The following is a 576,716-nucleotide window of genomic DNA, read 5'->3' as shown; positions in this document are numbered from 1 at the left end:
CTGGGACTAAGGAAGATTTTTTTTTTTCATCAGAGGAGTCACCGCATTATATGTACTTGAATTAGCAAGTTGTTTTAAGGTGTAATTCCCATAAGAAAATAACCCCATTTTATTTTTATAGACATCAGCACTCTCTAAAATCCTCATTTGGTAAAAATCTAAAAATAAAAGTAGTAAAAGATTGAAAATCTCTATCAATCTAAATGGGGAAAACAATGCTCTTCTTCCCAATTCTGAGTCACTTTGCAAAGCAAAGTGATAAGGCACAAGCTTACTCTCTGTGTGCCTTTTCAGTCTCTGTGCACTTGGGGAGATATCACAGAGCTTTCAATCAATAGCCTCCCAAATTCCAGGAACAATTACTTTATTCTCATGGGTCTGCAAGAGGGGTGAAAGGTCTTTACGATCTCCCACTCACAGTATGATGTGAATTCATAAAGCTTCCATCTGTTGTAGTTGTGACTCAGCTTGCTCTTTATCAATCATCCATTTAAAGATGCAAGATGCAAGACAACACAATACAAACCAAATAACTGAAATGAATCAGCCAGTTTGCCCAAATCTTTCCCTGGGAAAATGCACATTGGTGAAATCACCTACACAGACTGATGGTTAACCTTACGTCATTACAGTACTCCATAAGCAATGAATAGGAATTAAAACTCTCACTGTAGTCCATTAAGAGACACTTTTAAATTGTGTGTAATGTCAAAGTCTTGATGCATCTCTGAAGGAAACACAGACCATATGAAAATATTCTCACTTCTCAGAGAATACAAGTAGCACATTCCCAATTTTGTCATTTGGCAGAAAATTGAAATATTTTTCTTCTCCTCTTAAATAGCAAGGAAAACCTAAACGTTTTCCTCAGAACAAAACAGGTAAAGGCACTGTAAACTTTGTTTCTGTTAGAAAAGAGCTTGCAAGAATCAGACATCAGGTATTTCAAATGAATCTATAGCATTACAGTGTCCATATAATTTACACTTTACCCAGTTCTTTAAAAAGCGTTAATAAACATTATACACTTTTTTTGGAGGAGGAGGGGAGCTTTTTCCAAAAGTGTGCTTCATACAAAAGCATGCCATCTGCAATGTTCTATGATCTTGCCATCACAATTAACTAAATGAGACACAGGGTTTAATCTATATTGGAATTTTATTTGATCACAATTGCTACTTATAAATTGCTAGTGAAGTTTTTGTATTTTATTATGCAAAAATCATTTATTTCAGGACAACATACAGAAATGTGTTTACTTCATATACTCGTACTCCAATAGCGACCTTCTTTTAAACTTGCTGTGGTATTTTCCCTAACAGAGCAAGCATTCTCCTCCCCACCCTTCATTCAATGAAAGAGCTAATGTTTTTCCCTAACTATCTCCACATCCCACTGGTTATATAATAGAACCCTGAGTGACTCAGTGAGTTCCTTCCTTACCAAAAGCAATCCATGACATCACTGATGTCGCTTTAGAAGCATTAGCAAAGAGTCTTAAAAAGATAGAGCTGCTAAATATTTAATCCCGACTAATAGCTGCACTAGAGTAAAACAATTAGCAAATTTATTAGTCAGGATCCAATCTACATGTCTATTTTAAAAGATAAATCTTTGTGAGAGTATAATTTATATGTTCGTTACAAAGGTCAGGGTTTGGAAGCAGTGGTTAGATAAGCTTTGTTCTGTGAAATGCAAGGTTGTGAAATTCTAAAACACCTGCATAGATCAGAAGCATTTTGGGGGGGGCTGCCAGTGAACTTGATCAAATTGGTGCATTTTAATGAAAACAAATTGTTTACATCAGTAACAAAAGCGTGAATAGAATCATCACTCATGAACATCCTTATTATTCTCTCCCAATTCAGACACTCATTAATGGTTTGAGCTTTATGGTTGATGTTTTGTTGTCCTAATATCTTATGACTCAAGAATATTATTATATTTAATAAGCCAAATCAAATTAAAGGTTTTTTGCCCACTAATATTTAACATTAACATATTTTTGTAAATATATCATTCCAACAAACTTAAATATAAAGATCGAACTATACAGTCTTTTCAGTATAGCAGATACAAATTAATCCCCCTCATGGCATTTTTTTCTTCCCAAAAATGGGATCATGAGGACTATATACTGAAATAACAGCATCGTGCTGTTAGCAAATGTATCCTCTAGACATGTCAGTGTGGGCCGTGGCCATTCTATGTAGAGAGATAACATACGTATAATAATACAGAGATTGTTCCAAGTATATAGTTCTCAAATGTTTTTCTCAGGGTTTTCATTGTCTCAGAACCACAACTATTACAGCCGCAGGGACCCGAAGACAATGGGCTGTATCCAGGTTTATGGATCTAAGAAAAAAATGTTGCTCAGGGTATCTGTTATAACCCCATGGAGATAAGCAGTCTCTCTTTGAAAATAGTTACTTTAATGACTAACACTGTACCTGGCATCAAAGGTGCTTCCTTTTGACTCCGCCTGAAAGGATGATGCAGGCTGAATCAAAAAGGGGAAGAAGTTTAGAGAGAAAGCAGGCAAATATGAAGAAGACTCCCACCGTACCGGGGCACCTGCCCCTGGGAGGCAGCCCTGCCCTAGACAAGTGGTGATTCCTGCCCAAGACTTAACGGAGTCAATGAGGGCTGGAGCAGGTGGAGATGGAGCCACACGCTGGTGAAATAAAATTGTGCTTTCGAAATAGGTAAATGCAAGTTACAGTATGATTTATCTTATAAAAAATAAACATTCAATTCAAACAAATAAACATTAAATTATGTAATTTATTTTTCTTCCACCATAAAAGGAAGCTTTTTGGAAGGAGTATTCTAATGAGCCTCTTGACCAATAAATGAAATTGCATTTTACTGAGAGACAGAAAACATAAGGTTTACTCTTCACGGCATCATTTAAATTGCAGGGGCACGGATAAAATGATTCATTTTCAAGTGTGTAGGACAGATAGCTGAAAGCTTTACTAAACATAAAAATATATAATATATTTGCATTATACTCACTGTCAAGGGAGTGTTGTCTAGAAGTTTCATATGTTAAATATGAGTTTAATTTGAGCATTTCCATTTTTCCAATTTAGGTTGAGATAAGTGCTCTTATGACAACTTATGTTAATGAAGCTAAACCCCAAAGAGTTTATTCAATGAACCGAGAAGCTGTGAATATCTCCATGAGGGAGATGATGTCATAAGCGACACTGATTACTATTGCTTTCTCTGGTGTCTGGAATTTTACTGGTTATTTGTCTAAGTGCATAATAATTTTTAGCATTCCTGAATTATTTATTGTATGAATGTTGACTTCCACAGATACCTATTATGAGAAATTGCATAGAATTTCACAGCGATAATCTGAAATCACATTGGAAATTGATACACATATGCTGATTTACGCGGCTTCTAATACATTATCTCTTGTTGCCTTTGAACATTTCATTTCTATAAGCAATATAATATACTCAGAAGCCATAAAAGCAGTGATGGCTGCATAGTGGGGAGTCAGCCTATTTAAACACTCATTTTACAATCAAAGTTGTATGCCCTCAAAATCAACCAGAGATTCTCGATCACAAAGTCACACTTCTCTTGACGCCTAGTGCAAGTAAGAACTTGAAAATAAAAGTGAATTTTGCCAAGTGATAATGTAATATATATACACATATATGTGTGTGTGTGTGTGTGTGTGTGTGTGTGTATACATAAAATAAAATCCTCCAATTTTATTTTGAACAATAAGGAAATAGTTGTCTTAAAGTAGAAGAGAACTTAATATCTTAGGGATGATTTTACAGCATAAAAAAGAAGGTATTTGATATTTTAGACAAGTGATAGAGAGAGACACTTAAATCTATTAGTATTCATTTTCTTAATTTTATTTTGCATCTATATTTGCTTTCCATCTTACCCTACAAACTTTCAACTTTTCCTTAAGAAACAAATCCAATAAATCTATTTGGGGTTTTGAACACGGAACATAATTTCCATTAGGAGAAAAGATGGGTTAGACACAGGGAAACAATTTTCAACAAGGTTTCTCATTTTCACATTAGCTTCTAAAAAAAAAATAGCTCTTCTTTGTTAGCTCCTTTTCCTTCAGAGAATAGTGATCTTCAGCCACTTGCAGATTTAAGGGTTAGGGTAAAACAAGTAGCCCCTCCCAGGGAGAAAGCCAGCAGATGATTTTCCTGGAAGCTTAATGATGGTGATGTAGACTTCCGGTGTTATGAGAGCATGGTGAATCCAGACAACTTCTACAGGCCCCCTGGGTCCACAGACCTTTCATCTCTGCCTTGGTTTCTCTATGAACCACTCATATGTAGTTCCTTTTTGTGCCAAGAAGCTGCCTTTGGGGAGTTTGGCCTCCCGCTTGTTCGGACAGAACTAACAAAAGTATGACCATTTTGTAGATTTTGACAATTTTTAGACATCTAGGTGTGGATGCCTGAGCTCTAAAACTGAATGTGTGCGCATGCTGTACACGGTGCAAATAAAAGCTGCTTCTCCAAATTATCATAAAGACACCCGGTTTTTCCAGTGAACTGTATTCTTCTTAAAATCGGAATAGTTTATCTTTTGAGAGCTGATGGCTGCTTTTATTTAGTAAAAATAATTTCCTTTGTTCCATTTCTTTCTGTCACATTATTCAAGGTAATAAATACTCTATGGCAGAAACTGTTCCTAAGGGAAGCCTGTTTAAACCCAATTGGGGAAATGCTGAACTTTATATATTCAGAAGCTCTCAATCATCCAATGTTTGTACTGTCTTGGCTGATTCCTGTGAATTATATGTTTCTTTATGCTAAAAAAAAAAGTGCTAGGCCAAAGTCTACTTGGGAGCTTGTCATACTTCATGTATTGGGAAATTTGAGCATTTTGCCAAACCTTGATATGTTTTTTAAATATCAGACTTAACAGAATGTAAATTTTCTCAGGCAGGATGAAAAGATGAAAATGTACAATTTCACACTTCGTAAATTCCCTTAGTTTGCAACTTTCCTAGTCATTAACTATTCCTTGCTGACCTTTATGCTTTCACCCTGAGTGTAAATGGGTAGTGAACCGAAAAACCCATGATTTCTATGATATCAATTAACTGCACAATAGGAATGAAGAATTCATAGATCATTATAGAATCCTTCTCCTTCACATCCCATGTGAATTGGTACTTTTGACTGCAAAGTTGTGAATGACATATTCCAGAAATTAAAAGTAATACAAAACCAAATACCTGACTGTGATAATCAGATCACCAACCAGTTAAAAGAATAAATGTAGGCATTTTTTACAGCAGTGTAGAGATGAAAACTAAAAGCAAATAAATGTCATTGAAAGGGACCTTCCACTATCTGATTTAATGACCTACTGTCTCCCTTAGTCTTATTTTCACAAAATTTTGAAAATCACAAGGGTGCAAAAAAGCATAATAGAGCAAGCACTGCTAGAAGCAAGGCCCAGGACTGAGGATCTTCCAAACATTTGCAAATTTAGAGTGATCTTATTCCCATTTTACAATTTTACAATGTGAGTGTGTAGCTGTGAATTGTGGCAGAAAAATTCACTTTATATCAATTTGGGATTATATAGCTGCAAAGAACTTGGGAGGTCACCTAATATAATTCTTGCAATTCTCTAATTCTGTACAATAATATAAAATAGGTGGAATATTGCATGCCCTAGACTAACAGAATATATCATGTTATTCTTAGATTCATGACTTATTCAAAAATTATCTTTAAAGCTCACAGCTCTAATGCTTTATTAAAGTAAATGAAATATTTCTGACATTCTGGAAATCGAAATTTATTGGTCAAAAAACTGAGGTATCCTGTTCACTTGGATGAAAATGATGAAAATAACAAAAAATAAATAAGGAAATAACAAAGGTGAATGTTTAGCTTAAAACATATAATAAATGTTACATAATTTTACATTATGGTACTAGCATACATATAGACAGATAAACGATTAATGGAATGGTACAGAAAATACAGTAATAGATCTTACAGGATGTACTATAGTTGAAAGGAGGGATTAAAAATCAAAATTTATTATAAGAAATTGTTTTCAATAATCGAGATTAGTGATATAATTACATGGAATATATTAGATAACAAAAATTCAACCCAATGGATCTACTTGGCTTTATTAATTGATTCATGAGTTGAGCAGTTTCCTCTCTAGCAAGTAGAGGGGAGCTTCAAAATGGATACAGAACAGGAAGCGTTTTTACAGATACAGAGGGAATGGATAAAAGGAAATTATTTGCAAAAAATCCACTGTTTTAAGCAAGGTCACACTCCTTTTTTTCTTCAATGTTTGTTTATTTTTAAGAGAGAGAGAGGGAGGGAGACAGAAAATCCCAAGCAAGGCCTGCACTGCAGCACAGAGCCCAATGTGGAGCTCAAACTCACAAATGGTGAGATCATGACCTGAATCGAAAGGAAGAGTCAGGTGCTTAACCAGCTGAGCCACCCAGGTGCCCCAGCAAGGTCACATTCCTAAAGGGAACAGAAGAGGTCTATCAGTAAATTTTCCAGGGCCAAAGTTTACATTTCTGGGGAGACAAAACTGCAGTTAGGTTAGATATTAAGTCTTGGCTTATTGACAAGGGCTTTAACCTAAGTGATGCCAGTTGGGGCCTGTGAGCTTATTTTTTTTTTCAACAAAAAAAGAATATATAACTATCTCATACATAAAATGAAATCAATAAAGGATTAACAAATTTTAAATTAAATTATTATTCCAGTTATTATTGATATATAACAAATAATCTCTAAAGTTAGAGGCATAAAACTCCCCAGTCATTGGTGTCAGTATCTGTGGCTCATCAACCAGAGGCTGGAATTATCTGGAAGTCTCTATTACCAGTCTGACTCTTTTTTTTTTAATTTTTTTTTTTACATTTATTTATTTTTGAGGGACAGAGTACAAGTGGGGGAGGAGCAGAGAAAGAAGGAGACACAGAATCCAGAGCAGGCTGCAGGCTCAGAGCTGTCAGCACAGAGCCTGACACGGGGTTCGAACTCACAAACCATGAGATCATGACCTGAGCCAGTCGGACGCTCAACTGACTGAGCCACCTGGGTGCCCCTTACCAGTCTGACTCTTGACTGAGACCTCAGCTGGTGCTTTCTGTTAACCCCATGTGTGGCTTCTTCATACAGCCTGGGTTGCTTCATAGCATGGCAACTTCAAGGTAGTTGGACTCCTCGCATGGAGGCTCAAAATGAAAACTCAAGTGGTCCAGCAGATAAGGCAGAACGTCCTTTGATCTCTAGTCTCAGAACTCACATAGTTACATTTTTGCCATTCTTTATTTGGAAATAGTCACAAGTCTGCCAAATCCAACAGGAAGGGATGTAGATTGCCACTGTTTGGATGGGAAGGTGACAAAGTCATATAGTAGAGCGCACAGGGCGTGGGAGGTATTGCTGTGTTCCATCTTTGGAAAGTACAAACTGCAACAATATCAAAGGTCAAAGAAAAGTGGACATAAGTGCCGCAGTCCAGCTCCAGCAGGTCCAGGGGTTCCTGAAGGATGAACGGCATTGGTGAAAAAGTGAAAATAAAAAAAATAAAACAAAACAAAAATAAAAATGGACACAGACAACAGCAGTGTGTTGAACTGGCCTCTTTATTGTGGCAAACGTGGCATTATATATTTGTTAGCAATTTCTTTGTAGTGTACGTCATCTGTGTTTTCTGGCATTACCTAATTCTAAAAATGTTCCTACGTGTAATCATCCTTTAAGGAATAACATGGTTATTTTCTCATAACGTTCCCTCCTGCCCTTTGCTTATTGATTAATTTCTTACATTATTTTCATTATGTATCAACATTTATCTATCATGTATAGAGCATTTGCTTTGCTGTTTTCATGAAAGGTCATCTATCTCTCAACACCTCCAGTGGAACAGTTATAGGGACATGACCTCTTAGTTGTTTCCCTGAACCACTTGTGGCTTGAGGAACAAAAGTGTTCGCTTCGGTCCAAGATGCCAGGAGGGGGCCAAGAGGGCCTTGGGAATCCATGCCTTATACATTCTCAGAGAGAAAATGCACCTAGGAACTAATGAACCATTTTGTACTTTAACCAACTAGGTTCAGTCATCATCTGGAATGCTTCCTGGGGGCCAAGTGGGCTTAGGGGTTGGAGTAATTTGTGCCCATAGATACACTCCTTTGTTGCCGGAGTGGGGCTTTTAAATCCATTTATTCCTCCTTTGCTGGCAAATGTATGAGGCTATCCTTCCTTTAGGTAGAGGAGTTTTTATAGGGGGTGGCAAGGGCTAAATGTAGGGCCGCACAATTTCCTTGCAGAACCTTATTTTCTTTCCCAATAGTTCTTTTCCCAGGGGGCCTGTCGAGGGCAATTCCCTAACAGACAATTCCCCCAGGTACTTTTAGTAAGGCCAAATTACATAAAAGCGGGAGTACAAGAAGCTTCACTGTCTGTAGGCCGCCCTGCAGTCCCGATCCGTCCACCGCCTGGGCCCTGCCATCAGGCTGGTTGGATAGCTCGGCTTCCGGCACATGAGAACAAACATTTGTCAAGTTTTTGGAGTGTTAAAAACAGTAAAAGGACTAAAGCTGCGTATATGTGTATTCAAATACCCATTAATTCTACCACTAGAAAGGTACTCAATAGAAATGCATTTACCAAAAGACATGCAAGAGAATGTGCCTAGAAACTCTATTTTTAATAGTCCAAAATTGAATATTCCTTTTGAGAAATAGCTTCTGGGTTGGTATTGGGTCTTTAGTAAAGACTGAACACTTATCCTTAGAACACCAAATGACATGAAACTGTGCTGTCTACACTGAAGTGGTAGTTGTCACATCCATTAATCCATAAGGTTGGTCATGTGTAGCCACAGCCTAACAAACAGAAATAGTATATATGGGATGTGCAGGTCTGAAAGGTACAAGTAATTGGCATGAGCAGGTCACTCAGATTCCTGTGGTGTGTATTCTCACTGCATTGCTGACACCTTTAAACCCACTTCTGTGGCCTCATGGGAGTTCCCTATGACCAGTGAGAGAAAAATATGACTTGCTCTGCAAATGTCTTTGCCACATAAATAAGATGGCACCAGCTTAAAGTGGTATACTACTGACTTACATCCAGCTCAGGGGTGATTCAGAAAAACAATAGCAGAGGAAAAGCCTCACTTCCCCCCACCTCATAGAGAGATTTTAAGTATAAATCTGGATGTAATTTTTGCCTGGAAAGAAAAATGATCAAAATTTAGCTATGCTTTTTCATACACACCTGATATCTAAACAACATCCACTGCTGAGTAGGCTCTCAATAAGGAACATCCAGTCAGTCAATCTTGTTTCCGGTCACCTTGCTCAGTAGGCCAAACACAAAATAGTAATGCAGCAGAAAAGATACTATGAATGGGCTCCACATCATGAACTTCTCACCAAAGCTGATTCATCTACTACCACTGCTGAGTATACAGCTTGCCAAAAGCAGAAGTCAAAACCTGCTACCCTCTACATTATTTCCCAGGGGCACGAGCCAACTGCCTGACAGCAGCTTGCTAACTTTGAAAACTTGTTTTCTGCAGGGGGAGTGATAATATGTCCTCCCTAGAAAAACACCTATTCTGGGTACAGATTTGCCTTTGTTGCCTTCCACGTTTCTGCCGCCATCACCACTCATGGACTTATAGAATGCTTTATTTACCATCATAGTTACTACATGAATATTGCTTCTACACAAGAAATGTGGCAAAGGTTTTAAGACTGTAGAATTCACTGATCTTACCTAATATCTCATTGCCAAAAGACAAGTGACCTGATAGAAAAATATAATACTTTTCTCAAAACTGTGACAGTGTCAGCTAAAAGAAAACACTGCAGAATTGGAGTGCTGTCCTATTGGATGCAATATATACTTTGATTCATCAAGAAACCAATGGTGCAGTTTCTCTCATAGGCAGAACACAAAGTTCTTTGAATCATGGGCTAGAAGTAGGAGTGGCTTCTATGACAACTGTACCTATTAATTCCCTTGAAAGGTTCTAGATTTTCATCTCTGTAACCCTGAACTTTGCTGGTACAAAATCTTAGTTCTCAAGCAAGGAAGGCTTTCACCAGTGGGTCATAACAATGTTTCCATTACATTGGAAGTTGAGACAATCATTTTGGACTCCCCCTGGCTACATGACAGCAGTATGAAAGAAAAATGAACTATTGTGAAGTTAGAGTAATTAATCCTGTGAGTAATTCTATTACCAAGGAGAAATAGGTTGTTGCTATACAGTGGGACAAGAAGGAAGATTATATCTGAAACCCAAAATATTCTTTAGGGCAACTCTACTACTTCTAGTCCACTAGGAAAATTTAATGACAGACAGTACAAGTTAGATAAAGGCAGGAGTACTGAAGACTCCGAACTTCAGGGTCCTACTTCCAGGTGAAGAACACAGTCCTCCTCATCAAGGTGATCTGACTTCTTAATATATTCAAAATTGGGAGTTCCTGGAGAAGTCTGAGTGGTGGGAAGAAGGAAGAAGCCAAGATATGTCTTCCAGATCTCTCTGTTCCCTGTGATTGTCTACAAGTTGTTTTGTCTTCTTTGTGGGGTCCAGACCCCACTAAGCAATGTTTGTGGTAGCTGCAGTTTCTGCACTGGAATTAGATGATATCCTTTGCTCCTCTATCTTGAAAGATTATGGGTGTTTCCTATTATTGCTAATCTCTGAATTGATACGCTATTCACTATTTGGCATTTAAGGTCTCTTAACATTTTGGAACTAGTTCCTCATATTAAACTTCATCTATCAAAGTATCTGGCAAGAACTCTGTTTTCCTTTCTAAAACTTGACAGATAAAGAATTACTGGTAGCAGAGTTCTCATGTTCCTTAAGCAAAAACCTCATTCTTCAAAGTTAGTGCCTTGAAGTTGTTATCAGCTGTCTCTTAATAGGATCAGCACTTTGTTTCACATTTTGTAAATGATCCTTTTGTGTTTATTGGCTTTGTAGGGGATATAGAAGGGGCAACAAGATGAGTGATAGAAATCAGAAACCAAAACCTAACCTCAAACCCAGCCTTTAAAAGTCATTATAAAGACTGCAGTGACACAGAAAAGTACAAAAGACATAATTTTCGGTGGAATAAAAAAATTAAACATACAGTATAATTCCAGCTTAAGAACTGGAATCATTTAAATAATACCATATCAATCAATCAATCTATCTATCTATCTGCAGAAAAAATATCTAAGTTGAAATATAACAACATACCATAGCAGTGGAATTATGGATATTATTTGGAACTTTGATTGCTTTGCAAATTCTTTTCTAGTGACTATATTATTTTTATAAAATTTTCATACCAGAATACAATGATAATGGCATTCAGCTTTTCAATATTTTCAAATACACAACATACCTGAATTTATTTTCATAAGCATTTTTGCTCTATTATTTTTTTCAAAAGATCATAAGTTACAGGCATGTCTAGTCACATTGGTTAAAAATTTCATTTAGAATACTTTATTTTCACACAATTTGAATAAATTCTCAATATTCTAAAATGTCACTAAAGTTGTTATTGATAGCATAGGTTAGTAAGATTTTATTTCAGTAATAGCTATATCTATTGCCTTCCAAAACATACTTAAACTTGAAGAATTTTAGCTGTAAATATTATAGTGCATAAAAAAAACCCTCAAATTTCAGTTATGTTTTGATAAAAGAGCCAAACATGTAGCTAATAATTTGGAATAAGTTCTATAAAGAGAATATCTTTTATTAGACAAAATTTGAAATAAATTTATGGCGTTTGGAGTGACCTCTTTACCTCAACTACCGTTTGTAGCATTTTAAAGTTTCATAATATAAAATGACACAATATAATTTCCTTTGTTTCAAATAAATTCAATATAAATTTTATGATATAGTTTGAGTAATGCAGTTTTTTTGTTAATGTTTATTCTTGAGAGACAGACCACAAGCAAGAGCAGGGGAAGAGCAGAGAGAGACGGAGACACAGAATCTGAACCAGGCTCCAGGCTCTGAGCTGCAGCACAGAGCCCAATGCAGGACTCAAACTCAAGAACTGTGAGATCATGACCTGAACCAAAATCAAGAGTCGACGCTTTGAGCCACCCAGATGCCCCAGTAATGCACTATTAATTAGAGCAATTTTAAAGTTACTTTTATATTTTAGGGATGTTATCTGAATGTGTATTCATTCACTGTAAAGAAAGCAGAATTATTTACCTTGTGGTAACATTTTTCCAAATACCTAGAGCAAATACAAAGAGCAGATTTTTTTTTAAGTTAAATATCTACATGGAAACTAACGTTGTAATATACTCCTATGCCACTCCATAAATGCCCAACCAATACAAATATACCACTTTGTAGAGATGTCATTGAGCTAAATTGGAATGCAAATCCTAGCCTAAAGTTCAGAATATTACTATAGATATAAAATGATAAATGATACAAACAGAACATGATCCCATGCTGCTTATTGACATTTGGTAATGTACAAAATAACCTACAAGTCATTACTTATAGTTCTTTTCCCTGTCTTGCACACCCCCACACACACCCACCTCCCCACTCCCCCACCCATACACAGCATATACTCCACACATAAGCAAAGCCAGAAGAATTTCATTGTATTAATTTAAAAAACGTATTTTAAAATTAAAATTAAATTTTATTATTAATTATTTTCTTAATTCCAGTGTAGTTAACATACAGTGTTATACTAGTTTCAAATGTACCATATTTCCATTCCACAATTCCATACATTACTCAATGTTCACCAGGATAAGTGTTCTCTTTTTTTTTATTTTTAATTTTTTTTTTAACGTTTATTTATTTTTGAGACAGAGAGAGACACAGCATGAACGGGGGAGGGGCAGAGAGAGAGGGAAACACAGAATCGGAAACAGGCTCCGGGCTCCGGGCTCTGAGCCATCAGCCCAGAGCCTGATGCGGGGCTCGAACTCGTGGACCGCGAGATCGTGACCTGAGCCGAAGTGGGACGCTTAACCGACTGAGCCACCCAGGCGCCCCAAGGATAAGTGTACTCTTAATCCCTTTACCTATTTCACCTATTCTACCACCCACCTCCTTTCTGGTAACCCTATGTTTATTTTCTATATTTAAGAGTCTGTTGTTTGGTTTGTCATTCTCTCTTTTTGTTTTTCCATTTGTTCATTTGTTTTGTGTCTTAAGTTCCACATATGATTAAAGTCATATGGTATTTGTCTTCCTCTGACTGGCTTATTTCACTTAGCGTTATACTCTGTAGATCCATCCATGTTGTTGCAAATGGCAAGATTTCATTCTTTTTATGGCTGAATAATATTCCATTATATATATATATATATATATATATATATAGTACCATTATATACATATATATGTACAAAAACATATATATATATACATATATATGTATATATGTATATATATATATAAACACACATACCAGTTTTTTATTCATCTATCGATAGTCTACCAATAGACACTTGGGCTGCTTCCATACTTTGGCTTTTGTAAATAATGCTGCAATAAACATAGGGGTGCATATATACCTTCAAATTAGTGTTTTCATATTCTTAGGGTAGAAACCCAGTAGTGTGATTTCTAGATAATATGGTAGTTCTATTTTTAATTTTTTGAGGAACTTCCATATGGTCTTCCAAAGTGGCTGCACCAGTTTGCATTCCCATCATGACAATAAGTGCATGATGGTTCCTTTTCCTCCATATCCTTGCCAACATTTGTTATTTCTTGTGGTTTTGATTTTAGTCATTCTGACAGGTGTGAGGTGATATCTCAGTGTGGTTTTGATTTGTATTTCCTTGATGATGAGTGATGTTGAGCATCTTTTCATGTGTCTGTTGGCCATATGTATGTCTTCTTTGGAGAAATGTCTGTTCATGTCTTCTGCTCCTTTTTTCTTGGATTATTTGTGGGGTTTTCGGTGTTAAGTTGTATCCGTTCTTTATATATTTGGGATACTAACTCTTTATCAGATTTCTCATTTGCAAATATTTTCTCCCAGTGTGCCGTCTTTTAGTTTTGTTGATTGTTTCCTTTGCTGTACAGATGCCTTTTATTTTGGTGTAATACCACAAGTTTATTTTTGCTTTTTTTGCCCCAAAATTGAAGTTAAATTTTAAATTGTCTTCCTGAGAACTGTGTTTTCTGAAACTACTTTTGTTTTCTGAAACTACTTTAGTTGACTTGAGTAGTTTGAGACTTTGACTTTGTTGAACACTTTTTCAACCCAGAGGATTTTATATAAATCATATCTAATATGCTGGAAACAGCATATTAAACACATATTGTTGCAAAAAAAGGATTGTTGAAGAAATATAATGCCAGGATAAAGATAATGAATATCATTATTTGGTGCATAGTAAGTAGTAATCACCAATATCTTATGATTCATATAGATATTGCTTCTTTTCTTTTGGTTTTGTGTGCTTACTTTTAACTTTTTATTTATTTTTACAATTTTTTTTTGGCTATTAACAATAATCAGTATCGTGAACCTTATATTATAGTCTGAGCTGAGTACCTGGAGAATATATTGGTATATTTTTGCTGTGTTTATAGCTAGTTGAGTATTTTCAAATATAATTTTTAGTTATTTATAATTTTTAAGTTTGTTTGTTTATTTATTTATTTATTTATTTATTTATTTATTTTGAGAGAGAGAGACAAAGAGCAAGTATGCACCAACATGGGAGAGACAGAGAGAGAGGGAGAAAGAGAGAATTCTAAGCAGGCTTCACGTTGTTAGCACAGAGCCTGACAGGGCTCGAACTCAGGAACCGTGAGATCATGACCTGAGCCCAAGTCAAGAGTCGGATGCTTAACTAACTGAGCCACCTAGGCGCCCCTAAATATAATTTTTAGAAGAAACAAGTATATTTCCAATTCAAAAAATATGCTCAGTGATACATATAAGTGAATTAACATTCTGCATCTATTGCTAAATAGTAAACTACTCCCAAAATTAGTGATGTAAAACAGCACCTGTTGGTCACAAATTCAGGTAAGGCCCTGTGGAGACAGCTTCTCTCTTGTTCCATGACATCTGGGACTCATATTTTTAATTTTTTTAAATGTTTATTCAGTTTTGAGAGACAGAGAGAGACAGAGTGTACGTCGGGGAGGGGCAGAGAGAGGGAGACAGAATCCGAAGCAGGCTCCAGGCTCTGAGCTGTCAACACAGAGCTCTACGCGGGGCTCAAACTCACAAACTGCAAGATCATGACCTGAGCTGAAGTTGGACATTTAACCGACCAAGCCCCTGTGACTCATATTAACACCTACATTTTTTAAAATCTCAACAGATATTTCGTAAGATCATGTGACTTTGGATTTGACTGTTCTAGGCTCAAACTCCAAACAAACTAAAAAAAAAATCACAGATTATATTTTAGAAGGCATTTCTTTTGAGCCAACTTAATTTGCTAGCTAAATGATATCCATAGATTCATGAGTAAGCCTTTGCCAACAAAAACAATAACATACAAATTATAAATCTTTCAGAATGGAAAATGATGACTGATGCCGACTTCCGCACTCACGACACAGATCAAACTGGCAATTACCAACCAGCTGTGTCAGAGCACTACAGGTTTTCAGAGGGAAAACTTCTGTATGTATTTGTATGTGTTCGAGCAAATATTTATTCCTGGCGATTTAATTGCAGCGGCTTATTCCCAACAAGAGACTGTTTCAATTTAAAGGTGGAGGCGCTGTAGGAAAGAAGAGTGTCAGACTCAGACCTTACAATGGAAGTGTAAAGTATTCTTAGCATTGAATAATGACAATCTAATGAAAGATACCAATGACAAGGTTATCCACAATATTGTTTGGTTATCATTAACAAATCACATTATCTTCCCCTTCTCTCTGTAGCAATCAGTCTCCTGAAGCAAACCACACGGTAAATTCTTTTGACAAAAGGCAATTCCTTTTCTCCATTTGCTCCTTAACTCTACAACAAAATCCTAATGAATAGTAAAGGTTTTTGTGAGTAGTATGATAATCATCCATTGTATTACTGATTGAAAAGAACTTGCTGCATATTCAGAGAGATATAAAGGACCTGATTTTCAAACAAATAGTTTTGATAGGCAGATTGAGGACAAATCTAAATTGTATTTAATTATGCTTCTGTGCAATGTTGCTATAAGTTTTTCACATGTCAAGTTAATATCTTTAATATCTTTAAGAACTACTTTAATGTGTAGAGTCTATTTCCTGATTAGCTACATCCATTTTAATACTATTTCTACATATCAGTACTATGGGAATAATGACGTAATGGTAGTCTAGGAAGTCAAAATATTGTCTTTAATAAAACCTTTAGGGATAATGTTTTGAAACATGTACGCCTTATAGGGAAGGGGGCTGGGTCTTCTAACAGTAATTTGATGGCCTTTCTAAAAATGAAAAGTTTTTGTTTTCACACACTCTCAATTGCCTACAGGTTTAAACTCCATTTTGCAAAGGAGATGTATCCATATTATGAAAAATGTGCTTTGTTGGTGTTTCTTATGGCCTCCCCAACCTAATGGATGACTTGCTGTAGCCAAGAGCTTGAGGCCTCTTACCTGAGCATCATACATATATGTCATCGTGTGTGCCCACTCTACCTTTATGAAGCTAACAAAGGAAAAAAAAAAGTTCTATCCAGAAGAAAAAACAAAAGTGATTTTTAAAAGTTAGATTTCAAAATAAACTCAGTTGAGAAATTAGGGCCATGTGGCACATAGCTAATAGTACGCTGGAAAATTTTGATCTTATTGTGTTGCCTTTGCAGTTCAGTAGCCTCAAAATATAATGTCCTTGCATTTTTACCTTTTGCTGTTATTTCCATTTTCTTTAGTTCTTTCTTTAATGCATCATTCGTATCTAACTAATATATCTTTGATTCCCTCTTAGCCTGGCATGGAAAACTACCTTTTCCCAAACAATGACAAAATTTAACAAGGGTTAGTGGGAAACAAAACAGGACAAGAAACCTAACAAAAGATCTTTGAATTGGTCTACTTGCTCTTTCACATTTATTAGTTTCTTTAACTTGTGAGATAAAAACAGATTATGTTAGAGTTTGGCTATCAATATAGTTTATTGATACCATTTTACCTTAATTTTGTGATTACCATCTTGAAACAACAGGTCATTCATTTAAAATTTTCTTTTATTTATTGTTTTAAGTTTATTTATTTATTTTGAAAGGGGGGGGCAGAGAGAGAGAGAAAGAGACAGAGAGAATCCCAAGCAGGCTCCACACAATCAGCTTGGAATCCATCACAGGGCTTGAACTCAAGAACAGTGAGATAATGATGGGAACCAAAATCAAGAGTTGGATGCTTGGGGCGCCTGGGTGGCTTGGTCGGTTAAGCGTCCCACTTCGGCTCAGGTCATGATCTCACAGTCCCTGAGTTCCAGCCCTGCGTCGGGCTCTGTGCTGACAGCTCAGAGTCTGGAGCCTGTTTCAGATTCTGTGTCTCCCTCTCTCTCTGCCCCTCCCATGTTCATCCTCTGTCTCTCTCTGTCTCAAAAATAAATAAATGTTAAAAAAAATAATAATTAAAAAAGAGTTGGATGCTTGACTGACTGAGACACCCAGGTGCCTCCACTTAAAATTTTAAATGGCATACCTTCTGTGATTACCCTGATTTGATTCCACAATTGACAAACCCTTAGGTCAAGTGATAGAATTGATGTAGGAAAAAAATAAATTTCTTTCCAAAAGCATTTCTTCTAAATGCTTTTGCCTAATCAACTTTGTATATTTGTGCAGGACATAAACATAATACACAAGAACAAGTACTGTAGGACACCTTTAAGTGTGGAAATAATTCTGCCCTGTGTAACTATTAAGAATAAAGTGAAAATGAGCCATTTCAAGGTGGTCTTGGATTTCTAAGGGATAAAACTCACTATGCAAACACATGAATTATCAAACACCCACAAAATACTCAGTAAAATATCACTTTTAAATGTGTGACTGAGCACTGTAGAAGCACTGAAGTATGATCGAGGTGATGAAGCTTATAGGCTTCTACAGCCAGTACTAAAATATGATTGTAATTAAGAAAGGTGGAACCCAATCAACTGTATTGTAAAGTGTCATAAGAAAGTGTCCAAAGAAAAATACATGAAAAGATAATTTAGAGATGTGAAAATACAAATGCCTAATGAACAAAGTTGTAAGTTCAGCTAGCTAGCAACTTGACAATGAAAATAATAGGAAGATGCCACTTTTACCTATCAAATCATCAAAGATTATGAGTAGAATAATACCAAATGTTTGCAACTGTTTAACAAGGAATGTTGTCTCGTACGTTTCTGGTGAAATATAAAATTTTACCTGTTCTAGAATGCAGTTAGTGAAAGTATATTTAATAACTTTTAAATATATTTACCATATTTTGATGAAATATCTCAGACATACATAAAATCATATACAAAGTTGTTCATTGCAATTGTTAACAATAAAAACTTATAAATAACCTACATATAAAAAACAGGACACTGATTAAATATATTTTCTGGTATGATGGATTATTAGTAGGCTTTAATTATGTTTTTGGAGAACTTAATGACATATTAAGTAAGAAAAACAATGTATAAATGCTTTTGTTGCATTTTTCTATATGCATAGGAAAAAAACTAGTCAGAAAGGCCAAAATGTTAAAGGTTATTCTTATGTTCTGAAATGGTGGTTAATTTGTGCTTATCATTAACATATATATAAACTATTAGGCAATCATTATTTACCTTTGCTTGGTAATCTTTACAAATAGGTTTTTAAACTTCATGTAGATCTCTGTGAGCTGCTTTGTGAAAAATTAACAATGTTACTGTGATTCAATCATGTTGTTGGCTGTAATTGTAGTTTATCGCTTTTTACTGCTCTTACCAGTTGGTTTTTGCTGTGTAACAAACCATCCCCAAATCTAGTGGCTTAAACAGCAATCACATTTGGCTGGCAATTCTGTGGGTCAACAACTTAGGCTGAGCTCAGGTAGGCAGGACTTATGCTGATTTCACTGTGCACATACCTTCAGCTCATGGTTTCATCTGGAGATGGGTGGTTCTAGGACAGCATTTCTTACATGTCTGATGTAGGTGCTGGCGTAAGCTCGGGAGGATGGAGTTAACTGGAACACTTATCTCTGACAGGTTGGTCTGGGCTTACACACATAGCAGCGGTTTCAGTGTTTCCATGAGCAGCAAACTGCAGTGAAGAAGCACTTGGAAAGCTTTCACTTGCATCGCATTTGCCTTCGTGTCATAGTCCAAAGCACATGGCTAAGCCCAGAGTCAGCATGCAAAGGTACTAATTAAGGACATGAATTTAGGGAAGAAGAACCCAAATTAGGGATCATTACTGCTATCTTCTGTGGTATTTCAAATATACCACAATTTCCTTATCCATTATCCTATTGACAGACATTTAGATGGCTTCTGGGTTTTGTTTTTAGCAACAGTGTTATCATGAATGCTTTCGTCTAGTCTCCTGTTCATAGGTGCAAGTTTTCTTAGATATATAACTAGGAGTGGAATTGGTGGGGAAGTATGTGGCCCATTGTATAAGTTAATACCATTTTTTCCTATTAAGGCTATTCCAATTACACGCTCACTGGTAATGCAGAGGAGTTACAAAGATATAAAGAAACCAGAATTAATAGCAACAACTAACAATTACATAGAGTTTTTTGTATCCCAGATGTCATTCCATATATATATTACCTCACTTATATTTACTCATATATATATTAACTCACTTAATGCTCACAATAACACTTTGAGACGGATACTATTTTCATCCCCCTTTCACAATAAGGAAACTGAAGTGAAGGTTAAGCATTTGATACCAGCTACAACATGGTGAAACCAGGGTTCAAACCCAGGCAGTCTGGTCCCAGAGGCTATGTTTTTTGTTTGTTTGTTTATATTTTTACTTGTTTTTGAGAGACAGAGAAAGAGACAGAGCATGAGTGGGGGAGGGGCAGAGAGAGAGGAAGACACAGGATCCAACTCAGGCTCCAGACTGTGAGCTGTCAGCACAGGGCTGGAACTCGGGATGCAGGGCTCAAACTCGGGAACCTTGAGATCATGACGTGAGCTGAAATCAGATGCTTAACTGACTGAGCCACCCAGGTGCGCCCAGAAGCTGTGTTCTTAATCTTCCCTCTACCTTTTAACTCTGCTGAAGGTAGTGAAAGCAATTATGGAAGTCAGTACACCCACCAGATTAACATATAATGGAACTGTGTTTATTTGGACTTGGGCCTGACCTGTTTAATAAAATCTCAGAGGTCTCTATACCATAACTGTCAAAAGAGCACAGTAATTGAAAAAAAAAATGTGGTCATACCAAAGAATTTTTTTCCTTTGGTTTTTAGTCAATAATGATTTGCCAGAGAAATTCTATACCTTTTGCCACTCTGGCTATGTTAACTCTGGCTAATTTAAATAAGAGTCATTGTTCTTTTTTTCCATTTTGTGAATCAATTATGTGATGTATATATTCACACACATATCATATATTACACATCATGCATTACTTGTTTCTGTAATGTATATTACATGTTATATGTACATAGATGCAAAAATGTAATCCACACACACACATACATTCCCACACTCAGTGAAGGTTTGTCATTTTGCATTCTTCATTATCCATTTAGTCTTTCTCCTGGTAGTTTTATTTATTTTGCAAAATTACCCCTTTCAAGCCAAGAGTGGTCTTGGTGGGACAGTAAAGTTGGATGTCCTGCTTTCCAATCATGGGGGACAAAGGGGTAACTGGAAGAGGTTTTCTTTACCACTAAGCCATAGGCAGAGCAGAGCCATGTGAATGACACCCCAAGTATAACAAGATTTGGGTGCCAGGACACCACTGATGGATAATTTGCAATGCAGGGAACCATAGCCTATCAATACACTGCTATCACAAAGTACTCTTCACTTATTTCAATAATGTGATTTTACGTGAATGGCCATAAAAATACTATTTCATGAGAATTCCACCAATTAGATGTATCCAGTATTCTGGTGCTAATGGAAAGCAATAATAATGTAAAGATCTAGGTACAGTATAGTTTATGCTAATCCAGAGCCTATTTCTCTACTCACCAAATCTCTATCCCTTCCTTCCTGACTACCAAGCTAAATTGTCTTTCTCAGCCTTCACTATATTCAGATGTGGTTGTATGCTTAAATTTTCGTCAACGAAATGAGGAAAAGTAAGGTTCTCCATCCCTAGGACTAACTGATAAAAACTTCCATGCATCCCTCCAACCTATTTTCTCTTCCAGCTGCCACTCATTACTGATTTCCAGAGTAACCTTGGAAGTCAGATGACAAGTTGACAAACCCTTCATCAGTCTGAGTCCCTATTGACAGTGTAGCCATTTACACTTGTTGTTCCCTCTGTCTGAAAACTTTTCTCAAGATATTCTATACCTTTTGCCACTACCTCAGTCAGTTTTCTGCTTAAATACCATTTTATCAGGCCTTCCCAAGCCATCCTATTTTAAGTGGAAGCCATTTTTGAGGATACTTTGTGCTTCCTTTCCTGATTTATTTTCTCCTATAGCATTACTTTCTTGTACACTTCTTTATTTTTTTTTATTATCCATCTCTGCCTATCAATTTCTTAAATTACCTAGAATATATGCTCTAGGAAGGGTGAAGTTTTGTATTTTTTTAATGTTACGTACTCAGAACAAAATAGAGTGCTACAAGGAATTTTTGTTGAATGAATGAATGAATGAATGAATGAGTGAATGGTTATCAGGTATTATACCTGTATATCACAGATTTCATATTTTATAAAAGGACTCATGAAAATAGAAATTCTTATAAATTAACATTTTAAAGAGGTAATACATTTTGTAAAACAACATAAGTATGATGAGAGATAAGGAAAAAAAATCCTGCCCTTAGAAAATAGAAGTAGGATATAAATGGAAAAAAAAAAAAAAGAACTGGAGAAATGATGGAGAATAATTACAATGAAAGTTCAAAGGAAGACTGGTTTAAACATTACTTGTAAATTGTCTCTATTTTGATTAGCTGTAATTCTTGTTCTGTCACATGGATTACAGAGCCGGAAGAAAGGTGAGGAGAAAAAAGAAATACCAGACACTTAAATTATAACCCAGCAAAAAGGTCAAAGAAATGCTGGTTAACACTCTGCTTTTTAAGGTTGATGAAATATTAAAAGAACTAAAGCTCAAAAACAGAAAGAAGCCTTTGCCATGTTGGTGCCCAATTCAATTCAAATCGGTGCCCAAAGGAACAATAAAAATGCTGTCCTTCTAGCAAGCAAAAAATTCAGGAATGAAACTTAATAATACAAATAGAAATCTTCATCAGTGTGACTAAGTATCTATTCTGTGGGCCTGCTTCATCTGTTGTTGTGTTTCTCAATCAGTTATAGTGTTAAATATCACCCAAAAATCACGAGATTAGACTTGTACAGAACAGTTCCAGTTGAATCGAAATTAGTCATGATTATGGGGAGAAGGAAGCCTCTAGACAAATCCCAAGCTTCATTTATCTACAGGTCCTGAATTTTTGAATCAAAACTTTATAACTAAAAAGGCTTTTTTAAAAAGGATAAATATAGTTTCCACCATTTCTTAATTTACCTTATTACTCTTATAATATAAATACAGAGAAATGTGAAAGCTAGATTGTAGGAGTTAGGAAGAGAAAGGAAGGGGAAGCATATTTGAATATCTGTGAATTAACCAAATATATGGCTTTTTCCATTTAATGCTTGCATCAGTCAGTGTAAGCCAGCTTTGCCAATATAACAAACACTGCCACAGTCTCAGTGGATTTAAAACAATGAAAATCTATTCTTATGTCCATACCCACTCAGGATTTGCTAGGGTTTCTGGAACTCTATGTGGTCCTCATGATGAAACATCTAGAATGTTGCCTGTAATCAAGGCAGAGAGAAAAGAGAAGGTAGCAAATCACACAGGTAACATATAACATTTTTGCCTGTATTTTATTAGTCAAAGCAGATTATGGCCACACCTAACTTCAAAAGAGCAGAAATATGCAATCCAACCATGTACCTAAGAAGAAAACCAGAAATATTTGCTCAACAGAAATAGCAAATACTACATTGCTCACAAAAACTTATCTGAGTACTGAAACTAAGTTTCAGGCAGGTTAAATAACTCCTCAATGACATTTGTTAGTTGCAAAGCCAGTTTTGAAATCCAGGCATTTCTGATTCCAGGAGAGAAAGAGATGGGAATTGGGAAACGAGAAGGACGAATTTTTGATGAATTCTCTGCTACTAAACCCTTGCTGCTGCTGAAAGTTGTCTCATCTTTGGAACAGCAGTGTCAGCATCACCCGGGAATTTATTAGAAATGCACAATCTCAGCTCCATCCAAGGTAGTGAATCAGAGTTTACCTTTTAACTGGGACTCTTGACGATTCATACGTACATTAAAGTTTGAGAAGCACTGTCCTAAACTTCATTTGTCTTTGCACACACATTAGGGTGCAGTGGAAATCACCCATGGCTGTTCCCTGCTTTAAGCCTACACCTATTTATTCATTTAGGAATTATAGCACCTTCCCCTAAATGTCCCACCACCATCACCCAGTCATTTCTGAGACTCCTGTGTAAGGCTGTAATAAATACACTTGTCCTCCCTCAGCTTGAACACACCTCTCTCTACATTCCCTGCTGTGCTCTCCAGACACTGTGACTTCTCTTTCCTGCCTCTGGTAGCCCTCAGGATAACAGATATATCCCATTATGTGTGCCAGAGTTAGGAAGAATGGACCTCTCTGGAAATCATGTCACAATTGACCACCTGGGCCTCTAAGCAGCACTTCCTGCACCCAGAATCCAACATGTTCATTCACATACCCAGCTCCTTTAGCTTTCCATCAGAGCAACCCTTTTCAAGTGGCTTGAGATCAGTCTATTGACCAGGTGTGGTCAATGGTGATTAGAATGATAGATAACTTTCTCTCATATCTATTGTACTCACAGCCCTCCTTTTTTTTTTTTTTCCTAAAAACATCAACCCCCAGAGAACTACATGCCACACACCCCCTTCAGCCAGAAAAAATGAAACTCTAATGGATGTTACTAATTCATGTAAATAACACTTGGGGTAAAGGACACTTCAGCGCAGCAGAAATTATCTTTTATAATTAACATATTACATTTAGGGTATCAAATAGAAAGTGATCATTTGGAATAAATCTAAAGACACTCTTATTTTGACAAGCGCCATGGCTTCATATTACTTTCTGGTCAAATAATTACCCTAGAGACTATTATCCTAAAGTGTCTTGGCATCCTTCTGCTGTTAAAAACAACTGGCCCGAAATGGAATTGTTTGTATAAGCACCCATGTGACCAAACTGAGGCTTAACTAACTGTAGTTTCAGCTCTCTGAGAAATGGAATCTCAAACCTGCCAGTCAGGAATCTTCTGATCAGCTCTAGTTCGGTAAACTGCCTAAAATATCCCTGCCATCTTCTTAAAGAAAGTAACCATTACCAGTCTGCTTTTTGCCTAGTATAACTTCCTTGTGCTTGCTCCCTCTGCTTAGAAAAAAATACTTTCATTTTGTACGGCCCCCTGGGACTTCCTCTCTATCTGGTAGATTGGACACTACTTGATTTGAAGTGATTTTTGCCCAAACTCTTACAAATTTTAATATGCCTCAGCTTATCTTTTAACACTATTATACATACTAATAAATTAAAATTTTATAAGAAAATCTATAACTCACAAAGAAATAACGAGAAAGAATGAAAGAGAAAAGCCAAAATAGTAAATATATATCAGTATCAATATACATATCAAAATAGTAAACATATATCAATATATATCAATAAATATATATCAATATATCAAATATATATCAATAGGACAGAGCGTACTACCTGAAGTATAAGCAGACTTGAATTTTCCTACATAGGACTGCCCTTCTTCATTTATTAAAAAAAAAAAAAAAATCCCTCCTGCCCCAAATTGTGGTTAGGATGCTCACCTACAAGGGGTGTCTGGGTGTCTCAGTCAGTTAAACATCTGACTTTGGCTCAGGGCATGATCTTGCAGCTGTGAGTCTGAGCGTGGTGTCGGGCTCTATGCTGACAGCTCAGAGCCTGCTTCAGATTCTGTCCCCCTCTTTCTCTGCCCCTCCCCCAATTGCGCTCTTTCTCTCTCTCTCTCAAAATAAATAAACATTTTTTTTTAAAGAATGCACACCTAGATATAACCTTTCCCAAACCATAGGACCAAGGTGCTCTTGGGACATGAGCAACTTTCAGGTCACATACTTAAAAAGAAGCTACTTGTCTTCCCTTCCTTCTGTTCTGGAAGACAAGTTGCAACCTGGTGTGGTCACCTTGGAACTGGGGGTGGAATCTGTGCTGTTGATGGAGAAGTAACTCTTCCCAATCTGATTATGTACCATCTTAGAATTTTATGCGGAAGAAACATAAATCTGTCTTGTTAAAGTCACTGCTAATTGGCCTCTCAAAGTATTTGGGCTAGTAGTATTCTAATAAGAGTTAATATAAAAATATTGGTTTTTATTTTTAAAAACTTTTTGCAACAAAATCCAGCCTCTTAGAGAATATCGTGTATCTGAAGGTCTTGCTTTGACTGCTTGAATGAGAACTAAAAACAGCAGAATTAGTACCAAAAAAAAAAAAAAAAACCCAGAAGGAAAAGACATCTGTATTTAACTTTAGAAAAGTAAATAATCTTTATTTTTTAAAGTGAATTTGGAAGAGTTTAAAATTTTCATAAGCATAAAGTCACATTTATTCACAAAATCCTTTTGCGTGAAGCAAAGGAGGATTTTCTAAGTCTATATGTTTTATTTATGCTTTTATTTAACCAAATGTACCACGTGTACCTTTAAATCTCCTCTTTCTGGATTTTTTCTTTTTCTATAACTGAGGTCCTCATTTTCCCCATCTCCAAACCATTGTTCCAGCCTTCCTTCCTCTCTCTTCCTGCCTCTTTATTAGTCTCTTCTTCCTTTGTTTGGAGAGCTTCCCATACAAATTTCTTTTCTTTCACTTCACTGCTCTATCTAAATCCTTACCCACTCCTTCCAGAGTTTTAAGTCTATAACTCTAGCTGCTCCTAACCCCTTGTCTTTTCTCTTCTTCTGGTTCAGAATGTACTGGGGCATGTTTTGTAAATCTTCATTGTGCAAATCATTCCCTTTCTCAAAAGGCTTAAAAGTTAACAGCATACATTTCAAACTTCTTACATGTTCTATTTCTAAAATCTGTTGTGATGTGCTCCCTTTTTTTCCTCAGGAGCAGTCCACGGAGCCCTCCCTCTCAGCTTCATCCAAAGACAGCTGCTCTTTATTTCCTGAATACAAAACATGTACTCACACCTCCATTTGCACAGTCTGCACTCTGTCTGAGAAGCCTTCTGGATGCAAAACCTCCCCAAGGCCTATTCCAAAACTCCAGCCTACCTCCTCTCTAAGGTCATCAACTGTCCCAAGGGCTCAACCTCTCTTCTGAGTTCATGGGTTCTTATTACCTGTTTCATTCACCTGGACCTTCTATACTTTCTCATACTTCAAGGGCCAGCAACAGACAGCAGTCAGTTACAGTATATACCCAACCTACTGGACAGGAGGCAGTATGCCTGATGGTGGGCATTAAGGAAACAAGAGATAGGAGACCTCCTGCCTGTAAGACGCTTACAGACAATTTGGAAAGACCTATCATCAAAATTAAAAGAGACAAATCACAAATCAAGATTATATACAGCCCTTAGAATCCAGAAGGTTGTGAACACATTTAAGGTTATGGCTTTCACTCAAGCCGCTGGGATTTTAGCATTTCATTTGTCATTCTTCTCCTGAAACTCAATTGGTTTTAAAACCATTCCAAGAATTAACATTTAAAGCTCTTTGAAATAATAAAACTTAAAAGACTATTAATATATATAACCTTTATGTTGAACAAACATCTCTCTCCACTGTCAATTCAAATTGTACCTTTTGGGAAGAGAATTTTTTGTGCCTGGTGTGAAAAGTGGGATGATTCCATGTTTTCCCCTTCATCTTTAGGTAATTTAAAAAAATCACACAATCATTTTAGGTCATAAAAAATGTCTCAATTCATTGATAAAAATATCCAATGCCACGTAGTAATTCACATTCTGAACCTGAATTCAAGTTGGATCCTCTCCCTCACATACCATGTGGAGATTACTGAAATGGGGTGGGACATAATTTTTCTTCTCTCCTTCTATCTTTCCTTCATTCTCTGATTTTGACAGCTGAGGTTTCTGAACCTGCCCAAGTCAAAACGAGGCAGAGGTAGTGGGACAGGAAACTTCTTACTTACTCTGAGAGGGCTCACACTCTTTTGGTGTGGTGGATTCAGTGCTGATTTTCTCACTCCTTGCTACTCTTATGGATTCTTTAGAAATCTCACTTATTCCATTCTTATACATGAAGTTTCCTTGACCCACAAAAATACACATTTTGTGCTTATTTATTCTCTCTTCAGCTTCTGGAAATTAGTTCCCTACCTATGGCTTCTTGTCTGCCGAGTTCAGTTCACCCATCTAAGAGTGTGCCTGCATAGGACATACACTGGTTTTTCTTGCCCATGTTCTATATATGGGCAAGTGGCGGAAACCATTTTTTGCTAATCTTAGCCTAAGCAGATTTCTGGCCCATCTCTTATCCTCTAGATTTCGAGGCATGTGTGAGAGATGCTGGCCAATTTGCCTTCATTCAGGATATCAAGCTCTTCTGGTCAGAGCTGTCAGATTTAGAAAATTAAAGCACAGATGTTCTATTAAATTTGAATTTCAGATATTCAACAGATAATTTTAGTGTAAGTATATCCCATGCAATATTTTAAACATAGTTTTACTAAAACATTATTTATTGTTCATCTGCAATGGCAATTCAATTTTAACTTGGGTATCCTGTCTGGAAACTCTACTCCTAGTAGTTCTGTTGATGTAACTCTTGATCTGAGGTGAGGAAAGGACTCCCCCAGCTCTCTACTTGGAAGATGAGTCACACGAATTTCAGTTACACTTTATAAAAGAAAACCTCTACCAATCTCTTTTCTTTGAAATATTTTAAATAATCAACTTTAAAGATGATAACTTTTCTTAATATTTCTTCTGAAAAGTTTCATCTTGGTTTGGTGGGGATGTAAGGATAAAAGGACTCTCATACATATCCATTGTATCTCATGGATAAAAATGTTAATTGTTGCCACTGTGTTTGTTTACAACCAGACAAAATTTATTAAAACAAACATTACATATTTAAAAATTTTTTTTAATTTTAAAAATGAATAAAAATTACACTTTAGGGACCCCTTTCCTGAGAATCATCATATCAATATAAAATGACACTAGTATAAAATGTTTTATAACAAGGATATCCTAGCAGTATTCTTTCAAAGAAGCTAAAAAGAAAAAAATCAGTAAAAATTTAAATCACCATCAATAGAAGAATAACTGAATAATTTATTATACAAAACTCACTCTGAAATACTAAAGAGAATAAATTAGAACTATTCCAATTGATTTGGAGAGATTTCCATAAAGTATAGTTAAGTGGGGAAAAGTCTAAATTCATGAAAAAGTACATCTTTCTGATAATACAATGACTCACTAAAATAGAAATGTCTATAATCTTCCTTATGAATAATGAATAAAAATATAGAAGAATACATATGATTGTTTATGACACAGGCCATGGGGTATAAATGTAAAGAGTTAGGGAATCTAGTGAAAGACAAGATATTAAAAAATAGGCTGAACAACAAAAAAATTAAGGAAAGTGTGTATTTTATATATCTATGTATCTATTAGCACACACATATATAAGATATATGTGTGCATATAGCATTTAAAGAAACTAAGATAAAATAATAGCTATCATTATTTTTTTGCTAAAAATAAGCTATTTTCCAGTGTAAAACTTTTACTTTCAAAAGCTCTTTTACAAAGTATTGATCCTTTCCATTAAACCAGACCTAGATCTGGCCTTTATTATTGATTGTAGCATACAACCTTTACCCGTAAGGCTTCAGGCTAACTTTGTATAAGTAAACTGTTCAATCATTAAAAATAGTTTAAATACCACAGATAGTAGCTTCAGTTCTTTATGAGCACATATAGTAACCAAAAAAAGTAACTTTACTGTAAATCCGAAAAGACAAACAAGCTTATTTTCAGAAAAACAGTAGTTTGCAGAGAAAATCGAAACCATCCAACAGGAACTCCCTCAGTTTGCTCTTACAAAACACAAAACCTACAAACAGCATCTTTTCCCTCCTATTATATTAGAAGAGATGCCACTTCTCTTTAAAGCACAGCCTTTAATCTGTGCTTTGAGATCTATTTGAGTTTCTATTCTGAGGATGCTTGTATTATTAATTATCCCTTCAAACTCCTATTTATAAAACCAGTTCCTCTCAAATGGATCCCTTTCTCTAATAGAAAATTACACAAAGTTTTCCTTCAACTCCATATTTGCCTCCACCTTATCACATATTCTGCTTACAGAAAAATTGTTCAGGGGCACCTGGGTGACTCAGACTCAGCGTCCGGCTCTTGATTTCAGCGCAGGTCATGATCACACAGCTTGTGGGACAGGGACCTGCATCAAACTCTGTGCTGATGGTACGGGGCCTGCTTGGGATTCTCTCTCCCTCTCTCTCTGCCCTTCCCCCACTTGCACTCATCTGTGTCAAAAATGAATAAACAAACATCAAAAAAACAATTGTTCCTGGTTTCATCTCTACTTCAGCCCATCACTCTTCAATCCACTCCAAACCAGCTTTCTCTCTCTTTTCTATAGTGAAAACTCACTGATACTACTATTGACCTTCATGTCACAGAACTCAATGGATATTTTTCTGTCCACACCTTGTCTGATATTTCCATAGTACTTCTACTGCCTGTGACATTTTCTTTTTCTTTTCTTGGTTTATATGTTGTCACCATCTCTTGGTTTTCTAACTATATTTCTGTTTTCTTTTTAATCAGATTTATATCCATGTTTCTAACCTCACTATTTTAATGTTGCAATTTCTCAAGGCAAAGATATCTTCTTTTCCTTCAAAAAATTACGTCCATGTCCTTAATTCTCATCTATATGCTGATGACTTCCTTTTTTTCATCTCTGTAGTTCCAGCTAGACCTTTCCTCTGGGTCATACCATACGCGTAACTGCCTACTCAACATAACTTGGATGTCAACAGCATTTCAAACTCTTCTGTGACTGAACATATTGTCTTCCTTCAAAACCCTAGCACTCTCCTGCTCTTAGAGTATAGCATCATTATCCTCCAGAGACATATGCCAGAAGCCTAGGAATCATTCCTATTACCTCCCTTCTCTCATCCTTCCATACTTAATTGATCATTAAATCCTTTAAATGGATCATCCAAATGTATTTGAAACTTCTGCTCTTAATGCCATATCCCTTTCAATCAGCCATTATCCAAGCTACTCTTTTCTCTCTCATGTATAATATTTACAATAAATTACAATATATATATTAGGGCACCTGGGTGGCTCAACCGGTTAAACATCCAACTCTTAAATTAGGCTCAGGTCATGATCTCACTGTTTGTAAGATGGAGCCCACTGTGAGCACAGAGCTTGCTTGGGATTGTCTCTCTCCCTCTGCCCCTCCCTGCTCATTCTTTCTCTAAATAAATAAATATAAATAAATAAACTTAAAAAAAAGAATACAAGCTCTGTACAATCTGGTTCTTGTCATCGTATTTAGTCTTGCCCTTTAGATCTTCCTTTCCCAGGGAAATATTTTTAAATCTCACAATCTAAATGAGGTTATGTTTTTTTAAATCTCTTATGGTATTAGATTTCCTTCCCAATGTTTTTCTCACTTTTTAATTAACTATCTAGTCACGACTTAATCTGCCATTTGTAGCCTCTATGAGAACAAAGAGAATTTTTATTTTCTCACTATTGCATTTCTAAGCTGAAAGCCCTGAACATGGCACACAATCAGTACAAAACTTGTTTATTAAATAAATGAGAAAAATGGACACAGGATAATGTAGTGTTTGAGAGAACAATCTCTAGAATCAGAAAGCCCTGAATTTCGAAGCTAATTTTTCTCTTACGAAGTTGTACGATCCTGGGCAACTTATTTCTCTCCTAGTTTCCTCATCTGTACTATGGAGATAGTGATTGTTACCTCATTTGATTATTTAAAAAATCAATCACTAACATAAAATAAGTACATTGGCCTTGGCACTGAGCTAATTGCTTTTACATGTATTATCTCACTTCAAATTAATACCATGAGGTAGGTGTTAACATCATTTTTGTTTTAGAGGGGAGGAAACAGAAACTTCGGAGGTTAAGCAATTTTACCAAGGTCACACAGGCAGTAAATGGAAGTTATGAGTAAAACTTAGGCCTATTTGACACCAAAGTCCATGTTTTAAGCCTTGTTGCCTTAGTTGCTCTCCTTCTACTAATCCAACGTGTGGCTCCACAGATTGTAAGCACACTGCCTACTATAGTGTCTAGCACATGGTAAATTCTCCAGCAGTGGTACTTAATTAGTTTTCTCACTGTTATTATTGCTACTACTACTACTGTTTTGATTATTAGCACAGATTATAAGGCCTAAGAAGTGAAAATGATAGATTCTCATTTCCCTAGAGGATACATTTATATCATCCTAATAAGTACCCTGTCAATCCCATCTGTTACAGAGCTTGTGGCTTGCTTCTAAGAAGGTAAAGCTTTCTTCCCAGTCTTCAAGGTCCCTCCAAATTCCTTCATGTCTACAACCTGCCCAATACTTCGAAAAGAGAGAAACTCACCCTCCTCTGACCTTGGTGCAATTTGAACTTCCACCAGTGATAGGGTCATTAATCACAGGCTGTACGGCATAATTTCTCTTTAGTATTATTCATCTTTTCAGTTTAGAGACACTACAGCCCTCCAACTGCATTATAATTTTGCTTAACTCCAACAGTAACTTTGCTTTTACTATTTTGTTTTCCCTAAGCACCCAACCAAGTGCTTTGCACACCATTAGTGAGGGAACAAATATTTGTTAGCCGATTGATTGAAAAGAGACAGAAAACATCATAATTGAAAAGCATTCTTTATATCCTCTTCAGAGACCAAATGTCAATGTTCAGATGTGAGTAAATCATGAGAGGGATGTTGTAAGTTCAGAGAAAGTTCACTCAGAGCAATAGTTTCTTCAAAGGCTTCTCACCAGATAGGCTAATTTCTCACTAAGCCTACTGATTTCCACAGAGACACTATCATAGCTTACAGAAATATTTCTGTATTTTTAAATTTATAAAATTTAATAGCATGGCTCTTAATAAAGATTTAATGACTAATTTTCCAAGGGCTATTGGCATTATTGATAACTATTCCAATTGTAATTATAGCTTGCCTTAACATAATCAAAAGGGTAGCATAAAACAGTGAGTTAGAAAAATAAAAATATCATAGAAGTAATACATACCTGTATTGTATACTGAAGAAAAATTCTGGGATACTTGACACTTTAATAGATAAGCATTAAGTTTTTCTAATTGGTGTTAGAAAATAAGTACAATGTGCACACACACACACACACACACACACACACTACTATCAATAAGCTCATTCACTGTACCTTTTGACCAACAAATATTTCATTCTTTTTGTTCCTACTTGTCCCCATTGACCTTTTTCACTGTCAAAAAAATAACAGCTTCACAATGTTTATATGTGCATATTTATCCTATAAATTGATAAGGTCATTTGTCTACTTTTGAGATTGACTTAAAATCTTTTCTTATTTATTTATTTATTTATTTAGTTATTTATTTATTTTTGAGAGAGAGACAGACAGACAGACAGAGCTCAAGTGGAGGAGGGGCAGAGAGAGCAGGAGACACAGAATCTGATGCAAGCTCCAGGCTCTGAGCTGTCAGCACAGAGCCCAACATAGGGCTCGAACTCACGAACTGTGAGATCATGACCTGAGACAAAGTCGGACACTTAACCGACTGACTCACCTGGGAGCTACAGAGATTGACTTAAAATCTTATAATCGATATCAGACTATCCAGATTTCCTTACAATTGTGGTTTAGGGGTAGAAATTGACTGGAAAGAGGAAGAGAAGAGAGTTAGGATAGGCCAGCTTTGAAACTACACTTACCTGACAAGTTCACTGATTTGTTTAGATGAAATTATTTCTTGGATCATCTTATGAAGGACAGATGCAGAATATAAATGGGAAGGACTAAGTTCCCCTCCTCCAGTCTCTACTACTTCTGCCTAATTTTTATCGTGGCAAACCAGGAACTATATCACTGAATAATTAACAGACAACATCCATATGTTTCCATCTTTCTGAAATCATTTTTAAAAATAAACATAGAAATATTACCTTTCTATTTAACCTAATTTATCAAAGTTTCTTCTAGATTTTATTTGTACTTGAAGAATATCCAAAAATATATTTTTAACTATGGATATACATAAAAATTCTGGAGTCCTGAATTTTAGATAAAAAGCTTTCTTGCTTATTTTTTTTCTATTATATCAATATATTTCCCAGTCATTTTGCAAAGTTACTTGGGAGAGATAAACACCTCTTCTCTGCAAGGATGTCTTTTAGAAGGTTAGCCAAAATTGAAAGGTTAGAAATTTCCATTTTAGTCTTATTTTTTTTTCTGTTCTCATGAAAACAAGGTTTCTCCAGAAATCTTTTCAATGCATTGTTTAATCAAGAAAATTGAGAGATAAAGAAATCTGTGGACCTTACAGAAACTAATAGTAATAAAGATACAAAAATGTTATATAATAGAAAAGGTACATCAGACCGAAGTCATGACAAAACCATAAGATGTCTTGACTATATTTGATGGCAGACAATATTGTCACTTTGATTTGTAAATTATCTTGGCAAATAATTGTTTCTCTTCATCATTTTCCAAATGAAAGAACTGAAGTCCAAAGAGGCCTCATTACTTGTCCAAGATAAACTAGCCAGATATTAAATTATTCATCACTAAAATAAAAGTTTCTTAATACACTTCTCATTGTCTAATTCCACAACTGTTTTCTCAATTAAAATTTGTTATTCTATAGTAATGTTACAAAAAAACATTAAATATTCAAGTTTTAAAAAGAAGTCCATGTTTTACCCATATTAAATACATTTCATTTAATGACTCATAGAGAAATTTAGCCTGTTACAAGCATTGTACAGCCTACCATCAATTTCTGAAGTGTCTGTACATTTGCCTAACTTCTATATTATTTTTAGAACACAATCTGTAGAGAAACATAGGAACTAACTCTATCTCGGGCAATGATGTAAAAGTAAAATAGGGTTTTATAAAGAATACTCTCTATATTATAAAAGAACATAAGTCCATAACATTTAGTAGAGCATAGTATTTTCTTCTGGCTTATAACAGGTATTTGTCTAGAGGTATTCTATAGCATTTAGAAAACAAGCTGTGGTCATTTTCCACTTGTGATAATATGACAGATCACAAAGACACCCCCCCCACACACACTAAAAAAAATCCTTACTGATATAAAATATATAAAAATTCTGGTTATAGCTAACATCTTTTAAAATACACAACTAAATTTATGAGAAGGGGTAGGAAATCTCCAGGGACCAAACACCAAAGAAGCAACAGAAAACCAAGATGACAAATGCAAATGAAAGCAAATTACAATAGCTGTTCTGGAAAATAGAAAAGACTTTAGATTTGAGTTGAGGGAAAGGGGACACAGAAAAGAAAGAAGGGAAGAATGAAAGGAATGAAGGAAGGTAGGGAGGGAGGAAGAGAGGGAAGAGGGAAGAAAGGAAGGAAAATATCAGGCAATGATGACAGGGTATACAGATAATTTGAAGGGTGATGGGGTAGAGGATGGCAAGAACATGTTTCTAAAGAAGATATTCAAATGGCCAACAGGTACATGAAAAGGTGCTCAACATCACTAATCATCAGGGAAACACAAATTAAAATGACAATGAGATATATCCTCACACCTGTTAGAATGGCCTTCTTAAAGAAAACTAGAGGGGTGCCTGTGTGGCTCAGTCAGTTAGGCATCGGACTCTTGATTTCGGCTCAGGTTATGATCCCAGGGTTGTGAAATTCGGTTCTGTGTTAAGCATGGAACCTGTTTAAGATTACCTCTTCCCTCCCTCTGCCCCTTCCTGGCTCATGCACATGCACACATTCTCTCTCTCTCTGCCTCTTTCTCTCTCTCTCTCAATCTCTCTCTCTCTTTAAAAAAAAAAAAAAAAAGAAAAAGAAGAAGAAGACTAGAGATAACAAATATTGGCAATGCTGTGGAGAAATGGGAACCTTGTACACTCTTGGTGGGAATGTAAATTAGTGCAGCCACTGTGTAAAACAGTGTGGAGGTTCTTCAAAAAATTAAAAATAAAAATACCGTATGATCCACCAATCTCACTTCCGGGTATATATCCAAAGGAAGTGTGAATAGGATCTGGAAGAGATATCTGTACTTTGTGTTTATTGCAGAATTATTCACATTGTCAAGATATGGAAATAACATAAGTGTCCATCAGCAGATGAATGCATAAAGATGTGTGATTTATATGCAATGGACTATTAGTCAGCCACAAGACAGAAGGAAATCCTGCTATTTACAACAGCCCGGGTAGACCTTGAGAGCATTATGCTAAGTGAAATAATTCAGAGAAAGACAAATACTACATTGCCATCATTTATATGTGGCATCTGTAACTCATAGAGACAGAGAATTGATGGTGGTTACCAGGCTCCAGGGCAGGCAGAGGGAAAGAGAATTAGGCATATGTTTTTTTTTTTAGGGTAGAAACTTGCAACCAGTAGATAAGTTCTGGAGATCTAATGCACAGCATAGAGATTGCAGTCAACCTTACTGTATTATAAACATCGAAGGTGCTTAATTGTTCTTACCACAAAAAAGAAATGAAAATGATGTGGCATGATAGCAGTGTTTATTAATGCTAAGGTGGTAATCATGTTGTAGTATATAAAGGTATCAAATCAGCATTTTGTACACCTTAAACTTACACAGTGTTATATGTCAATTATATCTAGATTTTAAAAAGTGATTATATCTGGAATGGAATTATGGGTAATGCTCATATTATTTTGGGTTTTTTTGCATTTATTAAATTTTGACAACGTATTATTTTGAAATAAAAAAACTAATTTTAAATAATTAACACCATTATTATCATTATTGAAAGACCAAAGTGATCCGTTTGCTCCATTACATTTATCCATTCCCCCAATCAAAATGCTGTTGCCTTTCTTTCAAAATGACAAACGTCTCTTTGGCAATCTTTTTGATTTGAGGTAAAGTGGACTAAATTAAAATCACAGGAATGAGGGAAATGGATATGCTCTAATCTCAGCTGTTATGTCAGTTATCAACTATCTGTTCCTGACTCCCATACTGAGCTTTCCAGAAATTTATCTGACTGCAAAATTAGCACCAATGACTCAGAGCAAGATGAGGGGGGAGTTTCACCAACAGCTGTCTTAAGGTCATGTGATATACCATTCCTCAAAGCTCGCAAATGACAGTCATTAGGGATTTGTTTCAGATGTCCTAATAGATACCTTTTATTTTCAGAATCAAAGCAAATCTACAATTACTGGGGGAGCATGGACTCAGGCTGGCTTATGCTAGAGCAGCACGAGGTAAAGAAATCCAGTCTTTCTCTGTTTCCCTCAGGGGGACTACAGCTGGTGTACATCCCTTCTTTCTCTCTAGTCCAAGAGACACATAGACCCAGTCCAGTACCCAATCCTGCCTCTCTCACATTCTGCAATGCACTCAGAAATTATGTTTACAGAGAGCTAACAAAATTGCAGAGTGACATCTAACAGCAACATAGAGAACATTATTTTTCTAGATAAAGGAGGTTATTTGGTACTCAGAACCATAGTTCATTGCTGTTTCGTGGGCTTAGCCTATGCTTAGAACATGAACAAGTCTAGGAAATAGTAAATCTAACAATCTGCAGAATCTCTACAAAAATATTACTGTTCTTTTCATTATTAACAAATGGTTTGTTTTGTCCTCTTGAGGTTTCCTACATGATTCTGTACTCAGTCCTATTTTCATGAACATTACAACATTCTTGTTGCCTTTATACAGGCTCTAGACCAACATCCTTACTTTCCTGAGAGTGGAAAAAAATAGATCCTGACAGATACATTTCCTCATTCTGGGTACACAGAGAGATTACATTTTCCAACCACCTTTGCATTTAGGTTAGGGTTAAGATACCAATGAAATGTGAGTCAGTATTAGGTATGTCTTTTCCTAATTGGACCCATAAAATCTCCAAGGACAGTCTGGCTCCTTCTTTCTTCTTAGGAGGTGAAGACAGAAATGGTCCAGACTCACTGTATGACAGGTGCCTATATCTTGGTGTCTGCTTGGAAGAAATCTGCCTAAGAGAGACTCCTGATGTATTTCAGACCTAAAGAAAGTAAGAAATAAGGATTTTATGATTAATGTGTAGGCTCTTAAGATTTGGGGTTAGTTTGGATACAGCAAGCTTCATTAACTGTCTTAATACACTGAGTCTGAGTTTTCTCATCCATTGTAGGGGCAACATTTTTTTTTTTTATAGTTTATTTATTTTGAGAAAAAGAGAGCACAAGCAGGGGAGGGGCAGAGAGAGAGGGAGAGAGAAAATCCCAAGCAGGTGCCCTGCTGTCAGCTCAGAGCATGACCCAGGGCTCAATCTTGCAACCATGAGATCATGACCTGAGCTGAAATCAAGAGTCAGATGCTTAACTGACTGAGCCACCCAGGTGCCTCCGTAGGAGGGGCAATATTATATACATTGCAGAGTTGTGAGAAATCAATGAGATAAGGCATTTAAAATGATCCAGAATGATATATTATCTTCATTAATGTTGTCATATAGCCTGTTCTTTGGGGGTTACTACACTGTCAGGCATGGTGAAATCATAGAGATTAGCCTCAGCTCATGGTTCACAGATCCCTCAGGTCTCCCCCAGCCTTCACAATTGTCACACCAACAAAGGTATCCAACCCATCCCTTGGTCTTTTGCTCAAGACATTTCATTTGTAGATAGACGGTTCTTGTAAAACTACTTAGGAGGTGTTAAAATTAGTTTAAAAGGTAATCTTAGCCACAGGGTATGTGCATCTTAATGAATAGTGCTTAATGAATGAGTGGCCTTTAAGACGGAAAAGATTGAAGTTCTAACTGTGTAATTAGAAAGAAGTTAGTAACCCTTGGGTGCAAGAGTAATTATGATAATTATGTGTTAAGTACTAAATATGCACCAGGCTCTGCACTAAACCCTTTATATTTATTGTCACATTTCATTGTCATAGTATGCCTATGAGATAAGCACTATTCAAGCCAATTTTCTAAATGAAGAGAGGGAAGTTGATTATGGTAAAGTGACATGCCCAAGGTCACACAGTAAGTGGAGAAGGTAGACAGAGAGCCCTGCTCAGATTGACTGGATGAAGTCTATGCCCCAACATCTTTTACCATGCTGCTTTCTGAGATCTGGGGATGGTTACACATTGAGCATTTGATAAATATCAATTCTCCTTATCCTTTCTTAATACTGTCCCTCCAATCATATCAGGTATAAAACCCTCAGTTCCACTTTGTGATATGGACTGTACTTGTGCCTGACAAGTTATATTTAGACCAAGTCTGTGAAGATAGGGAGTCTCAAACACTCCCAGATAAGACATCCGACCATTGCTTTTAACCAGAGGTACATAAAAACATACCTGTGAAGTTAAAAAAATAATGGCTTAGACACCATTGTTGGAAAAATATAATTAAAAACAAAATCTTATTCTAACCCAGAACGACTCTCCACAAACATAGCAGAGAAAGAAAACAAGTTTTTTATTGAATAAACTTTAAACCAGAATATAATGGGCATCTCAGGCAATCCTCTAAGGGAATGGCGAGACAAAAAGAATTATCACCCTTTTATATAGCTGAGCAGATACAACTCATTACATACATGTTCTCAAAATAAACAATAACTAGTCCTCAAGTAAGAGGACAAAGCACTATTTGTCACACATAGTTCATCCTAAATCTTTGTTAGTTAATTGGCTTTATACAAAGGAAAAAAAACCCACATCTCTCCTGCCTTTGTGACAGGAGGTGATTTTGTAACCTGGGGCAAGGAGCCCACAAAAGTTACATTTCTACCCTCCTATAGAGAGTGGGAGATAGGGACATTATCCTCCTGGATGCTTACATTTCAAAAGGATGGCTTACAGGTCCTTGAGAAAGACATCCTGGGTTGTAAAACTGGCAAAAGTCTTATTTAGGTATTAAAAAGATTTACATATATTTAAAAAATAAAGCAAGAATTAATGAGAAGTTTTCCAAAGTAAATACTTTCTAAGAAAAAGTAATTGAAGGCAATCTCTTACCTTACTTGCCACAGGGAGAATTAAGCCTCTTATTTTTAATTTGCATTTGTCCATCCACCATTCCCTGTGAATCAGCTAATTTGTTCTGAGGTGGAACCTAGGACTCTACATCCTACTGAGTGATCAGACCTAGAAGAATAGGTCCATCACTGTCCACAGTTCCCCAGAATAGATGTGAACAGGCACACAACAATCGCTCATTGACTAAAACAGAACATGTTCTGTAGTAGGAATTGGGGGACCTGAGTCACTAAGTAGTTTGAGTGAACAGAATATAAACTCATGATTTCATACCATTAAATCGAAATCGTTCTGAGAATCAGTGGCACAGGACACCAGAGTTGGGGAGAGAGAATCTCATGTATATAAGTCAAGATTTATTTGACTTTGAGAAACAGAAATCCAGCACTAATTATTTGTACAATCCAGAAAAGGTTGAAACAAGTAAGGCACAACAGCTGCCAGGATTCATTCTCTCTTCTTGTTTCTGTTTCATTCTTTTTTATTGCAGAGGGAAATTTTCCTGCCAAGAGAAGAGACAGGACTCTCAAACACACATAGGGAAAATCAAGGCCAAGGCTAGGTTCTGACTGATTCGACAGGTAAAGATATAACGTGCCACTGTTTCATTGAGACAGTTTGTTACTTACACGGACAGTGAAAAGAAGACTAAGTCAAAGGTGCCGACTCCCCAGGAATGTTGTACCACACACCAAAAAGTGGGAGCCTGAAACAAAAGGGACCAAAAGAATGCAGCATGAGTTGTGGGATACCCTATTGCTGAGGTGCCAATTTGCAGTTGCAATTAAGTGTCTTTACATTTTGCTGTTCTGTTCCCAAGGGTGAGGCAGGAAGTCCCTTGCCTTATCAAAACCGGAAGGGGATGAGAAACTGTCTCATGACAGCTCTCCAGGAAAAAGAGAAGGAGGAGAGAGATCACCTCATAATAGTTCCTTACAGGCCTCCCATCCTTCCCTACCCTGGGAGGCTCACAAGGCATTCTGCCAAGCTTAGATTGGCTGTAGGGCAAGCATTTATTTTCCTGTGTCGTCTTCATGAGTATGTGAAGGTCATCAGGGCACTATGGTGGAGCCACTGCCAGCAATAACCACTAATAACTACTGTTTTTATAAACATCTTGCACACTCTCTCATTGGAGGTACATAACCATAGGTACATAATTTAGAGACACATTTTCTTAATCTATGTTTTAAAGAAATCCCAGAAAAGGGACTCATTGATCCAATGTAACTTAAGTGCCCACATTTGGATTCATCAAGAGCCTTGCACTATTGGAGATATTCTACCATGATCTAAAAGGAGCTAGGAGGGGCACCTGGGTAACTAAGTCGGTTAAGCATCTGATTTCGGCTCAGGTCATGATCTCATGACTTGTGAGTTCGACCCCTACATCAGGCTCTGTGCTGACCCCTCAGAGCCTGTAGCCTGCTTCGGATTCTGTGTTTCCCGTGCTCTCTGCCCCTCCCCCATGCGCGCGCGCACGCGCACACACACTCTCTCTCTCTCTCTCTTTCTCTCTCTCAAAAATAAATAAACACAAAAAATTTTAAAAATAAAGTTAAAAAATAAAAGGAGCTAGGAAATAAAAAGTGTGTGTGTGTGTGTGTGTGTGTGTGTGTGTATGTAAAACATATCCAGGGGCACCTGGGTGGCTCAGTCCGGTGAGCATCCAACTTCAGCTCAGGTCATGATCTCACGGTTCATGAGTTCCAGCCCTGCTTCGGGCTCTGTGCTGACAGCTCAGAGCCTGATGCCTGCTTCGGATTTTGTGTCTTCCTCTTTCTCTGCCCTTCTTCTCCTCATACTCTCTCTGTCTCTGTCTCTCTCTCTCAAAAATAAATAAAAGTTAAAAAAAAATTTAAATATCCAAAATCCCATGCCCACTGAGAGGATCCTAGTGATCAGCACAGAAGAGGAGTCCTAAACACAAGATTCAAGGAAAAGCAGGCAATTCAGAATACAGTATTAAATTCAACAAATAGGGAATGGTACCTTCTTATTGTCTCAGAGTTTTGCTGAGGCCCCATAAATGAGAACCATTGATAATCAATAATTCACCCATCATCTTTCCAGATGCATCTCCACAAAACTTGCAAAGAGGTGGTGAAATCCAGTCCTGTGTTTCCAACTAATTCTACCTTCAATCTATACAAGAGTTCCTAAAACATTTGCTGAACTGAAATAAACACAGTAAATCCTTCAAAAAGAATTATTAATTTTAAAGAGAGCTATGGGCTTTCCCTCCCTTCCCCAGCTCGGGAGCCAAGTTGCAAACCCATGAGAACCATCACAGAGATAGGATTTGACAATCAGCAGGAAAAACTGTGATCTCACTTTCTAGCTGGATGATTATAGAGCTTTTGAACCTCATAGGCTCTCTCAGTGCTGTGACAGAGTATGAGAAAAGAGTCTAACTTGACTCTCCTAGAGTTTGGGCACTAAAGAGACAATTGTGATTTTCATCCAGAGAAGTCTGAGGTGAAGAAGGTACCATTAAGGCAGCCAGCATTTCCACTGCTGGCTGGGCAAATGTGAGTGTGTCCCATTGGAACAGTGTAAATAGAACCCTATTGGAGAGGACTGTGTGCTGTGGTGAAGAGGCCAGAGGTACACCCTTGGAAGGCTGGAGTGAGGCTGTGGTAAGAAGTTGACAGTATCATGCATCATCCAGAGAACAAAATGAAGACTGTTCATAAGAGGTTTCTGAAGAAGTGGAAAATGTCCCAGGGGAGAACAAGCTTGTTCCAAGAACAGAAGATATTAATTGCTAACACCAGTAATCCAGTGATTTGAAACTTTTTGATCAACCTATGGTTGAAATAGACTTCACATGGCAATTTGGTACACACACATACACACACACACACACACACACCTATCTTCAGAGAGAGGAGAGAACCATAATGTGTCCACAATCAATTAAATTCAATATACAATCTATAAATGAATCGTGATCCTACAGTCTCCTAGGAGCCAGATGGAACAAAACTGGTGGAAAAAAGGTGGAAGAAGAAGAGTGGTAAAGCAAACCTTTACCTGCTGTTAACCTGCAGAGCCGAGTTCAGGCTTGAATTGGACCACAGAATGAAGTTAATGTTTTAATGTTTATTTATTTTTGACAGAGAGAGAGAGAGAGAGAGAGAGAGAGAGAGAGAGAGAATGAGTGGGGGAGGGGCAGAGAGAGAGGGAGACACAGAATCTGAAGCAGTGTCTAGGCTCTAAGCTGTCAGCACAGAGCCCAATGTGGGGCTCGAACCCACAGATTGCGAGATCATGACCTGAGCCCAAGTCGGGGCTTAACCGATTGAGCCACCCAGGTACCCCAGAAGTTATGGCTTTATATTTGACTGCAATTTTTCACTGTCTATTCTAACATCCTAACATGCTTGGAAAACTATGACATCTGCCTGACAAGGATGAGCAAGGGAGACTGACCTCACCTGTTGGAAGGCAGTGTTTGGAAAAATAAAATAAGTTGTTCCCTCTTTATACCCCATTGAGCTCAGCACATATAGCTGTAAACTTAGTTTCATAATAATAGCTACCTTTTCTTATGGACAGAATGTTTGTGTCCCCCCTCCCAAATTCCTATATGAAGGTCCTAACCCCCAATGTGATTGTGTGTGGAAGCAGGAGCCCTTGGAAAGTAATTAGGGTTAGATTAGATCATGAGGGTGGAGCTCTTGTGATGTGATTAATAGCTTTATAAGAAGAGGAACAGGCTCGATGTGTGCATGTGTGTGCATGCATGTACACCAAGGAAAGGAGCTTTGAGGTGGCTCTTTGCCAATTAAGAAACAGATTATCACTAGACACTGATTTTGCTGGCACTTTGATCCTGGACTTCCCAGGTTCTAGACCTGGAAGAAATAAATGTCTGTTGTTTAAGCCACCCAGTCTATGGTATTCTCTTATAGCAGCCCCCAGCTGATGAAGACATCCTTTTTCAAGACCATAAGTATTTGTCAATTGTTCTCATAGTCTTTATCACATATAATCTTTAAAACAGTTAGTCATAAGGTAGTTATAGAGACGAGTTTGATGTTTTCAGCTTGAGTGCTTCAGTCTTCTGCTCTTCTGACCTTTCAAGGACAGTACTCCGTGTCAACTAGTAGAGGTATTTGTGGTAAGAACTCAGGAGGAAAAGAAAAAGGACAACACAAATGCCTAGGATTAAGGGCTCAAAGAGCCCTTTTTGTATGCAGGTGAGCAAGGAAGGGTCACTGAAGAAACAATTTAAGGAGGAGCCCCTGCATGTGAAGGCAAGGAACTAGAGGGAACAAAATAATTATGAGTTTTGCTGGAGGTTATGTGTTTTCCCTCATGGAGCTCAAGAAACTATAATGGACTTGAGTCTTCTGATGTTGCTTTTGCTTGCATGAAGAGGCTTCATCAGCCAAAATGAGGTAGAGCTGGGATTTGAATTCAGACTAACTCATAAGCTCATGCTACTCATTTACTTCAGTTTAGAGGTGCTACTTGGTATCTTCAGAGTTGTATCTGAAATTTATGTGTCAGAGAATAAGGCAGTATTTTCAGATTATTAAATAGAAAAAAAGAACATGGAATAGATAGAGGATTGACTGAGAAAGAGCTGTGCTCTGGATGGGAATAAATAGTGAGATATGTGTTTTAGTAATCCCCTCCACCTTTGACAATAACAAGGGAACACGATAGAAAAATTGTTCACTATCTCATATTAAAAAGCACAGAGTGATATAAACAGACATGAATGCAGAGCACTGACAATCCATAAATTGAAATAAGTATTCTAATTCTGGAAAGAATAAAAGCCTACATTATATGATTATGAAGCTTATAAACTTGGCTACTTAAAACTGTATTACACAAATTCGTTTAATACCCTGAAGAATTCTGGATAGTTTTTTTTTTTGTAATATTCTCTGGCATGGAAATTATCAGTGAGTTTGATAGTATAAACTATAGTAACAGGCAAACTGTTCTTAATAAGAATGTCACAGTATTGCATCGTTCAGATCTACTTAAATTATTAGTGGCCTGGAGCTCTAAGGTTTTATCTTAAGAGTACTTCACTCTCAGGTAACTTTATTTTAATTGTTCATGTCACTGTACCTAAGAAATAGAGCTCTTAACAACACAGAGAGTTAGTACATTTTGTAATTGACTTCACCTCTTTCAGAAAAAAACTCAAAGCACTTCCATATATATAATCTATACCACCACAGTAGCATGTTGAAATGAGAAACAGGAGGTAATCTCTTCAAATGTCTCTGGAATATTCTGTGAATGCTAATAGAGAAAGAATATGTATGAATAACATAAAAACTGCTATCCCGTGTTAAAACTCATTAGACCCACTCTGATGCCTGAAAGGGCTCCTATACCTTTTTGATAAAAGAAAAAGATGTAAGAGAAGTTAGGACGATGCCTTCAAAACTGTCATTTCATAATCTGTTATAACTTTATCGGCAGCTAAGTTTAACTCAGTAGCAAGACCAGAACTTTAACCTTTGTGGAAATACAGGCTGAGTTAATGTTGGCATGTAATAGTCATCCTCAAAACTTAAAACATTAATTAATCTGATAAAATCCCAACAAAGAAGCTGTGGTTTTAGGCCTGTGGAAGATAAGAGAAGGAAAATCTTTCATGAGTTTTGTTGTGCTGTAGAGATATCATCCTTCACTTGTCATTTCTTTCTGAAAAAAATTTTTTAACATTTATTTATTTTTGAGAGACAAAGAGATAGAGTGCAAGCAGGGGAGGGTCAGACAGCCAGGAAGACTCAGAATCTGAAGCACGCTCCAGGCTCATTGCTGTCAACACAGAGTCCAACGTGGGACTTAAACTCATGAACCATGAGATCATGACCTGAGCTGAAGTTGGACGCTCAACCAACTGAGCCACCCAAGCACCCCTGTCATTTCTTCTTTAATAGGGCACCTCCCCATCTTCCATTACAAACAGAATGCATGATGTTGTTAATTTCAACACTGTTTCCAGAATATGAAACTAAGACAACCATATTTTTCTCTGTGACACTAAGCAGTATTCAGATTATCTCATATCAAAAGATGAACAGTAAAAGGCGTTGTTTTGTAGATTATTCTCTCAATTTTAGAATAATTTGATTGTGTTTTAGGAAAATAATTATTTCTAAAAGTGTCTTGAGATTTTATTAACAATGTGTTTATTACCCTTCATTACTTTTCATCATTATATGCTAGTAGGGAAGCCTGGGAAACACGAGGTACAAAGAAAGAAAATATATCTTTTGCAAAATAATAATGATGATGATGATGATAATAATAATAATAATAATGTACCAAATTGAGAAATTCTAGGTGTAGAAAGAACTTGAGAGAATGTTTGGTACAATTGCCTCATTTGACAAAAAGGGAAACTGAAGTTCCAAGAATGTAAATAGCTGGCTTACCTCACTTGTCCAAGATGGTTAGCAAATTGCACACTGAGTTCAATGGTCTGTCAGCCATTTCACATCGTCCTTCTTCAGGGAGAGATCTTTTTTAAAAACATTTTTCTCTTTAGTAATTTAATTTATCTTATGAAGAATAAAGTCTTAGTTAAATTATGGCAGATAACTCTCCTTCCAACTTGACTGAAAGTTAAATAATCAGCTATCCAAATCAAGACCAAACACTATTTTATTAATAGTTGCTTGTCATATCTGACCTTCTAAAATGACAGAAGATTTTTGTTGTTCCAAATAAATATAAAAAATTCATGAAAGTGTTTTTGTAAGTAGCTTATTACCTATAAAGGTATAGCCTTTTAAGACATCCTTTAATATAAAATATGTATAACTGCCTTATATATTATTAATAGGCTCCCAGAATGTCTAGCACACTAGTTGTGTTAAAAAAAAAACAAATTGGAATTTTGATCCCAAGTTTGTTTTAAATGTATTATTTGAGTTATGGGAGAATTTTCTTAAATCATTCATTTCTAAATGTTGATTTGCAAATATACCCATGCTGACTTCTGTTAGTAATCTCAAAAATAGATCAACCAAAATGATCTCATACCAAAGGGAAAAAAAATAAATGCCTTTGTAATCAAAAGAACAATCTTAGCTGAGTTGAGTGATTCAGGTCAATGATGTTAAATATGTCAGGATTAGTGTAATACAAATACAATAACACATTTCTGTATGTGAACTCAGATTTATCTACTGGGCATTTTTTTCATTAATGAAAGAATGTGAACTATGGCATCCATGACATAGATAAAAAGATGAAGATGTTAGGCCACTCCCTTAGTGGCTTCTAATATTATTCAAAGAATAAAAAATTTTCTAAAAATATAAGAGCAAATATATACCTGTAAGTGCCTAGTCAGAACTTGTTCAAAAATCTTCAAGATGAGTCACAGAGAGGTTTTCTTATGATGCATTTCTTAAGCACAGTAACCCCATTCATTTGACAAGTATTTAATGAACACATACTTCGTGCCAAGCACTCTTCCCAGTGCTGATGATACAACAATGAACAAAATTCCCTGTCTTCATGGAACTTATATTCTGTTGGAAGGAGACATAAAATGTATATAACATCTATGTGAGATGGTGATAAGTGCTGAGGAGGAAAAAAAGCAAAGTAAGGAAAAGAGTTTGGGACTGGGAAAGAGTTCTGATTTACATACAGATGTCTAGAGAAAGGTTCTCTCATTGGGTGGCATTTTGAAGGAATGAACTACTATAAACACCTGGATAAAAACACTTAAGTAAAGAGACAGCAAGTGCATAGACCCTGAAAGGGAAGGAGCTTGACCCAACTGGCACAATATCAAGAGGACAGTATGGTTGGAACAGGAGAAAATGGCATAGATGAGGTTGGGAAGATAACTCAGGCAAATTACGGAGGGCCTGAAGCTGCTCTAAAATCACTAGGTTTTACTCTGAGTTAGCTGGAAGGCATGGGGGGAGGGGCGGTTAGGTCCAAAAGTGATGTAAATATGACTTGTATTTTAAGAGATGAACCTGACTGCTGTGTGGAGAATAGTCTGTAGAGGGCATGAGCACAGCAGTGACCTGTTAGAAAGATGCTGCGGTAATCCACGCAAGAGGTGATGTTGCTGGACCACAAGGACAGCAGTGGTGGTAAGAAAGGTGGTAAGAGTTTGATGTATTTGAGAGGACAGTAAACAAGTTTCACTATTGGTATCAATTTGCTATATGGAAGGCACAATAATGGCCTCCCAAGGTGTCCAGGTCTAATCACCATAACCTGTGAATATATTAAATCACACGGCAAAAGGGATTATGGTTGCAGATGAATTAAGGTTGCTAATGAGCTGATCTTAAAATAGGGATATTATCTTGGACTATCTGGGTGGGCACACTGTAATCATAAAGGTCTTTAGAAGTGAAATAGGAGGATGTGAAGATGATATGGCTGTGACATCTGTCACCCCATTGATCACCAAAGTTGATTCTGTTGATCTGACTGTCTAGGCAGGTGTCCCCTTCCTCCCTCACCACTCCATACACATCCCTCCCAAAGCTGAGTTCTTGGTCAAAGAGGTTGACAGTCCCTTGATAGAGGAACACTGTTCTTCAGTTAAGGGTACATGAGTAGCTCTGGTTCCCCTGCTAGTACCTTTAGAACCTTCAAAACTTGAGGAAGAAGAAAGAGAGAGGAAGAGGGAGAGGGGGAGGGGGACAAAGAAGAAGGAAGAGGAGGAGGAAAGGAAGAGGGAAAGCAGAAGAGTAAGTCATAGAAAGATGTGGCTACTGAAGAAAGGCACAGAGAGCTGCAACTTGGCTGCAGAGAAAGGTAGAGAAAGTGGGCCATATGCAGTCTCTAGAAGCAGAAAAGGGCAAAGAAACAAGATTTTCTTCTAGAACCTGCAGAAAGGAACCCAGGTTCGACACCTTGATGGATCTATACCCAGTGAGACCCACCCCAGACTTGAAATCTCCAAACTGTAAGATAACAACTTTGTATTGTTTAAGCAAGTTTGTGGGGTTAAGCAAGTTACAACAGCAATAAAAAAAAGTTAACACAGATTAGTATGGGGTATAAAGAATATTATTTGACTTTTATAACTCTTTTGGCTTGTACAGTGCTGATTTATTATTTACATAGCTAAATATGCTTTTTTACATCTTTTGAATATCTAAGTACACAAATGAAGTCTTCTGATTCAAATGTTGGTACCTACCAGTGACCTTTAATTCATTTTTCATTTTCAGAATATGAACACAAAATTTTATTAAATTTGATCATTTAACAAAAAGTTCTGTGAAGTATGATTGTGATGTACTGAAAATATTTTTTAAATTAATGTCAGTAGTACTTAAAAACAAGCATTGTCTTTCCAGATTGTCAGCTTGCAAGCCTAAACCCTAATAGCATTCAGTGTCATATTAAGACAGGTTTGAATCTTTTTCCTCAGCATTGCCTTCAGAGCCTGTTTACAAATCTTGCAAGTAAAGCATACTATGAATTTACAAAATCTCCTATTTTTTTTTTCCTGGAAAATAAGCTAGCAAAATACATTGCTCACTTAACTTTATTTTTTATTTATACCCTTCCTATCAGATGAAAGCCAATTGAGGCCGGATCACTCACTCTTCCCATTCATTTAAGAGATATTTGTAGTTTTATATTTGGTTCACTGGACCTATAAGAAAATCACTTTTGTCTGGGAGACCAAACTAGCTGTGTTAGTCCCTTAGCAATAAGTTCCAAGGCACTCAATCAACTGGAGAAGCAGGTTTTAACCCAGTTGTTGGGACCCAAAAGAACAAAGCTATGACAGCTGTTGTTCCTGGAAATCTGGGCATATGTCGGAGAAATTGTCAATACTTGAGAGATGAGGTGGGATCCAACTCCTGGAAAAACCAGTAAGAACAAGATCAAAGATAGGGCGTAAGGATTAAGTGAGAGATGTAGTTTCATTGATGCTTTGATCCTAGAGGCAGGGATTGGTGAAATTGAATTAATCCATTCAAAGTAAGGAAAGCCTCAGTCCTAGGGACTTATAACTGGGACCATGGTGGTGCTAAACTTGGTGACCAGCTGAACATCTGGGGTTTATATCTGACACACTTGACCCACTGTTTTGTTGACAACTAAAGGAACATGGGGAAATGGGCTACACAGAAGATGGATGGCTCTAGGATTTCAGGTCCAGGACAGTGACTTCACCTGAAGCCAATCACACTGGGTGGTGCGATTTAAGGAAAAGCAGAGATAGCCTATCTTGCTGATTCTGTAGTTACTTCAAAAATTGTGTGGACCTGGGCCTACTTGGAACTGTGTAGGAAAGTGGGAGGGTATAAAAACATAACAAAGGGTTAAAATAGAAGAATGTTGGTTGGGTTAAAGTGGTGGAGCGAGAGGAAGCTTAATTCTAAAAGATGAAAGGACTAAACGTTCAAAGGGAAAAAGCATGAATTCCCAAAACCACCCTCTTTTTTCCTCCTAGGCAAAACTGAAGCCCTCACCCTCTGTCTACTTGCAATAGGAGATTTTCTTTTTTATTGTGCACCTATTCGTAGTATCTCTTCTCCATTGTTTGTACTTTTCCTTTCCAGTGCACAGACTAGGAGTTAACTTTCTAAACTTACTACATGAATCTCCTGATACTCTTTCAAAGAAATGTGCAACCTCGCAATAATTTAAGAGCTTCTCTTTTTCAGATGTACGTCAGGCCTTGCCTTGGGGAGTTCTAACTTTCATTAGAACTGGTCACATCAAAAAGTGGAGCTTATCTGAAATAATTAAGGAAATATCCAGAATATCTTAAGCAATTCCTCCAACTATTGGTACCAAAGCTGCAGACTTCTTGAAATTACTGCTCAAATAGATGATGTTGCTGTCACCCAGGATGGAGTCTAGATAAGGACACAGACTCTTGCCTTAGGCACAAAATTTAAGAGGGTGCTAAATAATTTAGTAATGAAGATGAATAATATCAAATAAAATCTAAATTAATACAAAAATTATAATGAGCAAAATATTGTTATTCTAAATAAAAACAGGTTCAATACCTTAATCCTTTTTTTCTTCTCTGATGAAGGAATATTTGACCTAAGAAATGAGAATGTACTCTAAATTATGTATGTACGGATACATTTTCTAGCAAAGAAAACATGAGATTTAGCTTATTGATTATTCCATATAAAAATGTGAGCATTGACTGTTAGATTTTGCTTCCAATGAAGCTATGAAATCAGTTGCTAATTAATAAGCCACTGAATGCCTGATAATTTTTATTTCATTTAACTTTCATTTTTACTTATCTTTTAGTTATCACTTATCTATACAAAAACATTTTGAGTATTTATATGGGATGTTTCATCACCAAGTTTCCACACATGTGTTTCCCAAGATACACTATATATAAGAACTATATGGAATTTTTAAGGATGCTCTAGAGATAAAAATAAATTTTATGCATCAATGAAAATTATATATAACTTGTTAGATATTCACCACTTCTATGTAACCCATCTGTGTCTACTGGAACTGAAACTTGACCCCAAAACCAACCCTAATGCCAGCTTTCTGAAGAAAGCTAAACACAAAGCATGTAGCTTATTGAACACTGGAAAGATTGTATGACAGGTGACTGTGCACAGTGTATGACATGTCACAATCATTAGGCCCAGCTTTTCCTCTGAGCCCCAGGCACCACATCACATTTCTCCTTTGACTTTTTCTGCTAGAGTAGGAAGTTCAGCTCCTCTCTTCTCTCTCCTATCTTCTTCCAAAGGGGAGCTCAATGCCAGCATGAGTTGTCTTCTACTGCATAGCTGATAAAGAGATGAATTATCTTTTGAACAAGCAGATCACTTTTCTTAAGGATTTTCACGTCAGCTGTTAAAAGGATTAAAGTTTCACAATATTCCAGCATATTCCTTATAGAGAAGGCCTCTCCCCTTTAGGAGATATGAATGCATAACAATTACCCTGGGTTCCTAGACCTACCTCATTCTTCTGCTTTCTGCAAACCTGCAATTGTATTTAAAGGATGGCTCCACTGACCTCACCACCACCCCCCCACCCCCCGGCTTTCCAGTCTCTCCTCACTGCATGGAACGTTTTCCTCTCTCTACCTGGGACATATCTCACATCTCCCAACCCGGGCAATTTATTTCTGGGAACTCCTTTTTGTTCTCTCTGAAGCGATGCTCACATTCAATGTGGGACCACTACATGCTAAAGATTTACAGCTGCTCTGTTTGTTAGCCAGTTTGCTAGCAGTTAGCCAGTTGTGCTGACTGGGAGTCAGACTTGCTGGGATAGTCTCTGACTAGATCCCCTGGTATCTTTGGAGGAACTTCCTGGCCAAAGGCAGATGATCTGTGGCTCCCACTCCCCTGGGATTCTGCTCTTCTGCAATTAGACTCAGAGAGCATTATCACGGCCACATCAGTGTCAGCTCCCTCAATCTGAACCGTGCCTTCAATGGCAGTTCCATCTGTCCCATCCATTCTTACCATTCCATCATTGCTACTTTAGGAGCACTGCCTTTCCTATTTCCTTTCTAGAATTTAATTTTACTAGCAGTGAGAAATTGAGGGACCGTATGGTCTGTCCCGGAGCCTGCAATGCTCTTCATTGTAAACGGCTGCTTCAGCAACTTGCACTAACTGGACATAATTTTTCAGACTGTATCCGTCAGCGCCTCTATGCAGAAGTCCCTCAAGTCTTGACATATATGTTAAGGTACTTTCAGTGATATGTGTTCACAAACTTGACATGTAAGTCTCCACATCTGCCTGCATTATTAACTTTTTGACTGATGTCAGACATTCTACTGTAGAAATGGAGGTGTTTGTGGCTTTTGAAAGCATATATAATTCTTAGTGCCAGACTCTACACAGTCTCTATTCATTTCTGTTGCAACGATACTTCAGAGGCTTTTCACCCCACCAACATTTCAATGGTGTGTTCCAACCACAATTCAAAATCTTCTTCTCAAGTTCCTGGCATTGGACTCTTGCCCTCCCCACCCACCCTACCCCACCCCAAATCTCTGGAGCCTGGCTAGCAAAAGCTCTCAACCAGGAGCTCAAACAGTGGCCCTAATTCAGTTTTCAATAGCGGTCCAGTTACAGCTAATAAAGTCAGTTGAATCCCTTAATTAACCCAAGCATGTGTGTGATATATCCCCTTTTTTCTTCCTTGACACATTCCAGTTTTCTAAAAAATGATGTCAAGGTTGGTTTAAACACAAATATACAGCTGGATACTTCATCAAGGAGTTTCTTTGATCTATTCTAATAAGCTCACAAAACACTGGGCCTGTGAGACTCCAAGCGAAACACTCAATATCCAATCATATATTGTTCCAAAGGCTTTTCTGTAGCATCCCTCTGACTTTCAGTTTCTTCACCAAAGAGCAGCATGGCTCCTAGTACATCAATCTCCACTTCCTGCACCATTAGCCATGAGGAGCAGGCAGTAGGGGCTCTATTAAGAGTGACATTTTAATCTGATGGGCATCTAGATGCCCTCTGTAGATAAAGTATCTCAGAAAATTCTCTAAGGCCCAGGTGTCAGATACCCCTTAACAATACAGGTTCTTCCCCAAACCAGCTCTGCTTTAAAATACAGCTAGTTTTTAGTTTCTAGAGAATATCTGATCACATCACACATATTGAGATTTTTTTTTTTAGCTCTACTCAAGTTTTGTGGGTACATGTCATTTATCTTAATTTTATCCCTCAGCCCCATTCACTAAACCTCTTCCATAAACGAAATCTTACCCACACGTGGAGGCTGCACAGGCAGTGTGCTACATACAGCTGGAATTCAGGGAAGTCGTTTAAACTGGAGATAAACATTTGTAGCTTTGAGAGTTTACAGAGTAGAGATTTTGAAGCCTGAGCTCTGGGGCATTCAAGATTTTAAAATTTAGGGAGTTAAAGAGGAATTAACAAAAGCAAAAAGGAACGAGCAGTCACTGAGAAGAAACTGGAAGCATGAAAAAGCCAAGGAAAGAAAATGATTAAACAATGCCATGCCAAATAATGCTGATAGGCAAAACGGAGTGAAGAATGAGAATTAACCTTTGTATTTGACAATAGGGTGGTATGTCCCTGGTTATCCTGACAAGAACAACTCCACTGGAGAGGAGCAAGGCCTGGTTGAGGTAAGTTCAAGATAAATGAGAGAAGAGAAGCTGGAGACACAAAGAGAAGCAGAGATAGAAGTCAACAGAATAAGTAGGATCAATATAATTTTTTAATTGAGAAAAAAATAACATACTTTGTAGGCTTATGGGGAGAAAATAAACAGATTTAGGAAATGGGGGAAGGTTTTCTAGAAGGATGAATTTCAGAAGGTAAGAGAGCATGGGTGAGTGCACCAGTGAAAAAGTTGGCCTTTGCTAAGAGCAGAGGTAGCATTCACAATACTTCTGATAGCTTCTTTATTGTCACTAAAATAGGAAGAAAAGTCATGAGCTGAGAGTGACTAGGGAGTAGGAAGTTGGACTTTTAGGAAGAAAAATAAATAGGTGTGAAATAATTATCTAAGAAAGTAGAAAGATCAATGAACTGGGAATATGGACTGAAGCCAGGCAGCATTAAAAGCTCGCTTGAGATTAGTAATCAAGAATTTAAAGTGAGATGGAGCTATGGGATAAAAGTATGGAGTCATCCAGCTTTGTTTAGTTGTATAAATTCAGGCTTGTATTAAGGGGAGAATTTGATATAATTAGGATCATATTTTGACCCCCCCCAAAAAAAAAGTTGTAACAAAGTGAGAAAGGAACCAAAAATTTAAACCTGTTTGCAATAAACTGACAATAATGATCGATGAGGAAATGCAAGCAGACTAAAGTGAGAAGTGAATACATGAGGCAGATAAGAGAAAATGTAATGAGGTAGAATCAGTGAATTGGAGGCTCTGTAAGTATTATTGTTTCTGGATTTGGGATTGCAAAAAAATAAGTCAGACCCAAAAAAAGGGTCAATTGTGATGAGAGAGAGAGAGAGAGAGAGAGAGAGAGAGATGCTTGAAATTGAGATTAAGAACAGGATATGGTTTTCAATAATGAAAAGTTCTAAATGATAACTTAAAGATGGGCAAGAGAGTATACAACAAGGTCATTGATGGAAGGAAGATCAAGGAACAAAGAAGCCATATAATTGTAGGTCTGCATAGGTCTTGAAATTTTCAAGAATTATGAGTCATGTAGGCAAGAAAGTATGTGCTAGGAGCAAAGTGCTTCTGGGCATCAGAGGAAATGACTTAAACATTTACAGGAAAGCTATTCTTTCTCTCTGACATTTGCTAAAAAAATGGATGATTTTTTCCCTCCATATCAGTTTATATAACAAAAAAAGGCAATAAATAAACTCATTCAGAGCAGGATGAGTTGAATATTGTTATTATTGGCTGCCCAACCAGCATTCATTTATCCCTTCCTCCTTCCTATGTAAACCCTGATTTTATTGTGGTATCCACACATTCATACTGAAATCATATGCCAAAGGACTGGTGATATTATCTCCCATCTTCAGATGGTGCTTGATTTTATTAAGGATAATAGTATAACTCTTGCCAATGATCGTTAAGGAATAACATGTGAACTGACTTGTGTCAATAAAATACCAGAAAGATTTTCCCAGTGCTTCTAAGTTCCTCTTGGAATTTCTCTCCTTCCCCCGACCCCACCAAAGGACTTTCAAAAATGACAATACTTGTCAACTTGCAGTTGTTATCATGTATGGATATGAAGCTTGTGACCCCCTTGCTATCAACCTGTATTGTGTAAAGCAATACAAGAAAAAGGAAGTCAAATAACCACAGGTTATACATGTATATACCCTGAACAAGTCCTACCTCAGGATTTCCATTTATATTAGTCTATATAAATTTTCTTATTGTTTAAGGATAAACCCTTAGATGAAGTTTTCTCTCACTTGGTAAAAAGAGGAAACTCAATTTATGCAGGGAACTTCAAAATATTATTATTTTTGTTTCAAATGCATGTAAATATAAATGGAAACATTGAGGAATCTCATCTTTATGGAGTAAGTCAGATTTTTCATGGATATACTAAGTTACTGGTGACCAGAATTCTTCAGAATACCAACAGGTGTTATATGTACCTTATTTTAGGGAAGTAGAGTATTTTATTTTTATAAACTAAATTAAGAACATTTTATTGCCTAACATATGAAACAACAACAACAACAACAACAACAACAACATCCTGGACTGTAATGGTAATGAATTGATTGGAAGCATGGGAAATTAATGGGAAGCATGGAAGCTGGAGATCAAAAACTTGTCACAAAATGAAACAGTTTCAAGCATACACAATAATCTCATACAAAAGAACAAAGTTCCAATAATAATAAAAACTATCCCTATGATATTTTAATGACTACAACTTGTTCCCTTAAAAATAAGAAATCAGTTAAAAATAGAGTTTTAGCCGTGAAGTTCTCAAAGTTTCAAGAAAAAACTGAAGATACAGCATTCTAACATAATACTATTATGGTCATGAATTAGCCATTATACCTAAGTGACCATTAAAATAAGGTAGAAAAACAGCCATACTGAGGAGGAAGCCAAACATGATAGCTTTAATATTAAAGTACACATACTCAACTAAGATGTATGAAAGGGGAAAATAAGTCTTGGAAATAAAACAGATTCTTTTGTGTGGAGTTAAGGAACACATTGATTATTAGATTACTCATATCAGTTATTCCTTGAAAGTGCAGCAAGACTAATCATCGTTTGCCATATGTCCATACAGATGTCAGATATGTCAATGAAGTTTATTGCAGAAGTTTTAGGAATCATTGTTAGCTTTGGCATCTTTTCCCTTTTGCTCTGTCACAAGGGCAGTAAATCTCCCAAAGGGGCTTATTCTTCAGTCTAGATCTTAGAATGAATATGACATGTGGAATAAAGTCAGAGATAACCCACAACAGACACGTCAATGAGAAATAAGCCTTTTTTTGCTGTAAGCCAAAGAGCTTTGTGGTTGTTTGTTACTACGGCATGACCTTCTACACACTAATACACAGCATTCAAACAACATGTATACATATGGATTTAGACAAGAGATTTTAACTAATTGAAGGAAAATCCAAGTGAGGGTCAAAAGAAGAGCCACGCATATAAAAGAGCTGGTATTGTGTATATTATCATAGATTACAGCACATTGGAGAGAAAATTAAATTCATATTAATCATCAAAAATAAAAATGTATTTTCTTCTGCCCCCAGCTGCTCTTTATACTCTTGATCTTCATGCACAGATTCTTTCCAGACATTTCCAGAGATACCTTTGGGATATATCAAGGGGGATGCAAGGTTAGTCTTGTTGGTTATCCTGCAGCAACTACCAGTCCCCTCCTTTCTGGCTCAGCTTGCTGCACAGATGTCTTCTGTGTCTGCCAACATAAGGAAGATTATTTCCATAGCTAGTGCACACCAGAGGCCCTGGCATTGCTGTCGATATCTCCTGTAGTTTGTGCTGAGGCCTCTGATGTCAGAGAGCCAGGGAGCTGACGTCTGCAAAACAGCATGGTCTATGTCTCTGCTAAAAGTGTCAATTGTTAACTAAAAGTCTATCACCAATTTTGTTGAGCCCTTATGCTATCAGGCGCCCCAGAAATTTTAGTAAATAGCTCATTTTCTTTATTGCCCCTCCCCCCCCAATCTTTCTTTCTGTTTCCCTCTTTTGCTTTGGTTTGTGACACTGGGCCAGATGACATTTTCACTAACTTTACTCTGTGTTCAAAGTGGTCCCTTCTCTCCCCTGCTAGCCTATTGAATTTAAGCCCATTATCTTTAATTCATACTAGGGTAAGTTCTCTCCCACGTAGGTCCCCAGGACCTCATATTCCTGGATCCCTGCCCCAACAACCCTCCAGTGGAACATGCCTGGAAATTCATTCAACTGATGTGTGTTGAAGGCCCACTCCATATCAGGCATGATGTTAGGTACTGGAGATAGAATGATGAATGAGAACACAGTCTTGGCCCTTCAGAAGATTAAATCTGTGCAATAAACTGAAAAGTAAACAGAAAATTGTTATAAGAGTGACTCTAGAGTGCTACAGGAAACTAGTGAGGGGAAATAGACTCATATTTGTGGTTAGGGAAGAATTTCCTGGAGCAAAACATGTCTAATATGAAACCCAAGGCATAAGAGGAATTACACCATCAAGTAGCAGGAAGAAAAGCAGGGAGGCAGAGACAGCAGTATTTGCAAAGGCCTAGAACTGAAAGAGTGTGATCAGTTTGGAGAACTGGAAGTCAGACAACCTAGATGTCTCCATAAAGAGCATAAGTGCTGTGAGGGCAGGAGAGTGTTGCTACATCCCCCCATGCCTGGTAGTTGCCTGATATACAGTAATTACTCAGTAAGAATGAATGATCTCAGATTGTGAGGATCAGAAAGACTGATGACATATACTCTAGAAAGGTAAGTGGGAACAAGATCATGAGGTGTATGTAAGGCAGCTTAAGTATTGTGGCTCAGAAAGCAATCTATATTGAAAGATTGTAACTATAGTAAAGAAGGACACGATTAACTCTGCACCTCATTGCAGTGTTAGAACGGTTTAGACAAATGACTAAGGGTCAGGAAAGAGGTTCTACTTAGGAGGTCATTGCAGTCATCAGCTAATTCTGGGAATAAATAATATTGATCTTATGTCTATTATGAGCCTAACCCTAATCTAAATGTTTTACTTGCATTATCTCACTTAATCTTGTGAAAAACCTAGTGATATAGGTAACATTATTTCACATCTTTTATGGAGGGGGATCATGAATCACAGAAAGGTTAAGCAACCTGCTGAAGGTCACATGACTAGTAAGGAGGTAACAAACAAAACCAAGATTCAAAACCACTTAGTCCCTTTCTGAACCTATACTCTCAATCTCTTTCTTATATTCTATATCACATGAAAAATGATAGTGATTTATTTAAAAAAGGGAGGGAAGAGTATTGTATTGGAGAAAAGTGTTATAGAAAGAGAGAGGTTAAGGAGGAGAAATTGACAAGATTGGGAACAGGATTTGATGTGTGCTGTGTGGATAAGGAATATAGAATCAAAGTTGACTTCCAAGTGTCGACTTCTAAGTGAGGAAGTACATAAGGAGTTTGAAAATGGGGATAAATTGGTATAAGACATGTTACACTGTAAATGCTTATGAGATCTCAAGTGGAGAGTTTGAATAAGTAGTTGTAACTATTGGTGTGGATGGCAGTGTAGAGTGGAGATTTAGATTTAAGTCTTCAATTTAGGATGATCATTAAAGCCGGGTTGGGCACACTCATTCAAAGACTATGTAGTGAGAAAAGAGAAGAAAAGATGGAAACCTAATGTATGTGAAAATTAAAGGACATCAAAATGGAGAATGTCTCATTAAAAAATAATAATAATAATAAGAGTTGGGATGCCTGGGTGGCTCAGTCAGTTGGGCGTCCGACTTCGGCTCAGGTCATGATCTCATGGTTCATGAGTTCGAGCCCCGCGTCAGACTCTGTGCTGACAGCTCGGAGCCTGGAGCCTGTTTCAGATTCTGTGTCTCCCTCTCTCTCTACCCCTCCCCTGCTCCCACTTTGTGTCTTTCTGTCTCAAAAAGAAATAATAAAACGTTTTTAAAAATTAAAAAAAATAAAGAGTTAATCCAGGAGAATGTGATGTCGTAGAAACCAGAGGAATCAAGTGTTTTAAGAATGAGGAAGCAGAGATTCAGAAACAAAGACCTGATTGCCCCAAACAGAAGTTGTAGGAAGTCACAAAATGATAGGAATACTAAATGGCAATTTTGATGAATTGCCAGAAACACAAATGGACTAAAATGAGACTGAAAAGTTTGGAGCAAAAGACTTTGGAGAGCCTCAAACTTTTGAGAGCTTTCTCTCAAGGAACCCCACCATGTTCTCATAGTGGGAGTCCAAAAAATATCCCCTTGAGGCTCTGGCAAGGGGAAGGGAAGAGTAACAATATGAAACATCTCAGTTTTTCTCCATAACAAAGAAGGCTCTTGCCAGACTTGCTCAAGGATCTGGGAGCCATCCTTTTACTTTTTTTTTTTTTTAATCATTTTAAAATGTAATTCTATTTATTTATTTTTTTTTAATATATGAAATTTATTGTCAAATTGGTTTCCATACAACACCCAGTGCTCATCCCAAAAGGTGCCCTCCTCAATACCCATCACCCACCCTCCCCTCCCTCCCACCCCTTATCAACCCTCATTTGTTCTCAGTTTTTAAGTCTCTTATGCTTTGGCTTTCTCCCACTCTAACCTCTTTTTTTTTTTTCTCCTTCCCCTCCCCCATGGGTTTCTGTCAAGTTTCTCAGGATCCACATAAGAGTGAAACCATATGGTATCTGTCTTTCTCTGTATGGCTTATTTCACTTAGCATCACACTCTCCAGTTCCATCCACGTTGCTACAAAAGGCCATATTTCATTTTTTCTCATTGCCACGTAGTATTCCATTGTGTATATAAACCACAATTTCTTTATCCATTCATCAGTTGATGGACATTTAGGCTCTTTCCATAATTTGGCTATTGTTGAGAGTGCTGCTATAAACATTGGGGTACAAGTGCCCCTATGCATCAGTACTCCTGTATCCCTTGGGTAAATTCCTAGCAGTGCTATTGCTGGGTCATAGGGTAGGTCTATTTTTAATTTTCTGAGGAACCTCCACACTGCTTTCCAGAGCGGCTGCACCAATTTGCATTCCCACCAACAGTGCAAGAAGGTTCCTGTTTCTCCACATCCTCTCCAGCATCTATAGTCTCCTGATTTGTTCATTTTGGCCACTCTGACTGGCGTGAGGTGATATCTGAGTGTGGTTTTGATTTGTATTTCCCTGATGAGGAGCGACGTTGAACATCTTTTCATGTGCCTGTTGGCCATCCGGATGTCTTCTTTAGAGAAGTGTCTATTCATGTTTTCTGCCCATTTCTTCACTGGGTTATTTGTTTTTCGGGTGTGGAGTTTGGTGAGCTCTTTATAGATTTTGGATACTAGCCCTTTGTCCGATATGTCACTTGCAAATATCTTTTCCCATTCCGTTGGTTGCCTTTTAGTTTTGTTGGTTGTTTCCTTTGCTGTGCAGAAACTTTTTATCTTCATAAGGTCCCAGTAATTCACTTTTGCTTTTAATTCCCTTGCCTTTGGGGATGTGTCGAGTAAGAGATTGCTACGGCTGAGGTCAGAGAGGTCTTTTCCTGCTTTCTCCTCTAAGGTTTTGATGGTTTCCTGTCTCACATTCAGGTCCTTTATCCATTTTGAGTTTATTTTTGTGAATGGTGTGAGGAAGTTTCAACCTTCTGCATGTTGCTGTCCAGTTCTCCCAGCACCATTTGTTAAAGAGACTGTCTTTTTTCCATTGGATGTTCTTTCCTGCTTTGTCAAAGATGAGTTGGCCATACGTTTGTGGGTCTAGTTCTGGGGTTTCTATTCTATTCCATTGGTCTATGTGTCTGTTTTTGTGCCAATACCATGCTGTCTTGATGATGACAGCTTTGTAGTAGAGGCTAAAGTCTGGGATTGTGATGCCTCCTGCTTTGGCCTTCTTCTCCAAAATTACTTTGGCTATTCGGGGCATTTTGTGGTTCCATATGAATTTTAGTATTGCTTGTTCTAGTTTCGAGAAGAATGCTGGTGCAATTTTGATTGGGATTGCATTGAATGTGTAGATACCTTTGGGTAGTATTGACATTTTGACAATATTTATTCTTCCAATCCATGAGCAGGGAATGTCTTTCCATTTCTTTAAATCTTCTTCAATTACCTTCATAAGTTTTCTATAGTTTTCAGCATACAGATCTTTTACATCTTTGGGTAGATTTATTCCTAGGTATTTTATGCTTCTTGGTGCAATTGTGAATGGGACCAGTTTCTTTATTTGTCTTTCTGTTGCTTCATTGTTAGTGTATAAGAATGCAACTGATTTCTGTACATTGATTTTGTATCCTGCAACTTTGCTGAATTCATGTATCAGTTCTAGCAGGCTTTTGGTGGAGTCTATCGGATTTTCCATGTATAATATCATGTCATCTGCAAAAAGCAAAAGCTTGACTTCATCTTTGCCAATTTTGATGCCTTTGATTTCCTTTCGTTGTCTGATTGCTGATGCTAGAACTTCCAGCACTATGTTAAACAACAGCGGTGAGAGTGAGCATCCCTGTCGTGTTCCTGATCTCAGAGAAAAAGCTCTCAGTTTTTCCCTATTGAGGATGATGTTAGCTGTGGGCTTTTCATGAATGGCTTTTATGATCTTTAAGTATATTCCTTTTATCCCGACTTTCTCAAGGGTTTTTATTAAGAAAGGGTGCTGGATTTTGTCAAAGGCCTTTTCTGCACCGATTGACAGGATCATATGGTTCTTCTCTTTTTTTTTGTTAATGTGATGTATCACGTTGATTGATTTGCGAATGTTGAACCAGCCCTGCATCCCAGGAATGAATCCCACTTGGTCATGGTGAATAATTCTTTTTATATGCTGTTGAATTCGATTTGCTAGTATCTTATTGAGAATTTTTGCATCCATATTCATCAGGGATATTGGCCTGTAGTTCTCTTTTTTTACTGGGTCTCTGTCTGGTTTAGGAATCAAAGTAATACTGGCTTCATAGAATGAGTCTGGAAGTTTTCCTTCCCCTTCTATTTCTTGGAATAGCTTGAGAAGGATAGGTATTATCTCTGCTTTAAACGTCTGGTAGAACTCCCCTGGGAAGCCATCTGGTCCTGGACTCTTATTTGTTGGGAGATTTTTGATAACCGATTCAATTTCTTCGCTGGTTATGGGTCTGTTCAAGCTTTCTATTTCCTCCTGATTGAGTTTTGGAAGCGTGTGGGTGTTTAGGAATTTGTCCATTTCTTCCAGGTTGTCCAATTCGTTGGCATATAATTTTTCATAGTATTCCCTGATAATTGTTTGTATCTCTGAGGGATTGGTTGTAATAATTCCATTTTCACTCATGATTTTATCTATTTGGGTCATCTCCCTTTTCTTTTTGAGAAGCCTGGCTAGAGGTTTGTCAATTTTGTTTATTTTTTCAAAAAACCAACTCTTGGTTTCGTTGATCTGCTCTACAGTTTTTTTAGATTCTATATTGTTTATTTCTGCTCTGATCTTTATTATTTCTCTTCTTCTGCTGGGTTTAGGCTGCCTTTGCTGTTCTGCTTCTATTTCCTTTAGGTGTGCTGCTGTTAGATTTTGTATTTGGGATTTTTCTTGTTTCTTGAGATAGGCCTGGATTGCAATGTATTTTCCTCTCAGGACTGCCTTTGCTGCATCCCAAAGCATTTGGATTGTTGTATTTTCATTTTCCTTTGTTTCCATATATTTTTTAATTTCTTCTCTAATTGCCTGGTTGACCCACTCATTCTTTAGTAGGGTGTTCTTTAACCTCCATGCTTTTGGAGGTTTTCCAAACTTTTTCCTGTGGTTGATTTCAAGCTTCATAGCATTGTGGTCTGAAAGTATGCATGGTATAATTTCAATTCTTGTATACTTATGAAGGGCTGTTTTGTGACCCAGTATATGATCTATCTTGGAGAATGTTCCATATGCACTCGAGAAGAAAGTATATTCTGTTGCTTTGGGATGCAGAGTTCTAAATATATCTGTCAAGTCCATGTGATCCAATGTATCATTCAGGGCCCTTGTTTCTTTATTGACCGTGTGTCTAGATGATCTATCCATTTCTGTAAGTGGGGTGTTAAAGTCCCCTGCAATTACCACATTCTTATCAATAAGGTTGCTTATGTTTATGAGTAATTGTTTTATATATTTGGGGGCTCCGGTGTTCGACGCATAGACATTTATAATTGTTAGCTCTTCCTGATGGATAGACCCTGTAATTATTATATAATGCCCTTCTTCATCTCTTGTTACAGCCTTTAATTTAAAGTCTAGTTTGTCTGATATAAGTATGGCTACTCCAGCTTTCTTTTGGCTTCCAGTAGCATGATAAATAGTTCTCCATCCCCTCACTCTCAATCTAAAGGTGTCCTCAGGTCTAAAATGAGTCTCTTGTAGACAGCAAATAGATGGGTTTTGTTTTTTTATCCATTCTGATACCCTATGTCTTTTGGTTGGTGCATTTAATCCATTTACATTCAGTGTTATTATAGAAAGATACGGGTTTAGAGTCATTGTGATGTCTGTATGTTTTATGCTTGTAGTGATGTCTCTGGTACTTTGTCTCACAGGGTCCCCCTTAGGATCTCTTGTAGGGCTGGTTTAGTGGTGACAAATTCCTTCAGTTTTTGTTTGTTTGGGAAGACCTTTATCTCTCCTTCTATTCTAAATGACAGACTTGCTGGATAAAGGATTCTCGGCTGCATATTTTTTCTGTTTAGCACACTGAAGATCTCGTGCCAATTCTTTCTGGCCTGCCAAGTTTCAAAAGAGAGATCAGTCACGAGTCTTATAGGTCTCCCTTTATATGTGAGGGCACGTTTATCCCTTGCTGCTTTCAGAATTTTCTCTTTATCCTTGTATTTTGCCAGTTTCACTATGATATGTCGTGCAGAAGATCGATTCAAGTTACGTCTGAAGGGAGTTCTCTGTGCCTCTTGGATTTCAATGCCTTTTTCCTTCCCCAGTTCAGGGAAGTTCTCAGCTATAATTTCTTCAAGTACCCCTTCAGCACCTTTCCCTCTCTCTTCCTCCTCTGGGATACCAATTATGCGTATATTATTTCTTTTTAGTGTATCACTTAGTTCTCTAATTTTCCCCTCATACTCCTGGATTTTTTTTATCTCTCTTTCTCTCAGCTTCCTCTTTTTCCATAACTTTATCTTCTAGTTCACCTATTCTCTCCTCTGCCTCTTCAATCCGAGCTGTCGTCGTTTCCATTTTGTTTTGCATTTCGTTTAAAGCGCTTTTCAGCTCCTCGTGACTGTTCCTTAGTCCCTTGATCTCTGTAGCAAGAGATTCTCTGCTGTCCTCTATACTGTTTTCAAGCCCAGCGATTAATTTTATGACTATTATTCTAAATTCACTTTCTGTTATATTATTTAAATCCTTTTTGATCAGTTCATTAGCTGTTGTTATTTCCTGGAGATTCTTCTGAGGGGAATTCTTCCGCTTGGTCATTTTGGATAGTCCCTGGAGTGGTGAGGACCTGCAGGGCACTTCCCCTGTGCTGTGGTGTATAACTGGAGTTGGTGGGCGGGGCCGCAGTCCGACCTGATGTCTGCCCCCAGCCCACCGCTGGGGCCACAGTCAGACTGGTGTGTGCCTTCTCTTCCCCTCTCCTAGGGGCGGGATTCACTGTGGGGTGGCGTGGCCCGTCTGGGCTACTTGCACACTGCCAGGCTTGTGATGCTGGGGATCTGGCGTATTAGCTGGGGTGGGTAGGCAAGGTGCACGGGGGCAGGAGGGGCAGGCTTAGCTCGCTTCTCCTTAGGTGATCCACTTCAGGAGGGGCCCTGTGGCAGCGGGAGGGAGTCAGATCCGCTGCCGGAGGTTTGGCTCCGCAGAAGCACAGAGTTGGGTGTTTGCGCGGAGCGAGCAAGTTCCCTGGCAGGAACTGGTTCCCTTTGGGATTTTGGCTGGGGGATGGGCGGGGAGATGGCGCTGGCGAGCGCCTTTGTTCCCCACCAAACTGAGCTCTGTCGTCCGGGGGCTCAGCAGCTCTCCCTCCCTTTGTCCTCCAGCCTTCCCGCTTTCCGAGCAGAGCTGTTAACTTATGACCTCCCAGACGCTAAGTCGCGCTTGCTGTCGGAACACAGTCCGTCCCGCCCCTCCGCTTGCCAGCCAGACTCGGGGGCTCTGCTTGGCCGGCGAGCCGCCCCTCCGCCCCGGCTCCCTCCCGCCAGTCCGTGGAGCGCGCACCGCCTCGCCGCCCTTCCTACCCTCTTCCGTGGGCCTCTCGTCTGCGCTTGGCTCCGGAGACTCCGTTCTGCTAATCCTCTGGCGGTTTTCTGGGTTATTTAGGCAGGTGTAGGTGGAATCTAAGTGATCAGCAGGACGCGCGGTGAGCCCAGCGTCCTCCTACGCCGCCATCTTCCCTCTCTCCTCCGAACCATCCTTTTAAAATGTAATCATCATAGGGGTGCTGGGGTGGCTCAGTCTGTTAAGCATCCGACTTTGGCTCAGGTCATGATCTCATGGTCTGTGAGTTTGAGCCCCGTGTCGGGCTCTGTGCTGACAGCTCTGAGCCTGGAGCCTGCTTTGGATTCTGTGTACCCCCCCTCCCCGACTCTGCTCTGTCTGGCTCTGTCTCTCAAAAAAAAATAAAAGTTAAAAAAATTTTTTAATGTAATCATCACAGAAAATAATGCCCTTATCTCCCAGTTTCTGTGGGGAGTTAGGAGCCTAACTTTGGTGCTCCAACTTGTACAAGCAGCTCCTGTCATGGAGACAGGACAAAGTTTACTTTTCATTTGGATAAGCCAATTGGAAATCATATTGCTTAAGATCCACTCACCCCAGCTCTTTTAAAAAAATTTTTTTTAATGTTTTATTATTAATTTTAGAGAGACAGAGCATGAGCAGGGGAGGGGCAGAGAGAGAGGGAGACACAGAATCCAAAACTGTCAGCACAGAGCCTAATGTGGGGCTTGAACCCACAAACCATGAGATCACAACCTGAGCTGAAGTCAGACACTTAACCAACTGAGCCACCCAGGCATCCACACACACCCCAGCTCTTTAGGTGTTCCCCTTTTGTCAGAGTGGAGCTGAGTGTCCATAGTTGGTCCGTGCTTTCTCCCGTATCATTGGCAATAGTATCAGAATAAAATCAGTTTCCATCTTTAAATGGACAAATAAAAGAATGCCAGAGCAGCGAACAGTGTCAAATCCTGCAGAAATATCAATTAAAATAGTCTGAATCTATCCAGTAGACTTTAACAGCAAGGTAACTTAGGACTGTGAAAAGAAACTTTTTGGATAGAATGTTCCTGACAATGAGAAAATTCAACCTATACTGGATGCTCCAAGAAATTCTGACTTAAAAAAAAAATGCAAAGAAATAATAAGAAAAGTCCAGTGTAAAAACAGAGAAGTTGAACTTAAATAACTTTTCTGTTTCAAGTACAGGCAATCAACATTAACTAACTGAAAAACAAAATGGAAATTCTTAAAAGACTGAAGTGTCTCAGTGTTATCCAGGACAAAAATGTTGCAATACCTCTAAAGGATGGAGTAGGCAAGTGGGTCCCCATGATCCCTGCCTCCCAGTATTCATGTTCTTTTTAATCCTAACCCCTTGAGTGTAGGCTAGACCTAGTGACTCACTTCTAATGAATAAAATATGACAAAAGTGACAGAATGTCATTCCTAATATTAGGTTATAAAAATGCTATGGCTTCTGTCTTGATCACTCTCTCTCACCCTCTCTTTCCCTCTCTCCCAGCTATTGCTCAGGGGGATATAAGTAGCTCTAAGTTTGGTATGTGGAGGTAGATGACTTGTTTCTTTCGTTTCACAGATCTATGGATAAAAGGGACTGTATCCAAGGAGTTATACTTACGGAATTATCTGAGGATCCTCATTTGCTCCTGAACCTGATTTATATAAACTGCTTCCAGGCTTTGAGCTGATGTAATAAGATGAGACTTTTGGAGACCTTAAGAGAGATAGAGTATCTTCTGAATATGTTAGAGATATGGATCATTGGGGTCTGGAGGGTAACTTATAGTGGATACCATTAAAATAAGCTTCATTGATCTTTACCTCCTGGTGTTCATAGCCTTCGGTAATCACCTCTTCATAAATGTGGGCTTGTCCCCTTTTTTTAATGACTGAAATATAGCAAAAGTGATAGGATATAAATTTCAAGATTAAGTAACAAAAAAATTGTGACTTATGCCTGGTTCCCCGCATTTCTTACTCTCCTTCCAAGCCCTAGCACTGGGAAATCAGCTTTAAAGAAAGCAAGTAGCCCTATAGAGAGGTCCATGTGGTGAGGTTGGACCTCAGGCCACAGCCAGAAAGGACCTTGGGCCTGTGGCTGGACCCATGAGCGACCTGGGAGTGGATCTTCTGCCAGTTAAATCTTGAGATGACTATATCCACAGCCTGCACCTCAATAACCATTTTGTGAGAGAGCCTCAGAGGCAACCAGGTAAGTCCTATTTGGATTCCAAATACACAAAAACCATAAGATGACATATGTCCATTCCATAAAATTGCTGTGTTTGGGAATAATTCATTACCCTATTATAGATAATTAATATAAAGAAACAACAATCTGGGAGTATAACTCTATCTGAACATCCTCCTCATCTCTATTATCTGCTTCTCTATACCCTGCTCTCCGTGTACATCATGGTAAAAAATACAGATGCCCTTTGGGCCCAAATTCTTGGGGAGCTAACCAGCCACTTTTCAGTCAGTTGTCTCCTCCAATAATATGAAATGTGCTCAAAGGGGCAGGATGCCACTGTGCACCTCCATACTCAGCTACCATTGCTTATGGATGGGGAGGCAGGTAAGTAAGGTCCTGAAAACCTAAGCACACACAGCCTGAGCATAGATACTAAAAGAGATTTCATTTCGAGTTTCTTGAAGGCATGTTTTTACAATCAACATGACAAACATGTCCAAATATACTTATGTTGAAATTTCAATATTTCCCCAACCTAACAACTTCTATCATGAATTTTAAGTCATGTTGGATCATTCAACTATGTGGGTTTTTAATTGCTTTTCACATGCCTGAGGAAACTCTTTTTTGAAGTCAGAAATTATTGTCACTTTTGAAAATATTTAATACAAAGAAATACCAATCATTCCTGATCTGTATTTCAGAATCAAATACTCCTTAGGAAGCTTAGGTGGAAGTAATAGTAAAATTAAGGAGGGAATATGGCCTTCTCCACGCCACGGGTAACAGATTTGAACTTATTACTTTGAATACCTCAAAGTAATAATTGAGAAGCTATCATACTTATTAAAATATTCATTTATAATTATTTGTAATAACATGTAAGAACAGTGAAAAGTTGCTAGATAACTAAATCAAAATGCTCATAAGTTTAAAAAGATAAAATTGTATGATAGCCTAATTTTAAACTTGATCCTGGTAAAGTATTTTAAAGTACAGGATACTAAATATAACAAAAATAATTGATAACATAAAAATATGGGTGGAGGCAAGAAAAGAGAAAGATTTGATTGAGGTATAAATTTCTTTCTTCTAAATCATTTGTGATGTGGTACAATAAAAACACAGGTACAATAACATTTAAAATGTGTGGTTAAAAGAAAGAAAATAAAAGAAAGGAGATTTAAAAGACCAAGGGAACAATAACAAACATCAAAATGTTAACAAATGATTTTTAAACTTTGAAATCTTTTATTCATTCATGTGTTGTACATTCACTCATTTATTCATCAGGTACACATTCATTAAGACCTATTTTATGCCAAGCCTTTTTGATAAATTCTGAAAAAGACAGATGCTGTACTTGCCCTCTCAGAGTATTTTGAACATTTTTTTCTTAGAATAAATATCTATATTCTGAAAATATGCAAGCCCCGAGTGAAAGAAGGAAAATGAAATTCTGGGCGATATATTTTGTAAATGTTGAAACATGTCTGGAAGTCAGGAGTGCTTTTTTTCCTATTGCTATATCATTGATGGCAAGATTTCCAGCACACAGTAGATTAGGGAGTGTGAACGCCGTGACTATTATTGAGTTATTTTTAGGAATTAAGTATGCAGGAAATGCTGCAGCTTATATTTAGACACCTTAGGGATGCTCTTGTGTTTGGTAACCTAATTGAGCTGAGTTCTGTTTAAAGAGAGCAGACAAAGCGTAATATGCAACTTCACATTCACAAACAAATTTTAACCCAATCTCTACTTAAAAGATTTCCTATTTGTTTTTAACATAGAAGTGCCCTGACTTTTTAAACATAGCATGTGCTTGCACGCACACACACACACAGGAAAGAAAAATGAAATTGAATGTTGTTAGCTTTTTGTGTGTGATATTATGCCACTCTGTTTCCTTCCTACACAAGGTTCACATTTTAATACTTTCAAAGGTCAGTGAGAGCGGAAGTGTACATTTTCTGGTGTGAGTTAAGCAAGCAACTGGAAGGCAAACGTGTAAGCCATAAGTGAGACATTCCAGTCATCAACACTAAATCTAAATGTAGGTTATTCGTCTCAAGTGCTTGTGCCACTCATTTATTCATTTATATGTTCCATGAATAGTTATTGGTCACTTAGTATACATCAGACATTAAAGGTAAGGGAATATGGTCATGCCAAGACTAAGCCCTTGCACTCATAGAGTGTATAATCTAATGGAACAGACAGATGCATGCACGCCTGTGTGTGCACACGCACACATGCACAAACTAATGTATGGTTCAGTTAGTGCTAACCACTCTGAAAACAAACAAAACAAGGTGAGGAGATAAATAGTGGTGGGGTGCGGCCGTAGCTATTTTAGAGAGGTTATAATGGAAGACTTCTTTGAGGAGATAGTCTTCGAAGATCATCTGCATAAAATGAATGGAAAATCATACAAAAATTGGGGGAAAGAAAATTCTAGTTGCACAAACTGTAACAAAAAAATAGGCTTGGCATAGTCCTAGAATTGCAGGAAAAATGAAGGTGTATAGGACAGGGAGAAAGGAGGTCAGAGAACGAACTTATAACACAATATACACAGATATAACCCAATTAATACAAGATTTTGTAGGCCACTGAGACAGTTTTAGATTTTACTGTCAATGTGATGAAAAGCCATTGAGCATGACATGGTCATCTTCATTATTATCTTGTGGCAACATTTCAAATTCAGCTTTCCTGAAACTGAGCTCATTATTTTTCCCATCCCTCCCCTCCAAAGCTTTTATACCTCCTAATCTTTCTGTGTCATTTAAAAATCACGATTCTGTCCTTCATGCATATATGAAATATCATGACCACTGTTGATTCCTTCTTCTTCTTCACCTCCTTGACACTGTGTAAAGAAAGCTAAAATAGACATCTGAGTACCTGAATTCTTGTCCTTACTCTGTAACCTACTTGCTGAATGGCATTTAGCGGGTCACTCAACCTTTCTAAGTCTGTTTTCTCAGCTTAAGACAAAAATAAATAGATGGTTGTTGTCAGGATTATTATTTATGATGCGCCATGTTTCTCACAATCAATTTACAGATAAAGAAACTGAGAAACAGGTTGGCAAATGAATTTGCCTTAAATTAGGCATCTAGTAAGAGGCGGATTGGGGATTTGAAGGCAATTTTCTCACTGCAGAGGTGAGGCATTTAATACATATGCTATCCTTCAAAATGAAGTTGTGTACGAGAGTATGCTTTGAAATAAAAATCAAAGTATTGTCTTCCTCATCCATTACTTGACATTCTTGATAGCTCGTACTTCCTTCAGTTCTTATTCTAACATTCTGATTCATGTCTGTCCTGGGGATGAAGATACAGAAGATCCCAATCTTGCCCTCAACTAGTGTTAAACTTTAAATGAATCTTTACAGTGTTTTGCGAGAGACTTATTTCGATAGAGATGGAAGAAATAATTGCATATATAAATAGGCATGTAAGTTTTAAGGATAGTGATTTTTATGCTGAAGTTTGCACTTGGTCTTAACATTTCCCTGGCCATGGCAATAGTGCAAGTCCTCAATGCCATGAGGAACATTAAAGCTGGAGGGAACCTTAGGAGTCAACAATTTCGGGGCAGTCAGTATCTACTTGCTGGAACCGCACTGCATGTGCTCACTGTTTATGCCATCCCCTTTTATATTTTCTTTTTTTTTTTTTAAGTTTATTCATTTATTTTGAAGGAAAGAGAGAATGCTGAAGGAAGAGAGAGAATCCCAAACAGGCTCCGTGCCATCAGCATGGAGCACAATGCGGGGCTCAAACCCATGAACCATGAGATTATGACCTGAGCCGAAATCAAGAGTTGGACGTTTAACCAACTGAGCCACGCAGGAGCCCCATTTGGGCCTATTTCTTAAACCTCTCCCCTACCTTCCTTATTCAGTTGTTTGTAATACTTAGTAGCTTCCTATGTCTAACTGTATTTTAAATAATATAATGTCATATTTTATTTGACCTTTTAGGTTTTCCCTTAATACTCTTAAGTCTTTTTTGTTGTTTTTCCTTTACCCTAACTTCCATTTCTTCTTTCACTCCATCCATTGAGAGTGTGAGCCACTTCTTCTCTACCTTGACTGTGCCATCTAAAATTATACCCTGTCACTCTCTTTCTTCTTATTCCGTTTTATTTTTCTCTGCAGCACTCATCTCTGCCAAACCTACTCTATTCTTATTTATCATCTAACTCTCTTATTCAAATTTAGTAGGATTCTTTGTCTGTTTTTGTTCACTGCTCTCATACCAATCACTGCAGTGTGCCAGTTACAAATAAGGTGCTCAGTACATTTTTACTGAATTGAATGAATCTAACTTTTAAAAAATTTCCAGAGGTACATGCTCTACTAATGTGAGCACCATGTTTTTCTTTTGCAGGCTATGTTGCTTTCCTTCTCTGTTATAATAGTTTGTTTAAAAGATTCTATCTTCAGGTGAATTTATCTTCATTTAAATATCTCTGAATGTGAGCAAAGTCTTAAGTAAATGTGCTATTTACTCAAAATAGAGTCGATATATTTCACTTCCATGGCCTGTTCTACCTCAATGTCACTTGTCCCTTCCCCTTCAACTTTTAGTCGGAGGCCTGGCTCTTACGTTTTTGCCTATTCAGTAAACTGAAGGAGGAGTGGCGGAAGCTAAGACCACCAGCAGCCACAGCTATGGTATTATATATCTGCATTTTTTTTTTGCCCTCTATATTTCTTATAATTCTGCCTGAATCTTGCTTTGTCTATTGAATTGCGAATATATGTTATCCATTTAAAGTACCTTATAAAAGTGATTTCCATCTTGGGACAAACTGATCACTTCAGTGATAAGTTCATTTTGAAAGATGTGGATTCTTTTAATTTGGTATGGATATGCCTTTTGTCCTGGCAGTTTGTTGGTCTTGGTCTTTAGCTTTTAAAATAGCTTTAGAAAGTTCTTTTTCATTCTCCTGCTTTGTGCCCTTGTAGAGGACCAAATGGTGGCCCCAAAATGAAGAGTTTATGAACCTATAAATGTTATTTTTATTTGGAGAGAGAGGATCTTTGCATACATAACTAAGACTCTTGAGACAAAATCATCCTTGAGATGAAATTATCTGGGTGAAGCCTAAATCCAATGACAACTGTCTTTATAAGAGACACAGAGAGAGGGAGGAAAAATGCCATGTGAAGAAGGAGGCAAAGATTGGCTTTTAGGCAACTACAACAGAACACTTGGAGCCACCAATAGCTAGTAGAGGCAAGGAAGGATTCTACCCTAGAACCTTCAGAGGGAGCATAGCGCTACCTGCCAGTACCTTGTTTTCAGATTGCTGGCCTCCCAAACTGTGACAGAATTAAGTTTCTGTTTGTCTTTAGCCATCAGATTTGTGGATATTTGTTGTGGCAGCCCTTGATGCTAAATATCGCCCTTCCATGTAAGGGGGCAATTCTCTCTTTGATTTGAAAGAATGATGTCATTATTAGTGAGTGAAGGCAGAAAGAAATCCAATGGAAAACTCTGGTCACATGTATTCTTTTGAAGTCCTTGCACTGAAATGTCAGCATGACATGAATATGCCCTCAGGAAAGCAGCTTCCAAACTGAGTATTCCCTGCTTTCCCTTGTCTGCCATGCCCCACACCCAATTAATCCTTCATTTGCTGAAACAGCACAGGGCTCTTCTATGCATTCTATGTGTTGTCTGTGTAGGCAGTGGTGTTTGCGGAAAGGTCCCTAATATGTCCTCGATTCTGCCTTCATTTTGTTGCAAATTATAGCATATTTAGCAAGTTGTCCAAGCAATGTAAGTGGAAGAAAAAAAAAACAGCTTTCTTTAATTTTGAGGTTGAGGATTTTTTTTACCCCATTTTAAAATCTTCAGTTATGTTTTAGGAAGGAAAAGAGGTATAAACCTGCACTTACAGTTATGTCTTTTTTTGCAGTACTTTATTTTGCTTTTGAAGTCTAAGAAGATAGTTGATATGTTGGTTAATTGCTCTCCCCATTGTCAATGTTGTTCAGCATTTATATGTGTGTATGTGTTATTAGACATAAACATAAGTACCATAAACATAAATTCTTCATCTTATAAAATATCTGTGCAGCTAACATAGCAATTCTAACAGCATACACTTTAGCACTGATAGTTCACTGCTTATTAGACATGCTTATAACCAGAGCTCCTTCCTGCCTCCCACAGATTCATGGTGAATATCTCAGACTATTCTATGTTGCATGGAATTGATGTTTTGTAGAATGTTGGGGGTGATATCACTGGCTGCATATTCTATCTACTCTACATGACAACTCATTGTTTTCTTGCAAAGTATATATTCCACTGAACCATAGATTACAATTCCTATCAGAGGAGAGATACCTAAAAAATACAACATGACTAAAAACATGTGATCTTATCAAAATATTTCTTTAACATCTCAAGTGCCATATTCCAAATTACATTCCATACTGTATATCGTGGATTTCTCTAAGGCAATGCAAATGAATGGAAACGCTATGGGGGAACTTTTTCCAAAAGGTCTCCCTGAAACTTGAGATGAAGCCTAATCTGATATAATTTAACCTCCTCATTAATGACCTGGAAAATGATGGGAGCCAACAGCCCATTAATTAAATTCACAGCTGTTTCTTAATTGAAAGTTGTAGCACATGCCAGCTGAGGACAGAGACTCTGAGGTTAGAAACAGGAGTATAGAAAATATATGTACCCAGTCTGGAAAATAATCTAAAAGCCAAATCCAATAGTTTGAAGCTACTTGAGATGATGTTCATAGTTCAGTGATTCTCAGGTTGAAGATTGGGAGTACAAGATATGATAATACTACAATCCATCGTAAATGACAAGCACTCCAGCATAGGAGAGAGAGGCACATAGGAGGACACCACACAGCACACAGAGATGCAAGTAGTGCTTTAAAAGATACACAAATCTCAAGTTACTCTAAATATAGAGGGTCACATTTTAAAAGTAACAAGAAGAGATGGCTGAAAAAAACAGTGACTTGTAAAAATAAGAACATATGCGTAGCCTCGTAATTAAGTCAAATTTGGAAGAGTGAGATCACATGAACTTTAAAAATGCTCTCAATTTATAGGTGAACAATACAACACCAAGAAAACTTTTGGTACGAGCTCAGGGTCCTAAAGCAAAAATTTGACAGAACCTAAGCTAACATTTAAGTCTCCTGATTACTAATTTCTGTACTGGATCCCTGCACCCACCATTACCAGGTCCAATTTGAACATCAGCATCAGGAGTGTGGAAATAAACTGATCCTAATATAGGGGATTCCTGGTAAGGAAGCTTTGGTAGAAAGTTAGAATTCCCTATTTCTTGGAGAAATAAAGGAAGCAGAGGGAGGATCAACGTAGGATGAATTCAAGATTGGTTGGCTGTGGTATCATTTCTTCTCTGCAGACCATTCAGTGATAGGTTCCAAACTGACTTGGGAAAAGTGGCAAGAGCATTATACTAGGAATCAGAAGATTTTGTTTGGAAATTTGAATTTATTTTAATACTGTGATTTTCAGTTTCAAATTTTGCAGTTAAGGTTGATACCTGGCATTAACCACTTAACAAGGTCATGGTTAGGATCAAATTAAAATATTGTAAGAAGGATTCTGTAAGAGAGAAAACTCATGTAAGTTAAGTTATAATTTGCCTGAATCCTAACTTAATGACATGTTCTAACCTTCCAAGCAGGGTCCGTTCAATTAAGGTCATGAAACTTCAGTAGCTTGTTTAGAAAGCCCATCCAGTGAAGGAACAGTTAGTCAAGGGAAGTAAACTAAAAAGGTAAGGGACGGCTTCCCTGGAGTGAAAAGTTCCTGCATCTAACATCACTCAGAAGATAGTAGGTTGATATTCTGTATGTATATTCTGTAAGAATACTAAAGATTTCTAAGTATAGTGATTAATAAAATGCTCCAGAGAAAAATCAGCCCAGACTCAATGTCAAGGATCTAGCAAGATGTAGAGGGAATGGCAAAATTTTAGAATCAGAACAATCTGTGTTTGCACCCTCACTTCACTGTTCAAGGGCAATGTGACTTGGGAAAGTCATCAAGTTCTAGTTGTTCCACTTATAAAAGGAATGACAATATTATTAATGTCAAAAAGTTGTTCTAGAGATGAGAAGAACGTATGCACATTCTTCAATATTGAGCTGTACCTATGTCATAATTATTTCTATACCTTACAAAGCAGCTATGGGAAATTTCCTTTCTGATATGGAAACACTCTTAAGGATTACATGCAGGTCAACTTCTAAATTTATTTAAAACCCCAAGATTGAACCGAGCTGTCAACATTAATGAAAATAAAGACAATGGGCGCCGAATGTACCTAGTTATAATTCCAAATTATACATAATTCCAATTCCAAATGATACATGATCTTACTGTGAGAAAATCTTTCCCTCACAAAATGACAATATGTTGAGCGATTTCATAAGTCCTTTTTCATTTCTAATTTCTCTGGCTGTGATTTTTCTAAGTAAGTTAGTTAAAGGAACAATTCAAACCAATGTTGAGGTAGCTAGGGAAAAGACTTCAACTAACCTTTTGCTGTGCTATTAGTTCCATTAAAACCAACTTATTAAATATAGGCAGGTCAGGTCCAGGGAACAATGAAAATTAGAAATAATGTGTCAGATCTTTTGAGCCACGAAATAATCACAGCCATGATTTTCCCAAAGCTAACCATTCGTTTGCACCCTAACACTTATGAATCATTATGGTATTGTTTTTCTCTTAATGTCTGCTATGCATCAGTGGTCATAATGGATGGAGATTGATGGGGAATTGAGACTTAGCAGCAACTTAGCAATTAAAATGCTCAACTGGTCTTTGTTCTAGTGTTCCCTGGTGGATATGGCCCTGTTCATTAGTCTGCATGTTGATTATAGCCGGTGTGTGCTATCGATCTGTGTTTCCCAGCCCTGTGATTGTAGGAGTATTAAGTTGCCATAGGCATCTATAACAACTCATACCTCTGAATTTAATGCTGCTGACAATTATGCAATGAAAAAATTATAGTCAGCTTTTGTGCTGACTTAAATATCTACAAAAAATTTCAAAACCTGCCTACTTCAAATTAGTTTAGTAATATAAATTGAAAGCCTATTTCACATCATATCATTGATGTCATTCTCAAATTGTCCAGATACTAAAAACATATTTTCTCATTGGCTTACTTTATAAATTTCAGGTGAGGTTTGTTTTTATATTCAATTATTAGTGACTCCATTATATTAGTTCTAAATTTCTTTCTTCTGTTCCCAACCTTTTCCTCTCTGTCAAGTAGTTAATGATGTGTAAACGAGCACTTAAGTGTGCTGAGAGAGCATGTTACTTCAAGGAATGTGATCATGAATCTTTTTATGAAATAGCTTTTTAAAATGTGGACAATTATCCTGAAATATACATATATATATATATATATAACTTTCTTAAAGCAGAATATATCAAAATAATTGTGATATGAAGAATGAGGATGTTTTAAACTGTCACAAAATGAAGACTTAGTTTAGATCACAGTGATTGAGCGTGATTTTGTAAGACTTTTATTTAGTAGACTTTAGTTAACATCACAGGTGTTAAACATGAGTATTTGAAACACTGTTAAACTCATCAGCAGGACCTATAAATACTTTCACTTAGATGTTTGTTTTAATCACTGAGGCATTTTAATAATGTAGTTAATTTCTTGGGGTCCTGTTTTAACACCGGTAGTAACACCTACAACTCTTAAGCAGTTACCTTTCCTGGGCATGTAACATGGCCTTCGAACACGTAACTCTTTTAGAAGGAAGAGAGAGATGAGACAGTACTTAATTATTTTTTCAAAGTAAGGATAATTTTAGATTGAAGTAAAAATTAAGAATCCATATTAATGTGAATCCTATGCCTATATAAATAAGTATACTGAAATGTTGTTCTTCACTAGAATTTTGGAATTGTCAATTTTCACTATCTTGCTTGCCTCTACAAAAGTGAAAATAAATGATACATTAAACTGTTTTTAAAATACTGAAAACAGAGGCTAGAGGAAACAATAAACTACCATTCAAGAAGCAGCAACATTTTCTGAATATCGCATGTGAACTACTATTAACACAACAGCTTATCCTAGTACTTTTAAAAATCATTCTGTCAAAGTCCAACCCCTAAATCAAACTGCTCTGTTAGATGGAAGGTCACTTCATAAAGTTAAGGTGGCATGTCATATTTCACATTATTTAATATTTAGGTTTAGAAAAGAAGTCTTAACTGGTCTAATTCATCCTGTTGAGTCATTTTATATGTTTCTAAAATATGCTGTATATTCCCTGGTTAGTCTTGAATATGCTCTTTGGAGTTATTTTTTATTGGGTTTTAAAAGACATCATAATTATATACTAAATTCAAGATTATCATTTAGTCCTGACATTATCAGGAGTCCACAGACCTCTGTTGTACATCTGAGATAAATTCACACAGGGACATTGTGGAGGCAGTGCCAATCTGGTAGCAGGGCAGCAACTGCTCCAATGAGGTCTAATATGAGAGACATCTCAAGACCTCACTTTTCAACAACAGCAAAAAATCACTAAGTTGCACAGCATTGCTTGAAACCCTCCTTTCCCATCACCAATCTTGTCATTTTTTTGAGCTACTAAATTCTCTCATTTGAAGACCCTGGCTAAAATTGCAATGCATTCCCTGGGCAGAGATTTAGATGAACTGTCTCCCACCCATTAGGCTAAGAAGGGAAAAGGGAATATGCACAGGTCAAGAATATCCTGCTGCAGGGGAGCCTGAGTGGCTCAGGCTGGTTAAGCATCCAACTCTTGATTTCGGCTCAGGTCATGAGCTTACGGTTTGAGATCGAGCCCCACATAGGACTCGTGCTGACGGCATGAAACCTGGTTGGGATTCTCTCTGCGTCTCTCTCTTTCTCTCTCTGACTCTCCCCCTCTCAAAATAAATAAATAAACTTTTTTCAAAAGAATATTCTGCTATAGACGAGAAAGAAGTAGAGGAGACTGGAAAGATTCAGGGGCTCCAAGGATCCAGGTATGAAGAATTGAGTAAGAAGGAGAATGAAGATATAAACAGCTTTGAGGTCAAAAGGAACAAGAACTAGAAAATAAAAATTGATGTCCTACTAGAAGCATTTTCATTATTTGTAATTTTTTAGGTCCTCTCAAAGTTGTGCCACTCCTTATTTTCAATTTTTCATGAAGCAATCAAGATGCAGAAGCCCTAATTATCACTTAGAGCACAAAATCTTTATTCCTAATTTTGTTTACTCAGTTTTATATTACTGTGATGACATTGGCTTCATCTTTTCACTGCTAGTGATAATGTTAAATCTCAGCTCCTCCACTTCAGAGTTATTTTAGTGTGAGAGTTTGAGCAAACACACAATGATTTAAAACATAATGAAAGCCTTCTTTTTGCTTACAAGCCAATACTGATTTTAATAATACTCTCAACTCCGATATCAACAAAAATAATATCTTTATTATTTCCTATCATTTACTCTCTACCTAGAATTTGACCTAAGTTCCTTTTATGAAATAAAATAATGATTAAGTTTATTTGCATAAATTTTATTTTAATTAATTTTTTTCATGGAATTTTAACTTACCATTCCTATGTATCAGTAAGCATCAGGTGAGTATAAGTCACAGATATTGTTCAACTATACTGCTCTCTCAAAATAAATTAACTTTATGTATAATAATTTAATACACAAAAAAATGTAAATTGCAAGAGCAATTCTTATCTGAGAATCATGAAGTCCAGTCCAGCAATCATCTACTTCCTTTCACTCTCACCCCTCACCTACTCCCTAGAGTGCAGTGAACGCCAGACTTGCAAGATATTTGTTGAGATTCTCATCAGCTTAAAAGAATCAGAACCTCTGTTAGTCATGATCTCTGTAGGGATCTTTCATCCAAAACCCCTACAGTACCTTCCATCATAATGTCCTGGTAATCAGAAGCAAGAGTTATCTCCTCCTCAGCCTTTGAGACCCAAAACTCATGGATATAATTCCTCCTATTGAAGAGATGTTATAATAACAATTATTCCTAGGATCTCCTTGGAAACTGGAGCTACTCTAATTGTCCCTAGAATCTTTTTTCTTTTCAATATTCTTCTCTAAGTCCCTATACATTTTTTAGCATCCAAACTGTCCTCTTGGGTGTCTAATCTCTTAGCATAGCATTACATGAAGAATTATCTAATTATCCTCTCTCATTTTTCTGGATACTATTAAGATCATAGCTTATGAGTCCTTGGCATTTTTTGGTGTGTGCTGGCTGATAATATGGCGCTTACTGCATCTAATGTTACCTTCAACAGGGGGAAAATATGAACAAAGTTTAATAGGGAATGACAACATGGACCATTACGCCCCACATACATTTTTCTACTTTATATTGTATATTATCAATTCCCCAGAGCTCTTTAACACTTATGAACCTGACTCTGCATGTACAAGTTGTAGCTGTGTAACATAGCTTTTCTTTTCAGTGATTGATCATGAGCCTTAAAACAGAGTCATGAAATGTATGGGGAAGTAGAATCCAAGTTATGTACCTGCAAGTAAGTACTCAGCTAATGCAATTCATACAAAATTCACAAGAGAACTAATATAGCTAAAAGATACAAATCAGATCTCAGGCATTCTGTATAGGATAAATATTTTCATTGAAGACACATTTTTCAAAAAGTATTAGAAAAAGATCTGGTCTCTTAGCAGGCAGATCCAGAGAGAAAGGAATAATGTGTGTTGAAAACATAGGGGACGGGATCTGGGAAAGGGAAAGACAGAACAGACTTATGATATTACTTACCATGACATCAGCAATGGAAAATAAATAGAAATAAGATGTGAAGTAGACAAGACAAGACATAAGGCAAGAACTTGAACACATTTTAAAGGCTTAGCAAAGCATAAGTGGACAAGAAAGGAAGGTGATGATCGTCTTTACAACAGAAAAGAGAGGGATTAAAATCAAAGAGGCAAAACATTCTATTTGCCAGGATGAGAAATTTTATTCTACTGTTGAACAAATGGTTTTAACTGTAGGATAAAAAGTAGAAATAGTTAACAGGATTCTACAATGATCTTTATGAAAACAGAAGGTGATATCAACCCAAAAGTTGTATTCTGAAGTGATAAAAAAAAATAATAAGATTTCAGGAGTAGAAAACATTTGTCAAGATAATATCATAAAGCCTATAGGTAACAACACTGCATTAAACATGTAAAAACTGACTATCAGAGTAGATCTTGTGTTAAGTGCTCTTATCATTAATACTACTAATAATAAAGAGAGCAGGAGAAAATTTTGGACATCACGGTATTTTTATGGCATAGATTGTGATGATAGTTTCACCAATGTGAAACTCCAAACTCATTTATCTCCAAACTCAACAAGCTGAATACATTAAATATGTACAGCTTGTTGCATGTCAATCATACCTAAATAAAGTGGTTTTAAAAAAAAGACAGTATCGGGGTGCCTGGGTGGCTCAGTCGGTTAAGCGTCCGACTTCAGCTCAGGTCACGATCTCGCGGTCCGTGGGTTCGAGCCCCGCGTCGGGCTCTGGGCTGATGGCTCAGGGCCTGGAGCCTGCTTCCGATTCTGTGTCTCCCTCTCTCTCTGCCCCTCCCCCGTTCGTGCTCTGTCTCTCTCTGTCTCAAAAATAAACGTTAAAAAAATTAAAAAAAAAAGACAATATCATTAGTGTACAAAAGTTAAATAAAAGATATTTTTAAATGGAACATATACCCTTCAGTTAGATAATTTTCAGCACCAGTATGAATTTGACAAGGTATATTAGTTAGCTATTCTGGCATAGCAAACCACTGCAAAATTTAGTAGTTAAAAACAAAAAGTATTCAGGTGCATAGGTGGCCAATTCGTTAAGCTACTGATTCTTGATTTTGCCTCAGGTCGTGATCTCAGGGCCGTGAGATTGAGCCTCATGTTGGGCTCTGTGCTGGGTGTTGAGCCTGCTTAAGACTGTCTCTCCCCTGCTCATGCTCTGTCTCTATTTCTCTCTCTCTCTCTCTCAAAAAAAAAAAAAAAAAAAAAAGTATTTGTGTAGTTCAAAACTATCTGATCATTTCTATTGATCTTGGCCAAAATCAGCTGATTAAGGCCCACATGCAGTTGATAACTCAGCTGACTGGCCCAGGAGGGCCTCAATTGAGATTATGTCTGTGTTCTATGTGACTTCTCATCCTTCCAGCAGGCTAGGCTGAGTTTATTCACAAGTGTTAGCAGTGGTCCAAAAGAAAGCTGAAGCATGCAAGATGTTTCATGGCCTAAGTATAGAAGACAAACCATTACTTCTGTCACATTCCATTGGATAAAGCAAGACACAGTCCATTCTAGATTTAAGGGGAGAGAAAATAAACTCCACCCGTATATGTGATGGGCTGCAAAAATCACATTGGAAGGGGAAAGGGCAGGGAGATATGTGTTAAGTCACGCTGACCTGAAAGAAAGTGACATTCAATGACTGTAACTTAGTCTCTACTGGAATGGCTTAAAGAGTGGGCTGAGTGGGGGAGAGAGAGGAGACTAAAGTGGCTTCATTATATCTTCTAAGAAACCTAGAATCTCAAGAAAACAGCAGCAGGGCTGAAAATGGAAATGCAAACATATTTATAGGAAGCTATTAAAATAGTTAAGTGAGAGAAAATAGTAGCAATTAGATTGAAGAGGTATTCAGAAGTAAATGTTTGATACACTGGATGTTGGCATATATGGATGAAGGCCAGTGAGGGAGGAAGAACTAAAGAATATGGAGGGTGTAAGTGTAGACAACTGGGCTGATGTAGCACTACTCACTGAAGAACACTGCAGGATAATTGGTTGCCCCTTTTTTGTGTGTTTGAGGAATCAGAGGAGCTGTTGATAATCAGTAAAGTTTTGGGAATGTTAAGTTTTCATGCCTCTGATAATGCTGCATTTCAATGACATAGGAGAAATAGAAGTCAAACTATAAATTGAGGCAAGAATGGGAAATTAAGCAGAGACATCTTGTGCAATAACTCTTTTATCATGCTTCTCTGAAAACAGATGAAAGTTGCAGGATGGAACCAGAGGAGAATGAAGGACTGAAAAAATGTTTGCTGTTTTAGTGTTTTCTTGCTTTTGTTTTTAGGATGAGAAAGGCTTCAGAGTTTTTATAGGTTTGGGGGAAAAGGAGAAACTAAATACACAGGTGGCCAAAAGGTTGGGTTAGGATTGGCTTTTGAAGAAGAAGAAGAAACAATTTTAAAAAATGTACATTAAATACTTTTTTATGTGACAAGATCAGAAGTTGGGAGTTAAATGCCTCATAAGCTCTTTTCTCTACTCAAATGGTTTGGTTAGCAGAATAGAAGATTTAGGAAAATGAACAAGGTTAGCTCCCTTGGGACATATGGAGATAAAACAGACTGGAGACACATAGAAGGACTATGAAAGAAGGCTGAGGGTACTCCTAAAAAGAGGAAGATTATTTGTGTTGCCAACAACTACCTTTGGCCTCTCCATAGACGTTACTACACTGAAATCTCTTCCTGGGGCAGGAAATCCCATTCTATACATGGAGAAGTGAAGGTTTCTGGAAGATGCATTAACTGATCACCTTAACACAGAAGGGCTGAAGGAATGAGGATTTCAGTCCAGGTCTGTTTGGATCCAAAGCAGATCTTCTTCTTTTAAAATTTTTAATGTTTATTTTTGACAGAGAGAGAGACAGAGCATGAGGGGGGGGAGTCAGAGAGAGAGGGGGAAATACAGAATCTGAAGCAGGCTCCAGGCTCTGAGCTGTCAGCACAGAGCCTGATGCAGGGCTCAAACTCACAGACTGCGAGATCATGACCTGAGCCGAAGTTGGACGCTCAACCGACTGAGCCACCCAGGTACCCCCAAAGCAGATCTTCTTACATCACACTTCCCCTAAGTTTCAATTTTCTGTGGTTTTCTCCTGGTACTTGCCCACAATTTATGACTACCCAGCTCCCATCATTGAAGAGAAAGACCTTCTTCCTTCCTTTATCGCAAGTAGAAGTCAAGGGTTGGTCCCCCATGAGGAACCATTTATAATGAGAGGAGGTTGCTGCCAGGACGGACACTGCTGTCCCAATCATCATCCACCCATGGTGGGTGCCCACTCAGACAGCAGACTTGTTGATCTGCTCTCTCTGACAATTTATTAGGAGAAATAAGAATTATAAGAATGCAATACGGGACAGTGGTGGGGTGCCATGCACCCCAGATATAGGGTATTTCCTTTGGGTAAAGGGGTATCTATGGAAGGTAGCAGGGCTTATTCCCCCATTCTAGTAAATGCCCAAGAAATCTTTCATGCAAGATGATCCTAGGAAAAAAAAAAATGAGCAGATGATGGAGAGTGTCAGAACAGGTTATCCCCGAGTACTCCTAAATCTGGTGTCTGTGCAGCAGAAACACTTCATTCAGGGGGTTCCTAGGGATCCACCCACTCATGTACTCCATGAGACAATAAGCATGGGGCACCCCACAACAGGTAGCAACTAAAAAAAATATGACAACACCATCTAGAGTTAGTACAAAAAGAAAAAAGAAACTTTAAAATAAGTTTGAAATCAAAAATGTAGCCTGGACTAAATTGGACTGTGCTTTTCAGAACCCAACAGAGCAAAAGAGCTGGAAGATCCATAGGAAATGATTAATGGCAGGAGCAGGAGGGACAGCAAATTACGATTAAACAAAGTGATTGGAGAAACAACCCAAACCACTTCTTATTTATACCCCAACTAAAAATAGGTTCTTTGACAAACAAGTAACATGGAATCCACAAACTTGAATAAATAGGACCTCCAAGATTTAACAGTTGACATAATTTGGAAATAGCTTCAGCGTGAAAGTCAAGACTGAGGACTCATATGCCTAGAGATGGTATATGGCATGCAAAGGACAGAAATCATGATAACATTCATAAATGATATTTTTATTTGTTGCTTATTGCATAAGTTAAAGATGTGTTTTTACCCTCACTATTATGTCCACTCAAAGAAACAGTTCCTGCGTCTCGTTTACTTCTCATATTCTTGGTCGTTCATCTCCATGCCGGGTACAACTCCAATTTCTACTTCATTTAAAAGTAAATCTTCTCCATTTTATTGAAATCTTCTGGGTTTCTTTCATCAAGAAAATATAGCTAATTATTTATGCTCCATTTGAAAAACAAAAACAAAAACAAAAAAACTTCCTATTCTGATATTTCTTTTCTGGTCCTAAGTAGGCAGTCGAGGTTGAGAGATTTAAATGCGCTGAAAGAGTCCTCCAGTGGACTCAAGAACACCCAGGAACAGGCTTAGAGCTACTCTGCCTCTTATGTGATTCTAATTTCTTCCCATCTAGATTAATTTTAAAATGTAAGTGCTTCATAATTCAGTCTTTTTATAATTAAATAAATAAATCCTAACTGAAAGTCTGAAGATTATAAGGAGCGTAGTTCTTAACACAGATTGAGTGTCAGGTCCTTTATTGTGTGCAGTGAGATCTATAGCTAGATATCTGGCTTTAGAATGATAAAGAATTCCTCATAGAAAATCCTGGGGCTATAAAAAAGATGGTAAATACTGTAGTACCATGGAAACCAATAGATAGATCTGGGTTCAAATCTATGCCCCGGCACCTTCATTTCCTCAATTTTAACACTGAGACAATAATTCTTACTTCCAGAAAAATAAAGTGACCAATAAGGTATCAAATTTAACGTAAAACCTAGAACTTAATCGGGGCACCTGGTTGGCTCGGTTGGTAGAGTGTGTGACTCCTGATCTCAGGGTTGTGAGTTCAAGTTCTATGTTGGATGTAGAGATTACTTAAAATCTTTAAAAATAAATAAATGAAGGAACTTAATAAATGTTCACTTTTTTCTAAACATTCATATATGAGGAGTTGTTACATTTATTCCTATACTATTGTGATATGTTAGGAACATATTTATAAATGTGGAGTGCAATTTTACAAGTGAAATAACTTTACTCTGTTTTTGACCAGAACAAGGATGGAAGAAGTCTGGGAAATCTCTTAAATTTATTTTCATCATTTAAGTCTCCTTGGGATGCTTTTCTCCATCTGAGTTTCATGCCTTCCCCTGCTTTTGGATGTTGAGATAGATCCTATTTTCCAATCTCCTCCACCTTCGACATGTCTATACTAATATTTTATACACCTATGAAAACAGCTATACCAATCGATTATCTCTCCTATCCATTTAGATTATAAGCTTTTTTTTTTCATTATCTCTATTTTGGTGCAGGAGTACATATTATATAGCAACTTCCTGTTAAATAAATGTTTAAATAAAAAAAAGTACTAGGTGGAGGAATAAATTACCTAAACTTATGAGTGTTTACTGTGTGTCCAATCTGTGCTAAGTACTTTACATAGATTATCTCATTAAACAAAGCCCATGAGGTCAGAAAAATTATTATTGCTGTTTTACATATAAGACCACTAAAGCATAGAAAAATTAAGCAACATAATGTTACCACAATGGTATGATGAGGTAAATGTGAAATTCATACACAGGCAGTCTGTTCCTTGAGTATTTGATATTATTGTATTAATCACTATTATATTTTCTTTCTCTTTCCCACCCTCACTTCAAATCCTATGAGGGGACACTTAAAGAGAATAATTTATAGAATTAGGTAGGCTGGCAGAGGCAAAATCTATGTTAGAGTTTAATACATCATAGAACACATACATGGACTGTTTTAATTGCTTATTATTACCAAAAAGAATTACCCAGACTTAGAGACTTAAAACAACATGAATTTATGGAGGTAATACATATGAAATCTGTTTTATTGGGCTGAAATCAAGGTGTCAACATGGCTGTATTCCTTCTGAAGGCTCTAGGGGGAGAATCCATCTCCTTGCATTTTCCAGCTTCTAGAGGCCACCCATACTCCTTGGCTAGGGCCCCTTCCTCTACCTTTAAAGCCAGCAGTGCAACATCTTCTCTGCTGTCTGGCATCTGCTTCTGTTCCTTTGAGTAGACTTTTGGTAGATGCTGCAGGTGAGACCTTAGAAGAAAGAGAGATAGTAGAGAAAGCCTCTATTTTCTTAGAGAATAAATCCATAATTGTAAAAACAAAGTTGGTATAAACATAAATGTTAAAGACACTGCTGGTGAGTGCTCAGAAGGAAATGAAGAACAGATTATTGGAAGTTGAAGGAAAAGAAATCCTTGCTATATAATGGCTGAAAACTTAGCTGAATTGTGGCTTTCAGTTGTTTGGAAGTCAGAACTGGAAAACAAGGAACTTGGATATTTAGCTGAGATTTCCAGAATGTTGAAGGTGAGATATGTTTTCTTTTTGCTGCTTACTCCAAAATGCTACAAGGAAAAAAAAAAAAAAAAAGGAGAGAGAGAGAGAGAGACAGAGAAAGAGAGACAGAAAGAGAGAATGAAGACTTGATGATGTAGGAAATTCTCAGCTTATCCAGATTGCAAAAGAAGCTAACATTAGGAAATTCACTGTCAGGAAAACGTGCTCTGGAGTAAAAACCAAGTGTAGCTGGACAACCTTTTGCTAGCACCTTGGAAATATCAAGAACTCAGAGTATTAAGTCAAACAGAAGGTTCTTTGAAGTAATTAGTCTTGTGACTCATAGATCCCCTTCACCTCAGCAGAAGCCAAAATAAGAGATGTGATTTTCCAGGAGGTGCCTCTTGTCTAAGAGTGAATTCCTGTGACATGAAGTTGAGACTCATGAGTTTCTGGGAATGTTATACAGCAGAAACACTGACCATTTGGACTGAAAAGGATGGAGGGAGGACAAGATGAAAGCCTACTGAACTCAAAACAACCTATAGGCAGAAAAGAGGATCATAAAACTACTCACCTATAAACATGTGTTACTCTTCATGCAAAAAGAAGGATCACTCAGGAGATGAACTGTGACCCCAGAGGGTGGAGTCACAAGCCCCAGAAGATCATTCCCAATTCTTGGAACCTAATGGAGTCCATCTGCTGGGATTTCAAAACGGCTTGGAACTAATAACTCTTTTTTTTTTTAAGATGATTATCGGGGCACCTGAGTGGCTCAGTAGGGTAAGCATCTGACTTCAGCTCAGGTCAAGACCTACTGGTTCATGAATCCGAGTCCCATATTGGGTTCTGCACTAACAGTGTGGAGGCTGCCTGGGATTATTTCTCTACCCCCTTCTCTCTGTCACTTTATCTCTCTCTCAAAATAAATAAACTTAAAAAAAATTAAGATGATGATGATGATGATTAAATCAGGTTTAGTTTTACCTGCTCTAAATAAAAGTACAGATCTTTTCTTTTCTTTTCTTTCTCCCTCCTTCCTTCCTTCTTTTTTCCTTCTTTCTTTCCTTCTTTCTTGAATGGGAATGTCTATAACTGTAATCCTATCCTATTCCACCATTGTATCTTGGAAACAGACAACTTGTTTTCTAGTTTCACAGGTCTAAAGATGGGGATGAATTGTGCCCCAGAATGGATTACTCCCAGAATCTCACACATACCTAATTTAGATGATGAGATTTGGAACTTTTGAGCTGATGAGGCTTAGATGAGATTTTTGGACTTGAGTTGATGCTGAATAGGTTGAGACTTCTGAGACCTTGGGATGAGGTGAACATACTTTCATGTGGGATGGATATGAACCTTTGGGGCCCAAAGACCCCAAAAGTGTGAACTGTAGTATGTTGAAAATAGTTTTTTCAGGATGTCCCCATATTAATCCCTGGGTACTGTGAAAATGATACCTTACATGATAGAAGTCTTTGGAGATTTAAGTTAGGATCTTGATATAGAAGGATTACCTGGATTATCTGGGTGGATCCAACATAATCATAAGAGTCTGCTAGAGAGAGGAAAGAGGATCAGAGTCCTTAATAGGAGGTGTAAGGACAGAAGCAAATGTCAGAGAGAAGAAAAGGTGCTATACTGCTAACTTTGAAGTTGAAGGAAGGGGACATGAGCTGAAGAATGCAGGCAGCCCCTAGAAAGAAGCTGGAAAAGGCAAGGAAACAAATACTCCCCTAAAGATCCCAGAAAAAATACAGACTTTCCAATATCTTCATTTTAACTTAGAGAAACTGACTTTAGACTTCTGACCTCTAGAACTATGGGATGATAAATTTACTTTGTTTTAAGCCACTAAATTTGTGTAACTTATTACAGTAGCAATAGGAAACTAAAACATGGTTAGCGAATTATCAGTTTTATTTGTTGTTTAGCAATATAAACATTTTTTTCCCTGAAGACTGAAATTAAATCAAAGATAAAAATGAATGTCCATCCCACATAAGCAATAGAGATCTACCATACCAAGTTAAGTATCTTCCCTGCAGTCATTATATCTCTTGTAATTACATGCCACAGCATTAGAACACGGTAGACATGATGAGAAAATACTGGGTGTACAAGTACTTATTCTACTTGTTAAGTACTTTGAGAGGTGCACTCCCATTAATATATAATAATCTGTAGAAATCATTTATTTTAAAAAGTACTTACTTTGCATCCTAGAAATCTGATAAAAATCACTTTTAAGTTCTAGTAGTTTCTTTATAGATTCCTTAATTATATCCTCTGTGAATAAGGACAGTTTTATTTTGTCCTTTGCATTACATGCATTTATCTTAATTTAATTTAATTTAATTTAATAATTTAATTTAATGTAAATTGCATTATATTACTGCCTAAGACCTCTAGAAAAAAATGGAAAAGAAATACTGAACTCAGACAGCCATGCTTCATTCTCAATCTTAGAAAAAAATTCATTTCATCTTTTGCCATTAAATATTAAATTACCTTTTCATTGAATGCCTTTTATTAAGGTGAGTGATCTCCCTTCTAAACCGATGTTGAATTTGGTTGTATGCTTTTTGTTCGTTTACTGAATTCATCCTATGATTTATTTTTTTTTCTTTTAGTCTGTTAATATGATGAATTGCATGATTGCTTTTCAGTGATAAACCAACTTTGCATTCCTTGATAAACTACATGCGGTCATGATACCTTACTATTTTATATATTGGCAGGATGATATTGCTAATATTTTGTTATATTTTGTCAAGAGTTTTTGTGTCTATGCTCATAAAATATATAGATATGAAGGTTTTCTTTGTCTGGTTTGGCTTAATAAGATGAATAGGAAAGTGATTACTTATAATCTATTTTCTAGAACATTTTCTGTAGAATTGGTACTATTTATTAAACGTTTAATAAAATTCACCAGTAAAGCCATATGGGCCTGGAATTTTCCTTATGAGAGGCGTCTTATCTGCAACTTCAAGTCCGTTGGTAGAAGTGGAGCTATTTCTTCCTGAACTTTAGCATTATTTCCCCCCCTAGGAAAATTGTTCATTTCATATAATTTTTAAGTTTATAGGCATAAAATTGTTAATAAATTCTTTTTATTATACTTTTAATGTCATAGTATCTGTAATGGTATCACTTATTTCATGCCTGATATTGATAATTTTTATAATCTCCTTTTCTTTATCAGTTTATCTAGAGTTTTATCAATTTTATTCTTTTTAAAAACCTGGCTTTTGACTTTATTAGTTTTCTTTATGTTTTTCCATTTCTATTCTTCTGCTTACTTTGGCTTTAATTTCCACTTTATTTTCTAGTTTGTTAAGCTGAAAATTTATATCATTGATTTACAACCTTTCTTCTTTCTTATATAAGCATAAAAGGCTATAAATTTTTCTCTAAGCACTGCTTACACTTCAGATTTTTTTTAATTTTTATTTGGTCACAGAGGGATTTTTTTTTTTACCTATAATTTCTTTTTCTTTTTCTTTTTCTTTTTTTTTTATCCATGGGTTACTAAGAAGTCTCTGTGAATTTCCAAATATTTGTTGTTGTTTTTTGTTTTTGTTTTTGTTTTTTGTGTTTTTTTTTTTTTTTACCCAGGTATCTTCCTGTTACCAATTCTAGTTCAATTCTAATGTGGTCAGAAAACATGCTTTATATGATTTCAATTATTTTAAATCTGTTGATACTTGTTTTATGGCCCAGAATATATTTTGGTGAATGTCCCTTGTACATTTGAAAGAAATACTTTCTACTATTGTTAGATAGAACATTCTATTAATGCTAAGTATGTCAGTTTACTTGATAATGTTGTTTGTCTTCTATAACCTCACTGATATTTTACATCTACTTGTTCTGTCAATTATTATATATACATACTATTGTCATTATGGGTTTTTCCTTATAATCTGGTCAGTTATTGCTTCATGTATTTCAAAGCTGTTATTGGGTGCATTTATGTTGAAGATTGTTTTTGTTTTTTTAATTCAATCAAGGTTCAGATAAAAGAAGCAGAAAATGATGAGACAGAAATGGGACTTTTTTAGCAGAATTTTTTTTTAAGATTTCCTTAAAACAATTTGTAGTTCAATATTCCATCAAACCATACAGACAGAAATGTATTTTAATTGTCAGGATGCACTTCGTTTTACAAATAAACTCCCACTGAGTTATGAATGGTACAGAACAGGGTGCAGAGGAAGCAGCAGTGAAGTTTTTAAAGACATCTCTAGACGATTTCCTTGTTAAGCATTCTTCATTCAGGAAGTCTCCATGCATAAACTGGCTTTAATGTTCACAACCATATACCTGGCTTGGAGGAGATGGCTAGAAACAACACTTGCATAGGGAAAAATTGTAATTATCTTCTCAAATCTGAGACACTAGAAGGCATTGAAGAAGGGAATTGATGAGTAAATTCTGAGTTAATATTTCCAACCTTTACAAATAATCTCTCTTATTTTACAGCATATATAGAGATCCCTCTCTGCCAAACAGTATTTTATTTATTGTTTGAAAAGCTTCAAAGGCAACCTGGCCAATTTTATTCCCAGGAGGTTGGTTCACCATCTGCTCCAGCAGTAAAACTTCATAGCACTTGGTAAATATCAGTCGCAGGCTATGTCTACAGAGCAGGAAAAAGAAGCAAAGATTTCATAATGCTCTAATTATTTTTGGTTACCAGATAAGAGAATTTGACTTGGAATATGGTCTAATTCACATTTGTTAATTGATAATAATCCTAGTGATTAGACATTAACCAAATTTTGACTTTTAATGATGTTATGTGATAAAGTAGATTTATAAGAGACCTTGCCCTGAATAAAGTTTATGCAGATAGAATAATCCCATTGTATATTTATATTTATTCATCTAACAAATATGTACTGAACACTCATTATGTATCAGGCACAATTCTGGAAACTGGGATAGAAAATTAAATTAAATTAAATTAAATAATTAAATTAAATGTGGCTTATTTTACATTCTAATGTAAATATAGTCAATAAGCACATGAAAATGTGTCAGTAATAAGTACTAAAGGGTTAAAGACGACAAAGATATACTTTTGAAAGATGATAAGGAAAAGTTCCTCTGAGGAAGTGACACTTTAATAGAGATATGAATAAAGTAAGGGAGTGAACAGGAAGTTATCTGAGGGGGGAACAATCATCCTAGGCAAATAGAATAGCGGGTACCGAATCCTTGAGGCAAGAGCCAGGCAAGGAGGCCGGTGTGCCTCATGAAAAGAAAGTAAATAAGAGGAGAGCACTAGGAGATGAACTCCAAAGTACCTGGGGGTGAATGGGAGGGTGAGATCACTCGGCGCCTTTCTTGTTCTATTCCAAGTGTGATGGAGGATTATCGGAGAGCTTGAGCAGGGGAGTAATTTGATCAGGCAATTATTTGATGTTTTGAAAGGATCCCTTGGGCTGCTGAGTGGAAAAGAAAACAGACTATATGGATATAGGCGCAAAAGTGGAAGCAGAAAGACCAGCTAGGAAGACATGGCATAGAGCCAAGTGAGGGAGGGTGGTGGCTTAGAATAGGCTGTAAGTAAAATAATTGAGAAGTAGTAGGATTTGGGATCTTTTTTGAAGAGCTTTTGCTACTAGGTCAGATGTGTGAGAGAAGGAAGGGTCCATGTCTCCAGGGTTACCAGGTCACTGCTGGCTGGGTGAATGGTTAGGCCAATTACTGAAATCAATATATCAAAAATGCTATGCTTACCTAAAAGAGATGTTGATCAGATAATTTGTAGAATTCTGGAATTCCAGAGTAGACTCCAAAGATATTAAAACAAAATTGGGAGTCACCAGCATATAAACAGCATTTAAAACCATGAGGATGGGTAGAAAAGAGAGCTGAGGTTGGAGTCTTAGATTAGTCCATTTTTGGTACCCTGGAGTACTGTATCAGAGAGATGAAAGAGTGTCTACTGAGGCAGAGTGAAAACAAGAACATGTGATCTCCTGGAAGCCTAAGAACAAATGTGTTTCAGAAGAGAGAGGAAGTGATTAGCTCTGTGCATTTGCTGCCTAATGCTTTTTCTCATTTTATCTCAATACAAATCAATATGAGTAGAAACTAATGATTACATTTTATCGGTGGAAAAGCTAGAAAATTAAGGTAAAGTAAAAGCAGAAAATTCATAAAAAATATAAGGTTATACATCTTATTTCCTTATCATAACACCTGGAATCCACAAAAAAACAAACAAAACCCCACCCAAATTCTTAACTATAAAATCATCAGAGCTTATAAAATAATAGTACCTCAGACGAGCAGCACACGTGTATATATATCTGCATTTTAGTTGCTGTGTTCAATGACAACAACAGAATCATTTTCCTTTATTTTTCCATTTCCAGATTATCAGTTATGTGGGTAATATATTTAGAAATGAATCATTCTCACTAAGAAACTGAAATAACTGGTTGGACTCCTTTCCAAATGCTCTATTCTTAGCTGATTAAAGGGGAAAAAAAACTTTGAACTTTTATCATTACTTATGATTTTGAACACTATTTTCAAGATAAAACTACTCTGTGACAGTAAATTTATAGTGCCTTAGTCTACATAGAGCATAGAAGATATTATATTTCATTTTCTCTGATGTTAAAAGAGCCAAAACTAGTATATTCCCGTGATAAACACGCTATCTATCCCCACAGAAGCCAGTCTGTGCAAGTTAATTGCTTGGACCTGGCAGTGCAGAGAACAGCATTAATAAATGGGGTGTACTGGATTGTAGAAAGAACAGATGTGAGTTTTCTGCTCCACTGTACGGTGAATTAATTCTCTATCTCTCCATTTATATACTGCGGTCAACATTGAAGACCTGTGTTTAAAGACTCTATGGTAAAGCACTCTTCATATGGTTTCCACTATTTCAAAAGTCTCCAGTGGCACTTAAAATTTCTCCTTTAAGGTATAGTCCTTTGTTACAGTGTTAGGAAGGGGGAGACTTTAACTTGAAATGCCACTAAAATATGGTTTTTGTTTCTAGTTGCTCTAAAAAACTCTTGGCTTACAGACTTACTGCCTAGAGAAAGTAGAATGGTGTAATTACCTACAACTTTGTACTAGTGGAAAATGTAGTTGAAATACATTTTGTAATAAATTTTGCCATTTTACTTTTTATCTGACGCAAAGGATGCACGTCTTTAAGCTCCTAGGAATATAGCATTACCTAAGCGTTCAGAAGATTGATCCATGAAAAGAATGCCCATATTTAAATATCACACTAAAGTAAAAGTGGTTTTTTTGGTCATAGATTTCATTATTTGAAGCCAAATGTCATGCAAACCTCATGTGTATTTATTGCTTCTCTGGGCACACACGAAATGCTTGTGAATAAAAAACATTCTGAGAATCTATTAAAAGACAGAGTTAAGGATATGGGAATATGTTGCCAGCTCCTGCTATAGTCCAAGTGTCGTGCTAGGTATTGGTGCTACTCTAGCTCGCTCAATCATTACAACAGTTTAGTGTAATGATAAACAGCTCTGTTTCTGGAAGGTTGCTTCTCTGATTAAGATTAAGTTTCCTTATTTATACACAACAGAGAACAATTGTACATGACTCCTAAGATTAAGGAAATTATGTCTCTAAATTGCTTGGCATAGTCCTTACATAGAAAGCTCTCTCTCTCTCTCTCTCTGTTAGGTACATACAACCTATGAATTAAAAAACTAGTAACAAATGAAGAAAAAAGTCGCTTCCTATGTAACATGGCCCAGGTTACATAGACCATAAGAGGAAGATCTAGAATTTAAACCCAAGGCGGTCTGCCTCCAAATACTTATAATCCCCACGTGTATTGACTGCTTAACTGTATGCAAAGCTAGGGATTTACACGCACTATCTTAATTAAAAAACAAATACTTGTGACAAAGGTAGCATCATTTCTACTTTACAGATGAGGACCCTACAGATCAAATGTACTAAGTAATATTTCTAAAGTTGCCAAAGTTCATAGAAATAAGAATCAAAACCACATCAATTACAATGTAAACTCTTTAGAGGAGGGACCCATGAGCAGATTCTGTAACTAGCACATAAAGAGCATACATTAAATGATTTTGGAATGAATGGACCTGACTCAAAATGTGAAGCTTTTTACTGTTTCATCCCTCCACCATGCTCCAAGAAGATCTTTTCTAAAAGTCATGCTTCACTGAGTATTTCTATATATAGGACTGCCAACCAGTAACCTAGCTGCCAAGGCAAAATGAGATTTCAAGACTACCACCAGTCCTGCAAGGGTGCAAGACAGATCCTCAATTCCACATTGTATTGTTTATTAAATAACTTGATTTTAGAAAGAGAAAAGCCACCTGAGCAGAGTCAGAGACACAAATATGTACAGACTCCTAGTTTCCTCATCATGCCACTGAAAGGGCTGGGGCATCTCGAGTACATAACATGGATTCTGATTCAGTAGCACCAAGTAGAGTAGTTTTGAACTATCACCAATTTGTAGAAATTGTCTAGAAATGCCAGCTGCCAATTACCTGGAGACTTTGAGACCTGATAAGTATCGTGGCCTTCTTTATCAGCGGAGGAAAGTACTCAAAATGTTTAAAGCTACACTTGCATATAGCTGAACATGAGTCTTCTTGTACAATATCAGCTTGACTAATCATGGAAAATTGACTCCAATCCTAATAACCGTTGAACTTCCACATGATATAATTGGCTTCAATGAATTTAATGTACTACACTTTGCTCACTTATATTTTAGTGATCAACAAATTTAAACATTATGTCAACATAGTGTGAATAAAAATGTACATTTAAACATAATTTTACATATCATCCCATAAGAATTGGAAATTTTAATAAATACAGTATTTAATTTTGTTTAGTTTCCTTCTATATGTCATTAGATCCCTCCCCCACCAAGAAAAAAAAATCTTCAGAGAGTTATTTTTAATGTTTTTGAATCCAGACATAAATAAAATGGTCTCTGGAGTCAGATGTAACTGTAGTTTAGGAAGATTCCCCACACAGTTGCACCAAAATACCCCAGCTCTTTTATTATTCAACTCAGACTCTCACTGATATTTGCCAAATAATACTGAAGCAGAAACAAAGTTAAAATAAGAGAAAATAACAGCACTGTAGAGATAAAATTAGCTTTCCCACACTTACAGGTAGCCAGGAAAAGGCCTGACATTCTTAAGATTCAGATTGTTTAATTCCAAGACACAGGATGGATGAACTAATGCCTCAGTACAATGTACATTGGTCAAGATATGGGCTTTCTGTTTAAGGGTTGACATTTAATATAAAAAGGAAGCTGAAAGCAACAAATTCATTGGCAAGCTCGACCTAAGGAAAATATGAAAACACATCTGCTGAGAAAACATCTCATGTGGAAAATACAGAAGCATTATGAATACTGAAGAAACACACTTAAAGTTTCAGAGCATTTATACTTTTAATAATACAAGAACATACCTTGCATTTGCATATATCTTGTATTTTATTTCCAATTCTCATTTTAAGTATGTTTTCATAAAAACTCCATTTTTGCATATGGATAGCATCACTGTCATACAAACATATCATGTTCATGCCATTCCCATAACCTCTCTTACTCCATGTCATGTGAAAACCTTTGGCTTGCTAAGCCAGCCCCAGAATAAGAGAGGCAACAGGAGAGGCAGGAGAGGCAGTCATGGGATGGTGACATTGTCAAGACAGAGGCTAGGCTGTAAAATAGACTTGGAGTTGAGAATCAGCTTTATCTTCTGCTGGCAGTGTCGTTGAGTAACTGGTTTAATTTCCCTAAACTTTTCCCTCATCAGTAAAATGGAGATAATAATTTCCATCTCAGGGAGATGTGGTGAGTTTTAAATGGGATCACAAATATAAGGAGTTATGCATACTGCCTCATGCATAAAGCCACTTAATAATTTTAGCCAAAAATATGATTGTGGCTATTATAAATTATCAGGTAGTTCTTAGTAGTTAGCTCTGTGCTAACTACTTTACACATACAAGAAGATGCTGTAAAATATTTTAATTTTAATTAAATATCCCTTCAACCTGTACTTAATATTAACCCAAGACTTGCCTCAATTTGGGGGTAAGAAATGAGACTACTCTTGCTCCAAATGGAGGTTATCAATAGAAGTTGTAGAGAACTAATGGTCAGTTATTGCCTTTTAGGCTTTGTAAACACCCAATCTAGGTAAGTGTTGGTAAAAACAAAACAAACAAAAAAAGCCACCTTTTTATGTTTTTCTAGCACTTACCCCACACTCAAAACTCCAGTTCTGTCTCTAGTTGGGAAAAAAAGAAAAAGAATTGTGGAGGGGGAGTGGGAGGAAGGTGGCCAGAAGTACAAATTTCCAGTTATAAGATGATATACAACATAGTGATGCTAGCCAACACCGCTGTATGGTAGGCAAGTTGTTAAGGGAGTAAAGCCCTAAAAGTCCTCATTACAAGGATAGGTTTCCTCTTTTTTCTTCTCTTCTTTCTTTTCTATTAATAGTACCTATATGAGAAGATGGATATTAGCTCAACTTACTGTGGCAAACATTTCACCATATATATACATCAAACCATCATGTTTGCACAGTGATGTATATCAATTATTTCTCAATTAAACTGGGGGGAAGAGAATAAAAAACTGTAAAGAAATATAGAGCTTGGCTGCCTGGATCTTGACGCACCTCTAAATTTGGCAAAACAAAACCAGAGGATACTTGAGGCCCACTTTCCAGCTGAACTCTAATAGGCCTACAGATGTGCCCCCAGGTCACATGGGTGTAGTTGAATGACAATGACTGCTTGGGATTTCAATGGCAGAGAAGATGAGAACTTTGTTTCCCTTAGTCTCTGCAAGGTTCAGAAAATAATCAAATCTTAGCTGAAGCTAGTAGAATGACATAAAATTAACCAATCTTTAACTCAATGGTGATACACTTTCACAAATAGTGAAATACCACACAATAGCTTGTACCTTGTGGCAAGAGGCCATTGAAACAAAGGCCAGTGGAAATAGAAGCCAAACAATTGTGTGTTTCCTTGGATACAAGCACAGGACAGATCAAGACCAAGAAGTGGAGTCTTTTCTTTACCAATAACACAGATTTTTCTTTTTATAAGCCCTGAATCTTAGAAGCAACTCCAGGGATGAAGAGAGTAAGGAGAAACGATTCTATATTTGATTTCTAGCTCAAAATGATTGCAAAATGTCTAAGTTTTGCTAGAATGTATTGCTTGCAGATGTCGATCCTGGATAAAACTGGGAATCAAGATAGAAATTAAGTTCAGTTATGAGAAAATAAAGTTACTTTTTTACACACTTGTCTCTTTTAGCCTGTGCAAATATTGTGTGGTCTACATATGGAGCTCTCACAGACTGTGCAGGTTAGGTTTGACTACCATACAGCAAAATAATAAACCATGTGCTAGAGAAAGTGTGTGTTATTAGTCTAACACACACCCAGACACTGTGACCATAGTTACGGTAACTGTTACAAGAGTCATAGTGGGTCCTAGTTATTTCTACAGTAGTGATGTGGTTCTCAAACATGAAGGTACAAAAGGGGTTTATAAAAACTGCCCTGTACCTCTGAAATTCCAATCCTGTGGATCTTTGGTCGAGTGCACGAATTTAAAGCTGTTACATGTCTAGGTTATTTTGATACTGGTTAAGTCATCTTAGCAAAGCTGGTTCCAAGTAAAAAGGAAAGAGAGACAGACAGACAGACTAAAGTATATGACCAAGCATTGAAAGGATTACATATATACAAAATAGTTATTAGGTAGTAGTATTACAGTTATTCTTTAAGGAAATATATACTCATTGCAATATTTAGAGAATATAAATAGCTAAGTTTAAACAATTGGATTGCCCTCTAAATATTTCTATTGCTGTCTAGGCAACTACAACCATAAATCACGAAAGTAATACAAAATTTATTAGGACAATTGTAGAAGGCAGGCATTACTTCAATATATAAATCCATTGTAATAGTAATTATTTTACAAGTAAAACACAATAGGAAATATGAGTTGACTAAATGAATGCAGAACAGCTGTTTTAAAACAAATATAAGAACATAAACTAGCACTTTGGTCGACAAAATAAAGCATTTTACTGACTGAATAAAGCACGGACTGCTGCCTCTAAAAAGTCCATAGAAATTAGCTATTGTGGCATTGACCAGAAGATGGGTAATTCAAGCGTTTATAAATATGAAACAAATTAACTGTGGCAAGACCCAGCCACTCTGTCCCCCTTATCATGTCTTCTCTAATCTCCCACCTCTTGTAGGAAGAGAAGGGATTTTTTAAGATGAGGAAAGCCACAGAGACTTTTTCAGCATATTAATACAATAATATTATTCTCACAGTTGCTCAATATTTGCAGACTGGGCAGTATGTGTGTGTGTGTGCATGTGCATGCGTGCATGTTGAGGGGGTACGTGTGTGGAAAAACTGCCTCCGTTTACCCAGGACTGTCAGTTTTAGCACTGCAAGTCTCACATCTCAAGAAAACTGAGTCTCAGGCAAACCAGAATAGTTGGTCACCCTATTTGTGGGAGAAAAGATAGTTTGTATTGTAAAATATTCTCCTCAGAATAACATGAAGACGTTTGTAATAGGAATGGTATTTTGAATAGTATTCATAAGTTGTCTTTCTTGCCTTTCTGAATGGAAGATTTTCAGTGGTTTACCCGAAGCATTCCTCTACCTGGGATGGAGCAGATGAACAGTTCTTTAAGGGAGAAGGAAAAAGTTTGAGATTTGCAGATGTGATTCTGGGTGAAGAAGCAGTATAATGTTTGACTTCAAATATGTAACTCAGGACTATTGGGACGATAGTTTTGCCACCGTCAATATTATGCCTTGAATTGATTGGTTTTCCAATCAGCCTGTATTCTTGAGAGAGGAACTGCAAGATTGCTTTGTTCCTGTTATACTTCATTGAAATAGAGACTGAAAGATGTGGAATACGGGGTTCGCCTCTAGCATAGAAATGATCTTCCACCAACCTTAAAGAGCCATGTTACTTTTGTGATATAAAGATTGTATGATACTGAGGAAGTGAAAAAATTTCTCCTCTTGCCCTGGGATATTGGCAAGAAAAGTGGGATATAGAAGAGAGACAAATGTGAATATGCCCTGTCTCTAGGTACCTTTGAAATTGTGTCCCACAGGGTTAATGAGGTGTAATTAGCAGAAAATTTGAAGCTTGTTTTTCAGAGAACTGTTTCTCCCTAATCAGCTATTGTTTCTTTTCAGACTTTACCAACAAATACACTAGCCCTCTGTATAGAAGCCTGTTCCAGCCTATAAACCAGCAAGGTCCTGCATTCCTCAGCCTGAATGGTCTTAGAAGCCAGCCTATACCAGCCTGATCTCAGCCACTACATCAATGTCTATGCAGATGAGCCAAGAAATGTCTGACAGTTACCTGTACTTCATTATAATGTTAAAGTCTGCACCTTCAGAGGAGCACAAGCTTCATTAACACAACATACAAATGAACAGACATGTTTTCTAAGTACACCTGTATGACCATAAGCCCACCTTTACATGCAATGACGTCTTCTCTTTCCAAATATTTATCCTAAACCCTACATATAAAGAACCTGCTTGCTTACCCCTGTTCCAGGAGTCACTGCTTTGGATATTATTCTTTGTGATTTCCTTATTTGCTGCAAAGAAAGATTACTTTGTGTGACGACTCCACCTAGTACAGTCTCTGTTGGTAACTCATCAAAGAGCCTCTTCATGTTAGTCCAGTTACACCACCAAGGAAGAGGGCAGAGTGTCCCCAATCTCTGATTAGAGTTCAAGAAGGAGACTATCTCACCAAATGCCTATAGCGATCCCAAGTGTTGACAGATCAAGGTAATTGGTGGCACAGAGGGCCCTAGGTTGCAACATTCCCAAACCACCCTTGATTCCCGTGTCTCATGGATGTGTCGAGAGTCAATGGATCTGCAAAGATATGTATTATGGACAAGAAAAGTGCCTCCTTCCCTGGCCAGAGTCTGGGAGGATCTCCAGGCTGGTATGATGGATAGAGAATCTGGCAGATGCCCAAGATTCTACAATCAGCAGAAATCAAGGCGACAGAGTGCCACACGGCATTTTCAGGCTCAAAATAATTATAATAATGAGATCACCAGTTACAGACTTAAGCATCACAGGGTATCAGGGCTCTGATTACCTGACTACACATGAGTTTGCTTCAGCAGTCAGACAACACCAGACTTTGTGTAAAAAGGAACTTGAGCCTCTTCTAACTCAAGTCCACTTAAGCCCCGCTTGCCTCCACCCATACACTAGACCTTGCCTAAAGGGGAGAAGCAGGGGAAGAGGAAGTCTCCAAATCCGAGACACTGAAAAATGTCCAAGAAAGACTAAACTCTACTATAAGGGTCTATTTAAATAATTTGATATGGCCAAGCTCCAAACCAAATTAGATATTTACTTACTTACTTTCTACTCTCCAGAGGGTGGGTGTTCAGAAAGAAGTTCAATCATTCACTCAAAACAGTAGCTACTTTTCTTTTGTTGGTCTTGAACATTCTTGTTGTAGTATAAGCAAATGAGTCCACGCACTGACCCTTTTTCTTAAATATAGAATCAGTACTCTGGTATGGGAGAGGCTGTTAAATGTTTACCCAACTCTCTTTTCTCTTTTCCCTAGGCAAGCAGCTGAACTATGTTTATAAGGCTACTTTGCAGGTTATGTCAGTAAATTCTAGCTAAATGAATGTGCGTGAACTAAGAAATAACATTATCTAGTTGGATGATAATTAAACCTCCTCTACATACATCTTTCTTATTTCCTTTCCATTAGCTAGACACAGAAAACTCTGAATCAGGTGATATAGCCATGGGCTGGCAGCATCCAAGCTTCCTGAATCACAATGTGGAGGAAAGCCACCCAGGTGGCTGTATGGATCTGTATGTATCTCACCTTCCTCCATTGTTGTCTGGAAACCATCTCTTGGAGATAGCCAGAGACATAGTAGGATTCACATTACTTGTTTCTTTTCTCTTAAAGATCACCAGCTTTCCTCTGCTTATTGTCTAGTAAATTAAAATAGCTGCTTCAAGTGTCTTCCCCCACCCCCTACTTTTTGGCTGTTAACAGTAGGAGGCTAAATACCGTCTTCTTTCTTTGATAGAAAGAAGTGGGAGTCTTAAAATGTTACATAATTTGAAATGTCTATTTTATCATGGACATCATAGGTTTTGTGCCCAAAAACAATTCATTAGAATTTTGCTAACCTTTTGTGTTTATGTAAAGTGTGCTTTTGTTTCCATTTGAAAAAAATGTAAGTTTTCTACATTCGTGCATAAATACATAACTGGTCAATAGTTTGAAGTAACTTAATGTCAAATGCAACTTTTTACAAATATTTTCATACAATTCTAACAAAGACATGCCATATATTTTAGGATTATGTTTAGGCTTGTAGTATATAAAAATCCTTTATGAATGTTCATTTGCATTTTTAGTTGTTCTTCACTTCTAGAAGGAAGAAAGGAAGGAAGGAAGGAAAAAAGAAAGAAAGAAAGAAAGGGAGAGAAAGAAAGAAAGAAAGAAAGAAAGAAAGAAAGAAAGAAAAAGAAGGGAGGGAGGAAGAAAGCTAACTAAATGGCTATAAAGTTTCACAGAGAAGCTATTAAGACTGTAAATGCATTATCAAAAAGCATTTTCCATTTTATTACATTTATTTTTCTTGACCTCAGGGCCAAGAATGTTGTCTCTTTCGCTGCTAGATTCCTTAGCTCAAAGAGAGCAACTAAGAAATTTCAACACGTCTCTAAGTTATATATGAAAGCCAAAATAATTTTATTAAATGATGGGGCTCATAATAGGCTAGTTCTTACTGGTAAAGCTATTGTGGGAGGCAGAATTCCAAGATGGCCTCCAAGACTCATACCCTTTGTGTACACGGCCAGTACTGTCCCCTTGAGTATGGATGCGGTTTGTGAATATGGATGATTAATTTACATTATATGCAATGGTGAAGGAGTTTTGCAAATGTAATTAAGTCACTAATCAGTTTGATTTTGAGTTAGTCTAAAGAGAGGTTATCCCAGATGGGCCTGACCTAATCAGGTGAGCTCTTTAGAGGCAGGTTTAGCCTTTTCCTGAGATAAGAAAAATTGTCTTATTGTCCTAGAAGTAAACTGCTATGTTGTGGGAAGGCTTATAAAGGACTCACATTATAAGGAACTGTGAGAGTCTTCAAGTTGCTGAAGGTGGTGGTTGAAGAAAGAAAATAGGAACTTCAGTTGACACCCAAAAGGAATTGAACTTTTCCAATGATACATTAGCTCCAGAGCAGAATGCAGTCTCACCAAAACCTTTGATTAGATTTAAATTTGCTTTGTGAGACTCTTAGCAGAGGATCCAGTTATGCCAGGCCTAGATGTCTGGCATATGCAATAAATTTTCGTATTTTGTTATACAGCAATTGATAACTAATATACCTCTATTGGCTAGTAAAATATGAAATACTTCTACCAGTTTGAACTGGTAGAAGTCCTCAAACTCTTAAGAACTCCATCACCACCACTCAGTCATCCAGGCTATCACTGTTCTTAGACCTAAGGAGACATTCCCACAATTCAGCAACTCCAGGACCTTGCTTCCTCAATATGGCAGTTTCCCTTCTGATTGGGCAGTGATCAGGCTTACTGACGGTTAAATATTTTTAAAATATCACTTAATACATTATATGGTATTTAATTAAACACTATATCTTGGATATATATTACTACTTTATATATCTAAAATGTACTTCAAAGAGTTGTAGAAATTGTAGGGTTTAGAACAAAAGAAGTACCTACTTCATGGAGATTGCCTGTGAGCTAGGGAAGATATAGAAAAAAGAAAATCAAGTTAGCAAATAAGATTTTTGACAATGGTAAATACTAGAGGAAATTAGTAGGGTCTATATGACACAAATACCTGTTTCATGCCCCGCCAACGTAGTTTTCTGAACTGACGTATTTTGTCACCACTGCCTTTTGGGCCTCTTTTCTGATTTGATGATGATAATGACGATGTACTTATATAATTAAATATAATATAATTATATAATTAAAATATAACATAACGCTATAATATAATAATAATAACCATCACAAGTATGCACCTAGCATTTTCTCTGTGCCAGGCATGGTGATAGTTGCTTAACATACATTGTCTTATTGAATCCATCCAACACCTCTGTGACTTAAGTACCCTGTAAAGTGCTTTTCTAATATATATAATATAGCAAGTGTGATATTCAGAATATTTAACAACCAGTATGACATAGTTACTGGCCAAAGTGATGAAGAGTGATTGGCAGGCAGAGAACTTCTCAAAAAGGTAGAATCTGAGCTAAGACCCAAAGATTGAAAATGAGCCAGCCATGAAACAATCTATATAAGATGAGGTCACTGGGGCAGCTGAGTGGCTCAGTCGGTCAAGGGTCCGACCTCAGCTCAGGTCATGATCTCGAAGTTCCCCAGTTCTAGCCTCGTGTGGGTCTCTGTGCTGACAGCTCAGAGCCTGGAGCCTACTTCGGATCCTATGTCTCCCTCTCTCTCTCTGCCCCTCCTCCACTCATGCTCTGTCTCTGTCTCTCAAAAATAAAAAATAAAAATGTTAAAAAAAATAAATTAAAATAAATTAAAAATTAAAAAAAAAAAGATGAGGTCAGAAAGGTAAACCTTGTCAACTTAAGACCATTCAAACCATTGTAAGGATAGAATTTTATTTTTAAGTGAAAGGGGAAGTCTTTGAAGGCTTTGGAGCAGAAAAGTGACATAATTTAATTCACTCTGTTCCCTGTGGCTTTGGTCCATAGCATCTAATAGCCAGCCATGACATATTTCCAGGAGCTGTACCTAGGAAACTCCTTTACCACTCTTTTCTCTGTCTTCCCTACCAATGGTGTGCCCTTATGGCCTCTCAAGTGAACAAAATTTCGTTAACCTGTTGCTACTTATCTTACTCTTGACACCTTGCTTTTTAGGAAAGTTTTAGATCAACCCATACAGCTTCAGTACTTGCTACATTTCTGAGCATATTGATGAGGGATCTTCTTAATTCCTCACACCCCTACTTCTTGGGGAAGCTGGACAAGCTGTTTTAGTAAAACAGCAATACAAGAATGTAGGTTGGCTACATAGAAACAAAATGAACCACTGCTCTCTCCCCATCATTCTTTCCTCAGCTTTCCAATTTAACGCAGTACTTTGATGTCATATTTTGGGCTAGTATCTATATCACACAAGATTTTCAGACAGAGATGGTCAGCACATGACCCAAAGGGGTTCATATGTAATGATAGGTTTTAGCCGGCTAGTGTGGATGACAATTTTGGACTATGTGTGTTCCCCCAGTACAATTTTAGCCTGGAGCAGTACCTTTACAGAAATGTCCTGCTCTGGCAGCTCATGCTGAGGTCTGCATGGCACACGGAAACACCCACTTCATGCCCAGAGCTTATGAACTTAGTTTCCCAAACTGCACTAATTTATCACTGCTACACAAATTACCATTCCTCACAAATTCTTTGCTTCTTGGCTTCTCATTCTATAATCATGATGATGATGATGATGATGATGAAGTTTACAATGATGATATAATAACCACCACAAGTATGCATCCACTGTGCCAGGCATGGTAATAGTTGCTTCACACATATTATCTCATGTAATCCATTCAACAACTCTGTGACTTGAATACAATTTTAAGCCCATTTTACTGAGAAGAAAACTAAGGCTTACAGCCTAGAATATCTCATAGTTTGTGAGAAGTGAACCCAAGACTTGCACCCAGAATGTTCTGGCATTAATGCCCATAGCCTTGCCCACTCTGGACTGCTGAGTATTCTTGGCCCTCCAAGCTACCAGTGCTTTGACTTAACTTGATGTGCTTTTAGGCTCTCTTTGGTAATAATGCTTTCAGCTTCTACCTAGTCTTGGGAAAATACTTTCAGTATACTGCCTCTGAGTAACAAAGGCAGATCTTGGGTTTTGTTCTTGTGACTTACCCATAATGCATCTTACCATTCTTTCTTACTGGGAGCTACCTACAGTGGCTCATAGATCAAATGGAAACAATGATAATGAAAACTTTATAATGTATACAAACTGAGTTATTATTAAATTACTTTGTAAAGGCCAAAAGAGTTTTTATAAAAGGCGAGAAGTGTATTGCTTAGTACCCACATTGTTCCCAGAAAAGGATTCAAGGCCATTAGAAATGTAATTTCAACTCAACCTGCTGTTCTTTAACCCCGCCTTAAAAATAGTCAGAGAAAATTAACTGAAAAGAAATTTATGTTATTAAATAATACTGTTTGGATTTTCACTTGGTCAAAAGTGAATTATATTTAGATTGCATAGCCAAAAAACACTTAATAGTTTTGTGAAAATCTGGTTTTTTTCTAACCATAATGTTGGGAATGGTAAAAAAAAAAAAAAAAAAGTTTTCTTCTTGTACTATCTTCTGGATTGCCCTAGTATTTGTATTTGAATATGAAAAAGTCTTCTCCTCTTCTAAGCTATGGTAAAAAGAATACTCACATTCACTTCCCACAGATGTTTTGAATTTCCTTTATGTTATGTACTCATTTAATCTGCTTTTCATAATTGGTTTATTTTGCCTTTTTTTTTCTTATCTGTCACAGAATAGCATTCAAGGCAATTTATGCTTCTTAACAGCAGGTATTATGTACTTTGTGGCTAACCTAATGGATGCAGACTTCAATGAACAAGATAGAAATATTTTTAAAAAGGACAAATATTCAGATATCTTCTATCTCCTGGCTGACCACAGCACCCCAACTGAGCAATTATATTATTCCAAATGGAGATAATTCTTTAAATGATATTGCAGCATCACACAGTAAATGGCCCAATGATATTCAAGACTAACATTTCTTGTTCTTAAGCACATTATCTCTTCATCTTTATATATGCATATACCTAGATAAAGATAGACCTGACATTCTTGTCCTCAGAAATTCCTTTGTGAATTAATAGATGGAACTTTTTTCAGTGGTAAGCCCTAGATTTACAAATAAATTTAAAATAAATTAACAAGCAAAAAATGAAAGTAATTTTAAAGATAATTTTTTCCTTTTTAATAGCAATAGTATATTTTGAATGCATTTTTGATAAATCTATTTGAAGTGTTTTCCTTATATTCTCTAAGCTGAATTTATTTTCTGACTGATTTGACCCATCATTTTATTATTCTAAGGCGTAAGAACTGCTATAGGGGTGCCTAGGTGGCTCAGTTGGTTAAGCATCCGACTCTTGATTTCAGCTCATGCTGGAGTCCAGCTCCATCAGATCCAGGGGTTCCCGAAGGATGGATGGCATCGGCAAAAAAGTGAAAATAAAACAACTGTAAAATAAAACAACTAAAATAAAAAACTGAAATAAAAATGGACACAGACAACAGCAGTGTGTTGAACTGGCCAATTTATTGTAGCAAACGTGGCATTATATTTGCTAGTGATTTCCTTATAGCATACATCGTCTATGTTTTTCTAACATTACCTAATTTTAAAAATGTTGCTATGTGCAATCAACCTTTAAGAAATAACATGGCGATTTTCTCATAATGTTCCTGCATACCCTTTGATTATTGATTAATTCTTACATCATTCCATTATGCATCTGTGTTTATCTATAATTATCTATAGTCTATAAAGCATTTACTTTGCTGTTCGCATGAAAGGCCCTCCATTTCTCAACACCTCAAGTGGAACAGTTACAGGGACATGACCTCCTAACCACATGAGGCCAGAAGAACAATGTGTTTGCCTCCGTCCGAGGTGCCAGGAAGGGGCCGAAAAAGCCTTAGAAACCCATGCCTCATACATCCTCAGAGATACAATGCACCTAGGAACCAATGAACCATTCTGTACCTCAACCGACTAGGTTCAGTCATCATCTGGAATGCCTCCGAGGGGCCAGGTGGGCCTAGGGGTTAAAGTCACCTGTGCCCAAAGATATGCTCCTTAGTTGCCAGAGTGAGGCTTTCAAATCCATATGTCTCTTCTTTACAGGCCCTCTTTGCTGGCAAAGGTATGAGGCTATCCTTCCTGTAAGTAGAGGAGTCTCCATAGGGGATGGCAAGGGCTAAACATAAGGCTGCACAATTTCTTGTGGAACCTTATTTTCTTCCCTAATGGTCTTCTCCCAGGGGGCCTGTCAAGGGCAATTCCCCAACAGACAACACCCCAGGTAGTTTTAAGGCCAAATTACCTAAAAGCGGGAGTACAAGAAGCTTCACTGTCAGTGGGCCACCTTGCAGTCACCAATCCGTCCACAGCCCGGGCCCTGCCACTCAGGCTGGGATAGCTCGGCTTCCAGAAAGCTCAGGTGATGATCTCACCATTCATGAGACTGAGCTCTGTATCAGACTCCCTCCGTGCTGACAGTGTGGAGCCTGCCTGGAATTCTCTCTCTTCTTCTTCTTCTTCTTCTTCTTCTTCTTCTTCTTCTTCTTCTTCCCTGCTCACACTCTCTCTGTCTCTCTCAAAATAAGTAAATGCACATTTAAAAAAAAAGAATTGTTATACGCAAAGAATATTTATTACAAATATATGTTCCCTTCTATTTTCTTTTGGGTATGCATATCCAAGCAATTTTTTAAGACTTGTTATGGCTGAAAACACATTAGAATAATGGTGACAGTTTATTTATTTATTTTTTAATTGAGGGCATCTTGAAAATACTTGTTAAAGTACAGGACAGGAAGTATAGGTGGCAGTGAGAGGTATAAAAATTTTTTTATTCATATGCATTTATATTGTACTAATCATGTTATCTATTCATGGAATTTATATAAAGCCCAAAAAATGGTCTTTTAGTTTATTCTAAGTGTGCAATTCAACTACAGCTTAGTTTTAATTGCATAGACAGGAACATAAAATTTACATGACTTTTCTCCAGAGTGATATAGACTCTTGGATATACAGTGACTTGGATAAGCTTACTTTGCTATTTGTTTCTGTACATACGTGAAAAGGTAGGTTTTACTTTTTTTATTAAAGCACATTGTATTGGCATTTTCTCATATAATCTTTCAATTCTCCAATAAAGCTGATACACATAAAAAAATAAGTAGGAAAGTATCCCATGATCCCCTTTTAAGAAGATGTTTAAAAAATTTGGTTAAGCAAATTTACAGCTAAAATTAAAAGAGATAATTGTGTGTATTTCCAATTATTTTATGATCTCTTTCTTCTATATTCTTCATAGAGTGCCAAGATGTTTTGTATCAGTTTTCTTAGTTTTTACTCACTTTATTCTATTTATTTCTATTGAGGTCTCAAATGCTACTATTCATCAAGTTGTTTCCAATTATCTAATTACTCCTCATTTTTACAAGCCAAATTGATAAGGTTATCTACCTTATGTTCTATTGGAAATTTGTCAGATCTTAGTTATTAGTGTTGGTAGCAAAGCATTCCCTATGGACAGTAGAATATGGTTTAAGGATAATTGGAGTGGCTTCGGGGGACAGGAAACCATTTCTTTGTGACTCTTGCTGCCATGAATTCGTGTTTTTAAATAAAATCAGACTAAAATAAATTCCACGGAGACCTGTGAAGGGTAACTCAAATTATTAGAAATGTAGTGGGTGGATTCAGATAGCTGGATAGAAGTTGGAAGTATCTGTGAATATTCAATATACTTAATGAAATCATGGGCTCCAGACTCAAACTTTCTGGACCTGTGTTCCAGCTCCACCACTTACAAACTGAGCAATGCCCTCAACTTCTTTGAGCCTAATTAGTAAATGAGGGTGATATTAGGTACCATGGACCGTTGCTACTGCCGGAGAATATATCAGTAACAAAGCATAATTTATGAGTTCGTAGAACTCACATGGGGGAGAGGATAATAAATAAACAAAGATAAGATTAGGCAAGGTGTTATTAAAAACAGAAAAAATATAGGATAAAAGAAGAAAGTAAAAGTGCAGGAGTGTGGGGACGCTGTCAATGTTTTAGAAAAGATGGTCGAGGAAGATTTCATTAAGAAGATGGGATCTAAAGGAAGTCCGAGAACAAGCCATGTAGATACTCTGGGGGAAAAAAAAGTCATTCTAGGGAAAGATTAGGAAAAGGAAAGACCTAAGCCAAGAACATGTGTGGTGTGTACACATAGTAGCAGGGGAGCCAATGAGCATTTAGCAAAGTGAAACAGAGGGAAATTGACAGAAAGTGAATTTTAAGAGGTAGAAGACAGTGAGTGGGATGGTAACAAATTACACAGGGCTTTGAGTCAAGGTTAAGATTTTGAGTATTACCTTAAGTGAGATGAGAAGCCACTGGCAGATGTCCTAAAGAGCAGTACAAACTTGTTTGTTTTATAGAACAGCCATGGCTTACGTGTTGCAAAAGACTGTATGAGAGAAAGAGTAGAAACATAAGGGAGACTAATAAGTGAAATAATTGTAGCTCCAACTAGTTCAGTAGCCCAGTGCACATGCTGAGAAATGATCGGATTCTTGATATAATTGGAAAGTAGATCTAAATGAATTTACTAACATATTGGCTATGGGGTGGGAGAGAAAGAGGAGGGATTTTGTCTTAGCATCTGGAGAGGAGAAATTGCCATCTACTGAAATGGTGACAATTACAACAAGAGCACTGTTGGTGGAGAAGTTAAGGGATATGATATATTACAGAGGTTGAAGACATGATATTTTAAAGGTGCCCACGGGTAGGTATTTTCTTACGGAAGACTGAAGTTTGTCAGACAGGAATGTAAATCTGGAATTGATCAGTGTATAGCTATATTATCTGAGGTCATGACACCAAATAACATTGTCTGAGTAGTTGTGTTGATAGATAATGGTTCTAAGAACTGAGCTCTAAGGCATTCCAACATCTGAAGTTACAGAATATCATAGAAACCAGCAACTGAGCAATGCCCTTAACTTCTTTGAGCCTAATTAGTCAATGAGGGTGATATTAGGTACCATGGACTGTTGGAGGAGAACTTAGAGAACTCCAGAGGATTAGGGAATAAGATGCTTCACATGCTGTCAGTAGATGAGCAATGGGAAGTGACCACTGAATTTGGTAACAAGGAAATGACTCTTGACCTGTGCAAGAGAAATTGTGGTAAAGTGGTGGGGACAAAAGCCCTATTAGAGTGAGTTCCAGAGGAAGCAGAAAAGGAGGAACAAGAGATGGTAGCTCTTAGCTAACTTTTTCAAGAAATTTTGCTACAAAGGAAACAAGAAAAAAGTAGGTAGAGGAGGATGTGTGATCAAAAAATATTAAAAAAATTTTTTTAACGTTTGTTTATTTTTGAGAGACAGAGTATGAGCAGGGGAGAGGCAGAGAGAGAGGGAGACACAGAATCCGAAGCAGGCTCCAGGCTCTGAGCTGTCAGCACAGAGCCAGACATGGGGCTCAAACTCATGAACTGTGAGATCATGACCTGAGCAGAAGTCTGATGCTTAATTGAGACACCCAGGCACCCCAAGAAATAATTTTTAATTCAGAGATAGTTGCAACTATTAAATGAAATAATACATGTAAGGAAATAGAATAGAATAGAGCCTGGCATGTGCAAGCTCAGTAAATATTTGCTATTATTATTATTATTATTGTTATTATTAATTATTCACTAAAATTCTTTTCATAATAACAGTATAAAGTTAACTCTGTCTGTCCTTTTCCTTTTCAATCTCTGAATAACTAAGCAGTTCCAGAGTCATGGAAATCTTCAGAAGACAGAGAAATTGCCTTGACTTGTCATGACCAAAGTCAGCTGAGTCAGGGACAAGGAAATAGAGATAATTCAAAACCATGAGTTATCAGATAATCCAAACTCTATACTTTTGCTATAGATTTCAAACTTTGCTGCATTTGACACTGTTAACCGCCTCCTCCTTCATGAAGCTCTCAGCTCTCTTGATTCTATGACAACTTGTGACTGGTTTTTCTGCCTTACTGAACATTTCTCTAAATTGTCTTCTCCCTCTCTAAGTGCAGATTTTTCTTCAACATTCTGTTTTCACTCCTGGTCATTTCTCTCTCTCCTTCAATGATCTCAACATCCAGAGAGGCTTCATTCTGACTATGTTCAACATGAATGCATTTTCTTAACCCTACATTGGTTCTTCCTTCTTTTTGCACTGTTACAGTTGAAAACATTATCATCTTATCTGGTGGCTACAAAAGATTTTTAATCATTTTTAATATCTTTCCCTTTCACTCACCTTTCAAATCCAGTTACTTGTCTGGCCCTATGATTGTCATCCTCTTGTCTATTTGTTTAAGCGCCCTCGACTGCTGTTGATTCCCAAATGTTTCAAGCCTGATCCTCTCTCTAGACTGCTAGATTCATGACATCTGCAATTTAATGCCTAATCATCACCTCAAATTTAACATCCCCCAACTTGCCATTCCTCAAGTGTCCCTGTCACAGTAAAAGCACCTCTTTCCATTCATTACACCAGTCTTGAACGTTGTAGTCATCCTCGACTATTCTATTTCTCTAACATCCACCTCCAATTAATCAGCATATCTTTCCATTATACTATCAGAATGCATCCAAAAACACCTCAAATCTAAACATTTCCTGCCACTTCCACTGCCACTATCATTATCTTTCTTCTAGATTACTGAAATACCCTCCGTGGAGAACATGTGTTAACCAATATCTTATTCTGTCCTACTGCGGGTACAAAGAAGTTGTGCTTTCCTCTACCTGCTGTGATTTGCCTTGGAAAGAGAACCATAGGCAGATTATGATTTGTTTCATTTTCAGGTGAAGTCACTTAATTGTAACTGTTGACTCCCTACATCTTGTTTTCCTTTCTTTTTCAATTGTAGAAATACTTGTTGAAGTGGAGGTGTCATAAAATTAAAGGAACCTTTGATACTACATGGAGAGTGTCTTCAAACCACAGCATACCTTGCATATGTCATCATCTGGCCTGACTAGTGCAACTCCCAAATTGGTCTCCTTGATAAGTTCTTGCTTTCATATCCCTATAGACTATTTTTTAACAAAGCTGCCAATTGCTCTCAACACATAAAATACCATATCAGTCTTCTATTCCAAACCTTCTAATGGCTTCTCATCATACTTTGAATAAAATCCAAAGCCATTACCAACACCCTCTTGGCCCTGAGTGCATGATTTGGTGCCTGCTTATCTTAAGTCTTTCTGTACTTCTTCTGCTCATTCATTCTTTACTCCATCTATTCTGGCCTTCTTTAATTCTTGAAATATGACTAGTATGTTCCTGCGTGGGCCCAAAACAAAATGTCATCTCTCTTATTTCTGCCATCTACTCTCTGGCCTGTTGCATCCATTGGCAAAACTTAATGAAAGCTCAGCTGTTGAGGAAGTCTGGAAAATGTCGTTTGCAGACTCCTAGTTTTGGTAGTACAGGGAAGAGAATAAATGAACAAATGTGAAGCTAAAAACCAATAAACAACTCTCTAGTGCCCTTGGCATAACATAAATTGCACAATAAATATTTATTGAGAAGGCAAAATGAGTATGTCCTCCTCAAAGTTTCTCCTATTAATCATCACCTGCTCAGAAGGTTCTGAATAATACAAAGAGGCACAAATAAGGATGATGGAGGTGGTGATCTGAGAATTGTATACTAAGTAGGTACAATATTCCTGAAAACTCATAAGGAGCAAGCCAACACAATAAAACTCTATTCTTGCCAGTGAAAAGTTGCATTACACAATCTTACTGACTAATACTCATATCCAAACTCCCTTCCTGAAAAAGTGAGCTATGGCACTGGCCTAAAGCTGGAGTCCTAAGATCTAAATCTGGAAGTGATGATGGGGCTGACATGAGAGTCACAGGGCATAAACTGTGGCAGCTCTAAATGTGGCAACCAAGGACAGAGCAGGAGTTAAACCAAACTGGTAATAAAATTCAAGCATCAATGTCATGAAATTAGGTAGTGAGACAGAAAACAAGAGCCAGGGATCAGGACAAAAACTAGTCACCAGGGTTATAGAGAAAAGTCTCAGAATACAGGACAGGAGGCAGAGTTTCAAAAAATTCCTGTGGATCTGGAGAGTAACTCACAATTGTGTTCTGAAGAGAAGCTGTGTTTCTATATTCTATATGGGGAAGAGCATACATGCTATAAAATTGGGAAAACACATGCCAGATGAAATTTAATTAATTTATTGTGATTCTATTAAGTTCTAGACACTATGATAAGCAGTTTATATGAATGCATTATCTAACTTTCAGTTCACAAAATCCCCCAAAGTTATTCACGGTCTCAATTTTACAACTGGGAATAATGATACCCAGAGAGGTTAAGTCACTTTTCCCAAGACACACAATTTAGTAAGGGATACAGACAAAAACAAATAATGATTTAACTTAACAGCCCATAATCTTTCCCAGTAGCTATATCTCCTGCTAAAAGCTACTAACATCAAATATATTACACATATAGGACACACACATACACACACACAGAAGAAAAAAACATTTTATCAATAATGCAAAATATACTTACAACTGCCTTTGGAACATATATAGTGAACTGATTTATCTTGCTAATTAAGTCTCTTATATTAATATTATAATGTACTTGTTTGCCCAGCAGCACATTCCAAGCAATGAAGGAAGGCAGGAACAAAATGATGTTGGCTAGTGGGAACGCACATTTGTGATAGTAACTCACAAACAATGTACACAAGGCTAATTAAGAAAAGATTCCATTTTTCTACATCTATTTTATCAAAGCAGTATTCAATTTGCGTTAAAGGTATATTGATGATAAGGTGCCCATTGGAATTTTCTTCATGCTCTTAATCACTCTTATGAGCTTTAAAAAAAAACATAAAACATAAATTTGAACTTTTGAGTTCTATTGTGAAGATACTACAATCAGGTGCTATCAAACCAGTCTTTGGAAAATTTTTTTTAAAAAGCTGTAGAAAAACACATCAGTTTACATTCCACCTTTTCACTCCTTTTCACAATGTGTAATGGATTAAAAACAATGGGCTATCTCTGAAAGAAACTGTAAATGTAGCATTTAAACCAGCAACATCTATTTCCAAGCACATTTTTCTGGCAAAGCCCCAGAGGAAATACAATCAAAAGGCCGAATTTTACACACAATTTAAAGATGTAAATAAAAAAAAAAGGTGACTTAAGGAAATAAGGTATTTTTCTCTTAGATCTTGACAGCAGGTAACATTTTACATGAAAATTGTTTTGTTATAAAAAGCTAATGTATGTAGCAAAGATGTGCAATTGCTTCTGCTCAATTTTCATCTCCTCTGTTGACTCCCACATTGTTTAATGGGCCTACTATCCTTTACTCTTCCTGGAGTGTTTTAACATTTTAAGGGCACTTCCTCACCTCCATTCAACCCACTACAATTTGAATCTGTCAACTGGCACTGTTCTACCAGAATTTCTAGGTGCTACATATTTAAGGAGTGCTTGACAGTTCTTACCTAATTCAACCTCTGAAAAGCATTTGATACTATTGACCATTAACTTGCCTTTGAAAGTTCCCTCCTTTCAGTTCTGTTTTAACATTCATCTCTGGTTTTCTTCCTTTCCCTCTGATTGCTCCTTCACAAAATCTCTTGAAGCTTCCCCTTCTTTCTTTGTCAATGCTCTAAGTATTGGTGTTCAATGAGATCTACTTCTCAATTCTCCTTTATAATTCTTTTTTGTGATCTTGTCTACTCTAAATTACATTTCAAAAATCATATTTCCAATCTTGATTTCTCTGGTAAACTCTGGACCTTTTAATCATACTGCACATTCGATAATTCCAGTTTAACCTCCATATAAACAAAACAAGAAGCAGACCTATCATATTGCCGAACAATCTGCTCTCCCCCTGTGTTCTGTATCTTATCCAATGTCATGACTATTCATGTAGTTTTCTTAGTCCAAAATTTGGCAGTTGTCCTTAACTCTACCCTCACTTCCAACACCCACCATGCTTAAAAAAGAATTTATATAAATCCTGTCATTTTAATATGTGAAAAAGTTTCAATTCCCTCTCTTTACCACCTCTCTTACCTACTTTCACTAGAATTACTTTAACAGCCTCTTTTCTTTTTTCCCCTGATTCTGGTCTTGCTTACCTCCAATATAGTCTCTGCCCTTTATTAATGATAATTCTCATCCAGTAGGTTGCTTTTTTGTTTAGTTTCCTTCATTGTGCAAGACTTTTTAGTTTGTTGTAATTCCATTTGTTTATTTTAGCTTTTGTTGCTTGTAATAACTTTGTAAGGTGATGGATGGTAACTAGGCTTATCATGGGGATCATCTTGTGATGCATAACTATTGTGAATCACTATGACATACACCTTTAATAGGATGTTGTATGTTAATTATACATCAAAAAATGAAAAGAAAGGGGGGTGGAAATCTTCTCATCATGTCACTGTCCAGCTCTTTAAATATTCTACCAGGACCTTGGGTCTTCTGCCAAACTCTCAGGCATTCGATACAAGGTCTTTCATAATCTGACTCCAGCTAACCTCTGTCAGTATCAACTTCCATCACAATACGCGATCCTAGTATTTTAATAGTAAAAAACCCATCAAAGTACATAGTTTTTTGGGTGCAGCATTGTATTCTTTCTTATTTGCTTGACATATGCTGCTTACAAAGAATACTATTTCCAGTATGTCTTCTTATTTGGTTCACTTACCCTACCCTTACTTCTTTTATACTCAAGTGGGAAGTTTCCATGATTCACCCTTCCCAACAAGCACACACATGCGTGCATGCACACACACATGCACAAACACACAATTTGGGCCGAGTGCTCTATCTCTAGACCAGAATTTTTTGACTTCAGAACTGTTGATATTTTGACAAGGATAATTCTTTGTTAGGAGGCTGTTTTGTACAGTGTAAGATGTTTAGCGACATCCTCAACCCTACACACTTGATTCCAATAGCGCCCTTGGAATCCAGTTGTGACAACCAAAAATTTCTAGAGACATTGGCAAACATTCCTTGGGAAGGGGGTGGCAATTGCGTCTTGTAGAGAACCACTAATCTAGATTTTCACAGCTCCCTGTTCTTACCGTCAACAATGAGTATTTGGTCTCTCCTATTTTGTATGTTTTCTAAAAGCATAAAGAAAATAAATTTCTCATGCAAAATCAGACTAACCTAAAAATGATAGTATACAGAAGTAAAAATGTACTTTTGTACATGGATGCAAAATGTTTAATAACAAATTGAATTTAGCAATGAATTAAACAAAAATATACCATTATTAAATCAAATTAACTTTATAATTACAAAAATCCTTCAACAAATATCAAGAGATCAAATTAAAAATTCACTGTATTTGCTGGTCAAAGGAGAAAATATGATTATTCCAGTAGATACTGAAAATTTATTCAATTTTTTTCATTTCTCTACTAGCACAGTACCTTGTTTCAAACTAACATTTTCCCCACTCCCAGCCAAGAACAACTGTTAAATTATTCTAAAAGTAAAGCAAAAATTATAACGTTGAATAAGAACTCTATGGATGTTTATTTTAGTTGCTTATCAGACATGGTAGAAGAGAGAATTCATGAAATGGAAACGAGATCTGGGAAAAAATACATATGCATAAGCAAATAAAAAAGGATAGAAAATATGGAAAATTATATGATAGACTCATGGAAATGGTGAAAAAGATTAACAGAAGGAGATGAAAGAGAAAATGAGGAAAAATCAACATTTGGTAAAATAATGGCTACAGGTATCAAGCCAGGTATTCAAAAGTTTTACAAATACTAAATATGATATCTTTTAAAAATACACAATACAATGCCTAGACAAATTGTATTTAAAATTTTAATATTCAGTAAAATAAAGAAAACAAGAATATAGAGCAAAAATATATGATTAATGATCATAAGAACAACAATGAGAGTGATAACAAAAACAATGGAAGGCAGAGAATACTGGAAAATATTCAAATTGCTAAAAGACAATGACTGCTGACATTGTATTCTAAATATACACAGACACTCATGACTGGAAAATGAAGACAAAATAAAAGTACTTTTAAGAACAAATACTACAAGAATTCTTTTCCATAGATGTACACCAAAGAAATACCAAAGGGAGATCTTTAGGAAAGGAAACAATCTCGGACAGAAGCATGGAGACGTAGGAAGGGAAGAGCAGTAGAAAAGGTGAATATGAAGATACCTATTAAATATTGACCATATAAAATTATAATGATAATGTTTTATGGGAACTAAAATATAGGCAGAATTAAAATGCATGAAAATAGTAACATAAAACGTGAGAGAGAAATAATGTAGTTAATGAGTTCTATGATCATCACCTTATCTGGGAAGTTCTCACAGTAATAATTTATATCTTAGATAAAGAATTGATGACGTTATCTTCAGGTTACTCACTATAAGAATAGTAAAAGAGTATATAACAATCAAATACAGCTAGAATGTAGAACATTTAAAAAACATTTAACACAGAAAAGCAAGAGACTAGATAGGACAAAAAACGAACAAATTGTATGTTGATAGATTTGGTTACAAATACATCAGCCAATAGTTTCAGTGAATTTGACTAAATAATTAAAAGACAAAGATTCTTAGACTTGATTTTTAAAAACATGCAAACAATATGCCTGTAAGAGTTAAAATTCAAATATAAAAATATGTAAAGGTTCAAAGTAAAATGATGGGAAAATTAAGAGAATGAAAACATTACCAGAAGGAAATGAGGGTAACAATATCAGTATCATACAAAGTAGACATAAAGACAAGAAGTATTGATAGATGAAAGGGGGATTTTTCATAACATTAAAAGGCAACTCATCAGGAAGATATAACAATTTGCAACTAATAATCTAGTCTGGAAAGTATAGAACAAAAATGGGAAGAAAAAGAGAAAAATTAATAATCAGACTGGAAAATTTTAATAAACCTCTCAGGGGCACCTGTGTGGTTCAGTCAATTGAGCGGCCAACTTTGGATCAGGTCATGATCTCACAGTTTTGGAGTTTGAGGCCTGAATCAGGCTCTGTGCTGACAGCTCAGAGCTTGCAGCCTGCTTCTGATTCTGTGTCTCCCCCTCCTTCTGTCCCTCCCCTTCTTGTGTTCTGTCTCTCTCTGTCACTCAAAAAAATAAAATGTTAAAAAAAAAAACACCTTTCTCAGAAGAGAATAAGCTAATCAACAAAACAAAGCAAAACAAACACAAAAATAAAAATACAATTAAAAAAAAGTTGAGATATAGATCATTTGAAAAATGCAATTCATAAATTATCTAAGTGTCATATTTGGGTCACTATACCTACAACTCCACAACTGAAGAAAACACTTTATTTTATTTGTTTCTTGTTCTTTTTTTAATGTTTGTTTATTTTTCAGACAGAGAGAGAAAGAGAAAGTGCATGAGTGGGGAAGGGCAGAGAGAGAGGGAGAGACAGAATTGGAAGCAGGGTCCAGACTCTGAGCTGTCAGCACAGAGCCCATGGGGCTCTAACTCACAGACCATGAGATCACGACCTGAGTGGAAGTTGGATGCTTAATAGACTGAGCCACCCAGGCGCCATGAAAACACTTTATTTTCAATTGCACATTTACCAAAACTATAAGTTGGACTATATAATGCAAGAATTCAAAGAATTGAAATTATGCAGATTTTGTGGCCAGTCCCTAACAAAATTGTTAAAATTCAACTTTAAAAAGATAACTAGAAATCAAATATGTAAACATAAAGCAATATACTATACTTCTAAATAAGAATCCATTGATCAAGGAGGACATCACTAGAGAAATTTTAATCATTTTGAAATGAATGATAATGAAAATATAACATCGAAACTTACAGAAAATAGATAAAATCATGCTCAAAAAATGTTTGCCTTATGGGGCTCCTAGATGGCTCAGTCAGTTGAGTGTCTGACTCTTGATTGAGTCCAATTCTTGATCTCAACTCAGGTCACAATACCAGGGTCATGATTTCTAGCCCTGTCAAGCCCCATGTAGAGATCCACTCTGAGCATGGAGACTGCTTAAGATTCTCTCTCTCTCTCTCTCTCTCTCTCTCTCTCTCTCTCAAAATAATAAAAAAATTTTTTTTGTCTCAAATTTATATATGAAAAAGAAGGGCTAAAAGGAGTGATTGAGGTATTTTTCTCAAAAAGTTAGAAAAAGGGTAATAGCAAAAATTAATGCAACTAAAGGAGTTGCCTTTAAAAAATGAACATTTACTATGTGAATGGAACTGGAGGGTATTATGCTAAGTGAAATTAATCAGAGGAAGACAGAAATCACATGACTTCACTCATATGAGGACTTTAAGAGACAAAACAGATGAACATAAGGGAAGGGAAACAAATATAAAAACAGGGAGGGGGACAAAACAGAAGAGACTCATAAATATGGAGAACAAACAGGATTACTGGAGGGTTTGTGGGAGGGCAGATGGGCTAAATGGGTAACAGCCCCTAAGGAATCTACTCCTGAAATCTTTGTGCATTATATGCCAACTAATTTGGATGTAAATTTTTAAAAAAATAAATAAAAAATCAATTAAAAAAATGGATATTCAAAACTTTTATAAAAACTTGTAATATCAATTAAAAATAAAAAATAACAAAATCATGAATTTATAACTGTATCATGACAGATAACACAAATATTAAAAAGATATTATAAAATCATATTACCCAAAATTTGAAAGGTTAGAGAAGATTGACATAATCTTATAAGATATAATTAATTGCATATAAAGAAATAGAATTAGTAATTAAAAATCACACACACACACACACACACACACACACACACACACACACAAAATCTAGGCCAGAGATTTTCTGTAGATATTTAAAGAATAAATAAAACAAATCTTACCCAAAACTTACCAAGTGTAAGAAGAAGGAGTGGGGGAGGAGGAAGGAAGAGTTTATACTTTACAATTGGTTTGATAAGAACAGAATAACTTTGTTAACAGAATCTGATAAAGATATTACAATAGAGGAATGTTACAGGACAATGTCTTTTTCAAAAGCAAGAAATTTTTCTAAACACAGTATTAGCAAATCAAATGTCATTATATACTAATGGAATACTATATCAAAACCATTTTTTTATTTTTTCCAAAAATATTAGGTTTGCTTAAAGTTAAAAAAGCAAATGAATGTAATTTACTACATTAACATAATAAAGAAAAAATAATAATCTTAATAGATGCAAAAAAACTTGATAAAATTGAATACTCATTAATAATAAAAATATTTAGCAATCTAAGAATAGAAGGGAACTTCTTTAAATGAAAAAGGGCACCTACAAAAAACCATGTCTCAAGCATGGTAAAGTATTAAAACTTTTTGCTAGAAATTCAGACTGAAGTAAGGTTGCCTTTACAAGCTATCCTTACTTCTATTCATCATTCTAGAGATCCTAGATAATATAATAAGACAGAAAAAGGAAATAAAAGGAATAAGGAATGAAAATAAATAAAATTGACCTTGTTCTCAGATGACATGATCATATGCTTATGAAAATATATACACACATACATGCATACATATGTTGGATAGCTAGATAATAGATAGGTAGATAGATAGATAGATAGATAACAAAAAGATAATAGAGATAGATAGATGATAGCATTTGTATACATACAAATGTTAAAAGCATAGAATTAGCAACTTGTGGGGTTCTGGCATCTGAATGTTAATGTGAAGTAAATAAATATGCATACCATTTTAAGTAAATTGATGCAAAGTGAGAAAAGAAAGTAATTCAACTTCCAGCTTTTTCTTTCAGCAGCTTATCACTGGACATGTGGAGAAGAAAATATGATCCATGTAGTTGTGTAGCAAACAATATATAACTAGTCATAATAATGTGAACTCTTTTTACTGCTCTTCAGCTTAAAAGTCAATCTAAAGACAAAGCCTTTAAGACTGATTATAATGACAAAACAGAATGTAAACTATACAGCAGGAACAAAGGGTTGTGTTTAAGTTGGATTTCCCTAGAATGAGAACCCGAGGATATGGATTTGAGTGCAATTCCTTTACTGGGGAGAGAATCCCCGGAAATACCAACAAGAGAATGAGGAAATGGCATGGAAGGAAAGGAAACCAATAGAAGGAACATTATTGATCACATTACTTTCATGGACATCTGAGCCTCAAACCCGGAAAACTCTAAGAGACAGTGTAAAACCAGCCTCAGAGTTATTTTCTACTGAGGGACAGGAACCTGGGGCATTTTTGCTCCAAATTCCACCTCTATTTGCTAAGGCCTAATACTAATGACCTGCCCTGTGGGAAGCCCAGGTGTTTACAGGAGACACCATCAAGTATGAGGACAGGAGCGCTCACGGGCTATGAGAGTGGTATCAACAGTTTCTGCTAACGTCCCCACCTTCCATCACTCAGATCCACCCACACCCCACGATAAGATCCCTATGTGCCGCCTCTTCTTCAAGTTAATGGCCAGTCAAAATTTCTTTAGGAAAGAAGACTTCTAAGTTAAAAGGGCTTCTGGGACAAGCTGCTATCCTAGGTGTTCATCTTTTCCTTCCTCTAGCATTCATCCTAGATTCCCCTCCCCTTTGGACAGCCTTCTGCTCTAGGTTTGTTGCTTGGTGGATCTCCCACACCTTCATTAAGAGCTGTCTGAGTCCCTGGTCACCTTGCCCTTGCCAGGTCCTGGTCACTGAAATTGCTTATTCATAATTATTAGTGCCCATAGAAACAGTGAAAGGCAACTTGCTGAATGCCCTGAGTCCTGAAATACTCCTCACTGCCTCAGTGTCTACATAATAATAAGGCCAACTACTCCTGCTAATGTAGTAACTCCTTTATTTGGCTGCTGAACTCCTGGCATGAGGAGCCCAAAATGACTGCGTAGCAGCTTTAGTTTAAAATTTAGTTGCACATTTACCGTGTCCTTCGCTGTAGCTTTCACCCTACTTCACACCCGACTCAGGCACCAAGATATTTAGTCCCTTAAGAACCTAAGTGCAGGTACAGAAAGCACAAATTCTCTGGACAAATAGGAGTAATGAGGAGTTGAAGACTTTCTACTTCCACTGTTTGTTTCGTAGACCCATGTATTTTGGCTATTTATAGTACTGCATCTTGAAGGACAATGTTCTAATATTGTAGAATGTCTTCCCCAAGCTGATGCCTTATGTGCACTTTTGAGAGGCCCTTCCAACATTCCATAAGATTAGCATTTCCTGGGGCTCCTGGGCAGCTCAGTTGGTTGAGCATCTGACTTTGGTTCAGGTTATGATCTCACGATTTGTGAATTCCAGCCCTGCATCGGGCTTACTGCTGTCAGAACAGAGCCTGCTTCGATCCTCTGTCTCTCTTTCTCTCTCTCTTTCTCTCTCTGCCCCTCTTCCACTTGTGCATGCTCTCTCTCTCTCTCTCTCTCTCTCAAAAATAGATAAACATTAAAAAATAAAAGATCAGCAAATCATGACCTGAAAAATCCCATGGTCAAATGCCCCTTGTGAAACCTCCTTAATCTCAGAGTGAATCCTTAGTCCTAGGTGATGGTATGTGGGTATCCCTTGACAATAAATCAGACAGTCTGTGAGCCCTTGGACATTTCTGCTAGCTGAGACAATATTGGTAGTGATACATATCAATCTCAGTAAAGATGAACTGCTGTCAATATAATCAACTAGTCAACAAGTGACTGGTTGCATTCCTAAAAACATGATGCCACATGGAGGGTTTAATGTTAAGTTCTGTGGCTGACTGGCCAGATATTCAGTGGTAGATCGTCCTTGCTGAAAGAGAATTCATGCTATTAGGCTCATAGAGAGCCATTATCCCAGCCAACATACCTTCTCTGTTCATGAGCTAGTCATGCAGTACTAACATGGACAAACAGAGGCTGGCTAACATATACTAGACAAATAATTCTGCCCATGTGGTTTGAGTGCTTCTCTGAAATTGATAGTCTGTAGTAAGAATTGTCATAAAACAAAAAAAGACCCACAAACATTTGTACCACTCACACATGTGTCCATCAGCATGCCTCTTCCCCATAGCCTCTGGTCTCCAGCATTCTGCTCTTACACTTTCTGTTCAGGGATAGAACAACCTGCAAACCTATTCACTTCCAGCAGTTTTTGTGTCTTGAGACACTTCCTTCTTCACGTAAAGCTTATGACAAGGGATATTGGATGAAATTCTGTTCACTAGGACAGTTTTTCCATCACTAATATTTTTCAGGACCACCCCAAGTGATAGTAGTGTGGCAGATTTCCTTTCTTCATCTGCACCAACATATCAAGCAATCCATCCATGATTCAGGCCCAATGGTTTTGCAGCTCCAAATGGTTTTATAGCTCCGTTTGCTGGCCTTAAGCAGTTCTCAAAGAGGATGTACTCATAAGTTTAGAAAGAGTTCCTGTGGGGAACCTTGGTGACTCAGTCAGTTGAGCATCTGACTCTTGATTTTGGCTCAGGTCATAATGTCACAGTTGTGAGATCAAGCCCTGAGTTGGGCTCTGAACTGGGTGTGGAGTCTACTTAAGTTTCTCTCTCTCCCTCTTCTTCTGCCCCTACCCTGCTCATTCATGATCTCTCTGAAGGAAGGAAAGAAGAAAGAAAAGAAAAGAAAAGGAAAGAAAGAAAGAAGAAAGAAAGAAAGAAAGAAAGAAAGAAGAAAGAAGAGTTACTGCTACAATGGTAGGTGACAGAATCTCTGGTCAAGAAACAAATGTGAGGTCCAGGGACCAGAGAAATGACTACACTGCACATCTGTAAAGTGGACATGGACTGACTTCACTTATAACGTGGCCTCTATATATCCCCTTCTATAAGGTGGCCAGTTGAGGTTTAGGTCTTCTGGTCTGAGTGTCAGCTCAGAACCTGTATCTAAGTGCTCTCCAAAGATCTGAGTATTTCTCCTTTCCCCCATGTATGTCATTCTATTAAAAGGAAAGGAATCAGAGAAAGGCTATTGAATGTGCCTTCTATGTATATTCCTTCTTCCATCTCTTCAGTCAATAACCCAGAGCCTGGAAACTGTCTAGGGTCCAGAAACAAGAATTGTGGTTTTCCATCACTAAAGCTGCCATCAATCTCCTTCTCACTTGCTTGTTCTTGACCTTCTTTGATTATGTAGGTCAGGGTCAGCAAACTTTTTCTGTAAAGTGCTGTGTAGTAAATATTTTATGGCTTTGCAGGCCATGCAGTCTCTATTGCACCTCCTTGACTTTGCCACTATAGCACAAAGTAGCCATAAACAATAAGTAAACAAATGGATGAGGTTATGTTCCATAGGCAAATGACTGTCTTTGACCTACAGGTTGTAGTTTGCTGACCATGAGACAGGGTCATTAGTAGCCAACCATCTATCTTATTCATAACAGATCTATGGTCTATAAGCTAATGTAGATCTCCCAAAGTAGTCCTCTACATGCCATTCTGACCTTGATGCCCATCATAATTATATCTACTCTTCTGCTGATGGTTAAGTGCTGCCACCATATATCAAATATGCCATAATTTTATTATCTATATTGACCCCAGAGAGATGAGTTCTATACAAGCATTTTCTATCAACAGAAACCTACATAGACAATCACCATTATATTCCTCATCCATGCTGGTGCCCTTCTTAATAGTGAATTCCTTACCACTTTCGTAAAAAAAAAATGTGTTCTCTGAGCCCTTCCAGAAAACATAGTCAGATGGTAATTTTTTCAAGACTTACAAAATAAATTCATTCTAACATGTTCGATTTTCTGAATCTTTTACCACTTGTGCAATACTTTGCTAAGGCAGTTCTAGCAAGTTTGCTTTGTTTACTCTAATCTATCATTCCAAGCTTCAAAGAGTCATGCCAACAAAATGATAGGACCAGCTCATAACCCTATTTCCATACTGTTAAATCCTGAGTTATGAGAGACTACCTCCATTATCATTGTGTATACTACCCTGTCTTATGTTCCACCTTCCGACCTATACTGCTGGTACAGCATTTTAAGACTCATCCTGAGCCATGTTATCCCATTATCTGGTAGTATAATTTAACCAGATCCTACTGCTCTTTTGGTAAGTCACCCCTTTCCTCCTCATCAGTTACAGTACAGATGGTCCCAGACTTATGATGGTTCAGCTCACAATTTTTTGACTCTACAATGGTACAAAAGTAACACACATTCAGTAGAAACTGTATTTCACATTTTGAATTTCAATCTTTTCCCAGGTAAGGATATGCCATAGGATACTCTCCCAGAGGCAGTGAGCCTCAGCTCCCAGTCAGCCATGCAATCATGCTGGTAAACAACTGATACCGTTACAACACTTCTGTACCATACAACCATTCTGTTTTTCAGTACAATATTAAATTACATGATATGTTCAACATTTTATTATAAAATATGCTTTGTGTTAAATGTTTTGCCCAACTGTAGGCTAATGTAAGTGTTCTGAGCGCATTTAAGGTAGGTTAGGCTAAGCTATGATGTTCATCAGTACGTTAGGTGTGTTGAATGCATTTTCAGCTTACAGTATCTTCAACTTATAATGGGTTTATTGGGACATAAACACATTGAGGAAGATATATTCTTCACTACTTCAGCCAAGCTGAGACAGGTCTATTGATTGGTCTAAAGGGAAGCAGGGAAAGATCTGAGGAATGTATGCGTGCAAGCAAAGAGAGGCTTTCTACTTTTGCTAAGAAGGTGTGGAACTACTGCTGACCTAGAGCAACTGTGGAAATATGGGAAATCAAGCGTCTCAACTTTGTTTACCCAAATACATTCATCCAGCTCTAAGGGTCCCACTCCTTCCCTCTCAGGTCTTGACTTTGATGTAAGCAGGTGAAATAACAGTGCCACTCTGAAAATCAGGTTTTGGACCTGATTTTTAGCAGATTCTATCCCTTTAGCTTTAAGATTTGAGATTATCTTTATTATAACCCCGGAGACCCTCTGGCGTTTGTACAATCCCTTTCTTATATGGTAGCTGACCTGAGCCTTTCATATTCTTCCTTCAGGATTTCTATGGAAGCTATCCATAGCAAATCAACACCAGGATTCATATAATGATTATTTTCCTCATGTCTCACAAGGGCTAGAGCTATGACATAAGCCAATGTATCCCCTTCCACTTGTGTCTCATCACAATTTGTCACAGGTAAGAGCTTTAGTAATTGTGATGTTAGGCACATTGAGGTATGCATCCATCCACTACCAAGCTATAAAGCAATTCTCAGGAGTTTGCTTACCCCAGGTCACTTTCTTCCCTCCATAACGTTTATGACAAGGTGGACTGAATGAAGTTCTTCCCATTAGGAGGGTTTTCTCTCACGGCTGTCTTGCAGAGCTACCTCTCAGTGGTAGTAGTGTAGCAACAGTTCTTTTCCCACTTATGCCAACATATTAAGCACAGCATCCCTGACCCAGGCCCAGGTGTTTGCTCCTCCATTAACTAGCCCTAAGAAGCCATCACTGTGAGTTTATGGAGAGTTGGTGATGGCGTTCTTCTGACTAACTGATTAGCTCTTCAATTCCAGAATCTCACATTAAGAGGTAAACTTCTGGTACTACTTCTCAACAAACGTACCCTACGTACCCTAAGGAAAGAATCTGAGGGCAAGCAGCTTATTTGAGAGTTATTCCCAAAAAGCACTGGCAGTGGAAAAAGGAGGTAAGACAAATGAGGAAAGGAAGCCAAATAAAGAGTGTGTTATCGAGTCACTTGGGTGGCTCAGTTGGTTGAACATCTGACGCTTGATTTCAGCTCAGGTCATGATCTCAGGGTTGTGAGATCAAGTTCCGCATTGGGCTCCATGCTGAGCATGGAGCTTGCTTAAGATTCTCTCTTTCTTTCTGCCTCTCGCTCTACCTCTGACCCCCCTCCCCTGCTCTCTCTGTCTCTCTAAAATAATGAGTATGTTATTGATATGGGAATTAAAATGCAATCTTGCTAGAGAACTCTTGGAGACAATGTAAAACATGTCTCTAAATTACTCTTCCCAAAGGGGAGGAAAACTGAAGTATTTATCTTCAAACTTCATTCCATCCTTGGCCAAGGATTGCTCCTGGAGTGGTACCTCCCCCGTTACTTCCAGAAGCCCTGAATGTAAATGGAGAATCCCTGAGACTTAAAGTGGCAGGAACCTGAAGTCGGACACTGTGGCATGTACCAGCACAGTGAGTGATAAGGGGATATGGGCATGGCGTTAATTCTATATGCTGCATACAGTATAGCTGATGGGAAGTGAGGAAGTTATGGGCACAGGAGAAATTTTATCTCTTAGAATAAAAAGCTAAGATATTGTTACCTAGACACTCCTAAATGCCATGGCTTAAAAGAGATAGCTTGTTTCCTCTCATGTCACAAAGTTCCTAGTCAATAAGTGGTTCTTCTCCATGCAGTCATTGAGAAGCCAAGGATATGACAGTTCTGCAATATTAAATATATAGCATCCAAGGCCATACTGAAAATCACCTTCTCAGCCAGGGAAAGAGGAAGAGAAGGGAAAGCAGAGATTTTCTCATGAGCAACTGTAGCTAACATAAGCAACCTGAAGCTAACAGACATCATTTCCACTTATGTGATATGAGCAAAATCTTTGTCACATGGTAGCACTTAGCAGCAAATCTCTCTGGCAATTGTTCATAGCTGGGAAACCACAAAACCTTTTTTACCATGAAAGAAAAGGAGAATAGATTTTACGGTCGTTTCTCTCTCAGAAGGTAAGAGTACTTGAGCAGATTCTAAATACTGATTGAAGTTCATGAAAATTAGAAAGCGTTATAAATATATAATTCAAAATTACAAAATAATCAATATGACTATAAAAAATGAGGGGAAAAGGAAGATTGTATGTTAGTTCTATTTTTAATTTTTTGAATAAACTCCATACTGTTTTCCATAGTGGCTGCACCAACTTACATTCCCACCAACAGTGCAGGAAGGATTCCTTTTCTCCATGGCCTCACCAACCCTTGTTTTCTCTTGTCTTTTTGACAAGAGCTATTCTGACACGTCAGGTAATACCTCATTATGATTTTGATTTGCATTTCCCTGATGATTAGTAATGTTGAGCACCTTTTCTTGTCCCAGTTGGCTATTTGTATGTCTTCTCTGAAAAAATTCATTTTCAGTTCCTTTGCCTATTTTTAAATCAGATTATATTTTGTTATTGAGTTATATGAGGTTTTTAAAATATATTTTGGATATTAACCACTTCTCAGATACATTATTTGCAAATATTTTCTCCCATCCAGAAGTTGTTTTTTCATTTTGTTGATTGTTTTTATTTTCTCCTTCTCCTCCTCCTCCTCCTCCACTTCCTCCTCCTCCTTTTCTTCTTCTTCTTCTTCTTCTTCTTCTTCTTCTTCTTCTTCTTCACAGTCCCACTTCTGGGTGTATATCCAAAAAAAATGAAAATAGGATATCAAAAAGATATCTGCACTCCCATGTTCATAGCGGTGTTATTCATAATAGCCAAGATATGCCAACATCTGTCAACTGATGAATAAAGAAGGTGTGGTGTCTACATACAATGGAATATAACTCAGCCATGAGAAAGAAGGAAATCTTACTGACTGAGGCAACATGGATGGACCTTGAAGGCATCATGCTGAGTGCAATAATTCAGAAAGAAAAATGCAAGATGAACAAGATGTATAAGTTCTGGGGATCTAACACACAAAATTGTGATTATAGTTAACAATACTGTATTGTATACTTGAAAATTGCTGAAAGTACATCTTAAATGATATCATCACAAAAAAGAATGGCAATTATGTGATGTGATGGAGTTAGCTAACATCACGATAGCAATCATATTGCACTATATATGTTTCAAATCAATATTTTGTACACTTTAAGCTTACACAGTGTTATATGTCAATTATATCTCCATAAAGTTAAAAAGATATAAAGTACTTTTCCTGTTGACAGTTAAAAAAAAGAGGAGAGGAAAGAGAATCAATATAAATAAGCCAAATACTCATGTTTTGTGAAAGGGAGTTGATAGTGATTGCCCAAAGATAATAATAGAAGTTCACTCATATAATTTAGTGGCTTGAAGGAACCACCAAGGGAATTTTAAACAAACAAAAACGTTTTTAAAATAGATGCTTTTAGATAGGAGTATAGGAAAGGGAGGGTAAAATTTAATTTTTACCACTGCTTTAAATACAATTAAAATGCATTTTGAAAATATAAACAATGTAGTAGTTCTTGATTGATTGATCTAAAATAATTTCTAAAATATGTTATTAACTGGTAAAAGCAAAGTTCATAATAATTTATTTAATGCAATCCTATTAGTGTAAATAAGAGAGAATTTATACAAACACACACACATCCAAAATAAACAGAATAGGCTTGCTTAGGCTTACAAATAATTTTAGAAAGCTACATAAAAGATTTTCATAATGGTTATCATCAACAAGTGAAATTGCTGGCCAGAAGTTTGGATTCAAAAAGGAAATATTTCAACTTTTATGTTTTTTTTAAAACTACTTCAATTCATTACTTTTGTTTATATAAATTTTAAAAATACTCTTACAGGAAAAAGAAGCCCATGAGGCCAAAGAGTCAAGCACTCTTAACCACATTTTCTAGCCATGTAACTTAAGCTGTGAACTATTTAAATTCTTCAGTGTTCACTGCAGCTGTCTGTCTCCCATCGGTTGGAATCGCTGAGTTATAACACTACAGAGTTGCATTAATATGGGCGAAGAAAAGTACTCGCCTACCTCACATTTCCCATCAGCGCTATCTGAGTGACTTCCATCCACTGAGAACAAGACAGTTCTAAGTTAGCATGCATTCATTCATCCATTTATCAATTCATCCATCTCCTTAAAATTTCAAGTCAGAAGCAGCAACAAAATCATTAGAAGCAGCTGATGAAAACATCACGATGGTGATGGATGGTGGCAAGAGAATTTCTGTAGACAGTGATGTTTCTGCACAGGTATTTGCATTATTTAGGGAGACTCTGCCAGCTCTGGCCAGAGTTGGAAGAGGGTCTTAGTCTTTGTCCAAAAGGTTTACTCTTTTTTATCACAATACCTTTAGAAATAATAGTGCCCTGGGGATAAATATTACAGAGAAGAGTTTTTATTAATAATAATTCCTTCTCTAAAGCACTTTAATGAATGTGATTATTTAAGTATGGCAGATGTCCTGATGCATCTGCTCACATGTACCCACTTTGCACATACAAAGAGCAATAATGACCACTTTTAGTGTAATATGCATTCATGAGTTATGTTTTGAACATAAGGTAAAATTTCCATTCCCACATAATGAAACTTTTTATGATGTAATTATTTTTACTTTTCAGCTGGCTCGATTCACTTTTTTTCTTCAAAAGTGATCAAATGTGCCATATAGTTGATGCACTTAGGTCCCTGTGGCCATTTAAAACATCACTCGGATTCTACCTTTGCCTGATGCTTCTGATCATGCAGATGCATTTCAGGTTGCTCTTTGAGATATTTAACTCTTTTAAAAGCCTGGCGTTGGCTGAATTCCCACTCTATCTCTAGAGTGATAGGATAGGCTTGCTGCTGAGTGGGGTTGTGCATTCTGTTAAAACTAGACCACAGTTGCAGAGTTCCACTCTTAACTATCAGGGTGATGGAGGACAAAGGAGAACACAGGGGAAAACAAAACAAAACAAAACACAAAAAAACAGCAAACGTGCCTAAAATTAAAATGGCAGGTGGTGATTCAGAGGGCCATCCAATCTGAGGCTATCAGAGGCAGACATCAGAGTAGAAGTATGGAGAAAGAAGAGTCTAGACCTAGCTAAGTACAAGAAAAAGAAAATTGGACAAAAAGGCCAAAAGCGGTCTTAAGCAATTGCCTAAAATAGGAGTCAGTCTGCTATCTGTGACAATATCTACCCAGGTAAAATCACTGTGTGCAGCTCTTCAGCTTGTACAGTGCATGAAAATAGCAGAGGATGCAAATGGGGACTACCCCTTCAGGTCTCATTTGTGCAAAGGCTCTGTATAGGCTAGTGGGGTTGGGCTCAAGTTAAGCAGCCAAGCATTCACTTAGGTGCATTATGGCTTTTAGACACATCCCCTTCTCTAACCTCTAACAACCTGTCCTCAGTCAAACAGCAAGTGCATAAAAATACACAACACCTTAGACAAACAAGAGCAACATTGAAAGAAATGAGGCAAAAAGTGGAAGACAAATCTAAGGTTGCAGAACAAAGAGTGGATACCACCTTGAATATGACTCAGGATTTTTGGTGGCTACTTTCCCACACAATAAAAAAACATGACCAGGTGCGTAATATTTGAGTCAGAACCCATGCCAATGAAACAATACAACATTTATTCCTCTGTTTTTTTAATGATGGGATTGCATCATTTAACCTCTACAAATATGTATTGAGTTCCTACTGTATATGTTCCAGGGGGTATTCCAGAAGATGCTATGGCTTTTGCTCTCATGGAGTTTATTATCCAGTAGGCAAAAATTCAGTAATCCCACTGAGATAGGCTTTCCAGTCAAAAAAAAATTAAAAAGAATGTCTTGGAAACATTTAACAGTGGAAGCTGGCTGGGAAGAAAGGGTGTGCTGGTATAGGCCGCCCAGCTTCTTTGCAGGAGTAGGTGACATTTCATGGAGGGACATAAAGACATCTCTTTATATATAAGATTAGTGCATAGCTCTTAAATTTTAGACAATTTAATAAGATAACCAATGCCCCATGGAAATTTGAAAAGTGTTTGGATACTCCAAATTTCAATTGATGGTAAGAAATCTAATTACAGCCACTAGGGAGGGATCACTTTCTTATGAAAATAGAAAAATGGTTTCATAGAAGGACAAGGAGATACCACACCTGAGCTGAAAGGCAATTCTGCTTCATTCCAACTTTCCAATATTTTGTAATAAAGAAGTCCATCTTCTTCCCACCATCTCTAGATTCCAGAAGATGTGGATTTGAATCCCATCACTTTACTGGTTACTGGACTCTTCCTGCAAGAGTCATCATCTGTGAAAAATGGGAACAAATAATACTCGTCAACAGTGAAGAATTAGATGAGAAAATAAAAAAAAATGTGTAGCTCAAAATGAACTATGTGCTCTTAAAAATAAAATGAATTATATCCTTATTCAGGAGTATTTCTTTTGATATAATTTAAAGGAAAAACTGGCCATAGCCATCACCAGTGCAGAGACAAGAAAACTTGAGGTTCCTTATTGTCTGAGACTTCTACCTAGCCACAGGACCAGTGCTCCCCACTTCTCCCTTTGCCCTGTGGGGCCAGGAGAAATTAATTAATTCTGTTAATGTATAGTTCAAGTCTGAGCTGTCAATTTGTAAGACAAAAGGGAGAGTGGAAATATGACCTGCAGGTTAACATTATATTGCTGCCACAACAAATTACCAAAAGTTTGGCTCTTTCAAACAACACCCATTTGTTATCTAAATTGTCTGTGGGGCAGAAATCCAAGCACAGTGTGTTTCTGGGGGTTCTCTGCTTAGCTTCACAAGGAGGAAATCAAGGTGCTGGGGAGGAGTTTCCATAAGCTCATCCAGGTTATTAGACTATTTTCTTGTGGAAAATATAATTATTTGGTTATTTCCTTGTGGTTGTAAGCATGAGGTATCTGTTTCCTTGCTGACTGCCACCCCAGAGCCTCTCTCAGTTACCTGAGACCATGTGCATTCCTCCTCACATCATCCTTTCCATCTCCACACCAGCAATGGGGTATTGATTTATTTTTACCTTTGAAGAGCTCTGACTTCCCCTTCTGCTTCCAGCTGGAGGTAGTTCTGTGCGCCTAAAGCTGATGTGATCAGACTGAGTCCACCTAGGTAACCTGTTTAAGGACCCTAAACTTAATTCATCAGGAAAGTAAATAATATAGTCACAGTTTATGAAGGATTAGGGTATGGGCATCTTCGGGAGGCCATTATTCTGTCCAAGTCAGTTTGGTTTCACTATGGGAGCCAAAGGAAATGGTTTAGCTATGAAAGAAGGGGAAGAGGAGACACATGATTAAAAATGACTGACTCAGGTCATCTGGGTGGCTCGGTTGGTTGAGTGTCTCTTTATTTCGGCTCAGGTGATCCCAGGGTTGCGGGATCAAGCCCCACATCAGGCTCCATCCTGAGCATGGAGCCTGTCTGCTTAAGATTCTCTCTCTCTCTCTCTCTCTCTCTTTCTCTCCAACTGCCCCTCTCCCTGCTTGTGCACTCTCTCTTTCTCTTTCTCTAAAAGAAAAAAAAAAGAAAGAAAGAAAGAAGAAAGAAAGAAAGAAAGAAAGAAGAAAGAAAGAAAGAAAGAAAGAAAGAAAGAAAGAAAGAAAGAAAGAAATGACTGACAGTGATTGACTGGATATAAAGAAGCAAATCTGTTGGGTTTTTTTTCTGTTTAGCAGGGTGTTTGCAGTTTGTTTTGTTTTTAGCTTGAATTTGAATGTCTTTAAGGACATCACACATATACTTATGAGTTCTGTATTTTCCAGCATTCTTCATGGTCTGACTCTGCTCTGCTTCACACGATTATCTTACATCCCTTGCCTCTGAAAGCATCTGTGCCTGTAAAGTCTACCCACCTGCAAAGTGAGGTCCACAGGAGACAAATGAAGAACATAGAAGCAGGGCATATGGGGGTCAAGCATGTATTTGGTTAGGGGAAGATAGAGCATCATAATTCCAGCCATCCCATCCCATGAGGATCTGAAGGGTGGTAGCAGACTATCCTGTGTAGAGTATTCTCCAAAACAGCCAACCAAAAGATGGCCCCTATCTTCAGTGATTCTATCATCAATTCCCCTGATACTGCTCTCTTCTAGAAAGGAATTAGGAGAATACCTAATATATATACCTAGTATATAGCAGAGGCTCAGGAAATGGTGGTTAGCTCCACTAACCTGTCTCTCTTTCCATAAATTTCTTCCTTAGTTACAGTAAAATGTCTACAGAGGAAGATCTGTGTGCTTGGCATCTGTAACACTGACAAATTCATAACATGAATAATTTCACAAGAAGCAGTACAGTGACCCAACAGTTAGGGGCACAGGTTCTGGAACCAAGCTGCCGAGATCCACACCTTAGCCCTACCATTTATCAACTGCATCCAACTTGGGGAATTATGTAACTTCTCTGTGTTTCGCTTTCCTCACCCACTACTGTAATGGAACCTACCAGTGTAATGGGAAAACATAAGGTTTTTATGAGGATCAAATAAGGAGATTATCAGATATATGGTAGTTATTCAATATATACTGAATATTATTACTGTTAAAGCATCTTAATAATTTTTTATATCTGTGATTTTTTTAAAGCCTGGGTAATGTATTTGTGAAACATAAAAATGTTCTAGAATTCTGTGTTTTAGATTGTAAAAATGTACTGGCTTCTCACTAGGGGCTCAGTATTCCTGGCGGATACACAAGTAAACTGATCTTTCAGGAAGTAGTCTCAGTGGGGAGGAGGGAACAGGGGTAGGACAATAGATCTGAATGTGTGTGGAGAGGTGGGGATATATTTGACAGAGATAAAACAACTTTGTGGCATTTGTACCTTAGCCAGAGGTAGATTTTCATGAAGCTAATGAAGCTTAAACGTTGGGAAAGTTCACAATACAGTTCTTTCCCAAATGTTGGGAGGGAACTCAGCAATGTGTGAATCCGTTTTGTGCTGGCAATTTTGTGATTATTTTCTTTCTTTTTTCCTCCCAGCTTTACTGAGGTATAACTGACAAAAATGTGAGGTATTTGAAGTGTGCAACCTGATGGTTTGTTATATGTATACATTATGGAAGGACTCCCCCCATCGAGTATTTACCCTTTCTGTGTGTGTGAGAGAACACGTAAGTTCTATTCTCTCAGTAAAATTCGTTGTACAGTAACTCCTTCATAATCATTGCCGCATTATCTTCAAGGGCAGGGACCATTTATTTTCTTTATTGTAACTTCTAAACATACCACATTTCTAGCATATTGTATGTTTCAATAAATTTTTGGTGTAGAAATGATTCACAGAATGAAATAAATGAAGAGAGATTAAAACACCGTTGCATAGAGGTTACTCCTTATGCGTAAGCCTTGCCCTCCCAAGAAATATTTCAGTAAGTGTGTCACTGACAAGTGTCATGTCTTTTCTTGCTGTATTAGTCTCTTGAGTACTTATCACAGTACAGAGCACATTGTAAATACCTCTTAATTGATTAAATATTGTCAACAAGGGCAATCTAAAACACACTCCATTTAACTTCTCTGATAGAAAAGCTAGAGAGTGCCACAGAGAAGAAAATAGGGACAAATAAAAACCAGCTTCTACCCAGAAGGTAGAGGATTGGCCTCCTTCCTTAATATCTTTAAAAAAAACACTGATTGCCCAGTTTAGGGAAGAGTATGTCTGTGATAAGAAGCCCACAGCTGTTTTTATCTTGTAGCAAAAGCCAGTTGGAGTCATTAGATCCTTCCATAGATTAATCTAATTCAGGATTTTATCTTCCCGTGCCTTGGAAATACATAATTGTTTGCATTTATATTGATTTCAAAGTATATAGTTCTGGGTTCTGCACACAATATATGTTGGCATAATTTATATATTCTAATTGCAGAAAATTGTAAGTAAAACTTTAAGAATAATTTTTAGAATATTAATGTAGAATATTTCTGAGCCCAATGTAGGTTTTAAAAAGTGAGAGTTGGTGTTCTTTATAGCTCTTCTAATACACTCATAATCGATATTTTTTTCAAAAGCTAAAATGCTTTCTCTTAAACACCCGTATATTACCACTGAAAGAGCACGGAAGAAAAAGATCAAGCCAAGAAAAATACGATCAGGGTTTATAGAGGTACATGCCAAATATAATCATTGGAAGTATTTAAGTATGTTTCTATGTAAACATATTCTGAAAGAAATGCATTTTGTCATTTACTTCTCTAAAGCCTGGCACTTAAAGAAATCTAAGATTACAAGCATAAAATTAGCATAGCATTATTGTAAATTAGGATAGCAAAGATATGGGCAGCATCACATTATGAGATGCCATTAGAGAAAAATGGGTTTCCACCTCCAGGAAATATTGAGCATTCTCTCTCTTACATTGAAATGAGAAGTAATCATTATCAATATATATTTTTTGGAACCACAAGTACATTATTTGCCAAACTTCCTTTCCTCCAAATGAAGACTGGGCAAATCACTGCAGTGAAAATCACCTTGAACTGATGAGAGATTACATGCCCTCCGTCTGCGGTAGTAATAATAATCGCAGCTACCATTTACCGACTGTTAATTCTATGCCAATAACTTTGTATACATTATTTTAAAATCCACACTACAGCTCTAACACCCAGGCATTATTATTTCCCTTTCTCCGGTTGATTTAACAGAGGCTAAGAAAGTTTACGTTGTTCAGAGATACAGGGTTGGCTAGGAAGGTTCAGAGTCAGGAATCAATCTGAAGTTCCAGCCTGGTTTCCATCCACTGGGTCATATTTACTCTGGGGAGAAATCTCGAATCCCCTAGGCTTCTATCAACTCTGTCGTCAGGAAGATTTCTTTCCTCATAACTTTCCATTTCCTCTGTAAGTCTATTTCTTCCAATTCTGCCCCCTGAGGAGAACAGCTGGTCAGTGCCCTTCTAATAACATTAACTGATTCACTGAGTAATTGAGTAATTTTTCTTATGAGAGATTTTTAAGCCCTAGAGAACCAAGTATTTACTCACTGAACGAAAAATACCTACATTGAACCAATCCAAGAAGAATGTTCCTTAGCATCAAGTTTCTCCTATATTTTCAGCATGTGGGGGTTGAAAAAAAAAAAGTAGACAATGTAAAAAAGCAAAGATATTTTCTTCACTTTTTCCCTCTAAACTATGATCTAGAACTTGCTGACTACAGACAGAAAAGTTGATGGAAAATCAAAAAATATTAAGAAAATACCCACGCAAACATTTTTAGTGTTTACATCCCAAACCAAATTGTCAAAAATTGCTTAAAGTATTATAAAAAATATTCACTATAATATTATCTGGTATTAGATGAGGCTCCTCTCCTCAAATTTATCATCCAATAATCACTTTGCAATTATTCTTATTTCATGAATATTTTTGCTGGTTCTTTCCGTGAGGTCTCTCATCAGACTCATTTAATGCCTCACTATGGGTTTACTCATTAATCTCTGCCTCTCCTTTGAAAAATAATCTGTGTTTAATGGCCACCTTATGTAATATGCAACAAGGCAGGATTCTCCCATACATTTCAAAAAGGGCAGCACAGAAATGTGCCAACAGACTTACCTTTGCATCAAAATCCCATTTATTCAATTACCAATCTGGGGGATTTTAGAACCTTATTGTAACTTTTTTTTCTCATAGTGACTCCAGGGATTAGAATTCTGAATCATTCTGCTATTTCTCAAGGTATTACCAACATCAGCGGAAAGATAAATGGCATTATAAATTAAAATAAAATATAAATTTTAAAATACATTTAAATCACTAAATGCATACAGCAGGACAGTTATTTGGTTCTCTCAAGGTATTAAGACATGACTGCAGCTTCTAACATTTACCAGACCTGGTAATGAATTCAGAAGGTAAGATTTTTTTTTTTTTTTTGTATAAGCATCCTTCTGAGTTCTACCTGAACCAGAGTGGCTAGGCTGAATAATTCATGATAAATTATCTCTAAAATAAAAGTAACCAAAAATTAATATGTTAGAGAGGAGATAAAGAAGAAATTAATCTCTTTGGTGAATGAGTGAATGAATGAATAAATGACTATTGAAGTAATTGGTTTAGTTAGTTATTATTCCAATCTTTACTTTCTTCCCTTGTCCCTTCCCTGAAATTTCCAGAAAATAGTAAGACCACAAATACATAAAGGATAATCCTTCAGAAGTTAATGCACTTTCCTTACTTCTGTTTTTCAGTTCAGTGTATTGATCTTCTATGTATATTGAACTAATGTGAAAATTGGTGCTGATGTCAGGAAAATCTGAGTGTCAACCTTTCTTTTAATATTTCTTGAGTGTACACAAAACATCTATGAATGAAAGTTTCCTACTAAGAAAAAGAGGATAATAGTACTTACTATTCAGGAGTCTTGGGAGGATTAAATGATACAATGTATAGTAAAATCTTAGTACATAGAATTAATTCAATTATGGATAATGTCCATTACAATGGGCCCCTCTAGGCTTGGTGTCCATTGCAAATTTAGAGTAAAATAATATCCTAGGTATTTGTCATCATAGTTCAGAAATATGACTACCAACCTTTCTTGAGTTCAATTCTTAAGAGTAATAAGATGCATTTGTTCTTGAATTACTCCTCGTTCTTCTTTATCAAACCACACATGCATCAGCAAATCCTGCTCATTTAACCTTTTTGAAGTATCCTGGATCCAATACCTCCTTATTGAGACAGGGAAACCAAAGGGACTCAATGAGGGGGAAAGTTATTGCAGTTGTTTTATCCTTTCCTTCTTATTTGGCTTCTATTCTCAGTAGGACCTGCACCCAGCCCCACTCTACACATGCCTCAAAATGAAAATAGTGTATGTCCTCTGTGTAAGGGTCACAGTTAATGATTTCTCTAGAATAGATAGTATCTAAAGAAAGACCAGATGACAATGACCGAATGAAGCTATCATACACATATTCCAGACCACCAACACTAGAAATATCAATGCCAAGACCCTTAGCTTTAGGAAATAAGGGACTTGTGATGAACACCTGGACCTTGTCCTTGTTCTGACCAGTTCCTGGATGCCTGAGAGGACATGTGCACCAGACCACATTGTCAATAAAAACTCCAGACCCCAAACAAAAATGAAACGTACTCCTTTCCTTTCTGAGTCTCCTGGAGACTCAGTCTACCTGTATCTGCTCTGTCTTCAATAAATTCTTTCATCTCCTGCAGACTCACATTTGATTTCCATACTGTGTGAATCAATGGACCCTCTTGGCTGGTCCTACAAGACCCCCTCTGGGTCCTTGGACCCAGCCTGCCAGCATCATCATGACCACCACTAATACCAATCTGGCTGTCGCCATCATCTCTCACATGAATTGCCATGACCTCCTGTATTCATTTCTTAGGGCTTCCGTAAAAGATAATGCCACAAGCTGAGTGGTTGAAAACAGCAGAAACTTATTCTCTCATGTTATAGAGGTTTAAATTCCTAAATTAAGGTGCCATCAGGGCCATACTCCATCTTTAGGAGAGGATCTAGATTCTTGCCTCTTCCTACCTTCTGGTGGTTGCTGGTATTCCTTGAATCATGCAACATAAGTCCGATATCTATCTCTGTCATCTTATGGCCTCCTCCCTATGTATGTCCAAATTAGCTTCTTCTTATAAAGACACCAGGCATTATATTAAACCATTCTAATCCAGTATGACTTCATTCTAACTTGATTAAATCTGCAAAGACTCTTTCCAAATTATATCATATTCATAGGTATCAGGGGTAGGGGGTAAGGACTTCAACATATCTTTTGTGGGGACACAATTCAACCCATAAGACTTCCTGCATTGTCTCTTTGCTTTACCTTTGACACCTTTAAACTATTTACCTCATCACAGCCAGGATATTTCTCATGTCAGATCATGTCCCACCTTTGTTCAAACTCTCCAGTGATGCTCTGTTTCTTTTGAAAAGAAAGAAAGAAGACAAAGAAGAAAGAAAGAAAGAAAGAAAGAAAGAAAGAAAGAAAGAAAGAAAAGAAAAGAAGAACTGAAAAAAGACAAAAAGATTCATCTTGGTCTCCCCATACCTGCCCATCTACACCCACTCTGGAGCCATTCCTCAATACTCCTCTCCCTGGGACTCATTCCATTCCAACTCCTGCCTCAGGGTCTTTACACATAGTATTCCATTTATATCATATATCGTGATTCCACGTATGTCAAGGGAGCTCCCTTCAATTCCCATAGCTTCATGATATACACCCTTTCTTCCTTCAAATTTCTGCTGAAATATCACCTTAACAGAGACCTTTCCTGATAACCCCATAGAAATTAGTACTATACATTGATTAACATTAGTATACTGGTTTGTATTTCTTCATTGATAGCACTTGTCTCTAAAGGCCATATTATATATTTATGTGTCTAATATCCAGTTCTAACCACACATGCACACACACAAACTAGAACGTAGGCTCCAAGAAAGCAGGGACTTTGTTTTATTTATTCCTGTACCTCTTGTGCCTAGAACGGTGTCCAACAAATTATAGAATATCCAAAAGTAAGGCAAGGAACTTTCCCATAGAAAGGCAAGTTGCTTTTTTTGGAAATATGGTTGATTTTGACCAGTTTGACATTTTTCATCTAAGAAATTCATATCAGCATTGCTGATGGCCTTATATATTTTTAGTTCTTTGAATTCCTTTGAATATCTTATAACATCTTACTAGTTCCCTCATTAATTATCTTTTAACAATATCCACATTGATAAGTTTTCTGGAAAGGAATGGGGATGTGAACTGAGTTTTAGATATGTACTGGAAGAGAAGGGGGCACAAGACATGTGGGGACTTACAAGTGAAGGAAGCAACAGAGATTTATGTGTAGTAATCCCTGTTAACTCATAATTTTCAAAAAGGTAAAATCATGACTCTCATAAAAATCTAAAATGAACAAATCAATAATTTTATTTAGCTCATTAATGAATGTGGAAACTAGCAAAATGAAAAAAAAAAAACAAAACGCAATAGAGTCTTAATTTTCATAAACCCAGCTCTCTGCTGCCACCAAGACTGTTTGCATTGCTATGGACAGGAAATACCATTGATGCATAATTTGAGTTGCATTGTCATCTGCCCTCTAAATGTCCATCTTTATCTCCATAAAAGTGCAAAATACACCAGCCAAAAACAATCAAAGGTATACAATCCATAAAAAAAAAAATTCCTGAAGAGTACCCTAGATAACATCCAGCATTCTTTTGAAAGAGCATCTAGTGATCCTTTCCAAAAATCAGGATTTTTCTAAAATTAGCAAGCAGGTTATGTTAAGTACAGAGGCTCACATGTTTCTGAGAGAGATGAATATTTGTTTAGTGAAATGAAGGGGTAGTCCGGCTGGTGAAAGATGCTATTACAAGACAAGTTGGGATTTTATGTAACAACTTATGAAAAATTACTCTAAATGTTTGAGCAGAGGAGTGACTTGAAAACACTTCGAAAAGAATCATTTTAGCAGAGGTGTGTAGGAGGTGGAGGGGAGGCAGGGAGAAGAAAGGAAGCAAGCAGGTACACTTAGAAATGTTCTGTGGGAATTCATCCCCCACTTAGGCCTGGGCCATGCAAAAGGACCCAGGTAAGATTGAAAGATCTCTGGGTTTGGGGATGGAGAAAATAACCAGTTGAATTGTTTAGGGGAGAGAAAGTTTCCTTGGAATTCTTTGGAAGATATCTGATTGTGGAAGTCTTTATATTTTTATTTTATTACTATTTTTAATGTTTATTTTTGAGAGAGAGACATAGCGTGAGCGGACAAGGGACAGAGAAAGAGGGAGACAGAATCCAAAGCAGGCTCCAAACTCTGAGCTATCAGCACAGAGCCCTATGCAGGGCTTGAATTCTCAGATCGTGATTTACTGACCTGAGCTGAAGTTGGACACTTAACCAACTGAGCCACCCAAGGCACACTGATATTTAAAAAATGTGCACATGTTAACATTTGACAGTTTATTTTTCTGCATGTCTATTACTCTCTGACAACATGCTAATAAGTTGACTTTTCTTTTGTATTCAAAATATTGCATTCACCTTTTATTTGAGCCTTGGACTTTGTGGTTTTCTTACCTAACACATTTTATCCCTAAAATGTTTTCCTTCCCTGTCATGTGAGAAAGGCATACATCTATAAAATATTCAAGTGTATCTACTCCACTTCTGTAAAAGTATTTGTGATATCCTTTCCATGATGGATGCAATTTAGATGTCAACTCTAGTGCAATTTATTAATATAATTTCACTAATACTTATTTAATACCTTATTTAAATACAGTATTGAATGATAATTAAAACTCCTACAATATTTACAACAAGCTTAGAGAACTCTATCCTCTTTCTGCAAGATTTTTCTCCCAGCTTTACTGAAATGTAATTGATATACAACATTGTGTAAGTTTAAGGTATACAAAATGATGATTTGATATGTGCATATATTGCAAAACGATTACAATAAGTCTATTTATGTGAGTTTTTTAATCAGTACTTCAATTATATTTTGTGTTTTTGTGCTTTACTGGATTTTACCTGGTTTGCAAAAGAGAAGGAAAAGCATCATGTTTTTTCAATATTAGAAAACAAAACAAATCATTTGGGTCATTTAATCTACAGCAACACATGTTTAAAGTAGTTAGGTTACATCCTGACTTAAGGAAAACCAGATATCAGGGAACACCCATCATAACTGCAGGTGAACAACTGAAGTTCAAGCCATGCCTCTGATCTTCAACTTGAGAATGCTTCTTTGTCCACTTGGATTTCGTAGAAATTAAACAGTGGTATTTTAAGAAAATGCCCTTTTTGTAGCTTGACATATTCTAAACAAACATACACACTCTAAAAATGCACATCCAAAGTTAACCTTTTGAAAATTCAAACTGTACTGAGGACATCATAAATGATTCACCAGTGACAGACATATAGGTAATTTTTATGACCTGAGCCATGAATCATTCTTTAGTTCTTGATTCAAGTGACTACTTTTCACTATATTGAGCCATGAGCTTCAAAAATAAACCTTCTGCTGATAAGGAGATTTACAGAGAACAAAAAAGCCTGAGTCAACTATTTATCTGGGACCAAATTCTGTGAACTAAGCTTAGTTCAAGCAAGAGGTTTTCTAAGCAGTTCATTTATTTTAATATGGTACAAGCACTTTGGACTTATACTGTAGCTTATGTTCACAGTGCACTGACAGAAGAGGAGGGGAAAGGCCTGGAGGTAACATTTCATGCATTCTTAGAGATAAGAATTGAGCACCTGCTTGAAGCAAAGCTCCATGCCAGATGCTCCAGAGATACACAGGTCTAGTCTGCAAGAAGCTTATCCCTATTATAGAGGGAATAAAACAAATGCACAGATCATTATGTTATGACAAATTATAAGACAGAATATTATAAATATTGTAGGAAGGATACAAATGTAAACTTTTTTAGAAATTACAAAGACAGATAAAGTACACTGGTTTTCTAGGGGAATGAAAAAAGACTTCATGGTATTTGAATAGAATGATGTTTCTCAAACACTTGCATGCATGAAAGATGCCTGTGGAGCTTGTTAAAATCTAGATTTCTGGACCATCCCTCGAGTTTCCGATTTATGCAGTTGGTCTGCATTTCTAACCAGCAACCCGGGTGACTGTGATAGAAATGGCCCAAGTAGTGGCTGTAGTAACACATGGTTAGAGCCTTAAAAGATAAATAGCATTGAGAAGATCATGATGAAAGGAGAAAGTATTCACATTAAAGGAATGATAGAATAAATAAGGAGATAGAAAGGTTTGATGTACTATCTGATCTCTGTGGGGGATCAGAATGCTTTCTCCCACTCCAATTAACCTATTAAAATAACAATGGTTTTTGATGAGCAGTTCTAGAAAATAGAGAGACTTGGAGTTCAGCACTAAAATGGATTTACTATCACCATCCCAAAAGCAATCCTAAATTGCCCAAAAGTTGATGAAGAGTATGCAAAGTATCAGTAAGAGGTCTCCACATGGTTAGGTGGGCTCATTGAAACAGCTACAGAACTCTTAAAAGAAAGGCATTACAAAGCATTCACGAAGGAGGTCAGCAAAGTTATGAACTCTTTTTGGAACAGCATGCGGATACTGATTTTCCTTTGGGTGTGCTCTAACTGCTCTATTTTGCTGGTGCCAGGCTGGCTCAACTTGTCCCTACAATCAATGGCCAGTATTCATAAACATGTGCCAACGATTGTCATAGTAGCACATCAACTGTGCTATTCCCATGGCCAACGGCCAGTGATCGGGAGTTTCCTATGTCCTGTGACTTTGACGTCTTTTTGTTTGTTTTAATGTTTATTTATTTTTGAGAGAGAAAGAGAGAAGAGTGTGAGCAGGGGAGGGGCAGAGAAAGGGAGACATAGAATCCAAAGCAGGCTCCAGGCTCTGAGCTGTCAGCAGGGAGCCTGACGTGAGGCTCGAACTCACAAACCAGGAGATCGTGACCTGAGCCAAAGTCGGACGCTTAACCTACCAAGCCGCCCAGACACCCCTATGTCCTGTGTCTTTGGACATAAACTCAGATTCCTTTATTCACATTTTACTCTCACATTCTTAATTTACATATTGCCTGCCCTCACACAACATTCTGCTGGAGAAAATGTTTGTTCACAAAGTGGGGAGTTCCCCAGGTGAAATCTGTAACTGCTCCCCTCACCCCATAGAGGGCAAGGGGAGACTGGAGGAAAAGGCAGGTCACTCCGGAATTAGCCAGGGAACTTACTTCCATGGCTTGTCTTGGGCAACTGGAAGACAAGGAGATTTCCACACCAGCCAGCCAAAATCCTCAGTTTATAGAGACCTTCACCAGGTTCAGTACCGTATTCAGTCCAGATGGTCTCAAAAGGCTGCATCCTTGAAACAGCTCCTAGTGTGAGAATGCGACGGGGGCATGCATTCCAAGGACAGAAAAGAAGGTGAGAAGCCTCTGATTGCCTGGGTTCAACTTGCAGGTCAACCAGCAGTCACGTCCTCTCCATGACCTCCTCCAAAAGAAAAGCAATCTAGTATTCCTTATCTGTATTGGCATATGGCTAAAGCAGTAGAGGTGGGGGCTAGGACTGGAGGAAAAACATTGTATGACTGTTTTTCCTCAAGCTCCAGCCCCACCCTCCACTAGGGTTCCTTTTATTCAGTGCAATCATGATCTTTCAAGGAATTCCAAAGTTATAAATGGCATCATCTTCTTGGGTAGATTTATGTTTTGTGGTAATAAGGTAATACTGTGAATGTTTTCTATATGAAGATAATTTTAGAAGGCAGCATGCATGCAAAGTCAAGTGTATGTCAAGTTGAGGGAATATTAAATGGAAAATGCTCTTTGGTACCATGGAATTTTCATTAACGGTGGGAACTTCTCTTTACGGAAACAATATGGACACTTCAAAAAAAATTGTACTTCTTGGTTAGTTCAGTTCCTCAACTAAAATTTCTTTTTCCCTTGTGCATTTTGCAACCTTTTGGCAGCTTTATTGTTGAAAATCCAAGGTACATTCATAATTGCACCACAGTAACAGGCATTTATCATTGGCAAAGGTTCCCTACTGTAAATGAATTACTGTAATAGATGTGTCAGGAAATAGCATCTTATTATCCCCCTCTTCTTCTACTTTCTCCACCAAGCAGGTCAAAGTCGATAACAAGTGTTACTCTAAAGTGATATTTTTGAGCAAATTAAAAGAATGGAGTGAGCTTTAAAGCTTTAGCTTTGCAATATTTTAAAATGATCAACACTTTTTATTCTAGTTCTGCTTCTAAATCCCCCAAAGCATTTCTTGCTCTGTGCTGTTTTTGCTCATACTGGAAAGCCATTGGTTTCTATACTGGCACTTAGGTTGTTCTCAATCAAGAAAATGTGATTGAGAATTTATTATATTTGAGGTTGCTGTCAAGAAATGGAAAAAGATATTATCTCTACCTTTGCAGAATGTATAATCTAGTTGGGAAATAAAACATATTGATATAAACTATCAAAGAAGTGTGAAATGGATGGTATAATCAGTAAGGACTATACACACTAAAAAAAGAGAATCTATTCAGAGTAGAGAGATTTCAAATTGACCCCCTCCAAATTTAACTGTGAATAAATCAATGTCTAATGTAAATTATAAGATTTCTAATTAGTTTTACTTAAGTTAGTTAGAAGACATTGAGAAAGAATAAAATCCACCCTACTTCTCTTCAAAAAACTTTTGTAAGATATGAGAGTAAAAACACTTCTTGGATATGCAGTATGTTGATAGCTGCCATTTCGATGTATCTAAAGTAAGAAAAGTGAGCCTGGGTGGCTCAGTTGGTTAAGTGTCCAACTTTGGCTCAGGTCATGATTTCGCGGTGCATGGGTTCGAGCTCGTGACAGGCTCTGTGCTGACAGCTCAGAGCCTTTAGCCTGCTTGGGATTCTGTGTCTCCCTCTCTCTCTCTGCCCCTCCCCGGCTCACGCTCTGTCTCTGTCTCTGTCTCTCTCTCTCAAAAATAAACATTAAAAAATAAAGTAGGAAAAATGAAGTTATCAGTAACATGGTAACATGATACTTTGTCATCTTTCATGAGCCCCTAGAGGAGGTAGTGCATAGTCTATTAGCAGAGAAGTTCTGCCCAAATAAGTCTTACAAAAATATAGACTAACCACTCGATCTACACATCTAATCAAGTGAGATACTGTTAAGTATCAGATCTGCTGGCACAATGATTTCTGGTGAAAAAGAATTCCCATCTCATGATTTAAAAAGGGATAAAGATGACATGCTCCTCATATATAGAGAGAAGTTATCCATTGTATTGACAAGGTCAGAATCCCCAATTCTCACACAACAAAGTTTAAGAATAAAAATATTATATTTACCTGAGATTTGGCTTGCCAGTATTCATACTTTGGGCCATTAATTAACCAAGAGCAATGTAGATCCAGTTATCTTTTTAAGGAAACTGCAAATTTAGGCATGACTAGAAGTATCATACCTAGAGAATGGCACATGATATTCTGCTTGATACTTGCAATTTGGCCAATCTGCACAAGGTCTATATTACCAAATCAAACTCTCAGGTGATGATCAATATTACAGTAAGATAAACATCTATAGTCAAAGCAAATGAAATGTTTACACACAAAATACAGACAAAAGCATTTGCCATCACTCAAATTATTCAAGTAACAAGAATGACTAGAAACTTGACACACAGGGACCCTTATTTTATTTTTTTATATATTTTAAAGTTTATTTATTTATTTTTGAGAAATACAGAGATAGAAACAGAGAGAGAGAGGAAGAGAGATAATCCCAAGTAGGCTCCATACTGTCAGCTCAGAGCTCGACATGGGGCTCAAACTTGTGAAACCGTGAGAACATGACCTGAACCAAAACCAAGAGTCAGACACTGAACAGACTGAGCCACCCAGATGCCCCTTCAGGGACCCTTATCTTAAAACGAGTTTGTAACAAACACACAGATGCTCATCTATACCTTTAACATTAGAGTTCTTATATTTTGTTACTAACCAGAAAAGGCAATGTGATTTTTTTTTTCTGGTTCCATTTATCCAAAGTTAGGTTTCGGTATTTCTTTTTGCCCTCAAGAGAATACCAGTTTCTATGTATCCAGAATCTTATCTGACAATTCTAGAAACTCATGTCACTTTCTATTGAACCAAAAGTAATAATATCCCATTTCAGTCTAAATCTGTCTTCTAAATCACTAGGTACTTTTTCATATGCAACAAGATGAGAATTTTTAAACTAGCAAATTGAATAAATTGAGTCTAAAATATTGGAAAATAATTTTAATATGTAATGTGGGACTGTAATTTCAATTTTTTTTCTATGTGGAAATATGCTTGGTTAAAGGTTTCTTCCTCTGCTCTTAACTCTCCTCACCTTCCCTCTCCATCTACAACACACACACACACACACACACACACACACGCACGCGCACACACGCACACATACACACACACTTAAAACATCTGAATCTGTGGGATGCCTGAGTGGCTCAGTGGTTACCTGCCTGACTTCAGCTCAGGTCATGATCTCCTGGTTTGTGAGTTCAAGACCCCCACCAGCCTCCCTGCTGTCAGCATGGAGCCTGCTTTGAATCCTGTGTCTCATTCTCTTTCTGTCCCTTCCCATCTCTCTCTCTTTCTCAAAAAGAAACATCAAAACATCTATACTTGTGTTTCTTACATGAAACATTCCATTTATCTCAATTATTTTCACTCAAATATCAGTGGAAAATGCTGAGGTCATCTAAGCACTGGAACACCATACTTGTATAATATGTTGGTGCTGCACTTAAACTGCCTGTGGGTCCCTGGATGCTTGCTACATCTTTGTAATACCTCTGTCTCCTGAAGTCCACCACCACCTTAAAGGTAGCAAGACTGCTTTCCAGTCCCTTTTTGTGCTGAATTTTGGTGTGTGTCTACCTAGTAATGTTGAATAGAAGCCATTCCTATTAAAATTTTAGCTTTAGGATTTCTACACAGATCTATGCTCATTAACAGTTCCCTCTATTACTTTACTTGGCAGACAGTTGGAATTCTTGGGTAGACCTGAATTTGTCAAAAACTGTCTCAGTGAAGTTAGTCATCTTACAAGTTTTGATGACTTAATAAAAAGCTACTAATTTAGAAGGACTTAACACCAAAATTTTCTTTCTGCATGTAAATTGGCTCAATATTAAATCATATCAGGACAATTACATACAGGGTAAACGATGGAGAAGAAAAAAATAACAAAAGTGGAGATACAGGGGATTAATGTGCTTTTTTGTCAGATATGACTCAAGAGTTCTCCAATTAATTTGGCCTCTACTAGCTTGCTAAAATGTTCCAGAGGTGGCAATGTTTCCAGTTCCCTTTTCAGTGAAAAAATGAATTCGTTTGTATTCTGAACTCTCTAATTAGCCAGAGATTTTAAGAAAGGAAAGCAAAATTTAACAACCCAAGGGAGGCCAAGAACTAAAGGACTGACGAATGAGCACAGAGTCAGGAGCACAACCAAGCAGTTTCAATGTGCCCAGATGCCCTTTGGGCCTTGTTTGACAATCCCAAGAACACATGTCACTTTCTATTATGCACACAGATATGGTAACAGCTCAAAACTTTTACTATTCTTTTTGCAATGTCAAGTCAAAATATAGCGTCTACTTCTGAAGAAGGCTCGGTGCTCAGCTGGCAGGTCGCAAAAAGAGAGAGAAAGAAGGGGGGAGTAAAAGAAACTGGAGAAGAACTAGTAAAAAGAATATTTCAGATGATAACCATTTATAATAATAGTTTATGGTAAGTTTATTTCCCTGATGTAACAATTTTAACCCGGGTGTCAAGCCTTCACTCCAATTTCAGGCACTTGCAAAATGAGCAGCAGGAAACAATTGTTCTATTCAGAAGGGCAAAGATACAGTCATTTTATGGAAAGTCCTGCCAATGGGCCCTTTCTTCACTTTAAAGCAAAATAAAAGTTGAGAAATTGTTATTGTAATAGTAGATGTGGGTATAGTCATACTCATTAGGACTATAGAGAGAAGGATGTAAGACAAAGTGGGTGACAGGAGAATGTCAATGTCAGAACACAGGGAAAAAGAGACATCTGCGTGGATGGCATGCAACCACTCAGCTTACTGCACTGTGGCAGTGACACCTTATGGCAGTAAAATCAGTTGTTCAGACTTATTATTTGCTTCTGTTAAGCTAATTGAGAACACATCTTTTGACTTAGTATTTGGTGAAGAATGTCAAACAATAATAAGAACCGCTTAGATTTCTAAAAATAGGTACTTTGCATAACATCCTATAATTAGTGCTTAAGCAACTTAATGTGCATTTGGTATCTATATGCCGCCCAGAGGTTCTTAACCATGACTATGTATTAGAATCATCTGGAGACTTTTAAAAATGCTGACGCAGATACCCCATGCTAGAGATTCTTTTTAATTGGGTTGAAGTATGGCCCAGGCATCAGTATGTTTTAAAAGCTATCTGGATGACTTTATTATAAAGTCAGGTAGAGAACCACTGTGCCAAGCCAGGGTTTCTTTTTTTTTAAAATTTTTTTTCAACGTTTATTTATTTTTGGGACAGAGAGAGGCAGAGCATGAACGGGGGAGGGGCAGAGAGAGAGGGAGACACAGAATCGGAAACAGGCTCCAGGCTCCGAGCCATCAGCCCAGAGCCTGACGCGGGGCTCGAACTCACGGACCGCGAGATCGTGACCTGGCTGAAGTCGGACGCTTAACCGACTGCGCCACCCAGGCACCCCAAGCCAGGGTTTCTTAAGCCATGATCTAGATGAATTGCATCCACTGGAATCACCTACAATCTTTACTCAAAATGTGGATGACTACACTGCACCCATCACCTACTAAGATAGAATCTCTAAGGTTGGATGTCCAGGAAGAATAGCTGTTTTCTGGTTTTGGGGGGTGTGTGTTTGTTTTGGTCTACAGTCATACCACCCTGAATGCTCTTGATCTCATCAGAATTCCTTCTTCAGTTTCCTCATGATTCTTAGAGAAAATTCCTGAAGAGTCTGTAGAACTTAATGATCCATTTGACAGGCTCTTCAGGTAAAGATGGCACCCATCTACTACTTCCCCAGTTGATATTTTACAATAAACATTTTCTGATTTATGTGATTGTTCTGCAGTACAGTTTTCATTGGGGTAGAGAAATGCACTATATGTGATATATATCATATATGTATGATACAGACATGGAGAGAGATCATATATCTCTATCTGTGTGATGCAGGTATATGCATCTACAGACCTCAAGTACAAGTGTATATATATACATGTAGACACTGGCTATAATACAAATAGGAATAGTTTTTATTATGCCTTTAAGGGCTTTCCATTTCTTATTCTCATGCCCATGGCAGAGGAGGATTTTCTATGGCTGTATAAAGTATTATGGATAAGGCTCAAATGGGTGGCTACGCAGAGTCAAATTTCACATTCTCTGCACAACCCATAGAAACAGAAAAACCCAGAAACATTGGAAAAATATTTTTGAGTACTTCATATGAGCCCTGATTGTATATATTTTATAGTCCTGTTGTTATTAAAAACAATTCTTGAAATTCAAGGATCCTGACAGGCTTTCCAATGTGGAAAACCTATTAAAAAGCAATTTGAAATGCATTGCAGGTGAAATCACTTTTACCAAAGTGCAGATCATTTAATTTATTCTAAAGGCATATAATTGAAAAAAAAGACCAAATAGGTATTTTTTTCTTTTTACAATATTGCATAAATACATACTCCTTTATTCTAGCTTGAGTATGTGTATAGTTTTGGAAAAGTCCATGTCAGAAAAGAAAGTGACTGTTTTCTTTTTTCATGGACCTCTACAATACGTATAGTCTGAATTTTAAAAATGGGTTCTTAAGTGAAAACAGAAGAATAAAAAAGCAGAAGGTATTATTTATCTTGGCCTTGCCTACACATGTCAGAAAATTAAGACAGTGATGAATTACACATTACTGTACAAAATTTTATTGTCAGAGGCAAAATTCAAATTTGTTCTGTTTAAAATACAGAAGACAAATTTTCTCATTTAGAAAAATCCATTTTGTTAGTGCTTGGTTGTATCGGAATAAAAACTTCATGTTGAATACATACTGATTCAATTTTTAATGAATACTTTTAAAGTCATACCATAGAAAACATTTATCTGCTAAACTAACACAAATTTACTTATTTGGTAAATGCTCTAGTAACTTGTATTTACTAAAGGAACAGTTACTGTTTCATTTCTAAATCATAAAATATTAGAAAGAAAGAAAGAGTTTCCTTTTGGCGTATTTTATATAAGTTTGTCCATTTGGGAAATGGCTTTATGAAAACAAACTTTGTTGCTGAATTAATTCAAGTTTATTAGAAATAGCCCACATACTATTTTTAAAAGATTATCTGGTGAATTCAGTTGTATCCAGTAGCCACTTATGAAAGTTTAAAGGCAGAATGTTTCGTCTTGCTCCAAGTAACTGGACAGTGTGTTTCATAAGCTTCATAGAACTAATGTGTTTCATTTTATAGTCTGAATTTGTTTTCAATGACTATCAAAATGTAAAGGGACTAAAATATAGCAAATGAAAATGGCAAGTATATTCATATGTGACAATGTGCAGGTAGCATTTAAAAAGGTAATTTGAGATTACTATTAAACCATAGTTTAGAAGGTAGAATACATTTGAGGAGGAATTCATTTGAAAAATATTTCGTACTTGAGAAGTGACAGATAATAAACTTATTTTAAATACAAATGAATAAAGAAAAATTAATAATGAATGTTCTCACCCAGTAGGTCTTAGGTTATGTGAAGGTGGGAACAGAACAGTGTCCAAGAACAAACGTAATAATGTGAACCTAGTAGGGGTTAAAAGGACAGCAACCGAATGATTAAGTTGGAAGACAAATGCACTGCACATTCAAGGCAGATGTTCTTTACCGTAATATCTGCTATAAAACATTTCACTCTCTCATTTACTTACATGACACAATAAAAATGTGTGCGATTAGAAGTAAGTTGACCTGTGCAGAGCTAGGTCAAAGCAGTTATCTTAAAGTGTATCCACGCACAGCAGGCCAATGGAAAAGGTAACTTGAAGTAAATTCAGCTGCTGCAGTCCATCTACAGTCCATCTACACAGTCCCAGGCAGAAAGAGAGAAATAGTTCCCTGATCACTAAGCAAAGACTCCTGGCTAGACTAATAGGTCACCTCTACAAGCAGGACAGAGGTTTAACCTTATCTTTCGGTCCACTGGTAAAGAGCTTTTCAATCCATCCTCCCTTTGTACTTATTTTTCAAGGCTCGTTGTTTGCATTATCTAATTATCTGTTATAGCTTAAAACCCTGGATGCCTAGGTGGGTCAGTCGGTTAAGCGTCTGACTCTTGGTTCCAGCTTGGGTCATGATCTCATGGTTCCTGAGATTGAATCCAGGGTCACGTTCTGTACTGACAGCATAAAGCCTGCTTGGGATTTTCTCTCTCTCTGTCTCTGCCCCTACCCAACTCATGCCCCCACCCCTCTCAAAATAAATTAAAAAAAAAAAAAAACCACTATGCAACACACTAATGTAAAGTGTTTTGATGAAAACTCTTATAGGCCAAATGAAGTAACTTTGTTAAGAAACGAGTGTCAACCCAGAATGCATTAATTAACATTTTTTTCTCAATTTAGTCAATGACAATGAAAAAGTAAGTAGTATTCAAATCGTCTATAGAGACTGGTCTATATGGATAATCATTATGTTTCCATGCATGTAGGAGGCAGATTAATGACTGATTTGAGCCATGTAAGGCTTGGTTTGCAGGGTTTTGAATCCCAGCTAATACCTATCACCAGTTATACAAACTGATCCCAACCCTTAACCGTCTCCCCATTGATAAGTTGGAACTAATGGTATTTCAGTTTAGATGAGATGATGTCTATAAAGTGCCTGGCATCTCATTGACACTCAAATTTTTGTTCTTTTCCTATATTTTACCTTATTTAACATTAATAACATTAATATAGCACACAAAAAATTTCAGAAAAAATAAAAGATTGGATTTTCCTTTTTTCTTAGTGCATTAGTACATGAACTGGGAATGTGCAAAAGGTAGGCATCTTCAATGTCCTATCCTTAAATTACTAAATATTCAAAATAAAATCCCTTAATGTACTATGTTTCCAAAATCTGAATAAAACCATACTGCCTGTTAACAGGGCCATTTGTGAAAAACTTATTTTAAAAATAAAATGCAGGGGCGCTTAAGTGGCTCAGCCAGTTGAGCATCTGAATCTTGTTTCGGCTCAGGTTGTGGTCCCATGGTTGTGGAATCAAGCCCTGTGTTGGGCTCTGTCCTGAGCGTGAAGCCTGCTTGAGATTCTCTCTCTCCCTATGCTCCTCTCCCCTCCCCTTCTAAAAATAAATAAATAAATAAATAAATGAATAAATAAATAAAAAATAAAACAAAATGCATATATTTACACATATGCAGTATACTTAAAATTAGAACATATTTTCACCAACTGCTTATTCTTAATACTTAAGACCCTTTAAAATTTTTTAAACTTTGAAATAAAATTTTATAAAATAAAATTGAAAATAAAAGCCTCTGGAGTTCCCTTTTGTTAGTATTTTCCTGAATAGAAACTACAATAAATGAAATATTTTAATAAAAATTCCTTATTACTTCAAAGCAATAGAACTAAAGGTTACTCTTATTAAACTAAAATTTAAAATTCTAGAATATTTTATAAGAACATTTCTGTACTCAAAAGTTCCCACATACGAATTTGAACAAATATATTATTGCCTCTGATAAGAATTGTTGAACCTGCTTTCAAGAATATATGATTAACTTAAAATTAACACATTGTGAATATACCAATAGTATGCTAAAAGCATTTTTAAAAACTTGAACTACTTTTCTAGGGTAAACATTCTTCCTGTAACCTACTGATATTATTAAATTGCTCAAATAACTTTTCTTAAAGATAAATTCTATCCCAATTTATATCCTAAGTATAAAGTTTAAACCATGTAGTGTTATTATATTTTCTAAACATTACACATTTTCTGTAAAACATAACTAAGTGCTGTGAAACCAAACATTGAGAAGTACCCTAAAAGTTTTGAAAACTAGTGTACAAAAATACTTGCATTATCTATATCTAAAAATAATTTAGTTTTTCTTCGATAGAATGTAAGTATGTTCCATGTTTGCTCTTATTCTGATTGGTTCATGATTTATGTTTGTTTCATTTATTGTAATGTGAATTCTGCTCTTCCCTCCTTTCCCTTCACAAAGTGCTTTGTGAAATAAAATGTGTTCAATAAATATTTAATTAAATTGAATTTTATCCTATATAATTAGCAGTGTCAAATGATAACAACCCGGCCATGACCTCAAGTAAAAAAAGAAAACAAAACAGGTGTAGGAATCTTAATTTCTCATTCTATAAACTTTTACTACTCCTTTAACATGTATATGTGGTTACCTCATGGTCATCCTGAGAATAATGGAGGTATTTTAGGTCTTCAATTTCTTAGAAAAAAAATCCTTAAAATTGTAATTGCCAGTAGATTTTAATTAAATATATCATTGTAAACTTCTTTAGGAATTCCTTTTCTGCATCTAATCCAGGACTGCAGTGGCACAAACACTGATTTTTCACAACTTAGTCTGCATAGATTTATAAACATTTTACCGAATATTATTTTCACTGATTTAGATGGAAACCATTTTATCTGTGGTCTGACCATCTGTTACTACAGATAGAGCCTTTCAGAGAAATATGTGTAAAAATAAAGCAAATTATCACCATTTTAAAGTCATATTTAAACAGTAGTCACTGAAAGATAATAAAAGGAAACTATAATCAATGAACTATATTTTTGTAACAATATTGGGCTGCTTGTATGGACTAAAGTGAATTGCTGATGAACATTTCACCCAGTTGTTTGAATCATGCAAATTAGAAACACAGACTCTGAAAAATAATATAATTACTGTAGACATATTTCATCACATATTTTAATGCTGCTTCTGGTATTAGGAAAATCTCCAGCTAATGCAACGGATAGAAGTATTTCAAAAATGCCTTTCTAGTTTAGTGGTAGGAAGGTTTCACTGAAAGCCCAAGGCTACTGTGCCTGTTCCCCAAATAACAACTGTATCATTTTAAATGGTTCACATTTCTACTCTGAACCTCAGTTTTCTCATCAGACTATCAGGGCTAACATAAGTTATTATGTTTTTGAAAGGAGCCAAATTAAACAGCATGTGTAAAGCTCTTTGAAAATGAAATTCAATTTATAAATACATTCTAATCTGAATAAGCTTGTAAGATATTAAAGTTATATTTGTAAACAGTACTGACACAAAAAGCCCAGTCCTATAATATAAATTATCTTAGAGATAATATAAACCAAAGTCAGTTTAAACTGCAGTTAAAATCTGGTTATTGAAACTCAGGAATAAGCCTACAATTGTAGAGAGTAACCTTAGAGGTTGTGCTTCTCTACTTTTTTTTTTTCATCTTTAAGATTTTAAGAAAATCTTAAGGAAAAATGTGTAAAAATGGGGAAAAGTTTTTATTTACAAGTTACTTAGTGATATTTAATATTCAGTATGGTAAATAATTTAGTCCTGTCTAATTGGAACCAAATTTTGCTGTGGCACATATATTGGCACAGTAATGTGGTAAGCCTAAGTACTGAACACTTTCAACAATTTGTTATTTCGTGCATATATGGGATTTGTAAAGCATGCAAAGAAGAGAAAAAAGATAAAAACTCTATGTAGAAAATAGAATTTTATAACTACATTTTACAGAATATTCCAAGAGATATCATTGGTCATTTTATTATTTTGAAAATATTACTTATTTAAACAACTAAAAAACGTTAAAGCCTGATATAATCTTCAACATTGGAAAGGGCAAATTATTGAAAAATATGTAGAACAGAAATCCCATCTCAATGCCATTGATACTATTATACCGTTTAACAAACATTCTATGAGGTATTGAACATTGCACATAATTTACACATTTAGGATTTGACATTGTAGCTAAACCAGTTGTTCAAGGCCACTAAAATACTGAAAGAGGATTGAGATTATTAACAGTGGGGAGGAAAAAGAACTATAAAAGCCTTTCTAACTCAAATCTGGAAATATGATTTCGCTCAAAAGAATGTCACAACTAAGAATTTTCGGTAATTCATGACACAAAATAAGACATCCACCTCTAATTTTTTATCTATTTATCTCTATTACATGAATCCAGTGCTCATACAGTACATGTTTTGGACCCTTACGGCAGTGTGATATTTATTGTTGTTATGTCCAGAACTTGTCTCTTATGGAGTTTACATATGTGTAAGTACTAGTTAAATTACATGACTTCTGATAGGTGGGACAACTTTTAGATTTAATGCTAAGTATTACTATGTCTCACTAAATCCACATAGTGTATTTAAAATTCACACGTTTTAATTGAATGAAGTGCTGAAAAATTTAGGTATGAGTAATAGATATTAATTGCAAAAAAGATAAAATTCAATTTTAGGTGATACTTGTTCAATGGATTTGGAAATTGCTACTTTTTATTAAACTCAAAATAAATCTATGACTCTGGTTTTAAAACACCTATATTTTTTTCCCAGTGTTCAGTGACGGTTAGAATAGATCTTTCTCAATAATTTGCAAGGAGACGTGGAAGAGTGGAGAACCTCAGGAAAATAGAAAGCGGTCCACATACTTTTAGCTTTGGTCCAGTAGTTGTGCTGGTATTTTATAATGGCAAACTTAAAATATGTTCATTTTGGAGCATCTGAGCAACGTTTGGCGAGCTGGCCTACTGGGTGAGAATGCCATGTAAAATAAGCACTTGTGTTACATAACACACAGCCGTGGGAAGGGCTACTTAAAATTCCCTGGCGGAAGACAGCTGTCAATGCCAAAGGAAGAGCTTTCCTCAAGAAAAGTAACTTTCATCGGAACGGACGCACAACTGGCATCAAAGATCATTAAATGGTATCAGACGTACTTGAGGTACGGTCACTTAATGGAGGATTAGATCGACACAGACACAAAGACCAACACACAAGAGAGAATTTTCAACCCTCTGGACCACCCAACATGAGATGGAAAAACAAACAAGATGGAAAAGAAACACCTTCTCAGCGCTGAGAATTCTTAAGTGTGCACAATTGTTTGATGCAATGGGAAGTTTGACCAAAATGATGACAGAATCCATATTTAGGATACGAGGCTGCCACTTTAGAGAATTAGAAGAGTGTTTATACATAAATTTGGTTTGAATTCATTTTCACGTAGTAGAATAGACCACTGTTCAGGAAGTAGATGAAAAAATCTATAACAGTTGAGAAATTTAGTCAGGAAATTGTCATGAAGAATAGCGTTGAGATAAATTCCTTTAAGCTTTTTCAAAGTTTGCATAAGTTTATAAAAAGAGATAAAGTTTCTTTGAAGAGATCCTTTGCACAAGTGCAGTGTGCAACATACTATATACATACAGGGTTTCCCTATGTACATATACATATGCATACACTATCTATATGCCTTTTTAAACGTATACACAGCTTTAACTCGAAGAAAATGAGTTAGTAACACAGGAATCATTGCAAGACAATCCAAGTGCTGAAATAAGTGACACTGATCACTTCAAGGGCTGTTTTACCTCTCACATCGCCCAGGACTAAGAATATAATTCCTTTTTAGTTTTTCTTTCATCGCAACACTGATTGTCATAGGTAATCTTTGTGCTTTTGTATAATGCCCATCCTGGATGTAACAGATATTCACGTACAACATTGGACATTTTAAATAAGCATGCTGAACACAGGCAGGACCACACAACCATGCACAAAATATTCTGAATATGTTTTTCCAAACTGACTGTAACATCAACATGCACCACTATCATATTTGGTCCTGTACAGCAAGGAATGTACAGCTGAAGCAATCATGGCTAGTTTCACTTGCAAGAGTTTCTTTAGAGAAGAACACCCAGTAGAGAAACAAAACAGAATGAATGAAACAAACAAAAAATTCCCCAAAACCAAAAATAAAAAAAAAAAGTCCTCCCACACGTTAACACCGAAAATCTGGCCATTTTCCACATAGCACATTTTCCTCATTCCATATAAAGCAGTTTTCTCCCAAAATTCTGAGTTGAATTGTTTATAATAGAGCTATTAGTGTCTCAGAACTTTTCCCAACCACTGGAAGAGCTCATCCTGATAGAGCATTTTCCAGCGCACATTGGCTTCAACGGTCTCCACAGCTCTCAAGAAAGAGGCAGCAGCTACTCCATCATAATTCTTCATGAAGTTCTTCAGCTGAAAAGACACATTTTAGAGTGGTAAAAATACATGTCTCAGAGAAACTCATGGCCAACATATATAAACAAGATTGTATGTGGAACAAAGTGCCACCACCCCTACTGAAGGCCTATCTAATATGTGAAGCAATCTTACTAACAAAATGAAATATAAGAAATTGCATCCATTAGGTGTGAGGTAGTTTCTTTTGGAACTGGAAGGAAAAAAGAGTGGACATTACAGTTCAAAGAGCTCCGAATTCAGCTTCTTGTTTCATAGACAAATATTAAAAGAGATGTGTTTATATTTTCATATATGTTGAGGGGATTGTGGCAAAGGCTAGTTTTAATTATGAATCATATCCAAGGTACAAAATAGCCTTAAAAACTGAATATGAGGGTTAAAGTTCACTCTTTGTTGGTAGAGATAAAACTAGTCCTTATCTTCCCCAAATAAACAGTATAAAGGCTTGACATTATCTTTGGTGGCAAGGGATTACCAGTTATCAGCTAGTGGAAAAAACTAATGATGCTATATGAAAACTGGATGGTTAATGACATTGCAATCACCTGAGTAACTCAACTTAGAGGGAATGAAGCAAGAATGCAGACTCATTTAGCTAGAGACGTCGAGCATTTAATTAAAATGTTATAATTTTGAAATGCATTGTTATTCTTTTTATGGAAAGATTTTCTCTAGAGAGTTCACATATTCTGGGGATGTTTAGGGATTTTATTTCAAGATTAAATACTAGCAGTTTTTCTTTCTGTTTGATATATCTTAAAAAACTGGCAACCAACCAACAATCGCAATGCTAATAGGCGAATGTGAAAAATCAACTTGCAGCACAGAAACATTATGTGGTGTAATTAGTGTGGGGTGTGATTCATCACATGGTGGGTGCCACATGGAAGATATGCCAGGAGGGAAATGTAGTGCATCAAGATTGACTCAGGGACAGGGAGATATGGGGTGGGGAAGATGCAATTAAAATGGACTTTTTAATATCTTTCTGAGTTAATCTAGAAATTGGTTTGCTGGTAGTTTGGTTTGTTTATGACAGCATTACTTTGATTACATGATACGATGGGTTTTCTCAAAGTTTATCCTCTACTTTCCTACAAAGCCTTGTGCCCCTGCAGCATTAGCAGTAGGTAGCCATATCTCAGAGCTATGTCCTTTATAAGACTTCACAATCACTATGCTTTTATAACCAACATGTAAAATATCCAACATATAACAAAGATTTGTTAATGCTACCCTTAAAACTGATTTGACATTTTACCAAATTTACACATACTAAGCAGAAGAAGGGAAGACATTGGAATTCATTGAATATCTTCAATATATATATATATATATGCCTGTAACATGCTCACACATATCTTCAAAGGAAGTTGAATAGAAACATTTGAATCATATTTTTAAACTTTAACTGATTAATCCAATAATTCATTTGTATTGATATGTTTGGACTAATTCAGTCCATATTTCTAAAGCAACAAATAATACATCATGGTCTGTTTTGAATTATATTTTATTATAAAAATATGTATATTGCCATGCATATTACATATGTATATTACAGTGGTATTATTTACGTAGTATATGTCAATCAGGAAAAAAATTATATCTACTCCTCTTGAAATACATTCTGTGCTATTACATACTTTCCTAGGCAGTACTAAATATGCCAGATAATGGTAAATGACCCTTTGGCAACTTTGATTCTGTGGAACATGCTCTTGGCCCCTTGATGAAATAGACAGCAAGACAGCCTGAACACATGAAGTAAAACTCTTAAGTCCTCCTCAAAGACAAACTGTGGGTTTGAATATGAATGAGTTATTGACACAAAGAGTAGGTCAGATTACCCTGCAAAAGAACTATCAATAAAAAAATGTTAAGTGGTGGGTCCCCAGGGATTCATTTCCTAAATCACTATTTAAGTGCACTAAATAACTTCCTTCACGAGCTCAGAGAGCCTGAGGTAACTCATCTGAATCTTAGGAGTAGCTTATTCATCAGAACACATAAGGCCCAACTCTCCATAGCTGGCATAAATTGATCTTATACTCATGTTCTTCCACAGCCTTTCTGACAAACGCATGGTGAGAACAGCCATCTAACCGGACCTGGGGTGTGATGATAGCACCTTCCAGACTCCTGCCTGACTTTATAGGGCCTAAGGTAGATGGAAGGCACTTGGCATTCCAGTTTGCTTCTTTCTGAAGCTCTTTGGTAGATTTTCTGCTGTTATTAGCTTTTATTGTTGTGTTTCCTAAATATTTATGCCATCTTGTGCTTTTATTTGAAAATGTTGCAAGTTTAGACATTTTTATAAAATAGCATTTAGTAAGATGTCAGCGTTGTTTGTGCTTCCCGTTCTTAGCCTAAAATTTCTAGACATGTTTGTTAATTTCCTTATTAGAAAAAATTTTAATATTAAAAAAAAAACTCTTATTTTAGGGTAACCTAGACCCTAAGCATCACGAAATAAATTATTTGGAGAGTAAATTACACAACATAATATACTCTCAGTGACTATATAAATGAATTGAAGTAGCTATTGCCCTATTATGAGGTTCATATTTTCAACGTTAAAACTGTAAGTGGGGTGTCTGTGATGCACAGGACCTATGTTCTTCCCCAGCCGTGTTGTAGATTAGGTTCAAAAAGGCAGAAAAACGAGTGCTGGAGAGAATTGCTTAACAGACATTAGTATGAAAAACTGTCAAGGGCCTCCGTGGCTCCCTCAGGTTGTACTTCCATTAGTTTAAAATTAAGGAAATAACACACTGTTTCATGGAGAAATATTGTTCAAATTGCTGGAGCCATGTAATTAGAAGGAAATTGCCAGTGTCAGGTACGAGAATGCAGTTTTGGGGAAGGGAGTTCGGAACAATACACATTTCTTTACCGAATGCCCCAAAGGCTGATGGGGATCATTAAAATCTCAACTGAGTTTTCAGAATTCATAAAGATGCTGATTCCCATTTGATCTAGATACTCTTGAAAATAAGAATATACCCTATCCAAAGGGAGCATATTGGGTTTTCTGTTTCTGAAGCTCATTGGTTATGAGAGGATGAGTCTGGAATTTCCTAACCCCTTTTATTTTAATGAAAGGGGGTTATTAACAATACAAAGTAAATCCCCATACCACTCAACAACAGTGGTCCCCAATCTTAAACACAATGATTAGATAATGAAACTCTGGAAAAGCCTCAGGCAGCAGTTGTCCAACTAGAAAGTCAGCACAAGTATCTAGATGGTGAAGGGATTCGTTGCTTATGCCATGGACAGTATTGTGAAGTTAGCTGCTTGCTGGATAATGGAATAAAAGCCTCAATTTAGTTTCAGTTTTGAAACTGCACCTTTCATTATAGGGGTATCTTGGGACATTTCAAATAGCAATTAAATCAAGTGGAAAAATATGAAATCCATGTGTGAAATAAATAAAACAAAGTGGTCGGCATATGATAACATCAAATTAATATCCATTTATTTTTTATTAAATTTTTTAATGTCTTTTTATTTTTGAGAGAGAGAGAGAGAGAGAGAGAGAGAGAGAGAGAGTGAGCACATGAGTGGGGGAGGGGCAGAGAGAGAGGGAGACACAGAATCTGAAGCAGGTTCCAGGCTCTGAGCTGTCAGCACAGAGCCTGATGCAGGGCTCATAATCCCAAACCATGAGATCATGACCTGAGCTGAAGTCAGATGCCCAACCAACTGAGCCACCCAGGAGCCCCAAATTAATATCCATTTAAAAGATGTTTTCTCAGAGTACTTGGGTGGCTCAGTGGGTTAAGTGACTGACCCTTGATTTTTGGCTCAGGTCATGATCTTATGGTTTGTGGGTTCAAGCTTTGTGTCAGGCTCTGTGCTAACAGCATGGAGCCTGCTTGGGATTCTCTCTCTCTCTCTCTCTCTCTGCCCTTATCCTGCTCTCTCTCTCTCTCTCAAAATAAATAAATAAGCTTAAAAAAAGATATTTTTTCATGGCCTGGGTATTACTGAAGCAAGGGAAGTATGAAAGACAGTTTGAGGAAGAAGTGGGAGAGGGAACAGGTGAAAGACTGCAAGAAAGGGGCAAAGGCAAAGACAGGAGAGAAGACAGGAGAAGGAAGGGAGCAAAAAGAGAGAAGGACTAGGGGAAGGAAAGGGTGGGAGAGATTTTTCACTTCTGTGTTCGACTTCTCAGGTTGTGAGTAAATGAATCTTTCACTCACCAATTATTGAATATAAAATCAAGGAATTAAAAGTACTTCCTTTGAATACAGAGAAAATTGGAAGCAATCATTCATTCAATCGTTCTTTCTTTCCGTTTCATATGGGTATGGAAGAAGTCCTTCCCATTTAGCTTCCTTTATTAAAAAAAAATATAGTAAAACATGTGCTACAGCTTTCAAAACCAAATCCTTTAGGGTTGGGAACACATAGCAGGGATAAAAATTGAATTTCAAATCATTACAATCAGAGACTTAGCTTAGCTCCTAGTGTTGCAGGGATCCAAGTGAGTGAATAGGGGACAATCGTACAACATCGGGCAATATTAGAAGATGTTACGGATGGTGCCAGGGTTGATGCTTCTGGGGAAATGCTGCTCAATATGATTATCTCTGGGTCATAGCCTCAGGCGTTCTGTCAGTGAGAGCTGAGGAAGCTATGATTCTCAATGCCAAATCTCAGCTATATTTTACAACAGAGTTGCGCAATGGACGAAAAAGTGATAAATGGTCGAAGCCCAGCTCATCTGAATCATTTCAAAGTATCTATATTTTTTCCTCCCTCCTACATATTTATTCCTCCCCATTTTCCACCCCTCTGTGTTACAAATGTGAGTTAATGGTCAAAAAAAAAAATAGCTGATTTAAATTTCCATAGAAATAAACCAGATAAAAAAGGAAGGAAACATTAGATACACTCCAAACTGGACACTAATCCTTTAAAAAATTGTTTATTTTCATCAGTGAAATTCATGTGTAATCATATCAAGCAGAATTTTAAGCTATTAATCTCAAGATATATTGTCAGACACATTCTCTGTCACACATATGAATTCATTTTATTGAACAGACTAGATAGCATGAAGCATTATTATCACATCCAGTTATCTACTTCCTGTATAGGCCTGTCCACAAAGCAGTGAGACCCAAGTTCTGTACCTTAACACCAGCCTTGATCCTTTGTATCTAAATACTGAGTCATTGTGACAGGATAGTTTTGTTATTTCTAAACCGGGTTGTTCCTCAACCGATTGGATCAAAGATTTCTGGAGTAGAGTCCCCCAGTTTGGGAAACATTACATTTAAACATTTCTCAAAGGCATTTAATGTTTAATATAATAGAAATACGTTTGCAAATAATGAATTGAGTAAAGTCTTTAGCATGAATGTGTGTGTGTGTGTGTTTTAAAGAAATGGATATGAATCTGTTGAAAAAATAAAGTAAATGTATGCCTTCATATGTTTATAAAAGAAAAGCATTAGAACTCATATTAAAATATTTACCTCTTTGAGTTCACTTTCAGTATTAAGAAATTCTGTAACTCCACTAATGAGTTTAGAATTCATAAATAATGCCTCCCCATACCTGGAAAGATGAAAAAAAAAGGCTTTATGTTAATATAGGCAGTACTTTAAGAAATATTACTCTAAAGATTTTTTTAGAATACTTTTCAAGGGCTCCATTTGACTAATGTTATCTTATTGCCATTAAGATCTCTAAACATTTCAAAGTCATTTCTCTGGCTAGCCAGGGAGGTGAATAAAGATATGGCTGTGGGGCACCATCAGATGCTCAATCAGATGCTCATCTGATTTGGCTCAAAGTGTTTTAGAGAGGTCCAAATTGTAGTAAACAAAAACAAAAACAAAAAAAAAAAGAACTTAAAATTAGATTTAGTAATTATTATTATATTTTCAATCTAAGGACTAAGGAAGAAATTTTTTAAAACTTTCAACTTAAAGTAACCTAGTTTACTATAAGGAAACAAAAATCCCAAAAAAGGAAATGGGACTGTAAGATAAACTTGGGCAGTATTAGTATGTCACACAGATCCTTTGGTCTGGTCAGTTACAACTGACATTGACATTCTCCTTTTTCATGCTTAGAAACTGAGCCAAATTTCTTTGAAATGCTCCCAAAATATTAGCATTTTTTTCATGTAGGCATTAAATTAAAATATTGAGTTGTTTATTTGGATTGCATAATCCTTGTACCACAGATATAAATTCCTGACTCTTGACCTATAGAAAGGAACAATTTGTGTCAGTGTGTTGGAAGGGTTTCTCATTTTACTGATCTCTATTGTGCTAAGGATCCCTATCACAGGTTATCTTTTAGGACTTATTAAAATGACAATATCTTAAGCCTAATTGTTACAGATGGCAAGGAAAAGTGGGGAGTATATGTAGTTTTCCAAGTGTCTGGCTTGATTAATTGGTGGATTATTTACTGAGGAAATGAAGACAGGAGGAAAATGATGGGTTTAGCTTTGCAGGTACACCTCAGCAGCAGGTCCAAACAGACAACTGTCTTATCATAGGGTGAAGCTTAGGTGAAATGTCTCAGTAAGAGATATAGATTTGGGAGTGACTGAAACCATTAGAGTAGATGGCAACAAAAGCCAGGGAGAATCTATAGCGCAGGAAATAAGGAGCATCTTGGACAGTGCCTCCATGAATTCCAGTGTTCTAGGATCGATAGAAGAGTAGGGATGAAGAAAATCCTGTTTTTCAACACTTCCATATCTGTAGGTATGTTGAAATCTCAAACTTTCTATCTTTAAGTTAGAGATCAGGGACTCTCAGTGAGACAAAATAACATATCAAGAACCAAATGTTTTTTGGTAGGGACTAAACTATACATCTACTATGCTGAACTCTGATATACAAAACCACTCCCTAAAGAAATTGTGTATTGGCAGATATTTGATACTCCTTAAAGTGAACTGCGTGTATATACTAATTTCGCTTTCTGTCTGATTATTCACTACATTATATGCATGACAGCAAAGCAAGTTCTAATCTTCCAATCATTCCAATTTCTGAGCTGCAAATACAAAAAAGTCAGTGTGTCTTCTAGGAATATTAGTGCTTCCTGACAATGAAATATCCGTAGATAAAAATGTGTTTTAATAGGATACATTCATTCAAATTGAACTATTTATACAAGGGCAACTGATAAAGTTGTTTGTTAAAAACAAAGTTTACACACCAATTTTTAAGAGATAGAAAACAATAGGTCTGCTTACTGTATGAGGACATTTAAGTTTGAAAACATGTGGCATCTACATGCCCTTTAATAAATTTAATTTTAAAATGCCATACAGATTGTCAGAGTAATAAATCAACATTCATTACAATATATTTAAATACATAATGAAATATTTTCTTAAATTGAGGCTGAAGAATTCTCACCATGAAACAAGATGTCTCAGGAATGAATTCTACTGCACCTAGAACTATACAATGATTCAAATCATGGTTTCATTTCAGGTGTTTATGGTATTTATATTTAAAGGAAACTCAAACAGGGGCGCCTGTCAATTAAGCTTCTGACTCTTGAATTAGGCTCAGGTCATGATCTCTCGCTTGGTGAGATTGAGCCCCACATCAGACTATGTGCTAACAGTGTGGAGCCTCCTTGGGATTCTGTCTCTCTCTGTGTCTCTCTCTCTCTCCCTCTCTCTCTACCCCTTCCCCACTTGTGCACACCCTCGCTTGCTCTCTCTCAAAACAAATAAACAATAAAAAAAACCAAAAAAAAATAAAGGAAACTTAAAACAATTCTACAGCAGTAAAGTTTTCTTGTTATATAAATAATAATTGTATCTGATTTATAAATCATTTTTTCCACAACACATTCAGAATATAGAAGCTTTATGATATTTCTTCAACCTTAGACGGTTTAACAGTTTCCACAAAAACTGTACTGCTAAACCTTTTTAGTCCCACATTTCTATATATAATCACAGTTTTTAATCTTCAAAACATGAATAATGCTATAGAATTGTTAAAATAATTCTGAGTTTCCCAGAAGTGGCAACACCCATATTAGTTGACTATTTTAAAATCTAATTCTATTATCTAAGCCTTGGTTTTAACACAAAAAGTTGGGTCTTTATGTCTCATATATCACCTCTAATTTACTCACTCAAGTACAAATGAACTCTTATTTCTACCTGGTATTTAATATCTTCCATTTGTCTCTAAAAAACTTCCAGGCAAGGTCTCGGCCATGTGGATTTCGAGCGACATGAATTATCACATCAATTGCATCTTGATCCAACACCACCTCAGAATTTAGTGATAGATTCAGAAGCCTTTAAAGATAGAATTGTAGGAAAACTCTTAGCCCAATAACTTAAGCATTTTTATAAAACTTCAAAAAATTATATGCATTAATTTGTCATGTATTTCAAAAGAATAGGCCAGTGTAGACTTTACCAACACAATTTATCAATAGAACAACTTTCTGTTTATAGAAGGGGGAAAAGCAAGTTCGTAATATTTTAATTAACTTGTTAATTAAATTCTGAAAAAATCTCGCAGGTGGAAAATCACAATTCTCTTTTAATGACCTAAACTTAGTTTTAAAAATCTTTATAGTAAACACTTCCTTTAATAATGAAACACTGTCTTACTGTTTAGGTAGAAACAGGTATATCTTTCAATTCAACTAGCTTTAGTCAAGTCAACATGGCAGTTTTCCTTAGCTGTAGAAGTATATTTTAGAGTAACTACAATATATTCAAGGAAACACAATCGAGTTCACAATAGGTTGGTTAATAGAGAGTACTTTTATTACACAAATAGATTTAGAAAATCAATTGACCCACCTATTTAATAAGTTCCTATCATCACTGCAAGTTAAGGCTTCCAATAATATTTTCTTCTCAGAAACTGCTGTGGTAGAGTGGAATTTCATCCAGATGAATTCCCAGACATCCTCATCTAATAGTGAGACTCCCGTACAGTAGACGATGTCTCTAACATTTAGTGGTATTCTAAAGAAGCAACCCATGGTGGTTTTCTGTTAATGAAAAGCTTCATAGCATTTAAACTAAAGACAGATGTTGCTTTACTAGAGTCAATTTTTAAAAAGATGATTTTGCTAATTAGTTTCTACCTGAAAGAGAATGATATTATATAGTAACAGTATTCAAAAATATTGGCAAGTGAGTGAATAAAATAATGTACTTTATGTAATGGTAGTTTTGAATGCAATTTTTGTTTCCACTCTTGATACTATATTTAAACAAAAACCAGAACACAAATGCTTAAAAAAACAGTGCAAAGAGGATGCTTTATATTTCCACAAACAGTAATATACTTATCAACCAATGATCGTGCTGTCATAATTGGTACACCCAAGAATGACAAGAAAGCCCAGGTTGAAGGGACTAATTTGATTAAAACAAACACTTTGTCCTAAATTCTTAGACAAGTCTCTCTAAAATTATTTTTCTCAAAGAGCTCTTCAAGTTTTGGAATCCAGAAGACTATCAATACAGGTAGTAAACAGATATAAGTAGTAAATTTTAAGAAAGTAGAAATTTCTTTTTCCTTACGTTTATAAAAGTAACTATAAAAATAGACTAATTTTGACTTCAAAATAAATATTGCAGTGGGAAACTGTGAGTGGATTTAATTAGTCTTGGCCATTTATAAACTGTAAATGCTCATGTTTACTTTACCATAGCTATTTTTTACTAAATATTGTTCTTTCAAGTCTCAGAGTATACCTCACATTTTAAAAACTGAATTCTCTGATAGATCACTCCAATATTTACAAAAAGTTAAAAATGCATTTCTGCTTTGTGTCACATTCAGTGATCTATTATTTACATTTCTCACTTATAATTTGAATGTGGCTAATAAGAAGTGTTTTCTCTGGATAGCAAGATAAAACAATCTCTTCTAAAGATTTAGGACCTTTGGTTGCCTGGGTGGCTCAGTCGGTTAAGCATCCAACTTTGGCTCAGGTCATGACCTCACAGTTTGTGAGTTCGAGCCCCATGTCAGGCTCTGTGCTGATAGCTCAGAGCCTAGAGCCTGCTGTGGTATCTGTGTCTCCCTCCCTCTCTGTTCTTTCCCTGCTCATGCTCTGCTTCTGTCCTCTTCAAAAATAAATAAACACTAAAAAAAGTTTTAAAAATAAATAAATATTTAGGACCTTGATGGTTAAAACACTGCTATGGTTGAAGGAGTATTTGGAAAACAGGAGGAAGTGCCTGAATGACTACCAGTAAGATAAGCTTAATCTTATTCTGTTAAGCAGCTAAGTAGGGCTCCAATCAGAATATTGAAGATTGTATATCAGGACACCATATGTTTAGATTTGCTAGAAGTATCATACAAAATTAATTGTTCCCAGGTAGCTAAAACTATATCATTCTGTCTCTTTCAACACGTAATTTGGAGTGTTTGGAGAAAAGTTATTTTAACCTTGCTGTCTGGAGATTTTTTTCTTTGTGGCATTAGAAGGCAAGCACTTTGTTTGGTTGTTTTGTTTTTAAAGAACCAAAAGGAACACAAACATCAGAAGAAACCAGGAAAGAGCTTCAGAAATCACTGCCACCACATGTAATCATGGTAGATACATTATACCCATCTTTACTAACTATAATAAGAACGTTAAGAAACCTAGTCTTTCTCTAAATCAACCAATAATTCTCTCGGCGCTGAACTGGCCACACTGTCACCTCTAACCTCTTTTTTAATTAATTTTTAAAACACAGTTTGATCAGTCATCTTTGAGAAATACGTTGGCAAGAGTGGATTTCCAACCGTAAGTATCCATTCTGTTAGCCAGCACTGAAGTGATACTTGTTAAAATGCAGCCTCTGGGTGACTATAAAGGCATAGGCTAGCGGGGTACTTAAGGAGCTGCTGTATGGCAATCTGGTCATACACAGAGCAAGGAGGAAAAAAAATCTTAAAAGGGCACTCAGCAATAAAGCGTTGAATATAACGACAGACAGATCACCCTGAAGGAATCTAATGAAAGTTGTCTGTCGCAAAGGAGGTCTTTAAAAGCAAAGCTACCCAGAATAGGGGCAGGTTCTGTATCTGAAGCTGCAGACGCAAACCAAGAGAAAGACCCCATAATTTGGGTTTGTTCTGCCAGAAGCTGCAGGTCAACTTTCAGGCTTGCCAGCAGCTGTCCTTCCATGCACAGCAGATGTATCAAATTTGATTACTATGAAAATGAGACACACATATGTTTACATATATAATCTAAACCCTGTTGATGGTCCATTGAAAAACAGTGCTCAGTTTCAGCTGCAAATCCCCAACCTCTCAGGGAAAAAAAAAATGGCTCTATTAGCAGCTGCTAGGCATATGCATTGCTTAAGGTTCACAAGGCTCCTTCCAAGAGGAAGGACAGAGCTGATTAACCACAGAATACCGCTCTGGTTTTTCCAGCATCTCTCCCCACGGCATCGGCTCCCTATCTTCCTTACCCACCCACCAGATAAGGAGTCAAGGTATAGTTCACAAGATTATTGTACTCATCACTGAAGATAAAACAAGACTGGTGAGACTTGAATTTACTAAGGGCCTTGGTTCCCAATGATTTCCATTGTTAATGAAGCCCCCTTTGTTGCTAAATTTGTAAAGATGTTCTAATAGCATTTTAGCAAAATGATTACTCTGGGGACAGTTTAAGATCTCTTTGTGTAAACCAAAGTCATTAGGAACAAATGGAGAAGCTCATTTGTTTGGAAAGCATAGGCTGAAAACCCCACAGAACCCATAGTTATGAGCAGTAGAAATGAGTTTTGTGAGATCCTTCCCACCAGGCTTGCAGGGAGACAGGGATCCTTTTCGTGATCATGGAAATTGCCTATGAGCATGTGAATATCCCACAGTCATTTCTTTTTAACTGCTTCCTCAGAAGCAAATATTTTAATGGAATTTTATTATCTGAGAAGGAAAGCTGTGCTTGTTTTTCTGTATGTGTGGTATACATAGAGAGGAGCAGGCCTAGTCTCTCTAGCTGCCTTTGTAAGAGATGAACGGAGTAAGCCTTAGCCAAAAGTGTCTTGATCTTTTCTAGGATATAACATTGCAGAAATTATTACCTAATTAGTATAACTTACACCATATTTTTTTTCTATTCTCATTTTAAACAGGATCATGACGGAGTTCATTTGTACAGTACAAGTTTTGAAAGCATAAAAATTCTAAAAGCCTAAAAAGTATCACCTTGAAATAATCTATTTTGTATTTTGGTGATATGTTTAACCTTTTTTACTTTGCCAAAAGCAAACACACAAAAACAAAATGCTTTGGGGTAGGAGTTAAAACAATTAAGTAGGTGGAAAAATAGAGGCATGCAACTTTTATAAGATTTTTTTTTTTTACTGAGTTAAATAATGATGGTGGAATGAGACTAGTATTTTAAATCTTAGTAAATTGGAATTTTAATTATTAAATGGAAAATTGTGAAGTAGGTTGATAAATTAAGATAAATAATTAGAAAAAATTCCAAAGATTTTGCTCTAAAAGTTTTCTCTGCTACATTGTTTTTTTAAGGTAAGAAATCAGGGGCACCTGGGTGGCTCAGTAGGTTAAGCATCTACGCTTGATTTGGCTCAGGTCATGATCTCAAGGTTCCTGGGATTGAGACCCACATGGGGCTCTGCGCTGACAGTGCAAAGCCTGCTTGAGATTCTCTCTCTCCCTCTCTCTCTCTGCCACTCCCCAGTTTGCACTCCCGTGTGCTCTCTCTCTCTCTCTCTCTCTCTCTCTCAAATAAATAACTAAACTTAAAAAAAATTAAACATCAGGACATATCGACAATAACAATAAGGGACTGGTTTAAATTAAGATATAAATAGTTACTAAGAATAATATATTATAGAGTAATATTTAATAATATGGTAAAATACATTATTTAATATAATGAAATATTATTAAGGATGAGTATAATACATATATAATACCACAACTTTAATTAAAAAAAAACATAATGTGTACATTAGATTAAAAAAACTAAAAGAAAATGGGGCGCCTGGGTGGCTCAGTCGGTTGAGCGTCCAATTCCGGCTCAGGTCATGATCTCATGGCTTGTGACCCCACGTCGGGCTCTGTGCTGACAGCTCAGAGCCTGGAGTCTGCTTCAGATTCTGTGTCTCCCTCTCTTGCTGTGCCCCTCCCTCATTCATGCTCTGTCTCTCTTTCTCTCAAGAATAAATAAAATATTAAAAAAAAAAAACTAAAAGAAAAATCAAGAGACTATTAATATTTGCTTTTGGGTTGGGGAATTATAGGTAACTAGTCTTTCTTTTCTTAATTCATATATTTCAAATTTAACCATTTAAGAAATATTACAATTACTTTGAAAATATGATAAATAAATGTGTAATTACACTTGTAAAGACACAAGTCTGTTACTATTAGAGTAAAACATATTCCAATACTGAAAAATGTTGTTGAATAATATGCAAAAACAATTCTGATAGTACAGTTAAATATCTCCCAGAGGAAATTATATTTGCCAAAGGGAAAAAAACATATTACTTTAAAATATAATTTTGATGCTTAATCATGATATGGGTCTATTTCTAAGCAGGTTCTCAGTAGACCTAATTGGACCAATAACTGCCTCCAGGACTGGGCAAGTCAAGGTCATTGCTTTGGGCTTCATTTTTCACCCTAATTTGATAAGGCTAAAGTACAAGAGTTCTAAAGTCCCTTCCTGCTCTGTTAGTACAAGATTCTTTTCATTAGCGATGTGGATTTAATTATTTTCAATGACAATGAAAAAAATTTCTGAAATCACTCTAAGAGCCCCTGTTTATTTCAGTGGCACCAAACATGAATATAGAGTGTGGCCTACCATTTAATTTATTTTAATTAATTTGCATTTAATTAATTCATTTGAAAAATCACTTGCCTAATCTAAAAGTTAAAAGATAGCTTTGGTTGAGGCTTCCTCACCAACATTCTGAATCTTGTTTGACCTTTTAAGTACTAGCACTTTTACTTCTTCCTGAGTAATCCCTGACTTTAAAATATCAGACTGAAAAATAACCTGCGTTTACAAAGGTCTATCCTGTTCACAATAGTCCCTATTGCTTCTCTCATTCCATCTCCATTCCTTTGTCCCTTGGCTGCTCCTGAGAAAACTATCTTGAATAAAACTTAAAGCTGTTTAGAAAGAATATGTGACTTTTTTGCACCTAAGCGTCAGTTTCCTCATTTGGAAAATGGGAAAAATAATTCTTTACAAGGTTATTACAATAATTAAATGCGATAATGTTTATCCAGTGCAGCACAGTGCCTGGTACCTATCAGGGGCTCAGTATGAGTGTTATCTAAATGCTGTGCATAGCCAAGTGCAAGGTACATAGAAAATTGTCTCAATATGTGGTAATGACATCCCCCTCGTCAGTTTTATTACTATAAGTAGTAGTACGAAGTGGCAACAAATATCTTTCTCCATCTTTCCCGAAAGAGTACAGGACTAAAATGAAAGCAGATATTAAGTTTTTAGACAACCTCTCTGCAAGTGAAATGAGTAATTATAAAAACATGACTGACAATACATGAAGTTTAAGGCATTACAATAAAATACACTTTTATAATCCCACCTAACTTGACCGGTATACTTGTCAATCAAACGTGCCCCTGAATCCATATAAACACCCTGGCAACCAGAAGCAGTATTGTTTCATAGCATCTCTTCTCTACAAGAATCCTAGCAAAGGGACAGCAGAACCCAGGTGAAGTATGCGACCATGACGGGTGGGAAGAACACTAGGCAGCAACGCGGTTGGCCGGCACCCTTCCCACCGCAGCGAGGGTTGCTGTTTTAGGGGCTCCGCCCACTTGTGTCTGCATGGTGCAAGTTCATTCCTATTGAAACTTAGGCATAACAAAAGAAATGCTAAACCAGTATTCATGACCTTTTAGTCCTCAAAAGATAGAGTGGATAAACCTGGTGGATAATAGGCCAACCAAAGATATTTAAAATTCCTGGGTTCTGAAATGTTCAATACCTATTTATATTTTAATTTTGCATATTTGCAAAGAGGTATATGCTGTTCTTTCCTGAAGAAAGGAAAAATGATTGCTGAAGGGGGCTCATTTTAACTGTTAATATCCTGAATTTATCAAAAGATTATATTTTAAGATAACAGCACTCCTTTAAAATGAATTTTATAACTAAAATAAATGTACTTTAAAAGTGACATTCACTTTACTTAAGCTGAAAAAATATATATGAAATTACACTTAAAATTTTTAAGTCCCATATATAAAGCAGCTCTTATTTCTACAGGGTAGGAAGGAAGAGGTTTGGTGAGGGTAAATATTTAGGCTATAAAACCACTTTTTAAAATATAATTGTTAAAGCACAAAACGTAAGAAACTAGGTGGCTCAGACAATATTACAATGAGGGTAAAAAGAAGGAGACATCAAAGAAAAGGTAGAAAGAAAAGACACAAGTGAGAAATGTACAGAGAGGCCAGAAAATTCAGCACGATGATGACAAAGACAGGCAGTGACAAACACCTCCAGAAAAGTCAATGGGAAAAAAGCAAATAATTAGAGAATTTGCGACCTGATTTGATTAAACTGTTTCTTTGGCCTGGATTTTAAACACTCTACTGAAAAGCCTAGAACACTGCTATTTAACATTTCATAACTCAGAACCTCATGACATCCAGCATCAATTATACCCATGAGAGCTCAAAAAAAATCAAACTGCTTCCTAACAAAAGTAAAAAAAAAAAAAAAATAAGATACCTCTGATGACTCACTCTGAAACAGTGAGCCTGCTAATATAAATAGCTCTAAGACCATAACATCATTTAAAACTTTAGAGGTATACAATTGTAGTAGAAGTTGTGAAATGGCTGATTAATTGCCCTATTTATAGACGCTTGTGTTAAAGATGAAATAATTGGGGGCGTGTGGGTGGCTCAGTCAGCTAAATGTGATACTTGATTTCAGCTCAGGTCATGATCCCAGGGTTGTGAGATTGTGCCTGAGTAGGGCTCCCTGCTGGGTGTGGAGCCTGCTTAAGATTCTCCTTCTCTCGCTCTCTTTCTCTCTCTCCAGCTCTCTCTCTGTCTCTGTCTCTCTCTCTCAAAAAAAAAAAAAAAAAAGAGAGAAGATTAATGGTTTCCTGATTATCAGGTGCCCATTATCCATGGCTTCTCAAAGAATCTGCTCTGTCTTGAGCTGTGATCTTTAAGTTTCTTTCATTCAACTATGGTCATAGCACTGTAAACCTGCTGTGATAAGAAGTCTAAATTTACATGTGTATAATGGTGTTGTCTGAATCATGATGATTAGGAATCAGTACATTAACTAGGAAGACAGGAGATAATGATGGGAATGACACATTAGTAACATCAGCAATCCATAAGCACTGTTCTCATTCAAATCATGACCCATGCCTGAGTGTTTATAAAAACCCCACTGGATGACATTGGGCTCCACCTTGACAAATAACTCCTATTGCCCAGGAATAATTTATAGCAACATTCATTGTCTTTTGTATTCTTCATAGAAAGTTTGGAAATTACACAGATTTATTTTATCCATCAAAATACTACATCTATAAATGTGAGGGCTTGTGCAAATGTGGTTTACTTTCATTTCTAATGCACTATCAAGGTCACTGAAGTTAACAAGGCTGATTCTCCAGCCCGGGGAAGAATCAACTATGACAATTTAGTTAATTTTTTTAGTCATAAGCACTAAACTGTCATGGGTAGGCAATAAGTAATGTATTTTTCTCACTAGCAATGTCCCCAACTAAAAGTAGATTTTTACTTCGGTCAAAAGTAAAATTTACTATTTGTGTGTGTGTGTGTGTGTGTGTGTGTGTGTGTGTGTATGCACACTAACCAACATGTAATTCTGTAGGTTTTCAGAGGTTTAACTAGTAGACTCACTAACAACAACAAAAAAAAATGCTGTACTTTTTAAAAATACAGAAGTATTCTTATTTGTATCAAATCCTAGGTACTCTAGATGTTCTTTAACTTCACTTTGACCTTTCTGTGAAAAGCAGTGAAATCCCTGGTAAACCTCATGTGTGTGTGTGTGTGTGTGTGTGTGTGTGAGTGAACGTGCACATGCGTTAAGGAATAAGGATAAATTTAATTAAATTTGATAATTAAAAATAGTTAAAAAGAATCTATTCCTGTTATATAAGGTAATAGAAAATTATTGGGAAAAAAAACAATAAGCTGGGTCCTGGAAGAAAGGGGAATGGCAAAAGTGAATGATAAAATTACAAAATAAGGCCAAAAGGCATATTTTGCACTGGCAGATGATAAATATAAGAAAAACATACTTTTGAAAAGACACAAACTGGGGCGCCTGGGTGGCTCAGTTGGTTGTGCATCCGACTTCGGCTCAGGTCATGATCTCGCGGTCTGTGGGTTCGAGCCCCGCGTCCGGCTCTGTGCTGACAGCTCAGAGCCTGGAGCCTGTTTCGGATTCTGTGTCTCCCTCACTCTCCGCCCCTCCTCCACTTGCGCTCCCTCTCTCTCTCTCTCTCTCTCTCTCTCAAGAAATGAATAACATTAAAAACAATTTTAAAAGACACAAATTTTTTGATTTTCTGAAATAACTGAAATATATGTATTTACATGTACATGTAACGGGCAGGTACTCTGCATACACAAGGAAGCAGGGTGTATATTGGATGCCTGCCCTCTATATTGCGGAAAAAAATAAATAACATTTATTTATATATGAAAATAAAATAGAAGTCACTCAATTTTTTTATATCTGAAATTTCAATTATAAGAAGAATCTCAAGTCATGAAAAAGAAAAAAGAAGAGACTCTTTCAAAATATTTAGAAGGGATCCTAAGAAATGAAGATGGGTTTTTTGCAGTGAATTTTAGGGATATCGCCACATAATTATTCTATTTTCATACCACTGACCATTCCCATGTATTTTACACATTTACAAAAAGAATTGGATGAAGACTGATGATAGTACTTTTGTCTGAATTTTGTGAGGAGTAAGAAGTGCCTTCTCAGTATCCCATTCTTGATAAAAACCTGAAGGAAGAAGTTAAGGAAAGTTAAAAGTTCAACTGTGTCTCTGTGCCATTCCTTGATTTTCCATCAAAGAAAGAATAACAATGCAAAATGTTGATTACAAACCAAGTTTCAAATATGAGAGGCTGAAGATATGTGTATGCATTTACTACAGCTTTTATAATCCCTAACAAATTACCACCAATTTAGTGGCTTAAAACAACAGAAATGTATTCTCTCACATTTCCTATAGCCAGAAGTCTAACACCAACGTGTCAGCGGGATCGCTTTCTTCTGGAGGCTCCACAGAATCTGTTCTATGCCTTCTTCTAGCTTCCTGTGCATCCAGCAATCCTAGCCATCCCAAAACTTGTAAATGAATTACTTCAATTTCTACCTTAGGGCTTACGCTAAATCCATGTGATCTCATTGCAAAATCCTTAATTACATCTGCAAAGACCCTATTTCCAAATAAGGTCATATTGATAGATAGTGTTTAGGATTTAAACCTAACTTTTATTAAACTTTTAAAAATTTATTCTTGAGAGAGAGAGAGAGAGGGCAGGGAAGGGGCAGAGAGAGAGGGAGAGAGAGAATCCCAAGCAGGCTCCACACTGCCAGCACAGAGCCTGATGTGGGGCTCAAACTCATGAACTGTGAGATAGTGACCTTAGCCAAAATCAAGAGTCAGACGCTTAACTGACTGAGCCATTCAGGTGCCCCTAGACACATCTTTTAGAGGTCACCCTTCAACCCATGACAGTGTGTGCATGTGCTTTTACTTTTCCTGTTATGGCCAAGAAATTACAAGTCATCAAAGTTCTTTCTCACTTTTAGATATTTTCAAATATATATCAAAGAACAATATTTAATGCTTATAAAGCATTTTTCGTCAGCATTATCACAATACTAAGCATTATCACACTATCATTAGAAAGACTAACATGAATTATTTTCATTTTCATTTTGAGATAGAATGAATCATATATAGAGAATCTATCCTAAGTCTTAATCACAAGGGGAAAAAATAAAAAGGGAATATTGTTATTATTGCTGAAGTGTTTCTCAGTGTTTATATTATTTTTGGAAAATGTAGAGGAAATTTCTTCTTTATCGTGGTTGGTAGCAGTTGTAATAAACCCGAACCGGAATCCGTTAGTATAATCTACTCTCTGTGAGTAAGTAAAAATGTTTTGGAAGCTGCAAATATTTCCGTTGGTGCTCCAGCTCTGGCTTAGTAAATAATAATGATCACTACTGTGAGTTAATCAACTTTGCTCCCTGTGTTGTCCATGTAAATCCATACTCACTTAGCACTTGTACTGTGACAAACGGGCAGGTGGTTAAAATAGAGCCATTCTATAAGTGATCAATAAGCATATCTTTTGATAGATGGCACAAAAGTTCAATAGCGTTATGCCCGAAATTGGTATAATATCAGGCAAACAATATGAGCATGATAGGAAGATTACTATTGGCAGAAATGGGGGGGAATACCAATCATACTGGAAAGAAAAACAGTTAAATTAAATCAAGTCACCTTCAAAAGCATGCTTTTGTAAAAATTAAAATACCTGAAAAAATACTATTGACTACTCGCCTCTACGCATGGCTGTAATATATATATATATTTTTTTTTAATTATATATATATATATATATATATATATATATATATATATATATATTTTAAATTTAAATGTCAGGAAAAAGCCAAAAGCGTCAGGAAAAAGAAGAGCGTAAGATTGTTTCTGAATTTTATATTAGAATATAAAATCGTTAATGTATTTAGATTAAAAACTAAATATGATGATAAGAAAATGAATAGAAATACGCACTTAATGAAGTTATATTAGCTCTTGAGGCAATTAAAGTTCCTGCTACACCAAAAAAGTAAATTAAAAAAATACATCTAGATTAGTTAGTTCCTCAAGTAGGTAGGTCATTTAGTCGAATATTTTTCCCGTGATGGACTGAACTCAACTAGCACGTACTGAATTCTCCAAATGGCCAGGAGAGGTGGTACTTTCAGTGTGATTCCAGAGAAACTTAGGAAAAGATAGATAATAAGGCCCTTGTTTCTATATAGGTGTAGCCACTACTTAATATATGACCTCTACTTATGCAAATGACAAATCAGATAGGATTGCTGGTTATGAAGAAGATTTCTAGTTTGACAAAGGAATTCACACTTGTATTAATTCAGATAGCAGGCACACTTCCTACATTTCATATATGATTTTTCTTCTATGTAGCTTTTCCAGAACACTTTTGTTTGGTAACACACTCTAATTTTAGAAAAGAGAATTCCTAAAGTTTTGATGAAGGTGCATAATCAATTAACTGGGATTTTTGCTCTCCTCAGCAAATATAAACACAACAAACATGATTAACTGAAAAAAAAAATTGCAAGATTTCTAAGGGTGTCCTTGGGTCAGTACATACTCTGCCTAAACAGCTAAACTTTTGGAAAGTACCAAGATTTTAATCTTTAGAAACAATGTTGAAGAAGAAGGCCATTCTCGTACACTGTGTCTTTTGTTTAACATCTCTTTTCTCCCTTTGCCAGAGGAATGTGTGTTTTTCCTGTAGGCCTCAGGTCAGCTGTCACTCTGCCAGAATGTCAGTCTCACTGACAGGTCAAATTGTCCTTTTCTTATAAATCTCCCTTCTGGCTTCTCAATACAGTTAAAATCTTATAGTGTTTCTTATGACATCCGATTAGTCACACTCTACTCCACTGGGCTATAAGCTCCAGGAAGGCAGAAACCGTTTCCTTTGGTTCATCATTGGATCTCTAGGGTCTTTCAGAATGATGCCTGAGATGCTCAAGATATATGTGGTACTTGAGTCAAGTATTGTAAGAGTCTGAATTAATTCTGATTAAGAATATGTATCACTATGGAAGAACTATGCTATACTACTTTGTTTTAGAAATAAAGCTGAAAGTTAAAAACCAAGTCTGCTATCAACCAGATATACCGTTATCCAAATGTGGACCCAGGAACCTGGTCCTGTACCACTGCATCCATCATGATGAGTGACGTAGCATGTTAAATATGTTGTGAAGGATGGTGATGATTTTTATGGTAATTGTAAATTATTCCAGAGATTATGACCTGAGCCGAAGTCGGATGCTTAACTGACCGAGACACCCAGGTGCCCCTGCTTTGAGTTAAAATTTAAATACACATGAGAAAATCATAAAATCTATTTTGAACTAAACTTATTTTATAAGGCAAAATAGAGTGCAAATAGTTGTATTTTTCAAGGAGAAATGAGTGAAAGTAAAATTAAGAATTATACAGGTTTCTGGGGACATTTATAAGAATAAATTCTACACATATTTGAGACTACCATTTTTACATATTTATATCTACAGATAGATCTCCATCTTTAAATAGATTGTGTTTATAGTGAAAAAGATTAATAATAAATTTAAAAATATGAAAATTGGTAGAGGAAATAAAACAATTTTAGAATACACTGGAAATGTTAAGCTTCAAGGGCTATAACTCATGTCTGGATTTTACCCAGCTGCTGTTCAATATTGTGATTTCTCAATTCTTCACCTTGAACTCTTTCCCTACGTTATATTCTCTCCCTAGACAAATTAATATATCTCTCACTCTTGCCATTTCTACCCACATCCTAGTCCCATGGCCTTTAAAATGAAGTGTTCCTGTCTCTGCAGGTAAGACTTCTTAAAGAATGTCTTTATTCATTATTCCTTTAAGGCTATAGGTAGTGTTACAGCAATTAAGTTCCACATTCTAAACTTTCATATAGATACTTCTCTTTTCATAAAAACCCTTCTTCCACGTTCCCTCATTTTCCAGGAGAAAGGCATATTTCTCATTCACTCATCTTGTATCTTCTGAGGATGCATTGTACTGCAATATCAAGTAAAAAGTCAAAATACTGATGTTGATATCTAGAAAATGACTTTTCCATTTTTGTTTTAATTCTTTGTTTCCACAAAATCTGAAGAAATGCCCAAGCAAATTGTCAGGTGATAATTTAAAAATTTTGGTGATCAATTCCTATGTAATTTTTGGCACAACACTCGGAAAGACAAAAGAAGTGTTACATTGCTATAATATAACACCTTCCATTCCTATCTATTTAGTTTTCTGTATAAAGTTTCTCGGTAATGGGGTGCCTAGGTGGCTCAGTTGGTTAAGGGTCCGACTTTGGCTCAGATCATGATCTCACAGTTCATGGGTTTGAGCCCCATGTTGGGCTCTGTGCTGACACCTCAGAGCCTGGAGCCTGTTTCAGATTCTGTCTCCCTCTCTCTCTGCCCCTCCCCCACTGGTGTGTGCGCTCTCTCTCTCTCTTTCTCTCTCTCTCTCTCTCTCAAAATAAATAAAACATATAAAAAAAGTTTTTAAGTTTCTACTTTAACATAAAACATGGTGATACTTTTCTTATTCTAGCAGTGAGTAATATTTGTCTGTGAATATATAAACTGGGAAATAAAAAGGCCAATCTCAAATTTTACATCTTTAACAATTTTTATTTTTATGTTAGGAGATTATTTATCAAGGTTGCCATGTGTTTATGTTGATCAATCATATACAAGTAACCATTATAATGAAAACTCAATTTAGAAAAAAAATTAACACAGGATCTTATGACATGAAAAAACTATGTGTATGTGTGTGTCTGTATGTGTGATATGTGTTTCTTGTTGCAGAAAAGTATGATAGGGTGATCCAAAAGGATTTTCTAGCAAAAATATCCTATATTAGAATACAATTTGGTGAGAAAAGAATAATATAAAATGTGTGGCTACTAAGTAAGAACATAAATCATATTTTTAAATGGCTAATGGTAGGTATAAAATAGCTAGGGTGTTTCAACTCCATTGGATACATTTAGAGTTTTGAAAGAGTTTTGTTGAAAAATGTCTATTTACACTATACTGAAAGGTAAATCCTTGCAATTACTTTCACATATGGTGGAGAGTTTTTGATGTAGACTTAAAAATGTTATCTCTGGCAATTCATATGTGTAAACGTTTGAGCTCTATTGGATTATTCTGGTGAGTTGTCATGAATGCCTTCCTTTTTCCCCCTTTATATCCAAGCAATCATTAACTCCTCTCAGTCTTCCTTCCTCAGTCAAATATATCCATGTGGCTTCATTTCCACCACTAGCTCTCAGGGCTGCAAGTTTTCCCTGTCTCTCTGATCTAGTCAAATCCCCTATGACAGTCTCTCAGAACAGCACATGTTTCTTGGTTGCGCTTCTCTGAGTTTCATTTTTAGTTTTGTGTGATTGCTCTGAACAATCCCGGTCTCCCTCCTACACTCTCTCCCTGCCCCCACCACAAACCTTTGGGGTATGTCAGGGCATGAACCACATATTCCCAGTGCCAGGTAAGTAATGGGGCTGGCATTAGCTGAATGAAGGAACCTTGCCTTCCCACTGTCTAGCATCTAGCACAGTTCCAACACAGAGTAGCTGCTCGATAGATACTTACCGAACACATGAATAACTGAAGACATACCCTTTAAGCTTTATAATAATCAAATAACTATATACTAATAATCAAAGGAGAACCAGAAGTTGACAAATCATAAGGAAGATGTATGATTTTATGTTCATGCACAGTAAGTATTAAATTTTGGACTGTTATATCTGATGTGAGCACTGATGATTTGGGGGCACTGCCCTTGCTTTAGAAACAAGGTTGAGACTTGGAGTAAACACTGACTCCTCTAAAGCCACAGCTGTCTAATGACAAACCAGGAGCAAACCGGATTCCTCACCTCTGCCCCCCACCCCCCTGCCCAAGGTTTGGGCAGCCCTGTCCTTTGCATTATTCTGTACAGACTCCCTGCTGGGTTCACCCAGCATTGTCTGCAAAATGCTTGTGCTGGTAACTGAGCACTAAAATGGCAGGTCTGGCTGGTATAACTTTGGCTTATGAAAACTTATCACAGGACAGTTTATAGTAAGAAGAATACAAAAAGCATCATAAAGAACAAAGGGAATAGGACCATAATAACTTGGGAACATGGACAATAAGTTAGGATCTATGTTTTTAGGGGAAGAAAACATGAAGTTTCTGAACCAGACACACAGACCGTAGCAAAAAGAGCCTTTTGTCTGTCCCCCTTTGTGTTCTCACATAAGAAAAGTGAACATTGATGGACAGAGGGAGACACAAAGGAAAGGACCTTAACTGGAGCTCTTTTCCTGTGAGATACAATGAGCTATGCCTGATGGAGGGACATGAGCAGCCAATTAAAGGGAGGGTGTACAAAGAAATATTTACCTAGAGGCCAAGCCAGGCAGTATTTCTTAAAGCAAGAGAAAAACGGCAAACGTACCCATTCTCTTAATTGAAGATCTCTATGGTAATATTTTGTTCCGTATTTTATGTTACAGGTCACATGCTTAAAACCCCAAAACTTACAGAGAAGATCTGATATTGAAGCATTCTATACCACTCTATTCTATACCTATTCCTACCTTCCCCATTGAAAACTAACACCACCAGGTTAGCCACTGTGTGGCTCAGTCCGTGGTTAAGCAGCCAACTCTTGATTTCAGCTCAGGTCATGATCTCATGGTTGGTGGGATCAAGCCCCATGTCAGGTTCCATGCTGACGGTTCGGAGCCCGCTAGGGATTCTTTCTCCCTGCCTCTCCCCGACTTGTGCACATGTGCATGTTTCTCTCTCCCTCTCTTTCTCTCTCAAAATAAATAAACTTAAAAAAAGAAATAAAACTCATACCATCTATTACACAGGGTATGGTCAAAACAAATAGAGGGCAACTCCAAAGATGATTCATGTTTAATGATTTCCTATAAAAGCTAATTAATAAACAGACATTCTTTCATATAATTCTCATGACTTGTTTGGTTACTAATATTATTGTCATTTTTCAGATGATGAAACCAAGTGATTTTCCTCAGGTCGTTCCATGGCACAACTGAAATTTGATCACTGGTGTCTTTGACTTTGAAGACAGTAGCCTTTCCCTATACCTGTAGTTCCCAAAGCATAGTCCCCAGGCCAGCTGATTCAGCATCAGCATCATACTGAAACTTGTTATGGGTACAAATGGTTGGGCCCCATTCAACCTACTGAATCAGAACTCTGGGGGTGGGGCCCAGCAAACTGTTTCACAGCTCTTCCCAATGATCCTTATACATGACCAGATTTGAGAACCACAGGCTGATTCCTGAGCACTACCTACATAAAACTGTTGCTTATACTCATTATAGAGAGTCCTTGAGTTCTGTTGGATTGTCTTTTTTTTACCCTTTCTTTGTTTTTTAATCCTTTTTTGAACATATATTACTGATATACGGTAATTTGATATACCACGACAGAATCACATGCAGTCTGGGAGTGGAGACACAGATCCACTACCTATTGTTATATAATCTTGGCAAGTCGTACAGCCTATGTGAGTTTTAGATTTGTTTTCTATAAATATGAAATAAAAAGGAGATCATGCACAAAAAACAGTTAGTCCAACACCTGAAATGTACTAACCAGTCAATAAACAACTATACTTTTCATTACAATCATCATCATTAAAGACAATAGTATCAGTAACATAATTAATTGCATGAGTAGTGAAGTTTATGTATTATGTATGTTCCAAAGCACCAGAGAAGTTCCTCTACTTTATAATTTTTATTATGGAATGGCCTTAACTTTTCCATTTCAAAATAAATGTCCAATTCATTTCAATTCAATATACATTTTGATAGCCCATAATATATAAGGTATTCCACAGTTTCAGGATATTTTTAAATTTTTATTTATTTATTTTGAGAGAGAGAGACAGAGAGAGAGAATACAAGTGGAGCAGGGGCAGAGAGAGAGGAAGAGAGAGGATCCCAGGCAGGCTCCGCACCATTAGCACAGAGCCTGAAGCAGGGCTCCATTCATGAACCGTGAGAAATCAAGCTGAAATCAAGCTGAGTCAGACTTTTAACCCACTGAGTCACCTATGTACTCCCAAGATATTTTTTAAGTAAAGTGATGATACCAGTTATCAATTGAGATGTTAGGGAATGAATATCACTATTTATTGAATACTTTTTAAAATTCAATACTTGGGGCACCTGGGTGACTTAGTTGGTTGAGTGTCTGACTCTTGATTTTGTCTCAGGTCCTGATCCCAGGATTGTGAGATCGAGCCCTGTGTAAGACGCCATGTTGAGCGTGGAGCCTGCTTAAGATTCTCTCTCTCTCTCTCTCTCTCTCTCTCTCTCTTTCTCTCTCTCTCTCTCTCTCTCTCTCTCTCTCTCTCCCTCCCTCCCTCCCTCTGCCCCTGGCCCTCACCCTACCCCTGAAATGAAATGAAATACTTTAAATTTTTACTCTGTATTGGCTTAAAGCTTTAAATATTACTTTTTGACATTATTTGAAAAATAACACTTTTTTCCAAAATTAAGAGGTTGTGTTATTGTGGATACACATTTAATTTAAGGTTAAATTTTTTATTAAATAAAACCCCATATTACCATATTGTCATCTCTGTATGGTTAAACTGTACAATCCCAATAGTGTTTTACTACAGAAATTTTAAATAATAATTCACCTGCAGTAATAATATAATCCCTATATTTTACTCAGTGAAGCTTATGCCAACTATTTCTTGTTTATTTGTACCAATCAGTGAAAGAAACCAATTTCTGTCCTTTTCATTATGTTTTTTATACATAACAAGGCTATCATCTTGTCTTTTTTTTTTTTTTCAGAGTGCAATTTTCAGGTCTCACAACCTCCTCTTGCAGCTCGTGTTTTCAAGATCTTTTTATCATTTGTATTGTTCTCTACTGAATGGTTGGCAATTTGTCTCTTTTCTGAAATGTGGTGTTCTGCTGAACTCAGTGCCCAAATCACAGCCTAACAAGACCTGAATGTAGCTCATCCATTTTTATGCATGACATCACCATTACAATTCAACACACTGGAGCATTTGAATATATTAATAGGGACCAGAATGTCAACTCATTCAATTTATCATTCACTGTAATTCTTGAATTTTTCTCTCTCTCTCTCTGCTGCTACCATCCTCTAGCTTTTCAATGCACATTTTGGTTCCATTACCTTTCCCTGCACCAACTTTCAAATCCATTCTATTTTCTTAAATCCAATGTCACTGACTTGACCTACCTCCCCAGCATATCAAGATGAGGTCATAAAGTAGCACAGCACCCCAGATTTGCAATCTCTGCTAATTCCATGACTCAGTGTCCTTTCAGTTTATTAGCATAAATACACAGCATCTCCCAGGGCTTTTTTTAAAGATGGTTTTTAATGTTCCCATTAAACACAAACAAGGAAACAAACAAAACTGCCTGGTGTATTACTTCAGGAACATTTAAAAAGAAACCTTGTCTTCTTCATTGATTCAATTTAAGAAAGTTAAATTCAGCATCAACTACAGGATTACACTATTGTTTTAATATTCAGCTGTCATCAAAAAAAAAAAAAATACAGATTAAATCTCTGATCTTCACACACAGGTGAGTACCAGCCAGCCTTACTGCAGGAGGTCACTTATGTATGTAGTGACATGTCATATGGTTGGCTGAGCAAATCTTAGTAAATGCAGAGTTAGTTCCACTTAGTATGTTTACTTACCCAGCTGTAGAAGAAAGCAAAGCAGAGAATATAAAAATGATGAAGGAAATAACAAAAGAACCATAAAGTATTAGACCCCAATTTAATTATTTTGCCATAAATAAATGGCACAGTTATCAAAACTGAAATGAGCTGACAACTTCCATGTAAACTTTCATTTATAAGGGAATTTTGGGAGTGATGGATTGTTCAAATTCACAAGTCAAAACGTGCTGCACTCATTAAACTAGGCATCAGTCCATGTGCCTTCCTTCCCCTTGGGATCCCCGTCTACCCACCGTAGGGACTCGGGCACTTGCCCCTGCCTCCAGCCTGCCCTTGTCCATCCATCAGGATCCTGCTCACTCCTCAGGAGGGTGAATGTGATTCTTCCAAGGCAGCAATCCTCCTTTCTTGGTGTTCACACCCTGTCCTGGCTCTTGCTTCAAAGAACAATTATCTGTTTATAGAGCTGTACTTTCTCCTCATTTTAAGCTCTCCCTCTTCTCTTTGCTTTCTGCCACAAGCTGGTATTGAGAGTTGCTCAGTAAAATTTTGCTACATAGATGAACTATTTAAAAAAATAGCATTTTCTCAATAGCTGTAGTTTTAAATGTACTAAGTGGGGTGCCTGGGTGGCTCAGTCAGTTGGACATCCAACTTCAGCTCGGGTCATGATCTCATGGTCCGTGAGTTTGAGCCCCGCATTGGGCTCTGTGCTGTCAGCCTGGAGCCTGGAACTCGCTTCGGATTCTGTGTCTCCCTCTCTCTCTGCGCCCCCCAACTTATGCTTGCTCTCTGTCTCTCAGAAATGAATAAATGTTAAAAAAAATTGAAAGGTACTAAGTTATAGTAGGCTTAAATACTCTCTATAGAAATGACATTAATGCAATGGTGAATGTGTTATTTTAATAAAATTTTAAGAATACATTTTAACTTGGGTAAATTCATTAAAGGGTTAACAAACAAATATTGGGTCTGAGAAAAGGCATGTGTAGCAAAATGAAACAAATAAACAAATGAATAATCAAAAAATGGAAGAAAATAGAGACCACAATATTTAAATAATACCTTTCAACTTTTCTTCTCATATGTATTTACGATTATGTATCTTATTATGGATGTATTGATTTTGCATAAATTTTTATGTGTTTGTCATTCAACTATATGCGGTAGAATTAAAGAAGGTAGTAGAAAAAAAGGAAAAAAAGTTTCCATTTTACTATTTTCAAGTTTAATAGTTTTCAGAAGACTTCACAAAAAGGATAATCATTAGTAAAAGTTAATATATGAAAATGTTTTTGTTCTAGAGAAGACTGGTGACAGATTTAATCACTGTCAAGTACATGATGGATCAATTGAAAGATGATAGTGATAAAATATTTTCCTTCTTGGCTCAGGGTAAGACCAGAAACAGTTCACTTAAAGAGCAAAAAAGACCATGATAAAGAAGGTGAGATAGTAGGACTAATTACTCAGTAGTGCAGTGAAAGATTTCTTGCACAGATTTTTAAAGTAGGATAGCTATGCTCTGATCTGGAGTCAGTTAGATACTACATTTAAACCTAGGTCACTTTCGACAAGACAAAAACCAATTTGTTTCCTAAGCAGGTTATACTCTCTGTGGTTCTCTATGCTCACCTAGACCAAGTCCCTTTCTCTGTTCCCATGGAGTCATCTCAGACACTCAGATCAAGGACAAGCCCATCGTGGCTTGCAAAATAGAACCACCTGAATAAAACTCTCCCCTAGCTTCCACCCCTCTAAGCTCACTCTCCTTAACACAGGGGCCAAATACTGGGAAAGAGCGATTATAAATTGCCCAAAGTGTAATAAGAAATGGAACATCAACGTCCTTGGAAATATAAAGACACATAAGAAGGGTTAAAAACTGTAGTGAAAAGATCATGATCCTCAATTTTTTTATGCTTAATATTCTTTTCATTAACATTAACAAGTGACATTTGGAATAGTATTTTTTTTTTTATCAAAGGCAGTTCTATCAAACAATTTTAACATCACATTATGTACTAAAATCCTATATTGTGAAATTCCAAGATAAGGTACAGGTTTGAGGTCTCTGTCAAGGGTCACTAAAAGAGTAAAGATCTTTTTTATAACCTTTTTGGTTTTAGTTTTTAATATTAACGTTTGTTATGCTACTTCACTTACATCATATGCTCACAGTGTTTTATGAATAAATACCGCAACCTTTGTAAAGAACCTTAGAATTTGGCCTAAATAAAATTATTTTGTTCTCACGGAATAGCAAAGCTATCCAAATTCAAAATAAGCTGACACCTTATCTATGAGAATAAGGGCCTACATTAAGAAAGTTAGTTTAAAACTCTACAGAATGTTCCAAAAATAAGTGTATTGCCGCTTTTGTGCTGTTACCTTGTAAGCTGTGAACCTGAAACACGGCTTTGCAGGGTTTTTCCTTGTCTTATTTTTCTCCAGTTGATAAAAGCAATGTATCAACCGAGAATCTGAGAGCACTATTAAATCATATCAGAAATATAGGATTTGGTTCAATTTACCTGTTCCTGTTGCTGGAAATCCAATCTGAAATAAGTGTTGATGCCTGCTGATGACAGTGCTTATTGCCAAAACTGCATGCCAGCATTATAACTTCTCGACGTAGCTCTCTAGGTACCATCAAAGGGAAAAACAATTAAAATGCAGTGTTATTATCCGGAGAGAAAGGATAACTTATTTCATAAACCATAGAGAAGTAAATAATCAGCACAAAAATAATTTTCAGATACAGAAATCCTATTTTGCTAAGGAAGAGATGGTTAGGCAGAGTAGAAGTTATGCATACTAAAAAGTCTTCTCTGGAAACAATAATACAGTGAGGGGCACGGGTTCGAATCTCCCCTTTACTAATAAAGGATGATCTTGTATTAAAACATGACAAAGACATGCTTTTGTTCTCAGTGCCAGGTAGTGGAAACTGTGCACTGATGAGTACATCAGCAGGCCTCCCAGTAAAGGGAAATGAAAGATGCAGAATGAGAGACAGATCATCTCATGCTGCTGAAGTCACCATGGTACTACAAGTATGCTATTGTACAGCTCTGGGGGAAAAGAAGCGAGTAAGAAAATAAAACAGTACTCATGTTGGTAGGATGCTTGAACAAGAGATCCATTAAAATTGTTTTTTGGCCATCCAAGCTTGATGTATGTTGCTGCAACTTGCTTTAAAATATATTCCTAAATGGGGGTTAGAGGACATAAAGATAATGTCAGTCTCAAACGTCTCCATGCTGATAATTAAAATTATATAATAAGATTAAAATATTTTCTAAAGAAGCCCTCTTTAAAATATCAGTAAAATAATGGGCATGATAAATGCTCTACTTTTATTCAGCTTAGTATTTCAAATATAGAAAATAAGGATAAAATACAATCGCAATGGTGGAAGACTACTCCTTATTTCCTATTGAATGATTAAGTAATTTGCACTATTAAATATTTTAGATGACAATTTTTATAGCACAACAAGGAAACTGAGGAATATTGATAATGTCATCCATGCACACACATGCACAAATGTGGGTAGATACAGCTTATGAAAATAAGCACCAAACTTTTATGCATTTCATGTCAACAGAGCACATCAAATGCAAAACAATTAGGTAAGCACAGCCAATAGCCTGGCATTGTTGAACCTGACATACTCAGAACGCTCTGCAGTAAAAAATATGGCATTTCAAAGTCAACAATCCATTGAGCTAATGATATATTTAAATATTAGAGAGCAATGTAAAATATGCTCTCCTCACTTTAATGTGGTCCTTGAATTTTGTCAAAGGAATGAAAGCACTGAAATTACAGTAAAAGCAATTCTCAACTTTTACTGAAATTGAGGTGTCTGACATGAAATATTATTCCAAAGTACAAATATACACAAAAATGTATTTTACTTTTATGGAAGTTTAACATTGCAGTGTCTCTGTGTTGAGAGCAAAGAGAAGTGTAATAAGTCTTTCTCTAGCAGATAAAAGTTATACTGTAGCTGTAAAGACACATTTTGTTTTGCATGTGTGTTGTAAGGGATTAGACAAAACTAATAACAATGAACAGGCAAGCCAGGATTATTTCAATTAAAAAAAATATTAGAACAGAGGCATTTTCATGCAGACTTAGAAGAAGAAAACAAGAAGCAACTCTGATAGCCATCAGACAATTTACAGAGTGCTAATAAACAGATTTCATGCCATGGCAATCTAGTCTCGAGTCATTCCAAACGTGTAGGCTAATCAGCAGAGCCAGCGTGTCATAAAAAATGGGATGATTTTACAAAACACAGGGCAGGCTGCTAAGATAACTGAAGGAAACCAAAGGGTGCTCAAAGATGATAGGAGGCACAGAGACACAGTCTCATATGCAAAGGCTCGCTGTGATAAGAAATTTAGGAACCAAAAACTCATTAGCCATAGTTAATCCTAATCTTATTCAAAATGGTTGTTAAATCAGATTAGGTGGTGTCTACAGTGCAGTTTGCATTTATCAGGCTGCAGCTTAGGAAATCTGGTCAGGTAACATTTTGGAATGTTTGTCATGTCTTCATGTCTATTTGGATTATCTATTGTTTGCTCTCCTGTATCCCCTTGGACCCAATTATGAATGGGCTTTCGCCTCAATGTTGATCTTATCCTTGTTAATTAAGGAAGTGAATTGAATTCACTATGCCCTTTTGGATAAAAATAATGACTAAGAATCTTTACTGAAACTGTCTATATTCTGTTAAGATCTTTGGGATCCCTCTACCCAGGGTAAGTCCTTTGTGAACACAGAGCCCTTTAACTCTTGGAAAGTAAGTTAGAACTTTAAGGATTTGCCATGTATATTTGTTCTTTTTTTTTTTTTAATATTTGTTCTTAAATTCTGAGTCATGTAAGCTTAATTGACACTTTTAGGCCAGAATAAAAAGTAGCTGGTATTAAATTTCTTCCTCAAGTAATTATCATCAGTGTTGCACAGAAAATCAGGACAAAAATGATAACACAAATTCGAAGAAGGAACGCAAATGACTCAGGATCAGTTACATAAAGTAGATAATGAGACAACAGTTCATCATCCGAAAATAAGAAAGAAGAAAATATGTCTTTTTACATTGAAGACATTGTATTTCTCCATGCGGTCCAGTAATTTATCTAGAGGATAGAGAGCTCGGCTGGCAGCATGCCAAGGAAGAAAATCCTTCTCCTCAGACAGGTATCTGATAATCTCCAGGGGAATATGCTGAGGCAAAGAGCCAGCTCTGTACAGTGAAAAAGTTAAAGTTAATTATTTGCAGGAAATATACATGATGATGCAAAACTGAAGATTTCACTTATGCAAATAAAAGGCAGAAAGCAAGATTCATCACAGTATAAAGAAGCCATACCGAGGGCCATAAAAATAAAATTACTCACTTTTTAAATATAGTCCTACTTAGGATGCCATGTACCTTAATATATACGGAGTTAGAGAGTTAAAAATTTACATACACCAAAATATCAGAATGCATATTTTTTAAAAGGAAAGAATTCCGGAATTTAAATAAAATCAACTCTAGGTACTTTCCTTCACAGAAACTCTTCAGAGGCCATATGTAATTGAAAATAATTGATTACTGAAATGCAAATTTAGTTTCTCAATGCATTCTCTTTGCTCTTCATGTAGTTCTGTGTAATAATATTTAACACAGATTGTTTTCAAAAGAATAATCAAACTAAAGTGGCAACTTACAGTTTTGACTATCTCTGTCATATTATGATATGAGCATTTTTCAAAAGAAATAGTTTCCATAACACCTATGAAAACTTCAGTTAGATTTTAATAGAGTCCAAATTCCAAAAAAGTTAAAAGACTCAACTCTCCCATTTATTATTTTTCCTTCAAAATATATTCTTTGTCACCTCGGGGACCCATGTCAGATTCTTCAGAGAATATGAAACTGGAGCTTTTTAAGATGATCTGAACACATGTTGCCTATATTTAAAGAGGGTATATCCAAAAAAAGGATCCCAAAAGAAGTGTATATCTCTACTCTCCAGGAGGTTGCATATAAAATCCTTGCAAATCAAAGCAATATAAATGACAATCCACAGTTCATTAGAAGATGGGCTCTCTTACCATTGATGTCCCTGATGCATACACATAGTTGCTGGATATTTTTTTACATTAATAATCAATTGAATGCAAGGGTGCCTGAGTAGCTCAGTCAGTTAAGCCTCTGACTTTTGATGCTGCCTCAGGTCATGATCTCACGGTTTCCTGAGTTTGAGCCCCACATCAGGCTCTGTGCTGACAATGCAGAGCCTGCTTGGGATTCTCTCTCTCGCCCTCTCTCTGTCCCTCCCCCACTTGTGCCATCTCTGTTTCTCTCAAAATAATAAATAAACTTAAAAAAAATAATCAACTGAATGCAGACTTTTACCACATGGACCAAGTAAATATGAAAGCAACCGAAGCCTGGTCATCTCCTTTATCTACATTTCACACCATTGTTCTTTTGTAGAATCACAAAATTAGATGGACCTTATTATTTGTGCTTGGTAGGAGGTGGACAGACAGGGAGCAAAGGCTTTTCTCATCTTCACTTCAAATAAATTTGCCAGATTTTCTAATTCTTACTCACTGTAACAAGCAAAAGTTACTCTATGGTAAACTTGCAGCCATGTTTATGATGTTCATAAGAAAAACCAATTGTGATTGGGTGGCTCAGTTGGTTGAGTGTCCAACTTTGGTTCAGGTCATGATCTCATCACCTGTGTCATCTCAGTTGGTGCTGACAGCTCAGAGCCTGAAGCTGCCTCAGATTCTGTGTCTCCCTCTCGCTCTGCCCATTCCCTGCTCTCTCCCTTTCTCTCTCTCTCTCAAAAATAAACAAACATTAAAAAAAAAAGATAAAAAACAAAAACCAATTCTGAAGACCGTGCTTCAGTTTTCTTTGAATTTAAAAAAAAAAAAAAGGATGTGTGTCACTCTAATGATTTGGGTTCACTCATGGTATAAGATCATCAACCACAGTTAATGTCTGATATAAATATGAATGGCGATAATAACAAATGCAACAATAACCTCAAATTTCCACATAATTTCAACATTTCCTGATGTTTGCATGATTTAGAGCACAGCTAGACTTGTGCCACTTTCTTTTACAGTTTCCATTTTATACATCCTTGAAGAAAGAGCATGAGATTAGGCTCTGGCAATGACAATTAAATAAGGAACTATCTTTTTTGCTAGGGTGGCGTCTCAATAACACCATTAAATTTTGCTTTTAAGAGTTTGTTACCCACCAAAAAGGCAATATATTTTTTTTAAAAATAATGATTTGGCTTTCCTCCTTAAAGGAAACATACCTTCCAATACTTCAGATTTTGTCATTCATTTCCCCTGAACTTTTAATTTAAATATTTATTGGCATGGCGATAATAAATTTATAATCCAAATGTCACGAATTGTATAATTTTAGATTTGCAGCAGATTTATCTAGAAGCCATTATTTTTTGTTGAAGAAATAAGAAAAATAATGTAGTAATAAAAAACACCCTTTACTAAGCAGTGAACTTATTATGGATCTTCAAGTGAATTTGGAAAATCTGGAAAGGTGTTGGATTTATTTTATTGCCGATTTAAACATATTAGCCTTATGTCAGTTATAATTCATTGTGTTTTACTTCATCCCTGTAAATGGATGGACATTATTCAATGACTTATGCTTTGTAGAAAATATGACTACAAAGTAAAAAGATGACAAATAATGTTATGGAAGAGATGGGTTTGAGAAAGAGCCAGGAACCGCAAATGTTTCCTGTAGAATTAGACAAACAAATTCATCTTGCCAAGTCTCATGTTCCTTACCTGTGCAATAAGGGTTGAACTAAGACATCTTTTTTATCACCCAAAACCTTTTATCCTAACCTACTTGTCTGCAATTTAAACTGCCAAAAAAACATTATAATAATATGGTCATACTTTATTTGTTTAAAATTTTGAAAAAATACTTTGTGATTTTATATTCCCCCTTCTTCACTTGTCTAATATGTATAAGTCTAAGAGGCAGGACTTGGATCTAAGTTTTAGAATATATCTGACATAGTATAAAGGAAATTAAAGCAAAGAAAGCCTGATAGAAGTTCCGAATAATGACAAGCCAAATAAAGTATTCATTATATAGAGAAATAGAGCAAATTCTGATTTGAGTCTTTATGGCAAAATTGCCAACTTCTCACCATGCTTTCCTTTACTTACTAGGGTAGATTATAATCCCACTTTCTTGATAATTAGGTATGGTCATATGGTAACTAGCCAATAGAATATGACTATTCATCACTGCCAGTGTTAGCCCATAGACATCTCCCATTAGCTCCTCAATACTCTTTTCCCCTAAACTAAATCTTTCAGGGTGACCTTGGAACTCTTTTATTGAATGCGTCAGAAACCCACCTGGGTCTCTGGATGACTGCCTGCCCCGCCACCAGTTTTCACACCAGTTCTGTTATGTAAGCAGGAAAAACACTTCTATTGTGTTTGATCCAAATACATGCTTGGGTCTATTTTTTAAAGCAGTTAACCTTCTCTAATGCAGCCCTCAAATAGAATAAGAAACAGATTACATTCAAATTGCTCTCATTTGTGTTGTTACAAACATATGTAAGTAATTACCTGCTACATAATTCAATACACTTACATTTAGCCTACTAGATCAAAATATGTAGCTACACTCAATTGGATAAGATGATCAGCTTCATTACAAAATTAAGACTTGTAAGAGATAATGTTGGTGAATAAGTTACCTAGTTTAGATACGTGTTTGTGTAATTGGCTGGTAATGATATCTGTGATTACTACTACTGATAATGCAATCAATATGGGGGAAGTGTGTGGAATCCAATGAATGGAACACTACATTAGCTCCAAGTAATCAGCCTAGTAGGGAGCACATTTAGGGTCCTCATGCTGAAATGCAGTTGCCCTAGATTTGCATCATCCCAGAGAAAGGCTGTTACCAAAATAAGGGGAAAATAGCAAACCTAAAGAATATTTCATGTACAATTAATTTTGTTTTACTAATATTTTAGGAAGAGGTTGTAGATGAAATCTATCTTCTGTACTAGTGGGGTAAAGGTTGGCATAAGAAATAATTTAGAAATCAAAGAAAAGATAATAGGGAAATGAAACAAATGAGGAAAGTTAGAGAAATAGATAAAAATTGTCCATATGCACCTATATAGTTCCTCCACCCATTCCCCCTCCCTAAACACACACATGCCCTCTTCTTCACTTTACTGGAGCTTGTGATGAAATATATCTTCAGGCATATAATAGAATACTTTTTATAAGAAGAAGATTAAAACCAGACTATATTACTAGATGTTGAAATGCACTGATCTTAGCTGGCTTTGTTTTCACCTAAGATCCAAAGCTACTTTTTTTTAAATATTTTTTTTAATGTTTATTTATTTTTGAGAGAAAGACAGGGCACAAGCAGGGGAGGGCAAGCGAGGGGGAGACACAGAATCTGAAGCAAGCTCCACGCTCTGGTTGTCAGCACAGAGCCCAAGGCAGGGCTTGAACCCACAAACCATGAGATCATGACCTGAGGCAAAGTCAGATGTCCAACCAAGTGAGCCACCCAGGTGCCCTCCAAAACTACTTTTTAAAAACAGCTCTGAATTCTGTGAATGCTAACTCTTAAACCTACTGAGATGGGTGGCCTGTACACAAATAACCTATTTTGTGAGTTTTCTTGAAAAGCACTTGGCTTCTGGGTGCTTGAAACTTGGGAAAAAATTAAAAGCACAAGCAGACTCTAGAGCATCATAGTCCAGATTTCACTAATTGAATACTCCTTTAAAACCAATTAATTGCCTACTCTATATTTCACATTTTGTATAGAAGACACTCTATCTCTCTTTTAGGGCATAGATTTTTTTTTTTAAGAGAGAGAAAACACGGGGTGGTGGGGGCAGGGAGGGGCAGAGGGAGAGACAGAATCCCAAGCAGGCTCCATGCTGACAGCATAGAGATCATGGGATCTTGGGACCCTGGGATCCCAGGACCCTGGGATTATGACTCAAGCTGAAATCAAGAACCTGATGCCTAACAGACTGAGCCATCCATGCATCCCTAGGGCATAGATTTTTAAAGCAGTTGCTAAAATGCTTAATTAAAACATTTACCATTGTATCTATTATTTTTCATTATTCATTATTAAAGACTTTAATGTGTTCTTTGTGGGAAGATTCCATGATGGAGACTGGAAACTCCAGCAGTTCTCAGAGTACCATAGAATGAAAAGAAAAATACACAGGGGAGGTATCTCCGTCAACCAACAGTCTATTTGGTCAGTTCACGGAGAAAATAAAGATATTATTCAGATACTGGTGAAATGTTATCTGCAGAGATGGAAAGGAAGTTACCTTACACAGCCCCATAAAATTAGAGCCTCAAAAAGTTGCACAATAGAGTTCTCTTAGCCCCTCCTCCTGTTTCTTCTCTTCCATGAAGACTTCTTCCACAACTGACTTAGGCACTTATTTCCTGGGCTCACATAACATCTCAGTAACACCTCTATTCATAATAATTATCATGATATTAATCATAATTTTATCATAATACTATCTTTCTCACTCACTGGACTTAGCTCTTTAAGGAAATGAAGCATGCTTTGCCTATCTTTGCATCACCAAAGATAGCCTAATGCAGAATTTAGTACAAAATAAGTACTCAATAAATGTTTTTATACTAAATTAAGTTATGGCAATAATGTCATTGTTCTTAAAAATAGGAGTATTTTACAAGTATATTAAAACTTAAACATGACCATAGATATTTATTAAATTAAGCATTTTCTAAAGTTAAAAGATACCAACATCATGGGAAAATTCTATTGGAGTGAAATTTATAGTATTTTTTGGTCATCTTGTTTATTAATGGTACATATGATAGAAGATAAGAAAGCCAATGCTATCTAGCTAAGTAGCTTTGAATAAGCTAGTCTATACCCAAGTAAAATAGCTTTTAGCCAGAAAGTGGAAGCATTATATAAACATCTCTGTCCTTTTTTTTTTTTTCTGATTAGCAAATTACTTTCATACTCTCCTAGAAGCAACAGTATTATTTTATACTATGTTTTCAAATAAATTGATGGTGGGAGCTTGAATTACTCGGTCGGTTAAGCATCCAACTCAATTTTTGCTCAGGTTATGATCTCACAGTTTCTGAGTTCGAGCTCTGCATTGGGTTCTGCACTGATGGCATGGAGTCTGCTTAGGACGCTCTCTCTCCCTCTCTCTCTGCCCCTCCCCCACTCATACTCGTTCACTCTCTCTCAAAATAAATAAATAAGCTCTAAAAAAAAAAAAAACTAAAATAAAAGTAAATTGCTGGTGGGTTTGGAAATCTCTTTCTCCTAGGTAGTAATTTGACAAGGATGAACTACGTGATCTCTAGGGTTCCTTCTTCAGTAAAGATATGATTAAATCCAGAAATAATTTTTTGCCGCCTGCATAGTCCCACTACTACCACCAAACCAAGCTTTCCTATCTACACACACTTGTTTCTTTATTTCCAAGTATAATTTCTCAAGAAACGAGCCATCATCTAAATACAGGAATCCTCTGGACACTTAATAATGTTAAAAAACAGAGCCAGTGTTTAGTTATTAAATGGAAGTTAATGATGTTAGCTATTCACCTGAAAAGAAAAAAAAACCCTAGGTTTATGGCCACAGTTAACTATTTTTTTTTAAAGAAAACTATCAACTAATTTTAAGTCATTGTATATTGTATATTGTATATTGTATATTGTTTGAATTTCTGTGGTGTTGGTTATGATCTCTCCTCTTTCATTCATGATTGTATCTCTTTGGATCCTTTCTCTTTCTTTTTGGTAAGTCTGGCTAGCGGTTTACCAATTTTGTTTATTCTTTCAAAGAAACAGCATTTAGTTTCATTGATTTGTTCTACTGTTTTTGTTTGTTTCTATGTCATTTGTTTCTGGTCTAATCTTTATTATTTGCCTTTTTCTGCTGGCTGTAGGCTTTATATGCTGCTTCTTTTCTAGCTCCTTTATGTGTAAAGTTAGGTCGTATATTTGGGACCTTTCTTGTTTCCTGAGATAGGCCTGAATTGCAATGTACTCTACTCTTGTGTCTGCCGTTGCTGCATTCCAAAGGGTTTGAACTGTCATGTTTTCACTTTCATTTGCTTCCATGTATTTTTTTATTTCTTCTTTAATTTCCTGGTTAACCCATTTAGTCTTCAGTAAGATGTTCTTTAACCTCCGTGTGTTTGAGGGCTTTCCAAATTTTTTCTTGTGGTTGATTTCAAGTTTCATAGAGTTGTGATCTGAAAATATGCATGGTATGATCTCAATCTTTTTGTACCTTTTGAGGGCTGATTTGTGACCCAGTATGTGAGCTATTCTGAAAAATGTTCCATGTGCATGTGAAAAGAACATATATTCTGCTGCTTTAAGATGAAATGTTCTGAATATATTTGTTAAGTCCATTTGGTCCACTGTGTCATTCAAAGCCAAATTCCTAGAAACTCACAAACTACCCAAACTGAAACAGGAAGAAATAGAAAATTTGAACAGTCCCTTAAACAGCACAAAAATTGAATCAGTTATCAAAAATCTCCCAACAAACAAGAGTCCTGGGCCAGATGGTTTCCCAAGGGAATTCTAACAGATGTTTAAAGAAGAGTTAGTATCTATTCTTCTCAAACTGTTCCAAAAAATAGAAATGGAAGGAAAACTTCCAGACTCATTTTATAAAGCCAGGATTACCTTGATTCCAAAAACCAGACAAAGACCCCACTAACAAGGAGAATTATAGGCCAATATTCCTGATGAACTTGGATGCAAAATTCTCAACAAGATACTAGCAAATCAAATTCAACAGTACATTAAAAGAATTATTCACCGTGATCAAGTAGGATTCATTCCTGGGCTGCAGGGCTGGTTCAAAATTTGCAAATCAATCAACGTGATACATCACATTAATAGAAGAAAGGATAAGAACCTGTCAATAGATGGAGAAAAAGCATATGACAAAACACAGCATCCTTTCTTAATAACAACCCTCAAGAAAGTTGGGATAGAAGGAACATACTTTAACATCATAAAAGCCATATATGAAATGCCTACACCTAATATCATCCTCAATGGGGAAAAATTGAGAGCTTTACCCCTGAGAACAGGAACATGACAGGGATGTCCACTTTCACCACTGTTATTCAACATAGTGTTGGAAGTCTTAGTCTCAGCAATCAGACAACACAAAGAAATAAAAGGCATGAAAATTGTCAAAGAAGTAAACTCTCACTCTTTACCAATGACATGATACTCTACACGGAAAACCTGACAGTCTCCACCAAAAATTGCTAGAGCTGATACAGGAATTCAGCAAAGTCACAGGATATAAAATCAATGTACAGAAACCAGTTGCATTTCTATACACCAATAATGAGGCAGCAGAAAGAGAAATAAAGGAACCAATCCCACTTACAATTACACCAAAAACCATAAGATAAATAAGCCTAACCAAAGAGGTAAAAGATCTGTTACCTGAAAAGTATAGAAACCTTATGAAAGAAACTGAAAAAGACACAAAGAAGTGGAAATCATTCCATGCTCATGGAATGGAAGAACAATATTGTTAAAATGTCAATACTACCCAATGCAATCTACACATTCAATTCAATCCCTTCCAAAACAACACCAGCATTCTTCACAGAGCTAGAACAAACAATCCTAAAATTTGCATGGAACCAGAAAAGACCCTGAATAGCTAAAGTGATATTGATAAAGAAAACCAAAGCTGGAGGCATCACAGTTTCAGTCTTCAAGCTATATTACAAAGCTGCAATGTCAAACCGGTATGGTACTGGCAGAAAACAGACACGTAGATCAATGGAACAGAATAGAGAACTCAGAAATGGACCTACAAACATATGGCCAACTAAATTTCGGCAAAGCAGGAAAGAGAATCCAATGGAAAAAAGACAGTCTCTTCACCAAATGGTGCTGGTAAAACTGGACAGTGATGTGCAAAAGAATGAAACTGGACCACTTTATTACACCATACAAAAAAATAAATTCAAAATGGTTGAAAGACCTAAATGTGAGAAAATAAAAGAATCCTACAGGATTCAAAATCCTACAGGAGAAAACAGGCATCAACCTCTTTGACCTCAGCCACAGCAACTTCTCATTAGACATGTCTCTGGAGGCAAGGGAAACAAAAGCAAAAATGAACTATTGAGACCTCATCACAATAAAAAGCTTCTGCACAGTGAAGTAAAAAAATTAATAAAACTAAAAGCAACTGGGACACCTTGTGGCTCAGTTGGTTGAGTGTCTGACTTTGGCTCAGGTCATGATCTCACAGCTCTGAGTTCAAACCCCACGTCGGACACTGTGCTTACAGATCAGAGGCTGGATCCTGCTTCAGATTCTGTGTCTCCCTCTCTCTCTGCCTGTCCCCTGCTCATGCTCTGTCTCTCTCTGTCTCTCAAAAAGAAATAAACTTAAAAAAAAAAACTACAATCAGTTGATGGAATGGGAGAAAATATTTGCAAAAGACATATCAGATAATGGATTAGTATCTAAAATCTAAAAAGAACTTATCAAACTCATCACCCCAAAAACAAGTAATCCAGTGAAGAAATGGGCAGAAGACAGAAATAGATACTTTTCCAAAGAAGACATCCAAACGGGTAACAGACACATGAATAGATGTTCAACATGACTCATCATCAGGGAAATGCAAATCAAAACCACATTGAGATACCACCTCACACCTGTCAGAATGGCTAAAATTAACAACTCAGGAAACAACAGATATTGGTGAGGATGCAGAGAAAGGGGAACCCTCTTGCAATGTTGGTGGGAATGCAAACTAACGCAGCCACTCTGGAAAACAGTATGGAGGTGCCTCAAAAAATTAATACCAGCAATTACACTGTGAGGTATTTATCCAAAGGATACAAAAATGCTGATTTGAAGGGGCGTATACACCCAATGTTTAGAGCAGTGCTATCAATAATAGCCAAATTATGGAAAGAGCCAAAATGTCCATTGACTGATGAATGGGTAAAGAAGATGTATTTATATACAATGGAATATTACTCGGTGTTCAAAAATAATGAAATCTTGCCATTTGCAACAACATGGTTGGAACTAGAATGTATTGTCTTAAGCAAAATAAGTCAGTCAGAGAAAGACTTCCAATCCTGAAATCGTATGATTTCACTCATCTGTGGAATTTATGAAACAAACTACATGCACATAGAAAGAGGGAAGGAAAAATAAGATAAAAACAGAGAAGGAGGCAAACCATAAGAGACTGTTAAATACAGAGAACAGACTGAGAGTTGTTGGAGGGGAGGTGGGTTAAATGGGTGATAGGCATTAAGGAGGGCTCGTTGTGATGAGCTCTGGGTATTATATGCAAGTGATGCAAGCGATGCAAGTGATTATATGCAAGTCACTAAATTCTAATCCTGAAACCAATACCACACCATTTGTTAGCTAACTTGACTTTAAATAAATAAATTTAAAAAAAAATTTTTAAAGAAAGATGGTCTAAGTTTATTTTAGTTTACTATCCTTAAAAGCTTCAGGATCAGTACTACTATGAACACCCCTGCCTTTTTGTATATAAAGAAGCTACAGCTTACAGAAGATAAGCAATTTGCCAAGCTTATTTGGCAAATAAGTGACAGAGCTGGAACTGAAAACAAACACTGACAAGAAAGCTCTCACTGATTCTACCACATGAGACCGCCCCGCCCAAATGCCACTCTGAACTACAGTTAAATGCTGTCTTTCTCCCTTCTTTCACACCTGTTTACACGTCACTATCATAGCACTCACCATTTTAAGTCTTGTACAAAAGTAAATAAATAACCCTAGCCCAGGTGCTCAGAAGGTGAAGTAAGTGATATTAGGAACAGGAGGATTATGGGGGAATAACTTTAAGACATCAGTGAGGACACTTGCCTGTGTGACAGCAGAGAACACACTGAGCAAATCTGGTGGGAGAGGAATTTTGGCCTGCTGGGAAACAGCGAGGCCAAGAGTCTTAAAACAGGGACAAATTCAGGATGTTGGAAGAATAACGAGGAGGCTTTCGAGGCTGGAGTGGAGTGAGCTGGGGAAGAGCAGGCTATGACGAGGTTGCAGAGGCTGGTATGCTAGATCATGAAGGCTCTTAAATAAGAAGGGCTTCAGACTGTTTTTCTATGGGTGATGGAAAGCCACTGCAAGTTTTTGACCTGGGAAATGACATGATCTGAATTTATGCTCTAAAAGGGTGACTCTGGCTGCTGTAGAGAGGAAACTCGAATATGTCATGTGGTCCTCCAAGATGAGAACAGAGTGAAATATGATTTCCTAGTTGACCCTCTCCCTCTCTCACTATACAGACTAATCTCATGAGAAAAACATATACCTAGTGAAAGAAGTCAATGACATGAGAACAGACATAATGATTTTTTTTAAGATAGACTACGCATGAGATTTGTTTTAGAAAGAGTTTGTTATGCAGGTATCAGGTAAAAAAAATATTCCAAAGGCTGGCTTATCCAGGCATTTTTTACTGCTAATTGCTAACACACACACACACACCAAAAACAAAAACAAAAAAAAAAACAACAACAACAAAAATCAGATGATATGGGAAAGGTCACTGAGAAATCATTTAGGCAATGAACACATGTTAAAAGAATATATAGCTATATATATGAAGCTGCACATTCCACTTTGGGTTAATTAGCAGAATTATTCCAGAATTTAAATTCAGAAAAATAGCATGAAAGACCACCAAGAAAATAATCCACATAGCTTATGATTTCCATGGAAAATACAATGCTTAAATTTGATACAGAATTCTGCTTTACTGGGCAGTGAAATTGTCCAATGTTCTACACAGCCACTTGGGAGCAAAAAGAATTTAAAAAATCCAGCAGGATTTTGCAGAGTTTGAATTTACTGACATCAAGATATCAAATCATTAACCTAAAGTCCATAAATCAATGGAGCTTCTAACTTCCTATTTGGCTGCTTTTTAGCGAGATGTATGTGAATTATAGGAAAGAAGAAAAAAGAAAAACATGACTGAAACCAAACCAGTTAAAAATAACTGGGGGACGCCTGGCCGTCTCTGTTGGAAGAGCATATGACTCTTGATCTCAGGGTAATGAGTTCAAGTCCCATGCTGGGTATAGAGATTACTTAAATAAATAAATAAAAGCTTTAAAAAAATCTTTAAAAAATAACCAGGTATATTTCCTCTTGTCTAATGTTATGTCAAAAGTTTTGCTTTTTGTATGGATTTTATTATACTGTGCATAAAAGTTTACTTGTAATTTTACTTGTAATACTTTTCTTGTAATTTTCTTGTAATTGCAAAATTACTTGTAATTTTACTTGTAATAATTTTCCATATTATTAGGAATTCTTCATAAGTACTTTTGGATTAGTTCTAGCAACACTCCATTGGAAAGGTAAATGTAGTTCACTACTGTTGATCATTTGGGGCATACATAAGTAACAGAGCTATGAACATCTTTGTGCACAATGCTTTTATATGTTCTGGATAATTTCCTTCGGATGGAACAGCCAAATTGGAATTATCATGCTAAAGTTATGAAATATTGTGGATCTTGGCAAATCTAAGTTCACGTTTTCAGGCTTCACCAATCAGCAACTGGTCTATGAAAAAGGGAAAGAGGTAGACAGTCGCTGTAGTGACCAGCACTGATTTAGCACTCCCTGGTGTGTCAGTTCCTGTGCCAAGTGCTACATGTGTATTATGTTATGAAATCCTCATGTCAATCTTCCGAGCTCAGCAATATCACTATCCCCACTTTACAGATCAAAATTGAGGCTCAAAGTGTTACCTAACCTCTCCAGGATCATATTGCAAATTTGAACCTAGTTCTATTGCTGTTTGAACCTAGTCTTCCAGCACCAGTGTTCTTATCACCATTCCAAAAAGTCCTGGCAAGTAATTTTGTATTCCCTCTCCCATCTTCTAGTAAAAGGAAAGAGTGAGAAGAGGAATATAGGGGATGTCTAGTGGGAGTAATCCTTGGAGGCCTTGTGAAGGAAACATAATATAATAGAACATATGGGGAAGGAGAGAGTAGTTTGGTCTATGGCTGTGACTTTGAAATGGGGGGTTTAGTGGGTTTATTGTTGATATAAGATTTTAGACTTTGGTCATTTGGGGCCACTTCCACCAAAACCACTTTTTCACCACTGCCCCCAATTCCCTGGGATCCTTCAGGACCTTGTCTAATCTCAGTTAAACAAGGAACACGCTCAGCCTGGACTCTGGCCTGGAAAGACTGACTCAGCATCAATATATCTACCATAAAGAGTATGCATTGCAACAACATTTTCCTTTCAGAAATATTGGTGATGCAGGCAAAACTAATAGAGTGCTAGGATATGGTCTACAAAAGAAAGGGAGGGTAATCATATAAAATTATGATTTTTAATTTAAATAAGAGGAAATATTTCAAACTACAGAAGATATTTTCCATCTGCAAGTCTTATAGGAAAGGAATAATTACAGCTATGGGAAGTGGTGTGTGGGTCCTAGACACAGACTGAGAACGAAAGAATGATGACTTGAATAATGGCATATGGAGCATGGGGGAAATTGCTCTCTGGACATAACTGTAGGGCAGACTCCTGGGGCCTAGATGGTGTGCCTCAATTAAAAACCTCAACAAGAACTCTCAAAACCAAGTCAACCCCTCTCCCAATTTTTTCATAGAGGTATGGTTACATAGATGCGGCCATTATAATTCTGCACATAATATTCTGAACATACAGCTAAGGTCTGAATTTTAGATTGACACCAAGGTGAATAATTAAGCAGGAAGATTCAGTCCAAAATGGATGCATTAAAACAAAAACAAAAACAAAACACTTTAGAGAGTATAATCTAGCCATGAAGAAGAGAGAAATGACTCAGGTGGAAAGGGTTTAGAAGAGCCAGCAAAAGTGATAAAAGGAACCTAACAAGTGCAAAGTGACAGAAACTTATTAAGTCTGGGCTCCCCAGCCAACTTGAAGAAGCTCCTGGCCAGAGTTAGAACATTTTGAGTATCAGTAAGAATAAAAACTGCAATGGAATTAAACATATCAAATATACTTAAATCCATAGGACAGAATGGTTCTTAACTAAAAACAAAACAAAATAATTGGTCACTATGGAGCATACTAGAGAACTGGCTCATTATTTTTGAAACTGAAAAATGCAGGGAAACATCAAGTATTTATCCTGCCTTTCCTTAAAAACGATATCACTGGGTCACCAAGTAGTAAATGAGAGCAAGTTTCCCTTGAGAGAACTATTTTGTTTATGAATGAAAAAAGAATAAATGAATCCCCATTTTGCAACCTCGAGTAAATCAATAGATTTTGGTATTGAACAGTAAGGTCGGCAAATGTCATGAAAAGACAACTATTTCTTTTATGTGTTCATAAAGAGTCAATTGTGAAGTAAACTGATAAAATGTAAAATTGATAAAAATGTAAACATGTAATGGATCAAGGCCCTGGATTTGATTACCAATTTATAGGCAATAGAGAGGACAGAAGAACACATAAAGGTACACAGTGGGGATGCAGTCACTGACATGTAGACAAAATCTACACAGTGGGAATCGTGTAGGACAAACAAGCTCATTCCTCCCCAAATAACTTGGAAAGATTTTCACTTTTAAAGGTCAAGGGGAAAATCAATTATTTAAAAGAGATTGAAAAGATACATCAACCGATCGTAGAGCAGTAATATCATTTGGCTTCTAATTCAAACAAACTGTAAATATATATGCCTATGGCACTTATGAAACAATTGACCATTTAAATAATTAAATGGATTTTGATATTGTTGAGGAAATGTTAACTTTAGGTCACCATGTTTAATAATGTCATTTTTTAAAGAGATACATAGTAAAAATTATTTTTATGAAATGATATAATGTCTGGAAGTCATTTCAAAATGGTATGAAAAGTTGGATGGAGATGTGGCTGAAATAAGAGTGACCATGAATAATTGCTGATGCAGAGCAATGGATACACTCTTCTACTGGTTTTTGTATATGTGTGAAATTATTCATAATAAATAGTTAAGAAAAAAACAGATGAGGGACTAATCCTTCTTTTTCTGTGTGCAGTGTGCATCATAAACCCATCACATTGTCTATGTTTAAAAATATTTGCCGAAGGGGTGTCTGGTTGGCTCAGCTGGTAGAGCATGCAACTGTCAATCTCATGGTTGTGAGTTCAAGTACCACATTGGGTATGAAGCCTACTTAAAAAAAAAATAAATTAAGTATTTGCCAAATAACAAACTCAAGGACGGCAACATTTCTAGTCTTGCTTTTCTCCCTTACAAAATGAGAGAAATGGTATTTACCTCCCAGAGTCACTATGAAAGCTAAAAGACAAGAAATCAAAGAGTATTTTATAAACTGTAAAGTGCCACAGAAACGTGGAGAGCCTTCAGGCTGAAGAACCAGAATGAGAATTCAACAACCACGTATTCTGCATTTGTATTCTGACCTTGATTTGTTCCTCACACAGAGCTACTAAACTCATGGATAGATCCCAGCGCATTCATTTTCCCCTTAGGGACAAAGTACCAAATGGTAGTGTAATTGCCAAGGGAAAATTATTACTCTGTTCTGAATTATTTCCATCATAAATCCAAAACCAGTCAAACAGGCTCTGTCACAAAAACGACAGGGTTGCTGTACAGTGATGAGAATCCCACATACAAGTGCCCCATAAATCCGTGAGTATCACAACCCTCCAAAGTCATTCTGACTCATGTGTTTAAATCAGAAGTGAGAAGCCAGGCTGGCAGCACGTTGGTCAACACCGGGGAAACAATGAAAATGAGGTGATTTACTCAGCCATCAGTTAGAGAAATATCCCATCATCTGTCTTATGTATGTAGATTGTACAAAATGTGACAAGCATTTTTGTTTGTTTTTCTTTCCACATTTTCTACTCAACCAAAGAAGAAAAAGTCTTTTTCATTTAATAATGATAACAATCATCCACATTTCCCTAAATTCAATCACAACTGCTCTTAGCATGTCAAAGAAATGAGTTCCAGCAACAGTAGTGCATGATAGAAAGGGAGAGAAAAGGACACAACTTCTCTGTGTGCCAGACATTGTCCCCTTCTCTCCTCTTAGTAAAATAGTCATCTTTACTTATGCTGAAATGAAATATCTAATCTAATTCTTTATGATTTAAAGTGATATTTTCCTGCCTCTCAGAATATTATACTACATTCCAAATTAGAGTTAAAAGCCACTCAGTGGCATTGTAGATGAAATGTGGAAGGTAAAAATACTTTTTATTACCGGTGAGATAGAGAAAGGACTTCAACTATATAATTCATTGTGTATATATATATATATATATATATATATATATATATATATAAAGGATTCATATCTTGAAAAAGAAGAGAGCTGTACCCACTTGATATCACCTTTGGCGAGGCAGGCATGTTAAACGTTTGATACTTTGTTCCTGTTCATAAGGGAGCTAAATGATCATCTAAAGAAAGGTGTTTATCAAGGATAAACAAATTTGCTGAGCCACAGGGGATAAAGTAAACAGTGGCACTGAAACAATATGATCAACTTATTTGACAATTTGTACCCACAAGGAGTTCTGGATTTATTTGAGGAAGTTTTCAATTTTTAGAATTAAAGTATATTAAATTCGTTTAGAAATCAGCTAAGAACTGTACATTATTATAATAGGTAATTCTTCCCCTTTGGGACACTGACATGTAGACAAATTATAGAACTCTGGGAACAGAGGTCAGGGAGATACGTAGCTTCCTCAAATAGCACATAGTTCTCAATCTCTCCATTTTACCTTCAACTTCCAGGGTCACAAAATTCTGAAGATAATAGTATTTATACAAAAATATTTAATTAATCGTGGATCCTCAGCTCAGAAATACAGGACCTTAACCTTTCCTTGATTTTCTTTAATGCTGATGATGTTCAAATAAAACTTAGGAAAAAAAAGTAATGATAATGATGTTCTAAGTCCTTAATGATGATTAACAATTAGAGAACATTAACGGTATAGATTTACTGTGTTCTAACGATGACGCTCATTAATTTTAATAACAGTTCTATAGTGAAGTCCTTGCTTACTGCCTGAAAATTTACCCATCATTACCACTTGGAGGAAGTAATTTTTTAAAGTTGAAGCATCAATGAAAATACAAAACAATAAAAAAGTGTCAGTTAATTTACATTATTAAAAAAATATTACTATAAAAATAAAATACTATGTCTTTTTAGTAAGAATCACGTGTTTAAAATATTTTATATTTTGCTAAAATGATCACAGTTCAAAAATATTATTAAAATTGGTATAAAATTTTCAAAATTAGAAATTTGTCTCAAGTAAGATACTAATTTCATGAGCAAAAATTCTGAATCTTAAATTAATAAAAGTCATTGTCATTATTATTTAATGTATAATTCTAGTACAACAATAATTTTCATAAGAATCACATATTTAACATTAAAGTGTAGGAACTTAAAAGAAAAATGACAAAGTGATGGGGTCTTTCAAAGAATGTGTAGTTTTAGGAAAATGACAGAAAACTGTCACTCCATGTGACTGAGACACTCTTTAAAACCCTACATCTGCTACTCTGTTTTTTCAAAAGGAACTTCATCTCAATTAAGCTCTCTTAAAATATTTTTTCTTATTGATTTATTCACAGTTAAATCTGCATCAACTATTTCCTGATAAGAAAGATGAGGAAATAATCAGACTTTCCACTAAACTCTGTGTCTCCTCTGGATTTTCTCTTGCTGAACCATTTCTAAATTTTCTCAGTTTAAAGATTTGCCTTCTACTTTGTAACCTTAATTCTCTTGTTTCTTTATCCTTGTTCCATGTGCAAGGGCACTCAAGCCTCATCACCATTCATTTGTAGGCAAAGGATAACTTGACTATGGAAAAGATTTGTATTCTATCCACTGGAATATTCTTGGCTTATAGAAATATGAGTCAGTCTGAATTTTCCACTTGCTAGGGAACTTGTTCTGTTTAATTTTTAAAGTTCAGTGTATTTATCAAGATATGCCTCAATGTTAATCCCTCTGTGTTTTTTCTTAAAACACAGGGTACTCTTTCAATCTGCATGGTCAAGTCTTTATTGGAAGAAAGCTACTCTTTGTATGCCTTCAAATTCCTTTTAATTGTGTTCTTTTTCATGAATATTAAATGCATCTATATCCACATACACTAACACACACACACATTAGATGTGTCTTATTTACATGATGATGGTTACTGTTTTTCCCATTTCATTTATCTCAACTATCTCAGGCTTGTTCTCCATGTCCCCCGACTGTTTTCCCCTGTATCTATGTAATTTTTACTGCTTCTCACATGGCTTTCTTTCCTGCAATGCCAGATCACTTTCATCCTCTTTGTTGCCTCATCTCTTTATGATTCTTCTTCATGTTTTCTTTAAAATCTTATTTCAAAAAACAAATCCCGCAAAACCCCCACATTTCTTTGTTTTAATTCTTTGAAATCACATAGGTGTGTATATTTGAATTATTTACTTGATGTTCTTCTTCTGTTGTTACTATGATTCTTAACTATCATTCTTATGGTATCTTTCCATACTTCCATGGAGTTAAGTCTGGTTAATGTTCAAACAGCACTCATATTTGAAAAGGAAATTCCCATCCAGTAAAAAGTAGTTGCTGTTAAGTTGTGGCTGAAGAGCAATCATGGTGAATAGGTTGGAGCAGTAGCAGCTTACATTTAGGGTTGTTATTTCAGACCTGGTTCTAATCAAATCAGTAGTTCCATCTGCTTAGGGGCATATTTCTGCTCTGTAGTCCCATTTCGGAATATGCCATACAGCTGTGTGATTCATAGTTCGACCTTGTATATTGCAGGTTCTCATTGTGGTTATTTAGCTTTTAATTGTTTCTCTCCAGCTGTCTCAATTAATGGTTGCCAAGCCAACTGCCATATATATTTCTTCCCCACCCCATTTCTGTCCCCTGCTTTCTGAAAAACTGGGGGTTTGCATGTCTGCTCTTTCAGGCCTGAATGTGTTGCTTGTTTCTTCATGTGGACAAAGATCCAGCAATGTAAACTGTCATGGTTAAATAAAATAACAGATTTTGTTATTCTAAATAATACAGTCCCTCTAAGGAGTTGCCTTCCATTTTTATAGATTTCTGTGTCCCACAGAGGGTCTGCAAATATCTGTAAATACTGTCATCTATTTTCAGAATTATTCTGTATTTGGGCCCATAATTCATTGTATTTGTCAGTCATTTTTCTTCTCTTTGCTTTCCTTCCTTTCCCTTTATTTCTTTATTCTTTCTTTCTTTCTTTCTTTCTTTCTTTCTTTCTTTCTTTCTTCCTTTCTTTCTTTCTCTTTCTTTCTTTCTTTCTTTCTTTCTTTCTTTCTTTCTCTTTCCTTCTTTTGTTTTGTTTTGTTTTGTTTTGTTTTGTTTTGTTTTCTTCCTTGTTGCTGGCAGTTGGTGTTGAAGCAGAAATTGATATGTATTTCATTTCCTTCAATTGTACATTCTTAAAAAAACAATTCAGAATAAACAAATAAAAAATGGTCATGGGAATGACCAGGTCCTAGGAATGCTGTGTTGAAACCAGTACTATCATCTATTTCTGGTACCATATTCAATTGATACCTGTGGAGTACTCACCTTGCTCTTGACCAAATCCTTTCTTTTTTCATCCTGAGAACATGACTAGACTTCATTCATGTGATTCCTTAAAAATTAGGTATTACCATGCAATTGATTTCTACAAGGGGAAAGTAGGCAGAAGCCATGTGACTCTTCCAGACAGGCAACTTAAAGCCCATTGTGTGTTTCTCCATTCCCTGTCCCTTCTGTCTTGCTAGAATGGAGACAATCCCAAATTGACCTGGGGCTATTTGTTAAAGACAACAACCCTGGGTTGGGTCATGAAGGAGGTTTACTTGATAGCAAATCAAGTAAAGATATAACTCCAGAGAAAAGCCAAAGGGGTGTGGTTCTCCTGTTGAAAAGCGATGAACTCAAGATAATCCCCAAGATGAAATTGCCTGGAATAAAATAGAAAGCCCACTAAGTTTTTAAGAGTTCTACCAAAGATGCTACAATCTTGGACTAAAAGACTGTGTAACTGTTTAAGATCTGAAACAATCCTTATGTACTCAAACTTCTATAGGCAGGAAGTGGGATATAAAGCTGCATGGCACCCAAGGAAGGTATATGACCAACACTCACCTCATATATGTCCAGAATGGAAAAGGAAAAGTTTCCCAAAGGGTAGATGCAGAGAATACTAAGAAAACTTGACCAGGAAGCTGTGCTCAAAAGGCAAAATCAAATTTATTGAAGAAACTTTGCTCATCCAAGGAGTCTTTCACAACAATTCCAATGACTTCCATGTTACCCCATCTTGAATGGCAGGTTTTATTGTATCCTTGTACTATCACTGAGAATTGGTTGTGTGAAAGACACCACCTTATTAATTCATAGGTTTCCAGAGTTGATATAGAGATCTGTGCTTCAGTTGGAGATGCTGAACTTTGGACTTTGGTTTGTATTCAAAAGAAAATTTCAGAAGGTATCATTTGATTCCCTAGTTTGCTGACGAAGAATATAAAACAAACTTAAGGAAATTAGCATTTCATTTGTTAAGAGAAAAAAATAGATGGCAACCCCATTTACTCCTTGTATTTTATCAGGTGAAGGCAACATTTTCTTTAGGATTTTCTAATACAGAAAAACAGTGTAGGACTTTATCTGGGCCATTTGGAAATCAAAAGTGCATAAAGACAATGTTGATTCCAACTAAATACAAAAATATGATCACTGATATTAAGCTCTGGTAATTACCAAGTATAAACCAGTGGATTTTTTTTTCCACCTGCTCTGTACATGACACAATCCATTTGTGGAGGACAGAGTTGGTTAAGTATATTTCATTTTGTTTGGGCAATTAAAAAAGTATTACTTAATTTTCTGCAGTAAATGGTGTTTATAAGAATACTGTATTGCAACAAAAAGAAGAGATTGTAACAGGATTTTTTCTCCTTTTATCTCCTCAATTATGTCATGCAGAGTAGGAAAAATAGCACACTAGCAGTTTTAAAGAAGCCAAATATATAATTTCTATTTTATATATATTATGTATATAATATATATAATATACAAAACCCTCTGACTTTTCCTAATCAAAGTAGAAGTTGCTATTGACTCATAAATACAATATTAGAAATACCACAAAAATTATTATAGTTAAAAAGGAAATCCATGCACTATAATAATCTAAGCATGAATCCAACATAAGAAACTCCAAAAGATCTCCAGTTCAGTGAGGCTTAATAGAGAGAGGAATCTGTATTTCCAGATCATCAGTAAATTGCCATATAGCAATGTAAAACTAGAGACACATTATACTCTCCAGAGTAACAGATTTGTACTTTCTTATAGAGCTCTCTCATTAGTGATTTAATAAAGAAAAAAATATGGTTTTAAACTGAATCACATAAAAAATGAAACTAGTTAGCCAAGGGAACATTTTAAATGATCTTTCTACTTTGGCAGGTCACTCTAAATAGGTAAAGCCAAAATTTGGACACCCTATATATATCCAGAGATTTGAAATCTGAGCATTCTTCTTAATCCAAAACTGGGAGCAGATTTTCATAATAGCAAGGAATTCCTTTTTTAAAACTTAAATTCCAAAAAGATGTTATCATTTTAACTTTCTCATTCTGGTCTCTTCATGTCCACTTTCCTCTTCAAAAATGTGTTTGCTTCAGTCACTTTATTTTGAGATATCCTTGAAGATTATCCTGAAATACCATTGACTGCTAAAAAGCTTGAGGTCAAGAGCCAAGGAGGACCCTAAGCTCACCTAGTCCTGTGGATATATCTAGATATCACTCACATCAGGGTAAATAACCCAGAAAATGACCTGAAAGCTGGTAGAACAAACTCCACAACTAAAGTTAGAGAAGAGGCCACATCAAAGTGTGTAGGAAGGGCCGAGACATGGTGGAGGAGTTAAATAGATCATGGGCTGTCCACAGGAGGGAGGAAGCTGCACACATGGAGAAGAGAAGCAGACTATCACACAGGGAAGTCTACATGGGGAAGAAGAATCCCAATAACATTTGGCTTTGAAAACCAAAGGGGCCAAATTTCATTGGTTCTTAAAACCAGCAGGATCTAAAGCCTGGAATTTTAAGAATCAGCAGGCTCAATTCTAGGAGACCCTAGAGGGCAATAGGAATCTAAGTCTCCACCCTTAAAGAGACTACAGAACAAACAGCCTGAGGAGATACAGCATAAAAGCAGCAGTTTAAAAAATGTCTGGGGCATACTAGAGCAAGAGCTATTTACTAATCACAGATCTGTCCCAGAGGGGCAAGTTTCCCTGAGGAATTTCTCCAGGAACAAAGGAGCTTGCAGGTGCCATTTCCCTCCCCTACTCCCCAACATAAACACAGGGCCATCTGCAGGAATCAGCAGGGCATGGAAATTCACTATTAAACTTGCTTACACCAAGCCCTGCCCCACCACTGCTCTTTGGTGGGTCTGCCCTTTCCAGTCATATTTGCCTTAGCCCTAGAGCCACAGGTCCCCTCCCTCAGTAGACCAGCACAAACTTTGCCAGAACCTTGCCTCTTGACTCACACACTTTGTGGAACTTTGGTCTTGGTGATGGTGGCAGCGGTGGGCCCCATGCCACAAAAGACCAACATGCACCTTGTTAACACTTACTAACACTACAGGGACTAAACACTGCCCACAAGAAGCAGAGAGTCACTGTAGATGACTGGACTGAAGGAAAAAGTGCCGAAGACCAGAGAGCAGGGCTCCCATAACACACATAGGAGATACCCCTGAGGTGCTAGGTTCTGGTCAATAGAAGACACTGGACTGTGGGGCACTATAGGACCTCTTCTTCATAAGGCCATTACTTTCCAGAGCAGGAGACACAGCTCACCTTCCTAACACACAAAAACTGACAGAGAGAATGAGACAAAATGAGAATACTGAGGAATATGTCCGAAATGAAAGGAAATGAAAGGAAAGGATAGGACAAAACCACAGCAAGAAACCTAAGTGAAATGGATATAATATGGTTGGTAGAGAATTTAAAGTAATGATCATAAAGATACTCACTGGGCTTGAGAAAAGAGTGGAGGACATCAGTGAGACCCTAAACAAAGAGATAAAAAAAAAAAGAACCAATCTGAGATGAAGAACACAATAAATTAAATTTAAAATACAGTAGATGAAATCAAAAGACTAGAGGAAGCAGAAAAAAAAAAAAAAAAAAAAGATTTAGTGACCTGGAGGACAGAGTAATGGAAAATAATCAAATTGAAAAGTTGAGAGAGAAATGAATTCTGCAAAGTGAGAATAGACTTGGGGAACTCAGCAACTCCATCAAACATAGTAACATTTGCATTATAGGAATCCCAGAAGAGGAAGAGAGAGAAAGGGGGCAGAAAATTTATTTAAAGAAATAATAGTTGAAAACTTCCCCAATCTGGGGAAGGAAATAGATATCCACATCCAGGAGGTAAACAAAACCCCACCCCCAACAAAATCAACCCAAGAAGGTCCACATCAAGACACACAGTAGTGAAAATAGCAAAAAACAGTGCTAAAGACAAAATTTCAATGCAGCAAGAGTAGAGAAGACAGCTAAATACAATGGAAACCCCATAAGGCTATTAGCAGATTTTTTTTTTATTTTGGCAGAAACTTTGCATGACAAAAGAGAGGGGCATGATATAATCAAAGGAAAGGAAAAATCTGCAGCCAAGAATACTCTATCCAGCAAGGCTGTAATTCAGAAAAGAAGGAGTAATAAAGAGTTTCCCAGACAAAAACTAAAAGATCTCATGCCCACTAAACCAGCTCTATAAGAAATGTTAAAGGGGAACTCTGAGTAGAAAGAAAGACCACAAGTAAGAATAACAAAAGTAAGGAAGCACATAAGCAGTAAAAATGAGTATATCTGTAAAAATCAATCAAGGGACTCAAAATAAAAGCTTGTAAGGTATGACGGTACGTGCCTAAAATGTAGGAAGGAGAGGAGTAAAAAGTGGGTTCAAACATAAGACTTCATATACATTGCTATATGTAGAATATGTTATTTATGAACCTAATGGTAACCACAAATCAAAAATCAGTAATAGATATGCAAAAAAAATAAAGAGAAATGAATCCAAGTATATCACTAAAGAAAGCCAGCAAACTGTAAGAGAAGAGAGCAAAAGAAAAAAGGATCAGAGAACTACAAAAACAACTACAAAACAAGTAACAAAATGGTGATAGATACATATCTATCAATAATTACTTTGTAGTACATGGACTAAATGCTCCAATCAAAAGACATAGGGTGACAGAATGGATAAAAAAACACACAAGACCTACTTATATGCTGCCTATAGGATAATCATTTCAGACCTAAAGACACATGCAGATTGAAAGTGAGGGGATAGAGAAACATTTATCCTGCAAATGGATGTGAAAAGAAAGCAGAGTAAGCAATACTTATCAGATAAAATACACTTTAAAACAAAGACTGTAACAAGAGACAAAGAAAGACCCTATACACAATCCAACAAGATGTAATAGTTGTAAATATTTATGCACCCAGCATAGCAGCACCCAAATATATAAAATGGTTAATGACAAACATTAAGAAACTAATTAACAGTAATATAATAACAGTAGGGAACTTTAACACCCCACTCATATCAATGGGCATATCATCCAAATAGAAAATCAGTGAAGAAACGGTGGCTGTGAAGGACATATTGGTTAATGCGAAAACATTCCATCCTAAAACAATAGAATACACACTCCTTTCAAGTACTCACAGAACATTCTTCAGACTAGATCACATATTAGGCCACAAAACAGGCCTCAACAATTTCAAAAAGATCACAGTCATACCATGCATCTTTTCTGACCACAGTGCTATGAAACTTGAAATCAACCACAAGAAAAATCTAGAAACAGCACAAATACATGGAGATTACTGTATAACATGCTACTAAACAATGAATGGGTCAACCAGGAAATAAAAAAAATAAATAAATAAGCACATGGAAACAAGTGAAAATGAAAACACAAGTCTAAAACCTTTGAGATTCAACAAAACCAATTGTAAGAGAGAAGTTAAGAGCAATAATGGCCTATCTAAGCAACCTAATTTTACATATAAAGGAACTAGGAAAAAAAACAACAAACAAAACCCAACTTCAGAAGGAAATAAATAATAAATATTAGAGCAAAATTAAATGATATAGAACTGAAAAAAAATCAATAGAATAGATCTATGATACCAGGAGCTGTTTTTTGAAAAGATCAACAAAATTGATAAACCTTTAGCCAGAATCATAAAAAGAAAGAAAGAAAGATGAAAGAAAGTTGAAAGAAAAGAAAAAAGAGAACTCAAATAAACAAAAACAGAAATGAAAGAGGAAAAATAACTACCAAAATCACAGAAATATAAAGGATGGTAAGAGAGTATTAAGAAAAATTACACGCCAACAAATTGGACAACCTAGAAAAAATGGATAAATTCCTAGGAATAATATAACATCCCAAAATTGAAGCAGGAAGAAATAGAAAAATCTGAACAAACCTATCATCCGCAATGAAATTGAATCAGTAAGCAAAAAACTCCCAACAAACAGAAGTCCAGGACCAGACATTTTCACAGGAGAATTCTGCCAAACATTTAAAGAAGAGTTAATATCTATTCTTCTCAAACTTTACCAAAAAAAAAGAAGAGGAAAGAAAACTTCCAAATTCATTCTCTGAGGCCAGTATTATCTTGGTACCAAACCCAGATAAAGACACCACCAAAAAAAGAGAGAGAGAGAGAGAGAGAGAGAGAGAGAGAGAGAGAACTACAGGCCATTATCTCTGATGAATGGAAATACAAAAATACTCAACAAAATATTAGCAAACTAAATCCAACAATACAGTAAAAATATTATTAACTATGATCAAGTGGGATTTATTCCTGGCATGCAAAGGTGGTTCAATATTCACAAATCGATCAATGTGATACACTGCATCAATAAGAGAAAGGATAAAAATCATATGATCATTTCAATAGATACAAAAAATGCATTTGACAAAGTACAGCTCCATTCATGATAAATACCCTCAACAGAGTAGTTTACAGGCAACATACCTCAACATAATAAAGGCCATATATGAAAAACCCACAGCTAATATCATCTTCATAAGGGAAAAATTGACAGCTTTTCTTCTATGGTCAGTAAGAAGACAAGGATGTCCACTCCCACTACGGTTATTTAACATAGTACTAGAAGCCTTAGCCACAGCAGACAACAAAAAGAAATAAATGACATCGAAATCAGTAAGGAAGAAGTAAAACTTTTACTACTTGCAGATGACATGATACTATATATAGAAAACCCTTAAGATTCCACCAAAAAACTACTAGAACTGACAAATGAATTCAGCAGGTTGCAGGATACAAAAATCAATGCACAGAAATCTGCTGAATTTCTATACACTAATAATGAGGTAGCAGGAAGATAAATTAAGAACAATCTCATTTACAATTACACAAAAAATAAAATACCTAGGAATAAACTTAACCAAAGAGGTGAAAGACTTGTACTATAAAAATTTATGAAATAAATTAAAAACAACACAAATAAATGAAAAGACATTCCATGTTTATGGATTGGAAGAATAAATATTGTTACACTACCAAAGCAATCTACTCATTTAATGCAATCCCTATCAAACTACCAACAGCATTTTTCACAGTACTAGAACAACAATCCTAAAATTTGTATGGCACCACAAAAGACTCCAAACAGCCAAAGCAGTCTTGAAAATAAAAGAACAAAGCTAGAGGTACCACAGTTACAGGTTTCAAGTTATATTAAAAAGCTTTAGCAACCAAAACACTATGGTACTGGCACAAAAATAGTTACATAGATCACTGGAACAGAATAGAAAGCCCAGAAACAAACCTACAAGTATATGATCCATTAATCTTTGACAAAGAAGGAAAGGATATGCAATGGGAAAATGACAGCCTATTGAACAAATGGTGTTGGGAAAACTGGATGGCAACATGCAAAAGAATGAAACTGGACAACTTTCCTACAGCATACACAAAAATAAACTCAAAATGGATAAAGACCTAAAATGTGAAAACTGAAACCATAAAAATCCTAGACGAGAGTACAGGCAGTAATTTCTCTGACACTGGCTGTAACATCTTTCTAGACATGTCTCCTGAGGCAAAGGAAACAAAAGCAAAAATAAACTATTGAGACCCCATCAAAATAAAAAGCTTCTGCACAGCAAAGGAAACAATCAACAAAACTGAAATGTGTACAATGGGAGAGGATATTTGCAAATGATATATTTGATAAAAGGTTAGTATCCAAAACATATAAAGAACTAATACAACTCAACACCAAAACCCCACAAATAATCCCATTAAAATGGGCAGAAGACATGAACAGACATTTCTTTAAAGAATACATGTAGATGGTCAAGAGACACATGAGAGATGCTCAACATCACTCATCATCAGGCAAATACAAATCAAAACCACAATTAGATATCACCTCCACTTGTCAGAATGGCTAAAAGAAAAAAACTCAAGAAATAATTAGTATTGGTGAGGATGTGGAGAAAAAGAAACTCTTGTGTACTGTTGGTGGGAAGGCAATCTGGTGCAGCTATTGTGGCAGAGAGTATGGAGGTTCTTCAAAAACTTAAAAATATAACTACCATTTGATCCAGTAACTGCACTACTGGATACCTACCCTAAGAATATGAAAACAGTAATTTGAAGGAATATATGCACCCCTATGTTTATTGCAGCATTATTTACAAAAGCCTAATTATGGAAGCAGCCCAAGTGTCTATCAGTAGGTGGATGGACAAAGAAGAATTGGTAATATATATATATATATATATATATATATATATATATATATATATATATGTGTGCGTGTGTGTGTGTGTGTGTGTGTGTGTGTGTGTATAGAGACGCATGTATATAATGGAATATTATTCAGCCATAAAAAGATAATGAAATCTTGTCATTTGCAACAACATGGATGGATCTAGAGAGTATAATGCTAAGCAAAATAAACCAGTCAGAGAGAGACAAATATTATCTGATTTCACTCATGTGGAATTTAAGAAACAAAACAAAGGGAAAAAAGAGCAAGACAAACCAAAAACACAGACTCTTCAATATAGAGAGTGAACAGATGGTTACCAGAAGAAAGTAAGTAGGGTGAAATAGGTGATGGGGATGAGATCACTTATCTTGATGAGCACTGAGTAGTATATGGAATTGTTGAACCACTATACTGTACATCTGACTCATATAGTACTGTATGTTAACTACACTGGAATTAAAATTTTTTTAATAAAAAAGTCTTTTTTAAAAAGGCATATATTATACTTTGTTAAAAAAAAATGCTTGAGGGGCGCCTGGGTGGCTCAGTCGGTTAAAGTGTCCAACTTCGGCTCAGGTCATGATCTCACGATCCATGAGTTCGAGCCCTGCTTTGGGCTCTGTGCTGATAGCTCAGAGCCTGGAGCCCGTTTCAGATTCTGTGTCTCCCTCTCTCTCTGCCCCTCCCCTGTTCATGCTCTGTCTCTCTCTGTCTCAAAAATAAATAAATGTTAAAAAAAATTTTAAAAAAATGCTTGAGATCTATTACCAGATAACCCTAGATGTACGTGTCATGTCATTATTTGTGTTATGTTACTTGTTTCCTTCTTCCACATGTTTTTCAAAGATCACCTAACTTCTCAGCTGCTACCTCTTCATGAAGGAGTAGGAGACTGAGAGCATTTCACACAGAAGTGATCACTCCCTCCTCTAAAACTGCTTATATGTGCTCTTAAAACACCAAACATTTATATTAGAAAAACATTAACTACTTTAGATCAATGTATTACATTAGATAAAATCTTACATTAGATAATTGTGAGATCATAATCTCTCTAAATTCTAAGGCATTTGAGGATATTCTATTAAATTCTTCAGTTCATATGTTTAATACAATACACTGGTATAGTAGATTCCTCATAAACATTTACTTAATGAAGAAATGAAATATACACATTTCTAACTGAAAAAAAAACGTGTTTTGTATGTGAATGTTGTTTTTAAGAGCTCCTTGCTTTCAACATCATGTATCTGCCTTTATTCAGATGTATTTGCATCTCCTTTATGCATTTAATTATCAAAGTCACTAAATTTAATGTTAACATGAAATCTTCATACTTAAAACTGCATGGTATATATTGGAATGAGTATTCTGGATTACAATGATATTTGCTATCAAAAGAAAGCGAATGGGGCACCTGAGTGGCTCAGTTGTTTAAGCGTCCAACTTCGGCCCAGGTCATGATCTCACGGTACATGGATTTGAGCCCCGTGTCGGGCTCTGCAATGATAGCTCAGAGCCTGGAGCCTGCTTCGGATTCTGTGTCTCCCTCTCTCTCTGCCCTCCCCGACTCATGTTCTGTCTCTGTCTCTTCAAAATGAATAAACGTTTAAAAATTTAATTAACAAAATAAAGCTAAGGAAGATATGTTATAGAGAAAGATAAAGTAGGATGAAAACTGAGAGTCAAAACCTTCATCAGAATAGACTTGGATTAAACTTGGGTATACATTTTTTATTGAGTATATGCATATATACTTCCAATAAAATCAATCCTGAATAATTTGAGGTAAGACTAGGGAAAAACAGGAATATGTTAGAGTAACTACTTTTCTAGCCCTAAGGTCTCCATTCAATATTTTATGTCTCCTGAATGTCATGGTAGATGCTGCTCTATAATGGACTGTCATACAGTAACAGAAAATATTCATTAAGCACTTACCATGCTTATTATATGATCTCATTTAATATTCAAAATAAAAGTCTGATATAGAAACCCTTGTATCCACACTTTGTAGTTAGGGAAACTAAGGACAGGAGTCAGTAACCTGTTCAAGGTTACATTTTTGTTAGAGTTAGGACTAATATTCATATTAAATCTAGAGTCAATGATCTTAACCACTATAATTTCAGAAACTAAAAATTAGAGCAGCCAATTATTTTTATACAATAGTTATCCCTAAAGCTTATTTTGGCCTGAAGAATAGGATAATATGAAAAGTGAAATTTATAACATAAGTTTTAAGATTACCCATGCTAGAAAACACTCCATTCTTCCTGAAAGAAATGTGCCCATCTTTAGTGGCAACTTGACCATGTGTTTCAATGATATTAACCATGTTTACATCATGGACTCGATAATCAAACTTCCAAAAATATATCCTAGTAAACAACCAATAAATAATAAAGACTGCATGCACAAAAATTTTCTTTAGAACTATTCATAAGTAAAAGTTTGAAAACATCCTAAATTTCCAATAATATGTTAAAATTAATTATGACATATACAGCCATACAATCATATAGTAGAGAACATTTCAAAATTATTTTATTAAGATAGGTAAATAAAATGCATAAATGTTGGAAAGGAAGAAGTAATACTATTGTTATTTCCAAAAGACATTACAGTGTTTGCAGAAAACCCTAAGGAAACTATTTAAAAACTGTAAGAAATAATAAGCAAGTTTAGCAAAGTTGCAGGCATAAGGTCAATATAGAAAACTCAAGTATATTTCTAGGAATGAGGGGTTGGCATTCCTTTTCTTAAAGGGCCAGGTAATAAATATTTCAGGATTGTGGTCCACACAGTCTCTGTTGCAAAATTTAATTCCACATTTGTGGCAAGAAAGGAAACATAGACAATATAAAAGTAAATGGGCCTGGCTATGTTCCAATGAAACTTCATTCACCAAAGCTAGTGGCTGGCCTGTGGGCTACAGTTCACGCATGATGTGTGTATGTATATATACAATTACAATGAATTATATATATTTCAATGAAAATTAAAATATATATTCAATTACAATGAAAGGCCTTACATATGATATGTGTGTGTGTGTGTGTGTGTGTGTGTATATATATGCAACTAACAAGTCAAGTGCAAAATTTTACAAACAATTTTATTTACAATAATGAAAAGATAAAATATACAGGAATAAATTTATTAAGAGATGTGTAGGATTTGCACACTGAAAACTGTAAAGCACAACAAAAGAAAACTTTAAAAGACCTGAGCAAATGAAGAGCTATGCTACAGACATGGCTATTAAGATAGCAATTCTCTCCAAATTGATTTATATTTTTAAAGTAATCTCAACCAAAATCCTAAGACTTACCATAAAGCTAAAGTAATCAAGACAGTGTGGTGTTGGCATAGCGATGGACATACAAATCAATGGAACAGGCTACGGAATCCAAGAAATAGATTTCTAACTTACATAGTCAATCGATTTTTGACAAAACTGCCATGGACAAAGGAAAAAGAAGTCTTTTTACCAAATGGTGCTGAAACAACTGGATATCTGCATGAAAACAGTGAAACCTAACCCTTAACCTACACCAATCACAAAAATTAACTAAACATGGGTCATACACTTACATAAAAGAGCTAAAATTATTAGTCTTCTGGCCAAAAACATAGAAAAAAAGTTTTGTACTATTGGATTTAGCAAAGATATCTAAAACAGGACATGAAAAGCACATATTATGAAAGAAAAAATTAATAAAATTGACCTCTTCAAGATTAATAACTTTCAATTTTGAGAGACAAGTCACAAAAATAAAAAGGCAAACCACAAACTTGGGGAAAATTTTGCAAAATATATATCTGAATAATAGGCTTGTCTCAGACTAAAGAATTTTTATACCTCCATAATAAGACAACCCAAATTTTTAAAAATGGACAAAAGTTCTGAATAGATATTTCACAAAAGAAGATATACAGATGACAAATAAGTTCATGAAAAGCTTCTCAACATCATCGACCATCAGAAAAGTACAAATTAAATCAATTGCAATGAAAGGCCTCACATGATCAGTACTCTGTTACCTCCCTAAATTCATGCCATCCTGCTTTACTTACTCACTCCATTACAGCCACATCCATTCTGACTCTCTCTTGAATACACCAAGTACATTCTACCTCAGGGCCTTTGTACTTGCTGTTCCTCTGTCCGGAATATTCTACTCCTGGATAGCTCTCTTATTTACTTCTTTTAGGTCACTGCTCAAATGCCAACTGAAAAGTGAGAGCTTCCCTCACCACCATGCTTAAATTCCCTGTATGTGCTCCTTCTCCAAACACTCCCATTCTTTGTTTTACTATTTATTTACTGTAAAAATATCACCATCTAACATATATTTGTTTGCATGATAATCTGACCATAATCCCTCTACACTGTAATACAAGATCTATGAAAACAGGGATTCTCTCTACATATATTTGTAACCTCCATGCACTTTCAAATGTAAAAAGCTGTTACTATATAACTGGAAGATACTGCTGACCAACTTTGTGTTCAGAGTTTTCAATTCGTGAATTATTCTTACTAATGAGCCTCAAAAACTAAGATAAAGAAAGTCACCCCAGTAAAAGCATTTTGAAGTGCTTCTCATTCTTTTCATTAGTTTCATTTTGCCTGTTTGCAAAACATGCTCTCATATCACTTATCTATTAAGGATAAGGAGAACTCACTGTTCGTTTTAATATCATGGACATGCACTTTAGAAACTGATTAACTTACCTGCAATGAAAAACAGATAATCAATGCTAACAGCACATACAATAGGTAAGTAATTATTGTAAGATGTTCCTACTAATTTCTTACGCATTTTTATGATGAAATACAGACTAACAAAGAATATATGTTTCTAACTTTAGAAACATATATTTCTAAATTTGGTGCATCTTTGAAGTATTTAGACATTTCTTCATGAAACATTTGTAACCTTCTATTGTTACAAGTGATAATTATTTCATGTAATCATGTATATAAAGTATTTATCTCAGTAATATCTTCCTTTCACTAAGAAAATCACTTGAATTTATTTGAACTAAACATCAGCTATGATTCTCAAATTTTAAAATTCTATATTACTTTTCTCAAATGAAAATAAGCATGATGAAATCATCTTTCTGAAGCCAAATACAGTGATTCCATCATAGCATGAAATAAGCATCACGGCTCTTTGTTCTCCACACCTTTCAATCCATGTATCTACCAATTATTGATTAGTCAACAAACTCATTAATGTTCATACTGCATATATAATTTATGAAATACCCTACACATTACTTTGGCTTTTATTGAAACACAACTTTTCATAAGCTCTTCATATACTCAGAGAAATAACTGATAGTCTATCAATGTCAAATTTAAGATAATGCAGTAACATTTAAAAAATGTAAAGGAAACATAAGAATCTCCACAAAGATGGAAATTTAAAAATATGGTAATCTTGGAGGCAAGGGGCCTAATTACTCTGCACAGCAACTATATTTATGTAATAATTTTAGTCTCTCTATTGGTAGAAAAGGAGAAGTAACCTTTCCCTCAATCTGGCCATGGATAAAATTCATGATCTGCCCCCAGCTTATGAAATTAACTTCCAATACATTTGCACACTGGGAATGCAAAACCAACTAATTTCCACCTAAAGTTCTTTCTATTTTGGCATTTCTGATAGCATTCACAAGGACTCTTAACTAATTTAGAGTGTGTTTAAGTTAGCATCCACATAAAGCTCTCTGATAATCATTATTCTCTTCAGGGCCTATTAGTTTTACTTGGATTTGTCATATATAGACTGCTAGACTAACATTTTCTTATTACAAGCTCTCTTTTCACTCCTATCAGTTAGCATTACCACCTGGTGACCTGGAGGGTTGATACTGAACTTCTGTTTAATCCTTATCCTAATTAGGTAAAGCAGCTAAGCAACCGGAAACCTCTGCCTACCTCCCGTTAGAGGCTTGAATCAACCACACTCCAGGCCATTCCTAGTTTAGGAAGGGAGAACCCAATCGGAGACTCAAATGTGGTCTGACTCCACAGGTCCCAGAACTGCTTTTTAGCTTCCAAGTTGGCCTGAGTTCACATGTTCAAATAACAAACATTAAAGAAGGCTTTGGCACAGCTGTAACAAGCCAGGTTTTCCTAATCTGATGTTTTCTTACATCCAAAATAGTGAAGGCCTCTTCACTGGTACTTCATTCCACGTAAGGGCATTTGAAGCCTCCCACACAGAATAGTTCAAATTGCATGCAATTAAAGGAGAACATCATGTATTTCAAATCATCTCCCAAAGGCTTTAAAGATTTGCCTCATAAGCAAGAGTATGTGTTCATCTGAATCACTCACCTACATTGCACAATATGTTAGAACTAAATTTCTTTTCCTTTCCCCTCTTCCCCAAATTATTGCCTCCTCAAATATAAAGATGGAATCTTCTATATTTTCATGGCAAGTAGGAACTACTGTGAAATACATATTTTCTACTACCTTCATCCTGGTTTCCTTACCAAGGGCGCACTGCTATTTAGGTAAATAACTGTTGATCTCAAAAATAGACTGTTTGAGTTCTGGGAGAAACACAGAAGCAGCTCTTACTTTAGCAATCACTGATTAGCATGTTTGTTAAGATGATTATCAGGCCCCTTTGAATCTCTGTTCTCAGGTGAGAAAGTATCATGACAAGATAACTTTAAGCAGTAAGTACTCTAAAATAAAACCACTATTAATACCTATATTCATACAGTCCTCATTTTAAAGACTCCTTTATAATTTATCATAATAAAAACGAAAGGAGGTTTTTGAGAGCCAGAGTATGCATCTTTGTTAAAATTAGGCCTTTATATTAACAAAACAAATGCCAGAAGGATTAATCTTTTGACAAACTGAGTCTACCTCAAAATTCTCATTTTCTTCTCTCTTATCACATACTCCTTGCTGAAGGAACCTATTTACTTTTCTTTTCTTTTCTTTCCTTCGTCTTTCTAGGTACCCGATTCCCTCAAAGAACATCACAGAATAACCACAAAACCTAAAGATACCCTTTTCTCTCAGTTAACGCTTGTTGTAGGTAGCTCTATTGTTCTTGTTTACCCACACTATCAACAGATTTGCAGATTATTCCCGGTCTAGATGCCGGATTAGTATGCAAGAAAATTCTGCCATGCCTTTCACCAGGGAAAACTACTGAATACATTAGAGCTCAATATGCATATGCATGACTGATATGTGCCAGTATGCTCATGTGAACATAAAGGTATCTCCTAATTATATGAGAACCCTCCAGTACTTTTCCACGCTTGGAAAAATTTCTGAGACACCCAGATTATGAGTGACATCCAAATTATGAGTTGTGTTTACAGCTGTCAGACGGAATATCTGAAATAGTAACATATTTAATAGTAAGAATAAAAAAGTATTTTTGAATACTTATAACTAATTCTCCGATGCCCTGGTTGTTAAATGGTCAGCTCAGGACTCTAGAATCCGAACAAAACCATGCTGCCTGCTGTTAAGGATGCCTACTCTGAGACTTCTTGGCCTCAAAGAAGCAACTGCCTGTCTAACCTGATGCCATAAATACCCTCTGGGACTCAAAAGCAGTGGTTTTCACATTGTTGTATGTGTTGGAATTACAGGCAGTGCTTCATAGAAATGTAGTTTTCTAGGCAGTCTGGGGAACATGCAATTTTTAATAAAACATTTCAGGTGATTCTGATGCAGGTGGCTTTTCAGAGCATGCTCAAAGGAGCGCTGTACTTGAATATGCAAAAGATTTGCAGCAAGCAGCAGAAGGGCTAACTCAAACTCAAGAAAGGAGAAACACTAAGATAAAACTATCTCAGTTCAAGAATCCCAGATCAGAGGAATATTTAGGCCTTTATGTCAAAAGTATGCCTTACAAATAACTATTCAAGGGAAGTTGGTGACTCAAATGGACATTTTGGAGGGACCTCTGCCTAAGTAAATTATTTGTGACAAGGCAAGTATTTATAATTCTTAGGAAGGTCAGAAAGCCTACAGCAAATTCTTATGAAATCTCAGGCTTCGGTTTCAAAATTCTTAGAGAAATAGAAGAATCACAATTGGTGTTAAATATGACAACGCTACTAACTATGGTGAGAATTATAAAATTTATTTTTAATGTGTGAGATGCTAAAGATCGTAAGTATATACACTTATTCAAACAAATTCGTACTTGCATTTGGCAATTTAGACTCTTTATTCTTTAAAACAGTGGCAAATCCATATAACCTACAAATATCACCCATAGTTTTGTGACTCACGAGTACAGCCTGCTTGCCATGAAAATGGAGCAAACCTGAAGAATGATGTCAAAATTTCTCTTATGCTCTACTCAACAATCTCAGACATTAGGCACTAATATTAAAACATTTTTGCCTATGGAGGTGAAACAAAAATTTGGTGGCGAAAGGTTGCAAGTCTGCCTTTGATTTAACACAGTACAATTGAAAAGTTTCCAAGAAAGTTTGCCTCCTCAAGAGTCACAAGCTTGCCCTTTAATCTTCAGAAGGTTGATACTTCTCAGAAGTACCTCATATGATAGCTCCCCCTAAGTCCTTATCCTAAGGACAACATCTGTGACTCCACCTTCAACTGATTTCTAAATACAGCTCAACAGAATGTGTTACCTTACTTTTAACCTTGAGCAAACCAGGGTGTGCCTGTAGGAACAATCTACCTTGAAAATTCAGGAATATACTTCAGGCATTTACTGGGTTATCATCAGAACAAAGCTGAAGATTCTGAGCTCATTATAGTAAAATGTTCTGAAAATGCTCTCAAAGTATTTTTAACATTTATCTGTGGCAAAGCATTGCATAAATGATGACTAATTTAGAGGTCTTCCGGATATGAATTTTAAAATAATTGCATGCAGAAAGGTGTAAAATGAGAAGGGTCCAAGGTGATTTGTGTGTGTGTGTGTGTGTGTGTGTGTGTGTGTGTGTGTGTGTGTGTATCTCAAGAGGAGCATTAGCTGATGATGACAAATAGATAATTAGAATCCTCAGCCTCGGAGATGTGAAGGATTTTGTGATTTTGCAGGCATGGCCACGAAGCTCTTAAACAGACTCATTGTGAGTCACTACTCATAGTGTGGAAAGATCTGCACTGGTTAGAAAGGCTGAGAAGATAACTATAAGCTAATTTTAAACGCTTTTGGTCAATGGCAGAAGATTGGAAGCATAAAGCCAACAATAAATCTTATTTTGCAATAAACAATTTTATCACTTTCAGAATTTCATAAATATTTAATTGGAATCCTCTTGCACACACATTCTGGTGGCTTAACAGAAGATAAATAAGAATATAATCATACATGGATACTTCTCCCAAATGAGCCTAATACAAACAACTAAAGAATCATCCTTCTCTCCTTGCTCAGTGAGTATAATATAAAATACACTTTAATCAGTATTCTATTATTATTAATAACTCTCATGATTCCATGATAAAACACAAGAAAGAAAAATGTTTATGCTGAGATTTTACAGTACTTTAAAAAAGGGAAAGGGTAGGGATGGAATAAAGAATTCCAAAACTAAACATTCTTCATAAAATCAGAATTTATAAAGCAGAAGACAGTATTGGAAGGACCCAGGATCCTTAACCAGGTTTTGCACAGCAATGTTCAGCAGAAGCGAGGCCGTCCTGTTATCTCTCTAACACAGTGGGGAATCAGGACGAAAAGTCCAGCCTGCCACCTATTTCTCACAAAGGACGTCTAAGTCTTTCCTTCTCAATTTTATCTACGAAAGACCAGCATGTTATCTTTAAACAACTAGCCATCAAAGTGTGAAAAGCTGCTCTTCATCTAGTCCAATCAGGATGGAGTTGCTTTTCAGGCATATCATGCTACTATTTTCTGTGTTGAGTGAAGAAATGATCAATGGTGTTTTGCAAGAGTAACTTTAAACAAGGTAGAGGAGGGCCGTCCAGAAGACATAGAAGAATTTCTAATAAGAGCCATGATGAAAGAAGTTCCATGAGGAGCAGATTACAACCATTCAGTTTGCAAACATTGCTTAGGTGATTTTAACAATGTTGTTACAAGTCCTGGAACTAGGGCTCAGAAATAAAAACAACATGTAAGAGTAGGTTTGGGATGTTCTCATAATTTGCTTCTTCGTGAGCCATTATATTTTCACTGGCTCATGTACTGAATTTCCAGTTTTCCTAACATGTCTCAGATTTATAAATTCTGAAACAAGTGGATAGAAATGTATGCATTAATTTTTTTAACTTATATATGCATCAAACACGTATTAAGCACTACACATGACTGCTCACCAATACTTAGAGCACTTCTAAGTGTGACATTCATCATCTCCAGATACAGGCCCTTATATTTGCTATTAATATAACACTAATACTTTAAAAGAAATGACTGCTATCTTATTCCTTAACAAGGTTTGCAAACTAAGTTGTAATAATGTGCCCTTGTTAAGGCTCTTTAAGTGATTGGATCCTTAATCAAATAGCCTATAGTAGAAAAATTTTAAATATGCTATGCAGCCCCCAAAAAAGTTGTAGTATTAATAACGCAATAAACTGGCATGGGTTCTGCATGATTGAATTTCCCCAGGAAACTGGTCACTAAATAAATAAATCAGTGCAGTAACTGTCCAGGGCAAAGTTGATGATGATGATGATGATGATGATGGCAATTTATTTCTGGAACTCTTCTGAATATGAACAAATTTTCCAAACAATTTCCATGTATTTTGAATAGTTTCAAACAAAATACCACGTGAGTCCATAATCCAGTGGTACACCCTTTTAATTTAAAATTGTACTGAGAGCATATTAACAGCTTTAAATATTCAAATCCAGTGGTCATTATACTTCGCGTTGCAAATCTTCTAAATTTTCAGTTTCTATCACATATTACACTAATAAACGTCTTCAGTAAGAGTTCTACCTTATCTGGCTGCCAATTCCATTCTGCCTCTATCTCTGCTTTACTCAGGCTGCAGCACAAGCCATGACTGTTGTAACAGTTCTTCTGCAGAAATCCGCCCTCCAGTCTACATTCTTCCTACTCTCATTTCCTACTTTTAAACCTTCCATGGATTTTCATAGTAAACTCAGTCTTCTAATGTTATTTCCCATATGATGTCCTCCATAATCTTCCTCAGCTTCATTAATTCTTTACCTCCCAACGCTTTCATAATATTTTATTCATAGCACTTATGTACTGAATATGACTAATTATCTACTGTGTATCATCACTGCTAGACTGTGAATTCACTGAAAATGAGAAATGCATGTTGTTCATTTTGTCACCCAATCTAACAATGCTTTATCAAAACCAAAACCAAAAACAAACAAAAATCTAGACATTTTAGTCACTAATTTCAAAGTTCAAGCTATAACACAATGACATTTGTGAGGCAATTCATTGATTCCTTATACACAAGCAATAAAAATCAGAATACGTATGTGCAGAAGCAGCACCATTTTCTATAGAAGCGCATGCCATAAAAAAAAAAATTAAAAAACAACAAACAAACAAACAAACAAAAACCAAGGAAATCAGAGCACCTGGGTGGCTGAGTCAGTTAAGCAACCAGCTCTTGGTTTTGATTGAGTTCACGATCTCATGATTTTTTAGTTCAAGCCCTGCCTCGGGCTCTGGGCTGACAGTGCAGAGCCTGCTTGGGATTCTCTCTGTCCCTCTCTTTCTGCCCCTCCCCTGCTCTCTTTCTGTCTCTCAAAAATAAATAAATAAAAACTTTAAAAAATTTTAAAACAACAAAAATGAGGAAATAATATGACATTACCAGAATTTATGTACATGAAATCATAAAGCTTGACTTAGGGACCTGAATAAATGGGGAGAAGTAACATGTCTTAATACTGAAAACTTACATTTGGAATGATGTTAATTCTTTAGAAATTAATTTGTAAATCCCATGCATATCAAGTCATAACTACAGCAGGATTTTTAAATGGGCTTTGTCAGACCGATTCCAAAATTTATACCGAAGAGAAAATATGTAAAATTTTGAACAAGAATGAGAGAAAACTTTTTCAAGCACAACATACCATAAAGGTAAGTAAACTCTTTAGAACAATATGGTATGAGCTCATAAAGGAACAAAAAACCAATTAAACAGAACTGAATTAATTCCCTAAAATATGACCATTTGCATTAAGATAAAACATACCAACTCAAATGTATGAATAAGGGAGCCTTTTAAAATAATATGGAAATAATTGGTTAAAAATGTTTTAAAGTAAAGAAAATTAGACCTCTACTCCATTCTATACCCAAAAATTAACTAGATGAGGAAGGGTTGAGTAGTTAGATGTAAAAAAAAAATAGTGTTTAAAAAGTACAATATTTTCATAATATTCAGAGAAGTCCTTCTAAGTGAGACAGGACCAGAGAACTAGGAAGTTATAAAAGGAATGACAAGACATACAAATTAAAAGTCTTTGAATGATGAAATACATCACAAAGTAAAAAAGAAAATTGACATAGTATTAAGAGAAAATACTATAAAAACGTACACTACAAAAAGGATTAATATCCTAATACATCTAAAATAAATAGGAACACATAGAAGGAATTCACAGAAAAAAAAAATACAAGTACCAAATGTGTATGAAAAGGTGGACAAGTTAATTTAACTAGTACTGTAGCAACTCAAGAAAATTTTCACATTGCATCACTCTTTTGTTTTAATCTTGTACAGTTACAATGCATTCATGTGGTTTTTATAGATTTAAAAAACAACTATAAAAAGAGTGCCTAAGAATATGTTTACCTAATTGCACAAAATAATAGTAGGCATAAAAGCTTACAGTTTGAATAATTAATAATTAATTACCAATTCATGCAACAAATATATACCAGCATAGTCTTGTACTAAAGACAAAGTTGAGCAGTAGGAATATAAGGATAAGACAAAGCCCTATCTTCAAAGTTATGCCATAATCATCAGGGGCCCAGAAAGGGCTTGAACCACAATGTGACAACTTCTACAATACAGGTCTGCAGGATGTCACTTTCCCTTTTTTTTTTTTTTTTTTTTGAGTTAATAGTAATACTCCCAACAGATAATAGGGCACAAGAGTGGGAAGGAACTTCACATAATGGGCAGTCACTCTGACATGAGATCATGGGCTCTGCTGTGCCAGTGTTTGCTATTGACTCTCACCTCCACCCCTCACTTAAAAGCTGTGCAACCTTTAGCTAAGTGACTTAACTCCTCTTCACCTCTACATCTCAGCTATAACATGGCTATAATAACCTACATCCATTCCAAGGGTTTACTGAGAAGACTGAACAATGCCATTCATAAAAGCCTCCATATAGTACCTGGAACATATGTTTAGTAAATATTTGTCACTCTTCTGTTTGTTATCTTCAAAGAAGCCAAAGACAGCATGCTATGCTTAGAAAACTGAAAGAAGGTTGATACAGATTGGTAGCAAAACTATGAAAGTTTACTAGAAAACAGTGAAATAAGATAACCTTTAACTCCAAGTAAGTGCTGGGCATTTGCCTGTAGAAATCTGATTTTATATTTATTCACTTGCATATCAACAGGGAAATTATCTCATTATCAATAAAACAAATTTTAATATATATTCAATGGGAATTGAATATTTTCCTGGTGAATGTGTATAAATGATAATGAAATTATTTACTTCAAACATTTAAGACTTCCAAAATTGGAATTGAAAGCAATGTTCTATCTTAGTCAACAAGGAATTTAATTTTTGAAAAAAAAATAATTAATCCACCCAAATCAAATAAAGAATTTCAATAAAAAATAATTTAATGCAGCTAAGTCAAAGATCCCTTCCTTTACATTTTCATCTGCCCCCCATCTTAAGGACATCATTACATATTTGCTTCCTCACCATCATTTCAAACCTGTAAGAATTCACATGAACTACCATTTCACACCCCATCAGTCTTTCTATATTGCTTGGATTTTTCATTATAATAAATACTATTACTGCTGATATTATATATATATATATATATATATATATATATATATATATATATATGAATGCATGCATTGGGCTCCACAGCCAGACTACACAGACAAAACCCTGGTCCTGTCAATTACTAGCTGTGTGGCTTTAGGCAAGTTACTTAACCTCGCTGAGCCTCAGTTTCCTTACCTATAAAATGAGACTAATAATAATTAATAATTAATAATAATAATACATATCTACATATCTCACAAGGTTGTTGTGAGAATTAAACAAATTGCTGTATGTAGAACAGTGTCTGGAACCTTTTAAGTGTTTAATTAGCTTGTGGGATTAGTTCTCTTCTTGTTCCCAAACCCTTCCTTGTGGTGTTTGTAACATAATTCTGTTTCCTGCTTCTCTCTCAATGCAAGGTTACATTAAGTACTCTCTCTTATTGGTTTTCTGCCCTTTTTAAACTTTATGTTGGGGCACCTGGGTGGCTCAGTTGGTTAAGCATCCAACTCTTGATTTCGGCTCATGACATCAAGCCCCATGTCAGGCTCTGAGCTGACAGCGTGGAGCTTGCTTGGGATTCTCTCTCTCCCTCTCTCTCTCTCTCTCTCTCTCTCCCCATATCCAATTCAGGTGTGTGTGCTCAAACTCTCTCTCTCTCAAAATGAATAAATAAATGTCAAGAAAGAAAAGATTTAAACTTCTATGTCAAAATAATCTTTATGTCATACTCAATACTTTATTTGAAGTCTTCATATCTTACTGTAGAGTAAAAGCTACATCTCAATCCCTATCTCCACCCATTGCTATCTTGGTGGGCCTTCTTCTAGCACTATTATTTCTCATTTTTTGCCCTATAATATCAGATTATTAAAATTGAAACTGTACTTGGATGTGAAACAATTCAAATATTAAAAGGACTGAGTTTATTTTCCTATTTAATTTCAACATTGAGTATAGCTTGGGTTTATAATCAACATTATTTTAAGTAAATAAGTATTTAATGACTATTTGAAGGAATAACTCATTTTAACATTATAAATCTAATTATGACATTAATGTAAATATTACTATAACTAGTACAACTAAAGGCTTCTGCTATAAGATTGATATACATTTTGTCCAGAACAGCTTTACTCTGTGGAATATTTATTTCTGTCTTATAGCACAAGCTTTCATAATGAATCACATTCAAAAAACATTAAAAAAAGATATATGAGTATATGTTAGGAAAAAAATTGATGATGCTTGAAGGTATTTTCCATCAAAAATTAAATATGGCACAATGGTCATTTTGTAGAGTTCATTAATGAAATTGGGAAGGGATTATTAATCTCTAGTGTTAAATTGAACTTACAGTGAAAATTGATCAAGCTTCTCCTGACTCAGAAATACCCTATGGCTACTATTGATCAAAAGTTTGGGACCCTGAATATAATTCATATCCAAATACAAAAACGGGACATAGAAATTGTTCTTAAAAGGTTTCTTATCAAAACCTATTGCATTTAGCTTACTAGAGGAAGTCTTATGAGCATTAATTTTATTGTGAAGATCCACTGGAAAACATACCTGGCTAGGCTGAAGGCATCGTCGATCAAACCTGCTCTGTTACTGACAGAGAGAACCTAGGAGGTCAACCAGAAAAGGAAAAAAAAAAAGGGGAATCACTTAGAATTAAAACAGCAGGTGTTCACATATCAAAACAGATCTTTGATGAATAAATCCAGTTTACCTCATGGTTCCTGATTAATTGATCAATTAATAATCTCCAATTCCTTAAATCATAGTTGACTCTAAAATAGCCAGTTTGATTGATGTTCCCCAGCAACCAGCTTCCTTTGTCCAAAGTTATTCTGTGGTGCTCTGAAAACAGCATTTTGGGGGGTAAAAGAGATTTTAAAATTATGGGTTAAAATCATATGAAGCATATTTTCTAAATAGCAGATACTACATTACCAATAATTAAAAGAGAACACCATCATAAATACTTAATTGAAATCTACTCTTTAATCAATTAATCACTATATCTAGAATTTACTAGAAAACCTTTAGTTGGTTACTCATTATTACCTCAATTAATTGTTTTCTTATAATTAACATTTTTGTTCTTGATAAAACCCCATTACCTATACACAGTGTTCTTCTCAAGATAAATGTAACCAAGAAATCTGCCACTGTACTCATGTGGCTTCTAGGTAGATCGTATATAAATATGTGACTAGAATAAAAGAAAAGACTTTAAGTGCATATTCCACTTATTTTATTCAGTAAGAAAGTGATTAAAACAACAGGGCTCATTTATTTTAAAGTCACTATTGTTCCTTGCCTTTTTTCTTGGGCTTTCTTGGAGGTACCAATAAATAAATAACAGACTTTCCAGTATCATCAATAATGTTGGGAAAAGGAATCTCATTTGATTAAGAATCTAATATTTCTATACATAATTAGAACAAAGATAATAAATTCTGTTTATTGGAATCACTTTGGAAAATGGTAACTTGTTTATATTCGCCAGCTAATTCAATTAAGGGAAGCCCATGAAAACAATCTTATAACTTAAATATTTAACTCCTTCAAATATGGTACAGATAGTGAACTCTGTTCACTTTGATGTCACCTTCTACTGACTTCACGGAAGCATAGTTTACAATTCTAATCATTTTGTCAATGTCCTCAGGACTCATGTTTCATAGAAGTTACATAATGTATTAAGTTTACTTAAAATTTGTAATTTGTACGTACACACACACACACACACACACACACACACCCCACACACACACATAATGGTCTATCTAATTTCCACAGTGACTCCAAACCAGAAAATGCATCCCAGAAACCATTTGTGTCAGTTCTGAGTAAGATGCATAATTTCTGATTTTCACTTTGTTATCAAGGTTTTTACACGTCAGCCTACAAAACAGGTTTCCTTTTTCTTTCTTTTTTTTTTTAAACACTGAATTTATATTCTCTCTCAAGTAGAAGCCACAAAGGAAGAGGTTGTGACCCCAAAATTATTGGCTGAACGTTAATGATTACTAATTGCTCAGGTCTAGAATGGGGTGGGGTCATTAATCTAAAGCATGCTACGTTCTGCCAATTTTTATAAATGTAAAGTAAAACCAAATACGTATATTGAATAGAAAAATCTAATCTTTAATGTTTCAAATAGCACTTCAGCTTTCCTGTTGGAACAGATAAAGAAATGAGTCTCAGACAGGTTAATCGAATTGTCCAAGAAAACTGGAAATGGTCCATCTCAGGTCTTCTGACTTTGTTGTCCTTTTTACTACATCATATTCTATTGATACAAGATGGTATAACACTTTTACTGTAATATGATATATACTTTTCACATTCTTATATTGATTTGAAAAGTAGGGACATAACATTGGAAACAAGAATTAGAACAGGAGCAGGGCAGTTAGATTTTTGTTCCAGTTCTCCTAACATAAATGTTTGAGCTCAGGCCATGAAAATAACCTAAGCGCTAAGTAATAGAATTTAAGGTCTCTTCCAATTCTGTGGCTCAATGCAAAAAGGAACTATTTTCCTTAATTTGAAATTTTACCCAGCTTAATCTATGCTATTTTTTTAAAAAATTAATCTATCAGCTATTTCTCTAAAATATTAATAGCTCCCCAACCATGTGATACTTTGTTTTTGCATTTTTTCAAAACTTTAATATGCTTATCCACACAATTCCTATGAAGCTTCAGAATGTCACCCCACTTTACAGATATAAAAATAAAAACAAATAATTAACAAAAGATATGGCCTAACCTTATGAAGAGAGATTTCAATTAATCATGTCAGAATTCAGTGAAAAAAATTAAGATTGAAATACTGAGGATATTGTTTCTCTTAAGTAATCATAACTCTGTCTTCAAGAATACTAGGATTGTATAACAACACATATTTAAATTGTGATTACATTCATGGGTTAAGAGCAAATTTGATCATTAACATCTAAAAAGTCATTACTTTTTGAAGAAATTACAGTATTAAAGAAACAAGTTTAAAAAATAATCAAATTTAATACATGAATACATAATTCAGGTTTTTACAATTCTGAAACAGTTATGGATTCCTATGATATGAAATCTGTTTTATAAAGTTATCTCTTGTTCACATTTTGGATTGGAATTTAATCTCATGTGATACACTTGGCTCTAAATGGGTAATGGGTATTAGGAGGGCACATGTTTTGATAAGCACTGGGTATTGTATATAACTCACGAATCACTAAATTCTACTCCTGAAACTAATATTACACTATATGTTAACTAATTTGAATTTAAATAAAAACTTGCAACTACAAAAAATTAAAAATTTTTAAAAATAAACTTATTGAATAAGTTATAAGTAAATAAACTTATTGAATAAACAACTTATAGGAAGAAGAGAGACAAATTAAAATAGGAAAACAATCCCTACACCTTCTATGTCATCTGATAAGAATAAAAAAGGCGGCATCTATTGTTTTTATGTATGTTATTATTAAATTGATAACTAAAACCTGAAGGTTATTACTGTTCATGAATATTTTTATGCCTTTCTTATAAATGAAATCTTTGGAGAAATGATTCCCTGAAAGATTTTGTAATAGATTTTTAAATGTCTTTTTCATTCTAGTTAATTATATCTTTAAAATGTTCTTCAAATTAACTAATGGCAAGCAATGAATTTTAAAGAGATCTTTCCCAATGGCCTAATGAGGTGTGTATGGTATGTGATGAGTACCAAAATAAAAAGTATGGAAATTATATTTGAATGTTAGTAATAACAATCTAGAATTATATTTAGAATGTATCCAAAATGGCACAAAATTTAGATTATATCAAGGCACAGAGTAGTTGAAATTTTATAGTATTCTGTTTTTATATTCTATACTTTCAGAATGAAAAGAGGAAGATTAAGCTTTTCTACTCAGTTTTGGCTGGTTACAGAAAAATCAGAATTTAAATCTAAGAAAAAGTCAGCCAAAGTAACAAGGGTATTAGTGTAAAACAAACTCAGGTATAGCAAAACATACTGTCTTTTTCACTGGACTTGTGTGAGAATCGAATTAGAAAATACTCTGTAGAACCTATAAAGAACCATGTGTGTGAACACAAAGGCAACGTGTTGAGGATTTGGCACATCAGCTAAGCAACCTACGTGTTTTAAAATCCTGTGTGTGTGTGTGTGTGTGTGTGTGTGTGTGTGTGTGTGTGTGTGTAGTTTAGAGGCAATAATTTAGAAAAGAAAACGAAGGTCCTAAGACAATTTGGGCAAATTATTTCTCAAGCCTTAACTTCCTCATTTATAAAATGGGGATAAAAATAACTCATTCTAAAGGCTTGGGAATCTTATACAAACCAATGATTAAGGCAAACACTACATCATTATACTATCTTTAACATTTACTTGTAATTTCAGAATCAATTTCCCTTTTATTTTGAATCTTTTCTAACATTTGGCATTACATTTATTTCCTTCCATTACATATTAATTGTCAATCAATATCCAAGGTGCTACATTTATAAATGTCTATATTCTCAGTATATCAACATTAAAGTCAAAAGATATAAATCCTTTACCTGCTTTCAATTATTTAAAAAATTGGTTTTAAAACTATTCTTAGGCTAAAATGAACTATGCCTTAACTTGGAATCAATTAGGTAATCATCTAAAGGGTTTAAAAAATTGAGGTGTCAAGAATATATGATGTTTCAAATCAAATATATACATTAATTATTTACCAATGACTGTGCCTTAGTACCTCCTGAGATCAAATTTATGTTACTGACAATGAAAAATATTAAAACATTGATCTTATTGTTATAATTAAAAGGTGGACTTTTAAGATGCATTTTGATAAGAATTGACCAAAATAGTTTTTTAATGTTTTTATGGAAAAACATTATTATTGATACTAGTTGACTATATTTTGAAAAACGAGAGAGAAGTCATAACATATAAAGGACACAAGAGTTAACAATCTGCCCCCCCCCCCATTTTGTACATTGTGTCAGTTTTTATTTGTCATCAGAATAAAGGACTTTAAGACAAAACCAAATATAGTCAGAATGAGACTCAACAGGGAAAACAGAATGGTTGTTTTTCTTTTAGGTCCTGCTTGGAAGCTTCTTCCAGATTTATGTATTTATAAAGTTTTCAAGGAACATTTACTTGGAATGGGCATTCCCCACAAAGGTGTGAGCATTTCAGTTGGGACAATGTTTCATCACCCTGAAGATTCTGCTGTGATTTAATGAAAACTGACACATTATACTCTGTAGGTTGCATACTGTACAACTTTGGGGAGAGGAAGTGTGCCATCAATATGAGAGTCAATGTAAATATCATCTCCCAGAGTTATGCACTGCGCATACTATATAGTGTGTGTAACAGCCATGTGGATTAATATAGGTGACATTTTAGGCAAATGTACACTTTGAAACATTATGTTATTATTATTCCTGATTAATAATGAAAGACTATAAGTGGAAACAACTTCTCAAATACACCTGTGGTTATTAGTCAAGAAAAGCTGTGACCCTATCCTGGGTACTCTGTATGAAACCAGAGGTTATCATGAATGATGGCATGCAAATAACTGGGGAGTTAGGGGAAATGGACCTTTGGGGAAGTATCCAAGAAGAATCAGACTTGCCCTGAATCCCAACACTGCCTAAAAGTTTTGGTCTGATCCTGACATTTGATCAGTATCTCTGCACTCTTCCAATTGTCCCATTTCCATTGGACCTTCCAATGAGAAATGTTTTACTTGGTTTCTGAAAACTCTTCTATTTCATGTCCCTAGCAATCCTATGTAGGGATGACTTTATTCTAACAGTTAAATTGTTAGGTTAATGACTCACTGTTTTCACTCATCATTTCATCACAAATTATTTAGATAGATAAAACAATCACATGAAAGTAAAAAAGAAGTAAAATGATAAATAATATAGTAAGTGTGAATTCAAAATCATGGTATGAATGCTAAGTCTAAGAAATGAGAAGAATAGAATAGAATAAGCAATTTAAAAGTAGAAACACCAAATTTTAAAGTAAGCATTTCAATTCATCACTATATTACTTATGAATCTTTTATACATGATATATATAAATAAAAACACATTATTATAATATGTGATTATGTGTTAAAATATAATAGCACAAAAATTTGAATAAAAATTCAACTGGAAATACAAGGATTTACATTTCTGGTAAGTAGATTAGATTCTGCTGTAAGAACTTTTTCTTGTATATATGGATTTTGAGCACTCACATCTCCCTTATAATAACAAGACTTAGGGGGCAGAAGCAATGTTTACTTTTTATTTATTTATGTATTTATTTATACCTCACTTATTGCAAAAAAAAAAAAAAGATTTGTGGCTCCTTATACAGTGGTTATGAAATCAATTAGCAGAACACAAAGAAATAAGAAAAACAAAGTGTGGACATACTTGACCATTTAAATCTAAATGAAATGTTGCATAAAAGATAATAATTGCCTTTTTATTCAATTCAATAGAAAACAGAAATTAAAGAGACCTGTTTCACATCTAGCATGAAAGATTTAGATTGGATTCAAGAAATAGCTTTTTGGCAGTGAATTGAAATAGGTTACTATCTTATTTGAAGATATTTAGAAACAGAATAGAATCTCATCTTTCTCTGCTCCTTGAGAGTTAACCCTAGTTTAGGGGACGCTTTGATGACCTATCAAGGCCCCTCCTCTCTGTCCCTATAATTATCTGATTTTACGGAGTATATCACCTTGCCCATTCTTTAAAGAGCCAGTAAAGACAAGATAGCAGAAAAATGGAATTTAAAATGTGTCCTGTGTTCCATTATTTGGTATACTGTTCTATTGGGAGTTATGATTCTAATGTAATTACATTTGGGATTATAAAATAATACAGTTTAAGACAGCCAAAATTAGTACTACAAATGCTTGGTTTAAAATTTTCTCTTTACTTTGAATGACACAAATAAATTTAATAATTATATAGGCAGATTAAAATTAGACTATGTACAAACTATACTATATTATACTTAATTTTATAGAGGTAATTATCATTCTTCTATATTTTCTTTTTAATTTGTCTTTATTCACATTGTTACAACAGCTGAAACCAGAGGTTAAGTTGCTAAACAATTATCTGAAGCCAAATAGTTCCTGAGGAGAAAAAATATATTTTACCTGTTTTGTTAGACACCCAAATAATTGCTTCTGAAGACACATGGCTTCTATTTCCTACCACAATAGTTAATGGAATCTGCCACAAGTAACTGCAAAATAAAATAGAAACTTTAAGAATAAAAAAAGGTTATAACAAATAAACAAACAACATTTGCTATGCACCTTCTGCATGATTTTTATTACTCTTTAGGGGCACTAAAAAAAATTCCCCAGTCACAAAACTAAGGAAGATGAATTCACTTCTTCAAAGCCATTACACAGACAGCCTGTAAGTGTTTGAATTTCAATACAGAAGGGGGACTTTCAACAAAACAATTTATCTTGCAAACAAAACAAAACAAAACAAAACAAAATGATTTGCATTTTGCATTAGGAATAAAAAGTAGCTAAATCAATAAATCAGAGCCATAACACATATTGATTAAAATCTCAAAACAACTCTTTTCCTTTCATTTCTATATTAAATTAGTACACATTTCAGTGGCTTCATGCATTTACATTTCAACATTATCCTTATTTATTCAGATAACTATCCTAAAAAGTACTATTATTACATTTTACAGAAAGGTTAATTAATACAGCACACTTAAAGTTGCCCAGCAAAGTAGGAATGAAAAAAGAAACTAATCAGATGTCCCTAAAATCTAGATCAATACAAAGAACACATAGGACACACTTAATGTTCTGTTTTGTGAAATGAAATTTCCAAATTGATGTATAAAATCATCAACCAATGTGCAGGGATCAGTCATGAGTCTCAGCGATTAAGGGAAGAATTTTCTAGGATTTGACGTTTTATGGAATAAAAATTGAAGCCTATTCTTGTACATGAAGTAGTATCAATTTAATCTCAAGTGACTAGCCAGAGATAAGCTGGATGGTCTTAAAATAAGTTCAGTGTTGACCTACCATTGCACCATTAAGAACAGGGGTAGCCAATAATATCTAGTATGTGAAAAATATTTGTGATTTTATGGAAAAGATAATATATGAGCTCTGTAATTTAGAGAGTGGACAGAGAATTGAGAATTTTCAGGAACCATATCCAGGGTTATATAATTTAAAAATATAATGAATATGTTTTGGGGGGGATGGGAAAGGAGGGCATCTCCTCTCATTCTGTCGTATGGAATTTGATTATGTTATAATTTCATGTTTCCCACTTACAATAAACAGAATTCAGTAATACTAAAAAAATATAAATGGAAGATTGGCAGAAATTCATAATTTTATACAAATTGCCATCTATAATATGAAAAGTTAAAATAATACGTTTAAAATTCTAAATTTTAAAAGTATATGCTGTATGTAGCCAGAGAAACATTTTTGAGTGCCAACTATATGGAGACACTATGTTGTACTACAATGGAATCTACACAGTTGGTCAGGAAATAAACACACCTATAGTAGCCAAAAGTATTGTTTTCAAAGTACAAGTAAATGAACACAACCCAGGTAAGCTCTTTATCAAATACCTCCAAGGTCGTTATATAATACTAAGAATATGACAAATATTTAATAACGGTATTACTATGAGAAAGACAAAGAGAATTGATATATATTTATTTAACAGCAGATCTTTAAAAATAATAACTCTTTTTTGATTAATCCAAAGCATTAGTTAAGAGAGAATAATGCTTGATTGTGCATCTGATTCTCAAAGTAAACTATGAGCTCATATTTGTGTACCAAAGATTTTTAAAAAGCCTAGAAATGGAAGGCATTCCATAAATTGCTATTGAATTGGATCACATCGGATTAGACCAAAGTAAAATAAAAGGGGCCAAATCATTCTATGGGCAAGACAGAGATTAACTTTATGAACTTGACTTTTTGGTATGCATCTTCCACATGGAGTTGGGTCAACTAAATTGTGAAGCCAAATAAGTATCAGTTAAAGGGCAAGAAATATGTAAAACTGAAGATGTTTAAAAATCCTCAAGGATAAATATATCTTTTTTAAGCATGATCATGGAATGTGAATGAAACTCTATTCTCCCTTATATAAAAAAATATAATTCTGCATCTAGTTAGACTCTATTCTTCTAAATAGTGAAGCTAGAAATTATAATAAAATTTCTATGGCATGCTTCAATATTTGAATTTCAGCAAAAGTCTCTAAAGTACAGAAAAAGAGATTCATGTCAATACCCACATGTTGTTTACAGTCAATGGCACATACATATAGGAAACTTCCTAAATGGCACATAGCTGTTCAGATGCAAAAGAGTTAACTATAAGGTACTGGGATACAAACATTCGGGCATTTTGTAAAACTTTTGAAACAGTCTTCTATATTCTTTCTAAGAATGCTTTTGCCTTCTGTGTGTCTCTGCATGTATGTACGATTGTGCATGCACACAGTGAAAATCTGTATATTGTCACGGAAACAAAATAAAAATTACAAAATACCAAGCATATCTAAAATTTGTATTCATTTCTGAACTGCTATCCAATGAATCCTATGTGTTATTTTTCATAACTTTCTAAACAACACGTATTTGATCTTTTCACAAATTTCATTTCAAAAATCAAAGAAAGCGTGGCAATTAGGTTGCTTTACGGTTATAACTTAAAAGGGTGGAAGACATAAACACTGTTGAGTGAAGTGTGGTGTGGTATAAAGGAAGTCTCACCCTGCAGTAGGTTATGTTTGAAAAAAGACTAGAAAAAAGAATTTGTGAAATTAGATTGTGTCCCAGCCACCTAAGTTTTCATTTTAGCCATCTCATTTTAAGCAGAAAAATAACAAAAACAAAAACATACACAAAATGCATTTCAATAGACCTTAAAGATATTTTTTCTTTAATATTCCCTGGGACTACCTCTCTTCATAGTTCACATTTTTTTAATGAAACAATATTTATCCTAATAACCACATTAAGGTACACAATAATAGGTACTTATTTTAGTGTGAGAAATCTTTCTTCAAAATGGTACCAATATTAGGAAAGCATTAATGTAGACACCATACACCCTTGAGAGAGTGCTGTCATTGGGTCAATAGCAAAAGAAAATACGAGTGTGGAGGTAAATATAATTCTCTGTAGCACGGGACTCTGAGAAGCTCCATAAGTATATGAGGAGATATTACTTAAGGTTGCAATATATTAACTTCATAAAGAAAAAAATAAACTACACAAATTCAGAACTCCCAAAGTGCATAAATTCTAGCAAATATTTAATTCAGTTTTATATGTCATCAAACTTTATGCAATTTTTAGTGATGTAAAGATCTTTCTGTGCTACAAATATAATTATTATTACACTAAAAATGTTTTGGGAATGTTGTAGTGATGTTCTAGTATGCTTTAAAAAATTCAAGACAGGGGCGCCTGGGTGGCGCAGTCGGTTAAGCGTCCGACTTCAGCCAGGTCACGATCTCGCGGTCCGTGAGTTGGAGCCCCGCGTCGGGCTCTGGGCTGATGGCTCAGAGCCTGGAGCCTGTTTCCGATACTGTGTCTCCCTCTCTCTCTGCCCCTCCCCCGTTCATGCTCTGTCTCTCTCCGTCCCAAAAATAAATAAACGTTGAAAAAAAAACAAATTAAAAAAAAAAATTCAAGACAAATAATTGAGTATACTGGCTCAGAAAATGTCCACAATTTATGGGGTTTCTTGTATCGTGGGCACTGTATTTTACTGGATCAACAGCTTGCATTGTTTAATAAAGATGTAGATAGGCTATATACAAAAGACAGATAGAATTGGTTTTGAAGCTCTGACCACAGGTTAGAGTGAATAAAATGATCAATAATATACAATTGAATACTAAATTTTTAACTGCAAGCTCTGTTATTTCAAAATAGATAGAAAATAATTTTCAAGATTAAAGGGACTCCATGCATTATCTTACTCTTAATATTTTATATGCCAAGTTCTCAGGGTTCAAAATTATCCATATGATTTTATAACTCTAGCAAAAGCAAGGCTCTATAGAGCTGATGTACTTATACAGCCTGGGAGAAATTCTTCCTTTAAAGAGTCAGACCCATAGCTGATACATCTGATGCATGTTATAGGCTGACAGAGTATTTTTGTTCAAAATTTGTTCTGTCATTTGCGGGTCCTTTATGTTTTTCTGCATCAGTGATGTTTGTGTCAGACTGATCATTCTCAAAGGCATGGCCTAAATCTCTCTAACTTTGCCACAGTCAAGTAGTTTTTATGTACTTCCTGGCAAGGCCAGGGTTGATGCCTAAGCAGGTTTAGCCCAGGGCCAGAGAGGGTGGAGGACCAACCAAAAGCAGCATTTGGCAGCTGTGCGGGATCCGGCTGAGTAAAGAGGCGTTGACAGAGTCAGGCCCTGACAGTGTGGTGGGGTAATACTGTACTGAAACAGTTGGGCTGCAAGGGCAGTTTGGTGAAGGCCAAAATATATGCCGACCAGGACATTTAAGACCATGCTTTCCTGAGTGACATTCCACATTTAGTCACCAGAAAACATTCACGAATTTCTCAATCACTCCTACGTATAGCCCATCTTGGAACTAACCTGCCTGGGAATGATTTCCATTCCTTTTGGAGATTAAAACAAAAACAAAAACAAAAAATAATTCATGCCTCATACCTCCTAGGTATTGGTGGATGATAAAATCAGGGTTCTAATATCCCAGGGTAATGGGAGTCAGAATGACCAACCTAATCCAAGCACTTCACTTTACTTATTAATTTTAAACCCCATCCCTTCTGTCTCCCCCCCTTCAATCTTGTCTCAGGGCACCTTTTAAAAAATGAAATGAACTGATTTAAGTTCTATTATCTTTCCTTGTCTTAGCTTTTAATAAGACACAAAACAATACGAAAATACAAAGTAGAAGAGAAAGAAGCACTGTGTGCTGTTTTCAGTAATTAAATAAGCGTTTGAAAAGAAAGTTTACAACAAATAAAAATTCTATGTATGTTGTGTGTTTAATGGTTTCAAACACTGAAAATGAGGGAAGAGAACATATTTTGATGCTAAGTAGCATTGATACTTAGACCACTTAAAAATGGATCTAGTTTGCGTTCCTTTGGCTCAGACACTAGTTAGTCTGGTTGTGGTTTTAGTTTGTTTTAATTAGTCTTTCTGGATAGTTTCTATTCTCATCTATTTTATAAATCTCAGTTTGCTCAATTCCATTTAATTGACTTTGATGCATCTTAACTTTCTTGAATTTAATTCAACAAACATTTACAGGGAAAAGTAAGAAATCACATATCTTTCTAAATCACCATGATAATTTAAACTCTGTCTTCTTAAACAAAATAATTTTGGTATGCTGTCATTTTGATGGTTAAAATATCTGGAAATGAGAGTAAAGGAGGAATCAAAATGAAAACCCCGCATGTAAATAAAGAAATGAAAACTATATTTCACTTACATTTTATAATTGTGGTCAGCATTTCTTTTCAAAATGTTAAAAAACCCACAGTGAAACATACTAATAAAAGCAATTGTTTTTTTCATGCAAAGGAGTGTTGTACCTGGTATTCTGAAGTTCAAGCGCTTTAGTTTTAGCACGGATGTCATAAATAAAATGTTGTTGGGTAATTATTATTCTATTTTCTGCTGTTGTATTTCCCAAGATGGTGATAACAGGATAACCCATCTGGAGTGTCCACTGATCCATTACTTCTTGTATATTTACATATTTTCCATTCCTTTTTAAAGCCTTTATAACCAAAATTGCATAAATTAGTTTTATAAACATGAATTGTAAACATAATTACCAGTGAGCCATTTTTATTTTTACCTTTATGATTTACTTAAGTTTGAAAACATGTAAAATCAGTGAAGCTAATACAATGTGTTAGTAAAGTTAACCTTCTTGCCTTGAGTTAAGCTTTATACATACAGATAAATGAAAGCTTTATTAACATTAAAGTTTTTACTTAATGGAAAACAAAACATAGTTTATTGTTAAAACAAGTACTTGCAGCATCATTAAGTATCCCAAATATGTCTAGTATCAAACTTAAATATTTGTTATTCACCTATAGAAAAAAAACTACTTTAACATCAATATTTCTCTCAAACATAAGGGCCTGACACCATATTGATGTTGTATTTCAGAAGTACTGTCTTGCTGGAAAGTATGCAAGGTACTTTTTACTACCATTTATGGTTTAAGTAATTTTAAATCCCATTATTTTTATAATATAATGTATCAAAATTAAAATGATAAAGCAATATGGGTAAAATGGAAATATAAAAAGTAAAAACAACTGTCAGTGCCAATAAAAATTATGAATGGTTTATAAACTCAATTCAAATATTCAAGATGAGGTTTTGGTATTTGAGCTTCCCATACTTTACCTCTGATAGTGTATTCCAGAGATCATTTCTGGCTGCATTGCCATACTTATGAATGGTTAAATAATCCTACAAAGAATATAAAATTGTAATTACAATTCGAAGGCTGAGCAATTTCCCGTAAACACACTTATTTCTCAATTCAATTAACCATTTCTATTTGTTAGAATTGCATTAGTACAAAGTCAAAGAGAAAGGCATGGGAAATGATGAAGAATCCCATTTTAAAATATCCCAAAGAGATTTAACTATAACATATCTCTTGATCAAGTCACCAAACAATACTGCCATCTTAAAAATTATCTTCATAGCCATAATCACTTCTTATGGATTCCCAGGGTCAAAGGCCTTTCTCTAATCTACCAAATAAACCTCGGGCAATTTTAAAGAAACTATCTCTGCATTGAAATATTTAGAAGACACTTCCCCATCAGGACTTCCTGTTGAAATGTTGGGGGGATAAAAAAAGGAACTGTCTTATGGAAAAGAAAAAATAACAGCAGAAGCCTGACTGATATACGCTGATGTGAAGACAAGTTGCTTTGCTGAAAGAGTGAGTGATGACCGTCTCCAAAACACGTCCAGCTCCCTAGTCTCTCTGCAAAGGGCAGGCTGCCTCATACAAAAAATGATACACACTTATTTCCATGAGTTTGAAACATATATTAATATTTAATAAGAAATAGTCAATCCTACACTTAATATTTTTGAGCGTAGGACTTCTCATTTCCCAGTTTCCATCATTAGTAGTTAAATCTACACATTTTCTATCTACTTCATGCCTGTTCCCTTCTACGAAGCATGGTTTATGTCACTCTGAATACGTTATTTAGTTATGACTAACTGGCGTTATTCTTTTCCTGAATCCAAAGCAGCAAAAATGAATAGAAAATAGTATTTTATATTATAAAACAGAGGGGCCCTGCCATTAGAAATTCCATCATCTCTACAACATGTAGGTACTAGACAAAATCCTAATTTACATCACAGTACTGAAAATGAGAAAAAAGAACTTGCTGACTCTTTTCAGTATTTTACATAGAGTAGAATACTTTGGGGATAATTAAACTTGGGGAAGAAATTTTTCTGAAATACAAATTGTAGCACCTGTGACAGATTCAGCTTTGTTGGCAACTCACAGCACAGCAAATGGCAACTCCCACTTAATCAGACTCTAAAGATGCAGTGCCCAACACGAACTTAGCAACCACAAATCCATCACCGTCATCAGGTGTTATGAATAACTTTATTGAAAAAAAATGCAACCCTGAATAACCAATCTGAATTCCACTTTGGCTTTGAATATGCCATATGAGTCATTTTCCATTAGAACTCAGGGACCAGGATTTAAATAAGTTATTTGAGATTTAACTGTCACAATTATCTTTTATGCTTTTTTAGTACTTAAATGAATAAATTTTGGAACAATGGGAATTATGAAACATAAATTTGAGTTTTATTTTAGTGATGCAATAATAAAATGTATCAAAATAGAACTATTTATTTCTTGGATTTGGTTTATGGATAGTGTTGTTAGGATAATCCCAAAGAGGAAACAAAGGAATACTCCATGGATCTCGAAAGGTCTAATACATAACTACAAGAATCTCTTCACAGACAGACCAACTGTTCACATTATGAGTTGACCTTGACCCAATAGTGATCCTCAACTCAAGTTCTTGGTTCCCTCCCCAATTCAGAATAAAGCTCAAATTTACATTTCAAGCAGGCTAAAATGGCAATTATTCAGGCTTAGGAAGCAGCTCTGACTTGCTTGCCTCAGAATTCAGGGCAGAAAGCGTCTTCTTGGATTCTCGGCAGTTCCAATCTTCAGGTGTTACTGGAATTCTACATATGTCAACTCTTTTTTCCAAAAAAATAGAAAACCCCAAGTGTTTTCCTTAGTTGTTTTAACCTTCCTCTTGCATGAAAATAATCATATTTTAAATTAAGGAAATTTTGTTTTGTCCTTGTCAAATTACAAAGAAAATTACAGAATCGTAAATGTGGTTGTGGTTTTGTTTTGTTCTTGGTTTTTTTTTTTTTTTGATGATCAATCATTTCTTTATCAATTCATTCCACAAAACATAAGGTGTACTTCTCAAGTGCTGGTAGCTTTCATGTGCTGGGGAAACAGTGGTGGAGAAAAGGTTACTGAATACAATGGCAGATACTCAGATGTGATTTGGGGAAGACAGTTTCTGTGACTGAAACTGTAGGAGTCTTGGTACAAAAACTACCTGACAAGATGAATTCAAACATGTGGTATGCAATTAAATAAGAAGATTTTAAGTTCCTTTCAAATCTACAAGTTGATGAATATGAAGATGGCTGGAGTTACAAATATGAAATGGAAATTGATGTTTATAGGCATGTGTATGAAAGTCACTCTGCAACAGGCTTGGCATTATGATACAAAGTAGGAAAGGGTTTTAATATTAACTGTGAAAGGAATTGAGGGTTCTCAGAAATAGTAGAGTTGTTGAAAAGAACAAAGATAACTGCTAGAATATGCTTAGGGGACAAAACTGATTAAAAGTTAAAGGCCCATTTAGCAAAAGTATATTCTGACACATAAAGTGCAAGAATGGAAGTCTGACTATCTTTGTTCAAGTCCACACCCCAACACTCCCTAGCTACATGATTTGGCAAGTTGCTTAACTTCTCCATGCCTATGTTCACACCTATAAAATGGGGATAATAAAAGTCCTTGTTTCATAGGGTTATTCTAGGAATAAATGTTTTAATATCTGTACAGAATTAGAAAAGAGTGTCTAGAATACAGTTAAGTATTCAGTAGAAATAAGCTGCCATAATCTTTGTAATCATTTCAGCCTACTGGCTGGAAACAGAGTAACTGAAGGAAAAGCATCACTGACGGTAATAACCAAATAACAGAGCAATGAAAACAATTATATTTGCCTCCTTTTTATAGTGCTGTGTGAATTGCTTTATATTTTATCTCATTCAATCCCATGACATTTATGGGGTAAACATCATCTTCATCATCTAATAAATCAGAACAGTGGAACTCAGAGACTCCAGCCCATGTCCAAACCCCATACCTGTGCACACAACGGCTGACCCAACCCAATATCTGCTAGATGCTCCACAGATGACTAAGAGCTTCTCAAAGCTGAACTCACTGTCCTCCCCCATATCAGCTCCTTTTGGCAGCCCTTCTCCAGTGACGACCCTTCTATCCACCTCAACCAAGTAATCTTCTTGGATGCCTCTCTCTCCCTTTCCACCACATTCAAGTGATGATCCACGTCCCCACTATTCCCTCAAGGTTCCCCCTTCCTTCCTCCTATTTGACAGCCTCTCTGGATGACTAGCACTGCCACCGTTCCTGCTCTGTTCCCTTCATATCACATAACCCACCTGTTACTTTGTTGCTCTCTGCCTCAACTTACTTAGCTACTTCCTGCTTTCTGCAGATGCCTATTCATACTCTCTCCCTTTTCTAGGTCATTGCACAAGCCCTTCGCTATGTATGCTTTCTCTTTCACCTACATCAAGTCAGCTCAATCTCTGGGACTCAGGCTTGATCCATTTTTCTCAGGAATGGATATATGCCTCCTCCCTGTGAACAACTGACAGTACTGTAAAGAGACATTTCTTATATCCATCAGGTTCCTCCAAAATGTCATATTTAAACACTAACATAGAACATAAGTTATTATTTCAGTGCATATTTGTCAGATATATAACTCGCATTGATAGATGCAATTGCATATGATGTCATCAAAAGACTGAACTATTGGGTATGAGACCATCTTTATTTTACTTTTTTTGCTAACAAGTGACATGATCCACAATCAGTCATGCACAAAAGCCAACGGGACTAATAAGTAAATAGGGAGAAAAGGAAAAGGTGAGCTGAGGAAGGAAATCACTATTATCTTTTAATATGTTTACATGGAATAATTGTGCACTCCTAGTAATGAGCCCTTTAGCACATGGAAACAGAGGACAAACTGCACAAAGGATTTATTCCTCAGGACACAGAAAGACAGTTTATTAAAAACCAAAGATATATGGACCGGTTTATATATGTTTAGCTGCAAATTACAAAAAAAAAAAATCCACCCTAGAATGACCTTTTTAATGACAAGATTTATTCTTTCCTATTATCAGAGAAGGTACCACAGCTGCAGCTCTTTTCCTCCAGAAATTGTTTGGCCCCACCTTTACCTGTGTTTTGCCTTCATCCTCAATTTTGCGGTTAGATTGTACAAGTAATCCCAACCATCACATTCAGACATGACATTGCACAGAGGAAACAGAATTTCTTCCTGAGAATCTCTTTTTAAGAATCAGGAAAACTTCTTGGGATGCCTGACTGGCTCAGTCGCTTAAGCATCTGACTTCATTTCAGCTCAGGTCACGATTTCACGATTTGTGAGTTTGAGCCCCGCGTCGAATCCCTGCTTGGGATATTCTCTCTCTCAAAATAAACAAAACCTTAACAAATAAAATAAATAAAAATAATAATGAAAGCTTCCTCTCCATTCCTGCATCAAACTCTCTGTGATTCCCATTTGTCAGAATCACATCCTGTGCTCTAGTGGAAATGTGTTAATGCAGCTTTAGGGGGTATTGCTCTGGGACTGCACAAGGCAGGACCCAGTCCTGTGTTTTCTCCAATGAGATAAGAGAGGCAAGTCTGGGCCTCAGTGACACTGGGAAGTAGAAGCCCTTGTACTTGTAAGACTAGTCTGGGAAATGCCAGGTAAATTCAGGCATTGATTTTTCTGACTATGTGACAAGAGGGTTGAAGCAAGAGTTTGAAATACTGTTCCTTTCTATTAAGAATAATTGTACCTCAAAAATTTGTAGTGGGCATTTGTCATTCTTTGGGCTTTCCAGCATTTAAACACCACGTTTATATAGGGGCAATAACTCACCATGGAATCCTGCAGGAAGGTGAGGGCTCCACCTCCTACTGGCAGCGGAAGGGACAAAATAGTAAATACTCCCTTCCCCATGCTCCCTGGCAGCTAAAGGATGCACGTGTGCCCTGGCCTCAGGCAAGTAGATACTTCATCCCAGGACTGTGAATCCTGCAGGACCAATGCAAAGAAGCAGGAACAATTGAAAGATGATCCCCTGGGATGGTGACGCTGAGGGTCCAGAGGCATCCATGCTAATGGTAGCAGCTGAACCAGACATTCCCCTGGCAGGACCTTGGTAAGGTTTCTTAATTTGAGTCCCCTTTAGTTCCTACCACACATTTTGTAAGCCTGATGCTCCAGCCTTCCCAATGATTCCAAGGGCTACCCCATACCCTTCCAATAAATTCCTTTTTGCCTAACTTAGCCAGAGTTTGTCTCTGTGGCTTCAAACCCCAAACCCTGACTGATACAACACTAATGGGGGATATAATCAAAACAAATCCAAATATCTTAAATTTTCCTGGCAACCTCAGAAAGAAAAGTAGAAACTCTCTCATCCAACTTAGGCAAAATGGAAAGCAAAGAACACATGGTTTTATTGAATAAATCTTCTAGGCTTTCACTGTGTTATAAACAGTAGGTATGAAGGGAAGGAGGTAGATACTTAGGTTAAAAAAGAAAAAAAAGAGGCAGATGAAAAGATTGGAGAAAAAGTATACAAGTTCCACAGACAAAAGTTCACAAGGGAGTAACAACAACAAAAAATAAAACTAAGCTAAACCATTGTCTTAAAGCTTCTAGAGTAGGAGCTTTTAACCTGAAAACCTAAACCTCAAAAATTAAATATTTGTAAGTCTGTGTATTAGAGTAGGGTGATTTCAAAGGGAGCCATGGGCAATAAGAAAGCAGATTAGGGGCGCCTGGGTGGCTTAGTAGGTTAAGCGTCTGACTTCCGCTCTAGTCATGATCTCACAGCTCGTGAGTTCGAGCCCCGTGTCATTTTCTGTGCTGACAGCGCAGAGCCTGGAGCCTGCTTCAGATTCTGTATCTCCCTCTCTCTCTGCCCCTCCTCCAACTGTGCTCTGTCTCTCTGTCTCCGTCTCCATCTCTGTCTCTCTCTCTCTCAAAAATAAATAAACATTAGAAGAAAGAGAAAGAAAGAAAGAAAGAAAGAAAGAAAGAAAGAAAGAAAGAAAGAAAGAAAGAAAAAGGAAGGAAGGAAGGAAGGAAGGAAGGAAGGAAGGAAGGAAGGAAGGAAGGAGATTAAAAGCTTCCAGATCATAGCAATGTCATACAAGGATTGGATAAAACCCATTTGAAGCCTGGGCCATGCACTTCAGAGGATGTTTCTACATTCCCTGACCTTGAGAAACAGTAGCAAAGACACCAAACCAGGGACAGATGACCAACTAACACACAAGAAAGCTAGACTACAGATCAAAATATTATTTTGGTTCATAACTGAAAACTGGCTGGAAATTGTGATATTAAGTAAAAATGAGTAGCAAAGCACTGGAAAAGCATTATATGCAAAATAAAAGAATGTTTACATTTTATTCTAGTAGATAAGAACCAAGGATGAAAAGATATGAATAATTATTAAACCTTTATTATTAAATTATAACAAGTTTCTAAGAAGGAAACCCAGAAAAAAAGGAACCACCACAAACTTTTCAAGGTACAGGAGTATCTGGCCACCAGACACAGTAAAAAACAAGAGGTATTTAGGAAAGAAAGTTATTTGAACAGGTAGAACAAAATGCCTGAAAATAACATATCACTGTTTACATGCCATTTTGATTTTGATTTGTTTAATGTGTGTTTCACCTAGATTTACTTTTTAGAAGTTACTTACTTAGATATAGGAGTATTCATATATTTTCCTAGGAAGAAAAAGGCAATTTACATTATTTTAAAAATCCATATGATATAATATAATATAATATAATATGTAATATATAATATAATATAATATAATGTAATAATATAATATAATAATAATCCGTATAATTATGTAAAAGCAGTATACTTTTTTAAAGAATTGCAGAATGTACCAGAAAATCAGAAAATTTTAAATCAAAACAACTTGCTAGCACATAAAAGACTTGTTTGTTTGTTTGTCTTCAATTATAGACAATGGCATATTCTCACTTCAGTTTTCTTTTCACAGATCTCTTATTTAGTAATTACATATCATGCCATCAATGCCTCAACATGCAAGAGCATCACCAGAGGTGTAATATTGCCATTGCTGGATTTGTACATTCTGGAACAAGCTGACAGGGTCCTACACCTGTTAGTGAAATAGTGTGAATGTAAGTCTATAGGGGTGTGCTGGGGTACTGAAAAATATCCCCACCTCTCACTTCTGCTGCTAGCTTGAAATATTATTGAGACACAAAATGAATCTATTGGTAAAACTGAAGTTTGTGAATTGCTTTTCCTGAATGCCCTGGTAAGGGACTTTGACCACAACAAGCTCACAAAATAAACTATTTTCTTACTGGTAAAAATACACTGCCTTTTGTAAATCAAGATGCTCATGGACTATAGGGTTCGTACATGGAGTTCCTCACTTCCACTCCTTTACTCACTCAGACCTAGTGCTGGTGACTAGTTGAGAAAAAAAAAATGCAACTCAATTGATAAAGAAGTGTGTGTGTATTTAGAAAACTAAATAGGAATTCAGGCTGATCCTTATCAGTCATGTGATCTTGAGTAAGGTATCTATTTTCTCTAAACTTTAATTTCTTCTACTGGAAAGGGTAGATAATATAATACTTGAGAAGACTGTGCACAGAAAATGACATAAAACAAGTAAAGCTCTTAGAAAAAATGCCTGCCACATAAGAACCCAAGACATGTTAGCTATTTTAAGACCAAGCTCAAGGGGTGGGGGTGGGGGGTACCTAGAGTCAACATCTTCAGCCTCACCTCCAGAAGTCAAAATGTCCTAGTGACTCAAGGGAGGGAAATTATATGGACAACCTGGAAGGAAGGTAGTGCTTAAAGGGATTTTTTTTTTAAGTTTATTTATTTATTTTGAGAAAGACAGAGAAAGGGTTAGCAGGGGAGGGGCAGAGAGAGAGAGAGAGAGAGAGAGAGAGAATCCCAAGCAGGCTCCACACCACCAGCGCAGAGTCTGATGCGGGGCTCAAACCCACAAAACCGTGAGGTCATGACCTGAGCCAAAATCAAATGTCAGATGTTTAACCAACTGAGCCATCCAGCTGCCCTAAGGGATTTTTTTTTAAAAGTAAAAGTGCATGCTCGCTTCGGCAGCACATATACTAAAAAGTAAAAGTGCAAGAAAAAAATTAAGGCCACAGTTTTTTAGGTTTGAGGAAAGCTTAGAAACCTTTCTCCTCCCAGGTCTGGAAAAAGAAAGAGACCTGGAGGGCTCCTGAGTTGTGCAGTCTAGTGCCCTATTTTTCACCAAGCTCTGCTCAGGTGACAAGCCACTGGTTGCTTGTGACTTAGGGTGGCTCATGAAATAGAAGCACTCATTAGTGCCCCTCGGCACAAAATAGCCATACCTACGTTGGCACTAAAACAGCAAAAACACTAACATTTAGGTGACCACAAAGACAAAGCTTCGACAAGGTATATACCAAACATTCAAGCAACAAATGCTATCTCACTTCTTTCCCATTTACTGATCAACCCACTCCAGGAAATCAGTATGACAGTATATCAGTGTAGAGAAGAACAAAGGGCTCTTCATCATATGCTCTGGACTGAAAAAGTTCCCTGGGATATCCCCATATTAACGGGCATGACATTAGGAGAATTCAACAAGGACAAATTACATTTCCCATATGCTCCGAAGCACGGGGATTTCTTTTATTCAGTGTTCAAATCATATATACTTGTTAAGACTCTTTATCAATGGCAGGTATTTGTCTATCAGATTCTGTTTTTGTTTCCCCAATTATCCAGCTTATATTTCATAGCTCATCTTAATCATTTCATAGCAAATAGCCTCGTCTCCTTTGCAGCTTTGTCCTTCAAGGACACTAGGTGGTGAAACCCCAATCCTGGATGAATCCAAGTATTTGCCTTCTCCAGGTCTTCATCATGCTGCTAAGCATCATGGGAGAAAATAAGGCAATCAGTTTAGTGTTATTATAAATTCATAATTCCCTAACTCAAATAGGCACTCAATACAACAGCCATGCCGTCCTTCCCTTCCCAATCCTTAATCTTCAAACCTCTCTCTGGCCCACTATTACCTCACTTTCAGCTACTGACCTGGCTGAAAAAACACGGAAAAAATCAAATTCATCAGAATTTCCAAATTCCCAAATTTACTGGAAGTATATCTCCTATCAGACATGAGTTCTTTTACTGTCTTAGGGACTCATGTCCCAGTTATCTCTTACTTCTCTAACATTTATCATGCTCTTCTCATCCTGACTCCTTCTCTACCAGCCCAACTAGTACAACAGTCCCCCATCTTTAAAACTTTCCTTAGCCTTATCCCCCTTTAACTACCTACCCTAATTTTCTGATCTCCTTCCTTGGCAAATTTCTTTAAATTTTATGCTACATACATATGTTTCTACTCGGACATTTCTCTTTAATCCATGCCACGGATATCAATAAATCTGCAAGCTGCCAAAAGAAATACTTTCCAGTCTTTACTCCACCTCTCAGCTGCATTTAACCTCACTGATCATTTTCTGAATCTTGAAATAAGCTTTTTGCTTGACTTGGGGGACACCACACCCTTGGTATTCTGCCTGCCTCTCCGGCTGCTCCATATCAGTCTCTACCCTGGGCCACTCGTCTTCTCTCAACCTCCAAGGGTTACAGCTCCACAGGGCTTGTTCCCAGGCCTTTAACCCACAAACATTAGGATAATACTTAGGTACCTCTTCTTCCTCACCTCTCATACACATCTTTCATCCAATCTATCCCTTGGTCCACTTATTCTACCTTCAAAAAAACACTTTGGGAGGTGCTTGGGTGGCTCAGTCAGTTAAGTGTCTGACTTTTGATTTCAGCTCAGGTCATGATCTCCTGGTTTGTGAGATTAAGCCCCACATCAGGCTCTGCACTGACAGCATGGAGCCTGCTTGGTATTCTCTTTCCCCCTCCCTGCTGGCGCTCTCTCTCTCTCTCTCTTTCTCTCTCTCTCTCTCAAAATAATTAAATAAACATTAAAAAGAAACATTTTGAATCCACCCATGTCTCTGTGTATCTACCGGCTATTTAAGTTGCCATTATCTCTCACCTGCATATTCAAATATCTTCCGAATTTTATTACCTGATTCCTCTCTTGGTATGCAGATTGCCCCAAGCCCAGTGCGTTATTACAAGTTTCCAGATAACTGCTTTAAATACAAATGGAATGCTCTGGTTTCTCTTCAAATCACATAAATCTTTCTCCTTTTAAATACAAATGGAACCACATCACATTCCAGCTTAAAACTGATCCGATTGATCGTAGCATCCCGCTGCACTCAGAATAAAATCCAACCTCCTCAGCACAGTCTCCTTTGGCACTCTGTGATTAGTTCCTGCCCTCCTCTCCTACCTTCTCTCTCGTCCTTACTAACTCTGCTCGGACACACCAGTTTCTTTCTTTTCCTTGAACTTAGTTCTCTGCTCCAGCCCCTTGCAGGCCCTTCCATATTTCCAAAATGATCTCCTTCCTCCCCAGCCTTTTCTCACCTTCAGACCTCAGTATACATTCCTTCTTCTGGAGAAAGAGTTCCTGAACACCAAATCTAAAATTGCCTGACCCATCTGCCCATATGTTCTCTCACAGTGTTCTATTTTTTCCTTCCCAGCATTTCTCACATTTAGTAAATATCTATGTATTTGCTTTTTTTTCCCGCGTAGGGTCAATCTTACCCTGTTATATATGATTCATGAGATCAGGGCCATATCTGCTGTATACAGCATGCTCTGAATTCTTGGTATTTATCGTGGCATCTGACATAGAGTGGGTATATAATAAGTTGGTGTGGAATAAAAGGATAACTGGACATGCCTGATGGGGGAGCAACATGTACAGTGGATATAAAAACTAAGCACAGCTGGTGCAGGAAGTGAAATCACAATTTTGGTTTATTAGCACAAAGCATTAAGAAAAGATTTTAACACTATAATGAGCTATTTCCCTTAAGGGTAAAAAATGATCTGTAAAATAATCGCTGGGAGAGACCTTGAGCAGAAGAGAATAGGTGAATATAAGAGACTGATTGCAAAAGGAAATGAGATTCGGTATGACAAATGAATTCACCATTTCTTTGTGTGCTATCTTAGCACACAGCCCTCTCTTCCACAGACAGAAACAAGAGGTAGATCAAATGTTTTTAATGCATTTGAACCTTTTATAACTCATTTTCCAAATATGTAACTTAGGGGAGACCTTTGGCACTCCTCCTAAGCCACTAATTTATAACATGTGCTTTTTCACAATAACATTAAAATATTTAGATATCATGGGGAAAATGAATGTGTAGTAAATATGTTATGGTTCATTATTTTTACTTTATAACCATTTATACAAAATTATGAAAATGAGAGTAAAACTTCAATCTTCAAATGGGTAAAACACATGGATGATTATGTCACCAAAGAATGAAATGCAAGAGAATATATGAAGTTTTCAACATCATTTGTGATAAAAATATATACACTGAAATAGCAATTGGGTAATCTTTTACTTAGTAAATTAGTAAGAAAATTATTTTGAAAATAGGATCCAATGCTGTTTGCTTAGTGTATTATAAAAAGAGAGCTTTCAAACTTTATGCCTACTCCTACATATTGGCTTAACATTTTAGAAGAAAAATTGATAACATGATTCCAGAAATTGATATGAAGAGACAACTAAAATATAATAGGAAGATCTATAATTTAAAGACCATTATGGTGCTGTTTAACAAAAACTGGAAAGTGATCTAGATGGTCCCAAATAAGGAAAAAGCTAAATATATTAAAATATTATGGTACGCCTAGTATTAAACTATGTAGTAGCATCACCAAACAATTATAAAAATATGAGTAATAAGAAAAACCATCTTCCAAATTTAGGAGGGTTCTTTTCACAACAACATTGACTACATTGCCAAATATGTAGTTCTAGGCTATTACGTGAAGGTTCTGAAAAGGGCCCATAAAAGAAAAAGAAATGATTGAAGGAAAAGAAAGGAAACTGCTCATGCAAGAGTTAAATAGGTTAGAGGGAAAAAAAAATGCCTCTAAGGTAAGTTTATTGTATCCTGAACTAGCAATCTGATCAAATGTAGAGTCTTCAAGGACTGATTGGCATTTTGCAGACAGATGTACCCACGGGTGTGTATATTAAAGACTGGTGTGCATTTACACACATAACAGCATATGAATATACATACTCATCAACAAAATGTGTCTAATAGTTTCACAGATACATTTTAAATAAAGTTATCTTAATTTTTTATGTTTATTTCTGAGAGAGAGAGAGAGAGAGAGAGAGCACAATCAGGGAAGGGGCAGAGAGAGAAGGAGGCACAGAATACAAAGCAGTCTCCGGGATATCAGCTGTCATCACAGAGCCTGACACTCTGTGGGCTCCAACTCCCAAACTGTAAGATCGTGACCTGAGCTGATGTTGATGTTTAGCCAACCGGGTCACCCAGGTGTCCCATAAATAAAGTTATCTTAAATATCACTTTATAAAACCAACTGTTCTTAGCTAAAATATATAAAATATCTTAAGCCCTTAAATAACAGGTAAGAGAAAACCAATGAATATAACTTTCTAAAACTTCCTGTTGAGCTTCGTAAACGCCTGCAGGATGACCAAACAGAGGTATATGTCGTTAATAATAAAGGCTTTTTAGTTCATGCTAGATGGTTACAGTGGTCAGTTAACAACATTTAACTCAGGGCAAAATGACAAGGATTCAATCAGTAGCTGTACATAAATTAATTGAAACAGATGAATAGAGATTATTTCATACTGACTGAGAAATATGAATAACTATTGCTACTGAATGTTTAAACTATTTGTTTTTTATTGGAGATAGTATTCTTGATTCTCAAATCCATGGAATATTTCCTTATAATTAATTTTTTTCTATCTAACATTCTCATTAATTTTAGCTTTGTAGTTAGGTCTTTAATAAATTAAATGATAATTAGGTCAAATCCAATGATTAAAACCACCAGCAATGATAACATCATTATCGTATGGTATTGAGTGATCACAACAAATTATCATGAAGTGTTAACCTTTCTATCTATAGTAATTCTAAAACTGCACAGTGATTTAAGTGAAACATAGAGAAATCTGAGCAAAAACTGTCTGTGGTTATTCATTTTACATTAAGCATGATTCAGCTACCATCTGGATGAAAACACAATACTGTCTCTTCAGAAAGGAAATTATCTTCGACACACTGTCTCTCTTCCTCTATTATTTTATGACTTTTCATTTTTCTGAAAAATCTACATGCAAGGGAGTAGACACTCTCTCACAAATGCAAGCCGGAAGTTATCGAATAAAAATCCTGTGTACACATGTTAACATATAACTTCTCACTGGAACACAAGTTATTGAGTATGTTGTTGCTACTAACAATCCCTCTGGCTTTGTGCCTGTCATTACCTTCAGGCTGTCAGAGTTTTATGAGCACAAACCAATAATAATGATATTTCCCTTTTGCTTTTTATCCACACCTCATTGCCTTACATTGATTTGCATAAGCAATTTCTACCCTGATAATTGGAGCCAAACATCTTGTTCTGGGTTACCTTATGGAAAAGAGCAGTTAAATACTAATCAAGAGAAATCTTTCTTATTCAACCATATTTTAGATGATATTCAATTACCTCCATTGGTTGAGCAAGAAGGTAACGTATTTTCTGACATGGATTTCAGGGTTTGAGTTTATATCAAGCTTAATGATGTTTCTTCATAATTTGAGTTCCCTGGTGTTGACTCATAATAACATGAAGGATGGGATCGTGAGGTTTAAATCATTAAAACAATACTGTTTTTGTTTAAAAAGAAAAGCAATAGTACTATGTACTAATTATTTTTTAATAGCTACTGAGACAATCAATGTTATCTGAGGATTCCATAATTATAGCCTTATTATTTTATTTCCAGAAAAATCATAGAAAAAGAGAAAATTGTAACTAGGATATTAAAACAAGTAAAAATTATATAAGAAATGTCAACATCATGTAAAAAAATTCTATCTAAAAGAATCATTACCTGAATTACTTCAGAAATAAGTCTATAATACTCATGTAGAATGAGGATGTGATCTATAGGAACTTAAGTTATAAAAAAAAAAATAAAAGAATTCCTAATTTACTGATCATATGCATAAGCATTGCTACATGCGGGTGAAAATTAACAAATATGCACTCAAACAATAATATCCCCAGGAAATGAAAGATGTAAAAACTGACGAATGATTCAGCAATGCTTAAAAAGTATAAGGGGTTGAACATGGAATGAACTATGACTGCACTCAGGAGAATACAGTGTCACCAAAACCAGATGAAGAAAGTCTTTTAAAGCACTTTTGGATAAAGATGGTGGGTTGAACAAACCCATCTAATTTTGCTCCTTCCAAAAACCTAACTAGAACTACTCTTAGTGTATGGGTATAAATTCTTTGTGATACCCAAATATCTTGATTTTCTGAAGTATAGCAGTGGGCTTTCTTGACCTTTAGTCCTCTAATCTTTCCAACAGTTTTGGAAAATTCGTATACCCTGTGCTAAATCCTTTTCTGCTTGAAATACCTAGAATAGTTTGGTGTTGCTACTATATTAGGCATCAAGAGTGGTATATTCCAGGAAAAGACTCAGAGATGGGAAATTTTCATCTGTATTGGATGGTAATCTATGGTCAAATTCATGGTCAAATTTTCTTAAATAATTATATACAATTATCTAAATTAAGAACATACTTCAATAGACAAATATTGCTTCAATAGAACATTATCAGAGAATACAGAATTACAAAGTCTTTGGGATCAAAGTCTATTTCTGACTAGACAGGAGAGAATTGGAATCGGGACCTTGAAAGTCTAAATTCCACTGAACTTTCCTTGACATCAAAAGCAGCTCTTCTAACCTCTGAAAAAGTTAGTTACCACTAGTTTGATTCCCTTATAATAACACTCATCAAGGGGGATACCGATTCTCCTTAAGACAAACCTCCAATTCACTTCAATGCCATCAGACCCACAGGTACAGTTGATTCCAGCCAATTTCAGGAATACAAGCAGAAATTCTGACTTTAGGGGCACCTGGGTGGCTTAGTCAGTTAAGCATCCAACTCTTGATTTTGGCTCAGATCATGATCTCATGGTTTCTGAGTTCAAGCCCCACATCAGGCTCTGTGCTGACAGTGCAGGGACTGCTTGGGATTCTCTCTCTCTCTCTCTCTCTCTCTCTCTCCCCCTCTCTTTCTCTCCCCCACCCCCACTCACACTTGGGTGTACTGGCTCTCTCTCTGTCAAAATAAATAAATAAATTTTTTTAAAAATTCTGACTTTAGAAAAGATAGCATATACACTAAAAATCGCCAAGAAATTTCAAAAAGTCCTTAGAAAATGTCATCTGAGACAACGGTATGAACATGTAATGTATCCAGAGCAAAATATGAAAATGTAACATAATATGAAAAATAACAAAAAAGCAAGAGAAATATAATCAGTTTCTTAGTAGTGGGCAAAAAGAAACATCACCAGCAAAAATTCTCTGTCATAGCAAATGCTGGTCTGATTTGACTATAGCTACAGTACTATGTACGTTGAAGGCCATATAGTCTTAATATTCAGATAATAACTAAAGATTCAAGAACAGGGAATCACTCACTTTTGTATATCTAGTTTACAAATTTTCCCATCAAATTAAAATAGATGTCCCAAATTAAAGTATCAAACCCAAATTGTCTAACTAGTAAAATGCATTAAATAAATCTTACATTTGGACAGTCTGAAAGATGAAAAATCTCAGAGAGTATTCAGTACAACTCTTGCATTTTACAAATCCAGGAAAGATTTAGTGACTTGTAGAAAGCCCCACCATTGATTAAAAACAGAAATGATAATCATTTCCATTGCCTCATGCTTCCAAAATACACCACCTATTATTTTGGGAAATGGATTATGTAAAACAGTAGATATGTGGAGTCTGAAAAAACATAAACATTTCTATGTTTTAAAAATATATTATTTATGAGAGCATACATAATCCAATGAGGGTTAATGCTTGGTTTTCTCCACATTTCACTTTCAATTTAAACATCAAAACAGAAGCTGACATATTAATGGTAGCCAGAACTATTTTTTTATACTGTCTATTTACAAAAAGAAGTTTTGAGGCAATTTATTTTAAAATTGTACTAAACTGAACCATTTAAGCATCAAATAAAATTCAAGAAACAAGGGAATTAGACAAAAAAAAATAAGATGACCAAACCAAAGAAAGTCGTGATTATTCTGTATGAAACTATTTATTAGACTTCCTAATAGCTGATCAAATGAATTATATGATTGTTAGGAACAAAACTTTTCTCAAAAAGTCTCTAGAGTCCCTTTCTACTGAGGAATATATATGTGTACTGAAATTGAGAATATATTTCCCAGGGGTGCCTGGGTGGCTCAGTTGGTTGAGCATCCAATTCTTGGATTTTGGCTCAGGGCGTGATCTTGGAGTTGGTGAGATTGAGCCCCACATCGGGCTCCATGCTGACAGCACGGAGCCTGCTTGAGATTCTGTCTCCCTGTATCTCTGCCTCTGTCTCTCTCTCTCTTTCTCTCAAAATAAATAAACTCAAAATCTCAAACTTTTTAAACTAAAAAAAAAAATAAAATATAAGAACACAATATGAAAGGTAGATGAATATAGTTGAATTGATATTCAGATACTTTGCAAGTTAAATATGAACATCTGAACTGATCTAGAAGCTTTCCAGAAACCTACTACCTTTCTATATTACTTTTATTATATTTAATATATAAATATTATATTTATAAATTATATTATATCTGTATTTATTATATCTTAATTTATATTAGATTTAACATTTTATATTGTGTATATTATATAATATATACAGTTGACCCTCAAGGGTTTTCAAACCCAACATGGGTTTGAAGTGCACAAGTCCACTTATATGTGGATTCCTTATAGTACAGTATTATGAATATATTTTCTCATCCTTATGATCTTCTTAATAACATTTTTTATCTAGCTTACTTTATTGTAAGAATACAATAAATAATATATATAACATACAAAAGTGTATCAATTTACCGTTTATATTATTGGTAAGTCTTCAGTCAACAGTAAGCCACTGGTAGTTAAGTTTTTGAGAGTCAAAAGTTGTATGTGGATTTTGGACTCTGTGTGTGTCAAGGGGGGGTGGTGAGTGCTCCTAACCCCTGTATTGTTCAAGGGTCAGCTGTATTATATTTTATATATTTGCAGTTGTATCAGTAAAAAACATTTTCCTTGTTCCCAAAAGCATTTAGGATGGGTCATAAGGATACAAAAATTGTAAGAGAACACAAATTTTAAAAGAAATCACCATTATAACATTGCTCCTATGTGGAACATGAAAGGCACAAACAAATAAATTGAAGGAAAAAAGGAGGAGGGGAAAGGAAAGAAAAAGAGGAGGAAGGAAAAAAAGAAATGAGGGAAAAATATATATGAAAAGCATCCCATTTGCAATTTGGGATTGACCACACCTGTAAATCTAACTCTGGGTCTGTCTGCAATATAAACCTTCACTTGTCATCATAGAAAAGCCATGGTTAATGTAAAGACAATTAATAGATTTCCCAAGCAGAGGGAAGCATTGAAAGTCCAGATTAGCTCCTATAACATGTCAACCAAGACTCCCCAGAGCCTTGTGGATGGGAAATATATTAATATCAACTCTATGACCACTCAGCACCACGACATGAAGTGTCTGTTCAGGAGGTCATTTCCAAAATGTATCCCATAAATCTTCACGCACAAGAGATGATAATTTATCACCTAGACATAGGGATCTACTGTAAACTAATCCAAACTGCTGATGATACACTAAATCAGTTTGAGTGATGAGTATAAATAAAGCTGCAAGCGAAGTCCTGAAGGATACAGATCCATCTGATCAATGAGATGTCACAAGGTAAATGAAATGCAATGTTGACAAACATAGAGTCCCCTCAGTTGAAAATTAACCAAATCAAGTATCAGAGCATAAAGGCACACATTAATACAAGCTTCAAATAAAAGTTTAATATAATAGGAGTCAGAGGGTACCCTCTGTTTCTGAAAAAACTAAATAGTCTGGGTCAGTAGAAAAGGGTTTATTAAAAATTGATGTCTTTTGTATACTATCAAAAATACGACAGGGTAAAGAAAAATTTTACAAAAAAAATAATCCTTTCCAAATAATATAACTAGAGTTATTCAATCTGCTGAGCAAATCCATACACACAGACGAGGAAAAACAATAAAAATTTTATACAGAAAATGATTTCACATCAACTTGCTACCAGGAAATCAAATTCAATTTGTGTTGCCCTAATGAAAGCTTAGATATTTTCTGGAACTGTCACAGTCTACAACTTCAGTGGGAAAAAAACATAGGATTGGGGATAGGAAGGACATTCCTCCAGACAGTTGATATTCATGGAGGGCACTCTTTGAGAAAAAAGATTTTCCCAACTATGTGATCAGAATGGAGACGCTAGCACCCGGCAAATAGGTTCAATAGAATTCAGCTATTCTGAAGGTGTCCCTAATGGAAAGAGCTGATTAAAGTAAATTTCAACCCCTGCTGAAACAAATCTGTAAGAATATTTTCTAAAGGAAATCATTCTTCAACAAATTTAAATATTTTTTTCCTTGTTGTGTTAAGTATATGTAGCTTTGTCGTAACATATTTAACTCTTGCTTTGCATTTTACCTTTTCGTTCATTTTGGGCAAAGATAGAATTATACTAAAATATGACCTAAACTACCCATATGTAGTTTATTTAAATTTCAAAATGAAAAGCTTTACAAAGAAGAGATAAGATTGATTGCTCTCTCTGTCTTAGCATAATTGTATTTCAGGTGAACATCAATTTACTTTAAAGGACACTTCTAAGTAGCAGAATGCATCATAAATAATTCATCAATCACAGCTGCTAGGAACATGATTTACTCCGACAGATTCAATGGAATAAAAGTTATATTTTTCTATATTTGTGTTTGCATTAAAGAGTTTAAGAATCCTCTTTTTTAAGAATCTACTCTTAGATTCCATACTTCATACTTTAAATGCAGTATGATAACACTGCTTCTTTTTTTTTCCTTTATTTAAAACATTGTACTTCTAATTTTAAAAACATTTAAACAGCTTTGGAACAAATAACATTTTATCATATCAACAGTAAAACAACAACATAAAAGGCAAATATCTGAAAAATTGCATTAAGATTTTCTCAAATATATGTAAAGCTAACATAATTTATTTTCACTTTAAATAAACTTTCAAATTTAAGGAAAGTGAAGTAGGCTTTTAGAAAATCTCATACCGATTATTTAGAATCTCATATATTTGAAAAATATTTCAACTTAAAAATGCATATTAAACAGATCTAAATTGCACAGTAGTTCAAAGTTTTCTCAGCTGATACAGTGAGAATCCTATCTACCACTTTCATTTGTCATATGGAAGGACATTGTTCACCTTACTCATCTTCAAGTTTTCCATCAAATTCGGCGATTTTGTATTGGCAATTTCCCAAACTGTGAAATATCTTTAAAATAAATATATTGACAAGGAAAATGTACGACAAAATAGAAAGCATTTTACTCACTTGCAAACCCCTCTGAAATACAGAATGGCCCATAAAATTAGCCAGCATTCTAATTAGAGCAGCACCCTGTAGGAAAGAGTATTAAAAGGAGAGAGAGAGAAAGAGAAAAGAAGAGAAAAAATGTCAATCAAGTAAAATGACTCTAAAATTATCCTATATTAATCAAAAAGTCTATTTCATTCATGCTATTATACTCTTAGAAATAGAAAACAAACGAAAGAATCATGAATACAGTGCCCCACTTACAGATAACAATTAAATATTTTGTTTTGCAGATCTAAAAGTTCTGTGGTTATAAAACCAGTGACTTCCCTTGTACAGTCTTCTGGACAGAGTATCTCAAGGCAATAATAAGCTGTAATTCAGGAGTAATAAAAATTTTATTGAGCACTGTATATGACAAAGTTAATAAAACATAGTTCTTGTTCTTACAAGCTCATAATCTAGTAAGGGAGGGATACCCACATCAATAAATAATCGTATTAAAATATAGCTTTGCAGTAACATAGCTATGCATCTACCCCTGGCTCAACTAAAAGTTGAGCTGTAGAAGTGGAGAGTAGGGAGTACCAAGTATTCAGACTGCTTGGATTCAAATCCTGTCTCTGACTCTCGCCACGTTTACTTAGGAAAATTTTTTAACCTTTCTGTTTCTCACTTTTCTCACTTGTAACGTGTAGGCAATAATAGCCCTTTTTTAATGTAATTGTTCTGAAGCTTACATGAATTGATATATGTAAGGCAAACTGAGTCTGAGGAACAGTAACTGTGATATGAGTGTCAGCTACCTGTATTTTACCGGGGTAATTGTTTTTATTTCCTGAATGCTTTGTTTAGAGGCTGGATGTAGCCATATGTCCACATAAAACATGTGATCAATATAAATATTTAGAATAATAGAAGAAAATACTGGTTTAAGAGTCTATTTCACCTATAATGTTATCAGTGCAAAAATGTAGACATATAACCAATATGAAACATTCCAAATGATGATCAAGCCTGGAGAAACACAAATTTGTATATGAAATATAAATAAGCCTTCAAGAAGATATTTCAAACTGCACCAAATTTTTTAACTATGGAGCAATGGATTATAAGCAGCAAAAGTATAAATATAAATAATAGGCTGGTTTTAGGGGGAAAAATCCCTTTATGACTACATATCCCACTTCATACCCATTAGAAATTCACACGCTCCGACAATTCATTTCTTTATTAGTTGTTTCTTTTTTACAAGAGAATCATAAGAATCACACATGGATTTTTATCTTGCCTGGAACTTAACTGTTGCAGCCAGTCCAGAGACATAAAAATGAATTTCTATTGTTTGTTAAAAGTTATTTCCTAGAGTCTGAAGTTTTAATGCAATCCGATACTCAGGCTCCATGAATCACCATTAAAGAAATGTCTCAAAAAAATTTTCAGTCATCACCAAAATTGCTCTCAAAATTGGTATTTTATTCACAACTCAACAAATGATAAGCTGGACAAGCCATAGAGTTTTATGCCTCTTCTGATATATTTTCCTCCCACACCTTCTTCTCTTTGCTCTTTCTTCTGCTTTTTCCTCTTTATCTTCTCCACACTTGTGTAAGTCCATAAAATATAAGCATTTATGATTCAATCAGAGGACCAGGTTAGAATTCCCTCTAGAACTTATCAGCTCTGCTCCTTGAATTTCCTTGACAAGCTCCCCTCCTATACATTTCCCAATCTAATCTTCCCACCCAGAGGGTAGAAACTGTCAGTTCCGCAGCAAAACTAACCCTTGCCACCTGGGAAGTGAGAGTTAGAATCTCAAGCAGTCAACTCAAACTCTCCTTCAGAACAGAATAGCCATCTTCAGATGATTTAAGTGTTTCCCTCCAGGTAATGATGACTTGGTCTCTTGTCAGGCTATAAAAACTATCAATTTAGCATGGTCTAATGGCAAAAGAGTTCTTTCTAATCATAAAGAATGTACCCGTTTTCCTGTCTGGGTTGAGTGCTAACAGGAGATAAAACCTAGAAATATAATCAATATTTAAAAGTTATATAATACCACCGAACTTCTTTTATTATTATACTGTGTAATTTAGTTAACTTTTAGAAAATGCTCTGTGTTGCCCACTTGAACATTTAAAATTCTCCAGAGTAGCATGCACTCTTCTATATTTAACCAGCCTTTTCTTTCCAAAGCTGAATTTTGAAAATCCCTAAATCATAGAAAACTGCATAGACAGATGGGATCTCCAACTGTTATCATTCAGCCAACATATCCCGGGCACCTACTAGGTATGGATTATAACAAAGATCACACCTCTTAATGCAGGCATAACTCACCACAAACCTTTTCTTAAAAAAAGAAATCACCAAATCCCTTTTGGGGTGTCTGTAAACATTGTTTTCACCAAGTAAACACCATTTGAAATATTGTAACTTACATTCACCTGTGATTCAAAATTCTAGACCCAATCAAACAAAATGGATGTTAGACAGCCTAAGTAGCTTTATGGGGAGTAAATGCACTATTTCTGCAAGATTTTTATAATTTTGAGACTTGCCTATGAAAACCCATTCCTGTATTTGCTATACTAAGTTCCAGAGAGAGAAAGGGACGAAAGCAACTATTTTTTTTAACGTTTTATAAAGAATATTTTAAAAAAAAAGCATGCTTATAAACCCATTCCTTAGGTAGTAATTTTTCTATATGGAGTACTTTTTTCATATGAGTTCTCAGCTAAAATTTGTTTCATTTCACACTGTAGTCATCTGTATGCACATCAGTCTAATAGACACTAAACATCTCCAAAGAAAGGACTGTGTCCTCATGATTTGGTATCCCTGTTCCCTGTGCTTGGCTCAGTGAAGGTGTTCTCTTAACATTTTAACTGGATGAGAGAGAAAGAGAAATTAGCAAAAGCATAGCAATTACTTTGCATTCAGCCAGGATACACAGTTTATTACTTTATCAGTGTACTTTAGTGATAAGTAATCGCCTTGGAAGAGAGGGAGATCTTCTCAACTAATGGATTCCTTTAACATATGCTTTATTAAGTAAGGTAGTGTACTCAGTATCCTGCAGAATATAAATAGGAATGCCACAAGTCTCTATTTTCAAGGACCTTAAAGCCTCCTCAGTGAGATGAGAAGATACAACATATTATACAATGAATGACAAAAGAAAATATTTTACTCTGTTTCAGAGGAGGGAAAAATTCTAATATCTAGAGAGATGAAGGACAAAGGGGATCTAAAAAGTGATGCTTGGGGGGCGCCTGGGTGGCTCAGTTGGTTGAATGTCCAACTTCGGCTCAAGTCATGACCTCATGGTCTGTGAGTTCGAGCCCGCATCGGGCTCTATGCTGACGGCTCAGAGCCTGGGGCCTGCTTCAGATTCTGTGTCTTCCTCTCTCTCTGCCCCTCCTCCACTCATGTTCTGTCTCTCTCTCTGTCAAAAATAAAGAAACATTTAAAAAAATTTAAAAAGTGATGCTTGGGTTGGACCTTGAAGGCTGGATGGGATTCCAGGAGCAAGGTTAAACAGAGAGTATAGTATGGTAAGAATGGCTTTGCATGGTCATGTAGGTGTAAAAGTGAGAAGCACAAGTAGGGAAGATGCTACTGAGGAACAAAGGCATAAACCCAGGCAACAGAAGTTTTGATGGGTTATAACATTTAAGCAGTCATTAGAGAATATCAAATACCAAGGCTAAGGAATTGGATTTCTGTTAAAAGATAAGGAAGGATTTTGGAAAGGTGGTTTTAAAAGTTGACCCTTGAACAACATGGTCTTAGACTGTACAGATCTACTTACATGAAGATTGTTTTCAGTAAATACAGTACAGTACTATAAACGTATTTTATCTCCATTATGATTTTAATAACATATTATTCTGTCTAACTTTATTGTAAAAATACAGAATATAATACATACAACATACAAAATATGTACTAATCAACTGTTTATTTTACTGGTAAGGTTTCCAGTCAACAGTAGGCTATTAGTAGTTAAGTTGTGGGGTAGTCAAAGTTACAGGCGGGTTTTTGCATGGGGTGTCAGTGCCCCTAATTCCTACATTGTTCAAGTGTCAACTGACTTAGCTATGATATTCCAAAAAAGAAGTCAAATATCTAGAGGCAGAAGAAGCAAATTATGGTAGCAATGAAGATAAACCAGAGATAGGTGTAAGGACTAGAACAAAGATCATCTTATTTCTTTTTATTTTTTTAAATATTTTTTTATTTAATTTTGAGAGATGAGAGAGAGAAAGAGAGAGAGAGAGACCATGAGTGGGGGAGAGGCAGAGAGGGAGAACACAGAATCTGAAGCAGGCTCCGAGTTGTCAGCACAGAGCCCGATGTGGGGCTCGAACTCAAGAACCATAAGATCATGACCTGAGCCAAAGTCAGACAGTTAACCAACTGAACCACCCAGGTGCCCCACAAAGATCACTTTAAACCTTAAAGCCTAGTGACTATAAGATGATATTAGCAGATATGTAGAATTTAAAAGAAAGCGTTAGGTGAATATTGTAACATCTGTTTAGAACATGGGGTGTTTGAGGAACAGGTAGGGAACCAGAAGAACAGAAGGCAAATGTGACCGTAGCAATGAAATTCAGTGGCAGATTATGATTGAGGACCTAAATTAGCATTTGTAGTGGGTGAGATTGCTCAGAGAAAAGTCTGAGGTGGTAGTGAAGGAAAGTGAAAACATAATCTTAGATTCTCTCTACAGAGTCCGAACGATCTGCACTTCAGTGTCTGTAACAGGCATCCCATAAATAACTTGAGAAAATCAGTAAAGAAATGGAATTAAGAGCAAAGGATGATACATTGTGATAAAAAACAGAAGTAGTATTAAGTATAAGTAGTGTCATGTTTTAAGACATGTTTTAAGAATAAGTGGTTCAGATTTCAAGGAAAAAAAATAGCTAAGAGAAGGCCATAGTATGTCATATTTAAGAGAGAGCTATTTAAGTAGACTTGGTGTGAAAGCCAGATTGAAAAACAATGGAAACAGAAGGAAGAAGGAAAAAGCAGTAAGCATGTTGACATGAGGTTTGCTTATGTTTTTTTAATTATTGAATATCTTATGCAAAGAAAAAGATTCTATCTCCCTTATCTCCCTTCTGTCTCTGGTAGAGACAGAGACTGGATAGGTCTGGAGACAGGTTGTCAATAAATACTGAAAAATTGATGGCTTATCACTTCTCAGGAATGTAGGTGATGTGGCCCAAAGATTATGTGAGTTGGAAAGAGTGAAACTAGGTTTGAAGTAACTCTAGTGAAAAGGTAATAGAGAATCAAAATGTGGAAATGTGAAGAAAATGCATAGTTCCAGCTGAAATTATTAATAATGTACTTTTCATTCATTAAACATCTTCTACATGCCATATTACAATACTATAAGGAAAATATCACTATATTATTTGTCAGATCAGAAAATTGAGGCTTGAAAGGTTGTGTGACTTGTGCAAATTAACACAGGTAGTAAGTAATGGAGCTAGGATTAGAAATCCACTTATATCCAACTCCAAAATCAGTAAACTTAACCAATTTGGTTTACATTATTTTGACCCCAAATCAAAATAGTTACATGATACTCTTCAGAAGCACTAGATACAGCAGGAGCTTAGAAAAAGAAAGATAATTCTTAGAGTTATTCATACATTGGAATCAGTAGATATTCCCAAAAGAGTATGAAGGGACATCTAATTCAATGAGACATAGTGAAATAGTTGACCAGTATGCCCAGGACTGGGGATAAATTAGAAGACATAAACTGACTAGCATAACAGAACATGTGCATAGACTAAAAGTCACAAAGCTAGGTTAGGTTGAGTAGGAAGAAAACACTAGCAGAGTTAAAAATAGTGATATTTTTTATCAAATGCTATACATGGAGGTGGCAGCAGTGAAAATGTACTGCTCAGATTTCCTCCTATTGCTCCTGTGCATTTGCCATCATGAAAGTAGCACTTTCCTTAGTTTACTCCCAGCCGACGACTATGCATAACAGTGGAATTAGGTGGGTTCATTCCATTGAGATAGGGTACTCCTCTAACAGGAAATTCTGGCTAAGAAGTCCCCATTGGCCTGGATGGACAGGCCATAAAAGAAGGACATAAAAGGGAAAGAAAGTTAATTCAACATAAGAAAGCAGAATTAATACCCTGTTGCTCCAGACCCATGCTTGGAAGCTTTAAATCCTCTCTGATTTACTACTTCCTGAGGCCAAGCCTCTATCACTGCACAGATGAATTATTCCACAGCCTCCCAGGACATCCTCAGAAAACTTCTTACTCTCTCAAGTCTATCCTATGGACCACATCAGACTAATTATTTTATTTTTATTTAATTATTTATTTTTTAGAGATTGGGAGACAGAGTGCAAGCAGGGGACTGGCAGAGAGAGAGGGAGACATAGAATCCGAAGCAGGCTCCAGGCTCTCAGCTATCAGCACAGAGCCCGATGCGGGGCTCAAACCCATGGACCGCAAGATCATGACCTGAGCTGAAACTGGACACTTAATTGACTAAGCCAGCCAGGTGCCCCCAGACTAATTTTAATAATTACTCCTTAGGAATCATGTTTGCTAAACGTCCTAGTTCTGTCATCTACTAGATGGAAGAGGTTAGGCATGTTAGATAAGTTCTATCAGTACCTACATTAAAATATAACAATAACAATGACTACCACTACTGATGATGATGATGATGATGATGATGATGATGATGATGATGAAGATTACAGTCACCTCAAGATTTTTCTAAGTATTCATTTGAATCATTTATGAGAAGTACGTGAAACAGTGTTTGCCATATAATGTTTCAACAAAAGTATATAGTCATTGTCCTCACCATTACCATCATTTTTGTTAGCTCCTTGCCCTCAAACTCTTTTCTTTTTAACAAATTTCTGATAGCGGTGAATCAAGACCATACACAATGAAACACCCCATTACCTACCAACACTTTTTCCCCACATGACCAAATATCCAACTTCTACTCTAGTTAAGCTGATCTTTTCATTATCCTATGACCATACCTTATATTATGTTTTAATCATACTATTTACCTCCATAGCAATAATATTCCTTTTCAATCTTATACTGTAAGCGCTATCCATTATTCAAAAACACAGGGAAAGTCCATACTGTCCTAGAATACTTTCCACAAATGTAAGCCCTCAACTCTTTTCTCTCCATGGCAGTCATAAGCCCTTTAAGCCTAACTACACAATTTATCAAATTATTTTACATCACTCACTGTTTCATATGACTATTTCTTCTTTCTACAACTGGAGGCAGGTCATATCAGTGAAACTTATTACTGGCACACCTGTTAGCTGTCAATGTCATATCTTTTCCATTGCCAGGAAAGATATTCCTAGCTAAGAGTAGTATCCACCAACTGCTTGCTATTTTCAAATCAGTAATCCAAACCATGAGCTCGTAGCCAATACACAGGTCTCAGTCTTCCCTGTTATGAAATTCGGGATGTCCCCTACACTAAGAACTTTTAATGTTTTGTATTCTAAGGCAATGACATTCAAACAGCGCAATCTATATTTAAGTCAGTAGGAAACCAAAAATGAGGACCACAGATCCAGAGACCAAGAAAACAGAGAGATTTCAATGGTGTCAGAAATAGCAATTCATTGAAAGCTTTCAATTAAATAAATTTGAAACATAGCAATACTGTAAATTCAAATGAATGTTCATGGAAGGATACAACATAAGAGCAGCAATTAACAAAATAGAAAATAAATAAATGGTTGAAAAGATGAAAAATAAAATGTATCAGATCTATAAAAATACTACCAGTTAAGTTCTGAAAAAAATGATCAGGGGGAAAAAGAAGAAAAAATATCAAATGAACAATATTAGGAAGAAAAATGGACACATAACTACTGAAAAAATTAAAAATTACAAATAGTGAGAGAATACTGTGGTAATTTATGCTAATAAATATGAGAACTTAGATAAAAAGAATTTTCTATGAAACTACAAAGTTGTCAAAAATGACTCAAGAAGTAAAAAATACTAATCACTGGAAAAAAAATAAAAATAAGGAAACTACACCCCCCCCCACACACACACACACAAATACATGCCAGGTAGTTTTATAAGCAACGTAAATTTAAGGGAAATTTTCCAATATGTTACTCTTGTCTTATACAAATTACTATAAGAAAATAAAAAAGGGTAAAACCTTTGCATTTTTTATGATGCTTGTGCAGCTGATATGTAAACTGGACAAAGTAAATGATAGTCTAATCTCATTTTTGATCATGTATGGATATATACATATATATGTAAATTCTGGGATAAATCCCACTTACATATTACATATAATAATATATAAATGTAACTTATTAATATATATTATATTATTCTACAATACAAAAATTATATATACATATAATGTATATTAAATGCATAAAAAGTTGAGTTTACCCCAGAAATTCAATAATAGTTTAATAACAAAAATTCTGTGAACGTAATTCATCACATTAATGGACTAAAAGAGATAAACTATACAATGATCTCAATATATGTGAGAAAAACATTTGCTATAACTTAGCATTCATTCAAAATAATATACTTTAGGAAACTAGGAAGAAAAGGGAATGGATTAGCATGTTAAAGAGCATTTTTAAAACAAATGTACCGTAGGCACCTGGGTGGCTCACTTGGTTAAACGTCTGATTCTTGATTTTGGCTCAGGTCATGATCTCACGGTTCCTGGGATTGAACCCCAGGTCCGGCTCTGTACTAACAGTGAGGAGCCTGCTTGGGATTCTCTTTCTCCTTCTCTTTCTGTCCCTCCCCTGGTCACACTTTCTCTCAAAATAAATAAATACACATTTAATAAATATATACTGAATCTTGAAACATTATATGCATTTCCCATAAGATGGCAGTGAGACAAAAATAGCCTCTATTAATAACTGTATGCAACAGTACAATAGAACAAGTAAATAAACAACAGAAATATGAACCAAAGATAGCAGTAAAGCAACAAATTACTATTATTCAGAGTTGATGTGAAAATCCCAATAAATGCATTAGAATTATTCTATAAAATCAATAAAGAGTGCAGCAAGGTTGCCTGACACAGATCAGTACATAAGGGGAAAGTGGGTGCTGGGCATTGAGGAGGGCACCTGTTGGGATGAGCACTGGGTGTTGTATGGAAACCAATTTGACAATAAATTTTATATTAAAAAAAATCAAGAGAGTTGATACATATTAGTAAAAACTAATTTAAATAATTAATTATATAGATATTCTCAAAAGCAAAATAAACAAATACAGCAAAACCAAATATTATGTGAAGAAATTAAAACTTACTCAGTGTTTTCATGGGAACAATTATACAACTGGCACAAAAAACTAACAACGAAGAACTATAGATCCCTTATAAAGTTAGAAAGAGTCATTATTATAGAAATGTCAAAATTAATCTATAAATTTTCAAAAGATTTTTCCCCAGAAACTACCTTCATCTGAAAATTCATATGGATTGTCATAGTTAACAGTAGCAATCTTAAAAGAGCTTAAGACAGGGTGAATCATCACACCTGATAGCAAACCTAAAAAGCTCGAATAGTTAGACTGAAGGCAGAGGTGTTGAAGCAGGGATACACGTATAGATCAGGGACCAAAACAAAGGGCTGCAGAGGCACCAGTGTGTATACTGGCGATAGCAGACAGAGCTGGTATTACAGAAGAGTGGAACTAGCACAAGGAATTCATAAATAGCACTGAAAAGACTGATTATCTAAACAAAAATGCAATTACATTTACATCATGACACACAAAGGAAACAATAGAAAATATCCCTATCGATTAAAGAACTTCATGTAAAATGAAAAAAAAAATTAAAAATTAGGAAAAAATATCAAAGCGTGTCTTCAGGGATTTACATTGAAGAAGGATACTTCAATAAATCAAAAAGCATGGAGCATAATAGAGAAAATGGACAAAGAGACTACAACGGAGTTAAAAACATCAGCATGACAAAAGACATCATACATTAAAAGATAAATTACAGTCTTACTAGCAACAAAAAATTAGCATCCAGAATATTTAAAAAAGACTCTCCTTAATCAATGATTAAATAAATAAGCAAACAAACTTAGGGGCGCCTGGGTGTCCAGTTGGTTAAGCGTCCGACTTCGGTTCAGGTCATGATCTCACAGCTGGTGAGTTTGAGCCCCACGTTGGGCTCTGTGCTGACAGCTCAGAGCCTAGGGCCTGCTTTGGATTCTGTGTGTGTCTTCCTTTCTTTCTGCCTCGCCCCCACTCGTGCTCTATCTCTCTCTCTTAAAAATAAATAAACATTTAAAAAATATTTAAACAAACTTAAAAACAAAGACCTCATTGGAAAATGGGCAAAGGATGAACTCCCAACAGTTTATTTTCGCTTTTGTTTCCCTTGCCTCAGGAGACATATCTAGAAATTAGTTGTTATGACCAATGTCAAGGAGGTTACTGCCTGTGTTCTCCTCTAGGATTTTTATGGTTTCAGGTCTCACATTTAGGTCCATTTTGAATTTATTTTTGTGTACGGTATAAGAAAGTGGTCCAGTTTTATTCTTTTGTATATTATTATCCACTTGTCCCAACACCATTTGCTATGATCCAGCAATTGCACTACAAAGTATTTACCCATACAAAAATAATAATTCAAAGGTATACATGCACCCTGATGTTTTTAGCAGCATTATTTACAGTAACCAAAGTATGGAAATAGTCAAAATGTCTATCAATTTATAAATGAAGAACATGTGGTGTGTATAAACACACACACACACACACACACACACACACACACACACACACACTGGAATATCACTCAGCCATGAAAAGAATGAAATCTTGCCATTTGCAATGATGTGTATGGAGCTAGAGAGTATTATACTTAGCAAAATAAGAGACTCAGAAAAAGACAAATACCATATGATTTCACTCATATGTAGAATTTAAGTAACAAAACAAGTGAACAAAGGGGAAAAGAGAGAGGGGAGGCAAACCAAGAAACAGACTCTTAACTATAGAGAAGAAACTAATGGTTACCAGAGGGGAGGTGGTTGGGGGGATAGGGGAAATAGGTGATAGGGATTTGCACTTGTGATGAGCACCAGGTAATATATGGAAGTGTGGAATCACTCTATTGTATACCTGAAACCAACATTACACTCTGCTAAATAACTGGAATTTAAATAAAAACTTAAAAGAAGAAAGAAAGGGGGTGCCTGGGTGGCTCAGTGGGTTCAGCGTCCGACTTCGGATCTCATGGTTTGTGAGTTCAAGCCCCGCGCCGGGCTCTGTGCTGAGAGCTCAGAGCCTGTAGCCTGCTTCGGATCCTGTGTCTCCCTCTCTCTCTGCCCCTCCCCCACTCATGCTCTGTCTCTCTCTGTCTCAGAAATAAACATTTAAAAATAAAGAAAAAGAAGAAAGAAAGAAAGAAAGAAAGAAAGAAAGAAAGAAAGAAAGAAAGAAAGAAAGAAAGAAAAAGAAATCATTAATCAAAGTTAGGAAGGGAGGAAGGAGGGAGAAAGGAAGAAAGGAGGAAGGGAAGGAGGAAGGAAAGGGAAGGAAGAAAGAAAGGAAATGGGCAAAGGATATATACAGAAAATTCAAAATGTAAGAAACACAAAGGGCAGTAAATACACAAAAGAGATTTAATCTCACTAAAAAACAAAGAAATGCAAATTAAAACAGTAAGATAGCATTTCATAGCCTTAATAAGTCAAGCAAGAAACTGGGGAATTTAATAATGTCAAGTACAGATAAGGACTTGAGGAAACAGGATCTTTCAAACAGTCTAGTGGGAATATGTATACAAGCACATTGGTGGGGAAAATGACACACTATAGCAAATTTAAAGATTCATTTATTTGGAAATTAACACACAATTATTGAGTGCTTGCTCTGCCAGGCCCTGCTATAAGGACTAAGATAATGCAGAGAACAAACCAAATAAAACTTTCATGGGGTTTACATTCTAGAGAGAAGAAACAGTTAATAAGCAGCTTAATGTAATCATGCCAACTACTGATTATTGCTCTGAAGAAAACTAAAGCGGAGTAAGGGTGTTGGAGAGTGATGGAGGATATGGATTCTCAAATTTTATGTAAGAAAATTATGGAATATTTCTGTAATAAATTGACATTTGAACAGAGACACGAAGTGAATGAAGAAGTAAGCCATGTTGATAATTGGGGAAGATCATCCCAGGCAGAGAGTACAGAGGTGACTTCTGAAATCTAACATTCAGAAGAGAGATTGGGCCTAGAAGCCCAGGCTCCCACAAGGAGCAAGTAGAGATTAAAAAATATATTTTTATATTATATATGCATTACTTTATATTACATAGTTTATATTATATGTGTATATAATTTTATATTTATTATATAGTATGTTTATATTGCATATTTATAATATATAATCATCATTTTTACATTTTATACTATAAAATATTAAAAATAAAATTACTTTAATATAAATATATAACTATGCAATTATATTACATAAATTATAAATCTCTCTATATAAATCTATACGTTGCCAAAGAATGGTTCCTAGGGTGTTTCAACATTGAGAGTCTGAGAAAAGTAACTGAGTTCATCAAAAAGGTAAGGGAGAAATGGCCAGTGAGTTAGTAACAAACACACAAACAAAATTTAAAAAGAATGTGGTGTCTAAGAAACAAAATGAAGAAGTGTTTCAAGGGAACAATGATCACCACTATAAAATGTGTTTGAGAAAGCAAGTCAACTAAGTTGAAGGCTAATTGGATTTTTCAATGTGGAGTTAATTTTTGACAAGAAAAATTCAGCCAAGAAGTAAAAATGAAAGTATAATTAGAGTCGTTTTAAAGGAGACAGAGGACAAGGAATTGAGATTTTGCACTAAAATACTGCAAAGACATAAAGAAATAGTCTGGGGGGATGTAAGTCAAGGGATTTTTATTAAGAATAAAATATAACATTTTATGCAGATAAGAGTAATTGACTAGAGAAGGGAAATTTAATGCATCAGGAGAGAGGAGACAGCACTGCATAAGCAATCTCCTCAGGTAGGCAAGAGAGGATGAGACCCAGTACACAGCCATCCACTGTACCAAGAGCACGGGAAGCAGAGAATTTAGGAATCCACAGGTGAGATGTCTCGGTGTGGAGGTCAGACAACATTGATTTTTTCCCTAATATCTCAGTGTAATAAATGCAGTCATCAGATGAGAGTGAGGAGGGATAATAGAATGTGAACACTAAAGAAAAAGAAGAAAGTATTAGCTGTCTGGGAGAAGAGTAAATTGACTGGAGAAATGTAGATGCACACACCCAGCAATTACCCAGTAACTTATCTAGCAGTATGTACACAGTGTGAAACACTAGTACAAAATGCCTCCAGACACATGCAGAAAGATGTCATTTGCAACACTGTTTCTCACTTCCAATGCAAAGTCAATAGTTTCTAATGAACAAAACCTACAAACAAACTTGGGTCCGTAAGGGGGGATAGATGGAGTGATTGACTGATTTTTGCTTCAGGTTTTTATTTAAATTCCAGTGAGTTGGGGGACACCTGGGTGGCTCAGTTGGTTCCAGCTTCAGTTCAGGTCATGATCTCGCAGTTTGTGAGTTCAAGCTCCACGTCGGACTCTGTGCTGACATCTCAGAGCCTGGAGCCTAGTTTGGATTCTGTCTCCCTCTCTCTCTGCATCCCCCCTCCCATGCTCTGTCTCTCTGTCTCTCCATCTCTCAAAAATAAACAAACATTAAAAAATAAATAAATAAAAATAAATTACAGTTAGTTAACATATAGTGCAATATCCGTTTCAGGAGTAGAATTTTGTGATTCATCACTTAGGACACCCAGTGCTTATCACAATAAGCTATCCTTCTTAATACCCATCAACTATCTAACCCATCTCCCCACCCACCTACCCCTCAGCAAGTCTCAGTTTGTTTTCTATAGTTAAGAGTCAGCTTTATGGTTTGCCTCACTATTTTTCCCCCTATGTTCATTTGTTTTGTTTCTTAAATTCCACATATGAGTGAAATCATATGGTATTTGTCTTTCTCCAACTGACTTGTTTCGCTTAGCATAATACTCTCTAGTTCCATCCATGTCGTTGCAAATGGCAAGATTTCATGTTTTTCTATGGCTAATATTCCATTGTGTATATATTCTACCTCTTCTTTATCCATTCATCAGTCAAAAAGTTAAAAAATAGAACTATGATCCAGCAATTGCACTACTAAGTATTTATCCAAAGGATACCAAAAATACTTATCCAAAGGGACACATGTACCTCAATGTTTATAGCAGCACTATCAACAATAGCCAAATTATGGAAGGAGTCCACTTGTCCATTGACTGATGAGGGTGCAGATTTAGAAACTCTGCTTTAATCATATTGTACAGCAGTGAAGATAAATGGTATAGGTATCTGAGCATAAAAATATCAATGAGATAAAGTTATATCTATTTAATGGTTATCTCTAGGAAGAAAGGAAGGGACATGGTAGAGATAATAATGAAATGATAATATTTGTTAAATTTGGATCTTGAGTACAGGCATATTTATATGATATTATTCTCTGAATATTTTTTTGAGATTTTTACTTAAATATAGAGGTACCTAGGAAAATTACTAACCTGAAACACCTTATAATTAATCTCCATTTAATTCAATTTTCCCTATTTTATATAAGTCTTGAGTTCCTTTTGTCTGGATCATAGCAGTGGAAATCCCCTTATTCCATGACTTATCTCTGGAGTCTTCTAGGAATATTTTGGTGCTACCATTTATTATTTTATTTATATAAAATGAATTTATCTGACACAGAAAAAAATGAAATGAAATGGCATTTGGAGCAACTTTTTATACAATTCGGATCTATGAATCTTAAAAATAAAATTATTAGTGAACATATTGTAATTCCCATTATAGTACAAAGGTATTAGCAAAGCAACGGTTTAAAATAAATTATAAAAATATTATTTTCTATGTCCGAACCAAATGGAAGGCTGAAATGTCCCAAGCCAATAGTGGTGTTGAATGAGAAAACTAATTTAATTTAAGAATTACAAGAAACACCATTTGTTTATAAAACTCTAAATATTTTTTAATCCCAAATTCATTTGGGAGCTTGAAAACAACAGGCTGTGAAGTAATTGCACAAAGATGTCAATATCATTTGTGGGTTTTGAATATCAGCCAACAAATGGTATCCTTGTCACTTATTGTAGAACAATTGTTCCTTGTTGGAGTTAAACTATCACAGCTGGAAACCCATATGAAATTTAGCTTATTAAGAAAAATACAACATAAATTAATGTTAGTGAACAAGGCATATCAAACATGCTACATAAATAAGACTTTTAAAAGACACTTACATAATATTGTGCTGGCAAATGTCGTAAATTAAATACTTAACAGAATCATTATGAATTAGGTTTTAGATACAACTTTGAATACAAAATACTTGCCCAATTTCCGTCTAATATAAAAAGGACATGTTATTTTTAAAGAGGCACTGCTGGATTAGATTGAATGCTAATAACTAAAGTAAATACGGTTTATTATGCAGACAACAACATATTTTGGTATAATGAAATTTTAGTGTCAGTAAGATATTTTTTCTGAAAATCAGAGTGTAGCACTAACCATTGATAATAATGTTGTATATTTTATGAATAGTCTAAATATTCACTTGTTCACCTCATAATCAAAATGCCAAATATTCAGATACTTCAAAGTTATCTATAAATGAATTCATAAACATATTTAGTTACATGATGAAAATAACTATTCTTTTCCATCTTTCTTTTCTTCCTCAAATTATATTTTTATTATACATATTGATAATATATAATAACGAGGTATATAAAATATATACAGCATATGCCAGTTCCTTCATATTTTTATTTGACTTATTGAAAGAAGAAAATGAATGGGCATGTGACTCTTAAGAGAACAGTATTTACTTAAATATATCTCTTCTTTATTATCCCTCTCCTAGATTCTGGCCTATATTGTCTTTTGAGAAACTAAGTAAAGAGCTGTCTGTCTTGGTCCCCTGCAATTCCCACTATCCTTGTCTTTAAATGGGATCTTCATGCCTGAAATTTCCCATTGCCCTAAATTGAATCTTCACTCATGATTTACGTCTTTAATATCACCTTTTTTCCTACGAAACCTTTCCTAATCCGAACCAGAATTAAAATTGTTCTCATAATTCTCCTACAGCCCTTGTTTTTTAATGTCTATATTTGTATTTATTTTGACATAAAGCACAGTCTGTCTTATTTTAAGAATTCACTTATAACAAATGTTTGCCATACCACTAGTAGTCAGGAGGGGAGGGGCCCTGAACTTTACTGCATGACTAGACATTCAGTACATGTCTGGTAAGTGAGATAACTAAGTAAATGTACTAATTCTGTAATGTTAACAGGAAACAACAGAAGAAAAGAAAGCAGTAAATAAGTTTGGTCACAACATTATTTGAGACAAAGAATAACCCTTGGTAAATATTTCTCCTGTGTTTTAGAGACCAATCCAGGGGGGGATGTCAGGAAGAAAACAATTATATAAAACTAGATACAGATTTTATTATTCATCTACAGAGACTCTTCTCTTTAGGGATTCCCAAATTCACGATTCCCATTTTATAGATTTTCCCTACTATTATCAGTATTTCTGAATACTTTTTCTTAAATAATTTAATCCGTTCACCATTAAGTTATAAGCCTTAGTTATAACAGGTGTTTCGGTATTTAATTTAAAGTCATAAAGAGACATTCCTCTATAGCTTAGCTATTCATGTGCAGACACCTCACTGACTCTATGTCAGCTGTAGCCCTATTGCAAGTGATACTTGGAGAAGTGTGAACTTCAGGGGCATCGAGGCACTTCCGTGTAATCCTCATGTCACCAGAGAAAATTTGTTGTAGGTTATAAAGAACTAATTTTAACAGTAATGGGAAAATGTCTCCGCATATTTATTTTTAAAGAATAATTTTGAACTATTACCTATCATCAGTAGAACATTTATAAAATAAACATTCTAGCAACATAAAATATCAATTACAAACTTAATAATCAAATCAAAAGAAGCTGGCATCTTGAGGTACTATTTCTAAGTCTTCTGCCAATAGCTGACAGAAAGTAAACAATTGCTGGTGTCTACAGTTGCTTTAAAAAAAAGAATTTTAGCAATAAGTTATCTGAAAAAAGTATAAAGAAATCAATCCAATGAAAGCACAACAACAGAATGTATGATCTTTTGCTCCTGAGTATCATCTCTGAGTGCTGCTCAGAATGAGCACAATATTAGAATGCAAAATACAATGCAGGAAAAAAAAGGCATTATATTGAACATGATTTGAAATAACCATGTGCTGAAAAAAATTTATAGGTAAAAATGTCAGAGGGATATCAGGGAAAACCCAGAGACAGGATAAAGTTTTTAACATAGATATAAAGATTTCTTTTTTCCTCAGAAAAAGGCCATCCAAATACTTAATAATAATTTTCAAATATAGGAAAGTTTCATATAAAATAGATATGGTCGGTTGATTTCAGCTCCACTGGGAATTAAAGAACAACCATATGGGAAAAAAAAAGACTAAGAGAGATACCTAAAGGAAGGAAAGTATTTCTTAACCATGAAAGACTTACTATTTGGTATTAATCACCAATGGAACATGTGGACTAGCCTTCAAAATGTGGTTCCAATAAGTTATATATTTTTTAAATTAAGTAATTATGTATTGATGTGCCAGAAGTAGAAGAATATTCTCTAGTAAGACCTGCCACAATCAAACAGCTGCCTGTGGACTCCTGTTTAGCCCATCTCCAAACTGCCACATTCTTTGATCTATTCATTTATCCATCCATCTAACCCAGTTCCCTACCAATAAAGTTTCTGCCCCCAAATCGTTCTCTACCATAGTTCACTGGCATTCCTTTTCAGAAAAAGACAATGGCTCAAAAATTGCCAACTTTTCTCTCCCCCACCCCCCCCGCCTCTCTCTCTCTCTCATACACACACACATACTCACACTAATAATTAACAGAAGAAGCCTAGCATAGTATCTTATGGTTCCATATGGTTATATATAATAAAGGAAAACAAATATAAGCCTAAATTCAATAATGTACCCACAAAATATACTTGACAGGACCTTTCTATTTTGTAATTCATCAGGCTAGTTAATATTTAAATATTTCATTATACTATACTATTATTTAGATTTAAAAGAGTTGATAGTTTTAGAAATGAGTAACCTTAGGAAATAATAGAAGTAACTGGGTTTGGACATAAGGATAGAAAACTTTTCAATTTAAAAATAATATACGGCTTTTGAAATTATCATATGGTTCTTTTATTAATGTAGTGTAACACGTTGGTTGATTTGCGAATACTGAACCACCCCTGCAACCCAGGAATAAATCTCCCATTTGAACCATATGATCATTTCAATAGATGCAGGAAAAGCATTTGACAAAGTACCACATCCATTCCTGATAAAAACCCTTAACGATATAGGTATAGAGGGAGCATACCTAAACATAATAAAGGCCATATATGAAAAGCCCACAGGTAATATCATCCTCAAAGGGGAAAAATGAGAGCTTTTCTACTAGAGTCAGGAACAAGACAGGGATGTCCAGTGTCACCACCATTATGTAACATAGTACTAGAAGTCCTAGCCACAATAATCATACAACAAAAAGAAGTAAAAGGCATCCAAATCATCAAGAAAGAAGCAAAACTTTCACTATTTGCAGAAGGCAGATTACTATACACATAGAAATCCCAAAAAGGCTCCACCAAAAAACTGCTAGAACTAATACATGAATTCAGTAAAGTCACAGGATACAAAATTGTTATACAGAAATCTGTTGCCTTTCTATACACCAATAGTGAAGCAACAGAAAGAAAAATTAAGGAGCCAATCCCATTTACAACTGCACCAAAAACAATACCTAGGAATAAACCTAACCAAAGAGGTGAAAGACATGTACTCTGAAAATTATAAAACATCAATGAAATAAATTAAAGATGACACAAAGAAATAGGAAAACATTCCATGCTCATGGATTGAAAGAACAAATATTGTTAAAATGTCTATAACACCCAAAGTAAGCTATACATTTAATGCAATCCTTATCAAAATACCAATAGCATTTTTCACAGAGCTGGAGCAAACAACCCTAAAATATGTATGGAGCCACAAGAGACCCTGAAGAGTCAAAGTAATCTTGAGGGGGGGCGGTGGTGGGGAAAGCAAACCTGGAGGCATCACAATTCTGAACTTCAAGTTATTTTCCAAAGCTGTTGTGATCAAAACAGTATGGTTACTGGCACAAAAATAAACAAAAATCAATAGAACAGAATAGAAAATCCAAAAATGAACACACGACTGTATGGTCAATTAATCTTCAATTAAGCAGGAAAGAATATCAAATGGGAAAAAGACAGCCTCTACAACAAATGGTGTTGGGAAAACTGGATAGCAACAGGCAAAAGAATGAAACTGGACCACTTTCTTATACCATACACAAAAATAAATTCAACATGGATTAAAGAATTAAATGTGAGACATGAAACCATAAAAATCCTAGAGGAGGGGCACAGGGGTGGCTCAGCTGTTTAAGCATATAACTTTCGGCTCAGGTCAGGTTCATGAGTACAAGCGTGGCCTCAGGCTCTGTGCTGACAGCTCAGAGCGTGGACCCTGCTTCAGATTCATGTCTCCCTCTCTCTCTGCCCCTCCCCTGCTCTCGCTCTCTCTCAAAAATAAATAAACATTAATTTTTTTTAATCCTAGAGTAGAACACAGGCAGCAACCTCTATGACATCAGCCATAGCAACTTCCTTCTATATATGTCTCTGGATGCAAGGGAAACAAAAGCAAAAATAAACTATTGGGATTTCATCAAAATAAAAAGCTTCTGCACAGAGAAGGAAACAATCAACAAAACTAAAAGGCAGCCTAGAGAATGGGAGAAGATATGTGCAAAAGACATACCTGATAAAGGGTTAGTATCCAAAATACGTAAAGAACTTCTAGAACTTAATACCCAAAAAATGAATAATTCAATTAAAAAATAGGAAGAAGACACACAGACATTTTTCCAAAGAAGGCATACAGATAACTAACAGACACATGAAAAGATGCTCAACATCACTAATCATCAGGAAAACACAAATCAATACTACAATGAGATATCATCTCACACCTGCCAAAATGGCTAAAATCAACAACACAGGAAACAACAGGTGTTGGTGAGGATATGTAGAAAAGGGAACCCGCCTGCACTACTGGTGGGAATGCAAACTGGTGCAGCTACTCTGGAAACCAGTATGGAGGTTCCTCAAAAAGTTAAAATAAAACTACCCTACAATTCAGCAATTGCACTACTAGATATTTACCCAAAGAACACAAAAGTACTAATTCAAAGGGATACATGTACTCTGACATATACAGCAGCATTATCTACAATCCCCAAATTATGGAAACAGCCCAAATGTCCATCAACTGATGAATGGAGGTATATATATACCCATATATATATATATATATATATATATATATATATATATATATATATATATATAAAACACAATGCTATTCAGCCATCAAAAAGAATGAAATCTTGCCACTTGCAATGACATAGACGGAGCTACAGAGAGACATGCTAAGCGAAATAATTCAGTCAGAGAAAGACAAATACTATTGATTTCATTTAATCATAGAATTTAAGAAACAAAACAAATGAGCAAAGGGGAAAAAAGAAGAGGGAGGCAGACCAAGAAACCTACCCTTACTACAGAGAACAAACCAATGATTACCAGGGGGAGGTGAGTGGGGGGATGGGTGAAATAAGGGAGGTGGATTAAGCAGTGTACTTGTGATGAGCCCCAGCTGTTGTATGGAAGTGTTGAATAGCTATATTGTACACCTGAAACTAATATTACACTGTATGTTAACTAACTAGAAAAATAAATTCCACAACTTATATGAATAAATAAATAAATAAATAAATAAATAAATAAATAAAGTAACCTACGTATCTAAAGGGTAAAGTTATTTTATTTTTATTTTAAAAGAAGATTCCAGATTTTCAAAACTTTTTTTTCTAAAAACATATATACCCTCAAGTGACTTCTTTCTAAACGATTTTAAAATGAGGTAAATTGGGGAGCAACTATATTCACAGGGTATTTTATGTAAACATCCATAGCTTGTTGGTCTAATTCAGAAATCTAGATTCAAATATGTCTTGGTATAAATTTTGTCTTGGGTGGTATAAATGCATTTTGAAAAGAGGCATTAAAGGAAGCCCCCATGGAAAGTTAAGGAAATTCAAGGCAGGAAGACTTGAGAGTTGGAGGTCAGTTCTCTGGACTTTTAGGCATACTTTTCACAAGAACAAAATTCTCTAGACATGACCATAAATAACTATGTCCTTCAGGTGGGTTCAGGATTGTCTTTTTTCTGTGAAACCCAGGATGCACTAGCTGCTTACTCATCCAGATAAAATGTTACTGGGCCTCCTCTTACAGCAGAAGCTTTATTTAGCAGTTGTGCCGAACATCTCATATGTTCTGACACACTGACAAGGACAAAAGCATAGTATATTTTTTCATTAAGCATCCATATGAGGAACTCTTCAAGGATGGGCTCACATAAGAGGCTGATGAGATTATTTACAGAGATGGGCCATCACAGAGTTCAAGAACAATATTGAATAAAGCTACACTTCTCAAACTCCACTGGGCTATAAAACTGAATTTACCATCCTACTAGGTCCATAATAAATAAAATACGTATTACCATCAGTGAATACCAGCATAACTAATGTTTCTGATCATCGCAATTAATCCATAATGGAAATGGATCAATTGAAATCTGCACATCATTTTATCACTCAGATATACATAGAAAAGCAAAGAAGAAAAACATCTTGTCTAGGGCATGGGCTTGGTAACTGGCTGACACTTTTTAATCTTCATTGTCGAATTCATTCATACGTGATATGACCGATTCCTGGAAGCTAAGGAAATTATTTTACTGTACTGATATTTGCAAGATAAGGGAAATAATTGCTAGAGTAAGGCTTTCTCTCTCTCTGTTTCTGCTATTCTGACTTCAGGGTGAGTTTACAGAGAGAATGAAATCTCCAGATTAAAGTTTCATCAAACCACCTTTGGCTGTTCTCAAGAAAAAATAAGTTAGCATCTTCACGTACTTCATTGAGAAATGGATTATTTCTTTCCTTCCTTCTCCCCCAGGAAGGCAGAAGTCATAACTTCAGCTTGGATGTTTGTGGGTAGCAGAGGAGCACGTTAGTACTGGGGACTTGATGACATCTATAAGCCAGTCTATAACATCCAGAAGTCAGGTGTGTGTTCATCACCTGTCCCTCTTGTAAAATATAAGGAGAGGTTTTGCCTCCAGCTTTTGATTTTTGTTTTTGGTGTGGCAAGGCACGCATGTATTCTGTCCCTAAAGAGTTTCAAAATTCAGAAAGGTATCATCCAGGGAGCCAAAGCAGCAAGCCATTTATCAGAAACAAACCCTTCTGACAGTGGTAGATCATAAGCACAAAGAACCAGCCCATTTCTATATATAGACAAACAAATGCAACCTGGCCAGTGTTCATTCAGCAAGTCCACATAGGAAATTCATTGCTTAAAACTTTCCATTTAAGGTACAGTTTTGCACCATAAGCCAAATCAATGAAAGATGGAAGTTTTAATATCTGGGTAAAGGGTAAAAATAACTGTAAGAGAATATATTGTGGTGTTCCACAGATCACACTTTGGGAAACACCACCTCTGCAGGATAAAACTTCCCACAACAAATGTGTAAAAATATACACCACCCTCTTGCCTGGGAATCTATGAGGAAGCATTTAACACTCTCTAAGCAAACATCTCTATCACAGGTTCTGCTGTTACATTCCCAAACTTTAGCTTTCTGTATATGGCAGCAAATTTCTACATCTAGCTTTCCTTCATTCTTTTTACCATCAACCAGAAGAAGAAACATTGAGTACTGCCTCTGCAAGAAGTCTAGAAGTAAACCACCCTGACAGCTGTGATCTAGTATCCTTTCAGTTTAGAAGCAAGTAAAGGTCCACTTGACTTTCTAATAATTTAGCACAGAGCAAATGTGGAAGGGAAAAAATGAGTGACTCTTATTTCCTTATTTCTAGGATAAAATAGAGAATTTTTTTTTGCTTGTAGAAATTTCTCCTATACTCCACCAGCAACAGCATGGCTTCAGTTGGCAACAAGGTCACTGAAAAGAGACATTAAAATGAGCTAATGAAAAACATTTGGTCCCAAAGCTATAAAAATGTTTTCTCAAGCAGAAGTGGAAAACAGTGAAAGATTTGGCTTTTAAAGTAAACAAGAGTGGAATTAGGAACAAAAATGCCATAAAGGGGAAGATCAATGGTCTGTCTGACTGTGGGCTGTCTCTGACAAAGGCATCAGGGGATGCTGAGAGGCAGGTGTGCTCATTGTTTTCCATGTCCCACAGCTCAGAGGTAAGGGATATGCTCTGAACATTCCTAACTTCTCAGGTGTGTCAAAGGAATCATGGATCTCAGAATAAGGGCATATCACTTAATGTTTGAGGAAGGTAATTCAGAACAAGCAAAAGAAATTTCACTCTGCACTGTTTTTCAAGAAAAGTGTGAATAATTCAAACTAAAGAACTCTTAAGAAGGTAATACTTGTGTTTAATAAAACATAAATTTGTGCAATAGTACAGAGGCAGCCATTTTTGCTTCCCCTTTTGCATCACAAATATTTAAAGTGAAAAACAAAAATGTCTCAAAAGATACCGCTGTAAGGAATCTGAAACAAATAGAAATGAAATTTGCATCACCACCTTATCTCTGAGGGTTTTGAGAGTAGAATAAATCACTGTTAAAATTACTGCAAACTACAAGCATTTATTGTGTGCTTACTATCTGTAAGGCACTGAACTATATAGTAACTAGGATATTGCTAAACCTTGATTCTAGAAAGGACTAGTGAAGCAGATATATATAAATAATGATAAAATACAGGAGCTCTATTAGAAACGAAATGAGTGCCTTTTCATGTTTTATGTCCAATGTGTTCTCTAAACATAAAAAGAAATTGGAGAATTATTAGTCTAGTGTAGTTGATGAAAGGCACAGACAGAAACATCACTGTATGAATCCTGACTCCAACATCAGGATTGAGATGTTGGATAAGTTACTACTTAAGTTTCCCCATCCACAAACTGGGGATGGGAAGAGTATCTGTTATGTGGTTGTTGTAAGGATTGAATGACTTAATATACATAAAGAACACATAGAAAAGTGACTGGTACATAGCACCATAGAGTATTAGTTGAGGTTATTATTTCAGACATAAATACCTTTAAACATGCTAATTTTCCCCAACACTACCAGTACACTCATTTCAAAGTGGAGAAACCATTTTGGACATTAGATAGCACTTAAAACTCTTGTTTTCACTCTTAACAAATGTGGCCACTGAATAGTTTCAACTGCTCCAATTTAGTCATGAAGTTCCTGCTGTGACTGATGCCCTTCCAGAAGGAAAATGATGTGGCATTAAATGGTTGCACATTTCATCTTAAAACTGTAGGGCTGGAAAACAGTTTAGGGAATATGTAAGCAAAACAGGCATTCAACTGCTTGATCATTGCTTTGCTTTGGCTTATAGTACTTACCAGGGGGATACATACCAAAAATTCTCTGCTGTAGGCCAGATATTTTTATGGCACCGAGTTAATTGCATAATGCTGTAAACTTACAGCAGAAAGGCGATGCACAACTGAACGGCACCAGCTGATTTGCTTCTGGATGTGTTCCACTCTACAGAAGCCTAACCATGCCTCTCAGGGTCACCGAGGTCCACACAGCTCCACTCCAGCCAATGTGCATCTCTACTTACTGACTCTTAGCTCCAAGACAATCTTGGCATAGAATGTTTCTGAGGACACATAGGTTATTGACTCAAATCTACAAGAGGGTAAGTCAAGAAGAGCTAAATAGGGTAAAATAAGGATTGATTAGAAGGGAAGGACAATGAAAATAAAAATACATAATCAAGGTAGACTCTTCAAGAACTCTTAAATAATGATAATGGTTTTCTGAGGCAAGAAACTGCATCTAAAGGTCATTTTTAAAAGAGAGATTAAATAAATGGCTAGATGAAAGGCAGAATTATTTGAATAAATGTGTAACCTTCTCTACTAGGAGAGTCAACACCCATTCGACTATGTGATCAGGCAAAGAGAGGACAGAATTTAAAGTCAGGTAGTCTGGATTGAAATTTTAATTCTTCTATTTATGAAAACTAAATAGTTCTTCTATTTTATGTAAGCCAAAAAAAAATCTGTTCTAGGTTTCAGCTTGATGTAATGTTTAAATGGAATGGTGTATGGTAAAACTCTTGGAACACAGTGAGCATTCAGTAAATTATAACTATCAATATAATAAAGCATACTGTGTTTAATCTTTAAATTAGTATCATTGTTTTATTCAAGCTTTTAAGATGATAATAAAGGAGAATAAAGGTGACAACACAGTCATTGATGGCTTAAATTTGTTATAAATTTAAGATTTTTTGAAGAAATGTTAATATTTGTTACAAATTTTTTTTCAGAGCCTAAGAATCTAAGAATGATGCCACTGTTTACAGCAAAAATGTTAATCTCTAAAGGTAAGAAGCAATAACTTGATGAAGAAACAAAAGATGGAAAAAGTAAATGAAGCTTAAGTCTTGAGTCTATGTACTGACCAATCATTATACCTTTTCAATCTCTCCTATCTTTTAACCTTTCTTGTGTATTTCCCATCTCTTTGTCTCTCTGTGCCAGTCTGGATAGTTTCTTTAGTTCTATGTTCCTGTTTACAATTCTCTCTTCAGCTCTTTCTAATCTGTAATAAACCATCTACTACTATATGATACTTTTAAATGTAGTTATTACAAATTTCCTTTCTAGGAATCCTCATTGGTTGTATTTAAAATCGGCTTGCATTTTGCTTAGAAATTCAAGCATCTTTGTATTTTATTCAGTTTATTCATATGCCATTTTATATTGTATGTCTAACTTACTCAATATTTTAATCAAATGCATGAATGATTCTGCTGTCAATTGTTTGCGCTGTCTCATATTCACAGAAACTTTTTTCCTCGCATGATTAGTGATTTTTTTTATTGAGAGATGCTCTTTTTCCTTGGGATTCATCTCTGGAAATCTTTTGAGATGTGATATGAAAGCATGTATTTCTAGAAAGGATTGGTTTTAGCTTCTGCCCAGCATCTGGGGACACCTCTAGTGCAGGAACAAGCATTTTAAATTAAAATCCTGTCTTGAGGTTTAAGTGTACCAAGGTCATTTTTATTTGAGCTGCAATGCCATGCAAGTGTTACTTGTGGTCGCAAATTTTCCGGGGAAAGTTTGGAACAGAAAATTTCTCTTCAGTCCCCCAAGGAAAATGAGTTTATTTCTAGTTCATCTGTGTGATAAGGGTACAGATCTTTAAGGTCCTGGCTTTGTGGGAGGCCTCCCATTAAACCTCTCACCTTAGGCTTTGTCTTCTTTTCCTATCTTTGTGAAACCTTGAAAAGTATGCTCAAATTCTCCTGGTTGGAAAAATGCCCTCAAGACAAAAGCCAGCTTCAGTATTTTTTTTAATCTCTGCTTTTTAAAGGTAAGAATATGTTGTATGAAATCACAGTCAAGCCTTCTAATACTGATATAAAGACAACTCAAAAAAGCTGTAAGACATTCTATTTTTAAAAAGCAGAAAGACCAAAAACTTGATTCAGTGCTACCAGCAAATATGCAATAGCATGAATGATAAAGGATGTAGAAAACATGTGTCTCTAGATAATTTTCTCAGTAGGTCATCAAATGGCCCTTAGCCTGCACTAAAAGAATCCATAAAAATATCTGTGAAAGTGTGCCCAAAGAAGTATATTCATTATTTCAAAGGAAATAGCATATTTACCTTCAGAAAATCTACATGAGCCAAATAGGGTTTTTTATTTGTTTGTTTGTCTGTTGTTTGAGTGGTATTGTATCAACCCTGCATAGTAACAAAATTTGGTCTATTTGAAACAAAAAGTCTGATTGAGAGTCATATAAGACTTTGATGAATACAGAGGTAAATTGTTTAATACTTGGAAGGTACATTTTTTTAATAATAAAGTTAATCTCTGAATTCACATGTAAAAGGAATCATAATGAAAAGGGTACCTAAAGGTAATTAGGGTAATTGGGGAATTACTCTTTTGAATTTTGCATGCAACATTGGTAACTATATAGGGCTATTAAAGATTTTATATTACATAAATATACCATATGTGGTTGATTAAAAATGGGTGGTGGTTATATTGAGCAAAAAGGTGTGAATCCATGAGATGCTAAAACAAAATCCATCCATGGTTATTCTTCAGGAAAATTCAATTCAGTTCAACCTATTCCAACATATTCCATTGTCATAAGTACACAAACAAAAATTACATTGTGAATGTTTTTGTTCTCTGTTTTCCACATTCTTTTTGTAGAAAGGAAATTTTCGTCCTTTTCCCTCTTCTGTACTTCTCATTTGTCAAAATGTCAACCTTTAATTCCAGTTGCCTTGCTTGTTTAGCCTTTAAATCTTAATTTATTCCTAACTTTACTTGTCCTTTTTCTAACCACCATAGAATCCTGTTATTCCAGAAAATCTATTCAAAACATTGCAACCCCCAATGTGCTAGGGGAATATGCATTGGCTGATTCCCAATTCTTTTTAGTTTTTGTCTTCAATTGCTATTTCTCCCTCAATATCTTGTATAAAACAATTTGAGATTCACAGGCTGAATTGATCTTGTTCTGTTAACAGAAGCCCCATTTCTTTTTGAGATGCATTATAGCCGCCTCTTAGCCTAACGGAATTAAAGTCACATACAGTCACAGGGTGAGCAACTTACAGGAATGGACTACTTACTCTTTCTATATTACCATTTGTACTAATTAGAATGGTACTTTTCATTCTTATTTTGGGATATTGACGAAGTCTGGCATGAGCAAACCATTGCAAAAGTCATTATAATTAGTCTTTTGCATAAGCAAAACATTAAGAACAAGTAGAGCTGTGAAAGTACTTCAGAAAGCTACAGAAACACGATCTTGCTATAGACAAGATCTGTAAGCCAAGACTTCACAGCTCTGACTCTCATACTGTGTGATGACCACTCTGGCTTTCACAAAAAGAGCAAGAAAAATAAAGCCAAAAACAACACTGTACTAGCATTTCAGCAAAAGACAGAAACTGTGTGCAACAGAAGCATTCAAAAGTAGCATACTACACCATTAGTTAATATCAAAACAATGAGCCACAGATGGGGCGCCTGGGTGGCTCAGTTGGTTAAGCGTCCGACTTCAGCTCAGGTCACGATCTCGCGGTCTGCGAGTTCGAGCCCTGCGTCGGCTCTGGGCTGATGGCTCAGAGCCTGGAGCCTGCTTCCGATTCTGTGTCTCCCTCTCTCTCTGCCCCTCCCCCGTTCATGCTGTGTCTCTCTCTGTCTCAAAAATAAATAAACATTAAAAAAAATTAAAAAAAAAAAAAAACAATGAGCCACAGAGAGGCAGGAGAGAAAGAGAATGCCCATCCAATAAAATTAATCCATTCCTTACAGTATGGAGTAATCTGCTACTTATTTCCACAAATACATATTGTTTTTTCTTTCAGTTTCATCAAGCAAATCTGAGTCATAAGTGGAACACCTAATAGGGAAGAAGTACAAGTGACTCAAAAGTAAAAGAGCAAGCTGCTTTAAGTATTAAGAGTTGAGAAAGAAAAGAGAGAGAGAGAGAGAGAAAGAAACCATTCAGTTGGTGATGACTCAAACACGTGCAGAAGAAAACTTGCCTCCATCAGCAAAATGCACAAATTAGTAATTTACCAGTAAGTGGTAAAGGCATTTATCAGAAAAATATCAATAAAATCATCTCCTCTTACCATGTACATTTTCTTTACAAGGGCAAAAAGGTGTTTCCTCTACATGGTGTCTTGAAATTACCCCTGGCCTAAAAAAATGGTAACACAAGGCCAAAGGCAAAGACAAGACTCATGGTAATAAAAGAAAGGAGTTGCTAAAGGATGTCCATCACGGACATTCTCTCCAAGATTTTTTTACAGATATCAACAGATGATTCAGGGATGGATGGGAATCATCTCTAAATTTTCCCATTTACCTCAGAAGCAAGTAGTTTGTTTCTCTTACCATTCACACTTCTACAGTTATAATCAAGAACTTGAGTGATACATAAATATGGGTATACAAAATACACTTCTAGTAAATTATAAATTTTATATTATATTATTTGACTAGGATATACTATGAAATCAAGATCCAGGGGGAATTTTTTTGGGTGCTCTTCTTCAATTTAGTTTGCTAATTTGGGAGCAGATTTTTAATTTTATTTTTAAATAATATCAAAGAATGAAGATCTTATAATCCGTGGTAGTTCACACTGAAATGTTTCATTCTTTTTTATGTCAGGAAGTTCTTTCGTAAATGGAACTGAAATTTATTCCTGTAATTTAAGGCTATTTATCTTACTCTGACCTTGATGTTGACAGAAAAGTAGTAAGTAGCCTTCCTATAATGACCATTCATATATTAGAGCCAATAATTAAGTCACCTCTTAGCTCTCTGTCCTCCAGGGTGAACATATGTAAGTTCTTTAGCTTTTTCTGATAGGATTTATCTCCAATTGTTTCTAAAGCAATCTCCCTCTCTCTCTGTCTCCCTCAATCCCTCTCTCTGTCTCCCTCTTCTCTGCTTAATTTTTCTCAGTCTCCTAAACTTTCATATTTTCTCTGTGAGATGATCATGATCAGTGATTATTACTCCTGGATTGCATACCCTTATTTTTATTTGCACGCCAGTACATTACTTACTTAAAAATATAGCACCTTTTCATTCAGGTAAAATTCCTTCCTTTAGTATGTGTAACCCAAATCATACTTCCTACTGAAACAGTGACATAATAGGTGATTAGTTAAAGAAAGTATTCTGGTAGGGTGAAGGGAACATGAGTTAAAAATAAGACGGAAAGCCCATGTCTGACACCAAAGAGCCTGAGAAGACCATTAAACTCCCTGGGCCTCTGTTTCTTCTTATGAAAATTGAAGATTATTATGCCCACCTTACAGGAATGGGAAAGTAAATAGATGATTAAATGGATGTCCAGTAGCAAACTAGACCCTCAAAGGACAGCTAATACTATTATTCCTACTAATAGTATATTGCCATTATGTACCTGACCAAAATCCTGAGGTCCAATTGTTTGAACAGGAATGACCACAAGTGCTATAGTTAATCAATATCTATAATACACCAGATGTGTATCTCTTGTGTAACTGTACATACATACTATGAAGTAAAATATGCACAAATGTGTCAAAGAGGACAAAATAGTAATCAGTTGCACTCATTTGATGGTGTATATGTTGCAGTCTGTGAGTGGAGGGGTGCCTGGCTGGCTCAATCAGTTAAGCGTCCGACTTCGGCTCAGGTCATGATCTCACGGTTCATGGGTTCGAGCCCCGCATCAGGCTCTGTGCTGACAGCTCAGAGACTGGAGCCTGCTTCTGATTCTGTCTCCCTCTCTCTCTGCCCCTTCCCTGCTCATGCTCTATGTCTCAAAAATAAATAAAACATTAAAACATTTTTATCAGTTAAGCAGTCTGTGAATGGAGAAAGCAAAGGCTATGAAGAAGGACCTGTTTAGAAGAGTAAGAGCTAGAAAAACTTGCAGAGCAGGAGGCTGACTGTGCCTGAGGCAGGAGAACACAGAAACAGCAAAAGAAGAGCTGAGCTGACAGGAAAGGTTGTCCCCAGAGGTCTAGGGCTCAGGGGTCAGGCCACATGTGACATAACCCATTAGGAAACAGAATGATTGGGTAACACAATCTTCCTTCCCCCGCTGAAATTCACATGGAATACATCTGAAACTCGTTAATCCTACTTCAAGTGCCAACTCTTTTTCCTAATTCCTATAAACAGATGGGATCTTTCCCTCTGAAACACCATAACATTTTGCTTATATTGCTTTCCTGACATTTACTTTAATTCAATTCAACAAATATTTAGTGAGTGCCTACTCTATGCAGGCAGTATAACGGATACTGGAAAACAATGAAAAGCACAGACATAAACCCGTCCTTTTATGAAGCTCACATTCAACGGTGGGAAGCAGGAAGCCAGATAATATAGCAAACATAATATTGAGAAAATTCTATAATATGTTAGAAGGTGATCACTACCCAAACAGCCCAAAACAGTAAGTGGATCAGAATAAGAGAAAGGAATGAAGGAAAAAAAAAATGAGGGTGTCACTTACCACTTGAAACAAGTGGCCTCTCCAAGAAAGTGACATTTAAGTAAAGGCCTGAAGGAGAACAAGTTAGAACCATGATGACAGCTGAAGGAACATCATCCTCTACCCAGGGAACAGCCAGGGCAAACACCCTAGTGTGGGAGGGGGGTTAGTTGGATTTAGGGAAAACAAGAGTTGGTGGAGCGGGAATAGCATGAGTGAAGGGACAGTAGTAATAGATGAAGTTGGGGGATACAAGAAAGAATAAATACTGGAAATACTCTGACAGCAGAGACAAGATTTCCTGACAAATAGGATGAGAAAAAAAAGAGGATTGAAGATGGCCTGAGAACTAGAAGTTGCCATCCACTGAGAAGGATCATATCATAACCTGCCTTCAAATATGTTTATTTGTAAAAAGTTTTATAGGTCTGACTTTAAACCCTTGGCTTGTTCACTCGCTAGATGTCTGGCCCTACGGAAATCACTTCCTTTTTTAAGTTTCAGTTTCATCAGTAAAATGGGTTGAAAATGCCTACATCCAAGTGTTCTGTTAGGAATAAAGATGATAACACATGCAAAGCATTTCACACAATGCCTCATAGATAGTGCTCATTAAATGATAGATATGCTTTACTGTTACTCTTAGTATAACTGCCGTCTTAATTTCATAGGTCTTATGTCTACTACTGGGTTATATTCTTGAAGGAAGAGGCTATCTTTTTTTTTTTTTTCTTCTACAGAAATGACCCGTTCTGTTTGTAGAGCTGGACTGTGCTCTCTTGGTGTCCTAATCGTGACCTGGTTGCCATACTGCTATGAGTGGGAAACCTGTTATCAGAAAAGACAATAGATGCAAATGGCTGGTTGGCTTTTTGTATTCACTTCTAAAAATTACAGAAATTGTATACATTTTCCTCTTTAGCCATACAGGAAATTTTCATAAAATACATCAACCTTGGTATAATAATTGTTCAAAAGTGTTCTTGTTTGTAAAGGATTCTCTTTAAATTTGCTTAAGTCATTTGGAAATCTCTTCCTCTCTCCCAAGCTTGTAGCAATTCATTTCAATGTGGCATCATATGTAAATTTAATGAGCATTCGCACACTTTCATCATCCAGGTTATTGGGTCATTGATTCTTATTTCCCTTTGTGCTTTTAGAGCAAAGAGACTATCTCAATCCATCTTTCCCAGTCTTTCTATCTATGGACAGTATTTTCCTGTTTCCATTGTATGTTAGGATAAAAGCATCTTCTTTTTCAATTACACTTAAAATAGAAAATTGTTATTTCACTGGAATGTAATTTTTTAACAGACTAGCTATCACTTTTTTTCTTCCCATCCTAAAAATATGCATGTAATTTTAAGAGGTTTTCTTTTAATCCTGGCCTTGAGACTATCCATATTGAACATCACTCAGTATTTATTCAAAATCACTCAGTTCTTAAATTCAAATCTACACAAATTAGTATTGGGTCTGTTGGTTCCTAACCTTTATTTCTGTATAATCTTCTCTACCCCTATAATACACCACTACATCAAAAAGTTATTTAAAGTATAATGAAATTGCTATGAAGGAAGAATAACAAAAAACAGAAGTGGGAATAATTTCAATAATTATTAAGGAAATAATTACAAGACATGATAAGCCAATGAAGCACTGATGCAATGAGAGGTTGATTGTTGGCGGAGGTTAATGCTGTTTGGTAACAGGGATCTTCAGGGAGGAACACAGAAAAGTAGCAGCAAAACGTTTCTATTAAGTATTACACACTACCACACAAAAAATAAATTCTATATATTACAGCTCTAGTCACTACAATCTTTTCTAAAATGTCTCAATCTATCATATTGCTTTTAATATTATTTTAATCTCTTCCTCACCTACAGGAATATTCTTTATAAAGTACAATTTTAATTATGTTATTCCTCTGCTTGATATTCTTCATTGGTTTCTCTTGACCTGCTGGATAAAGTTCAAACTTTTTAGTATCACATAAGAGGTCCTCCAAGTTCTTACCTGCTCATCTCCTCAGCCTGCCTATTACCCTAAACCCTCACTGTTCTATAACCATGTCGAACCTGATGTTCCACTCAATCAAGGAACATCAGGGTGCTCCTTTCCTAACCCTCCTCTACAGAATGGTCCTTGTTTGCTTTTTTGTCACTCCCCTCCCTTTTCCCCCTGCAACTATATATTGTACATATGTCTATCATAACACCTAAGACTCTGAGGTTGGCATCCATTACTTTTTCCTACATATCCTTTTTTTTTTAATGTGGTCTATCTCTCCTGCCAAAGGATGAGCTCATGACCCATGCTAGCTAGTTAGAATATTCATAGGAATTGTTCTTCCCTTGGACATAGGGATTGGTCAGTGGTGATCTATTACCTAATCGGAAAAAAATTATAACCCTTTGTGGAAATAGAGATTCCGTTGTGATGAAATAAGTTTGCTCTTTCTCTGGGCTTCTTAGGATCACAAAGTTGAGGCCCCTATCAGCCTAGATTTCTTTGGGGTCACCCCTCTAGAATAATTCAGAAATTAAGTCAGATACAGGTGAAGAGCCAAGAAGCTGATGACATTGTTAAAATACGTGGAGCCAACCATTCTTAAAGCTATGACTACATCTCATACTTGACAGATTTTTAGTCAATGAATTCCTTTTTATCCCTAAATATGGTTTGAGTTAGTTGTCCACATTTAAAATGGATATATTGCTATTAATACTCATATGTTATTACACTGGTTTATTTATATCCTGTCTCTGCTTTATGTCTTATTGATCATTTCCCTAGTACTCAGCACACAGTGCCTGGGACATAAGCAGAAGCTTATCAAATTACTTTGGAATGAATGTTCTAGCCAAACTTGTTGGTAAAAATATGGTAGTGGTTAAGAACAATGGCTCTGGAACTTGAGTTCCTGGGAAACATATCCTTAGATTGCCCACAAGTCAATGTCCTCATCTTTAAAATGAGAATCATGAAAACAACACCCCCCCATAAGGAGATTATGAGAATTCGATGAGTTAATAGATATAAAGACTTTGGCACAGTGCCTGGCCCCAAGTAAGCATGCAACAAATACTAGCAGCTAATCTTATTTATAGCTTGTAAAATTATCTCTGTTACCTGTCATACATCCCCGAATGACATGATTTACCTATTCCATCTATAAAGTTAAATTGGTTATTTCATGTTATCCATCTACAAACTTACCTGATAGGAAGAACCTGAGAAAAGCCAAATCAGAGAACTAGTCTAAGACATGAAGTGTACATCAAGGCCTGATACAGAGATTCTCAAAATGAAGTCCCTGAGATTCCTACCAAATTCTTTTTTTCTTTAATTTTTTTTTAACGTTTATTTATTTTTGAGACAGAGAGAGACAGAGCATGAATGGGGGAGGGTCAGAGAGAGGGAGACACAGAATCGGAAGCAGGCTCCAGGCTCTGAGCTGTCAGCACAGAGCCTGACGCGGGGCTCAAACTCACGGACCGCGAGATCATGACCTGAGCTGAAGTCAGACGCTTAACCGACTGAGCCACCCAGGCGCCCCGATTTCTACCAAATTCTAATCTTTATTTTTCCACATTTACATTTGAAGATTATTTTTCAGATATGCCACTATTTTTCACTACATTTTTAAAGTTTGATTTTAGCACAATGTGGGTGAATCCAAACAATAAGGGCCCATCAAGAAAGCAAGATGAACAAGTAGACAGAAAATCAATATGGATAGAACAGATTTGAACAACTCTATCAACCAACTTTACCTAACATTTATAAAATATTCCAGTCAACGACGGTGGAATACACATTCTTTTGAAGTGCATAGGGTACATTTACCAACAGACACCGAATCCTGGGCCATAAAACAAGCCTTGATAACTAAGAAAATTCAAATCATACAGAATATGTTTTACTGATCACAGTAGAATTAAATAAGACATAAAGAACAGAAACTTTTCTGGAAAATCTTCAAATACATGTAAACTAAATAACACACTTTAAATAACCCATGGGGCAACTAACAAATCAAATAGGAAATTAGAAAGTATCTTAAAGTGAATGAAAATGAAACCTCCATGTATCAAAATCTGAGGCATCCATTAGCTAGAGAAAATTTATGGGATAAACATCTGAATTAGAATAGAAAAAAAAGGCCTTCAATTAATGACCTAAACTTGCACCTAAAGAAACCAGAATAAAGAGGGGTGCCTAGGTGGCTCAGTCAGTCAAGCGTCTGACTTCAGCTCAGGTCATGATCTCACGGTTTGTGGGTTCAATTCCATGTTGGGCTCTGCATTGAAAGCTCAGAGCCAGGAGCCTCTTTCAGATTTTGTGTCTCCCTCTCTCTCGGCCCTTCCCATGCTCGTGCTGTCTCCCTCTCTCTCTCAAAAATAAACAGTTTAAAAAAAGGAAGAAAGAAGAAAATAGTAATAATTAGGAAATCTATAACATAGAAAGTAAGAGTACGAATCAATTAAGCCAAAAGCTGAACTTTTGAAAATAAAATGTATAAACTTCTAGCTATACTAATCAGAACAGTAAGAATAAGACAAAAATTAACAATATCTGGAGTTAGAGAGGTGATATTATTAAAGATTCTCTGGTTATTAAAAGGATAATGAGAGAAAATATCATATACAACTTGATGCCAATAAATGAAACTTCTTAGATAAAATGAGCCAAATCCTTGAAAAGATACAAACTACAAAGCTTAGTCAAGAAGCATAAATAGGGGCACCTGGGTGGCTCAGTCAGTTGGGCAGCCTACTTCGGCTCAGTTGTGATCTCACAGCGGGTGAGTTCCAGCCCCATGTCAGGCTCTGTGCTCACAGCTCAGAGCCTGGATCCTGCTTCGAATTCTGTGTCTTCCTCTCTCTCTGCCCCTCCCTCACTCACGCTCTGTCTCTCTCTTTCTCAAAAATAAACATTAAAAAAAATTTTTTTAAAGAAGCGTAAATAACCCGAATCTGCTAATATTATCAAAATTAAGTTACTAGCTAAAAATCTTCCCATGAAGGAATTCCAGGCCCAGATTGCTGTACTGGTAAATTCTACCACATATTTAACAAACAAAACAAAACAAAACAAAACAAAACAGAACAAAACAAAACAAAAAGAATATAATTCTACATAAATTCTCCCAGAAAATTGAAAAGAAGGCAATAGTTTCCCTTTATGAGGCTAGCATTATAGTGATAACAAAACCAGAAAAAGATGTTACAGGGAAACAAAATTACATACTGATACCTGTCATGAGCGTAGATGCAAAATTTGTAAACATTTTCTTAGTAAATTGAATTCAACAATATATTTTTAAAAATACATTATGACCAAATGATATTTGTCCCAGGAATGCAATGATAGTCTAACATTAAAACTCACTCAACATAATTCATCATATTAACAAATTAAAAAATAAAATAAGGGGTGCTTGGGTGGCTCATTCGGTTCAGCGTCCGACTTTGGCTCAGGTCATGATCTCACGGTCCGTGAGTTCGAGCCCAGCGTTGGGCTCTGTGCTGACAGCTCAGAGCCTGGAGCCTGCTTCGGATTCTGTGTCCCCCTCTCTCTCTCTGCCCCTCCCCTACTCAGGCTCTGTCTCTCCCTGTCTCAGAAATAAATAAACATTAAAAATAATTTAAAAATAAAATAAAATAAAAATGACCATCTTAACTGATGGGGAAAAGGCATTTGATGCAATCAGCATCAATTTTGGATTAAAACTCTCAGCAGTTCAGGAATACAATGCAATTTCTTCAACCTGATAAAGAGTATTTATAAAACTTTAGAAGAAACATCATATCTAATGGTGAAAGACTGAATGCATTGCTCCTAATATCAGGAACAATACAAGGATGTCTGCTCTCATTGCTTCTATTTAACATTGCACAAGGTAAACATACAAAAATCAATTGTATTGCTATATAGAGCAAAAAAAGCAGAAATGGGAATTAAAATGAATATCAATTACAATAGCCTATAAATGTGAAATACTTAGAACCGAATCCAAAAATAGATATAAAAGATCTATTCACTGAAAACTACACTACTGAGAAAAAACAAAGAGAACCTAAATGGATGGAAAGGTGTACTGTGTTCATGGGTCACTTGGTATTGCTAAGGTGTCAGTTCTCCCAAATTGCCTTATAAATGCAATGCAATCCCTGCAATTCCCAGAGAGTTTTTATAGAAATTGAAAAACTCATTCTGAAATTCATAAGGAAATTCAAAGTGTCAAGAATAGTCAAAAGACCTTCAAAAATGTCGAAGAAAGAGGATTAACAACCTTAATTCAAAGTTTATCATAAAACCGCGGTAATCAAGGTTGTATGGTATTGGCACCAACATAGACAAACATATTCTTGAGAGAACAAAATAAATAGTCCAGAAATAGACCCATGCATCTATAGTTCACTGACTTTTAACCAATGTGAAATGGCAATTCAATGTGAAAACACTAGGGCTTTTAAGAAATATTTCTTCAAAAATTAAGTATCTCTACGCAAAAAAAGAAAAAGAAAAATATTTGATTCAAACTTCACACCAATACAAAAATAAGCTGAAAATAGGTTATAGATCTAAATATAAACCTAAAACTATACAACTTATAGAGGAAAAAAAAGGAAAAACTTTCCTGACCTTGAGTTGGTCAAAGATCTTTAAAATATTACACTGATGGGGCGCCTGGGTGGCTTAGTTGGTTAAGCATCCAACTTCAACTCAGGTCATGATCTCACGGTTTGTGGGAGAGACCTGAGTCGGGCTCTGTGCTGACAGCTCAGAGCCTGGAGCCTGCTTAGGATTCTGTGTCTCCTTGTCTCTCTGTCCCTCCCCCACTTGCAGTCTGCCTCTTTCTCTCTCTCTCAAAAATAAATAAACGTAAAATTTAAAAAAATTTAAATATTACACTCATAATACCATCAATTGAAGAAAAACATGATAAAGTGTACTTAATCAAAACTAAAATCTTTAGTTTTCAGAAACATGCTATTATAAACATAAGGGTCAGGTGACAAACTGGGAAAAATAGTATTTGCGTATCATATATCTTATATCTGTGTTCAAAGTATATGAAGAATCCCCAAAACTTAATAACAAGAAAACAAACAATCAAATTTTTAAAAAATGGGCAAAGGATTTGAACTAACCTTTCACTAATGAAGGTATAGGAGGAAAAATATCAAATGAAAAACTTGTCAACATCAATAGCTGTTAGGGAAACATAATTTACAACTACAGTGAGATAACATTACAATATCTAAAATTAAAAGAATTGATTATACCATGTTTGTATTGGTGAAGATGTGGAGAAAGCAGAAGTTTGATACATGTTTGGAGGGAATATACTATGTTTCAATGGTACAACTATATTGGAAAACAATTCAGAGCAGTCTTAAAACATTGAACATACCTACCATATCACATGGACATTCCACCTTTAGGTATTTACCCAAGAGAAACAAAAGTGAATATACATACAAGATTGGCACACAAATGTTCATAGCAGCTTTATTTGTAACAGCCCCAAACTATAAACAACCCAAATATTCAAGAGAATGAAGAAATTGTACTATATCCATGTATTCTACAACATGAATATATCTCAAAATCATTATGTTGAATGAAAGAAAGCAGACCAAAAAAGAGTACATACATATTATTTCATCTATATAAAACTCTAGAAATGCAATTTAATCTGTAGTGAAAAAGTTGATCAATGGAGTAGAGAGGAGAGATGGAAAAGTGATTACAAAGAGGCACAAGAAAATATTTGATGGATATGTTCAGTAACTGGGTCGTAGTGATGCTTTCACTGTATACATATGTCAGAACATATCAAATTGTACTTTTTAACATGTACAGTTTATTGTATTTTAATTATACCTTAGTATAGTTGTTAAATTTTTTTCTTGTGAAATCTTCTTTGAAAAACAGCATATCTATCATCACTTAAAAACACACAGGAAAACAGAATTTTCAGTGGTAATAGCACTGAAAGATACACAGCATAAAGATACATAGCATAAAGATACATAGATAGGAAGACAAGCCCCTAGCTAACATCATACTAAGTGGTGAAAGGTTAAAAGCCTTTCCTCCAAGATCAGGAAAAGACAAGGATGCCCACTCTCACCATTTCTATCCAAAATAGAACTGGAAATACTAGCCATTGCCATAGCAACTAAGCAAGAACAAGAAATACAAGATATCCAAATCAGAAAAGGAAGAAGTAAAATTATTTCTCTGTGTAGATGATATCTCATATATAGAAACCCCTAAAGATTCCCCCAAAAGCTGTTGCAACTAATACATTAATTCAGTAAATTTGCAAGATCCAAATTTTACATACACAAATCACTTGTATTTCTACACACTAACACTGAACTATCTAAAAGAGAAATTTAAAAAGCAATCCTATGCTATTTACAGTAGCATCAAAGGCCATAAAATACTTAGGAATACAGTTAACCAATTAGGTGAAAGACTTGTACACTGAGAACCATAAGACATTGATGAAAGAGATTGAAGACAGAAATAAATGAAAAGATACCCTGTGATCTTGGATTGGAAGAATTAATACTGTGAGAATCTCCATACTAGTCAAAGTGTTGTACAGATGCAGTGTAATCGTTATCAAAGTTCCAATGGCATTTTTCACAGAAAACAAAACAAAACAAAACAAAACAAAACTATCTTATAGACCCCAGATAGCCAAAACAATCCTGAGAGAGAACAAAGCTGGAGGACTCTCACTTTCTGATTCAAGCTATATTACACAAAGCTATAGTGATCAAAACCATATGATAATGGCAAAACAAAAACAAAAACAGCTACATAGAACTAGTAGAGCAGAAAGAACAGAGAGTCAAGATATAAATCCAATCACATGTGGTCAACTAATTTGTGACAAGATCACTAAGAACACACAATGAGGAAATGACAGTCTCTTTAACAAATGGTCTTGGGAAAACTGGATATCCCTATGCAAAATAATCAAATTGGACCCCTATCTTATACCACTTACAAAAATCAACTAAAAATGGATCAAGGATTCCAATGTAAGACCTGAAACCATAAAACTCCTAGAAGAAATCATGAGAGAAAAATCCTTAGCATTAATTTTAGCAATGAATTCTTAGATAAGACACCAAAAGCACAGGCAACAGAAACAAAATAAACAAATGAGACTATATCAAACTAAAAGCTTTGGCACAAAAAAGGAAACAATAAATTGAAAAGGCAACCTACAAAATGGAAGAAAATATTTGCAAAATATATAATTATAAAATATAAAAACATACACAAAACTCATAAAGAACTCATACAAAAAAAATCCCAACAAATGGTCTAATTAAAAATGGGCGAAGGGGGGCGCCTGGGTGGCTCAGTTGGTTAAGCCTCCGACTTCAGCTCAGGTCACGATCTCGCGGTCCGTGGGTTCGAGCCCCGCGACGGGCTCTGGGCTGATGGCTCGGAGCCTGGAGCCTGCTTCCGATTCTGTGTCTCCCTCTCTCTCTGCCCCTCCCCCATTCATGCTCTGTCTCTCTCTGTCTCAAAAATAAAGGTTAAAAAAAATTTTAAAAAAATGGGTGAAGGACCTGAATAAATATTTTCTCCAAAGATATTCAATTTGGCCAAATGGTCCATATCAAAAGGTGTTCAATATCACCATTTATCAGGGAAATACATATGAAAACCACAAAGAGACACTAAATAACTGTTAAAATGGCTACTTTCAAAAAGATAAGGGGCGCCTGGGTAGCTCATTTGGTTGGGCGTTGGGTGTCTGACTTCGGCTCAGGTCATGATCTTATGGCTTATGGGTTTGAGCTCCATGTTGGGCTCTGTGCTGACAGCTCAGAGCCTAGAGCCTGTTTCAGATTCTGTGTCTCCCTCTCTCTCTGCCCCTCCCACACTCGTACTCTGTGTGTGTGTGTGTGTGTGTGTGTGTGTGTGTGTGTGTGTATGCGTGTCTCAAAAAATGAATAAATATTTTAAAAATTAAAAAAAAAAAAAGATAAGACATAGGGGGCACCTGGCTGGCTCATTTGGTGAGCCTGTGAGCAACTCTTGATCTCAGAGTTGTGAGTTCAAGCCCTATGTTGGGCATGAAGTTACTTTAAAAAAAAAAAAAAAAGATAAGAAATAACAAATGCTAGCAAGGACAAGGAGAAAAGATAACCCTTACACAGTGGTGGTGGGAATGTAAACTGGTATAAACATGATGGAAAACAATATGGAAGTTTCTCAGGAAATTAAAAATAGAATTACCATAAGATCTAGCAATATATCTCTTGGGTATACATCCAAAGGAAATGAAATCAGTATCTCAAAGAGATATCTGCATGTCCATGTTCCTTTCAGCTTTAATTCACAATAGCCAAGATACAGAAATAATATAAATGTCTTCCAATGGATAAATAAAGAAAATGTTACATATTTTAAATGTGATATATATTACATATATATATATATGTATATATGTATATATATATACATGATTCAGCCATTAAAAAAAGAGAGAAATCCTGCCATTTGCAACCACACTGATAAACATGGAGGGCATTATGCTAAGTAAAAAAAGCCAGACAGAATGGTAAATGCTATAAGGTATTACTTATTTGTGAAATCTTAGGGGAAAAAAAAAGGCCGATTTCATAGAAACAGAATAGAATGGTGGTAGACAAGGGCTCAGGGAAGGAGGAAATGGGGTGATGTGGGTCAAAGGGTACAAATTTTCAGTTATAATAAATTCTCATGATCTAATGTATGGCATGGTTGCTATAGTTAATAACATAATACCATATACTTGAAAGTTGCTGAGAGTATATCTTTGGCATTCTCACCACATACACAAACAGGAAAAAGAGTTAACCATGTGAGGTGGTAGATATGTTCATAATCTTAATCATGGTAATCATTCCATAATGTATATTTATATCGAAACCTCACACCCTGCGCTTTAAATATATACAATTACTTTTGTCAATTATTCCTCAACAAAGTTAAAAAAAAAAAAGATACGTGGCTAGAGGCAAGTCAGCCAGTACCCTTTATGATGGTGTTCTTAAACACTGTGGCACAGTCTGCTCATTTCTCACCTTTATAGGTTGGCAAGACTCTGTACCAAACTGTGGAAAGGGTAAAATAATAATCATTACATATATTTTTTCCTACTGTTTTGATTCTTAAACTTCTTAAAAACATTTCAAATTCTCAAATATATGGAATCTGGAATAGATGTTATCGATGTATAAATACATCTAAATGTATTTAACCAAGATAATATTTTCTTGATCGTTATTAATGTGGAAGTAAAATTGGCATTTACACATAGTTTTAGAGAATCGGTAGCAGGTAGAAATTAAGTCCAGACAAGTCTCCAAACTCATCTCAAGCTATCTTAATAATATTTTTCTATGTTTTCTAACTCACAGCCCATTTCCATATGCCAAGAAGAAGGGAAGAATCGTATCTTCTGCACTATATTTTAGGAATAAGTACAGTTGAAAAAACTGAATGTAGATCCAACAAAATATGGCCCCCAAAACCTCATATATAAAAATTAATATATATTCTAAATTTCGATATTTTACATAAATACATTAATATATATTTCAAAAACGGTTCTATACTTCTGCTTATTTTTCCAAATCATCAAAAACCCCTTTATAGCCAATGAAATGATCAGTGACTTGAAAAAACATTTTCTAACACAATTTTATCTTTACATATTATAGCATATAATATTAAATGATAATCATTGAGCTAGTAATTTCCTGAGGGCAAAACAGAATATCCAAATTAATGTACAAATCATCTGATTTGATCATCTGGTCAATCACTATATGACTTCTAGTTGTAAATAGGAATATTTCAGGAAAAATATTAACAACAGTTTTTAAAATTTTTAAACATTATTGAATCAATAAACTATGTGGAAATCCCAGTAAATGCAATTCAATCTACACCAAAGATGAACTAGACTTTAACACTATCTTAACAATTACTAAGTGGCTACTGAGTATTAAACAGAGATGTACATGCTCATGTTAAATTAGAACTAAGGGATAGAGATAAAAGGAAAAATTTTAATCCACGTTAACAATGGGAAAAAGTTCAAAGTCTATCTTATTTCTGTGTCGAGTCATTGGTCCAAAATCTTTGTCAGTCATAGTCTAGCCTTTAAAATTTCATTTATCATGATTATTATCCAAGAAAGATGTTTAATTCCCTAAATTTCCTTAAATAATGTTTATAAAATGCCTATGTCACTGCCTACACCGATTTGCATCAGCCAACCCAAAATAAGCAACTATTTAAGGAGCACTGATGACAAATAATTTGTCACTATATAGGTCAGCTCTCTTGTTAGTAATAATAAAAACTGACATTTACACAACACCATTTGTACAGAAATTTCATATTGAGTCTCCAAACATTTATTCATTAATACTTCCAACATTTCTATGCACTATTTGGCAAACATTCATCTCCATTTCACTGATTTATAAAGCAAAACCCTAACTCATAAAATGACATGAACCTAGTTACTCCATTTTCTACCTCAGTCCATTTCTATCTGCCAGGAAGAAGAGAAGAATAAATCTAGCATGAAATAGTTTGGCTACCTCGGGAGATATCCAATTCGTGGCATTTGGGTCTTATCTATTCCCACCTTTTTATAGGCGATCCAGTCAAACACCCTGTCAATATCTGTTGCCTGTAGCACTTCCTGTGATACTGGATGGGAACTGGCCAAGCCGTCAAGCAGCATCACTTCATGCAGAACATCCGTCAGAAACCTCTGTTTTTCCTGCAATACAGTAGATGTGGCAATATCATAGGTGATTCATGGTTATGACAGAATGTGTGTGACAACATGAACAGAACGTGTGTTACTTAACAGACGATGCTCATCAGCCTACATGGTAAGACTGAACTTCAAAGAGAACCCAGTGAATAAAATGCCTCTTCAATTACTCTAAAATGAGAGTGGTTGATTTGAGCACAACGTGAAACAAAATCAATGGGCTACAATGGGCCCTAAATAGATTAAAAAACAATGGACTGTTCCTTAACAGGGGTTAAAGCAAATTCAGACAGTGGGCACATAAATGAAATAGACTAAGCTTGTTTATGTGTTCTACAGGATGAAGACTGCAGTTTCAGACCCAAATAACCTTTTTAGTGAAGTTCAATATAAGAATAATAACTAAATCTCAGGGTTCCAGTGCTATTTTGCTATTTACACCGTTTATTTGTAGAACCATCTGAGCAGCACACACTCTCTCTCTCTCATCCTCCCACTTTTCCTTCCCCAAACCTCCCCTCCCATGTAATTTTCACTCTAACACACTCACCTACACACACACACACACCACCACCACCACCACCACCACCACCACCACCACCACATTTATTCTGTGAAAGAATTTCAGGAAACCACAACAAATAACAAAAGGCATATTGACATCAACTATATTCGTAGACATGAATGTGAATTCAGGATAATGAACATAAAGTGGAGATCAATAGGTATTAACAACCCATTACTATAAAGTGGTGAAAACAAAGAAAATCATAAGATTTCTATTCGGTGTGATGTTGAGGCCTTTGTATTTGCTCTGATAAAAGCTGATTTGTTATATTAGAAATAAACTGTAAAGGAAAAGTACTTCTCTGTTGCTTTTGTTTTAAGAAGCTTGCTTTAGAGAAACAGCTTGGGTTTTGTTAACAAAAATGCTGGCAGCTATTAGTTCTCCTGGCCTCCTGCCTTCACTGAGGGAGGAGGGAAAAAAAAAGAAACTGGAAGCGATAACAAGGCTAAATAGCCCCCAGATAGTTGGGACCTGAGGAGTATCATTACAGATATTAAAGACTGCAACACTTAAATTGCTATAGCTAATTCTGAACTCACTCCTGGAGCCTCCTACTTTGAGCCGGCAGATGAGCCGCATGTTATTTCTGAGTGAGTCGTAATGTCAAGCTGAGATTACACCAATCTTGGATTTAAAAAAAAAAAAATAGAAATGGAGAATAAATATGATTAAAAAAAGGAATAGTTAACTAGGCATATATGTGTGCTCTTTAAATCTGCTTCTAAAGAAGCATCTTAGTTCATCATATGTTCAATGATTTAGTATATTTAATCAATAATTTAATTAATTCTCCAGCCAACTACATACTATAAGGTTTATTTCTTAATAGCTTATTTTTATAGTCTGTGGACCATAGATCTAATTTCTTCAGCCCTTTTTTGGTCTGAGATTTTCTCGTCAATGGTCTATACTCCATCAAACTGAATTGGGACTGAACTGCTCCCAGAAGTCTGCTTCAGCCCCCAAGAGCCAATGGTGAGAAGTTCAAACTTACAATGAATTGACAATATGACATAAACTGATACTGTATTTCTTCTCAAATGAAGTTCCTAATTCAAGACAAAATTAAGGAGAGTGAAGTTGGGCTTTATGATTTACAATTTTAATGGGGTTCCTGGGTAGCTCAGTCAGTTAGGCGTCCCACTCCACTCAGGTCATGATCTCGTGGTGAGTTTGAGCCCCACGATGGGCTCTGTGCTGACAGCTCAGAGCCTGGAGCCTGCTTCGGATTCTGTGTCCCCCTCTCTCTCTGCCCCTCCCCTGTTGACTCTCTCTCTCTCTCTCTCTCTCTCTCTCTCTCAAATAAATTTTTAAAAATTTTAATATAAAATTTTAAAATAAAATGATTGGTAGTTTATTTTAGGACCACTATAAAATAAAGATAAGATCTCAGACAAAAGGCCTAGATTGAGAGAGTAAGAGAAAATCATGTATTTCCAAAATAAAAATGTTAATGTTACTTTTAAGCAGGTATGCAATCTTGTTACTCTTACTCAATTTAAAAACACACATTAAAACTATTTGATATTGGAATTAACGGGCGGGATCATGGAATATATCACTATACCTCAACTTCACTGATGAACACTTTTATTTATAAGAAATACCAGTTGAAGATATGATTTCCATTCTGAAGAAAAAATATACAACTCTTTAAATAGTGGTTGCCCACTCCATTATGGAACTCAAACATCTGATCGAAACCATAGTGTAAAATGAACTTAAAATAGTGTTTTATCTGAATCCTAATTTATACTATTTAGCACCAATAAACATATATTGGTCAATATGAAAATTCAGTATACATATCTTCTTTGGCTAGCAATATGATTTTAAATGATATAAAGCAATTAATTACAAATAGTTATAAATTAATTACAAATAATGATATAAAGCAAGTAATTAGTAAAGTGAAACCTAAGGTAAATTTCTAAAACGAAACTCTCTTATTTAAGGAAATACAAGTTATACGTAATATGTTGCTTCACGCTTCTGGAGGAAAACAAAAACAAACCTTTGCCTCCTCAGTAGAATTTCAAGAAACAGTGTTTAAATTTAACAATGTTGAATCGTTAGCAAAAGGTTCATTTTCTACATTGTTGGAGAGAATGATATTGTATAACTGAGGGAAAAAAAAGACATTAAAGGAGATTAAAAGGGAGGAGAAAAAAATAAAAAAGAAAAGCTTGGCAGACGAACACTCACCAAACTTGGAAGAGAGAACACCTTAAACTGAGGAAGAGAAAAGAAAATTCTAGCCAGAGGCAAATCCAATTTAACAAAACTACAAAGAGTTTCCAGGAGAGATGGTGCTAATTTCTTTATAAAAACTTGTGTCACTTTAAAATTAAAAAATGATCTTAGCTTGTCAGTCCCCTGCTGGGGTGCTCTCCCCCCATGCTCAACAACAATAATGATAACAGCAACGATTACAAAGTTTTGATTAATTGCCTACTGCCAACCTGAGACCATTAAAATTTCAAAATAAAGTTAAAGAAATCCTGGCTCTAATATGAGATAAGAGATCAAACAAAATAGTTGGATTCTGTGAACAAAATAGTGGTTTTCTCTTACAGACTAGAAATGCCAAAGGAAATTTGAAGGAAAAAAAATACTGTAAAATGGAATTAGTTATGCAAAGTTTAATGGAAGAAGTAGAATTTGTCTGATCCTTGAAGGAGTTTTAAAATTGTGTGTGTGTGTGTGTGTGTGTGGAGAGAATAGTATATTTATGGTGCATATTTAACAGATAGCTTTTATTCTAGTTCATATATTAAGGTCACCATGACAAACTAATTTACCACTTTCAAAAAGCAGCACAATAAGGTAAAACATAAAACTATAAAATCTGTGTAAATGAGTTTAATGTTAATAATAAGAATAAATCCTATCAGTCTAATATAGACCCTTCTTGGAGTTTTTACATGTCTACATTTAAACAGTTCAAATAATATTGAATGTATGATTTTCTATTGAACTGTTTTCAAAAACATATTACCTTTGAATTTTTGGAGAACAGTGCAAAGGTTTTTCAGATAGGTAAAGAAAATGTGAATAAACAGAGAATGACATGGGAAAAGAAGAAAACTTCCATTATTTTGCTCATTCATTCATTTAACAAATATGTATTAAATTCCTACTCTATGCCAGATATTATGCTGTGTCTGGGGAAGAAATATATGACTCAAACTTAGTTTCTAACCTTAAAGAACTCAAAAGTGTAACAGAAAGACAGATAAACAGCTAACTGGATTATAATATGATGGATGTTATAAAACACAAAGGATGAAATGATTAATTAGTTCAGAAAAGGCTTCACAGAGGAAGTGACATTAAAGTGGGTAGTTGAAGGATGAAGGGTTACTTAGATGAATGGGGGAAGCAGCTTTTAAAAAAAGGGCAAATCCAGGCAGAGAAAACATGAAAAACAGCTACTCTGTTTGAATCCTGTTACCAGGTGGAAGAGTTTGGTCTTAATAAATAGGCAGTAGCAGGCATAATAACATAATAAAAGTAGTGTCTTCGGAAAATTAACTTATCTGTGGTATACAGGGTGGCTTGAGGTCTGCAGAGACGGGAGGCAGAAAGTGGCTATTGTACTCAGAGCTGATGTGGTGATGATGTATTAGAACAAGGTGCTGCTGAAGGGCTGTGGTATCTGAGAGATATTTTGAATGAAAAATCAACCAACATTGATGCCTTGATGCCCTGGTCCCCTTAGTGGATGATGGAGACGAAGTATTAAGAGATAACTACATAGCTTTTAGACTTGATGGAATTTTTAAAGGGTGGGGGGAAGCTACTGAAAGAAATGGAGTAGTGGAATAAAGTTTGTTTTTGTAGTGCAAGCTAAAAAGATCACTTTGTGACACGTTACAAGTAATATGACAGCGAACATCCAAAGAGCAATATGCTACAGGCAACTTGAAGGAAAGGCCTGGGTCTGAGGAGAAAGCGCTAAACATCTTTTGGCAATAAATTATAGTTTGCATGAAAATATAAATAAAATCTCAGAAGGAATCTTCTCTTTTTTTATTATTTCTTACAATATTAGCATTTCATAGACCAGTATCTAGTAATATATGTAAAGGGAGTTATTAAGAATTTTTATCACAGTGTTAGATATACTTGACAAATTATATTCCTTAACATCTCAAAAAGGCTTCTGCCCAGACATGCCAAATTCTAAAGGGGTAACAGTGAATATGCCTGATCTAACCATGGTCCAGCCACCGGCATGGTGATGAGTGGGAAAACAGGAAGTACTATTGAAAGGTAAGGACGACAGCAAGTTTCTACAGGAAGTCTTGGTAATTTCAGTAAAAAGCAATATAAGGCGGACACTTTGACTCGGGCACCAGGAAAGAAAAAAAAAATCAGAGAACAATCTGAATCAAGATCAAAGAAAGTCAAACACATCAAACCAGACTACGATGAGAGTGAAGCCTGAACCAGTTCAAGCAGTGGTGAGGTGCTCATAGGCATGAAAAGAGCAGGAAAAACAGTTCTCAGGGCAGAAGTGGGTTGTATAAGAGCAGCCACAAGGACTCAATTTTCCAGGAGGATGGATGTAAACCCAAATGGCTCTTTGGCGTTCCTAGGAGAAAAGACAGGCACACTGCTACAAAGTTAATGAAAGTGTCCCACACCAGAAGTAATACATTTGTCATTCGCTAGCTGGGTGACCTTGAGCAAGTTACTCAGTATTTTTAGACTTCAGCACCTTCATTTGTAAACATATGTGGTTGTGAAGATTAAATAAGAGAATTTGTTCTACAAATATTTATTGAGCACCTGCTATATCCCAGATGGTATGCCTGGTTCTGAAGATAAAAAAGATACAAAGGCATGGATTCGACCTTCAACGATTTTCTAGTAGTAAAAAGAGAGACAAAGATGAAAACAAATATTAAAAAACCATTTGCTGTATGTAAAAGTGGAAGTAGGTTCAGGATAAGGTGTGCCTATACAAAGAAGGCTGTGATTTGTTCTGCCGGGGGAGAAAGCAGGAAAAGCCTCTGAACCGAAGTCCGTGTTGAGTCCTTAAGGATGATTTGAGTTTTCTAGACGGAGACAACAGAAAAGGGCATTTTGGACAGAAAGGAGTATCTTGGAAAAGTCATGGAGATTTAATGGCTTGTTTGGGAGAGTACAGAGTTTTCTGTGAGAGAAGGCAGGAAGGAAAATGAGGTAAATGACTAGCAATTTTCACAGAGAGATTGACAAGAACATATTCATCAAGGATCCTCTATGTCAGGTTAGGAAGCTAAAATTGGAAAGTGACATCATCATATGCACATTGAGAGAGATTATGAATAAATGGTGGAAAGAGGACTAGGGGTGAGGAGCAACCAGAAACAAAAATAGGATGATATTGAATAATTATGCACAAAGGACACATATATGGGGCATTATCTTTGTGATCACAAGATACTGTACCAATTATTTCTCTAAAATCTAGTTCAATTTTGTGACGATCAATGATGATCAACAAGGCATTTATTTGGGATTCCAAGATGTATGAATTAAATGTAGATTTAGACATCAATACAGACAAATACCTACATAGACATGTATGAGGATGCATGTATAGATAACCAAATAGACACAAATATTTCCTTTTTCAGTATTTTTATTTGTTTAAATTAGTGTCTTATTCCAATATCTAATGTTCACAGTATTAGTTTGCTTTGTACATGTGACGTCCCTTTAGAGGTTGGGGAGAGAAACACAGTTGCGACCCAACTCCTGCCTCCAAGCAATTCCCATTACAATAAGGAAGACAGACAAGTGTACAAATCATTAATATCATCCGATGGGTTGAGTATTGGTTGCATAAATAAAGTACTATGGGAGTAGAGAATAGAAATAAAGTTATGGGTAGAAATGCTTTCAGTGTCTATGACCACATCGATTCCACCTCACTTGATCTATCAATAAGAAGAAATAAGGATACTGTGTCATGTTCTATCCCTCTGGATATATATTCTACCATGAGATGAAGACTTTTAAGAACTCATGGGTTAAACAAAATGCCAAGTAAAGCATTATTAATCTGAGTTTCTTGCTACACAAGACTAGAACAAACTATATAGCTATGCACAGCATTGCACGGTTTGGTATTTTCAGTCTTGTTCTTGGTGATTCATTCAAACCATGGCGAAGGTTAAAACCAAAGAATATGATCAGGAATTCAACCAAGAGAAGTAAACATATTGAGAGACAATATTAATCAGGTGTTATGTAATATACTATCTCTGTAACTTTGCAATTATCACCTTTGTAAACAACACGATGCCATTTTTGTAAAAATTAGAAATTATTTGGGTTCCAAGTTTCCTAAAATATTAAAATAATTTTACTCTGTAATTTTATATTGTCATCCTACTTTTTTAAAGTTATAAAATGTCCAAAAGTATTTCCAGCTTTACTCAGTTGAAAGTTACTTGTGCAATGTACTTGTGCAATATTATGCCATTATTTAGCCAATAGGCTAACATTTCGTAGACACCTAAATCATATAGATAGAGAAAATAAAACTAAAAAGGTATTGAAAATAAATGTTGCTTCCCTTTAGGGATGTACCTTAAAAATTAACATTTTACAATTTCATGTTTAAAATACACATGCCAAAGATGTTAATAATCATTTTCATGTGCAGCTTGTTAATATTTTTAATATTAATTTAATATTTTAATAATTTAATATCTCTATTTTTAATAGAGATAATTAAAAATCAAACTTGTGTAAACACACTATGTAGTAGGCATTGAAGAATAATTTTTAAAATAATCACTTTAATGCCTACAATGAAATAAGCACTATACTGAAATTTTTACTTCTGTATTTGTTTACATAACCTTAAACAGAAAATGGTACATAAACATAATAATCCAGGCAGCTTACTATTGATATAACATTATTCTGGGATTTCACACAAGCTTTATAATAAGTAACTAAAATGCATTCTGTATGTTCTTATTTCTTTTACCTATCAACCACATTTCATCCCCCACCAAGCCACAAATGCTCTAAGATGCCTAATTCAGTGCATAAACTAAAAAAGCAATCATATTTCTATAAGCCTGTCTCCAATGACTTTATAAGCCTCTCATAACCCCAAATAACCCCCTGCACAGGTTTCCATGAACTGCTATACTCTCAAACGTGACTAACACAGAGAAAGTGGGTTAAATTGTCTCTTCCATGACTATATCCTTCAGCTGCCTTATGTTTTGTTTGTAATGTCCAAGTTGAAGGTGTCATGTCTCATATCATCCAAAATGTGGCACAGCTAAGGGAAAATGCTAAGATGAAACACAAAATGTGCTATCGCATTATATACAACTAAATTATGAACCTTCTGCAGACTTACTCAAGAACCTTAAAAGGAGAGCAGTATTGATATGGCAGAAGGTATCATCAATTAGGCACTCATGTTTTCATTAATTATGATAATCCTGGGTCTTATGGAACAATCAAGATGTACTTCAAATAATGTCAATCACAATAATAATTATGAACAGGTTGTCTAATTACATAGCTCATTCCAATTCTAGCAGCCCAAAAAATCACTGTGAATAATAACCATATGCCATATGCTTCATATAACCCTCTTAAAATGTTCATACCGTTTAGCTCCTGTTCACTTTTTTAGGATTTCTTGACACCTTTCCCTCTATTTTCCTTCAAACACTGATCCAATACAGTTTAATATATTTTACTTTTTTAATGTTTTATTATTTATTTATTGAGAGAGAGAGAGAGAGAGAGAGAGAGAGAGGGAAGGGCAGAGAGAGAGGAAGAGAGAGAATCCCAAGCAGGCTCCATGCTGACAGCACAGAGCTGGACAGTAGGTTTGATCCCATGAACCATAATGTGGTGACCTGAACCAAAATCGAGTTGGAAGCTTAACCCACTAAGCCACCCAGGAGTCCCTCATATATTTTAAATCTCAATATCATTTTTAATTCAATGAATGAGTTCCTAATATAGATATAGAAACTGTTATAAACTTTCACAATTGGTCTGTTGACCTTCACTTCATAATTTTTTTGTTAAATTTGACCAGACTTTTATTATTGAACACCTCATAGATGCTATACTTGGGGTTAAATCCTGAGAAATGATGGCAAAATAAAGTCTCTAACCTGATGAAGCATATTGTTTACTAAGGGAGATTTACTTCCTGTCCTTTGTTAGTTAACATGAACTAATTCCCTGCTCTTTCACATGTCATTTTAGGATCCTTTCCTTAGACTTTAAACTTCTGACAGACAATAGCTTCTTTAACTTTTTCCATAACCTTATCTCTATTTTGGCAGTAAGAATATTTTTCTCTATCTCTATGCCTAATTTTTTTTTGACATGCTGATCAGACATTTCAGTAAAATCAAATTTGCTAATCTTCTCTGATACCCACACATTTGTTTCTCGCATCTATCACAAGGACTCTGTAATATTTTGCAGACACATTAATAATACGCTAATCAAGGCATTATAATATTTGATTGATAAAATGTAATTCAGAATATCTTTTAAATGCACACTGACTAATCATCTTAAACAGAATCACTTTCTGTTTAAATTCTAATGAAAACTTTCTTATACCATTCAGTCTGGAAGAATTCCAAGGATAAACCAATCCCTGCCTAAAGTTATTAACATGGTTACCAAGTGGCTAATTCATTTTATGTTATTTTAATTTGTGAACTAAATAATAATTCAAATGACTTTAATTCTGTAATAAAATTCTTATTAATTTGATGAGTGAAATTTATTACACATTTTTGTACTTTAATTTCAGCATTTAGTGGTATAAATGGTCAGTTCATCAAATAACCTAGCTTGATAAAACTTTATATTTGATGCCAGATCAAAGAAGTCTGTATTTTAGATGAAAATGAAAAGTATTACTTTTTTTCAAATTTCAAAGATTTAATAACCCATAACAACTCAAGACATATGGTATTTATGGCTCAGAAAGTTAACCAATTCAGAAAATTCCATATTTATTCCCAGATCTCAAAGTAAGCTACTATAATATTTATACTTTGATTGTGATATTTGTAAAAACATTTTCACCATTCAGAATGCAAAATCTGAACTAGCAATTCATTTATAAAGTGCAAAAATATTAAAATATTAGCATTCTAGCATCATTCAGAAATGGAATAGATGTATTCAAAAGTATTTTGTGAAGGCAATTTCTTTTCTCCTACTAATTTTTTGGTATTATTATTAAAAATAACTAATGACTCTATTGTGATCCTCATTTTATAGAAAGTCCACTGGCTTGCCCAAGTTTGCCTAAGAACTGGGTATTGAGGGGTGCCTGGGTGGCTCAGTAGATTGATCATCCGACTTCGGCTCAGGTTACAATCTTGTGGTTAGTGGGTTCCAGCCCCAAGTGGGACTCTGTGCTGACAGCTCAGAGCCTGGAGCCTGCTTCGGATTCTGTGTCTCCCTCTCTCTCTACCTCTCCCCTGCTCATGCTCTGTCTCTGTCTCCATCTCAAAAATAAACATTTTAAAACATGTTTTAATTAAAAAAAAAGCACTAGGTACTGAACCTGGCCAATTTGGCTGTAGAGTCCATGCTCTTAGCCAATACACCACGTTCGCCAGAATTAGGGGAAATAATAGAGCAACTGTTTGTATGCACTCCACTGGAAACCATTCTCAAACTCAACTAAAACCCAATGGGCATAAAATACTGCTTCTGGTATAACCAGAGAGATAAATTAGGGGCATTACTCAGACCTCATTGCTGGACCAACCATCAGCATTAACCTAGTGATGAGATTCTTACAAAATTAATGGAGACTCTATTTAAGTATATTCAATAAGGACTGAGGTAGACGCAGATGGAAATTCTGTTCTTGAGTCTAGTTACAGCCAAGAAAATCAGACTTATCATCTTTGCTTAACAGTAGGAAATGTTGATCTGACCTAGAATGTTATTCACACACTTCCATCAGCCACTAAGGCCAATGCTGAGATTGTGTGGCTAATTTCCACAATAGCCATGGTGTAGACATGCACCAAATCACACATCTACAAATGCACTAGCACACAAGGGTGCACATGTCTACTCACAGGCTTCCCTATAGCTTTGGTTTGGTTTCTGATTCTACACAGAAGTTTATTTTTTTTTCTTTTTTAAAGTTTTAATTTTAATTCCAGCTAGTTAACATACAGTGTAATATTAATTTCAGGTGTACATTACAGTGATTCAACACTTCCATACATCACCCTGTGCTCATGACGACATGTGCCCTCTCTCACCCCCATCACCTATTTCATCCATCCCCCTACCCACCTCCCCTCTGGTAATTACTATTTTTTAATATTGGATTCACAATATTCCCCCGAGAAGATAATTTTTGGACCATAAAGGTATTATCATTACGCTTAAGTAGCTAAGAGTAACAATAATATTGGTGAAAATGATAGTAAAAACGACATTTTTTTTTTATTCTTGAAATTTTCCTGTGACAACAACAGCACAGGTATTTCATACACATTTTGAAGATGAAGAAAGAAACAAGATCACACAACTAGTAAAGCATCAAGAGTCAAAAATTTAATCCATGGAATAGGTAGAAAAAAGGGAGTGAACCTCATTCTAGGAAACTGTAAAGTAACATTACTCTGACGAAAATAACTTAACTAAATTGGTAAAAGAGATCTATAAGGATTTGATATTTCACACTCATCAGTGCATTCCCTGTCTCTAGTAGAGAAACTAGCAAAAAAAAAAGTGAGTATCCAATAAATGTTTGTTAAATAGTGAAACATGAATAAGTCAAGATAGATTAATCCCTTGAAATATTTTGTCAATGAAGGGCCCAAAAATGTCAGCAAAATGTTTAACAACAAATAGAAAAATGTTGTTTTGTTGTGAGAAGCCAAATTATTTTCAAACCTGGGAAATGATATGGCTTGTCAGCTCTCAAAAGAAGCCAACAATTCCAAGAAACCTCCTTATTATCTTAAAACTAAGCCAAAGCTTTATTTAAAGAGTTTTTATTTTTAATAAGTCATCTGCAATAGTGTATTATGTTTAAGATTCTTCAAATTGGACCATTCGTGTGGGTAGTTAGGAAGAGAATATAACTAATACCAAATTTTCCCTGATGGAGCACTTGACCTAATCTTATCTTTAATCAGACAACTTGGGAAATAAATAATGTTTACTTATTTATTTTGAAATATTTGTTTATTTTTGTGATAAAGAAGAAAGAGAGAGAGAGAGGATCTGATGCAGGCTCTGTGCTGACAGCAAAAAGCCCCATGCGGGGCTTGAACTCACGAACCATGAGATCATGACCTGACTCAAGTCAGACACTTAAACAAATGAGCCACCCAGGCACCCCAGGAAATAAATAATACTTAAATGAAAATACCATACCACCATACCACCACACTACAACCAAAAGAAGAGAATTCTTCTCTATAAAGTACCCGTCTTCCAAGCAAACTTATAAAGCTTACAGAAGGGACAGGACTCAAAGAAGAACTTGGCTGAACAGAAAGATACTCAAAATCTAAATGAAAATAAATGGCTATCATAATCAGATAAGTCTAATTAACTATTAGAGAACATGTTTGGGCCGTGTATATAAAAATAATAATAGGTAGCTAAGTGTTCTTATCGTTCCATCATTTAGCTAATCCTCTAAGACTGTGTTAAATTTTATTTTCCAAATGTATCTATGACCATGAACAGTCCCATTGAGGTTACGGAGCTGTGTTTTTGAGCTATTCCATAAACACAGCACTTCTGACAGAAGCATGATTGGTCAACTAAGTGCCAAAAAAATCCTAAATTTATCCACACCTACTAACTGAAATCATTACACGAAAGATGGCATACTGTGTACACAAGAATCTGATAGACAGCAGCACCATGCTAATAATACCATGAGGCTTGTTCCATAGAAATTAGCAAAACAAAGGCCTCATTTTAAGTGCTTGATAATTCTTTTAATTAATTAATAAACAATATGTATGAAATGTATGACTGAATAATGGTAAACAAGTGGCAGCAATCCATCAAAGTAGTTTATATAAAATTATTGAGCTGGTACATCATTAACAGCACTCAAGAAAGGCATCACTGGACTATAAATAAAATCTGGAGAGTAGAAAATAAAATGATTAAAGGAATTAATTGGACACAGGTGTATCTAAAGTAGGTAAAGAAAGCATTCCACATATCTTAATTTTTAAGATAAATAGAACACTCAGGGCACCTTGGTGGCTCAGTCGGTTAAGCGTCCGACTTCGGCTCAGGTCATGCTCTCACTGTTCATGGGTTTGAGCCCTGTGTTGGGCTCTGTGCTGACAGCTCAGAGTCTGGAGCCTGCTTCCAATTCTGTCCCTCCCTCTCTCTCTGCCGCTTCCCCACTTGCAGTCTGCCTCTCTCTCTCTATCAAAAATAAACATTAAAAAAAGATAAATAAAACACAAATATGATAAAAGATGACACTCCAACCACTGGAAAGAATTCTATTTCATCAATCTGAGGGAAAGATAAAAAGCCAAAGATATAAATAGTTTCAGAAGGGGCTTTCTTCAATTTGTAATGGTAGATCCGTAGAGATTATTCAGCTCAATGCCAAAACATATTCTATCCCAAATCATGTTTTTGGAGTCACGGTTGAGAGGAACTGTCTGAGTGGTGCACTGCATGATGGTCTATCCGTTACCACACTCTTTAGACTTTTAGGAAAAATGCTAACAAAGATGTATACTCTCAAGACACCTAGCAGAATGTCTTACTCTATTTCACAGTGAATTCTTATGTGTAAAGTATTTAATCCTACACAGGAAATGCTACCTAAGTCTTTATTATTATAAGTGTTAATGGTATAATTGAGGCAAACTCTTCAACAACCTCAAACTATCTTATTACCTTTTTTTATTTTTTGGTTTTTTCTTTACCGGAAGCCCTTTTACATTTTTTAATTCAGATCACTTGAACTCACTACTTTCATTTCTCATGTTCTTGTCTAGTAACATCTGAACAGTGTTAAAGTAACCTTGATGAAAAGGAAAAAAGAAAAAGTGTCTCATAAAGTGTTATGGACTGAGACAGTCACTCCTTGCTTAGAAATAAGTTGTGTTCTAATGTCTTTGAAAACATATAGCTGCCTGGTTAAAGATGATTAACAATTAGAAAATTAATAAATTATTTTTTGGTTGCTCTCTTAGTCCCCAGCCTTCACTTTTGGTCACATTTGTGTTAGAGAATTTTGCAAAGCAAATTCTTTTTAACAAATCTGGGAAAAGGCCGCATGATATCAAATGTTGAACAATTCATATATCGTAGGGAGATAAACACTTTTACTATTGGTGGTAAAAAGTACAGATTAAAAGTGGTATAATCTGCTATCATAAATAATGTATATTTGTGAACAATGACAGAAGAACATTTAATCATTTTGGTATACATTTTCGGCATTATCAATTTTTTGGTTTATCAAGTGACACCTGACAAGTTTTAGTAAGTAGGAGTATTTTGCTTACAAACTACTCTTACTTGAGAAGAGAATGATTTTCCCTGCAATATTTCTAGATATGAAAAAGGATGGCCTTGTATTATTGTTAGGCTCCAGGTTCAGAAGAATTTTCCTCTTAGAAAGTTCTAATCCTATCAATTTATTGGTTGCTTTTGAAATTCCTATGGATATGTAGAAAGATCTGACACCATGCCAACCTGAACATAGTCTTCAGAAGAAATACTTTATTCCAAAGGGAATGCTCATTTATCTTTTATTTCTAAGTTTAAAATATACAAAACCTGAAGCCCTCAGTGTCTTTCTGAACAAAATGACTTTGCTTTAAAGAAAATCCATTCTTTAAGAACATACATGAGCTTTCCATTTGCAGCTTTGTTTAAAATTTTTTAAATTCATATGGGAAAAAAAATGTGAGGTAATGTGACTAGGAAAACCTCCCAGACTGGGGCACCTGGGTGGCTCAGTCAGTTAAGCATCTGACTTTGGCTCAGGTCACGATCTCACAGTTCATGGGTTTGAGCCCTGTGTCAGGCTCTGTGCTGACAGCTCAGAGTCTGGAGCCTGCTTCAGATTCTGTGTCTCCCTCTCTCTCTCTCTGCCCCTCTCCTACTTGTGCTCAGTTTCTCTCTCTCTCTCCCTCTCTCTCTGTCTCTCTCTCTCCCTCTCTCTCAAAAATAAACATTAAAAAAAAATTTAAAAAAAAAGGAAAACCTCCCAGATACATACCTGAATATATAGAAGTATATGTGAGTATATATGAAAACTAAGGAATTATGGTTGTTTGTTTTCCCTTCCTAAAGATACAGTTCTAAATAGAAGTTGGTCTTCTATTAGAAGCAGTAAATGAAGCAGATTTACATTTTCTGAAACGTAACACACCTTGATAGCAAGCTCTTCAAAAGCTTCCATTTCCCTAACAATTGTGTAGCCAAAGTCTAGATTCTTATACAAGAACCACAGGTGTAAATAAAACAAAAGCACGAATGTATTCTCTACTCTTCAGTTGTAGTTTTATCTTCACAAATGCATTTGTGCCATAAAACTTCTAAATCAGTTAATGTATTTTAACAATCAACAAATGGCTGTTCGGTCTTTCATTCTTTTTGTGAAGAGATAACCTTAACGGGGCTACTAGCCCATCATTAAGATATTTCATAAAAAGCACAGAATTAGTCCTAAAATGAGAGAAAATGTAAACACAATTTGTTATTGTAGTAGCCTTAGTGGGAGCTATTTTACCATGTTAGTATAACAGGTGCAGTTCCTGTTTTCACTGTTGTTCCTGCTAGAAATTCTTAGGATCTCTTCAGTCACCACCCAGTTAGAATCCAAATCTCTGGCCTGCTTCTTAACACTGACATCCTCTTAGGATAAACCCAATTTGTACACTAGTTGAGTGTTAGTCTAATCCTCAATGCACTGGGAATATACCCATTAGAACTCCTACATTTACTCAGAGTTCAGATATGGCGTATGAGACCCTTCCCTTCAATGGCATCCACTAGTATTCTCATTTCAGCTCTTACCTTCTCTGCATACTTTGTTTCTTCATTATAGGCCTATTTTCCACCAATGCCCCAAACTGTTCTGATCACTAATGCTAAGGAAAAAGCAACCCTTTCTCCCAGAAGAGAGGGCTATAGCTCCCCACTTATACTCAAATTAGAAAAAAGAATAGTTTTTATTCTTTAAAACCAAAAGTCTATGTTTTCAGCAGAGAGATAAATTGCTTGCAGAAAGGGGAAGAATGGAAGAGTAAAAGGAAAGCAGGAGAAGTGGTTCATTTTGAAGGCTGTGGTCCCCCAAGAGACCCAGGTAGACACTACTTTCACTTTCCTTCTAGTCTTTCAATGTAAATGTCACTGCTAAGCTACTGAACAGGATCAAAAAGACCACAACCCCATGGAACTAGCCATAAGAAGCCATTAAATTTTTCACATGCAATATGTGCTAGTCATTTGAAAAAAGATACATCATAGACTAGTTGAAAACAATTGGATCATCTAACTTACTGACTTCGCAGGAGTAGAATATTATATGTGGATTTTGATCATAAAAGATAAACACAACTATATGGAAAATCATGAATATGTGTGTGTGTGTGTGTGTGTGTGTGTGTACATTTATTTGGCATTCGGTATTTATAAAATAAGATTCTAAAATAAATATTTAATTCCCAAGTGATCTATCTCTGAACCCATAGCTCTCCTGGGAAAATATATTTTGATATTGATGAAGTATAGTACTAATATACAAACTACTGTTGAAACATATATTAACTAATTTGAAAAGCATGCAAAAGTATTTTTCCCTACAGACTTGAGAAATGAAGAGCTGAACAAATAAAATGTTAAGCAAAATCAAAATGTTTTCTCTCTGCCTTTCTATTTCCCCTCTCTGAATAGTAGAGTGTATGTTATTATTTAGAATGATGAAGCAGTATATCTTTACATTTAAACTGAAAAAAAAGCATTTTCAGTTCATCAGTGATTGTCTCAACATCTTTTTGAGTAAAAATAAAACAATTTAAAAAGTGAAGATAATTCTATTGCAATGCCTGTTAACTTTAGCAAGCAATTTTTGTTGGAGCACAGTAAAATGATACTGAGTCTAATGGCAGAATTAATTTTTACTATTTTAGTCCTGCCCATGATAGAGACAATTGAGAACACTTTTGAAGGTTTTGGGCAATACATTTTGAGATATCTTTAGTATTGAGTATAATGAAGTTTAGTTGCATGATTCTCCATTAATAGTTATCTTTATGCCCAGGTATGTGTCCTCATAAAAATTTAGGGAGAATTCCCAGAGTGCAGACTTTATCAGCGTACAAAGTTATTGCTGTGTGAAGCTCCAGAGAATCCCAATTCATTTAATAAAAGAACATAAACTCATGTTTAATAATTCTCATTATAACAGCACATCCTTACAATGTTATATGCAGGAAACTAAAGGACATGCCTACAATATAGATACAAGCTATAATGAAAAATTAAGCAATATGCACAGGAGATACGATTTTGCCTGCATCAGCACCAGGTCTGTAAAATAAGGAGTCTTCATGGTAGCATTTTACTATGCATCCTTTTCTTGTACTAAAACTCGTTATCAAAGACTTTTTCAAATTAAAGTGATCGAGAATTATTGAAGAACAGTAACTGTGTTACATTGAAAGAGTCTTCCTGTTTCTTCATTTCCAGGAAACATAGTAAAATTTAATGTGACTACCATCAATATCATACTGTAACTTGATCCCTCCAATAATGGTGTCACTAACAGCCAACTTTGATGAAATAGCATCAAGCAAAAAGACTACCTGCTGCCCCTGAAATGTATCCTTAGCCCTGAGCTGAAGAAGTTGCTTCTGATGATCTTGACACTTCTGTTTAATGAATGAAACATTATATAAGGCTTACGTTCCTATAGAATCATCCACGCTGCCAGTATGGATAAGAATTGATTTGGTGAGACTGAGTCCAGATACAAAGATTATAAAAATTATTTTGTAATCTATACATAATTGTTATGAATCTAGGGTGTCAAAATAGATGACTGGGATTGGAAATGTTAGGGCATCTATACATAAAATCAATGCACTTTTCTAATGGAGCATTTATTTTCTAGGTACATGATGCCTACTCACATTTGTATAGTGGCTCATACATTTCAAAGACCTTGCAAGATATTTTATCTTCACAAAAATTCTGTGAGCCTGATAAGTCAGAACAATTGCCCCATTTTTCAAATGATAAGAGTCAGAGAAGTGAAACACTTTTCCTGGAATCTGAATTTCCCCTTTCCAATCCATTCCCCTGATCTCACATCAAAGGCCCACATCTATAAAATGGTAAACTTGATTAGTTTGTTGGGAACAAAACTATAATAATAGTTTTTATTCCATGTAGTGTTTCTAATATAAAAACTGATTACTTTTGTATCAGGAACTGGCTCTGAACACTCTCCTCTCTCTGTCTCTCTCTTTCTCTCTTTCTCTCACTAAGATTTTACTAACAATTAAGCACGCTAATTTAGGTATACTGGCCTAAATCAGAACAAGAACTTCCTTAACAAGATTATGTAATTCTCAGTTTCTTTATTGATATTCCATTGAAGGTATATTGTCATAGCAATCACCCTAGCAAACTGAAATTGTATTTCAGTGCTTGATGAGACCTGGTGTCTAAAAATGATAAAAGCACCATTTTTGAGATTAGAGACAAAAGAGGTCAGCTTCCTGAATTTCTTTACTCCTAACACTAGCCTGACTTCTGATTTTTCTATTTTAGGCTAAGCTGTAGTAAAGCCCAAGCTTTGCACTCCTAGGTAAGCTTTTGTGCATATCACAATAGTATGAGTTACTGCTGACACAGCCGTCACTCTTTTTCTTTCTAGTATTTCTTCCAATCTTGCTGATGCCATTATGAAAAATAGTGCTGGCACAGCCTTTAAGTCACTTAATATCCTCTTATCTATAGGGCTAATTTATTCTTAAAATTTTGTTTTCAAAGAAGATATTAATGATATATGGAGGAGGAATTTATTTGTAGTTTCTTCTCATAGGCTTTTTGAATTGGGATTTTGAGATACTCTACAAACTAAATAAAGCTACTAAATAGCAAAAGCAATTAAAGATCAGAAAGTATTTATAATCTTTACAATCTGAATAATAAAGAGACATTATAATAAGACCCGTTCCTCCTCCCTTTTGCCCAATTAATTGTAATGGAGTTTATTTTTTCATTTCTTAGTTTAATAAGGTGAGCCTTCTATATCACTGTATTTATGTCATCATTAATACCTGTCTCTTTTTTTAATGTTTTTTAATTTTTTTAATGTTTATTTATTTTTTAAGAGAGAGAGAGACAGAGCGTGAGCAGGGGAGGGGCAGAGAGAGGGGGAGACACAGAGTCTAAAGCAGGCTCTGGGCTCTGAGCTATCAACACACACCCTGATGCGGAACTCGAACTCAGGAGCTGTGAGATCATGACCTGAGCCAAAGACGGATGTTTAACCCACTAAGCCACCCATGCGCCCCTAATTCCCGTCTCTTAATTATAAAATATGGATTTATAAGAAATAAAATCTTGTATCTTACCATCCCAAGTTTTTATACTTCTAGTTCATGGTCTATATTCTATTAAGGACAAAGTCCCAGATGGGTTATTTATACCTGATACTCATTTTCAATACCTCTTATAAATATGTTCTCTAGAAGGCCTACATTTATAACTTAACTGATAAAAATGATGAAAGAATACAAAAAAAAATTACTCAAAGACAAAATCCAGTATAAAGACATTGAAACTTGGGATATATTGCCATGCTAAAGCCATCAAAAGCTGTCAGGTTTCAGCCCATGTATAATTCTGTTGATTACTTTTTAATCCAAGATGCATTTTTCATAGTGATGAATAGAAGGGATTTTATGATAGATAGCTGAATGAATTTTAAAAAAAGAAAGCTTACCTATATGAGTAGCATGTCACTTGTAATGAGGTCATTTTTTAAATATTGAAACATAATGAAATTATAAATCAGTAACAATCCACAGCATAATAAAAATTAAATGAAAATTTTAAACAAAGTTGATTGAAACTCAACTAAAAAACAAGATATTTTAGGGCTATTTTGGGAGTATTTTCAAAATCCTTAAACATTTCAATTTCAAAGTATCACATTTGTTAAAAGAATAAATAATTCTTTTTCTACAAAGTCCTTTAAAAGCATTTTCAATTTTTTCAATGTCATGATAAAACCATTCAAGTAAGATTCTTAAAATTGTATCATATATGCATACATACCTAGATACAGAAGGCTAAGTAAAATTATCTCATTATTTAATCAAATGAACCATGTTGCTTTTATAAAATAAGGTCAAAACTGCATGAACATAATTAAAACATATCGATATGGTATTACTATTATCACATTTCCTCTGGGAGATATGTGATTTTTTTTAACTCGGCAGAAGTTGATTAAATTTATGGTAGAGAAGTTATATAAAGACTTATAGACATCTTCATATTTCATCATGGTTTAAATATTCCTCAAATCATACTTATGGCAGATAATTAGACAATCACTTATTATTAATAATTTAAACATCAAAAAACAGCAGTGTCAAATAAATATGTGTTATCACCAATGCTGCGTCACGGGTGAAATATGCGCTTCTGGAAGTTAATGAATGTTAGTCCTTTGCAACTTTTACACAGTATCACTTAAACTAAATTTAAAATTCAAGTTCCAAAACAACATAAACCCTGGGTTTCATTTAAAAATAAGATAGCCACTTACTGATTAATAAAAACATATACAGAATGAAAACCTTATATTAAAAGATATATAAAAACCACACCTTCCCTCCACTTTTTCTTTTAGGATGTTCTGGAAACATTACTATTTAAGGGACAACAAATCCTACTTCAGGTTCAGACATATGGGTTCAGACATATTCTTAGAGTACAGGTGTAATGTGCATAACTCTTCATGAAGTTAATGAAGCAAGTGACTTAGCAAGTCATTTAATCTTAAGTATCATATCTTAAATAACCATAATGTATTTTGTAAATAAGCAAATAAATAAGCAATTATTTTAGCTAAGCTTTCGTCACAATGAAGAAATAGTAAGGTCTCATTTTTCTATGTATTGAAATATTCTATATACTTAAAATACTACATGTTAATTATTGTTACCTTCTTGATATTAAAGGATAATTTTCCTTTGTTATCAAATGCAACAATCTAAAAGATGTCTAATAAGAAAAGCTGTAGGGGCGCCCGGGTGGCTCAGTCAGTTGAGCATCCGACTTCGGCTCCGGTCATGATCTCACAGTTCAGTGAGACATAACCAGTCAGACTCTATTCAGTTCTAATAAGTAAAACAGAACTCTTTTGGAATACTTCAAATTTAATTTAAATTTAAATTTAAATTTTGGTCACTTTTTCTTTAGTGGACGTTCGATTTTCAGATGGTATTTTCAATTACCCCTAATGATAATATAGGCCCAATGTAACAACAGATCAACCTTTCACTAGGAATTCCAAACAACTAAAGAAAAATGCACATACCATGTTCCAGCCAGGGTAGAGGTAGTCCGTACCAACAAATTCAAAGTAGTGAGCAAAACCTTCCTTCAGCCACACATCTTCCCACCACACAGGAGTCACGAGGTCACCAAACCACTGGAATTGAAAAATGAATGAGCATCATATAAAATCAAATTTATCCCAGAATTATTTTACCTAAAATTAAGTGTATTAAACTATGATTACCATAACTGGAATTCATTCCCCGATTGATCTTACAATCTTAAAATGTATTTTGGCAAGAGTAGTTATTGATTTATTCAACTGCTTGGGTGACATTAGTTTTTTTATAAATTCATTAATGGAAGAACAAAAAATATAAGGATTAAAGAATACAAAAAGAATATTTAAACTGGAGAAGAAAGAAGTCAGGAGAAAAAACTGATGACTGTTATTTTCAAATATTTGAAGGCCTAGCATGTAGAAGAGGAAATGACTTCTATCCTGTGGCCCTACGAGGACATTAGGACTAATGGATGGAAATCCAGGTTGGTAGATGTCTGCTGAAAATACAGGAGACCCTCTAACTGAATGAGATGGCCAAAGACAGAACGTATTGCCTTAATCAGTGAGTGACTCAGCACAGAAGGTATTGAAGCATTGCCTTCCCGTAGCATAGGCAACTCAGAGAAGACACTGGTTGATTGAAGGAGCTAAGGTCTTTCATGATGCTTCACACTTCACTCTCCACGATCTTATGATATAAAGGGGTCAGACCAGAAAAATCTCTAAGATCCCGTCATGAAAAATAGTGTTGTCATTTTTAATTGTTGTTTTGGTTAGATCGTGATGTGTCAGTCTGAAATCCTTGCTTAGGTCAGCAAAAAGTTAAAGAAATTCTTTTTTTTTTTTTTTCCTTAAGAACAGAACCAAAAACGTTACATGCCCAGAACTATCCTAAAGACTCTGGATTGAATGATGAAAAATCAGAAAAGTCCCTTCTCATGCAGCTGGTGCTTTACTGTAGAGACGGGGGATGAGGTAAGACACAAAATAAAAAATATACAAGCAAATGAACAACACAGTTTCAGATCCTAATAAAGTGATAGCAATCAGGGAGAAGCCACTTTAGATTGTAAAAGCAGAAATATTCTCTCCAAGCCGGTGACATTTGAGCTCAGATTTTAATGATAAGAATGAGCCAGTCTCGAGAAAACCTCGGGAAGAAGTGTAAGCAACACTTAGTATGAAGACCCTAAGTGGGAATGAGATATTTAAGAAATGGAAGGAGGAGGCAGACGGTATCAGATTGGGTACAGCTTGGGGAGCTCCAGTAAAGAGCTTCGTGACTGAATGTTTCAATATTATAATAAAGTGTCAGTCACTCAAGAGGATCTCTAATTGAAATACAAATAAGAGATAACATTGAATAAATTGATGACCATAAAGTAATTTTTATTCTTGATCAAAATGCAGATTTCTCCTCTAAATTGAAAGCCTGTTTTAAGAATTGTGACAATACATAGGTGGGGAGAGAGGGTAGTGTAGAAAATAATTTGGTAATGATAGTGGAAATTCTGTGTTTCTCCTGGCTTCTGGTCCATTTCCTCATGTAAATAGCCTGGCGCTACTAAGCTATAACAAGAAAGTAACTCAGAATGTGGAATAAATGAAATCCAATTCTAGGAACAAAGATAACATCATCAATGTGCTCTTATTTCAACAGAACTATATAAGTAATTTTTTCTAGGAATGTGCAAAAAGGAAACCCCTTATGCCTCCAAGAATTATATTTCACTGGAAACCATTCTCTTTAGCACAGTTGAGGAACCCCGATTATCGGTGCAATGGATCCCCTTAAATCTCTGAGGCAAGGAACACATGCCCAACCTGGGCAACATGACAGGTACAAACATCTTACAGGTTCATTTGCAAAAGGCTGGCATTGAGGTAAATGGTTCTATGGTCTGGACCAATTTATCATGAAGTCATTGTTCACATATTAGCATTTAGAAGTTCACTTTCTTCTGCTGACAGCATTTTCCACATAGTTCCTTCTTAAGTTTTCCAAGCTTTTTAAAAGTATTTTAGGTTATAACAAATTGAAGCCATACAGTATCACAATGAGATTTCTAGTGTTTTAACTTAAAACTATCTATAGTTACCAGGACAGGTATTGCTTTCTATTAGCATGAACATTTATTTCCAATTTGTTTTTTTTTTACTAGAATCAAGATTCAAATAAGCATTGCAAAATCCCTGTAATACCTTCCCCTCGTTGTAAGAAAGTGCATAAAATCAAAATGAAATTAATTTTATCTCAGCTCCACTACAAAGTTGGCTAATTTACATATGAATTTCTAAACATGCCAAGACAAAAAAATATCAATCATTTGAGAACAAAGAGTGTATGGCTGAGTTAGTGAAAGACTTCCTAAGTGTCTGTGTGATGGGAAAAAGGGAATAACAAATTGATTTCAGCAAAAGCAAATTTTGACGCGTACACAAAACTCAGCTGCATCTTGCAGCAATGCAATAAATCACTGACTGCCACTACTGCACTTACCATGTATACACACCAATAATCACAAGAAAATAAAGCAAGGACAAGGAATCGTGACTGGGTAGGGTCTCCAAAGAGGCTTCTGGGTGGCAGTGCTATCTCACTCCTCAACTAAACTGAAGGACAGTTGTTTATTCAATAGATCAGTGTGTTTTCTTTGGTTTGTGCTGTCATCTGAGAAAAATGGCATATCATCCAAAAACAACTACACAGTGCTCTCTATATAATTAAAACTTAATTGGGAGGAAAATAATTTAGCTCCTCATCTAAGTATCTGAAAATCGTTCTGCATTCTCAATAGTTTCCAATTATACTTACACCTGATCCTTTTTCTCATACCTGGTGACATATCTCATGAACAATGACCATGGTGACATCCAGTAAATAAGAAATAGATGAAACACTGGGATCCAGCAGTATTCTTTGTTCCACAAAAATACTTAGTCCCCAGTTCTCCATAGCAGCGTACGGGTGCTTAGGCACAGCTAAAAGATCTAGAAATAGAATAAAACAATTCCAAAGGCTTTAACAAACACACTGGATTCTAAATTCATATCCTAAAAAAGTCCAGAAATCCTAATGAAAAGGAATATTTTCTCTTTCTCAGTAATTTTTTTTTTCTAAATTAAACTACCTGCCATTTCTACATGACAGCAGAAATATAGGCTATCACCGTAAATGCTGGCCATATCCATTCATCACAGTTCATTTTCAGACCCAGTGCTGGAGGAGGCTGGAAGTATCGGCACCATTATTGATGGGCCCATCCTAATAAGTTTCAGGGAGTCAAGGAAACCAAATGCAGCAGAAATCTACAGAGTCAAAAGGCATCGTGCCTTCCAACGAAAATACATTCAGCTCAATGCAGTGAATACTAGACTCTTACTCTTACCCCAATTTTTTTTTGAGAGAAAACATCTTAGATCAGTTTAAAAATGTGGCCTGTCATTGTTCTAATTGTTGAGATCCTCCTTTATTTTTTGAGTCTGTTAAAAATAAAATCTTACATGCAAATATAGCTTATAGACAAAACTGTAATAGTGGACGTAGTGGCAAAAGGACTAGTGAGGGAACCCGCAGGCTTTGGTTCTGGCCCTGTCGTGCACCATTAACTAGATCTATGACATCGGTAAATCACTTAATTTCTCGAGACCCCAATTCCCTCACCTATAAAATAAGGTTATTGGCCTTCATTATCTCTAAAATCCCTTCCAGCTCCAAAGATCTATGATCAGATGATTCTAAGATGTATGCTTGTTTTAAAAGGCTGTAGAGGTATTATCAACTTCTGGTTAAGGTGACACAATAAGTTCATGCTTTGATGTACTCCCTCGGCTCCAAACACACAGCAATGATAAATAAAATATTAAAAGAGAAAACTAAAAAATATCTCCAGGCTTGAAAATAAATCTCTTCATGGATCAGAAATGGTACAGAAATGTAAAGCAGTGATCGCATGTGAAGCCACAGTCCTGCTGGGTTCTGGCTCCAGGGGCAGGCAGTGGCAGCTGGGAATTGGCTCTAGCAGGACCCACCAGAGCCAAAGGGACCTGAGCCAAGGTGACTGCATGATGCCAGGGGTAGAGGTAGGGTATGCATGCTCATAAGGGCTGTAAATAGCTGGTGCTCACTGCTTCTTGGGAAAGCTAGCAAGTGGCAGAGTCAGGATTCGAACCCAGGCAGCCTGACTCCAGGGCCTTGCTTTTAACCACAATGATGCAATATTTTCAGTCTCTGACCCAAAAGTTCTACTTCCCAATAATCTAGAGTAACTCCCTAGGGTGTCAAGAAAAAAAAATTGGTTCAAGAATGTTTGCTGCAGTATTGTTTTTAAGAGTGAAAAGGGAAAACTAAATGCCTTTCACCAAGATAGTGGACAAAGAAACTGTAAAATAGTTAATATAAAGGAATACTACATAGCAATTGACATGAACGAGCTTACCACTAGATCTTATACTATATAGATCAACACAGATAATCTGAAAAACATAATGTTGAGGGAACAAGTAGACTTGTTGACAAGTAGACAAGGTGTAGAATGACCCTTACCATAAACTACTTAAAAATAAGCAGAATGAATACCATATGTTGTAAACGGACACTCCCACATGCACACACATACCCAGACAGATAGTAGTGGTAAAGTGCACATACAATCACAAACATATAGGAATGATAAACACCAAATTCAGAATCATGATTGCTTCAGGAAAGAAAGGGGGAAAAGGGTCTGCAGAATGGTCTTTAGGTTCCTGGACCCCATTTCAACCCGGGGTTGAGGAGGATTCCCACACCACCAAGCAATTTTGGACCCCAGGATATATGAGAATTCAACTCGGTTCTGCCACTATCTACCCAGAGATAGCATCAGATTCCACAAATGAAGGGTGTAGTCCTACAAGACTGTCCTTTCCTCCCCACTTAAGATGCCAGTCACAAGCCCAGGTTGTCACCTGTACTTCTGACTGAGGTTCCCATGACTTCTTCTTTAGGTCTGATTAATTTGCTAGAGAGGTACACAGAACTCCGAGAAACATTTTTACTTACTAGATTACTGGTTTATTATAAAAGGATATAACTCAGGAACAACCAGATGGAAGTGACGCATAGGGCAAGATATGAGAAAAGGGTGTGAAGCTTCCATGCCCTCTTAGAGTGCACCATTCTCCCTAAATCTTTACCTGATTACTACCAGGGAGATATCTGAACTCTAACGCTTGGGGTTTTTACAGAGACTTTGTTACATAGACATAATTGACCAAATCATTGGCCATTGGCAATGGACCTCACCCTCCAGCCCTTCTCCCCTCCCAGGAGGAGGTTAAAGGGTAGGGCTAAAAGTTCCACTCCAGCATCCTGGGGTCGGCTCCACTGGAGACCAGCCCCCATCCTTAGGGTTCAAAATTCACCTCACTAACATAACAAAGACACTAACATTAACTTGTATTAACATAACAAAGACTCTCAACCCTTAGGAAATTCCAAGGGTTTTGGAAACTAAATCAAAAATCTTATAGGAAGACTAAATACATTTCAGAAATATATGTCAAATATATATGAGAAAGACATTTTTGATCATTCAGATAACCAAATACGTATTTCTTATAAATCACAGTATTTCAGATGGCCACAAAAGGGATTTCAAATCTGTTTTTAATATTATTTTTTAAAGCAAGTGATAGGTACATAGATATTATTTATAATATTATTGTTTCTTTTCAGTATGCTTTAAATATTTCATAATAAGAAAAAGAATAAAATGGTCAGCAGTCTTATAGTTGATTGTATTTATTCATCATTTCAATGAACATCTCATAATTTGCTGTGTCCTTAAGTCTGAGATGTGTATTAAAATAAATCAATATGATCCCTGTATCCACTACATTTTAATCTAAGAATGGAGACATGAAAGCGTAATCCGAGAAACAGAGAATAAAAAGTGCTGTGAAAGAAAGAAAAACGTCTGGTTGGAGAGGTTCTTGAAAGAGCATTTGAGTGGGACATCCAAAGACAAATAGGATTTCAACAGGCAGTCAGAGGTACTCTATGCATTCATTGACACAAGTATTTATTCAACAACTCTTTTGCTCAATACAAGAACTGTTCTGTCCTTCAAGCTCCTTACTCCCTGCTCTAATGGAACTTATGTGGGTGTGTGCAGGAAGAGGAGGTCAATTAACAAAGAGTAAATGAACAAAACAAATTCAGTGAATGCTAAGCTCTACAAAGAAAATGCAATAGAGTAAGACAGTGATTGACTGATGGGCTGAGTGTAGCATGGTCAAGGCCAACCTCCTAAAGTAATCACAGTTCACCTGAGGTGTGAATGAATGTAGAAGCCAGCTATGCAAAGACTTGTAGAAGTGTGTTCTAAGACACAACAAATGTAAGGGTTCTAAGGAGGGAATGAGATGAATATATTGGATAAACAGAAAGGTCAGTGAGGCTGAAGGACATAAGGGAGAGGAACAAACCGCAAACACATAACAAATAGATCTTCTACTTAAGATTTTAACATGAGACCTTCCCTAAATATGACCAAACTAGGCAAAAAAAACAACACTGTGTCGGCTCTGCCACCAGCAATGGCAATAACAGTAGCACATCTGGTGTCATTTACTTGAAGGAGCATGTGGATTTATGAATGATCCTTTGGAACAACGCCTGTTGAAAACAGAGGCATTTCTATATGCTAGAGTCCTCCAAGAGTTGAGAGTAGTCACGTGTCCAAAAGTAAGTGAGCATATCCGGCCACAGCCTGGAATTTGAATTGGCTCAAATGGCACAGAAAGAGGTCTCCAGACATGAGCCAGATGCAGAGTGTAGGATTTGTGATAAAGAGGAAGGTACGCTTAGGGGGCAGTCATCAGACAGCAAATGCCTAACTAGCAGCATTAAGAGGGTGCAGTGAGGGGCCAGTGAAAGGTTGGTGCCAAAGATGCCAGCACTGGTGACCCAAACAGGCAACTGGTTCCCACTGGTTTCCAGAGGTCTGAGGGCACAGAAGTCATAATGGGTAATGAGGCTATACAACAGCCACACAAGAACTCTTAAGCAAATGGAGCTAGACTCAGAAAAAGTGAATGAGGACAGAGTAAGGCACAGAAGGATCCGGAACAGGAGGCAGCTTCTCAGACACAGAAAGGTTTTATAATAGACATAGGGAATTGTGTCTGTGGATAGCAGAAGGGGAGAAAAGCAAATCTAAAAAATGTAGATGATGCTACTATACACATAATAACCTTATAACAAAATACCAAAGAAACTTGGATTTTGTTCTATACCTTTATACCTGCTCTGCTCTATACCTTTGTAAGTTAAGGAATCTTAATATTTCTATATTTGTATATAGTTTTATATTGTGAAAGATTGATATTTTAGGAATACCTTCATGAAGCATATATCCATATACACAGTGATACACAAATGTTCTTAACAGTTTTAATTCCAATAGCCAAAAACTAGAAATAAATCAAATGTCTATCAACAGGTGAATGGGTAAAGTGTAGTATATCCATACAAAATTCCATTCAGCAATAAAAAGAACTATCATTACATGTAGCAAAGTTGAATCCCAAAATAGTTATACTGAGTAAAAAGGAAGAATATATATATATATATATATGTATATATATATATATATATATATATATATATGCAGCATGAATCATACATTTATTTGAAATCCTGGAAAATGACAAACGTATAGTGTCAAAAACCAGACCAGTGGTCTCCTGGGGAAGAAAACGGGAGATGTTAAGACTGCAACAGGAAACTTTTAGAAGTAAAGGATATGTTCATTAGGGTGATGATTTCATGGGTATATACATATCTTAAAACATCAAGCTGTACTCTTTAAATATGTGCAGTTTACTGCATGTCAATAAAACTCAAACTGTTTAAAAGAAAGTACCTTCATGAAGTGAAATATTCTTCTGTTTAACTTTGAAGTTGTTAAGATGTATTCACAATGAATTACATTATTTCAATTTTTGCAAAAATAAATTTGTCATGAGGCTATAGCCATTAAAATGTGCAACATACTCTTTAATATGCCTTGAAAACAGAAGAAAATCCAAATGTTTCAGAATCTAATTTACTTGGAAATTCAAAGAAAATCCAGGATAAAATTATGCATAGTACTCTGTTTCCAATTAATTACTACAGTTTTAAAAACTATAGGCAGATAGCAAATATTCATATAATACTAGTGAATGCAATTACATAAATTAACATAAAAATCTGACTTTATCTGCTTGCTCCCTTCAGTGTTCTATAATTTGCCTTCTACCTTTAACACTGCGTTGCAACAGCTCCTGCTAACTAAAATCACAAAATCTCATGGAGACTTCCCAGTTCTTATTTGATATTGTTGAGAATTATCATAGTGTTGATTAGAATCTGTTATAACTGTATATCCATGTTGCTCCTCCACTTCTGAGATTAGCCTATATTCTTGGTTTGTTTTGTCTTTTTATTTTCTGGTCATCTTCTGATTTTGAAAATCAAAGTTCCTAGGATTTCCATCTGTAGGTTTTTTGTTATTGTTGTTTAACCCAGTCTACCAATTTTCTTTGAGTGTTCTCACCTACTCCAATGTCCTCTGTCAACTCCCACATGCCCAGAAGCTTTCTTTGAGCTCCAGAGGAAAATATGGAAGCACCTTTGTGGTAGACTGTTATTTGATAGCCCCCAGTGTACTATTTCTTCTGGAATAGACCCCTCCCATTAATCTGGCTTAAACCTAAAGATAACCTTTCAACTTCCTCTTCTGCTTTCTAAAGGGAAGTCAATAACCATGAAAATGTCCTATGCCCCTGACAACATATGTTAAGAGGAACACTGAAACTATGTGGAAAGGTCCAAAGAATCACCAAACAGGGTCTAATAATATATACAAATCAAAATACAGTCTCCAGCATTAGTGGCAGTGTTCTGATGTATAACTTTGTAAATATCTACACTAATGTACTCTAAATTATTAAATAACCACTACCAAAAAAAGTGTTCAATATCAGGCCTCTCCTCTATGCCACAGTCAGATTATGGGCTCACAGATCATCATCAGCTGTCATCTAGAATAAGATGTATTGGTCTTACTCTGGGCATATCCAAGCCCTGGCTCTAGTCTAGTGTCCTTCAGCTCAGATACTTTCTGCTACAAGATCGAGTTCAAACTCCATGTTCTAAAAGTAAAAGGAGTAGAGGAGATACCATGTGAAACATAACCTCTATATACTTGTCCATTGCCTTGCTCTCTCTTGACACTTTCTCTTTTGCCTAAGCCAGACTCCCTAAAGTCCTGGCTCTCCTCAGTAATATTTCTTCACCAGCCAATTTCTGCCTTCTATTGTCCACACCCAAACTTGTCAATTCATTTTGCATTTGCCACCCATTTATTTATCTAAATATTTTGAGAGTAGTAAGAGAGTCCCTGCTAAAGATCAGAACTCAGAATGACCCAGACTTCAAACTTGAGCCCGAAAAAAGATAGACAATTCTGGAAGATAAGAGATTAAATACCAAAGAAACTCAATGAGCATCACCTGGGTAGCCAATCCCTCCATACGTAAGCAGAGGACACAGCTGCTGCCAAGCCACGGGTATGAGCAGAGGATGTGGCTCCTTCCTTACAGAGCAACACTGGTCCCTGGTTGGTTGTGAGATTTTCTGCTCAGAAAATCTAAAGTGCCAGACATTAATCCTAGAAGTTTTGGTCTCACAATAGGGAGAAAATCCATAAGGCTTTCTCATGGGAGTAACTAATCTTTCTTATTTTCCCTGTATCTGCAGTATATTTCCTCCATTCATCCATTCATTCACAAAGTTTGTTGAGTCCTTACTGTGCCTCAGGAGAGGAGTCTAACAGTGACGTGGCTCCCATGGAGCTCATATTCTAGCCTCAGGGCTAAAGGTGGGGTAGGGAGACAAAAAATGCTCAGATTAGTAAATGAACAAGCATATGAGATTAGGATTGGCACTATGATGAAAGTGACACAGAGCATGTTAAAGAATAATGGGGTTCAGGGGGGGATACTTCCTGGTCAGAGTGACTGATCAGGAAAAGCCTCTCTGGAAAGATAGCATCTAAGCTGGAACACCAACCCAACTGAAATTTACCTCCATAAAAGCAGGTCATTTTTTATTTCAATTGCTGCATTTCTAGAGCCTAGCACAGTGCCAAGAACATGGCTGATGTTCTAGAATATATTGCAAGATAAATGAATAGTTTTCCTCGTTTTGACAATGCTGAATATATAGCTTACAACTTGTTTTGTTGGTATCACAAACCAGATACATAACCATTACCAATACCCATCCAAAAAGAGAATTAAATTCTGCAGTTCTGGTGAACAGTCCTGTGGTTCTCTGCCACGTGAAGTGCTCTACTGCTCCTTTAAACTCCTCCACCAAGGAGTACTCAGATACCCTCTTTCCAGGTTCGCAGAAGCATTCTGAACTCTGCCCAGGTCCTTCCACCCCAAGTCCCTCTTGCTCTAAAATCCCCAACTTCTGGGGTGGCTCAGTCAGTTAAGTGCCTGACTCTTGATTAAGTTCAGGTCATGATCTCATGGTCATGAGATCCAGCCCCAAGTGGGGCTCCATGCTGAGCGTGGAGCTTGCTTTGGATTCTCTCATTCTCTCCCCTTGCCCCTCCCCATCGCACTTATATGCACATGGTCACTCTCTCACCCGCTCTCTCTCAAAAACAAAAACAATGGCAAAAACAAAAACAAAACAAAACAAAAAACACATCACCTTTTAAATTGCTTCACATCACCTTTTATATTGCACCCCCAATACTGTCTTCCAAGTCTCCCCTAGCAGCATCTCAATCCCAATGCAAGTTATCTGTTCAGCTCTGCTGCCCAGGCCTTCTTGGCAGAAAGCAGTGAACATAATAGTTAAACATCGGACCTGTGGAGTCCACACGGTCTGGAATCCAAATCCAGGTTTAACGCTTACAAGCTGTGGGACTTGGATCAATTTTTTAATCTCTTCCAGTTTCTGTTTTCTTATTGATACAATGGGGATATTAATGGTAACTTCCTTAAGGTTGTTGTGAAGATTCAATGAAATGGTCCATGTAAATCACTTAGTCTTAAGTACAAAACATAATAAATCAATGCTATCACTGGTTGGGATATTTCCAGTTCATCCCAACCTTGGGGAATTGAATGTATCACAGGATTTAGCTTAGAAGAAGAGGAACCTTTTCTTTGAAAAAGATGAATTGTTGGCTAAGAGGTTACATGAGGCATTTTAGTTTCTGATTTGAGATTTTATATTATGATGTAAAGCAATACAGGACCTATCTAAGAATGAACAAACAAAAGAAAACAAACTGGATCATAGGTCATTTCCATATTATCATTCAGGGATGCTAAATAAGTTTTAAAGATATACCAGGTAAAAACAAATGCTATATTTTAATTTTGGCCTGACTATAGCACTTGCTCAAGATACTATTTATATATGCATTTATGCTTAAGTAAAAAATATAACTCCTTGTTCTGACAATTACCATATGTGACTAGTAGAAATATATGTTGCATTCGAAATAGTAATATAAACAAGATAAAATTCATAGAAGGCATCTATTCCTGGTATCATAAAATGAGACCAACTTTTTTTCTTCTTTCCAAGTGCAAATTCTGAAATTTGTTTGTTTGTTTTTTACTCAAAAACTGGTAAGGTTCCGAATGGCTGTTTTTAAATTCTCCTGACAAAGAGGGCAAAATATATCCCTGGATACATTTCCACCAAATTTAAGAGTGAATCAGCCCTTCAAAGCTTAAAACAAAACACACTTTCTCCCGATGGACTTTATTTTTTTTTTAATGTTTATTTATTTATCTATTTTGAGAGAGAGAGAGAGAGTGCATGTGAGTGGGGGAGGGACAGAGAAAGGGAGAGAGAGAGAATCCTAAGGAGGCTCTGAGCTGAGCTCCACATGGGGCTCGATCTCACAACCATGAGATCATGACCTGGACTGAAATCAAGAGTGGAACGCTCAGCCATCTGAGCCACCCAGGTACCCTTCTCCCAATGGACTTTCTATTGAGTTATCTTTCTATCAAAAAAAGGCTAGTTTCCACTATACATTTTGGCCTATAACAGAATTTTCATCATTACCAGTTGTATTCACAAGCCCAGCATTTAAGTCCTCAAATTCCTAGTTCTCCTGAAGTAGCATTAGGCCATAACATGCAGGTTTGTTGATCCTCCTGCCACATATTCAGAAGATTTTTTTTTCATTTCTGCAATCACTTTTTCTCGACACTTACTGATTACTGTCAATTGCAAAGGAGGAACACTTTTCATGTGTCTAATTTCCTTTTCCCTTGGAAAAGAATTTCTATGTCAAAGGACTTATCCTATATGCACAAGGAACATTTGTCATTTTCTCACCTATTTAATTTTTAAAATTAGCTCTACTTTAACATCCATTGTCATATTTTGCATCTTCTTTCAAGCACTTTTGAAACTCATGGTCTTTGCTTTAATGAACATGATTAGGCATAAACATTGAACACACACGGAATGACTCCTATCTTCACCATTTGGTAATAGGCCAAATTGACTAATGCTTGTTATGTAACAAAGACTTGCTGTTACCTAAGAGAATGTAGGTTGAAGGTAAAGGTTCCTCTCTATTAAGGCTTCATTTATGATGCATTTTCATTTATTCCTATAATACTTATTCATTATCTATTACAGGCCAGACTGATCTGAACACTGGATATATAAACCTTGAACAATAAAGATACAGTCCCATTAAACCTTCATGAGGCTTAAAAACCAATGGGGGATACAATCAAGTTAAAAAGCATATACATTATAGACATACAGGAAGGAAAGAGCAGAACAGTGAATTTGCTAGAATGAATACCTGGTGTAATGGATGCAGCACAGAACAGAGATTAAGAACATGGGCTCTGAAGCTAGCCAGCCTAGGTTCAAACTCAATTCTGCTACTTAATGAGGCATGTTACTTATCATTTCTGTCCCTCATTTTCTTTACCTGTAAAGTGGAGATGATTATAACTGCAACTATTTCACAGGGTTACTGTGAGGGCTATTGTTGGAACACAGTTCTCAAGGGTCTCTCACATTTCTGTATGTCTCATGAGCAGAGATACTGACTCTTTTTTGTTCCAGACTATCGTTTTAAGAATATCTGTATAGCAAAAAAAAGAGTCTCCTCTCCATAGCAAAGAACAGACATATACTCCATCATTTATAAAAGAATCAGGTTCCATAGGCTCAAGGTTCCTCACCTGTAACATAATCCACTGCATATGGGGGTATCATCTGGCCCTCTTTGCATTGTTCTTGGGAATGGGGGCTCAGGGAATGAACACAAAAAATGCTGAATCTCTGACTATTCTATAGCTAGAGCAGTAAAGGTTTTTATCTCCAACCCAGGAATTTCGTGTCTTCTGAAAGCATTCATGAAATAATGTCATGTGACCGGTCAAGCTTGCAGACAGGGTAAGGTAAAATCTCAGACTCTTCACAGTTCTTGACACAGTTCTTGACAATACATGTGAGGTGCTTAGAATAGTACCTAGAAAACTGTAAGTTCTCAATGGCAGTTAGATATTCTGATAGAAAAATGCCTCTCCAAAGATGTCCATGGCCTCATTCCCAGAACCTGTGAATATATTATATTACTTGGCAAAAATAAACTAAGATGCAAATAAAATTAAGGTTGCTGGTTAGCTGACCTTAAAATAGAAGAGTGACATAGATGATCCAGACACACCCAATGTAATTGCAAGGATCCCAAAAAGTGAAAGCGGGAGACATAAGAATTCGTGTCAGTGATGCAATGTGAGAAAGACTCTGGAGGCCATTGCTGGCTTTGAAGATGGAAGGGGATTATGAGCCAATGAATGCAGGCAGTCTCTAGTAATTAGAGAAGGTGAGAAAGTTTAGAGATCCCCCACTTCTAAAGCCTTTAGTGAAAACATTTTAATCAATTTAATCAAATTGCCAACCTACAGAACGATTAGATAATAAATTTGTGTTGTTGTCAGCTACTAAAGATGTGGCAATTTATTACACCATCAATAAGAAACTAATATAGTATCACTATCATCATTGCCTTTATCATTTTTATGATATTGATAAATATACTATATTACTATTTATACTATATATATTATGTATTAATATTATATATTATAATTTAATTACTATATTATATACCATATTACTATAATATTACTATGTTATTATCATTATTATTATAATATTACTATAATTACTACTACATGAAAGAGGTCCCAAATCTTAACATAAGAATGGGGAAAGGCTATCTGGAAAAAGCCAATTATGAGATATATTGATTGAATAGGAGTTATCTGGAAGGAAACTATATTTCAAGCTAAGGGAATGTACAAACAAGTAAGAGAGAACATGATACTTTCAGTAAACAAAAACTGGATCAATTTGGCTGAAGAAGACAGTGGCAAATCCTGTTTTGGACATGCTGAGTTTGAGATGCCTCTCGAACATCCAAATAGAGATAACTAGTGAGAGAGGCTGAATATAGAGGTTTGATGTGTTGGAAAGAGATCTAGACTGGGGGAGATTTTAAAAGTCATCATCATATATACAGTAGGCTGTGACTGATACAGAACATAAATAAGAGGACCAAGAAGATGTCTGAGGGGCATGATTTTAAAAACAGGCAGAGTGGGGGTGCCTGGCTGGCTCAGTCAATTGGGTGTATCAGACTCTTGATTTGGGCTCAGGTCCCGATCTCCAGGTTAGTGAGTCAGCCCCCCTCCAAGTCCAGCTCTGTGCTGATAGTGCAGAGCCTCCTTGGGATTCTCTCTCTCTCCCCCTCTCTCTCTGCCCCTCCCCCCTTCTAGGTCTCTCTCTCTCTCTCTCTCTCTCTCTCTCTCTCTCCTCTCTCAAAATAAATAAATAAACTTTAAAAAACAAACAATAAACAAACAAACAAAAAACAGTCAGTGGGGCGCCTGGGTGGCTCAGTTGGTTAAGCGTGGGATTCTTGATTTCAGTTCAGCTCATGATTTCATGTTCATGAGCTTGAGCCCTGAGTCAGGCTCTGGGCTGAGCACGGAGCTGCTTGAGATTGTCTCTCCCTTTCCTTCTGCCCCTCCCCCACTTGCTGGCACGCATGCACTCTCTCTCTAAAAATAAAATAAATTTAAAAAATTAAAAAATAAATTTTAAAACTTAAAACAGACAGAGGAAGGGGAAAATGGAACAGGACACATAAAGGGTATTAACAGGCACTGTCATAAGAGTAGGAGGGAAAACCAGAAGAGTGTGATATTGTTTCATTCCAGCATAGTGAACCACCCAAAAAGGAGGCAAGAATAGACACTTTCCATGAGTATTTTAGATAAATTTAGGTAAATTTATAAAGCACAGCTATTACATATTCATATAATTAAATATTAATTAAATATGAATGCTTTAAATAATGCTAGCTTACCATTCAAAATCATTCTCAGCAGACTGTCAAAATGAATTATACAAACTTTTACACAAATATAACACAAAGTCTAATGACAGGTGTTAGCATCATCACCTGAAGGGAAAAAAAATACAATACCAGGTGAAAGGCTCTCATTAACAGTTATTTATCGAGTGTTAGTTGCTGGAGTGGGCCCATCCCACAGCATGCAACTCAGGAGTCTTTCTTGTTTCAAAAGTAAGGTAGCTGGGAGTCATTTCAGAGGTTTGGATAGCTCTTTGACACTCTTTAATTGACAGATTCCCATTTCCAGCAGAAGACAGTATAAAAATAGTACTATTTATAAATGAGCATTCTTAACTCTTGAAACTTGGAGTTGTCAGTAAAATGTATTTCCAAATTCATATGCACTTTAGACAGCATGAATACAAAGTGGTTACCTCTAAAAGAAATTATTTATGTAGGTCTGGTAAAGTAGAAACAAAGATTCATTGTGCCTTAAAGCCAGTTCCCCAGCATAAACTGTACTAGTAGTACATACAATATTCAATGAAAAAAAAAAAATACAAACATATAATTCAAAGGAACCAATGTTGGATTCCTAGCTTAAAACTGTCAAGCATTAATTTCAAGCAAAATGAAATACTTGTTGAAGCCCCTGAGAAAAAAGCCATTGAAGCCCCATAGTTGCTGATTTTTTGTCACTTATTGCAGTATAAAGTGTTACTTGATATTAACTAGCATCTAAACAATGGATGCATTTTCAGAGAGCTGGTAGTACAAACAGGAAATACCAAAATTCATTGTGAATTTTAAAGGTTCCTAGGGAAATCTCCTATGCTGCTTGGGGTAACGAAGGCAGAAGAAAAAGGAAGGAAAATACAGTTAAAAAATAGTACAATTATAGAACCGGAATATGTGGTGACACTATGTTACTTTACTAAATTTTAACACTAACTAGAAGCTAATTTGCCTTTAAGGAACTAAAATAGAACCTTATCAATTTAGTCCTTGGCATATTACTAAAAGACTTTTTTAAGATAATCTAAACCCACAGATTTACCATTTGAAATAGCATCGAGTCACTGAATGCCATGAAGAAAAATGAATGTCATGTCCCATTCAGGATGAATAATGTCTCAGATAGGAGGTGTTGATCAAAATATGAACCATGTTTTCCATTAGTGAAAGTACCTAATGATTTGCTATAAATATCTTCTTGTGAGTATAAAAACAAACAAAAAAAACCTACCTTTTCCAAATTTTTCTACAGAAGAGTTTCTGAGAGTTTCTATTCAATGATTTTTTTTTTCAAAACCCATTACTAGTGTTCCAAATATTCCCTAGTTCAATTTACATTAGATCAAGAAATGAGTACGGAAAGAACTAATAATGAGCCAGAGATTGAACTGAACCCTTTACTTCTCCAAGCTCCAGTATCTAATGTGCATCACTAAGTTATACTCCTAAAGTGTATTTTATAGGTAGAAAAACATTTTGTATGCCTAATGGGGAAATGCTGAGAAGAGGGAATTTTTTTTTTTTGTACCCATCATAAAAATGTTGCTCCTAATGTAAATACGCAGGGAATTCACATGATGGAAAATTGCCAGAAGCCATTTTCCTAACACCATAGTTAATAGAGCATGAGGGTTCTATAGCTCAAAATGACATGTGACTGATCACTGTACACTTTGCGGCAGGGCAGAGAGGCTACCGTGAAGCAAATGGCAACACCTCTCTCATTATTTCTGTTTCTTCGTGTCCTTTTGATACACTATGCAAATTTTTGCCATGTGTCTTGGAACCTGTCTGAAGAGTTATTAAAATCGAAACCGGTATGCTGTGGAGTTCTGCACTAAATCGCACAGACTCAAAAACGCTAAAGCTGCTGCTCATGGTTTATAGTAGCATTTGGGACATCCCAGTCCTGGATGCGGGCTGGCACACTTACCACCTGGCCTTACAGCCCACTCAGAAAATCTTGCAAAGTGCTTGGGATGTTCTACAAGCTGATTACCACAGGGAGCTTATGTCCACTGAGATCTCTGGATCTCAGTGCACTGTGTGTGTGTGTGTGTGTGTGTGTGTGTGTGTGTGTGTATGCATATGTGTATATATATTATCTAATATTTATACATACATATCACATAAATATACATACTGAGTATATAACATTGTATACATTACATAATATTACATTTATACTTAGTATGTATACATAGTATACAACCACATATATGATTAAAATTAGCTGAATTTTGGTGACTTCACTGAATTTCATCAGTCTACCATTCTAAATTCATGTTGGAAGTAGACTGCTCTCTATCCTGTCCTATGTAACTTCAGGCAAATGAAGGTATTAAAACCAAGCCATAATTGTGGGATTTGTCTCAAGGGGTCTAACTTAATCCAAATAATAGCTAACAACACTTTCCAAAAATCATCCTCAGTGTCTCCAAATTAGCTATTCAAACATAAGACCTCTAACTTCTCAGCTGGTTTTACTTCTCACTTCCTGATTTCTACTATTCTTCAAGTTTCATCAACTGTTGACTAGTAGGTAAGTTCTCACATTTAATGAAATTGCCATCAGAATCTCAGGACCAGCTCAGAATATGCCTTTTAACAAGATCCTCAAGTGATTCACATATACATTAAAGTTTGAGAAGCACTGACCTATGGCGAATCATCCACGGTGGGATGTTTTCCCCCATGAGTTGTGTAAGACTGACCATGGAGGTGTGAAAGTCAGTTAGAACTTTTGTCTGTATTTACTTCTGTCTAATACAAATATCCTCCCCTCCCCTGACCAAATTATCCAGGACCTTGAAGAGACAGCAGGTGTTCCATAGACATCATGACTGCACTACTTTTTACACTAGTTCACTTTCAAGGGATCAGGGCATGTGGCATTACAAGAGTGCCCTATTAAATGGATTTGTGCATTATCTAGTTTAGCTAAACCAACCCTAACAAGATAGGTGGTTTAAAAAGACTCCTGCAACAAAATAAAAGATCAAACTTAATAAAATAATGCAAGCACACCAGAGAATACCAAAAGCTGTTTTTTTTTTAAATTCCAAGTAAGGATAATCTATGTTTTTTGAGCACATACTGAAAGCCAGGCACTTTCTAAGTGATGTGCGTGCATTAACTCAGTTACTGTTAACAATTCTTTGAGACGGACACTATGCACAGCTCCATTTTGCAGATGACGAATTAAAGCACAGAGACATTAAGTAAATTGTCCAAACCAGTGTGTTTATTAGCAGAGATGGATCCAAACTTTGACAGTCTAGTTTAGATCTCACAACGACTATACTCTATTCACTCTACTGCATTTGCATTATAAGGTTAAAAACAAAGATCTATTATTTATTACAAAAAAAAGTAAAGAAAACAAATTTATCAATAAGAGTACTTGCACTATTGATTTATATCTTCTAACAATGAGCTTCACTTTAAACACATATTGTGCCTTGAAATTGAGCTAACGTAAGTATTGTGTATTCTTTCAAAATAAATATAGCTAAATAGGTATGAACATGCTAAAAAAATTTCATGGTAGTAATGCACAATCAAAATAAAACAAAACAAAAACCTTGTTATAATGCAGTGGTTCTCAAATTGGAGCATTCATTGGAATCATCTGAAGAGCTGACTAAAACACATATTTCTGGGCCCCAAGCCCAGAGTCTCTCATCCTGTAGATCCAGGGTTAGAGTGTGAATTTGTATTTCTAACATGGTCCCAGGAGATGTTGATACAACTGGGCAGGCAATTACACTTTGAGAATCATTGTTACAAAGGAGTAATTAGAACAGAGGACCTCAAATGTTCTCGTACATTTGAGTCACCTGAGAAACATTTAAAAAACATTAATGTCTGATTCTTCTCCCAGAGATTCCAAATTGATTGTTCTAGGGAGGGACCGAGGCCTCCTCACTCTTTAAATAGTCCTGATGTGCAACAAGGGTTGAAAATTACTGCTTTAGGAAGAGGGAAAATAAAAGGAGAAAGACTAGTTCAAAGTAGTCCAGGAAAGAAATAATAAAATCCTAAAATATAGAGGTGTTTCAGAGATGGAAACAGACAGGACTTTGTAATTAATTAAGTACTGAAGATAAGCAACCCACCCAGGAGGCATAGACCATGCTACCTAGTTGAATGAATGGGTAATGAATAGGATCATGGTGCTTCATTAACCAAGATTGTGAATTCAGGGAACCAGAAGGGGTGGAAGATAAGGAGAAGAGAAAGGGAAAAAATATTTTTATATTACCAATAGAACAAATTATTTCCATAATGCTAACCTCAAAAGTCCATTTTTACTAGTAATGGAAAAGTGATACAAAAAGTTCTTTCCATTAACAGCATACATGTCTTTAAATCCTTCCAATAGTTAAAATCCAGGCTGTCTGGCTTCAGAGTTCATGTTCTTAATCTCTACTCTATACTGCATCCTGTTCTATTTTTATGTTAGGGAGAAGGAAACTCAATTAAAGGCCAAACAATAAGTCAAAAATAGTAGGGATTAGCACCCAGACCTATAAGATATTAAAATGATCATGCCTACCCTAGTCTACCTTTTATTCCTGATGATGCAGTCTGAACTAAAGTCTATTGTTCTAAGAAGTTTTTCAAAGAAATAATAATAATAATAATAATAATAATAATAATAATAGAGGCAGTGTGTCTGCAATGCTGGAAAAAAGTGTTGAAATTTCAGACCACACGGACTTCTGCTGGTGTCTAGAAAGACATAAAATAAACAACATTTTCAAGTTTATTATGGACTACCAATGTTAATTTGTACAAATGTTCAATCTCCTCTTACAGAATTATAAAAGGCAAGACTCTGAGTAAACTGGCTCTAAATTCCTTTGTTTAAGTGCCAAATAGTTCATGTAAAGATATAGTTAGGTCTCTATTTTAAACATAATTTTGTCGTCAACTGAGAGCCTGAAAAATTCTTCAGTATAACATTTTATCTGATGTTAATGAAAACCATCAAAAGCTGCTCCCCCATCCACATACACAGTGTAACAGGAACTAGTGCATTTTAATCCTTAGGGAAAAGGGGAGACTTGGAATCTGATGCAAACCATGTTCTGTTGACATTCTCAAATTAAGAAAATATATACAGCAAGGTACTGACTGCTACAGTATAAAAATGTTTCATTTCCACTCTGGCTGAATATAACAGCAGGTGGTAAAGTGGCATTACAAGACAGTCACTTTAAGCCCAAAGGCAAAGGATCCATTCTATTTGCAGAGTTAGCTTAAGTCATTCTATTGCCTCTTTTACACACACACACATCCACACACACCTAAAAATAAAAACTTTCATTATTTCCAAAGGCAAACAAAATTACTAGTTGATAGCATGTCTCTTTTTCTTTTTCTTTTTTTTCTTTCCTAGATTGTTCTCTATAATGCTGTCATTCAAATCATTGGGCTAACCTACAATAACACTTTGTTTACTCTAAGATGCTTTACTGACATTAAGTGTCATTTCTTAATAATCCTATAATTCAGAACACAGTACATAATATGTGCAACTTTTAAAAATACTTCTAAAACAGTCAAATGAATTAGGCATTAATATCTGGCTTTCAAATACATTTTTATTGGAACACTCCCACCCTAAGTTTATAGAAGCTAATTAATTTATTAAATGCCTTACACGAATACTAAACTGAGCCACTAGTCTTTCGCCAAATGATTGATTACTCGGAATGTTTTTCAGTTGAGGAAAATCAGTTTTATCATGAATTTCCAGCGGTCTTATTTGTTAGAGTGAATACAGCCCTACTGCTTACCCAAATGGCATCGTCATACAATTTAGAGAAAGCAACCCCTTTTCAAGGCATTGTATTGCCATCTGTCAGGAAATGATCTCAATAAATATACAAATCTGTGATGGTTACAAACATAAACAGTGCCCCTCTAGAGTTGTGCACAACCTAACCTATCAGATTGTGTCAACAGAATTAACAAGAAATGATTCCTGATCCATAGAGCTCAGAAGTCTAATGCACTTTGCAAGGAGTCAGTGAGATGGGCTTTCAAGATAGCAAATACACTGTGAAGATGATTTGTGAAATACCATTCTTGATCAAAGGACCCAGTAATCATTATGAACATGATAGAAAATCAGCTGCTTTACAGGGGATATAGCAAAAACACAAAAGGACTTAAGTTAAAAGTGGTAAGAGTTTTAGAATTTTTTCTGACAAGAGAGCTACTGAACATTCAGGTAAAGTGCCAGGAAAGTCTCTGTACTTAGCATAGCTCTCAGTTCTGCTGTACATTAGAATCAATTGAAGAGCTTTTAGCAATACTGATGCATAGGCCATTCGATTCAAATCTATCTGAATCTCTAGGCGGGCATGGGGGGCAGGCATCAATATTTTTGCAAGTTTTGCAAATCATTTCTAACGTCCAGCCAGGATTTAAAACCTCTGACTTAGGTGATTTTATGAACAATGTTTCCTGCTTTACATTAGACTAGAACGGTGGTTCTCAAACTTCAGTGTGCATTAGGATCGCCAGGAGGGTTTCATAAAACACATTGCTGGGCACATCTACTCATGATTCAATAGATGCTCATACTTCTGATCGAAAGCCACACCTTGAGGATGACCAGTTTGGAATCTCACTACTCAAAATGTTGTCCTGGGATGGCAATTTTGGCATCACTTAGAGCCTATTAGAAATGCAGAATTTCAGGCCATACCCATTACTGAATTAATATCTGAATTTTAACAAGATTCCCAAATGATTCATACGGAGATAAAAATTTGAGAAGCACCGATCTGGAGCATAAACCAATTAAAAAGTTTACTAGGATAAGAAAGAATACAAATGGGGATGAAATAGAGGTGGGACTTGTAAATAACTAGAGAGCTCCTATTCTAAAAACTTCAGTGCTCACCAACCAGTGTCCATGTGGCAATCCAGACTCGGTTATCAGATAATTTATTTTTTTCAAGAAAGTTAGGAATCTGGGTTTTTATGTGAAATCCCCCAGCTATGAAATATCAGCAATTAATATAAAGATTTTATAACACCTTTAAGACCAAATAAAATATGTCTGAGGGACATATTTGGCCCATAACTTGCCTGTATGTGACCCCCGGCCTAGAAAGAAAGAGTCAATCACTAATTGATTTAGAGTTTGAAATAAATCACTGGAAATCCCCTTAGAACTCTTCCTTTAACAACTGAAGATAAATGATATATTTGACAACAGTTAATTATTTTCCATAGGGCATACTTCTGTCTGACATGAACTCAGCAAAGCAACAGAAATAAATGTTAGACTGGGCAGCTTTGATATATGTGTTATGGAAGACAAAATATGTAGCTATAAGGTAGGATGCGAGAGAGGATGCGGAAATGCCTCAGGAATACCTCTAAAGAACATGAGATGCACGGGCAATCAATCTCAAAGTAAGGAAGCTGAGGCATTTGATTGTGTTTACTGATAAATACACAGATGGACACAGCAAAATTTCTAACAATAAGCCTTTGAGAGCAGAAGAAAAATAGTGGCATTATATATGTAGAATTTATTTTCACTTGTAAAGGAAGATGGTAAAAAATACCTTAGCTCCACACTTCCTCTCCATCTTTATTTAATAACATTGAATTGTGTCACTTCCTTTAACTACGAAGCAGTTTGAAAAAGTTTTCCAATGAGGCACACGATAGTCTTCGTGTATGCCATTTTAATGGTCACTGAGTATTTTTTTTTCTTTAAACCTTATACAATCACTTTTTCAGGCCATCTTAGAAGCTATCTAGAGAAAAACAAGAAGGTACCTTTCAGAAAGGTCACATAGGACTAGGAAAACACAAAAGGAGTACCTAAGCAGGTTGAAAAGCATCATGAAAGTCAAATTATATATCTGAAGTGGGAGAAAAGAGAACAGGAAAGTTATGAAAACTGCTTATTACTCCGCTAGAGTAGCAGGAAACAAGAGAAGTTTTAAAAAGGCCATGGGAAAGGTATAGAAAAAAAGGTTAAGAGAAATATCCAATCTCTCCTAACCAGGCTGGCCTTCCTAGCACACCTCTTTGACTAGGTGACCCTTGCACTCTATAACCTCAAAAGGCTTTTTCTCAAGGATCAGTAACACCTTTGCTAGCCTGTGATAAAAGGCATTCATAATACAGGTCAGCTTTAATCTCAATAAACTATTAAATATTCTCTCACGCTTCTCTCTAAATCCCTTCAATTAGGCCAGCAATGCAGACAATAGATACTTTTCTGTCCTCTCTATATGAAAACTTTTCAGGTTTTTGCCATCAGAATAATAAAACAACGGTTAGCAGGATGTCCTTCTTGGCTCAATATTTGAGAGAGCCACCATCCTCTCTTTACTCTCTCATCAGCCTATTTAAGAAAGTCTTGGGTATGCCAATGACATTTAACTAACAAAGGTATATTAGGTGAAATTATTTCTTCAAAAAAACAGTAAGTAGCATCTCAAACTGCATACGGCACCTTAAGTGACAAATATTAGCAGACGAAAGACAGACGTTTACGGCCCTATCAAAATAACGGACTTCGTAGTTGAAATTGCCAAGATTAGAGTTTGCAAAGGTAAGTATATCCTAAGATCTCTATTGATAACTTTTCATCTTTGGGAATTTTTTTAAATATGGAAATTAGAACTTTATATAAAAGTTTACTGAAAATCAGAAGCACTTTGTTTTTACCTATGCCTGCAAGAAACCATGTGACCTAAGGCCAAAGCATTTCAGTTTCTTTATTTTAAAGTGACATCACCATTTCATTTTCATTGACTACAAAAGGAGGAAAGAAATAAATTAGCATTTAATCACAGCCGAATATCAGCTAGGCTCCGTGTTTGACCAAAACCACTAGTCAGATGAGAGGATGAACTAGACAACCTTTAAGGCCCCTTTACTTGAAAATTTATCTCATTTTTTTAAATGTTTATTTCTTTATTTTGAGAGAGAGACAGATACCGAGGGAGGGGTAGAAAGGGAAGGGGAGAATCCCAAGCAGGCTCCATACTGACAGCCCAGAGCCCAACACAGGGCTTGATCTTGTGAGCCGTGAGATCACGACCTGAGCCAAAATCTACAGTCAGACGCTTAACCAACTAAGCCACCCAGGCATCCCTCATTTCTATGGAATATTTCAGTAAATTGATATGTAAATCACATGTAAATCCTGATCACAGTAAGTTACACAAGGACCACTGTTCTCTTGTAATCCATTCTCTTTCTATCACATCCTCACTCCCTCACTCACCTGCAATGAATTACTCCTTTATCTACTTATCAGTAGGAAATCTAGAACTATAGAGATGAGCTACAATAGGAACCAAATAAAATGCCTTGCTTTCCGGCCATGTTGCTGTAGCACATTATGTTAGAGGGAAAAAAAGAAAAAAATATACATGTATATAACTTATTGAAAAATGTTCCATACACTATGTTCTCCATTTTTCCTAGTGGTACTCAAGTTTTCCTTTGTTTCCCCCCGTTCACTTCACTGATATATCTATATTGATACTGCTCTACTACGTAAATCCTAGAGAAACAGAAAGGAATGGTACTTAGTCCAAGTCCTTGTTTCTTCAGACTCAAAAAATCAAAAAACAAATTGTTTAAGTACACAGTAAGTGCAATATGCCTGGTAAGCTAAGAAAACACAAAAGGAGAGCATGCAATTCGATCAAGGAGTCAAAAGAAAGGCTTCCTAGAATCAATGGTGCCTGAATACGTCCCCTCAACCTAAAACAGGGGTGAGGCAAAGAGCAAAAGGGAGCATAGGGCATCCCAAACAGGGGGAATAGTGAAAAGGAAGACACAAGGGCCAAGTAGCACAGCACACGTGGAAACAAGCTATAAAATATTATTGAAGTACCAAGTGAGTCATAAAGAATATGGGAAGATGAAGCGATAGTGCCCGTCAGTGGTAAATCATGGTGGACCTTATGTGTCAGGCTGAGAGTTCAGATTTGATTTCAGGGACAACGGGAAGCCAATGGAGGGTGCAGGAGAATAGCATGGCCAGATTTGCCTTTATTGTGTTGGAAAGATGGATCTGAGATACAAATGAGAGAAGGCAAGGAAATCAGTGACAAGTGAGTCCTTATGTTGTGCACTAGTAACAGGACTAGGAAAGAGTGATTAGAATTAAGAAGTATTTAAGATTTAAAATTGAAGGAATGATATGAGGGCAGCAAGGTGGAAGAATTGAAGAACCGTCTCCTTATGTTTATGGCTCTGGGGCAATTCCTTATAGGAGTGCAAACAATTGAGATATGAAATAAATGGGAAACACAGGACTGGTTAGGTGCATAATGGGGGTAGGGAGGTTGAATTCCGTTTAGATCTATTGCAAAAATGTGAGTCATAATCCACGATGGGAGATTCAGCAAGCATTCACCAAAGTGGTAGAAGGAGGGACAGGAGATGGTGCTATCGGAGGAAATAATGTGCTAGGGCTGAAAGAAGGACCGATAATGCCAAATGCAGAAAGCAGATGCGGTTAGATAAGTGCCAAAAACGTGTTTATTGCATTTGGTGATTTTGCCTTTGCCAGGCAGTTTCAAGGCACTACTGGGAATGGGAGCCAGACTGCGTGGGCTGCGGACTGACTCCGTGGTAAGAAAGACACAGAGATGCCACACCCGTGCAGGTGGGTGAGACTTGCCCAAGTATTCCTGCCCTCTCTTTCTGGAGCTGAAATCTCATTTGTGCTTTCTCACATATCAATGAAGAGCTCTATCAAGATGGCTTGAAAACAGAATCATTTTCCTCAGACTGAGTAAGAAACCTTAATCACATGTAAAAGTCATTGTGAATAGTAGTTATCAACCACTTCAATAAGTCTCCTGTGGAGAAGCGGGATGAGGCAGGATGCCAACCACAAATCTCAAATAATCCCAGCATTATTTAGGGACTATGCCTTCTTTGCAAGGTAGAATGTTGTCCTAAATACACCCCAAACATTATGAAGGATATCAAGAGACGTGTGGCTTCAGTTTGGCCCCCTCATCTTTTGCTTAGTGTCTATAGGGAATGTTCTAGAGGATACTGCCTCTTACACCCAAGCTTACTCAAGGAAAATGGATAACAGAAAGGGAGAGAAAGAGAGAATGTTCATTCAAATTAGTTTCTTTCATATATATATATATATATATATATATATATATATATATATATATATATATCTCAAGCACTGCCTCTGAATTATGGTTGTTCTTTTCTATTTCTTGCAAGCATTGGCTTTATTGTCTTGTTTATCACTGCCATTTGGTGATTAGATTCAACACGTATATGATGAATTTGGCCTAAGAACATCAACAGGAATGGAATAGCTTCTACTTTTTTGGAAATAAGAATGCACCTATAACAGCTCTCTTCATTAAACTCAAATCTGGTATTACTTAAATTTTACGGTTCTTCTCGTAACAGGAAACCACTTAAAGAGATTTTTAAGAGATTCTTCTCCAGGAGGATTAATAGGAAGCTGTACTTCTCAACAGACTTTTCCCATGCCTCCTGTCACTTTCCCTTTCCTGCCTGTCCAGCTCCATGTCAACCACTCTGTGTGTAGCAATGATGGACTGCCTTAGCCAGAGATACTCATCTCAGGAGGCTTCTGCAGAGGCAGCAAGTCAGTCATTGTGGGAGGAGGGAAGCCAGAGGAGCAAAGGAACAATTGAAAAATTATCAAGGTTTTTCCCTTCTGCTTCAGCCAAACAACAAATTACCTTTTTTTCTTGCAAATAACTGCATAACTTCGATGATAAAAAGGGAAAACTTTATCTGAGAGGAGGAGGGAAAAAGTGTCAATTAAAAACAACAATAACAACAACAAAAATGAAATAGGAAGAACCTGTCACAATATAGCCACTGTGAACTGCAAGTAGTTAAAATTTATCTGTTACTTTTTTTTTCTTTAAGCCTTTCTCACCTACATAGTACTAAAATCTAAAGCAATAACATGGGGCTGAGTAAAATAGTATTTTGATCCTCCCTATTTCATCCTTACTTTCCTCATTTCAGGATGTTATAACAGACATAAATATCCTTCACCTGAAAAATATCACCAAGTGTGTCTTGTTTATTAATTGAGTCATTTGTTACTAGAACTTTGATTAAAATCTATTTTGCACATGCACACTTCCAACCGTTGCAGTCGTGGTGAGTGTGTGATGTCATCTGAGCTCCCAATAATGGAAGTCCTGGGGGTCAAACAAAGACTTTTCCAGCATATCTGTGGCCGAGCTGGGTGAGACCTACTGTCCATGTTCTGGGCCCACTGCAACTCTCACTGAGAAAACAGTGGAGAGGTCTGAAGGTTAGATGCCAAACCCAGGCTGCCTTAGAACAGAATCCTGAATCTACCCCCTACTGCCACTGCCTCACCTCTTTGAGCCTCAGTTCTTGTTTTGGTCAAAGTGTCATAATATGTATGTCATAGGATTGTTATGAGGATTAAATAAGTCAGGATATATGTGCTGGCATGTAATATGTGCTTAATATGTCTTAACTAGCATTATTTACATGAATGTAAAGAGGTAAACATATTTTGATCTCTCTAAAAAACAAAAAAGGTCCTGAGGGCAAGACAGTGGGGTAACAAGCTTCTTTTAACAGCCTGCCATAATACCTGGACAAATGTTGGATTATCACGTGAGATGCAGCTGAGAAACGGAGTCAGGAGGCCAGAGGAGGGATGACTTAGGGTTGACTAGGGTTCGAAGACAGCACAATAATAATTACTTTCACCTAGTGATCTTTTTTGGCAGGCAATGTTCTTAGTGCTTTACTCATATTAACTTCTTTAACCCTCATGACGACCTAAATATCTAGAAAGATACTAGTACCATTCTTATTTTATATGTAAGGAAACAGATTCATTAACTTGTGCAATTCATACTATAGCCAGTAAGCAGTATAGACAGGGATTGTGCCCAAACCAATCTAGCTTTTATTCATGAAACTATATTGCCTGCTTCAAAAAAATTTTTTAATGTTTTATTATTTATTTTTGAGAGTGAGAGAGACAGAACACAAGTGGGAAAGGGACAGAGAGAGAGAGGGAGACACAGAATCCAAAGCAGGCTCCAGGCTCTGAGTTGTCATCACAGAGCCTGACATGGGGCTCAAACTCACCAACTGTGAGATCATAACCTGAGCTGAAGTCAGACTCTTAACCGACTGAGCCACCCAGGCACCCCACATTTCACCTATCTAGGTCCCTTCTTGATAGTGCCAAATAAAAGAAGATTCTAGAATCAAGAGAGCAAGAAGGGGGTTCAGAGAAATAGCACTCTGTTCTTCAATATCTCAACTTTACTGAGCTTTCAAGCATCCTAATTCTGGAGAACATGTTGGGCCAATTGCCTTGGAATACTATTAAAGGAAGCATTAATACTTATGCCAGGCCATGTCTTATATCACTGGGCCTGACCTCATAGGAACCCTGTGAAGCCCAGCAGATGGTGTATGCCTAAGTAAACAAGACAAAACAGAACATCATTATTTTGTAGTAACACCTCAAAAATAATCCCAGTGAAGTAATTAGGATAATGTCTTTATATAGAGAACATTTTCAAGTTTTAATGGGTTTGAGTTGTGAACATCAAACCAGACTAAAAACCAACATGACAAAAAGGAAGGGTAAATGATTAAGTCAAAAAAGCTGGTGAATTGTGAATTATCAGGATTGGAAATAAGCCTGCCCATACCCCATATCTTTATTAATAACTTGAAAAAAGCCCACAATATGTTAATTAAATCTATAAATGCAACTAAATTGACATGGTATTTCCAAAGGTTAAGCTAGGACAAAAGTTAAAAAGAAGCATCCTCACCTTAAGGAAAATATTTTTAATAAGTAGAAGTACTGTCATAAACTCACTCAAAGCACCATCAATTATCATCGAACAGAGACGCTCTTTAAATAAAGGTCAAACTTCACATAATAAAACACTTGAGGACAGACACATGGCCCTGGCTTTAAGAGAGGCTTCATCGTTTGTATATTCATTTAGTGTAAAAAAACCTCCCTCTTGTTTTTATTGGTCAGAGGGGAAAATATGTGAACAAGCAAAAAAATTAAATTTTCACCTTTATCATTTATACTTATTTTTTGCCTTTCCTGCTTAATGAACCAGAAACTCTCTGTTTGCTAGTAATAGCATAATTATGTCCTTGGGAACTGGTTTTTATATTGCAGCTATTTATTCCTTTACCTATCAGGTCATTAGTTCAGAATTATATGTTTCTCTTGTAACAGCTGATAATAACAAATTCTTACACTGTATCCCAAAAGAACTATGAAAAAATTCCTATTAACTACTTCATTCAGAGCAAACACTGCACCAGTGGACTGGGGAAATTTTGACCAAAAAAAGTATGCCCAACTTTGGTTCTATTTTCATTCAAGTATTGTATCCACAAAATTAAATGAAGTACATTATGAACGAGAGTGTAAAAAAAAAAAAAACCCACAAGACAATGTTATTAATCTCATAAGATTAGGAGGTTTTTAAAATACTATAATCAAACATGTAACAACCTGGTTTAGAAGAGATTGAGCTGGGCAGCATTCAGTCCTGAATAATCCCCCCTTACCCCTGTTTGGAGGAATTTGGCCTAATTCTCCAAATCAGGGGGGCTCTCAATCTGAAAGACCACCAATACTAATGAACTGATATCATAAAAATCAATTCCTGCAAGATTAAATGAGCTGCTGTGTTTTAAGGGAAGATTTCCATTCATTTGGGAAGACAGATTATTAAAGTGGATAGCCTATGACCCAGCAATAGCACTACTAGGAATTTTCCCAAGGGACACAGGAGTGCTGATTCACAGGGGCACAGGTACCACAATATTTGCAACAGAACTTTCAACAATAGCCAAATTATGGAAAGACCCTAAATGTCCACAAACTGATCAATAGATAAAGAAGGTGTGGTTTATATACACAATGGAATACTACTTGGCAATCAGAAAGAATGAAATCTTGCCATTTGTAGCAACATGGATGGAACTGGAGGGTATTATACTAAGTGAAATAAGTCAGTCAGAGAAAGACAGATATCACATGTTTTCACTCATATGTGGAACTTGAGAAACTTAACAGAAGACCATGGGGTAAGGGAAGGGGAAAAAAGTAGTTACAGAGATGGAGGCAAGCCATAAGAGACTCTTAAATACAGAGAATAAACTGAGGGTTGATGGGGGGAGTGTGGTTGATGGGCATTGAGGAGGGCACTTGTTGGAATGAGCACTGGATGTTGTATGTAAGCAATGAATCACGGGAATCTACCCCCAAAACCAAGAGCACACTGTACACACTGTATGTTAGCCAACTTGACAATAAGTTATATTTAAAAATAAATAAATTAATTAATTCAATAAAGTAGATACTAATTGTATGTGATTGCCAGATATAGATGACAGTCATGTTTTGCTTGACCTACAGCATTGTTTTAGTTTTGTTTTTAATTAGTTATCAGCAGTTAAAAATTTGGGAGCTTTCAAATATCGAATAAATCTGGGTTTCTGGTTCTTCTTTAATAATGTCAAGATCTCCTGAAGAATGACAAGAATGGCATCCATCTGGAAATAATCATATGCTGATGACAAATAGATTTGCCTTTTAAAGGGTGGTACCTCTTCTCTGGTTTACCTCAAATTCCAATTCTCTAATTCCTGTTATGCACTTGAACCCTATAGCCATTTTTAAACTATCTAAACTTGCCTTCTTTGTTCTAGAGTCCAAAGACCACATCTTACTGCTCTTCTTCTATTCTGGAGTAGGTCTTACCTTAGAGAGAAAGAAGTGTGAGTACAGAAGGAGAACAAGTGGTAGGATTCATTGCCATAAAAGTGTTAGCATATTGGGGGTGGAGAGTGATTTGTAGACAATTAGTGCTCTGACCACCCACCAGAACCCTTGATTTTGTCCATGATCAATGTAGCCTGGACGTTAAGAAGTATGTGTTTGAGAACCTAATATTAGAAAGAACCTATGAGGTCATTTTGTCCATGGGTCCCCCAAACTGGCCCATCATGAGAATTGTTCAAAAACCTTTATTTTTGACAGGAATTTCAGTAGTGACTAAAAATTTAATCTAGAAATTCAGATTATTTCCAGAATAATGGTGTGGGGAACTCTACAGATGCACTCCTCAACAAAATGGCCATAACTGCTGAGAATTATAGAAACTGCTGAGAAGTATAGAAACATAGTAAATGAAGAAATATTTATCTAAGAAAACCTACTAAGCCTTAGTAGGAAACATGAGAGTCTGTGGCATGTAAGCCACAAACCACTCCCTTGCTCACCCCTCTCTCCAAATCAGCATGGTGGAAGATATGTTACAGACAGTTGTGGCCAAGAAGATGGGGCTCAGGCAACTCTGTGTCACCATCAACCAGCCACCATCTACAGTATCTCTCCTGGAAAGAAAGGCTGCCACATTTCTCTTTACTCCCAGCTCCATGTTTCAGAAGCTAATGTCCAAGCACTTGCAGCAAAAGAAGTCAGGAGTTTCCTGTCTATACCCAATCCCCACTTGTACAGTAGAGACTCCACTCCAGGTGTGGCAGGTTGAAAGCAATCCAGCCTCAACTGCCTTTGTTTCAGCTTTCTCAAAATTTCCATGCTAGAAGAGGCATGCCAAGTACACTGGAGTTACTGCTCCTACCTAGAACCTCTCTTGTAAAGCAAGGGTTTTACTCCAAAAGAAGCAGGTCACTCTCCCCAGAACCAGTTCTAAAGCAGTGGCTCAGACATTTTTCCCATTGGAAAGGCAGAGTATAAGAACAGAGAATTCAGTAGTTATCCTCATAGGTATCTTTATTTGAAGCAGAACAAGGACAAATTCAAACCTAAAAGTACTCTCAGAAACCATGAATATTTTTGGAATAAGCAATTAAAAGGAGAGCAGCAAGCTCAACCATAGGCCAGCTGGTTAACCAGAAAGAATCAGAGAAAGAAACAGCTAGGAGAAGCCCTCCTAGGTCAAAACAAACCTCAAAGATTGGCCTCATACATTGCTTCTGCAAAGAAGCCTAAATTTAACTAGACCAGAGTTTAAAGAATTCATACTGATTCATCACAAACTTTTTCCAAAAAATACAAGAGGAGGAAACATGCCCCCGATTCATTTTATGACATCAGTATTACCCTGATACCAAAATGAGATAAGACATCAAATTAAAGAAATATACAGGTCAATTTCTCTTATGACTATAGACACAAAAATCATCACCAAGATTCTAGCTAACCAAATCCAGAAATATGTAAAAATGATTAAAACCATGATAAGTGAGATTTATCCCAGGAATGCAAGGTTGGTGTAATATCCAAAAAATGAGTAATGTAATACAATGTACCAACAAAATAAAGACCAAAACCCATACATCTCAATAGAAGCATTAAAAGTATTAAAAAAAAAAAAACTAACACCACTTCATAATAAATAAATAAATAAATAAATAAATAGGAACTTCTTTAATCTAATAAAGGGTGTCTATGAAAAAGCCACACATAACATACTTAATGGTAAATGACTAAATAGTTCCTCCTCACATCAAGAACAAGACAAGGATCTTTACTCTCCTCACTTCTATTCATCACTGAAGTGGATGTCCTAGCCAGAGCAATCAGGCAACGGTGGGGAAAAAAAGTCATCCATATTAGAAAGGATGAAGTAAAACTCCCTCTATTTGTAGATGTCATGATATTTTATAAAGAAAATTCTAAGGAACCCACTAAAAACCAATTAGGCTAATAAATGAGTTCACAAGTCTACCAGACTAAGTTTAATATGCAAAAATTTGTTGTATTTTATATACTAGTAATGAAAAATCCAAAAATGAAATTGAGAAAATAATCCCATTTACAGTGGCATAAAAATGAATAAAATGAATAAATTTAACAAAAGTACAAGTTGTGTACACTAAAAATTACAAAACATTGTTGAGAGGAATTAAAGACCTAAATAAGTAGAAAGACAACATATGTTCATGGGTCAAAGACTTAATATTATAATACCCCCATATTTATTTAAGGATTGAAAGCATTCTTGGGGTTCCTGGGTGGCTCAGTCCACTAAGTATCTGACTCTTGATGTCCGCTCAGGTCATGATCTCAAGGTTCGTGGGTTTGAGCCCTTCATAGTGCTCTGCACTGACAGTGCAGCACCTGCTTGTGATTCTCCCTGTCTGCCCCTCTCTCTCTCAAAAATAAACAAATAAAATTTTTTTTAAAATAAATAAATATTGAAAGCATTATCCATCAAAATCACAATTGGTTCCTGAGCAGAATTTGACAATCTGTTCTAAAAATCTGAAATAGCCAAAATAGCCAAAACAATCTTGAAAAATAAAAGACCAAAGCTAAAATACTAACACTTCAAATTTATTGAAATCAAGACACTTGTGGTACTGGCATAAGGATAGACATAGAGATCAATGGGACAGAATGGAGAGTCCAGAAATAAAACCTTAAAACATTTATAATCAATTAGTTTTTGACAAAGGTGCCAAGACAAGTCAACAGGAAATTAGTTTTTTCGACAACTAATGCTGGAACGATTGGGTATCCACATCCAAAAGAATGATGTTGGATCCCTTTCTCACACCATGCACCGAAATTAACTCAAAATGGATCATAGACCTGAATGTAAGAGCTACCTTGTAAAACTCTTAGAAGAAAATACAGAGACCTTTTGTTAGGCAAAGACTTCTTAGATATGACACCAAAAGCAACAAAAGTTAACAAATAGTCTAATTTTGAACTTCATCAGTTAAAAACATTTATGCTTCAAGACACACCATGAAGAAAGTGAAAAGATAACCCACAGAAAGGAAGAAAATATTTGAAATCTTACATCTTAGAAGGGACTTTGTTCTAGAAGATATAAAATATTCTTAAAACTCAGTAATAAAAAAAGAAATAACTCAACTTACAAATGGGCAAAGATCTGAATAGGCATTTCTCTGAAGAAGATATACAAATGGGCAATAAATATATAAAAAGATGCTCAACATCCTTAGTTATCAGGGAAATCAGAACCACAATGAGATTCCACTTCATATCCACAAGAATGCCTATGATTAAAAGGACAGATGATAGTAATAAGTGCTTATGAGGATATAGAAAATTTAGAACTCTCATACACTGCTTGTTGAAATGTAAAATGATTCAGCTTCTTTGGAAAACCATGACAATTCCTCAAAACAGTAAATATATAGTTACCATATGACCCAGTAATCCTAGTCCTAGATAATACCCAACCAAGATAAATAAAACTGTATGTCCACAGAAAATTGTGTACATAAATATTCATAGCAGCATTATTATTCATAATAGCTAAAAGATGAAAACAACCAAATGTCCATTACCTGATTAACTGATAAATAAAATGTGATATATCCTTACAATGGAATATCATTCAGGATAAAAAATGAATGACATACTAATTCATGCTGCACGTGGATGAACTTTGAAAACATGCTAAAAGAAGGCATCCACAAAAACTACATATTATATGATTCTGTTTATATGAAGAGTCCATAATATGTAAGTCTATGGAGACAGAAAGTAGATTAGAAATTTCTAAGGGTTGGGAGCAGAGTGATAGTACGGGAAATATTGTTTCTCTTTGGGTTAGTGAAAATGTCCTGAGATTGATTGTATTGACAATGGCTGCATGATGTTGTGAATATACTAAAAACCACTTAATCATATGCTTTCAAAGGATGAATAGTAAGGCATGTGAATTGTCTGGATAGTTCTCAAATGTCTCTGCAGCAACTACCTCCCTCCTTAATAACAAAATAAGTAAAACATAAACATGTTATATTTGAAAAAATAAACCTCAGTAAAGCTATTGTATTTTAAAAATCTAATCTGAGCTTTGTCAATTAAGGCAGGATCCTTTTTAATACTGTATTAGTAGTTGAAAATGACATTCCAGCAAGTGGATACACAAATACATCCAAATTATACACATACAGATGAATGTTGACCATCACATTCATCACATTTTTTATAATGGCAAATCATAGAATTCGTTTAATGCACCCAAACCCTACAATATCCTGTGATTGTTCTCAAAAACTATTGTGTAGATACATTGGTTCCTATGTATTGACTTGTAAATGTCTTTCTAATATATTAAGACAAATTTTATAAAGGTTGCAACACAAAATTGATTCAATCTTTGCAAGTTACATATATGTGGAATAATAGAACCCAAAATGTTAATAGCAGTAATACCTGGCTGTTGGGATTACTGTTAACACATATTTTTTAAACTTCCTTAGTTGGCTGAATGTTTAACAATGATATGGAGCTTTAAAAAGGTGGATCACTTGATCCCACCCTAAACCTACAGTATTTCTGGGGGTGTGACCTAGCAATGTGAGTTTTCCCCAAGTACTCCAGGTCATTCTGACATTGCCAATCTGGCATAGCTATGGAGTTTAGAAATCAATAGTCCATCAATTTCTGACCTAATAAAGAATGACCTCCACCACATCTCAAACATAGGCTCATCCAAACTACACATGAACACTTAAACGGAATGTTCCATTTATGTTATCCAACTATGTTAAAATCCATCCATTGATGCTAGGGCTGCATCCTCAAAGACTTAAATGTGTTGCAATAATGGTACACAAAGTCATGTGGGACAGTAAAATATCCTATAGAGAGATATTTTCCCTAATCCTTCTCCCCACGCCCCCATATACACACATACACAATGAAAACCAGAAGCCAGATGAGGGAAGCTGGTATTGAGATAGAAGAGTGAAAGCAATGAGTTTTCTAGGATGATATGCTTCATGAGCTATGCTAACAGGAAATCATCCTGTTCCTACACAGTGTGAAATGTGGCAGAGTGAAATGACTTACAGCTCTACCCAGAAGCTGAAGAGGAGAGTCTGGCTCCTGGGGAAAGGACACAGTGAGGTTAAAAGGCTGTGGAGACATTCCAAGAAGCGAAGGTAGAGCATATAAACTGGACTCCTTCTATCTCAGGTACCATGGTACCCATATGCAAAAGAGAAAGAATGGGCCTCATCATCTAGGTGGTCCCACCCTCTAGATGAGAGGTTGGCAAACTACAGGCACAGGGCCAAATGTGGCCAAGTCCATTCATTTACATACGGCCTATGGCTACTTTTCAGGCTGCCAGAGCCGGCAGAGTTGAGTAGCTGCTACCATCTGTATACAGCCCACAAAGCCATAAATACAGCACTGCCTCAGAGCCTAGACAATACAATTTGCCAGATTTTGTTTTAGACCCTGATTAACTACAGATTCACTCTAGTTTTCTGGACTATCAGAGGATCAGGACCATATATAGACAATATGTAGCCATTAAATGAAAATGAATAAAAGGAAGACAAATTTCCTTTTCATGGGGAAAACGCTTTGACACTGATGAACACATAAGGGAAAAAAGAGCAAAACAACAAATAGAGTAGTAGGAGTAATTTTCTCTGTGGCTTACTAAAGGTTATTTTTGACTTTCCTTTCCCCAGGAAAAAGAGTCCACAAAAACACACATTACAAAAGTGGATTTTTTTTTAAAAATAAATTTTATTGCTGCTATGTCTCCAACACCTTCAATAGTACCTAGCACATAGAGGCCCTTAGTAAATAGCTGCTGATCCCACCTCTACCACTTGTCAGCTGGGCAACCACTGGCAAATAACCTCAGTTTCTGGCCATCAGGTCCCTCATCTGAAAAATGAGGGAAATAATAGTCCTATCTCCTAGGTTATGGCTATGATTAATTGAGTCGACATATGTAGATTATTTCGAAAAGTATTTAATATTGTTGCTATTTTCTGAAAGTCTTCCGTTACAATATACAATTGGTTATAACCACTGAGTGTTATTCTTAGAAATTTGGAACTTCTCAGTCTCTTTCATAGAGATTAAAGTTTGCAATTTATAAACTTGTAGAGTAGGAGAGATCAACATATATATTACATATTTCTATTGGCAACATTTTACCCATTTGGATACATTAACAGTATTATTATTATATTCAACAATGAGAAAGTAGCGCATGCCACTGTATGTCTTCAATCAAACATATTTATCCAAGATCTCTCCAATAACACGTCCCTATATACTTTAAAACCAGATATAGCTTAAATTATTGAGAGGTTATTCATACTAAATTCACTTGCTGTGTAACTGCATTTACTACACAGTGTAGCAAGTGACTCCTTAATGATGTTAGCTTCATCCCCATCACTAGTTTGATTGAGTCTATCACCATTGCTATTGGCATAAATACCTGGTGTCTTACTTTTCCTTTCTAGATATTCTGTGATTTTTTTAAAGTTTTTATTTACATTCCAGTCAGCTAACATACAGTGTAATATTAGTTGCAGGTGTACGATATAGTAATTCAACACTTTCATACAACATCTGGTGCTCATCACAACAAGTGCCCTTCTTAATCTCCATCACCTATTTAGCCCATCTCCCCACCTACCTCCCCTCTGTAGCCATCACTTTGTTCTTTATAACTAAGTGTCTGGGGGCACCTGGGTAGCTCAGTCAGGCGTCCAACTCTTGATTTCAGCTCAGGTCATGATCTCATGGTTTGTGGGATTCATGGGGTTGAGCCCTGCATTGGGCCCTATACTGACAGCATGAGGCTTGCTTGGGATTCTTTCTCTCCGCCCATGTCCCACTCACATGCACACACATGCAAACACTCTCTTTTTCTCTCAAAATAAGTAAATAAACATTCAAAAATTATTTTAAAAAAATAAAAAGAGCCTGTCTCTTGGTTTGCCTCTCTCTTTTACTTTCCCTTTGCACATTTGTTTCTTAAATTCCACATATGAGTGAAGTCATATGGTATTTGTCTTTCTCTGACTGACTTATTTCACTTAGCAGAATACTCTCTAGCTCTATCCACATTGTGGAAAATGGCAAGATTTCATTCCTTTTTATGGATGAGTAACATTCCATTATATATATATATATATATATATATATATATATATATATATATATACACACACACACATATATATATATTCCATCGTATATATGCCACATCTTCTTTATCCGTTCGTCAGTCGATCAACACTTGGGCTGTTTCCATAATTTGGCTATTTTAGATAATGCTCCTATAAACATCGAGATGTATGTATCCCTTTGAATTAGTATGTTTGTATTCTTTGAGTAAATACCTAGTAGTGTGATTGCTGGATTGTAGGATAGTTCTATTCTTAACTTTTTGATGATCTGTGACATTATATCTATGAGTTTTAGCAATTCAAATGGTTCCTTGGCTTCTTAATTTCTTTAGCAAAGATTTTTTGCTGTTGCTGTTGTTATTATCCACAACCCTGAATATGGCTTGTCATAGACCCATAGTAAAAAGCAAATAGTTAAATAAATAAGTAAGTAAGAATATGAGGCAATGTCAAGGTTTTCCTCCTAAAATGGTGTCTTTCAAGTAGGGTTGGAAACAGGAAGATAGCACAGGACCTTCAAAATGTCTAAGACATAGTTGCTTAGAAATGAGATGAGAGAAAAATATTTTTTCCACTTATTTTCAATGTTGTCTTATAATGAAAATTTCTTTCAAGAGAGTTGCATCTGCTGTCACAAAGTGAGGATCTTAACTGAAGACAAATTATAGAAACTGAATTGATTTGATAACTTAAAATACAGTTGCTAACTAAATAGAGCCAACATACATAAAATTGACAATCTGGTTAAGGGATTCCTCCAAATTCTCCTATAAGTAAGAATTTTAAAACATTATAGGTACTATGGAACCATTAGGAACTATAAAATAATGATATTCACTATATATTGTGGGCATATTTCATCAAGAATATACAAGTTGCATTAGCTGCAGAAATTGAACCAAGTAAAACCAAACTGATCCATTCACACTTTTCAAGGGAAAACATCAAGGGTTTTGCTGGCCAACAGAAGGCCAATACTTTCACAACAACAACAACAACATGCATGTGAAGTTGCTCTTTTTTATCATGATATTCTAAACCCACAGTAAAATTCAATGTAAAATACAAGGCCATATTGCTTTTGTTTCTCTTACAGGAGTAAAGTTTTTATAGTGATTTTAAAAGTTACTATAAAATGGTTTTATAGAAAATTCTTAAAGGATTTTTTTTCTTTTCTTGGATTTCTTCATGCTTATTTTAGTTTTAAAATAGTTATTCTGAGAGAATCCCTCAACACTATGACTAGGAATTATGTTCTGGATAAGAATCCACCAGATAATTAATTAATGCCTATTGGATGCTAGTTACTCAAGAATGTACAAAGATGAAGAATTAATTGTCTCTTCCCTCAAAAACTTTAGCGTTAGAGGGATACTAGCATACTATAATAACAAGGAGATGATTCGTGGTTAATATTTAATTAGAACAGAATAAACAAGTTAATATTAGGAGGAAAGATGGAATTTAGCAAGGGGAGGTAAGGAATTTCAGAGTTGAGACAGCATTTGTGTTAGTTTCCTTGCCTCATAGACCTTTTGCTCTATCTTCGAGGCCAACAAGGGCAGATCTAGTCCTTCTCATATCATACCACTCTGGGTTCTGCTTTCAATTGTAATGTCTTCTCCTCTGAATGGAAAATTCCTCTTCAGCTTTCTTCTCCCACTTTTAAAGACCCCTGTAATTACATTTGACCCTCCCAGATAATCCAGGATAATTTTCCTATTTTAAAGGTATGTTGACTTGTAAGCTTAGTTCTGTTTTCTATCTTAATTGCCCATCTATTCATAGGTTCATAATGTATTCATAGGTTCCTGAGATAAGAATGGCTACATCCTTAGGGGATCATTGTTCTGCCTACCACAATCCATAAAGCAGAATTCTTCAAAGTGTGGTGGACAGAGTACCTATATGAGAATCACCTTGGTGTTGGTTGAAAAGGCAGATTCCTAAGCCTTGTTTACTACATGGCGAGTGGGGACCAGAAAACTCACACAACATTAAAAGTAGAGAAGGATTTTTGACTGGTAGTCTTGCGAGAAAAGGTATCTTAAATGGAAGAATACTTTGAATCTATCTATAAAAAGAGGAAAATGAAAACTGTGATCACAGAAATGTAACCAGTGTAGTTGTACCATAGTGAAGGATAGCCTAAAGGCGATCATGAAAAATAAATTTGAAAATGAGGATGGGGCCAGAGTTGAAAGAACTTCAAAGGCCAACAACCTAAATATGTTTAAGAAAGTCAAGAAACCAAAAACATTATAGAGATAGAATCATTTATTTCTTGCATGTGTTTGCTTTCCCTGCTCAATTTATGTCAGAAAAAGGAAAATGAAAACATCCTGTAGAACTTGAAGATGTAGTTGAAATAATACCATTTTGTATTATTCAGTTATGAGGACTTAAAAAATTACTACTCCTATCTTAATCCATTTCTCTCCAAGCATAAATCATTAGCTAGAATTGAAAAGATAGATTGCTGATCAAAATGTTTCAGACACTTGGCACTCTATAATCAGAAAACAGTATCTTGTCTTTCACTGCTAATGAACATAGGCTCAGAGAACTGTATAGGGAATGCAAATACCTAATGGTACAAGTTGTAATAAATGTTAGCCCTTTCCAATTCAACAAGATGTTAATAGCTAGTTAACCAATTTCAAACTCTTTCCATTGTTTTAAGGTGCACTATAAAATTGGCAAGATTTTCATACTCTTGTCACTATTCTAAGGAACCATAAAATCCCAACTGAAAAAGAAACTATTTCTAGAGATAAAAATTTAATATTAGAGATGAACAGCAGCAACCCAAGAACATATTAAAACAATGGTTTCAGAATGAGAGATAATGAATCACTGCAGCTCTGAGAAAGATACAAGACTCTTTAAAACAATAAATCTATGTCAATATTAAGGAATAAAGGTGGACATATATATCTGTTGTCTCTGTACCATAAAATATTTGTCATCCTGGTTTACACATTTCTATTTAATAGGGTATTAGAGTACATACCTATCACAACTTTTACAAAAATGTCTTGAAGCAATGGAGCTTTTAAAACTCATAACTGAACTGCCATTATCACCATAGACAAGTCTTAAAAAGCTTAAGTACCTAGCAAGAAATAACTTAGAGATTTCTCTGTATTTTCTCATTTTACTCATTGTTCAAGAAAAACAAGTTAATCAACCAAACTAACCAAAACAGCACAATGTGGCAGATCATATTTTTTTTTCAAAAATGTCTACAGCAATATCTCCAACCTCATATAATCTTCCATAATGTTATCTTGCAAAATCCCCTCCCCTTTGAATCTGAGACCAATAAAATGTACCAAAATAATGCTTTATGATTTCAGATTCCCAGAGCTGCCTTGCTCTCTGGGAATGCTCATCCCCTTGTGCTCCTTCTCAGGCCATTACCTCCAGAACCAGTCACCAAACTACACACAGAAGTCACATGTATGTACTCATACGTCAGTCACAGTTGAGCCCAGCCCTCAATTCCTCTTGGCCCAAATATCAGATATGTAGGTTAACAAGTTTTTAAATAATAACCCAGCCATGCAAGTGTCACCCTCGGCCTCAGAATTTCCTAGCTGAAGCCCAGACATCATGAAGCAGACACAAGCCACACAATCCATGAGCATAGCAAAATGACTGTTGTGGGATACCACTAAATTTGAGTTGGATTGTTATGCAGTATTAGATAACTGGAATATTCAGCCTAGTTGATATTTTATATATAGGTTATATTAATCTCAAAGTTATTCTATTAAGAAAATAATCCAATACATAGAATGTATTCTGGCATTTATGAATCATGCTACATGTACTAAAAATCTACCACCTACATGCTCAGACCCAAGCCCAGCACTCAACCAAACTGAGAATTTAGCTTATACGTATATTAGGAGTTGTCTCCCTACTAAAAAGTGGCAACTACTTCCCCACATCTGATGTCCCAAAGTTGGAGATAATCTCAATACATATGAAATTGATTGAGAGTCTCCTTATATATCTTCTGTGGCCAGTGTATGTGATTGGCTATATGTGCTAATCTTTGGTAGATTTTGAGCTCAGTCTATTTAGATGGTACCTTAATTCTCTTAGTTTTTTTCAAGGTCTTTTCTCTAGGGCTGAACTCTATTTCTAGGAAGTTATTCAGATTCCCCTTTCCATGGATGAAAGACCACTTATTAATAAGAACCATGGATAATATGTTCTATCATGCAGCCCAACTGAACATGATGCTGTCTTGGATCAAAAAGGTCTCAAGTCCCTTGGATTCATTTACGTTAACAGTTTGTACCTTCCAAGCACTAAGTCAGTCTTTCTGTCCAAGATTGTTCCCTTACCCCTCACCTTCATCCTATGAAAATTAAGATATTAGAAGTGGCTGCCAAGGTAAGGGATCAAGAACATTAATAAGACAGGACTACAGTTTCCAAAATTAGGGTAGACTTCTGACACTCAGGATTCTAAACTAGAGTTCCATAATTACATTCAGCCTAATTTCAAATCTGACCTTAGAGATGTGAGATGGACCTGAATCTACAGTGAGGGTCAAGTTGCTCTAGTGGTAAAATGTAGCAAAATATAAAGTCCAGGAAAAAGGTACTGGTTAATAGAGATGATTACTCCTTTGTATGGTGCATGGTGGCCACCTTTGATATAATGCATTCTGGAATTATATCTATCGTTAATTGATTGATTTGTTGACTGTGGTTTCACTAATTTGTCTTTTTGCTCCTTTGAAAAATGGTGTATTTCTTGATTTCCATTCTTATTTTCCATGATTTTTCAAATATTTGCCCAAGGTAGTTTGGCAGATTCCTCTGTAATTCACTGGGCCACAATTCATCAGGGTCTGGGAAGAAGTGTAAGGCAACTAATATTTATTTAAGTAGCTACCATTCACCAGACTCCTTATTAACATTAGTTATCTCTTCTAGTCTCCTAACTTCTAGGATCTAGGGATGTTTTCCATAATCACCACGTAAGGAAACTAAGGCTCACAGAAGTTAAATACCTTGCCCAATTTCTAAAGCAAGAAAATGGCACAAACCACGATTTGAACCTACACCTGGCTGCCTCCAAAGCCCACGCTCTTCTCACCATCCTTACTGCCATGAAGTTTAAATTCACTTGGGGCAGTTATTTACCCCGCAAAATCTCCTCAATCCTGGATTTCTCCATTTCCTTTATAAATATTTCTCTCATTGGTCTGAGGATTATTTTCCTTCACAGAGAAGAGAAAGAAAGAATCAAAGCTGAGAAATTTATCTTCCTCTTGCCATCTGTCCCAAGGAATAAGCCACTCCCTTTCTTTTTTTGCACTAAATATAATTTGCTCTTTTGATTATTATTAGTACTTTATTTTTTCCTTTTAAAAGGCCTAACCTAAATCTGTGTTTTACCATTCAGGAGGTTCCTACAAATCCATGCCACTCATACTCATTTATGACCTGTAGCAAATTGCTTAACCTCTCAGTACTTGGTTGTCTCATCTCTAAAATGAAATAATGGTATCCAACTTATAGTACATTGTGAGACTTTATTTTTTATTTTTTAAGAGTTTTTTCAGTTTTTTTTTTAAATGTTTATTTATTTTGAGAGAGAGAGAGCACAGGAGAGGGGCAGAGAGAGGGGGAGACAGAGAATGTAAGCAGGTTTCACACCATCAGTGCAGAGCCCAGTGCAGGGCTCAAACCCACAAACTGTGAGATCATGACCTGAGCCAAAATCAAGAGTCAGACACTAAACCAACTGAGCCACCCAGGGGCCCCATTTTTAAGTTTATTTTTTAAAAGTAAGCTCTACACCCAATATTAGGCTCAAACTCACAACCCTGAGATCAAGAGTCCCATGCTCCACCGACTGAGCCAGCCAGGTAGGTGCCCCTGTTGTGAGATTTTAAAACACAGTGTGATTGTAGTGAGTGATCAGCAAATGTCATCTATTATTTCCATTATCATCCTTGGTCATCCCCCTCTCCTTCCATCTTTTTGGATGCATCCTTTGTATATTTTCTTTGACATACTGATCCAGGAGCTTCCCAGCTAGACACATCAGTTTCTTTAAACAATGATTATACTGTCAGAAGTTTATTTTGAGTTATTTTTCACTCCTCTTTATCTACTCATTCTTAAGTTTCCATCTAAAGAATTCTGCATAGTTTACCATCTATTAATTTTGAATTGTGATGTGTTCAAATAGTGTAATTAACTCTTGAATGGAGGAGCTGCTTTTTCCTAGAGTTACTACCTATCCCTTCCCTTTCAGTGTTCAGTGTCTCCCTGGCCAGGTTTAAGTCAAAATAGCAGTACTTCTACTCACTTCCTCTGTCTCCCAATAAAATCATTAACTTCTGCTCATCATGATAATCCTCATGATTCTCTGATAACTTTTGAAAACTAGAGGGGCACCTCGGTGGCTCAGTTGGTGACCGTCTGACTTTTGATTTCAGCTCTGGTCATGATCTCACAGTTTGTGAATTCATGCCCTGCATCAGGCTGCACTGACAGCAGGGAGCCTGTTGGGGTTCTCTCCCTCTCTCTCTGCCCCTTCCCTGCTGGTGCTCTCTCTCTCTCAAAATAAATGGAGAAACATTAAAAAACAATAATAAAATAATAAAAACTAGAGACTTATGAAATTCTTTCTTTTTCTCCAGCATCAAAATGCACAGGAGACAGCAGTGCTGCCTGGAAGCAGAAACAAAAAAAATGAAATTCTATTATAGACTTGATCTCTGAGTCAGCACATTACTTGAAACAATAAGACCTCTTGATACTTTCTATTTCTCACCAAAAATACTGGGCCAATAATGTTTTCCCATTATTGGGATAAGGATTAATGAGACAATGTTTGTAAAGCTCTCGAGTGCCTCCAATGGAAGTTGCTCTACGATCACTCTGATTTCCCCTTAAAAATGGAGAAATCAATTCACCAGTCTCTATGGAAAGTTTTCTAGAAATTCATTTTTCTTCCCATTTTCTTACCATTAACAGCTGGAAGAAAATGAAGAAATTCACATAGGAAAAGCTAGAGATTCAATGATTTTGTGCTGCATGTTGTCATTAGAACCAGGAAGTATATTAGACATAAGAAATTTTGCTTGCAGTTGACAGCTTCTAAGTATATTATATATTCAATTGTCCCCTAAAAGTAAATGGGAATTATTCCAGTAAATATTTTTCAATTATCCACAAAAGTATTTATCTTATGTTCTGCTACTATAATGGAATACCAAAAGAGAAACATTGAGGTAATAAAAACTTGGAGTCATGACTGAATAAATGTGAGAATTAAAAGTTACTCTGGAGAATCACTGTTGCTTCACATCTTCATGCCTCAAAGAAATTTGAGCAACACACTCTCTCTGCCAGTTATTTTTTATAATAAGAGCTAATAAAGGAGGAATTATAGAGAGGTTTAAACTTCACCATAAGTTCTGAAATACCTTTAAAAATAATGCTTAGGACATCTAAAAAAAACAAAATACCCGAGCTGAGTTCACAGCATCTACTTTCAGACTGTTGCTATATATGAAATTTCCATTTTTCTGCTACATTTAGTAAACAATTAGTATGTACAATGAATGTTTCCACGTAATTTAGAAAGACAATGACAATATGAGAAAGGTTATGAAAATGTATCAGTAGACTTAAAAGAAATAAAATATGAACATATGAGGGGAATAAATTATTTTATGAGGGGCGCCTGGGTGGCCCAGTCGGTTGAGCGTCCGACTTCGGCTCAGGTCATGATCTCACAGTCCGTGAGTTCGAGCCCCACGTCGGGCTCTGTGCTGACAGCTCAGAGCCTGGAGCCTGTTTCAGATTCTGTGTCTCCCTCTCTCTCTGAACCTCCCCCATGCATGCTCTCTCTCTCTGTCTCAAAAATCAATAAAGGTTAAAAAAATTATTTAAAAATAAATAAATAATTTTATGATTATCTAGAAATATCTAAGGCTTAGGAGCTCTGTTTCTAGGAAATTCAAGAATCAAACTGGAGAAAAACCTTCAATAACAATACAAATTATATGCACCAAATATAATCTCACAGCCAGATCTTGGAAAACAAAATATAAAAATACATCATAGAGCACAAATGCAAATAAAATCCAGTAAAGAACATTACTAAGCTCCACTCTCCAGCATTATTATTATTATTATTATTATTGGAAACAACTTCAAACTCAAAGTCATCAACATTATACTTGGTACAGACAGTATCAGTTGCTCATAGTAACGCCAACATGCAAAACACAGTTGTTTTGCCAAAGACTCACTAATGTCTTGGTTTGCCCCAGACTACACAGGGCAGAAAAGAAAACCAGAGCAATCAAATAAGCCAAAGCTGGTGTGAAATTGCAAGAATAAGAGTCTAATTCTATAATCTTCACCAAGGCTAACCTCCCACTGATTCTAATTATATATCTATTGAGAAAACACAATTGAAATTTAAGACTACTGAAGTCATGTTTCAGCCTCCTTGTGGTTATTACACCTGTCTTATGCAGGTTAGTGGTAGAACCAAAAGAATTAAGAACTAAATGTTAAAGGAATAAAGTATAGCAACGGTTTTTCAAGGGAGGTGTTGAGGGGCTGGCAATGTGAGGCAGCATTACATCACATACAGAGATCTGGTTTGTATAAAGGACTCCACCACTAAGATCCTGAAATACAAATTCATGACGTAACAAACAGGAGATCCTGCCATAGAGGCAACTGCACAAGCCTCAGACTCAGACAACTGTAACTAAATTCAAATCCTTGTTCAGATCCCACTAATTGTGCAATTTTAGATAATTTATTTAAATTTTCTGAGTCTCAGTTTCTTCATTAAAAATAAAAGCATGTTAACACCACCTTCACCAGACTGTTGTAATGATTAAATGTTTTAATGTATGTAAAGGGATCAGCAGAGAGTAGTAAATGAATAAATTATGTCCTCCCCTTCTTCACTCCAGAAGATACTAAGCAGGGATCAATTAATACATCCCCATGTCTCTACCAAAACTAAATGTTTTACATATTAAAGGCTTTGAGGGAAAGCAATTTTACAGCTAGCTATCTCTTGTAGGTTATCACATTGATTTACAACCTTACTTCAAGATGCTGGTCCTTTCAGCGTACCTAGCTACAAATTAAGTCATTTTTTTCTTGACCTTATTCAATTACCATACTCCATTCTTAATTCTAGGCTCCTAGACCAAGGGTTGTTACTAAGAAACTCTGCTTTTTTTTTATTCATTGTTTAAAACTAAAATCTATTAATGTATTTTCAACCTTTCTTTGTTCTGCTAATTCTGTGTACACGAAAACTTGCATCAAGTAGCTAGTAACTAATATTGGGTTATTGCTACAGCACATAAATTTTATTGTCTCTTTATCTCCATCAGTCTTACAAATTTATCCAAGGTGTCCATGGTCTCTGATTTCCCCCACTACTAATTTATAAAGCAACCAATTTTATTACTTCCTTTAAAAAGCCTAAATCTAAATTAGAGTTTTGCATTATCATCAATTTGTTATAATCCTAGTCAAAATCATGAAATTATTCACTCCCCAATGTATGAAATATCACAAAAAGCAACAGAATCATGGAAGACAATGACAATTCCAAACTACACAGAATGAGTAAGCACAAGAGAATGTGTTCCCCCAAAAGGCCACTGGAGGTAGCCAGGTAATTGCCAAAATTAGTGTCTTCTATGGTTATAAAAGCACATGTTTTATAAAATATTAACTTTAAAATTTGACCCTGGACACTTAAATATTTTTTTCATATTTTGACACTTTCTTTTAGCATATCTCCCCAGCTATGTCCACAGCAATTTAGAATCCATTTGTAGAAAGCAGTAAAATAAAAAAATAAAAAATAATAGGCCTCAATCCTTAGATAATATATAAGCAAATAGAAACTATGGCAGCAGCAGTCCATATAAACACTAAATGGACAGAATTTTTTAAAGATTTATTCTGCGATAGCCACCTTGCTAAGAACTGGCATGTAGCTTATCTCATTTTATTGTCGAAATTGCCCAGTGAATGTTACATGATTTTATAGAGGAAAAAAAATCAAGACCTAATTAAATTAAAAAACTTTGTGAATAGCCACTAAGTTGTTCTGCTACATGAACCCAAGTCTGTATGACAACATGGCAACATTCTTTGTATTTTACCACAACCGTGTAATAATATAAAAAGTTGTGAAGGACCATGATGTTCACAATCTTTTCCTGACTGCAAAAACCTCAGGAAATTTTTAAGTTGTGATGTATTATGTTATAATGATAGGTAAATTTGAGGGCAAGTAATTTACTATATTTGAGATGCATTTTCTAATCTGTAAAATGGTTTGTATCAGCAATGTTCATGGGAAATAAAGTGTGAGCCATATGTAATTTTAACTTATCTGGTAGCCAAGTTTAAAAAAGTAAAATAAAACAGGAGAAATTGATTTTTATAATTTTCAACCCAATATATCCAAATGTCATTCCCACATGTAACCTATATGAAAATTATTAATGAGATATTTACATTACTGTTTTCCTAAATCTTAGAAATCCAGTGTGTACTTTAAGACTTATAACACATTTGAGCTGGCTACATTTCAAGTGCCCAATAGTCACACTTACCTAGTGGCTACCATATTGAACAGTAAAGCTGCAGAAAAACTTCAAGTTACTCTCTTACCCTAAAAGTCTAGAAACCTATCATTCTATGGTTTGCAAAACATGCAACATAGTTACTCAAACTATCTTTGTGAGATTCATATATCTTTTAGATATAGTTTATTCATTTTCATGACTATATTAGTGCATTGTGTGACTATTACCATTCTACTGTTGGTTTACATTCAAGGTCTTTCAAGAGTTTGACTTTATAAACAATTCTGCTTTGAACATTCTTGTCCATGTATCTTAAAGAGACAAATGTCCAAGAGTATCTCAAAAGGACACTTAGGAGTGTATTTCCTAGGTAGTATGATAGGCCCATATTCAGCTTTATTGGCTAATGTCTAATCTTTCCAATTTGTTAAATTAGTTTACATTTCCATGAGGGGTGAGTTCTGCCACATCTTTGCCAATGACTGGAATACTCAGACTTTATAATTTTTGCCATACAGAAGGCAATATAATGGTATTCCATCATTTGGCTCTTTAAAGTTCCATGTAATTTTGGAATCAGCTTATTGAGCTGAATGAAAGATCCTGCTAGGATTTGGTTTAGAATTCATTGAATCTGCAGATCAGTTGAGACAGAATTGAGATATTTTACAATGTTGAGTCTCTCACTCTGCTTACTTTTGTTCTAAATTTATTTAGGACATTCTTGATATAAATTTTTAATATTTTTCCACAGAAATCATATATCTTTGCTGAATTTATGCTCAGGTACTTCCTATTTTTTAAGCTAAAGTGTGCTATTTTATTTTAACTGATATGTTGTTGTTATATAAAAACACAATTATTGTATGTATATATATATATTTTTTAATGTTTATTTATTTAGCTTTGAGAGAGAGAGAGAACACAAGCAGGGGAAGGGTGCAGAGAGATGGAGACAGAATCTGAGGTAGGTTCTGGGCCCTGAGCTGTTAGTGCAGAGACTGACGTGGGGCTTGAACTCTTGAACTGTGAAATCATGACCTGAGCCGAAGTTGAACACTTAACTAACTGAGCCGCCCAGATACCCCTCATTATTGTACATTAATATATATATGTTGCAATTCTATTAAACCTGTAAATCATAATATTTGAATCTTGGTTGTTCCAAATAGAATTCTATCACCTGTAAAGAGTGGCAATTTTGTATTTCATTATTAATCCTCACATCTTTGGTTTCTTGGCCTGCCTTATTTCACTGGCTAAGGCTTCCAGTGTAATACTAAACAGAAGGGGTGGACAACCAGCCAGTATCATTTTCTGGTTCTGAATCCAAAAGAGAAAATATTCAATGTTTCATCATTAAGTTGTATTTTACTATATAATGGGTACGAATGGATACTAGGAATGCTGATTTTAATTTGCTAATAATTTTTATCATGAATTAGATATTGACTTTGATTAAATATTTTTGTGCATCTATTGAAATGGTCATATATTTTCTCTTTTGTATTCTTTTATTTTACTGGTTTACATTGATTGATTTGCAAATGTTCAACCCATCTCACATTTCCAGAATAAACTCAACTTGGCAATGATTTATTTTGTATTTGCTATTTTTTTACTTCGAATTTTTGTATTTATTGCTCATGAATGAGAAACACAAGTAATTTTACCTTTTATAATGTCCATGTCAGGTTCTGATATTAAAGAGATAATGCCCATAGAATAAATAGAATGAATTGGGAGTATTCCTTCTTTCTACTGAATTTAAGAATTTTGTAAATGATGTTATTCCCTCTTTTGACTAATTGATAGAATATGATAGAAATCAATAATAAAGCCAGCTAGACCCAGAGTTTTCTCTGCAGGCAATTTTAAAATATTCAATTTATTTAATAGAATAGGACTATTCATATATTTCTATTTATTCTTTTATCAATACTAGTAAGTTTATTTTTCTAGAAGTTTGTCCATTTTACTTAGCTGTCAACACTATTGGCATAAAATATTAATAAAAGCCTCATTATTTTTAACATATATAATATCTGTGGCAATGCCCTATTTTATTCCACACATTGATTATTCATACAATCTGATTTTTTTATTTACTGGTTAAACTGCTCAGATATTTGTAAATTTTATTATTCTTTTCAGAAAAACCAACCTGTGGCTTTGTTGATCACTCCATTTTTTATTGTTTTATAGTTCTTTAATTTCTGCCCTCTTCCTGGATAATGCAAGGTCCTTAAACACCTTAACTACATTTATTCCCCTTCCATTTTTTGTTATCATTACCAGATACTTTATTTCTATTTTAAATCTAATGATAAACTGTTGTTATACCTCTTTTGTTATTTTGAATAATTAATATTATTTTACTTTTGCCTAGATATTTATCAAATTTTTTGTCATTCCTCTTGCTTTACAGACCTTCCATCTGGGATCATTTTCCTTCAGCCTGACTGACATCTGTATCAGAAATTTAAGCCATCACAAAAACAGACATCCATATCAATGGAACAGAACAGAAAACCCAGAAATGGACCCACAAATGTATGGCCAACTAATCTTTGACAAAGCAGGAAAGAATATCCAATGGAATAAAGACAGTCTCTTCAGCAAGTGGTGCTGGGAAAACTGGACAGCAACATGAAGAAAAATGAACCTGGACCACTTTCTTACACCATACACAAAAATAAACTTAAAATGGATGTAAGACAGGAAACCATAAAAATCCTTGAGGAGAAATCAGGCAAAAACCTCTTTGATCTTGGCCACAGCAACTTCTTACTCAACACGTCTCTGAAGGCAAGGGAAACAAAAGCAAAAATGAACTACTGGGACCTCATCAAGATAAAAAGCTTCTGCACAGCGAAGGAAACAATCAGCAAAACCAAAAAGGCAACTGACAGAATGGGGGAGGATATTTGCAAATGACACATCAGAGAATGGGTAACTTTCCAAAATCTATAAAGAACTTATCAAACTCAACACCCAAAAAACAAATAAGTGAAGAAATGGGCAAAAGATGTGAATAGATATTTCTCCAAAGAAGATATCCAGATAGCCAACTGACACATGAAAAAATGCTCCACATTACTCATAATCAGGGAAATACAAATCAAAACCACAATGAGATACCACCTTACACCTGTCAGAATGGCTAACATTAACAACTCAGGCAACAACAGATGTTGGCAAGTATGTAGAGAAAGAGGATCCCTTTTGCACTGCTGGTGAGAATGCAAACTGGTGCAGCCACTCTGGAAAACAGTATGGAGGTTCCTCAAAAAATTGAAAATAGAACTACCCTATGACCCAGCAATTGCACTACTAGGTATTTATCCAAGCAATACAGGTATGCTGTTTCGAAGGGACACATGCACCCCAATGTTTATAGCAGCACTATAAACAATAGCCAAAGTATGGAAAGAGCCCAAATGTCCATTGATGGATGAATGGATAAAGAAGATGTGGTATATATATACAATGGAGTATTACTCAGCAATCAAAAAGAATGAAATCTTGCCATTTGCAACTATGTGGATGGAACTAGAGGGTATTATGCTAAGCAAAATTAGTCAGAGAAAGACAGATATCCTATGACTTTACTCATATGAGGACTTCAAGAACACAGAACAGATTAACACGAGGGAAGGGAAGCAAAAATAATATAAAAACAGGGAGGGGGACAAAATGTAAGAGACTCTTAAATATGGAGAACAAACAGAGGGTTACTGCAGGGGTTCTGGGGGGGGTGGGCTAAATGGGTAAGGGGCATTAAGGAATCTACTCCTGAAATCATTGTTCCACTATATGCTAACTAACTTGGATGTAAATTGTAAAGGAAAAAAGAAAAAAAATTGGAAAATAGGGAAATATAAAAATAAAAAGAAATTTAACCAAAATTATGCTGCAATAACAGACAACTCAAAATCTTATTGGCTTGGAACAACAAAGGTTTAATCCTCTTTCACATTATGTCCAACTACAGTTCTGCTCAATGTACTCTTCATTTCAGGATCAAAGCTGAAGGAATAACCTCTATGTAGGACAACAATTTTAAAACTTCCACTCAGAAGTGTTACATGATATTTCCACTCACACTTCATTGGCTTATGAAGTGATATGATCAAATCTGATGTCACTGGGGCATGTGGTCTGTATTAGAAAGAGCCAGAAAACCTTCTGAGATTAATAAGATTTACCTACCAGTTTTTGGAGTTTCCATTTGTTAGAGTCTACTAATGACAAAATCAGTATTTGTTTCCCTAAAAAAAATGTCTTTACTGATGCTCCCTGGGATGCAATTCCCTGGGTATTTTTCCTTTCTGCACAATAATGATATCATTCCACTTTCCTCTGACTTCATTGTTATTATTAAGAAGTTAGCTGTCAATCTAACTGGCACTATTTTAAACATAATCTCTTTTTATCTCTGGCTATTTTTAAGATCTTAACATGTATTTGATGCACTGCAGTTTCACTATGATATATACAGGTGTGTATTCCTTTCTACCTATCATGCTTGAGATTTGTTGGTTATCTTGAATCCACAGATTACATTGTCTGTCTATTCTGGAAAATTTGTGGCCAGCATCCCCTTGAATATTTCTTCTTTCTCATTCTTTTTCTCCTTTACTTCTAGAAATACAGTTACACATATGTTATACCTCCTATATTAGACTTTCTCTCTCTGTCCTACATTATGTTTAATGCCTCTTTCATTCATACATATATAGTATAATTATATTATATCATTTCATATATATGATCTCTTTGCACTTTCATTCTATACTTTGTATTCTCACAAACCTTCTGCATAATTATTCTGATTCATTGAGTTTTTAATTCTAGTTATTGAATTTCTCATTTCTAAAATTTTTATTTAATTCTCTTTCAAATCTGCTACATGGTATTTTTAGAGTGATGTAAATTCAAATATATTTCTATTTCTTTAAATATTGTTAGTATAATTATTTTATAACAAAACTATAATTGCAATATTAAAGTATTTGCACATTTGTTTTGTTTTATGTTTTGTCACTTGATTCCTGCTCCTGCTCTTGGTGTCTTATTTCCTTGTCTGATTGGTTATTATTCTAGTCAGTACCACTGAGCCATTTTTCTAAGAAAAATATTTATAAATACTCTTTGAGAATATGATGAAGATATCTCAATTAGCATTGAACTGTCTCACTTCATTCCACCCATCTTCACTAACTTTAGCTTGTTTTGTTCTGGAGTCTGAGGTACTGAATGGGATAACTTTGCTATCCTACTCTACTCTCGATTTCTACCACTCTCTTCTGTTTCTACTTTACTCAATTTCTTTTCCATTTGATCCCTTTGCTACTCTACTATACTCCTCTATATGTAATTTCTTCCCCTTTTCACTAGCTGTTAATTAGTCTCTCTCCAGAATCAGAGTTGTGTGTGGCAGTCATAAGGATGGAAGAGACAAACATTAAGGGAACAAGAAAGTACTTACACAGGTGGCCTTGGCCTCTATGAATCTAGAAAATGATGAAAGCTGACTCTTTAGGGAGCACTTTGTGGGTTCAGTAGATGATCCCTAACAAGGCACATGAGATTCTACTCCTGATAGTCATTTGAAATTCTTTCCTTAAGCCCTGGTTATTGAGAGTACACTTCTAGAGTTTTTTCTCTGAGGATGACCTTTGAATAAATCCTCTGGTGATTCTATGACAGCTTCCCCCATGGTGCTGATATTCAGGCCATGGGAAATTGCTCCATGGCCTCTTTCCTGACAAACTCTGGAAGTACAGGCCAACCAGTACACTTCAGGACTCTCTTAGCTTTGTCACGAAGCAGTCTGTAAATTTTTATCACCTTCATACTTTTCAGGGGAGAGTCAGACCTCAGTCTTATGTCTGCTTTGTTTTTTTCAAATGTAGATCAAACATGAGTCTTCTATGACTTCCAACTGCAAGAAACACGTATAGAGTTCTAAGTGGTCTCACTGAAGTCTTCCCCAACTGGCTTGAGGAGAAGGAACAGACCATCCTTCTTCCAAAGGCAATGGAATGATAACTCACCCTGGGGCCATAGCTCTCTGAAAATAAACCTCTTTGGCAATCTTTCCCCCAAATACTCTGACCTTTTAGGACCATGATCTTGATGAGGTATCCAAGAGTCATGGAATAGCTTGTATTCATTCTCTATAAATTCTGCATTGGAAATGAACCATCCTACTCTTACTCAGCATCCTTCTATCTATGGTTTTGACACTTCAGTCAAAATGGAACATTCTGTACACTTTGATATCATTTTTCATAACCAAAAGCAAATTGTGAAACTTTAAAAAATTTGTAACCCCATATTAGCCATAATCTGTGTGTTGATTATGGTAAGAAGGCTGATATCTATTTATACCATTTCTCTAATAATTTTTTTAAAGATTCAAGTAAAACTACATGATACTGTCAACTGTAGTGGATTGTTAGAATTTTACAATTGCTAACTGACAAAAAAATCCAAAGTCAGTAGTGAAAACAAAAGCAATAAATACGTATCTTACAAAAAATAATGGGGAGGGAGAGTTTTAACATTTTCTAAAACAGCAAAATATATTTTAATAGTACTTAATAGAAGCAGATATTTTTAAGTCTTTTAAGGAAGCAAAAAATTTACCCTCGCCAAAAACATTCATGTATGCTTCTACTCATCTCTTATTAAGACAACACTTACATTAAAAATCAAATGTCCTTGCAAAGGTAATAGTAATATGAATTAAAGACAGAAACACTGATCATCTCTTTGATATTTACACAGCAAAAACCTGATTTCCTCTAAAGGTTGTGTGCCTTTTAGGTAAGGAGAAGTCTGAATTTCCTGCTCCCTGCTCAGAAGCAGTGATATTATAAGCTAAGATCTTTGCTGGACTTCTACTGGCAGTCTTAGTGGAGCAATAATCTGTTGACATTATATAGAGCACTATACAATGCTCTGGGAAGCTCTAATTCTTATAAATCAAAAGTTCTACTTGAATGCAACTGTTCTATTTTGGGGAAGGCAATCCTACTCAGGATCAGATTTGTCACGGCACATTCTTTAATCCTTAGCAGTATGAGCTCTGTAAACACAGTATTTGAAATAATATAACACATTATTTTATAGAGAAGACTTTAGACTCCTGCATCCCTGAATGCTTTCTAGTAAAGCAGCCAAGTTACTTACTTAATCTTCTTCTTCTTCTTTTTTTTTTTTTTAAGCAGGAGAGAAGTAAAATCCTGTGGGCCAGTGAGCAAAGAAATGCTTGAATATTGAGAGGAGTTAATGAGACAGAGAAGGAGTTGTTTCAGTTGGCAAGTCCTACAAAGCAAAGGTTAGTATAAAGGTAATAGTGGTATGAATTAAAGATGGGGACACCGACTATCTTTGATGTTTATACCCCAGAATCTTGTCCTCAGTAACGGTTCCATGTACACAAGCCTGCCAACTTGCTTCAAAATATAATCTTCATGAAATGTTATGTTTTCCTTTGTACTGATCAAGAATTCACCCTTTTAGAAACATCACAAAGGACTTCGTGTGAGGCTTTAAATCAATCTACATAAAAAGCTAAGCAGGTTTTTTTTTGTTTTTTTGGTTGTTTGGTTTGGTTTTAATTTTCCTTTCTGTGGTACATGCACTTGGAAAACAGATGTGGATAGACAAAAAGAAAAATAACAGAAGGTTTCAATGAGACATGGTTAATATAAATGATGACTTTGGGGAAAAGTATGATTAGGAATTAACCAAGTATTAGAGATCAGAGTTACCAATGTACAACTACAGAACTAAATCAAATCATGGAAGAGAATCATTGAAGCAAGTGTAGTCACCTCAAACATAGTAGCTAGAGTAGTGATCTATGTAGAGGTCAATTTAAAGGAACAAAAATAAGTAAGTTATATACAATATTTTATAAGTCAATAGATAAAACATTAAACTATTCTCTTCTCCATGAGGCTTTCCATGACCTTCCTCTATATCCACCAACAAATAGAGTTATTACAGTTTCCTAGGATGATATTCTACTATACATATCCATAAATTGTTCTCTTAGTCTCATTTTTCTTTTGTAAAAGGAACTAGTGATACCTTATGGCCTAAATAAAATAACTCCCAAAAGCCCCTAGGCACATGCCTTAAACATACTAGGCATTCTATAAATAATCCTTAAGACTGTACTTCAGATATTTGTACTTGAATCTGTCTCCCTCATTACAATCTCCTTGAAAAATTTATCATAGCTAATCAAAATGAATACCTACTATTAATTGAGCAATTACTGTACACTAGGCACTGGTCTACATGTTTTACAGGTAGATACCACTACTATCCTTATTTTACAGAAAACAAAACAGGGACTGACAGGATAACTAACTTGCCCATGGCCACATATCTGGGAAATGGCAGAGCTAAGACTTAGGTAATATGACTCATAAGCAGTAAAACACAGAGAAACTAGGGCTCCCTAGTTGGCTGAGTGGTAGAGTATGAAACTCTTGACCTCAGGGTTGGGAGTTCAAACCTCATGTTGGGTATGGAGATTACTTACAAAAAAAAAAAATTCAGAGAAACATTTTACTTACTAGATTGCTGGTTTATTATAAAATGATACAACTCAGGAACATCCAGATGGAAGAGATGCATAAGGCAAAGTATGGAGAAAGGGCATAGAGATTCCATGCTTTCTTCCATCTGACCACATTCTCCAAATCTCCATATGTTCAGCAACCCAGCAGCTCTCCAAACCCTGTCTTTTAGGATTTTTATAGAGGCGTTTTTACATAGGCGCGGTGGATTTAGTGACTGGCCATTGGCAGTTGATTCAACTTCCAGTCCCTCCCTTCTCCCAGGGGTCAAGGTAGGGACTGAATGTTCCAACTCTCTAACCATGTAGTTGAATCTCCTGACAATCAGCCCCCATCCTTAGGTGAAATTCAAAAGTCACATCATTAAAATAACAAAAGACCCTTTTATCATTCTCATCACTTAGGAAATTCTAAAGGTTTTAGGAGCACTATGCTAGAAACTGGGGTTAAGACCAAATATATCTGTCTTATTATTATTCAATTTCAATATCTTTCTTATTGAGTTCAATATCACAGTGATCCCAGCCACTAAACTTCTTCAAGGCTGTTTTCTCTTCTGTAAAATGAGGGTAGTAGATATACTTATCACATAAGGATTACAAGAATTCAATAAAACAATGGGTGTAAAATGTTTAGCAAATGCCTTGTTGCTGTCATTAGTATTAGTGATGTATTAATTTCCTAACGAGACACTGGACAAATGATAACTGTCATGGTTGTCTGTCCTAAGAAAAGATAAATGCCCCACAACAGCTAAAAATCACTTCAAAATAATATAATTTAAAATTTAAAAGGCTAAAATTTATTCTCTGATTGTTACATATTCCCCTAGTACGTATAAGTCATTTACAAAGTGAAATTGAATAACAGTGTTATGCATGAAGACTTCTGGGGAAGACGGTAGAGTAGGAGGACCCTAAGCTCACCTCCTTTCACAGATACAGCTAGATAACAGCCACATCAGTGTATATAACCCAGAAAATGACCCAAAGACTGGCAAAACAGACTCTCCACAGCTAAATGTAGAGAAGAGGCCACATTGAAGAAGATAGGGAGGGTGAAGATGCACCTGAGCTAAACAGACCTGCAACTGTCGGCAGGAGGGAAGAGCACTGCAGATGCCAAGAGGGGAAAAACAGACCCTCATATCAGGTACCCCAAGCATGGGGAACCTGCATGGGAAAGACAAATCCCTTTAACATTTGACTTTGAAAACCAGAGAGGACAAATTTTATGAGAGATCTTAAAATTAGTTTAAAACCTGGAACTTTAAAACTTCAAAACTCAGCAGAATCCTAGGAGAACTGGAAGAGTGAGAAGAAACTGAGTCCCCACCCTTATAGAGACAACACAACAAAAAGCCCTGTGGAGACACAGTATAGAAGTTTGAAAAAAAGTCTGGAGTATACAGGAGTTAAGATTTGTTTACTAATCTCAGAACACACCCCCTCAAGCAAGGTTTCAGCTCCAAGACCCCTTCCAAGACAGATAAACCTTGCTAACACCAGACCCCACCCCCTCCAACCTGTCCTATCTCTGTTCCTAGCAGCTGTGGGTCCCTCTCCTGCCCTCTCAAACCTTGCTAACACCATGCATCTTGTCCTCGGGTTTTCCTGCATTTCAGTATTACTGCATCTCTGGGAAATGCCTGGTCTGACTCAACTTAGGCCCAAACCAGCCCCAGACTGACCCACTAACAACACAGGGGCCAAACCCTGTCCACAGCAGACAAAGAAAGCCATTGCAGACTGGAGTAAAGGCAAAAGTAGCTCAGCCACAACAGTAGAGTGAAGAAAACACACATAGAAATAGACAAAGAGAGTTAGTCAAAATCAGGGGACAGAGGAATATGTTAGGACAAAATCACAGCAAAAGACCTAAATGAAAAAGAGATAAATAATATACCTGATAGAGAATTTACAGTGATGGCTGTAAAATCCTCATGGGATTTAAGAGTGGAGTACCTCAGTGAAACCCTAAACAAAGAGATAGAAAACATAAAAAAGAACCAATCAGAGATGAAGAACTCAATAACTGAAGTTAAAGATACACTAGATGGAGTAAATAGTACACCAGAGGAAGCAGAAAAATGGATCAACAACCTAGAGCACAGAGTCATGGAAAGCAATCAAGCAGAATAGAAAAGGGAAAAAAATAATAAAAAATGAAAAGAGACTTAGGGAGCTCAGTTAACACCATCGAGCATAATAACATTTGCACTATAGGGATCCCAGAAAGAGAAGAGAGAGAAAAGGGGGCAGAAAATGTATCTTCACAAATCTATTAAAGAAAACAAAAATCTAGGTCCAGGATACACAGTCACCAACAAAATTGACCCAAGGAGGTCCACACCAAGACACATAGAAATTAAAATGGCAAAAAAAAAAAAAAAAAAATAAGTATTGATACAGAGAGGATTTTAAAAGCAGCAAGAGAAAAAATAGAGCTCTATCCAAGGGAAACCACATAAGATTTTGAGCAGATTTTTCAGCAGAAACTTTGCAGGCCAGAAGGGTATGGCATGATATATATTCAAAGTGCTGAAAGAAAAAAACCTCCAGCCAAAAATATTCCATCCAGCAAGACTGTCATTCAGAATAGAAGGAGAGATAAAGAGTTTCCCAGACAAATAACAGTTAAGGGAATTCATGACCACTAAACCCACCCTACAAAAAACATTAAAGGGGACTCTGAGTGGAAAGGAAAGACCATAAGTAGCAGTAAGAAAAGTAAGAAGCACAAAAGCAATAAAATGAGTAAAAATGACCACAAAAATCAGTCAAGGGATTTGCAAATAAAGGATGTAAAGTATGACACCATACACCTAAAACATGAGAGGGAGAGAAGTAAAGAACAGGTTCAAATTTAAGCAACCATCAACTTAATATAGATTGCTATATGCATAAGATGTTATATACAAACCTAATGGTAACCACAAGTAAAAACATCAGTATTAGATATGCAAAAAATAAAGAGAAAGGAATCCAAGTATATCACTAAAGAAAGCCAGTAAAGTGTGAGAGAAGAGAACAAAAGAAGAAAGGATCAGAGAATCATAAAAACTACAAAAACAACCATAAAACAAGTGACAAAAGGCAACAAATACATACCTACCAATAATTACTTTGACTGGAAGTGGACTAATGGAAAAAAATGTAACACCCATCTCTCTGCTACCTGAGAAAACTCATTTCAGCCCTAAAGACACATGCAGATTGAAAGCAAAGGGATAAAAAATCATTTCATGCAAATGGAAGTAAAAAGAAAGCTGGGATGGCAATACTTATATTAGACAAAATAGACTTTAAAATAGAGACTTTCCATAATTTGGCTATTGTTGATAATGCTACTGTAAACATTGGGTGCATGTATCCCTTTGACTGATGAATAGATAAAGAGGATGTGGTATATATATATATATATATATATATATATATATATATATATATGTAATGGAATATTATTCAGCTATAAAAAGAATGAAATTTTGCCATTTGCAATGACATGGATAGAACTAAAGACTATTATGCTAAGCGAAATCAGTCAGAGAAAGACAAATACCATATGAATTCACTCATGTGTGTAACTTAAGAAACAAAACAAATGAATCTAGTGGGGGAAAAGAGACAGGCAAACCATAAAACAGACTCTTAATTATAAAGAACAAACTGAAGTTTGCTGGAGGGGAGGCCGGTGGAGGGATAAGTTAAATGGGTAAAGTGTATTAAGGAGGGCACTGGTTGTGATGAGCACTTGGTGTGATACGTAAGTGATGAATCACTAAATTCTATACCTGAAACTAATATTACACTGTATATTAACTAAGTAGAATTTAAATAAAAATTTGAAAATGAAAAAATAAAGACTATAATAAAAGACAAAGAAAGGCACTATACAGTCATAAAGGAAGATAAACAGTTGTAACAGGAAGATAAAACAATTGTAAATATGTATGCAACCAACATGGAAGCATCCAAATACATAAAGCAGGTAATAGCAAAGATAAAGGAAGTAGTCAATAGTAATATAAAAATAGCTGGGGACTTTAACACCACACTTACATCAACGGATACATCATCCAAACAGAAAAGCAACAAGAAAACAGTGGCTTTGAATGATACATTGACCAAATGAATATAACAAATCTATTCAAAATGTTCCATCCTAAAACAGCAGAGTACACATTATTTTTAAGTGCACGTGGAACATTCTACAGAACAGATCACATATTAGGTCACAAATCAAGTCTCAACTTCAAATCAAATCTCATATATTATATTCCGGTCTCATATACATCATATATTAGGCCACAAATCAAGTCTCAAATTCAAAAAGATCAAAGTCATACCCTGCATCTTTTTAAACTACAATGCTATGAAACTAGAAATCAACCACCAAAAAAAATATCTGGAAAGAATACAAATACATGGAAGTTAAAAAACATGCTACTATATAATGGGTCAATCAAGAAATCAAAGAGGAAATCAAAAATTACATGGAAACAAATGAAAATGAAAACACAATGGCCCAAACTCTTTGGGATGCAGCACAAGTTGTTCTAATAAAGTTTATACAAGTTTATCTCAAGAAGCAAGAAAAATCTCAAACAACTTACCCTTACACTTAAAAGAGCTAGAAAAAGAAGAGCAAACAAAACCCTGAAACAGTATAAGGAAGGAAATAATGAAGATTAGAGTGGAAATAAACAAAATATAAACTTAAAAAATAATAGAACAGATCAATGAAACCAGGAGTCAGTTCTTAGAAAAGATCAACAAAATTGACAAACTTTTAGCTAGACCCATCAAAAACAGAAAGAGAAAGAAAGAACTCAAACAAAATCAGAAATGAAAGAGGAGAAATAACAACAAACACCACAGAAATACAAAGGACTATAAGAGAATATTACGAAAATTTATATGTTAACAAATTGGACAACCTAGAAAAAAATGGATAAATTCCTAGAAACATATAATTTCCTAAAACTGAATCAAGAAGAAATAGATAATTTGAACAGACCTATTACCAGCAATGAAATTGAATCAGTAATCAAAACACTCTCAACAAACAAAAGTCCAGGACTAGATGGCTTCATAATAGAATTCTACTGAACATTGAAAGAAGATTTAATAGCTATTCTTCTCAAACTATTCCAAAAAATAGAAAAGGAAGCAAAGCCTCCAAATTCATTCTAGGAAGCCAGCATTACCCTGATACCAAAACTAGATAAAGACACTACAAAAAAAGAGAGAACTATAGGCCAATATCTCTGATGAACACAGAAGCAAAAATCCTGAACATAATATGAGCAAACCAAACCAACAATACATTAAAAATATCATTCACCATGATCAAATAGGATCTATTCCTGGGATGCAAGGGTGGTTCAATATTTGTGAATCAATCATGATACATCACATCAACAAGAGAAAGAATAAAAACCATATAAATCATTTCAAAAGACGCAGAGAAAGCATTTGACAAAGTACAACATCCATTCATGATAAAAGTCCTCAAGAAAGTAGGTTAAGAAGGAACATATCTCAATAACGACCATATATGAGAAATCCATAGCTAACATCATACTCAATGGGGAAAACTGAGATTTTTTTCCCCAAGACCAGGAACAAGACAGTGATGTCCACACTCATCACTTTTATTCAACAGAGTATTGGAAGTCCTGGCCCCAGCACTCAGACAAGAAAAAGAAATAAAAGGCATCAAAATTTGTAAGGAAGAAATAAAACTTTCACTATTTGTGGATGACGTGATACTATATATAGAAACCCTAAAGGTTCCAACAAAAAACTACTAAAACTGGTAAATGAATTCAATAAGATCACAAAATACAAAATTAATGTACAGAAATTCATTTGATTTCTATATACTAATAATGCTATAGCAGAAAGAATTTAAGAAAACAATCCCATTTACAATTACATCAAAAATAATAAAATACTTAGGAATAAACTTAGCCAAGGAGGTGAAAGACCTATACTTTGAAAACTGTAAAACATTGATGGAAGAAATTGAAGATGACACAAAGAAGTGGAAATACATTACATGCTCATACATTGGAAGAACAAATACTGGCAAAATGTCCATACTACCCAAAGCAATCTACAGATTTAATGCAATCCTTATCAAACTACCAACAGCATTTTTCACAGAACTAAAACAAATGATCCTAAAATTTGTATGGGACCACAAAAGACCCTGAATAGCCAAAGCAATCTGGAAAAAGAGAAAAACTAGGGGCATTACAATTCCATATTTAAAGATACACTGCAAAGCTGTGGTAATGAAAACAGTATGGTATTGGTACAAAAACAGACATGTAGGTCAATGGAACAGAACAAAGAGCCCAACAATAAACCCTTTGACAAAGGGGGCAAGAATAAGCAATGGAAAAAAAAACAGTCTCTTAGACAAATGGTACTGGGAAAACTGGAGAGCTATACACCCAAGAATGAAACTCGACCACTATCTTACACCATATACAAAAATAAACTAAAAATGGATCAAGGGCCTAAATGTGACAGCAGAAACCATAAAAATCCTAAGAGAGAGAACAGGCAGTAATTTCTCCAGTATATCAACATTTGTCTAGATATGCCTCCTGAGGCAAGGGGGAAAAAAACCTATAGGTAACTACAGCAAAATAAAAAGCTTCTGGGCACCTGGGTGGCTCAGTCAGTTCAGCATCCGACTTCAGCTTAGGTCATGATCTCAGTGTCTGTGAGATCAAGCCCCACATCAGGCTCTGTGCTGACAGCTCAGGGCCTGGAGCTTGCTTCCGATTCTGTGTCTCCCTCGCTCTCTGCCCGTCCCCCACTCATGCTCTGTCTCTCTTTCTGTCAAAAATAAGTAAACATTAAAAAAATTCCCAATAAAAAATAAAAGCTTCTGCACTGCAAAGGAAACAATCAACAAAACTGAAACAATGTACTAAGTGGGAGAAAATATTTGCAAATGACATAATCGGTAAAGGTTAACATCAAAAAATATAGTATATAAAGAACTTCTACAACTCAACTGCCAATAAAAACAAGTAATACAATTTAAAAATAGGGAAAAGACATGAATAGTCATTTCTCCAAAGCAGCCATACAGATGGCCAACAAACACTTGAAAAGATGGTCAACATCACTGATCATTGGGGAAATGCAAATCAAAACCATAATGAGATATCCCTGCACACCTGTCAAAATTGGTAAAATCAAAAACACAAGAAACAGGTGTTGGCAAAGCTGTGGAGAAAAAAGGAACCCTCTTATACTGTTGGTAGGAATGCAAACTTGTACAGTCACTGTGGAAAACAGTTATGGAGGCTCACAAAACATTAAAACTAGAACTACCATATGATCCAGTAATTCTGGATATTTACCCAAAGAATACGAAAACACTAACTTGAAAAGATATATGCACTGTTTTTTTTAATGTTTGTTTATTTTTGAGAGAGATATGAGAGAGTATGAGCCGGGGAGGGGCAGAGAGAGAGAGAGAAAAAAAAAATTCCAAGCAGGCTCCATGTTGTCAGTGCAGAGCCTACATGGGGCTCAATCTCATAACCATGAGATCATGACATGAACCTAAATCATGAGTCATACACTCAACTGACTAAGCCACCAGGTGCCCCAAGATATATGCACTGTTATGTTTATTGCAGCATTAGTTATAATACATAAATTTTGGAAGCAGCCCAAGTGTCCATCGACAGATGAATGGATAAAAAGATGTAAAAGGGGTGCTTGGATAGCTCAGTTGGTTAAGCATCTGACTCAATTTCAGTTCAGGTCATGATCTCATAGGTTCGTGAGATCAAGCCCTGCATCAGCCTCTGCCCTTAGAGTGCAAAACCTTCTTGGGATTATCTCTTCCTCTCTCTCTGCCCCTACCCTGCTTGTGCTTTCTCTCTGTCTTTCAATCTCTCTCTCTCTCTCTCTCTCTCAAAATAAATAAATAAATATTTTAAAAAAGAGATGTGAGATTCACTCACACACACACACGCACACACGCACACATACACACACACACACACACACACAATGGAATATTAGCCATAAAAAAGAATGAGATCTTGCCACTTGCAACAACATAGATGGATCTACATAGTATCATGGTAAGTGAAATAAGTCAGAGAAAGACAAATGCCATATGATTTCATTCATATGTGGAATTTAAGAAACAAAACAAATGAAGAAAAAAATAGACAAACCAAGAAACAGTCTCTTAACTACAGAGAACAAACTGATGGTTACCAGAAGGGAGATGGTGGAGGGATGGGTGAAATAGGTAAAGAGGATTAAGAGTACACTTACCACAGAGGCACTTGGTGGCTCAGTTGGTTAAGTCTCTGACTTGATTTCAGCTGAGGTCATGGTCTCACGGTTCATGAGATTGAGCTCCATATCGGGCTCTGTGCTGATAGCACAGATCCTGCTTGGGACTCTCTCTCTCTCCCTCCCTCTCTGCCCCTCCCCTACTCCCACTTTTTGTCTCTCAAAATAAAGTAAACATTTGAAGGGGAAAGAGTACATTTATCACAAATGGCACTGAGTAATGTATGGAATTGCTAAATCACGATATTGTGCACTTGAAACTAATATAACACTATTTGTTAACTATACTGAAATTAAAATTTTAAAGATAGTGCTATGCATATTTTTTAAAAGGGAAGATAATGGCTGAGTAGGACCCCCAAAATATTTTATCTTAAAAAATTCCCTAAATATTCTCAGCCGAATACCTTAATTGTATTTGAAATATAATAATTCAAGAGATAAACTATTTTAGTCCATTAATATAGTCCCTTTTTAGTTGAAAATTACTTTCTTCAAGCAAAGAATATGTAAGAGAGCATTATTCAACATGCAAAGTATTTCAGTAATCATATCCTCCCTAATTAAGACAATGTTTTTCTCATATCTGAATAGGATACTATATAGAGTGAAATCAAATACGTGTATTAACAAAACATATATAATCTATAATTCAATCCTAATATGGCTTATTTAAAATTGTTTCTATAAACTAGGCATGTGATTTACTTAAGTTACTCATAAATAAATGGTAAGGTCTTGAAAGACATTTCTGACAGTATCTGTGCAAAGTCCTCACTCTCCCAAGGTTTTAGAATATGCAATACACGTTAAATGAAAGCTCTCTAGGTGCTTAGCTGCTAATGTGCATAACAAACAAGTTCACCCTGAGAGTTTTTATTTGTCAGTATGTGAAATCTGATTTTGCTTACAGCTCCATGTTAAATAAATGTATGTGTAGTCTAAGATATATCTCTCTTTTGAGTAAAAGAATTACTCATACCAATAGCAGTCAATACTAATGCCTAGTTTTCTACATTTACAGTGCCATGGAAAATTCTCAAAAACCAGGAAATGATGTTTCTACTAATAAACTTGAATGCTTTACAAAATACTTCCGGCTGCAGTGTCCTGTAAGTGAATTTTCACTATGTAAAATGATTCATTTTAGTAATACATTGCTTAATTGAACAGAAGAATTTAACACACTTCCATAGGCATCTAATCTATATTCACCAATTAAGATGGACTCAAAAGGCTTGATACTTATCTGTCAATATCCTAGACAAAATGAAAATGACAAGTAGTAAGATCCCCATTTATTAGATTAAGAAACTGAGGTCCAGAGAGACTTTTGCCCAAGATTAAACAGTGAGTTAGTGGCAGAGTGGGAAATTAAAACTGAAATCATTGCACTCCATTTTCTCCCTTGATAGCCTATTCATCTGCATTTTAAAATAGACCACAGACAATTGAGATACAGAGGCAATAAAGAACCTAGAAATCTGTCACTCATTTATCATTGAAAGTTTACTCTCTAAAAAAAAAGTAGTCTGTTTTTATCTAAAGACATAAGAATGACTACACTTTTAAAAAGAACAAAAAAGGAATAATTTTAATTAAACTTGTACAAGAGTTATCTAAAACCAAGTGAAAGGGAGTTATTTTTTGCAGCTTATATGTCTCAAGTACAAACTAGGTTTAATTTGAACTTTCTGCATGTACATTTTCATTTTTGCAAAGAACTATGTATTTTTCATGATAAAAAACTGTTTCTTGGTGGAAAATATGTTACAACATTGAAATGTTATTCTCATGTGAATAATATAATAAACAAATCATCCTTAGTTCCTACACTTTATTAAGCAGCAAATAAGTAGTTTATTAAGTACACAAAAAATTATCAAGTTTCACATCAGATAATTCCAGAAATTGGGAACAGACTCCATTGCGATGGTTTCCCTATTAAGAATTAGGTATTCTTCTCTTGAAAATTCAATCTCATGATCTATAGGTTTAGGAGATTCTTCTAAACTACCCTGAGAAGATATTTCAAACACTGGCCTTCCAATAATACTTGGAGTTTAATTTTTCTATTAATTTGGAAACACCTCAAGCTGGGACTAATAAAAATGTTTCTATCACATACATTAAGTATATAATATTTCAATTGGCACATGCTAAAGAAATGGTAGAACAAGGAATACCCCATCAATCCCCTACTTCCATTAACAAGACAAGCTCTTGCTTATATTTTTGTCTATGTTAGGGCTCCACGTAAGATTTAAAACTTTTAAATTGGGTTGTACTGACTTAAAATAATTGAAAAGTTGTCCCTATTTACACAAAGAAGAAAAATAGTGAACCTGGGATAATTCAGAATAAAACATTGATATTTCGACAATTTGCTTATCCACTAAATATTTATTAAGCATCTACTATTTGTCAGTCACTGAGAAACCATATATAATTAATAAGATAAATTCCTGCCTTCATGAAACTTCCAACTGAGTGACTAGACATTGCTATATAAATGACAATATATAACATGGCATACAAGTATTAAAAAGAAAAATGAAAAAGGACAAGGACATGAAGTCTAATGAGTAGTTACTTTTGGTAACATCGTCAGAGAATGTCTCTCTGTATCTCTATAGGAGACAGCATTTGAACATATTCCCAAAATATGTCTCTAGTGAAAAGCATTTCAGACTGAGGGAACAATAATTTGAAGTTTCTGAAGGAGAAATGAGAGTAGCATATTCAAGTAGGCATATAAAATCATATTATTAGGGATGCCTGGGTGTCTCAATTGGTTAAGCATCCAACTTTAGCTCAGGTCATAATCTCACAGTTCATGAGTTTGAGCCCCTCATCTGGTTCTGTGCTGACAGCTAGCTCAGAGCCTGGAGCCTGCTTCAGATTCTGTGTCTCCCTCTCTCTCTGCCCCTCCCCTGCTCATACTCTGTCTCTTTCCCTGTCAAAAATAAATAAACATTAAAAAAAATTAAATCATATTATTAGAGAGGGGTGAGCACAAAGGCAAGGGTGGATTCTGTCAGAAAGGTAACCAGAGGACAGATCATGGAGGGTCTCCTATATAAGAACTTGTTCTAAATTTAGTGGGAAGCAACACAAGGGAGACTGAAATAATGCAGTTTATTTTTAAAAACTCACTGTTGGTTGTTGTTCGGACAGTAGAATTGGGTAACAGGCAAAGTTGCAAGAAAGTTGCAAGAGAATATTTTGAATGTTGTTTCAATAACCCAGGAGGAAGAAGATGGTGATATGGAATAGATTGTAGCAGTGGAATTAGTGAGAATTGGGAAAGTAGAGGATATACCTTGAAGGCATAAGTCTACAGTACTTGCTAGTGGATCACATAAAGGATGTACAAGAGAGAAGAATCAAGGCTGACTGATGTTTTACCTAAACATCCTGGCACTGCTTTTAACAAAATAAAGATGGAAGAAGGAGCAAGTTCAGTGAGGAAAATGAGACTTCTGTGTTTGGGTGTTTATATTTGCCTATTTGGCATCTGAAATGTCAATAAGATGGAACTCACAGAATGTCAGAGATAAAGATATAAATGTGTGAGTCATCAGCAAACATAAGTCCCCAAAGCCATGGACTGAATACAATCAATAGGGAGACACCAAAGAGAGAAAAAAGAGAGAGCAAGGATTCCATTCTTGGAATAGTAAATATCTAGACATTGAAAAAATTAGAATCTATGAAAGGTTATGAGAATACTAGCCAGTGAAGTAGGGAGAGCTACAGTACCATTCCAGAAACCAAGAAAAGAAATTTTTAAAGGAGTGAGAGATCAGCCCTGTTAAATGCTACTGAGAGGTCAAGTAAAATGAAGTCCCTCAAGTGACCTAATGGTTCAATAGAACCATAGTTATTGGTGACACTCAAAGTCTAATTAAAATAGGCTCAAAGGACAAGCAGAGGTAAGGAATAGAAAGTGTATGGAAAATACTCTGAAAGTTTTACTATAAAGAAACAGAGAGAGCACAGCTAGAGGAAATCAGTGTCAGGAAATATTGTTTGTTTGTTTGCTTGCTTGCTTGCTTGCTTGCTTGCTTAGGACAGGGTATACTGAAACCTGTTTGTCTAAAGATAACCTAGTTAAGAGGGGAGGGAATCTGATGATGGAAAATTAAGAGGGTAATTTTAAGAGCAAAGTCCTTAAAAGCAAATATAGGGTATGGGATTAAGACCATTTGTGGAAGAGCTGGCCTCATATAGGTTCACAGAAAAGTTTGTCATACCAGGAGGGAAGGCTAGGTATATGGTTGTGGATGCAGATGACTGAAGAAGGAAATTCACTTCTTTTTTTTCAAGTTTATCTATTTTGGGAGAGAGAGAGAGAGAGAGAGAGAGAGAACACACTTGTGCATGAGTGGGGGAGAAGCAGAGAGAAAGAAAGGGAGAGAGAATCCCAAATAGGCCCTGAACTGTCAGCTCAGAGCCTGACATGGGGCTAGATCTCCAGAATTGTGAGATCATGACCTAAACTGAGATCAAGAGTTGGACCCTTAACTGACTGTTTGGGGAAATTCACTTCTGATTGTTTTTTTAATGAAATAAGCATACAGATCATGGGCTGAGACTGAGGGTGTGCTGCAGATTTGAGGAGAGGGGAGATATGAGATAACTCTCCTGGAGAGGGAGAGAGCAAAAGATATCAGAAATATAGTATGATTTCTGCACAGAATAAGGGCCCACTTAACTGTGTGGTCATAAATTTAAAGTGAATGCCATGATCCAACAATGCAGGCACAGGAGAGACATACAGAAGGGCTAAGCCAGGGTGGAGGTTGTGTCCAGGAGAGAATGATGGAGAGAGAGGCAAAGGAGCTAAAGACAGCAGCAAGGGAAGGACTGAATAGTTACAGAGATGCCTCATGTCATCTAACCTGGGTGAAATGGGATCTAGGATGTGAGAGGAGGCATGGCTGTGAAAATGTGTACAATTAATGGGTTGGGGATCCCAGAATGGAGGAGGGTGAAGTATTGTTGGCACAGAAGTTGAAGAACAAGGCTGGGGAGTTAGGATGATGCAAACAAAAACTGGATTGCTTGAAATGAAGACCTTGCCAGGCGGTATAGTCATTGGAAAAGACAATGTCCAGGGTATGACCATGGACTAGATGGATCAAGGGAAAAGATCACTACAACTAAGGAGACCAAGGTTTCTCAAGTGTTTTGAGGATTACCAATATGGACATTGAAACAACCAACAAAAATGGCGAAGAGTGGTGGAAAGAAAAGCAGTGTTTCAGGATCATCAGTGAGACATCATTTCACGAAGTGCATACCTAAGAGGCAATACCAAATAAATTCAGCCAAAATGAGGAAGGGGACAGTATAATTCACTTGCATCAACTCAGGTAGATGGGATTTTTGGAAGGTGGTAGAGAAGCTACTTAACACGTAAATAGCTTTCAACTAGAATGACACCTACAGGCTTGCATGTTGTGGGATGTGAAAGAAAACTCACCCCCACTTAAGAGAGCCACAGGCAAATAGGTGTCCTTGAAAATACAGTCAAGATTAGTTAGAGCTGAAAAGTAAAGAAAACATTCAAAAAAGAAGTTAAGAACATGGAACTTGCTAATAACACAGAGGGAGTTCCAAAAGGTGGAATGGAAGAGTTGGGAGCAGATGTGAATTTGAATGAGATCAGGGAATGCACGCATATAAATGTAGCAAAGACTCAAGATGATGAGAGATGCCCAGGATGCTGGCATGAAGCATCTATGATGCTTATGATGTCGTGAAATTAAATAGAGTTGGTCATCTATTAAGGAAGGCCAATAATGAAATCTTATTATGACTTTCTTCTTTGTACATTTTTTTCTTAGGCAGTTTGTTGTACCTAAGAAAAGCAAGAGTTGTTTTGGGAGATGAGAGGCATACAATTCCTGTCACAAATACACACTGCTTCATGAATCTCCTCTAAATCTTGTTGAAAGTGGCATCTTCAGAATCTACCTGTTGCCTGGGTAGATTGCCTGGGTGTTTAGAATTTGAGAGCTCAGAAAGTATTGTCTTGCCCCATTTATTAGACACTGGTGACTTTAAAAAATTTAAATTAAGTACATTAAGGTAGGCTTAAAAATAGCTCATCTTAACATTTCCAAGTCTATGCAATTAATTGCCCAAACTACTATTTCTTAAACTTTTACCACCCTTAGTGCACAAAAGGGTAATGTATACCTGAGCATGTTCACATGAGTCCGGTGAATTACTAATTGCAATTTGTACCCACTCATTCTCTCCCAGTGAAGCACTGCAAAAAGCAAAATGATGGGAATTGTACTGATACATTTATCTACATTCTGCTATATTTTTTTGATCCTGTTGTATTTTTGAAGACAAAAAAAGGACTTATTAATGTAAGCTTAATACTTTAACGAGCTTTGTGGCAACATCTTTGTGATACTTGTGTCATATTTCACATCGGATCTTAGCATTCTAAGATTCTAAGATTCACTTCTAGGCTCAGTACCAAAAAAAAAAAAAAAAAACAGCAACTATAACACAGCAATATATCTATCAAAATAAATCAACCGCCAACTAAGAATGAGGATCAGCGTATTTTCTTCTTTGTGATCATTTATTTGTAGTTTTTTTTTTCATCTCGTATCTTCAGTGACTGATATGTTTGACAACAGATACACAAAATCTGACACTGTAGGAACATATCCTCAATTTTACATTTTCTAGGTTTAAAAATGTGACAGATTCTGAAACATGTTATGTGTTCTCTGAGACTATTTCTTATGCACATGTTCCACCCTGCACATCTCAGGAATGACTATTGCAATGTGAGGGCCACCTTCCTGTGGCCCAAGTTCTGAAACAGGGCCGCAGTGGTCTAGGCATGAGGCTTAGTGAACTTAGGACTATGAGAAGCAACATATTACTCAAAATAATGTCTCTTATTATTAGATATACAGATCTGAAATGTAAGCCCATCACCTAATTCAAAAGTCTTTTTCATTGTCCCCACAGAGTCTGTGGTCATACCCTGGACATTGTCTTTTCCAATGACTATACCACCTGGCAAGGTCTTCATTTCAAGCAATCCAGTTTTTGTTTGCAGCATCCTAACTCCCCAGCTTTGTTCTTCAACTTCTGTGCCAACAATACTTCACCCTCCTCCATCCTGGGATCCCCAATCCATTAATTGTACACATTTTCACAGCCATGCCTCCTCTCACATCCTAGATCCCATTTCACCCAGGTTAGATGACATGAGGCATCACTGTAACTATTCAGTCCTTCCCTTGCTGCTGTCTTTAGCTCCTTTGCCTCTCTCTCCATCATTCTCTCCTGGGCACAACCTCCACCCTGGCTTAGCCCTACTGTATGTCTCTCCTGTGCCTGCATTGTTGGATCATGGCTTTCACTTTAAATTTATGACCACACAGTTAAGTGGGCCCTTATACTGTGCAGAAATCATACTATATTTCTGTTATCATTTGGCTGTCCCCCCCTCTCCAGGACAATTATCTCACATCTTCCCTCTCCTCAAATCTGCAGCATACCCTCCCTCCCTTCCTCAGTCTCAGTCATTACTCTCTACCATCTCCCTTCTTAATTTGAAGCATTATTAGAGGTTGTAGAGAAAAATGGGCATGTTAATCCTGACAAAAAAGATCAAAGTTTCCAAATGTTATTCATTTTAAATGTGAATGGAAAATAAATTATATAAGGGTATTCAGTATAACAGTCTTTATGTGCATATGGGGTATGAATATGTAATATATAAAATGTGAATATATAACCAGTGTATATAAATTAATTGTATACAAACATATTTTAAAATTTATATATTAATAAATTGATGCATAGTATAGAATACATTAATAATTACTCATTAATAAAAATGTATTCTATGAATGTATATATTCTGTATGTACTTATTATCAAATGGATGCCTTTAAGAAGAACAAAGTATACTAATTATTTTGAATGTACTGATTCAGTTTGATTCTTAAACATTTATAAAAATGTACAAAAAACCCTAATAAGGGTCTCTTGGTTTAAAGGGTTTGTAATTTTTATATTGTGGAACTAAAGAGGTTATCTAGTCATGCAGGATTCAGCAGACTATAGCCTATGGGCCAAATCTGGCCAACCGTCTGTTTCTGTAAATGAAATTTCATTGGAACATAGCCACATTCATTCATTTATATGTTGTCTATGACTGCTTCCATGCTATAATGGCTGAGTTGAAAAGTTGCTACTGAGATGGTATGGTTCACAAAGCTAAAAATGTTTTCTTTCTAACCTTTTACAAAGAAAGTTTGCTGAAAACTATCATATTGATTATGGAGACTTCTTTAAATGATTACTATTCATTTTAATCATGAATTTTTTTCAGTACAGATGAGAGGGAAGGGTGAAGCAAAGTAACAGGTATTTAAGGAGGTAAATCAATAAGTTTTCTCTAAATAATCAAATTCAGACAAAATAGAATTGTTATTCAAAGGCCTGAATAACTCAAGTGGTTTCTATGATCTTTATTTGAGCCATGTCTTCACTGGCACCCCACCACAAACCTAAACAAACAGTATTGAAAATTACCTATTGGATTATTAGGCAGTTTGGGCTGCCCCACAAAATACCATAGACTGGGTGGCTTAAGCAACAGAAATTAATTTTATCATAGTCTGGGAAGCTAGAAATTCAAAGTCATGTTGCAGCCTGGTTAGGTTCTGGTGGGAGCTCTCTTTCTGGATTGTAGGCAGCTGTTGTGACCTCACATGAATGATGGAAAGAGACAGAGAGAGATCTCTTTTTCCTTTTCTTTTAAAGCTATCAGTCCTATCAGATTTGGACTCTACTCTTATGACCTCCAAATTACCTATTATCTCCTATGTCCAAATATGGCACTTGAGGGTTAGAGCTTCAGCATATGAATTTGAAGGAGATACAATTTGGTTCATAGCAATAGATGTAAGAAATTATGATTTGGGGTATACCCAAATTTCTGTACAGACATGAAGCCTTGGTTTTGTCCACTAGAGAAATTTGGCTCATCAAGTTTCATACCATTTACCAGCTGGCTTTATTAATATTAATAAAAATTGGCAGGATATATCTCAATGTACTTAAGAAGCTAAATTATCCTACACATTATCAATCTACCAATTATTTTACAGCTTAGTGAATATTTTTCAGTCTGTACAATAAAAATAACTGCTAAACAATTTAAAAGCTTAAAAACATTTTATTCTATACTACTGAAGACACACTCTAGATCATTCATAAATTATTTCCCATACAAAGACAGAATCCATAAGGGAAAAAAAAATAAAGCCAATAAAGAATAAATGTAAGTTACAAACCATTAAAATTCCTCCAACTGAAAAAATGGCATGTGGGACTCACCCTTTCTTTCAAAATTACCCTTTAAAAGGCTTCAGAAATGCCCTAAAGCCTTCATTTACGACTACCATATTGGATTCACTCTGTTTGTGTATTGCAACCTCCCTTACAGGCTAAGGTTTGTTTTACACTTCAGTCTGTTTTACATTTCAAAGTCCATAAGCAGCAGCAGCAAAATTCTCACAGGCAGTAATGAAAAGATTTTAACACTGAAAGGTGGACCAGTAGCAATTTTCCATCTGAAATCTCAAAAACTTTCAGTCTCAATCCTGGACCCCCCAATGTCATAATGAATACAGTCATAATTTTAAAGCTTTAAAAAATAGCTGATTTTGTAATAATTCATGATTAAAATTTGATGAGGACCCATCTCCTGCATTAGACAAGAGAGTAAATAAAGCACACCTTCCTCAGGTTACAACAGAACATCTGCTTTCCACCCTACGAAATTATAAGTAGATATTCCTTGACTTACAGCAAGGATTTTTATTAGCCTTCATTATCTGATAAGATCAAAAGACCTTAATGCCAAAGGTAAAAGGATGCCCTGATCAGGATTACCACTTGGTTTGTAAACCTTCAAAATGAAAGGATAATCAATTAGGAAGTAATCACTGCCTATCTTTACAATGGAAACATTTGAAAAATTCTAAATTGGATAAAGAACACTGTCACAAATACACTGAAACAAAGAAAAGAAAAAAATGTATTTTGACTCTTTCTCTCTTATAGAGCATCTTGCCTTAATTGACTTTTAGACACTTAACCTTAATTTACATAACTATCCCTCAGTCTCAGTTTCTTGAAGCTATTCCGAAAAACCTTCTGATCTGAATATAAGCTATCTTAGCTCTAAAGTTTATGGAAATGGTCACCTTTCTTTTAAAATTGCCTGATTGTCAGTGCTTCTGTCAGCACTAATCCCCAGCCCAGACTTTAATGAAATGTTCCTCCCTTTCTCTAGGGCTTTGGATTGCTATTTGGCTATAATTAACTCCAGACTGACCAATGGCCAGTGAAGGAAGCAACTCACTCCCAGAAAAGGATTATTACAGCCATTATTTTGTTCTAAATACAGCTGCTCTATCTAGAAAATACAGAAAATACAAATTATTTATCTTGCTATGTTAATTTCAAATAACCAAGAAAGAGAAAGAGGCATAGAAAGATTGTTCCCTTTCACTGTAGCTACATAGAAGTGTAAGCCACAGAGGAAATAAAGGAAAACTCATAGTTTTTCAAGCCTGTCTAAACTCTAGTTGAGAGGAACTGACATCAAACCTTCATTTGAAGTCCTATTGTAATTCAGCAAATCCTGTTGAACCTCCTTTCAAAATACATCAAAATTTGCCCACTTCTCTCCATCTCCACTGTCACCACTCTGGTCTGATACAACATTATTTCTCAGATTAATGCAGTAGCCTCTCTCTGCTTTGGGCTTGGACCCAGCCCTTCCCCCAACGTTCTACATGATGCAGACAATGCAATCCCTTAAAAATGTAAGCCATGCTGGACCATGCCTGCTATGGACTGAATTGTATCCCCTCCAAATTCATATGTTGAAGCCTTAACTCCCCATGTGATGGTATTTGGAGATGAGGCCTCAGGAAGGAAGATAATTTCATTTAGATGAGGTCATGAGAGTGGGGCTTTCATGATAGGGCAGTGCCTTTTAATAGAAGAAACACCAGAGAGCTTGTTGTTTCCCTCTGCTGTGTGAAAACACAGCAAGAAGGTGCCCATCTGCAAGCGAGGAGGAGAGTTCTCACCAGCATTGACTGGACAGGTGCCTGATCTCAGATTTCTAGCCTGCAGAACTGTGAGAAAATAAATTTGGGTTGTTTCAACCCAACTAGTCTATGGGTTTTGTTATGGCAGCCTAAGCAGACTAAAGTAATGCCTCTGCTCAGAATAAAAGTACGTCCCTTTCAGTGGCCAACCAACAAGTTCCTTCACAACCTGGCCCCATTTCCTTGTAGACTTCATCTTCCCCCACCCTCAGTCTCACTCACTTTGCTCCAGGCACACCGATCTCCTTGCTATTCTTTTTAAGTTTATTTATTTATTTGAGAGAGAGAAAGAATACACATGTACAAGTCGGGGAGGGGCACAGAGAGAAGAAGAGAGAATCCCAAGCAGGCCCCACAACAGCAGCACGGAGACCGACACAGGTCTTGAACTCATGAATTATGAAATCATGACCTGAACCAAAATCAGGAGTCGGATGCTTAACCAACTGAGCCACCTAGGCACCCCTCTTTACTATTTCTTCAACAAGTCAGACACCCTTCTCCTCAGGATACCCTCACTCTTTCAAATTTTGAATCAGGTATCCCCATTTCAGCAAGGCATCCCCTGACCATCTACCTTATTTAAAACTACAACCCACCATTTATGATACTCTTCTCTGCCATATTTTCCCTATAGCAGTTATCACTTAAATTTTTTTTATTTACTTTTGAGAGAGAGAGAGAGAGACAGACAGACAGACAGACAGACAGAAAGTGAGCAGAAGAGGGGCAGAGAGAGGGGAAGAAGAGATCTGAAGGGGGCTCTGTGCTGATAGCAGACAGCTCTGTGCAGGGCTCAAACTCACAAACTGTGAGATCATGACCTGAGCTGAGGTCAGACACTTAACCAACTGAGCCACCAAGGTGCTCCTAGCAGTTATCACTTTTTAACACTATATATTTATCTACTGTCTGCCTCTCTTCTTTACTAAAATATAAGCTCAATGAGGACAGGGATTGATGTCTCTTCTTAACTGCTGATTCTCTAGTACCTAATAAAACAATGTCTAATATATAGTAGATAGGCAACAATGTTGTCAAATTCCTGAATAAATGTTTTCATCTCAGCCAACAACAAGAGGGAAAAGAGCTGGTAGACAACTAAATAGTTATTTCATTTTTAGATTACAGATCCTTCCAGGTGCAAAGTATAGCTTCTTAATAGCCTCCTTGCTTTAGGATTGCTATGATAATAAACCAAAAGCTCAATACTTCTAGATATCAACTCACCCATTTTTCACCAACAACTTCCTTTACATGAATCCTTAATGAGAAAATGGCTGCAGCTTCAGTTAACTCATCTTTCACCCCTTCCACTTATATTTACAAAAAAGAACTTCCTTAGAAGTTTATAAGATATATTACCATTATTTCTTTGTTTACTCTACTAAAAAATAATTTATATTTTATTTGATTCACAAAGCAGCCAAAGCTTTCCCTTCTCTCCTTCTCCAATGTGGTGAAGAAGGTTAAAACAGGAAGAAACTAGAGATTACTTATTCACTCAACAAGAATTTATTAAGTGCCTACCTTGGGCCACACACTGCTCTAGGCAGAGAGAATAGAGCTGTGAACAGACAAAAATGTCTGCTCTCATAGAGCTTACATTTGGGGCAGTGGCAGGGGATACTTGGAGACAGATAAGAAATAAGACAAAATATACGCCAAGGGAAATAATAAAAAGTGCTATGGAGAAAAGTAAATTAGGGAAGAGAGATAGGAAATAATTAGCAAGGCTGCATTTTAAATAGAAGGGTCAAAGAAGACCTCACTGGGAAAGGTGGTATTTGGGCTGTGTATGTATCTGAAGGAAAAGTGTTCCAGGCTTAGGATGGAATGAGTGCAGAGGCCTAAGGCTGATGCATGCTTGGTACATTGGAGAAACAGCAAGGAAGGTGCTGCAGCTGAAACAGAGAGAATGAATAAGAGAGAAGTAGGAGATGAGTCAGAGTAGTAGCAATGGGCCTGATCCTCATGGGTCTTGCAGGACAAAGCAAAAGTTCTGGATTCTACTCTATAATTAATGAGAAGCCATTGGAATATTTGAGTAGGAGCCCAACATCATCAGACAAGCCCAATCCTTCATAAGAACCTGGTAGATTCAAATATGTCATGTTCTCACACCCTTGACCCAGATAAGAAAGCATCGTGGCTGGAATGAGAGTGGCTGTGGACATGGTGACAAGTGATCAGATTCTGAATACATGTAGAATATGGAACCAGAAAACCATTTATTGATGGTTTGGACATGTAACATGGAAAAAAAGATTATAATTCCAGTCATTTTTTTACATAACCAACTTTTGAAGGAATAAAATTGCCCTCTCCTAAGATAGGAAAGACGAGGAAAGGAACAAGATAGTGGTATAATATCTGCAGCTCCAATTTGAACATATTAAGTTCAGATCCTCATTAGGCATCCAAATGTAGATGTCAGACAGCCAGTAGAATGATGAAATTTGGAGCGGAGAAGAGAACCAGGCTGGATCTGTAAATTTGGAAATCATCGCCATCAAACTGTAGTATTCAAACCTATGAGGCTGGATGAGGTCACCAGCAACATAGATAGCAAAGATAAAAGGTCCAAAATCTGAGTCCTGAGACACTCCAATCTGAATCAGCTGGAGAGGGGGATAGAGGGAAAAAACGGACTTGGAAAGAATGGCCAGTGATTTGGTAAAAAAACAAAAACAAAAAAAAAGAAAACAGGAAAATGTGTTATCCTAAAAGACAAGAGAAAACTGTTTCAAGACATTGGAGAGAACAACTGTCAGATACTGCCGACAGCTCAAGAGGAGGACTTAGAATTGGCCACTGGGTTTAGCAATGTGGAGCCATTTTGAATCTGACAGGAGCAGTTTTAGTACAGTGTTAGGGCAAAAGCCTGATGGAGAGGGTATCCAAGAGACAAGGGAAAGAGAGAAATCAGAGTCAGTGTAGATGGACAACACTTTCAAGCAGTTCAGCTGTAAAAGGGAAGAGAGAATGGTGTAGTAGCTGGAGTGAGGGTGTGTGGCGTGTGATTAAGTTGAGGGAAACAGCACCATATTTTTAATGCTGATGGGGGGAGATCCAATAGAGAAAACTGAAGATTCAGGAGTGGGAAGGGAAGACTGCTGAAGTGATGTCCTTGAGCAGGTGAGGGAGGATGCACAAAGGAGGAGGTGTCCAATGCCGGAACACCACTTGACCCATACTAATAGAAAAGAATGCAGAGTGTATGGCACAAGGCCCAGGCAATGACTACATATGAAAACACTGGAAGGAGCTATTTCCTAACTTAATGACCAAGCTTTAAGAGCCAACTACCTCTGTCAGAAAAGGTACAACAATGTCTTGGAGGTCTCTTTGTACATACGCCCTGATCAAATTAAGCACTTTCTAAAATTGCACCTATTTTCAGGATAAGCAATCTTTCACAATCCCTGAAAATCAGTGAGAATATGCTTAGGACTAAATCCAAAGTTGTGAAGGTTTGAAATTCTTAAAACTGGAAAAGTAAGAAGGAGGGTTGTAAGCAAATAGAGCAAAGAACAAGCTAGCAAAATAATTAAAAAAACATCTCTTCAACTAGATTTTAAGCTTCTAGTGGAAGAAGGCATTTATTGTCATTGCTGAATACAGTGTACATAGTAACTACTCAATAAATGCTTGTTGAATTAATTAGTTAATTCAGTTCTATAGTCGGTTTGTGTCGCATTAAATTCTCCACTCAGCGTACCGTGGTTTGCTAGTTTACAGCAGTAATAATCTCATGCATCATTCCCACTAAAATGCACTGTTTTCATTGATTTCTTTCTTCTTTACTGTTCTGTTTATTTCTCTCTTTTTTTGCACTAGTTATTAAATATCACAAACACTGAGTATCTATATATGTTTTGTTTGTTAGTACAGTCTTGGAAGTATATAGCATCTAATAGCAGCAAAATAGCTTAACAAGAACAATTAAGTGGCCATATTATGGAATAATTAATGAAGGGGAAAATGCTTGTTAAATTGTGTTAAAATAACTGTAATATATTGAAGTAACTGTGTCCATTTTAATAGGATTTGGTGTTGTTTTACTACACATGGCTATCAGAGTGAGGATTAGGAATATATGAAAAATATTTTCCTTTGAAAGAAACGATAACTGCTCTTTCGGTTTATGAACAAATCATCATATGAAGAGTTTTTCAGAAATAAATTAGTTTTATAAAATAGGGAGAGACTATTTGATTCTAAATGGGGGGGGGGGGGAAGGATAGCCATTTGAGGAAATTCATTTCTCTATACTACCTGGTAAATCAGAAGGCAAAGTACTGTCTCATCTGATCCCTTAACAATGTACTAGAATGTTAATCCACAGGGACGGCCTTACATTAGTTTCCATCAAGAAACCATAATATTAAATAGATCCAGTATAACTTCGAATATTTTTAGGAATTCTGGTTGAAAAAAGCATCTTGGGAGTAAATTGACATTATGCATAATTAGACCAGACTATACATAGAGACCCCAGTATTAAAAGCAGTATTACTTGAACCAACAAGACATATGTATAGTATTCAATGCCTACCTAAGCAAAAGCAAGATTAGAAAAAAGTCATACTTTAAAAAAAATGAAGTCTCAAATAATAACTGAAGTGTGAGATGCAAAACTAAGATGGAAACAGTATTATATAATTATCACTTCAAGTTAGAAACAACAAACATATCACAACTTAAAGAAAAAAGATGCATAACCACAGAGAGTGAAATACTTAGCAGTCAGTGCAAACATTTTATGAATGAAAAATCTCCCAAGCTTCACTACTTGCAAATAGCCCATCATCATCATCACCACCACCACCACCAACACCACTATAATAAAAAAGGGAATATATCTGTGATAGCTTACACAAAACTCAATCATTCAAGCTAGCTGCTTCTATTCATGAACTTCAATAGGGCAATTTATCCCATAAGTTATCCCATAACTTATCTCATTATAGAAAAAAAATAGACTCTATCAACACGATACATAAAGCCCATGGGATCCAAGGGCTTTCCCTACTACACATTTCTCAAAATGATATCTCCCCTTTCTTCTCCACCTCCGATTAAATGTGTTTCTCTTTTCAGGACTCAAGTAAATATAAAGCTTCTTTTTATGTGCATTTCATGCCTACAGCATTGTGCAATGATCCCACATTCTTAACTTAACATGGTACTATATTTTTGTCCTACAAAATTTCGGTGTTTGATTATATTCTGTATTGTGTGAGTCTCTAATCCATTAATTTCAGTAAATATTGTATTATCTCCTCAACAAAACCACAATCTCCTTGAGGCCAGAAATTCTTGTTACAAAATACCTGTGGCTCCTTCTACAATCACAGCAGGTAATGAATTCTTCATAAAAGCACAGTGTACTGAAAAGAAGCAATCAAGCAAACTCCCTTACGAAACTTATTGATTTACAAATTACAAAGTAGCAGCAAAAGGAAACTAAAAACTATCTGCCATAATTAATTGAAATATAAATAGGATGAATAACAAAATACTGTAATACAAATCTGAGTCACTTTATCTGCTACCTAATTAACTTATAAAGCAGCTATGATGAAAAACTATTTAAAATATTCAAATACAGAGTGGGGGGATGGGTGAAATATAAGATGGGGATTAATGCACTTGAAGTGATGAGCACTGGGTGATGTATGAAAGTGCTGAATCACTATATTGTATACCAGAAACTAATATAACCACTCTATGTTAATTACACTGGAATTAAAATAAAAGAAAATGATAAAGTATTCAAATAGATCTTCTAGTTGATGAAATTATGAGTTATAAAACATGTACTTCTTTAATTTTTTTAGGTCTCCAAATTTTCTACAAGGACCATATATTACTTTTAATATCAATATGAAATTAATAAAAATATGTATTACATTATCCCTCTAGTAATCAGATTATCTAGTTTATTAAGGTGACCCATATTTAATTCTCTGGATCTTCAACATTTCTAGAATCTGTTTGAGCAGAATTTCAAGATTCTGGAGACAGCCTGGACTTGAATTATAAATCCTCTAATTCCTGCTGTGTGAACTGAGTACATTACTTAGTTACTTAGTGCCTAAATTTCCTCACCTGGAAAGTGAGAAAATAACAGGTACTACCTCAAAGGCTGTGGAAAAGATTAAATGGGTTAGAATGTACAAAGTCCTTAAGAATGGCCCACAGTTTATAAATATAAATCCATTTGGTTTTGTAGCTGTGGTCAATGTTCTTGAGATTAGAGGACAGATAGCTTAATTCTTTATATGTCTACAAAAATCTTGTTGTAAAGTAAACCTCTATGCCTTTGAGAGTTTTAGGGAAAATAAGACACACAGTTATAGAAAGGCTTCTGGTATGTATCTTCTGCTTACAACCCAATTCCAAGCAAGAGGAAATCTCTACAAACTTCATACAATTAAGGTTTCATTATCTAACTTAGAGATTTTAAAAACAAATCATCATACAGTATACACTGGCTGCCTATTTTGGCTCAAAATGTTAAAGGAATATCTTTGTGCAACAAGGAGAATAAATTACTGTCCTAACAACAAACATCAGAATTCCTCTTAGGGAGCCATTCTGATAAACTACTTGGAGTGGAAACTCAAATCCTTGGAGAGGATCTAGCATGAGATGATGCCACAGTGGAGAAAGTGAAACTATTCAGCACTAAGAATGAAAAAGAACTTGGGTAGAGAGAAGATATCGCAGGTTTATGACAGAACAGCAAAGTGACTTTTAAGAAAAGATCCAATATTATACTTTACAGGTTTGTTGCATTTCATTTTGCCTCTTGCGGTGTAATGGCCTAGCGTGCACACATGCGCACATCACCTCCAAAGCTTCAGTAGTGTCAGGTTACCTGGAGGAGAGTTTTCTTACTTGTTTTGATTTTCAGTTTTCTAATGCAAATCAAAGAGAGGCAAGTTCCATGTCTCCCTTGATACGGTTTGGGACAGGGTCAGATCTGCAAGGTAAGGGGCTACCAGTTCACAGAAACAGCTCTTATCCCGAGGTGAGCAGTACTAGATAGAACACAAACATTTCTCCCTTCTCCTCTATTCCCAGAACACTCCCCACTGGGAATTTTCAGAAGTACCAATCTGTGGTCTAAACTCACTGTCTCTAGTCACTGTATCCTCTCCCAGTTCCACCCCCATTTGTTCTTGAACACACTTCTCTGGCCTTTGCCCTGAAACTGCTCTTGTCAAGATCACTATGACCTTCACATGGTGAGCACCAATAAATGGTCAATTCTCAGTGCCCATCCAACTTGAGTTACCACAATTTAACATCTGCTCACTTTTGAAATTCTTCATTAGATGGTCAGAAATACTACAGATACATGTTTTCTTAGTTTCTCAACCAGTTGCTCCTTCTCTGAAGTCTTTACTGGATCCTAATGTCCCTATCCTCTGAACACTGCATCAGCCCCTCCTTGTTCCTATTCTCTTTTCTATCTGCTCTCACAGCCCTGGTAAGTCCATATAGCCTCACCACTTTCTATATCATCATATGCTGGCAAATGGGTATGTGGAGCCAGATTACTCACCCAAACATCATATTGATAAGTTCAACTGCCTATTTGAGTTCCTTTCAAGACATCAAGGTGCCACCTGAATGGTTAATAGACATATCAGTCTCAAAAATTATCCCGTTCCACAATTGTTCTGTCTCAGCAAAAGGCAATTCCATCCTTATTCTCAGGCCAAAAAAAAAAAAAAAAACAAAAAACAAAAAACAAAAAAAAAACCTTGGAGCTGTCCTTGGTACCTCTCTCTCACATCCCACATTTTCTTCATCTGCAAATATTTCTATGTTTTCAATATATATCCAGAATTGTACCACTTCCAACTACCTCACTCTTAGCATCTTAGTCCAAGCCATAATCATTTTTTTCCTGAATTTTGCTGGAGCCTCTTAACTGTTTTTCATGCTCCACACTTTGCCACTAATCAGGGTCTCAGTTTCAGCACTATTGACATTTGGAGCTAGTATTATTGTGGAGGCTGCTGAGTGCATGATAGGATTTTTAGCAGTACTACCCACTAAACACAAGTAGCACACACTCCCCCACCACCCACCTTGAGTTGTGACAAACAAAATGTCTCCAGATATTGCTAAGTGCCTCAATTAACCCCTGATTAAGAACAATTGCCCTATAGTGTATTTTCTTTTTTTTAATGTTTATTTATTTATTTATTTTGAGAGAGAGAGAGAGAGAGAGAGAGAGAGAGAGAGAGAGAGAGAGAATCTTAAGCAGGCTCTGCACTGTCAGCACAGAGCCCGACTCAGGGCTTGATCTCACGAATTATGAAATCATGACCTGAGCTGAAATCAAGAGTCTGATGCTTAATCAACTGTACCACCCAGGCATCCCACCCTACAGTGTATTTTCAAACTAGGTGCATAGCTCACCCTTTTTTGACAGAAGCCAGATTATGTAATATGTCTGCTCAAAACTGACCAATAGATTTCCATCTCACCCAGGAAAAAAAGAAGAAGAAAAGAAGAAAAGAAAAGAAAAGAAAAGAAAAGAAAAGAAAAGAAAAGAAAAGAAAAGAAAAGAAAAGAAAAAGCCAGAATCCTTACCATGACCTGCTGGCTATACATCATCTTTTCCACATCCATTACTCCTTCCTTGACCTCATCTCCTATTTCACACCCATTTACTCACTCTGTTTCAGTCATACTTGCCTTTTGCCTATTCCTGAAATATACCACCAAGCTCCCCTCTAAAGATCTGGGCAATTTGTTTCCTCTGCCTCTATGCCTATATATCCTTGTCCCACAATATCATTTGGCTTGTTCCTTTACTCCCTTAAGTGATTTGCTCCAAAGTCAATTTCCCAATGAAACCTTCTGTATTTACTCATTTTAAAATTTCAGCCACCTTCCCGTGCCTCATCTTCTTCCCACTCTTCTTTTCCCTCCATTCTAGCATTATTTTTAATGGCATTTATCTCCATCTGATATGCTATATGTGTTAATAATTGCTTTAATGTCTGTCTTTACCCAACAGGATGTAAGCCCCAGGAGGAAAAGGATTTTTGCCTTTTTCATTCACTGCTGTATCCCCATAACATAGAAAAGTGTGGGTGGGAAGCACTTAATAAGTGCTTATTAAATAAATAAGGAAAGGAAGAAAAGAGGGAGGGAAAGAATGAAGGACAGAAGATGGAAGGAAAGATAGAAGTGGGGAGGGAGAGAGAAAACCATCTTCGATAGATCTGAAGGGTCAAGGCAGACACAGTTCATCTCTAGGACACAACCACATGTACCATTAACAAAGACTGAGTTGGTTTCCATAGAATTTATTTAATCATTATATACAATGGGAACTAAGGATCTGTCAAAATGCTTCTGTGCTTAGAAATTTTATATAGGGAGTATTTAGAAAGCATACATATAAATCCATTAATACATAGCTCTAAATATCTATAGATATATAAATAAGTAGAATTTTAAAAGGAATTTTATAAAGTGCCATAGACCATGGTAACTCCCCTACATACATAAAAAGGAGTGTGCTGGGGTAAGTCAAATAATTCAATTATACACACCATGAGGAGCTTAACAAGTAATAGTAACAGTGAACAAAGCTCTTTTCTACCAGATGAAAGCCTGCATGGTTCAATTGTGAGTGAAAGAGAGGAACAGAAATGCTTCCTGCTGCAAGCTGACAGTTACATGGAACCCCCTGAAGTTATAAATTGAGTTCCTCTACTAATTACTGGTCTGAAGGGGACAAAGATCCACATTTTATTTCTCTTGCTGAACTTGCAACATAAGCACTTGTGAATTTTACATTAGGGTCAAGCTGGGAGGTTCCCAGCCGGTTTTACCTGGAGTAGAGAACAGTGTCACCTCCCATGCAAATGAGGTCAGATAGTCCTTCCTGCATTGGGTGCCTACCAGGGAGATTTCAGTGTAACAGATGCTAATAGGAAGTTGATGTAGAGGAGGGGAGAGGGAAAGAAGGAAAAAAAAAACTAAACTAAATTAAATATAGATCCTATTTGAAATAAAATTTTGTTTAGAAATTTGAAATAAAATCTTATAGATTCTAAGAGCACATCTTTCAGAAAGAACTCCGAATTTTGTAATATCATTCCTTAAAATTGTATGCCACACCAATTTAGTAACAATATCAACTATTTCATCTATTTCCTAAACAACTCATCGTAAGGCCAATAAAGCTACGCAGCAGGCAGGTACTTTAATAAAATAGACCCAGTTCTCCAGAGAGAGGAACCTGTGGTTCAAATGCTAACACTTTTGATCAGGTAAGCACTTTATTCTTACCAATGAGCAATCACTTTTATGTGGATGCTGATCGAAATGTTCTTGAGAAGGAAAATAAAATGGGCAGGGGCTGGGGCGGGAGACAAAATACTGCTATGATGTAACATTTCAAAACAGGTTTTCTGAGAAGGAAAAATAACTACAGCATTTCTAATGGGTATACGTACCCTTTCTAACTTCCTGGAAAGTCAGTTCACTCCCCTGAAAAAGCAGTAGCTTCATTCGAATTTGTATAACAAAATTCACTCATTTATTCACTCAACAAATGATTACTGAACACATTATCTTTGTAAAAGGAAGTAAGAATATTGGTGGTGAACACAATCTCCATTATACAGTTTCCCTTCTCTTCCATTATACAGTTTTTATTCTACCTACTATACCTGTACTGACATATGACTAGACAAAAATAATGTGAGGGACAATTAATACATTGAGATCCAACATCTGAGAATTAGGAAAAAGAAAATAATCAGAGTGTCTTCTCAGTGTAAAATATTGAAGAGTTCTGGGAGTCATCAAGATTTAACTTGAAATCACAGCTCCTCCACTTATTGGCTGCCTGGATGAATGAAATATTCCCTGGATGTCAAGTCCCTTGGGTGGAAAATGTTCTAACAGTACCTACCCATCCAGTAGCCGTGAGGATTAAATGAGATGCTGGCAAGCACCTCTCCACAGTACATATTCAACAAATTATAGCTACATGGTTATCTTTTGGAGACCTAATCTTACACAATGCCTTTCTTAATCCCTATGAAGACTTCTTGGCAACACCTAAGAAACATTAGGTTTTATTTTACCTCTTCAGAAGAAATTAGTTTTCTCATGCTCATCTTCTCTAACGTATTACTCTTGGAATTTTCACATCTGAAATAAATGCACGAAGAAAAATTTGCACCTTCAAGGATCCCTTCCAATAAAATAACCATGAAAATACTTACCTAGTTTTGGCAAGGAATAGGGCACTTTAAAGTAGTCTTCATAAAATTCTATTAATCTCTTTGTTATGTGGAGAGCATAGTCCCCAGATCCTCTTCTGATAGCATCAGGTCTTGCATATAATCGTACCTAATTAAAAATATATATAAAAGCTACATTAGCCTTTTGGTATTCAAGTTTTATCTTCCCTGCATATATGAATCTGCACAAATCACTTTGAATACTACAAAAATTAAACAGTATTCTTATTCATATATCAAAGCACGCTGTAGCTGAAAGAACCAAACTTGAACAATTAAAGTAACCAAGTTGAGCAAGTCACAATTTCCTTGCTTTACAAGATGCCATAGAGAAGATTTATACACCTTGCATCAAAATAAATATTCGAGTTATCACTTACATGTGCTTGCTGGAGATATGAAGGTACGGTGGATTAGTATAATGGTTCCCTGACAGTGCTGTAAGTAGGCAGGATATGGTAGCTCCGCAGGAAAGAAAATTCATGGTTTGTTAAAGACACATTGCATCAAGCTTTGGAAGTATCACCAGGCTGAACAAAATGTAATTTGTGCTTCCTTCTTTTCTTTGGAACCAACTGTCCTTATCCCCAGTATGCAAAGTAGGAATCACAAACTTTTCATGTACATAAATAATCGCCATGCTGGAAGGCCGTCTGCAACGGCTCCCAGCTTCAAAACCAGCTGAAGTGTTTCCTATCTCTAACACAATTCGGATACTTAATATTGATTTTTAAATCAAGCATTGTATATTATCTAGTCCTCGGCCAAAAAGAAGCCTGAGGCAAATAACATAAAACTGAACAAAACTAACAATTGTACAGAAAAGGTTAAAATGAGATTAGTTTTCATAAAGATTTCATAAAGCTATCCAGCATCTTTCTTCCCAAAGGCTAAATCTGTTTTTCACAGATGTGGCCCCTAATCCTCATATCAATTCTGTGAATAAGATATACGTGTATTTGTGGAGCAGTAGAGAAGGCAGCAGGCTGGGAGTTGGGTGTTAGTCCTGCTCTGCCACTAAGCAAGCTGGGGGATATTGAACAAATTACTTAACCTCTTTGGGCCTCAAGTGTTCTCACTTATAAAATGAAGGTGTTGACTAAAGTGCTTTTAAGTTCTAAAACACATTACTTCCAATCCTATTTTATAGATAGAGGAGTTTGTGTTCTTCTCAAATTACTAAAAAAAAAAAAAAAAAAAAAGATAAATAAATGGTTTGCTGAGTATGTGGAAATGGATATTTATATTCAACAGGAAGACAAAAGAAAGTGACACTCAATCATATAAAAATTGATTATACAATTAACTGTCATCCTCACTTAAGGAGAGAACAGAGATGTATATAAACAAAAAGAGTAGAAAGTTAAGAAAAATGCATCCTGACTTGATATTAGAAAGACCTGTAATTCAATAAGATATTTACTAAATTCAATGACAATTATTTACTGAAATAGTGAAGCTACTTCTCAACCCAACAACGAAATCAAATATCAAACTTGGTTCACAGTCACCTACAGTTTTTGTTGGCAGTAATATAAAACCAAAAACTCTCAGGAGGAACTGACTACAACAGCACAACTTAAGACTCTTAGAGAGATAGTGAATATGATTCCCTGACCCTGACTCAACTCACTATAAACATGCACTGCCTTAAGTAAAGTTCCCAATAAGCAGACTCTAAGGAAAGAGGGAGCATACAAGTCATCTGCTAAGGAAGTGTTCTTAGGAGAAACCTATGAGAGAACAAGGAAGTGAGATAAGGGAGGCTAATAAGCCAAGCAAATGTGTGTGCAATTTGAGGTAAAGTCTTGGCCTCAGCCTGATCCCACAGGGAGCTCTAGAGTATAAATTGCGATTGCAAGTTTGCACTGCATTGAGGCATGATAGTTAGACCTCCATACTCTTATATTCAGTTATCAGATACTGGTTAGCAAGGAGAAGGCATAAAATCCCAAGAACTTATTCTTGGAGCATCTATGTGATGCAGCTCCAGTGGCCCAAAGATCGTCCTTCAGAAAAGATTTTAGGTGTCAACTACTAGGAGCAGAGCAATGAAGAGCTGGGGGATAGACATATCAAACAGGAAAGGAGATCTGGCCTGTGCATCATGAGCATACATCACAGACAGTAATCATTCATTCACGCAGTCATTCACTCCACAAATATTTATTTGGCATCTAATTCACACCAGGGCCTGGACAAAGGATTTTTAACTTAGTGATGAAGAAGACATGTTTTCTAACCAGAGATGGTACAAAGCATTTTGAGAAAAAAACCAATGAAGATGGAATGCCCATCTTCAAAGAGCTTCCCATGTATTGGGTAGGTTAGATAATAACAACAGATAATGATACATGCCATATGAATAGGAAACTAAAATAACAAAGTATTCTGGGGAAGAGTAGATAGCTTTAAGAAGGTTCAAGGTGAAATAAATAGTAATCCATGTTGAAACCATAACCAGGACCACTGCAAAATGATGCAGCAAAAGGTCACTGATTTTACTCCCAGGAAGCATCATTGATTTTGGTAGAAACACAAGCATTCCTGTCAATCAACTCTACCAGTTAGTCAAGCTATCTGTAGGCCCAGACAGGAGAAACACAATTAAATCAATCTGGTTGTCAAGAGTTGATGGAAATAATCCAATCTGAGTGAGAAGATAAAACATACGCAGGCTGCGCATGGTGACTACATTTGCTCATTCAAACATTTATTGCACACCTGCTGTGTTCCAGGTATTATACTAAGGAATAGAAATAGAATAATAAAAACTCTTACCACAAAATGAACAAGACATTTACACTTACTGCCCTTAGGAGGTTTATAATATGTGGAAAACAAACAAATCCACAACAAAAATATAATGTAAGCAATGGAACAGTGTACTCTGCCTCCCCCATTATAGAGGATTAACTAAGCTCCTACATAAGGCTAAACCCCCCACATTCTGTCTCTTCTTGCCTTTTCAAAAGCATCATGTCCAAACTTCTCTTTATTCCCACATCACCAATTTATGCCTGCATACTGGATCATTTTCATCAGCAAATACTCTGTATCACTTACTGTGTTTTCAAACAAAAAGTCTTTATTGAGCACAGTTCCTACAAATATGGTTTCCAGCAATGCCCATTGAAAATTTTCCATATAGTTAGTATGAACACATAAGTTAACATCCAAACTGGAACACTTTTGAGAATGAAAACAGCCCTGAGATAATAAGTGTAAGTAGGGTGGTTGCCTAGCTATGCTATCCGCTTCTAGTCTTTCTTGAACTTACTGCCATAAAGCTTTCATTTCCGCTATACAGCAACAGTATTTATCCCCACTGTATACAACAAGCGTTCTCATCAAAATCACTAACAGTTTCAGAATGCCAAACTCAACAGACCGATTCTAGTCTTCAACATGCTTAACTTATCACCAGCATTTGACACAATCATTTCCCCTGCTTGAACCATTTTCTTTCCTTGGCTTCCATCTTATTTTTCCTTCTATCTTGTTAACCATTCCTTCTCAGTCTCCTCACTGATTCCACTGCAGCCTCATACCTCTCATTACTTAATTTTGATAAGTCCAGGGTGTCAATCCACAGACATCTTCACTTTTCTGTCTATGTTCAGTATCTCAGTGGTAACACTAATCTCATGGTTATAAATATCAACTAGATGATAAAGACCTACCCCATAACTCCAGAATTCCAGACTCATTAATCCAGCTGTCCATTGGCCATCTGCACTTGGATATCTAATAGGCATCTCAAACTTAACATGTTTGAAAACGGATACCAGAGTTTTCTCCTCTCTTCTCTCCTCCTCAGCCTCCTCCTTCTTCTCCCTCCTTTCTGTCACCCTACCCCCCCAACAACACACTATTCCCCTTAAAGATTTTCCATCCAGCTACTTAAGTCCAATACCTCAGTATTATCCTTGTTTCCCTCTTTCTCTTACATTCCATGTTCAATCTGTTATCATATCCTTTGGCTCTACCTTAAAAACATATCCAGACTCCAACCACTTCTCACAACTCTACCACTGCCAACCTGCTTCAAGCTTCCTTCATTTCTTAGGTAGATGAGTGCTCTAGTTTCCTACTGATGTCTCATCCCCACTCCCTTCAGTCTGTTCTCTACACAGCAACCAAATATTCCTTTCAAATGAATATCACTCTTCTGCCTTTCCTCCTCCAGTGACTTGCCATCTCATTCAGAGTAACAGCCCAAGTTTTTATAAGGGCCTCAAAATTCCTATAAAAATCTAGCCCTCTGAACCTCTCTGGCTGATTTTCTACTACTTTGCTCCACATTAACTTTACTCAATTCATACACTAGCTTCCTTGGCATTCTTCACATATTCCAGAGATTCTTCCATAAAGGTTTTTGAATTTTCCCTTAGATATCTCCAGGGCTTATTCCCTCTTCTCCTTTAGATACTTGTCCAAATATCTCTTCTTTCTGATTTTCTATTATTTGAGTCTCCTGTTCCAGGACTCTCTATCCTCCTTCCTTACTTTATTGTTTCCTATAAAACTTACCACCATTTAACAAAATATATGTTTTACTTATTCATTTTGTTTCTTGCTGCCTTTTTTCCAAGAATGTAAGTTGCTTGAGAACAAAGATTTTTATCTATTAGTTCTAACTGCATAAAAGTGCCATTATTTTAGGTAAAAATATTTTGTTTAGTTTACTTGTCAAAGGCCTTGTACATAGTAGACATTCAATAAAACTTTGATGAATGAATGAATTTCACAGGTATATGCATGTCCTAAGGGAGTATACAATAGGAATCCTTTAATAACACTGAGATTCTCAGGGGAGGGGATGTTTCACCTACATCTTGAAAGATAAGCTGGATGTAGTAAGCTACCAAGTGGAGAGTGACATCCCAGACCAAAGTAACATTATGTGCTAAGGCAACAATGTTGACCAAATAATAAATGATTTTAAAATTAATAATAAATATTGGCAATTTATTATAATAATTATGGTATTTAATTGGTGAATACTAAGCCAGAAAATGGTAAAATTACTTTTGCATTTCAGAAAGACCACATCAGTGGCCTACGCCAGGTGGAATAATCGGGAGCTGCTTGTTAAGCCTGCCCAGACAAAATGAGAAATGTGAGGAGACATATAGTAACAGATGACACTAAAGAAGTAAAAATAAACTTTAAACCACATTAAAGAAAGGCCTATAAACCAAATTGTAGGATATTAATTTAATACTATGGGCACAGGCAAGATTTTAAGCCACAAAATGACATGTTTAGAACTAGGTTTTAACAAATTACATCACTGCAAAGAGAAATTAAGGAATCAATCCCATTTATAATTGCACCAAAAATAATAAGATACCTAGGAATAAACCAAATCAGAGATGAAAGACCTACACTCTGAAAACTATAAAACACTGATGAAAGAAATTGAAGATGACACATACAAAAAGTGAACAAACATTCTGTGTTCATAGATTGGAAGAACAAATATTGTTAAAATGTCTATACCACCCAAAACAATCTACAAATTTAATGCAATCCCTATCAAAACACCAACATCATTTGTCACAAAGCTATAACAATCCTAAAATTTGTACTAAACCACAAAAGATCCCGAATAACCAAAGCAACTTTGAAAAAGAAAGGCAAAGCTGGAGGCATCACAATTTTGGACTTTTTAATGCAACCCCTATCAAAATAAGACCAGAATTTTTTTTCAGAGCTAGAACAAACAATTCTAAAATTTATATGGAACCAGAAAAGACCCTGGATAGCCAAAGTAATACTGACAAAGAAAATCGAAGCTGGAGGCATCACAATTCTGGACCTCAAATTATATTACAAACCTGTAGTGATCAAAACAGTATGGTATTGGCACAAAAATAAACATGTGGATCAACAGAACAGTATAGAAAACCCCAAACTGAACCTACAAGTATAAAAGACTATGCTAGACAGCAACATGCAAAAGAATGAAAGTGGACCACTTTCTTATACTATACACAAAAATAAATTCAACATGGATTAAAGAATGAATGTGAGATTGGAAACCATAAAAATCCTAGAGGATAACACAGGTAGTAACCTCTTTAACATCATCCATGGCAACTTCCTTCTAGATATGTCTCTGGATACAAGGGAAATAAAAGCAAAAATAAACTATTGGGATTTCATCAAAATAGAAAGCTTCTGCCCAAAGAAGGAAACAATCAACAAAACTAAAAGGCGACCAATGGAATGGGAGAAAATATGTGCAAATGACATATCTGACAGATCTGATAAAGGGTTAATATCCAAAATATGTAAAGAACCTATAAAACACAATATCCAAAAAAAATGATTAATCTAATTTAAACATAGGCAGAAGACACAGACATTTTTCCAAAGAAGACATACAGATGGCTAACAGACACATGAAAGATGTTCAACATCACTCATCATCAAGGAAATACTAACCAAAACTATGAGACATCACCTCACACCTGTCAGAATGGACAAAATCAACAACAGAAGAAATAATAGGTGTTGGCGAGGTTGTGGAGAAAGGGTAACCCTTTTACAATGTTGATGGGAATGCAAACTAATGCAGCCACTCTGGAAAACAGTATGTTTTCCTCAAAAAGTGAAAAATAGAACTATCCTACTATCCAGCAATTGCACCACTAGGTATTTATCCAAAGAATACAAAAATACTAATTCAAGGGATACATGTACCCTGATATTTATAGCATTATCTACAATATAGATACACATATAGATAGATGACATAGATATAGATAGATGATATAGATATATAGATAGTATATATCATATATATCATATGTGTATAATGGAAAATTACTCAGCCATCAAAAAGAATCAAATCTTGCCATTTGCAATGACATGGATGGCACTAGAGAGTATAATGCTAAGCAAAATAAGTCAGTCAGAGAAAGACAAATACCATATAATTTCACTCATACGTGCTTTTAAGAATCAAAATGAATAAGCAAAGGGAAAGAGACAGAGAGAGAGAGAGAGAGAGAGAGAGAGAGGCAAACCAAGAAACAAACTTAACTACAGAGAACAGACTGATGGTTACCAGAGGGGAGATGGGTGGTGGGATGTGTTAAATAGATGATATCATCCCAGTGCCCTCCAGCCAACCTGGGATTGATGTAAGCCAAGAACTCTTAACTGGAAGAAATTGTATTGTGTTGTACAATCTGAATCCAAACACACTGAGGCCACACACTCAGGTACTGACTACTCTAACCTGTGCTAACATATGGGCACAACCTGTTGGACAGTTTTAGATTCCTGTGAACATTTGTAACACTACTTTAATTACTTCCCACCTCTTGCCACATGTGGCTGCTATCTGTCTTCACTTGTGAACTTCATAGTGTGCCAAGAACTGGAATTTTTTAATCTACTTTGATATTTTTTATAATTGATAGTTCATTTCAAAGGCAGAAAAAGACAAAAAAATATTACGGCAAGGAAAAGTGTCACTGAAACATAAAGCAAAAAAAAAAAAAAAAAAAAACAGATTCCATCACTGCAGTATAGATGATGGGTTAGAAGGGACTAGGAACAAATACAAGGAAATGAGTTAGACTATTATAGAAGTCCTGATAAAAGATAATTATGGTTTGGACTGGAGAGATGGTGGTAGGGATGCAGAGAAATGGATGGATTTCTAGTCCTAACATTCTATCTAACAAGTCCTTTAGCTACCAAGTTAATCCAGTTATAGTCACATTCTCACATAAGGACAATCATTCACCTTGTCTGCACCCATCTCACACCAGTGCTCTGTTAGAACAAATGAGACCCAGTTGGAGGATAGGGGGGACTAGTTCAAAATATTTCACCAACTGGGGTGCCTGGGTGCCTCAGTCAGTTAAGCATCTGACTTTGGCTCAGGTCATGATCTCACAGTTTGTGAGTTTGAGCCCCACATCAGGATCTGTGCTTTGGATTCTGTGGCTCCCTCTTTCTCTCCTTCTCCCCCACTTGTGTTCTGTCACTCCCTCACTCTCAAAAATAAATAAACTTTAAAAAAATATTTCACCAACTGGATAATTCTTGTGTGGTTAGTCAGAAGTTTGCTGTACAATAATTCATTTTATGGCGCAAAAAAAAAAAAATCACAGTTGTTTTCTTATGTTAGAGTAACAAAGTTCTACTTAATTGTAACATAGAAACTAAGTCTTCATAAATATAGTTACCACTCAAAAGCAATGAAATGTAATTTTATTACACCTGCTTATTCGCATTTCCTGACATTCCAGGATAAGAGCCCAGCTCTAAAAATGTAAATCGCTTCCTAGGGTTTCTCTTTCCCTCTGCAGAGCTTCGTCCAACAACCAGTATAAACCAAACTGCCCATTTAGTCCAATGGAAGGGACACTATGCTAGGAATACACAGGGATGTGAAACACAGCTTTCTCCCTAACTACTTCTGTCAACTTGTAAAAGTCAGTTAACTTTTCCAGGTCTTAGCTCAAAGTTCCTTCCGAAGGTAATAGTTTATCATTATAAGTATATATATATATATATATATATATATATATATATATATATATATATAACATTATATATATATAATATATTAAAAATATATATATATATATATATATATATAAAACACCTGAGAGATTGGTATACCTCAATTCTTCTCATCTAGTCCCCTTATTTTGAGAATAAAATAATGAAAGGTTTTCTTTAATATTCTCAGGGCTTTAATCCTTTGTATTTTTCACTTCCGATGGAAATACATACGTACCACCTGCTCAGCTAACATCTGCTACTCTTGAGAGTTCCTTGTTTCTTCCTATATAACTGTCTATGAGCTTGGTAGTGATTAGACAGAAATAACTTTAGTAGCCAAAATGGAATATAAGAGGTTGGCATTTGAAAAATATTCAAAATTTTGTTACCACCCGTGTAATAATACATCACAGCAATGAACTAAAATATAGGAGTTACATATTTTTGATCTCTTAGAACACTTGAATGCCCAAAATAGGTGTTCCAAGGGTGGTGTCTTTTGTACTCACTGGCCTTTACCTTAGAGTTTCATGGACTCAGTATATTTAAAGTATATTTGTTTCCTCTTTTTATAGGATTTTAGGTATTTTAATCATTGAAGGGGAAAAATGAAGGGGATAAAGGCAGTTATCTCAAATTCCTTTGTCACAAAAGTAGGGACGTCAGTGACTTTTCAATTCTCCTAACAACTGAGAGTGTCTGCTTAGAGGACACGTAGGGATGAACGCTGAGACCACATCTGCACCTGGAAGGAGAAAGTGCCATGATCTGTGAAATGCTATCTGTGCTCTTAAGGATAGGAAAAGTGGCACTGGTGTCAGATATTTGCCATCATTGGGATAGAATATCCTTTGAAAGGGACTCACAATGGAAGGGTATTTGGGGTAAATTTAAACTGACTTTGTCTCTGATAGCTGTGCAATTTATAATAAGAACATCAAAGACTGATTAAGCATTTCATCAACGGGGCATTTATTTATTCAGTTAATATTTAATGAGCATCTATTAGCAGTCAAGCCACTGTTCACATGCTGAGTGTCCACAGGTAAGCAAAAGGGACATAATCTCTTTTCAAAGAGCTTTCAGTCCAGTGGGGAAATGCAGCAACAAAGTCTTATGGTTGAAAATAATAAAGTGGATCTAATTTACACTGGCTCTTCAGAGGAATCCTCTTCACAGAGATGGTGACTGATCAGAACAGGGACAGAGCAGCATGGAAGTATAGGAAAGCAAGCAATTATTCAAATTCTTACATGTAACATTTATCTTTCATTGTATTAAACTTTCAAAGGGAAGGTAAAAATACACTTATAGTTGTAATATAATGCAAACCCTGTAAGCAAACATATGCAATTGTCAGAAATGTTTTAAAATCATACACTAAAAAATCCTGGAGACATTCTTCTAATAATTTGAAATAATTCATAGATTTTCTCATTTATCTTCACAAAATATCTGTAGAATAACTATGAAGTTAGCCGTACCTTCTGATTTTATAGACGAAAAATTTGAAGAGGTTTTTTACAGTCATTGAGTCACTTTAAAGGACAATGAGACTAAATTTCTCTGTGTATAAGCCTTTATTCTAGGTTGTTTTAATTATTTGCTGTGTTAAAAGTGAATTGTAGTAGCTGCTATATAATTATGTGAAACAGTGTGTAGTTATACCAAACAGCAAAGAAGAAAAAAAGAAAACATTTACAATAGTGGTTCACCTGTTCAATAACGAACCAAGTAACATTTTCTCTGATTTGACATTTGTAATTTAGTGTATTAAAGTCAAACAAACCTTCTGGTTTGCCAGAGTCCTTCCCTGAGAAAATTTCGCACTGCAGGAGTACATTAGGAACTTTGGAAGACACAGTGATTATTGCATGGCTTTAAAATATCACTATCATAACACTAATAAATTCACTTTTCCTCTCGCCTATCTGAAAACTCAGTCCCTTTCTTTACCAACTGCAAAACGACAATGTGGTTGTCACTAAATTCAGCCAATAAAGCTGAATTAATTTACCTATGTGAATATAATTTTCTTTGGGTGTTCACCATACAAATCAGTAAAACAGAACAAGCCAGAGAGAAGGGAGCAGGCGCTTTCAGCACTATGTAGAAGACAAATATATTGATACAAAGAGGAAAGGATGTTGTAAACAAGAAACTAAAAGCCCAAGAGTATTAGCCTTATTTACAATTCAGACAGTAACTTTTTTTTTTGGCAAAGCAAAAGGGAAATAAATACACACAAAATTCTGACAGAAGCAAGGAACCAGTGCTCAGACATACATGCCAATAAACATAAAGAGGAGGCCAGGAGGGGCCGGGGGCAGGAGCTGGCCTGGCTAAGGCAGGTGGTCCAGGCACAGGGGACGGGCACTGGTGAAGCCTGGACATCATGAGTGAGGAGTCTTGGTTGTGGCTCTGAGAAACTGAGAGCCACTTCAGGGTCTGTGGCAGAGTAATATGACTGGAAAAGACAAAGGGGGATTATTTAGGCAATGAAACTTAAGACTTGTTGAGAAAGGAAGACTAATGAGTAGAAAAGCATATTACAGGTGAAAAGTTTGTTCTGTAGCTTCTATAGCAAGAACAGCCTAATAGGCAGTCTCTATCACCATAGTCAAAGAACTCATTCTGGGAAGGAGCAGAATTTAGAATTGGGGATGGATAGGTAGTAAAATCCCAGTACTCTGTGAAGCATGAGGTACATGGTAATAGCAAAACCACAACTACTTCAAAACGTACCATTTGAACAGAACACACCACGGAAACAAATATTAGAGCCTCTCTGGGAGTCTTACCATGGAATCCATGCCACAGATCCATAAGACAGATATTCCGAGAACAATGACTAAAACATCTTTAAAGAGGCCGAAGACCAGCCTTATACTCCATTCCACTTGGTATCAGACACTGTCGTAAGGAGACTCCAGAATACCATCACTGATAAAGTTGCTCTGATGGCCTTTCCTTGCTTGTATTTTGCTCCCTCCACCTTCACAGAGTTTGCCTAAGGATTCTGAGACAGGTCTGCTACATATACAGGGTTCCTTTTGGACTAGTGGCCTTTATTCTATAGGGTCATAGACTCTCTATGTTTGAAGAGCTTGTCTCATCTCTCAGCAGGACAAGTCTTTAAGTATTGTGTCCATCATTCCAATCTCTCCTTTCACCTTAGCATGTCTGATACAGTGCCATTCACCCAGTAGGGACTAACAACATGTTGCTGACTCCCATAAAATGGCAATAAACTTTGAAGGTCCTTGTCCGTTCCAGCACTAAAACGCTGTTATAATAGATTGATTACACCTTCCAACTACATTTTCCTTCAGGCAAGGAAATTAGCACTGTGGAAACCTGTATAGTCTCTTCTTGTAAATCACTTCACATTTATATACTAAGCACAGTATTTACTAGTTCACTATGGAGCTTACAAGTTCCATTTACTTACAGAGACTTCAAAGGACACAGCTTTGCTATATTCAGGCGGCTGTTGTCGCATGTTTCTAATACACCTGTGGTAGGCTGAATAATGGCCCCCAGGACACCACGTCTTAATCCTTAGAACCTGTGAATGTTACCTAAAGGGACTTCACAGTTGTGATTAAATCAAAAACTCTGAGATGAGAAGATTATCCTGGATTATTTGGGTGGGTCCTAAATGTAATCACAAATGTCCTTGTAAGAGGGAGGCAGAGGGAGTTTTGACTACAGAAAAGGAGAATGCAATAGGATGGCAGAAATGGAAAGAAAGCTCAGGATGCCATGAACTCCAGAACATAAGGAAGACAGTTTTAGAAGCTGGAAAGGCAAGGACTATGTCATCGTCTAGAGCCTCCAGAAGGAACCAGCTCTGCTAACATTTCAGTTTCAGTCCCATAAGACTCATTTTGAATTTTTAACCTCTGGGACAATAAGAAAATAAATTTGTGTTAAGTCACTAAGTTTACGGTAATTCCTTACAATAGTAATAGGAAATTAATACTTCATACTTTTTTTAAATTTTCCCACCAGTAAATATGCCTTTTTGTGTAGATTTTCAGCTTCTTGTAGGAACACACCTTGTACTTATTTGTGTGCTGCTCTTTCCGTTGCAGGCATATTATTTACAGCTTTCAAACTGCTGATGTTGGCACGCTTATTTTGCTCACACATTATTACCAAGCACCCAACACGTTACTGCATATATCTGGTACATACCACACAAAAGCAAGATACTTGAGTAAAAGTTAGAATCACCTACAGCAATTTTCTTCCAACTGTTGTTGCATTCTGCTTTGCATCAGAATCACCTGGAGGTAACTGTTTAAAATTCATATTCCTGGGCCCACACACTCCCAGAAATTCTGAATCACCTCTCTCCGGTAGGAGTCCTAAAATCTCCATTTTGATAAATTTGCCAATTGAATCACGTGTATACTAAAGTTGAGGAACAATTGGCCTAGAGTCACCTGAACAACCTTTTGCTCATTCGGCTCCACAGCAAGCAAACCTCAAGCCTTGAGAGAAATATTTAGCAAAAGCCTCACACATAGGAAGACATATATATCTTTATTCCTTAAATCTCTTTCAACATCAGAATCTTCAGTGAATATACATTCAACATGGCTGGTATTATTTTTAACTCTAACAACTAATCTTTCTTTCTTCCCTGCACAATAAATGATAAACAATAGATGAGTCAAGTCCAATGTTTGGAAACCGGTAAAAGTTATTTAATACCGTCACAGACTATAGATAAAACAGTAGCTTTTAATCCCTCTCTGAGACAGAGTACTTCTTTTGTAGTTAATTGAATTGCAGTTATCTCTCTTAAATGACATAGAATAAATATAGAGAATTTCCTTATTAAGCTATCTATTTTATGACTGGTCAAATTTCTTCAGCAAGACTGATAGCCAAGTACATCTATTGGTACATACAGGAGCTCAGTGCTTAGTTGGATTCAGTGCCAATTTGGTTTGGCTCATCTGTCCTTTCATTCCCTGATTTCCAAGTGCCTGCTGACCTCACTTTTACATATGCCACCTTCCTCTCCAAATCAACTATCCAGTTCAAACACACTCCTGCCTGCCTCTTCTGCTCACCTGTATCTTTCAATGATTCAAGTAGCTTTCTCCCATCTAGGACCAGAACCCAGAATTCATTTGTTCATTCACTCATGTAACAGATACTTATTTGGTGCCAGACCCTCATCTAGGCACTGTGGATATAGAAGTGAACCAAACAGATAGAAATCCCCACCCTGGAGAGCTAAGTAAGTGAGATAAATACAAATATATAGCATGTATGTTAAATAATAGTAAGAGCTCAACACACACACACACACACACACACACACACACACACACACACACACACACCAGAGAAGGGAGTAAGGAAATGTCAAAGGCCAGAGAGAACCTCACTGAGAAGGTGATATTTGAGTTAAAATATGAAGTAGGTGAGGATGTGAGCAATGTGAATACAGATTTCTGGGGGTATGGGGGGAAGAGAAGAGCCACTTATCAGTGTCCTGAAAACCACTGATTCAATCCTCAAACATCTCAACTCTTTCTCTAAAGAAACTGCAAAATATTCCAATCATATAGAAAAGTACGGTACGAAAATACATTATCCTAGTACCCCAAACAGATTTAAATAATGCTGGTGTGTTTTTTTCACATCTTCTTTGGACATTTTTCAACAAGTAAAACATTACAATTCCCTTGAAGTAACACACCCCCTTTTCCCATTCTGGAATTAACCACATCATGACATACTTCAGTATATTTCCAATTCATGTTATATTTGTCCTTTAGTTCTGTTTTACTTCTATTCAAAAGAGTGCCAATTTACATCCCACCAGCAATGTATGACAGTTTGCTTCCCCACATCTTCACCAAATTTTGCATTTTGAAATGTTTGTTAATCAACGGGTGTGAAATGGTGTCTCATTATTAGTTGTAATTTGCATCTTCCTGATAATGGTAATGTCGAACATCACTTTATATGTTTCCTGGCTATTATATTTTCTTCTGTGAACTGCCCTGTTCCTTTGCCCATTGTTCTAATGGGTTGTTTATTTTTTTCTCATGATCTGAAGTCATCCTTTGCATATTCTGGACAGTAATCATTTGCCAGTATAGGATTTGCACAAATCTTCTCCGAGTCTGTGCTAGCCTTGTACACTATGTCTCTGATCAAATAGAATGCTTTACTTTTAATGTGGTCAAATATAAAATGTTCCCTTTAGGGTTTTTCTTTTCTGGGTCTCTTTAAAGAAGTCTTTCACTGCTCACAAGGTCAAAAAGATATTTTTCTTATATTTTCTTCTAAAGTTTTTAAACTTCTGCTATTCAAAGCCAGAGCTTTAATTCAGGTGGAATATATTTGTGTGAATGATGTGAAGTACAGATCTCATTTTTTTCCTATGTGGATAATCAATTGTCTCAGTAATATTAGTTGAAGAGCCTTGTCTTTCCCACTGATTTATAATGCCCCTCTGCATACACCAAGTCACATATACTTGGAGCTCTACCATTTCTATTATTGGTCAGTATGCCAATTATCATGCCAATAGCACATTGTGTAATCACTACAACTAAATGTGAGGCCTAATAAGACACTGATCTTATTCTTTTCCAAAAATTCCTTATTATTCTATATGAATTTTAGGATAATTTTCCACACTTATACACAAAATCCTGTTGGGGATTTTGCTAAAATTGCACTAGGTTTGCATGTTAATTTGACATCTTCAAACATTACATCTTAACATCCATGCCCATGGAATATCTCTTGATTATTTCAGTCTTTACCCCACTTTTAAGTTTCATGGTAAAAGCCTTGCACATCTTCTATTAGATTTTATTTCTAGATACCTTATGGTTTGTTGTCACTGTGAATAGTATTTGAAAAATCATATTTCTGATCTATTATTTTGATATCAGCCACTTACTGATTTTTGTAAAATGGCTTGGAAACAAGCCAAGTTTCTGAATTAATTTTAATAGTTTTACTGTATTGTTTTGCATTGGCTTGTTTCAGTCAGGATTCCTAGAACAATGCCAAAGAGGAGAGTGAAAGAAGGCATCCTTATCTTATTTTTTACTGTATTTGGAATGCTTCTATTGTTTCACTACCAACTATAATTCTTGCTGCAAGATAAGGAAATTCCCTTCTATTCATTGTTTGCCAAGAATTGTAACATGAATAGTGTTGGATTTTTCTAATGCTTTCATCACATCTATTCAGATAACATGTTTCTTCTTCTTTCCTGTGTTCTGTTAAGGCAGTAAATTACAGTAATAAATTTTCTAGTGTTAAACTGTTTGCTTTCCTGGGCAGAGGGAGAGGGAGAAGACAATCTACTTAGACAAGCTGGGAACTTTTCCTCTTTGTTTAAGATAAGATGTAACTTAAAAAGCAGAATCAGACCTATAAATCCAGAGAACAAACTGGTGGTTGCCAGAGGAGAGGCACTTGGGAGAATAGGCAGAATGGGTGAAGGGAAATTAGAGATACAGTCTTCAGTTTTGGAATGAATAAGTCATGGGAATAAAAGGCATAGCATAGGGAATATAGGCTATGGTACTGTAATAGTGTTGTATGGTTACAGATGGTAGCTACACTTGTGAGCATAGCATAATGTATAGAGTTGCTGAATCACCATGTTGTACATCTGAAACTAATGTAAAATTGTGTATCAACTATACTTAGATAGATAGACAGATAGACAGAAAGAAAGATCTAACTTTTCCCAAATAGTTGGTGGAACATACCTATAAAACTGTATAAACCTGGTAGTTTTCTGTGTAGAGAATAGATTTTTGATTAGTGATTCAATATCACTATGGCTATTGATAATTTATATTTTTCTTAAAACTATGCATATCATCTAAGATTTAAAAAGCATAAGCATGAAATTCTTCATAACATTGTTTTTAAAATCCCTCCCTTATCTATAGTCATTTCCATTCTAATAATGTTTATATATTCCCTTTCCCTTAATTAAGACTGTCAGATAATTCCTTTTATTATACTCTTATTTCTCTGAACTCTTCAATTCATGTTTTAAATATGACCTTATATACAACATCCTTCAAGGCTGTTCTAAGTATAGTTCTATTGCATCCCATGAAGTTTAATAAGCGGTATTTTCATTTTTCATTAATTTCTAAATTTAATAACTTCCTACTTGACCCATAAGTTATTTAGAAATATGTATTTAACTTCCTAAGGTACATGATTTTTAGGTTATCTTTTTATTTTCACAACCTAACTTTATTGCCAAAAGCACGGCCTGTTTGATACTGATTCTTGGTATCACTTCAGGTATTGTGTAGACTAGTAATTGGTGAATTTTGTACATAAACTGATATGGATGCTTGAAAACAATGTTTAACCTCTAAACTGTAGGTATGTGATTCTAAATATACTAGTTAGATTAATTTTGTATTGTCTAAATCTTCTAAATCTGTTAGGTTTTTGCTTCATGTTTCTGAGAAAGCTGTTAAAATCTTCCACAAGTCCATTAACTTGGACTTGGTCCATCTGTAGTTCTGCCCATTTATTTGCCTCATATATTTTAAGCCAAAATTATTTGTTGCATATAGGTTTGTGTCTTCCAGGTTAAATCCTTCTATAATTTTAGCCTCAATAATGCTAATGTCTTAAAATCTATTTTACTAAATAACATTACTTTCTTCCTTCTATGTGGAGAATTTGGGGCTTTATATTTAAGATGAATTTTCTTAAGCATAGCATCAGATTTTATTTCTTTTCTGAATTTTACTCACCCATATTTTAATAAGCAAATTCAGTGTAAATATGTGTGTGTGTGTGAGTGTGTATATATATATATATATATATATATATATATATATATATATGTGTGTGTGTGTGTATATATATATATATATACACAAATATATATATTTGGATTCTGTGCTTCTTTTTCTTCATTCCTGCTTTCTATTAGATTGATCAGGTTTTCTTTATTCCATGTTTATCCTTTAATTCATTTAGAAATTGTATATTCTATTTATATCTATCATTCAGTGGTTGCACTTAAATGCTAATGTATAATGACTTTACAGAGTCTAATGTTAATTCATATCTCTACATGCCTTCAAAACAAGGACCTGATACACTATACATTCAGTATAGTGTGTTATCATGTGAATAGGTAGGTCTAAAGCTAGACGACCTGGATCTGGGTCCTTGCTCCACCTCATAGTAATATTTAATGGGCAAGTTACTGATTATGTGTCTGCAGCAGTTCCCTCATCTGAGAAATAAAGTTAACAATAAAAATTTTTTAAATAATTGCTTGGGAATTATGAGAATTAAAGTAGTCATATAAGGAAAGGGCTTAGAGAAGTACCTAGTACATATATTAGCTGTTACAAATGTTCATTCTCCTATTACACTATAGTTACAACTCATTTTTAAAACCAGAAAAGTTAACAAGATCCATCTATATGCTGTTTACAAGAGACCCACTTTAGACCTAAAGACACCTTCAGATTGAAAATAAGGGGATGGAGAACCATCTATCATGCTAATAGTCAACAAAAGAAAGCCGGAGTAGCCATACTTATATCAGACAATCTAAACTTTAAAATTAAGACTGTATCAAGAAATGCATAAGGGCATTACATCATAATCAAGGGGTCTATAGACCAAGAAGACCTAACAATTGTAAACATTTATGCACCAAATGTGAGAGAACCCAAATATATAAATCAATTAATCACAAACATAAAGAAACTCATCAATAGTAATACCATAATAGTAGGAGATTTCAACAACCCACTCACAGCAATGGACAGATCATCTCATCAAAAATTCAACAAGGAAACAATGGCTTTGAATGACACACTGGACCAGATGGACTTAACAGATATATTCAGAACATTTCATCCTAAAGCAGCAGAATATACATTCTTCTCCAGTGCACATGGAATGTTCTCCAGAACAGACCATATACTGGGACACAAATCAGTCCTAAGTAAGTACAAAAAGAATGAGATCATACCGTGCATATTTTCAGACCACAACACTATGAAACTCGAAATCAACCACAAGAACAAATTTGGAAAGGTAACAAATACTTGGAGACTGAAGAACATCCTACTAAAGAATGAATGGGCTAACCAAGCAGTTAAAGAGGAAATTAAAAAGTATATGGAAGTCAATGAAAATGATAACACCACAACCCAAAACCTCTGGGACGCAGCATAGGCAGTCATAAGAAGAAAGTATATAGCAATCTAGGCCTTCCTAAGAAGGAAGAAAGACCTCAGATATACAACCTAACCTTACACCTTAAGGAGCTGGAAAAAGAACAGCAAATAAAACCCAAAACCAGCAGAAGACAGGAAATAATAAAGATTAGAGCAGAAATTAGTGCTACCGAAACCAAAAAAAAAACAAAATAAAATAAAACAAAAAACAGTAGAACAGATCAATGAAATTAGAAGCTGGTTCTTTGAAAGAATTAACAAAATTGATAAACCTGTAGCCAGTTTGATCAAAAAGAAAAAGGAAAGGACCCAAATAAATTTAATCAAAAATGGAAGAGGAGAGATCACAACCAACACAGCAGAAATAAAAACAATCATAAGAGAATATTATGAGCAATTATATGCCAACAAAATGGGCAATCTGGAACAAATGGACAAATTCCTAGAAACATATACACTACCAAAACTGAAACAGGAAGAAATACAAAATTTGAACAGACCCATAACCAGTAAGGAAATCAGACCAGTAATCAAAAATCTGCCAAACAAGATGGCTTTCCAGGGGAACTCTACCAAACATTTAAGGAAGAGTTAACACCTATTCTCTTGAAGCTGTTCCAAAAAATAGAAATGGAAGGAAAACTTCCAAACTCTTTCTATAAAGCCACATTACCTTGATTCCAAACCAGACAGAGACCCCAACAAAAAGGAGAACTACAGACCAATTTCCTTGATGAACATGGATGCAAAAATCCTTAACAAGATATTAGCCAACCGGATCCAACAAACATTAAAAAAATTATTAACCACGACCAAGCGGGATTCATACCTGGGATGCAGGGCTGGTTCAAAATCTGCAAAACAATTAACGTGATTCATCACATCAATAAAAGAAAGGACAAGAACCACATGATCCTCTCAATAGTTCAGAGAAAGCATTTGACAAAATATAGCATCCTTTCTTGATAAAAGCCCTCAAGAAAGTAGGGATAGAAGGAGCATACCTTGAGCTCATAAAAACCACGTATGAACGATGCAACGCTAATATCATCCTCAATGGGGAAAAACTGAGAGCTTTCCCCCTAAGGTCAGGAACAAGACAGGGATGGCCACTCTCACCGCTGTTATTCAACATAGTATTGGAAGTCTTAGCCTCTGCAATAAGACAACACAAAGAAATAAAAGGCATCCAAATCGGCCAGGAGGAGGTCAAACTTTCACTCTTTGCAGATGGCATGATACTCTATATGAAAAACCCTAAAGATTCCACCAAAAAAACTGCTAGAATTGATTCATGAATTCAGCAAAGTTGCAGGATATAAAATCAATGCACAGAAATCGGTTGCATTCCTATACACCAACAATGAAGCAACAGGAAGAGAAATCAAGGAATCGATCCCATTTACAATTGCACCAAAAACCATAAAATACCTAGGAATAAATCTAACCAAAGAGGAGAAAAACCTATACACTGAAAACTATAGAAAGCTTATGAAAGAAATTGAAGAAGACACAAAAAAATGGAAAAAGATTCCAGGCTCCTGGATAGGAAAAACAAATATTGTTAAAATGTTGATTCTAACCAAAGCAATCTACACATTCAATGCAAACCCTATCAAAGTAACACCAGCATTCTTCACAGAGCTAGAATAAATAATCCTAAAATTTGTATGGAACCAGAAAAGACGCTGAATAGCCAAAGCAATCTTGAGAAAGAAAACCAAAGCAGGAGGCATCACACTTCAAGCTGTATTACAAAGCTGTAATCATCAATACAGTATGGTACTGGCACAAGAACAGACACTCAGATCAATGGAACAGAATAGAGAACCCAGAAATGGACCCACAAACGTATGGCCAATAATCTTTGACAAAGCAGGAAAGAATATCTAGTGGAATGAAGACAGTCTCTTCAGCAAGTGGTGCTGGGAAAACTGGACAGCCACATGCAGAAGAATGAACCTGGACCACTTTCTTACACCATACACAAAAATAAACTCAAAATGGATAAAAGGCCTCAATGTAAGACAGGAAGCCATCAAAATCCTCAAGGAGAAAGTAGGCAAAAACCTCTTTGATCTTGGCCGCAACAACTTCTTACTCAACACATCTCTGGAGGCAAGGGAAACAAAAGCAAAAGTGAACTACTAGGACCTCATCAAAATAAAAAGCTTCTGCACAGCGAAGGAAACAATCAGCAAAACTAAAAGGTAACCGACAGAATGGGAGAAGATATTTGCAAATGACATATCAGATAAGGAGTTAGTATCCAAAATCTGTAAAGAACTTATCAAACACCCAAAAGCAAATAATCCAGTGAAGAAATGGGCAAAAGACGTGAGTAGACAATTCTCCAAGGAAGACATCCAGATGGCCAACCGACACATGAAAAAATTCTCTACATCACTCATCATCAGGGAAATACAAATGAAAACCACAATGAGATATCACCTTACACCTGTCAGAATGGCTAACATTAACAACTCAGGCAACAACAGATGTTGGCAAGGATGCAGAGAAAGAGGATCCCTTTTGCACTGCTGGTAAGAATGCAAACTGGTGCAGCCACTCTGGAAAACAGTATGGAGGTTCCTCAAAAAATTAAAAATAGAACTACCCTACAACCCAGCAACTGCACACTAGGAATTTACCCACGGGATACAGGTGTGCTGTTTCAAAGGGACATATGCATCCCCGTGTTTATAGCAGCACTATCAACAATAGCCGAAGTATGGAAAGAGCCCAAATGTCCATTGATGGATGAATGGATAAATAAAATGTGGTATATATATATACAATGGAGTATTACTTGGCGATCAAAAAGAATGAAATCTTGCCATTTGCAACTATGTGGATGGAACTGGAGGGTATTATGCTAAGTGAAATTAGTCAGAGAAAGACAAAAATCATATGACTTCACTTATATGAGGACTTTAAGAGAAAAAAACAGATGAACATAAGGGAAGGGAAGCGAAAATAATATAAAAACAGGGAGGGGGACAAAACAGTAGAGACTCATAAATATGGAGAACAATCTGAGGGTTGCTGGAGGGGTCGTGGGAGGGGGGATGGGCTAAATGGGTAAGGGGCACTAAGGAATCTACTCCTGAAATCATTGTTTCACTATATGCTAATTTGGATGTAAATTTTAAAAAATAAAAAATTAAATTAAAAACATAATAAAATAAAACCAACAAAGTTAGTCATTATTATTTTACAGGTGACGCTTATTTAAATTTACCAACAGGTTTACGAATTCCTTGCTTCACCATTGCTTTTTTTTTTCTAAGTTAAATTTCCTTCTTTCTAGGGTATATCCTGTGGTCAGTCTTTTCACACTGGTCTATAAATAGAAAATGACCAGTCCTTTTTGTCTGAAAATGTCTATATTTTGCCTTTACTCATAATTAATAATTTGTGAGACTAGAAGTAGACCATGACTTTAACTTTCAACACTTTGAAAGTATATGTTACACTATGTAGGGAACTCTATTTTCACTGATGAGAAGTCCATGTGTCATTCCATTCTTAATAGGTGATATTTCTTTTCTCTCTGGTTGTTCTATTAACCATGAAAAGTTTTAAATTTTCAGAAAGTGGAGAGAAGACTATAATGCACTCCTGTATAACCATCTCCTAGGTTCAATGATTATCAAGAATTTGCTTCATCTTTCTTTTTTTTCCTTCACTGAAATGTTTTAAAGGAAATCACAGATATTATGCCACTTCACCCATACCATATGCACCTCTAAAATTATGGCTTTCTTGTATGTAACAATGTTATTATATATCTGACAAAATCAAGTGCAACTTCTTTTAAATATTTTCCTTGGGTTTAGTGTTTCATAGTTTTACCATGATGTTTCCAATATGGCTTTGTTTATATTTATCCTGCTCAAGCCATTTTCACCTCTCCTTTATCTCACCACATTATCCCAAATCCAATCCATCACTGAGCCCTTTTAACTTTCTTTTAAAGTTTATTTATTTATTTGGGGGATGGGGAGAGGCAGAGAGAGAGAGAGACAGAGGGGGGGAGAGAGAGAGAGAGAGAGAGAGAGAGAGAGAGAGAAAGAGAGAGAGAGAGAGAGAGAGAGAATACCAACACAGAGCCTGACACGGGGGCTCAAACTCACGGAACTGTGAGATCATGACCTGAGCTGATATATATCAAGAGTCAAATGCTTAACCAATTGACCACCTAGGTGCTCTTGAGCCCTTTTAACCTTACTTCTTTAATAGATGTTCAATCCATCACTTCTTTCCCTATCCACTGCCACTTAAGTGAACCCATCTCTAGCCTGCACTACTATAATTTCACAACTTCTCACATCCCTTCCTTCCTCTCTACAATTCAATCTTCATAATGTAGCCAGAAGCCTCTTTTCAGAATGCAAAATCAGTAATGTGATCTCCATCTTAAAATCTTCATTTTCCCTGAAAAAAAAAGGGCTATAAGGTTTCTGTGGTCAGTCTCTCAACAGCTATGCATAAGCTATTCACTTAATCTGGAACACCTTCCCCAACCTCTACTCTACACCATACCTCCAATGACTCCCTAAGTAAACTTTACTGATCCTTCAAATTTCCATTACCTTCTTCACGGAAATCATCCTTGGAATCCAAATTCAGATCAAAGTTTTGTTTCATTCTTTTTTATAAGTTTTCAGAGAGAACACTTGGCACAATAGCAATTTTGTACCTTCCACTTTTGTTTGGGATTATTTGATTAATGTCAGCCTCCCCTGGAGACTGAGTTCCATGAAAGCTCCTCATTGTATCCCCCACACCTAGAAAGAAAATGGCATAAAGCAGGAACTCAATCAGTATGTCTCAAATGAATGAATGAATGAATGAATGAATGAATATCCAGGCATTTCTCCTCCATGCTTCCACCTTAATCTGCAAATTCCTATCTCATAGTACTTATCATACTAGACATTACCAATAGTTTTATACTCAGTCTCCCTAAATAGATTATGTGCCTCTAGAAGGCAAAAGTAAACACAATACATTCATTTTTGTTTCTCTAACAACCAGCCTACTGCCTGTATGTAATATGTATTTACTTATAAAATATGAAATTGGGGGAAGAGCAATAGTTTTGATGGATTCCCAGGTATATGTAACTGAATTGGTCATTCTTCTTAATTTATACATCCAGTCTTCATTCTTATTTCACTTATCTTAGCACCTGCTATATCCCAAGTACTGATGCAGGCAAAAGGGATACAGCAATAAAAACTAACTAAATTTCTGCCTGCATTGAGTTTATGTCAGTTTATGTCATATCACACTTTCATCAGTGGTCTGTGAATATTTCCTCTTCTGTTTTATATTTGGTTTTTATTTTTGTTTCCCCAATTTCCCCTATTTATATTTGTATTCCCTATTCTCAAGGCCATTCTTTTCTTCTTATTGATAACTACTCATATGTGCTTTCCATCCACCCAACCGTACCTGTTTTTACATATGAGAATATCCAGGAATACATAAAGTAGTGTGTGTATATGTTTAATTTTTTATATATGGTATTATGTTATCACCTCATTCTCTGTTTTTACTTTTTACTGTTTGTTCATTCAACTAATTTGAGATCTATCCATGTTTCTAACTATAAAGTCTAGTTAATTTCTTCTGAGCATTCCATATTATACCATCCTATGAATATTTCAGGGTATCAATTCCCGCCCCCCAAAAAAACCCTGTTATATGTAAGTCATGAGTCGCTAAATTCTACATCTGAAAATAATATTACACCATATGTTAACTAATTAATAAAAACTTGAAACTAAAAAAAAAAAAAAAAAGCTACCATGGTTCTTTCAACTCCCCACATCCCCAACATCAAGGCAAGAAGCATCCCAGTGCATTTCTCCACATGCATTGACTTGATACTTTCTCTCTGGCACATGCGCAAGAGTGCAACTGCCAGAACATCAAGATTAGCATACCCAATTTCCCTAAGAGCTGGAAGCTGCCCTCTAAAATGGCCACACCAGCCTATGCTCCCACCAATACAAGAGGGCTCCTTCATGTTCCCATCCTCACCAGAATTTGATATTATCTGATTTTCACATTTCTGAAAATCTGATTGTTATAAGTTTTTGTTTGATTATTATTTTAATACATATTTCTCTGCTAACCAGTGATATTGAGTATCCATAAACATATGAGAGATCTGAAGCCAGATTTCCATTTAGTATCTAAGTAGTCCTAACTATATCATTAATTGCTGACTCAGTTGCTTCTGTAAACTAAGGATAATACTTTCTCTTATGAGGAATTAAATGATTGAAAAAATTAAGCACTAAGAAAAAATCTGGCATCAAGAAGTGCTCAATAAATGTTGGCCATTATAATCACTTATTATAATTATTTACTATTATTTTTCATTCAAGTTTCCTCTTCTATAAATTGTTGTTTATACCCTTTAACATTTTCCCCCTATATTTTCTATATATTCCTTTATGGTTTACATGGGCTTCTTGTATATTCTGGATATCAATCCCCTGCAAATGTGTTTATATGAATAAGTGAGTGAGTGATCAGAGATTAAACATGCCAGTTCTGTCTTACAGAACTCTAACTGTTTGCTTTTCTGCTCACTGCATTGCTGGGTCATTTTTGTGAACAAAATGTTGAATCTCAATGTATTTTTAATCTGGTCAATAAATTTTAAATAAAATTTAATTTATATTCATTTTTCTAAGTCAACAACACACAACCCACAATCATAGGGGGGAAAATACCTTGCTTCACAGTGAAAAATTTAAACAGTCCTATTTGTGGTTTTTATTGGTCAATTTTTAGAAGAGTAGAAAGACAGTAGAAAGAGTTATGAATTTTGTCAAATCCTATCAAAGACAAGTACTTTGTCTTGATTTCAAACTCATTATTCAACTAGAACAATCCCTACAATGGGGTACCAAAACAATATAATTATCTGCAAGATTACCCAGGAAACTATTTATCACAATTAAAAGACCACTTTTAATAAAATTCTTAGCAATCATTTATAAAAACACACAGAAAAATCAGAAAATTTCAAAACAGGACACTAACAAACACTTGATATAATTAGTATTTAAGGGAAATCTTTGTGAAGAACCCCAAAATTTGTGACCATTTTCCTAGCAACTCAAGGCATAACACAAACTGATAACACAGTGACAAGTAAACTGCTCAATTCAGATCTATATAGGAAGTTTATGATCTGATCATATTTTTAAGCAGAGATTTAAAAGTATCAGTGAAGAAAAAATAATTGTCTACATCTCAAAAGAGTGTAGCTTATATAAAAATGGGAGTAGAAAGGATGACCAATCACCATCACTTCTACCTGCCACCCAGATGGCTTTCTAATACCTGATGCTGCTGTATGCTTTTTATTTTTAATGGAAACATTAGGTGATGTAGATAAGAATTCACACATTCACAGACAAGACATTGTGGTGAGCAATAAAATATTTCTTTCTGCATTAGTAATATTCTTAGTAGGGAAAATGGACACAATTACAAAAAGGTTGGCCAAATCTCTTCTTTTCCAACAAATTCCAAAGCTGATATGCAGATTCATTCAGTTTATGTTTAATGAACATTCTGGAGTTAGAACTATGAGTGAGAACTGAATATCCCTAGTGGTTTTGACTTAGCAGGGAAGAATGTTAATTTTAAAATCACACCAAGGTGAAATTATTTGAAGTACAGGATCATGGTCAATGTTACTATGAGAATCTATAAAAGAAGAATCTTACCTAATATGGAAGATTAGAGAAAGCTTCCCTGAACCAATATATGTAGGGAGAAGATGACTTAAGCTGATCAAGGGAAGAGCATGTTCAAAATTCTATTGTGTAAGAGAATGTGGTGAGTCCACAACTGGCAAAACTGGAGGGTCTAAAGGAGATGCAAGGTAAAGCCAGGAGAAAAGTGGAGTCCAGGATGTGCCTGGCTACTCGGTTATCTTAAGTGTTTTCTCTGTAAGTGCAATGGAAAGCCAGTGATGGGCTTTAAAAAAGAAGGCTCTAATTTGGGGAATGAATTGGGGGAGCAGCAAGAGTAAAAACCAGTTGTGAAAAGGCTTCCATAGTCCCAGTGAGATAGTAGTAACTTCAACTGAGGTGGTAGTGATGGAGATGAAGAGAAATACAGCGACTCTAGAGATATTGAAGAGGCAAAATCAATGGGATGAGATAGGTAAGAATAGAATAGGCAACAAAGCCTCTTTTATAATTTCTCCAAGAATCTTTAGGCATTGTACTGCTTTCTCTATTATGCCCGCCAGTCAGTCACATCCTGCAGATGAAAAAGAAACTACACTCTTACAACTGTTTGGATACTCAGGCAGAATTTTTCACGCATCCATTAGAGAAATAGTTTCAGTGCCATTTACAATAAAAAAGAGTTTTAGTTGTAGATATTCTATAACCTACACTTCTATAACATGGCAGAACTGATTTTCCAGATGAATGTATGATCCTATTAAACTCTGTGGGACATAAGTTCTTTTCATTGTTAATTTTGCTTGCTTCTTCAGTATGTCTGATTATCACACATAGGATGCTTACTTCCCAGGGCTTCATTCTTTTCTAAGGATTTGTTCCAGTTTATAAAGCATTTTATCTGCAAAACCTGTAGAAATTTAGAAAAATTTCTAATGTTTTCCTCTGGATCTTCTATTAGTTGAATAAGGTGTATATGACAAAAACATGTTCAAAATTTCAATTTTTCATTCAAATTTGCAGTTAATTGTCTGCAAATGGATAGTTTTATTTGGCTAAGTTTGGATTCTTTCATTATAAATTCTCATAGTAAACACTGACCATGATCCTATCCTCAGAGTACTTTCACTTTTGTGTGATTTTCAAATTAACATTTGTCTCTCTTGCTAAGCCATAACCACTTATGGATGTTGTGTGTTTTTGCCACTTTCTCTCCAAAACAGACTACTAGATTTATTTGTTAACATCCATTCATATACTCTGAAAACATGCCCAGTTTCAACTTTTAGGATACATCTATACTCCCATTTTTCTATCCAACCTCATTTCTCATGAGCAATTTCAATAAGGTAGTTCGATACCTAGAAGATCTAAACCTAGCCAGTAGAACTAGCATATAACCATCTGCTGGAATTCTGGGCCCATACATCAGCGCAGGCAGGCATTGGTTAAAAACACAGATTTTGGTATCAATCCGATATTCTACCAACTACCAGATATGGTTTCGGCAAGTTATTCCACCTACACAAGCCTTAGTTTCCTATAAAAAACTAAAATCAAATAGGTTATGTTCTATGTTATATTACACAGTACATAATACGTTGGGATATATAAAGTGCATGAGACAAAGAGATGTGTGTGAGAGCTATCATCACCATCAGTGCTGTCGCCATTGTTATGTTTCCCACTTTCCTCCAGGCATGGTCATCCATCCAAAAGGAGGGGCGCTCAAGAGGGAAAAGTTGTGCCAATGATCTTCTATCTCCTAGCATACTGAAAGATGAAAGACTACTCATAAAGCAGTTAACTGCACATTTAAAGAACTGGGTACGTTCAGCAAGAACATGGAGGGAGAAAGCATGAAATGATGTTTACATACATGTTTGTCGAGTAGGTTAAATGATAGAGTAAGTTGTACATGGTGTATGGAAAAGAGTATATTCCACCAACTGAAGAAAAGGATGACAGGACAGACTTGAATCCAGTATCTCTATTTTTTTGTATTGCCTTTTGGATTTGCATAAAAACAAGCACGTTCTGGTTTATAACCAACAACCATGCATGAGAAATGAGGTAATGAGCTATTCCCATTTTACAGAGGGGGAAAGTAAGCCTCAAAGAAATAATCACTTATAGTCATACATTTAGAAAATCATAGGCCAAAATCTAAACGAGGTTTTCTCACTTCAAAGTCCATGGACTTTTCTTTTTCTACACCAAAGTCAACTCCAAAGCCACACAGGAAGGCCTTTTTTGACCAGAGCTGCACAGGCAAATAGCTATAATCACAAATTATCATCCTCAACAATTAGGCCTCAGTGTCAAGTAAACAGGGTCTTATTGCTCAGGACACTGTAAGGGGATTTATCTGTGTACAAGCCAAAATAAAAAAAAAAAAATAATAATCCTCTTACTAAAACCGAGGAAAGAAAAAATGAACCATGTTTGCATTCATTGTTCCCAGGCATCAAATAAAGTCACTCTAATAACAGCATCGCTGGTATATTCCTTTCAAGATTGCCATAAAATGCTTAGAAATTTCAGAGGCATAAAGAACACCTATTTGTCTAATAACAGCAATAAAACAAAATAAAGTCAGGCAGATTAGAAATAAAACTATGTATTTCCATGATGATTGCAGAATATTTGTATGAGCAAATGAATTTCTGATATATATGGTTAGCATTTTTAGGAATGCAAAGATATTCATAGGAAAAAATGGTAACAATGCATGCTTAGCTAAACTCAACTTTATGTATGAGAAGTCATAACTATGGTATAAAATCCATAGTAGAAATGAAACAGGATTACATCACTGACGGTTGCTAATATTAATGGACCAAAGGGGACTATGTTCCCTGAAGCTAGAAACATGTCAGAGGGGAAAGACATACAATTCAGCTTGAAAAAGCAAAATCCATTAACCATGAAATAGGGAAACAAAAAATCAAACTTTCCATATACCATATCCTACTGGAAAAAAATCTATTAGCAAAAAAGACCTCTACTAAACAAAATGTTTTCCACTAAAAACAAATATAGAAATAAATGATTTAAAGTCATGAAAAATTCCAGAAACTTTATACAGTTGATATTATGCTGGCAATACAGATCCATCAAAGAAGCAACATGCTTCTCTAAGTATACAGATTTCAAAAGAATGCATGTCAATTGAAGTGTACTAAAATGCACTCTTTTTTTTTTTTAGTTTAAGAAAGTATCATATCAGCTACCACAAATTTGATGTGAAGTGTTCCAAGTTTTGGTTTCCATTGTGAAATTACTCCAAACAACATCTAATCTGGAAAAGAATCCTAGTCTCTCCACTAGGAAGAGTGGAAGAAATAAGAGAAATTTGACCCCAACATACTTAAATATGTTAAGACTTAAAATGGCTCCTTGAACAATCTCTTTAAAGTATTACACACCACGGGTGCCTGGCTGGCTCAGTTGGTAGAGCATGCAACTTGATCTGAGGGTCTTGAGTTCAAGCCCCACATTGGTTGTGGAGCCTACTTAAAAAATTAAGAAACAAAGAAAGAAAGTATCACACACCAAAAAAAGAGAAACATAACCTGAGTCACATAGCAGCTCTCCTACATGGAAAAGATCAGGGCCACTGTCAGGGACCACGGTGATTGACTGCTTTACCAATGGCCCAGAGTGATGCAGAAGAGGGGGACATAGCAGACACACACTGAGAATTAAACCAGAAAACAAAGGCTTTCTCCTACTTCCATGGGATTAAAGTAATAAATTCCAAGATGACTTGCACATTTAAACTTTTAAAAAGTTGAGCAACTACTTCAAGTGTAAATCTTTACTCACAAAACAAAGCCTATGTGTAGATAGACTCTCTAAGACAGTCCCCAGAGATCTTTGCCTGCTGGTATTTATGCCCTTGTGTAATTGCTTCCCCTTGAGTGACCTGGTAACATGCTGCTAATGCACAGGATATGGCAAAAATAATGGGCTATCAATTCTGAGAGTGGGTTACAGAAGACTATCATTTCTGTCTTGTATCTACCCAGCTCTTCTAATTTACTCATTGTCATTAAGCCAACTTTTATGTTGTGAGATGCCCTATGATCAGACCCACCTGACAAAGAACTGAGGTTGAGGGAAGCCTCCTGCAGTGCCAGCAACCCCTAAGGAACTGAATCCTGCCAATAACAATGCGAGTAACTTGGAGGTGGCTCTTACCCCAGTCGAGCCTTGAGACGACTGTAGCCCCTACCAACACCTTGATGGCAGCCTCATGGGGTACTCTGAGCCAAAGGCCCCAGCTAAACTGTGAGATAATAAATGCTGTTGTTTTCAGGACACTAAAATTTTGAGATAATTAGTTATATAGTGAATACAATATTCAATAAAAATCTTAATGGCCTCATCTTTGAATAAGTATACTACTGATTTGAGAATGGAAGATCTGTGTCTCCACCTCAACTCATATCACTCAATTCTTGGACTTCAGTATCTCACTTAGACTTTTCTGTTTGCTTCTAGTTTTGTCCCCTCTGAATCTATCTATTTTGGATTTATGTCCCTCAAAAACTCATATGTTACAATCGTAACCCTCAAAGTGTGATCTTACTTGGAAATAAGGTTGTTGCAGATGTAATTAATTAACATGAAGTCATGCTGGAACAGGTGGGCTCCTAATCCAATGTTACTGGTGTCCTTATAGAAAGGGGGAATTTGGACACAGATGCACACACAGGGAGAATGACGCATGAGACTGGAGCTATGCTGGCACAAGCCAAGGAACTACCAGAGGCTAAGGGAGAAGCTTGGAACAGATCCTTCCCTAGTACCACAAAGGATGCACTGCCCTACTCCTTGATCTCAGACTTCTAGCCTCCAGAACCATAAGACAATAAATTTCTGTTGTTCAAATTTCTTCCTACTCAGTTTGTGCTATTTTGTTACAGCAGTTCTAGAAAACTAATACATCATCTTCTACACACTTGCTGAAAGGCAAGTGATCTATCTGAAATATGAATCTTACATTGCACCTCATCATTCATTTACTCAACAAGTATTTACTCAGTGCTTCCTATATGCCAGGCTCTAAGTTAGGTACTGGACATTCAATGGTAAACAAGGGATACAGCTGCAATATACATTAGCACACCAGCACAAGGAATAACCTGTGCTTGAGAAAAGAGAGGCCACCTCCAGGCAGACAAATTGCAAAATGGTGTTCCCTTGTGGAGGATGAATTAACATACAGATGTTCCCCTAAAAGGAATAATTAGAACTACAACACATGGGCAGACAACTCCATTGGTTCTATCGGGGCAGAGGAATTACACTTGGTAAGGGCACACCAATTGGACTTTAGCCTGCATTTCCACCCTCTTGGCTGAATGTTTTTGTGAGGAGACAATTTCCACAGCCATTAATGGCAGACCTGAGTAAAGGTCTCTACCTCTCTACCCTCACAGATTTTTCAAAACTTAACATTTCATAGTTCCCCATCAATTCTTTGTTGGGGATATCCAAGAACCGAGTATCCCATGCTCAAACAGCCCAGACAGTGGTTTTCTGGAGCTGGCCCCTAAAACAGATCTCAATGTCCACTGAATGGCCCATAATAGCAGAAGGGAATGATAGAATCTTCTAGAGGTATATAGAAAAAGCCCACCTCAAGCATAATATTTGTTCTGTGTGGCATCTGCTTTGAAAAATAAATGCAAATTTACATACATCTTCCTGATATATTCATTCTTACTTTAATAGAAAATAATGTTTTTTTCTCTCAAACATCTGAGTGAAATTGATGCTGTATCAAGATGTGTTATGCTTATGCTATAGATTCACTCAACTAAGGAACACTTGTCACTGAGAAGTAGCAAAGGCAGGCTGAAAGGCACTCTATGATCTGGCCTCAGAATTGTCCTTTGATTAGGGACCACGGCCCTCACACTGGTCCCAAGCTTTGAAGGACCTCTCTCTTTTTCTTCTCCACCCAAGGGCCAAGAAAAGATACCCCCCAAAAGCTCACCCATTTCCCCACTCCATTAGGCAATGCATTAGGTACCCAAGAACCCAGAATTCGATACCCAAACAGCACAGTAGTGTTCTGGATCTGGCTTCTACTCATTCATAAAAGACCATTTTTAAATTTCCAAAATTTTGTAAGCTGGATACTAAACATGCTCATAATTAAAAATAAATTACATAAACTTAAATAAGTTACACTGAAAACAAACATCATGAACATTAAATATTCATTTCCTAATCATTTTGCTATTACTTATGAATTTGAAATTATTTACGTCTATTCTATCTGTATGGTAGATTCTACTCTACTATGGTGGGTTACTCTGAGTCTTTTCCCAAATCATAGTGAGAGTGTTTATCTCACAGAAATCAGAAAATGCTATAAATCAGGAGTGGTATATTGTTTTCTTGATTCTTTAAGAAAGTAATGGAGAAAATGCTAATAATGCAGAGTAAACTTAAACATGTATTCTGTCTCTAGCCATCACACATAGACACAAAACAATCACATATCTACTGCTCAAAAACTATTATATAATTTAGGATCATCTGGGTGGCTCAGTTGGTTGAGTGACTGACCCTTGATACAGACTCAGGTCGTGATCCTGCAGTCGCGATCTCGTGGTTGTGAGATCAAGCCTCCATGCCGAGCATGGAGCCAGCTTGGGATTCTCTTTCCCTCTCTCTCTCTGTCCCTCTTCTCTCTCTCTCTCTTCCAAAATAAATAAATAACATTTTTTAAAAGGCAAGCTATTATATAATTTAGCAAAGAAATCACTCATGTCACTGAGGAGCAAGTGAAGTTCTACTTCACTATTTAACCTTCATCTTGCTCATTTACATAAAGTAAATTGCCAACTACCATGGATGCAGGAACTACACTCAGAAAGCTACTTGTTAAATGCTTCATTACTAGGGCCAGCACTGGCCTCTTCTTTGGTCCTTCCTCCAAGGGTGGATCATGCTACCTGGGGTGTGCACCCTTAGGGGACAGACATGCAGGCAGGGGTGTTCACCCATAAGCAAAGTGCCTCTATGATGTTTGACCAAGCCAGGAGTGGGAAGACAAAAGAACTGCAGATTGTCAGAGCTCAGGGGTAGGATTTTGGGCGTGGCTTCAGCTTGTACCTTGACACAGTTTTGCAGGTATTAGGAGCAGTCCAGACCCCATACCACTTTCTGTAATGGTCTTGGCCTTTTACATGCCGGCTGTAACCAGACTGCCTGCAATTCTCACACCTCTCACAACATGTTGTTTTCACCAACAAGCCCTTGCTCATATTATTCACTTGCATGGGATGCTCTTTTATTTCCATCATCTTACCACCAGAACCCAACCCAGGGCCTGGCACACAGTAGGACTCGAAAATATTATTTGAATTAATGAATAAATGAATCATATGGGCACCAGTGCTTGGTCCATTACCTATCAGCTATGTGGCGTTAGATAAGACACTTAAGCTCCTCAGACTTCCATTTCCTACTAGGGAGAATAAATAAATCTCACCTTGTTGTAAAGACTAAATAAGATACTATATGTGATAATTATTGTAGCAATGCCTACTAAGCACTTACATGCTAGGCACTGTTCTTGGTGCTTTGCAGAGTCTATCTCATTTTAATCCCCTCACACTTTAACTCTAGGAGATAGATACTATTATTATACCCATTTTAGAAAGGAAAAAACTGAGGGTCTAAAAGTTTATGCTCACAGAATGGAACTCAAGTAATAGCTCTTTATCTACTCCTACAAAAACAATAATGTACTTCAATCGGTGTTTAACTTGTAATAAATTCCAATAAAATGATTATTGAAATATTAATAAAGCAGCCCATCTAATCCAGCCATATGCTCAGTAAATCTTGTACTGAAAAGCAAATATTAGTGAGCCCAATGACAACAAATTACAAGAAAAGTAATCAATATAGTCCAAGGAAATTAAATATGATTCTATCGTAAAGCCGGTTTCGACAAACAAGAATAACAACCACCAGGTAAGTTTTCAATGAAAGCAATACAATATGAATGATCTATTCCAAGATATAAATTAGTAATCAGCTCCCCAGCCCTGAGAAGGGCTCTCTCCTTTTAGAATCAATGAGCTAGAAGATTATTTTAGGAAGCTTAACCCTTTCTTTAGATTCCTTAAGTCTCTCTATACCATATCCCTAGTCATACTAATCATGCTACTTTTTTTTGCTTCAAAAACTACAAAAAAGTATATCCATTGAAAAGAGTACCCATCAATCATCAGTTACAAACTCTCAAACAACTGACACTGACAATATAAACTCTTGGCACAGTTAGCAAAATGGCACATAAAATTAAAAATAAACTAACAAATAATAAGTTTGCTAATTTACACCTGGCCGAAGACAAGAAAATATGGACTGTTATGAACTATAGTAAGAATAATATAAATATTAACATTTAACCTTACAAAGCAACATTTATACACAGAAGTCACTTTCTCTGATTTCTTCTCTGGGCTACTTGACATCCTCAGGGTACGTTATTTAAAGAGCATTGTGGACTAAAACCATAGATTGTGGAGCCTGACTTCTTGGATTAGAATCCTGATTCTGGCAGTTTTTAGCTGTGTTATATAACCTCTCTGTTCCTCACTTTCCTGATCAACAAAATGGAGATAGTAATAGGACCTACCTTGTGGGATATTGGGAATATTCTATGTAAAGCACTTGGAATAGTGTCTGGCACATAATAAATAAATACATTGGCTGTGATTATTAGCATTATTGTAGAAATTAAATAATGTCTTGTTATGGACTGCATGCTTGTATCCCTCTCCAAATTCGTATGTTGAAATATTAACCCCCAACATGACGATACTGGAGGTAGAGCTTAGGAAGGTAACTAGGTTTAGATGAGGTATAGTCCTGATAGGATTAGTGCCTTTAGAAAGAGACTAGAGAGCTAGCTCTATCTCTCCACAATATGAGAATATAGCAAGAAGGCTGCCATCTCTAACCCAGGAAGAGGGCCCTCACCAATCTGCCAATACCTTGATCTTGGATTTCCCCGCCTCCAGAACTATAAGAAATAAATGTTTGCTTTTTAAGCCACCCAGTCTACAGTATTCTTATATAGCAGCCCAAACTGACTAAGACATATCCCAAAGCCTAGTTGCTATAATGGCTGAGTTCCAAAAAATAAAAGAAAAATCTTTATCTGAGAATCATGTTCATACCACTATATTAAATGCCACTATAATGAAGAAAGACAAGCAATGAATATGTTCTAATTCCTATATGTTCAGCTTCATCTTCCTCTAATATTAAGAAAGACAATAGAACTAACTCTTTCTCAGAGGTTTTAGCTAAATCTACTCATATAATACATAAATTGTGCTAAAATGGTGCTCTTTTTATTCATAATTGCTTACCTCACCAGTTAATGAAAATAAAAAGATTGATTCTTCTAATTCCACATCTCAATCACCTATACCAAGCATATTGTCTTCACTATTTCTTTCTTTAGGAAATAGAATATACTAAAAGGTGCATTCCTAGATTTTTGGTAGATACAGGAAACTTCTCTCTTCTTGAAAACCTATATGTTCTCCAAGAGTACAAAACACAAAAATTAGTTTAGAGTACACATCTAAAAAGAAACAATTAGTTGAAAACTAAGACAAGTCTGGAGTACTGGTAGATTTAACTTTATTTACACCACACTTCTAGAGTACTTGCCAATTTAAGAAAAAGGTTACATCCACAGCTTACTTTAAGTTATTGTACAATGATGCAAATAAATGAATAGAATCAAAATATAACAATAAAACTTACTAACAATTCAGAAATACAAATACCAAATATTGGCAACTCTTTCTCTAAATGAGCTTTCATTTTATTGCAGATAGCTCTACATTCACAAAACTTTGGAAGTTTTTAAAGTCTTCCTCTTTCTATCAGATATATAACTTGAGTACTGATTCTGAGTTTTATTTCAATCCTTTCTACCACTGATCTATTCCCTGCTGTTTTGTAGCTTTTGCCATTTCTATAGACTAGTACCTCTGAAACCTTTTTCAAATATTTTCTCCTGCTAAATATATACCCACAAGTTACAAGCCCAAGATTTTAAATAAATATTGTATTTCATTTGTTTTCAGAAGATTCTTTTAGAACTGTCTTCGTAAACACCAAGTTCAACATTAATGAATATTATTGGCCCATAGATATGCAGTTTTTAAATCCTGTGGCCTCTACCTCCCAAATATCTCTTTTTTTTTAATTTTTACTTATTTTTGAGAGAGAGAGAGAGAGCGTGCAAGCAAGGGAGGGGCAGAGGGAGAGGGGGACAGAAGATTTAAAGTGGGCTCTGTGCTGACAGCAGAGAGCCTGATGTGGGGCTCATGAGGGGCTCAGGTCATGACCTGAGCCTAAGTCAGATGTTTCACCGACTGAGCCACCCAGGCACCCCCAAATATCTTTTAAATACTGCAGCTTGGCCCCATCTTTATTGGTATCTCTAAGCTCAACTCCTCACCACTTCTCATCTAGATTACTGCACTATTTTTAGAACTCTCTCTGTTTCCAATCTTAACTTCTTCCAATTCATCCAATTCTGAAGGTTTTAAAAAACGTTTCCAAGGCAAAAATCTGATAACACCCTATCCTGTTTAAAATTCATTAATGTACTCTTTCATCTATAGAATTATGTCTAAATCCTTTAATGTAGTTAATATGGTATACTAGTTGGAAAATTTTTGCAAGTAACAGAAACAACTTTGAAGTAAGGAAGACACAGGGGGGCTCACAAAATCAAAGAAAAGACTGATTAAATAGGCTGAGAAAAGGAGATACTGGGGCACCTTGGTGGTTCAGTCAGTTGAGTGTCCGACTTCAGCTCAGGTCATGATCCACAGTTCGTGGGTTCGAGCCCCACATCAGGCTCTGTGCTGACAGCTCAGAGCCTGGAGCCTGCTTCAGATTCTCTGTCTTCCTGTCTCTCTGCCCCTCCCCCACTCACACTCTGCCTCTCTCTCTCTCTCTCTCTCAAAAATAAATAAATATTGAAAGAAAGAAAGAAAGAAAGAAAGAAAGAAAGAAAGAAAGAAAGAAAGAAAGAAAGAAAGAAAGAAGGTTCCAGTTGCAGGAACTCATAGATCGTCTCTTCAGAATACCAAACACATCAGCCTTTGGGTCACTCAGATGATATTCAAATATCATGGACAGAGCATATTACCAGCAGATTTAAGTCATCTGTCCACCTCTTGGTATCTAACAAGACTGTACCCAATGGGAGGTAATAGTTTTCACGGCAGAGAGTGCTAATTATTCACAATATTCTATCTATTCATCATATATACATATATATATATATACATACACACACATATATATAAACTTCATATATATTTACTTCATATATATTTACTTCATATATATATATGAATTACTTCAAATATATATATATATATATATATATATATATATATATATATATTTACTTCGTACATAGTCTTTTATAATAAATATCACATTTTTATCCTCCCAAACATAGTGTGACCATGTGACTAAGTTCTGGTCAATGGAGCATAAGTGGAAGTTGTATGCAACTACTGGGAAGTATCCTTAAAAATGGAGGCATGCTTTTTTCTCCCCTTCCTTCCTTTTGCTGGCTGGAATGCTAAAGGGATAAGATAGGTTCAGCAGCCATCTTGGGCATCAAGTGGCTTTGGGAATGGAAGCCATCTTTGGTGGAATAATAGCAGAAACTGGAGTTCTTGCTGCTGTGAAGCACCTTAGCATTACTAGGTTGACTACCCTTCTATTCTTTATATGTGCGAGAGAAACAGACACATTTCTAGTTTAACCCCACTATTATCTGTGGGGTTTCCATTACTTGCAGCTAAATCTAAACTGAACTAAAATAATTCCTCACAGCAACTCAAAGTGTTAATACTGGAAGACATAATAATGGATGCTGGACAAGAACAAAACAATAGATGCCCACTGCACACAGCCATTCGTGATTTTCACTCCCTCCATTTACCTTTTCCCTCATTTGACGCAGAGCTCATTTCTATTTAAGGTTTCCCAAATATATCACGCTCTCCTAGAAAAAACATTCAGCTGCCTGGATTGCTTTTATCCTCTTCATCTAAATGGCTAACTTCTACAGTCATCAATCCTTAATTCCTTATTGTTTTCTGGGTCCCAATATTGAAAGATGTCTTTTATCCTTCCTGCAAATTCTTATACAACTCGGCAGTTTCACCACTGTGCTTACCATATTTACTTTTAATGATTAATTTTCTTATCAATCTCTTATACTAACTAACATATGGACCCTTGAAAGGCAGCATCTTAGATTGGTTTCTCTAAAACCCAACTCTCAGAGGGATAACTGCATACAGAAAGTCTCTTGGGATGCATTCTCAGAAGACATATCTGTAAGGAAGCAGGAAAGGCAGGACTGGGCAGAGGGAGAGGCTGACCTGCAATACAGTTGGACCAATTGGACCTGAACCTTCAATCCATCCAAAGAGGCAGGATGCTCTCAGGGGGCTGAGGTGGCTCTTCAGAGTTGTCACAAATTGAGGCAAGGGGAAAGACCTTGTTTTCTTTACATGAACAAGTTATTTATTTTTCCCCTTCTCCTACTGCCATTCTGTCTTCAACTTCCAAGGAGATAAACCTCGAGTGAGAAAGATACCTGTGGCCAAGGGAAATTCCCAGTGAGGGGGTCAACTATAATCCTTTAGCAGCTGGAATCCTCAGCAACTAGGGGATGGGCAAGTAGCACAGTATCCATTATAGTAACAGACAATGTCTTGTTCATTAGGAAATATTCAATGCTTAAAATACTGAAAAAAAATTAGTTTTGAAGCACTGGATGGATAGGTGGAGGGATGAATGGATGGATGGACAACCAAACCAATGAATAATGATGTCTGTTTCCAGGCAGAGGGGATAAAATCAATAAAGGAGAAATAGAAGAGTGTCATGAAAATGGTAACTATGGAAGCAAAGTCCTGCCAGAGAGAGAAAGACAAAGTTGGAATAACACATCAGCTCTAGGCTGACATTCTTCAGATATGAGGTAAATGAGATCCCAAAAAGGTTAAATGACCTTACCAAGGAGCACCCCTAGTGTGAGATAACTTACATAGTATGAGTGACAAAGCATATGTAGAGCAAAATGGTCTTAAAGATAAGGAATGATATTTCATTTGTTATGATTAACAATAAAAGAAGCTAGTATTGATTTGAAGAAGAAAAAAAATACTGAGGCAATTTGAGGAGGTAATTTGAAGGTAAAAGCTTCAATAATTTCAGCAAAATGGGAGGTAAAAATAATTAGTGAAAATTGAATAAAAGTATGTACAAACATCAGAAGGGTGAAAGTTTGTAAAAATGTTACAGGAGTGTCTCAGGAAATGAGGAGATATGCAGAAGGTGGACATCTAGACCGGAGATTGTTCAACCACATCAGAAGTTCAGTTAAAGTGTGATGGTAGGTATTTGCCATACACCAGATCACAATACTCAATGCTCGAAAGAGAAAAGTTACTTGTAGAATTTTCTTTTCCAAAATATTCTACTGAAAACAGAGATAGACTGAATTCATTCAATTTAATATCATCCTTTCTCTCTATATAAAGCTAAATTTTTTTCACCCAATGCCATAGTTTACCCTAGAGTTCATTCCTGGTGTGCATTCTATGGATTTGGACAAATGTATAATGATATACATGCATCACTATAATAGCATAGATTATTTCCAGTGCCCTAAAAGTCCTCTCTGCTTTGCCTATTTAGCTCTCTTTACCACCCCCACCCCCTAATCCCTGGCAGCCACTGATCTTTTTATTGTCTCCATAGTTTTTCTTTTCCAGAATGCCATATAATTGGTATCATACAGTCTACAGTCTTTTCAGATTGGCTTCTTTCACTTAGCAATATGCATTGAAAATTCCTCCATGTCTTTTCATGGCTAGATAACTCATTTCTTTTTAACACCAAATAATATTGCATTGTCTGGAGGTCATCTATTCATCTACTGAAGGACATCTTGACTGATTTCAGGTTTTAGATATTATGAATAAGTGTAAGGCCAATTTTAAAAGAAAAAAATGTTTAAACTTTGTTTCCTCTTTAAAGAACTCAAATTATGTTGATTATTAAATCCTGCAATTCTTGGAGAGAAAAAAGTCGTATATTCATAGTCTCCTTTTGTTAGTATCTCTTTCTCAAGATATGTTGTATGCTCACCAAATTCATTTAGAATATGTCTTCCTCATGGGACATAAGTTTCATTACCGTAAACAAAAACAGCATCTTCATCATCTGCTACTTGATATGTTTATGGCACATCATCGTTTGCCAAAGGCTTTACATACATCAACCACTCAATCCTCCTTAGAGTATTATGAAGCAGAAATTTACCCTCTGTATAAACAAGTGACTTGGGCAAGGTCCTATGACTAGCACATGGTAGATCCAAAGCTAGAACCTATACCTAACTCCTGACCCAGTACTTCTGTTACCTTCATACATAGATGCTCAAATATACTTTCCGCTACTTTCAATAGTTCCAAACTCAGAAGGCCAATTTAGCTATTAAGCATCTATTTCTTCAGCATCCTTGAATCATTCAAAATTTACCAAGTAAGTGTTACTACAAGTAGGAAATACCCAATTGGAGAAGTCACATTCTATCTACACAATAAACTGTGATCTTTGGTGTAACAACTGCCACGCAGAAAAGCAATCACCACCATCCTTAGTTAGAAAAACAATAGGATTTTTGCCTGAGGTGGGATGGTGGAATAAAGCCCCAAACTGGCAATAAAAAGCTTCAGAGGAAAAGCTTGGCATCAATCTAATAAATAAGTTTAGCCAAGAAAGAGAAAACACATTCCTTTCCAATACTCTGTGTGAAAACACAAGCAGCACAGTGACATTTGTTTAAAAAGTCATCTGAAACATATTTACAAGTTCCAATTAGCAGAAAATTCCTACCAATCTGAAATTTCTACAAGTTTTTTTTTCCAGGATCTGTTTGAGGATTTATTTGATATTGTTGATATGTTTTCACAGATCTCAAGTTCCTACCTAAAAGAGCTGTTAGCACCATGCTTAAGTACAGCCAAGTCCATGCAGTAGTATTTATCCACTCTACTACATTGAAATGTTTGCACCGGGCTGACAATAAAAAAAAATAATAATAATCCCAGTGCAACTCTCAGCTATGCATATTAGGAACAGCATGTGAAACCAGGGAGGCAGCAGTGAATCTAAACCAGCCAAAGACCATAAGCAGGAAGTCTTCTAACTCCAGCAGTTTAGGAATAATGCAGATAAATCACAGAGTAAGCAAAGGGGAATAGAATGCATTTCAGGCTTGGCTCAGAGGAAAAGACATATGAGACACACTCAGGGAGACTAAATTTATACAGTCTAGAGAATGAGCTTCAAGGAGGGAACCTGATCATAATCTATAAATACCACCAAGGTAACACCATAAATAATTAAGGAGAACTATGCGTTGTCTCTGAAGGAAGTCTAAAAATGAAGTTTTAGATTTACTTTTCCCTTCCTTTCTTTTGGCATCAAAACATGGTACTGAGAGTCGTTTGCTTTTGCCTGGGATATATTGGGCAGAGCATCTAGACAGGTAGGTGCCTGTAGCTAGTCTATCCTGCATGAGGAGCCTGATTCTTTCTCTTTCCCTCCAGCCATGCAGCCTGCCAATAAAGAGCAGGTGCAGCAGCAAAAGGATAGGACCTCTCTCAGCACACACTTCTACACTCCAGTAAGTCTGAGCATCCACACTTGTTTAAAACTCAAGCACAGAACTGAGCTACATGCATTTTAAACATCACTTATTGTTGCATCTATTTGCTGAAATAATGAATGCTCACCATGTTCTAGGAGAGCGCTTCTCAATCCAAGGGCAAACAAATCATTTGGGGGTTTCCTTAAAAGCAGATTCTGATTTAATAGGTCTGGAGTGGAGCCTGAGAGTCTGCATTATTATCATGATTACAGCCAATGTTGGTGCTGCTGGTCTACAGGCTACACTCTGAGTAGCAAGGGGCTAGGAGCTCAGAGACTCTTGGTGTAGCAGACACACACAGAGATAACTAAAACACAATATGGCAACGTGCCATAGGCACCTAACCTAGCCCGGGGGTTCCAGCACAGGAAAGCTTCCTAAAAAGGCCAATCCTTTGATCTGAGTCTGAAAAGACATTAGTGCAACTAAACATCTGAAAAGAGTACCCAGGAAATTCCCATGACAGTCATTTATAGATAATTAATATGGATATTCTGAGGATTAAGAGAGATCCTATGAGCTGCTGACTTTCTTGGGTTGGTCTATGAGATTTTACAGTGCTTCAACACAAGAGAGCGTGGAGTAGAAACAGCACGGACTTTGGGGTCAAATAGCCTCTTCTGAGCTTCAGTTTCCCAGTAGTAAAACAAGCATAATAAGACAATAGACCACAATTAACTCCACATAAATAAAAGACCAGAATGTTAAGAGTTAAACTATAAACCTCTTCGAAGAAGACATAGGGGCAAAGCTTCATGATGTTGGATTTGGCAATGATTTCTTGAATAGGAGTGCCAAAAGACAATAAAAGAAAAAAATAGATAAATGGGACTATATCCAAAACAGAAACAAACAAAAAACCCTTCCGTACATCAAAGGATACTATCAAATGTCCTTTGAATGAAAGAATGAAAAAACAACCCACTCTTTGGAAATCATATATCTGATAAGAGATTAGTATCCAGAATATATAAAGAGCTTCTACAACTATACAACAATAAAGAACACACAGCCCTATTCAAAAATAGGCAAAGGACTTAAATAGTCTTTTGAATTTCTCCAAAGAAGATACATCAATGGCCAATAAGAACTTGAAAAGATACTCAAGATCACTGGTCTTTAGGGAAATGCAAATCAAAGCCACAATGAGATACCTTCTCACACTTGTCAGGATGGCTATGAAAAACAGCAATAACAACAAAACAGGGGGGGAGAAAGTATTAGCGAGGATGTGGAAAAATTGGAACCCTTGTGCACTGGTGGTGGGACTGTAAAACAGAGCCACTGTGGGAAACAGTATGGAGGTTCCTCAAGAAATTAAAAATACAATTACGATATGATAGAGCAATTCATCCCTGGGTATATATCCAAAAGAACTGAAAGCAGGGACTTGAACAGGTATTTGAACACCCATCTTCATAGCATCGTTATGCTCAATAGCCAAAAGAGGAAGGCAATCCAAATGTCCATTCATGGAGAAATGGAGAAATAAGGTATGGCATATCTACACAATGGAATATTCTTTAGCCTTAGGAAATTCTCACACATGCTACATTATGGATGGAAACGTTATGTTAAGTGAAATAATCCAATCACAAAATAACAAATACAGCATGATTCCACTTGTATGAGGTACTTAGAGTCGTCAAATTCAGAGAAAGATGTATAATGGTAGTTGCCAGGGACTGAGGGGAGGGAGAAATGGGAGTTACTGTCTAATGGGTACAAAGGTTCAGTTTTGCAAGATGATAAAAGTTCTGGAGACAGATGGTGGGAATGGTTACAAAACAATGTGAATGTGCTTAATGCCACTAAGTTGTACACTTAAAACTGATTAAGATGGTAAAGCTTATGTTATGTGTGTTTTAGCACAATTAAACATAATAATAGTAAAAATTAGAAAATACCAAAAAAAAAAACCCCAAATACCCTTGGTAATCATTCCACAATATATATGTATATCAAATCATCGCATTAGACACTTTAAATATACACATTAATATTTGTTGATAATTTCCAAATAAAGTTCAGGGGAAAAAAAACCTGCCTACAGGGTTTTAGAAGAGATAACAAATGTAAATTCTTAATAAATGCCAGAATTCTTTTTCCCTGTTACTAGCACCTAAAATAAACTCCATCTCCAGCTTCACCATAAATGCTTTTCCTCCCACCCCACATAAATGCTCCATTCCTGACTACTCTAGATGTTCTTATGTCTAAGGAATATCACATTGAATTTACACATTTTACTTTTTTTTAATATTTTAAAAGTATTATCCCACTTGCTCACTAAGCATTTTTGAAATAATTGCTCATGAACCTATTCTTTAACAGAAATACAGATATGGCAATCAAACACCCTAGGTTTTTCAAGGCAGATCTGATTTCAAATATTCTGCCCACTCATCAAAGAACTGTCTCCAATTTTTGGCTTAAAAATATTACCACAGGAAATATAAAACAGAATATTCTGAATTGCTGGCACAGTCTCCAGGAAATGTTTTACTACATTTTTTATTCAATAAGCCCAATTTGAAAGATGTTTATCTTACAATTCCTATACATGAAGCGCTATGGGACAAGCCTACATGATTCTGGCACCGTCCCTGCCTTCTGGTTGTTCATACTGCAGTAGGTGTGGTCTGTGTACAGGGAGGTAGTTGGCAGAAGACAGGGGAAGCATACCCCACCCAGCGTAGTCTAGTCTTTGGTGCCAGTCACTTGTTTTAATTCCTGTCTTCTTTATTTCTCTGGCCCACCAAAGAAAAGACTGAAATAAAAGATGCTTATGTGCCAAAGTAATTTCTAAGATTACGTATGTGTGCCCACTGGTTCATTTGAACTTCACTTCCATGGCTCAAAGAATGAGTCTCCCTAAAATGGATACAAAATGGCATTTAAGGGCCAAGCAGCAGTAACAGGGTCTACGTCCTTAAATCTCTTGACAGAACATGGAATTTGCCCCCAAGAGAACATAAAGAAAATGCTCTATGATTGGCAAGCTCCTGAGGAATGTGCAATCACAATAAACTGAATTCGAGTGGAAGCAGATTTGGAAAATACACTGTTCTTGTCCCTGATCTATCATGAAGGATAGGATTGAACCCTATAGCTACTCTTTAAATCATTTTTACTGAAGAAAATTTCTGGTGAGAAAGGAAAAATCTACAAATGAGCAAAGTGTCGAGTATGGCAATTATGATGATGAATGATTTGCTGAACAATATATTACACAGAGATTTTTGCTCTCTGTGAGCACTATAATGTTATTATTTTACACCGTGCCCCTTGAAATACAATTCTAACAGTAGAAGCCACTGGTGCTCTTCTCTTTCCACTTTAAAAGAATTAAAAGAAGAGAGGGTAATTAGAAAAGCCACTCAGAGGACTCTCAATAAACTTAAAATTATACCATGTCACTAGCTATAGAAAATCAAAGGTTGACTTTAATCCCCATGCATCGTCACTTAAATTTGAATTATCCAGTGTAATAATGTTTTTTTTAAATAACCTATGTTTCTTGAGGAACAAGATTTCCAATAAAAAGTCTATCCACTCCCAGGAAAAAATATACCGATGACCAAGGTTCAAAGTAACCCTTCACCTCAGCCTCAAATCCAAATCACTGACTAGTCTGGTGGTGTTGATATTTTTGTACCCAGTTCTATCTTCAGAAGTTGATCCAAGCTACATAGCCAAGAGGATCAGATAAGATTTACTAATGACAGAGGCATGCATTCCTGATCTAATATATACCTAATCATTGAGGTTTGTGAATTTCCACCTACTGGGTCCCTTCAGCCCATGTCCATCCATTTTTAATGCACGAAACAAGAAATCTTCAGTAGTGCAGAACTATTATTTTGATCCCATTACTGTCACAAATTCGTCACAATATCTCCCTAAACCACCTTCTTTTCTAAAACTAGACCTCAATTATTTTCACCTGGATTACCTCGCTCTTATATTCCAAATGCCAAATTTTTAGCATTTTTCAATTCAGACAACTTTCAAACTGTTAAAAGGAGCTTTCCTTACAATTTTTATCCTAGCTTTAGATCTTGTAGTAAGACACTAATACATATTGGTAAATACTCAGAAATAACCTATATTTTCTTATTTAATTTTGATTCATTTCCCATCATTTGAACAGTCCATCAGTCCTCACTGGGTACCACCAAAGTGCTTGGCCCTGAGGCAGAAGTTGAAGAAGCAATAAAAAGGTAATGAACATCCTCCCTATTACCAGAGACATTTAATCAAGCACCTGATGATCACTAGTCAGGGACTTCATATTTTTATATGTTCCTATTTACTTTGTTCATTCTAGGAAATGTATTCATCTTCTCCTAGTTCAGACTGTCTTTCATGGACAATAATTTCAGTGAATGAGAATAGAAAAGAAAGTGTGAAAAGCTGAGTTGTTCAGTGCCTCTCAAACATTAATGTATGTATAAATTTCCAGGCAATTATAAAGATTCTGACTCAATACAGATTCTTAAATACAGATTCTAACTCAATAGATCCAGGCTGGGGCTGAGTCCCTGTATTTCTAACAAGCTCCCAGATGAAGCCTAATGCTGATGCTGCCAGAGCATTGAGTAGCAAGGGGCTATACTGGAAGGTCTCCCAGTGCAGTGTCTCTGTCAGTCTTTTATGCCTCACTCTGGCCCAGTGGTTGGCCTGCTCTCCAGCACATAGTAAATGCTCAAAAAAAAATATCTTTGGAATGAATAATTAGCCATGGAAGAGGCATAACTAAAGAAGAAGAAAAGAATATAGAGGAGTGCATTCATCTCAACTCAGTTTTTCTCTTATATAGTCAAATCATTTTTAAGTTGTTTTTTTATTATTATTTTTGAAAGAGAGAGAGAGAGAGAGCATGAGTTGAGGGAGAGGGGCAAAGGGAGAGAACCTTAAGCAGGCTCCATGCTGAGCATGGAGCCTAAAGTGGAGCTCGAACCCACAACCCTGGAATCATGACCTGAGTCGAAATCAAGAGTCGGACGTTTAAATGACTGAGCCACCCAGGTGCCCCCTAACCCCCTGTAAATGGTCAGCATTGAGCTCCCACAAGCCAGACAACTGGCCAAAGCCATAGACATAACTAGTGATGTCATAACTCTCTCAGCTGTCCCGTGCTCGCTCGCTCTCTCGCTCTCTCTCTTTCTCTCTCTCTATTAAAATAAATAAACTTTAGGGGCGCCTGGGTGGCTCAGTCGGTAAGCATCCGACTTCAGCTCAGGTCATGGTCTCACGGTTCGTGAGTTCCAGCCCCGCGTCGGACTCTGTACTGACAGCTCGGAGCCTGGAGCCTGCTTTGGATTCTGTGTCTCCCTCTCTCTCTGCTCCTCTCCCGCCCACACTCTGTCTCTCTCTCAAAAATAAATAAACACTAAAAAAAATAAAATAAAATAAAATAAAATAAAATAAAATAAAATAAAATAAAGTAAAATAAATAAACTTTAGGGACGCCTGGGTGGCTCAGTAGGTAGAGCATCTGACTTCAGCTCAGGTCATGATCTCATGGTTCGTGGGTTCGGGCCCCACTCCGGGCTCGGTGCTGACAGCTCAGGGCCTGGAGCCTGCTTCAGATTCTGTGTCTCCCTCTCTCTCTGCTACTCCCCTGCTCACACTCTGTGTCTCTCTCAAAAATAAAGATTAAAAATTTTTTTTTTAAATTCCTCAATCAAAAGTAAATAAACTTTAAAAAAAATAAAATATAAGGGGGGATAAATGATATCTATAGATATCTATATCTATAAATGATATCTATATCATTTATCATTCTATAAACAAAAAGTTTATAGAACTTTTTGTTCTATAAACAAAAAGTTTATAGAACTTTTTGTAAAAGTGAAATGAGATAACAGATGTAAACTGCTGAGCAAAGCACCTGGCACATAGTAGGTGCTCAAAGTTTGCCATTGTGACCATTACCACCGAGGGTTTTACATAGGCAGTGGTTCTCAGGACCAGCAGCAATATCACTTGGGAACTTGTTACAAATGCAAACAAATTCAGGTCCCACCCTAGACTTCTGAATTTGAACTCCTGGAGTGGGGCCCAGCAATCAGTTTTTAACAAGCCCTGCGGAATCAGATGCTAAGTTTGAGAAGCGCTATTCTAAAGGTTAAAAAAACTGGAGATGTAAACGACCTGAGCTTAGTGTCAGGGACAGGAAGAGATTTTCACTAGATGGCCCCTATTATTTTTGCTACAAAAGTGCCTTTACTCTACTTCCAAACGCTAACTGTCCTGCCCCGTGTGTCCCACTGCCTAGTTGCGTCCGTTAGGGAGCTGCCTAATTGCCAGCCTTTGAGAGTGCCCCAAACGGCTGCTCACAAACTATTTAATTGCTTTTCCAATTGCCTACCCAGAAGCACCCCTGGTCCTAATTACCAGCGCTGACCCTCCGCTGCAGGGGCATGACTGCGAGCTCTCCCATCGCAGGAAAGCAGGAGAGCAGCCATGGAGGCCAAGCACTTTGCGCGAAGCTCCGGTGGGGGACATTCGGCCTTGCACAGTTCCTGTCGCGGTAGCCACAGGAACCAACTACGTGCATGACTCCCAGTTGCTTTGGCTTTTTTGAGCGTTGATTTTGGAGTTCTATTTTTCTTTGCTTTTATTTCATTTATTTATTTATTTATTTATTTATTTATTTATTTATTTATTTATTTATTTTTAGAGCTGGGGGCGGAGGTTGGGGCGAGTTGCTTTTGTTTCCTTAACAGCGAACAGTAAAACTTTTCCATAAAAACTGTGTATTGCTCAAGGCCAGACCGTTAAGCAGCTGGGGCATTTTGGGCACTGCCTGTTACTGATTTTATTTCCTTTTCACTGCACTTGCAAGCAAGTCATTTATCTTTAAGTTAGCAAGCAAGAAATGGGAAATAAAAGAAATATGTTTTATTTAAAGCAGTGTTTGGGGCTAGGCATGATGTGGGAAATGGGCGCTGCCTACACTGATTTCGTTTTCATTACACTGCACTGACAGCAAAACCATTTATCTTTTCTGGAGTCCTACTTTCATCTCTCTGCTTCCCTTATGTTTCCCATGGTTCTGCCCCCGCCCCCCTCCTGTCATACCAGTGTTCTTGAATATTGATGAGAACAAACTGGCAGAATCCGGGACGAGCGAGTCCTTCGGGGACCAATCCCCAAGACATCCTTATCCTCTCTGAAGGAGCTGACATAGGATAAAATAAGTCATTTTACAGTGCAAACCAGAAAAAAAAAAAACACCTTTTTTTTCCATCTAAATGGGATGAACAATAATCAAAGAAAATGTTCTACTTTCACCACTTATTCTTCTTTAAAATGAAGATACATGATTCTACCATCTACCAATGCAACCTGTAATACAGTAGTAAAACAAAATTGGAACAAGCTGAAATATCCTTAAAAACCAAAGGAATCAGTGTTCTTTGATAAGTTCCATTTTCTTCCTTTTAAAACATTACATGACACCCACTTCAAAGAGGTCTGCATTATCAACATGGAGAAGAAAAATGGGCTCAATGCATCTCAGTATCTTTTTTAGTAATTCTCTGATTTCTTTGATTTGCACTAGATATGTCCAATTCACATTTCCAAATCAAATTGGATTTTCCCTGCCTAAATCTTGCTTTCAAACTGCTGAGTTTACTGTCAACTATAAAATTTAAAGGCTTATTTATCTGAAGTGGATGAACTCTACCAATACTATGCTCTATTTATTATCAGAAAGTAAGTATATACCTTGAGCAGTCCCATAATGCCCTCTGCTTGGTTTATCATAATAGACAATGTACAATAATTACTGATTTTCTCATCTTCTTCTAATCAGTTGACTGTGGGCTGGGAAGCATGCACTATAACCCAAGCCTAGCAAAAGACGAGAATATGGTGAACTCTCCATAAATGTGTTCATGATGAGATGAATACGAACTTTACAAAATGTACAAGAAACTATTTTTCATATCTTAACACAGACAGTTTTGATAACATCAGAGAAATGGGACCAACTAAAATGGGGATGCCAGAAGGATAAGTTATTACTCAGAAGCTTATATGATTTAACTGTCAAATAAACTAGATATTACAGTATTAGCTGAAACAAATAATAAACTATTTACTCATATAGAATTATGTCAATTAAGAGAATCCCTTGAAATTAACAGTATGATGAGGCAAACAAAGCTAGCAGCAAACAAACTTTTCCTCACTGTAAAATTCCTTCACTCCATGTAAAGTTAAATCTTGTCATGTTAAACCATTTCAGCAAATTTCTTCCTGGCTCAGTCCGCTTATGATGCATATGCAGCATAGTTTCTCTCTAAAATATAACATGGTGGAAATGTACTAAAACCTCAGAAATATCTAGAATAAAGATGATCTGTATGCTCCCACCCAAGGCCCCCGAATCATAAAAACACAAATTGCTTCCCTATTTTATCTTCCTAAGATCATGATGAACTAAGTCATCAATAATTCAGAAGTACGTGTAAGATTATCTCTTTTATCTTTAGACATATGCACAGGCATTTAAAAAGAACACCAATAGAAAATGTGAGTGCTATTTATGAAAAGAGTATACATCAAATTTAAATTTGAACCATTAAATTGTAGAAGGTGACCTACCATAAAAAAGAAATTCCAAATTAGGCAATTACTTATCATGTGTGGGTAATACCCAGCTTCTGCCTTTACTATCCCTGAACACCTAATCCATCCTATAATGCCAGCCTTTGTAGAAATGTAATGTTAGTGTGTGTCAGTACACAGAAAAATGAAAACACACCCATACTAACTAGCTTTAAAGTCAAAATGGGGTTTTGGAGTCTCAGATTTCAATATTTTGGCTTTGGTTGATGTAATTTATAACCTGACATTGCTTAAACCTGGTAAGCCAGGTTTTTCCCTCTGATACTCCTGGGCCATTTACAATGCACGTCAGTATGCAAAAACCAGAGTGACTGGTGTTGATTAGGCAAGAGCCAGGCAAGGACAATTACTGAAACTGGGCTGCTTGCCCTGTACACACTCCCAGTGAGAAAATTGAGGGGGAAATGTGTAAGTGAGAGACAAGTGGCAAAAAGAAGTCTGAGTAGAAAAAACTCCCAAAACAGTCTTCTGAAAGTCAGAGCTAGTTCTTTTATATTTATGGTCTGATATGTAATCAAATAGCTTAGGTGTTAATTTTATGTTACATCTTTTTATTTTCTTTTAAAACTAATCCCATAAAAGGGAACAACTGCTAAGAGCTAGTTTCATCTGGGATTTAAGAAGCTTCAAAAGAAAAAAAAAGTGTTTAAGTCTGCAAGCAGAAAAAATCATCCCTAAAATGATATACATCATCTCTTAATTCTGGGATCAGAGTAGTTTTCTCTATTGGCAATGTCACTATGAATATTTTGTGGAAATCTGAAAAGAAATCTCTATGGTCAGTTTGGTGATTCAATGTGTTCTACTAGATAATCCATTAAGTTGTAATGATTTCCCAAATAAAAATAGTTTTAGAACATCATGAATCTAACCTAAGTACTTTAATCAGGAGGACTTAATGATGTGAGAAAAAACATTTATTCATTCATTTGTTCTCCCAACAAATACTTATCAACTTGGGAAACCTCCACCAGACTTCTACGACTGCCCAACCCACAAATCTCACCACTATGCCCCATTTTCTCTGTATCCCCTAATATTAAAGGATTAAAAAAAAAAAGGCTCTCCCACTCAGATTCCATTCTCACTAATTAGAGCTCCTGCTCAGTGTCTTTAACCTCTGTACCCCTCCTTCTCACCAGAAACATCAGCTCAAACCATTTTCTGTTGGTAGAAGGTATGAATAAGATAAAAGTCCTTAAAAAGAATATCCAAAAAAATCAAAATCTGGTAATAGACTACCTTTTTCTCCAGCTTATAAATGTATGCTTAAACAAAACAGAATCATAAAATCAAACAACTATAGAGCTTATAGGGATAGAGGCAAACATGGTGAGAGAGAGAGAGAGAGAGAGAGAAGAGAGAATAACCTAGCCCAGAAGTTTCCAAATAGGGGTCACAAGGTCGCTGCCACTCCTTCCCAATATATTCACCATCCAAGTCAAAATGAGAAAGAGTAATGTAATGTAGAGTAATGCAACAAGTTTTCACAAAGCTTAACTTGTCAAATATGAAGGATTATCTGTTATTCTCAGAGTGTAGTTCCACTTGTGTGGACACCAAAACAAACTCTCTTTGATGGGATGATAGCAAGAATGATGGAGGTGTGCTGGGGGAAGAGTTACCTGTGCTTACCTGGCAGACTAAAAGTGGGCAAACCAGTGTTGACCTATAATATTTGTTCCTTAATTTTTCTGTTCTGTGATTTCCCTAAGCTTATATTTTATTTAATCCAAACAGTATTATTTTATAGAGAAAGCACAGTAAGATAAACTAGAACAAAGTCACATGGCCTAGTAAATACCATGATGGGACATAGAATTAATTAGTCTCTTTTGACAAAAAATCAGTACCTTTTGTTTTTGACCTTATAGGTGTCCTTTAAAAATAAGAACAATAAAAAAGACTATTTTCCTTGTGAACATGGAATAGTTGGTGATTATAAAGAAAGCTGAGACCCTTTCAAATGTTCTTGTTGTTCGATTGTCTCTATATTCTAATTGTTAAGAATGCCAACTACTTGGAGGACTAGATTGATGATTGTTTTGAGTGGTCTACAAGAATAAGACTTTCCCCCACCCCAACTACCTGACAACTTCCTTGATTGAATACACTACATCAAGTGCTTGGTTTGTAGTCTCATAAACCAAGAATCAAATTTTGTGTAGAAGTAAAGTAAACTGCACAACACGTAGTTATCTAGTTAATTCAGGCAAAAAGCCCCAAACCTACTATTAAAAAAAGAACTGGCTGGCTGTATTGTCAATTTCACTAAATACTTCCTCATTTTAAAGTAATTAAAATCATCCTTACAATAGAAAGGTTTCACTGTGGTGCTTAAACATAGACAGAGACTTGGCTTCATAATCATTGATTAAAATCCTCAAAAGGCTGAGAACAATGGAGATCTACAGGTACCAGAAATGGTAACTACATATACCATATATATATATATATATATATATATATATATATATATATATATACACACACACATACATATATATATATGTATGTATATATATATATATATGTATATGTGTGTGTGTGTGTGTGTAAAACACTTCTGATAAAAGAATAGTACTCACTTTTTTCCTAGATTTTTCCCCCTAGTTAAAAAATCCCTGATTTTGTTGTTGTTGTTGCTATTTGTTATATTTATATGGTTCCTTCACTCCCAAAGCATCAAGTTCTGAATACAACAGCAAAATCGCCATTGTGGTTTTTCTTTACAAAATGCTGTTTAGTAAACAGAAGTATTCGTTTATTTTACTGGCTTTCTTCTCTAGATTTTTCCTTTCTGGGATTTGAATAAACATGCAAAAAATACATAAATCTCTGAAGATGAGAGATCAAAATCTCTTTGGCATACAATGCTTTACAACACATGAAGAACTGGGGCGCCTGGGTGGCTCAGTCAGTTGAGGGTCCGACTTCAGCTCAGGTCATGATCTCATGGTTTGTGGGTTCAAGTCCCGTGTCAGGCTCTGTGCTGACAGCTCAGATCCTGGAGCCTGCTTCGGATTTTGTGTCTCCTACTCTCTTTGCCCCTCCCCCACTTGTGCTCTGTCTCTCTCTGTCTCTCTCTGTCTCTCAAAAATAAATAAATATAAAAAAATAAATTATAATAAAATAAAATACACAAAAAATTGTTAAGAGAGGAAAGGTGGTACGTGAGAATAAAACTGGAGGGTGCAGGCTTACACTGAAAAAGCTAGGATTTAATTTAGAATTAAATATTTTCTACCCATAACTATGTTATATCTACAGAACAAATAATAAGAGGGTTTTTTTTTCTTTTTTCAGGTTAAAAATATGGAGCAAATGACTGTGGGCAATGTTTTATGCCAAAAGAGTTCCACCGAGTTTTGTTTTGTTTTTCTCTTCTAATTCTTTTTTCATTGTGTTTCGAACAATTTGCTGCTTCTTTGTGCTACCCCTGAGAGGAATATTTTAGCTCAAAAGCTCCCAAATGATGATCGATATCTCAGAAGCACAATTCACCAAACATTTACCATTATCATCACTAGTGTTTTCTGAAATGTCAAGTCATACCCAAGGTCTTCAAAGATGTTGATGAGAGAAAGATGAAAGAATATCACTTACATATAGTTACTCACTAAGGAGTTTCATAAAATAATACTAAAGGTGGGGGCCCCTGGACAGCTCAGTCAGTTGAGTGTCTGACTCTTGATTTCGGCTCAGGTCATGATCTCACTGTTCCTGAGACAGCTCCGCATCAAGCTCTGTGCTCACCGTGCAGAACCTGCTTGGGATCTCCTCTTTCCCTCTCTCTCTGCCCCTCCCCTGCTTGTATACATGCTTTCTCTCTCTCAAGATAAAGAAATAAACATTTAAAAAATAATAATAATTCTAAAGGTGGTGTAAGAGGCCTTCTTCTGATACACCTAGAGATGTAAATGAAGGTCTGCAAAGATCCAAAGGGGGAAAAATATTCTACTCTTTCAGGAGGAAGTCATTCTCAATACAAAATTGTTATTTATGCTGTTACATACTACTCCCTACCCTGACTCTGATTTTTTGGCAGATCTACTCCACATTTAACCATGTCAAAAGTGGGGCATGGCTCCCTCACAGACCCTGAACTTCCCTGCTTAATTCTGGAGCCTTTCTGTGATGACCAATCTGCACATAATTTAACAATAGAAATATTTAGCTCATGTCTGACTTTTCACCCAATTTTTTTTTCTCACACTTACTTCCACTGTATAGTTCTTATGATGTATTTACTTCTATGTGTGTTAGGAAAGGCAGTCTCATGCATGCAGTCTTTTGACCCCACTCAGCTGCATAAGAATGGGCCTTGAGCCTGGGCCTTACCAAAACAGAAAGAACCCTCATGGCTTGTACTGGGCTTATCACCTTCCCTGGGAATATCTTTCCCTGTTTCAGTCTCAATGCATGCTCACTCCTCCATTCTGCTTAAGGATGTGCTTCATATGGCACCTGTCCAACACCACTGCTACATGTGTCCTCTATGGGCAGGAGACAGAGTCTTTCTATGGCAGCACAAAAGGGGTCAATTACCCTGTGTTGGCTGCTGCTGGGAAGCACCCACTGGCTAGTGGGGGCTTATGCCCACTACTGGAGTTGGTCTTGCTCTGTCTCCTCTATGTGAGTAAAGCATTGTTCTAATCAGCACCTGACTGTGTTGTGCTTTCCTTGGCAACTCCCATACTAAGATGCAGTTGACTGAAGTGCTGACTACCAGGAAGTTAGACTTCTAGTCCTGGTAACAGGCAACAGATAACAGATGCCATTTGATCAACAATGTGGCCAGCATGACCTTGATTCCAAAACCAAAGACCTCACTGAGAAGGAGAACTACAGACCGATTTCCCTGATGAACCTGGATGCAAAAGTTCTCAAGAAGATACTAGCCAATGAAATCCAACAATACATTACAAGAATCATTCACCACATCCAAATGGGATTTATTCCTGGGCTTCAGGGCTGGTTCAATATCCTCAAATCAATCAATGTGATATATCATATTAATAAAGAAAGGATAAGAACCCATGATCCTCTCAAAAGATGCAGAAAAAGCATTTGACAAAATACAGCATCCTTTCTTGATAAAAACCCTCAAGAAAGTAGGGATAGAAGGAACATATCTCAACATTATAGAGGCCATATACAAAAGACCCACAGCTAATATCACCCCTCAATGGGGAAAAACTGAGAGCTTTCCCCCTAAGGTAAGGCACACAACAATGATGGCCATGCTCACCACTGTTGTTCAACATAGGGCTGGAAGTCCTCAGTAATCAGACAACAAAAAGAAATAAAAGGCATTCAAATAGGCAAGGAAGAAGTCAAACTTTCACTCTTCACAGATGACATGATATTCTTGATGGAAAACCCAAAAGTCTCCACCAAAATAGCACAAACTGATGCATGAATTCAGCAAAGTCTCAGGATATAAAATCAACATACAGAAATCTGTGGCATTTCTATGAAGAAGTAGAAAGAAGTAGAAATCAAGAAATCAATCTCATTTACAATTGCCCCAAAAATCATAAAATACCTGGGAATAAATTAACCAAAGATGCAAAAGATCTATACACTGAAAACTATAGAAAGCTTATGAAAGAAATTGAAGGGGGCACCTGGTGGCTCAGTTGGTTAAACTTCTGACTTCAGCTCAGATCATGATCTTGCAGTTCATAAGTTTGAGCACTGGTTCCTGAGTTTGTGCCCTGTGTCAGGCTCCATGCTGACAACTCAGAGCCTGGAGCCTGTTTCAGATTCTGTGTCTCCCTGTCTCTCTGCCCTTCCCCTTCTTGCACACTGTCTCTCTCACTCTCTCTCTCAAAAATAAGTAAACATTAAAAAAATTGAAGGAGCGCCCGGGTGGTTCAGTCAGTTAAGTGTCCGACTTTGGCTCAGGTCATGATCTCGCAGTCCGTGAGTGCAAGCCCCACATCGGGCTCTGTGCTGACAGCTCAGAACCTGGAGCCTGCTTCGGATTCTGTCTCCTTCTCTCTCTGCCCCTCCCCACTTATGCCCTGTCTCTCTCTCAAAAATAAATAAATGTCAAAAAAAATTTTTTTAAGTTTAAAAAAAATTGAAGAAGACACAAGGAAATGGAAAAATATTCCATGTTCATGGATTAGAAGAATAAATATTGTTAAAATATGGATACTACCCATAGCAACCTACATATTCAATGCAATTCCTATCAAATTAATACCAGCATTCTTCACAGAATAGAACAAACAATTCTAAAATTTGCATGGAACCAGAAAAGACCCCAAATAGCCAAAGGAATGTTGAAAAAGAAAACCAAAGCTGAAGGCATCACAATTCCGGACTTCAAGCTATATTACAAAGCTGTAATCATCAAGACAGTATGGTACTGGCCAAAAAGCAGACACTCAGATCAATCTAACAGAATACAGAACCCAGAAATGGACCCATAAACGTATGGCCAATTCATCTTTGACAAAGCAGGAAATAATATCCAATGGAATAAGGACAGTCTCTTCAGCAAGCGGTGCTGGGAAAACTGGACAGCGACCTGCAGAAGAATGAACCTGGACCACTTTCTTACACCATACACAAAAATAAACTCAAAATGGATGAAAGACCTCAATGTAAGACAGGAAACCACCAGAATCTTAGAGGAGAAAACAGGCAGAAACCTCTTTGACCTCAGCCGCAGCAACTTCTTACTAGGCATGTCTCTGGAGGCAAGGGAAACAAAAGCAAAAATGAACAGTTGGGACCTCATCAAGATAAAAATCTTCAGCACTGCAAAGGAAACAATCAACAAAACTAAAAGGCAACTGACAGAATGGGAGAAGATATTTGCAAATGACATATCAGGTAAAGGGCCAGTATCCAAAATCTATAAAGAACTCATCAAACTCAACACCCAAAAAACAAATAATCCAGTGAAGAAATGGTCAAAAGACATGAATAGACACTTTTCCAAAGAAGACATCCAGATGGCCAACCGACACATGAAAAAATGCTCCATATCACTCATCATCATGGAAATACAAACCAAAACCACAATGAGATAATACCTCACATCTGTCAGAATGGCTAAAATTAACAACTCAGGCAACACAAATATTGGTGAGGATGCATAGAAAGAGGATCTCTTTTGCATTGTTGGTGGGAACACAAACTGGTGCAGCCACTCTAGAAAATAGTATGGAGGTTCATCAAAAAATTAAAAATAGAGCTACCCTATCACCCAGCAATTGCACTGCTAGGTATTTATCCAAAGGATACAGAAATGCTGATTTGAAGGGGCAAATGAACCCCAATGTTTATAGCAGCACTATTGACAATAGCCAAAGTTTGGAAAGAGCTCAAATTTCCATCAGCTGATGAATGGATAAAGAAGGTTGGGGTGTGTGTGTGTGTGTGTGTGTGTGTGTGTGTGTGTGTGTGTGTATTGTGGAATATTACTCAGAAACCAAAAAGAATGAAATCTTGCCATTTGCAATAACATGGATGGAACCAGAGTGTATTATGCTAAGCAAAATAAGTCAGTCAGAGAAAGATAAATATCCTATGATTTCACTCATCTGTAGAATTTAAGAAACAAAACAGATGAACATAGGGGAAAGGATGCAAAAATAAGATAAAAACAGAGAGGGAGGCAAACCATAAAAGAGTTTTAAATATAGAGAACAAAATGAGAGTTGCTGAAGGGGTGTTGGGTGGGTGGGGGGTAAATGGGTGATGGGCATTAAGGAGAGCACTTGGGATGAGCACTAGATGTTGTATGTAACTGATGAATCACTAAATTCTATTCCATTATTACACTATATATTAACTAACTTGGATTGAAATAAAATTAAAAAAAAATTTTTTTAAGGTAATGTGAAAGACCCATCTCTCCTTTTGCAATAAATCCTCCCCATCACCAGCACCCCTGCCTCCTTCATGAAGCCTTTTCTACATTCATAGGGACAATCGGTAAAAAAAAAAAAAAAAAAACAAAAAAAAAAAACCAAGGACTATACACCAGGGAGACCTAGGTTCTAGTCATGGCTTTGGAAAATTTACTTATTTGTCTGTCATTTAACCCCTATAAGCCTCAGGTGTCTCTAAGGTTCTAATTGGTTTTAAACTGATAAAACAAGTAGAAAGTATTCAGTACGTATTCACTAAATATGAATCACTCCTTGATTACTCCAAGTTCAATGCCCAATTCTGTTATACACTTTGGTCTCAAGGAAGAGAAACATGTATAGGAAACACTGAACAACCTGGTTGCAGGAAGGGCAGGAATACAAAAAAGTAACCCTTTTAGAGGTGTGATGATGTAAGTGAAGCTTTGGGAAGGACAAATCCTGAGAATGACAGCAAGTAGACCATGGTCCTTTTCTCAAAACTCATATAACACTCATTTCCAAATCTTATTTTGTGAGAACACATTCTTATTTTTTTAGGACAGTATGAAGTGGAGAAGGGGTGATATGCAGTTAATCTGAAAAATTCTGCTGTGATTCTAACAAGCTAAATCTAACGACATCTCTACTGTCCACATCCAGATTGAAAACCACTGCCCAATAGGACCTCATTTATGTGCTTAATTATACATCATTTCATATGTGCTTACTGTTTCAATTTTAGTGTGTTACCCCAAATTGGTTATGACCTTCTTAATTATAAGCACTCTTCTCATTATTTTAATGATGAGAAAACCAAGTCCAAAGAGAGTAAAAGTAGCATGTCCAAGATCTTATAGCTAATCAGTAACAGGGCTAGGACAAGAACCCAGGTGGGCTAGGGTCCCAGCCAGTGCTTGTGTACCCCTTCTATCTATCATTATATGATGCCCAAACAAGGATATCTCTACTAAAAACTCACTTATAATTTATTATGTAGCTACTACTGAATTTGTCAGATACTTCTTTCAATACTAAAGTAGTATTTACAAGTTTATGTACCTATTGAAAGAATAGTCGATTATCTCAATATTTTCATACACAGTCTATTCACAGTAGTTATTTTCAGTAGGTATGTTCTGTGAAGTTGCTGCTAACACTGATTTAATGAATACTGAATCATCGCTCCTAGAGAAAAGACAGGATTAGGTTCCTGAAAGCCTCTGGTCACATTTTCATCAACCAATCAATACATAACTTTGTCTTATATCTGCTTCTGTTGAAAGACAACTTATTTAATATATATTATTCATTCATTAACATTGAGAAGCATGGTCATGTTATAACTCACACCTGCAAAAGTTTATCAAGCATATGTATTTTCTCCATAAAGCACATTACAGCCTTCCTGCACTTAGGAACACTAGACAGCATTTCAGCACTAGGCATAGGAGCCATTTTAAACAGTGAAATAGCCAACAAAAGAGCCTAGAAATGCAGCAAAAGAAAAGAAATGACACTAAAATAACCATGAAAAGGACATTTGTCTACATTATAAGAGCTGAAACAAATAGGCAAAATGTTGCCTTATTTCACCTCAGCTGGGAACATTCATATCAGGTGACCCAAATTTTTCACCATTCTGCACATGTCTGAGCATGACCATGAAAGTGCCATTTGAGGTTACAAATAAATTTCAGCAAGTGGGGGCAAATTTGCAAACATGAAATCTACAAGCAATGAGGACTGATTGTATTTATATATAATCTAGGTAATTAAATTGCATCCTATTTTCTTCCTGATATTTTGTGACCTCCTATCCATAGAGAATACTATAATAAAGTGAACAGTCAACAGTTCCTTTGATGTTAGTAGCATACAGCCTCCAGGACTACCATATATATAACATGTTATCAACAACTAGGCAGAGAACATCATCACTAAGCAAAACTGTACATTATTTACAAATATTCATTTTAAATATTGCTACCTTGGTACTTCACAACTATATTAGCCTTGCATTTTAATGTATGCCTCTATAATGCATTCACACTAAAGAGTGCCTTTTAGAAACAAGACAATATATTTAGAACACAATGTATAGGTTTTAATGAATATTCACTAGCGAAAAATCTTTGTAACACGTGGTAAAATGGATGCACACTTACTTTCTAAAAACAACTTACAAATGTATCCTTTCTTGAGTCTATGTGGCCTCAAACACAAGGTGAATTTTGAAAATTCTTTCCAGAGCAAAGATCATGAACTAGTAGCCCAAAGACTGAATATCATGTTTGGTTTTCCCTGAACAAGACTACACAGTATAATTTTTTAGAATTTGAATTATTGTTAAAATTATAAATCAGGAGAACTTACACAAAATCTAATTTTCTATATTCTCTTGAAAAAAGTCATCTGTGAACACCATCTCCCACTCCTGCTGGAAACCACTAGAAAGCACTAAATAGTAGCTGCCTCCTGCTCAGGGCACATTCCCTCCCCTGCTGGCCTGTTTCTGCCACATCCTGTTACGTACCCCTCACACTAGGGCTGGGTGTCAGTTGCATTTTCCTATTGTAAACTTAAGATATAGGTTAAGTATGTCTTACTAATGGATCTTTCAAAAATGAGACAAAAAACTACTGAGAATCACAAACTTCTTTTTCTCTCACCTTGTTCATTCATAGTGGTATTTGAGTTGGTGACTCTTGTTCTAAAGCTAAGGTAGATACCCTTTCGACTAGGTTAAAATATACTCTATGTAGAATTAAAGCCTAAATAACAATCATACCTATACCTCTATACAGTTTATATAGGCTCATGCCTTTCCCAATTTAACCTTTGCTGTAAAAGCAACATAGGTTGGGGTGCCTGGGTTGCTCAGTAGATTAAACATCCAATTCTTGATTGCAGCTCAGGTCATGATCTCACAGTTGTGAGACTGAGCCCCACATTGGGCTCTGTGCTGGGCATGGGGCCTGCTTGAGATTTTCTCTCTCTGTCTGCCCCTCACCTGCTCACACATACTTGCTCTCTTTATCTCAAAAAAAAAGGGTAAGTAGAAAAAGATTTTTAATGCTCTCCCCAAGAAATTCAAAACCCATAGAGATTAAACAGCTTGTCCAAGACCTCACAGCTAGTAACAGACCAAGAAAGGTGAAATCCAATCTTCTGATTTTAAATGCAGAGCTTTTTCTAATACACTATGCATATGAGCAAAAGGGCTGGCCCATATTTTATCACATATTGTACTTTTTTTAACATCTCTTTGCCATCAAGGTAAAGCTCCAGGATGATCGAAATTAAGGCATTGCTTTATATTTCACATAGAAGAGCCAACTTCACTTGAATAAGAATACACTTGTCCAGATCACTCCATTAACGCTACTAAAAAATATATGATTCTCTGTATGTGTGTGCATGCTCCAGTACACATATATACTCCTCATTCCAAACAAGAACTGAAGCAATGTGCCATTACGAGACTAGAACGATTGAAAAAAAAATTGTTTTTCAGGGAAAATAAAAATAGGAGAGAGAAAATAAAACTAGAGGTATGGTTAGTACATGAGCACACACCACAATAATCAGATGCTTCATTGAGGACCATATATTTTACTCTGAGCTTCCCAGTGATCAGTGCACAGAAGGAAACATCATCAGCTGCCCAATTCACCATGTCAAGAAAGGAAATATGTTATTGATGTTTGAGAGGGATTTTTTTCCCAAGAGTCCTTATAAATTCCCTTTGGTGCAATATAAAGACTCTGATTCTCCAGTATATTAAAACAGTGAATAAAAGAGTAAACCAGAGTTCCCTTGGTTGTTAACAATATTTCTCAATGCAGGCTGATGGCATAATGCCAAATCACAGGCCAGTAAACGCAATCCTATTAAGAGCCAATATGAAACAATCCAGTTACCCAGCAAATCTTATGGCCAGATTAATAAAAACAAATAGATGATAGATGATAGATTTATAGGTGGATAGATGGGTGCATAGGTGATACATAAAACATCTAATAAACTATCTATAAGCTGTACACCTTTTCAGGCATCCCATACATACTATTTTTCCCATCCAAGCTTTTGATGAAGTATTGTGCTGAAAAGAGTTCAAGGTTAAAAATCTCTGACAAGATCTTGGCACAGAAAAATTTCATGTTGTTGATTAAAGACAAATCCATAACTTTTGACAGTCTATTGAGGTGGGTCTAGGTTTGATACTGCATACAAAATAACTGAAGCCATTTCCCACAGCCCTACAGAAGGGAGCCAAGGGAGGCACTGGGGGTGGGGTCAGTGACACTTCTTTTCTCACCTAGACAGCTGGCCTCTCTGTGAGAGATCAGAAAGTGCAAAAGCCTCTGGTACTTGACCCCTCCCCTGAGCCTCGGTCCTGTATCACCGGCAGCCTGCTGAACACTTCCATCTGGCTGTAATGTCTGCTTTTCAATGTGCTTTTCTATTCTTGTATTCCCGATCTCCAGTGGTGACCTCACTTGCTACCCATTCATCCAAACCAGAACAAAATGGAGACTGTCTCGTTTCCTCTCCTCGCCTTCAACCCACCATTGGTGAACAAGTCCTTCCAGTGTTAGCTCTCACTGTCTGTGCCCTCTCCACACCTGCTTCCACTGCACAGGTTCAAGAGAGAACCAGCTATCTTGTGTGTTTTTGGACAATGCTTCTAATGAATTTCTCTCTCCTTCTTCACACCTACTGTCCCCTCTAATGGAATTATCTTGCCAAAACACTCCTCCTCCTCCTCCTCCTCCTCCTCCTCCTCCTCCTCTCCTCCTCTTACTACAACTACTAATAGCATTTATTGAGACTTTACCACATGCCCGGCACTTTCCTAAGAATTTTACATATATCTTCGCATATATTCTTTTTATAGTTTCAGTTTTATTGATACATAATTGATACACAAAATTGTGATTTGACGTTTGTACACTTTGTAAAAGGATTCCTCTATCTAGTTAATTAACACATCCATCTCCTCACACATTTATCTTTTTTTTTTTTTTTTGGTGGGAACATTTAAGTTCTACTCTGTTAGCAAATTTCAATTAGACACTACAGCGTACAGTGTTATCAACTACAATCACCATGTTTTACATTAGCTCCTCAGACCTCACTCATCTTATTGCTGAAAGTTTGTACCCTTTTACCAACGTCTCCCTATTTGCCCCACCCCCCTAGCCCCCTGGAAACTTTTACCAACCTCTCCCTATTTGCTCCACTCCCTAGCCCCCTGGAAACTTTTACTTTCTGTGTCTATGAGTTTAACTTTTTTTAAGAGTCCACATATAAGTAATATTGTGCAGTATTTGTCTTTCTCTGGCTTATTTCTCTTAGAATACAGCCCTCAAGGTCCATCCTGTTGTTTCAAATGGCAGGATTTCCTTCTTTCTCATGGCTGAACAGTATTCCACTACATAGATGTACCACATCTCATTTATCTATTCATCTGTTGATGGACACTTAGGCTGTTTCCATATCTTGGCTTTTGTTAATAATGCTGCAATGAACATGGCAGTGTATATATCTCTCTGATATACTGTTTTCATTTCCTTTGTATATATACCCAGAAGTGGAATGATTGGATCATATGGTAGTACTATTTTTAATTTTTGAGGAACCTCCATATTGTTTTCCATAGTGGCTATGCCAATTTACATTCCCACCAATATTATACAGGATTCTCTTTTCTCCACATACTCACCAACACTTGTTTTCTCTGATCTTTTTCATCAAAGCCATTTTAATAGGTGTGAGGTGAGATCTCATTGTGCTTTTGATTTGCATTTCCCTGATAGTTAGTGATGATGACCATCTTTTCAGGTGCCTATGGGCTATCTGCATGCCTTCTTTGGGAAAATGTCTATTCAGTTCCTCTGAGCATTTTTTTAATTAGATTTTTTGGTGTTTTGCTATTGAGTTGAATGATTTCTTTTTATATTTTGGATATTAACCTCTTACCAAATACATGGTTTGCAAATGTTTTCTCCCATTAGGTAGATTGCCTTTTCATTTTGTTGACAATTTCCTTTGCCATGCAGAAGCTTTTTTATTTGATGTAGTCCCATTTGTTTATTTTTATTTTTGTTACATTCCCTTTTGGTGCCAAATCTAAAGTCATTGCCAAGACTGGTGTTAAACAGCTTTTCCCCCATGTTTTCTTCTAGGAGTGTTATGTTTCAGGTCTTACATTCAAGTCTTCAATCTATTTTGAATTTATTTTTGGTATGGTGTGAGAGAGGAATCCAACTTCATTTTTTTTCATGGGACTGTCCAGTTTTACCAACCCCACTGATTAAAGACACTGCTCTTTCCCCATTTTCTTCTCCTGGCTCCTCCAACATAAATTAATTGACCATATATATATGTGGGTTTATTTCTTGACTCTCTGTTCTGTACCATTTATCTACTATGTCTGTTTTTATGCTGACACCATATTGTTTTGAATACCATAGCTTTGTTACATAGTTTGAAATAAGGAAGGGTGATGCCTCCAGCTCTGTTCTTCTTTCTCAAGAGTGCTTTGGCTATTCAGGGTCTTTTATGTTTCCATACAAATGTTAGGATGTTCTATATGTGTAAAAAATGTTACTGGAATTTTAAAGGCATTGCACTGACTTTTTACATTGCTTTGGGAATGTTAACTATATTTTAACTATATTAATTCTTTTAATCCATGAGCAGGGATTATCTTTCCATGATTTGTGTCTTCTTCAATTTCTTTTGACATCTTTCACTTTTAAGTGCATAGATCTTTTACCACCTAGTTTCATACCACTGGGGTCAGAAGAGATGCTTGATGTGACTTCAATCTTTTTAAATATATTAAGACTTGTTTTATAACATATGATCTCTCCTGGAAAATGTTCCATGCACCCTTGAGAAGAATGTATACCTGCTGCTGTTGGAAGGGATGTTCTGTAAATGTTTCTTAAGACTGGCTGCTCTAATGTGTACTTTAAATCCAGTGTTTCCTTATTGATTTTCTGTCCAGATGATCTATCCGTTGTGGAAAGTGGGGACGTGAAATCCCCTATTTCTACTGCATTGCAGCCTATTCTTCCCTTTAAGTATGTTAACATTTGCTTTACATATGTAGGAGTTCCTATGTTGGGTACATATCTCATATATTATTCATAACTCTTCAAAATAGCCCCATTTTCAGATAGGGAAATTGAGGCCCAAGGAAAGTAAATATCTTTCAACAGTTACTCAGCTGGGACATAATGGAGACAGGATATGAGAAGGGTCAGGCTGAGTTTACACACTGCATTCCTAACCACTGAGAAATGGAAAAGCAGCCCCTGACATCCAGAGATTCGCCTGAATCTCACAGCTAGGCCATGGAACTCTTCCGTTGGTATAAATAATCTCAAACAACACCAACATCAGCCAAGGTCACTATGATGAAATGAGACCAAAACCAAGACCCTTCATAATCTTTTCTAAGTACAAAGAAGTTCATTTTACAAATGACAAAAATACCAAACATCCCCCTCCAATTAATATGAGGGATTTCTGCACCTTTGCCAAATACAGTTTTAAACCCCTCTTTTCTGTCCCTCTTTTTTTTTTCAAATTTTTTAACATGAATGTATTGTTGAGAGACAGAGAGAGAGAGAGAGCATGAGCAGGGGAGGGGCAGAGAGAGAGAGGGAGATACAGAATCCAAAGCAGGCTCCAGGCTCTGAGCTGTCAGCAAAGAGCCCGGCGCAGGGCTTGAACTCACAAACCATGAGATCATAACCTGAGCCAAAGTCAGATGCTTAACGCACTGAGCCACCCAGCTGCCCCTGTCCTTCTTTTAGATATGATTTATTATTGGACCAAATCATAGTATTACCCCTATTTCCTGATGGACCCCAATCCAGAATGAGCCTCCACTTTTTCAGACCCTCCCAAAAATCACCCAACCACAACCCAGATTCAGCAAGCCCTTTATAACACCTTCTTATTGAAATACCCGCCTATTGCCCATAGCACAGATGTGCCCTCATTGCAATGAGCAGCAAATTCAGTTTTCCTATTACAGATGTGTCTTTGGCTAAAGGACATTGACACCAGCATGTGCTACTACCTATAATCATGATTTTTCCATTATGAAAAGCCTTTGGATGGCTACACTTTCCTTACATGGAAAAACCCAGGCTCGTTAGGAGGAACACCCAGTCCTCCGTGCTTTTATCCATGCCTCCTTTTTCAGCCCCACCCCTACCACATCCTTCCTCCTGCCACCCCACCCCTGCCATCCACCTTGATGTCTTACTACAGCAACATTCCCAAATATTCCATACTTTTACACATTTCATTGTTCTGCCTTGAATGTTCCCAACCCCCCCACCCTACCGCTCCCTCCCTTTCGGCACCCACGTACTTGCTCTGTAGGCTGCCATTGGCATTCCCCCTGCATATGCCGACAGCTCCCATGTCGCTATTACAGTTTATCTCTACCATATTGAAATTCTCATGTAATCTGTCTGCTTTGCCCACTTGCAGCCTCAGCCTTCACCAGAATACACACTCCAAGCATGAAAGTATCACACTTAAGTCATTCATAAGAAGATAACAGTAGAAGAAGCTTGATGATGTAGCCTACATTCCCACTTCCACTGCTTAGAAGCTGTGTAAAAACAGACAACTAACTTAAACTTGCTCATACTCAGTCTTCTCATCTACAAAAAGAATTGGAATGATAATACTCCATAGACTTGCTGTAAGAATTAAAAGTATGTGCCTGATACTCAATATACACTTAATGAATTTACCGGTACAGAGCGTGACAAAATATACACAACCTTTTTTTTTTATATGCTCTATGTCCAAACATCTATATTTTTTAAAGTTGCTATATCGTGGGGCCCCCCGGGTGGATCATTCAGTTAAGCATCTGACTCCTGATATCAGCTCAGGTCATGATCTCATGGTTTGTGAGTTCAACCCCCACATCGGGCTCTGTACTGACAGCACGGGGCCTGCTTGGGATTCTCTCTCTACCTCTCCCCCACTTTCTGTCTCTCTCTCTCTCTCTCTCAAAATAAATAAATATATTTTAAAAAAATAAATAAGAATAAAGTTGCTGTATCCTACTTTCTCAGGGATTTGAGTTTGCATCAAATGCTCCCTTATGTGAGCTACCACAAGACAACCATGTAACTTACACATCAGAACACGCCGCTCTGGTTGATCATTAAGATATAATCTCTCCTTCAAGCCAAAGACAAACTACAGAGTTATTTAACCCCAAATCCTCTTATTTTTAAAATAGGTAAACAAATTTTGGGATATTCATATGATAGAATTTTGCCACATGCATCGACATGAATGAATTTGACAGACCTATCAATGAATGAAAAGTCAGAAACAAAGAGCAAAAAAGGATGATGTCATTTACACAAGGTTTAAAAAGACACAAAAACTAATTTATGGTGTTAGAAGTCAGGATAATTTTTTTCCTTTGGGAAAGGGGGTGGAATTAGTTGCTGAGAGGAAGCCTTAGAGTGCCTTTATGGGTGTTGGTAATAATGTTCCATCTCTTGATCTGGGTAGTGGTTAGATGGGTGTTTTTACCATGTAAAATTGTATCAAGACATAAGCACATGACCTGACACCTTTTCTGTATGTTTGTTATACTTCAACAAAAATGCTTATTATTTTTTTTTAAAAAGTAGCCCCCAGTATTAGCCATATTCCATGGTAGCTGCCAGACTCCCCATGATACCTGTTCTATAGGCAATGCCCTTATTTTTAAATTGAGAAGGGTGCAGCAGCGTAAGTGACTATCCCAAAGTCATATAACAAATCCATGACTCAGAACTAAAACCTGCAAGTACTGATTTTCTTGCCAGGCCTCTTGATTTATGTGTGTATAATGCTATTCCAAGTAAATATATCAGTGTCTTCTCAAGGAAAAGTTCCTTGGATCTGTGCATTCGGAAGTTGGAATAGAATATATTCGATGAAAAGCTGCTCTTTGGCCATATCCCAGCTATTACGCTGGCTGCTGGCAGAACATCCTCTGAATCTGTGAAAATTTGCAAATCAAGGCCAGGCCTCAATCTGCAGCTGGTGCAACACATTTCTGTTTGAAATGAAATTTAGTTGCGTTCTTTTTTTTTTCCCAGCTAGATTACACATAAAGGAGGAAAAAAATCGTTATGTATCCATTTAAAGTAACCATAATTCCAAGGCCACACAATGCAATTAAAATGCTACTAAAAAATCACGCTACATGGTAATAATGCTGCATGGCCAGTTTGCCTCTTCTGTCAGTGCTGAGAAGCTGGTCAGAATAAGCCAGGAGTGAGAGGGCACCAGTCCAACCTCCCAAACTGGAGGACCCAAGGCCGAACCGCAAGAAGGCCAGGCCCCCTGGCAGCCTCAGATGCCAGTCCTGGCTCCTGTCGCCAGCCACACTCTCCAGCAGCTCAGCAGATGTGTCTCTGAGAGGCCTTGATTTGCAGATCATCGGCTCAGGTACAGAAAGAAAGTGCACACCTTAATTTTACAGCTACAATTCATAATATCCTGCGGCATTGTACTCTTTTAAGCATTTAGACAGCAATAAGGCTAGAGCTGCACATAACTAGATGCTGATGAAAAGCGCACAAGAAATCATGAGCTATGGCACGGATGGCTGCTGGAAGAAAAACCTAAAGTATATATGGACTTTATAAAATCAAAACTACTTGTTCCATAAAATATTGCCACCTTGAGGAACTTGTGTAAGACTTATCAGTGTGTTCATTTTTTATCTTACAAAATTAGTAGAAAGCAACCCATAAGTATCACTTGGAAATACTTCCTAATCTCACCAAAGATTAAGGTAAAAGTTTATCTTCCTCACATACAAAAAGATCTTGGGACAAGTAGCTGAGAAAAACAAGTCAACTTAAAAACTAAAATGAAATAGGGGTGCCTGGGTGGCTCAGTCAGTTGATCTGACTCTTGGTTTCAGCTCAGGTCGTGATCTCATAGTTCACAGGTTTGAGCCCCACATCAGGCTCTGCGCTGACAGTGCGGCACCTGCTTGGGATTCTTTCTATCCCTCTCTCTCTCTGTCCCTCCCCACTTTCTCTTTCTCTCACAATAAATAAACATTTAAAAAATAAATAAAAATAAAATAAAAACACAATTTTTCTTTAAATAGAACAAAAAGTCTTCTTTGTAAAAGCTAAGGTTAAAAATACTCTAAATACACTTTAAGACACCATCTTAATATACATTATACAGATACACCTGCTTAACTATTTTTAACCAGGTAACACAAAGTTAGTCTGGTCAATTTGCAACAAAAACATGAGTTGTATTAGCAGATATCTGTGGTTCAGTGAGTACAAACCTGTCATCTAACTATGTAACACTGGTTCTAAATGTAATGTTTAAAAACTTTTTTTTTAACGTAACCACATAATAAATCTCAATTCCTAATTCCAGCGTGTAGTCAGTGGGGCTGGGGCTGGGAAAAAAAAAGGCACCATATCAGAAGCAAAACAAGATCACAGTCACCAGGCATCTTTACTTTTTAAAACTCTGAAGTGTTCTTATGGAGTTGCTACATTTCAGATATAAACTTCACCTGCAACTCTTTGTAGGGCCAAAGGGCTGAACTCCACAGAACTACCACTTTTCTTTCAGTGACATTCATTTGAAATAGTAGCAGTTTTATGCAAATAAAATTAATTTCATATTCATGTATTGTGTCTACCACAAATTCTGCCATGGCGGATTATGTTTTATAAGGCAAATATTATACATGAACGATTCATTCCCAGTGCATTTAATTTGCAAAATCAACCAAAAAGCAGGAGTAGCAGATTGCAAGTTTGCAATTTGTAAGATACTTTTGTTCCCTTTTTTTATACATATATATATACACACACATATATATATACACACATATATATACATGTATATATGTATATGTGTGTGTATATATATATATATATATATATGTTTTGTTTTTTTACAAAAAGTCCTGATGCTCTGGTCTTTCACATTCAGCTCACATGTGATAGAACAGGTTTTTGTCAAGAATCACGAAGGGTCTGAAATTTTATCTTGTTTGCAGGGAAGGAGAAAGGGAGGAAGGAGCCTCCTCCTTCAAGAGAAAAAAAAAATATTAAGGAAAGTTTTGCTTCAAAAACTTCAAAATCTAGAGATTTCTTCACATATGTCCACAGAGATAAAGAAAGAATGAGGAAAGGGAATTAATAGTGGATGTATGGGCCACTATAACCTAATAAAATCCCTAGACCAAATGTTTTCTCATTAGCCTAAGAAGGTGGTGTTTATTTCATATTATTTTAAGTGACACAACCTTAAAAAGTTTGCACAATTAGAACCTTCATGAAATTTTATTAAGGTTTGAAAAGATAACATGGCCCAAAGAAATCTGGTAAATTCATGGCCTCCCGGAAAATGTGTTCATCTACTCTGTAAGTGGAGTGATGGGAAATAGTCATAGGCTACCACGATTACCTTTTTAACACCCACCACATTGTTACATAATAACCAAAGTATCATTTGTTGTGTTATTTATTTTTTTATTATTTTTAAAACAATGGCTGAGTGCTCTTGAATCATAATTAATAGCAGGCTAGAGAAGGTCTGGTCATTACTTTACAGGAAATGTCTGACCTAAAGGTCATCATATTTATTACAAGTTGCTCTAACCTCCTAAATATAGAAAATAAAAAGCAATTCCTGTTATTTGTTGAACAATTGTACATAATCATAAAGTTGATGCACTGTGAACAGTATCAATACATTTAGCCAGTAGATAAATGGAGCATAAGGGATAACACTGAAAAGTCATCATGCAGCATAAAAAGCAGCAATATGAGAAACAGCAAGGTGAGGTACATGGACTATGGCCTTTGAAGCCAGACTTGGTTTTACTGCTGTGTGAAGTAAAGGGGTTTTACCCCTGTGTGAAGGGGCCAAGCTCCCTTCCCACTTAGTTATCAGTAAGATGCTGATAATAATACCTACTTCACAGGGGTTTTGTGAGGATTAGGTGAGATAGATCTAAAGTCCTTGCTGCACATGTAGCAGAAATTCAACAAATGTGGGTTCATTTTGTGCCCCCATCCACCCTCACCTGTGCTAATGCTGCAATCCAAACTCTGAAATCTATACAATAGTCTAATGAAGAAAATAGAAGAAAAAAGAATTATACGAAACGAAGACCTTCTCCCAGGAATGGACTAAATGATTTGAACCTATCACAGCACATAGTTAAGGAATGGGCTTCGCTCTCCCCCAAAATGTTATGGGAAGGATTTATATTGCCACTCAACTGATCTTTTTGCAGTCAGCTTCGTTTTCTCTAACTGGGCCACTAGACATCTACCAAAATGCATTGACTCAACTATGGTACTCCAAATTGGGCAGTGTAATGGACAAAATAGGATTATTATCATTATTAGCATACAGATTAACTGAGTTTCTCCCTGGAAATAGGTACAGCAATTTAGTTAGTGTTCCATTAAAGTATCACTCATTTGATGAACAGTCAACAATATTTACTGAGTGGCAAGTGAAAAAGATAATCTCTTCCTTTGCCTGGATTATCAACAATGTTAACGTGCTGACCCCACCTGTGACAATCACACCTAAGTGCTGTTCGTCATAAATGAAGCCCGCATCTGTGCACTCATTAGCCCATCTTCATTCAACTACCACAGCCAACCGTATAGACACATAACATTCATACACTCACACATGCACGGGTGATGAATAAATAAGGGCATAATCTGTAATGAAGTTCAGCAAGAGGTTTCCAGAACCTGTTTTAAAATACCTAATCGACTTAAACAACATTTTGAAAAAGACAAAACAATTGGAAAAGAAAAAAGGTCAATGGCTGCCAGGGCCTAGAGGTTGGGGAAAGGGAACTAACCACAAAGAAGCATAAAAAGAACTTTCCGGAGTGATAGAAATGTTCCATATCTTGATTGTGGTAGTGGTTACATGACTGCATGCATTTGTCAAAATCCATAGAATTATACACCTAAAAAGGGTGAATATGACTGCTTATAACTTACAGCCCAATAAACCTGACTTTAATAAGAGCCAGCTAATTGGAAAAGGGAAAAGAAAAGTCAAGGGGCCCTTAGTGACAACAAATGCTATAATTTAGCCTCCAATAATGCTCCATGAAGCTAAAATGCAGAGTTGTCACAAATCTTTAAAAGAACTTGCAACATTCTGTACATGAATAAATTCTTGGACTCAATACCATTAAAGGTCAGAATCAACTGAAATTGGTATTGATTAAGTACTGTCAAATTTCAACTCCACATGCTAAGGCAAAGGAAGGAAATGAGATCCATGAGGAAAGCAAAAACTTTATTTTAATTGGGAATTAAAATGGTTGCCTTCTCTCCAATTTATTTTCTTCAGAGCTACAAGTTAAAAATAGAATCATATTAACACATAATTAAATTATAATAAAAATCCACAAAACATTTCCAATTCCCAATGCTGCTTTACATTTATATAAATACCTCATTTCTGAAATTTTCACATTCATTACTTTGTATAATTCCTGTGTAACTGGACACACAATTAATGCAATATATTCTATGGGAATAATAAGACTTCTTTATTTTGATTAGTATTTCAGAGTTATAGAGTATTGCCCCATATATTATCTCCTTCAATTGTCACTAGAGCCTATGCAGTAAAGGTTGTTAAACCTGTTTTACAAATGAGGTAAGTGAAAATCAACCAGCAATGGTGGGACAGGTTGCCCACAGTCTCAGACTTAAGGCTCTGAATTTAGACACTCGATTTGAACTCAGGTTTTCTGACTCCTCTTAGTAATAGCTAGACTTACCAGTGAGCACATATGAAAGTACTTAATTTGCACAAAACACTGTCAATTGAGTACTATCATGGTCTCCCATTACAAGTCTCCCATTACTGAGATCTAGAGAGGTTAAGTAACTTGTCAATGTCACACAGCAGGACAATTGAGGAACCAGAATTTAAACACAGACACTAGGTCTCCGGATTCCACGGTGCAACACCATGGAATATGGTGTGTCATAGCATCTTCTACTGTTCCTGCAACTGAGCAAAACCCCCATTGTACCCAACGTACGTTTTCCTTGTGCTCGTTTTCATGGAAACTGAATTAAATTAACAAGTTACAAATTAGAATGATCAGTGTTTCACTTCTTCTTTCTACATGGCTTTATATCTAACAGAGAGAGTGAAGTGCTTTTCACCCTATCCTGACTCCTGACTCTAAACCCCGAAAAGTTTAAACACCACAGTGTGTAGCCTCAACCACTCTACTATAAACATTCGGCTTCCTGATTTTCCTGTCCTTGCATGACACACTCTGGAACTTCTCCCCAGCTTTGAAAAACCCCATCTTCTACTTCCCTTGCTGCTATATGCCAGCCACAAAGCACCACTGGAAAAAAAAAAAATCACGAGATTGGTTCCACCATGCAGTCCTGACTTCCGAGGTCAAGTAGAGCATTGGCACCACTTGATAATCTTTGTTGAACAGGACAATCCCCCTCCCATTCTCTCACAGCTGCTATTCCAAAGCCTCATTATTTTCCTCAGACACCCTCTCACTTCTATCCCCCTTAACTCTCAACACACGAACTTTTCTGGCACTCGATAAAAGAAATTGAACCATCAGATAGGAGATCTTCATCCCTGTCTTGAAGTACAATAATATACCTGTTTTCTGCTTTTTCTCATACCCTCTCACATCCACTTTTTGAGAAAAAGATCTTTTTCCTCTTATTTCCAATGATTCCCCCAAATTACGCTTTTGCCCCAGCCCCCTTCATCTCCTTTGGGACCTTTTCCATCATTATCTCCTGTCTCTTCAGTAGTTTTAAAATCTCCCTCTCCACTGCTTTTTCTACTCAGCACATAAACATGCTAATTTTTTTTAATTCCTCCCTCAATTTGTGTCTAACTTACTCTCTTCAGCTTTGTCCTCACAATCAAATTTTTTGAAAGAGTCGATGTTTGCTGCCTCTTCTTCTCCGCCTCTTTGCTTCTCAAACCAGTGTCAAATGTTTTCTTCCTCAAAAACACTTTCACAAAGTCTTGTAGAACTAAATGCAGATAGCTAACTGGGGCTGGGGATGAAGGGAGAGACATGAGAAAACTTTTGGTGGTGACAGAAATGATCTGTATCTTCATTGTTCACAGTTTCGCATCTGTCAAAACCCAATGAATTGTACACTTTCATTAAAAGGGTGCCCTTTATCACACACAAATCATGTTGATTAAAGTTGATTAAAAAATAAACTCTGTATGACAAGAGTTCTAATGTTAAAAAGAGAACAAAGAAATGAACTAAAAGTGGACTAACATTATCAAAAAGTAATATAAGATAAATTATGCAACCAAACCCTAAATTAAAACATGTTTCCTCTCAAACAAGTTAGGAAGGGAATAATATTAGCTTAGAGAAATTTTTTTCATGGTACTAGAATTCGATGAGGAAGGTATCACCAAGACTTTATAGATGATATTTCAGTTAACATAACAGCTTTAAAAAATATAGAAATAACATTTAATTGAACATTATATATACATATATATATCACCTCCAATTTTTAAAAAAATTAATGCACAACATTCAATGATTACTCAATGAAAGCATTTCTACAGTTACTGATATAACCTGGGCCTGTTACTTTCTGACAATATAATACACTGCAGGAATAGATAAGGATGGAAGAAAAATCATCTTCCCCAGGTCAGGTACTTTGTATATGTGATCTCGTTTCATCTAACATGTATAATAAAAGCTCACTGGATGAAATGACATTACTTCTTTAAAGTGCTTAAATAACACAGCTAATATGTAGTAGAACCAGAACCAGTTCCACTCCAGAATCCACAACCTTTAAAATCCTCCCTCCATGCTGTACACATCCACTCATCTAAAGGAGTGGATCGTCAACATGTCCATTAAACGATTTCTCTGCTATCAATTGCCTAAAGAAATCATTGGCAAATGCTGGGTCACAGGCAATTTGTCCTCACATTCGCCCCTGTGTGCACAGAGTACTAATAGTCTATGGGATAGGAGAAATAAATGTGGTTTAGCCACCAAGAGTTGCCCTGCTTGGGGAGCCAACTTGTATTGTCTCTCAGTCTTCTCAAACGACATAAACCAGAGAAGAATCTTCAAGAAAGCAAAAAGTGTATGATCAGCCTTGATTCTACTGAAGCCTTTAGGAAGCTATTCGTTGAATCCCAAGAGTTCCACACCATATAATAGGGAAGAGGCAGGCAAGACAAAAAGGGGTCTTCCCCATAAAGTATTTGATTTTTAATAAAAACTACATTTTTCTAGATGCACATAACATGCATTAGCTACAAAATTCTGTCCTCAAAAGTTCCATGAATTACCTTGTTGGGTGGAATTATTGAGTATTATCTATTTAGAAAATGGAAAGATTTCAATTTTAGCTTTAGTTGAGCAGATCCAGAACTGTTCTCTCTGATGACAATGAGCAACAAACTCAGCTGATCCCTGTGTAACATAGAAACCACAGGTACCTTCTCAGCATAAAACAAACTAAAAGTATTCATTGAATTCTCTCATTTTCTCACAACCCATATCCAATATATCACGAATCCTAGAAGCTCCACCTTTAAAATACAGCCTAAGTTCCACTACTTTTCTACACTCCACTACCTTACATACTGCAGTCACCATTTAGATGATCCCTCTGCTTCCACCCTTTACCCACCCCCCCCACACACACACACAGTATAGTCCCACACTGCAGCAGAGGGACTCTTTTAAAATAGAAGTCTGACATGTCATTCCTCTGCATGAAATTTTGCCAAGGCTTCCCATCACACTCAGACTGAAAACAAACATCCCCAAGATTACCTATATTTCCTACATGCACATACACACACTCACACACACATCTGACCATCTTCCTCTTCACCCCAATGCTCTTCTTGGAGCATCTGGGACACTCCAGACATCCCTCCACCTCAATGCATCTGCACTGTCTTTACCCTCTACCTAGAATTCTCTTTCCCGAGGTATCCCCATGCTCACTCCTTCAGTGCAGTTAAGTCTTTACCCAAACACCCATTTTCACAGAGGTCTTTCCTAATCGTCCCCTTTTAAATTACACCACTTTCTTTCCTTGCTTTGTCTTTCTTTTTAGGGTATATCACCATCTCACATGTTATGTGTTCTGTTTTCTTGTCAATCTCTCCCCCACTGAGATAGAATGTAAGCTCTGTGAAGCTTTGTCCATTTTAGTCACTGTGCTGTTCCCCTCCCAGTGCCTAAAACAGTGCCAGAATATGTGAAAATTCAAGTTAATATTTGTTGAGTGAACATTATTGGATGGCTGAGTGAATGAAATCAAGACATCTATACAGACAAGAGGGTTATCTTCTTGTTTGCTACAGCTGAAATATGAACATCTACTTCCTCTAATGCTGTTGCCAAGTTGTTTAATGTAAATTTACAAAAAATGAGGGGCGCCTGGGTGGCTGAGTTGCTTAAGTGTCTGACTCTTGATTTCAGCTCAGGTCATGATCTCATGGTTCATGAGACTGAGCCCCGTGCCAGGCTCTGTGCTGACAGCACAGATCCTGCTTGTGATTCTCTCTCTCCCTCTCTCTCTGGCCCTCCCCTGCTCACATGTGAGTGCTCTCTCTCTCTCTCTCTCTCTCTCTCTCTCTCTCAGAAATAAACATTTAAAATAAATGAGAAATTAGAGCAAAAGTCTGCTTTATGTGATTGAGTACCGGAATTGTATGTATCATAAAATGCTTCCTACCTTCCTTGATTTCACAGTGTTAGTATTATGTAGATTTTCCAAAAGCCTAGCATTTACTAGGCTGTGATTTACAGAAATAATATGCTTAGTCCATCATTACTTTCTTACATGGAATCAAAAGCTAATGAGGGAATTAATGAATACTGTCCTCTAGCATGTTTTTGGCAAATACTATAGACACGGGAAACATTCAGAAGAAATAAACATGAATAAATCCTACTTGTTTGTCCTGTAAAATATTAGATCATCATCTAATGTCAAAAGTTTTTTTAGAAGAAAACCAAAAGCATTTCAATCAGACACCCACCAACAGAACAAACTCTCATGAGGCAGGTGGATGGGAAAAGAGGAAGCCAGAAGAACCCACACTGCACAGAACCTGTCTTAGGACAGGAGTAACATCTCTCACTAGGAGTAACCTTGGAAGATGGAGTTGTTCATATGACTGAGTTGTACATCCACATGGGCTAAAAAGTAATAATAGCCAAGGCAAAGAGAAGTATCACACGAAGACAGAAATCTAGGAGAGTCCTCTAAGATTTGGAGCATGAGGAGGGGTAGCATAACTATGTTTCAAGAGAAAGGAATTTTAGGCACAGAGTCAGTAGAATCAGCAAAATTATTGAAGAAAATGATCTACACTTGTCACATACTACCTATTCATTTAGGAAAACCTTGTATCTTCAGTAATAAAATCTCATCACTGCTGGGGAGTTTTGCCTGGATTGAGATTCCTCCTATATATTAAACCAGAAAGAAATTCCCTTTCTCTAGTCACAGACACATCCTGATACAACTATCCTTATCTAGTTAGAAGGTATCCTACTAAAAAAATTAGGACCTATGACTGAGGAGGCAAAAGATTCTGCAGCTAATATCTTTCTGGGTGCTTGGTCACCTTTGAGTGATGAATTGGCTTGTCATCATGACAATTTATGCCTCTCTGATTTCATTTGCAAAAGTCAAACCATGAGCACCAACAATGTTCTAGCATCTTTCTCAGTAATTGTCCGTGATGACTGAGCCTGGAATCTTTCAATGAGATTTCGAACAGATAAATTATTAAAAATGATTTAACCTAGTTTGTGGGAAAATCTTTATTTTTTCTAATGAGAATGTCATGTTACCTTTAGAACTTTGTCACAATTGTCCTGTTGTCATTTTGGGAGCTCAGGCACTTTTGAATTAAAAAAAAAAGAAAAAACATTTGATGATATAATATTCATGAAACTATCTCCCAGAATTAAGGGCTTTTATTGTTTTTGAAGTTTTATTAGCATCTTTTTTGGTGGAATATTCTAGGGAAAAAAATTAATCTCAATCTCTCACTTTCTTTTTCTCTCTCTCAGAATATTCATCTAACCACAGGATGACAGACACATGATACAGTGAGACTGATTTCTGCTCATCTACAACCCTATACAATTACTTATAGAGGAAATACCTCCTTAAAGAGACCAGCATGCTATGAATTACTTACTATTTAAAAGCTCAGTCTCATAGACTCAAAGAAATATATTCCCTATATTAACAATTTTGCTAGAATATCCCTGGTTCAGTTATGTGTATAATCTAGCTCAGTGAGAGTGGGAGTCAAAAGAAATTTAAGGAAAGACTGTAGAGGAGAAAAACCATTTCAGGGATGGACCTAGCTATGAGGAGCTCATTATCAACCTCTTGATTAGAAACACTGCTCAAAGACTTCTAATAAGCTGTTGTTTGTGTCATCCTGAGATGATAAATAAGCTTAACTAGGTATTTTTCTATTTAATTCATAAACTAGCTATCATGCAGAAAGAGGTACATATATTTATATAAATCCAAACCAAATTTTCTATGAATCATACTGCAACTCCAAAATTTTCTAATATTTATGTATAATCCCCTTGATTATTGAGCACTATATACTGTAACTGTTGCCAAACGTACTAAGCAAAGTCAGGTTCTCTCTGCAGCCACCCCATCCTATGGTGATATTTCCCTTCCCCATTTAGAATAAAAACAACAAAGTAAACATTAAGTTTAAAATACACAGTAGAGGGGCACTTGGGTGGCTCAGTCAGTTAAGCGTCCAACTTCAGCTCAAGTCATGATCTCATGGTTCATGGGTTCATGGGTTCATGGGTTCATGGTTCACGTTAGGCTCTGTGCTCACAGCTCAGTCTGGAGCCTGCTTCAGATTCTGTGTCTCCTTCTCTCCCTGCCCCTCCCCTACTCATTCTCTCATTTTCTCATTCTCTCTCTCTCTCTCAAAAATAAACATTAAAAAATAATTTTAAAAATACACAGAAGTAAAATTCCAACAAAATCTGAAGGATTAAGGAATATTGACATTCCCATTACCAATAAGGGCCAAATATGGTTTATATCCAAATCTGAAGAATCTGAAAACTATAATTAGTAGGTTCATTGGAGGCAATAGAGGTAGTGTATTAGACTATGTAATGGAAAATGTTTGTAGAACTAGACAGGACCTGTTTAAAATTTTAGCTCTAGCATCCACGAACTATGTAATGATGATCAAGTTTTTAAGCCCTTTGAGATCCCGTTTCCTCACCTTAAAAATAGGGGAAATGATAGCAGCAAATTACACAGTTGCTTTTCACTGCTCCTGACACACATTTGGTGTTCAATAGGGTCCAATGTTGTTACTGTATTTTAATGAAAATATTCTGTGGCAAGAACTGCTAGTTGTCTACCAATGTCCAATCTCTTTGTTTTTTTACTTTTAGAACCCCACATTTTCATTTCAACACATGGCTATATAGAATAGACTATATTTCCCAACATCCTTTGCACCTATGTGTAGCATGTAAGAAAGCTACAGTCAATGAAAATATTTTTTAATGTTTTATGTGTGACAGAATAACAAAAGATAATCCACATAGAGAACAAAGGAAGAAAACCTTTACTCCATGATCCTCATTCAGGAATATACATCAGAGCATTTCAATATAGTCTCAGTGCTGAGACCCTATGTCTGAAGGTTTAGATTCAGTGACTCTAAAGTAGTGCCCAGAAATGTGAATCTGAAAAACAGTCACTGGGTGATTCAGATATGCACCTATACTTTAAGAACCTCTGCTGTAGAACCTCCACAAAGTACCATACATCTAGAATATGAAAAGTAAATGAACATCAGTCAAATAATACATTGGCAACTCTTCAAACTGAACAACATTCATGCTATTCTAAAACAGCCAAACGATACCTGACTATAGAACACAGTATAAAAAGTTCCTTCTCATTTACCCTTTCTACGTGATGAGTTTATTTTCTTTAATTATGAAAACTTTTGTTTCTTAATCCTTCTGTTTCCCACCCAGAACTTCAAAGTCTCTAATGGCATATTCTAGATTTCTTCCCATTGCGTTTGTGTGCACATTTGCCTGCAGAAGTGGATATCAGTAAGTGAAATGAGTCTTGACAAACCCTCTGTCACCTCTTGACAACATCCAGGTTGGCTGCACACTTCCAGATGGAGTCACCTCCATAACTTCTATATAGTGTCATCAACCACCAACTCATTCTTCTAAAGCAGTGATTCTCAAACAGCGGTAATTTGCCAGGGTACATTTGACAATATCTGGAGACATTTTGGGTTGTCACAACCAGGGAGGCTACTGGCATCTAGCAGGTAGAGTCCAGGCTGCTAAACGTCTCATGATGTACAGGACAGACCCTCACAACTAGGAGCTATGCAGTCCGAAATCAACAATGTCAAGGTTGAGAAATTGTTCCAAATTTGAACAGGAAGGAACCCCTTCCCCTATAGATCTGTGCTTAGAATACCCAAAATACATTCTCTAAGAAGCATCTCACACCTAACTAGAAAATAATCTTCATGAATATAGAAACCATGTTTCTTGCACACATCCGTGTCTTCCCTGTAGAGTTCAATCTTAACATCTGTGAGATAGGACAGTGGAACAGTGAGGAACACAGGCCCTGTAGTCAGATCACCTGAGCCTGGATCCCCTGCTCAAGCATTTAATACTGTATTACAATGGACAAGTTATGCCATCTCACTGATCCACCTATCTCCTAATCTGTAGATTATAAAAAATGTTGTGATGGAAACTTCCTAATTGCATTGTTACAAAGATTAAATTAGATAATCCATGCAAAATTCTTAAATCAGTATCTAAAAAATAATATAGGGTTAATAAAATAGTGAATGAATGATTTTTATGATGGTCCAACAGTGCAGAAAATCTCCTCTCTTCCATATTTTAACCTACATACCCTTTCCTCCACCCCTCCTTTAACCATAGCCTGATAACTAATAGGATATAACTTCACTTTTTATACGTAGACATAGATGATAGACATAGACATTTCTTCATTACTGGCTTAATTCTCCATGTCTTCAAATAACTTTCTCTCTCTGAGTTTTTCCTGAGAGCAATTCTTCCATAAACCTAAGAAGAGTCCGTCTTCCCACAAATGACAGAACCACAGAAAAACATCCTTCACACACATCTCACCTCCTCTAATAATGAAGTTCTAAGTCACTTGCATGATGCTGGTAAGCACAAGAAAAATAAATGTTACAAATTTTGCAACACTTTTCACAATGGCATTATGAGGGGGTATTGAGATAAAATGACAACGCTTCTTGTCTTCCCCTATAAACAATCCTCCTTTGCAAACTATCTTTTTTTAAGGTGTGCCCACAAAGGTTCCCAATTTAACCTTCTGTGCTCTTTCTCTCATCACCCCATCCAGCCTTCTCACTGGTGGGACACCAACTTACTCTCATCTATATAGATGGCGATGCACCAAGTGTCCTTCTGTGCCGGCACTCTGATGCATACTTCGCTTCCATTATTTCTTTAAGCTTCTCAACAGCAGTAGAAAGCGTGTGTTGTTATTCCCATTCTACATAAGAAACTACAGTTCCAGTTAAGAAACCTGCCCTAGTAAATGGAGGAAATCCAAAATCCAACCCTGATAGCTAAATACCAATGCTATTTCCACTACCCTTTTTGCCCAGCCTTCACTTGACTCCTCTATGGTCTCCTAGAAAACACACATCATGTAGAAGAATCCTTTCACTCTCAGGTGATTCTTTTACATGGGACTATTTTACTCACTTGTTCTTCACGTGGCCTCTCCCTACGAGAAGGGAAGGTAAAAGGACTGCCTCGACCAGGAACATCTCTAATATTTCCACAGAGGCCCTTCTGATGGAATCTCTCATTTTGTAATGAATTACTGTGAGAAAAAAAAAAGCACTCTCCCATTCAGACAAAGTGATCCTGTTTCAAATGATTATTTTTCCCCATCTGAAATGCTAAGACACACTTCTGCATTAATTCTAGGCATGTGTGGAGATAACCTAACTTTCAGCCTGGCTTGCCATTTAAAAGATTTACATTTCATCAGAGAGACATGTATAATAAATTTGCCATATTAAAAAAAAAACTCCGTATTTCTTCATTTTCTTTCACTGGCACAAGAGGAATGTGCAGTGTTAAGTTGGAGGGGAAGAAAGAATGAAATGCTTCTCTCCGGCCAATCCTCAATCTGCATCCAGAACTCTACAGAAAAGAGTTAGAGAAGGTAAGAGAGTAAGGGAAAGAAAATAGAGAAAAACTACCAGAAATAAGGGCATGGGACTGTTTCACCTTCCCTCAGTCAAACCACCTAAAACTCTGAGGTTCTTTGATTCACTTTTATTTATTCCTTTGTCACCCAAACCAAGACACTCATTAAGACTGTTGGTTTTTCCTCCGGAAACATCTCATATCATCCATGCTTCAAATATTTACTGAGTGACTGCTATGAGCACAGAATTGTGCTATATACCATGGAGAATACACACACACACACACACACACACACACACACACACACTATATATGCTATACATATCATTTCTCCAAGTTGCTCCAGAATGTGTGTCTATGTGTGTATGTGATTATATGTATAACATAGTATAAGAGTGTGGTTTTCACCGACAACAGTTCTCACAGATCTTGCAATCTAGTGAGAAAAGATGTGCAGAAAACAACAAAATGAATTCATTAGGACAATGATCCAAAGAGAATTACTATTGAAGGGCAATTACAGTTCAAAGAAGGGAAGGAATCTAGCTGGGCAACACTTCATGAAGGAAATAAAACCTAAAACTGCCTAGAAGAACAGTTAAACTCTTGTGCTAGAAGAATTCTTCCCTGTCATACCAGTATTCTTGAAAATTATAATTCAGGAATTGAAGCACAGCATTTCATAGAGTGATGTTTAAGAAAAGTTTCATTGTCATGTAAAAAAGAAATATGGACAGTCACTGTAGTTGCCTTTACCAGGTCTAAATCTTCATCACCCATGCTCAGTCATGGCCTTCTGGTAAGCTTTCAAAACTACAGGCTTTCCCACCCTCCAAAATTTTGGGCACCTTCAAAGATGAAGGTTTCTTTTTTTTTTTAATTAATTTATTTATTTTGAGAGAGACAGAGCATAAGTGGGGGAGGGTCAGAGAGAGGGAAAGAGAAAGGGTCCCAAGCAGGCTCTGTGCTACCAGCGCAGAGACCAATGCAGGGCTTGAACTCAAGAAACTGTGAGATCATGACCTGAGTAGGAACCAAGAATTGGATGCTTAACTGACGGAGCCACCCAGGGGCCCCAAAGATGAATATTTCTTAAACTTCATTGTAATCATACCATTTCCCTACCTTTTAGGGGGTCCTTATTTCTTCCCATTTTCAATCTAAACTGGTCTTTCTGGCCCCACTCTACCTATTTAATTTCACATCCTGCAATGCCACTTTGCATCTTCCTTGGGATCCATCCTACTTGAAGACAAGTTTGGGAGCTCAACTGACTGGGTCTGAATGCTGGCTCTGCTACCATGAGCCACATAACCATGGGCAAGTTCAGCATTCCACCTCTTAGTGCCATACTTTCTTCATCTAGAAAATGGGAATAGTAATTAAATTAAATGATACTTAGAACAGTGTCCAGCAGCTGGTCAGTACTCCATATGGGATATCTGTATTTATCTAATGTTTTTGCTTAAGGATATACTTTCCCCCTTCTTGATAATGTCATACATTTTTCCTTTGAAAAACTACCACTCTAGGGTAGTTCAATGGTTAAGTGTCTGACTCTTGGTTTCAGCTCAGGTCATGATCTCACAATTCATAGGTTCAAGCCACACATTAGGCTGTGGGGTGACAGTGTAGGACCTACTTGGGATTCTTTCTCTGCCTCTCTCTCTCTCTGCCCCTCTCCTGCTTTCTCTCTCTCACACACTCTCTCTCTCTCTCAAAATAAATAAATAAAAACAAAAAAAAAAATTTAAAGAAAAGAAAAACTACCACTCCCCAGATTCCATCTGCCCCTGATAGGTGTGTTGATGAAGGAACCCCAGTATTTACATCATCCCTGAAGGTGTACACTCTAATCAGGAAAAAGAAATTGATCTCTTTCCTGAGAATTTGAGGACTATAGCTAAAACAATCCAATGAAAGTTCCCCCAAGAAGATTCTTAATTGGTATGCCATCTATTTCCTCAAAGCTATCTTTCCCAAGACCTAATTATTTAATTCTTCATTTCTCTGAGCTGTCCAGAATCTTACCATTGATTTTCTCTTTTGCCTAAGTTTTCCTGAGTGACTTTCAGATATTTGCAACCAACTACCTAATATATTAATCTTCTCACTCTGAAGAAAACCCCATGGTCATTCCTTCTTTGAACACTCCCTTCATCTCACAAGGAAGGCTCTCTAATTTGCTTTCCATATACCCATATCCACCCATCCCTCAAGACCTAATACTTTTCAATAATTATCTATGCCCTCATTGACATCCTACTCTGTTCTTCTTCAACATCTACTCTGTTCTTCTTCTACATCTAACATGCCACTGAATTTGCCTTTCCTTTATAAAATACTGCCTTGTGCCATCCATTGTATGGTAGTGTACTTACCTTGCCTCATCATTTGGCTTCTAAACCTTTTATAAATCAAATCTATATCTTATGTCTCGGTTTATATGCAGTATTTAACATGATGCTAAGTCCAAAGAAGACATTGAGTATCTATTAGCTTACTAATTAAAGTTAATCCAAAAAATTTAGAATTTTTCCTCTCCTTGTCACTCAAAGCCCTACATCTAAAGTGAACTTATGAATTCAGCTCAGTCCATTCTCTTTGATCTCAATATGCCATAATTTTCCAAATATCAATAAATCATTATTGAACACAATTGCTCAATATGGATTTGCAAATGGATGAAAAAATGCTTTTCCATGATTTTAGGAAATATAGCAAGAAATAAATCATTTTCAGTACCATGTGAACAGTACATATGGGTAGTGATTGGTTTTAGGTATTTACCAGTTCCTCCCCAAATCAAACCTAATCAGAAAGCAGCATCTCATAGACTCAGTGAATTTCCTTTCTGCCATCTGGTCTGAAAAGGAAGTCAAGAAACATTAAGTAGGTGGCAGTGGCTAAGGACAGACAGTACAATTAGCACTTTTGATGTCGTCTTCTACTCTGAATATTCAGTTTTATCTATCAAACTGAATACAAAGGCCTTACAGGCCTTCCTTTGATTCTTTAGCAAAGAATATTTCTCTTTATTTCTTGCAAGTTCCACCTCCAGAAATATTAGTACATCTTAACCAAATATCCCATTTAATCTTCCTGAAATTTGATTTTAAGTCCTATAAAGATCACTTGAATCTGAGTAACATCAACTTTTAGAATATGATTTTGTTTCATCATTTGTTTTGGACCATGGCTACCCGGAGATTCTTCTCTAGACTACAGCATATTTTGTGTCTGAAACTAGATGCAGAAGTTTGGCTATTTTTTCATGTCAGACACAATCTAAGTGATGGTACCTGTTTGCCCTACGTCCAATTACTGCCTGCTCCCTGATCCTTAGGAAAGTTGATCTAAACTGGCATGGCAACCTTGATCAAACAGGAAAACAGATCTTGGTCAGGTTAATAATGGAAAAAAGGAACTGAGAGTCTTTTAGTAATGATGATAAGACATTTTATATTATCCCCATGCTTTTACGGAAAGCTCCTGATATGATCTGAAGCCCTCCCAAGCTCAAATCCTTTAATGGCTTCCTCTGCTTAAAGGATAAAATCAAAACTCCTTAACATGACATACAAATCCCTTCACGATCTGGACCCTGCATAAATCTCCAAACTCATCTCTTACCACTTCCCTCCTCAATATTACACAATATTCTGCCTACCTCTCTCAGATGATAAAGGCTGGGCCAAAACAGTCCTTTAAAGTAGAAGTCCTAAAGAACTAGAAGGAAAAAGAAGAGGGAAGATAAAAATAATGATAATAACGGTAATTAATCCAAAGTTAGAAGGAAAGTAGACAGCAAAGAAAAGAAAAACTCTTATATTATTAGATTATATGGTATTACTTGAATACATGGAGACCATATCTAAGAGATAACGGAATTGGTGGCCTCTGCCATGAAAATCCCAGCAGGAAGACTGGGGCAAGGAAGATCACGGCCAAATCACCGCCCTCCTCTCTACCAAAGACAGAAGTGGACCTCGCTATGTACCATGCAGTCCATCACACACATTATCAAGAATAAACATACTACAACCATGGATACTCTACACTGACTATTCTGCTTTGTATGTTTGGTTTTTACTTCAAGCTCTTCCTTTAGCTTCTATTAGCCTCTTCACTATGTAGACTCTTAAACCTCAGGACAGTTTATAAATTGTGGATTGAATAACAAAACCCATTATCATCCATCACTGAATTTACCATTAGCCCAGGCCAGCCACCAGGGGATGGATATTTGCTGAGGCACACTCCACTACACCAACATCCCAATGGAAACTTTGGGGCAAGAGAGTTCTATAAGCTCCTCCATTAACTAAATTCTGCCTATTCAGTTCACTCCCTCTTCTGTTAACATGTCCCTTCAGTCTACCATTCCACCCTCTATGTAAGTAATTCTTCTTATCAACAGCTCTTTTCCTTTACACAAACCCCAGACACCCACCACTTCTGCCCACATTCTTATCCTTATTTAGATCTGTTCTCATCAGAGCCTCACAGCCTCAGAGCTAGAGAGAGACATGAGTACTTTCCTAGCTCCTCCACACACATATTTACACACTATTCCTCCACTTCCATAAAAAAAAAAAAAATTCTCTTCTTTTGAAGTTCATGGCTTTCACTAATCCTTGTCCACACCTAGGCATCCAGGTGTTACTCACACTTTGAGAGTCTGAAACCCGGCATACAGTTTTCTTGCCTACATTCTCCAGGATTACCCACTCAGTGTTCCTGATATTTGTTCCAATATGGCCTCACTGTTACCTAATCCCTGTTCCCTCAAGTGACTGTATCTTCAAATTCTCTTCATCCATCCAACTTTGCAATAGCAGGCTTAAAACCCCTCCAACTCATCCTGAAATCTGAAACACTTCTTTCTATCACAGATCATCTTTCTGTCTTACCCATTTTATCATTCCAGTTCTACTTTTCATTCTCATGGTGATCTCTATTTTTCAACTGTCCCAGTCCATTTTCCATGAATATCCCTCCCATTGTGGGTTATCTTGCCTTTCTGTATCTCTGGACACCATGGCCTGTGATCTCAACAATGCTTTTATTATCAATACCTGATTGTTACCCTCCTGACTGCTGGCTATGTGTGCCTCATCAGTCTCCCAGGCTGAATCTCCTCACATCTGCTTTCTGTATTCCTGTTCCTGGGTTATTAAACTTGCAGAAAGGTACAAAGCAGTATTGGCTATTTCCTCTACAAAGACAAGCCATTCAACATCAAGTAGCCATTGGCGACTGTATGGAAACATTTTTGTTCTCTTCCTCTAGATTCAGCAATCCTGTACCCAAAAATTAACTGCAGTAGGCTCTGCGTAGATGTATTGTGTTATCCATTCCTTAACTAGCACTATTAAAAACAGTCTACAATCACTGCATGCATTTCTTTATTCTACAGAACTTACCAGCTCTGTTCCTACCACACTAATGAAATTTAAGAGGCTCATCAATTAAATTATTTTTCTTTTTAAGTTCTCAAACTCCTTGGCTCTAATAAACTCCTGACCTAGCCACATAACTTGCTGACAAGACTGCAGACCTAACTGGAATGACCCAAACTTGGCTCAAACATATCTCTCATGCAGCAGAGGTGAGCTGGGTGTTATAATCCCAAGACAGGCACCCATAAGGCAGCCAGCCTACATCCACCCAGCTGGCAAGCCCAGCTATCATCAGACACTCAACAGCAATCAGAGACTTTGCTTTCCTGATAGAGGACAGAGACAATCCCTGGTCTTTCAGTGTATAAAAGCCACCTCATTTCTCCTCCCCTGCACTAGATTCCCCAGAGCCTAGACTGCACTGGATTCAGTTCCCTGCTTGGCAGTAAATCTTTGCCCTCAGTACTCAACTCTCTTTATCAACACTTTTCACCTACATATTTCTACAGAGTTCCTAAAAACTAATGATATCTGTATTGTAAACTTTGCTATTTATATTTCAATTTTAGTAAAAATTACTTTTCACAAATTTTCATGTCTTACATATTAACCAGAAGATTTTGGAAAAACCTGACATTGTGACTTCTCTGAAGGGAGTTTACTCGTTTAGATGTTCAATGGACTTTCACTGAGTACCTATCATTTTCTACATACAATAGGAAGTGCTGAATCTTACAAAGATGAGTAAGATATGGCACCAGCCTTCAAAAAGTTCACAGTCTAGGGGCACCTGGGTGGCTCAGTAATTTAAGTGCCTGACTCTTGATTTCAGCTCAGGTCATGATCTCATGGTTCGTGAGTTTGAGCCCCACCTTGGGCTTTGTGCTGGCAGTGTGGGAGCCTGCTTGTTCTCTTTCTCTCTCTCTCAAAATAAATAAATAAACATTAAAAAAGGTTCACAGTCTAGAGGAGCAAAGAGGCTGGCAAAAAAAATGACTATGAACAATGAGATAATGACTATAAGACATGAGTTTACAAAATATTCCAGGAGTAGAGAAGGGAAGATGACTATCTCTTGTTGGGGTCATCAGGAAGCCTCTATATATATCCCTAAATTTACTGTAATCCAACTCTTTTGTTGTTACTATTTCTTTTTCTTTCTCTATGGACACTTATTACATAATATTCATAATGCAATCTAAACAGAATGTTTAATGACAAAATGACTCCTACTATTTATACGAATTTTTTTAACTGGAATATATGCTTACAGCATATTAACCTACACTTGCACTTTTCTTGTTAAAATGAGACCTAAGTTTTACTTTCTTCTTTTTTTTTTTTTTTATTTACATAGGCTTCACACCCAGCATGGAACCCAATGTGGGGCTTGAACTCATGATCCTGGGATCAAGAGTTGGATGCTTAACCAACTAAGTCACTGAGGTGCCCCAAGCTTTATTTTTCAGTAGGAAACTACACAGAATGATTCCATGTTTTAAGTGTGTATATACAATATAATCCCTAGAATTCTAGAATCAGAAACGTCCATATGTATGTATGTGTATACTTTCCTGAGTGTGGATATTTATAATAGACATCACTACTGTAAATTTTGTGTATCCTTCCTGCTCTAGTCAGTCCACACAATAATACTAAAAAATATGTTTGTGGCACTTGTAGATTTTTCCCAGCATCTGTTCTCTACAAACTGTTTTTTGCAAGATGCCCTCCCATTCATGAGGTGAAGCAGAAGATGCCATGTTCCTATGATATGACTCCACATGTCCACTCTCTAGACACAGTTATCACATATGATCACATGACTCAAACAGGGGCAATTAATAACAGTCCCTATGAGTTTGGAATTTGTAAAGTTCACTTTCCCTCTTGGGTCCTCCATAGCAATATGCAGAACTTGGGAACTTTTGGCTGCAATATTACACCACAGTAATCAAAGAACAGAAGAAGTCTGTCCACAGAGAGTAAAGCAAAGCAGAAGAAGCACTGATGAGGACCTGCCATAGGATTCCCAAGATTCCCACAGTGCTCCAAGTCCCAGGTGTATTCCCTGGGATGCCTTGAGATATCCCAATACCCTTCTAATACATGTTACTTTGTTCTCAAGCTCAAATTGAGTTTTTTTAACTTGATAATTAAAGAATGCTGACAAATAAAAATTTATATATCCAGTTATAATACGATGAACACATCATTTGGGCAGTGTAAATTGTGCATCTAAGAGACTGGCCAACAAAAATGAAAACTCTCGTTAGTTGTCATAGCCAATTCAGAATACATTGAGAATCTGGAGGACGGAAACTATGGAGTTTTTATTACCTTAAACCTTAAAGTCATTCTTGAGTCTTTGCTCTCCTGGTTCCCCAGTGTTTCCTTTTTCCTATCTTTTGTCCCTCACCAAATCCTATCAATTCTTCCTTCAAACTGCCTTTCATATCTACACTATCCTATCCATTTATAACTACTCTAGCCCAGAGTTTCTTAGGGAAATGGGCCCCCAACCCCAGCCTCTTTGTGTCCACATATTTTGCATGTTTTCCTCAGGCAGATTACAAAAATTATACATGTCATGACTCCAGCTTTTAAATTTTCAGTAGCTCTTTAAAAAATTATTTGTTTTGAGAGAGACATGAGCAGAGGGGGGAGGTTCAGAGAAAGAAGGGGACAAAGGATCCAAAGCAGGCTCTGCACTGACGGCAGAGAAACTGATGTGGGGCTCAAACTCACGGACTGCAAATCATGACCTGAGCCAGTCAGATGCTCAACCGACTAAGCCACCTAGGCGCCCCTTAAATTTTCAGCAGCTCTTATTGTTAACTGAACAAATCTTAAAACCTATCCAGGCATCAAGCTCTTTCACAGTCTAGTTTCCACCTACCTCTCAAATTTATATATCCCTACTCCCTTCTAGGACTTCTGAATATATCATCAATTTAATTGTCATCATCAGAGTAAAATGTGTCAGGCACTGTGCTTACGATTTTATAAACATAATCTTCTGAAATACATATAACAACTGTGATGGTTTCAAATTAGCCTGCAAAATCTCTGGCACTACTCCCATTGAAAGATGGAGTCTATATTCTCCTTGCTAGAATCTGAGCCAACTTAAGTTTGTCACTAAGTCAGTGCACTAAAAGTAACACTGTTTAACTTCTTAGGCTGGGTAAGATAGCTTCCGCCTTGTTAAAAGGAAGAGGAAAAAAAAAAGATGGTGACTAACACAATCTATGTAACCACTTACAATGAGGTGAACAGGCAGTGCAAATCTCTTGGTACATTCACCTTTGGAGGCCTGAATCACCAGTAACAAGTTTGACAACATTAGGCCACCATGCTGCTAGGTGGCTCAGATCACATGGAGAGACCACTCACAGACGCTCCAGAGGAGAGCCCCCACTGAGGGCCCAGAAACAGTGAACATCAAGTAAATAGACACTCAGTAAAGATGCCCCCCGATGATTCTGGCCCACGGCTGCCAAGTCACTCCTGCCATCAAGCCCTTCCAGCTGAGACCCTGCAGAGTAGAGAGGAGTCCTTTACTGCTCTGTACTGTCCATACTTAAGACCCCAAGAATCCATGGCCATAAGAACTGGTTATTTTTTCATTGCTAAGTTTCAAAGTGATTTCTAATTTAGCTATATCAGTTGGGACCAATTTTAGTACCTGAAAGTAGGGCACTGCCATAGCAAAAGACTTAAAACATGTGGCACTGGCTGTGGGACTGGGCTGTGAATAAAAGTGAAAGATCCTTGAGAGTATCCTGCCACAGAAGCTTTATGACTTTTAAGGAAGGTGTTGGTGACAGCTTGAAGGATGTTAAGGCAAATGGTATTGGAAGCTAAAGGAAAGGGGGCCTCTGTTATGCAGTAGAAGAAACTTTGGCAACACTGCTACCTGTGTTGCTACAGAAAATAAGAAATATAACTATTGAACTATATTTTCTAGCTAAGAAGACTTTCAACCAAAAAGTGCCACCAGCTTCTTCTCCCTGGCCATAAAAAATCCAAACCTGGAGAGATGAGCTTAAGAACAAACTGTCTAGTTTCCAAGTAAAATGTGGAATAGGAAAGAGCTAGGACTTACTGAGCTTGAAATTAGAACTCTTTCTCCTTCTCGGCTTCTCCAGATGGTGAAAGATTCTCAAAGTAAGAAATGGACTCTGGGGCGGGGCAGGGCCAGGGGGGTGGTGACAGAAATACAGGTCACTTTTAGCAAAATGTGATCTAAAGATGAAGCCAAGGATGCAACTTCAGGAACTGTTAAGATGTCAGATACTTTTAAAGTGATGCTCCTCAGACCTCTTCAAAAAGACAAAAGTCTTAAACTTTTTTTTAAGTTTATTTATTTATTTTGAGAATGAGAGAGAGCACACACGCACACATGTGCACACAGACACACACACGCACTCAGCTCAGTGTGGAGCCTGACGCAGGGCTCCAGTCCATGACCATGAGATCATGACCTGAGTCGAAATCAAGAGTTGATCACTCAACCGACTGAGACACCCAGCTGCTCCAAAACAAATGTTTTCTAAGGACCTTAAGTGTGTTCCTTATAAACCTCTGTTCAGTAATAGAGCATCCAAGAATGTTATGAGAATTATTATGCAAAGCCTCACAGTAAACAAAGGCTCATATTAAAGAGACCTGTGGTATAGTTTTGTCTAACGGAATAGATATAACTTGATACACAATAAGTCAAGTTTTAAAAAAATAATTATACCTTTTTTTGACTTTTTGACTTTCTTTTGACAAAAGAAAAATAGGCCTTTGGACCCCCAGCTTTTTACTGATAGGAAGCAAGCTGAGAAAGCTATTCAATTTCGAACACAGACTAATTTTTCATTTAAAAAGAAAAGATGCCTTAAAAAGCAAAACTGAGAGTCCAAATGATGGGCCAACTTCCCAGAAGGACAATTCAGCATTGAGTCATAATTTTAAAATTGCCAACATGTTCCCAATTGGATTTCAGAACTGCTATGGACCAGCAACTGCTATGTCCTCCCATTTTCTCCATTCTTGAATGGAAAGTTCTATTGAAATAATAATATTCCCATCTTACCATTGTCTGTTGGGGGAGAGAAGATAGATAACATGTCTCTTTAGTAAACAGATCTTCAGAGCAAGAGAAACCATGCACAAGAAACCAAACCCCAATAGTCTCATCTACACCTAGACCTAAATTAGCTGTTGAGATCCTGGACCTCAGACTTTAGACTAATAATGTAATGCAATGAGTGATTGTATTTTGTATGTGGGATGAATATAAATAATTTGTGGTCAGAGAGAAGACTTTACTGATTTTAAACTATGTCTACAAATGCTCTGACATTCCCTATCAAGAAGTGGGATATATGCCCTCTTCTAGCAAATCAGAACCATCCTTAGTGACTTATCTGTAACCATTAGAATGCAGCAGAAGTTCTGATGTTTATGACCATAATAACCATACACTATTTCCCATAGATATCCTGTACATATCCTTACCTCTTTGTCTTTTCTTAGTTAACATTTCCTACCAAGGATTATATGCACACATCATCTGCTTCTCTAAGACCAAACCTTTATTCAGAGTCATATTAAATCCTATCTCTTCTATGAAGCACATCATTAGACTCCAACCTTAGCAATTTCTCCCTCTTCTAAATGGTCTTGAACTTATTTTCTGCAACTTTCCTTTCACAGTTAGTGAATGCCAGTATCACTAGTTCACAATTAGTTGATTTATTGCTTTTCTGACACATATTCCTTGGCTAGTCTCTTGAATTATGCCCCTAGACAAGGGTTGAAACTCCAAATGCCTGCAGAATGAAAGCAGGTAATCTATGATAGTGAAATTGACACAATGCAAAAGAACAAAAGTGGTCTGGATTAGGTTACACTGGAAAGCAAATGTGCCATGTAAATGAGTCAGCCACCATCCAGGTACAGCACATTGATTTTCTTCAAAACAAATATTACTACCTGACACACATTTATTTGTTCATTGTCACTCTCTCCATATTAGGATGCAAGTTCCCTGAGAGTAGGAACTTTGTTGCTTTGTTTGCTGCTATATCACCAAAGCCTAGAACAGAGTCTAGACTACCTGACAATCAGTAAATATTTGCTGAAGGAATAAATGAGTGAACCATTATCGCCAAGTGGGAAGTGAGCCCAATGTCACAAGATCTTGCCATTGTTCAAGAGAAGCCAGAAGCAATTTTATGTGCAATCTCTCTACTTCTGAATTCCAACAATTAATTACAGAAATCCTAAGCCATTTTGGAGATGGGTAAACAAAGTACGTCCACCAGCTTGAATTCCATCTGAAAGATGCACATGTGACCATTGTACTAGAAGGATCTTAAGAGTCTTTTACCCTTCTAATTACTTAGGATAGTGCCTTGCAAAATGCAGACAACTTGAGAAGCAAATGATGATGCTTCAAAGATCACACTTCAGGCACTGTTGCGATTCAGCTGTAAATTATTAAGATGCTACTCAAGTTACTCTTTCATATCTCAAAGAAAACTGCATCAGCTTCTGATCCAAAATGACCACGTGGACTTCACATGACTATTCCACACTCAAGATCTTAAGGCTAAACTTCACTCCTTCCAGCTGTTAAGAGTTCAGAAATGTGATTACTATGTGCTTATTTTCCTTCATGCAGTGAAGATAAAATAAACTGGATATCCAAGGGGTGACATGAAAAAAAGAAGCAGGTTTTAAACTGTATTTCCACAGTTGATAAATAAGGGTTCCCAGGGGCAATTTTGTTTCCTTTTTATTATCCTTAGTATTTTTAGATTATACAATCTAAAATTTTATTTCAGTTGACCCTTTCATGCTCTCTGGTAGCATGTTTTATCTTTTCTACATAAAAATTATTAAGTAGGAATTTTAAAATGTTTACTAATTACTTGGATTCTTAACTCTAATAAAAGTCACATCTAAATAATTAGAGTGTGTCTGGTTTTAAATATGGGTCACTTAGCAACAAGCTTAATTGTGTAGGGCTGAGAATACTTTTAAGATGCTTTAAAGAAAACATACTGGAAAAAAACAGTTCCAGTATGCCCTGTGCTGCAAGCTGATGCACAGCAAGCCAATCATCAACTTTTGAAGACGTCAAAGTAAACGAGATGTCTTGGTGTTCCTTTTCTGTGTGTGGTCCAACATGAACAGCCTTGAAGGAGTCATCAACAAACATCAGAGGAACTCAACATAACAAATGAGTATAAATCCGAAAGAGTAAAATGTCTTCTGGCCCTCCAGAGCCAGCATTTAGGACCTAATTTTAATGATTATGTAGATTAATTCACTATACGCAGCTCTTCAATAATGGCATTAATTTTTTATGCAGGCTGATTTTATTTTTTAAATAGGTTCCACAGTGATGTATATTTAAAATAACCCTGAGAAAAATTTATTTATATAAACTCATTTTTCAAAGTTTAGGTTGTTATAGACCTATGAACTTCTTACAGAATAAGAGTATAGATTTCTATTCACCTCTTTTGTTACATTTAAGCAACACTGAATACAATGGCCAGTGGATGGGGAGAATCATTGCTTGGATTCTTTCACAGACACACAGCTGAAATGATGAAACAGAGTTCCTAAGGCACAAGGAGGGAAAGCCCAAAATTTGGGATCAGACGAACAAAAGTTTGTCTTACAGCTCTACCACTTGTTTAATTTTTGACTCTGGGTAAGCTACTTAATCTCTTTAAACCCCAATTTACTTTATTCATCCAGAAAAAGAGAATCATAATACCTTGCTTTAGGGGTGACATAAAAATCAAAACAGATGCATATTTATTGTGTAAGCCATTGAAATGAGGAGGAAGTTGTTAATTCAGCATGGCCTGACCTGGCCTGACTAGTGCAACACAATAGTATGCAAAAAATGCTTAGAACACCATGCTGTCACAAATGATAGTTATCACGCAGAGTCCAATTGATTCCTTTTATAAATTAAATGCAGAGCATGAATTTTCTAGGTTTCCTATATATCATGCTCCCCTAAGAACGTATTTCTATACACTTGGGTGTTACAGGCTAAGAGAAGCTTTATACCCTACAGAAATTCTAGCACACTTGCAGAAGAATTCATGTACAAATTATTCACTGAGCATTGTTGTTAATATTTGAAAAACAGAAACATTAAAATGTTTGTCTACAGGAGGATGACAAATTTTGATATCTTCATTCAAACAATCTATTCAGATAAACCACAAAAACATAACTTTAGGTAAAAACTAAAATGAAATAAAAATAAGTTGCAGAACTATGTATAATATAAACCACTTATATGAAAGTGTAAAGCATTGCATCCATATATGGAGAAATATATATACATACTTGATAATCGTATGGTAACATGCACAGAAATGGCAAACATCAAACTCAGGACAGGAGATATCTCTAAGGGAGGAGGCAAGGCAATGAGATCAGGCAGGTGTACACAGAGGACTTCAACTCTATCCAAAGTGTTTTACTTTCTCAAAAACTAAATAAGACTAGAGCAAAGATGGTAAAATGTTCAGATTCTCTAGAGCCAGCAAGTAGGCATGTGGAGTTTATTGTATTATTCTTTCCATTTTCTGGATATCTGAAATATTTCACAATAAAAGGCAGCAGGATTCCCAGTCATATAAGTAAAGACAAGCAACTTCCCCAAAACAAACAACAGATGTTTCAGAAATACTCAGAAGATGAAGAGGGACAGGGATGGTGGAGGTGGGAGAGGTGGTAAACGGGATAAAAAGGGCTGGGTATGGAAGAGACAGTCCTCTCTGACTCTTTGAAATTTACCCCTAACGGTTAACAAAAGAATTCAGCTACATAAGATTTAAAGAGGATAAAAATGATTAACTGTTAATCCAGAAATCAGATTACTATACAGTGTATACAGTATCTAAAAACATATTTAAGTTTAAAATACTTACTGCAACCCCACTCTTGGTGGTAGTTTCTTTGTATGTGAAGTTGCAAATTGCCCAGGCTAAATAATATGTAGACATGAGAGGGGTCTGTGAAAAGTGATCCGTAACCCATCCATCTTCCTCAAACACGGAAGTTTCCACTGGCATATTGGATAGAGATAAATAGGTTGCTTGATGCTTGATGCTAATTTTGAAAGTAGCCTTGTATATTGGCTCATCAAAACAAGGAAATGCCTTTCTGGCATGTGTAGGCGAAAACTGAGTAACACCAAGGAACCTGGAAAAAAGAAAATGACATTCTCAATTACATTTATGGCTTGAGTTAAGTTATGCCCATTTTACATGCTTCTGCTGATAAAATAATATATTTTTGCCAAATCACAAGTTCTGAACTGAACTGAAGTTCATGAATAGCATGAAAGTACAATCCATGTATATTTCCCCAACAATAAAATTCCTTCAGGGAAGTTTTTGTCTCAGTTGAGATACATTCTCCAAACCCAGACCAGTGCTTACTAGACAAAATATGACACTTTACAGAAAAACAACTCGTTGCCGTCACATTGAAAAATACTTGGAAATAATGGTTCTCCTTTTTAGTATGCCCCCCATTTTCTCTTCTAAAGCTGTATAAGTAAAGACAGTAAAACCAAAATCTGATGTTGTCATCAGATACATGTAGAACAGACCATCAGTGGGAAACATCTGTGCCCTCAAACTTCAGCAAGACACGATCTGATTTTGTAAGAACTTTGAAACCTGACAAAAGTTGGTTGAAATTCTGGCCTCACAACATTCTCAGCTGTATCATCCTGGATGATTATTAAATTTCCCTAAGGTATAGGTGTTCATCGCTTGAAAGGAAATAATCAAACATAACTTTTAAAAAATATTGTAAAGTGTGCAATACTTTTTACAGGAGAAGCGTGTAAAGCATCTATCACTGTAAAAGATGAAGAGCAACCATCAGACAGCTAATAAATGGCAGCCAGCCAATAAGTGATATTGATTCACAATATCTTTAACTTTACTTGAGCCTTTTGACACGTGTTTATATTGAATGACCCAGAGAATATTAGTTTTTACTACCCATATATTTATTACCTAAATTATAACTTTGATATTATTATGTTAACAGAATACAAATTAATATAATAAATATAAACATGTCAATGTGTGCTCATGTGTATATATCTATATAAATTGATATAAATCTTTAAGTTTTCAGATCAAGCTGCAAAGTTGCATCTCATTAAAACTCTAGCTAGAAGCACCCTCTACATTCTTTCAGTTATAGTTACAAACTAAGAACCTTAAGGAAACCTTTTTTTTTAAAAAAAGGAGACCATTATTTATGAAAACATTCATGACACGAGTCAATTAAACTTTTCTGATAATACTAGTTATAAAACTCGATATAAGGCAATTAAATATCAGACTTCATAAAACGTTACTAAGTGGAAAATGGAAAAAAGAGTCTCTTTAACAAATGGTACTGGGACGGGCTCTGTGCTGGCAGCTCAGAGCCTGGAGCCTGCTTCAAATTCTGTGTCTCCCTCTCTCTCTGCTCCTCCCCGGCTCAGGCTCCGTCTCTCTCTCCTTCAAAAATAAACAAAAACATTTTTTAAAAAATGGTACTGGGAGAACTGGACACGCAGAAGAATTAAACCAGACCACTTTCTTACACTATTTACAAAAATAAACTCAAAATGGATGAAGGACCTGAATGTGAGACAGGAAACCATCAAAACCCTAGAGGAGAAAGCAGGAAAAAACCTCTTTGACCTCAGCCACAGCAATTTCTTACTCGACACATCTCCAAAGGCAAGGGAATTAAAATCAAAAATGAACTATTGGGACCTCATCAAGATAAAAGGCTTCTGCACTGCAAAGGAAACAATCAACAAAACTAAAAGGTAACTGATGGAATAGGAAAAGATATTTGCAAATGACATATTGGATACAGGGATAGTATCCAAAACCTATAAAGAACTCAACAAACTCCATACCCAAAAAACAAATAATCCAGTGAAGAAATGGGCAGAAGGCATGAATAGACACTCTTCCAAAGAAGACATCCAGAAGGCCAACAGACACACGAAACGATGTTCAACATCACTCCTCATCAGGGAAATACAAATCAAAACCAAACTGAGTTATCACCTCATACCATCAGAGTGGCTGAAATGAACAAATCAGAAGATTATAGATGCTGGCGAGAATGTGGGGAAATGGGAACCTTCCTGCACTGTTAGCGGGAATGCAAACTGGTGCTGCAGAGGTTCCTCAAAAAATTAAAAATATAACTACCCTATGACCCAGCAATACCACTGCTAGGAATTTACCCAAGGGATACAGCAGTGCTGATACATAGGGGCACATGAACCCCAATGTTTATAGCAGCACTAATAGCCAAATTATGGAAAAGACCTCAATGTCCATCAACTGATGAATGGATAAAGAAGATGTGGTTTATATACACAATGGAATACTACTTGGCAGTGAGAAAGAATGAAATCTGGCCATTTGTAGTAATGTGGATGGAACTGGAAGGTATTATGTGAAGTGACATAAGTCAGGAAGAGAAAGAAAGATACCTTATGTTTTCACTCATATGTTGATCTTGAGAAACTTAACAGAAGACCATGGGGGAAAGGAAGGGGAAAAAATTTACAGAGCGGGAGAGAGGCAAACCATAAGAGACTCCTGGATACTGAGAATGAACTGAGGGTTGATGGAGGTGAGGGGAGAGGGGAAAGTGGGTGATGGACATTGAGGAGGGCACTTGTTGGGATGAGCACTTGGTGTTGTATGGAAACAAATTTGACAATAAATTATATTAAAAAATAAAAAATAAATAAATATAAAAGGCTCTTTCCTGAGGTGACTGGGTGGCTCAGTCAATTAAGCGTCCAACTTCAGCTCAGGTCATGATCTCACAGTTCATGAGTTCAAGCCTCACATTGGGATCTCTGCTGACAGCTCAGAGCCTGGAGCCTGCTTTGAATTCTGTGTGTCCCTCTCTTTCTCTACCCCTCTCCTGCTCATGCTCGCTCTCTCTCTCTCTCTCTCTCTTGCTCTCTCTCTCAACTAAATAAGTAAATAAACATTAAAAATATATATAAAAGGCCCTTTCCCCTATAAGTAATTCTGCCACCACTCCTCTCTCCATCATCCACAGTGTTCATGGTTAATCTAACATGGCTCACTTTCCCACTGAACCCAAACTTGGCCTCAGAATTATTCTTAGCATAGCACTTGAGGCAGCTACTACCAATTAATAGGAGTTGATATGTGCATTGAATCTTATTGGCTATCCCTAGCTCAACCATCAGATGTAAAAGTTCATACCATTTTAACATTATGAAGCTTACATTTATCATTGAGAGCCTACTTTTTTAAAACTTAGTTTTGAAATGGAGAAAAATAAGACATTTTCAAGATGAATTGTATACTTATTCTCAGAGAGAGGATTCTTGGGAGTTAGCTTGGGAGCAGTACTGGGCTACTACATAGCAGGCTTGGGTAATGCCTGAGCCTATTTTTTTCATTAGTAGAAGGAAAATAATAATGCTTTCTAGGCCTTCCTTCCAAAGCTGTAGAGATGATAAAATGATATAATATATGGGAAAGTCTTAACTACAAATCTTCAGATGAATATAAGGTTAAAGTTGGAAGCAATCTTAGAAACAAATTGTCCAGCTCTCATATATTTCTAAAATGAAAAAGTAGTTCCAATAGGGTTAAGTGATTTGTCCACAGTTTATACTGGCAATTAGTACAAAGCTGTGTCTAGCAGTCACATTTTCTGCATCTCGGTAAGAAGTAATTGTATTTCAAGAAGAGTAAAATGAATCATTAGCCGTAATTTATAAACAATGTTTTAATTCGACTTTTGGTAACAAAGGTTCTTCTTTCCAAATTTGCCGGTACCATGGTAGTATTTTTCCTTATGATTTTCTTTTGACAGTAATAGTTTTGTTTAATGAAATGTCGCTACCTTTTAGTTAACATGTACCCATTTACAATTTCTCTCCACATGTTTTTGTCTTACCTAATGTTCTTGTATCTCATCTTTCCATCTTATTAATTGAAATATCCACTGAGCTTGATATTTCTCTCCTGAGCTGTTTAAAATTTACCTACAGGATTTCATATACAAGGAAAAAGTGTTCCTTTTTAACTTTCAAGTATCTGAGGACTCCAATTCCACCACCGAACAAATAGATGTGGTCTGCTGTGTATGAGCTTTTCACTATATTAAGTACGTGGTAGGATTTTTTAAAAAATATAACCATTTTTGTCCTTAAGGTCTTTTCAATCTAACTGAAAAGAAAAAATATATACATATACATAAAAACACAAGTAACAACATTGGGGGTAAAGTTCTACAAGAGTTCAACAGAGGGGATGCTATTAGAATGTATTAGTCATTAAGTAAAAATCAAAGGTGTGTTTGGCATTAAGCAATTAATGGGTAGGAATTTATTAGATGTAGAAGATTAAATACTCTGGGTTAATGAGAAATTAATAAACCAAATATTTATACAGAAGAATCATGTTGTGCAGCCTCTTTTTGCCTTACGTAGTATGTAAATATGTTAGTAAAGCTAGCAATTTAAATCACTGATTCTCAGGGTTGAAAGGGATATAAAGATCATCTAGTGACTTTTTCTGCAATTAATATTCTTAATGAATTCACACACACAGTATATATCTATGCACAGAGGGCCACCATATATTCTGATAATGTCTAAATGAGGAAATACCAATTTCACAGTCTGGCAACTGAGGACGATTGCAATGGAATTTCAATTCAGTATTTAGGAAATCAAAAGAAGTCCCTTGATGAAGAAGAACAGTTGGATGAGATTACTTTTAGGTCTTTTCCAAGCTCAAGATCCTATAACTGTACAATATTCAGAAATAAAATATTCTCTCTATTTGATGAGATTTTTTAATAGTAATTACACTACCACTAAATAGCTTTTTACTGCAAGCTCTATGATGCATTTGCTTCTCTTAATCATCATTCTTGACTATTCAATACTGAAGAGAAAAAGATAAATATATATGCATCATTCCCTCAAGGAGTTTATACTCTAATAAAAGAAATTAAACAAATACCTAAACCGGCATTCTACAAAAAGCCATGACAAAGAAGGAAAATGTACGAAGAACTTACATTCTCCTGAAGCAAGGCTTCTCAATCTTGGAACTACTGACATTTAAGGTTGGATAATTATTCTTTGTGGGGGGCTGTCCTCTGCACTTTAAGATGTTGAACAGCATCCAGGGCCTCTACCACTAGATGCCAGTAGCATTTCCCACCCAGCTGTGACAACCAAAACATATCCAGGCACCGCAACTGTATTGTACCCTGGCGTTGGGGCGGGGGTGGGGGGGGCACAAAATTTACCCAGTTGAGAACTGCTGGCCTTAAGTATTGAAGAGGCTTTATGGAGGAAGAAGCCTAAGAATTGATCTTAAAACCTGGGTAGTGTTTTAAAGGTCAGAAGCAGATGACGAAGTGAGCAAGTCGACTGTAAGTGGCACAGAAATAAGCCTTTAAAAAAGTATCGACTCACTTATTAAGTTAGTGCGCTGTCTGTTCGCTCACAGATTCTCATTTTATCAGGACTCAGTATTTCTGGTCCATCTCTAACACCCCTCTCACCCTTGATATTCTCCTAACAAAGAGACCTAGTTCAAGGCTCAGTACCCTCAACAGGCAACAGGTTCTGCTGGATTTCAAAAAAAATAGAATTCTGTCTTCATTGTATGTATTTTAGGGTTGCCTTCGACTGGTGGAAGGGGCACTTCTCTTCTGCTTACTGACATTAAAAACAGCAGAGAGGCCTCTAAAGAAGGTGACTGGAGTAGAAAATAATGAATTTGGGTTTTGAGTAAATTCGACGTAAGTTTGAGTTGGTAGCAGGACACCAGATAGAAGAAGTACAAAAAATTAATTAAAAATAGAAAAAATTGTAATATACAGTATGGATCCAAAATACATATGCAAATGCAGCAAGAAGTAATATAAAACAGCAGGAGGCAGAAGGTAATAGGGACAAGTAGTTCGTTTTCGGTTTTTCTCCTGCTTCTTTAAACAAAATCATTTTCATCTTTTAATGAATCTCTCTATTACCATGAAAAATTCCACTTCCAAAAGTGACATCTAGAAGTGTCATTCCAAGAATGCCACTTTAGCATAACGAGAAAAACGTAAATAATATACATGTATTTTAATTCTCTTCTATCTAAAATAAATTACTTTATTTCTTAACAACTTGTCTATTTGACATTTTGGTTGAGCTGAGGAGGGCATAGAGCTCTGTGTTGCTTCTGAAGGATACAGAGAATTGATTTCTTCTTATTTCTGCAGAAGTTCACTAGGCAAGCTACTTGTGTCAAGTCATTATGATAAGATTCAGCAGAAGTAATGCATTAACGTTGGCTGATATTGCCAACAAATTACTGTATGTGATACAAAACAATTTCTGTTCCATTATTTTCAGTTTGCCTTTTCATAAAGTTAAAATATGCAGAGGAAACCAACATTTGCATGACACTGTTAGCATGCAGATTGATTCATGGCTTTTCTCTGTGGAGCCCACCAAAACCAGGAGAACCTCACAAAGGGCATGCCCCACTGGAGAGGTTTCCATTAGGACCACATTTATGCATACCACACATACAGCAGTGAAAAATGATCTTTGAACTTGCTTCCATTGCAATAGCAATCTGCCTGGTGTTGCAAGAGTTTCAGATTGATAATAAAAACTCCCAAGATCTAACGAAAAGTTCTAATGGAACATCTAGTTACTATTCAACTGTTTGCAGTAAATGGACTCAGTTGACAAGGTCATGGAAGTTACACGTGTCCCATTTAAAGTTAAGGTTGTTAATCAAAATGCAAATTATTACTCAATGACAAAACATTTTAAGCCAAAATGGGTCGTTGTTTAGACTGTGTGTTTTTATGTACTTCAATGAGTCATTAAACCTCTGCCATTTCAGAAAAGTACTCCTGCTGAATATTCAGTGCTATAAGCAAGCGTGTAATCTATTTTTTTAAATAACCATTCTAGTAAACTAAAAACATAATGCAATAATGCCAGCAATATGTATGTAGGAAGTGGTGCATATGTGAATAATCGTGTTATAAAAACAGAGCACAATATTCATAATTGTTTTCCTATTTATGTACTAAATACTCTTATCAAAAATGAGTCCTGAGTGCTTGATCACCATTGATGAAGAATATTATGAATGCACTAAAATTACTTCTGCAAGCCATAATATTAGGTTCTCATAGGCATAAATAAACTAGTGTCTGAGATTCGTTTGTTTAATATTGGAAGGAGGCAAAGCATTGTGTAAGTATTATAAAATACTGCTACTGTCAGAACTCAAAGTCTTGGGAACAATAGCTAATGACTGGTGTACCTCTCCCTTGGTCCTCGGGGCTTTACAATTTGATGCACCGACTTCCAGTGACAAGGAGGGCACCCCCCCGACCTCTGCTATTCTCACTGCTGATAGAGAGCAGCACCATAATCAGAGAGGTGTCTGTTCCCTTTGTTTCCTTATTCTCTTCCTGCTCTCTCAGCCCTCTCCATCTCATCATGTCTGGCTCAAGCATGGCGTCTCTCTAGCTGGGCAATACCATAGCGCTTCTCTTCGCTCTCTTCCTCATGGTGGAAAGGCTCTGCTTTCTCCTCTGTCTTTTGAATTTTGCTTGTGGGGCAAAACAAAGAGCAGTGGAAGCAATGGCTACAAGGACAATTCCCACCCCGACCTTGCTAGTAGGAGAAACCCCAAGGTAAAAATATTGACCCTCTATGACCCTGTACCAGTGCAAAGAGTAGATCTCCAGCCATAGAATAATATAATAATATTAATACCCACAAAAGTGTTTACCATTTGTCAGACACTGCTCTAAATGTTTTATTACTTAACTCATGTGATCCTCACAATAACCCTATCATCATCCCCATTTTCCAGATGAGGACACCAGACACAGAACAGTTAGGAAATGCAGCCAGGGTCATAAAGCTAGCTTTGCTAGTAAGAAGCAGAGTCAGGACATGAACCCAGGCAGCCTGGTTTCAGAGTCCCTGAACACACTAAACACACACACATCTTTTCCATCCACCAACATAACCAAAAGTGGCTTGAAACTGTTCTTAAAAGAGATAAAAAGTAACCAAGAGCGGTAACTTTAAAACTTCATTCTTTTTCTACCCATTCCTCTGATTTTTTTTCATCTGTGTGGTCACAGGGAAAGATCTGAATAATTAAAGTAAAACTTCACCCTGCAAGTGAACGTAGGTCTAAACTAGGAAGGATCAGCTCATCCCATCTTTGAAAAAACAGTGCTAGAGCTCCTTAAACCACCCAGTCACTCATTTATTCAGTAACTGAGCAGAGAAGTCAGGAGGGGTGAGCATGGGGCCCCTCACCCCAATTCAGCCCCATCTTATCTTGCCAATCTTATTCCCAACACCACCATCCATTGTGGCCACATGCATCATTCCAGATTGGCCAGGAAACTGAGAAAAGTGGGAAGTATCTTTTATCTTTATATTCACCCACATTCAACATAGTGACAGTCGACTTGCTACTGTCTACTCTCTAGTGGCAAAAAGCAGGATGACATGGGACTTTGAAAAGCTCTGGAGGACCCCAGCCACTGTTGCAAATCTGAAAGCACACAGGGGACAGACAAACAATTAAAAGGAAGTTGACCACCTTGACAGTGATGATGATTATCATTGCTGGCCGGTGGGATAATGAACATGGGGTGATGACGAACACCCTTCCTTACAGACTGTAAAACATTTATGTATTAAACCTTAATCATTTCTTCCTTGCTCCTTTTATACCATCCTTTGCAGATGTGCTTAAAGGAGTCCCATTCTTTCTTGTCATCACATGGACAAATGTCCCCATCCTCAGCAAACCTAAACCATCACCCTGGACTACTGCCTGAAGCCCATTCCCATCCCCATTGGTGAGAATTGGTTTGAGGAAATAAACATGCTTTGCAAACCAAATACCAGAAAACCAGTCACAGATCCATCTTGTTCAAAAGAGATCCAGAGCAGATAGGCCCTGTTTAGGCTTCAGAGTACTTTGAATGAATAAAAACTACTTTAACTCTTTCAGAGAAAGTGTCTATTTTATTACTATCCAGGGTAATCAAATAAGATGGCATCATGAAAAACACAGCAAGATAAACACCAACTGTATGGATTTTCCCACCCAACTGCGTTATTAACTGAACAAACATTTGTGAAACGATTTTTGTAGATTAGGTTTATTGGTGGCATTCTAAATTGTGACCAAAATCTAGCACTGGACTCAGTTTGGCCATATGGTTACGTGTGTCTGACAGAAAGGCAATGAGTTAAGTCCATAAAGGAACCATATAAAAAAAGTTTTCACAGACACAAATGGTTTTTTACAAGTTTTTCAGTTCAGAGCCTTCTACAGAGGAGCAAAAAGACATGAATTCCAGCTTGCTCATGTAACAATATCTCCTCACCAGAGTGAATGGGAGAAATGAGGCTGCTTTCAATATAAAAGCAATGTGGTGGTTTTCTTGTTTTTATTAAATATCATGATTATTAATTCAGTCCAGAAAACTACAAGGCATCAAACCATCTACACTAATACCACAAAAGATCAAATGCTTATCCATAAAATCCTCTAGCCTCTCCACAAGATTCCCGCAAAAGAGTTTTTTGCAATTCTCTTTGAGAACCACAGTGTTATTTTCCAATTTTACTTGGAGATCATGGTTTCTCTTTAAATACCCTTTATAGAAAAAGACCACTTATTTTTATTTTGTGTTCTGTAACTGTGGCATATTATAGACCCAGTCAAAGTTTGTCAAAGAAAAATAGTCTCCCTTTTGAAAGTGAATAAAATATTCATTTACTTTGAGTAAATTTCCTCTTTGAGTCCAACCATCTGGTTCTAAATAAGGTACCCTACTTTGAACATGGATATGCTTGCCATCTGGCAATTACTTCAGGTAAATGAACCTGTACCTAATTCTAAGCAAGTATATTCTACTATAGGATCCTGTGGCATAAATACACACCCTTTTTATCTGCCTACCACGCACCAACTTGAGGCAAAAATGAGTGTGTGTTCTGCCTAATGGAGATAACTGACTGCCATGTGCAAACATTTCAAATCTGAGAGAAACTTATTTGCAATATTCAACAAGTGGTGAATTTTCCCTTTAGCCAAATGCTCAACAGAAAGTAGAGGAGCCTTGGGCTTTAAGAAGGAGTGGGTCCCTCTACCATCATCCAGTGCAGGATGGGAACTAGGGATGTTGAGTGTTCCCTGTAGGACAAAACCAGGTCCCATTCAACACCTAGTGGGGGATAAAACCTTCCAGGGGTCATAAGTATATAACAGTAGTGGAATCTAATTTTCCTGCCCTCACCTGACTTCTTCCTCTCAGACCTCTGAGGAGTAAACCAAAGAATTAGATTGACTGGGTATTAATGTGTTGTTTCCATAGAAGCTAAGTAAGGTGGACCGAATTGTAGTACTGTTCTTTAAATATTTCCAGTTGTTCACTTTGACTCCTCATTAGGCAGCGTAAGTATTTATTTTTATTACAAAAATTATCCAACAATTAAGTTGGCAAAAATTATGACTAACTAAAGATCAAGCTATTTAATCATTAATCAAATGAAAATTTAGAATTTGCATCTATGTCCTCTTGGAAAGTGTGTTTTTAAATGCCAGATTACAGAGCATTTGGGGAACAAAATCATCACCAACCGAAGTCCAAACCTGGCTGAGTTCCTGACATTAGTATGTTTAAAAAGTGTTCCAAAAAAAAAAAAAAGAGGTTAGAGTGGGAGAGAGCCAAAGCATAAGAGACTCTTAAAAACTGAGAACAAACTGAGGGTTGATGGGGGGTGGGAGGGAGGGGAGGATGGGTGATGGGTATTGAGGAGGGAACCTTTTGGGATGAGCACTGGGTGTTGTTGGGAAACCAATTTGACAATAAATTTCATATATGGAAAGAAAGAAAGAAAGAAAGAAAGAAAGAAAGAAAGAAAGAAAGAAAGAAAGAAAGAAAGGAAGGAAGGAAGGAAGGAAGGAAGGAAGGAAGGAAGGAAGGAAGGAAGGAAGGAAGGAAGAAAGAAAGAAAGAAAGAAAGGAAGGAAGGAAGAGTTCCAAGTACCCATAGTAACAACAGCAATCAAAAAATCAAAAAACTTTTAATATATGTAATATTAACATAATTGTGAAATGGCTCATTAGATTGTCTTTGCCATATCAACTCCAGCTAGAAACATTCAAGAAATTATCATATTCACTCTGGTATTGAAGGAAAAAAATATATGAAGAAGAATAAGGACTTTCTCTAAGATGCTATTTAGAAACAAAACCATCCTGAGATGCCCAGAAATACTGAATCCTGATTTTCTACTGGGATGCAGAGTTTAGCCACATGTACACTAGGTTAAACTTTCAACCAAGTTATTTACGTCTTTGGGAGAAAATCGGGAGGGAGTTTGAACACAAACATGCACTAGGCGTACAAGAAATCAGTTATGGGTCAAGCAGAAACATCTGGTCTTTTTAAGAGTCCTGTTAATTTGAAAGCGCTGACCAAAACAAGCTCAGTTCCACCAAATACATTTTGGCATGGCTTAAAAAAAAAAAAAAAAAAAAAAAGCAGGATTTGTTGGAAGTATTTATTTCACTAGAGCAAGATTTATCAGTAATGATATGCAACTCCCACTATTGACATTTCAACATAAGCTTGTTTCCAAACACAACATGCAAATTTGCCTTATATGCCTTTTCTCCCATATCTGATATGATCATGGGTTTTTAAAAAATATATTTAATCTGTATTGTTCAGAATATGTTGAAGGAAGTGGTAGAAGAGGCTTAAATTATCCACTTCTGATTGTAGGAGCTTGAAAGTGAATAATTTATACATTCACTTATAGGAGGCTTTAGCTATCACACAGCTACTAAACCATTGGAAAATTTATCTGAGGTTACTTCATAGCACACTATAAAAGAATAAAACTTTTGTGTCTTCCCACAACACAGTGAAATTTCCCAGTCTCCTATACAATAACAAACTTCTTCTGTGAGTTCGCAGAGACCACAAGCCCTGGCCCATCAGAAAACCAAAGTTCAAGTCCTACCTCTCCACTGACAAGCCTGCTGATCTCAGGCACCCAGGGCTGCTCTGAGCCTCAGTTTTCTGCTGTTATGAAAATCATTTGAGAACTGGGGAGGCTCTGCTAGGGGCATCACTGCTAATCTCCAGCCTGCCTCTATTTCTAAGGTTGTCGATTTCTTTTTTAAGTTCATTTTGGTTGTTTGCGGGCCCTCTACTCATTTCATTAATGACTCAAGGTTATTTTAAATGCAATGGATTAGGGCAAGAAGCAAGAATCACTTGTTTATTCATACAATAATATGCTTGAATGCTTACTTCCATAGGATACTCATAATAGCCAATATTTATAGTGGACACTTTATATGCCAGGTATAGGTTAAGTGCTTTTCAATGCATTTGTTCATGGACACCTGCAACAATCCTGTGAGAATATTACTATTATCAAATTAAAACTAAAAGTCCGGGCTCTGGAGTCAAACTGCTTGGGTCTAAATCCCTGCTTTGTCAGCTCACTATGTGACAAATGACTTGACCTCTTGCCTCCATTTCCCTATCTATAAGATAGGAAGTGTCCTGGACAGCACCTTCCACATAGGGTTCTTGTAGGAGTGAGTTAACATACGTCGCTGGATAAGCACTAAAGGCGGTCATTGTCAGCAACTGGTGACTTAGATTCGTCAGCTTCTTCGAGCCTTCACCACAGCCACAGTTGTATCTGGGATTCGAACCCACTTTTGTTTGACTCCAAAGTCTGAGCTCTAAACAAGTGGTGGAAAGCCCCACAGCCTCTCCAAAAAATAAAGAATAAAAGACGGTCCAAATCTAAAAAGCATCAAAGGCACTCGTTAACAAGGCATTTGAGACTGACTCTAGCTTTCCCTCTTTTCACCACTGGAGTCATTTCCAGAGGCAGTAACTCAAGAACAACAAAAAACTGGAGTCACTCTGCGTTAAGAGACAGCTGGCAGCACTTGCAAGGAAATTTCTCGCTGGCATTGACCATGGGAGCCTCCCCGGGTCCCTGTCAGCCTCCCCCTTAGTCTGTCACCTGGACCTGCGCTTACTGCTCTGAATCTCAAGTTCCAGTTTTGGAAAACTTGAAGCAGCCAAAGTCATCCTCTACTCTGCGCCTGCCAGATAATAGGCGAGGTGGGCACGTTGAGGGGGAGGGAACGATTTGCCCTGCACTGACTTCTTACTTGGATGTGCCCCGGCCTTTGGCCCTCACGTATTTTCCCTGGACCGTATCTTGGCAGGCTTTTGATGCCACCCTGGTATCGCTCAGATTTCACACTACACTTTAAAAAGACCTGTGCTAGACTACGCTAGCTAAGGAACTTTGACGGGTGGGGGTTCCAGACTAGAGGAGGGGGTGGCATTCATTGTTTCGCACTGATGAATGAGTCTGTGGAGTTGGCAGCAGTGAAAGCCCGGGTATGTGGGAGATCCCAAGGGGTCTGGGTAATGGTCCTACCCCCACCTTACGCTTCCTTCCCCCACCACTCGCTTTTCGGGTCTCAGAAGCCAGCCCGGTCCCTGGGGTCGCCGGCCGCCCAGCCCAGCCGTTTGAGCAGCCTGGCTGGGTGGGGCGGCGCCGGGCACCGCCTCCCTCCCTACCTTCTCTCCCCGTGGAGCACGTAGGAGCTGCGGAAGAAGCCCAAGAGCTCGTTCTCGATCAGGGCGTTGTAGATGATCTTCAGGTTGTAATTCCTCTGCGCGTCCAAGGTCCTATTCAGCACCACCACCAAGACCTGGGTTTGCGGGTAGAGGAAAAAGCCGGCCACCGGAACAGCCCCCGCCACCCGGTCCTCGGCCACCTGCACCTTCTCGACCGCCACCCGGGAGGCGTGCAGCACGACGTAGCGGGTGGCGTTCCGGCACGCGATCTCCACGTTGACCTCCCCGGAGAAGGTGAAGTTCTCCATGAAGGCGGTGAGCATCAGATTGTAGTGCAGCGGCTTGAGGTGGCCCGACAGGCGCAGCTGCGTCCACGGCTGCCACTGCTCCCGCTCCTCCTCCGACGGCGGCTGGGCTGACGGGGTCCCAGGGGTGGCCTCCCCGCCTACCTCGGGCTGCGAGGAGTCTCCGCCGGCATGGTGGTTGCGCCGGGCCGAACCCGGAAGGCTGGCGTTGCCGCCGCGCGCGGGGAAGCCGGCGGGGCCGCCGTCGGCGCCCGGCGCTGCGCTAGCTCCGCACTCGTCGAAGCGCAAGCTGAGCAGCACCGCGAGCATGGTGACCGCGAGCAGCGCCACGATGGACACAGCGAAGGCCAGCACGAGCCGCTTGTGCACCGTGATGTGGCGCTCGGTGGTGCGGGGTCGCACCCCCACGGAGTCCGTCCAGGGGTCCGAGAGCCCCCTGCCGCCGGCCCGGAGCGCGGCGTCGTTCTCCCCCATCGTGGCAGCGAAGGGTGAGCTGCTCTTCTCAGCCCCCTCCTCCTCCTCCTCCTCCTCCTTCTTCTTCTTCCTCTTCTTTTTCTTCTTCTTCTTTTTCTTCTCCTCCTCTTGCTCCCCCCGCTCGCCGTCCAGGGCCATCACACTGCCTCCTCCTCCTCCTCCTCCGCCCCCTCCGGCACCCCCCGCGAGCGGGCCACCCGGGCCACCGCCAGCGCAGGCATCAGAGAGCGCACGCGGGCCGAGGGCGCGACGCCAGCTGGGACCCTGAAGACGCTGGCCCGGGTTCTTTTAAGACGGGTTCTGGCCGCGGGCGACAGCAACCTGGGCGCCCCCCATCAGCCCCGCCTCTCTCCGGACCCCGGCGGCCGAGGCGCGGGGCTGCGAGCTCTGGGACGCGCCCAACTTAAGGAGCGTCTCGCTCGCCCCACCGCGCGCTACTTCTCCGGCCGGCGCGGGGCGCCGGGGCACATGCTGCCTCCGCCCCTGTGCGCCTGCGGCTCCCGGCTTGCCCTCCCCTGCGCCCAGCTCTCGCCCGCCTTTCTGCGGGAGCCTTCCAACGGGTCCTCCGCTAGAAAGGACTGGGAGCGGTGGAGAGGGAAGTTAGGGCTTCCGCTTTCTCTCCCCACTCCAGCGGCGGCGTTCAGTCCTCTGGGTGGGATGTGCTCGTGGCAGCAGCGGCGGCGGCAGCAGCGGAGGCGCCCGAGCCATGCACTCCGCAGCCGGGGGCGAGAGGATGGCCGGGGAAGAAGAGAGCGGGGTGAACCAGGCGGGCGAAGTCCCAGGGCCGCAGAACCGCGCCGGGAATCTGCCCTGAAGAAGGCTTCTCCTCCACCCTGGACACTTTAAGCAGCGGTGGCGGCAAACGGCGTGAGGTTGCAGACCGGACAGCGAGCCTCCCTCGTTCCGACGTTGCTCTGACCTCCGGAGATGACAAGTGAGCAAGAAGTGTCCGATCGGGCCATCCCCTTCAGGTAGATGAAGCTCCGGGTTTGCTCTGTGTCCCCGTGGGGAGAGCCGGAGTGCGTGTGTGCGAGTGCGTGTGCATGTGTGTGCGCGTGTGTGCCTGTGTGTGTGTGTGTGTGTGTGTGTGTATACACAGTCTCCAGGTCCAGATTGCCAAGGCTACTCTGGCTGCATTCGGGGACTGAAACTCCCGGAGAAAGGCAAAGGAGAGAGCGAGAGAGCGCGAGGAGGCAGGGAAGGCGGGAGGGAGGGGAGCGGCTGAGCGGCAGAGGCAGGCACTGGGAGATTAGAGAGCTTTTCTCCGCTCTGTCACACCAGACACCCACAGCCACAGAGGGGGTTGCTGAGCCGCCTGCAAGAAGTACATTGTAAATCTTCAGCGCAGCCAGCCCCGCAGTCTCCCCTTTTCCCGACTGCTTAGCCCCATCGCGCCTCCCGGGGAGGGGGGGGGGGGCGAGAATCCTTGAAGCCTCTGGCTATTAACACCGACAGCGACGGAAGATCCTGCTGGGGAGCTGTGGCAGGATCAGATTTCACATCTAGCTCGCCTGAGGATTTGGAGGATTGTATGTAAATTGAAACAAATTCTCCAAAGCCTGACTACAGATATTATACAGTGTGATGTGTCCAGGTGTGCAGTACTAAAATAAAGGCTAGCAATGAAGCATTAGAAGCCTCCAGAAGTCAAGGCGAAACAAAAGAAATATTTTTCCCAATGAATAATTCCTATTTTTAGACTGGGAAAATGATTAAAATATAATGCCAACAGTGTAACATCCAAGACCAAAAACTTCAGACTGAGAAAAGCTGGGGATCTGAGCCCCATCACTGGAGACTTACCAAAGCAGTGAACAAATATATTCCGCGACTGATTAGTGTTTCACTTCATTCAGCCACAATTACTTTTTTGCAGTTTTTAGTGTTATCAGGAAGATAGTTTAAACTTTTTTGGAACAGTTATCAATAGGAAGTTTTGCTGACGGCAGGAGCATCAAAACAGGGTCATAGACAATTGGCTGCTTATGGACTCCTGTCTGTCTAAGTTTATAGAAGTTTTAAATTATGGTGCAGAGTGTATACGAGTACATGGGATATCCAACCCTTAGAATCTGTGCAAAAAAACTCGAATTGGAACAATATTCAGAAAAGAGCCACCCCAAAGGTAACAACTTGGTTGTTAGAGACAGATGTCTCTAGTTTTTAATAAAACAAAGTGTGATGGAGTTCAGAATCAGTAAAAAAAAAAAGAATAAATAGAAAATAAAGAATAAAAAGAGTGCTAGCCAACTAGAATTTAAATAAAAATCTGGGAAAAAAACAGAATAAAAAGAGGTAATTCCTTTTTACATGTTTCTTTTGCATCTTCAAATCCTTAAGGCATTCTAAAAATCATGTCCATAATTATTTTTCTTGCAAAAGGGAATGTTAAATGCTACTGGCTTTGTAGTCCTGAAAATATACAACTAAAATGTTGTGTTTGGTTTTCAAAGCATGACCAACAAGAAGAGACAGAATACACATCAACTGTAGCCTGACAACCACTGAAAACACAGCCTTGCTCAGTGAAGCTCTTTTCCATTTATCCCCAGATGGGCTACATGCCCAAAGCCATACATCCTAAAGGTCCATTTGAATCATTTTTAAATGATGATGAAAAGAAGTACCGGGTGGGATTTTTTTTTTAAGCATGTTGTATGTGGGCCGCTAGCAACAGACCAAGGGAAATGCCACATTCTGTTCAAGTTACTTTTTTCTGCTCTGTTTTTAAATCTCCATGCTCTTGCTGTCCATATGTATCTGGCTGTATGCATTTTAAGAGTTGAGGAGTTGGGATTTGTTAGTTTGTTTTCACAGAATCAGGAAATAGAGTACAGACCGGCAAAAAGCACTGTGTGACTCTTAGCAGGTCACCAGACTTCTCTGACCTCAGGGTACTAATCTGGCATGTCAGGATTATCGATCTAACATCCATGGATTCAACTCACTGGGACTATCAGAGGGATCTGGAACATCTAGGAGTCTTAGAATCACTACCTAAATAAAGAGTTCACCCACTATGGGATCTTTAAGACCTTTCTCTAAAATGATATTAGTTTAGAAAAGATTCGAAGAAGACTTCTTTTAATCTTATTTGCATTTTATTGATGTGTTTATGTACTTCTGAAAATTACTACAAGGCAACTCTCAAATAGTTGAGAATTTAAGTATATGTTTACCAATTAGTAAAGTTGCTGCTGACTGTGATTAAATTAGTGGATGCATTATTTCTGAAACCCAAGTGGAGCAGACACAACCTTATTAATACAGAGTGGACACAACTTATTAAAATATTGATTCTCTTAAAATGTAACTTCATCCAATAAACTCAATATCAAGGTCAAGTGGGTAAATATTTCTTCGTCTCATATCAGTGTTACGAAAGGGTCCCAGTAAGCTCTTCCTTTTTTTTTTAATTTCTGAAAGTGTATAGCACCCTTCCTCTGAGAAGCACTTTGTAAGTAATTTTTTAATATTGTTTTTCTAGAGAATGTGCATTCTACCCTGAAACCACGAAAAAAATAAGAGGCAAAATTTCAGATCGTGTACCTAACCAAAATATTAAAGAGATGACTCACTAATATTCCTATTAAGAAGTTGCCTTCAGTGTTGTCAATCACTAAATTGAAGACAGCTTGCACTTTGCTAATGCTAGAGCCCTGTAGCAGGATAAGACTTTCCAGAGTGCTTGACGCTTCTCTCCAAAACACATTTATTGTTGGGAGAATTTTATAACCATTTTCTTAACCAACAAATGTCTTTAAAGACCTTTTGTAGCCATAGTTGATTTAAGAGACTTGTAAAAGTGCAAACAGTGCGAACACTTAATATACATGAGACCGACAGAAGTTATTTTTAATTAAATCTCCACCTTGGTCCTGTGAATAATCAACGTGAACTATCTCTGAGCGAATGCACTAGCTTCAGTCTTTATTCTGTTGACACCAGAGCTGCTTTTTTTTCCCTTCACTCTGGTTTGTATGTAGAGGCACAGCTTAAGTGTCCTTAAGGACTCAGTCCTTCAAGTGTGATGAGCACTTCACATCCAGAAGTAGCTTGTCTCAGAAGAAAGAACTAAATCCCAGTCTGCCCTCACCCCCGTACATTATCTTGACACAGTTACTTTAGGACTCAGTTTCTTGATGTGTTCGTGCTCAGGGGTCTCTCCTGGTTTTTTTCATTCTGTGAAAAAAGATTCCAGAGCTAACATACTAGTCTCTTTATGCTCTCCCATGATTTTTAATTAAGTTTCTCTATTGAGAAGAAAAAAAATTTTCAATTAAAAAATCAAAGTTTCATGGGTAAAGAAACTTCATAAAAATATACCGCACTAACACAAATATGGGGAGTTGGGGAGAAAACAACCACGGCCACTCTGGCAGTGAACAGGACTGATATGTTTTGAGTGGGATGTGTTCCTGAAGGCCCCACACAATTAGAGACTAATGCTGACAACGAACGACAGAAGTCTGTTTACTAGCTAAAGTGGTGCCGCCATGTGGCAATTATAAAAAGGCAGTTTGAAATTTGAGATTGTGAGATATATATATATATACATATATATATATATACACATATATATATATATACGTATATATATATTTTTTAAGTAAGCTCTATGCCCAACATAGGGCTTGAACTCACAACACTAAGATCAAGAGTTGCATGCTCTTCTGACTGAGCCAGCCAGGTGCCCGGAGACTGTGATAATTTGATGAAATTTTTAATTTGAGAAAACTCACCTTATTGCCAACTTTATTAATATTTTTATATTGCATGATTTCAAAAGTTCATACCATTTAACCACTGCACCTCCTGACATTGTTGAGGGGTTTCATTTAAGAAACACTCTTCTAGATAGAATAGTCTTCAAGATCTTAAAAAGGGAATGAGGAGAGTTGTTTAAAATTAGCCATAATTGAGACAGTGTAATTTCATGATGTCTATAGTTTGCAAACTGTAATTAACACCCTGATTTAACTGTTAGTTGTCTGACTTCTATTTATTTAAAAATATTAATCTGAAAGGAAATTATATCTAATTTGACTATGTCTCTTTTTCTCACATAAAATCTGTAAAACTGTAAAGTTTTTTTTTTGAAAGAAAACATTCCCTAAGCATTAATATATTACTATATGTTATTAGTCTTAGGAAAGTCTCATAATTACACTTTCACCAAAACAGAACAAGTCTTACAACACAAAAGGTCCCCTCTAGATGGCCAATATAAAAGCGTAATCAAATATCTACAGTGTCATTACCAATTCCAACATTAAACGTTATATCCAGAGAGGAGAGAATTACAATCTCGAGAAAGTTGTGTTGTTATTTGTGGGTTCTAACACCAAGTTAAAACTCTTCAGTGTTCACTGTAGCCTTTTTGGTTTATGATCTCAGTCAGAAAGTTCCATAAAAAGGCAAAAACTGTGTCATGGAAATGTTTACAGTTTATTCATGAAAACCAAAAACATAGTATGTACCACATTCTACAAACAAAATAGAAATTAGGTAAGTCTCTGGAGATGTTTCTGTTAAACTAGTCGATTTGTCTAGTAGCTCAAGAAGTGGAAATAGTAAATATGGTTTTTACCATCACTTTTAGCTGTTCAAACCCATGTTTCTAGATAAATATGGCAGAAAGAATTAATGGAAATAATAGCTAAGATTTTTCAAGGGCTCATCTTGCACCAGGTATTTATCTAAGCACTTTATGTTATCTTTTTTAATCATGAAAATAAACCTATGAGGTCAATGCTGTTACTTCCCCCATTTGACAGATGAAAACTGAGGCTTTAGCAAGACGAAATACCTCGCCCAAAGTCATTTAATTTGTAGGTGGCAGAGCTGGAATTCCAAATTAGGCAATGTTACTTCATCACCTGCATGTACACTTAACTATTATACCATACTACTTGCTGAAAGATAAGCCAGATGTAAACTATCCAGCTGCATAATTGGTATTTGCTGCACAAATTGTGAAGTCAGTGCTGGGCAGAGGGCTAGAGGTATAGCTTTGAACCAAATAGCCATGGTCTCCACCCTCTTTGGACAGTTCAGTGCCTGGCACACGAGGAGTGCCAGGTGAGTGTTTGTTAAATGAAATGAATAAACAGAGAAAAGGTAGTATGACCCTGAGCAGAATAATAATTATAATTTTATAAAATAATGACAGAAAGAAAAAAGGAGAGCATTATTCATTCTGGATTGAGAACTAAGTAGTTGAAAGAGTTGACTACGGCTTATTTTCATACTGCAGAACAAGCAATTTATATGCCTTAGAAATCTTACTTCCTGAATGCATTAAAAAATGTATCTTTGACCCAGGCTTATTTGACAACTCAAATTTACATGATTTGAAGGGTGCCTCACCTCTTTGAAACCACGAAAAGTATCTGCTTCAAAGGCACACATATCAATATTAATGTAAGTCACATGAAGACATAAAATATCCAGTTTTATTTCTTCTTCCATATGTATCTCCTGATCCATGGTTTTTTCTCTTTTCCAATCATTTATCTACTCTTCTTCCATTTAACAGTAAAATATATTATTTATCTAGTAAAACCTGTGCTTACTACACTTTACTGTACCTATCTCTCTTTGTACCTGCACTTTACTGATATATGAATGTTTATCACTGTAGCTCTTTAAAAGGGGTTAATTACAATATTTTCTTAAATTTGAGGTAGCAAAGTGGGTTATAAGTGGGTTGATTTCTAAGAAATTAGAAGAAATATGGTGAGGTTTTTTCGTTTAAATAATGACATATCACCAATCCTGAAGTCATATAGTTGTGAGTTTTTGAAAGCTGGTTTTAAACTGTAGTTTTTTATTTTTAATAATAGAATATAAAATACATAATATATAGTTTTGCTGAGTCAGTATTCTAGTCAAAGACACAGTTATTTCAGGCTAAAAACACATCTTCTGTTAGGAAAATATTTCACAAGATATATATGTGTGTGTGTGTGTGTGTGTGTGTGTGTATACATATATATATTGTACACACATATATATATTGCATATACACACAATAGTAAAAATTAAAATTGCATTATTTTTCAACTCATTGAATTCCTACTTTGAAACTAAGAAAAAGGATGAATCATAATATCCCCCTTCAAGTTTTAGTCTTGTGTATGAACAACCTATCTCTTAATCATGAACTGAACAAAAGCCTCTTTTTTTTTGGTCTATACCTTCTCCTTGCTCATAATCAGAGCTGTTTTCCTTCCACCACATGCACTATAACTAAGGCTCCCCCATGCATCTTTGTTTTTAGAGTTATATATGAAGGCTATGCCAACGTCGTATCCTTTTTTCTTTCTCTATGTATGGTTCTCTGAGAACATTTCCCCATTCCCATCCTGGGAATATGCTCCAGGTGCCTTGAAAGTTAGGTGACATTTTGTATTTTTGGACCCAGGAATTATTCTAGGAATTTAAACAATTAGACTTTGGCTAACATGCCTTTTCCTTGGTGGTTTAAAAATATTTTTAAGCTATTACTACAATACTAAAAATCTAAATAAATCATTATATTATTAATATTATAATGTTAAATAGGTGATTTTTTTACATTTATATTAAGTGTATTAAGTACTAGGCACTGTATAAAACATAAAAAAGAATTGTTCATAATGGTTCATGTCCATAACTGGTCATGGAATCTGTATATGAGAAAAAAAAACTTCCCTACAGAAGAACTACAAAGAAATACTCAGACTACTAACTCTTTTGAAAATAACCCACTGCTTGATAAGATGAAACTTCCTTACTCCAAAAAGTCTGCAGGGAAAAAAAACAATGAGCCTGGATATCAATGTTTTGGGTTACTAGCATATTAAAATTTGGATGATCGTTTCATGAAATAGGTTGAATGTTTATAATGGAATTGATTTAGTATAAAAGTTGCCTGTGATCTTCACTTTTGTCACTTTTCTCTTTAGTGCCACCTTGTGGGTTAGCCAATAACAAAAAAATATATAGGGTTTTGAGTTTGGGTTTGGTTTTTTTTGTTTGTTTTGCTTTTTCTCTGCTGTGTTAAAGTTCATCTTAAAAAGTATTGCAGTAAAACTCAGATGTGAAGTGGCTTCTGTGTTTTCTCAGAGAAGCAAACACTTCACTAGAAGATATTTTCCACAATTCGGCAATTGGCCATTTCGGACACCAGAAGAGTTGGAAATATTGGGTCTACACAAAAATCAATATTCATTTACAGGATAATCACCAAACTTATCTTGGATAACATAAGTGGCAAGCTGTGACTTGTGATTTTTCCAGAAGAAAAATGTTTCCTAAACTCCATATCGTTATTTCTACAACAGTGTCCCATGAGAATTGATTCTAAGTGAGTCGAAACACTGCTTAATCCTGTTTTAGAAGAAGCTGATTTAGACTTGTAGGCAGCTTACTTCTAGCATCAGATTTAATTTACACTAAGTTACCTTACTCAGTTTATTTTTTAATTATGCTGAAGTTATAAGGAAATAAGGAAAAAGTACAATACGTTGAAATGTCATTTTTATTGCCAATACACGGGACATGTGTCCTATGTTTTCTAACATTTTCCATATGCTAGAGATGCTATAATAATCTTTTGAATAACCAAACAAGAAAGAAATAGTTTCTCCTCTTTGAAATACCTAAACATATTAGAATTTATTGCTAAGTTTTCTGTGGTATGATGAAGAAGTAAATTTTAAAATTGCATTTATGGAGTCATTTCAGAGCAAGTGAAAATCATGTATTCGGGCCACTCTGAAAGTACAAATGTCCATATGTCAATTCTTCCTGCCCTATTAGGAGTTGAAGGTTGTACTAGGTGTTATTCAAAAAGTAATTTCCCCTAGATGTACAATAAAGCCTCAGGTTTGACCTATAACCTGAATATCATAAGCTATCAGTTATCTATGCTGGAAGCACACCAACAACAAAAAAATTAAGTATTATTATAGCCTTGCTAACATCTTATTATAGAACCAAAGTAGCCAGTATCAATAAGGCTGCAAGAACCTTGGGATTTAACTCCTTAGTCGTTTTTAGTTTGAACAAGTATTATGCTTTGTTTCTAAAAGTAGTATATTGTGCTTTCCAATTCAGGAAATGCATTTTAATTGTTAAATCTTACACCCTTTGATATTTGAATTTTTCCAGGATGTCATGATACACAATCAGTTTCCCATGGATTTGGTACAAGAGCAAATTAAAAGGTGCCTTAGAATGGCAACGTTCACTCTATCATCCTCTATTTATCCTTTACATGACTGTCATTGAACAAGTCCTTGTTCTTAGAATTTATCCTAAAAAAAAAAAAACAAAAAAAAAACTAGGGCAAGGCTTTCTTCCCTGGGGATCATGAAAAGTTGTGACCGTTTTTCCATTTATGCTGCCGCTTTAACTTTAGTAAACTGTCATGCAGTGTCATTCAGAAGATCCTCAGACACGTGTGTTGGCAGTGGTGCGGCTAAATGATATTCAAATAAGCGAGACCTTTATTTGAGTACAGCTTAAACTCTAGGAATGAATTTTAGCCTCTTCTCATTCTTATTATATTCATGTTCAGCATATGGGTTTTTTTAAACAAGTTACAAAAAGCAACAAAACACATCCGTATCTACTCTGTTACAGATTCCAAATTAAGCAGATCCTGATTAATTGAGTTATGTTATACACCAACAGCCTTCCACTTTAATGTCAAAAGGCTTTTATGATCTCTATTCAGTTCCTCTTAAAGTGAGATGGAACACAATATTTCCTTGACATTTCTGAGAATTTCAGTTTCAAAGGATCATTTATTCCTTTAAATTCCAATGTGGAAAAGTAATGAACATCGACTCGTTTTTAGAAGCGCTAACATTCAACTAGGTAAACTTAGTAAGTGATAGCTATTAATGTTCTCTTTTGTCTTGTAGACAGAAAATCAAAGCTATTTAAAGTAAAGGATGTGTTTAAAATCAATGTATGTCCAGAAGTTAACATTAATGTTTACAAACACTTTCTGGGACCATTATGTCTTATTTGGGTGTGTGTGCATGTGTGTGTCTTTATTCATCTGTATCTATCTATAAAGATATAGAGATAGATATAAATAGATCAAAACTATATATGTTCCTATATGGTCTGAATAAGTGTTTTATTTGTCACTGTGCTAACCTGCAATGTTATACAGTGCACAAATAGTTCTCTGTGCCTCTCCTTCATTTTCAGTGTTTGCCACGAGAGCCAAATCAAACTGCTGGTGTGATAGTCATCCAAATATGTAATTCTAAAACCATGCTTATAGGATCATCTCTTTATTTCTATGAGATTTGCCTATAGTAATTATCTGTTTAATGTTCAGAGCTCTATAGCAGTTCTCGTTTAAATGTTCAGAGCAAGAGCTATACCTTCTAGGATGTGCAAATAATCAAGTCCTAGCAACATTATGAAATATAATCCACATTCTGAATTGAACAGAATGAGCCCTCAGATCTGACTGCCGAAAGCTCAAAATGTTAATGCCCGTGACACACCTCATACGTTTTAGCAAGTTGAAATTGCGTTGAAACAAGAGGATGAGTTATGATCTTGACCTTTACCTGTGTCACCAGCCTTTCTGCTCCTGCTCACCTGAGAGGGGAGCTTCTGCTCTGCAGAGAGAGGGCTGGCTGCAGATCTTCACCTCCTATCTGTTTCTACAATTCCAGAAAGGATTGGCCTGAGGAATTTTATCTTGTGGCGCTCCACTGTGAACTGACTTAATTAAATTTTTCCCAAAGTACAACATTCCCCGGTTCTTTCTCAGGAAAGCAAATTGAGGAGACACAGAAACAGGTCTAAATGAAGTGCATTTTTTTTAATTGATTCAAACAATAACGCCATGAAAAAGCACTTTGAATTTTTCAATTCCCAGGCAATTGGTTCTAAAAAGAAAACCATTCTAAATTATCCACATGCTCTCATTTATTAGTCTAGAGCTCTTGCCAAGGAATTATTTGCAAAGGTAATATATAGAACATCGTGGTGATTTACTTACTTTTCTAATACTTTTCGCCCAAAAACTCTGTAGAACAGAAAGTATGCCAGCAAAGAGAAGTGTCTATAAGAAAAGACTCACTAATAAACAAGAAGTATCTGAAAATAAAAGTAAAAGAGCTGAATCCCATTTTTAAAAATCAAATTTCATGGGGGTAAATGCCATAGAAGTCATTGTTTATTTATTGATAACCACTTAAGAATAATCTGTAATTTCTTCCTAATCCTCAAAATAGGTAGGTTTCTGCCAGTCATGTTATCTCTTGAGGAAAAGTGTCTTATGAAATTACCACCTGATTTTATAAAGCCCAGACAACTTTAAACAAAACTGAGTACCCTTCATTTGCCCAATAAGCATTCACAAATGTTAAGATAAAGAACAGTAAACTAACAAGTTAACCGTGCTTTAACTGAAAGGTAATTTTCTGCACCCTTGGGGATCCTGTCCAGTACCACTGAGATCTAGAAAAATACAACCAGGAGAGGCACTGGTTGGTTGGTTTTTTTCCCAGAAAGCCACTACCTACTTTCTTGGTACTTATCTGACAACTCAAGAAGGGGGGAAAAATATCCTAGGTAGGTCTAAAATTCTTATCTAAATCCTTCTTAAATTGTGCCTTTCAAATATGTGAGATATTATGTGAAATGGGTTTTTAAAGAAGTATTTAGAAATGACTTCCAACTCTTATTAACCTTATGGAAAGCAGTTTAGCAACAGCTGTCAAAATTCACAAATCTAAAATCTATAGCAAGATTTCTGAGATATCTTGTATTATAACTGTTGGTATGACTCTCTTCTACTAGAATAAAAGCTTCTTCAGGGCAGGAACACATATATTCACTTATGTATTTGTAAGGCAAGAAAAATCTTTGGTGTATACTGAAAACTTAGTAAGTATATGTTTAATGAATGAATACTCCATTGTCATCAGCTTCTTGGCCCCTTCTTTCTCTGATTTAAGGCTTCTCTCCTCCTCCCTCTCTTTGGAGCACTCTTTGGCCTCCATGCCTGGTGTGGGTGCCCTTCAGCTTGGCCTCTTATAAGTTGTCCCAGTGAGCCACCCTCTTGGGGTTGTCCCATAGCCAAGACCCTGCACTTTCCTAACTCTGGCCTAGAAATATGGCATCATAGTATTTTTTGAAAGCATTTTTTAACTACATTTTTGAGGATAGGAACTAGCAAACAAAAACGATATCGATTTCTCTGAATAAGTCAGTAGTAAGTACAATCTAGAATCAGTATCTGTCTGCTCAGCTTCAATTTTGGAATCCAAAGTGATGTGTTCTTCTGCAAGGAGAATTTGAGACAATATAGGCCACATAGTGGAGTCATACTTTACACAGGAGATAGATTCTGAAATTGTCATATAAAGTAAGAAGCCCCTATAGCCAAATTTGCCCTTGAAAATCCCCTAAAACTGGGGTCAAAAGGCAGTGAACCACAGCTCTGCATCTTCATTCTATATAGCAATATATACATGTAGATATAAGTGTAAAGTATATACACCAATACAATATTTTCATAAATACCAATATGTTGTGACTCCACTGTTTTAATAACACTGCTACCAAGTCACTCTTATGTTTCTGTGATACCAAAATAACCAGCCAATGCAAAAAAGTCCAGTTAAAAATAATGGTAATGCCTTCCTTCCTTTGCAACAGGAAGGAGTCAGAGCTCATACAGGGTGAGCCTCTGAGCAGATCAGAGGCCCAGCAGGATTGGATGATTAGCTACATACACAAAGAGTTGGGTTTTTTAGTGCTGGAGAAAGGAGATTACACATGTGGAAAGGGCAAAGAGTACAGATGACCCCTGTGGGGTTGGATCATTGGATTAGAATTGGAAGAGTAGATAGAAACATATGGTTTTATAGATTTATACAGAGATAAAGATATTTCAGTGTGTGTGTGTGTATGTATGTGTGTGTGTGTGTGTGTGTGTGTGTGTGTGTGTATGCATTAAGTCATTAAGAGGACCTGAGAGCATAACACCTTAGTAGCAAAGAGCAAACTTAATGTCTAAGTCTTGGTTTCTAAATACATTTTTCCAGGGCTCACTACAGATTCTAAGGGAGGATCAGGGAAAGAATAAGATACACTTTGAACATATTAATCTGCCATATAATAAGGAAGTTCTCAAAAGAATGATGGGGACATTAACCAAATAACATAGGAGCCACCTTGAAGAAACTCCCACTGACTAAATTTGGAACAATTTGAGCATTAAAATAAAAAATAACAGTAATGGATTATAACCCACAGAATAAAATAGGAATCCATGAATCCACACTGCTATAATACTAGATAAGCAGGAAGAAACCTTTTTTAGACTGGAGTTCCAACTAATGAATACAGAAGGAATTCAGGCAAGACACAACAATGAATGCTAAAATTACTGAATGAAAGTAAGATGAGGAATAGACTCTTACACAGTCTCAATGTATCTCTCTACAAAAAGTTTTTTAACTACAAAAGAAAAGAAAAATTAACTTTACAGTGGAGAAACTTAACAGATACCATCCGAATCAAGTATTCAATGTCACCACTACCAGTAATGGGACAAATCAATATCACGTGCCACCTGATAGGATACAATGAGAAGAACACATAACTTCTTCAGTATTCCAGCAAAGAAAAAAATTCATAACCTGGTTATAATCAAGAAGAAATATCAGACAGGGGCGCCTGGATGGCTCAGTTGGTTAAGCGTCTGTCTAACTTCGGCTCAGGTCATGATCTCATGACTCGTGGGTTCGAGCCCCATGCTGGGCTCTGTGCTAACAGCTCAGAGCCTGGAGCCTGCTTCAGATTCTGTGTCTCCCTCTCTCTCTGCCCCTTCCCCACTCATGATCTGTCTCTCTCTCTCTCAAAAATAAGTAAACATTAAAAAAAATTTTAAATAAATATCAAACAGAACATTAGAAAACTTCTATAAAATAACTGACTTTCAAAAATGTCAGAGTCATGAAAGTCCAGTAGACACAGAGGAAGTCTTCCAGAGTGAAGGAGGCTGGAGACACATGATAGTTGAACACAATGTGTAGTCCTGAACTGGACCTTTTGCTCTAGGGACATTATTAGAACAATTGACATAATTTGAATCACGGATCTGGAAGAAGGTATTAAGTTTGCCATGTTATTCCTGCAACTCTTCTCAGTTTGAAATTACTTGAAAGTAAAAAGTTAAAAAAAAAAGAAGTCCAAGCTTATTAGTACTTTATTTTTTTAAAAAAAAAAATTTAATGTTTATTTTTGAGAGAGAGAGAAAAAGAGAGCAAGTGGGGAAAGTTCAGAGAGAGAGGGAGACACAGAATCTGAAGCAGGCTCCAGGCTCTGAGCTGTCAGAGCTCAATGCAAAACTCAAACTCACAAACCATGAGATCATGACCCGAGCTGAAGTCAGACGCTTAACCGACTGAGCCACCTAGGTGCCCCTCATTAGTACTTTTTTTAAATTCCCAGTGTGCAGCTCCAAAGTTACCGAAGCCAGGAAAGGAACATTGGTTGAAAAACAGTAATAACAGCATCAATAAAGTGTCAGAGAAGATGAACTAATCATATGATGTCAACCAACCAATTGTCTCCCCATACTTTTTGGATTTTATCTACTCTCTGCGCATCCCAAAAGGCATCAGTTTTGCTTATTCACATGTTTCCTTTCACATATCCCGTGCACCCATTTAAGACAGCAAAAGATATTTTGAGAATACCGTTCGCAACTACTTTTATCTTTTTCTTTCCTTTCCTTTTCTGCGTCCCTTCCTTCCTTCATTTATTTATTTTGGAAGCAGCATTCATCCTACTGGGAGAACTCACCCTAAACATGGAATACCTTGCTCACCCCTTGACACAAAGTTGCAGCTGATAAGACAAAAGAGAGAAGAGCCACTACACATCTGCCCTTCTTCAGGCCTCTTCATCCAGCCAACAGTCTCTCACACCTGTTCTTCTTTACCACTATTTTCCTCCTTTCTTCTCCGGACCTGGAATGTAAAATTGTCCTTCAAATTAATTAACAAAAGTAGGCCTCTGGCAACTGTTCCGGCCCTACAATCTCAAAGCCCTCACTTGAGATATAAAAAGAAAGGAAATCAGGACTGTGTGCATATTCTTTTTTAACTCTTTTTTTTCTTTTTCTTTTTTTAACCATCTAACCCATCTTCCCCTGCATTAAGTCTGGGTTAATGCACCCCTGCCACTCGAAACAGCACTTGTCAGAAATATGGGAAATTGTTAAAAGAGACGAAACCTCACTGGCTCTGTACTGAGCCTGGAGCCTGCTTTGGATTCTGTGTCTCCCTCTCTCTCTGCCCCTCCCCCGCTCATGCTCTGTCCCTCAAAAATAAAGAAACATTTTAAAATTTTTTCAAAAAGAGAGAAGAAACCTCAGAAGATCAAAATTCAAACTACCTTGACTACAATTAAAATAGCCGCCATTCTGTAGTTATGACAGGAGAGGTAGAAAAAGGACTACGACAAAGAGATAGTCCAAGATGCCAAGCAACGTTCATGTAACACAGACGCATCTGAGAAACAATGGCCTCAAGTTCTATTAGGAGAGATAGTTTAGTTCTCTTGCCAAAACCTACCTCACAGAAACTTAGGAAATACACTGCTAAATAGCCTAGTGCTTTCCTCCTTATAGTCACTCTGATCTAATGATGATGATGAGAATGATGATAAAAACAAAGCAACTAAGCAACTAGGCAGCACTATTTGTGGCATCATAAGAACCATTGCTAATATCTTCATTCCCTCTGAGATCTTTTTAGTCAAGAAGTATTGCAACTTAAACTGCATATCACGTTTATTGCTTATGTCCTGTGATGCGATGCTCATACACTGCTGGTGGGAGAGTGCAGTTGCTTGATTTCATCCAATAGCCCCTCTCATTAAGCTGCATCTCTGGGCTGAAGAGAATCCTGGGTCTATGTTCTTCTGGCCCAGGATCTGCCCCACACCTCTGAAAATACTACAGCTTTCCTTAAATACTATGGGTACCACAAGGAGGGAGTTGGGATGTGTTCCACAACTTTCATCAATCTCTTTTCAGTATGACCACTAAATCAAGTATTAGATTGTAAGGTTTCTTTTCTGAAACTTGTCCCAAGACTACCATCCCTGCAACTTATTTACTTATTTATTAATTCATTTACTCAGCTAATATTTGTGAAGAAACCAGTGTGCACCAGACATTGTTCTTGGCATAGTGAACAAAATGGATTAAAATTCCTGATCTCACGGAGCTTGCATTCTAATATTGGACACAGACAAGGAAAAAAAATTTAAGATAAATGGGAATAAGAGAAGGGACATAGAGAGTGATAGGTCCAGGAAGAGGGATTACGATATTAAACATGACAGGGAAATCCTCACGTTTAAACAAAGACTTAGAGGAAGTGAGGTGTGTGTATCACTGAGGGAATGGGAATAGCAGGAGCAAAGGCCCTGAGACAGGAATGTGGCTGGTGTGTTTGAGACATGGCAAGGAGACCTGCGTGGCTAGAGTAGAGTAAGTTAGAGAGACAGAAAAAGGAGGTGAAATCAGAAGGATAGTGGGGAGCCAATATTGTATAAGGTTTGGCACACTTTTTATGAGGACTTTGCCTTTATTCTGAGAGTGATGAAAAGTCCTTGGAAATTTTTCAGTTGAGGAATGACATAATCTGTTGTGAGTTCTAGAGAAATCCTGGTGGTGGATTTGATGAGAATTCACATAAAGATAAAAAAGGAAAAAGAACAGTTGTGAGGCCATTGAAATAGTCCATGCAAGGGATGGCTCTGGCCTGGACTAGACTGGTAGCAGTAGAAGTGGTGAGAAGTGATTTGGTTTTGCTAATTGTACTTGGGGTATGAGTGAGAAACCTCAAGGTTGATTCCAGATTTTGAGCTGAGCAACTGGAAGGAGGGGGTTGACATTTATTGAGATGGCAAAGGCTTAGAGAGAGTCAGGTGTGAAAGGAAAGTTAAGATTTTTGTGTTTATACTGCTGACGGTTAAGAATATGTGGTAGGGCACCTGGGTGACTCCATTGGTTAGGTGTCCAACTTTTGATTTCTGCTCAGATCATGATCTCGCAATCTGTGAGATCGAGCCCCACTTCAGGCTCTGCGCTGACAGCGTAAGATATTCTCTCTCTCTCTGCCCCTCTTCTGCTCATGCTCGCTCTTTCTCAAAAATAAATGTAAGTAAACTTTAAAAAGAAAAAAGGAATATGTGGTCAAAGAATTGATCATTATATGTGGCAATGTGGATGCCCTTAGTTACCCTCAGATGAACAGGCTCAGTAGATAGTTGGAGGCAAAAGCCTAATTGGAGAGAGTTCAAGAATGAGTGGGAAGAGAGCAGTGGTGACTGAAGAATACAGGCAAATGTGTATAGTGTTTTTTTCTGTAAAGGGTGGTTGAGAAATGGGTATTATCCAGAAGAGGATATAGGATTAAGAGATAGTTTGGGGGTGAGGGGATGGGAGTCAATTTTAACATGCTTATATGCTGATGGGAATGATCCAGTCAGGGAGGAAATCTTGATGTATGAAAGAATGGAGAAAGTTGCTGGAATTATGTCCTAGAATAAATGTGAGGGGATGGGTTCTAGAAGTAAAGGAGTGGGCCTTGGTTTGAGGACAAACAATTCATTTGTAGGAAGCAGGAGGAAGACGGTTAAGGGGGAAAATGTGGTAGTGGGTGCTTATGAACGTTCTCTCCCAATTGTTTTTATTTTCTCAGTGAAGATAGGAAGAAAGTTATCAATTAAGGTAAAAAGGTGTTGAAGGTTTGAAGAAAAAGGTAAAATATAATCTATACTAATCTAAAAGGATAAATAAATAGAAAATGGAAACATTGGGTTTTAAGATAATTGGACCTAAGTACCCACATGATATTAGTACACACAAATTTAAAGTTTTTCTGGGGACACTCTATGCCATGTGGGTGCAGGTCCAGAGTAGCTGGAGAGTTGGATTTAATAGGAGAAGGATCAGGCACCTGCAACAGAGGGAGAGTGGGGAATGGGAGACTAAGGGTATCAACAAGGAAGCAATTGTAAATATATACCATGGGATAAAGACTGAATAAGCAGGAAAATAAGGATATGAGGGTTAAAGATAGGGAAAATGAGGTAGATTTCACAGATCATAGGTGCCTGCTAAGTTGAAGGGTTAATTGTTTAATATGAGTTATTGAAATGAAGGAATTACCTTCTTGAGGCACAGTGAATCCCAGAAAATAGTGGCTATTGTATCTCAGTAGGTAATACCTTCCTCTTTGCTCCAGAACTCAAATACACATATATCCTTTATATATATATATAGTGCCTGAGTGGCTCAGTCAGTTAAGCTTCCGACTTCAGCTCAGGTCATCATCACACAGTTCGTGGGTTCGAGCCCTACATGGGGCTCTGTGCTGACAGCTCAGAGCCTGGAGCCTGATTTGGATTGTGTCTTCCTCCCTTTCTCTCTGCCTCTGCCCCTCCCCTGCTCACACTCTGTCTCTCTCTTTCTCTCTCTGTCAAAATAAATAAACATTAAAAAAAAAAGAATTTACATTTAATTCCACTGACCCTCTTCAAGTTTAATGTATAGTACGAAATTCCTATCCTATTATGAATCCATTCTTTGAACTTTATCTTCTCCCAATCCTCCTTCTAATTTTCCTTAGCCATGACTGACCCCAGGCTTTCCACCAAGACTCCATTTTCAAAGCAAACATCATCACCATAAGCCCTCAACTTACAGAATGAGGTGCAGGACTTGCCATGATTGTATCAATTAATACAGAAAAAACATTTGACAAAACCCAGTATTCATTCATAATCTAAAAACTCTAAGAAAGTTAGGAATAGACAATGACTACCCCAACTTGATAAAGAACATCTAAAACAAACCTATTGAAATCATTCTTAATGGTAAAGATAAATACTTTTCCCTAAGATAGGAGATAAAGCAAGGATTCAGTTCTCACCACTCTTATTCAACATAGTACTAGAAGTTCTAGCCACTGTAATAAGTCAAGAAAAGGAGATAAAAGGCATATATATGGGAAAGGAATAAATAAAAATATCCCTGTTTGCACATGACACAATTGTCTATTTTAAAAATCTCAGGGCATCTGGGTGACTCAGTCAATTAAGCGTTCGACTTTGGCTCAGGTCATGATCTTGTGATTTGTGGGTTTGAGCCCTGTGTGGGGCTCTGTGCTGACAACTCAGAGCCTGGAGCCTGCTTCAGATTCTGTGCCTCCCTCTCTTTTGCCCATCCCCTGCTCACACTGTTTCTATTTCAAAAATAAATAAACCATAAAAAATTTTTTAATAAAAAAATAAAAATCTCAGGGATTCCACAAAAATAAAACTCCTAGAACCTAAAAAATTTTAAGGGCACCTGGGTGGCTCAGTTGGTTAAGCATCCAATTTCGGCTGAGGTCATAACCTTATGGTTCATGGGTTCAAGCCCGACATCAGACTCTGTGCTGACAGTATGGAGCCTGGAGCCTGCTTCAGATTCTGTGTCTCACTCTCTCTGCCCCTTCTCCACTCCTCTCTCTCTCTCTCTCTCTCTCTCTCTCTCTCTCTAAAATAAATAAACACTAATTTTTTTTTAATTTTAGCAAGGTCACAGGATAAAAGATCTATACAAAAAAAATCAATGTTATTTCTATATAGTAACAATGACCAAATGAAAACTAAAATTAAAACACATTTATAATCACTCAAAAGAAAATGAAATATTTACATATAAATTTTACAATACATATACACTGCCTGTATGCTGGAAAATGCAAATGCTGAGAAAAGAAGTCAATAACCTAAATAGAGAGACATACCATGTTCATAGGTTGGAAGACTCAACATAGTAAAAATGTCAGTTCTCTCCAAATCTATCTGCAGGCTTAATGAAATTCCATTAAGGAAATGTGAATTAAACCACAATTAGCTATCACTACATACGTATCAGAATGGCTAAAATAAAAAAAAATAGTGACAACGCCAAATGCTTGCAAAGATGTAAAGAAATTGGATCATTCATGACATAGCTAATAGGAATATAAAATTGTTGTGCTATACTGGAAAACACTGCGGCAGTTTCAAAAAAATGAAACATGTGGTTTACTATACACAGTAATTTTACTCTCCAGCATTTATCCCCGAGAAAGGGAAATTTACATTTTCACAGAAACTTGTATATGAGCATTCACAACAGTGTTATTCATAGTAGCCAAAAATTGGAAATGATCCAAATGTCCTACAGTGAGTGAATAGGCAAACAAAGCGGTCATCCCTACTATGGACAAGAACTCAGCAATAAAAAGAATAAACTATTGATACATGCAATAGCTAGGATGGATCTCCAGGGAATTATGCTGAGTGAATTAAATTATTCCCAAGAGGTTGCATACTATATGATTCCATTTCTATAACATTCATTAAGTGATAAAATTATACAAATGAAGAACTTAGAGGTTTCTAGGAGTTATATACAACAATAAGGGTGAGTGGGAGGGAAGTGTGTATAGCTATACAAGGTATCTTTGTGGTGATGCAACTGTTTCATATCCTGATTCCTGGTGGTCACATGAATCTACACACGTGACAAAATTGCATAGAATTAAGTACGCATACACCACACATAACACACAGACACACTCCCAAATGGGTGCATATAAAACTGGTGAAATCTCAGTAAGGTCAATGGTTTGTATTCAATGTCAATTTTCCAGTTCTGTTATTATACTACAGTTAACATTGGGGGAAGCTGGGTGATGAATATACAGGATCTTTCTGAATTGTTTCTGTATGACTGCATCTGAATCTCAGTTATCTCAAACTACAAAGGTAAATAAATAAATTATAGTAACTCAGGGAGAGAGAAAGAGAGAGAAGGCTTTTCCTGTGAAGAACAGGTAATTGAAGCAACCTTATGCTTTTGAAAAGGAAAGAAGAAATCAAAATCAAGCAATTTTATATCTATAACATATTAAAAGTTACACACCATTTGGGGCATATGTGAAAAATAAAAACAGGAGCATACATTGTTGGTTTTAACATTAATCTTTATGACTATCTCTGGCCTTTTCTCTGTCCAAAAGAAAAATAATAATCTTCAGATCTACTCTGAAGCCTTTCTTAGTATGAGAAGCCTCTGATACCTTTCAAAACAGCTTAGTGTCAGACATTCTTTGAGTATCCTGAGTCTGTAACTTATTAGAAAAATAATTAAGTTGCTTTCTGACCACAACCCAACGAATTCTCATTTTATTCAGTTCCTGATTACTCTCTGATCTTTAGCGTAGCAGAGAAACACCTTTCAGCGCCTTACAATCTATAAAAACACAGTTTGGATGAGAGGAAGCATCCTCAAAGCTGGATTGTCAGACTCCCAGCATGACCTTACTACCTACCATCTTCAACTTCCTTTTTCATAGAGTTTAGCCAGGCCTGACATTTCTACATTCTAAACTGCCAGCATCTAATGATCTCTTTCATCTCTAACACTTATTACCTATACTAATGTGTTTATTTTCAAATAAGTTGTGGAACACATCCCAGCTCCCTCCTTGTGGTACCCATAATATCTAAGGAAAGCTGTAGTACTTTGAGAGGTGTGGGGCAGATCCTGGGCCCGAAGGACATAGACCCAGGATTCTCCTCAGCACAGAGATGCAGCTTAATGAGAGGGGCTATTGGATGAAATCAAGTGTAAGTTGATGCTTGTTGAAAAATTAATTCACCTCTGTGTAACCATAATAATTAAATTATGGAACATTTCCAACACGCCAAGAAGTTCCCTTGGCCTTTTCTCCACCTCTCAGCCCCAGGCAACCATTATTTTGTGTTCTGTCACTGTGGATTAGTTTTGCCTATTCCAGAATTTTACTTAAATGGAAGCAAAAAGTGTATATTATTTTGTATCTGTCTTATTTAACTCCACATAATGTTTCTGATACTTATCTATATGATTGTATGTATTACCCATTCACCTGTTGATAGCCATTCAGATTGTTTTTAGCTCCAACTATTACAAATACAGCTGCCATGATAGTCATATACATGTCTTTGTATGGGGTCACATGCTTTTTCTTCTCTTGGGTAAATACCTATGATTAGAATGGCTCCTAGGATCAAATGGTAGGTATATATTTAACTTTATAAGGAACTGCCAGACTATTTCACATCCCTGCCAACAACATACGAGAATTATAGTTGTTCAACATTCTTGCCTAAACTTGCTTAGTCTTTTGAATTTTAGCTCTTTTAGTAGGCATGTAGTGAAATATCATGTGGGTCTGAGTTGCATTTTCCTGATGATGAATAGTGTTGAAAATATTTCTATGTGCTTATTAACCTTCACATATCTTCTTTTATGAATTACCTGCTCAAGTCTTTTGCTCATTTTTTAAATTAAATTGTTTGTCTTATTGAGTTTATGTATACTGGATAAAAATCCTTTGTCGGGTACACAAATTGTGAATATAACCTCCCAATACATGGCTTAGTATTTCATGTTTTCTTAAGAATGTCTTTTGAAGATCAGAAGTTTCAATTTTAATAAGATACAATTTATCATTTTCAAAATTTTATGATTCATTCTTTTAGTATCTTGTCTATGAAATTCTTGCCTGCCCTAAGGCCATGGAGATTTTTTTCCTATGTTTTTGTCTAGAGGTTTTATGGTTTTATCATTTATGTTTAGCTCAATAATATATTCTGATTCTCTTTTGATTTAAAAATCACAATAAAGCCAGAACTAGACTCCCTTTGTCTTCATTAATATTAAACTTATTTAAATTGAATTTACTAGTGATTCGGTGTTTTATTTTAAAACCCCAAGAATTACTATCACTCTAATAAATCAGAATAGTAATATCTATTAATGAGGACTCCAAATATATAAACTGCTTAGTTTCTTAGCAAAAACATCACACTTCACATGTACCAAGGTAAAAGCACTAACCATAAAAATTTCCACCTTAATCGTGTTCTTCTCAAGTTCTGTCCCCACTTCTCCCTTTATTCTTGGAAAGATCTCAATAGATCTTATAAGTACAAGTGACCAAAGGAAAGCTCAGCAAAAATTCCACCTCCTTTCATACTCGAGAGTTGGGAAAATGACTACACAACCTGTATATTCTAAACTAGCTCTTGCTCTCTATCTTCTTCCCTCATGACCTAATATATTTCTAATGATCTATGCTCTGAAATGGATTGGTCTCAGGAGACATCAGAGGGGGTTTCATAATGACTTAGGAAAAGCTCTTTCTAATATTAATTCATTTTGTATGTAAGTAATGTGAAAACACATATGAATAAGCATTTTACTCTTTGATTTAAATATCTAATTCCATTAGTTTTATACATACATATGTGTGAATATATACACACACAAACATATACATGTACAAATATACATACATAGAGAACCAGTGGTCTATACCGAATGAAAATGAGGTTCCAGACACCATTCCGCTGTCTGTAATTCTGAAGGGGTGATTCTTGAAACTGCTCTGGCCCATTCTCCAAAATAACCCTGGTCTACACGATATGACCTAATATTGTGTTATATAATTTTGTCTTTTAAATGCTTTTGTATTTATAGGTTCTTAAATATTTTTTATGTTTATTTTTATTTTTGAGAGAGATGGAGCACACGTGGGGAAGGGGCAGACAGAGAGGGAGACACAAAATCCAAAGCAGGCTCCAGGCTCTGCACTGTCAGCGCAGAGCCCGACGTGGGGCTGGAACCCACAGAATATGAGATCATGACCTGAGCTGAAGTCGGATGCTCAACCGACTGAGCCACCCAGGCTTCCCTGTACTTACAGGTTTTTAAATATAATCCCAAAATAGATTCTGAGTGTCTACAATGAGAAGGACACCATGCTATGTTCTACAGCATTGATCTTAAACTCTGGCTGCATGTTAAAATAACCTAGAAAGTTTTGACAAAGTATCAATGGCCAGGCCTACCCTAAGTAATTGAATCAGAATCTCTAGAGCTGAGATTCAGGGTATCCAAATGATTCCCAAGTTCACACAGATGGAGAGCCATTGTTCTAGATTAAAGTTTTCATATTGAAGTCCCTGAGACCCTTTCAGGGGTCTACAGAGTCAAATGTCAAAACTTTCCCCAAATGCCTGTATAATTACTGAAGAGAACTTTCACCATTTGATATATACATTTTGGTAAAATTGGATTGAATTCAGTCAATCATGATTTTGATCTTCATCCTACTTAATACGGTGCTTTTAAAACAGGATATTCTTTGTCAGAGAATAGAAGAACTGACAATGAAACAACAAATGTTCCAGTACTTTCCATTTTACTCAGAGGTTTGGAGTAAGAAAACAAATCATTATTTTCAAGTTCATTCTTCTATGCTTATAGAAGCAATTTAGTGGGAAAGTTTCAAAAGCACCACCTTAATATAAAGAAGAAAATAACTTTTCTAACACTTAATACAAAGTGTTAGAAACTAACCAAAAGCAAGAGGAATGGAATGGAAGGTGAGGTGATTATTCCTTTGGCCCTTCAGGGAGTGTCCTGGGTTTGTGTTCTTGCCAGAAGCAATATCTAGCTATTTATGTTAAGCAAGTCAGCTGCTTGAGGTGAAAGCAAGCAGGCTTGAGGAAGACTGCTCTATACACCTTCTCAAAAAAGATGAAGACAAAAACAGAAAAGAGGAAATGATCCAAAAAAGAAAACTGGAAAATATGTTTTTTAGGAGTCATAGGGGAATCAAAAGCCATATTCAAATAATACTGAGCAGATAAATATGGCCTAAAGCAAAAAGAACAGCAAGTTAGTATTACTGGAACTCAAATTAAGTGCATGCCACTTCTCACAAAGTAATGCACCAGATGTCTCTGACTTGTGAAATTTAAATATTCACAAGAAATCATTCTTTGCTATTTAATTGGAAAAACATTATAAAAGTTGATTATGTGCATTTTGGGGAAGGTATAAGGAAATTCATATTTCTTCCATTGTCATTTGAATGTAAAAATGACACAGTTTTTGGAGGATAATATCCATTCAAAGCTAACATTACTTTGACCAAGTAATTTCACTTACAAGAATATATTCTTGATAATCACACATGAGCACAAAGATACAGTCACAAGCACGCTCTTTGCAACACTGTGACTGAGACTAAGCACTGAAAACCTCTTACATAAGGCCATCCAAATGGACAGGGTTAAACATAGCATGGTACTTTGTATTTTGTTGTAGTTAAGAACAATGAGGTAGATCAACAAAATATATGCTATGCCCCCAATTGTGTAAAAATACCTCAACTAAATGTGTGTGTGTGTGTGTGTGTGTGTGTGCGCGCGCACATGTGTATATGGACTTAATATATAGAAAAAATTTTTAATAATTTCCTACATTGGGGCATGTAATGTAGGAAAAGGTATTAAATATACAAATACATAAATAGATATAAGGATATATGGATGTATGCTTAATACGTGAATATACCCAAATTAGTAAAGGTGAAATTTTTTTTAAGTTGATTTATTTACTTGGGGGAGGGTAGGGGCAGAGAGAAGAGAGAGAGAATCTCAAGTAGTCTCCATGCTGTTAGTACAGAGCCCCTGCAGGGCTCAAACTCACAAAACCATGAGGTCATGACCTGAGCTGAAATCAAGAGTTGGATGCTTAACCAACTGAGCCACCCAGGTGCCCCAGTGAAAGGTGGACCTTTTGAAGACAAAGCAACCCTGCTGCTTTTTGTAAGGGAAAATTCCCACAAGACACTTGAGAAACTTCCAGAAAGACTATAAAATCTTGGAGAGAAAACAACGGTTTGTAGCATTTCGGATTATGGGATAGTGAAGTGCTTTCGTTGTGTTTTCTCTCTGAAGGTTGGAGTGTGGGAGGAAAAAGTAGTATGCAGGAAGTGAAGAACTGGAGATGGATAGAGACATAGATATAAAATCAAAGAATAAGATTAGGATTTCTAAATATAGTGAGTTAGGAATGTATTCACATCACACAATTGGTGAGATATTGATCCACACACTATCTGACTTTTTCTGGAGTAATTTATATTGAATACAATGAGTTGGAGAAAACTATCCAAATACAATTTGACAATTTTTACTCTAGAGCATCAGTTTTTCCTACACTCAATGAAATAATTTTTTTAAATATTTATTTATTAATTTTGAGAGAGAGTGGGGGAGGGGTAGAGAGAGAGGGAGAGACAGAATCCCAAGTAGGCTCTGTGCTTTCATTGCAGAGCCCAATGAGGGGCTTGAATTCACGAACTGTGAGATCGTGACCTGAGCTGAAACCACGAGTCAGATGCTTAACCAACTGAGCCACCCAGGAGCCCCTGTGAAATACTTTTTTTAGTTGTTGTTATCCCTTTCACATTTGGGGGTCAAGGTCTAAAAATGTTATTATATGTATAAATGGTTGCAAAGGATATAATTTCTTGTTTGTTTTATTTTTTTTAATGTTTATTTATTTTAGAGAGAGACAGAACATGAGCAGGGGAGGGGCAGAGAGAGAGGGAGACACAGAATCTGAAGCAGGCTCCAGGCTCTGAGCTGTCAGCACAGAGCCCGACACGGGGCTCAAACTCACAAACTGCACGATGATGACCTGAGCTGAAGGATGCTTAACTGACTGAGCCACCCAAGTGCCCCTCTTGTGTATTTTAAATAATGACATTTTTAAACAGAATTGTTCTTTCATGTTTAATGTGAGTCAGATGAATCTAAATACCATAGTAATTCAAAGAATACATGAACAAGCTCTCCTTTGTCAGTCTTATTCCTTTTTCTCTCTGAATGTATACTTTCATTTCCCAGTCCCCAAAGAATTGATCTTAATGCATATATTGTTATGCTTGAAAGTGTTTTATTGATCAATTTGTCATATTCCCTTTAATAAAATATGTATATAAATTAAATTTTTAATTTTCAAAAATTTATGGGACCATTAAGTATGACGACCTTTCTTCTGGACTAAATTATCATTAAAATAGCTTTTAGTACATAATCAAAATTTAAATATATTTGAAATCATTAGAACTAGTAAATATAAAAGTAAAACTTTATTGAGAATTCATTCCTTAGTGAAATTAAGGTGCTCTTTATTTTTCAATGAGCTCATGTATCCATGGATCATTACTACTTTTATCGAAAATGAGACATCAGTGGAAATTAACAGCCAAAAGAAGAGACATATTAGACCACCGTTAGGAGGTGAACTTATAAATAGTGTTGTTAAATGCATCATTTACAATAGCGTCCACAATGCGTTTCTATTAAATTGCCCAACTGGATTACCATATCCCCCTTTGGAAAAGCTCATTTACCTCCAGGGTTTGTGTGCCCCAGTTTGAAAATCACTGTTACAGAATTATCAGGATGACATAAAATGATGGCAAAGTTCCAACAGGTCACGTGAGAAAGTCACTAAGAAAAAGATCAATAATATCATAGTCTCATATTTATATACTAATGCGAAAACAATAAGTAATAAGTAAATCCAATAACATAGATGATAAATAGAGCCTCATCCTGGACACTACAGCTAAGTAAATGATGTGAGATGATGGAAAACTATAATGTATTCCAAATAAAAAGAAATATTTGAAGGAAGGCAGAGTAGGACTGTATGCCATATGTCCCTTATATACCTGACTGTGGTAGCATACTGAGATGCAGTTAGAAAAATATCCTAGAAGTCATGACTGAAATGGTACTCTTATTAAAATATACCACAGACAACAAGGCCAGTTAGAAGAATTTGATGATGACTTTTTATGCAGATTGTAAATCTTAAAGAAGCCCCATTAAACAGCATTTCTCTTTCCCACCAGTGCTTCTAGGAAGATGAAACCAGCTATTCACACACAATGATGGTTTTAAGGAGGCTTACATCAGCTTACAACAAGGATGAGCTAAGGAAAACTTAACCTTTCCTTGGGCATGCTCACTGTTAAGCGAAATAAGAAAAAACTGAGACAAACATTCCAATTTGCTGCTGACAAATTTACCAGTTCAAAACCTCTCAGGGACAAAGTGAGTAAAGAGAGGCCCATAGTTTAACTACTTAGGTCCCAAATAAGAAAGATCAGGGTAGGAAATAAATATTCCCCATTAATATAGATTATAAAACTGGCAAATAGACAGGAGAGGATATTAATTATGAAATTAACTACCTGGACACTTTGCCAGAAGTGTTTCTTTCCTCTTAAATAAACTGTCAGTGAGGTTTTTAATTGCACTTGCCAATACTTTCAACTCTCAGAAAGAAAATGAAATAGTAGATGAAACTACCCTGAACTTATTACTTATTCCTCTTTTTTTAATTTAAAATTTGAGTATGGAATAAAAGGATACCAAAATTCAGAAGATAACAGAGTATGCTGTGAAAAGTAAGTCTGGATGATCTTTAACGAGAGAGGAAGGAATGATAGCCATGGAGTACCTTCCATGTGCCAGCCACTGTTCCAGATGCTGAAGACTCAGGAGTGAATCTGATAGACAAAATCTCTGCCCTAATGGAGCTCATAGGACAGGAGAAGGTATAAGATAAACAATGAATGATGGTAATAAGTACTATGGAGAAAAATTAAGACAGATAAGGCACACAGGGTACACTGGAGGTGGATGGTAAAATCTCACACGTGTTTGGGTAGAGACCCAAAGGAAGTAAGAGCAAGCCCTATGGGTATCTGGAAGAACAGCACTCTAGGTAGATAGATTATTAAGTACAAAGTCCCTTTAGGAGCTCACTGAACAAGTCTGAGATCAACATGAAGGCCACATGGTTGGAGTGAAATGAATGAGGGAGAGAGCTGGAGGTGATAAGTTCAGAGGGGCGGCAGGGCCCTGATTTGAACTTTCACTCTGAGTGAGAAGGCACATCATTGGAGGATTGTGAACAGAAGAGTGACACAATCTTGCTTTTAAAAAGGTCATTCAGGGGCGCCTGCGTGGCTTGGTCGGTTAAGCGGCCGACTTTGGCTCAGGTCATGATCTCTGGGTCCTTGAGTTCAAGCCTCGCATCAGGCTCTGTGCCGACAGCTCAGAGCCTGGAGCCTGCTTCTGATTCTGTGTCTCCCTCTCTCTCTGACCCTCCCCCGTTCATGTGCTGTCTCTCTCTGTCTCAAAAATAAATAAACATTTTTAAAAATTAAAAAAAAATAAAATAAAAAAGGTCATTCTGGTTTCTATTTAAAATAGAGGCAGTTGCAACAATACAGGCAATAGATGACGGCAGCATGAATTTAAGTAGGAATATAGAAGACAGTGTTATGGGTGGGTTAGGATTATGAATAGTTTTTGAATGTAGGAACAACAGATGTGAGATGTGAAAGAAGGAATCAAAAATGAATTCAAACTTTGGACCCATGCAACTTGAAGGAACAAGTTGTCATTTACTAAGATGAGAAAGACTACAGAATACGCATATCTGAAGAGAAATTTACGAATTTGATTTTAAACATACCAAGTTTGAGATGCCTATTAGATTTCCATGTAGAACTGTTGAATAGTGGTTGGATATATGAATCTGGGATTCACTGCTCTTCAAGAGAAATATAATGCAAGTCACCTATGTAATTTTAAATTTTCTAGTAGCCACATTTTAAATAGTTAAAAGAAGTGAAGTTTATACTAGTAGCATATTTATTTTTTAAGTCTCCAAAATATTATCCTTTCAACATGTAATTACTATAAAAATTAACAAGATACTTTACCTTCTGAAAAAAAAAAAACTAAGTCTTCAAAATCTAGGGTGTATTTTGCACTTCATAGCACATGCTCAATAAAAATAGCCACATTTTAACTATTCAATAGCCGCATGTGACTTGTGACTGTCTTGTTAGACAGCACAGGTTTTAAAAAAAATCAGTGATTACAGAGAAAATAGAAAAGTGCATATATATACATATATATATGTATATATATATACATATATATATGCATATATATGTATATATATATACATATATATATTGAATTATAGAAAGAATAATAATGTACTTTAAGATACTTTTGGCAACAAGTAAAAACCTCACACCCCAAACCTCAAACAAGCTTAAAGAAAGTATGTATCAGCCATTAGAGGAGGTTCTGAAGTGGGGCAAACTCAATCATGTCATCAAAGCCCAGATTCTTTCCAAGTTTTTACACTATCATCTGTGTGTTGCCTTTATCCCAAGGCTGGTAGAAAATGGCAGCAGTAGTCCCAGATGCCACATCCTGATACAACAACATTGAGAAGTAAAATGAAGCATTTCTTCTAGTAAGTGAGAAAATTTGCCAAGAGACCCACACCACCCTCCTCATAGGATTCATTTCATATCTCCTTGGCCGAATTGAGCTAAATGCTATTCTTTAACCAATCATTGTCAAGAAGTAGATATGGGAAGTTCCAGTTGTGAATATGATGAAGTAGGCACTTTCCAACCTGTCTGTAGTAATAAAACCAGAAAAATATAAATAGCACAGATAGCTGAGGACTCTTAAAGATGAACATCTGCATACAGATTTGGGAAGAGATAGGGATTCAAATCACCCCTGAACCAACCGTGAGTTTATCTCCTTTTTCCTCCAGTATCCCACAGCCTGGTTTCAAGGTAGGTGAAAAAACACCATACATTGGTGTGGATAGAGAGATCTCAAGAAGAAGCCTTCCAGTTCAATCCCACGAAGCACAGAAGTCTACCAGCAGCAGCATTCATATCAGCAGGAGCCCATGTGCACCTAAAACTCCAAGGAAGAGAAACTTTCCTCTCTGACCAAAGGAGCTGTGGTCCCAAGAATGTGGCAAGAACTTCTGTTGCTTTTTTTTTTTCTCTCTCTCTCTCTTTCCTGATGAAAACATATGACTACAGAGGGAATTCTGAAAAGTTGTTGCATGTTTCAGTTTGGTCCTGAAGTTGGGTACAGTTTCAAGAACTATGTGGCAGAGCAGGGATAAATAATACCCCAGCTTTTCAACCAGTGGACCAAAAAGAGAGCCACAGGAACTGTAAACTCCTAAGGAGCTAGCAGAGAGGGAGGAGCTTAACAAAGCAACACTATAAGGCTATTTGTGAATTCCTGGGCTCATCCTGGAGCTGCATATACATGGATCTGATCCTAAACAGTATATCAAAGACTTTGATAAATTAACTGAGACACAAAATGACCCGACCAGGTCCCAGACTGGCCACTGGATATGGGACAGATTTTCATAGTTCAGCAAAGGTTTTGAAACAAACTGGTATTAAAACCTTAACTTATAGAAAGCTGAATGGAACTAATGGCTTGAACCCCAATAGGCCCATTGGCTGCTCAACAAAAATATCAACAATGTCCATAATATTTAAATAAGACCCGAAGTTTCATAACCTCATGTTCAAAATGTCTTAGTTAAGATCCAAAATTACTCAACATATAAAGAACCAGGAAAATCTCAACCCACATGGGAAAAAGGTAATCAACAGATGCCAATACAGAGATTACACAAATTTTGAAATTATCTTACAAAGACTTTAAGGTAACTACAACAAAAATTTTCAACATCCATGAATGAATGGAAAGGTAGTAAGTCTCAGCAAAGAAAAAGAAAATGTAAAGAAGACCAAATAGAATCCTTAGAACTAAAAAAATACAATGACTAAATTGTACAACTCATTGGATATTCTCAGTAGCTGAATGCATATGACAGAGGCAAGTCAGTGAACTTAAGGACAGACTAATAGAATCATCCAATCCGAGCAACAGAGAGAAGAAAGCTTGAAAACCTGAACAGGGCCTCAGAGATCTGAGAGACAATACCAAAAGGTTAATATTAATTTCATTAAAATCCCAGAAGAAAAAAAAGAATATAGTACAGAACAAATATTTGAAAAACTAATGGCTGAAAACTTCCAAAGTTTGGTAAAAGGTATAAACTTACAGATTCCAGAAACTTGGTGAATCTCAAACAGTAGAAAAGCCATTAGTATCTTTATATCCATGCTCATGCACAACACACTGATTCTACAGAAAACTAAACAGGAGATCCTTGAAAGCAGCCAGAGAAAAATGACACATTATTTGTAGTAGAACAATAATTAGAATGACTTTGGCTTTCTTGGGGCGCCTGGGTGGCTCAGTCAGTTAAGCATCCAACTTTGGCTCAGGTCATGATCTCGCGGTTTGAGTTCGAGCCCCGCGTCGGGGTCTGTGCTGACAGCTCAGAGCCTGGAGCCTGCTTTGGATTCTGTGTCTTCTTCTCTCTCTGCCCCTCCCCTGTTCCTGCTCTCTCTCTCTCTGTCTCTCTCTCTCTTTCTCTCTCTCTCAAAAATAAACATTTAAAAAAAAAAAAAAGAATGACTTTGGCTTTCTCATCAAAAACCATAAAAACTAAAAGGAAATCAAACAACATTTTTAAAGTGCTAGAAGAAAATATCTGTCAACCCAGAATTCTATATTCAATGAAAATATCTTTTAGGAATGAAGATGAAACAAAGACATTGTCAGGTGAAGAAAAATTAAGAAAATTCATTGCCATTAGAGCTGCTATAAAAGATTTGCTAAAGTAGGTTACTCAGAAGAGAAATGATAACTGAAGTAAATTTGGAATATAATTGATAAAGAAAGAGCATCAGAAATATTAGATATATTGGTAAATATAATATACTATTTGCCTCCTGAGTTCTTTAAAATATGATTGGTAGTTGAAAATAAATATTATAACATTATAGGTTTGCAATAATGAGCTGTACATGACAATTATACCACAAATGGATAAAATAAAGCCACCTATACTGTGGTGAGATGTACATATTCTGCTTGAAGTACTTAAATATTGATTTTAAATAAACTGAAAAACATAAGTACGCATATTATAATGCCTAGACCGTCCATTAAAAAAGTAAATGTAAATGAGGATATATATTTTAAAACATAATAGACAAATTAAATGGTATCCTAAAACAATGTTCAGATAACCCAAAAAGAGGCAGGAAAGGAGAAACAAAGGAATGGAAAACAGAGAAAACCAACAGAAAAAAATGGTATATACCTGAAACCAAATTAATCAATAATTATATTAAATTTTAATGGTCTAAATATGCAGACTAAAAGGCTGAGATTGTTAGAATGGATTTAAAAATTATCTGATTCAGCTATGTGCTGTCCATAAGACTTCACATCAAATATAATGCTATAGATACCTTTAAAATTTTTAAAAGGACAGAAACATAAAATATACTATGTAAACACTAGTCAAAAAAAGCTGGTAAAACTATGCTAATATCAGACAAATTAAATCTCAGAGTACAGAAAATTAACAAGGTAAAAGAGAAACATAACACAATGATAAAAGAGTAGAATGAACTCATCAGAATATAATAAACCAAAAAAACGTGTGTATATAATAAGAGAGATTCAAAAATACATGAAGAATAAAAACTGACAGAATTGAAAGGAAAATAGATAAATCCACAATTACGGATGAAAAGCTCAACACTCATCTCTCATAAATTGATAAAATTAGTAGACTGAAAATCAAAAAGTACATGGAAGAACTGAAAAAGACCATTAACAAACTAGATTAGTCAGCACTTAGAGAACATTCTACTCAATGACATAAGAACACATTATTTTCCATTAGACATGGAATATCTCTAAGATAGACCATATCCAGGATAACAACAACAAAATCTTAGCAAATGATAAAGAATTAAAATCATACAAAGTACTTTTCTGGTCATAACAGAATAAAAGTAGAAATCAATAAAAGATGATTGGAAAACCCACAAACACTTGGAAATTAAACAACATACTTTTTAAGTAATTCATGGTTCAAAGAGAAATTCCCAGTTGAAATTAGAAAATATTTTGACCTTAATGAAAAGAATTAACATATCAAAAAATTGGGGATGCTACTAAAGCAGTATTTGGAGGGAAATTTATAGCATCAAATTCTCATATTAGAAAAGCAGAAAGGCTTTAAATCAATAATCTACCTTCTAGGGGAGCCTGGGTAGATCAGTGGGTGAGTTGGTGAATTCATGCCCCAGGTTGGGCCCTGTGCTAACAGTGCAAAGCCTGCTTAGGATTCTCTCTCTCCTCTCTCTCTGCCCCTCTCCTACTCATGCTTGCTCACTCTCTCTCTCTCAAAATAAATAAACCTAAAAAAAAATAATCTAGCTTCTAATTTACTAAACGAAAAAACATTTTTTTAAATCAATCAGTGCAAGCAGAAGGAAGGAAATAATAAGAGCAAATATCAATGACATTGAGAACAAAAAAAACCAATGGAGACAAGCAAATCAAAAGCTCTTTCTTTGAAAAGATTAATACAATTGATACAAGTCTACAAAGACTGACAAAAAAGAGAGAGAGAAGACATTATCAGGAATGAAAAAAGTCAGGAATGATATCTCAGGAATATTAGGAATGATAAAGCAAATAACATTCCAGACATGGAAAATATGAGGGAATACTATAACATTTTTATGTATAATAACAACTTAAATTGTCCTGTAACTATTTAAGAAATTGAATTCATAGTTAAATACCTTATGAGAAAACAGTCTTTAGCCTATGTGGTTTCATCAGTATATTATACCAAACATTTTAAAAAGAAATAATGCCACCAATTCTATACAAACTCTTCTAGAAAATAGTAGAGAAAGCAATATTTCCAAACTCATTTTATGATGCCAGCATTACCCTGATACCAAAACTAGAAAACACAATTCAAAAAAAACTATAGACCAATATTCTTCATGAATAAAAATCCTCAAGAAAATATCAGTAAATCAATTGTAACAATACACAAAACAAATAATAGAATACAGCCAAGTGGAATTTATCTCAGGAATGTAAGGCTAGCACAACGCTCAAAAATCAACCATCATATTAACAATATAAAAAGAAAAAGCATATGATTGTTTCAACTTATGCAGAAAAAGCATTGGAAAAAATTCAACATCTATTCATGATAAAGCTCCATAGCAAACTAGGATTAACAGATAAGAAATCCCTCAACCTGGTAAAAAGTATCTACAAAAACCCTATCAATATCATCCTCACATGATGAAAAAACATGAATTTTTTCTCCCTGAGTTTGGGAATAAGGCAAGGATATCCACTTTTATCACTACTAGGAAGGAAGGAAGGAAGGAAGGAAGGAAGGATAGAAAAAGGAAGGAATGGGGCGCCTGGGTGGCTCAGTCGGTTAAGCGGCCGACTTCGGCTCAGGTCATGATCTCGCAGTCCGTGAGTTCGAGCCCCGCGTCGGGCTCTGTGCTGACAGCTCAGAGCCTGGAACCTGTTTCAGATTCTGTGTCTCCCTCTCTCTGACCCTCCCCCATTCATGCTCTGTCTCTCTCTGTCCCAAAAATAAATAAACGTTAAAAAAATTTAAAAAAAAAAAGGAAGGATAGAAGGAAGGAAGGGAGGAAGGAAGGGGGGAAGGAAGGAAGGAAGGGAGGGAGGAAGAAAGAAGGGGGTAGGGAAAAAAGAAAGGCATACAAATGGGAAACAAAGGTATAAGATTGACGACCCTATTTACAAATGACATAATTGCTTCTGTAGAAAAATCCCAAGAAATCTAAAAACCTTTTTTGTTTAGCAAGATCATAGGATATAAGGTTAGCACAAAAATATATACACATATTTCTATACACTAACAATGACCAGCGAGAATCAAAATTTCAAAAGTGATGCCATTTAAAATATCTCCAAAAGAAGAAATGATGAGGTATAAATTTAACAAAATGTATACTTGATCTGCATCCTGGAAGCTATGAAACACTAATTAAAGAAATCAAAGAAAACCTGAATTAATAATGAGACATTCAATGTTTTTGAGTGGAAGACTTAAGATAGTAAAGATGTCAATTCTCCCCAAATCAATCTATAGATTCGAAGCAAGCATTCCAATCAAAATCCCAGCAGAATGTTTACTGGATGTAGACAAGCTGATTCTAAGCTTCATATATATGGAAATATGGAAAGGCCAAAGGAACTAGAATATCCCAAACAATTTTGAAAAAGAAGAATAAAGTATGAAAAATCACACTATTCAATTTTAATACTTACTATAAAACTGTAGTGATCAAGACAATGTGATATTGGCAAAGGGAAAGATATATAGACCCAATAAAACAGAATAGAGTACAGAAATAGAACCAACAAATATGGCCAATTGATTTTTTACAAAGGTAGAAATCCAGTTCAATGAAGAAGGGGTAGACTTTCCCAAAAATGATATTGGAATAATTGAATGTCCATCCAAAAAAAAAAAAAAGAAAGAAAAAAAAAAAGAACTTTGACCTAAATCTCACATTTATAACAAAAGTTAACTCAAAATGGATCACAGGTGTAAATATAAAATGCAGAACTATATCACTTTCAGAATAAAGCATAGGGAAATTCTGCACAACCTGAGATTAAACAAAATGGTCTTAACATATAACACATAGGTATAAATCCATAAAAAATAAAAATTGATAATTTAAAACATTAAATGTTTTAAAAATTGCTCTACAAAAGACATTAAAATAATGAAAAGGCAAGCTACAGACTGAGAGAAAATATTTTTAAATTACATATTTAACAAAGGATTTGCATCCAATATATATAAAGAACTATCAAAACTCAACAGTAAAATGGCCCAATTAATAAATGGGCAAAGGACTTGGAAAGTCACTTCATCAGAGAGGACATATTTAAGTTATATGAGCATTGGAGAAATGGAAGTTAGAACCACAATGAGATACCAGTACATACCTAAAATACTAGCTAAAATTAAAAAGATTAACAGACAATACTGTGAGCAAAGATGCAGAGTGAGGAGGAGTCATAAATTGCTGATGACAGTGCATGATTCAGTCACTCTGGAAAATGGTTTGGCATTTCTTATGTTAAATATACACTTACCATATGACTATCAATCCTACTCCTTAGTATTTGCCCTAGGGAAATGAAAACTATGTTCACAAAAATACTTGCAGGCTAATGTTTACTACAGCTCTATTCATGATCATCAAAAATTGGAAACAATCCAGATGTCCTTCAACAGGTGAATGAGTAAACAAATTGTGGTTCATAATTATAATAAATACTAGTCCCCACAAAAAGAAACAAAATATTGACACACACACACACAATTTAGATGAATTTCAAGAGCATTATGCTGAATGAAGGAAGCCAGTCTCAAAAGGTTGCACACTGAATGATTACATTTATAAGACACTCTCAAAAAGATAAAATGCTAGTAATAGAGACTAGATCAGGGGTTGCCAGGGTGTATGGGTAAGGGTGAGGCTGTCACTACAAAGAGATAGCACAATGAAGTTTTTGAGGGTGATGGAACCATTCTGTATCCTGACTGTAGTGGTGGTACCATCTATCCATGTATGTGTTAAAATCTTTGGTATTGTGTGGACACACACACACACACACACACACACAGAGTGCATTGTACATTAATTTACAAAATAAAAAGCAAGTAAAATGGATTAGGCACATGATTGCATGTAAAGGGGAGCACTGGGTAAGGATTGGGATAATTCAACCACACAGGAATCCTTTTAGGAAGAATAAAGGGAAAACCTTGTGTTCAATATACACAACCAGCAGTGATTAATAAAAGCATGCAGTGAAGGACAAATGTAAGAGAGTGGCTTAGATCTTTTAGAAATTGTGGTAATGGATAAATTCTAGATGGAATTGAGATGTATGAAAAATAATGCAAAAATAAACTTGAATTTTTTTTTTTTTAGTTATTTGCAGTAAAAATAAGGAAGCAATAAACCCTCTGCTAAGGGCAGATGGTATAAGGTTAACAGATGTCAGAGGGAACATGGGACTATCTAATTGTCATTATGCCTCCATTTTATCTACCAAGGAGAGGACCTCACATACTCCAAAACAGAATGTACAACATAATTCCACTTAAGACAGACAAATAGATGAACAGACAGATGGATACAAAGACACACACATACGTGTATGTACATGGAATAACATGAGAGGATATACACTGAAATGTTAGTCATTATTTCTAGGTTGTAAGAGTTTCATTTTCTTTTTGCTGTTCACATGTATTTTCTGAATATTCTTCAATGCACATTTATTAACTTTAAAAGAAATCAGAACAAATAAGTGATTTTAAAATGAAAAACAGGGTGAAACTAGGGTAACTTTAAGAAAACAGAAGCTCCAAGTGAGAAGGTTTTAAAAGAACATGCAGGTTTTATTAGAGTTACAATTAAGTACTCCCCAAAGCACCACAAGAACTTTTGGCGAATAGAACACATGTGAAAGTAATTCTAATCTTAAAAAAAAATGTCAGCTTCTGAAAACTATAGCAAGATCCTACACCTAATTACTGAAGGAGAGGATTTGGAGAATTTAGAAAAGAAATACCACTAGGATCCCAGCTTAGGCTCACTAAAAATAAGCCATGAAAGACTATTTCTTTTCAGACAGTTAATACAAGAAGTCCTCAAACCTGACCTATTCAACATGTTTTTCTCTCTTTCTGAAGACAGTATCTTGATTTTACTTTGGGAAATTATTTTGGTTATTTGGTAGACTTCTAAAACTTACCGAGTCCGATAGTTAATCCATCTTTTCCCCTAAACCTCATCCTTCTTGTGTCTTTCTCATCTCAGGACACAGCAACTGCAACCTTCTGTTACTCAAGCTACCAGCCTGGAATCATCCCTGACGCATCTTTCGTTCTCACACTGCACCTTCAAAACCATCTGCAAATATTTTGGTTTTACCTTTAAAATACATCAAAGATCCAACCACTTTCTTACCATTGCTACTACTACTGCCCACACCCAGTACCATTCACCACCTTTTCTCATCTGGGTTGTTACAGTAGCCTCCAAGTGAAATCCCTACTTCTCTTCTTGGCCACCTACACACCCTACTATCCTTTTAAAACACAAATTAGGTCATGCCATTCCTGTTAGAAAATTCTCAGATGACTCTTCATTACTCACAGTGAATGCCAAGGTCCTTACCATGGCCTTCAAGGCCACCAATGAAATGCTTGGCTTTCTTTTCTCCCTTCTCTCTTTCTTGTTTATCTGGCTCTAGCCAGGGTGCCTCCTTGCTAGGCCTTGAACCAGCCATGCACATTCCTGCCTCAGGGCCCTTGCACTTGCTCTTTCCTCTACCTGGGAGTCTCTGCCTCCAGATCCCCACATAGCTAGGATGACCATAGGTCATGGTTTGCCTGAGAGAGTCCCCATTTGTGCCTGCTATCCCAGAATGACAAGCACAATCTTAAAAATATCCCTATTTGGATGATAAGTTATATGATCACACTATTCATGGCTCACTGCTTCATCTTTTTCAAGTCTGCTCAATCTCAACTTCTTGAAGACTCTCTGACACCCAATTTAAAATTGTAGCCCCACCCCAGCATATTTAGCCTCTCCTTGTTTTAGGGTTTTTTTTCCTTTATGGCTCTTTTCACATCTTGCTTTACTATATTACTTTCTTATTTATTGTGTTACTCTCACATGGAGCTGTAAAGCTCCATGAAGGCAGACGTCTTGCCTATATTATTTTCAGTATCGTGTCCCCAACACCTAAAACAGTGCCTACTATAAAGCAGTTCTCAATAAATGTTTATTAATAAATGAATACACAAATGAGTGCCTAGAAACTTGTTTTCTCACCAGATATCAAGGGGAAAAAATACAAATTTATCTTTGGGAAACTTGAGGAAAAATAAATATTCTATAAAACATTTCTCGAAGCCACATTATCCAACATGCCTTATTATCTAAATAAAATTCATTGTTCTAGTCATAAAAGATGTTGGAGTTTCTACTTTAGTATTTTCCTGTTTCAAATAAACATACATAATTATATTGAATAAATATGTGCCAGGATTCATTTATTCCTTTAGTTGAAAGTGATAGGAATTTAACCTGAATGTCTGAAGTAAGAAAAAAAGCAGGGGAGGCTTTGATTGGAAAGATACCGTGGAGCCTCCCAGAAATGAAGGACAAAAACTTAGCACACAGCTTCTGAGATTTTTAGAGCCTAGACACAAGAATTCCAACATAGACAAAATTCTCTCCTCTCTTCTCTGTTCTTGCTGTATTTTGGGCTGAGTCTTTCACTATTGTAGACTGACTGTGGAAGTGTATTTTTCTCCCAGCTCTCAGCTGCAGTTAAAAAAAAAAAAATCCCTGGAAAAGACTGACTTCTCTTGGTCCAAGCTTGAACCGCATCCACTTTGGAAAGAGCAGGAAATGCTATGTTGCCCCTGTCCCCCATCCCACACACTAGCAGTCACTGTGGTCAAAAGTGCAGGTTCCTACCACACAATGACAACTCCTCTCATGTAAACAAATGAAGAACAAGTACTTCCTCAGAAGAAACCGAGTCCTTTTCCCAAAGGAAATGAGAGATGAGAAAACAAAATATAAAAGTCCACCTCAATATCTTTTTATATTTTTTAATGCTGCATAATGCTATAACCTATGCCAGAGATTAATAAACACAATATATTGTTCACTTCTAAATGCGTAAGATTTTTTTTTCTATACATGGAATCTCTGATTCAGCACTTTGATAAGCTCTTTGCAGTTGTACCATCCAATAGCCAATTTACTTTCCTTTAATAAGACACATTACCAAAATACAGTCCTTGGTAGTCTCTCTTTTTCACTATGTTAAATAGTGATATATACTTTCAATTTATCTATGGTGAATGTTAGAATATGACAGCTGTATTTGTTTTTCACGATGTAAAGTGAATGATAATATCTCACAAGCTGATTTATTTCCTTCTTTTCTATCCACAATGATCTCACTCTGCTATTTCAGCTCAAAAATATGAATATTGAGGCACCAGCTGCTTTAACACTAGAGAATAGTTCTTTCCCAGGAACCAACAATTTTCCTTAAAAGAGGAAAGAGAAAATAAAGGAGCATTTCTCAGGGCCATCTAAACTAAATAAACACCAACCTAAACACACACACACACACAAACACACATAAGTTTGGACAACACTGCAAGATTTCTTTTGTTAAGGTACAAGATATAAAAATTCCCAAGAAAATAGCAAAACCAGGAAAACCATGACTTTTCATAATTAAAGTTGTCATCATTATTATATCGTTGACACAGAAAGGCCTCATCCACATTCCCAGTTAAATACACCATACAACTCATGGAAAGCAAATGTTATAAATTGAAACTAAAAGGTTGTGGATGATGCATAGCAAACGATTTTTTTTCATTTTGTTTTGTTTTGCGGGTTTTTCACTTTAAAGGAATCTAACATATTTTATCTCCTTTTAGAAAAGCATGCATGCAGAGGCTGCAGCAGTGATTTATGCTGTGACATAATATGTTTTTGACACAAAAAGTACTTGTCACAAATGCAGGTTACAAAAACAACTATTCTAAGTGTTTTAAAGGGAGCAAGGAAAACCTGGCTTTTATCAGTCAATAATATATCTCACATAAATAGTGATTGAAAACTGACAGCTACGAGATGTGATTTTAGATGCTTCAAATCCCTGAATATGAAAAGGTAAGAAATATCGGTTTTATATTTTACAGTAATTTTGCTGTAATGCAATTGAACTGCTTGTTGCAAAAAGTGTTATAATAATTGCTTCAAATCCCTGAATATGAAAAGGTAAGAAATATCGGTTTTATATTTTACAGTAATTTTGCTGTAATGCAATTGAACTGCTTGTTGCAAAAAGTGTTATAATAATTGCATTAGTAATTGGTGAGTCATATCATGAACAACATCTTTAATTGAATACTTGTTTTCATAGTATAGCTACAGCTCTGCCTCAAAATTGAGTTCGATTTGGCACCATAGAAAAATAGATTTAATCTGTCATCTTCCACCTGTCTTTTATGAGTAATTTTATTGTTAAAAATACACAGAAAGGAGAGAAAAATCATGAGGTTAAGTAATGATGTAGGGGTTTAACTGGTCATGGTCCTTAAAAACAGTGAAGATTAATTGGGAAGATGTGAATTTCCTGAAATCCTGCAAAACTGCAGTATGCTTTCATAAAACCAAAGAGAAATGTCTGTTCTAAATGGCTTCAGGGAAATCATGCCATCACAAAATATTTTCCTCAAAAGACTCATACTCTGCTTTGGGACTTCACAACTTCCCATTTGTACATATTGGCTGCTTCATTCTGGCATAAACTCTGGGCTTTCACACTCCAAGCTCATTTTTACAGGACAAGAT

At 36.3% G+C, this 576,716-nt stretch overlaps 1 protein-coding gene across 1 annotated transcript; it reads right to left on the bottom strand.

Annotated features, from left to right (window-relative positions):
* Positions 1–157,034: 157,034 nt before the first annotated feature.
* Positions 157,035–535,822, bottom strand: TRHDE (thyrotropin releasing hormone degrading enzyme). The gene is made up of 19 exons (XM_027071244.2): positions 533,717–535,822; positions 519,925–520,198; positions 422,353–422,479; positions 336,687–336,841; positions 333,827–333,940; positions 312,528–312,665; positions 268,419–268,484; positions 248,702–248,767; positions 247,870–248,057; positions 242,407–242,495; positions 235,942–236,072; positions 235,779–235,834; positions 192,289–192,436; positions 190,286–190,383; positions 189,708–189,815; positions 168,389–168,556; positions 167,732–167,872; positions 165,057–165,138; positions 157,035–159,561 (listed from the first exon to the last, which is right to left on the bottom strand). The coding sequence occupies exons 1-19, from the start codon at positions 534,631–534,633 to the stop codon at positions 159,418–159,420; spliced, it is 3,210 nt and encodes a 1,069-aa protein (XP_026927045.1). The 5' UTR covers positions 534,634–535,822; the 3' UTR covers positions 157,035–159,417.
* Between the last annotated feature and the right edge of the window lie 40,894 nt (positions 535,823–576,716).

This window comes from Acinonyx jubatus, chromosome B4, assembly GCF_027475565.1.
Source record: "Acinonyx jubatus isolate Ajub_Pintada_27869175 chromosome B4, VMU_Ajub_asm_v1.0, whole genome shotgun sequence".
NCBI lineage: Eukaryota > Metazoa > Chordata > Mammalia > Carnivora > Felidae > Acinonyx > Acinonyx jubatus.
The sequence above is the reverse complement of the archived record's forward strand: the minus strand, read 5'-3'. Positions and strand labels throughout refer to the sequence as shown.

Excerpts from the sequence above, each read along its gene's own strand:
- TRHDE (XM_027071244.2), bottom strand. The coding sequence starts at position 534,633 with ATGGCCCTGGACGGCGAGCGGGGGGAGCAAGAGGAGGAGAAGAAAAAG. Across the intron at positions 312,666-333,826 it reads TCTACCCTGGCTGGAACATG|GAAAAACAGAGGTTTCTGAC; the intron begins GTATGTGCATTT and ends ACTGTATTGCAG. Across the intron at positions 268,485-312,527 it reads ACTGGATCGCCTATAAAAAG|GGTGCTGCTCTAATTAGAAT; the intron begins GTGGGAATAGAT and ends TCTTTCCTACAG.